Genomic DNA, 576,716 nt, shown 5'->3' on the forward strand with positions numbered 1-576,716 from the left:
TGAGATACAATTATATTGGAGCAGGGCTGATAGTGACTGATTTCTTTCTGTCTTCTTTCTCTGCAGGATTGCCTTCAGGGCACTTATCACTTGCTCTTGTAGGCTGTAACTTCATAAAAGGGGTGGCAGGATTTCCAACTACTTCACTGCAGTTGGAATGACTGACAACTTATTTCATTAATTGATCAATTGGTATGAAAAGTATGGGGCTGGAAATTAGTAATGTGTGTATCTGATTTTAAAAGATGTGTAACAATTTTGAAATCTGTTTATCTGTTAACATGCATATGAGTTTTAAAATCCATGGTTTGTTATACTTGCCAGGTGATATATGATTTGTAAATGCTTGAGTTTAGTTTGTTGGTGTTAAATGATCTGATTTTGGGATTAGATGAAAAGTGTCATGGTTTATGTGTTAAAGATGAGGAGTAAGAAGTATGTAAACATCAGAAAGGGTAATACCAATGTCAGTGACATAGAGATGAGGGAAGAAGTGCATGGCAATGTAAAAGGTAAAGGAGATGTCTTTTTATCGTCATCATGCTTATGTTGTATCACAAATCAGTGAGCTAGATACCAGATGCCTTAACAAGCCAATTAATTAGGAGTCGTTTATTGTGTGCAGGTTCAGAGCAGATTACCTCTGTCAAATTCTGAACAACCACAGGAAGGAGTATTTCCTTTTTATATCCTTCTAGTTCTTTGTGTACGTTATTTTTGTAGAAAGCTTGTGACCTTGAGTACATATCATATCTAGCAAACACCTGTCATATCTATACAGACACCTGTAACCTTGAGTATCATATCTATACAGGCAATTGGCATCAATATCAGCATATCAATCCCTTATGTTAGATGGCTAGCTTGCAAGGTCAGACTAAGTTTATCTTTTCTATTCAAGCAAAAAACAAAGTTATTTTACAGTCTAAAAATAACAGAAGGACTAGCAAAAATAGCAGAGAATTTCAAAACAGCAGAGAATTCTAAAATAGCAGTTTCAAAGAGCAGTTTTTCCAAAGGAGGAATTACTGTTATGCTTCACTTACTAGAAAAAAATATCAAACCTCTGAATTTACTGACATTTGTGTTTAGGAAAAGACTTAGTAAAAAAGAGAGAGGAGTGATTTAAAGAAAAATATTAGGAAAACTGCAGTGAGAGGTAATTAAAATGACAAGCCATGCTGAAATTGAAGATGAATGATCAGAGTCCCGTTTAGAGGTTCAGATTAACTCGAAATGCACATGCCCAACTGGAATATCTTGGCAAGTCCTATGGCTCATTAAGGTCAGCCTCTTTCTCTATGAAATAGTTATTGAATTTGACATCCTATCTAATAAAAGAGAAACATGGTAATTAGCGTACATCCGCTACCCTTCCCATTGGCTAATCAGCGAGATATGCAAATTAACTGCCAGCCAAGATGGCGGCCAGCAGCCAGGCAGCTTAAAGTGAACATGAAGCATGCTTGCTTCAGTGACGGAGGAAACCAACGTTCCCCGCCTGCCTTGCCGGCCTCTGAGTTTGCAGTTTGAAACATTGTTACAAATATAGAAGCTAAACAAAACCCCAGAAACCTGCTTTCAGCCAGCTGGGATCTCAGAGCTGGAGTTGAAACAGTGTTTCGATTATAGAACCCAAACTAACCAGATACCTGCTTTCAGCAGCAGAGGCCTCAGAGCTGGAGCCAGAGCTAAAGCTGGCCCAGAATAAAAAAAAAAAAAGGAGCAGTTGGGAGCTTCAGTCACCTGCCAGCCTGAAAACAGCCCTCAGCCCCTCACCCAGACTGGCCAGGCACCCCAGTGGGGACCCCCACCCTGAAGGGTGTGTGACCAGCTGCAAACAGCCATCATCCCCTCACCCAGGCTGGCCAGGCACCCCAGTAGGGACCCCCACCCTGATCCAGGACACCCTTCAGGGCAAACCAGCTGGCCCCCACCCATGCACCAGGCCTCTATCCTATATAGTAAAAGGGTAATATGCCTCCCAGCACCGGGATCAGTGAAGCCGTGAGGCCTCCTAGCACCGGGATCAGCGGAGCTGAGAGGCCTCCCGGCACTGGGATCAGTGTGACAGGGGGCAGCGCCCAAACCCCCTTGATCGCCCTGTGGCTCTGTGTGTGACAGGGGGCAGGGCCACAACCTCCTTATCTGCCCTGCTCTGTTCGTGACAGGGGAAGGCGCCCCAACCCCCTGATCAGCCCTGCTCTGTGCCTGATAGGAGGGAGCTCCCCAATCCCCTGATTGCCCTGCGGCTCTGTGTGTGACAGGGTGTGGCGCCCCAACCCCCTGATCAGCCCTGCTCTGTGTGTGACAGGGTGCGGTGCCCCAACCACCCCCCCCAGGGGCCCTGCTCTGTGTGTGACGGGGTAGAGCCATAACCTCCCCATCGGCCCTGCCCTGAGTGTGAGAGTGGCAGTGCCCCAACCCCCTGATCTGCCCTGCTCTGTGCTTGACAGGGGGCAGCGCCCCAACCCCGATTGGCCCTGCTCTGTGCGTGACAGGAGGTGGCGCCGCAACCTCCCCATCGACCCTGCCTTGAGTGTGACAGGGGGTGGTGCCCCAACCCCCCAATTGGCCCTACCCTGAGCATGACTGAGGGTGGCATTGCAACCTCCTGATCCACCCTGCTCTGTGCATGACAGGGGTCGGCACCCCAACTCCCCAATCAGCCCTGCTCTGAGCCCGACCAGGGGCTGCACCTAGGGATTGGGCCTGCCCTCTGCCACCTGGGAGCAGGCCTAAGCCAGCAGGTCGTTATCTCCCAAGGGGTCCCAAACTGCGAGAGGGCACAGGCCAGGCTGAGGGACCCCCTCCCCCCCGAGTGCACAAATTTTCGTGCACCAGGCCTCTAGTTGCCGGGAGCTGGTCCATCCTTGCTGTTTCAAGGGACCTGGCATATATAGCAACTGTTCTTAATATGTTTGCTCCCCTTAGCGCTGTGTGTTTTATCCAAGGTCACCTCTCCGAGAAAGGTTGTTTCCCCAGGTAGGGATTTTTCCCTGAAGTTAGGGAGGGAATAAAACCCCTCAACTAAGTGCCAGGTGGGTAATTAATCACTTTAACTACGAACAATCATGCTTAAGCTACATAATCTTTACTCCCTGGAATGGAGATAAGAAACGCCCTAACCTTTGTAATAGAGATTGACAGGATTAAAATGAACTGCTATAAATACAGATGTAACAAGACAGCAAGACACAGGGGTTGGAAGACAGGACCAAGAGAGACAGAGCCTAGGCACAGAACCTACACAGAACGTTCTCTAGGGACAGAAGAACTTCGCTGGCGAGAGCATGCAGGAGGATCCTGGACAGGGACTGGCCTCGGAGCCTGGAGGCGGAGCCTGGCGAGAGAGCATGGCAGGGGATCCTGGACTGAACCTGACTGCGGAGATTAGCAGGAGAGCCTGACTAGAACCTGGTGACTGGACCTGCCTGGAGAACCTGGACAGAACCTGGCTGGAGATCCTAAGCAGAACCTCTCTGGTGATCGAGACCAGAACTTGGCTGGAGATCCGGGCTAGAGATCCTGGGTAGGCTGCTGATCAACTGAACCCTGTCTCCGTGTCCTTCCTTCTTCGCCGACTCCGTCCACGCCTTTGGGGACCCCTGGACCCGCTGGGGTTGGACCCCGGCATCTAGTCTACACCAATAAAAGAGAAACATGCAAATTGGTGTTACTCCACTATGCCCACCAGCCAATCAGAGTGACTATGCAAATTAACCCAACAAAGATGGCGGTTAATTTGCATACACAGGCACGGAGCAAAGACTGAAGGATCCGGCCGGAGTGAAGGCTGAAGACTGAAGACTGGAGACTGAAGAGGCTTGGCTTCTCCACTACGGCTGAACCAAAGGCCTGGGTCCCAGGTACTGGAGGAAAACTGGTGCCGGCAGACAGGGGAAGAAAGGCCAAGTGCGCGAATCTTTGTGCAACAGGCTTCTAGTATTTCTTATAAACATTAAATAAGGCCACATTCAAACATGAAAGTGATTTGTAAACCATAAGAATCTGTAGAAATAAATTGCATTATTAAGTATGGTTCAAAAGGGAATGGTCATACTTTCATCTTTGATATGCTGTGGGCCCTTCAAATTTTACAACAGTGTAAATGTGAACAGAGGCTGGAGAATATAGGGCAGAACAGCAGTGGCTTTAAAGTTTTAAATTAATTCAATATTATATTCTGGCTCTGAATTATTTAACACCCTTTATTCTCAGCAATCTCACCTAAAAAAATGGGTATAATTTTAGCACCTATCTCAGAAGAATATTTCTCAGAATTAAGCAACACATATAAAACCTTTGACACATATATGCACTAACAATAAAAGCAATTATAGACATTATCATTATTAAACTAGTGGCCAGTGCACGAAATTCATGCACAGGTGGGGGGTGTCCCTCAGCCCGACCTGCACCCTCTCAAATATGGGACCCCTCGGGGGATGTCCAACTGCCAGTTTAGGGCCTAAACCGGCAGTCAGACATCTCTCTCACAATCCAGGACCACTGGCTTCTAACCGCTCACCTGCCTGCCTGCCTGATTGCCTCTAACCACTCTGCCTGCCAGCCTGCTCGCCCCCAACTGCCCTTGCCTCCTGGCCTGATCACCCCTAACCACCTCTGCCTTGGCTCCATCACCATGGCTTTGTCCGGAAGGTCTCCCAGTCTAATTAGCATATTACCCTTTTATTAGTGTGTGTGTGTGTGTGTGTGTGTGTGTGTGTGTGTGTGTGTGTGTGTATATATATCAGAGAGGAAGGGAGAGGGGAAGAGAGAAGCATCAGTGATAGAGAATCATAGATTGGCTGCCTCCTGCACGACCCCTACTGGGGATCGAGCCCACAACCCAGGCATGTGCCCTTGACCAGAATTGAACTCGGGACCCTGCAGTCTGCAGGCTGACGCTCAAACCAGCCAGGGCAACACCAGTCACTTTTAGAACATTGTATTGCCTTACTTGGGTGCATACATTGGAGTGGCGGGTTGCAGGGTCCTATGTGACTGATATTAATCATTTGAGGAGCGGCCGCACCATTTTATTCCTACAGCAGTGTGTGAGGGCTCAGATTTGTCCACATCCTCACCAACACTTGCTATCATGTAACTTTTGGTTCTAACCTCCAACGTGACCTCAGGGTCCCACTGAAGCATTGCTCTCTAGAGCAACAATCTATGCTTTTCAATTCAGTTTTAAAAGTGGAAGTTGTTTAAAATATCTGCACAAACATCCCTATTGGTAAGTTCTCGCTGCTCAGGATCTGCTGTGACACAGCTTGCAGGGGCTAAGTCTGCCCTAAGCCAGCCTCACCCCCCTGCTGCCTGGTCCTGTCTGGTACTGGGGAGGGCCCCGGGGGAGGGCGCTGGCAGCACCAGCCAACCCTATGCAGGTCTGGCCACAGGCTGCGTTGGGCTTTGGGGGTCGAGGGAGGAAGATTGAGGTTCAGGAGCAGCTTTGGGGCCGTGCCTGTCGCGGTGACTTTGCTGTTCCCCGAAGGCCGAGGTGAGCGGTGTGCAGGGGCCGCCTTCTCTGAATGAAGCCGTGGGAGCCAGGGAGCTCCTGGGTGCCCATCTGCAAGCTCCACTGCACCCACCGTCCTGGCTTCTACGCCGCCTCAGAAGGCAAAGGTCTGATCGGCAAAAATGAAAACTTTAAAGAGATGATGTGGGCTCCACCTCGGAGTGGCTCAGACATGGTTCACGGTCCCACATGGAACTGCAGACACCAGAGGGTGTGAGCAGCAGCCAGGCAGGCCAGGCATGGCCGTCTGGCAGGGCTCAAGTGCAAGGAGGAGCCGGAGCTTCGTTGGGAAAGAGAGACTACGGGGCTGAAGGTTCCCTCTTCAAACACTGATCTCTGGTCACAGACTGGCCCCCAACCCCCATCCACAGGGCCCTCCTCACGGAGTAAAGGGTGCCAGGAAAGGCCTCTTCCTGGCTGTCCCCATGGACCCGTTGGCTCTCCTGAGTCTGTGGGGGCAGATTGTGGGGTTCCCTGCTGGGCAGTGCAGCCACAGCTTCAGCCCTGAGGCCAGGCTCTGGGCTCAGAGCTGGGGTCCCTAGTGCCGCAGGCCCCTGATCTGCAGTTCTCTGATCCACAACCCCCCTGATCTGCAGCCCCCCTGATACATAGCCCCCCCCCGATCTGCAGCCCTCCCAATATGCAGCCCACCTGATCTGCAGGCCCCTGATTTGTAGCTCCCCCCCAAACTGCAGCCCCTCCATTCACAGCCCCCCTGATCCACAGTCCCCTGTGCAGTGACTCTGGGCTCGTTGTGAATGCATCATTATTCCAGGCCTGTGGGTGGGCTGGCCACTAGGGGGGGGGGGGGTGCTGGCGGCACTGGGAGCCTGCGGCTGCACAGGTCTCTGCTGTTCGGTCGTTGCATTATAGTGTCTGGGCTAATTTGCATATTTCTCTATTATATATATAGACTAGAGGCCTAGTGCACAAAGATTTTTGCACTTGGGGGGGTCCCTAAGCCTGGCCTGTGCCCTCTCGCAGTCTGGGACCCCTCAGGGGATGTCCACCTGCTGGCTTAGGCCCGTACCCCGGGGGGCCTACGCTGGCAGTCAGATATCCCTCTGGCAGCCCAGGAGCTCTCGGGGGATGTCCTTAGTGCTGCTGAGGAGGCGGGAGAGGCTCCCACCACCACCACTATGCTGGCAGGCATCAGCCTGGCTTGTGGCTGAGCAGAGCCTCCCCTGTGGGACCGCACTGACCACCATGGGGCAGCTCTTGCATTGAGCGTCTGCCTCCTGGTGGTCAGTGTGTGTCATAGTGACCAGTCATTCCCCGTAGTTCTGCTGTTAGGGTTAATTTGCATATTACCCTTTTATTATATAGGATAGGACAAACTGAATTAGAGTTCGTCACAAATTACCTCCCAAATTTCTAGTAATTCTGGCAGATTAAATGAAAAGTAGAAAATACAAGGAGAACTCTAGCACAAAGTAGTTGTAGAAATTCTCATAAAAATATCTTAAAACAAGTGAACATTCCTAACAAGAGTTCTTTTTGAAACTGACAGTAAAAAAAATGACCCCAGTACCAACCCTGGGAACATGAGTATAACATGTCACAGTCTTCTTTCTGTGACTCATTGTAGCAGGAGTCTGAGATCCAGACCTCAGTTAGAAATTGACTAAAGCCATGGTCGGCAAACTGTGGCTCGCGAGCCACATGCGGCTCTTTGGCCTCTTGAGTGTGGCTCTTCCTAAGCCTTAGGAGTACCCTAATTAAGTTAATAACAATGTACCTACCTATATAGTTTAAGTTTAAAAAATTTGGCTCTAAAAAGAAATTTCAATCGCTGTACTGTTGATATTTGGCTCTGTTGACTAATGAGTTTGCCGACCACTGGACTAAAGAATGTGAAGCCATGAGGTTGGTTGCCAAAGAGCTTTGAAAGAAAAGCTGGATACCAAAGGCCCACAAATATGTCATATTTCCAAAGCAAGCGTCCAAGTTGGGATATCACATGTAAATCTTTGACTTAAAACCATGTCAGCTCTGCAGAGCTAAAGAGCATGTTCTTATCACACATGTTCTAGAGTTACTTGTAACTCTGAGTCCCTGATTCTATAATTCTATCTTGGTACCCAACATCCTTATTACTAACTGTACTAGTAAATCACTTGGATGCCTAGCCCCTGGGTAGGAGACATTCCCAATGTTTGGACAAGTGAAGCATCCACAGCTCTGGGTTAAATGTTCAGTCTGTGGTTTCAGACCGCCTGGGTTTGAATCCACGTTGGCTCTCTACCTACAAGCTTCAGAGCCCTCGTGGAGTTCCCAGACGCATCACTCACTTACCTTTATGTGCCTCACCTGTAAATGGTTTTCAGGTGGTGCTGTAAAGATTCAATGAGTTGGCATTTGTAGAATGCTTATAATAGTATTGCCACAGAGTAAAACCTCAATAAATACTAGTATGAGCTGTTTTCATTGTAAGAAATCATTTCCCTAAGCCAGCAATTCTCAAAATGTGGCTGCATGGAAATCATCTGGAAGGCTTATTCATACATAGACCCCTAAACCCACCCCTGCAATTTCTGATTCAGTGGGTCTGCGACTGAGTCAGAGAATTGATATTTTTAACAAAGTTCAGGGTGATACTGATGTTGCTGGTCCCAGGACCACCCCTTGCAAACCACTGCCCTAAAACATTTGTTCCAAATTCTCATCAAAAGCTTAACTGCAGTACAACTAGAGGGAGTAAAAGGTCATTTTAATTACATTAATTAATTAATTAATGTAATTAAAATATGGGGAACCCTGTCTGCAATTGCACCAGGATTGAGTTGCTAGGGGCAATTCTGTAGGCTATCTTCCTGGACGGTGGGGGTGGAGATGAAGCCAGGAAATGCTACCCAAACAGAAACAGTAGCATTTATATCCAGTTCTCTGATAATCACTTTCAGAAGAGAGGTTTCTCCAAGTGGGCCAAACAGAAAAATATAAACTGCAGAAAGAACTTCAAGAAAGTTAGAAAGAACTTACAAACTCAACACCAAAAAAACCCCGAACAACCCAATTAGACATTTCTGCAAAGAGGACATAAAGATATCCAATAGACATGAAAAGATGCTCAACATCATTAATCAGAGAGATGCAAATTAAAACCACAATGAGATATCACTTCACATCTGCCAGAAGAGCCATCATCAATAGATCAGCAAACGACAAGTACTGGCGAGGATGTGGAGAAAAGAGTACCCTCATGCACTGTTGATGGGAATGCAGACTGGTACAGCCACTGTGGAAAACAGTATGGAGTTTCCTCAAAAAATTAAAAATTGAACTACCTTATCACCCAGCAACTCCACTTCTGGGAATATATTCCAAGGAATCCGAAACACTAATTTAAAAGAATATATGCATCCTTATGTTCATTGTAGCATTATTTACAATAGCCAAGACTTGGAAGCAGCCCAAATGTCCATCAGTAGATGAGTGGATAAAAAAGCTGTGGTACATTTACATCATGGAATACTAGCTTGGACGTCAAAAGGAAGGAACTCTCACCCTTTGCAACAGCATGGATGGACCTGGAGATTATTATGCTAAATGAAATAATCTAGTCAGAGAAAGACAAATACCATATAATTTAAATTACATGTGGAATCTAATGAACAAAATAAAATAACAGACAAAATAGAAATAAACTCATATATACAGAGTAGACTGACAGCTGTCAAAGGGGATGGGGTTAGGAGCTGGATGAAAAAGGTAAAGGGATTAAGCAAAAACAAAACAAAACTCATAGACACAGATAATATGATGATTACTGGAAAGAAAGGGGGTGGGGAGAAGTAGAAGAGGGTAAAGGGGGGATAAATGGTGATGGAAGGAGACTTGATCTGAGGTGTTGAACACATAATACAATCAATATGCAGATGATGTATTATAGAACTATACAGCCGAAACCTATATAATCTTATTAACCGATGTCACCCCAATAAGTTCAACTTTAAATAAAAAAGAACTTCGGGGAGCCACAGAACCAAGGACAGCTGGTGGTGATTAAAGCAAATCCAAAAGACCCCTCTGTCAACAGGTGGAGGAAAACAAGGTGGGTATGGCCGCGCCCCCACTGAGACGCCCTGCCACCGGCCGGGAAGCCTGAGAAATCCCGGGAATTGAACATGAGAGGGAGATGGACAGAGGCAAGCACGAACCGCGCTCTCAGAAATAGTCATGGCTTATTATTCATCCCTGTGCCAAGGAGCCCTGGCGGAGTCCCGACACACCAGTCAACGTCACCCCCCTCCAGCCCCGCCTCTTCCCTCGTTTGGGAAGTCCCTGCGACCCAGGCGGCTGAGCGGCAGACACTGCGGACAGTGCCCGCCCATGGGGTGCCCTGTGCAGAGGTGAGCGCTCAGCCACTCCTTTCCCGGGAAGGGGGACAGACAGGCTGCGAGGGTCTCCGCATGGGAACGTGTGGAGTCGTGCTGCCCCGCGGGGTGAGGAAGTGAGGGTCGGTGGGGATGGGAGGGAGCACTGAAGAGGGAGGAGGATTAAAGAAAAGTGGGCAAAGTCACTTTTTCAAATGACTGATGCCGGGCAAAAGGCACACTCTGAGCAGATTCATCAGTAGGTGGAGATCCTTATTGCTTCACAGATGACAGGTTTGTCCAAAAAAGATGAATTAAGGAGAAACTCCTGGGACCTGGGGGTAAAATGGAGCGATAGGATTAGTTACATTTAAGTGACAGCTGCAAGGAGAATTAAAGCACACTGCTGAGGGAGGAGCAAGGACATTTAAAAACCACTTCCCCTGCCTTTTGTTTCTGTGACAAGTTATCCCGAAGGAAGCCTGCAGTCTCTGAAGTGCGGGAGTGCCTGCAGGTCCCTCCAGAGCGTTGCTCCTGAGCTGCCAGCCAGAAAGTTGAAGCCACTCCTTCACTTGGGAGCAAACCTCCCTCAGGTTTGGACATAATTCTCCATTTCCCGGGAAGATTTTCTGTCAACGCCTGTGACAGGAGAGGATTCAGGACCAGAAAAGAAGAGCTCAGGTATTGTCCACTTCAGTTTCATTACCTACATCGTCAGGTTGAACTTTGTGGATCCACAACTCATGTTCTCTTAGAATTTTGATTCTCTTTGAAATAGCTCATATGTGGGCACACCCACGTCTGTGTTCTAGCTGAGCAAGAGAATTACCTGCCTCCTGCTGTTCCTTTCTGTGTTCATCTAAGGAAAAGAAGATGGAAATTTTGCCTCCTGTCAGACACAGTTGTTTATAAGTATTGTAACCAGATGGTCCCAGTGACAAAAGTGGTGGTGAGATTAGTCCTATATTAAATTTTAATTTGGGCTTCATTCTACTGATTCCATTATCTTTAAATCTATAGGAAGATAAAGTAATGTAACATCCATGTTGTTTCTAGCATAGTTTATGGCTAAAGGATAGTTGCTGATAGAATCCAAAAGAAATAATTCTATTCTAAGGAACTCTGAGATTTTAAATTGTGAAGGTCACATTTCTTTGAAAAGCATTATAAAGATTTTATTGCAACCCTGTATGTTTTGAATTTCAGGAGAAAATAAGGTTTGGATTCCTGGGCTGGCCCCACATGTGGGTTACAGATAACATTTTCCAACAAGCTGAGCATACTAATATTTCTTCCCTGGTCATGCTCCCCCACTCCCATGGCTCACATGAGGAGGAGACGGGAACAGGAAACAGCAGAGGGATGTTCTAAGCAGAGCAAAAGCAGACAGCATCATGCCTTTGGGGAGCAGGGTGGCCATGCAATGCCCGGGCCAGGCTCACACCTGCCCAGCCAGTCACTATTGCTTACGGTCATTATTTGACAATGTGCAACGTGCCTTTTTTGGCAAGGTTTAAGGACACATTAGAAATAGATTTATTTATTTACCATTCCAGTGGATTATTACATCTCATAAAAATGTTCTTGAGGGAGGTTTATAAAATGAAAACACAATACAAGATTGGGCAAAAGTAGGTTTACAGTTGTTCATATAGAAAATAATCCTATATAATAAAGATGTAATATACAAATTGACTGTCACACCCCTGAACAAGATGGTCACCCCCATGTGGGCACAAGGTGGCTGCCACAAGATGGCCACAGGGGAGGGGAGTTGGGGGGGGACCAGGCCTGCAGGGGAGGGCAGTTAGGGGTGACTGGGCCAGCAGGGAAGGGCAGTTGGGGGCAACCAGGCCGGCAGGGGATCAGTTAGGCATTGACCAGGCTGGCAGGGGAGTGGTTAGGGGTGATCAGGCTGGCAGGCAGGCGAGCAGTTGTGAGCCAGCAGTCCTGGATTGTGAGAGGGTGCAGGCTGGGCTGAGGGGCACCCTCCCTCCCCGCCCTCCCACCCTCCCCCACATGAATTTCATGCACTGGGCCTCTAGTACAATAATAAATGATAATGCAAGGGTAAACTCTGTGTTTCACATATGCACACTGTAAACCTACTTTTGCCCCAACCTGTATTATACATTTAGAGATAAAAAGGGTTACAAAATTTAGTTTGATACACATACATGGGAACATATACATGATATATATACAAGGTTGGAGGGTATCCAGCAAAATGTTAATGATTATATTTGGGTGGTGGGAATATAAGTAATTAAATTTTTTTTTTAATTCTTACCAGAGGATATTTTTCCATTGATTTTTTTAAAATATATTTTATTGATTTTTTTCAGAGAGGAAGGGAGAGAGATAGAGAGTTAGAAACATAGATGAGAGAGAAACATCCATCAGCTGCCTCCTGCACATCTCCTACTGGGGATGTGCCCACAACCCAGGTACATGCCCTTGACCGGAATCGAACCTGGGACCTTTCAGTCCGCAGGCCGACGCTCTATCCACCGAGCCAAACCGGTTTCGGCAATTTTTAGAGAGAGTGGAAGAGAGGAGGAGAGACACAGAGAGAGAAACATCAATGTGAGAGAGACACATTGATTGTTTATGTCCCACATGCACCCCAACTGGGGCCGAAGATGCAGCCTGCAACCAAGGTACCTGTCCTTGACCCGAATTGAACCCAAGACCCTTCACTCCTCTGGCCTATGTTCTATCTACTGAGCCAAACCAGGCAGGGCAAGAATTTTAATTTTTTTCTACTTCTTTACAGCTTCCAAATGTTCTATCATACACATGTATTAGTTTTATGACCAGATTTTAACCCCTAGAGTGCCAAAAGTGCTGGGAGCGCTATCAAAGCTTCGTCCAGTTCTAAGTCTACTTTTATTAGTGATGATGATATTGCTAAATATGTCAATGTAGTAAAGGTTTCCTTAAGTTTTTGAATATGTAACTTCATTTACTTGCGATTCATAATTTTTTTCCTAAACTGCTGTAAAATCAGCAAAAATGCCTTGGCAATTTTAGCATAGTTCCTAGGATATTGGTTGGCACTCAAAGGGTTAAAGTTAGTCCAAAAAGCTAATGTAGAAACAGGAAACTAAGCCTTATGTACTTCAGTTGTCACAATACTTTAGTATGGTATAAATTTTTGTCTTTTCAATGCATCCTTAAGTAATAGGGGTTGCTGCATTTTATGAACAAGTGAAAAGCTACGAAGGAATTTTCACAACAGTAAAATGCCACTTGATCACAAAGTTCCAAGGGAGGCCAGCACACACTGTGGCTTTGGACAGAGTGAGTTCCACCATAACAGTTATAAACAGAACTGGCCACTTAGGACCCTTCAGGAAGGCCTCTGAGGGTACCAGAGTCACTGTGTGTGGTTGTACTGGGCCCATAGTTACAACTTCGAGCTGTGATGTTTTTCAGAATGAAAGTAAAAGGCGGAGGAATCGCCTGCTTGCTGGTTTCCTTCTCCGTGATCTGCCTGGTGGCCACACCCGGGGGCAGCGCCTGTCCTCGCCGCTGTGCCTGCTACGTGCCCACAGAGGTGCATTGCACATTTCGGTACCTGACGGCCATCCCCGACAGCATCCCGCCCAATGTGGAACGTATCAATTTAGGGTGCGTGGGGGCCCTCGTCTCAAGAAGGGATTGTCTCCCGAACACTTAGGACTTTGGGAAATGAACCACAATTGTAATAATATTTCTCTTCTGAAATGAGTGCACGAGGATTCTAAGTTTGTTGGGCCAATAAGAAAATTTAACTCATAAACTTTTATTACAAGAAAGTTCTAGAACCTGAAGTGACTCTTGGTAGGTCTCCAGGCCTGTGGCTATAGAAAAGCTTCATTTTGGCTACGTTTGTACTGGAAAATAATATAGCTCTTGTTAAGAATTAGGGTTATGCCCTGACGAATCTCAGAGGGAGGTGGAGGTGGGTGGGGAGAGATTAACCAAAGAATTTATATGCATACATGCATGACCCATGGACACAGACAGTAGTGTGGTGAAGGCCTGGGGTGCAGTGGAGGGGTCAGTGGGGTAAAAAAAAAAAAAAAAAAAGGACACTGTAATACTTTCAACAGTAAAGATAAATTTTAAAAAAAGAACTAGGGTGATGATATATCAGTAAGAGATAACAAGATAGCTAGGAGTGTCCTTCTATATATAAAAGATATGTGTGAAACATAGGTTAGGTCCTTTTTGAAGGCCCTTGGGTTTTTTTCCATACAAGATGACTTATTTAAAATTGCTTTTTAAAATGCATACCTAATTAAATCTACCAAAAGGTGGCTATAATTTTAAAATTCATAAGCAACTATATGAACATATGTGTACTTGAACTTAATATAATTTATTTGACATTAGTGAGAACTTAATGTGTGCCAAACACAATGGATGGTACCAGGGATTCAATGAAGAAAATATATATTAATTCCTAAAAGCCATAGATTTTTTTTTTTGGGGGGGGTGTATTTTTAATAGTTTGCTGATTTTTAGAGAGAGAGAGAGAAACATTAATGTGAGAGCATAACATCCATTGGCTGCCTCCTGCATGCCTCTTACCAGGGATCAAGCCCACAACCTGGGCATGTGCCCTGACCAGGATTCAAATCAACAACCTTTTGGTTGGACCATGTTCAACTGAGCCCCACCAGCCAGGGCTAGAAACTACAATTAAAGGGAGAAGACAGATGTACATTTAGTACAACTTGATAAGAACCATAATACAGCAAACGAACTTAGGAACAATCACTGATAATAATAGCTACCATTAATTGTATGCTTTCTATACCCAGGCATTGAGCTAAGCACTCTTCATGTAGTCATTCATTTAATCTTTTTTTTTAAGTTTATAAAGTGCCATTCTTTTTTTAAAAAAATAGGTTTTTATTGATTTCAGAGAAGGAGAGGGAGAGAGAGATACATCAATGATGAGAAAATAATTAGTCAGCTACCTCTTACATGCCCCACACTGGAGATCGAGCCCATAACCCTATCATATGCCCTGACAGGGAATCGAAACTGACCTCCTAGTTCATAGGTCAATACTCAACCACTGAGCCACACCGGCTGGGCTCATTTAATCTTCCTAACCCCTTTGGAGTATTTGTAGTTTACAAATGAGCATACTGAGGCACAGAAAGGTTACTGATTTTATTCATGGACACTCCTAATACTACCAAGTGCCTGAGTACATAATCACAGCCAAACCATTTGGCTTCAGAGCCCAGGTTTCTTAGTCACTACTTTATCATGATGAATTCCACCTGGGAGAGTGAGGGGAACATGCGATAAAAGAATGGGCTGGGACTTAAAAATGTTCACAAAGGGGTGTGGGGACCAACCTGAAGGAACAGCATACCCCTAGAGGTTTGAAGTGAGAAGGAATGTGGCATGTTCCGGGAATATGAATCAGGTGATTGTAACAGACTGCAAGGGTTGGTGGGAGGTAGACCTTCTGTGGCATCTGATGTATTTCAATATTTCAAGCACTGGGTTATCTTCTTAGAGCACAGGTGCAACAAGAGAGGCATCGGTATGTGTGTGTGTGTGTGTGTGTGCGCGCGCGCGCGCGCGCGCGCGCGCGTGTATGCATATGTTGGCTCTTGCTTTGACATTTGAACTTGAGTTGACAAGCTTAGCTTATGCCTAGAATGCCATTTGTATTTCAGGTACAACAGCTTGGTCAAACTGACAGAAATAGATTTTTCCGGCCTGAATAAGCTGGAATTACTGATGCTGCACAGCAATGGCATTCACACAATCCCGGCTAAGACCTTCTCAGATTTGCAGGCCTTGCAGGTGAGACCTGGCGGGAAAGGGGAATGTTAAAGAGGTAAGATGTTCCTCCAAAAACTGCCTGTTCCTACAGCATCCAAAAAACCAACATTCTGTAAATTAGAAGTAGACATCATGAGAGAATGTCAAAGAACTGTTTTCTTTTTTAATGCAACAGTATGTGGAAATTAGAATAATACAGAAATTCTGATGCAAGTTTTCATACCGCAAGCTAGTAGAAAATATATTAATACCCAGTGATTACTAATTTTTTAAATATATATATATATATATATATATATATATATATATATATATATATATATATATATATTTCAGAGTGGAAGAAAGAGAGAGAGATAGAAACATCCATCATGAGAAAAAAATCATTGATTGGCTGCCTCCTGCATGCCCCACACTGAGGATCAAGCTCACAACCATGAATGTGCCCCTGACCAGGAATTTGACTGTGACCTCCTGCATCATAGGTCAACACTCAAACACTGAGCCATGCCAGCTGGGCACTAATCCTTTAAAATTTAATCCTAAAAGGCTACTTCTAGTCATGTTCATATTGGAACTGAATCAGATTCCAAAATATAATTACTATCTTAGAAGTTGGCTTTCTATACAGCAATATACTTTTTTAGTCTCACTTTATTTACTTATGCCCTACCTTGTTAAAAAAAAAAACTTTAAAAAGTTGTGGAGACTTCCAAGAATGTGTGTTAAGTATTGTAAAAATGATCACTCCAGTAGGTGAGGAAGTACAAGGTAAAACAAATCTGAGGACAAGATCAGAGGGAGCGCAGTGAAAGGCAGACCTATAGATTAACATGTCTACATTAAGTAGGACTTGAGCTTTCAAGAAGTTCACAATTCATGGCATCTATTAATTTTAATAAATGATAATAAAACTATTAGTACTGTTCAGAAGAAGCACAACCACATTTGACTTTAAATCTGTCTCCCAATGCTTCTGATAAAATACAGTGTAATAAAATAAGTTGTCAGTAACATCCTTATCTATCTACTAATATATATATGACTGGAATAATCAGAACGACTGGTCGCTATGACACACACTGACCGCCAGGGGGAAGACACTCAACACAGGAGCTGCCCCCTGGTGGTCAGTGCACTCCCACGGCCAACCTCCCCACAGCTGGCCAACCTCCTGTGGTCACTCTCCCAGGCCTGCAGGCCCTGTCACCTGATTGGGGCTGGTCCCTAAGCTGGGACGGGCAACAGGGAGTGGGTGGCAATGGTTGCGGCCCCTTTTCCGGGGGGGGCTGAGGGCTGGCCCCCTCCTCAGGGCTGTGGCCAACCTCCCGTGCCCCACCCCTCCCCCCGGCTGCCAGACCCTGATCAGCCTACTGCCTGTCTGTCGTTGTTGTGGTGGCACAACAGTGAGGGAAGGAGGGAGGGGAGGCGGGGAACAGCACAGTGGCAGGGCACTGATGATGGCAGCATCAGCTTCTGGCGCCTGTTTCTTCCACACCCGGCTCGGCGACCATCATCTCCTCTCCAGCCCGACCCTGATCAACCTGGCCCCAGTCGGCCCTGATCGCCAGCCAGGCCTAGGGACCTCACCGGTGCACAAATTTTGTGCACCAGGCCTCTAGTAAAAAATAAAATGCCATCTGCATAGAGCCTTTGACATTACACTAGAGCTAGGGAAAGCCTTAGAAGTCAATCCAGGTATGGGATTCTGTTGATTTGACTTACTCAGGCTTTATTTGGAATATATGTGTTCAGAGGACTAGATGGCATACATATTCTTTATTAATTTCTCCACACATATATATTTGCCACCAGCCCTTGAACAAAATATTGAGGACCATTGAGATTGAGCTTGTACTCCCAATTTAGTTTGTCTTTGCTTATCAGGGAACTTGGTATTCCAGAAAAGTACTCTCAACAAAAATGACAGATTGTGTCCAATCAGGAAAAATTATGAGAAACCATTGTTTTTACTAGCATTTCTTTGTCTTTTTTTTGTATAGAAAATATGCTTAATAATTGAAGAAGAAGTTAAAGAATATCCACACACAATTGACTTATTCAAAAACTATTTAATTCAAAATAAATTAAAATCAATTTACTCATAATAACCAAAAAAATATAATATTCCCCAAATGTTTATAAGCTGATAGATGGATAAACAAAATATGTTACATGTATATAATGAAATACTATTCAGCAATAAAAAGAAATGAGAGGCTGATGCATGGTAAACATGGATGGGTCTTAAAAATATCAGGCAAATTAAAAATAAAAGCTAGACACAGAAGACCACATGTTCTTGATCCCATTTATTTTATATTATTTTTTCTTTATTATTATTCTTTTTATTGTTGAAAGTATTACATGTGCCCCCTTTTTTTCTCCCATTCATCCCTTATAGCCTGTCCCCACCCCCTACACTAGGTCTTTACCCCCCTATTGTCTGTGTCCATGATTTATGTATATATACATACAAGTTCTTTGGTTGGTCTCTTTCTACCCACACACTCTCCATCACCTTCCCTCTGAGATTATACAGTCTGCTCCACTCATCTATGTCTCTAGGTCTATTTTGTTCACCAGTTTATTTTGTTCATTATATTCCACTTATGAGTGATACTTGTCTTTCTCTGACTGGCTTATTTCACTTAGCATGATACTCTCCAGGCCCTCCATGCTGTCTAAAAGGGTAAGAGATCCTTATTTTTTATTGCTGCACTAGAGGCCTTGTGCACGGAAATTCGTGCACTCAGGGGGGACCCTCAGCCCGGCCTGTGCCCTCTCGCAGTCTTGGAGCCCTCAGAGGATGTCCACCTGCCAGCCTAGGCCTGTTCCCTGAGGGATCAGGCCTAAGCTGGCAGTCAGACTTCCCTCTGGCAGCCCGAGAGCCATTGGTGGGGAGTGGGCCTAAGCCAGGGGTGGGCAAACTTTTTGGCTCGAGGGCCACAATGGGTTCTTAAACTGGACCGGAGGGCCAGAACAAAAGCATGGATGGAGTATTTGTGTGAACTAATATAAATTCAAAGTAAACATCATTACATAAAAGGGTACGGTCTTTTATTTCAATAGTTTTATTCATTTCAAATGGGCCGGATCCGGCCCGCGGGCTGTAGTTTGCCCACGGCTGGCCTAAGCTGTTAGTCGGACATCCTTAGTGCTGCCGCAGAGGCAGGAGAGGAAGTGCACTGACCACCAGGGGGCACCTCCTGCGTTGAGCATCTACCCCCTGGTGGTCAGTGCGCAGCATAGCGACCAGTCGTTCCCGGTCATTCTGCCATTAGGGTCCATTTGCATATTACCCTTTGATTACATAGGATAGTATTCCATGCTGCATAAAAGTGCCACAGCCTTTGTATCCACTCATCTACTGATGGGCATGTGGGCTATTTCCAGATCTTAGCTAATATAAATTGAACTGCTATGAACATAGGGGTATATACATTCTTTCTTAGGATATATTCCCAGAAGTGGGCTCACTAAGTCAAATGGCAGTTCCATATTTAATTTTTTGAGGAAACTCCATACTGTTTTCCATAATGGCTACACCAGTCTGCATTCTCACCAGCAGTGTACTAGAGTTCCCTTTTCTCCACAACCTCACCAGCACTTGTCATTTCTAATTTGTTGATGGTGGCCATTCTAACAAGTGTGAGGTGATACCTCGTCATTTTAACTTGCATCTCTCTGATGATCAGTGACTTTGAGCATTTTTCATATGTCTCTTGGCCATCTGTATGTCCACTTTGGAGAAGTATCTATTTAGATCTTTTGCCCCTTTTTTAATTGGATTGTTTGTCATCTTTTTGTTAAGTTGTATGAGTTCCTTATATATTTTGGATATTAACCCTGTATCAGATGTATCATTGCCAAATATGTTCTCCTATATAGTGGGCCCCCTTTTCATTTTGTTCATGTTTTCTTTTGCTGTACAGAAGCTTTTTATTTTGATGTAGTCCTATTTGTTTATTTTCTCCTTCATTTTCTTTGCACTAGGAGATGTATTGGTAAACATATTGCTACCAGAGATTTTGCTGCCTATGGTTTCTTCTAGGTTTTTTATGGGTTCACATCTTACATTTAAGTCTTTTATCCATTTTGAGTTTATTCTAGTGTATGGTGTAAGTTGGTGGTCTAGTTTCATTTTTTTTGCATGTATCTGTCCAATTTTCCCATACCATTTATTTAAGAGACAATCTTGATTCCATTCTATGTTCATGCCTCTTTTGTCAAATATTAATTGAGCATAATGGCTTAGGTAGATTTCTGGGGTCTCTGTTCTATTTCATTGGTCTATTTTGTTCTTGTGCCAGTACCAGGCTATTTTTATTACAATGGCTTTGTAGTACAATAGGGCCTTGACTTATGAGTGTCCCGACTAATGAGTTTTTTGAGATACGAGCCATCTCTCAGCCGATTTTTTGCTTTGAGTTGCGAGCTAAAATTCGGATTACGAGCCAGCTTCAGACACCCCACTGCTAGTTGGTGCAGTGAACGTCACAGTGAATGCCACAACATCAGCCCAGCATCACGTGTCTCACTCGTTCACTTTTTGATTTGACATACGAGTAATTTGAGTTACGAGCTCCATCACGGAATGAATTAAACTTGTAAGTCAAGGCCCCACTGTATAACTTAATATCTGGTATTATGATTCCTCCACATTGTTCTGTTTCTCAAGATTGCTTTGGCTATTGGGGTATATTTTGGTTCCATATATATTTTTGGAGTATTTGTCTGTGAAATATGCTGTTGGTATTTTAATAGGGGTTGCATTAAATCTGTAGATTGCTTTGGGTAGTTCAGACATAGTGATGAGGTTGATTCTACCAATCCATGAACACAGAATATTTTTCCACTTATTTATATCTTCCTCTAGCTCTCTATTCAATGTTTGTAGTTTTCCAAGTATAAGTCTTTTACCTCCTTGGTTAAGTTTATTCCTAGGTATGTTAATTTTTTTGTTGCTATGGTAAATGGGATTATTTGTTGGGTTTCTCTTTCTGAGAATTCATTATTGGTGTATAAAAATTCCATAGATTTCTCTGTGTTAATTTGTATCCTGCTACATTGCCAAACTCCTTTAGTAAATCTAATAGTGTTTTGGTGGAATCTTTAGGGCTTTCTATGTCATCTGCGAATAATGAGAGTTTTACTCCCTCCTTTCCAATTTGGATGCTTTTATGTTTTCTTCTTGTCTGATTGCTTTGGCTAGCACTTCCATTACTATTTGTATAATAAAAGCCTAAGCGACCGTTATGGCAGAACGACCAGAATTACTGGTCACTATGATGCGCACTGACCACCAGAGGGAAGACACTCAATGCAGGAGCTGCCTCCTGGTGGTCAGTGCGCTCCCACAGGGGGAGCATCGCTCAGCCAGAAGCTGGGCTCATGGCTGGCGAGCACAGCGGTGGTGGTGGAAGCCTCTCCCGCCTCTGCGGCAGCACTAAGGAGCAATGAGCCGAGTGATAAGGAGCAGTGAGCAGGCCAGCGATAAGGAATGAGGGATCCTGGACTGCGCGAGGGCACAGGCTGGACTGAGGGCTTCTCCCACCCTGACAGTGCACAAATTTCATGCACCAGGCCTCTAGTGTTGAATAAGAGTGGTGAAGGCAGACATCCCTGTCTTGTTCCTGTTCTTAGGAGAAATAGTTTTAGTTTTTGCCCATTGAATATAATGTTGCCTGTCATATATGGCATTTATTATGTTGAGTTATGAAACCTCTATTCATTCTTTGTTGAGAGTTTTTATCAAAAAATGGGATTGGATTTTGTTGGATGCTTTTTCTTGGCTTATTGATATGACCATGTAATTTTGTCTTTCAATTTGTTTATGTGATATATCATGTTTATTGATTTGTGAATATTGTACCAACCTTGCATCCCTGGAATAAATTCTACTTGATCATGGTTTATGATCTTTCTAATGTAATGCTGGATCTGATTTGCTAATATTTTGTTGAGGATTTTTGCACCTATGTTCATCAGGGATATTAGCTTGTAGTTCTCTTTCTTTGTAGTGTTTTTATATGGTTTTGGAATTAGGATAATGTTGGCCTCATAAAAAGAGATTGGAAATGTTCTTTCCTCTTGGATTTTTTAAAAATAATTTAACGAGCATAGGTGCTAGTTCTTCTTCGACTGTTTGGTAAAACTCCCCTGTGAGGCCATCTGAACCAGGGTTTTTGTTTGCTGGGAGCTTTTTTATTACTGCTTTAATTTCCTCAATTGTTAGTGGCCTATTTGTGTTTTCAGATTCTTCCTGATTCAGTTTTGGGAGATCCTATTTTTCTAGGAATTTTTCCATTTCATCCAGGTTGCCCAGCTTGTTGGCATATAGTTGTTCATAGTACTTTATTATAATCCTTTGTATTGTTGTGGTTCAGTTGTTACTTCACCACTTTTGTTTCTGATTTTAATTATTTGGGTCCTCTTTCTTTGTTTCTTGATGGATCTGGCTAAAGGTTCATCAGCCTTATTTATCTTTTCAAAGAACAAGCTCTTGGTTTCATTGATCTTTTGTATTGTGTGTTTGTTTTTTTATATCTCCAAGTCAGTTATTTCTGCCCTAATCTTTATTATTTCCTTCCTTCTACTTACTCTAGGTTTTTCTTGTTGTTCTCTTTCCAATTCTTTTGAAACCATTTATTTTAAATGTTGACACCAAGCAAATCCATAGAAACAAAGTAAATTAGTGGTTTACTATGGCAAGGAGGATGCACAAAAGAACTTCTAATGAGTATCAGTTTTTACTTTGGGCTGATGAAAATTTTCTAAAATTAGATGGTGGAGATGTTTCTACAACTCTGTGATTATACTAAAAGCCACTGAGTTGTTTAGAAAGGTGAATTTTATGGCATGTGAATCATGTATCAATAACACCTTTATAGGAAGAGATCTTTCAAAGAATATATATGCATATATGCTTAGTTCATGGACACAAAGGCCTGAGAGTAATGGGGACAGAATGGAGGGAGGCAAAAGTGGGTGAAGGGAGGGGAAATGGGGGACATCTGTAATAGAGTCAATAATAAAAAATAATAATACTAAAAATAAAAACCAATTAAAAAGAAAACCATTATAAATGTGAGAAATAAATTAATAAAATCAACATATTTATGAAAAATTCAGGTTTAAGAAATCTTAAATTTACATGAAATATCAAGCTACTTTTAAAAATCTTAGCATGGAAGTTTTCAATTATATGCAAAAGTAGCATAAGAAAATGAACCCCAGTGTAGCATCACCAAGTTTCAATAGTTATCATCATATCAGATGGTTTTCCCTGTACCTTCACTCACGTCTTTTCCATTTCATTGCATTGTTTGTACAAAATCCATGATATCACAAGGTTTCATCTGTAAATACTTCAATACATATCCCAAGCTTAAGGAATCTTTTAAAAATAACCACAATATTATTATTATATCTGTTTTATTATGTTTTTTATCTTTATTATTGATAATATTACAGATGTCCCTTTGTTTCTTGTGTTTTTTTCCCCCCATTGACCTTCTCCATTTCCCCTCTCTCAGGCCTTCACCACTCCATTGTCTGTGTCCATGGGCTAGACATATCCTATATAATAAAAGGGTAACATTCAAATAGACTGAATGGCAGAACAACCGAACAACCAATCAAAGTATAATATGCTAATGATATGCTAAGTCTGCTCAACAGCTCACTATGCTGCAGATGCTCTAACTGGTAGGTTAGCTTGCTGCTGGGTTCTGGCCAATGGGAACTGAGTAAGATGGGCCAGACACACCCTGGAGTCCTCCCAAGGTCCCTCCCCGGCCTGATCATGCACCGGTGGGGTCCCACAGCCTGGCCTGCACCCTCTCACAATCCAGGACTCCCCAGGGATGTTGGAGAGCCATTTTCAGCCCAATCCCGCAGGCCACTCCCCTTGGGAGGGCACCAGATGCAGGGCTCATGGCTGGCAAGCGCTGTTTGCTAGCGTGAGCCTCTCCCAATCAGGACTAATTGGGCATGAGCCCACAGCAGGCACAGTGGGGCCAGGATGAGCGGAAGTGGCAGGTAGGAGCTGTAGGCGGCATTGGACTGTGGGTTTCGGCCTGATCCCTGCAGGCCACCCAGAGGGACCCTACCCATGCACAAATTCATGCACCAGGCTTCTAGTATGCATATAAATTCCCTGGTCAATCACTCCCCACCCATTCCCCAACCCCTGCATTTTTTTTGAAATTCATGAGTCTTTTCCATGCTTCTATGTCTCTGGATCTATGTTGTTCATTGGTTTATTTTGTTCATTAGATTCCACATATGAGTGAGATCTTGTGATACTTGCCTTTCTCTGACTGGTTTATTTCAATTAGCATAATACACTCCAGGTCCATCCATACTGTTGCAAATGGTAAGAGTTCTTTCTTTTTTACAGCTGTGTAGTATTCCATTGTGTAAATGTACCACAGCTTTTTAATCCACTCATCTGCTGATGGGTACTTGGGCTGTTTCCAAATTGTAGTTATTATAAATTGTGCTGCTATGAACACTGAGGTGCATATATTCTTTCTAATTGGTGTTTCTGGTTTCTTAAAATTTTAATAACAATTGCTTAGTATAATAAATGTTTGTGTGTTCAATTTATCTGATGGTCTCATTTTTTAATTTGTAATTAATTTGCTTGAATTAAGACTCAAACAAGGTACACCCACTGCATTATATTAATCTCAGCATATGTTTTATTGATATGCTTTTCCCTTTGTGATCATTCCTTTGACAAAGTAAATGTTCTTTTTATTCTTAGGTCTTAAAAATGAGCTATAACAAAGTCCGAAAGCTTCAGAAGGATACTTTTTATGGCCTCAGGAGCTTAACACGTTTGCATATGGACCACAACAATATTGAGTTCATAAACCCAGAGGTTTTTTATGGACTCACCTTTCTCCGACTGGTGCACCTGGAAGGAAATAGGCTCACTAAGCTCCATCCAGACACATTTGTCTCTTTGCGCTACCTCCAGATATTTAAAACATCTTTTATTAAGTACCTATACTTGTCTGATAACTTTCTGAGCTCCCTCCCTCAAGACATGGCCTCCTATATGCCTGATCTGGAAAGCCTCTATCTTCATGGGAATCCCTGGACCTGTGACTGTCATTTAAAATGGTTGTCTGACTGGATACAGGAGAAGCCAGGTATCTATGCCATTTATGTCTTTGTCCTAATGCAATAGAAGTAACCTGGCTGGAGGTGCTTTACCAGTAAGTGAAGAGACCAAGGTAATTTAGATGTGAAAAAACAAAGCCTAAATAATAATTCAGTAATAACAAATTCTCTTAATTCTTTCATGAATTAATTGCTCATTGTTTCAAAGGTTGACGATCCAATCACTACCCCTGGCTTTTGGTAAATGGGGAAATAATAAATGTGTGTGTGTTATTCTTCCCTATACCATAGCCATGAAAACCCTTCCTCTTCTTATCGTCTTTCCAGTCATTCAGTCAATACATAATTCTTGGAACTCTATTTAAGGTTCCAACTCTATTTAAGGCAGGGGTCCTCAAACTTTTTAAACAGGGGGCCAATTCACTGTCCCTCAGACCGTTGGAGGGCCAGACTATAGTTTAAAAAAAAAAAACTATGAACAAATTCCTATGCACACTGCACATATCTTATTTTGAAGTAAAAAAACAAAACGGGAACAAATACAATATTTGTATTTGCATGTGGCCCGTGGGCCATAGTTTAAGGACCCCTGATTTAAGGTATTACTCTACTGTAGTAGGTGATGGAAATACCAAGGGCACTGTCTCTGCTCTAACCACACTTCTAGGGGGTTACAGAAAAGAAAACAATCAGGCTATGAAATGTCCTTTGATGGGGAAAGGATAATTTACCATGAAGAACGAAAGATCCATTCAGTCAGCAAGCAGTTATCATAAACTGGTGTGCCACCGAGAATATAGGGATCCAGAAATGAACAAGACAGATTAAGGTTCCTGCCTTCGTGGACCTTGCATTCTTAAGTCCATAAGGTAATGACTGAAAGGAACCCCTTGATTTCATCATCAAAGGGGGATGGTTGTTTACTTTGGAAAGAATGATGAGAGCTGGGTTGCCATGTGGGGAAGGTCAGGGGTGAGGGTGCAGTCTACTCTTTGGAGAGGTTTGGCTTGAAGGGAAGGAGGAAGGTGGCAGGCAGATGGAAACATGTAGTCAAACAGGAGAGGGACTTGAGCATGTCCAAGGTGAAAGGTGACAACATTGCAGAAGGAGCAGATCACGAGCTGAGCAAATGCCCTGAGAAGACAGGGGACAAGAGGTCCAACCATAGCTGAAGGTGTTTCCTTAGGAGGTAGGAGGAAAAAGGAGGACTAGGTAGACACAGAGGTAGGTGAGTTCCTAGGTCTGGTGGAGGAATCATATCTGATAGTTTTTCCTCCTTCATGAAGTGGTGGGAGGGGTGCCTGAGGGAGGTGGTAGGAAGGGGTCAAGGTTGAAAGCTTGAGAAAAGAGGAAAATGTTTAAAGTTACTGCTGTGAAATATATAAATACGTGGCACATACAAGTATATGTATACAGTCATATATGTATGTATGTAGTCAGTTAATATAAGTACTTAAAAGTTAATAAAAAATAATTAACTGAGCTTTGTGAGGTATATTAGGCCAATAAACACCCTCTTTTCTTTCCAGGGGTTTAGACTCTTCTAGGTGAATATGCTAAACATATAAAAAGATAATCAGGCTATGAATGTAAAACATCAAACAGTTATATTGAAGATTTTGTTCTATAGAAGCTCAAAATTAGTAAAAATTATTCTGCCCTGATTAAAAAGGAGAGAAATTGGGCCAGGGCATGAAAGATACATTGACAGGAAAAGAACAACTAAGAGAGGAAGAAGCAGGGAGGCAACGCGTTCAGTTTGTGCTGGCATTGTGCTAGTTGCTTTCTATTCAACGCTCACAATAATCCTCAATTTATCGATGAAGAAACTGAGGCATAGAAAAGTTAGGTATCTTTGGCTTGACATTTAGACCTTTATACCTCAATTTTCTCAGCTGCACTATAGGAATAATAATAATAACTGGAAAGAATAGTTAAAGTAGCACACAAACTGCTTAGCACAATGTATGATGTGAAATAAGCACGCAATAAGTGTGTTATCATTATTTTCTTTACCACCCAGGTCACACAGCTAAACTCAAAAAGCAGAAGCCTGAAGTTCAGATCTTTTTCTAAAATGTATTTGGGATGAAGACACTGCTTTATACATAAAGGCAGATAATAAGTTTCATGAGGAGGGCAATGAATGGCCCAGTTTTTCTGGCATAGGGTCAGTGTAGATGCAAGGTGTTTTGAAACCAATTGGGGGGAGTGCTGAATCCTAGGCTAAAATGTTTATACTTTAAAAAAAAAAAAAGGAAGATTTTACAGTGAAGGATTTTGAACAGTTTCCTACTGAAACTTATTTCAGGGATCAGCAATCTGAGTGTGAGCAGTAGACAGGGTGGACCAGAGTGGGCAGAAACAGGAACCCATCTAGGACATGCCGGGTGGTTCACATCTGGGGAGTGACGGGTCGCACTGTGAGTGACCACACCTGGGTATAGCTTCACAGACGTTTGAAAGGCAGTAGGAATTGAGTGGGGGCTTCTCAATACTTTTAGATACCATGGAGAGATAAAGGGAGATGAGGAATTAGAAAGAAAGACGGGATTTCATGTGGTTGTTGGCTGGGCTATAAGGGGAGGATGGTGAGCAAATAGAGAAAACTTATGTGAGAAATGCAGCAGTGAAAAGAGGAAAGAAAGATGACACCCACAGGGAGAGAGCTAAGTACCCAGGCAGAAAATGAGTCTGTGCTCAGGTCCTACAAGGTGTCAGACCTCCTTGCCATTTTGCTAATTACATGCTCTGGTAATAAAGTCAAGTAGTATATATTTTGTTAGCAGTTTACATTTCAGTGGTAGAATATACTACTGTAGAAATCAGTTATTCTGTGTACTAGAGTCCAGGAATTGGCCCACTACAGCCCACGTGCCAAATCCAGCCCTCAACAAACTTTTGTAAGAAGTTTTATTGGAACTCAGTGATGCCTCAGTCTTACATGTCATCTATGGCTGCTTTGGTGCCACAGTGGTATAGTTGAGTCGTTGAGTCAGAGAACTATGGTCCACAAAATCTAAAATCTTTACCATCTTGCCCTTACACAAGAAGTTTGCTGACCCTGGCCTAGAGAACAGCCTGAGCCTCTGTAGCCCTAGTGTGTAGCTGGGCACGCCAGGTCTTCCCAGGGTGCTCCTTGCCCAATTTCAGCCTCAGTTCCTTCCTTTCCAACTCTCAGCCACCCTCCCATCGCAGACACACCCAACCTGTTTTACCACCTCATACCTGCAGCTTTCCTGCCTGGAGCACTTTCCTTCCTTTTCTGCCTGATGGACTCCCAGCCAGCAAACTCTGCTCACCTCTCACCTTTTCTGGGAAGCCTGGCTATTCCTCCATACCTCGCATTCCTGTAGAATATTCATGTCACCACTTTGTCCACTTCTGTTCTTGAATGGACACATTTTATTATGTTTATTAGTACTAGATGTCTGTTGCCTTTTCTTAGTCTAATTTATCTATCCTGAGCCCCTAGAACAGCCGTGGGCAAACTACGCCCGCGGCCAGATCCTGCCCGTTTGAAATGAATAAAACTATTGAAAAAAAAAAAGACCGGACCCTTTTATGTAATGATGTTTACTTTGAATTTATATTAGTTCACACAAACACTCCATCCATGCTTTTGTTCTGGCCCTCCCAGTTTAAGAACCCACTGTGGCCCTCGAGTCAAAAAGTTTGCCCACCCCTGCCCTAGAATGTGCCGAGGACATAGTAGGTCCTCAATTTTTGCTAAACTAAGCTTTTATCAATTAAGAAGACATTTTGATGATGTTTACAAATGTCCACTACTCATCAATGATCTTAAGATGCCTCAAAACTCTTTGTGTGTGTATGTGTATATGTCTAGTATATATATTGTGTAAAGTAATAGTTAGATAAACCCATGAGGGCTAACGTCTTTCAGTCATGTCTAATTGATGATAGTCTTACAACCCTCGTGAATCAGTCACATCAACTTCTGCTTTGAAATGTTTTTCTTTTTTTTTTTAATATATTTTATTGATTTTTTAGAGAGAGGAAGGGAGAGGGATAGAGAGTTAGAAACATCGATGAGAGAGAAACATTGATCAGCTGCCTCTTGCACACCCCCTACTGGGGATGTGCCCGCAACCAAGGTACATGCCCTTGACCGGAATCGAACCTGGGACCTTTCAGTCTGCAGGCTGACGCTCTATCCACTGAGCCAAACCGGTTTCGGCTGAAATGTTTTTCATCTGTTCCGCGAGATTTGCCAGTTTCTCGTGCCTCCAGGTGCCTCCCTTGGTGTTCTTTTGCATGCATGTTGGTAGCCCAATGTACAGCATCAGCTATTCGTATTCTTCCATTTTTAGGTTCCAGACAGCTCCTGGGGTTGCTGTTCTATAAAATACAGACCTGTGGCCATTCCTCTGATAAAAATGTGTTTTAGAAATATTAAATTTGTGTCCTGCTGTTTGCTCTGCTTCCATACTTTTTTACATTCATAATGACTTCTTGTTTTAATGCCAAAACATAGTGTAACCTTAATAAAAACATTTTAGGTCGAAAATTTAATATATGTAGTCCCAATAGCACATGTGGCTCAATAAAAACACTGCAATAGAAATGACAGTACTTGTATGTGTGCAGGCACTGGTAGCTCTATCAGCACTGCCTGCTGTTCAGCTGCCACTGAAAAACACCTTCAGTCAAAAGACTTTATCTCAGTTTATTAAAAACATGGTCTTAGAATTAGGCCTGCCTCCCTGCCTTCCTAAAATCTTTACTGAGCATCAATTGGCCAGGCCTGGGACACATAGATGAACAAGCATGGAGCTCACAGTCTTGTGGGAAGGCACACAACTAGACAAGCTGTTGTAATAGCCGGTGAGGAGGGGTAGGATAAAAGAAGTGGGAAATACCAGAACATAAAGCAGGGAGCCCATCTGGAAGAAGTGTTGTTTGGCTGGGCCCTAAAGGATGTAAGTAGTTAGGGTTAGAGAGGGGTGTCAGATACCATGTGTATGGGAGGTGGAAGCAACATCACATGCCAGATCCTGATGGGACGTGGCAGAGATGGGGAATGGAAAGCATGTCTGTGTGATTGGAACCTAGAGTGATAGAGGGAATAATCAGATTTGCATCTGAGGCAAAATACCTGATGGCCAGGGCCTGCTAACTCTGGTCCAGGTGCTAGCAATAATAAGCAGAGCAAGATGTGCACCGAATTCTGTGACAGGTTTTAATTAAGCCAGAGTCTGCCATGTCCTCTGCTATTGCAGGGTCTGAGCCCCCCGTCACATACAACTGGTTGGTAAGTGGGGGAGTGAGAAGAGCCCCTCTTGCAGGCTCTAAGGTTTCCAGGCTTGCCAGCTACCTATTCTGCATAGGCTTAGGCTCTAAAACGTGCTGAAGAAAGCTGAGCAGCTAGATCTCTACGTGGCATTACTTGTCACACTAAAGTACATATTGAGTCCAAGGTCCAAGGGTCTTCTTAAGCCTTTGAGAGGACTTGTGCATAAGTGGAAGGTGATGGGACCCTGTCCAGCCACTCCAGTAAGTGAGATTTTCTAGAAGTCTAGTTATAAATGTTGTGTCTTGTGCATGAGATGGGAGCTACTGCACGGAACAGCATGGAAGTCCCCAGCCGCATATGTGTAAAGTAAAACTCTGTACTCTTACCAAGTATCAGTGACCAGGCATGTGATATGGGATACCTGAAAGAGGGGCTTCTATGATTTGTAAAGGCTTGGGCTGTTCCTAGCACTGTAAGACTTTCATGCTTTGGATTTCACCAAAATGTCAGATCTTTGAAGGACTGCCCCATTGCTTGAGTACAATATTCTCCCTCATTAGACCTGATCCTTCTCCAATAGACTCATGCTCATACTGTGTCTTCCTTCACTCTTCCACTCAGTCACACTTCATGCTCGACCAAATCCTTGCCTCCTACTGATTGGTTCTACCTGATTCATTATCTCCTGCATCATCTGTTTCTCTGCATTCTATTTTAATTTTTTTTTTTTTTTTAGAAAATTGTGAAAGGCAGGTCTTTTTATTTTTTAAAATATATTTTACTTATTTTTTACAAAGAGGAAGGGAGAGGGATAGAGAGTTAGAAACATGGATGAGAAAGAAACATTGATCAGCTGCCTCCTGCACACCTCCACTGGGGATGTGCCCGCAACCAAGGTACATGCCCTTGACTGGAATCGAACCTAGGACTTTTCAATCCATAGGCCGACGCTCTACCCACTGAGCCAAACCGGTTAGGGCAACATTCTTTTTTTTTAAATTATCTTTATTGTTGAAAGTATTACATATGTCCTCCCTCTCCTCCCCTGCCCCGACCTCCCTCTACCTCTTACCCCATCCACCAGGCCTTCACTGAATTATTGTCTGTGTCCATGGGTTATGCACATATGCATATAAGTTCTTTGGTTAACCTCTTCCTGCCTTCTCTCACCACCCTTCCCTCTGAGATTCAACAGTCTGTCCCATGTTTCTATGTCTCTGGATCTGTTTTGTTCATCAGTTTATTTTGGTCATTGGATTCCACATAAGAGTGAGATCATGTGATACTTGCCTTTCTCTGACTGGCTTATTTCACTTAACATAATGCTTTCCAGGTCCCTCCTTGCTGTCTCAAAGGGTAAGAGATCCTTCTTTTGTACAGCTGCATAGTATTCCCCTGTGTAAATGTATCATAGCTTTTTTGTCCACTCATATACTGATGGGCACTTGGGCTGTTTCCAGATCTTAGCTATTGTAAATAGCGCTGCTATGAACATAGGGGTAGCTAGACCAGGTCAAGATATCTTGTAATTCAATTATTGTTCTTTTGGATAATGGAAAGTAACTTGGGTTTTTAATGATATCCAAGGGCTTAAAATTTATCAAACACAGTATCTTTTAAAGGACAATAAAGGTTTATGACTCAAAACATTAAAATGAGCAAATAGAACTGAATTACTGTTAATAAAAAAAGTAACAAACATAAGCATGTCATTTAGTTTCCCCAGATAAGAAAGCTCTCTATTCAACTAATACTTATTGAGTAGCACATATGTCTCAGGCACTTTCTACAAGACAGACAAAATCTTTGTGCCTAAGATTATAATATTATGGCAGCATATATAGATAATATGTTTTTTTTAGAAATAAACCCAAGGACAAAAAAATTAGGAAACTTCCTATTAAACATTAAAATTTCCAAATTGTTGTTTTAAATTCTAGTAGAAGCTATTGCTTCAAAATGTTCAAATATTAATTCATAGAGACCACAACTAGCAATAATTCAATTGTCATTTTTCCTAGATACCATAAAATGCAAAAAAGACAGAAGTCTCTCCAGTTCTCAGCAATGTCCACTCTGCACGAACCCCAGGACCTCTAAAGGCAAGCTCTTAGCTACAGTCCCAGCTGCAGCTTTCCTGTGTGTCAAGCCAACCATTGATCCATCTCTGAAACTGAAGAGCTGGACTATTGTGGAAGACAGCAGTTCTGTGTCCATCTCTCCCCAAAAGTTCATGGCACCCTTCGGCTCCCTCATTTTGAATATGACAGACCAGTCTGGGAATGAAGCTAACATGGCCTGTAGTATCCAAAAGCCATCAAGGACATCATCTATTGCATTCACTGAAGACAATGACTACATCACGCTAAATACATCGTTTTCTACATTTCTGGTGTGTAACATAGACTATAGTCACATTCGGCCGGTGTGGCAAATTCTGGCTTTGTACAGTGACTCTCCTCTGATACTAGAAAGGAGCCACTTGGTCACTAAAACACCACAACTCTACTACCAATATAAACAGATGGCTCCTAAGCCTGAAGACATCTTTACCAACATAGAGGCTGGTCTCAGAGCAGATCCTCCTTGGTTAATGCAAGAACAAATTTCCTTGCAGCTAAACAGAACTGCCACCACACTCAATACATTGCAGATCCAGTTCTCCAGTGATGCTCAGGTCACTTTACCACGGTCAGAGATGGGGCCAGTAAGTCACAAATGGACCATGATTCTCAGGGATAGCAATACTAAGCTGGAACGCACTGTTGTGGCTGGCGGGACCATTGACTTAGACTGCCCAGGCCAAGGAGACCCCGCCCCACATTTGGAGTGGCTTCTGGCTGATGGGAGTAAAGTGAGAGCCCCATATGTTAGTGAGGATGGAAGAATCCTAATAGACAAAACTGGAAAACTGGAACTCCAGATGGCTGATAGTTTTGACACAGGCACTTACAACTGCATAAGCACCAATTACGCTGATGCGGATATTCTTACTTATAGGATTACTGTGGTAGAGCCCTACACAGAACCCTTTCATGAAAACGGAGCTCATCATACCGTTTTCATTGGTGAAACACTTGACCTTCCATGCCATTCCACTGGTGTCCCAGATGCCTCTATTAGCTGGGTTCTCCCAGGAAACACTGTGCTCTCTCAGTCCTCAAGAGAGAAACAAATTCTCAATGGCACACTACGAATATTACAGGTCACCCAAAAAGACCAGGGTCATTATCGTTGTGTTGCAGCCAACCCATCAGGGGTTGATTTTTTGATTAATCAAGTTTCAGTCAAAATAAAAGGGCCAAGCCCAGTGGAGAATAACATAGAAATGGATGGATCTGGATTTGATGAGCCTGATCCCACTGTGCACGTGAAGGACCCACCAGCTGCACAGCTCCTGACATCTGTTCCAATGGGAGGTGAGGCTGGAAAGCAAGTCTTGAGCTCAAGTACAAGTAAGAAGCACAATCGGGATTTAAGACCTCGGCAGCGTGGAGACTCAACAAACCGACGTTTCAGGGAGCAGAGGAGGCAGTTCCCACCCTCTGCTCAGAGAATTGACCCACGACACTGGGCAGAATTTCTGGAGAAAGCTAAAAAGAAGACAATGCCACAGAATCAAGAAAATTCCACAGCGAGGCCACCTTCACAGGTCACCCAACTCCTAAAAATTCCTGGTGAGGAAGGAGACTCTTCGGGCATGCTTCCTCCAGATGAGGAATTGATGGTCCTCACAACTAAAGTGTCCAGTGTTCTGGAAAGGACAGTGCCTGATGGTTCCAGAAAAATATCTGATAGCCCTGTGCCAACTGTAATTACTGGTACTGAAGTTTCCCCAGTTGTCAGTCCACAGTTGCCACCACCTGAAAAACAAATAGATTTTAAACTATCTACTACTGTTGAAGCTACAGCCATATCAAGGAACATAAACCCAACCACATCAAGCAAAATGCAAGACACAAACAACCAACATGTATCCGCTGTCTTTCCTCTACTACCTGAGACAACTCGATTTCAGGATGCTGATGACACGGGGAGAAGAGAGCATTTGCAAAGTGCACCCCCAATAACAGTGGGGACGAAGATCAAAGATGTCAATACCAAAATACTTAGTAATTCTAATAGCAAAACTAGTATAGTCTTAAGATCGGAAAATGCCACAAATGGTCACCAGCCATCTGTAACAGGAAGAAGTGAACCCAGAAGCAGGTACTTCAGTTCTCACGTGACTCAAAAGCTTAGCACCTCAAGGCTCCCTTCAAGCTCATACAGTGCTGCTCACTCTCAGATACAGACCCCTAGGAATAATGCAACTAATAATGCACTGTCCAGACGCTTTGGCAGACGGAGGAAAATCTGGGGAAGAGGGCGAATTATCCGTCCATACAGAACTCCAGTCCTCCCATGGCAGAGACGTGGCTTTGTGAGGCCACCATCCAGGGGGTCTTCTGAAGAAAGAACCACAGAGCTCGGCTCCGTGTGCCCGTCCTGTGCTCCCATAGAGAAGTTCACCATTCCCACCTCTGAGGGAGCAACCTTGTCTTCTCCAACTTCTTCTCCCGTCACCCTCCCCAAAGCTGACAGGGTCACAGCAGCAGAGCCTACAACCCTAGTCTACAACCTTAGCCCATCATTGCTACCTGATAGCAAAGCAAATGTAGTTACTGAGAAAACACCACCCACGGTAAAAGATTTCGGTGCTGAAAGTACCCAAGTGTTTCCACCTGGTGCAGTCATGACTCATGCCCCAACATCCGTAACTATGGAGAAAACTCATGGAACAAATGTTGGTTGCCCAAGTGTGTCTAACATCAGTGAAGCTAAACGAGATTCAATGATTACATCACCACTTCCAGGTCCTGCCACTGAACCATCTATGCCTATGACTAGAGCCCTGACAAGACTTTCAAGAAAGAAATTTCCCTGGCGTCAGATCTTTGTAAATAACCATATCCAAACAGGGAGCTTAAAGAGTCAGCATACATTTGGTTCACAAGAAAGCACAGCCACAGTGCTTTCTCAAGCATCTCCTGCTTTACCCACAGATAACATTTCCCCCTTTCACTTCACAGCACACTCAGCAAATGTGATGCAAATTCCATATGTAACACTGGCTACTGCTCTGCACAGTGCCACCCCCACACCCCATTCTAGAAGTCTTCCCGCAGTAGGAGAGCTGCCCTTCCCACCCGTTTCCCCAACACTTCGTAGTAGCTCAAGCAAGGAACCCCATACAAATTTCATATCAGTGCAAATAGCCTCGCTGACAAGTCCTCTTACTGCCCCTGCTTCTATCACTATTAATAAAACCCAAGTAACCAGACCCAGCACAGGAGAAGTACACAGCAAAAAGGAGCATCCAAGCAGGAAGGACCCAAGCAGCTCTGCCAGCCTGAGTTCTGGCTTCACTATACCCCCTGCTGTGACGCTCCCTGCTCCAACCACAGCAGAAACTGCAGCTGAGCCCAGTGTCTCTGCTTTCACTAGTCCCCGCCTAGAAAACACCAAGAGAATGGCAGGCACAATTGATCTTTATTCAAGAACACTTAATAGGACAGATGTAATTAAAGAACCATCCCAAGAGACTACTCAGACTTTGAAGAGCACAGCTGCTTCTGAAAGCACTTCGCCCAGCACACTGCACCAGAGGCCCACAGCCAGGGCCACACCCATTGGACACCCGGCTGTGCCACCGTTCCTAAGGAGCAGTGCCACCCCAATGCCAGTCTCCTCCTCCCCTCCCTCGAGTAACCCGAGCGCAGTTACCAACAATGTGGTAACTCCCCTTTTCTGGAGGAAGACAAATACAATGTTCCAGCGGCCTGAACCTTCAAGTCGCAACGCTAATCCACAGCAATTAGCAGCAGAGGTTACAACATCTCCCAAGGCTCATCCAAATGCCAAGTTCACATTTGGAACCACCTACTTTATCTACTCTAGTCTAGTACCTTTTACTCCTATGCCAGCACAAATAACATTTAAACCAAAGAATTCTAAATTGACTCCTTCTCTCAGGTCAGAAAACCACTTTTGGAATAAGTCCTACCTGGAAATTGCCCCAAAAGGCAAAATGCCAGAGGTGAGCATGTTGCCTACTCCAGGCTTGCCAGAGGACAACACTCATGCTCCAAACTGGGATATACAGAAGACTGTGAAGAGTGGCTCTGATAAGACACCGACTCAAAAAATAACAACTCCTGAAATTCTTCCCTTTGAGCCTTTGTCTAGGAATATATTCAAAAGGCCCAGAATAGTTGGAGGAAAGGCAGCGAGTTTTACTGTCCCGGCCGACTCAGATGCCTTTCTTCCTTGTGAGGCTGTGGGAAACCCGCTGCCTACCATCCACTGGACCAGAGTCTCATTAGGTATTTAAAAGTTTGTCTTTTTTAGTTAAGAAACAAGGGAAAGAGTGTGTAATGTTTCAGGGTTACACACCCAATGAATCAGTTTCAAGTTTCTCCAAAATACTGAAACTATTACTATCCTCATTTGACATTTACTGCATGGTTTTCTTGCTCATTCAAAGGTTTTAAAACATGTTAACTAGGAACATTTTTTGAAATGCTCTTAAATATGATTTGAAAAAGAGGTAATTGTCATTTTATTGAACCAGTGGGCTTTTAAATGAAAGCTATGGGGATAAAAAAAATTCTAGGAGTAATTTTAGCAATGTGAAGACTAGGTATCTTAATTTTACATATATTTGTTTTTAGTAGTCTAACAAAAAAGATAGCCTTCCTCTTGAGACTTCCACTTGAACAATTTGTTTTCTATCTAAGCTTTGATGACCCGTGGCTGTATATTTCTTTCTCTTTTCAGGGCTTGATTTGTCTACAAGGAAACAGAATAGCAGGTTCCAGGTGCTCCCCAATGGCACCCTGTCCATACAGAGGGTGGACACTCAGGACCGTGGACAGTACCTGTGCTCAGCATCCAATCCATTTGGCAAAGACCACCTTCAGGTCACCTTGTCTGTGGTTTCCTATCCCCCCAGGATCCTGGAGAGACATACCAAAGAGATCACAGTCCATTCTGGAAGCACTGCAGAACTGCAGTGCAGAGCTGAAGGTAGGCCAATGCCTAAGATTTCCTGGATTCTCCCAAACCAAACAGTAGTGTCAGAATCATCCAAAGGGAATTGGCAGGCCCTGGTGACATCTGACGGAACGTTGGTCATCCACAACCTCAGCATTTATGACCGGGGCTTTTACAAATGCATGGCCAGCAACTCTGCTGGCCAGGATTCACTGCTGGTTAAAATGCAAGTCATCACCGCCCCGCCTGTCATTCTAGAGCAAAGGAGGCAGGTCATTGCAGGGACGTGGGGTGCAAGTTTGAAACTGCCCTGTACTGCAAAAGGAACTCCTCAGCCCAGTGTTCACTGGGTTCTCTCTGATGGCACTGAAGTGAAACCACTACAGCTTATTGATTCCAACTTGTTCTTATTTTCCAATGGGACGCTGTATATAAGAAACGTAGCCTCTTCAGACGGGGGCACTTATGAATGCATTGCGACCAGCTCCACTGGCTCTGACAGAAGGGTGGTAATTCTCACAACGGAGGAGCCGGAGACCATGCCCAGGATAGAATCTACATCCCAGACATGGAATGAGGTGAATTTTGGGGACAAATTACTACTGAACTGCTCAGCCATCGGCAAACCCAAACCCAAAATACTCTGGAGGCTGCCATCCAAGGCTGTTGTGGACCAGTGGCACAGGTAAACCACACCTTTGTGTTGATATTACCATCTTTATCTACTTAGCTGTACAACTTCTGAAATGGAAAAGTGATACAGTGAGTTTTAGACAACAGTTTTATTGAGCTTAGACTCTACACATGAACGTAACTCTCTCTAAAGAGGCCTAATCCTTATAAAATAATATAAATTATATATAACCAACCTTTTATCTGCCTAACTCTGAAGGCCAACTTCTTATTGAGTTTATATAGTTAGAAACAATAAAAATCTCATTTATTTTCATGGTTATGACAATTTTAAAATGGTAACTGTGTAAATGTATGCATTTATAATCCCTTGATCAAAAAAGAGAATTCTTTCAATTCAATCAGTCAAGGTCCATTATTTCACACTTCAAATTCTCCTGTTAAATATTTTAAATTTCAGTATGATCTGTGCTAATTGCATCTGTCTTAAAATTGCAAAGCCCTTTCTGAGTCACAGCATGAAGACCTCCACAAAGTGGAATATGGTCAGGACGCCATAGCTCTGATGCCCTCAGTCTTTCTCTAACATTCTGTTACAGGCTTGTGGACTCTGATTTTCATCTGATTTTCTATAGAGTTTAAACCATCTTTGAAAAGTAATAATTACAAGCTTATGATCACTGATTTTTGTCATTTGCATGACTTTATGCAATGATTTTTATAATAGGACAAAAAAGATGGGAGTAAGTATATTTCATATATTTGCTTTTCATTAATAAAGAATACCATGCAGGACAAATTTAACATAATAGATATGAATTTATATTCCTGCTGACAAGTTGAATAGATTTTTCTAGTGGCACACTGTAAGTTGGTATTGAATGCTATTAATGAATTTAATTTGTAATCTTTAATTCAAAAGTAGATGTTAAGTTTCAATTTTTGCAAATAATAAGTCAAATGTTAATTAAAATTAATTTAAAATGAAAAATACTGCGCTATGAAATGTAAATTTCAGAAGTGACCTATTTGCTTACTATATGTGTAGCCATTTATGACATCAAATATTTCCAATGCTTTATCCGTCTTTGCGTCTAATGTAACAGCATGTTTCTTTCTTTTTTGCCTTCAAGTAATTATAAGCATTGCACTAATGTTGAATGCCAGTTCTTTTGTGAAATTAAAATATTTAAATACATTCCAAGGCACATGGAGATGTATCTTAAATTAGGTCACACATAATTCTGCTGCAGGCGATGAAGGAAATGCACTGAGAACTAAGTTCAGAGCAGTGGCTCTGGGACTTTGCTGCACATCAGAATCATTTGGAAACTAAGAATCTAAATGCCAAGGCCACATTCCACATCATATAAATCAGAAGCTCCATGGACCCAGGCTCAGCATTATTTCATACTACACACTAATTTTAATGTGCATCCAAGTTTGAGAATCAGTGCTTTTAGAAAGGATTAGGCAAGAATGATAGCAGGTGGAGTGTAGCATAGTGTACAAAACATGGCTTGAGAACCAGCCCTGGGACCAAAGTAAGTTATGAATTCTCTCTAAATATCAACTTTTAAGCTGAATAGTGGGGAACTTCTTAAAGATTTTAAAGTACTAGAAAAATGTAGAGTTCCTGGAAGGTTCCATTTCCTTTATGAAGTGTGCCCATTATGATGTCTACCTTGGTTTACATACCAGAAAAGTTTCTTCCACACTTGAAAAAAATTGCAAAAAAACATCGGCATGTTTTGTAATGTTCTACTATAATATTCTCCATACTTAAGATATGTTTGCTGGAAAATACAAAATGACTTCAGGCTGTTTAACTTGGTTAACAGTTATGCTATGTGAGATTGTCCATACTTTCCTCTTCAGTTTCACCTACCTGCTTAGCTCATGTTGCCAAAAAATTAGCAGAACCCCGCCCCCCCCCCCCCCCCCCAAGATTTCCTCTATGGGTGTTAATCACGTTTTCAGTTCCAACCCAATACCCACTGGTCTTTCTGAAAAACTAGATTTTGTTTTAACAGGAAAGATCTGCCATCTGGGGGTTCATAGTGGTAATGACAGGCAGTGTAGTTGCTTCCGAGAGAAAAAGGAAGCTCTACATACAGTCCAACCCAATGCAAGGACCTGTCGCTTTATGGCCGCCCACAAAGGGCGGACACTACAGCAAGCTTCTATGTCTTACACTGGCATTTTCTCTCTTTATAACAAAGGAGAACTTATCTAACCAAGTAACTCTAAATGTTTTATAACTAATCTCTCTCTAAAATGTATAACCTGACATCTTTTCTAACAAGAATGAAGGTTTTTTTACTGACATCTTACAGAATAATAATTTGATATGTAAAATGGTCAAAAAAGGATATGTCTGGGATTCCACTATTTGTAGCATTCTTCACACCGTTGTAATTTTTTAAAAATTCACCATGTAAAGGAGATTCATTTGAAGTCCATCTGATAAGTACTACTTTTTTGTACTAAATTGTACCTTTTCAGTTAGATAATTTTATCTTTTAGTAACTGGCTTAGAAGACAGTAAATAAGCTAGTCCTGATTTTAATTCTATTGCAACAATTTCAGAAAATGTCCATAAAGTTAAATGCCAATAAGACAACTCCTCTATTTCCTGTCTTTTCCTAATGGCCTCACACTCAAATCATTCTTCTCTCCTTAGAATGGGCAGTCGAATCCACGTCTACCCAAATGGGTCCCTGTTTATTGGATCAATAACAGAAAAAGATGGTGGTGACTACTTGTGTGTGGCAAGAAACAAAATAGGGGATGATCTGATACTGATGCATGTTAGCCTAAAGCTGAGACCTGCCAAAATTGATCACAAGCAACATTTTAAAATGCATGTGTTTCATGGGAAAGACTTCCAAATTGATTGCAAGGCTTCTGGCTCACCAGTGCCCCAGATATCTTGGAGTTTGCCCGATGGAACGGTGATAAATAATGCAATGCAAGCTGATGACAGCAGGTGGCGTACCAGGAGGTATACTCTTTTCGACAATGGAACCTTGTACTTCAACAGGGTTGGGGTAGCAGAGGAAGGGGATTATACTTGCTATGCCCAGAACCCTGTAGGGAAGGATGAGATGAAGGTCCACCTAACGGTCATAACTGCTGCCCCACGGATCAAGCAGGGTTTCAAGGCCAAACCCCGAGTCAGGGCTGGAGACACAGCCACCTTTGACTGTGAGGCTGTTGGGGAACCCAAACCAAAAGTATTTTGGCTGCTGCCTTCCAGTGATATGATTTTATTCTCAAAAAATAGGTACACATTTCATGCCAATGGGTCTTTGTCCATCAACAATGTCAAACTGCTCGATTCTGGAGAGTATGTGTGTGTGGCCCAGAATCCCAGTGGGGAAGACACCAAAATGTATAAGCTGGAAGTTGTCTCCAGGCCCCCGTTAATCAATGGTCTGTATACCAACAAAACTGTCATCAAAGCCACCGCCGTGAGGCATTCCAAAAAGCACTTGGATTGCAGAGCTGAAGGGACACCATCTCCCCAAGTTATGTGGATCATGCCAGACAACATTTTCCTCACCGCCCCATACCATGGAAGCAGAATCACGGTCCATAAAAATGGAACCTTGGAGATTAGGAATGTGAGGCATTCAGATTCAGCCGAGTTTACCTGCGTGGCTCAGAATGAAGGAGGAGAGAGTGTGCTGGTAGTACAGCTGGAAGTACTGGAAATGCTGAGAAGACCAACATTCAGAAATCCATCTAATGAAAAAATAGTTGCCCAGGTTGGGAAGCCCACAGCATTGAACTGCTCTGCTGATGGAAACCCACTACCTGAAATAATCTGGATTTTACCGAATGGCACACGGTTTTCCAGGGGACCACACAGCCCTCAGCACCTGACAGCAAGCAGCGGTTCTTTAGTGATTTATAAAACAACTCGGGATGACGCAGGGAAATACCGGTGTGGGGCAAGAAACAAAGTGGGCTATATTGAGAAATTGATTGTATTAGAAATTGGCCAGAAGCCAGTTATTCTTACCAATGCATTGGGAACAGTGTATGGCATCAGTGGGGACTCTCTCTCATTGCACTGTGTGTCAGATGGAAGCCCTAAGCCAGATATCAAGTGGACTGTACCAAGTGGTCATATAATAGACAGACCTCAAATTAGTGCAAAATACATATTGCATGAAAATGGCACTTTAGTCATCAAAGAAGCAACAGCTTATGACAGAGGAAACTATATCTGTAAGGCTCAAAACAGTGTAGGCCATGCACTGGTTACTGTTCCAGTATTGGTTGTAGCCTACCCTCCCCGAATTACAAATCGCCCACCCAGGAGCATCCTCACAAGGACAGGGGCAGCTGTTGAGCTTCACTGTGTGGCCCTGGGCGTCCCCAAGCCGGAAATCACATGGGAGATGCCTGACCACTCCCTGCTGTCAATGGCAAATAGAGGGAGGACACATGGGACTGAGCTTTTCCACCCACAAGGCACCCTAGTCATTCAGAACCCTCAGAGCTCAGACTCCGGGATATACAAGTGCACAGCAAAGAACGCACTTGGTAGTGATTCTGCAACAACTTATATGCAAGTGATCTGACATAAAATAACATTTCTTGAATAGTCAACATCTGGACAGTTTACTTTTTTGGAAGAAGTTTAATCAAAGGCAGCGATAGGCATGTAAATGAATTTAAATACATTTACAATATTAAATTTATCATGGACATGCAAAAAAAGACTTGTAAATATATGCATTATGAATTGATACTGATTTCTTTAATGGATCTCAAAACAAATTTTTAACTTAAGGCACTTTTATTTTGCCAACAAATAACAATGAACATTTAGAGAAAACTATCCACTATAAAACAACACATGGCTAATGTACCTGAATTCTTCATTAAATTGACTTTTTTTTTTAAAATTACCAGTTCCCTAGTGTCCACCATCTGTCAATGTTATGGGCATGGCACTGACAACAGACAATGGAACAGATTAAATTTTCAGTCTTGATGTAAATTTTCCATTCTGATGTATAATGTATAAATATTTTGTGGTTGGTTTATAAATATTTTACTAAAGCCTACAGAAAATAAGCACTTAACTGTTTTCATGATGATTTACTGTCTTGTGCACACTGAAGTTTTTCATAGATAGGGAATACAAGGATGTTTTAATGACTGAATTTAAAAAGAAATGCAGGCTAACTTTTCCAACATGTAAAAAGCAACTCAACACTTACAAATAAAAAACGTGAAAAGGGGGCTGATTACATCCTTGTCTAAATAAACCCACTAAAAATGTTTTAAAAATACAATGAAACTTCTTTATAGCTTCAAAATCCAGCTCAGGTACCCTGGTTTGGAGCTGTCACAAGAAAAAGTTCCTGAGAAGGAACCATTGCTTTATGAGCATTTAATTTCATTAGATGGGAATCCTTTATGTGACAGGTAAGTGTTTAGGAAAGCTCTAGATCTAATCATATAATGAAGTTTCACTGTACTTAAAATTTCTTCAACCGTACCCAAAATGTTGCCTTTTGTAACTTATTGAATTTATTTATATTACGTGCTTAATTCAACCGGAATTAATTTGGGGAACATTATGACTCATCTTTTCTAATTGTAGAGCTGGGATTTTCCAATGTAATTTCTCCAGCATCCATTTAAATATTCGCCTATTATTTAAGAAGAATTATAGGAGCCTTAATAAGATAAAAAGAAAATGCCATAGGTTTTGCTCAGATATTTCAGTACCCAAACCGAGAGCTATGTCAGCCCCCACCAATCATCTGAGATATATGGGGGAGCTCACTTCATTGTGTTTTCACCACACCCACTTTCAGCTGGCCCCACTGAGAGGTGACTGATTGCTGCTGCCTCTGAGGTTGGGATCCCATGGCTGAAATAAGTCAAAGGATATTCATTCTAACAGTGATCTTCTACTTCTGGGCCAAGTCACATAACAAATGCAGCTCTACTAGGAACAAGTCTACAGTGAAAACGTTATGTCTAAGGGCTTCTTATGTCCAACTCCATTCTATTTCAAGGTCTTATATTTAACAGGGTGGGGGTTCCCATTTATCCTAAGATAATTTCTTCTATTTCATGAAACAGATTACTAGCTTCTGTCAAAGGACAGGACTTTCCTTTGTGATCATTTAATGCAAATTAACGCATTTGCTAAAAAAAAAGAAACCTCTCAGGATAGAGGGTTAAGTGGGAGTTACTATGATGAGACTAGATTAAAATTTCCAGTTGCCATTTTTATTACGCATAGGGAGAAACCAGTTTTAGTTTTTTCCTCAACTTTCCATAGAATCTTGGAAGCCTTACCATGACTTAGCTTCCCCACCTAAAAAGGACACACAACAAAAATGTACACCCACAGTCTTCAAGTGCAAATGATTAATAAATTAATTTCACTAAGTTCTGCAAAATATAAAGTGCATACAAATGCTATGCAATTATAACACTCATTCTTGAGACAGTATTACTGCTGTTTGCAATACTGAGCTATAAAAATATATGGTTCCAACAGAAAACTGAGATTTTTTTAAATGCCAATAATTCTCAAAAGGAAAGAAAATGACAATCGGGGTGGAAAATGACTCTCTCCGGGCACAGCATTCATTGTTTGGCTGTCTAGCCAAGGCAGTCATTATACAGATATACTACTTGAAGAAAAATAGTATCATGGACTCTAAAGATGATTCTTGCGGGGGGAAAAACAGCTCGATATACAAAACCAGCTGAAAAGTAAAGATGCATCCTCTGAAAGCAGGTTGAATATGTTAATCTAGTGAAAAGAATGGTCCTTCATGTTTTGGCAAAGTCTTTTCCAGCCCAGAGTAAACATGAAATGAGCAGGCCGGAGTAAACTGGTTTCACAGTGTACAAAGCAGTTCACAGGGATGTTGCCACAGCAAAGTAAGCAGACATACATTTGAGGTCATTTGCATGAGTCAAACTTTGCAATGAGTAACTCACCTAGGAAGATATAAATTATTTATATAATGCTTTGCAAAGGAAGTGATCTACTAAAGTTGTACTAGTTACATTCAAAAGAAAGTAGTTCTACATGGTTTGTTCATTATAGACAAATCTATTCACAGTATGTGCAACTACATGACATGTGAAATCATATGGCAAAAGGAAATGAATTAACGCAGAACATGGGAAAATATCCCTCACATGTTTTTAAATGCCCTGCAATTTTCACATTCAAAATTTTATGCATCTAAATCTAAAAAAATATTATATGGAATACTCTTAAATTACACAAACTGATAATTTACTGGATTTTTTTACTCTAATAGGAGCAAATTACCACATACTTGAACAAAGTTAAAATAGTTACTATTTCTTTATAATAAATTTGATGTATAATTTACTTTACTTGTGCTTTTTGCACCAATTTATAAATACATTATATGCAACACACAACCGATTTGGACACCAACATTAACAATTAAATTCAAAATAGCAAATACTTACCATATAAAATAAACAGCAAATACATTTTTTATGAAAACCAGAGCTTTCTGGACTGGAGGCCAAATTCTCTGGAAACCATGTCAAGTTTGAGCACTGTGGAATCTCATGCCAGCTGCGAGATTCTTTTTCTCAAGTTGGCATAAGATTCAGGAGAACCAAAACTGGACACAGTCATTTTTGCCAAATCTGGCAATAAATGATTGGACAATTCCACCATGGTTTGTTGGGGCCTTTAGAATTTCCATGTTGAACCTTCACAGAGACTCTGGTCAACGACCTTGCTACTGAAAACAAATTTGAGTACAGCTACTTCCAGCAGGCTTCCACCTTCTTAGGGCATCACTCACAGAAGCCCTGGGTTAAGTTCTTGGTCTAAGAAGTTTAAGTACTAAGCAACAATCTGTTTCAGCACCTTTTGACCACAACAAAAGCAAAAAATAACCCTATATAAATAAGAACAAAGTTTATAAAGTGCTTATGAAGTTACAAATATTTCAAATTAGAGTGATGTGAATAAGTGTCCATTTCACCATCAAAGGTAAATGCAGAATTAATGGGTCACTTTTCTGTCAAGACCTGACATGACTTTCAAATCAGTAGTTTGGTCCGGCACAGTTTGAAAAGAAAAAAAAAACTTCATTAATGAATATATAAATATATTATATTTACCATAATTCATTCTTTCTATGAGATTCAAAAAAAGCACCAATATCAAAAAGTCTGCTACCAAACTCTCTCTGGAGTAGGCCCGCATGATCCACATTTTTAAACCTATTTTAAAGCTGAAAGCAACAAGACAAAACCACGCCTCCTCCTTTGCTTTTTGTTTAAACACCTTTGTACAAGTGTAGCATAAAACATAAAGAAACTTCAAAGAATTGAAATAACAAAGGGACATTTCTAAAGATGACTAATGCATTAAATTTGATTTCTGTTTTTCAGTGCAAACATAAAACTTCATGTCTTGTCCTCTTCCAGATTCAGAAGTGTGAAGGGTGTCCATAGGGAGTCACTCCTTGCTGTGGCTGGTTACCTAAGAAGAAAAAGAAATACAAATAAAATTGTAGATGCAAAATTATGCCACGGATAGATGCCACCCCTTTGTCACTTCTCAGTAACAGCCTGACTGACTGGCCAGGGGCCCCCCAGTGGCAGAGCGTAAACACTGCAGCTGAATTCATTTCTCAGGGAGCCCATTCATTTCTCACCTGAGTCCCACACCGGCCAGCACAAGGTTCTGCCAGCACAAGGCTCAGACGAGGGTAATTGGTCTCAATCTCTGAACTGAGAAACAACTCAATACTAACTTACAAAAGGACTCTAAGTATCACTAAACATTGAAAGTGCTCAAAATTTTTATAAAACCACACCAATTGTTCTGCTTTAACATGGATATTATGAGATGAGAAAAGTAGCTTGAAAAATAGTAGGTACAAAGACAGAAACAGGATGAGAATAGCCACTGCTCGCACAACTCTTGTGGGACTGTTCAATACAGAGGCCCATTCTCAAGGTGTGATAGAAAAGGAACCCTCTGGAGGGCGCAGTGGGCAGCTCAGCTTAGTTGTCGTTATTCAACCAAGGAGGCGGCAGAGTGTGCACCCGCCTTAGGAGAGACTTGGGAGCACTGTGGGCTCGGTTCCAGACCAAGCAATAAAGTGAGTCATAACCTTTTTCGGTGGAGGCTCTTGCCTTCAGTTTGTCAACCTGTGAAGCTCAGTAAAGCTCAGCGCAAGGAAACGGGGTAGGCCTGTGTGGTGATACAGCGGCTCCGGGAAGAGCCGTCGGAGCTCTGCCCCAGCTTGTCCCTTGCTGTCAGCTGAAGAACGTTGGGCAGACGAGTCATGACCTTATCCTTTAGCTGTTTTCTCGTCTATAACTGGAACAGTGACAATACCTAACCTCATGGGGTGGTTTAGGAATTAAGTGAATTGATACATGTGAAGTCACAGTGTGCCTGGGTCCAAGAAAGTGCTCCATAAAGGATGGCTGGTTGGCGGGCGAGGGCATAGATGGGATAAATGGTGATGGAAAAAATGATTTTTTTTTTAAAGCTGCATTTCATGAGCTCTGGGACATTGGAAACAAGAGGAGATGTGCTCCCTAAATAGGTACTACTATATGAAAATCACTGGTACATATTTCTAAACTTTGGAAAAAATCTAAAACACACACACATTGGTCTTGTCCTTAAAATTATGTTGTCTACTTAGCCATGTAAAAATATCACCACCAGAATTAACGGAGCAATGACATTTTAACCACATGTTTGTTGAGTAGACCACACCTATTAAGTAGCAACTGGAAAGAGGATTGATTTACAAAATTTAACTGAAATTAAATGAGGCTATAAGAGGAAAATATTTTTAAAAGGGAAAAAAGGTCTTGGTTATGTCCCGGGAAAGATACCAGGTACAGGAGGGGTATCTCCCCTGCAGGGAATCAGCAGCCAGGCCGAAAAGCCAGATGAAACCAAGCTGCCCGCCCTCAGTCGGGAACCGGCCCCTTCCTCGCAGCACCCTACCCGTCGCAGGGGCAGGGCTGCTCAGGACAGGCTGCTCAACTCTGCACCCAGAAGCACGTACCCTGGGACCAGGAGAACCTGCTCCTCTCCTCACTCCATGGATGAGAACCACATGATCCAGATAACGGCGGCAGAGCTGGCACCAGATTTAGGTCCCCTGGCTTCCAGGCCAATACTCTGCGCCAGAGGGCTGGCTCCCGTTGCTAACAAATTTCCTGTGCCTGCTGCCAACACAGGTTGATAGAGTCACAGAGCTCCCCGCTGGCATCCGTCCACACGAGGGAGCTGAATGGGTGAGTGGTATGTACTCTAGAGGCAGCACCATTAAAAACATCAGCCCACACAGCAGGCGGGACCACCAGGAAGAACTGCAGTGCCTCGCCGCCTGTGGTGGTACAGGTCTGATGTGTCTGAGGTGTTGTCAGGAAGGGTAGGACGGTGCAGTGGTGAAAACAGCCACTGCCCTGTGACCAGGATACAGGTCTAATGCTGGCTCCCCTCTGTCTATGACTTTGGGGAGGTCACCTAACCTCATCAGTACATGTGAGGACATCCACTGAGTTGCTCTCTAAACCTTCCAGCTTTATAAGAAGGGCACCTGCAGCTCCACAGGGGTCCCCAAAAGAAAAGAAATATTTCCAGGTTCAGCTGAAAGCAGCAGGAAAACCTCTTCACTGAACTAAAAAAACAACAACACACACACAAAAGATTGGGGTTTTTCTAGGAAAAGTAGCATTCAAACCAAAACAAATAAAAAAACCACCTTATCACCGTAGACCCGTGGTCAGCAAACTGAGGCTTGTGAGCCACATGCGGCTCTTTGGCCCCTTGAGTGTGGCTCTTCCTAAGCCTTAGGAGTATCCTAATTAAGTTAATAACAAGGTACCTACCTATATAGTTTAAGTTTGAAAAATTTGGCTCTCAAAAGAAATTTCAATTGTACTGCTGATATTTGGCTCTGTTGACTAATGAGTTTGCCGACCACTGCCGTAGACTAAACAAAGATGAAGTGGTATCCAGGAAGACAGTGCAGTTTTTGAGGAGCCAGCCCTTGTGTGTTTGTTTTCAGTTTCCCAGGAACCATCTGTCCTGGCAAGAGGGGTACTTACTGGAGAGCTGCTTCTGGAGCTGTCGCACCAGGGCAGCCGTCTGCTGCTGCTGCTGTGTCTGCTGCAAGCCTTGCCTGGGAAACTGCAATGTGACAGGAGAAAGAGGGCGTCAGCCCGGGTGCCCATCACAGACACAGAGACTGACTCCCAGGGTCAGATAGTCTTCAACTACTCCAGGACAAAGGTGCCAGGCCAGAGTGTGTTCCTTTATTTTCACCTACATCTTGGCCTCCATCTGGTGGCCATCTGAAGTGCCCAATCAACTTAAAAGTCCTCTCCATGTGGTTACTTGGCATTTATTTGAAGAGTCCTGATGAAGGAGCCCAGTGGCTCAAATGTCCTTCTTATCTCTCCCTTCATCAGCTGGCTTATTTTAGTGTCACCATATTAGAAAACATTTTCATTGGCAAAATGCAAGCTTTCGGCCGGGGGATCTGTTCAAGCACCATAGGCCCTGCCTGCCCTGCATGAACGGCAGGGATGTGCTGAGGCAGAGCAGGCCCTAGGTCCGGACTCTCACGACTGAGCCTCCTACTGGACGGAGGAGAAAGGTCCACTACTCTCACCGGTGGCTGGGCTGGGCTAGGGCACCAAGGACGCAAACTCTGAGGAGGTGCTCACGTCCAGGGTCGTGCAAGTGCAGGCACAGATGAGGGCCCATATGCCCTGGTTCTGTCCATTAAGTTGATACAAAAAATTGTGGTGGTTCTTCTAGGGAAAAAACACTGTCCGGTAGAAGTGAAATCACTTTAGACTAAAATCACTGGTAGTGCTGATTTACTTTTCCCTTAACCTTTAAATTCTAGACTGTTGAGTTTTTCTTCCTTTTCGTGCCTGCCTTCTCTCCCTCTCCCCCTTCCCTCCACCTGGCCTTTTACTACTGTGACAGAGGACATGTTCTACTGCAAGGCCATCTTGACATGTACACATCAGAATTGTGCAGGCGATTTCTCACTCAACCTCCACAGGCCACGCCCCACCCCATGGGGCCTGTCACCAGCCTCCTGGATGGAGTGTGGCCAGGCTGGCCCCTTGCCTCTTACGTCTAGATGGGGAGGCGCAGCCCCTGGAGACTGCAGGGCAGGAGCAGGTATAGTTGGAAGGGAGCAGAGTCCAATTTTGTTTTTGCCAATTTCCTTCAGGACAAGTCTCTGCTGGTGGAACACATCTCTCTCTGGGAAGGCCACAGCTCCTGCCAGCAGCCCTCTCCTTTTCTCTCCTTCTTGTGCTATGGCCACAGAGCCCGGGGGTGCACCTGCTCCTGGCCTGGGGCCCTTTGTCATGCCTGGTTTCCCTTAACCTACCCATACCTCTGTAAACAGTCTTTTTTAAAATCTCAATTACCCAATATGAGTGAAACATATATTTCCTCCTCAGAGCTTGCTGCTGTGGCTAAAAATAGCCCAGGATTATATTTAAGGTTGCCCAATTTAGCAAATGAAAATATGGAACACCCAGCTAAATGTCAATTTCAGATAAACAACACTTTTATTTTTTATTTTTTTTTAGTTCTAAGTATGTCCCAAGTACTGCATGGGGCACATATCACATTTAGTGTATGCCCCATACAATATTTGGAACATAATTCTAGAGTTATTCATTGTTTACCTAAAGCTGAAATTAATTTATCTGGCAACCCTAATTACAGAGCATCACTGGGTTGATTCTGTTAGAGCTGAATATTTCACACAACACCTGATCCACCTGTTTCTCTCACACTGGACTGTGAGTGATTTAAAGACTTGGGCTTGTCTGTTAATGTGTCCCTAGTATCCAGCAGTGCCAGGCACACCGTAGGTGCTCAGAAAAAATGGACAGAATGACTAACTGTGAAGTCCCTTCAATTTCCAAACCTGCCTCGTAACAAGAAAGGTGCACCTCCACCCATGTTACTATTTCCCCCAATACATGGAAGGAAAAGAGCAGCTTGCCACTTTCTCCCACTTCCCACTGCCCAAATCAAGAGGGGAAAAGAAAATAAAAATCCATCTTTCAGTGATGCAAAAACGTTCATAAAATAAGTTCTTTTCTATTCAGTGGTTTCTATGATTATTTGGAAATAGACCCTATTTCTTTAACAAAAGCTAATATGGTTCTATGTGTGAGGCAATGTTCTAGATAGCACCTGCATACATGAGCCCAGAGAGCCCAGCTAACCCTGAAAGGATAATACCACCCTCAGTCTCTCACACAAACCCTGGGCATGTGTGTTATGAAATTCAGTACACATATGATTTACTATGAAACATTCATAATACATAGACCAAGCAAGATCTAGGACAGTACTACATAATCAAACATTTTAAATCTCTGCAGCAACACACACAAACAGTCATATCAGATAAAACAAATAAAAAGAGCTTCACATCCGAGGTCAGCTTTTATTACCAAATTAATCAGGTCAGGCTTAGCTGTTCAATGAGTTATAAATAAAATTTCCATTCTCACAGGTGTCTGAATTTTGGGAATGAATATAAGAAATTGTGAAGCTTTTTTTTTTTACAGATGGAAGAAGTGGAGGCTTTGAGGGGTGAAGTCAGTCCATGATCCCTGTAAATTTTGGGGCTGGAATTCAGACTCGTCTTTCTGAGTCCAGAGCTCATGATCCTAACCACAATCTAGTGCTGTCCTTAATTGGAATATTAGCTTCCAAATATTAATTTATTTGAATATAATCACAGATTCTAAATGGTCGGCTGCAAAGATGTCTAATCTTATTAGCTGATTAAGGTACACAACACATAAATATCTGACATTTGTTCATTCAACAAACACTTAGCTGCCTTCTCTACGTTCATTTAAAGTCTGCTTCAAGTAGAGTATTTCTTAGAATGAAACACTGTAATGATCTCCTCAGATTTTTTATTTTGAGCCAAGGCAGTAACTAGGTCCCTGAGAAGCTAGTGTTTGTGCACAAGCACCCAGGAACACATGCAGGTGCATATGTATGTTGGAGAATGGTGGGTGGCCCACTGGGTCTAAGAGATAATACCCCTGGGGGGACCCCAAGACTCTGTTGGGATGTCTACAAGGTCAAAACCATTTTCATAATACTAAGAAATTATTTGCTTTTTCACTCCTTTTTTCATGAGTGTACTATGCAGTTTTCCAGAGAATAATGTGTAATACTGCAACAAAATGAATGCCTTTTTAACCCAGACATTGAAGCTTTCAAAACTGTAAAACAGTGTCATTCTCATTAATTTTTAGTTTGAAATATACACCCATTTTTCATTAAAAATGTTATTTCTTTTCATATGTAATTTTATTTTAGAATTATGAAATATTTTTAATATTTGTTTTAATTTCTAGTAAAGTAAATACTGATAGACACAAAAGCTTTTGCATGTGAAGGGCCACAGCTTTTGCTTGTGACGGGTTCAGAGGCCAAGAGCACTGAGAGCAGCAGGGGAAATCCACGGGATGATCTAGCATCTCCAGTACTCTCAGCTATAGTGCTTCACTACATTCCTCTCAAGGCCACCTGGCACTAAATGCAACTGGCTTTAACTTGTATCTGTACATGAGCATGCAAGAGATTGCATGTGCAATTTTCTTGGGAAAAGAAAGAGTGCCACCAACTCCCCACAGAAATCCCATTACTGAGCATTTCAAATCAAGTCACTGAATGTCTCTTGCAAAGGCTGAGCCCTGCACATGGCAGAGGAGCATAAAACCAACAGGGGAAGTTTAAGGAATCACCCTCTTGGACTCCTCCCCAGACTTCCTGAATTAGAATTTTGGGGACTGAAAATCTGTATTTTGTAAATGGTCCCTCCAGTGATCTGATGCTTGAGTTGGAACTTTAAACTGACCAAAATAGGTCAGAAAACAGGTCAACTGAGGTCCAACAATTGCCATCTGTGTATGTTTAATCTTCCTGCTGCAATGTAATGAACAAACAGGGAAAGGTCTCTCTGAACTCCATCCATGCAGGAGCTGATGATGGTTTCTCCCATCTGTCCCTTTGCAGATGTTAATCCTCCCAGAACATCTTCCTTTTTGATGTATATTCTGCCTGATCCCTAAATGTCTATTTTGACAACACACATTTATTCAAGATTATTAAATTTTTGCTCAACCATTACTAAAGGAAGTGCATCATTAACTAATAATTTCTATTTAATTGAATCTTTGTGGCAAAGCAACTTTCTTGGGGCTGCCCTGGCAGCAGAAGCAGACCCCGACTGGTCACCTAGTGGCAGGACTGCTGCGGTTAGCGACGCACCTGCCTCACAGCGGGTTTGTCACCTTGCCCTCCGAACTGTGTTCTTCTTTACTTATGGATACTCTGTGGAGTTTCTTCATTCATGGCTATGACACTCAACAAATCATCTGACAATGCTCATCCAGATCCAAGCACTTCTCTGGGTCCAGGGAGACAAACGTGGGTAAAGCACTGTTCCTGCCTCCTGGCCGCTGAGGTTCTTGCTCTAGCAACAACTGTGAGCACATTATTGGTAAGCAGAAGCACAAAGCACCAAGGCAACCTTTATTTCCAAACTGTTCTGCCACTTGACAGTCCACAGACAGTCTGCAGGTCCTCGGATGAATGGAGCGCAGCCCTTCACGGGCACCAGACCCCACAGAGACCCCAGCCCTGCACAGGCTCCTCCGCCCAGCCAGGCGCCTCTGCGGGCACCCCGGGCAGAAGCCAGCGGCCTGGAGTTTACAGTGTTTAGTACGCATTTATCTGCAAAATAACTAGCAACCTGCATGCAGTCATTTTTTAAATCTGCACACCATCAGTTCTTTAGTAAAAAGGAAATATATCAAATTTATCTGTCCTTTTAATAAAAATCTCTAGGATATCGTCCCCAACTTCTTTCTATAAATATTATACCTCCTTTTCCTTCATAATGAAAAGAAAAATCCAAATCAAGCAAAGAAAGGCAACATGGTTCACTAACTTTCTCTGGACCTGATATTCTTCATTTGAGAAGGAGAATAATATTATCTAAATTCTGAAAAATTTCTCAATTTCTCTAAATGGAACATATTTTTTTTTGAGGAAGACTATATGACAATTTCACACTTGATCTTTGACTAAAAGTTAATTCAATTGTTTAAGTAACTACTATGCATATCTTTAAAAGGCATAAATTCAGTATAATAAGATAACGACACAAGGATGAGTCAATTTAAAAAGCCACATTATTAAAGTTTTCTGTTAGCATATTTTCCAGGTCACACACCTAGGACACCTGCGTTTAAGATGAAAAGAAATGACACAGCAGGATGGGCTAAACATTATTTTCTTTAAAGCTGGAAGTAACTTTAAATCATGGCCTGTTAACATCTGATTAAAGTTAATTTAATCACAACAACTCATAAGCTTTAAAAGTATCAAGTTAAGAACTATAATTAGGCCCAAACTAGAGGCCACGTGTAATATTCCAGCAAAGGCACCCTGTCTCTTTCCTGATGCTCTTCTTCCACAGAAAAGTGATTATAGAAGAAATGACAGACAACATTGGATTCCCTAGATTTAATCTGTGAGCACCAGCTTTTCTTCCAGAAAAGCTTTTCACAGAAAGGCTTGATTTGCTGATGACACTTCTTGAAAAAGTGCCCATTCTGTTCTGTTGGTTTTGACTCCTAGGTGCACTTTTTTACAGCAGAGGTGGACCTGCCTGGATGGGTGCTGCTGCTACCATTCATTATCCTACCCGTTCCAGCTGCTCTTGGTCACCAGGAGAGCAGACCAACAAGGGGACAGTCAACAGCAGTGAACAATGGTGCCTTTCCATGCTCACTGCGCCCACTCTCCCCATCAGGCGTCCCAAACTTATATTCCTCTTCATCTGTTATGGATTGAATTGCTGCCTCCCCCAAAGACAGAGTAGTGTCCTAATGCTCAGTACCTCACAATGCAACCTTATTTGGAGAAAGGATCTTTACAGAGGTAATCAAGTTAAAATGAGGTCTTGAGGGTGAGATCGGATCCAATATGACTGGGGTCCTTATGAAAAAGAGAAATTCAAAACAAACACATTTATAGTGAACACCCCATGAGAAGATAAAGGCAGGGATTGGAGTACTGTTTCTACAAAACAAGGACTGTCCAGCATTGTCAGCAGATCACCAGGAGCGAGGGGAGAGGCACAGGACCGATTCTCTCTCACAGCCCTCAAAGGAGCCAACCCTGCCAACACCTTAATCTTGGACTTCTAGCCTCCAGAACCTGGAGAAAATGCATTTCTGGCTTAAGCCACCCCGTGTGTGGTACTTGGTTACAGCACCCTTAGCAAACTCATCCACTCTTTCAGCTCTTCTACTGCTCTCCACTGATATGCTGTTCTAAGAATCTGGTGGCAGAGGATGTACTGGGCTCTTCGTTACTGCGCTCCAGAACCTGTGGCACAGTGCTGGCTCCACTGTATGTACTGAATAAGCGTGTGTTGAATTAAATTGTGAATGTCACCAGGTAGTGGTGGGGCAAGTCGTGGGAATGGAGGTGGCTGTGTGTCCCCCACCACTTCTCGCCTGAGACGGCATGACTCAGAACCCCAAATGCACCAGAGCTGGCTTCTCTTTAAAGGCCTGCTTACTGCTCCGTTTCCAGCAAGGAAAGAAACAGAGAATGAAGAGCACTGACTGGCCAGGAATGAGAATCAGATATGCTGAGGATGTTCATAATAATAATAAACATATTTAGAAGGTATATAATAAATCTTAGTGGAACTAATAAGGTCTACAACTCAGGCATGTGCGCTGAACAGGAATTGAATCGTGACTTCCTGGTTCATAGGTTGATGCTCAACCATTGAGCTACACCGGCCAGGCTAAAAGTACTATTTTTGAAATTGGAAACAATCTAAATATTTGACTGTAGGTGGGGTGATTAAGCAAATACTAGCAGAGCAATATAAAAAAAAAAAAAGAACCTACTGTGGAGTTCACTATCCATTAAGATTGCTGTAATGGGATTCTGTGTTTCTCTGGAATTACTTTCCTATGAACACAATGAGGGGAAATCTTGTGCTGTGTTCTAATAACCCGGCTCAATCCCTGGGATAGAAACATTTTAAGCCAGTGAGTGAAATACTACCTAATACACTAAAAAACTTCAATACTGTCTTAGAAGTCAAAATTGCATAAGTTTAACATATATTCTTCACACAAAATACATTCATTAAGTATTTATGAAACTATTAGATGAGTAAGAATATTAAATTCCCTTATATTCAGTACTAGTAGCCCAGTGCACAAAAATTTGTGCACTCGGGGGTGAGGGTGAGGGGTGGGGCCAGACCCCTCAGTCCGACCTGCACCCTCTGTCATGTTCCTGGACCCCGGCCACTCCTGGCCTAGGCACAGGCCTACAGGCTTGAGGTGGCCTGGCTCCCGAGGCCCCATTTTATCAAGAGAACAAAGTTAGCATTAGTTACAGCCCTCACTGAACCCAGTACAGTGCATCTGTGCATACAACTGCCTCGTTCATGTGCCTCCTTCGCCCTACTGAAATACTAACATCTTGAGGACATAGCTCTGTCTTATCCTGCTTCACCTTCAGTGCCTGGCCTGGTGCCAGGGACCTGAGAGGGTTTGCTGAGCTAGTGAATGAGTGAATGAATGAGCGAGTGAATGAGTGAATGAATGAGCAAGTAAGTGAATGAGCAAGCAGCTACCAGTTGGGATAGTTTGCACTCCACTCTAGGCTGCCTGATGCAAACTCTGGGCAGTTCCTGCCCTGCTCCCAGCAGCCCCACTCCCCTCTCCCAGCTGCATAGTATGCGCAGGGCAAAGGCGGCCGGGGTGTGCGTGTTGGCAGATCGGTGCATTAGCACCTGCCAACCCGGGATCTGCACGGGAAGGCCGTTTGTGGGTGCAGCCGGTGTCTGATTGGTGCATTAGCACCTGCCAACCCGGGATCCCAGGGGAAGGCCGTTTGTGGGCTAAGCCGGTGGCTGATTGGTGCATTAGGACCTTCCAGCCACACATCCCTGCGAAAGGGCTGTTTGTGGGCGTCTCCGGTGGCGGATCGCTGTGGTCCCGTGGCCAGCCCTGGGTCGGGTCCCCTATGGGCTGCCTGCCACCCCAATTGCAGATAGCCGGCCCAGATGGTAGGGGGGCAGGTGGGATGGCGCTGTCCCGCCCTGCCTGTAGTATGCAAATTAGCCACCATCTTTGTTGGCGGTTAACCGCCATCTTGGCTGGCAGTTAATTTGCGTATCACCCTGATTAGCCAATGGGAAGTGTGTCGGAGGAACGGTTAATTACCATGTTTGTCTATTATTAGATAGGACTAGGGGCCCGGTGCACGAAATTCGTGCACTGGGTGTGTGTGTGTGTGGGGGGGGAGTGTCCCCCAGCCCAGCCTGCCCCCTCTCACATACTGGGAGCCCTCAGGCATTGACCCCCATCACCCTCCAATCGCAGGATCGGCCCCTTGCCCGGGCCTGATGCCTCTGGCCTAGGCGTCCGGCCCGGGCAGCGGGGACCCGCAGCTGCAGTGGCCCCGCGATCCTGGGCTTCGCTTTAGGCCCAGGCAAGGGACCCCTAGCTCCTGGGACTGCCAGCTTCGACCATGCCCAGCTCCCATCGCTGGCTCCACCCCTACTTCCTGCTATCACTGGCCAGGGCGGAAAAGGCACCTGATTCTCCAATCATGGCTGGGGGACAGGGCAAAGGCGGCCCCAGGGCCACCTTTGTCCTGCCCCCCAGCTCTTAGCTCCCCCCTGGGTTTCCGATCACTGTCAGTGGCAGGGGGCTTCTTCCTGCTTTCCCTTTCGCCTCCCTGCATTGTGCCTACATATGCAAATTAACCGCCATCTTGTTGGCAGTTAACTGCCAATCTTAGTTGGCAGTTAATTTGCATATAGCCCTGATTAGCCAATGAAAAGGGTAGCTCGTACGCCAATTACCATTTTTCTCTTTTATTAGTGTTGATGCTTTAATACTAGTGTAAAAGGGAGATCATCTCCTCTCATTCTCCATAAGCTCATCCTCTGCTTCAAATTATAATTAAGAAGTGTAAAGACAAATCTCCCACATCCCTATAGATTTAACTTTGTGATAGAATCAGATGTTTATTTTTTTACTCTATACAAAATAACTATCATATTTCAGGTACTTGATATTAATATTCATACATGTTTATTAATATTCATATGTAACATGATTCTCTAAGGATTTATACCCTTAATATCTTATATATTTCCCACATACTGTATTACATTATAAGCCAAGTAAACTAATAATCAGTGGATAAAAGGCTAGAGAAAAACTAATGAATATACTCTTAATGTTTGCTTAACTGTAGATGTCAACCCAATTAAAATTTTTTTATAAAATGACTATTTTATAAGGACATGTACCTATACATTAAAGCAAACATTTTTGAAAAGTAGAACTCTGAGGATGGCAGTTAAACATATGTGTGACTAAATAGACAAATTTTAAATACATAAAAGTACATAGATTAAATGTACTTGTATGTGTAAATTTTACTTGTGAGACATATATATGTGCTTATTTAATATGTAAGATAAATCAAGGTTAAAAAAAGTTAAAAATGTACAATATCATACCGTTATATACTTAAAGCAATAAAATCAGTCCTATATTTATTGTTTGTCTCTTGTTAAAGTAGGTATTATTTAACCATAGCCTATTAGCAATGGCTTGCCAAAAAAAGTTATAATTCTCAGATTAATGGGTTCCTTATAATTGTTAGTCAAGTGCTCATATATGAATTTGCATTAATCTCTGAAAAGGTATAATTCTATTATATTCATTTCCCCCTGTTCTTTACATAATCTGTGCTGCTAACATGAACATTACATGTTTTAAATTAGAAAGAAAAAAAAAAGGCTAAGGATTTGCCAGGTTAACATTAAATATTCCAAATTTGTCAACCTGACAAAATTTGTATTTCTTGGCTTTCTGTCAAAATACCACCAGAACCCTGGCAGGATAGCTCAGTTGGTTGGTGTGTCATCCTGATATGCCAAAGTTGCCAGTTCCATCCCCAGTCAGGGCACAGAGAAACATCAATGATGATAGAGAATTTTCCATTGGCTGCTTCCTGCACACCCCCTACTGGGGACCGGCCTGCAACCTGGGCATGTGCCCTTGCCTGGAATCAAACCAGGACCTTTCAGTCCATGGGCTGAAGCTCTATCCGCTGAGCCAAACCAGCCAAGGCAATAAATAAATTTTTTAAAAAAATACCACCAGATTTTTTTGTTGCATTCAAAAAGAAAAGATAAGGGCTACTTTAAGCTTTTCTACTGCCTCATATAGTAATACTAGTGGCCTGGTGCATGAATTCGTGCACATTGAAAGGAAATTAATTAGAAGAAATATTTTAATATTGCTATTTTTCCTTTCTTTATAATAGAAGTGTCAACCGAATTCATGATCAACAATGACAGATCGAAACATACACGTGCAATTGGTGCCAGCGAGAGCTTTATATGTATCACGCATGTGCTAGTGAACTTAGCCTTTTATATATATAGAATAAACTTGCTTAATTAAACCTGCTTTCTGAGGTAGCTAACATTTTTCCAGCCCAGTGAAGCACCCCAACTTCTCTTTCAGGTAATTGTTAGCAACACAGCAGTAAATATCAACATGAAACAGATTATTATTGTAGATCATGCAGGGAGATCAAAGGGTAAAATATTTAACTGCAGCAGTGTTTGACTATTTTCTGTGCAGTAAGAAAACCTAAAGTCATTTTCAAGGTCCACCATTTCTTACTTCTTTTCAGTTGGGTCAAGTTTCTAAACTTTCTAAATCTCCATTTGCCAGCTAATGAAAAGAAATAGGATTCCACAAAGTGTCCTATCTATATATTCCAGGACTTCTGTGAGGATCAAATGAGATGAGGCACGGGAAAACTCTTCACAGACATTTGGTTAAAGTGTGAAATGTTTGCACCTGGCTATAAAGCAAGTCATGTTCCTTGGCTGAAGAAACCGCAAGGAGGCTAGTCATTGCTAGGGAGAAGAGGGCGGACGTTGCTACATGACGTCATTACGTGGTGCCCACAGCCACCGTTTCCAGGCTGGGCTGGGCTGTGGGCTGCATTTTGCGCCATGGGGTCTCAGCAGCATTGGCTGAGATTTGGTGGGCTGTCGCTCCAGGGTGGTGGTGGGGCCTGTCTCCCACTTGGGGGAAGCCGAATGTTGCTTTGTTGGCACCAGGTCTGCGGTGCCATTTCTCTGTGCACAGCACGGCAGCTCCTGCTTTGAGCGTCTGCCCCCTGGTGGTCGGTGCACGTCATAGTGACCGGTCAGACGGTTGGACACTTAGCATATTAGCCTTTTATATATATACTTGAGGCCCGGTGCACAAAAATTTGTGCACTCAGGGGGAGGGGGGCCCCTCAGCCCGGCCTGTGCACTCTCGCAGTCTGGGACCCCTCGGGAGATAACGACCTGCTGGCTTAGGCCTGCTCCCGGGTGGCAGAGGGCAGGCCCAATCCCTAGGTGCAGCCCCTGGTCGGGCTCAGAGCAGGGCCGATTGGGGAGTTGGGGCGCCGCCCCCTGTCATAAACAGAGCAGGGCGATCGGGAGGTTGTGAACCACCCTCAGTCACGCTCAGGGTAGGGCCGATTGGGGGGTTGGGGCACCATCCCCTGTCACACTCAAGGCAGGGTCGATGGGGAGGTTGGGGTGCCACCCCCTGTCATGCACAGAGCAGGGCCAATCAGGGGGTTGGGGCGCTGCCCCCTGTCACTCACAGAGCAGGGCCCATCACGGGGGTTGGGGCTCTGTACCCTGTCACACACAGAGCAGGGCCAATCAGGGGGTTGGGGCGCAGCCCCCTGTCACGCACAGAGCAGGGCCCACCAGGGGGTTGGGGCACCGCACCCTGTCACACACAGAGCCGCAGGGTGATCAGGGGGTTTGGGCGCTGCCCCCTGTCACGCTCATCCCGGTGCCAGGAGGCCTCGCGGCTCCGCTGATCCCAGTGCTGGGAGGCATATTACCCTTTTACTATATAGGGTAGAGGCCTGGTGCATGGGTGGGTGCTGGCTGGTTTGCCCTGAAGGGTGTCCTGGATCAGGGTGGGGGTCCCCACTGGGGTGCCTGGCCAGTCTGGGTGAGGAGCTGAGGGCTGTTTTCAGGCTGGGGGTGACTGAAGCTCCCAACCGCTCCTTTTTTCTTTCTTTTTTCTTTTTTTTTTTTTTATTCTGGGCCAGCTTTAGCTTTGAGGCTTGGCTCCAGCTCTTAGGCCTCCGCTGCTGAAAGTAGGTGTCTGGCCTTTGCTTACAATGTTGCTATCCTGCTGGCTGAAGCCTGGCAGGTTTCTGGGGTTTTGTTTAGCTTCTATGTTTGTTACATAGTTGCTTGCAGCTCAGAGGCCTGCAGCGGCAGGCGGGGAACGTTGGAGTCCTCGGTCACTGAAGCAAGCAAGCTTCATGTTAGTTTCAAGCTGCCTGGCTGCCGGCCGCCATCTTGGCTGGAAGTTAATTTGCATATTGCCCTGATTAGCCAATGGGAAGGGTAGCGGTCGTACGCCAATTACCACGTTTCTCTTTTATTAGATAGGATAGATACCTAGGGAAGTTAATTTAATTGCCAAATTTAGTCTAATTGAAGCCATCTACAACTCCAGAATACTGGATCAAGTTGAAGAAATAATTTAAGGTATTTTTAGTAATTGCCCATTTTAAACTCAAGGAGTCAAATACTAGGCTTCTTATTTATTTATTTATTTATTTTGTTAATCCTCACCCAAGAATATTTTTCCATTGATTTATAGGAAGATTGGAAGAGAGAGGGAAAGACAGAGAGAAGCATTGATGTGAGAGAAACACATCGATTGGTTGCCTCCTACATGAGCCCTGGCCAGGGCCTGGGCCGGGTAGGAGCCTGCAACCATGGTATGGGCCCTTGACTGGTATTGAACCTGGGACCCTTTGGTCCTCAGGCCGATGCTCTCTCTGTTGAGCCAAACCGGCTAAGTCTAGGCTTCAAATGAGAAACATAGTTTAGGGATCAAGATAGATAAATTTCGAAGGGAAAGCTCTTCGTTAAAATAGAATATCATATGTTAATCACAGAAAAAATAATAGAATTAGCAAATCATCATTTTTTCTCTGCCCAAGTGAAAAAAAATTTAGGCAAGAATACTTTAATTTATGCTGACACTAGTATATAAAGTCTAATGAGTAAAAGAAAATTAGATTATATAAAATATCCCCATAAATTATTTTTTAATTTCAAAAGGAAAATAACTTTCTAATTAAGAAATCTATTAGATCACCTAAACAAAGAGATGAGAGTAATATCACCAATAATGTTTATCCTAATGTGATGTACTGAGAAAGACACAATATCTCCTCTGTGATATTCCTACCAAAAACGTATAATCTGAATCTAATCATGAAACATCAGACAAATCAAATCGAGTAACATTCTACAAAATCCTAGGAACCTCAAAAAGAAATTTCAATGTAATGCGTGAAGACCAAAATAAAACAAACAAAAACCCCTGCACATTTGCAAGATGAAAGGTGAGTAACAGAGTGATCCTAGACCAAGAAAAAAACCTGAAACAAGGACATAAATGGTATTATTGGTGCAACTGGCACAATTTGCAAAAGATGTATAGATTGTAGTCCATGAATGTTGTCAATTTCCTGGTTTTAGTTGTATCAAGTTTTTTTGTAGGAGAATATCCTTGTTGTTAAAACAACACACACAAGTATTTGGAGTAAAGGGGCATGAACCTCCAACTTACTGAAGTGTACAAATTAGGAAAAAAATGTGGGTGTGTGCTTAGAGAATAATAAAACAAATGTGGCAAGAGAACCAAGATGGTGGTGGCATAGGTAAACGCCAGTACTTGCTGCCTCCCACAACCACATCAAAATTACAACTAAAATACAAAACAACTATCACCCAGAACTGCGGAAAAGCTGGCTGAGTAGAAGTACTACAACTAGAGAGGTAAAGAAGAAAGCACATTGAGACTGGTAGGAGGTGCGGAGGCGCAGAACAGACTGGTCCAGCACCCGGGTGAGCCGCTTTTTTAATCAGGAGGGAGATCGCCTTTGTGGAGGCTGCCTGGAGGAGCGAGGGGTCCCAGCCCCACACCAGACCCCCAGCCCAGGGTCCCAGAGCTGGGGAAAGAAGTCCCTACTGGCAGTAAGAACTACGGGCTGTAAAAACCAGTGCGGATTGGGGCTGAGTGACACACAGGCTGCTGGAGACCTAGCTGTTCCTCTTAAAAGGCCTGCATCATGAACTGAATTTACAAGCTCCCACTTCCTCTGAGCTCCAGTGCCAGGCGAGGCTTCTGGGGGACCCAGACACATATGGGGAGAAACTGGACTGTCTGGCATCAGGGCAGGAACTCTGGGGTGGCTTTCTTTCAGACAGAAGTGCTCGCAGCAGTCATTGTTCCCATGCTGGGACCTCCTCTGTGCAGGACTGAATGGCAGCCATTTCTGTTTGCTCCACCCTGGTGATTCCCTGAGACCCCACCCCACCCAATTTACAACCCCACCCAAGCTTTTTTTTCCCTTTTGAGGTGGATGGACTTCTCTTCTACCACGAGCAGACCCACTATAGCCCTGGAAGCACTCCTCTGGTGGGCTGGCTACGCCCGTACATGGTGTCAGATATTCTTGGTGTGGCTGTGCCAGCTGGGGGCCCACTGACCACCAAGCCAGAGTATGCTGGGCACCAGCTCCAGCAGATTATTGAGCACAAGAGGACCCAGAAGGAGGGCATGAAAGAGAAACCCACACATAAGGCCTTTGACAATGGGCACTATGAGCTGGAGCATCTGTCCGCCCCTGAGCTGAAGAGCGATCCCCACAGCTTGGACCAACTTGGGAGTCGCATGGAAAACTAAAGAGAGCGGCCTCCTTTGGGTGTCACAGGAAGGTGCTTGGTTTCAGAACAAAGGTTGGGGAGGAGGACAGTGACGACAATAGGTGACTTCATTTTAGGGTGGACTTTCCAAAGCAACTCCAGCTGGAAACAGCTTAACTCCTGTAAAAAGTGTTTCCCAGATCCACAATGTAAATATATGTGATTCTTAAAAAAGAAAAAAAAAATGTGCTTTTGCACATGAATTGTCTGTCCTTTCTCAGGTGAAAACTCTGTCAAACAAGCTGCAACTGGGTCAGGGAGCTGCAAACCTATCAATAAAAGGCCCAGAAAAACCAGCACCAGCACCAGCCTGCCTTTCTTCACCGTTGGGCCTCATCTGGGCACTTCCAAACCCAATACAAAGAGGAAGTATCTGCCTATTCTTCCTGGTGGCCCAAGACAGTGGCTGACTTTGCACCTCCCTGGAGACTCAAGAGCCAGTGTACCAGTGGTCAGTGTGAGACCATACCAGATTACAGCTTTTCACATCCATAAGCGACACACTCAAGGGGCAGACTCAGTGAGCACCAAAGCCCCACTGAAGCAAGTCCTGCTCCATAAGGGTGTCTCCTGCACAGCAGCTTTCCCATTGTAGTCGCAGCTGGTCCCCACAGCCAATTGGCCTGGAGGTCAATTCCTCCCAGTGACACCAACAGCAATCAAGGCTCAACTACAACAAAACTGTGCATACAGCCCATAAAGGGGTGCACCAAGGTGTCCACCTCAGGTTATTGGGGAGGCTGAGCCACTGGGCCCTATAGGACACCTACCACACAAGGCCACTCTATCAACTCAAGGAGACTTAACAGCTACCCAATACATAGAAAACAAACACAGGGATGCAGCTAAAATGTGGAGACAAAGACATGTCACAAATGAAAGAAATGGAAGAAAGCAAACTACTGATATAGAATTCAAAACCACGGTTATAAGGTTACTTAGGAATCTTCTAGAAACCTCCGAGGAACTTAGTGAGACTTTCAAAAATCTTAGTGAGAATGCCAAAAAAAGGGGAAAAGGACCAGTCAGAAATTAAGCATACACTGACTGAAATAAAGAATAACATAAAGGGATTCAACAGTAGATTAGAGGATCTTGAGAATCAAATCAATGATTTGAAATATGAGGGAGCAGAAAACACCCAACCAGAAGAGCAAAAATAAAAAATAAAAAATATGAAGATAGTGTAAGGAGTCTCTGAGACAACTTTAAGCATACCAACATCCGAATTACAGGGATGCCAGAAGAAGAGGGAGAGCAAGATACTGAAAACCTATTTGAAGAAATAATGACAGAAAACCTCCTCTACCCAGTGAAATAAATAGACTTACAAGTCCAGGAAACACAGAGAACCCCAAACAAGAGGAATCCAAAGAGGACCACACCAAGACACATCATAATTAAAATGCAAAGGGAAAAATACAAAAAGAGAACCTTAAAAGCAGCAAGAGAAGGACAGTTAGTTACCTACAAGGGAGTGCCCATACAACTGTCAGCTGATTTCTCAACAGAAACTATGCAGGCCAGAAGGGAGAGGCAAGAAATATTCAAAGTGATGAATAGCAAGAACCTACAACCAAGAATACTCTTCCCAGCAAAGGTGTCATTTAGAATTGAAGGTCAGATAAAGAGCTTCACAGACAAGAAAAAGCTACAGGAGTTCACCACCACTAAACCAGTATTATATGAAATACTGAAGGGTATTCATTAAGAAGAGGAAGAAGAAGAAAAAGGTAAAGATAAAAAATATGAACAACAAATACACATCTAGCAACAAGTGAATCTAAAAATCAAGTGAATAAATAATCTGATGAACAGAATAAACTGATGAATATAATAGAATGAGGGGCATGGAAATGGAACAGACTGATGATTCTCAGAGGGAAGTGGGATGGGGGGTGCAAGAAGAGATTAGACAAAGATCTTATATGCATGTATGCATTACCTATGGACACAGACAATACAGTGGCGAGGGCCTGGGGTGGGGTGGGAACCCGGTGGAGGGGAGCTATGGGAGGAAAAAAGAGGGACATCTGTAATAATCTCAACAATAAAGATTAATTAAAAAAAACACAAATGTGGCAAAATGTTCATAATTAGTGAATCTGGGTGAATTGTTTATGGCAACACTTTGTATTATTCTTGCAACTCTTCTGTAAGTTTTAAATTATTTCAGCCCTCGCTGGTTTGGCTCAGTGGATAGAGTGTAGGCCTGTGGACTGAAAGATCCAGGGTTTGATTCTGGTCAAGGGCACATGCATGGGTTGCGGGCTTGATCCCCATTAAGGGGAGTGCAAGAGACAGCCAATCAATGATTCTCTCTCATCATTGATGTTTCTGACTCTCTCTTCCTCGCCCTTCCTCTCTGAAATCAATAAAAAAAAATCCTGTTTTGTTTTGTTTTTAAAGAAATTATTACAAAATGCAAAGTTATATCTTGTTCTTAGGAGAGACGTTAGAGTGAGCTAGCAGTATCCCATCCAAAGGATTCCCTTCCACATTTGTAAGGAACAGTCAGCCAATCCCTGCTAATACACCCATGAGGGTAAAGTAGAAGTCTGTGAATGTTTATATATTACTCTACTTGTAAAGCATTTTGAAGGTAGATTGCAGTAAATGTCAGAGACACATTAAAAAAAAGAATCAGAGCTAAAAATAAACTAGATTCATGATAAAGAATTTCCTTAAAAAATGGAGATCATAGTGGCTGTTCTTTTTTTCTTTACTAAAGTTTATTTAACAAAAGTACAATGTGAAAATGGACAGAGCTTGATTGGCATATTAGGCTTTTAATATATAAAATAGCTAAGATATGGAGACAGCCCAAGTGCCCAACAGTAGATGAGTAGATGAAAAACCCTGTGATACATTCACACCGTGGAATACTATGCAACTATAAAAAAGAAGGATCTCTTACCCTTTCAGACAGCATGGAGTGACCTGGAGAGTATTATGCTAAGTGAAATAAGCCAGACAGAGAAAGACAAGTATCACATGATATCACTTATATGTGGAATCTAATGAACAAAATAAACTGATGAACAAAATGGAACCAGAGACATTGAAGCATGCAACAGATGGACGTATTTCAGAGGAAAGTGGGGGAGGGAGGAGGCAACAGATTAACCAGATAACTTATATGAATACTAGAGGCCCAGTGCATGAGATTCATGCACTCGGTGGGTTCCTCAGCCCTACCTGTGCCCTCTCACAGTCCAGGAGCCCTCAGGGGATGTCTGTCTGATGGCTTAGGCCGGCTCCCTCCAGGGGACTCCCTAAGCCAGCAGTCAGACTCCTTAGTGCTGCCGCTGTGTTTGCCAGCTATAAGCCCAGCTCAGGGCTTCTGGCTGAGTGGCACTCCCCACTATGGGAGTGCACTGACCACCAGGGGACAGCTCCTGTGTTTAGTGTTTGCCTCCTGGTGGTAAGTGTGCGTCATAGCGACCGGTTGTTCTGCTGTTCAGTCTATTTGCATATTAGCCTTTTATTATATAGGACTAGAGGCCTGGTGCACAAAAATTTGTGCACTCGGGGGGAGGGGGGTCCCTCAGCCCGGCCTGTGCCCTCTAGCAGTCTGGGACCCCTCGGGAGATAATGACCTGCTGGCTTAGGCCTGCTCCCGGGTGGCAGAGGGCAGGCCCAATCCCTAGGTGCAGCCCCTGGTCGGGCTCAGAGCAGGGCCGATTGGGGGGTTGGGGCACCACCCCCTGTCACACTCAAGGCAGAGTCGATGGGGAGGTTGCAGCTCGAACCCCTGTCATGCACAGAGCAGGGCCAATCCGCAGGTTGGGGCGCTGCCCCCTGTCATACACAGAGCAGGGCCCATCAGGGGGGTTGGGGCTCCGTACCCTGTCACGCACAGAGCAGGGCCCATCTGGGGGTTGGGGAGCTCCCCCCTGTCACTCACAGAGTAGGTCCGATAGGGGAGTTGGGGCACCGTCCCCTGTCACACACAGAGCAGGGCGGATCAGTGGGTTGGGGCGCCACCCTCTATCACCCACAGAGCAGGGCCAATCAGGGGATTGGGGCGCTGCCACTGTTACACTCAGGGCAGGGCTAAAGGGGAGGTTATGGCTCTACCCTGTCACACACAGAGCAGGGCCTGTGGGGGGGCTGGGGGTGGGGGGTTGGGGCGCCACCCTCTATCACCCACAGAGCAGGGCCGATCAGGGGATTGGGGTGCCACCACTCTCACACTCAGGGCAGGGCCGATGGGGAGGTTATGGCTCTACCCCGTCACACACAGAGCAGGGCCCGGGGGGGTGGGCGCGTTGGGGTGCCGCACCCTGTCACACACAGAGCCACAGGGTGATCAGGGGGTTTGGGCGCTGCCCCCTGTCATGCTGATCCCGGTGCCGGGAGGCCTCTCGGCTCCGCTGATCCCGGTGCTGGGAGGCATATTACCCTTTTACTATATAGGATAGAGGCCTGGTGCACGGGTTGGGCTGGCTGGTTTGCCCTGAAGGGTGTCCTGGATCAGGGTGGGGGTCCCCACTGGGGTGCCTGGCCAGCCTGGGTGAGGGGATGATGGCTGTTTGCAGCTGGTCACACACCCTTCAGGGTGGGGGTCCCCACTGGGGTGCCTGGCCAGTCTGGGTGAGGGGCTGAGGGCTGTTTTCAGGCTAGGGGTGACTGAACTCCCAAACGCTCCTTTTTTGCTTTTTTTTTTTTTTTTTTTAATTCTGGGCCAGCTTTAGCTTGAGGCTTGGCTCCAGCTCTTAGGCCTCGCTGCTGAAAGTAGGTTTCTGGCCTTTGCTTACAATGTTGCGAATCTGCTGGCTGAAGTCCGGCAGTATTTGTTACAATGTTTGAGCCTGCAGTCGCAGGCGGGGAACATTGGTTTCCTCCGTCACTGAGGCAAGCAAGCCTCATGTTAGTTTGAAGCTGCCTGGCTGCCGGCCGCCATCTTGGCTGACAGTTAATTTGCATATCTCGCTGATTAGCCAATGAAAAGGGTAGTGGTCGTACGCCAATTACCATGTTTCTCTTTTATTAATGTAGATGTCTATAACCCATGGACAAAGACAATAGTGTGATGAAGGCCTGGGGTGTGGGGTAGGAACAGGATGGAGGGGTCAATGAGGGGAAAAAAGGGACATCTGTAATATTTTCAACAATAAAGATAATTTCTTTTTACATGGAGATCAAACTGAGCAAAGCAGGGGCTTGTCAAATTCCACAGAATGTCTTAGTCCAGCTGACCATGTTCCCTTAGCAGCCCTACTCGCGTATATCAGACCTGTCTCCACTAACTCTACTCTGATCCCTCCTAATGTACTCTAGTCCCGGCCATATTGTTCCTTCTTTACTACAAGTTACGAAATCATCCACATTCAAATTCTGTCTTGAAAAGAGACACCAGTTTCCCAAAGTGTAAAATGGGCAGCAGCCAGCTCCCTCTGTCTAGGTCAGTGATGGAGAACCTATGACGCGCGTGTCAGAGGTGACACGCGAACTCATTTTTTTGGTTGATTTTTCTTTGTTAAATGGCATTTAAATATATAAAATAAATATCAAAAATATAAATCTTTGTTTTACTATGGTTGCAAATATCAAAAAATTTCTATATGTGACATGGCACCAGAGTTAAGTTAGTGATTTTCAAAATGCTGACACGCCGAGCTCAAAAGGTTCGCCATCACTGGTTTAGGTAGTACTCACGCACACAGCTCACATTGCTGAATTACCTGCAGAGTAAGTATTTATTTTACAGGTATTTCCAATATGTAGCAAGTGCTGTGATGACCACTGATGGCAGTGAGAAAATGATCCTTTTTAGAATACATTTAGGTAAACAGAAAAAGAGGCAATTTAAAGAAAAAAGTTAAGTCAAAATAAAGCAGGGCTACAGCACTTGCAAAAGTAAAGGCTGCTGTAAGTTCTGAGGTTTGCAAATGTTCACTGATGCACGTAACATTTCAAAGTTCGGTTCCCAAAGCCAGAGAAGTAAACAATTATGAATTACTTGAAAATTCCTGCAGCAAATGCTAACTGCTGAAATCAGTATTTTTTTTTACATCAGTAAAGATAATATTTCAGAAAGCACTCTCATGCTTTTTTGAAATTATAGTAAAAATTCACAGGAAGATAATCTTCTGAACTATATATATAGTAAGTTATAAAAATATTTTTGTGTCTGAATATAAATATTTTAGTTCATAGAGATGTTTGGAAAAACTTGAAAAGGAAAAATAGTATGATCTACTAAACCCCAAATATTTATTTGTAGCTTTCTATGAAAACTAATACATCAACTACAACATCAATATCATTCCACTCTGATAAAGTTCTGGGGAAATTGCTAGAATATATTTAGGCTATTTTAATTGTTAACACTATTATGGGACATGAAAAATGCAAACAGACTTTAAGGAAAATGCCCCCATGTTTGATCTGGAAGCACCAGGCCTTACCAATGGCTGCTGGGGCTGCACGGCCTGCAGACTGAGGGGCTGGCTCTGGGGCTGCGAGGACGGCTGGGGCTGCGGGGGCTGCTGCATCTAGAAAGAAAAAGGGTTTTATACTAAACAGAGGGGTTAGTTTCCAGTCTTCTCTTCCCATATGCCTTTTATTTAATTATGTTGTTACAGCAAAATAACACACACCAGCCTCTTCCATAGCAGCCTTGCCAAACTGCTCATCTTTCAAAGGAAAGACCTAAATCTCCTCCTCCATGAAGCCCTCTTGGACCTCACCCTTCAGTAGTCACAGCGTTCTCTGTCTATCCTGTCCTGCATTGTCCCAGTACATGCTCTAAACTCACTGTCAACTCCTTTCATGTTGTCTGCCTTCCATATATCTTATCCTTCTTATACTGCCACGTTAGACACGGAGTGCCCGGAGTTATCTTTTCATTCCTGTGACGTCTAGATGAACTAGAAGATTCATTTGTGGTCTTTCTTTCTCTTTTTTTTTATTTTTAAGGAAGATGAAAATAAAGATAGATAAGGAGGAGGAAACAAAGGAGTTGTTCTTAAAGAACTCCAGAAGATTAGTTTGTTTGTTTTTAAAGTAATTGTAGATATGGGAAGCTCTGGCATAAATTACGAGAATAAAATCATAAATTGTGTCTGTGACAGTTGGCAGAAATACAGAACTCTTGGAAACACTTCCAAGTCACAGAGGAAACATAGAGAATGAGAGGAAAATCCTAGCAGATGGTCTGTCTCAAGGGCCTTCGGTTTCCTCCACCCAAACATTCATTTTGATGAGGACAGCGCCAGACTTCTTTTCATCCTTTGCATTTTCCAACTCGGTGTGTATACTATCCTCCAATTTATTTTTCTTCTTTAGGGCAATGCAATAAATAGCTACTGCCTGTTGGCATTTCTAAGTGACAATGCACATGGATGTGGAATCCAAGCAGAGATCTGGACGGGTTTCCCCAGTGTGAACAATGCTTACAATAGGGAAGCAGTTTTCCACCGACTCTGAACTCTGCCAAGAGAAATGAACCCAACTTCATCACCAGAAAAGAAATAACGGTCATCCTGATGTAAAAACAAATCACTTCTTTTTTTCTCTAGGGAATGTGTTGTTAAGGGAAAAAATTACCAGAGGGACATAGTATGCTAATTGGGGTAAAAAGGGAATATTAACTTTTCCAGATTTGCAGCCTTAAAAAACACCAATGTAAGACAGAAGGTAATAAGTAAAGAAATAAATGTAATAACTTTCCTCAGTGATTTGAAACTGTGAAATTTTGAAACAGAGGGAATAGAAGCACCAGTCCTTGGTTGAGACATCAAGTTCTGTTCCTGTCCCTCCTGCGGGCAGGTTTATTCCTCACTGACCGTACACCAGGGAATTAGAGTCCCGTGTTTTGGTGCTTTTCTTTTCTTTCTTAGTAAAACATACAATGATTGAGCATCTCAAGCTGGACTGCTGGTAAGATGAGAGGGCACTGTGCAGACTCACCAGGCAATCTCCAACCCAACAAGGACAGACTCACACATAAGGAAGACCAATGGAACAGGTGAACATAATGCCTATCTTTCATAAATGAGGAAGTTAGAAGCAAAAATGTGTCAAGGGGAGGAACCCTTTATCTAGGAGACCTAAAATTAATTTCAAATAATTAAAGGATAGCTCTCTGGATTCTAACAGTCAAGATGAAATATTTCTTTGAAATATTCTACTTATTTAATGCCAACTTCATAGTCCAATTAGACCAGAGGTACTATAGAAATTTTTTTGGATTACAGACCCCTCTAGAAATACGATAAAAGCTCTAGACAGCTTTTAAAAAAATACATATAAGGAATTTTGCATTCATTTTGCATGACCTCTAATTGAATGACTGAGTAAACTGAGGCTCACCCTACCAATATAAAGGCATCGGCTACCTTGATGCTTAGTGAAAGGGGAAGGATGCTCTGCAAAATGTACGCTCCTGCTGTGACCTGGCATATTCACATAGGAAGACTCTGGTCAAGTTGGAACTAAATTATACCACTTTAGTCCTGCTGTCAAATACACAGTGTTCCTTGGAACTTGGCAATTAAAGTCTGAAGTGCCTGTCATTCCTCGTACCTGCTAAGGACCCGCCGGGTGCTGAGCTCACCTCCCAGCCCCATACCTGGAGGAGCCTCTGCTGCTGTCGCACCTGCGGCTGTCTGGGCCGCACCGGGTCCTGAGGCAGCGGCACTGGCAGGCCTGGATGTGTGGGAGTCAGCACTGCCTCGACTCCTCCGCCCATCAGAGGGCTCTGCTGAAGGGACTGATGATTCAGTCTGGAAAGAACACACGGCTGGTTTCAGGCCCGAGCACACTGCCACATTTTAACGGGCAGCTAGCGAGCACAGCACACACTCACAGAGAAGCGGCTGTGCTCCATAATTACTTGTACAATTCAAATTCAGTAAAGGCCAGTGGTTAAGATAATCTGGATCCCCAGGGGTAGGGGTAGATGGGACCACTTGAAAAAGAACATTCATGATTAAAAATGGTTAATAGTTTTCAGTAACAAGTGACATTAACTGAGCATTTATTCTGGAGTAGGCACTGTGGTAAAAGTCTGAACAGTGTTATTTCATTGACTCTTCACAGCGGCCCTCTGAGGTCAGTAGTTTTGTTATCCCCCCTTTAAAAGTGAATAAACAGAGAGCTAGCGAAGTAACATACCAAAGTAATCCAGATGGAAAATGGCACAGGTGGGATTTAAACCCAGAACTTTGGGGCTTAAAGTTCAAATTTTTGGGCAATGTGCAATGATGCCACTTATTAAAATTGTTTTCCAATTTTTTTTTAATCTTCCCAAATGTGCTACCATCAACCTTGCCCACTTTCCAAATAGTGATTACTTAGGGTTAGCGTGCAACATTGATAATACATGAAGCTAGGTTACTATCTACCATCGCACAAAATTGTGCGTGAAACTTAATTCTTCTAGATTAATGCCATCCCTAGAACGTTGTATGATGACTGAAATATTCTATATCTGTGCTGGCCACCAAAACTAGCTACATAATTTTTGAGCCTTGGTGCAAAATAAATTGCAAGGTTTCCTGATAAAAAATTAGAATTTCAAGATGGTGACAGTAGATTATTGCATCAAATGTGGGTCCTCTAAACACAGTCACCGGTGTGACCGTACTGGTCACACATCTTCGATGCTGGCCCTGCTGGCTACATGTGGCTACTGACCACTTCAAGTGTGACTAGTGTAACTGAGGGACTAAGTTTTAAATTGAACTTTAATTTGTTTAAATTGAAATAGCCATATGTGGCTGCTGGCTACTCTAATGGACAATGAAGTTACATACTATATCTAAGGGATCTGATTAAGCAAGAACTGAGAAGAGGTCTTTCATGACCCTGCTTTGCCAACCATCCCTGACGTGGAAAAGGTAAAAATTAAAATCTAAGAAAAGTCTTGTAGGCATCAGGTACAATGAGTATTGTAATCATAGACTTTATGGCTCTGTTTAAGACATTCTAGTAAGGCATTGCTAACATTAATCAACATTTTTTTTTAACTTAGATATTTTTAGCCAAAAAGACCTTTATTAAAATAAGGGAAAAGAAAGAACACTAGAACTAATATAGTGGTATCATCTAAATATATTACACCCATCTAAATATAATGGTATATTCTAAATATAGTGGTTTCATCTAAATATATTACACCCATTCTATGGAAGATATGAATCAAAATATAGGAGCCTTTAATAAAATAAACAAGATGGGCCATTACTTATTTTGAATCTCTGGGTGCTCCTAAAAATAAGATGACATAATTTAAATTATATATAAATATGCAAGTTCACAAAAACAATATAAGTGCCATGCTCTAGAAGAAACCTAACAAAGAGCCGTGTCCACTACTGCAATCATTGTTTCTAGATATGTTACCTCTGGGAGCCAGTCAGAGGCTGCAGGTACTGCGAGGCCTGTTGCTGAATATAGCCACTGGGCGGCTGCTGCATCTGTCTGAGTCTTTCCATCAGCGTAGGGTTGGAATGCGCAACCGGGTAGGTTCTGGAGTTATAGCTGGGAGACAGGACCACACTGCCAGCCTGCTGCTGCGGGGTCTGCTGCAAAGGCATCTGTGTTCCATACATGGTATAGCCTTGGGGCATGGCCTGCAGGCAGGCACAAGGAACAAAGTCAGTGTTTTTATTTACCACCAGCTTTCCTATTGCTAAGCCATATAAGGGTAAACACAGGAGAAGCCCCCTGAAATTCACTATTCTCAAATATTTTTATGACTCAAAGTATGAAAGAGATGCCATGAAGGCAGAGAGGCTAATCAGAAAGCTACAGAATAAACTGGTTACATAATGATTTACCAGAAAATACGATTAAAAAAAAAAAAGGAATCCTCATGTGGTTAAGAGATTAGTTTTAAGATCAGTTGCTTGCTTATTCTGAAGGAGAAAGTGCATGTTTCCTTATAGACAAGCATCCATTTCTCTTATGCACAGATGACATCAGTGCTCAACAGACCCAAGCATCAATAATGCCACTTCTAAACTTACTCAGAAGAGCTGCCCCATGCTCATGTATATTAAAATAATGGTGTACACTTTCCTAATATGTGACTTCCCTAAATCTGATGAATGTGCCTGGAGTAACTAACCAGTTATAAAAAACAACAACATTAGTATCTTACCAGAGTAAGGATGTAATAGATGACTATTCACTACCCTCTAGTCCTGGTTGGACTGAAGCCCAGTTCTGCACTGTACCAGTCATCTGAATACTTCATTTTTGTATGCAATATTAGCATACACATGACTGTTTCTCTAAACTTGACATCTAATGTAAATGAAAAACCTGAGGTTCACTAGATCACTATACTTTATAGAATAGAATGCTGACTAGAGTAGAAGAGGACTGCTGTTCAAATCGTGAAAGCACCATATTTTAAGGTAGTGTAATGGCACTGGCTTGGAAGACAGAATACTGTGTAATGAACTTCCAGCAGGCAGCATGAATGGAACCAGCCTGTAGGGTTCCGGGCCTGCGAAGGCCAACCTCGCTCTCCTTTGAGCTGTGGCAAAGTATGAGCTGCTAGCCCCAACTAGCTGTCTTACCAACATCCCAGCTCCTGATTATGGGAGCGACAGGGTAAAAGTACATGGATGCAGAAAAACAAAATTAGAAAAACAGCTCCAGAATCACATTATATGAAGGCAAGCCTACCATTTGTTGAGCGGCTGCTGTGAACTGGGTGCGGCACGGCAGTTCCTCAGGCTGCCCTAAATACCCAGTGCGCCCTCTCTTTTACAGAGAAGGGAACCAGGACTGAGAGTAGCTTGCACATTGTTCCACAGCTAGCACGTTGCCAAGAATGTTGCCAAGGTCTGATGCTAAGGCCAATTCCCTTCTTATTGTACTCTTTGAAACTATCTTTTAATGTGACAAATTCAAGCATGAATGATATCATTTTGTATTATAACGTAAGTATTCTGGGACTGTTAAGCATTTAAATACCTACAAAAATCATTAATAGAGGTTTGGATTTATGTTTTCAATTAAAGAATTTCCTAAAATGTGTTCTTTAAATTAATTAATCCTGACACTTGTTCAATAATCACTGGTAATGCAGGAGTAACTAGACCCATAAAGCAGTTGACACCCTATTTACTCGGTTTCCCACTTCAAATAAAGAGATTAAAAATCCCCACTTTTTTGGTTAAAAACAAAAAATCCCCATAGCATCTATGAAGCCACTGTGGGTACCTGTGCTTGCTGCAGCCCTGGATACTGGGGGAGCTGAGGGGAGGGCCGTGCTTGTGCAGCAAAGAGAGCAGCCTGGTCCCCTGGCTGGCCCTGGAAAACAAAGCCAAGAAGAACTCTTGATCATAACAGCAAGGGCTTGATTTGAGCTCCTGCTTAACAACCCCAACAACCCATGACACCAAATGTCATTATGTGAAAACAGAACTTGCAGATTTCCAAACTGCAGAAAATCTGATTTCTCACCTCTTTCCTATGTGTGTAGAGATTGTTGAACTTACTATGTTTTCCAAAGGAGACTACATTTGCCCCCAAAAGTAGAGCACAGACGTAAATATGAGCCACCACAATCAATGGTCAGCTCATCTGAGAGGCTCACGGCAGTGCTCCTGTGTACCCAGGACACGGCCCTGCTGCAGTGAAAGTCAGGAAGCCCTAACTGTAAGATCAGAAACCCTGTGCCCATAACGAAAAGAGCACATGTGGTGAAAGCAAATGCCATATACAAATTTCATGACTTGTTGATAGCTTCTCTCCAGTGGCCTAAAATATGCCTATTTAGCCATGAGTTCCTCTGACTCCAATAATCAATTAAAATACAATCAATAAAAATGTATAAGTTAACAGCAAATACAATTCTAACCAATTACAATATAAAATAAAACCAATGGACATCTTTCAACAGTTCTCATTTAATACAATTTGACCTTAGGAAAATAAATATATTTAGAAAAGCAGTATTATTTTATGTTTGGCGTCAGATGCTAGCTACTTCATGGAAGCTGCTGTAATAACCACAGGAAGGGGTCTAACTTCCCAACATCCCTATGTCTTTTCAGGACTTACTAATGATAGAGAATGGGTTTATCCTAGGATATTTTACTAACTTTTATATAATAGATGTCTTCACTTTTTAAAAGTGCTAAGTAACAGTTATATAAAAGATTTTCATGTTCTTAGAAAGTAGTATAGATATTTCTAACAGGGAAAAAGGGATGAACACTTAGCTTGAGATTGATTAAACATCTATAATATGCCAGGGACAGGCGTCTTGCTCTTATTCTCACTTTCCGGCAGGGACTCTGCAGGGAGGGAGCCTCACCCCGTCTTCAGTGAGGAAAAGCTGCGGGCAAGGGGCTTACACTGCTCAGTGATTCACCCAACCAGACCTAGCCCAGCCATTGTCTGAGCTCAGGTGAGTCTGACTCCAAAGTTCAGGGCTCTTCCATTAGGATGAGATGCTTCTATATGTGATATTAAGGTTGAAAATATTTAAAACCTCATTTGGTGCTTATTATTAAGGGACATATAGCCTCTTAAGCTCACCCAAAAATAACCAAAAGGAGAATCTCTATTGAGACTTATTAAAAATATTGAAAGTAAATGGATATACCAGACAGTAAAGCTCTTTCTCTGACCCTGACATGAAATTACTTGGGGCCCTTAAGAGTTTCAGCCTCTTTCAGGTGACTACCCACCCATATGCGGACCAAACATGTGTTTCTGAGAGTCTCTTCTGTAATATCTGCATATAATCAACAAGAATCTCACTCTCTAAAAGAGGGTACCATAAAGATGCCCTCAGCCTTTAGCTGATTAATCTAAGTGTGATTATATCTCTAAATGCTTGTCCCAAGTCCCTCTATGAGAACCATGCATGGCAGTGTGGCCATGGGGAGCCCACAGCTATTGCCCCCAAGTATCCCAACGGCATTTGATTTTCCAAGCACTATGCCCATTAAATCAACCAGATCTTTAAATGCCACTCATCAAATCAGTGCTCCCTGACAGTGTCATGTGAGGTCCCTGAAACACATTGTTGTGCTTCTTTGTGGGGATATATCTACACTAATAAAAGAGAAAAATGGTAATTGGCGTACAGCGATACCCTTTTCATTGGCTAATCAGGGCTATATGCAAATTAACTGCCAACTAAGATTGGCAGTTAACTGCCAACTAAGATTGGCAGTTAACTGCCAACAAGATGGCGGTTAATTTGCATATGTAGGCACAATGCAGGGAGGCGAAAGGGAAAGCAGGAAGAAGCCCCCAGCCACTGACAGTGATTGGAAACCCAGGGGGGAGCTAAGAGCTGGGGGGCAGGGCAAAGGCGGCCCTGGGGCCGCCTTTGCCCTGCCCCCCAGCCATGATCGGAGAATCAGGTGCCTTTTCCACCCTGGCCAGTGATAGCAGGAAGTAGGGGTGGAGCCAGCGATGGGAGCTGGGCACGGTCGAAGCTGGCAGTCCCAGAAGCTAGAGGTCCCTTGCCTGGGCCTAAAGCGAAGCCCACGATCGCGGGGCCGCTGCAGCTGTGGGTCCCCGCTGCCCGGGCCGGACGCCTAGGCCAGAGGCGTTAGGCCTGGGCAGGGGTGGAGCCTGCAACCGCGGGGAGCTGGGGGTCCCCTGCCCAGGCCTGACACCTCTGCCGGAGGCCTCAGGCCTGGTCAAGGGGCCGATCCGGTGATTGGTGATCGGAGGGTGATGAGGGTCAACTCCTCTGGTCGAGGCATCAGGCCTGGGTGGGGGCCAGAGCCAGTGATCGGGGGGAGATGGGGGTCTCCTGTCTAAGCCTGACACCTCTGAGGGAGGCGTCAGGCCTGGGCAAGGGGCAGAACCAGCAATCGGAGGGGTCTGGGGGTCCCCTGCCCAGGCCTGATGCCTGGGCCAGAGGCATCAGGCCTGGGCAGGGGGCAGAACCAGTGATGGGGGGAAATGAGGGTCCCCTGCCCAGGCCTGACGCCTCTGGCCCAGGCGTCAGGCTGGGCAAGGGGCTGATCCTGCGATTGGAAGGTGATGGGGGTCAACACCTGAGGGCTCCCAGTATGTGAAAGGGGGCAGGCTGGGCTGAGGGACACTCCCCCCCCATACACCCAGTGCACGAATTTCGTGCACCGGGCCCCTAGTATATTTATATTTTAATATTTTTACAGAAATGAAGAAAAATGAATTACTTATTTGCGAGTTATAATCTGGAGATCCATGTGTAGTCTACAATACCCAGGCTGTGTTTGGTATGAAGGGAAGCAGACCTGTCTGTGACATCTGCACGCTGATTCCTACACCGGATCTAACTCTTTACTCTTTGCTTTCTGAAAAACTTACAGAACAACCAATGATTTCCATGTGAAGGAAACTAGATTACTGATAAGGTAAGTATCTGAATTACTGGCTACACTCTTACTGAAAAATGACAGTTGATATTGTGGAGATTAAAAATAAAAATAAGAAACTATTCTACATTAAAAATCACTAAATTAACATTTAAGGAAAAAGCACTAAAACTTCAAGCAAGGAGAAAAGGACCAAAAATTTCAAATCAATTTTTATATTCTAAAATTCATGCATTTTCAGTCAACCAATTTTGTTTAAAGGTCAGCTATTTATTAGTGAACATATTCTGTTCCCTCCCATCACCTACTTCAGCACAGTAGGAAATAATCCTGATATGCATATACTCCCCGAGGAAATCATAGACACTGGCTAGCATTCTCCAGGTGCTCTGCAAATAGCTTTATTATCCTGTTTTGCCCTGAATTATTTTGAAAAATACCCCATTCTCTTCCACCAAACTGAAATGGCCTCCAACCATTGTTTTTCCCCCCAGAATAATGCCAGGAATGCATCCTTTCAATTTATAGAAATATTTCAATTTGTTGGGGAAATACAGAATAAGACAAGTTCTTTAGTCACTTGGAAGATTTTACAAATGCTCACGGAGGATCATATTGTGAGAACAAGCAAGGCAACTACAGATTAAGATTTAGTACAAGGTTTTTAATGTTGGTGGGGATGGTTTATTGCATTTATTCAAGAAGGGACTAATCACTGAGGGCATGCCAGACACCAGGTACTAAGTGGGACCATGCCTGGCAAAATGGGACACATGGTCAACTTAGTTATACGTAATTCGTGTTTCATGCATCTGTTCTTTTCAGAAAACTTTCTAAGCTTTATTTTATTTTTACTTAAGCACAAGTTAGTTTACCAAGTGCTTTTCAACTGCCCCATATTTTTCAGTACCATCTTTTGTTTTGAAAACTCACTTTAAATTTACTCTTTAGCATCTATTATTCTAATCATTTCTTCCTTCTACCTGCATTAATATGTGGATTTCAATTTCCCTGTCTTGATTTATTCTGTTTAACTGAAGTGATCAGAGGCAACAATAACTTTGTATTTTTATGGGTACAATGGATAGTTCAGGAAGCTGTTTTTGATGAAATGTGTGTAGTCAGCCAGGTGCCATATGACTTTGAGCACATTACCGAAAGAGAAAGCATACACTTTTGTGCCCTGGCTCCAGCTCCCATCCTCAGGCACCTGGCTTCCTTGTGCTAAGAGAATAAGGCTCAGCTAACTGGGAAATTCTGAATATTACACCGACCCATCTCTACATTGCCACCTGAGGTAAATTCCTACACATATTCTCTCCAGTTTGCTTTCATATACTTTGCTTTGGGCTTGCCTCTATGTGAGAAATATAAAACCATTATATTTTTAAAATTTTCCATTTTCTAAAATCTTCAGGGAAAAAAAAAAGCAGTGCTGCCCAGCCGGCATGGCTCAGTGGTTAAACATCGACCCATGAACCAGGAGGTCATGGTTTGATTCCCAGTCAGAGCACATGCCGGGTTGGGGGCTCAATCCCCAGTGGGGGGTGTGCAGGAGGCAGCCAATAAATGATTCTCTCATCACTGATGTTTCTATCCCTTTTTCTCTCTCCCTTTCTCTCTGAAATCAATTCAAAAAATAAATAAATAAAAAGGCTGTACTGTTCAATATAGATTCATTTTTCTGACCATTATAAGAACAATTTTCTTTACTGCTTTATTTTTCATTAGACAAGTGTCTGAGATCAAAGAGATGTTGACTCAAAGGCCTTTTGTGTAATTTGAAGTCAATGCATCTAGTAAATTAAAATCGATGCTTATACATAATTTTCATCCTTTGGAGCCCTGTTCTCTTCATTAGCAATCGCTCCCTCAGTCAACTAAGCAAATGTGAAGCTCTGTTCTCAAAGGAGAACTGGTTATACAGCCCGCTAGCAGGCAGTCAGCATTATAAGCAGCAGCATTACCGGACCAGGAATGTCCTATCCACTCTACTCACTAGTTAATGTAATTTTTCCCCCAAAAATGTCTCAGGGTTGCAAGTAGGGAGTTGGACCTAAAATACCAGATTTTGTGACTTTGTTTTTAAAAATGCTGATTTAGGAATAATAATAAAAGGAATCTAATGAAAACCAGTGGTTAATGTTTTATGAGCCATCTACCAAAAAGGGTTTTGTTTGTGTTATTAGCTTGGCAGGTACTGAGTAACAGTGCTCAAGACTAAACCACATGGTGTGAACCAGAGGTTACGGATTTCCCACATACTGGTGTATTTTGCTTTCAGATAATAGAGAAAATTCTATAACTACAAGAGATCCTGTTGACAGTTATGCTTGATTCTCATATGAAGCTTTCACATCAAACATAAATTGGTTAAGAATCAATTAATAGTAAGATTAATTGCTAGAACAAAGGGATTCATTCTAAAATAAGGACATTCCATACAATAATAAAGTTTTACAATATATTCTATTACATGTCCATAAATAATGAATATAATGACTGGCAGAGTATATACATTCATTAAATTTCTAATACTGGAGAATATTTTAGGAAAATGAGAATAGTGAAAAGGAAAACAAAGATATATGTACATATTTCTATTAATTTGAATGAAAATAAAAATAATAAACCCTTTTGACTTTAAATACATGACAAAATATTTTGTCTAATTCTTTTTTTAAAATAAAATCAATGACTGATACAAATTGTTTTCTAACTGAATTACATTAGCATCTGAACAATAACTATAACCAACCTCCAAAAGTTTTAAATTTGATACATTTTTATTTCAAGTTTTGAAGTAAAACCTTCACTTGCTTTCTGTACAACAGTGTCAAAAAATTGATAGGAAAACTGATTTTCAGAAAAGTTTAAACTTTCCTTTTCAGAAATAACTTAAAGAAACTGCCTACATAACAAGTATTTAATAACAGGAATATTTTCAGAGTTTGACTGTGCAGTTAAGGATATTTTCACCAATGTATAGAAAATGTTACCCATTAAATTGGCAGTGAAACAAGTTGACTTACATTCACATCTGAGATGTGTGCTCTTTTTTATTCTAATGCTTCTTGGATTTATGTTGTAAGTTGGCTACCTGATACAGAAACCTATAAGTAATTTAATGCAAAACATGCATTCTTAGCTAGCCCAGGCAAAGCAGCAAAGGTGAAATCATATGACATGCATGCACAAGATCTATGCTTGAAAAGACATATCCTCCATACTGGAAAGGAAATAGAAATGATGTGCTCTGTTGAAAATTTTGGAATAGCCAGTGAGTGGGATGTGATGAGAAAGGTATGTTTCATAACCACAGTTTTCATTGTCTTGCACTGGCCTATGAGTTAGCATGCCATGCGCTCCTCTGCTACTGATGTCAGTTACCACAGAGAGTGCAGGAGCTCGAGAATAGACGTGTTCAAAATTGGAACTGAGATGCAGGTGCACAAGCTGGTCTATGCTCCCAAGCCAAGGCAAGAACATCCACTGTTCCTATACCATACACATATATGATGAAAACCATGAGGCAAGCAAAGGGGAAAACTTTCTGAAATAAATGCCATTAGATTGGACATGGTCAGCACATTCATGAGTTTGTGTTCCCGTCTCAAACATAAACCGAGGGAGTAACAGTGAAATGAAGACTACAGTTATTACCAGCTATAGAAGAACAACCCGCTTCTCATTTTGATGTTCACAGAGTAATGCTATAAACGTTTACTTAAAAAAAAGAAAGAAAGAAAAGAGATGACAGCAGGGGTGTTACCATTATGTTGTCAAAGTCTTCCAGAAGGGAGACAGCAGAGTTACAGAAGTCCTACAGAAAGGGGACAGCAAGAAAATGGCAGACAATACAGATAAGATTTTTCAGCCTGATGATGTGGGTAGCCAAAATACACATGAAACAGTTCATTTTAAAACAATGTTTCAGGGAGTCAAGATTTAAAAACCCAGGGCCTACAGAGGTTTTATTAACTTATATGGCAAACGATACCACCATAGTCTGGACATTGAAACGAATACGGTAATTTTATATAATGGAATAGCACAAACTGGAGGTTACATGGCGACGTAAAGAGGTCAAGGAGAGAGCGCACACAGACACTGCCTGTAGCGAAGGGATGTTGGGTCCCCAGCGAATAACAGGGAACCAGCATTCTTCCTGGCCTAGAGCCAGTGGGACAGCTCAGGACATCTGGATCACATTGAATGGACAAGACATTAAGTGAACAAGTCAGCAGTTCATATATTATTGGACAATGTAATTAGATAGCTCTGACCTCAGTAAATAAAAATGAAAACAGAGCATTGGGTTCACCATGCACTCAATCAATCAAATAAGACAACAAATATTTTTAGTCCCACCAAAATTTACACACTAACAGGGAATCTGATTTAGAAAAAGAGAACTAAGTGCTTGGGGGAAATTCCTATTTCTCAGGTAAATAATTCCCCGGTTTAATCGTTTTTTAATAAACAGACTAGAGGCCCGGTGAATGAAATTCATGCACTGGGGGGGGGGGGGGGGGAGCGGGGGCTCAGCCAGGCCTGTGCCCTCTTGCAGTCTGGGAGCCCTTGGGGGACGTCTTATTGCCACAGAGGCGGAAGAGGTTCCTGCCACCACAGCTGTGCTCACCAGCCATGAGCTGGGCTTCTGACTGAGCAGCGCTCCCCCCGAGGGAGCGCATTGACCACCAGGGAGCAGCTCCTGCATTGAGCATCTGCCCCCTGGTGGTCAGTGCACATCATAGTGACCAGTTGTTCTGCTGTTCGATTGATTTGCATATTAGCCTTTTATTATATAGGATTCTAAGTGATACTAAAAATTTTCTGCTCACAGAATTTTAGAGATACAAATGAGACAAAGTATTCTCAACACTAATAGAAAAAAATATTTTACTATACTAAGGACTAGAAATAACAGGAGGAATTTTCCAAGCAAATAATATTTATGCTCACCATTTTAGGCATAGGCACATACTAGTAATTCATTGCACCTGGACATATGTCTTTAAAATCAACAACCACCTTTGTATTAGTGACCCATTCTCTCACCCTCCATCCCAATCTGCTCCCCTCTCTTATAAAAACCAAGCTGTACACATGATCTTTTAGATCATTCTAGTTGCCTAATCATAATTTCAGCAAATAAAATGAGCACCTTCCTTATTCAAATAAATAGAGAAATGACAGAGAATAAGCAATAAGCAAAGCACCCACTTCCCTGGACATGGTTTCCATCCAAGGAAAAAAAATAAAAGGCTTTAGGACACATTTACTAGTTCAGTGGTGTCTGTCCCCTTATGTTCATTCCTTGTCACAGAGATATTTATAAATTACACTCTCTGAGTAAAGATAATTGTCAAAGACTCCAGATCGGTTTCAATAAAACTATTTTGCCTACCTTTATCGAATAAAAATAAAATTATTTTGAAATATGCTCAAATTAGACAATTAGGAAAATTATAGAAGGGAAAACTTGACTAGCTAGTGAAGTTATAAAAAATGCCTAAACTCAGAGGTTATTAGAAAATGCAAATTAGAATGTCATAATACAATACCATTTCACCTGCTCTGAATGAGAACATTAAGGAGGACAGTATCAAGGGTTGGTGAGCACGTGGAGAAAGGCAACACTCATAACTGACAGAAATCAATATTACTTGGGAAACTGAATCAGCATTTCCACTTCAAGTACATACCCTGAAACTCTCCAAACACAGAGAAGAAATATACAAAAATGTTCACTGTAGCACTATTAACAGTTAGAAATAATTGGCAAAACATAAACAACTCCAACAGGAGAATGGATAAATGTAAGAATTCAGAATGGAATAGCATCCAATCAGAACAAATAAATGAATAAAACTACATGTAACAAAGTTAATGTAATTTAAAATTAGTCAAAATACAAAAGTTGTGAAATAATACACATATAAGATAATTATACAGTTTCAAGTATGAAAATAATACTATATAATGTTTATGTCAATGAATATAAAAATATGTACTAAAAGCATAAGAACATTCATAAGAAAGAGAAGCACCAAATTCATAATTACCTCTTTACAGGTAAGAACGGAAATGAGAGAAGATAAGGAGCCTTGTCCATATCTGTAATGATTCATTTTTTTAAATCATCTAGAGCAAATATGGCAGAACGTTTTAAATAAAACTAGGTGGTAAGTACACCAAAGTTTCCTATATTATTTTCTATTCTTATCTGCATGTTTGAAATATACCTCTAGAGAGCGAAGAGAAGGGAAAGAGCAACGGAAGGAAACAGATGTTCCCAGGTGATACCATATCTGTAGGGTAGGAAATCAATTACCTGACAAAAATCTTGGTTAATCATCTTAAAAGGGCTTCATCAACCTCAGAGGCATGTTTTTAGGAAGTTACAGCTTCACTTTTACCAAGGAGCTAACAAGTCTGGGAGGCTTTGACTCAGCCATTGTCATTTCATTAAGCTACCCAATGCCTTTATTTGGATGCCCAACAATGGCGCCTGCTCGACGGGCGATAATTAGGGTTCTAATAAACAACAACTAGCCATAACGGACACATCATTTCTGTCCACTATGAGAAATCTCCCGCTTCAATGTCACAAAAATCCTTCTGACTTATTATGTACTAGAGGCCCAATGCACAAAATTCGTGCAAGAGTAGGCCTTCCTTCCCCCAGCTGCCGGCACTGATTTCCCTCTGGCACGCAGGACCTGGACTTCCCTCCGGCTGCCGGCAGGCACCCAGGACCTGGGATTCCCTCGCAGCCCCGGCTTTGTCTGGAAGGTCGTCCGGAAGAATGTCCAGTCTAATTAGCATATTATGCTTTTATTATTATAGACTAGAGGCCCGATGCATGAAATTTGTGCAAGAGTAGGCCTTCTCTCTCCTGGCTTCCAGCCCAGCTTCCTTCTGGCACTTGGGACTAAGGCTTCCCTCGCAGCCCCAGCTTCATCTGGAAGGTCATCTGGAAGGACGTTTGGTCTAATTAGCATATTATGCTTTTATTATTATAGACTAGAGGCCCGGTGCACAAATCTGTGCACCAGTAGGGTCCCTCAGCCTGGCCTGCGGGATCGGACTAAAACCAGCTCTCTGACACCCCCTGAGGGGTCCCGGATTGGGAGAGGGTGCAGGCCAGGCTGAGGGACCCCACCAGTGCACAATCAGGGCCAGGGAGGGTTGCAGGAGGTTGGCCAGCCAGGGAGGGACTGCAGGAGGGCTCCAGGGCATGTCAGGCCTATCTCACTCAGTCCTGATTGGCCGTACCCTCAGCAGCAAGCTAACTTACCGGTCGGAGCATATGCCCCCTAGTGATCAGTGCACAGCAAAGTGACTGGTCAACCAGTTGACTGACTGCCCCCTGGTGGTCAGTGCACGTCATAGCGAGCGTTTGAGTGGCCTTAGCTTATCATTAGCATATTACGCTTTGATTGAACGGCCGACCGAACCAGACACCTAGCATAGGCTTTTATTATATAGGACAGTCTGCAAACCAATTACTTCCTTCCAAATTTGTCTCCATCAATTTAAGCTAAATACATATATCTTTGGCTGTCTTTCTTTGGAATCTTAAACTGTCTGACATTGATTATTATTCATAAAATGCTTTTATGCATTTAAAGGGATAAATCAAGATAAAGTGATACCATAAACCAAAGCATAAAATTAAGTCCTTTTCCTACGTGAAAATGCCCATTCACAGAAGTCTGACATGATGGGGTGGAGAAGGAAGTTCCTGTATGAGGAGAAAAATACTGGATATAAAAAGGTGACTGGAAGATAATTTAAGCAGCATTTTGCATTGTTATAACCAATATTCTGTATTTTGTGATAGTTCTCTTAGGCTATGTAGAATATAAAACATGTGGTATTTTTAATACTGGAATTGTAATCAGCCCCACTAAAGTTTGTATCACAGAATTTTAGATTGTTATAACATAAACATTCTGGTCTTAGAAACCAAAAAGCCTACTGGGAAAACGAATCAACATTCCTTTTTATTGTTCTCTTACTGGTGACCACTGAGCACCAATCTCATGAGGGGTAATTAATGTAATTATATAAGTAAAGCCTTTAATGTGCTTTGATTCTCTTTTAATCCTTAATATATTTAAGAAAGTAAAAATCATTTTTATAGAATAGGAATTTTCTGTGAATAGTAATAAAACAGTGATAGTAACTATGGCAGTTAACATTTTTGAGCACTTACTATGAGCCAGCCATTATTTTAAGGGATGTTCAATATATTAAATAATTAATTTCACAAGTACCCTATAAAGTAAATATGTGTTAACTCCACTGTATAGGTGAGGTTCAGTGAAGGTGACAATCACTTCACTGAGCCCCATTTTAATAAGGGACAGATAAGGAATGAAGAGTAATCAAGTCAAGACTGTAATTAAGAAGAATGAATACAAGTTTTCTTCCCAAAATGTCTTTATGCATGTTGATATGACTAAAGCTATATGAAAATACACTTGATTCTATAACAATCATTATGTCAAATAAATTGATTAAAATACCCAACAACATCCATGCTATTTGCACCTATTTTCTAGACACTCTCCAAATGTCTCAATACATTCCTGAAGAAATACAGGATGGTCTCTAACAGGAAATTCCACGACCAGCTGGAGCTGCTATTCGTTGTCTGCAGCAGAATTCATTACTTTACGATGGTGCTCTGAACATCATTGTGCACCATGTCTAGACTAGATAATTCCTACATACATCAACTTCGCTCCACAGATGGGAGGAGGCTAAGGGGAATCCGCAAGTTCTGAGACACATCCAGAAACCAGGAATTTGTGTCTTCCCTGCCCCATCTAGGTTTTTAAAACAATCATAGCAGGTCACTGCTGGGAGCAGTTTCGGGGAGCAATGAGATGAGTTTGTAGATAATAATCCGACTGCTAAGGAGTAAGGCTACCAGGAAACTTTCCAGTGGTTCTCAACCTTCTGGCCCTTTACATACAGTTCCTCATGTTGTGGCCCAACCATAAAATTATTTTCGTTGCTACTTCATAACCGTAATTTTGCTACTGCTATGAATCATAATGTAAATATCTGATATGCAGGATGGTCTTAGGCAACCCCTGTGAAAGGGTCATTTGACCCCCAAAGGGTTCGCAACCCACAGGTTGAGAACCGCTGCTTTAGGCTTTGGAAAACAGCTGCTCAAAAACATGAATTTGCTCAATAAACATTTCATAGATTTCTACCCTGTGCTCAGGGTGATACAAAATATTTTAAAACCCAGTACCTGATCTTTTTTTTCCCCAAATATATTTTATTGATTTTTTACAGAGAGGAAGGGAGAAGGATAGAGAGTTAGAAACATCAATGAGAGAGAAACATCGATCAGCTGCCTCCTGCACACGCCCTACTGGGGATGTGCCCGCAACCAAGGTACATGCCCTTGACCGGAATCGAACCTGGAACCCTTCAGTCCATAGGCCGGTGCTCTATGCACTGAGCCAAACCAGTTAGGGCCCCAGTACCTGATCTTATAAGAAGAGGGTGGGGACCAAGGAAGTCACAGACAACTGGCCTAGAGAACAGTCATATCCAAGGCTTGGAGACACTAGTCAATCTTTAAAAGCATCTGCTGCCCGGCCAGATGGCTCAGCTGATGTTGTCCCATGCACCAAAAAAACTGCAGGTTCAATCCCTGGTCAGGATGTGTGCAAGAGGCAACCCATCGACCTAACCGGTTTGGCTCAGTGGATAGAGCGTCAGCCTGTGGACTCAAGGGTCCCAGGTTCGATTCCGGTCAAGGGCATGTACCTTGGTTGCGGGCACATCCCCAGTAGGGGGTGTGCAGGAGGCAGCTGATCGATGTTTCTCTCTCATCAATGTTTCTAACTCTCTATCGCTCTCCTTCCTCTCTGTAAAAAATCAATAAAATATATTTTTTTAAAAAGAGGCAACCCATCAATGTTTCTCTCTCACATCCATGTTTCTCACTCTCTCTCCCCCTTCCCCTTCCTCTCTCTCTAAGATCAATAAATAGATCCTTGGGTGACACTAAAAACAAACAAACAAAAAAACCCATCTTTTATAATTATAACATCAGTCTTAAAAGTTGAGATAAATGGAAATTATCCAACACATTTGCTACATTTAAGAAAATGGATTTCTGTAATTAGAAAACTGCTAGGTTAATAACAAAAATTATATTAATTTTAATTTCCCTGTAAGCCTCAAACTAAAAGAAAAACACACCATATAGCCGTGGGCAAACTACGGCCTGCGGGCCAGATCGGGCCCGTTTTAAATGAATAAAACTAAAAAAAAAAAAAAGACCGTACCCTTTTATGTAATGATGTTTACTTTGAATTTATATTAGTTCACACAAACACTCCATCCATGCTTTTGTTCCGGCCCTCCGGTCCAGTTTAAGAACCCATTGTGGCCCTCGAGTCAAAAAGTTTGCCCACCCCTGAGCTAGAGAGTCACATTATGAGAAGGCATGTAACCTGAGAAAATGTTCCTGCCAAAATTAGTTTCAATATTTCTCTATCATTTCCTCTCATGAAGAACAGAGGCCACTATTTATTAGAAAAATAAATATATCCAAAAAGATTTCTGGATTCTAATTGCATCCAGAATCATATAATAAACAATTTATCAATATCCAATATATTCCATATAATTCTGATTTTATTCTAGATTTTTAAGGATTATTTTTCTGCCACAATAACCACATGACCTATTAGGAGAGACCCTGGCAGGTGCAGGCACTTTGGCAGATGCTACAGACACATCTCATTTACTCCACGAAAGACCACTATGTCTGATGACTGTACCATGTGTGCAATTCTCTTCCTTATAAGAATGCTGTTTTGCTCAGTTATCCGGCACTTTAAGAATGGGGATTGAGAAAAAAAGTGTATATGTTTCCGAAAGCCCTTCACAGACTCTAAAGCAAGTTTCAACTGTTAAAAAAGAATACAGGGGAGGAGGGAAGGGAGTATTATACAATCAGTATTATGAGGTTGAGCTTTTACTACTTGAAGAAGGGATTTCTGATTTCTCAAAAGAAAAGAAAGAAGAGAAAAGAAAAAGAAAAATCCAACAGTGTGACATAGTTGGTACAATAAAATAAGTTAGAAAAAAATGAACTCTCAGTTAATTCCTATTAGTACAAGCAGTGTAACTTTAGGTAGTGTGATGGAATTGAGTCAGGTAGTTTTAGTGGTTAGAGGAAAGTGTGGGAGTAATGAGGTCCTCTGGGTACATGCTGGGTCTTAAGCCTGCCTTCTCCAAAAATGCAAGGATATCTTTCATTACACTCACACTATTATTTTATTCTTTTAAATTCCTTTTAAAAAATTACTTTAGGAGAAATTGCTTGCCATGGCTTACATGAGGAAAGGTATGTTTACCTAGAAATTGCCCAGTGAGCTTTATTACTTTCGCAATACTAGGAACCACTTAGATAAATTCAAAACTGAATTTAGCAGTAATCATTTGAAAGTGTGTTATTAATAAAGCAAATTATAACTTGTGATAAAAAGGTAGACATGAAAAACTAAATAAACTTATTGGAAGGCAAATTTTACTTAGGCTTACATTACTTTAAAAGGGAGCTAAATTCATCTTAGTGGGCTGGTTACTCACAGTAAAATTTTAATTTATCTTGGCAAGAAATGAAACAATCATCTCCAACAAAGCTAATATACCACTGAGATTTTTAATGGTTCCAAACATGTTGCTTATTTAAGCAAAATCAAAGCTTTTTAATATTTTAATCAAATCTTCAAAATATCTGTGTATGAAGCAGCTTAAGCCCATCTTGCCTGACACCCAGGGAATTTAAATCACTAGAGGTCGGGCACAGACAAGCCTGTAGTGACTGTTGTTTGCATTCTCACGCAGTTCAACTAGTTTCCTCTTTCCTGTCTTTATAATACAGGTAAGAAAAGAAAGCTTTTTTAAGAATGCATAACCCTCCCAACCCCAATACCCCATGCAGAAGTGGGTGGAATGCAGTATGGAGATATGTGTAGAAAGTTATGAAAATACAAAAATATTTTTTAAAACATTAGAATTTCTTGCTTTGAAAGTTTTGTGATTTTTCTTAGAGCAGGATACATCTGGCGATTGGCTACGTCCTTTGAGGATCACAACAATGCCCAACTCATAGGACTGCCGTGAGATCTAAGATAACTAATACATTTATAAGTGCTTGGAAGTGTATTGCCAGATAATAAGTGCTCCATCAGCGTTAGCTGCTTCTAACTAGTATTATTACTATCATCACCATCATCAAAATAGTACAATTTCAAGAAAAACTGAACACAAAAAGTATATAGAAAAAGAAGTCACAATTTCCCTTCCCTCTTTTTATATATTTGTATTGATTCGTGGTTTTATGAGTCTATACTAAATTCTGTGTTACTTCTGCATTCTAATAATCATGGTCATCTAAAAAGTTAAAGATAATGGGTTATAGGGCAAAAAAATAGAAATAATATAAATCAAGAATTACTTTAAAGATAAGCATATACTGACAGTTATTTGCAATGCATTCTTTCCCTTCATACTCCTCATTAAGTATGCAATAAAAACAGAATCTGGCCCGGCCGGTGTGGCTCAGTGGTTGAATGTCAACCTATGAACCAGAAGGTCATGGTTCGATTTCCGGTCAGGGCACATGCCTGGGTTTTGGGCTCCATCCCCAGTAGGGGGCTCCAGGAGGCAGCCAATCAACAATTCTCACTCCTTATTGATGTTTCTATCTCTCTCTCTCCTTTCCTCTCTGAAATCAATAAAAATATATATTTTTAAAAAACACAGGATTTGCTCAGGGCATTGTAGGAGAAAACCTAAGAAACATAGGCTTCAGACACTCAACCTCCAAGTAGTAAATGAAATAATAATACATGAAAGTAGAGCTAAATACCTGAAAGTACAGAATGTGGTGATAATTAAATACTGAATGAGAGCTCAGAGAAGGTCACTTCCAGGATGACAGTCCTGCTGCATCTAAGGGACTAGAAAGCCATCAGTTCTTCTTTGTGTTTTAAGGCATCCTTTAAGTCCGGGGGTGGAGAACCTTTTTTTTGCCAAGGGCCATTTGGATATTTATGACATCACTCGGGGGCCATACAAGAGTATCAACTTAAAAATTAGCCTGTTATATTTGGGCATTTAATGAACTCCTCCCTAAGGCCTTTGTAGGGCCAGACCAAAGGATTTTGCTGGCCTCATACAGCCCATAGGCCGGACATTCTGCACCCCTGCTTTAAATGAACCTAAGACATTTCAAGTTCTTATCTGATCAAAGAGAACAGTATTTCTAAGCCTGTGTAAGGAAGAGATACCTGCATTCACCAAGCGCACAGGGTGTGCACGCAGGAAGCACATGTCACACAGGCCTTGCTCACCCTATTGAGAGAAAACCACGAGGCGCAGAGGATCTCTGCTGGCCTGGACACACCTGCTGGCACGGCCGGGCCTGGGCCTGCCGGAGGAGCCGCTGCTGCTGCTGCAGGAGCTTCATCTGGACCAGCTGCTGCTGCTGCTGCGACGTGATGGCGTGCAACGAGGGCGGCTGCATGAGGGCGCCCGAGCGCCGCTGCAGCATGTTCGACAGGGCTTGCTTGGTGTTGGTAGGGACAAAGGAGCCTGTGGGGTCCAGTCTAGAGCCACCTACAAAGCAACCAGAGGAAGGACTTTCTATACATTGATGCAGCAATTCCTACTGATTTGATTAAAATGTAGAAACCTCACCTTCTGAGCTCACTTTATGAAGCAAAATGGAACAGAAGGCGCCATCCCACTCTACACAAGAACTGCAGAATTTTCACAGGATAGGGAGGGTGGTGCAGGAGCAATTATAACATTTGAATGGCCTCACGAAGGTCCACCTGAACTGCTAAAGTGACATGCCTGAAACAGTGGTCGGCGCACTTTGGGAATCACATGGGTTTTAAATTATGGAAGGCTCCCAGGAACATATTTCTTGCATAAAATGTATTACATTTGCCAAGTGTCCTAAGCCAGGCCTAGAAACCCTTTTGTAATTTAGACAATTGGAAGCTCGTAGTACTTAAGGGAAATGCCTATCTTATAGTAGAGATGCTTAAAAATACTTAAAAAACTGGAAATGCTTGGAAACTTCAAATACTTGATTCTAAAGATAAAACACATCTTTTTGAAGGCTAGAAATAAAATAAACAGGAAATATTGATTATAGTGATGCTGAAGAAACCAAAGAAAATCCTTAACATTTTGCATATGTAATTTGCCAAATGTCTTTAAGAGTTCAAGGGGGAAAAAAATTCAACATTTGTTGACTTCAAAGTAGGTGCTAACCCTTCATTTGCCACAGTCTACATACATTCTTTAATGTACATGAATAAGAAAATGTCTATATAAAGACCTCACAAAGAGCAAGTAATATGATAGAGGCAAAAATTTGAAAGCTGTTCTCTCGAAAATTCCACACTCTTTTATACACTCAGTATCACAATCAGAGATATGATTTAATAAGTAATTCAGCAGCATTTGAAGATCATTTGGGGGAAAAATGGATAGTTGATTTGAGTAACATATGGCAAGGTAACTTTGTGAAGCAAGAATGCGAACTAATATATAAAATGTAGTTGACTCATTTTATGGATAAGGGACATACTTTTTAAAGATTAGACTATGAAGCCTTGTTACTTTCCTCCCCTTCTCCTATTGCATATTATTCTAAATTTGATGTTTATTATTCATACACATTTCCTTATAAATTTACCATACTGGCGTGTATACAGGGGAAAAAGAGAGATTGGTAGAGGTGTATGTGTGTGGGTGGACACTGTTTTGCGTTTTAACTATACAGTATATAAATGGAAACATGTTGTACACACTCTTCCTCAATTTCATAGGATTCACATTTTTATGAAATTCTATTATTTCACAGATATAAAACGCTCATAAGTAGTTGTTTACTTCACATATTTTTCTTACATGTCATTATATCATCATACCTAAGACTTACCTAATACCCAAATTCCCCAACTTACAAATACCTTCTATAACACTCTAGGGTGAAAGGGTGTTTGGCTTTACAGTATACTGAGCCTTCTATTCATACAGTCCTTGTGCTGGACTCTATTGTTGACAAAGTTGAAAATGCTACAAAGTTCACAAGGACCTTGGAATTAAAGAGAAAATCAGAGGAGATGGCAATTGTGTATTATTTTCCACATTTACCATGAAGTCTAGCTTGTTCTTTGTAGTCTGCATTTACTCACTCAACAACCTCCTTTGAGAGCCTGCTTACATGCTGCTGTAAGTTCTGGGGACACTATAGTAAACATAACTGAAAAACCCCTGCCCTCACAGAGCTGACGTTTCGGGGCAGGCAGGTAGGTGTCATGTAGCACTTAAGCAAGTGCTGTTGCCATGGAGAAACAGAAAGAAGAGGAGGGGGACAGAGTGTAGGGTGGTCAGTGCAAGCTCACTGAGAAAGTGGGGTCTGACCAAACCCAAAGGAGGCATTGAGCCATGCAGATGTCTGAGGGAGAGCATTCCCAGCACGGGGCCCAGCAGGTGCAACAGCCCTGCTGTGAGAATGTATTCAGATCATTTATTTAACATGTCTGCTGTGTCAGGTTACCTTCTGAGTGCTACCTTTTAAACATTTACTTTCAATCACCCATCCTATGAAGGTATATATCAGCATATCCATTTTACAAATGATCAAGCTGTAAAATGATGAGGAACAAAGTAATTAGGACTTGGCCAAGATTATACAGCAGAAAGTGACAGAGCGAGACTGTAACTTAGAACTGTAACACCCAGAACAGCTCTCTATGCCACTAATTTATGGGACAAACTGGATTCTCCACTGCTCTAAGCCAAGAATCAGATATCTTCTTTTTCCCTAAACCTCAAAAATGTTATACTCAACTTACAATTAAAAAATTCACTATCCTGCGGAGCACAATAAGTAAAATATGATATATTAGAAAGACACAGCCTAACAAAATGCAGACTGAGATCTCAGAAATAATCTATTTTGCTGAAATAGGCAAACTTTCCTTTAGAAAGAAAATTAAATCCTTTCCTAATTAAGAAATTTTGTATTTGGAAAATCTTCACTCCATATATAAAATCTACCTGAGGCTTGAATCAGAGCAATACCCAAATCAGCAACATCCACTCTGGATATGGCAGTTTTCCTTGTTGATCGTATCTAAATCTACTTGCTGAACCAGGTTTCTGAAATCCATGGTATACACAATTTAAAGTTCAAAACATAAGAAAATAATAAAAGACACTGTGCAATACTGTCTAGTCTTTTTAAATGCTGGTAACTATATCTGATAAAAATGTACATAAATTTCACAATATAAAACTTTGATCAACTTTATATCTTACTAGAGGCCCAATGCACAAAATTCGTGCCAGAGTAGACCTTCCTTCCCCCAGCTGCCGGCACCAGCTTCCCTCTGGCACCGGGACCTGGGCTTCATCCAGAAGGTCACCCGGAAGGACATCCGGTCTAATTAGCATAGTATGCTTTTATTATCATAGATGGCTTAAGATTTTCATCAGTGGCTAATTTCCTCCCAGCACTGGATGAAAACTCCAAAATCAGCCCAGAAATTCATAACTGAAACCTTATTTTAGAAGAAGTAACACATTGAATGGAGAGAATTCTATAAATGTCAGCTGAGCACTCAGCTCTTGAAACTTCCAAGTTTTAAGGAGGTTTCAGGTTAAAAGCAAGGAAAACCCCAAGTGAGAACTCCAAGCCACTTGTCATCTCAAGAATCCGACTCTGCTCTCTTCACGTACCTGGAGTAAGAGATGGGCTCTGCAGGAAAAAGCCAGGCTGCTGGGGCTGCCCCATGAGGTTGTAGCCCCACAAGGTAGACTGTGGATGCATCATCTGGGAGGAGATGGGTGAGTAATTAGGAGGCACTCGGTATATGCTGCTCTGTGGATACTCCTTCAACATAAAGTTAAAACAAAAAGTTACTTAACTCCACACACCACATAGGAAATGAATGCAAATTCTTCCTATCACATTATTTGAGATAACTTCTCTCCCAATAGATAAGGCTATTTTATAAAGGGAGAGATGGAAGGCAGAAGTCTCAATATAATTCTCTGCAAAACACTCATTTAGTGAATACTTTTTGTTAATTTAAAAAGAACCTGGCTACAGTGAAGGGAGATGGAAAAAAAATACCTTTTCTAAACTTCATTTTAAGACACTAAAAACACATTTAAAATATTGATATTGACCACCAACCACAGCTGAAAGGGCGTCTTTGTAATTGCAAAGTCTCCCAAAGGCCTTGCTGATGCCTGGGGTGAAGATCAGATTCCTGCCACAGCCCACAATACTTCAGAGCCAGGCCCGGCTCGGACAGGATCTTATTCCCAGTTTTCAGGCCAGTATTCTGCAAGAGCAGACTCCACCACCATCCTGCAAACACAACCACTTCCACTCCCACCTCCCACCCCCACCCCCAATCTCCCAACAGGGCTTCCTCTTCCTCACAGCAGCCAAAAGGGTCACAGGTCTAGGCTAGCTCTAAAGGACAAAGGGAAAATAAAATTTCAGAAAAGTACAGCCTGCACTTCATCCCATCGGGAAGAGGCAGCCTCAGGAGTAGTGTGGGAGGCAAAGAAATGACCAAGACTCACTTGGGGAATGAGATAAGTTTTAGGTCTTTTGCAGCTAAAAAGAACAGAAATCCATCCCCGTGGCTGGACAGGCTGGGAAACCCAGATTTCAGGGGATGGCAGTCTGGACCTTATTAAGTACCCCTTTCAAGACAAAGGAATACGGCAGGAAGACTGTATGAAAGATGACACTGACACTCAAGTGACATCCAAAAGTGATAGTGATCATTTCTAGAATAATAATCACCAAACTATCCAATTGACAAAGACATGTTTTGGCTTTGACAAAGGTAAACAATAACATCAAATAATCATGGTGTCTAAACACTACATTGTGAATATTTTTTCCACTGCACAGTAAGAACACCTTTGAATTTCATAGGAAAATAATCTCAAATTGTTTCTCAAGTATTTTTCAGTTAAATGGAAAGATATTTTATATATTAATTCTGTAAGTTCTATAAAATTATTTTAAATTACCATCTCACAGATTTCTGTTGTTTTTAAGAAAATGTTGCTACAGATAGGGAAGTCTAGTAGGCAAACAAGAAGTGAAACTACATCATGTTTATGTTATCTTTTATAAAGTCTGGAAATATGATAGAGAAGTAGAATACACAGATGAGGAAGGTGAAGTGGTGAATATGAAATCTCACGAACATCCTAATCAATATATTAGATGGAGATTTATCTAGGGAAGACCAAATAGAGTGTTTTTATTTTATTTTAATATACTATAGCTATCAATTGCTGAAATTACAATAACTATGTTAAACACAGCTTATAAGAAAAATACGTGAGAGGATGAGATTTTATAGGTCTGAAAAATTCAAGTTTCAAATCTGAGAAATCATGAGGCACTGAAATATTAAATACTAGAGGCCCGGTGCACGAAATTCATGCACAGGTAGGGTCCCTAGACCTGGCTGGCAATCAGGGCCGATCTGGGCCTTCCGGCTGCCAGCCGGGGCCTTCCTTCATTCCACGTCGCTCCCTAGTGGTCAACACATGTCATAGCGAGCGGTCGAACTCCCAGTAGGTTGAACTCCCGAGGGGACAATTTGCATATTAGTGTTTTATTATATAGGATGATTCGCAATGGAAGCTTAAAATTAAACAGTTATAAAAAGTAGAGGAAGAAAAATCAAAAGCTATGATCCTAATTCTATTCATTATGACAGTGCCTCGTTAGGATAATTCTTACCAAAAAAAAGGTTTTTACTGCTTTTAGCAGTGCTTCTAGGGATATAAGTTGGACACTAAATCTACTGGATGCTCTTGCATTGAAGTTCCCTCTACTTCCTGCACTTACATCAACTCTTGAGCTTGATTTTGTCTTGCGCTTCCTTCCCTTTGTTTTCTTCTCTTCATCAGTTGTGGTTTTTCCCTGATCTGACAGCTCAGCTGATTTCCTCTCTGGTTCCTGAGAAATGGGAGACGTGGGCTCTTCCTCTTCCTCCTCGGGAGGCAGGGGCAGCGGCTCGAGGTAGTAACTTCGGGGCTTGGGCATAGGATGTGTGTGGTACAAAAGGAGGTGGTGCTGCTCCTCATACTTGATCACCTTCCGGTCTATTCGGACTGTCCCAAACCAGGCCCAGGACAGAGGAGCTGGGTTCTTCTGACCCTCAAACAAATCCCAGGGGGACACCTTCTGCTTCGTAGAGACCTGGAGACCCTGTGGCAAAATAACACTCTATGACCACACCCTCAGACCTTTTTCTGATTAGGGTCAGGCTTGCTTAGGACATGGATTCAGAGAACATTTTGGCGGGTGTGGGCCTTCACAAGAACTTAGCATAGAGCAGACAGGCTAACTAATCAGTCCAGGGTCACACAGATCACTGGTGGGGCTGGCTAGAATCCACAGTTCTATGGTTCTCTCTACCACTGAGCTCCATAGATACAGTTTATTGTACAATGGCATTTTTTTCATGTAGTTTTCTTTTGTTAGCAAAACAATAATTTCTAAGAAATGCTATAAAGTTGATCTTACTATACTAAATTATAATCAGTTATAAATCTTTGGAATCCATTTATTGTTTTTAGGATAAGAAACATTCAACCTCTAATTGGGCTCAAATGAACTTTAATCCAACATGAGTGGACTTGATTCAATATGGGCACCTTTCATGTACTTAATAAGCCATAGTTAAGTCATTTTATTACAGAATTAACTTGACCAACATGTAGAAAGAAATAAACTCCTTCAATTCAAGCTTATCTCTACGGAGTTCAGAGGAGAAAATGTTATTTTGTTTCTGAAAATAAGAAGTTTATTTTTAACATTAATTGGTAATGTCCCTTGGTACTTTCCCTGGCATAGCAATTTGAAAATACTTTTCTTCAGTATGAACCCCAGAATAATTACTCGGGCATTCCATAACTACGCCCTCTTACCTACACACTCTTCCATGAGCAGCTTTATCCAGAACCAAAGCTCAGTATCATCTGCATACTGACTGCTTCTTAATATGTCTTGAGATTAGACTTCTCTCCTGGGTGCCAAGACCACATCTCCAAATGGCTTATACATGTCTCACCACTAGAGAGCCCACCAGCACTACAAACTCAACTTGTCCATGATTCTAGCTCTTTCTCTCCACAATGCACCAATGCGGTAAGCACCTAAAGCACTCCGAGTTACTGCTGCATTGCAGTTCAATGAGCCACCTTTTTTGTGTCTTTGCATAAATTCTTCCCTTTTGCCTGTACTACATTTTCCCCTACCTCCCAGCTAACTCTTAATCCTTCAAAATGATTCATGTCGATTTTCCTGGGGATGCTGCTCCAACTATTTACTTGCCATCTGAGTGTGATGGCTCCTTCTCAGGGTCCCTAACACTGTGCAGCATGACACACAAACCTCACCATACTCTGTCTATCTACTACTACGAGGGTAGGCACTCTGTCTTCCATCTCTGTGATTTTGGAAATCTGTGGTTGTTCACGTTCACTGAAAGAATCATGGACCACTCTTCTTGTATTATAAGAAAACCCTGCTTAATATCTTATATAAAATCAAGTGTTCATTAAATATTGTTTAATTGATATGAAAATAAAGTACCATCACTTTAAACATTTTTACTCAAAATACTTTTACTACATAAAGACTTTTAGCAACAAAAAATCTTATCTAAACGTATTGTTTCCAATTCTGAAGTAAAATTACAGCTGATCTTTTGTTTGTTTTTTACACTAAGCTTTTTAGTTTTCTATTGTTGAATTTAAGAAATTCACTTAAATTCAAGTACAATTTTAAGTAAAGATCTTGAAAGATTTAACTTTTATTATAATGCCAATACCATTAAATGATAAAAATATGCATTTAAAAAACAGGAAACTGTAAAATTAAAATGCTTTATATGCTTTACAGGAAGACAAAAAGTTGTATTTTGTTTTTGTAAGATTAACACAGTTATATACACGAGAAACAAACACTTTACTCTTGCCTGTTTTTTATCTATAGAGTCGAACCCAGCAATTTTGTTTCCCTTTGTGTCGATCAAGGAACCCATAGGCTCACAAGTGATGACATCACATGTCTGCTTTGGCAAAGGCAGCAGCTGTTGAACTTTATCAATACTTTCTGACCGCTTGTCTCCTAGCTCTTTCTAAAAAAAAAAAAAAAATGAGAGAGAGAAAAAGAGAAGTGGAACAGAAATTACAATGAAGGCAAAAGGAAGTTCCCTTATGAAACATTTCCATTATATAGCTGAAATGTTCTTTTACTTGAAACATGGCCTACGCTGCAACTCTCAATTAGAGTGGTGAGTATGTTTCATTTCTTCATTTTAGGTAGAAAATAGAACACATAAAAAGGCACGCTTGTTACACAACAAACTTCACAATGCTGAAATGACAAAATCTAGGACAGCAACTGTAACGAGAAGGCAGGAGCTACAGCACGGAACACATTCTTGAATGCAGGGCCACAGCGCAAGGTAACCATTGGTTATTTTACTGTAAGGTCATCAGATATATTGTTTTTTTTCTCTTATGCTGTTTACTTATAGTTTATTTCAGAACTGTGTTAGTGGTTAGTAAAATGAATTGGATTTAGATATATCAGTACAAGTGATTATTTTCAACTGCATGTTCCAGTCCAAGCACAAATGTATCTTAAATCTGATGCTGGTACTCTGATTAGATATTTGGTAATGCATTTCTAAAGTTCCTTAAAAAATTAAACATGTCTTATGAATATAAATTTTTTTAAAAGACAAACCTTCAAACTATATGCTTACTATTTTGGGGTTCTAGTGAGCTAAGGTAAAGCAAATAGCAAAATAATCACATTAAATTAATTTGAGTGCAACAAATAACATTTAATTTAATGAGGAGTAAAATTAGATAAAATGTACTAAATAACAAACCCACAAGCCATTTGAGTTCATAATAAGCAGGTCACAAACTTGCCTTCAGTTTCTTTACTAAATTCATGTATGCACGTCTGTTCTCTTCAGATCCCCCTGGCAATGCGTTGGACAGGTCAGAGGCTAATGTTCCATTGATTAAAACACCCAGCATGTCAAGAACTGTTGTGAATAATTCACTAAGAGGGGACAGAAAAGAATTATTTTCACCTCAGAGCAAAACCAAGATAATCTTAACTGAGAGTTTTTATTTAAGGCATAGAACGTACCTAAGAAAATAAGATGCGACAGAAATTAACATCAGTATATCAAAGCCTCTGCCATGTACACGCGCAGCAAAGTAAAGGTGAAATGATAAGTACATACTTGTTAGTGTGCATGTCAACAGTTCCAGAAGTAATGATCTGAAGGAGGAGGAGGGCCCAGTCTGTGGTCCATTGGGTGCTCCTCTGCACTGTGTCAAACATTCCTCCCACCTAGTACATAAAAAAATACATTAAAAAATCTGCATTGTGTTAAAGAGAAAAATGTATTTTATTTAGCCAAATTTTGATTAATTAAAGAAAATCCTCAAAAAAAAAAAAAAAAGAAAAGAGAGAGAGAAGAGAAGAGAAGAGAAGAGAAGAGAAGAGAAGAGAAGAGAAGAGAAGAGAAGAGCACCTGAGTGTGGGCACATGATCAATAGGAATTACAGCTGACCCTTGACAGCTGATCCTTGAAAATGCAGAGGCTTAGGGACAATGACCTTCCTCTTAGTAGAAAATCTACATATAACGATTCCTACTACTATAAGTCAGTATAATTAGCTTTCTTTTATTCCTGAACATTCAGGATACCCTCTTTTATGGTGTGATTTTAGTAGAATTAAATCTAAATAGGTCAAAACCACATAATCCAATTATCTACACCTTTGTTCTGTCAATTACTATTGAATCTATGCCTGTTGTCATAATAGCACTCAGAATTATCCAGTAACACAGAAGTAATGATGAGCAGGAGGCATGACCCCCAGGTCTACTCTTTCACGTGTGGGAATTCTGTTGAAATCAATAATCAGTGAATATCCCCAGAGTACCCTTCAGCTGGCTTGTCCAGTGGGAAAGAAAAATTCAAAGGAATTTTCAATGTGTGAAAATTTTAAATTTCTGAAAACCAAAACCTTCCATGTAGAATTTGTTTTTATGATCAATTTGATAATTTTGACTTAAATGTCATTTTAATATGGTTTTTAAATAAGCATAGTCAAAACTAACTTCCATCTCAGAATACTGGTCCTCTAAGTCCTCCTCTGAGCTCACACCCAAAAGGAGAGATTCCCTGGGGCGGGGCTGCAGAAGGCAAACCGGAGCCTAAAATACCTACCTACCTACCTACCTACCTACTGTCCGGAAGTTAGGCCAGACAGGAAGAACAGCAGCCAGGAAAACAGGAAGGTTAGAGGGACAGGGAAGTAGCCACAGAGAGCAATCAGCAGAGCGCCTCACCTTGCAATGAAGACTTGTGACGACAGTGGAAGTGGGAGGCTATGTAAGATAAATTTAACGCAGGCAAAAGACTGGAAATGTCTTACCAAATTCAGGCGGAGCTGCAATGCTTCGTGCATCATCTGCCGCGCTTTTATGTCATGTTGGTATCGCTCTTCTCTCCAATTACTTAAGATCTAAACCAGACAATACATTAAAAAAAAATCCAGAACTGGTTTCCCCTGTTAAAATTTAATTTTTCTTATTTTAAGTTAAATTGAGCTTTTACTGATGGTCAAAAATAAGTTCTTGGTTTAACAAGTTAAATAAAACTTTCCTCCCCTTCCACTAAGCAGACAGAAATCTGGCTATTTCTTTGTCATTACCTTTCCAGATGGGAGAAGAAAAATCTTTTCTAATTACTTATCCAGTAGTCTTAGGAAACGTTTTTAGAGGACCATCAAGTTAAACATTAACAAAAATAAAGATCAGTTTTTAAATACAGTTGACCCTGAACATCATGGGTTTGAACTGTGCAGGTCCACTTACACATGGGTTTTTCAGTAAATATACAGGCAGCCCCTCTATAAATATGGGTTTCACATCTGAGAAACAGTATTTTTTTATCTGAGGTTGGAAATTTGCAGATTGTTCTTCACCATAAGTGACTGGAGCATTCTCAGGTTTTGGTTTCTGAATACCAGGAGGATGACTGGAGTTTTGGGAAAGCAAAAGTTATATAAATTTTCTTATTGTCTTGGGGTCGGTGCCCTTAAACCCCATGCAACTCAAGGGTCAACTATACATCATTACATCATTTCATTTGTCTTATAAAGATAAGTATTAGGCAGATAAAATTACATTTTATATTAGCTCTGGGTTATATTTCTAGGGACATGCTGTGAACCCTAGCAAATGTACTAGTATTATTTTAGTGTCCTTTTGAAGTGGAATCTTGTCTTCCTTGATAAAGATAATACGTACTATTTTGAAAAAATGTGGCAATTTGGATATTAGTCAACCACTTATAAAATGAGTGCTTCTTCCGTGATTCAGACTAATGCTGGGAAAGGAAAGGTGTTCTTAGGAAGGGCAAACTGCAAGTGGGCAACACCCCAGGATCAGATGGCAGGAGCAAAAACAAATGCATACCGCCTCCCCCCCCCCCCAAAAAAAATCTCATACTGCCATGCTCTGAAATATGTGTTAACTAATGAGAACCATCTTAAAATAGTTGAAATGAGTCACATGCAGAAGTAAGCCCAGCAGATGACCTGTAAGTATCCTGCAGGGTAAGAGGAGAACACTTCCCACAGCTCATCAAAAGAAATGTACTTCTTCCAGGCGAGATAGGGGTGCAAGGCAGGTAACAAAGCACACAAGCTGCCATGGAGCTTACATTCAAGGGGCAGGATCTTACCTAATAATAGACAAACATGTAAATTGACCGTCCCTCCGCTACACGTACCAGCCAATCAGGAGAGTATGGAAATCAACCCAACAAAGATGGTGGTTAATTTGCATACATAGGTGCAAAGCAGCGAAGCGAAGATGGAAGGCTCCGGGTCAGAGCGAAGGCCTGGGTCCCGAGTCCCGGAGGAAAACTGGTGCCGGCAGCCAGGGGAAGGGAAGGCCTATTGCACGAATCTCTTCGTGCAACGGGCCTCTAGTGAATAATAAAAAACCAGGTGCAACAAGTGGTATGGACTTGGGCCAGGGGATAGAGAATGACTGTCATTCTATTTTTAGAAAGTGATCAGGGAGGGCCTCCTGAAGGAGGTGACCTGTGAGCAGAGACCTGATGAAGTGAGGGAGACAACCATGTGCACATCTGAGAGGAAAGCCTTCCAGGTGAAGGGAAGAAAAGATGCAAAGGTGCTGCAATGACAATTTGTTCAAGGACCAGCAATGTGGCCACTGTGAAAAGAATGGAGTGAGCAAGGCCATGGCTGGTAGGAAAAAAGGTAGAATGAGAGCCAGTGCCAAATCACTAAGGCCTTATAAGCCCAGGCTTTGAATCTTTATTCTAAGTGTAGCAAGAATGATTGTAGCATTTTGGGCACCAAAGAAATGTGATTCACATTTAAAAAGGATTATTCTGGTGACTGCGTAGAGGATAGATTTCTCATATCCAAAAGGTAGAAGACAATGGGAGAACCAAGTAAGTGTCCTTGTTCATGTTCATCTAGTACCATTCAAGGAAAAGACATGATGTCATAGAACCACAGCACCACAGGAGGGCTCCATTAGGCTCTGCAGCAGGATAAAACATCCCACATGACCCACCCAACCACACTGCTCAATTCCACAATCTCCAGTTTCTAATGTGGTCACTAGTTTCCTTGTGGTACAGACAATGCAAGTGCCAGGGGAACTGTAGTTGCTGGAAAGACAAAGTCCATATTGGTCCATATCAATGAACCAAAATGACTTCTGATTTATAAATGAGTATCTTGTGTACTTGACTGGTATCATCCTGGCTCTGGCAGTAAAATGAAATTGAGTTTCTACACCTACAGGGCTCAAGATGAGACCCTGCCTGATAGGTGGAAGACCCCTTAGGTCTCAGATCTCTATTTCTGTCTTCCTGCCATGCCAACTGCAACAGGGACTTGCCCAGGACCCCTCCCCCAAGGCAGGATCAAGAGAGAACAGACATGTCCAAGTTATGTGTAATATGCAAATGTTACTTTTATACTCTGTGGACATTAATATAAAATTGTTAATCTTGTGGTGACTAGAATGTCAGGTAGGAGAATAGAGCATGAATTATGCCAACCTGTATCTAATCAAATACGCTGTGTCCTTATTGGTTTAATCTCAGCATTTGAAAGGAAAACAAATTAATGCCATTAGAAAAACGCTTGCCTGGCTTCATACTCTACTCTACTTTACCTGATTAACTTGATTCTGGAGAGACATGAGGAGGCCTTCTCGTTGTTCATCTTGTCCCTTAAGGCAGGTAAGGACCAGTGAGAGGAATGGTTGTTGGCTCAAAAGAGACATACTACAAAGCAAATCATAACAGCAGATCTAGTTAGAAAGAATGGATTACTTTCTTGCAACACTGACTTCTTGCCCTCGGGTTTTGGCTCACTATTTTACTAATAGTTAGTAAAAAATGGAGAGTTAAGTCATATCTCTACTGATTATATTAAAAGCCACAGGAATGCTTCTAAATAACTTAATATTGAAGGCATTCCCCAAACTAGCATAAATTCATACTGCAACTGAGTGTGTAAGGGCAGAGAAGGAAGAAGAGAATTTGTATTTCACATCAGTAAGTTGCATTTTATAATACACATCAGAAGGAATATCACCTTATACAACAGAATAAAATTTAAAATGTAAACTTCCTCTCAGACAAAACTCTTATTTTAGGGTCCAGCCCTATCTGATTGCTGTGCTTATTTTATTTTTCGGCACATTTCTTGAGAACAAACAGTGGGGTATTTACTGGTAGAGCTAAAATCAGAACCTGGTTCAAGGACCCAGTATAACACAGTAAATATCTTGCCAAATACCAGAGTGCTTGCTCGTGACCTGAGGAGCACAGCCCCTCCACCCTCTCAATGTAGTCTTCCAAGGGGTTTTAAGACATTTGGGCCCAACCAGTGTGGCTCAACGGTAGAGCCTCAACCTATGAACCAGGAGGTCACAGTTCGATTCCCAGTCAGGGCACATGCCTGGGTTGTGGGCTCAATCCCCAGTGCGGGGCATGCAGGAGGCAGCCAATCGACGATTCTCTCATCATTGATGTTTCTATCTCTCTCTCCCTCTCCCTTCCTCTCTGAAAGTAATAAAAATATTTTTTTTAAAAAAAGACATTTGGTAAAAATTCTATTAAGATTTATTCAATTATTAGAGAACAACTAACTAGTCATACTGATAAACTAATTGCTACACTGGAAAGAAAAATTTCTTCAAATGAGATTGAGGCCAAAATATTTCAATCTGCTTCATTTTACATAAGCAGACTGAGAGAGATTGACTTGGGAAGGGCCATTTTGAAACTTTGTAAGAGCCTCTAGACCTCTCTGTGGTAGGTGGGGTGAAGTACATACAATCACCCATTAGCTAACAAACTTTGAGAACTAAGTTGAGTCATCTGGTTGGTTAATTAATGCTAGCAAACATAACAAAACAATCAGATAACAAATAAAATATGAGCAAAGTTAGGTCTCTACCAAATGTTCTTCAGTTAAGAATGCAGGATCAGAAACCAGACCACCTGGTGTAAACCCAGCTTCCTAACTGCTTAGCTGTGTTCTCAAAAAACTTACTTAACCTTTCAGTGCATCAGTTTTTCATCTGTAAAAAGTGTATAGAGCTAAGATCAGCACCTGCTTCATGATTGCTGTGAGATTTTAAAAGTTTGAGTATATATGAAATAAATTTTATATAGGGGGTTGGCATTTGTAAGAGCTCAATAAATGACCGCTACCAATAGAGGAAAATAATATTTCAAATTTTTTTTATTTCCCCCATCAGCATTTATCCCCCCTGTATCCTCTTTCACTTCCACCCCCCACTCCCACTCCCCAATCGAACAGAAGAAATTATCATTATTTCCCCCTTATCCTTTGGTGCTAAATTCACCATGTTTTCACGTTTGAGAGTGGTTTTAGACTTCTTCAGTAACACAGTCAGTTTTCAAATAGAATTATTTGAAATCTTTTCAGGGCATAAAATAAATTAACATTAAACTTCATGGTTTGTAGGTTTTAATATCTAATCTAGAACAAGAACCTTAAATGCTAAAAATATTAGTAACTATTTCAGGGCCCAACAAGACAGAACTAGAAATATTTCTATGTATTTTAAACACAAAGACCTAAGTAATAAAATAAAAAGAAAGAAAAGTGATTAAAAGGAGAAAACAGGGACCAGGTGGCAATCCAGGTCTGATTCAGGATGCAGTGGGGCTAAGAAGTCAGGATTTTCATAGCAGCAAGGATCGGGGTGCATAGGCGGAACTGAGAACGTGTAAACAGTATAACCTGGAACTTCTTAGGAACAGCGCCTCACCTAACAAAACATTTTCAATTTCATTTAATAACAAAATTTCAGTGGACTTGGAGGGCAGAGAACATGTATGTTTGCAGAATGCTACTTTTCTTTCTTTCAAATCAGACATAGAGACACAACTTGCAGGCATACCTTTTCTGTTTTTGTCTGTCTCTTTCCTTTTTTGAAGAAGAACCCAAGTGCTGTCCCTTCTCCAGCTCCTCCCCGGCAGCTTTCAGTACTCTTCCTTGCACAGAGGTTGGCAGCCTGGCAATGAGCGGGGCCACCAGCCACACACCCCTGCGTTCAGAGGAGCTAAAATCAGAAACAGGCGTTATGCCCAACGAGGCACCTTTTTCTCACAGTTATAACAGAAATTCCCATGTAAAAATTTTATATACAAGATACACTGATTATTCAGAAATTTCCCTTTCATTTCTATGCTATCGCACAGTAAATATCTTGCCAAATACCAGATATTTGCACACTTTTCCACTCATGCTTATAGAGGGCAATAAAAGACACGGTTCTGGGAGTATAACTAAAAGTTTATTTAAAAATCTACAAACATACTTTTCTATTATTGTGACTCTCTGATTAGTAACAGTCCTTTTGTCCAACACTTTTTTGTCCTGGTTAAGATATGAAATGTTCTGGTTCCATTTAAGCACACTGATAGCCTGTTTTTAAAGTTTTAGAATTCACTAGTTATACTTTACACCAAAATGATGAAATACAGCCTTTCATGATTATCATTTATGCAAAAATGCTCATTTTTAAAGAAGGCAGAAAAAGTGTTTCCTATGTAACAAATACCATGGAACAGTGAACACTAAAGAAATTAATGCACCCTGAATGTCACCTGTGGTTCCTAGGAGTCTGGGCCTGATTAACCTAGTATTTAGAATACTAAGATATCATGCAGCCTGTAGCATTGCCCTTTAACTTATTTAAATAATGATAACTGCCACAAGTTATTACTTTCTTCATATTCCTGCAGCTTTATGAAAAAATATTTGATTATGCAAATAAAACAGTTACATGTGAAAAATTAACAAGAGACTACTAGTAATAAAACCACAGAAAAAACACCTTAGAAATGTCTTTATTCCATTCTGCCTTGTGCTTCCTGCATCGGAGCTTCCCATCCCGTTGGGGTTGAAGAGCCCCGTACCGGAATTGGAAGAGTTGATGCTCATGTCAGCAGACTGCTGGAACACCTCTATGGTCGCCTTAGCAATATTGTCCAGTAAGTTGTTCATTTCAGCCACCGAACCAGAGCCCTAGTGCCAGACACAAGAAAACTAGCACACATACATTTTACTTAAACCTCAAATGTCAACATGCTTTGCTTTTCATACAATTTTATACACATGCATGCTCTTCAGATATACTCACTGGGTCCTTCAAGCACTGCTTAATCATTAACTGAAGTTCTAGCCAGGACTGCCTCAGTGTCCACTGCTCAAGGTTCTGGGGGAAATGGAAATAACTAAGACATTAAGGACATTGCGTGTGTCTTAAAACACAGGAATTACTGGCAGTTTCCCTATTTCAAGAAAGAGTGGAATAGTCACACGCAAGAAAGGAATCTACAGGCATCACTGCTTTTCAAAAGTTCATGTTAAATGCCCAGCCAGTGTGGTTCAGTGGTTGAGCATTGACCTATGAACTAGGAGGTCACAGTTCGATTCCCAGTCAGGGCACATGTCCGGGTCTTGGGCTGGATGCCCAGTAGAGGGCATGCAGGAGGCAGCCGATCAATAATTCTCTCTCATCATTGATATTTCCCTCTCTCTCTCTCTCTCTCTCTCTCTCTCCTCTTCCTTCCTCTCTGAAATCAATACAAATAAAAAATAAAAAAGTTTGTGTTAAGTACTTCACTTTTTCTTTTTAAATACTTTTATTGATTTTTAACGAAAGAGGAAGGACAAGAGAAAAACAACTATGTGAGAGCAGAACATCAATCTGCTGCCTCATGTACACTCTTTCCCTCTCCACCGGGCATCAAGCTGCAACCTGGGCATGTGCCCTGACTGGGAGTCGAACTTTCAGTGCACAGACGATGCTCAACCAACTGAACCACACAGGGCAGGGCAAGCACTTCACTTTTAGGAAAGACCTACATTAGCCAGTTTTCGCGAACAGAATGAAATCGGAGAGTGCGAAAACAGTGCTGTGCTTGCTGTGCAGTAAGCTGTGATGGAGGCAGTGGCCACCCAGCAGCGAGGGTAGCCCAGGCACCAAACCCCTTCCCTGGGAACCACACACAGCCTCTCAGCATCCAGCCACCATGGTTTTTAAACCATGCCTGTGAGCATCTGGCTTTATCTCGGCTTATTTTGCACATTTGTTAGCAAGATGTGTCTAAAGGCATAAGAAAAGCCTAAGAGAGCCTGTGGGAATACTACAGTCAGTTTTGTTATAATTACAAAGAATGTGTCAAATCACAGAAACATAATCTTTAAATTACTGACACTCACCTGAAGAATGCGCTTAATGTGCTGTCTTTGCAGGTTGTCCCCCTCAGTACATTCTTTAATGCCATGAGGATAACAGATGAGCTGCAGTAGTTTCTGTGCTTGCATATTTGAAAGCACAGGGTCCAATATTAGTTCTTTGTCTGTGCACAATCTTTCAGGTTCTTTTAAGCAATGTTCTCCTACCCATTCCTAAAAATCATACAGCAGTTAGATTGGTAGGCATGGGCTTTCTACATGCCTATGTAATATGTACTAAGTTCATGGCACATAATGGAATATAAAGCAGACAGAAATCTTTCAATTAACAAAATATTACATACACAAAATGGTGGCAGAAGTTTTAAAAACAAACTTTTCTAGTATTTTAAATTCTTAAAATACAAAGTGAAACCTTGGATAAAGAAAACTTTAAAAAATTAGATGTGCAAAAAAAAAAGGAAAGAAAAGAAAGTTAAGGAAAATATTGGTGTGTTTCAATTGGAAAATGGGTTCTTGTTCTTGCAACTGTTTTATAATCAATTTTTTTAGCTTGCCATATGTAAGGGCAATGAGTCTATTTATAAGATGTCATTTTTATGAAATGCATTATGCTATGTTCTACTGAATAGAACACAGTATAACATTCAGAAAACTGTCTTCCTGTTTGATATTACAATGTTTGTATTATAAATAAATGTTTGTGCACATCTACTCTCTGTACAATTGATTTCTCAGGATAATTTCATAAAGTGCAATTGCTGGGTTAAGAAGTATAGCAAAAATTTAAGGCTATTGATGCATATGGCTAATTAACCTGTAGAGAGCTTCTACTAACTTAAACTTTTATCACACTTTCTTCATCAGTTTTTCAAAGGAAACTCTTATTTTAAACTAGAGCCCCGGTGCATGAAACTTGTGCAAGGGGGGAGCGGGGGGTGGGGTGGGGGGGGGAAGGGTGTGTGTCCCTCAGCCCAGCCTGCACCCTCTTCAATCTGGGACCCCTCTCACAATTGAGGACTGCTGGCTCCCAACCGCTCACCTGCCTGCCTGCCTGATTGCCCCTAACCACTCCCCTGCCAGCCTGGTTGCCCCTAACTGTCCTCCCCTGCTGGCCTGATCAGCCACAACTGCCCTCCCCTGCCGGCCTGATCACCCACAACTGCCCTCCCCTGCTGGCCATCTTGTGTCCACATGGGGGCGGCCATCTTGTGTTGGAATGATGGTCAATTTGCATATTACTTTTATTAGATTGGATTAGGTAAGATTTTGTCAACTGTTCCTGAGCCCCATTTGAGCCCAGATCTGTTTCTTAACCACTACACCTGTGACTAAACACTGATTATCCATTAAAATCACCTGAGGACCTTGTTAACAAAGTGTGGGCCCTACATCAAATCAATTAAGTCAATCTTAGGTTGTGGACCAGATAGCAGTCATTTTCTTAAGGCATCAAAAACAATTTTAACTCCTTAGGTACAAATTACTCTGTCAACTCAATGCAAAAAATTGGCCAAGAGACAGCTGGTATCTCAAAAAACTTGTTAGTCAGGACACTCGTAAGTCAAGGCCCCACTGTAATTCCAATTGCCCTCACAGTATGGAACCAGTGCACAACCCAACAATTTCTTAATCCTATATAATAAAAGGCTAATATGCAAATTGTCCTCTTGACCAGGAGTTCAACCTGGAATTCAACCATGGCCCCTCCCCCAGGCTGGCCCTGCCCCCGATTGCCCCCACCACCCCAATTGGGGGTGGGGCCAGCTGGCCAAACTCTCGCATCCCCTCCTTAAAGCCAGCCCCACCCAATTGGCCCGGGCAGGCTGGCCAGACCCCACTGGTGCACGAATTCATGCACCAGGCCTCTAGTACCTATATAAATGTTTAGCTAACTTTTACCATGGTTATAATATGCCTTATAAAAACATGACCCTGTCAACATTTGGAATGTAAAAAAGAGTATATATGGTATGCCTTGATTCTTTTACTAAGAAAGGAGAAAATTTTTTTAAATATATGAAAAGTTAAAGCAGAAGATAATGAAACTGGCCACTTAGGGCAGGGTGAGACAAAGGGTAGCAGGGATTAGGGAGAGAGGACATACCTCTGAGTATACCTCTTTCATAGTTGGCCTGTGGGAGCATGCTATTCTAACGACAGAGCTGGGCGAGGGGGTGTGGGGGTGGACCTACACTGAATGTAAAAAACAAATAAAAACCAGTTCTATTTCAAGCAAGAAATATATCCACAGTGAGGGAGAAAGTTCAAATGATTTCTTAACATAATATGGTAAACTCTTAGGGAAGAACTATAAACAAATCTTCAAATCCTTTTAGTAAGCTTGTTTTTCCTAGTAGTATGGGTGTAGCAATTCTGAAACTATTACAGGTATATTACAGAATAAAGCAAATGAGTAAAGGGTTAATATTATTGGGAGTGGGGTCCATAGTGTGAAGAAGGCAATATTAATGTGGAATGGGGAAAACAAAGGACTTCGTGGGGTTGGATTGGAAGTAAAGATATCAGTATGAACTCGTGATTTACACACACATTTATGTATATAGATATGTTTTTTCCTTAGCTCTGTCTGCTGAAAAGGCCTAAACAATGAGCACACACAGTGCCTTGATCTTGGTTTCTATATACCATCTTGTGCTAAACCGAATCAAGGTTCTTGAGAGGAATGAGTAATTCTAGATCTGGGGCAGGGAAAGTACAAAAGGAGCCAGAAAGTTAAAAAAATAAATAAAAAATAAAGATAAAGACATATCAAAATAACATGAGATCCAGCATGAAAAGAGTCCCACTAGAAAAATCTGGGCAATTTGAACATGAACATAACCAAGGCAGTAAATCATAATCCATATGGAAAATTAGTAAATATAAGTTAAGGGTGGGCTTTTCCTTAAGGAAGAGTGCAAACTGATAACTGGAGAGGAGAGGAGTTTGGAGGAAAATCACCATCTTGCACCCATCAAGGTAAAGACTGGTTCGGACAAGAATCAAAATGGATGCAACATGGGAGGTGAGAGAATTTGATGAGAATATTTGCATTGTCTTAAAGTGTCTCTCCAAAGACTTCTTATTAATTGCAAGGAAAAAAAATAATTATCCAGTAGAGAAATTTTGAAATCATACAATGGAGACATCTTTTATTTTTAATTTTTTTTTTATTGCTTAAAGTATTACAGAGGGTATTACATATGTGTCTATTTTTTTGTTGTTGTTGTTTTTTCCCCTGCCCTTGACTATCCCCTGGCCTCCCCCAAACCCCAGCATCCCATGATCATTGGTTATGCATATATGCATGCATACAAGTCCTTCGGTTGATCTCTTATACCCTTCCCTCCTGCCCCCCAACTTTCCCCGGTCTTCCTGCTGCATTTTGACAATCTGTTCGAGGCAGCGCTGCCTCTGTATCTATTACTGTTCAAAAGTTTATAATGGTCTCTATTATCCATGAATGAGTGAGATCATGTGGTATTTTTCATTCATTGACTGGCTTATTTCACTTAGCATAATGCTCTCCAGTTCCATCCATGCCGTTGCAAATGGTAGGAGTTCCTTATTTTTTACAGCAGCATAGTATTCCATCATGTAGATGTACCACAGTTTTCTAATCCATTCATCTACTGATGGGCACTTAGGCTGTTTCCAGATCTTAGCTATGGTGAATTGTGCTGCTATGAACATAGGGGTGCATATATCCTTTCTGATTGGTGTTTCTGGTTTCCTGGGATATATTCCTAGAAGTGGGATCACAGGGTCAAATGGGAGTTCCATTTTTAGTTTTTTGAGGAAACTCCATACTGTCTTCCATAGTGGCTGCACCAGTCTGCATTCCCACCAGCAGTGCACAAGTGTTCCTTTTTCTCCACATCCTCTCCAGCACTTGTCTTTTGTTGATTTGTTGATGATAGCCAGTCTGACAGGCGTGAGATGGTACCTCATTGTTGTTTTGATTTGCATCTCTCCGATGATTAGTGACTTTGAGCATGTTTTCATATGTCTCTTGGCTTTCTGAATGTCCTCCTTTGAAAGGTGTCTATTTAGGTCCTTTGCCCATTTTTTGATTGGATTGTTTATCTTCCTTTTGTTAAGTTGTATGAGTTCCCTATAAATTTTGGAGATTAGGCCCTTATCAGATATGACATTGGCAAATATGTTTTCCCACACAGCGGGTTTTCTTGTTGTTTTGTTGATGGTTTCTTTTGCTGTGCAGAAGCTTTTTATTTTGAAGTAGTCCCATTTGTTCATTTTCTCTTTAGTTTCAAGTGCCCTAGGAGCTGTATCAGTGAAGAAATTGCTTTGGCATATGTCTGAGATTTTGTTGCCTTTGGATTCTTCTAGAATTTTTATGGTTTCCTGTCGTACATTTAAGTCCTTTATCCATTTTGAGTTTATTTTTGTGTATGGTGTAAGTTGGTGGTCTAGTTTCATTTTCTTGCATGTATCTATCCAATTTTCCCAACACCATTTATTGAAGAGACTATCCTGGCTCCATTGTATGTTCTTGCCTCCTTTGTCAAATATTAATTGAGCATATTGGTTCGGGCCGATTTCTGGGCTCTCTATTCTATTCCATTGATCTATATGTCTGTTCTTGTGCCAGTACCAGGCAGTTTTGAGAACAGTGGCTTTGTAATACAGCTTGATATCTGGTATTGAGATCCCACCTACTTTGTTCTTTCTCAGGATTGCTGCAGCTATTCGGGGTCTTTTTTTATTCCAGATGAATTTTTGGAGAGTTCGTTCTAGATCTGTGAAGTATGCTGTTGGTATTTTAATGGGAAGTAAGTTGAATTTATAGATTGCTTTGGGTAGTATGGACATTTTAATGATGTTGATCCTACCAATCCATGAACACAGTATGTTCTTCCATCTGTTTATGTCTTCCTCTAGCTCTTTTTTCAATGTCCTGTAGTTTTCTGAGTAGAGGTCTTTTACCTCTTTAGTTAAGTTTATTCCTAGGTAGCTTAATTTTTTTGGTGCGATGGTAAATGGGATTGTTTTTGTAATCTCTCTTTCTGAAAGTTCACTATTGGTGTATAGAAATGCCTCAGATTTCTTGGGGTTAATTTTGTATCCTGCTACATTGCCAAATTCATGTATTAAGTCTAGTAGCTTTTTGATGGAGTCTCTAGGGTTTTGTATGTATAATATCATGTCTGCAAATAAGGACAGTTTTACTTCCTCTTTTTCAATTTGGATGCCTTTTATTTCTTCTTCTTGGCTAATTGCAATGGCTAATACTTCCAGTACTATGTTGAACAGGAGTGGTGAGAGCGGGCATCCCGGTCTTGTTCCTGTTCTTAGGGGAAATGGTGTTAGTTTTTGTCCATTGAGTATGATGTTGGCTGTGGGCCTGTCATATATGGCTTTTATTATGTTGAGGTATGATCCTTCTACTCCTGCCTTACTGAGAGTTTTTATCAAAAATGGGTGTTGGATTTTGTCAAATGCTTGTTCTGCATCAATTGATAATACCATGTGGTTTTTTTCTTTCAATTTGTTTATGTGATGTATCACGTTTATTGATTTGCAGATATTGTACCATCCTTGCATCCCTGGGATGAATCCTACTTGGTCATGGTGTATGATCTTTCTGATGTACTGCTGGATCCAATTTGCTAAGATTTTGTTGAGGATTTTGGCATCTATGTTCATGAGGGATATTGGCCTGTAATTCTCTTTCATTGTGTTGTCTTTACCGGGTTTTGGTATTAGGGTGATGCTGGCTTCATAGAATGAACTTGGAAGTGATCCTTCCTCCTGAATTTTTTGTAGTAGTCTGAGGAGGATAGGTTTTAGTTCTTCCTTGAATGTTTGGTAAAATTCCCCTGTGAATCCGTCTGGTCTTGGGCTTTTGTTTGCTGGAAGCTTTTTGATGGCTGCTTCAATTTCTTCCATAGTTATTGGCCTATTGAGATTTTTAGAATCTTCCTGATTGAGTTTTGGAATGTTGTATTTTTCTAGGAATTTGTCCATTTCTTCCAGGTTGTCTAGTTTGTTGGAATAGAGCTGCCCATAGTATTTTTTAACAATCATTTGTATTTCTGTGGGGTCTGTTGTTATTTTGCCCCTATCGTTTCTGATTTTGTTTATTTGGGTCCTCTCTCTTTGCTTCTTGGTGAGCATGGCTAGAGGTTTGTCAATCTTGTTTATCCTTTCGAAAAACCAGCTCTTGGTTTCATTGATTTTCTGTATTATATTTTTGGTCTCTATGTCATTTATTTCTGCTCTAATTTTTATTATCTCCTTCCTTCTGCTCACTCTGGGGTTTTTTTGTTGCTCTCTTTCTAATTCTTTGGGTTGTAGAGTTAGGTGATTTACTACCATTTTTTCTTGTTTTTTGAGATAGGCCTGTAGAGCTATGAACTTCCCTCTCAAGACTGCTTTCATTGCATCCCATAGGTTTTGGATTGTTGTGTTTTCATTGTCATTAGTTTCCAGGATGTTTTTAATTTCTTCTTTGATCTCATTGGTAACCCAATCAATATTTAATAACATGCTTTTCAGCTTCCAAGTGTTTGAGTATTTTGGGTTGTTTTTATTGTAGTTTATTTCTAATATTATGCCATCGTGGTCTGCGAAGACGCTTTTTATGATTTCAATCTTTGAATTTGGGGATACTTTGCTTGTGGCCCAATATGTGGTCTATTTTTGAATCTGTCCTATGAGCACTTGAGTAGAATGTATAGTCCGTGGCTGTGGGGTGAAGTGTTCTGAATATGTCAATTAAGTCCATCTGATCTAGTGTGTCATTTAGGATTGCTGTTTCTTTGCTATTGTTTGTCTAGAGGATTTATCCAGTGCTGTCAGTGGTCTATTAAAGTCCCCTACTATGATTGTATTGTTGTCGATCTCTCCTTTGATATCTTCCAGGCTTTTTTTTTTTTTATGTATTTGGGTGCTCCTGCATTGGGTGCATATATGTTTACCAGGGTTATATCTTCTTGTTGTATTGATCCCTTTAGTATTATGAAGTGGCCTTCCGTATCTCTTGTTATGGCCTTCACTTTGAGGTCTATTTTGTCCGATATAAGTATTGCTACCCCAACTTTCTTTTCCTTTCCATTTGCCTGAAAGATATTTTTCCATCCCTTGACTTTCAGTCTGTGTGAGTCCATTCTAATGAGGTGGGTCTCTTGTAGACAGCAAATGTATGGGTCATGATTTTTTATCCATTCAGCCACTCGATGTCTTTTGGTTGGAGCATTTAGCCCGTTTACATTTAAAGTTATCATTGAAAGGTACTTGTTTGTAGCCATTTCTTTTTTTGTGTGGCTGTTTTCTTTCTGAGCTTTTTATTTCTTCTTTTTACACCAGTCCCTTTAGCATTTCTTGCATTGCTGGCTTGGTGGTGATAAACTCCCTTAGCCTTTTTTTGTCTGTGAAGCTTCTTATTTCCCCTTCAATTTTGAATGATAGCCTTGCTGGATAGCGTATTCTTGGATTCAGTCCTTTGCTTTGCATCACTTTGTAAATTTCCGTCCATTCTTTTCTGGCCTGATGTGTTTCTGTTGAGAAATCATTTGATAATCTAATGGGAGATCCCTTGTATGTAACTTTCCGTTTCTCTCTCGCAGCCTTTAAGATTCTCTCTTTGTCCTGAACATTTGCCATGGTAATATGTTGTGTCTTGGTGTGGGTCTTTTCGGGTTCACCTTGTTTGGGACTCTCTGTGCTTGTGTGACATTTTTCTTCCCCATCTCAGGGAAGTTTTCTGATATTATTTCTTTGAATAGGTTTTCTAATCCTTGTTCCTCTTTCTGTTGTTCTGGCACCCCTATTATTCGTATGTTGTTTCTTTTCATGTTGTCCCATAGCTCCCTTAGGCTCTCCTCATGTCTTTTAATTTTTTTCTACAATTGCAGTTCAATTTGGGTGTGTTTTGCTTCCCTGTCTTCTAATTCACTAATTCGGTCTTCCGCTTCTCCTAGTCTACTGTTGATACTTTCAATGGTGGTGTTTTTTTTTTAATTAAATCTTTATTGTTCAGATTATTACATTTGTTCCTCTTTTCCCCCCCCCATAACTCCCCACCTCCCAGTTCCCGCCCCACCCTCCACCCTCACTCCCCACCCACTGTCCTCATCCATAGGTGCACGATTTTTGTCCAGTCTCTTCCCACATCTCCCACACCCCTTCCCCCCCACCCCCAAGAATAGTCAGTCCATTCCCTTCCTATGTCCCTGATTCTATTATGATCACCAGATTATTTATTCACTTGATTCTTAGATTCACTTGTTGATAGATGCATGTTTGTTGTTCATAATTTGTATCTTTACCTTTTTCTTCTTCTTCCTCTTTTTAAAGGATACCTTTCAGCATTTCATACAATACTGGTTTGGTGGTGATGAACTCCTTTAGCTTTTCCTTATCTGTGAAGCTCTTTATTTGACCTTCAGTTCTGAATGATAGCTTTGCTGGATAAAGTAATCTTGGTTGTAGGTTCTTGGTATTCATCACTTTGAATATTTCTTGCCATTCCCTTCTGGCCTGCAAAGTTTCTGTTGAGAAATCAGCTGATAGTTGTATGGGTATTCCCTTGTAGGTTACTGAGTTTCTTTCTCTTGCTGCGTTTAAGATTCTCTCTTTGTCTTTTGCTCTTGGCATTTTAATGATGATGTGTCTTGGTGTGGTCCTCTTTGGATTCCTTTTGTTTGGGGTTCTCTGCGCTTCCTGGACCTGTAAATCTATTTCTTTCACCAGGTGGGGGAAGTTTTCTGTCATTATTTCTTCAAATAGGTTTTCAATATCTTGCTCTCTCTCATCTTCTGGCACCCCTATAATTCTGATGTTGGTGCGCTTGAAGCTGTCCCAGAGGCTCCTTACACTATCTTCGTATTTTCGGATTCTTTTTTCATTTTGCTTTTCTGGTTGGGTGTTTTTTGCTTCTTTGCATTTCAAATCTTTGCCTTGATTCTTGCGCTCCTCTGGTCTGCTATTGGGAGTCTGTATAGTATTCGTTATTTCAGTCCGTGTATGCTTAATTTCTAGTTGGTTCTTTATCATAACATCGAGGGTCTCATTAGATTTCTTGAGAATCTCACTACATTTATCGGCGGCTTCTAGGCAGTTCTTAAGAGACCTTAAAAGTGTGGTTCTGAACTCAATATCCTCCATTGACAGTTTTGTCCTGTTTCTTTGTCTCCGTATTTTTTATGCTTTCTTGGTGCACCCCCTAGTGGTCTTTGTGCGCAGTCTTGTTGTAGTTAAGCCTTGATTGTTGTCGGCAATACCGGGGGTGATTTGACCTCCAGGCTAACTGGCTATGAGAGTCCGCTGTGTCTGCAGTGGGAGAGCTTCCGTGCTGAATCTCTAGGGCGGTGCTAATCTAGCATTTGCCTGAGGCTATCCGGCAAATGGCTCTGCGCAGGGCTTGGGCGGGGCGGGTCCCCTGGGATCTACAGGTTGCGCTGGAGAGAGCAGTTATGGCTGCTCTCAGTTCCATCCCTAGGGGCTCTGCCTCACAGAGTCCCAGCAACCGCTGCAAACCTCGGAGAGAAAGCTGCCTTCGAGTTCCGACTGAAGCCAGACAGTCCCGCTTCTCCCGTTTGAGTCTGGGTCCCTAGAGACTCGCCCGGATCTGGAGCTCAGAGTCTGAAACTCCTTCCCGATTGAAAACAACAACTGCGCCCTCCGCCTCCAGCCCGCTCCGCGTGCACTCCACACCTTAGTATTTCACTTCAGCACTGCGCCTCTTCTGAGTCTGGGTATGATATTCTCTTTCCTCCTAGTTGTAGAATTTCCACTCAGCCAGCCTTCCTGTGGTTCTGGATGATGTCCATTCCATCTTTTAGTTGTTTTTTGAAGTGGTTGTTCGAGGCAGCAATCTCCGGCGTTAACCTATGCCGCCATCTTGGTTTCTCCCCGTGAATCTCAATGGTGTTTTTTATTGCAGCTATATCGCTCTTCATTTCTTCTTGGGTCTTACTTAAGTTGTTGATTTTTTCATTTGTTTCTTCTTGCTTCTTGCATAAGTTGTCAATTTTTTCCTCCATCCGGTGTATGCACTCTAGGACCCTTATTCTGAATTCTTTTTCGGTCATGTTGCATGCCTCTGTATCACTTAGCTGCTTTTTTGGCAAGTTCTCCTTTTCTTTCCTTTGGGGATTTCTTTGTCTACCCATGTTTGATCTCACTGACATATATAGATATTGAGTCGTTCAGTGGCTGTTCCCTAGGTGGCAGTGGCTACTCAGGCTGTGGTTGCTCCTTGGGCGGTTGTGGTAGCAGCTGCTCCTCTGTTGGTAGCAGGTCCTCTGATGGGTGCTGTTCACAGCTGTTGTGGCTCTTCTGGCTGGTGGAGGGAGGCTTCACACATAGCAGCTGTTCCTCAGACAGAGCGTGTGGTGATCAGGAGGCCGCTGTTGCTTGGATATGCTTTCTGTGGGGAGAAGCAGGGCTCCTCCGAGTTCAACGGCGCTGGTTGAGAGCCGTTGTTGCTGGGTTAGTAGCTGGTCTCTGGATGCAGGTGACAGCCATTCAAGATGGCACAGTCTCCCCAATGGAGACATCTTGATAAGGTTAACATCACCAATGAGGTGCCAGTGGATATCATGGGCCTTCCGTGTGAGTACCTGAGAAGAACCCAGCATTACTGCTGCAGTGTCTAGCTAGGAATGGATAATCTGAAGCTAATCTACAGGAAACTCCACACAAATCCAACATAGTTGGAACAACTGACAAAATTTGAATGAGGTCTATAGGTGAGAAAAATTTACCTTACTAATGCTAAATTTCCTGAGTTTTTTTAACTGTATTTTGTTCATGTTAACAAACACTAAAGTATTCAAAAGGAAAAAAGAATAATGTATGCCAATTACTCCAAAATGGCTCAGAAAAAGTTGTTTTTAAGTATATGCATCCATACTGACACATACAAATAGAATTATAAAGCAATGTGGCAAAATTTAAAAAGTTAGTGAATTTGTATAAAGAATATACTAGAGTTCTTTATTATTAATGCAACTTTTCAGCAAATTTGAAATTATGTCAAAACAAAGCAGGATAAAAAGGACCATCTATGTACACGTTTTGTACAATAGTGAGATTCTTTCCAAAATAACAGTTACATATTCAAAGTTAAAGGCCAATTAAATCTGAAGATACCTGTTGACAAATAGTTCTCAGTACATATCTAGCATATTCTTTTAAGTTGGCGGTTTCTATGGAAATGCTTCTCCCGCATGATTTTGCAGTTTGTGAGGCAGTCCAGATATCATCAGCATTCCCATCACGTCGCAAACCCCTCATGGTGAAGTCATCATTCTTTAGAGAGCTGACACTGTTATTGCCAATTTTGGCATCTCCTAAATAACAGAATCACAAACCCAAAATCACACACATTCAAAATATTGCCAATTATTTGAGAAGTAAATGAAACAAGCTTTCAGGAATTTAAAGTATGTGAATGGTATCATTGCATAGCTGTGCAGCAATGAAGAGAAGGGATCAAGAGAATAAATGCAAGAACCCAGGGAAGTTTCATCAGATATGGAAAAAAAGTAAGTTCAAGACTCAATCCTTACTTTGTTTATAGAATTATGTATGCTTTCACAGGCCATTTTGAATCACACTTAATAATCAGAGAACACTGATTTCACCAATATCTCAAGCATCAATGTATTCAAATTCATTTGACTTATAGACAGGGAAAAGAAGGGTTACTCACCCTGCTAGATGTCCCTTTTCCATTTCTTCTCTTACAATGACTTATTTTCTATCCATAGGTCAAGAGAAAAGTTTTGCCTTAGCCCACCTTACTATCAACTTCTTGAGAAGAGAGATTTATTTCCCTGGGAATGGAAAAGGGCAATGCATACTAAGGAAGCCCTGGAAAATGGGGCATTCACTGAATAACCTGTGTCTTTCGTTTTCCTTTCTGTAAACACCAGCTTACAAAGAAAACTTCTTTCTCACCAATCTCTAATATATTCAACTAAAATGAAGCTAAGGAAAGTGTTTTTCTTATTTAAAAAAAGTTCTGGGGGAAACACTGAGCAGAACGATTGAATATCTATCAGTGGTCGGCAAACTGCGGCTCGCGAGCCACACGCGGCTCTTTGGCCCCTTGAGTGTGGCTCTTCCACAAAATACCAAGTGCGGGTGCGCACGTACAGTGCGATTGAAACTTTGTGGCCCATGCGCAGAAGTCGGTATTTTGTGGAAGAGCCACACTCTAGGGGCCAAAGAGCCACATGTGGCTCGCGAGCCACAGTTTGCTGACCACTGATCTAGACATAAGAAATCTTCTCTGTCTGCGAAAGACAAAGAACTGTCATATTTTGAAGGTGAAAAAATAAAATAATTTGGTAATAAACCTTGCCAAAGGACAACAGAGCCTCCAAACTTTTGCCTGTTTACCCACAGGATCATAAACCTTCAGAGAAAAAAATTCCTGGAACCAACAAATGAGTTTACAGGAGGCCCTCAGAGCAAAACCACACCCAGGTTAGTGCAAAAAAGTCTTTTAAAGCCTACAAGTCAACTAGGAAAAAGTTTTGACTCTGATGAAAAAATATGAAAAATCAGAATTGCTTATTGAATATTTACTTATAAAATCATTAAAAGGAAGGGAGGAATAAAAATACATTTCAACTCAGCAATATCTTCATTTTTATTATCAGACATTTCTCATTAAAATATATGGGCAAATATTACCAATTTCACTTTACCCATAGGAATTTATTTAATTCAACAGAGTTCTTTAGGAGTTGCGAGAAAGACCAGATTCTGTATGTATCAAAAATTAGCATGCTTTTTAGTGATATAAACAACTATTTTTACACCTTAAGTTAAACTGCTATAGACATTAGAAACCAATTTCTATATAACAGTTCTATTTCCCTAACTCAACATTAGTCCTGATGGACAGGACTTGAGAGAACATTGGTTAGAACATGTGAGATAGGTAAGTTAAAATTTCTGTAAAAACAAAGAAACAAACATATCTGCTAGTCCCAGACTAGGAGATCCTCAAATCAGTATAGATGTTAGGATGACCTGGAGGTTGTACCAGAACCTTCTACAATCATATAGACAATAGAACATTAGAACAGTGTTCAGTAACAGCCAGGCCCCAGGCTCTGCTGGCATTCAACTGGCCTAATCCTGACTTGGGAAGCAATGCTTAGAAAGCTGTAGATTCCTCCAAGAACTGAAGCCAATGAAAAAGCTCAAGGAGCCCAGCTGGGGTGGATCAGTGGTTGAGCGTCGACCTATGAACCACGAGATCGCAGTTTGATTCCCGGTCAGGGCACATGCCTGGATTTTGAGCTTGAACCACAATAGGGGGAGGGCAGGAGGCAGCCAATTGGTGATTCTCTCTCATCATTGCTGTTTCTATCTTTCTCTCCCTCTCCCTTCCTCTCTCTGAAATCAATAAAAACATATCTTTAAAAATAAAATAAATTAAAATAAAAAGGTCAAGGAGAGGCAGTCAAAGAAAAGTGAATTGATGATTATACATGGATAGTAAACTATGGTTATTTGGATATTTAAAAAGGTTGGCCAATTTTACTTGGGATCAAACTAGTCCTTCAAACCAAAGGGACAATATCTAAATTGCACTCATCTTGGTTTCTGCCATTAAAATGTCTATCACTTAATGCAGTCACACTTCCAAAATTAGTTTATGGGAAATCTTCTAGTTTCTCTGGTGAACATTAGCTACCACAGTAAAAAGGTGAATCCCTAAATTCATGGTTATGTTTATGTTTGTTATCATAAACAAAATACAGTTAACAATGGTCTCTACCTTTACTATTAAACGGAACTAACCAGCCATCTTTCCTTTCAAATGTACAGAAATTTTATTATTGAGATGATCACTTAATGTTGGCTGTATACACAAGCTCCTGATCTCAGAGGAAGGCTGTAGCCCTCCATGTGACTTTACCTTTTTCTTTTTACTTCAAAATTCCTGAGTGTAATAGGAGCATCATGTATGTGTGTGTATACATATATACACATGTATGTATATGTGTATATGTATGTTTTATGTGTATGCTTATTTTTAGATGCACATTTAAAAATTTGCATGTATGTATATATGCATGTATGTATGTATGTGTATATGTAGGTATTTTTAGATGCACTTTTTAAAAAACATATATTTCTTTATTGATTTCAGAGAAGGAGAAGGAAAGAGAGATAGAAACATCAATGATGAGACAGAATCATTGATCGGCTGCCACCTGCACGCCCCCTACTGGGGACCAAGCCCACAACCCAGGCATGTACCCTTGGCCGGAATCAAACCTGGGACCTTTCAGTCCATAGGCTGATGCTCTCTATCTACTGAGCCAAACCAACTAGGGCTAGATGCACTTTTAATAATCTGTTTTATGAAAGCCCTGTTTTCCATCCTTGTCATCACCAAATAACACTTTCCAAGATGAAGTATAAAGGGATAGGCTTTATCCTCAAACATGCTCTTTAAGACTCATTAAAGACCATTCTCATCCGTGCAGTAACTTCTGTTCTAATGAAAGGGGGCTCCTTCAGAGCATAACAGATAACATTTGTTTAGTGAAGGCCAAAAGAGGGCACCCAAAGTTGGAATGTGATAGTGTGATTCAAGTCTTCCCAATCATTCTCCTAATTTACAGAATAAAAATGTCTTAAAGCATTGCACTACAAATGAACAGAAAAGGCAGTGCTACTACTCCAGGAGGATGTATATACCAATAAAAATATAAAGACATCTTGGTCATTATAAATTATATAAAATTATGCTATGTAATACTGATTTATCAGTAATATCAATCTCAATGCAATTATCACCTGATTGATGAAAAAACTATGGTACAGGGTTATAAACTTGTCCAGGGTCACAGTGGAAGCAGAAACACTATGATTGAAACCCAGGTTTTCTGGTGATTTACTCCTAGAATATAACATGGGATTTAAACCTTTGACTAGGTCATCAAGTTTTCTATGTCCATCACAAAGTGTGACTTATGCCAACAAATGAAGGCAACACAAGCTAGGAGGTCTGAGGATCTGTATTACATCAGAATGAGACAGCATGCAGTAAAAACCCCACCAAAAAAATATATTTAAATTCCACCAGTGTTGTAGGTAAGGGACAGACTTCTGGAGTACAACTGAACTTGGACTTGGGGAAAGCCAACAACAACAGCAACAACAACAACAAAATATTTCTATTAATATTAAATTGAATTAAACTTCTGGTGATTAACCAAGCTTAGTGCCAAGATAGTCTTACCAAGCATCATAATTGCTTTTAAAACAGCAAACACTGCTCCCACTTCGATGCTGTTGTGAGCAGCAGCTAAAAGGTGTCTATCACAAGATGATCTTATTCCAGGGTAAGTTTTGCCTACGAGAACAAAGAACAAGCCTTTCATCGTCTCATCACCATTATTAACCGTGTTTTGTAACCATTTACAGTCGTAGGGCTTTTCATTGTTAGACTGTGGGTGCTTAATTGCCATTAGCTAGCTTTAATTGATGCTTCATGAATTCACTAAGAAACATTGCCAGCACCCTGTACTTAACCATTTCTTTTTTTACTATTAAAATAATAATAATGTCTTTGCTCCTTAGAGATATGTGTCAAAAACATTAGGATTTTCATCCATTTATGCTGATGGTCTCTCTCTCTCTCTACACATACACACACACACACACACACACACACACACACACACACACACACACCCTAACATGGAAATTATCTTTATGAACAGATTTCACCAGCATCCCTAGATGTTTTCCCTTTAGTAAAAACATAAATGAATCACTGCCCTAAGCTGCTATGCTGTGGTTCACAACTAACATGCATAGTATGTTAGAGGATCACGCTGCCCACCAGCATGGCTGGCCTAAGAGCAAAAGTATTTTTATTGTTTATTAACTCTGGATTTGAGTTTCTCAACACATCCTGATATTACATAAATGAAAGGTGTTGACAGCCCTCTCAGTGGCATCATTGCACCCCTTCATCACCCTCAAGCAGGCCCCCCAAAGTCAGGAAGGAAATTACAGAATGAACAGCCTACTTGGTCATTTGAGAACCTGGAGCTGCAAATGAAAACATAATCAGAGGTTTGGGGCTATCAGCTCACCGGCTGCTTGAGGTAATAAGCAGGCTTGGGGGGCTCGGAAGAGATGGAGCAGGAGGCGGCAGGTCATCCTGGCCCCGGGCTCGGCATCCGCGTCTCCACAAGCTGGGGAAGAAGGATTTCCAAAGCAAGTTTCCTCACATGTTCAAGAACATGTCTCCAGGCTTGCTATTTAGCTAAACTTTCTGGAATAATGTGAAAACATGCTACTTATGGTAAAAAGTAAGACACCAGCTACACTTTCCTGAGAAACTTGAAAGTACGTGCTTCCTCAAAACTAGGTACCAACATCCAGGGAGTCACAGTGCTCTGGGTAGAACAAGATATACAATTCTACCATCTTTACCTGTAGGCCACACCACGGCCCAACGCATGTGCCCCTGAATACTACCCTCACTGGGTTTCACTAGTTAGACACCATCCCACCAAGACCAGCATCACATGCCCACGGCTGTCCCGGATGCCACCTCACCTGCCGCGAGGAGAGAGGGCAGTGCCACGTGCTGCACGACGTCCTCCAAGGAGAAACACTGTCGTGCTATCAGAATAGCAATGAAAGTAGCTAGTGAATCATGGAATGAAAGGTCACTCACCTTCAAGAAAAACATTGACACGTTTTAATACCTAACACCCTTTCAGTAACAGCTAAGATTAATATATAAAAGAATGTAGGCAACACCAATGAGGTTTCAGATCCCCAAATGAGTGAATGAAACTTAGCATGAGTATTCTCTAGGCCTATTTCTACTTTATAAGACAACAAATGAGGTTTACCCACATCCCAGTGCTGTAAGAAGACACTGGGCTTCATCTTGACTACAAATAATTGGAGGGGAAAAACACAACAATAAGAAAAAAAAATCAAGAAATCCCTAAAAGATGTAGCAAAAATACAACTTTTCTGCAAAATTCAGTAGGATCTGTCATTTTAGGGTAGCCATTAATAAGCAAAGAAAAACCTGGAGGTTGCCCTAGTTAAAACACAAGCCTCAGTAATGGTTTGGGGTTCTATTCAGAGATAACAAAGTAATGAGTCTTTAATATAAGTAAATTAGTTTTAAAAATAACTCTGAAAATTTACAATTGACTCCTAAATTTTCAAAGGAGAGGAAAGAGGAAGAAAAGTTATTTCATTCATAATATAACCTCTACCTTTACAGATTTCACAAGACTTTGGCAGAAAATAATAATAACAATTTAAAAAGCTGTAATAGCAACCTTAGTAGTAAGTTGTAGTATATGCCAGGGAGTGTGGGTAGCAATCTATAAAAAGTCACCTCATTTAACTGCACAACACCATGAGGTTCATACTACTGTTAATTCCAATTTTATAGATGAGTGAACTAACCAGAGGTAAAGTATAACAAAAACAACTAAGAGGTTAAGGAACAATGTTAAAGATAAAAATATGTGTCTTTCCTGTCTAGAAAAGCAGGCCACAGGTAGGAGTTTGGCATGCCTAAAATCTTAGCGAGACACAGAATGGAGTAGGACTGTCCAACCCAGACTTGAGATATCAGAACTAGGAAGTTCAACTTCAACTGGGAGGTATTTTTTAAAATGTGTATAAAATTGTTCTATATGTATGATATATTAACATACAAAAGATCACACCAAGAAGTGATAGGCAAAAATAGATAAAGAATCAAGATGGATTTTTAAGAAATTCACATATCATGCATATAATATTCTAGGAAATCTGTGATATAAATGGGTATATTTTCATCACTTCCAGACACAATCACTAAGAAAGACTGGATGCCCCAATGAATCAGAGCCTGGACATTCTCATGCAACACAGCACCAACCACACTCTGGTATACTGCTTAAAGTGAGAAAAGGAAAAAAATTTTACATTTCAGTTAAGGGTTGAGTCAATTAAAAAATATTGCTCACTAACTAAATATTTAATTGCAGTTGAGTTTTTAAGTGAAAAAGAAAACTTACATCTACTGTGCAAAGTACATCATTGAACCCCCACACGTGATTGGAAGAACAGCAGAGAGCCTTCAGAACTCCCAGCCACTCTGAACTAAGAACAGTGCAGCATGCTGTCAGCTCGGAGGAGAAATTGGCTATGTCATTAATCCTAGAAAGAAGAAAAAGAACAGACACAGTATAAAGTAACAAAAAAGAAATACTGCATGTGACATACTTAAGAACACATATTTCACTACCATAAACAAGTCATGCATTTCTTATAGTCAAGGATATAATAAATACCCACTTGACAAATAACCTAGTAGAACCTGGAGAAGATAAAAGTGAATGGCTTGAAATGTTTTCTGTTTCTAATGCTGGTAAACAACGAACAATACCCATTATAGATGTCAATTACTCTGTGAAAAAACTTAACCTATACAATGACCTTTTAAGAACATAATTTTTTTTTTTTTTTAGAAACTATGTAATTTAGGTAGCCTAAGTACAGTATTTAAAAAATATAGACAATTTTTATTTGTATTTTTCTTGTATATGTTTTTGTCTCTTGGGTTAAGGAAATCATAGTACAGAGCAGATAAAATAATATACAAAAAAAAAAGAAAAAAAGAAAACAACATTCAACTGTCAGCCTAGGCAATTACTAAGGAAGTTAATTTCAAAGTAGCACCAAAGCAACAACTGTGGTTAGTCACAAAATTCAGGGCAACTCAGCTCACCTTCCAGCGTCCTGATGGCCCATACATACATTCATGAGTGTATTGCAGACGAAGCTGTAGCGATTGGCCGCATTGTCACTGAGGATCTTGCCTAGCATAGAGTAGTTGATGCTACAAGCTGAAGGATTCTCAATAAAATCCATCATGAAGTCCGGATCCCATCGCAAGTTAGAATTAGCAGGTATCACATTATTATATATGGTCTGCTTAACTTTTGAACAGGCACTACTGAGGTTACAAGAAGAAGAGTTAAGGAAAAATAAAACTAGAATAACTAGAAAGTTAGTTAATTTAAGGACAGATTAAATGGTAGCAACTGTAATGTATTCTTATAAAAGAGTCACATTGAGTTCTTGATTCCAATTTCTTAATAATCAGCACTGAACACAGTGCCCGGAATGTATTCGTTGGTCAATAAATAGTTGCTGAATGGGTTGTGAAGAACAAAACAAGAATAAGAACTTGGTTACTAATCTTAATTATTTTCTAATTTTTTCCTACATTTTATATGTTTCAAAAATAAAAGAATTTACTAAGGCTTTCAAGAACTATCTCTAAACAGTAGTTGCAAAGTGTTATTACTTAAGAATAAAAATAGGTTAGACTAAACATCAGGAATAATTCACAGGGCTTAACATCATTAATAAACATCAGGCTTAGTAGTAATTACATATCCTGCAAAACTATTCCTCTAGGTACAGGGTATCCAGCAGAGGTCAAGTGGTCAGGGCTGTGAAAGAGAGGCTCATTCCCTGCCCTCCAGGAGCTTGCATTCCAGTTGGGGGAAACGGATGATACACAAATTAAATAAGAGTGAATAAACTATTATTCCTAAAAGTTTATCATGTTCTGTCTTGTAGCAGGATTAAGAGATTTATAAGAGGCTGGCTTATCATGAAAACCAAGTATGTTTCAGTGAGTTATATCTGAATATGACATAGAATGTTAGAAGTACAAAGGGAATTAGAAAGTATCTGTTCCAATCTGGCTCTGCAGATGGAGCTGAGGGACAATCTGGTTTCAAAGCTCAGATCCCATGTATACTCAGCTATTCCTTCCTATTGCTGTGGACATGAGTTCATAAGCAGCATCCACCTCTATTCAAGAGCTCTCTTATGCAGCAGAGAATCTTTTTCTTTTAGATTAACTTTTTGGCAGCAAATTTACTTGTGATGAAGGCAACATGTGGCTTTTTACCCCTAGTGTTATACACCTACATAAATAGTACCCAGAAATGATTGCTTTAACAATGAAAAGGCTTATAAATAACACTCTTTACCCTAAACTGTTGCCACTGCCAACTGCTTTAAGAAACAGAGATTGTTCAATTTGTGGTTTACCAAAACCTCCTCCTTCAGAATCACCTCTGTAGGTTTACTGAATCTGTATGTTTAAAATGCTGTTCCAGGTAAATCCAAGTGCCAAAAGTGCTTGGGAAGCACTGGTCCATTAGAGAGGACTAAACCTACCCACTATATGGCAGTAATTGTAATCTACACTATCTTTCTTTCCAGGTAACTTATGTAAAAACTCCTCAGTGGTCACTGAAGGATGCACATTTACCATCTAGATTTATGACCTGCTCAAAATGATGGATGCTATATAGTCTTCAGGGCTTTTAAAATCTCCAGTTTATGACTTAACAACTCTTGCCAACTTTCTACTTAACTTTTCTTTCATTCTCACTTAGCAATAGTACCTAATTCGTTTCATTCTCCCACTAAAGATGAAACAAAATCAAACTTTGCTCGTTGCTGATTCCCTTCCTACCACCACATCCTTGGTTTCCTCCACCTCCCAATTCACTGAGTGTTGGAGGAAACAGTCTTCTGCAAGTAGTGAAGCATCATCTATTTTATTCAGCCTTCCACTTAATTCTAACATGCTATTCATTTCTGCCTTTAGAAACAAAAGAATTCTGCCGACCTCCAGCCAGGAATGCTCACTTTTTCTGAACTCTATGGCTCATGGGAAAGTCTCCTCGCCCTTCATTTCGAGGCTTCCTATTTCATTTATTAGACTCTTTCCAGGTGAGCGTCTATGTTTTATTAAAAAGTCAGCTGCTACCTCGGTCACTCTCAGATTCTTACCACTCTCTGTGCAGGCATATATGGGTTTAAGGAAATAACCTAGGTATTTCCCTTCTGAAATTGCCTGTATCAAAAAACCCGATAGACTCCGATAGAGTGATGAAAGCAACACACACCTGGAGGCCAAAATTACTTATGTTCAAGTCTAAGTTTCATCATTTATTAATAAGGATGAGGAACAATCATTTGGTGATAGGAAACATCATTTCTACTTCCTGGGGTTGTTGAGTGGAGTAAGGATCTTGATGGAAATAGCCCAGTGCCGTGCTTGGCACAAGCAGCAGCTCAATCAGTGGTAGGTGTGAATATGTCCCCCACATATTCCTCTTCCACAACTTTATAGATGGTGCTTCAGATCAAATTATTAAAACTGGTTTAATAGTATATTAACAGAAATCTCTCTGCATATCTAGCTTTTGTTGGGCCATATTTCTTAATCCCAAACTGCAAATAATGTCTGACTTCCAGGTTTCCTGGGACAGCTGTTTCTCTGCCACTTCTTAATCAAGGGAACCTCAGCCAGTGTCACAGCTGTGGGGCACCCCTGTGCTGATCCCGAGCAGCCCTCAGTGCAAGCTGGTCTCCTGATCTCCACGCACCCAGGTTACAAGACTGGAATGAACTCATTTACACTGCCCGGCAGGAGCGTTAGGGCTCCTGGAGCTTTCTTGGAAGTTCACTATTAAGAACAGGGCTGTTGCCTAAAGTGAATCACGTATGAGAAAGCTCTCTAAAAACTGTCAACTGAAAGCTCTGTGTGAAAAAGCAGCAGGATACAGGTTATTACTGCTCTTACATAATTTCTGTGAAAAGATGTTTCATAAGATTCACTCAAACAGCATCCCTGTAAGGGATTATTTTGAAACCTAACCATTCATGGAGACATACTTTCACATTTTTCCCTATTGATACCATGAAAAGTTTCATGATATTTTGTATATATCTTTTATTTAACAGACATTTTTTTAGTGCTTCCTATGTGCCAGACACTCTTCCAGGTACTGGGGCATAGCAGCGAATAAAACAGAAAGTTTTTACTGTTGGTAAGCTTACATTCTAGGAAGGAGAGAGAGATGATAAATAAATATGCGATGTGCCAGTGTTAGTGCTAAGGTCAAAGAATGACATTGTAGGCAGAGGGGTATGCTATTTAAAATGCAGTGGTTGGGCCCACCTTGGTTTGGCTCAGTGGATAGAACATTGGCCTGCGGACTGAAGGGTCCCAGGTTCGATTCCAGTCAAGGGCACATGCCCGGATTGCAGGCTTGATCCCCAGTTGGGGGCGTGCAGGAGGCAGCCAATCAATGATTCTCTCTCATCATTGATATTTCTCTCTCCCTCTCCCTTCCTCTCTGAAATCAATAAAAATATATTTTAAAACAAACAAACAAACAAACAAATAAATAAACGGGGTGGTTGGGAGGAAAGCCGTGAATGAATTGTGGACCTGAGCATGCAAGTAGCTAGGGAAAACACAAGAGAGGTAATAGCAAGTGCAAATGCCCTACAATGGTTGCTCAGAGTGTCTGAAGACCAGGAAGGAGGTGCACATAGTTAGAATGGAACAAGGGGGAAAAGCCTGAAGAGGAAATCAGATACAGTAGGTCCTAAAGGCTAGGTAATGACTTCAGAGGTTTTTATTCTGAATAGATGAGAAGCCATTGGGAAACTTTATTGTTCTTGTTTTAAAAGGATGATTTTAGTAGATGTGTTGATAATATGCTCAAGAGAGTCAAGGAGGCAAGCGGGGATACCAGTGAGAAGAGCTACACAAAGGTCTAACCAGGAGATGACCATGGTGGTCGTGACAGAGCAATGAAGAGTATCAGATTCTCGGTACTGTACCTGGAAGGTCGAGCTAGCTCATAGGATTTACAAACAAATGGGTGTAAAATATGGAGCAGAGAAAACCGTAACTGATCGTGCTTTCCTTACCTCCTTCTAGATTCTAAATTTATTTTGCCAGTTATGACTGTCTCCTATAATTAATAATCTGAGTTTCCTCAAAATAACATTAAGTAAGTATGTATTTTCCAACATCTGTGTACCTGTGGTGGCAGCAAGTGCTAAGATGCAGAGAATGAAAGGGAGTCAGGGATGCTGTTTCGAACAGGATGATAACGGAAGCAGAGAAACAAAGTGAGAAAGTGAGTGCACACAAAAGTGGGAAACAATGTTCCCAGTGAGGTAACAGCAAGTGCAAAATATAAAATATTGTATCACAAGTTTATCTCAAAATCGCAATCAGAGTTAAACACACATTTGTAATAAGGTTATAGATACAATGAAAGGTAACTCAATATGAATTCTGGCAGATATAATTATGACTAACTTTCACTATTAAAAAGGATGACAGTATTGGTCTAGTCACTAATAAACAGAGATATAACCCTACCCCTATTCTTTTGATTTTCTTCTACCCACCTGAAGAGGTCTCCAAATTTACTTCTGAGGTGGCTACATGACACGTAGAGATCATAGAGGTAGGCTAAGATGCATCTCTCAGGAGAAGAGCACTCTGAGGGATTCACAACATGCTTTACCACACTACACAGCCTGAGGAGACAGCATGCGAGGAGTGAGATATACATGTTGCTAATACATAAGCTACTGTTTAAATCTTTTAGAGAATATGTCCATTTACTACTTGTATAAAAAAGTATTAGATTGTTGACACTAATCATTATAACAGTAGTAAATAATTAAGAAAAATATCAGTTTATTATAATATTAAAATACTAGATTTTTTTTTAGAAAACTTCAAAAATGGCATTACAACAAGAAAAATAGAAATTCCTCCATACAGAAAGTATATATGAATGAATCCATCAATTAAGTTGCTGTGACTAGAACATAAAGAAATGTTAAAGTAGAGAATCTCTCCTCAGCAAAAAGATTCACTAATTCAGTGAATTTTCAAAGATCCCCAAATCTACTTCATTGTTAGGGAACAATTCTTAATCAGTAAATCTTGGAAATCCATTTTTAAACGTTGAGCTGGTGCTCACATGAACCTGGTGAATTCACAGTTAGAGGTCACATTTCCCTTGTTTCTCCAAACTAGAAACAAATTTACATTAGTTTATCTCATATAAGAACCAAATCCCCTTCCCCTTAGAAACATTCCCTGAAGTCTTTCAGTTCAAAGTACCATTGCTGCTGCAATCTGTGCCATTTCCCCAAATTCTAACTGTGGCCTCTTTCACCCCAGTTCATACAACACAAAAGGTTATACAACACAGAGATAAAAAAGTGGTCCAGCCCCCTCTTTGTGAATCTGATGCCACCACCACCTTGTATTCTGTTAAAGGGTTCAGCCTATGATAGTGTGATGGTTCAGATTATTAAAGCTCAAATGGGCTTTAGAAATGAACTGACTCATCTTCCTCATTTTACAAAGAGGGCTCTAAGGCTCAGAAAAGTAAAGTCACCTGCACATAGGCTAAGAGCGAGTTCACAGCAGATCCAAGAGAGCTTAGGTCTCCATATTCCCAAGCCACAGTTCACTCCATTATTTAGGGAACAGGGTGAAGCCAGAGGGAGCCTAGGATACTTAGGCCAAGAAGGAATCACAAATACCAGATGTGGAACTCAGGAAAGTACAAGAGGAAATGGCAATATAGCATTCCAAACAATATGAAATGGCATCAGCAAACGGGGCCAGTGGGCAGCAGATAGAAGCTGTCAATTATAGCAAAAGAGTCACATAATTATGAAAAACAGATTCAATCAACAGTTAACTATATAAACAAAAAATTCCAAATATAACCTAAAAAGCAAAGAATTATTTTGTAAATAAACATTTATTGGGAGTATAACAGTCAATGTTTGTAATCAATGTTTTCCTCATTTTTTTTTCACTTGCCATTGGAAAGAAAAACATTTTACACTGAAATCCAGTATATCCATTCATATAAGTACAGAAAAACAAAATAACAATTTTGGGTAAAATACCCTTACTATGTACGATAAAGTAAAAATATAATAAAGTTAATATTAAATATGATTTTATGAACATTTTATAAAATAAATTTAAAATGTCAAAATAAATACTGAAATGAATTTCAAAATAAACAAAAATAAAAAATATGCTTGTCAAAAATCTATTATATTCATTTAATGACCAACTAAAGGGTTTCATGCAGTTTAACAAGCATGGTGTAGATTAGACAGCATGAGTGAGCTCCTAGTTAGAAAGACTTTCAGCAGCCTGGGAGATTTAGTGCTGTGATGCTGGGTATATCCCCTTGCCAACCACTTCCTTTAACAAGCCTGAGTTTCAGTCTCTTCACTTGTAAAGTGGTATTAATTATTCAACTTCACAGGGTAGTTGAGGGCCATATTAAACAGTCCTATATTTCCTGAATTCTAACATGTTAATTTTTTCACATGTGAAACTATCTTGGATATTTCAGATTTCACTTAATAATCTTCATGCATAATTAATGTGATAGCACTTCCTTTTCCCTGAGAGAGCTGCTGTTAAATGGATGTTACTCTTGAATAGAGTATAAATTGATTACATGTATTAGATCAGAAAAAATGAGTACTATAGAACCAAAGACCTCCATGTTTCTTTTGAACCCAGGAGGAAAATGGAAGAAAAAGAAAAACAGGTTGTCTTTTTTTATATAAAAGCCTGGGAAAGGAGTGAGTCTTCGGTGGACAAAAAGGAGCACAGTATAGGGTTTTTTGAGAGCTAATTATTCTACCCATGTCCCTGTAACCTCAGTCTCTAATGGGGATGGTATTAGGTAATTATTAACCCACTAGTAGTAGTAGAGAAAACCTCATACTACAATTCACACAAACCAAAAAAGACTAAGAATCAAGAAAGTCACTGTTTCGATTATCTTATCAAAAGATAGGTTTAGTTTATTTAAAACAATGAACTTAAAGAAGCAAATCTCTAAAATGACAATGCATGCAAAGCTTATTCAGTGTTGGATTCTCCAAATATAAACTGAAATTACATGAACAAAAAAGTTGTCACATGTGTGCCATTCATAATTACCCATGATACTGGTAGGGCAGATGACAGAGTGCTATAAATGACAGGCTTGTATTCGTAGAAACCAGGGGGAGGGAAGTAAGGCAGGATGGTAAAGAGAAAGGAAAAGAGAAAGGGAGAAAGGAATCACACATTTAAAAAAAAAGAAAATACTTTTTCATTCTTATAACTCTTCTTTGGTACATGTTTTCTTACAAACGTATTCTTTAACTATGTTATACCTCTTTATTGAAATAAATATCAATATTATTTTTCTCTACTATACTATACTATCCTATATAATAAAAGGCTGATATGCAAATCGACTGAACAGCAAATGACTGGTCGCTATGACACACACTGACCACCAGGGGGCAAGACACTCAATGCAGGAGTTGCCCCCTGGTGGTCAGTGTGCTCTCCTTGTGGGAGTGCACCAGAAGCCGGTCTGATAGCTGGCTAGCACAATGGCAGCGGCGGGAGCCTCTCTCGCCTCCACTGCAGCACTAAGGATGTCTGACTGACGGCTTAGTCCTGCTCTCCATGGGAAGCAGGCCTAAGTTGTCAGTCGGACATCCTCTGAGGGCTTCTGGACTGCGAAAGGGCACAGGCGGGGCTGAGGAATCCCACCCTCGCCACCCCCCCCCATGTACGACATCCCCCCAGTGTACAAATGTTGTGCACCAGGCCTCTAGTAATATTATAATACTACTAGAGGCCTGGTGCACAAAAATTTGTGTACTCAATGGGGGTGGGGGGGCGGTCCCTCAGCCCAGCCTGTGCCCTGTCACAGTCTGGGACTCCTCAGGGGATGACCACCTGCTGGCTTAGGCCTGCTCCCCGGGGGATTGGGCCTAAGATGGCAGTCAGACATCCCTCTGGCAGTGCAGGAGCCCTCGGGGGATGGCCATTTGCAAGGGGGGAGCAGGCCTAACCTGCAGTTAGACATCCTTAGCATTGCTGAGGAGGCGGGAGAGGCTCCCACCACCACCGCTGTACTGGCAGCCATCAGCCTGGCTTGTGGCTGCAGAGCTCCCCTGTGGGAGAGCACTGACCACCAAGGGGAAGCTCCTGCATTGAGCGTTTCCCCCATGGTGGTCAGTGTGGGTCATAGTGACCAGTCATTCCCAGTTGTTCTGCTGTTAGGGTCAGTTTGCATATTACCCTTTTATTATATAGGATAGAGGCCTGGTGCATGAGTGGGGGCAGGCTGGTTTGCCCTGAAGGGTGTCCCAGATCAGGGTGGGGGTCCCCACTGGGGTGCCTGGCCAGCCTGGGTGAGGGGCTGATAGCTGTTTGCAGGCTGGTCACACCCCCTTCAGGGTGGGGGTCTCCACTGGGGTGCCTGGCCAGCCTGGGTGAGGGGCTGATGGCTGTTTGCAGGCTGGCCACACCCCTTTTAGGGTGGGGGGGTTCCCACTGGGTTGCCTGCCAGTCTGGGTGAGGGGCTGAGGGCCGTTTCAGGCTGGCCAAGCTTCCCGGCGATGGAAGCTCCCAGCCTCTTCTTTTTTTCTTTTTTTTTTATTCTGGGATTTATTTACCTTCTATAATTGAAACTTTGAAACCTTGAGTGGAGCTCAGAGCCGGCCAGGGAGGGTGGGAAGCTTGGCTTCCTCCATCACCAGGGGCAACCCAAGCCTCCTGCTCACTCCAGCTTTGTGGCCACGGCCAGCTGAAAGCAGGTATCTGGGGTTAATTTATGTTCTATAATTGAAACTTTGTTGCCTTGAGTGGAGCTCAGAGCCAGCTTCAGCAGGCAGGAAGCTTGGCTTCATCCACCACTGGAGCAAGCAAGCCTCCTACTCGCTCCAGCTCCGTGGCTGCCGGCCACCATCTTGGTTGGGTTAATTTGCATATAGTTGCTCTGATTGGCTGGTGGGTGTGGCTTAAGGTGTAGCAAAGGTACGGTCAATTTGCATGTTTGTCTTTCATTAGATTAGATAATATTATAATACTATAATATTTCATGACAATTATACATTATATGATGTGAAACAGTAATGATACTTAATATACCAACCCTTCAAACACCTGGGCTGTTTGCTCAGGGTTCAGGATCAGACAGCTGTGGTAGCGCCTGAGAATAGCCACGATGCAGACACAGAGGCCCGTGGTGTAGCTGCCTGCGAGGCTGGAGGATTTCAGGAGCAGTTCGGCTTCCACAACACTCAGTTCATTTAGTAACTACAATGAGAGAAAAGATCAGATGAAAACGTAGCTGCCAAAGCACATAGGTAAGCATTTATATTTAAAAACCATGCATGTATTGAGTCATTCTAGTAATACTTTTATCTCGCCCCTTATCCTGCCCCAGGGCCATATACATATACATAACCTGTCTCAGAAAAACACACCCAGTGAATTAGAATGATTTTCATTTTTTATCCTTTACCAAATTATGGAGTTTTTCTTTTATGTAGACACCAAGGTACCTGCAGTTAGAAAGTATCCAATACTAAAGTAGTTACCAACACTTTATGGCAGCCCAAAGCTAAAACTCTAGACTGAATAATTTCAGAGAACATTCCACCTCTCACTTTTTTCTCCTTTCCCCCTTCTTTTTAATAAAACAAACGAGGTTATTAAGAGAATAAGCAATAGAAACCAACTTTCATTTCTATTTACTAACAACATAAGATAAGAATATACTCAAATATATATATACTATAGCAGGGCAAATCAAATTATAAGGTTCTATTGTTTTGCTCTTAACTTAAAATATACTCTATTATAAACAGCAAATAACCTTTTATCTTTCTCAAAGCAAAGTAATAAAAAGACAAAAAAATACCCTCAAAACATTCCCATTTTGTAATGACTATTACTAGTATATATTTTAGCACAGTATTATAATTATTTAACTGAAAACTACGAACAAAGCTGCAATTAAAAAGCTATTTGAATACTGCTGATTCGGAATGTCTCAATTATTAAAAAATGCACTGGGTGGCTCATTTTTAATTGGACAATGCCTGGTACATTTCCTTTCCTAAAATGAGAGAAGCAAGGTCTCTTTGACACCTGTATTGAGAAGTCAATTAGTCCATTGATGTTCAGTGCTGGCTCCATGAGGTCGAAGATGAGCTGAATGTGGTGAGCTAAAGGGAGGTGATAGGAAGTCCCGGACGCAAAGCTTGTGATCTGCTCCAGCACATTGTTAGAGATCTGTGCAAAAAAAGGTGAAAATAATGATAAGGCCAATATCCAAATAATTTTTATTTATTAAGATTCTACTTAGAAGACAGTTAAAACCTATTTCTACAGAAACCCAAACCATGTACAAATTGACTTCCTTACTGCAACTATAACTGAAGAAATAAGCCAAGTCATCATAAGATCTAGACCCTAATTAATTTCCAGATAATATCTATTTGAGTATCAATGGATTTATAAAATAAAACAGAGTTGGTTTCTTCTCAACTGTACTTTATTTATCATGAACAGATTTCTCCCTTATTAATAGCAATGTAGGACCATAGTGTAAAAACATGAGCATTACATTAGATATATTTTACATAATGTTGATTATTACCATAAGGTAAAATATTTTCAAAATAAAAATTAATTCTTCTGAGGAAGACAACCTGACCCTTAAAACTGAGCTACTCAATAGTTTGAGATGCTTCCAAATATGTTTTAAAAGCATATTTATAAAACCAACTAAGGCCAGAAACATATACTACATAGGAGACTTTTAAGAAAATATGAATATCCCAAATGTATAATAAACAGCTTTAAATGGCTACCTGAGATGTTACTTGATGCTGATCAAAATATGAAAGGAGCTGAAGTTTTGTGAACACAGTCTCCAGCGTTGGAAATGCTTCCTGCCTGTTCTTCCTGGCTCTTGGTCCTTCATCTCCAACTAATAAACATATAATAACACATTATTTTTCATTCAACAGAAACTCTTGGGTTTTCAATGATACTGTTTTTATTGAAATATAACATACAGACAAAAAAAGTGCACAAACTCTATGAATCTCTACAAATTAAATACACTCGTAATGAAACTCAAGTCACAAAATCACATATCAGAACACTACACACTTGATGGGTTCCCCTCCAGCCACTTCCCTCTCTCCCCAGGACAAGATCCTAACTCCTAACAGCTTAGACTAATACTGCCAACCTCGGAACTTTATATAAATACAACCATACAATATATACATCTAATATCTGGCATCTTTCACTCAACATTGTGTTCTGAGATTAATCCATATTGTTATTGCAATATTAATTTGTCCTAAAATTAATACCTCCCACTTTGTACCATATTCCAGCGTTTGACTAACCACTATTTATTTATACTTTGCAGTGAGTTGTTTCTAGATTTTGGTTACTATGACCAGCACCTCCAGGGACATTTCTGACTGACTTTTGAAATAGAAGACCGTAAGGAAGTGGGGAATCACCCAGGCTCATTCTGATTTAAGAGGAAGCTTCACTGGCATCTTCTTAGGAGACTTACTGTGATATTTTCCCAAACAGCTTAATATGTAAAAAAGAAAATTTACACACATGATTCCTAACTATTTTAGGGTTAGAAAAAAATAAAATTCCTCCACATTAATGGGAAAATGCAACACTTATTTTAGCATAAAGAACTTTGAAAAAATTATAATAAAAATGTTTTAAAATATGCTATCCCAGAGGGACTCTTTATTCTTTCTTAAAAGTTTAAAGGATAACATCCAAAAATAATTAGATCCAGTTTTTAAATATTTTGTAATGTATGTGTATACAAAGGTAAATCTAAAAACAAAAAGAAAAGGTTGGATTATATGATGTCTAAGGTCATTTCCAACACAAGGATTCTAACTAGTCAAAGGCTACGGTGACAAGAGCACTATCACTCACATCTCTGCCCGGCCCTCTTCTACCTGTCCCCCCACTCCCCCCCGCAATCACCATACTGTTATGTTTAAGAGGGTTTTTGTGCTTTTTTTTTTTTTTTTTTTTTTTTTTGCCTAATCCCTCACATTTTATTTGGAAAAGTTTAATTCAGAGACAAAGATTACACACCTCTATTAAACTAACAACGACTGCACTAAACAGCATAAGATTTTGTTAATGACAAATGTAATGATGTTAAAAAATAACATTAGAAGACAGGATACTTCCCTTTCAACCATAAGCAATTACAATTTAAGCCCTCACCAAAGTCTTCCCTCTGCCCACCAAATAAAAACTCTGGCTTTTTTCTGTTCATTTCCTAAAACAAACAAACAAACAAGCCCTGAAACCAGAGTAAATCAGAATTAAAAAGTGACGAGCAACATAAGGTACAAGACTGTGCCACTTTTACCAATAACACCAAAGAACGAAAACTAGTAAGTTCATTAAACCTATTTAGTTTTCCATTTAGCTGATCACGTGTCCTGAGCGTGTTTAAAATATCCAAGTTTGGAATTTTTCATTAACTAACCCCACTGATCCAAGGCTGAAAGCGCACATCAACCGTGTTGGGTACAATGTGCTTTAAAATTGAAGTTAAGATAATTATTTAGTCCTTCCTGGGACCAAAGCAAAAACACAAACTAAAATAACACAGATGAGGAAGTAGACCCATCATGAGAACTCACAGATGCATCTCTTTTGTTTCTTTGTTTATGCTAATAAGCTATAGCTAACTTCTTAAAATCTCACATAAAAATATACAATTGGTTATTGGCAATTCATATTCATTTTTAAAAATATAAAAATATTAGTGGTGGTTTTCAATGGAATACTTTATTTTAAAAATATTCACATGAATAACATGAATAATTCATAGTAATAGATATTATTATTCCTTAGTTGCTTAATTTTGGTTGTCTTTTTTTCAAAATCTTTAAACCCTACAAGTTTTGGCCTTCTAGTTTGATAAACCTCATTAATATTTTCAAAAGATGCACCACTGAAACACAAAAATGACTGACTAGTCCAGCAGTTCTCAACGTGTTGGTCGCGACCCCTTTGGGGGTCGAACGACCCTTCTGCATATCAGATATTTACATTACGATTCATAACAGTAGCAAAATTAAAGTTATGAAGTAGAAATGAAAATAATTTTATGGTTGGGGGGGTCACAACATGAGGAGCTGTATTTAAAGGGCCAGAAGGTTGAGAACCACTGGACAAGTCATATAAATGTAAAATAGGTTTGACCACCTTCAACTGGAAATGTCGTAAAAGCTTTAGATTATAAATGCCCCTAGATAAAGCCTGGTTGATGTGATAACACTCCTAATGGAGTTCCTAAAAATCATATTTTTAGTGTAGCCAGAAATCAAATACATGCTTACACAAGCTCCCTTTTCCTGCCTTATCAATGCTCATCTTCGCTGGCAAAAGCTCGCAAATTTCCTTAATCTAAGAATAGTTAGCTAGCTTCTGGTGAGCACACTAGGTTTTAAGTAGTGACTTAAATGTGGACTATCAAAAGATAGATCTAATTAAACATTTCTGGGTGAGGAATTTTAAAATGAGGGAAAGACAAAAATCCACTTTGAAGATGCCTCTTCACAGTGGTGTTTCCATCACTGGTATCTCGAAAACCAGCATGAACAACAATTGTCTCTGTGAGTTCATAAGCAAGACTTGGCTATTTAAGAAACTGATACAAAGATAGCAGAGACTATAGTCTGGCATAAAAAACTACGAAGGAAGGAAGTAGACTCAACAGAAAAAGATACCACATTGCTTCCTTCCTCTTCCTACCCTCTCAGTTTTCCAAAAACCAAAAATTCCATAGGATCTGGAAAGACTCTAAAATTAATCTAAAATTTTTTAAAAAATGTATTACTGAACCTCTGAACTGAGATAGTGTCCACCCCATTCTCAAGTACACAAAGAGGCGTTTCAGTAGTCTCTGCTCCCTACTTAACAGGGCTTCTAAATCCAACCTTCTAAATGCAACCCATTTCCTCTTTCTCAAAAAAAGAGAAAAAAGCAAAGGGACAGATCAACAGTTTTTCTTAGCAATTATGTTCTTTGCAAGCTCAATAAGGACAAACCAACAACAACAGGGTTTCATTTCCCTTCCAGGACTCTTGGTTGTCCCCTGGCAATCTGGTGAAGTGCAAGGTCCTTAACCAGCAATAGAAGGAAGTTAGGGAACATGATGCAAATCACACGAAGGTCAATTTTCCATTGTGTGTGCTCTGAAGACTAGCCTGTGACTAATACAGTGGCAACATGACATTCAGAGTGAAAAGAGAGCCTTGTACCTTGTTTCTGCCTGTGCCCCTCTATTGATGGAGAGGAAAGAGAGCTATTTGCATTAGTTATATCTGCACTTTCCTGTAGGAAAGATCTAGCATGGAAAAGCTCTAGAAATTCATCTGCTTAAAGTCTAAAGGATCCCCTGTGGAGGGGTTCATAAAAGAGTATTTATTTTGTACTGAACATCAAAGTAGGGTTTCTAGAGGTGGCTTATACCAAGTGCAGGAAGTGTGCTGTTTGCATAGGGAAAATTGAAACCTCCCCCCTTGTATTATTTAAGTAGTAGAAAAAGAAATACCACTGGTGGTAGTGGAGTATATATTATATCATATTTTAAATCATATAACTGCCTAATAAAATAAACAAACCTTGAAAAGAGTAATTAGGGAAATGTAAAGTGGATAATTACAAAATTTCAATTATGCAATGTAGTGACATAATGCAAAGGCGTAGCTTCACTGTTAAAACTATGTAAAAGGCCAGGGGAAAGAGTATTCCAAGTAAAGAAGGCATTATATAGAGCAAAGGCCTAATTTTCTTTTTCACTTGAAAATATTTGGTGATATTGGTAGTCACCATTACATATTGCGATTATTCTTCTGAATAATGTAAGAAAAGATCAGCAACTACACTGTCATGACTTTCAGTTATCATGCAATATAAGTACCCAGAGCAAACTACAAGCTTGAGAAAGGCTGGTAAAGAATAGGGGAATCACTTCCAAAGTAAGGGGTTTCCAACTCATTCTTCAATACTTCATTTTTGACTATTGTAGAAAATTCGGGAAGTAAAAAAAAGTAGAAAATAAAAACTACCTACATCTACTCATAAAATGTGCTATTTTAATACACGGATTACTATAAATGGAACCAAGGCCTTAAAATTTCAATGTGCTTATTCATATTTCAATGTGACAGTCATTCAGAAGAGGAAACACTGGGGACACTGCCATCTACAAACTTGATAAAGACTGCGCTAAGGGGCAGGACATAAGCCAGCACAATGGGAGAAAGTGCATTCGGGCTCTTTACCCCCCATCTCTGTGGTGCTCTTCTTATTTAGGATTTTCAAAATATCTCTGGTAATCTTCTTCAGCTGATGCCTCGCTTCATCACGTGCTTTGCCCACACCATACAGAAGAACTGTGCGCTGGTTACACTCATGGCTTGAAGACTCATCCTGAAAAACAGAAAAGTGCACTGTGAAGCCCTTGTCTGCAGGCGCAGGGCTGCACTTCGGGTCCAGGAAGTGCACTAACCACAGCATCTCTATGCTGGCTGGCCGTGGTGGCACCCGCCCACCTTTCAGTTCACCTCAACCTCCACTGGCAACACCTGGTTTTTCCAGTTTGGAACTTGCTAAAGTTATTAAAAGTGTCAACTAACCTGAAGTCTTAATAGAAGCAGTTGATGTGGGCGACCCCTACAGAGTAAGTTTTGACCATTGAAAACTTTTCATTGTTTAAAATTTAGCCTGGTGTTAATTTCACATCATATTTACATATTATCTAGTTGTACTTTTTCCTTAAGGAAAACGTTATTTTTTAGTAAGTTTGGTTTTCTCTATACAGCATCATTAAATATTTTATATTTATAAAAAAATCTTCCTAGGACACAACTACTTTTATAAAAGTGTTTCATTTACTTCCAACACGACTGTGTAAGATGCATGTATATTTGTTTCCAATATAGCATGCAGGTTTCATTGGGAGGTAAATAGCTGCAAGTGCAAACATGTTCTGTCTGACACTAACTTCCCTTCTGGAGCGCCCCAGCCCTCCTTGCCCACAAACAGTGAATTCAAGAGCTGTTTCTCCCTCCTGGGGAGGGAGATCATTCAGTCACAGCAAACAACATGCACATACTGCTAACCACATTCCTCAGCCAAAGTCATACAGTTCGGGATGTGTTCTCTCTTACACCTGGTTTTGAACTTTTCTACTAAATTTCCCTCTCAGATCTTATACTCTTTCATCTTCTTGGGATAATCCCCAGCTCTATCCTTCAGTCCATCTTCTTTTCTTACCATTTCTACATGTTGCCCCTGACAGGTGCTTTCCCTTCCTAACAGCATCTAATCCTAAGGAGCTTGCCTGAGAAAAGAACACTGCCCAGGAAACACACACAATATTCTGGTCCTAACTAGCAGTGGCTGCAAAAATCCTGGAGACGTGGAGAAGTACAGCGTTTCATTTGCAGCACGCCACCTGGGCATGCTGCACAAAGCAGCATTTTGCTTCTACACTCTTGAAATAAGAGCCTGATCTCTCTCCTCCTGTCACTTTCCTCCCAGTCTTTGTCATTCTGTCTTTCTCGCTCACACACTTGAATTCAAGGCACCACTTCTCCCTGCACTAGTTCCTTTTTTTTTTATTACATTCTATGAGAAATCTACATTTGTACACCCTGACACTCCATCTTGCTACCCCACCCCCAAGCAATTATTGTTTCAGGTGTTCAAATTTGCCTCCTCACTAGTATAAAGGGGAGGGGAAGGCTAGGAGCAGGTCTCTTCTAGAAGCCACTGTTATTTAATACATCCTGAGTATCCAAATCTCCCCAAAATTTCCATAGACAGACCTAACCACAGGATGAAGTCAACAGAGGTAATGATTCCCACACCTGGCTGCACATCTGAATGACCTGAGCTGCTTGTTAATTTCCAACTTTTGTTGTGGTCACAGAGCACTGCTGATATATTTCTTGTTTGTCTGGTGCACATGTGAACCTTAAAAAGGGAACAGAGGGCACTGAGGAAACTGTTCAACACCCAGCAGCACAATCCTGTACCTGGGATTGTTTTCAGTGAAGGCACCTGTGGTCCAGTGGTTCTAATGTAAACTTCAATAGGAGGCATGATGGAAAGATGTTAGCAAAGATATTCACAACTATTTATACAGTGTCTCCCCACAGCAGGACGAGGCACTAGGAACCCTGAGAAAATGCAAGGATGCCAGTTCCTTGTCCTCAAGGATTGCAGGTCCAGTGTCATAAAGGCAGCATTTGCAGAGGGAGTAGGAGCCTCAGCGGGGCTGGTGTCCTGGGAAGGCCCTGCGCTCCTCACTAACACACAGGAGCCTGGGTGGGCATGAACAGTCATAGCCCAAGGTTGGGTCAGAGCTGTGAATGCACTTGGGTCCAGCTCCACGTCCAGAGAATGAGCCTTTCTGAGCCTCGGATTTTTCCTCTGAAAAACAAGGCAACGCCACCTGCCCTGTGAGAATAACTGAGTAGCACAGGAGACAGTGCCCACTGCCATTCATTCGTATTCCCTCACTTCCACTTCTCTCTCTCACACACACCCTACTCACACTGCCACGTTACTCAACATTTACCAGATACCGGCTGCATCCTTCCTTGGCTGTGGCCCTCCCACCACCTAAATACTCGCAGCAGCCTCAGCTTCACTGGTGGAAATGCTCTGGCCATGTACAGCCTCCGGCCCTCACTCCCTCACTGCACACTAGTGAGAGCCCTCACCAGAGGAGCTCAGGGAGGAGAGAGAACCTTTGGAGAACTTATCACAGTGTAATTCACTTATTTTTTATGTATTTGCTGGTGTCTGTCTTCCCTGCTACACGATCTATTTGGTGAGGGAGAACCCAGGTCTGTTGTGTTCACATTTATGTTATTTTTTTTTAATTATCACCCAAGGATATGTTTTTATTGATTTTTAGAGAGAGAGGATTCAGGGCAGAGAGAGAGAGAAACATCAATGTGAGAGAGAAACATTGATCAGTTGCCTCTGATATATGCGCCAACCAGGAATCAAACCCACAACCTAGGTATGTGCCCCAACCAGGGATGGAACCCACAACTTGGATATACCCCCGGACTGGAAATTGAACCCACAAATGGGACAGTGCTCCAACCAACCCAGCCACCAACCAGGGCCACATTTACATTCTTAATAGGCACTGATTAGCACTTAACATTCTTTGAATATACAATATAATGAATAAATAAGTGGATTAATAAAAAAACACATGACTAAAAGATAAAAACAAAAACTACTTTTGTAGGAAACTTAACCTGAAAAGTGCTGATAAAACTCAAAAGGAGAAATGAGAGGCAAAGAGAAAGAGCAAAAAAGTTTGTAGAGTGTAAACTAGATCTTAGTGGTGGGACTAAAAAATAAGAAGAAAAACCAAGAGGTATTTGATGGCAATTAGGAAAATATCGTGCATCTGAGTGAATGTTCATCTCACTGGGTTTCAAGATGGACTCACTAGACAAAGTATGTTGGAAGAAAGAAGAGTAGGTAACAATGGCAGGGAGCTCATAAATTCACCTTTAGGTGAGAAGAATTTAAAGGGTAGGTAGAAATCCTATATAATAAAAGCCTAATATGCAAATTGTCCCCTCAGGTGGGCAGTGAACCGGGAGTTCGACTGCTCGCTATGACGTATGCTGACCAGTGGGTGGGGGGGGTGGGGGTTAGCACGTAACAAGGCAGGAGTCAGCTGGGAGAGAACATGCTGCCCTCCTGGCTTCCCTGTGGCGCCGCTGGGTGGCCCAGAGACCCACGCTGTGCCCCGGCCCGTGGCGTCTGGTCGCACTCACCATATCTCCATGTGGGGACTTGGGCACTGTGACTCAGACAGAGGGGGATGCGTGGGGGGCCCAGGGGCCCAGATACTGCCCAGGGCCCAGAGGTCAGCTGGAACCTGACCTTCTATGCCAGATGCTCCCCCTTCGATCACTGGCCAGGCCTAGGGATCGCTGGCCAGGCCTAGGTGCATGAATTTTGTGCACCAGGCCTCTAGTTTTTATAAATATTTATTGGGTGGTTTGACATAGAGCAAATATGGAGGTGACAGTTTAGGGAGAAGAGCAATGTGTCACTGGAAGGGGTGTAAAAATCCCAAATTATTGGGTGGGGGGCAAAGAGTGTTGAGACAGTGAGGAGGCCAAATAAACCATCGAATGATGCACATGCACTCTCTATCCTATATAATAAAGAGGTAATATGCAAATTAACCCCCACGCCCTCACAAGATGGCTGCCTATGACCAGGCTGGCAGGGGGGATAGTGACAGACAACCAGACCAAACAAGCAGGCTGCATGGGGTGACCAGGCCGGCAGGGGGGTTAGTGAGGGATGACCAAATGACTGAACAGAAGGCTGCATGGGGCGACCAGGCTGTCAGGGGGGTTAGTGAGGGATGACCAAATGACTGAACAGAAGGCTGCATGGGGCAACCAGGCTGGCAGGGGGGCTAGTGAGGGACGACCAAATGACTGAACAAGCAGGCTGCATGGGGCGACCAGGCCGGCAGGGGGGTTAGTGAGGGATGACCAAATGACTGAACAGAAGGCTGCATGGGGCAACCAGGCTGGCAGGGGGGTTAAGTGAGGGATGACCAAACAACTGAACAAGCAGGCTGCGTGGGGCGACCAGGCTGACAGGAGGGCCGTGAGGGGCGACTAGGCCGGCAGGGGGGGCAGTTGGGGGTGACCAGGCCGGCGGGGGGGGGGGGGCAGTTAGGAGCGACCAGGCAGGCAGGCAGGTTAGTGGTTAGGAGGCAGCGGTCCAGGATTGTGAGAGGATGTCTGACTGCTGGTTTAAAGAAATGAACATGACTCAGAGCAGACTTCAATTTAATTCACTTAATCAGGCAGTTGGACATCCCTTGAGTGGTCCCAGACTGGAGAGAGCACAGGCTGGGCTGAGGGGACACCCCTCCCCTGGTGCACAAATATCATGCACCAGGCCTCTAGTAATCAATAAGAGCACCAGAGAAGTCAGGGTCACAGAGGTTAGTCATGGAGGGGACGTTTAACGCTGGGAGTCATCAATAGTATCAAATGCAGGAGAGAAGTCACAATGGATGTAGCTGACTTGTTTTTTTCAAAAACACATGTGTGAACCTCAAACGAGAAGTTTCTCTACAATGGGGGGTGGAGGGCAGAGAGCAGGACACAGGGAGCTGAAGTAAGAGTAGCTGGTGAAATAAGAGAAGGCAGAGGAAGTAACCCACATTTACTAGTGCTGGGCATGAAGAACAGCAGCTTGAGCGGAAAGGGAAGGTTGTGTTAAGATCATCAATGGCAACCTCTTGTTTCAAAGCTATGTTCCAAATAGAGTCTCCAGGAAGGAAATCCAGGTCGGAGGGCAGATAACTGATAGATAGAAAACAACAGTGTCTTAACTTGGAAAGAAAGTCAGGCACACCTTTACACTTCACCACTGAGTAAAAGGAAACTGATGAAAACATGGGGAATGTGGGTGAAAAGTGAGGAATGTGAGGAACTTCACATCGGTTCATTGGTCCTGATATACTCAGGGAGTTGGACTAGAAGCACAGTCATGAATTGAGAGTGAGGGATGGAATTTTTTTAAAAGCAAGAGCAACATGCACTTAGCTGGGAAAGAACCACCGGTCCCCTCTGAGTAGTATAAAACTGTATGTGCTTCTGATAGCTGATATTGTGAGGAAAATCATGCATGGTAGCTGTTACCAATCTTCAAAATGGAAAGGCAAAGACTACTAAAAGCAACTCTTTTTCAACAGCCTACAACAGCAATTTTCAACCAGTGTGCTGCAAGAATTTTTAAAACATACAATACCCGACTAGTCAGGGGCACGGACCTCTTTTCCCTTAGGTTGTCAAATGAAAAAAATGACAACAGCCAACACAATAGCCGTCCAGTGTGAATGAATCACAATGATACCTTTTATTCTTGTCAGATCAGCAAAAAGCACATTGTTTGGTGTCACAGAACTTTAGTAATTAGTTTATGTGTGCTGTAAGATGAAAACTACGGAATTGGTTTATGTCAATTTTCGGTACATGCAGAAAATGTACAAGTCTTCAAATACCAGCTTATGCTACATGAGAATTAAGGCACCCTAAGAAAATAGGCCAAATATTCCTAAGAGTACCAATAAGTTCTACTCTTTCATCTGGGAATCCAAACACCCTCAAGTTGCCTAGTTGTAAGTAAAATTAATGATTGGAGATCAGTACCGAAGAATTATTCTGCTATTTATTCCCTGAAGGACACATTTGTTCAGAGGAAAAAAAAAATCACTAGGAAATCCACAATGTCTAGCCACTGCCAGTGTGCGGACCATGGGTGGGACAGTTCATCTCCCCTGTGCACTGACTTTTGAAAATCTCCAGATCGATTACTCTCTTTCTCCAGATAAAAATCACCTAACTGATAGGGAACTAGGAGGATGCATTTCCAAAACCCGGGAGGCCTGAAGGAAGAACTGAAGTGAATTAAATTGAAGTCTGCTCTGAGTCATGTTCATTTCTTTAAAATATGTGATTAAAAATGTTGCCAAAACACGTGTGTGTTCACAGAGATATGATAATGGTGGCTAGACTATCAGAGCTATGTACTTTCCTTATTAATATTTTCTGATTATTTCTACAAATGACCCAATTAACTGTAGAATTTAAAAATTAATAAATTAATGCTCCTTAAAGGGAAATAGGAATCCCACTCTGAGTGTTTCCTTATCTTTTGAACACTAATTAAGATGGATAAAGTAGATGCACTTGTCTTGCTGATACGATATAATTAAGGATTTCAAACTTCCCAACACTCATTAATTTGTATGTTTAAATATTCAAATGCAAACCCAGTATACTTCATCTCCAAAAAGGAGTAAAAACCACTTTTTTAAAAATAATAAAGCTACATAAAATTTTTAGTTCCTTTATTAAAATAAGTTTATTTTATTATTTTTAATATATCTTTATTGTTGAAAGTATAACAGATGTTCCTCTTTTTCTATACAAATAAAAGGGTAATATGCTAATTAGACCAGGTCGACCGGCCGTCTTCCAGATGTCCAACTTCCTTCCAGACAAAGCCATGGTGACGGAGGTCGAGACAGAGGCAATTAGGGGTGATCAGGAAAGGAGGGGAGGGCAGTTGGGGGTGAGATCAGGTCGGCAGGGGAGGGCAGTTAGGGGTGATCAAGCAGGCAGAGGCAGTTAGGGATGATCAGGCTAGCAGGGCAGAGCAGTTAGGGGCGAGATCAGGCCAGCAGGGGAGGACAGTTAGGAGCGATCAGGCAGGCAGAGAGGTTAAGGGCGATCAGGCAGGCAGGCAGAGGGGTTAGGGGCAATCAGGCAGGCAGGCAGAGGTAGTTTGGGGTGATCAGGCAGGCAGGCAGGTGAGCGGTTAGGAGCCAGTGGCCCCAGATAGCGAGAGGGATGTCCACAGGGATCGGGCCTAAAAAGGCAGTCGGACATCCCCCAAGGGGCCCCCGATTGAAGAGGGTGCAGGCTGGGCTGAGGGATTCCCGCCGCCCTGCATGAATTCCGTGCACCAGGCCACTAGTATGCATATAAGTTTTTTGGCTGATCTCTTCATGGCCCCATCCCCTCCCTCTGAGAGGTTTTCAAGCATTATTTTTGTAGCTGAATTCTTCAATATGACATTGTTCTGTTTAGAATAAAATGACTTCATATAAATGCTACATCAATAATAAGCCTTGCGCTGGGGTGAAGAATAGCTGTGTACATGTGTAAGGAGGGAGGGTGTGTTAAGCAGGGGCAGGGAACAGCAAACCTGCGAGCTGTACAAGGCCCACAAAATCATTTGGTCTGGCCCTGGAAGGCATAAAGGGTGAGTTCATTAAATGTCTGACCAAATACAGCAGGCGAACTTTTAAGCTGACAATTTTGTATGGCCCTTGAATGATGTTTTAAATATACAAATGGCCCTTGGAAGAAAAAAAGGTTCCCCACCCTGGTAAAGTAACAAGAAATGAGCTGCTGCTTCTCATTAATAATTCCACCTGAATTAGAGTAAATTTTCCTTTAAATCATAAAAAATAGGAAACCCCTTTAATTTGATTTGTATAGGATATCTTTGTCCTACAATAGCTTATAGTCCGCAGTATGGCTGAAATGAGACTTTATCCAACAGAGTCAGTGCACTGTAGGAGCATAACTGATATTAAGGTGTTTAACTAGATATAGTAATTAGGCCTCCGCTTTCATGCAAAACATTTGAGACAGGGTGACAACTCGATCAGCAGAGTTAGCATTCGCTTTTACTAAAAACCCCAATGCCCAAGACTCCTTATTTTAGGAATTTGTCTTTTATCAAATGTCTATACTCTCACCAGAAAAGACAAACTAGATGACATAAGCAAGCAATTCCTTAAAATGCATGTGTTCAATCAAAACATTCACTAATATCAGAATGACCACACCTACAAACCGTGTTAGAACTAAAATAGCCAAAGAGAGCTAATCAAATGGTTTAATTACCTCTCCATCCTTCTGCCACAATCTGATTCCAAAGGGACCATAGTCCTCCACTTTAGGACAGGGGCCCCCTGGGTTCAGAGTAATCTCATTCAAGTAAATATTTTCAGATAAGCAGACAACCTTCAGCAGACTTGGCAAAATAAATAAACTGGTTAAATCACTTGCATGTAAAAATTCTGGGGTATAAGTTTATTCTAAGTCATCTCAATCGTTGAAAGTAACTAAATCAATCAAAGCTAGTCTGGTTCCCAAAGTAACATATATGATTACAAACTGCATGTGTTGTTGTTTATTAACGAGGTAATGCTCTACTACATCCATATGACAATATACTTTTGTAACATGAGACAATTCTTGCTTAAAGGATTTTAGTCATTTTCAGGGTCAAGTGATCTAAATGGGTAATTGGCAGTCATCCTCCAATGAGAAAATATTATCAGAGAAGGTACACAGACAGGTGTGGTTGTGAGTTAAAACCAGAGGAGAGATAAAGTTAATTTAGAATAAGAGCTGGAGATTTTCCTTTACCCTTCAATCTCCTACTCATAGTCCTCTAGGAATTCGGAAATGTAAATTCTCAATAAAATATATGATTTAAGAATCCTGAATTAGTGTTCCTGTAATGTAACATGTACATTATGTGTTATAATTTCCCCCCACAAATCTTGTTTCATCTCTAGACCTTAGAAACAATTCATAAACATCCTTTAGAGTTTACAATATGCTGTAAACGCAAGTATGACTCTTATTTTCCTGCAAGAAGTGCAGCCATTCCCTTCATGGTATTTACCTCTCGCTCCTCTACCTCAATGTCGAGGAGACAGCAAGAGGGGGAAGATTTAGCCGTAACTGCAAAATAGTTACAGATGGAGGCTCCGGGACCAGACAGCATGGTTGGCATCAGGCCTCTAATGAATCCACTGCTCTGCTGCCCAGCTTCCCTCATCCAGAAACAGAAATAATATGAAGGTGTACTTCAGAGAGTCATCAAGGTCATAAAATGAGTAAATTCATGACGATATAAGGAATCAAACACTGGCGATTATTATTCGGAAGTGTACATAACATAAAAGTTCTGTCAAAGTCTAATTTTGTGTCCCCAAATCAACAAGTAAGATTTGCTTATTGTAAGTCAAATTTTAAAATAAAAATAACCTGATTCCTACTTTTTTAAGAGTTTAATATCAAACTGAGACTTCTAGCTGACTAACAGATTAGGATCTATTAAGTACCTGAAATTTCCAAATAAGATGATTCAAATTCATAACTTGATTTCAGATTCTTAATGCCAATTTAAGTCAGTGGTCCTGATTTAAAACATCAGTGTGCATGAGTATCACACGGGAAGCTCATTAAATGCAGGTGAGGGGAGCACCCAGAGTTCCTGACTCACTGGGGCTCGGTTTGGTGCCAAGGAACCTGCATTTCTCATGACTTCCCAGGGGAAGCCTGCACTTTGAGAACCTTTGTTGAAGATTAACAAATACAGAGACAGACCCACACAAAACTCAGAAGAAAGAAATAACCAAAACATATGTTCATAGCAAAGGCATCTATCCAAATGGTCCTCTGGTAACAGAGGAGATTACAGTTAGAAATATTTGTGTGTGTTTGTGTGCATGCATGTCCACAGTAGTATTTATACCAAAGTAATAGCAATACAAGGATCTATGAATTTAATGATATATTCCCCAACACCAAAAACTTGGTTAACAGAGAAAAAAATTGTTTCTATGTAAATTCTGTTCAAGAAAATCATAAAAGACACTTTATATAATAAGCCTGGCAACTGGATACAACTGTTTTTCTTTCTAATGTAATTTTGGAACTTTATAATTTATAATGGGAGGAAACTGTTTCATCTACAAAAAGCTGATCAAACACAGATTTAAAATAATGACATTATTAACCAGGAAAAGAAAGGCAAAGAGCAAGAGATTTAACATCCCTAACAAGCACAGATTCTGAGTTAATGTAATTACTTTTACAGCATGATACATCATCCGACGTTGAGCACAGTATGTTTTCAGGTAAACAGCCATCTAAGAAAGCAAGCTTGCAACCTTCTCCAGGAAGCAGACTACAAAAGGCTTGGATTTATCCTCGCAGGGAAAAATACCCAAAAGAACTCATACAGCATGAACTCTATGGCGGGTCTCAGTAAAAAGCCACAAGATTTAAAATTGCCTTTTAAAAGATGACTTTTCACCCACCCTGCCCCACATTTCCCAAGGAAATAAAAGCAGAAGTCATAAAAGTGGACAAACGGAAACCCAGTGTCTGCATAGCTTTGAGTCCACAGCACTTGAAGGTAATGTCTGATTGTGGAGTCCTCTCTTCCGCTCATGCTCTATTTCTCTCTAGAAACCTCAAGACTTTACTGATGAGAACTCTGCAAATTCTCTACCATAAAGAGTTTTAACAACTAAGCTAAGAAATTAAAAAGGAAAATACCAGATGCCATCCTGCAGTTGAACTGACTACCACTTACTGGATACATTTAAATCCTCCAATCAACAGAGTAACCAGGTAACTTTATATCTAGAAGTATTTGACACTTTGTATTTACACTATGTATTTACACTTTGACATATGTGAACATTTTTTCACGTTTTCTCAAAATTGGAAACCTTTAGTAACCATATCAATGCAGGCACTTATTTGGGATAAAAATTAAAATATAATCCACAATAATGGTGTTAGAGATAACAATTTCATTTAAAAACTTATAGAGGACTGAAATAAAATACAAATGGTCTTACTAATTTTACATCAAGTGTGGAATTAGACTTAGATATAGAGAGAGCTGAAATTCTCCAGATCAAGAATATGTGTTAAATAAGTTGTAGTCTATGCAAAATGAGTAATCCCAAAGTAGAATTTCCAAAACTATCAAAGAATATACAACTCAAAGCAAATAGCGGTAGCAAGGAAGGTTAAAATCAGTGATCTTGTATCAATTACATATCGTTTTTGGTTTGTTTTAGGTTAAACAGGTGAGAGGTGAGGAGGTGTTGAAAACTGAAGCCATAATTGTGACAACATGAATGAATCTTGTTTTACTTTCAATAATTAAAGGATGTAAAAAATTAATTCCACTGACATTTGGGGTATTTAGTTCTACCTTTATTTGTCATATTTAAATATTTTATATGGAATTTTTTTTAAATTTAGGTATCTGTACTTTAACATTACCATATCTTATATTTAGGAATAATATTCTATAAACAATCAATTCCACTGTCTTTGATGAAATAAAAATGTTACAAATCTCACTTTAAATTTCAAAATTTAGATGTCAGATAACATATTCAAATGAAGTGTTAGTTTATTTACAGCTGCTTGTTGGGGTATAATAACCTATGGAACCAGACATGAGCATGGTTTTGCTTTGCTATAGTATCTACCATTATATTTGAAGCTAAAGAATGAGTCCTTATGGGCCTGACTTTTGAATAGATGCCAGCAACACAGAGGCAGAAATATCCTTCAATTATAAAGGAAACTTTTCTTTCTGACTCAGTGTCTTACTTATTTAATCCTAATAGGCAATTATCAGTTATTTCTTCTTAGAATGCTTTGATGGTACAACTAGAGTAAGTGCAGTCTAGGAATAAGGTTGGTGCAGAAAGGGTGACTGAATAGAAACAAAAGAACTTTTTAAAGGCATGGAAATGAAACCGGAGAACAAAGCAGAGCCCTAATATTGCTCTTCTAGACTTCATATATAAATATACAGATGTTTTTGCCTAAGATCAAAAATGTTTTCAGAGAGGCTAATATTCAACAAATAAAAAATACAAAGTATCCATACCTTCACATAATTCAGACCATTTTACTTTCCTAGAAGTAGAATATGATGAAATATCATGAGATTGTTTTCTTTGTTCTTACTACTTGCCACAAAAAAAATTAGAAACCTGTTTTTAAAGAAGGCTGTCCAGAATAGTTACACCCAGAGACAAAAGCAAAATCAGCTACTGGCACTGAAAATAACCACCTCCCCTCCCCTCCAGGTATCAAAGAGGGAACGCAGCCATGGACAACTTCACCTCTCCCCCGGGGAATGGCAGCCTGTGCACCAGGGACTACCACATCACCCAGGTCCTCTTCCCGCTCCTCTACACTGTCCTGTTTTTCACTGGACTCATCACAAATAGCCTGGCAATGAGGATTTTCTTTCAAATCCGCAGTAAATCCAACTTTATTATTTTTCTTAAGAACACAGTCATTTCCGATCTTCTCATGATTCTGACTTTTCCATTCAAAATCCTCAGTGATGCCAAACTGGGAACAGGACCACTGAGAGTGTTCGTGTGCCAAGTGACCTCTGTCATATTTTACTTCACAATGTATATCAGTATTTCATTCCTAGGGCTGATAACTATCGATCGCTACCAGAAGACCACCAGGCCATTTAAAACATCCAGCCCCAACAACCTCCTGGGGGCTAAGATTCTCTCTGTTGTCATCTGGGCATTCATGTTCTTACTCTCTTTGCCTAACATGATCCTAACCAACAGGAGGCCAAGAGACAAGAATGTGAAGAAATGCTCTTTCCTCAAATCAGAGTTTGGTTTGGTCTGGCATGAAATAGTCAATTATATCTGTCAAATCATTTTCTGGATTAATTTTTTAATTGTCATTGTATGTTATACACTCATTACAAAAGAACTATACAGGTCATATGTAAGAACAAGGGGTACTGGCAAAGTTCACAAGAAAAAGGTGAACATCAAAGTTTTCATTATCATTGCTGTATTTTTTATTTGTTTTGTTCCCTTCCATTTTGCCCGGATTCCTTACACCCTGAGCCAGACCCGGGATGTCTTTAACTGCTCTGCGGAGAATACTCTGTTCTATGTGAAGGAGAGCACGCTCTGGTTAACTTCCTTAAATGCATGCCTGGATCCATTCATCTACTTTTTTCTTTGCAAGTCCTTCAAAAATTCCTTGATGAGTATGCTGAAGTGCACCAATTCTGCAACATCTCCCCACGAAAACAGGGGGAAAGGTCAGGATGGTAGGGACCCAAGCGAAGAGACTCCAATATAAACACATTGAGGTAAGATTTCAATCTGTTAACCAGATTGAAATATTAGTGTTTGGAACTCCTAAAAGAAAACACTATGTAAAAATATTAATACTAAGAAGCAGCTGAGTAACAATGACGCTTGAAACAATAGAAGACTACAAAAGTAGTTTTCATTTACTTTTTCAGTATTAAAAGCTATTTTAAAATGTAGAAAACTAAATTAACATATAGCTGTGGAGCAAAACAAACTGTTATCCAATAACCATGTGACATGCAAAAACCATACAGAATTCAAGAATTGAAGAGTTTTGGCAAAATAGGTAACAATATAATGATACTTACTGTAATTCTATAAATACATTATTGATCACAATATTAGTAAACTTACTATATAATCAACTGGAGAATGATAAATCTGATAAAATCTTCTGACCAAAAATTATACTTATCTATAATAATAAAAATGTAACATGCTAATTAGACCAGGCAGCCAAACGACCTTCCGGACATTCTTCCGGATGACCTTCTGGACAAGCGGGGCTGCAAGGGCCGAGGCAAGCCACCGCGGCTGCAAGGGCCGATCCCCTTGCACAAATTTTGTGCATCATGCCTCTAGTTAGTTGTATATACAATTCTAGTCCCCAAACCAAATGCTGACCTATTGTGATAATCATTATGAAAATTTAAGTAAGTGGGGCACACAAAGAATAGTAACTACTAACTTACAATTATCAGCAAAGACCTAAGGGATTTATACTAATTGAAATGGTAATAGATTGGACTGAATTTTTTTTAATGTTCATTAAGACAGAAGATTAAAAACTACTTTTCCAATAAAAAGTGTAGAAATAGCAAATGAAGCCATTAAATAAAGAGGCTTTTTATAAGATATTCTAATACACACATACAAAAACAAACAAACATAATACTCCCTTAACACTAGAGAAATCAGTTTTACTAATGTTTTCACAACTTCAGTAAATGCAATAGCATCATTAACTTATCTTTATTAACTAGCTACTAGAGACTGCACACAAGTTAATAAACATTTCCCATAGTGAGAAAAACAAATGTAATTAAGCATTTGTACAGCATAACTATCAACAGGAAAGTGATTAAAATGGTTGGATTTATGCCCTTGCTGGTTTGGGTCAGTGGTTGGGGTGTCGGCCCTCAGACTGAAGAGTTCTGGGTTCAATATTTCTCTCTCTGCCTCTCCCCCTCCTTCCCACTCTGTCTAAAAATCAATGGAAAAAATATCCTCGGGTGAGGATTAACAACAACGACAAAATGTTTGGATTTACCTGTTTGTTATTTGTGTGTATAACAAAAAATTTACATTAAACTCTAAATCACACTTTGTTAGAAATTCTTTGTTCAAAGATATTAGATACCATGACTCACTTCCTATCTTCCCCCTACCTCAAATGTCAAACCCATTTAAGAAAGATCAGCTGCCAATACTTTTAAGACAGAACATTGAGAAAATCTTCTGAAGGTGACATCTCACATCAATTAGTTCATATGTAAATGAGAAACCAGGTCAGACTTCAAATGTAGACTGCTTTCACAGAAGCCATGTTCATTATTCTTAATATAAATAAAATATACAACACACTGGGAATTAAGACATCATTTATCTTAATTATATATAATCCTCAGAGGTGATTCTCAAGCAGAAGGCATAGATTCCAATATCTAAATATCATATGAGAAGAAATTAAAAGGCTGAATCCTATATAATAAAAGCCTAATATGCTAAGTATCTGGTCGTCTGGTTGTCTGTTCAACCAATCAAAGTGTAATATGCTATGAATGGATTTTACATTTCAAATGTTTGTGGGGATAAAAGTTAGAAGAAGAGTAAAAGCTCATGCTGCATTAAAGTTATATGAAATTCAAGTTTCAGTGTCCATAAGGTTTTATTAGAACACAGCCACACCCACTGGGGTTTTACCTGCCGTAACAACAGGGATAAGTAGTTGTGTTGGAGATTGCAAAGCCACAAAAGTATTTACTAGCTAGTTCTTTAAAAAACTGACAACCCCTGGACTAGAACTTTAAAAGCAGAAGAAAACCCCTACACGGGAAACAAAACAAAACAAAAACAACCCTGTCTTCAAGCACCAGGGTACTTCAGTGGCTTTGCACTGTAAACAACTGCAGTCCAGTCGCTGATCTAGGTGACCTGCTAGCTGGGAATGCCCAAAACGGGACTACAATGATGCCAGTGGGAACTAAGCATGTGGAAACACGCTTACAAGTCTCTAAGTAAAAAGAGACAGCCTGACTTTTTAAAAAATGGGGAAAGGGCTTGAAAAATCAATTTCCAGGAGAAATACAAATGGGCAGTATAATATAAATACATATATATCACTGATAATCAAATAAGTATACTAAAATGACATGGCTTTTTTGCACCATGAGTTTTAGAACTGATTTATAAGTTTTTAAGCAAGGTGTTGTAGAATCCCACTCAGTGAGACTACAAATCAGTACAATCTTTCTGGAAAGCTTTTGGAAAATACCATTCTACATATTGATGCACAGTGTTTGATCCAGCATTCCACTTTTAGGGAACTTCCTATAAATATGTTGCAACAAATGCACAAAAATATATGGACATGTATATGCTCTACAGTACTGTTTTTTAATATGAGAAAAAAAATGGGAAAATAAATGGCCAACAACTTAACTAAACTATGATAACTTTATATTGTATAACATTTTTTTAAAAATTAGGGAAGTCATCATGTACTGACATAAAATAAAACAAAGATACAATATATCATCAATAAATGTAAATATATATGTACATGTACATATTTCCTAACCATTGGTATAATATGTAAAAGGGATTAACTTGCAATTACTATTACATGCATGTCTATATTTGAACTCTTTAAACTTTATAATAAAACTAGGGGCCCGGTGCACGAAATTCGTGCACTGGGTGTGTGTGTGGGGGGGGGGGGGAGTGTCCCTCAGCCCAGCCTGCCCCCTCTCACATACTGGGAGCCCTCAGGCGTTGACCCCCATCACCCTCCAATCGCAGGATCGGCCCCTTGCCCAGGCCTGACGCCTCCGCCAGAGGTGTCAGGCTTGGACAGGGGACCCCCATCTCCCCCTGATCACTGGCTCTGGCCCCCGCCCAGGCCTGAGGCCTCTGGCCCAGGAATCATGCCTGGGCAGGGGACCCCCATCTCCCTCTGATCACTTGCTCAACCCCCCGCCCAAGCCTGACGCCTCTGACCCAGGCTTCAGGCCTGGGCAAGGGGACCATCATATCCCCCCAATCCCCGGCTCCACCCCCCACCCAGGCCTGATGCCTCAGCCAGAGGAGTTGACCCTCATCACCCTCCGATCACCAATCACCGGATCGGCCCCTTGACCAGGCCTGAGGCCTCTGGCAGAGGTGTCAGGCCTGGGCAGGGGACCCCCAGCTCCCCGTGGTTGCAGGCTCCGCCCCTGCCCAGGCCTAACACCTCTGGCCTAGGCGTCTGGCCTGGGCAGCGGGGACCCGCAGCTGCAGCGGCCCCGCGATCGTGGGCTCCGCTTTAGGCCCAGGCAAGGGACCCCTAGCTCCCGGGACTACCAGCTTCGACCGTGCCCAGGTCCCATCGCTGGCTCCACCCCTACTTCCTGCTATCACTGGCCAGGGCGGCAAAGGCGCCTGATTCTCCGATCATGGCTGGGGGGCAGGGCAAAGGCGGCCCCAGGGCCGCCTTTGCCCTGCCCCCCAGCTCTTAGCTCCCCCCTGGGTTTCCGATCACTGTTAGTGGCAGGGGGCTTCTTCCTGCTTTCCCTTTTGCCTCCCTGCATTGTGCCTACATATGCAAATTAACCGCCATCTTAGTTGGCAGTTAATTTGCATATAGCCCTGATTAGCCAATGAAAAGGGTATCGTCGTACACCAATTACCATTTTTCTCTTTTATTAGATAGGATTATGAAGCTGAATATTCATATAATTGTTTCAGATATTGTGAATCAATTGCCTGTTTCCAGTCATAGGTACAGACTTTCTAATGTTGAATTTAATAATAGACAAAGATTACTACATTTAACTTGAAATTACATAATTTATTTTAGCTTATTATTATCACTTTCGGTTAATTCAGTGTGGAATTTTTTAAACAATTTCATATAATCTGCGAAAGTACCATGGTATACCTTGATGGGAAGTAAAAGGTTCTTCTATGAGTACAGGAGTTCCCATTTTGACTTTCAATCCAAATAAAAGTAAATACTTCCTCATCTTTCACATATTATTTACATGGCACTGGTTACCATGTGAACAGGAACCTTTAAACTGTTAACTCTGATCCAAAGGAAAATCCCAAAGGAGACTACAAATGTAGTTATTCCCATTTTGCAGGCTTCTAATTTTTATTTTATCTTCTTTGATTCTCTTCTGATTATACTGCTTTGAACCAATTTATGTTTTCAACCTCACACCTTACTTTAAGAGAAGAAGTTTCACAAGTCCATTAACTTTATAGTTTACTGTTTCATCTCATTCATCATTCAGTTATGCCCACCTCAAAAACTCTAGAATTTGGTAAACAATTCCATGGTCACCTTATCTGTGGCTTCTAACAGCCAGGAGAGAGTAAGGCAGGCTCTGAGTGTGGGGCCTAGAGCTAGAGTCTGTGGGTTTGCAGTGGGCCTGACCTTGCATGACCTGAGGCGAAGTGCTTAACTTCTGCACTTCTGTTTTCTCATCTGTAAAATGGGACCGATCACTGCTGTAAGAATTGAATAAGATCATATTATCAACAGACCAGCACAGCCAGTGTGATTTTATTAGTTTTGACTATATTCCCTTTTGAGTCCGATAGGATCTTATTTTTTAAAATATATTTTTATTGATTTCAAAGCAGAAGGGAGAGGGAGAGAGATAGAAACATCAAAGATGAGAGAGAATCATTGATCGGCTGCCTCCTGCATGCCCTTACTAGGGAACAAGTCTGCAACCTGGGCATGTGCCCTGACTGAGCCACACCAGCTGGGTGGATTTTAAATGTTTAGTTTATTCCCACTTGACAGGCACCTAATTTCTGGAACCTTTACTTATATCTTACTAGAGGCCCGGTGCATGAAATACTTGCATGGGTAGGGTCCCTAGGCCTGGCCAGAGATCAGGGCTGATTGGGGTCTTCCTTCCCCTGGCTGCTGGCTGCCAGCCAGGGCCTTCCTTCATTCTGTGCCACCCACTGGTGGTCAAACACCCGGTTGGTAGAACTCCTGAGGGGACAATTTGCATATTAGCCTTTTATTATATAGGATTTGATTTTTTCCTCCCGTCTTTCATGAGCTATCCCACAGTTCTACATTATATTCCACTTTCCTTTTAATTTCATTTAACAGAAAACATGCCAATACCTACCATGTCACAGGATTCATTCTCCACAGTGGGTGAATTTTCACCCATTGTATCCCTTTAACAACACAAAAAAGCAGACACCATTACTTATTTTCATATAAAGAGGAGACAATGGTTTCATAGAGAGCATAAATAACTTGCCCAGGGTCATAAGAAAAGTACGAGTTAGAATAAGGAATTGAACCCAGGCTCTCTGGCTCCTGAGGCCGTGCTCATATCTGCTCTGCTGGACAGCCTCTCAGAGACAGTATCAAGGGCAAAATACCTCCCCCATGGGTCATGGCAACTCATGAGAACAAAGAAAGACGGCCAATGCACACTAAGCACATGGACGCATAGGAATGAGTGACCTATGGAATATTTACTATGATGAAAAATTTTGAAACCTACCAACCCATTTAAAAGAATACCCTTCCGTAACTTTAGAAATAGATACCACTTGAGTTCCCCTTTTGAAAGTTTCCCACACTCTGGGATTTTGAAACTTGACCAAAATGTGATTTCCAGTTTTCACATTATGAAATGAAATTTCCCTTGTTTAAACTGAAACTATTCCAAACCTTCAATGGATTTGCCTCTGTCAGGAAATGTACACTTAATTACGTAAGTCAAATCCCTCTACTTAAAAAATAAAACTAAAAAAGTTTTATTTGTTTTTACTCTCTAATAAAGCAAACAAAAAGATATGTTTAAATTATGTTCCATTGCATTAATGAAATACAGAATCTGTATTTCCAAGAATCAATTTGAATGAAACACATTTTTTTTTCCAAACTGTGTCACCATAGGTTAGTTCCAAGCAAAATTATTAGGCATCCCATTGCCTCATATTTTAAAATGTCTGGTCGGTTATAGAGTTTTATTCTCAGAATCCCAAGCCAAGTCATCGAAAAATTCTCAATCAACCAACCCGACAGTCTACTCCAGCTCTGTGGTTAAACTTGTAGCACAAAATATGAAGTGAAACTCACCATGGAGAACTCCACATTCCTTCATAAGATCTCTAAATTTCCTCTTTCCCTTTACCTATCTGGCAAGACAACATTTGTATTATAGATTTTTGTCTATACAAAAGCAGCAATTAGCCTGGCCATCATGGCTCAGTGGATAGAACCTGGGGACTGAAGGGTCCCGGGTTCGATTCCTGATCAGGGCACATGCCCCGGTTGTGGGCTCAATGCCCAGTGTGAGGTGTGCAGGAGGCAGCCAACCAATGATTCTCTCTCATCACTGATGTTTCTATCTCTCTCCCCTTCTCCTTTCCTCTCTGAAACAAATAAAAATATATTTTAAAAAAAACAGCAATTACTCTTTCAAACTTGAAGAGATCTTAAAGAAAAAAATTTGTAGACCTTGGCCCAAGATTGATTGATGGATAAAATTCCTGAAGTCTATAGCACTTCGCATATAACATGAAATACAGAGATTTCCAAAAATGGTTTTCTAATAAATGAGAACGTATGTCGCCATTTAAATCTATAATTCCCACACCAGAGCAGTGAGTGACTAAAATTTTTCAGCCAGCACTATTCGAGGCCCGCACTTGGTCCTCTCAGCAAGACCACAGGGTGTACACCATTACTAAACCCGTCCCACAGAGGACACTGCAGCACAGAGCCGTCCAATCAGCTGTCTGTGACCTGGTACACAGTAACTGGCGGGTGTGGGATTCTGACTCCAAAAACCTGGATCTATTAGCCCTTAGCAAATATGTCATTTTCTCTTTCAGAGATGGAAAGACAAAAAGACTAAGATAAATGTTTATAGAAACAAACAGGCCATCATACTGAACACAAATTTCTGGGGAAAACAGTCTAGAAGGATGCAGATAATGATTCTACCTGATTTTAGAGTCAACTATTACACTTTGATGTAATTTGGGGCTATTTTCGTTATTTTTCTGCCTCCCATTACTATATACAAGAGGGACTCAAAAATTTCATTAAACAAGTAGGTAAACAAGATTAAGCTGCAGGAAAGTTACACTATGCGAAAATATAAAGAAACTGCAACTAATTTATGCAAGTCATAGTAGATGAAGAGTACATAACTTTGAAATAAGAGATTTCTTATTAGAAAATCCTCCAAAGGTCTGAATGTGAAGAGATTCCAATGGATCACATTACACATGAAATGAGGAAGGAAAGCAGTTTTAAGAAAGCAGAAGGGCTTGCTTCACACGCTCTTCGTGGGCTGATCTGATGACTGCGCCAAGCAGGAGGCAGCCAGCAAGCCTCCTCGCAAACAAAGGTGAGTTTCAATTTTTATTATAAGTGTGCTTGCTTATAAATGGTAGACTATACTCAAGGCGGGAAATGCTTTAAGGTTAATATTCTACAAACTAGATTAGGAGCATAAACAATTATATAATGTACAGCAATCTGACATCAATTAGTACCTCTTAAATGGGGTTTTGTTTTACTGCCATAGTAAGAGTAGCATTTGTGAATCGGGTAGGACCTGTTATTTGGATTTCATAATGTTGAGAGTAATGGTAATGTTACAAGTACCAAAACCGTATTATGTACTTTAAAAATCCTAAACAAACTGTGCCTTCTCCACCGATCTACTGAATGTGATAATGTTAATACAGAAGGTATTAATATGCTACAAACCTAAAGTCTGTTTTTTCTAAAAGCAGCATTTTTAAATCATGAAAGGCTTTGTTTTACTGTGTGTCTGTGTGTTTATTTGTAACAGCTGACACTGGAAATCATGAACGCCACGGTGACGAAGGGCTTCAATGGGTCTGAGCAGTGCCCCAGGGACACGCGGACAGCACAGCTGGTGTTCCCAGCCATTTACACCATTGTTTTCCTCACCAGTATCTCGCTGAACACTCTGGCCCTGTGGGTGTTCATTCACATTCCCAGCTCCTCCACCTTCATCGTTTACCTCAAAAGTACTCTGGTGGCCGACTTGGTAATGACACTCATGCTTCCATTTAAAATCCTCTCCGACTCACACCTGGGACCCTGGCAACTCAGAGCCTTCGTGTGCCGCTTCTCCGCCGTCATCTTCTATGAGACCATGTACGTGGGCATCGTTCTGCTGGGCCTCATCGCCTTTGATAGATTCCTCAAGATCATCAGGCCTTTTGGAAAATTCTTTGTACAAAAACCCACTTTTGCAAAAACAGTCTCAACCTGTGTCTGGTTCCTTTTGTTCCTCATCTCTCTGCCAAACATGATCTTAAGCAACCAGAAGATGACACCGACAACTGTGAAAAAGTGTGCCTCCTTAAAGAGCCCTCTGGGGTTGAAGTGGCACCAAGCGGTGAATTACATATCCCAGTTCATTTTCTGGACGGTTTTTGCCTTAATGCTTCTGTTTTATGTGGTGATTGCAAAAAAAGTATATGATTCTTACAGAAAGTCGAAAAGTAAGGACAGCAAAAACAACAAGAAGCTGGAAGGTAAAGTGTTTGTTGTTGTGGCTGTCTTCTTTCTGTGTTTTGCTCCATTTCATTTTGCCAGAGTTCCATATACTCAGAGTCAAACCAACAGCAAGACTAACTGTAGATTGCAACATCAACTGTTTATCGCTAAAGAAACAACTCTCTTGTTGGCTGCAACAAACATCTGTATGGATCCCTTAATATATATTTTTTTATGTAAAAATTTCACAAGAAGGTTATTATGCATGAGAGGAAGAAAGACTACAGCATCAGCCCAAGACAATCATACCAGCCAGACAGACAATATAACCCTAAACTGATGACTTTATCATGGCCCACTTCTATTTACGGACTAGACTTCAAAAGACAATTTATTTGGAAATAACATTTAAGCAATAAAAAGGGATTAAAATAAGTGTTTTCTTACATTTTATTATCCTGATATACAAAAAGTATTATGTAAATTTAATTCCACATAGATGTATTCATAAGCAGAATGAAGTATCATTAAGAGAATGCAACAGAAAGCAAGTGGCCACTAGAGGTCATCTTTTCTAGAACATTCACTTACATTTTGGAATAGATTTATTGTGGATAAATGTGTATTCCAAAAAACCTCCCCTCCAAAACACCTTCTCACATTGTTTTACGCACATAATTCAAACAGCACTCCGACTTTGTATTCCAAAAATGTTGATACTTGCTGAATTTTTGGGAAAAAACAAAACCGCCTTGAAAGTCCTTCGGTGAAGCTGAAACTTAGGGGTTGAAAGGGATGCCACATATGAAGCATCTGGGGAGCTGTAGGTGGTCAAAGGCCTTTGAAAGTTCCTCACAGTTACAAAGAGCCTTTTCCATGTTATTCCAACTCAACATAGGAGGCACAGGCACCATAATTAAGCCACACGAAACACTGTGCTATAATACTTTGCTCACATGCCAAGAGCATACAATTCAAGGACAAAAATACTGTATTCTTCTTCTTTAGAATTTTCCTCTACCCAGCAAATCCTCTAATGGTGGTTGAATATGCCATGTACTTAGTTAGCAAAGCCTTCCTGGGCAACAACCTCTATCCTCCTGCCTCCCAATCTGGTTAAAATAATTGCTTCTCCAACTGTTTGGGTATGTTTTAGGGCCTTCATTGCATATGTCCCTTTACCAGTTCACTATACTCTTGACCGCATCCCCTAAAGATGGTTAGGATTCTCTAAGAAAAATGTGTTTTGAAGACAGAAAATGTCATTTTTTTATTGGTAAATCCCACAATACTTCCCACTGACCTTGGGTTACAAATGTTTTATGTAGAATATGTCAAAATATTATGCTATTCTTGGTACATACATAGATGAAACTGCTGGCCCACAACCAGTAACATCCATACTGGGATATTTTTCAAAGGATGGAGCCCTACTTGGACTTATTTACCTCCGCATGTTTTTCCTAAATACCTTTGTAGTTCAAAAAAAACTACAAAATGGGTATCTGGTATTGTAGATGCCAACTTAAAACTTTCAGAGAGAATGCACAAAGGAATGCTCACGCTCTGTAAATGTGCTCCAGCTCCAGCGTTATCATCGGAAGGTGAATTTCAGGCTCTTCCTATGCCCTCAAGGGCACGGAGGCCCTGGAACCTGCCCACCACTCTGGCCTCATCGCCTCACTGCTGTTCCATCCCTGGAACTTCATACTCTTCTATAAACCTGAACATGCCAGGCTTTTTTTGCCCCTGTGCCATTGCACATGTAAATTTACCTCTGACTCACCAAGAAAACTTTTTTTTCCCTTTATTTTTATTGTTGACATTATTACAGATGTCTAGCATATCACATATTTATGGAAGAAATATTCCCCCTTTCTGTGATCTAGCTGTGCACACTTTCATGGGGTTGGACCTGAGATATTGACTGGGATACTTACAGAGGAAGAGCTTCTTCCTGAATGGAATATTTATTTATTTATTTGTTTGGTTTATTATTATTATTATTATTATTATTTTTTAGTTTTATTGCTTAATTCTTATCCCTCCCTAAAATCCTGCATTGCCATCACCTAGTCCATGAAATATGATCTGGCCAACCTCCCACCACCATCTCAAACTCAATCCCTCCCTGTCTGTCATGCCTCAACTGCTGATCTCACACTGCATTGTGATGACTCCTCCTGTAGGCACCTACTGTTTAAGTAACGTACATGTACTTCTGAAGCAGAGATTGTGCCTCATTGTGCAATCAATAAAGATTTGATAATAAACCAAACTGGTTTTATTTTTACATACTAGAAAAGCAAAAGGAAAATCCATTTTCACTGATGTTTTCATTATCAAAAGATGATAAACATTTCTTGAAAGCTCTTTTCAGTTGAGTTCCTACAGCTTGGACACAGGGGGCGGGAAAGTGGGGATGTTCTTGGGTTCTCTACTGAGTGCTCATGAAAGAAGCAGGATTACTAAATAGCACATGCATAGCTTGGGGGATGATGTCTATCAACATATCAGTTTGAAACTATTGGTAAAATGCTCCAGTTATGTACTATTGGTTTCGGGTAAGTAACTGCAGTCTATTGCAATATCCCAAACTCTCCTTTTACAAAGCGCTCTTGAAGTCTGATTTTCATTCTCTCAAATAAAAGAATTAGATCATGGTAACTGTTGGTGATGTCACTAAATGCACAGTACTTTTACTGAATATGTTACATATTCATGAGCAGACTCTAATACAGTTTTATAAAAAACTGCATCTAGATAATGTACACAATTTTTACAAAGGTCTTTCAAGATAAAATTTCAATAGTAAATCTGTCCTCCATAAACACAAATATTTAATTTTATTGCAATAACATCATAATCAAAAGTGGAGTAAATGGTGTGTAGAATAATCTAACAAGAACTTAGAGAAAAGGCATAGTAAAGCCATCTTAAAATCATACAAAATGCAAAGCAACTATTTGAGAACAAATTCCCAAACTGGCATCAAAATACTAAGTTATGGAATACTTATAGAATGGGATACTATACCACAGCCATTAATGACACACAAAAGAGAATGTTGTTTATGTGTGTGTGTGTGTGTGGTTCTTTTTTTTTTTTTTTAAAGTAGCTTTGATATAGTGTGTGAGCTTAGAGCACAATTAAGGGCTTTTGTGAAAAGTGAAATATAACTGTTATTACTGGAAAAGGTCTTCTGACTATCCCTGGGGCAGGCAAAGGGTGAAAGGGTATTGCCTCATACTGAAGAATTCTTGAGAAACCAAGAAAATTTACTGTAAATGAGAGAGGAGAAGGCAGACAAGCAGTGAGAACTCCCAAACCACAGAAGTTAGATGGCCAGTGTAAAGTTATTAATTAGAATCTTAAAAGAATTATTCAACAATGGAATACTATGCTGTGGTAAAAAAGAAGGAGTTCTTACCATTTGCAACAGCATGGATGGAACAGGAGAGCATTACGCTAAGTAAAATATGCTAGTCAGAGAAAGATAAATATCATATGATCTTACTCATTTATGGAATATAATGAACAACATAATCTGATGAACAAAAACAGATCCAGAGACAGAGAAGCATTGATCAGACCGTCAAACATCAGAGGTAAGGTAGGGGAGGGTGAGGGTAAGGGGGAGAGATCAACCAAAGATCTTATATGCACGCACATAGGCCTAACCAATGGACACAGACAACAGGGGGGTGAGGGCATAAGTGGGGGGGGGGGGGGTTAATGTGGGGATAAGGACACATCCTATCTAATAAAAGAGAAACATGGCAATTAGCGTACAACCGCTACCCTTCCCATTGGCTAATCAGGGCGATATGCAAATTAACTGCGAGCCAAGATGGCAGCCGGCAGACAGGCAGCTTGAAACTAACATGAGGCTTGCTTGCTTCAGTGACAGAGGACTCCAACGTTCCCCGCCTGCTACTGCCGGCCTCTGAGCTGCAACTCTAAGCAACTATGTTACAAATATAGAAGCTAAACAAAACCCCAGAAACCTGCTTTAGTCGCCAGGCTTCAGCCAGCAGGATCACAACATTGTTTCAAATACAGAAGGTAAACAAAGGCCAGAAACCTGCTTTCAGCAGTGGAGGCCTAAGAGCTGGAGCCTCAGAGCTAAAGCTGGTGCAGAATAAAAAAAAAAAAGAAAAAAAGGAGCGGTTGGGAGCTTCAGTCACCCCCAGCCTGAAAACAGCCCTCAGCCCCTCACCCAGTGGGGGGCTGGCACCCCAGTGGGGACCCCCACCCTGAAGGGTGTGTGACCAGCTGCAAACAGCCATCATCCCCTCATCCAGGCTGGCCAGGCACCTCAGTGGGGACCCCCACCCTGATCCAGGACACCCTTCAGGGCAAACCAGCCGGCCCCCACCCCTGCACCAGGCCTCTATCCTATATAGCAGTGATTCCCAAAGTGGGCACTACCACCCCCTGGTGGGCACTGCAGCGATCCAGGGGGGCGGTGATGGCCACAGGTGCATTTGTTTTAACTTTTTTTGTATTACCTTTCTCTTCTGAGTTCAATAAATAGTTTCATAATTTCAAACTTCAATGTTTCTAATTTACACCTTTCTTTACTATATTTTACAAAAAAGGTAGAAACATTAATACATATATCTTTCTGTTTAATTGCTATTAAAATTTAAAAAAAATTAATTTCCAGGGGGCGCTGAGTAATATTTTTTCTGGAAAGGGGGCGGTAGGCCAAATAAGTTTGGGAACCACTGCTATATAGTAAAAGGGTAATATGCCTCCCAGCACCGGGATCAGCGGAGCCGCGAGGCATTCCGGCACTGGGATCAGTGTGACAGGGGGCAGCGCCCAAACCTCCTGATTGCCCTGTGGCTCTGTGTGTGACAGGGGGCGGGGCCACAACCTCCCTATCCGCCCTGCTCTGTTTGTGACAGGGGAAGGCACCCCAACCCCCTGATCAGCCCTGCTCTGTGTGTGACAGGGTGCGGTACCACAACCCCCCCCCCCCCCCCCGCCCCACGGGCTCTGCTCTGTGTGTGACGGGGTAGAGCCATAACCTCCCCATCGGCCCTGCCCTGAGTGTGACAGGGGGCGGTGCCCCAACTCCCCTATCGGCCCTGCTCTGTGCGTGACAGGGGGAGCTCCCCAACCCCCTGATTGGCCCTGCTCTGTGCGTGACAGGGGGTGGCGCCGCAACCTGCCCATCGACCCTGCCTTGAGTGTGACAGGGGGCAGTGCCCCAACCCCCCTATCAGCCCTACCCTGAGCGTGACTGAGGGTGGCATCGCAACCTCCCAATCCACCCTGCTCTGTGCATGACAGGGGCAGCACCCCAACTCCCCAATCAGCCCTGCTCTGAGCCCGACCAGGGGCTGCACCTAGGAATTGGGCCTGCCCTCTGCCAACCGGGAGCAGGCCTAAGCCAGCAGGTCGTTATCTCCCGAGGGGTCCCAGACTGCGAGAGGGCACAGGCCGGGCTGAGGGACCCCTCCCTTCCCCCCGAGTGCACAAATTTTTGTGCACCGGGCCTCTAGTATGTAATAACTTAATCAATAAAAAATTTTAAAAAAAGAATTATTCAATCTTTTCAAAACCATCACTTTATGTATTTCATATCCATTTAAAAGAAGCTCCTTCCATAATTTTCTTTCTCAAAATGCCTGGAGTTTACCTCCAGGTAAACTCATTCCTCCAGCAGGTTAAAAGGTCAAAGTTCACATAACTCTTAACAGAACAAGCCTCTAGAGCAGTGGTTCTCAACCTTGGCTGCACATTAGAATCACCTGGGAATCTTTTTAAAATCCTGACTTCTGGGCCTCATCCTCCGGAAATTCTGTTTCTTTGTTACTAATGTTGTGCTCCCCCCGCCCATAACAAAGAAACAGAGTTTCCGGAGGATGAGGCCCAGAAATCAGGATTTTAAAAAGATTCCCAGGTGATTCTAATGTGCAGCCAAGGTTGAGAACCTCTGCTCTAGAGGAAGAACCCACTCCCTACCGGTCTAATGCCTCAGGGAGCATAGCTAGGAGACAGCAGGGAGCATAGCTAAGGAAAGTGTGGAACTCACAAACCATTTAAAGTGCCCAGAAACAAAACCCACTATTTTAAAATTTACATGAAACCAAAAACAGACAATATGAATAGAGAACACTTGTGTTCAAACCAAAGTAGTCCTCAAACTTTACTTGGTACCAGAATCAGCTGAAGGGATTCTTAAAAACACTACTAGGCCCACCCCTGAGTTTCTGATTCAGTAGGTCAAGGGTGAGGGCTGAGCATGAGCTGCCAGGGGCACTGAAGCTATGGACTGGGACACTCATGAAGAAGCACTGAGATAAATGTTCCCTGAGGTTCATACTTCCGTCCAGACTGATTTACACACAGCCATCTTAAGAATGTCCAAGAGAGGCATCTGTCAACAGGAAACACAAAATTGTTATTAAGAGACTGGGGCAGATATAAGGTGGCCGGCCAGAGTAAGGACTAGGCTACCTTAAAAGTCCATACCCTACTGTGGGGGCATCTACTATCCAGTGCCAACTGCTGGCACAGAAGGGAACTGGAGTCCAGGGTGCCTAACTAGTAGCAATAACAGTAGTAAAACTAGCATCAGTGACAACAAAAGCTACACACATTACCTACTACTTACTGTGTACCAAGAGCTTTAACTATATTGTTCCATTTAATAATACCAGAAAGCCTATAAAGTGAAATTATTATCTCCATTTTAGAGATAAAGAAGTTGAGAAACAGAGGTTAAGCAATGTGCATGGGGTCACCCGGCATATAAGGAGCAGGGCTAGAGCTCTAATTCAGATTCTTGCCTCTAAGCTCATACTCTTAAACACTATATTTGTAATTTCAAATCTTCTAATGTTCTCAAGAGAATTCATAAATCCAGTCTCCTATATTTTCAAAATTTCCGTAGCCACCCCCATATTCTGTGACCCTACAAAAACAACGCAGTATTCTTGTGTGGGCCATAACTAGCCCTGGTGCCGCCAGCTAATTAGGCCTGACCTAGAAGCTACCAGAACCTCCCAGGACCTCACCAGGCAGCGTGGCTTGTTTACTGAACACTTGCTGTGGCTGACACCATGCTCTGCACTTGATAAAGATTACTACTTCGCTATCTTTCACTGCAACACTACAGGACAGATGTTACAGGACTCCTTGTTGAGGGAGAAAAGAAAAGAAGTCTGAGGACAAAGTAAAGGATACCTCGTCTACAGTGCCTGTGGCAACACCAGCAAAGCAGAGGCTCTGCTCTACCACCTGACAGTTAGGACAAGCTGCATGCCTCCAGGGTTGACATTGGGCCCCAGCAGTGAGAATGGTAAGGAGGTGGCGCCTGCAGAGGGAGGAAGAGGTCTCAACACAAATGAACTTCAGTAACCTCAGGGGTATGAATGGTTCGTGGACCCTATAAGTACTTTGGGCGGCCCTCCAGCACTAAGAGTTCTTGAAAGGAGTAAAGTCCCACATAGAGATTCATGGGTTCATCTGGTCATTCTTCTTCGTGCACTTCTCCGTGGAAGCCGCAGCTGGTCAGGCACACAGGCCACAGTGAATCGAATGTGGTAAGCTGTATGAAAGCCATAATTAACTCACCATAGGAGCTCAGAGGAAAGGGGACCTGATTGCAAATGAAGAAACTGAGGAAGGGCTCGCAGAAAATGGAAATGTGAGCTGAACCTTAAAGGAGAAAACCAAGCACCCAAAAGGGAGCACTGGGCAGAGAGCAGTATTGAGCAAGGCTCGGGCCGAGGAGGGCATTGTGCTGCTGCCAGATCATGAGGGGCTTTGGGGGTCTGAGGCTGCAGCATGGGAATTAGACGATGAGCCTGGGCAGAGTGCAGATCCTGCTGTGGCATTTCTCTAACCACTGAAGGTTTCTGAAGTGAAGCATTATGTCCTAGAAGAACATCAATTTGTCAGCAAATAGGATGATTCTGGGTTGAAGAACAGCCACTGAGGTCAGGAGATCAACTGAAAAAGTCTTGCCCCTATACAGGCAACAGCCCAGGGAAAATTGGACATGGGCCTCAGTGACATGTTCAGAAAGGTTTTGAGTCCAAGACCCCTAGAGAACAGGAGATTATGCGTTAACTGTGGTTAACATGTATTCTCCGTGGGTCCATAATCTCCATCTCAACCACCCCCAACTGAATGGTAATGCTCTGGAGATCACGAGCTTGGGTGATGCACTGGATCATGAAGACCAAGAAGCAGGGTCTGGGTATCCTGTATGTGAAACACAATGAGAGAGCGAGGTCAAGAGGACAAAAGCTGGACAGAGGGGTGCAAAATACAGATCCAGGGCTCTGAAGACACGGCTAGATTTGAGGCCAGGTGAAATTTTTCTAAGACCGGGAGAGAATAAGGAACGAGCTGAGTAATTCAGAGGCCATGTTACCCAAATCCCATGGACACAGGCAAGAGGATCTGGGGGAAGTGCCTGGGACTGGGATGGGGGTGGGATTGGTGGGTTAAAACAAGAAACAGAAGGTCCGGTGTACTGGAAGCCAAGGAGCAAGAGAGATTCAGGAGAAAGCTATAGTCTGCAGAACCACACACTGTGGGAAGGTCAAGAGTGTTGAATGTAGAACTCTGAGGTCAGTGGTAATTTTAAGGAGGAGGTGGGGTAGAGCCCCAGTTTGTAAAGGGAAATGAGGAGCTACACGCAACACTCAACTTGCCATAAAGGACAAGTCAGTTTCAAAGAGTTCCAAGGAAGAAAAACAACAGTTGTATTACTCTGACTTTCCCTAAGGGTGTCTAAGACCAGGAGAGCAGCTCTCCTGTGTTTCCCGTGCAGTGCAGTTACAATGTACCACGGGAATGAGCAAACGGAGCAGAGGTGCAAACCCAATGGTGGGAGTAGCCACGTGACCGAGAGAAACTAGCGTGGGTCAGCTGGGCACTGCATTCAGGTAGTGTGCCGACATTTCAGACTCCACATTACCTGGGTTTCTGAGTCCCAGCCTCCCATTCATTCCAGTATAAAGTATTTATAGAAAAAGTGGAGTGGGTGGGAGATGAGACACCAAGTGGTAGGGATGCAAGCTGAAAACACGGGGAGGAGTGACAAAAAAAGAAAGATAAAAGCAAGAATAGAGAAAGAAAATGGAATTCGAGACTTACAGTAAGTAGGTAAACTAGTGTTTTGAAAAAATTCCGTACCTCACTTAGCATGTGAATTTTTGTCACTGCTGCAATAAAACTCACGGTCACAAACGTGACACCCGGGGTTCAGAACTGGAATGCCTACCTTTATTTTTTCAATTCAGCATCAATATTAGATGGGTGTATATGATCTTAAGTAGCCATAGTCATCTTAAGAAATTACACCTCATGCATAGCTGAGTACTTTTTTAGTTTAAAATATTAGCCTTTTGCTTTAAAACTACATCACATTACTCTGTACTTTTACCCTTTTTATTCTATTTAGCTCTGAACTATAGAGAATGAAGCATTGACCTGAATGCAGTGCCCAGCTGAGACCACCTCCCTCCCCCCGACATATTTGGCCTCAGATTTTACACTTTCCCATATTTTCAGATAGTCTGAATAAGCCAGTCCTAGCTTCCTTCTTTTCAGCAGAGAAAGCTATAAAGAAAGAATAAAGAGTATTTCAAGCAATCATCGGATCACCATTAAAGGAAACCCAAGAGCTTACTAAGGGCTGCCAAAATATTATAGAATTACTTAACTTTGTAGTTGAGAAGTCTTTTCAATTTTTAATCATTCCAACTTTACATTCAGACAGGCACACCCATTCATTCACTTATTCACTCTCCCTCTCCCTTCTGACCAAATAAAAACACAAAACAAAAGCTACTATTCTAACTACCCTGTACATTTAAGTTTCACAATCTTATAAGGTAGCCATTCCCATGCTTATTTTTCAGAAGAAGAAACTGAGGCTCAGATATATTAATGACTTGCTCAAAGTAAAAAAAAAGCTGTTAAGCGGAGAGGTTGAAATCCACATTGGAGTCTATTAGACCCATTACTGGGCTCCTATCACTGCCTCTCACAAACAAGATTTCAAAAGTAAGGAGATGGATCAAGTAGCCAGTACTGGAGAGAATATGGATATGAGAACAGCAGCAGAAGCAGGTATATCTCCAAACTCAATCTCAACCCATCCTCCCCTTTAGTCAACCATTACACATGAAGTTCTCATACCAGAAAAATGTAAGTGCTTTATTTAAAGAAGACCTAATAGATACAAATCATTTCAAATGACAGATTAAACACAGTAATTTAGGCACAGGGACCTAAAGATATCAATCTCAGCTAGGGAACATGAAAGGGTTTGTAATAATTATACTCAGCACAAATTCTCAGCCACTGCATGTGAGCCACAATTAGAGTGACTTTCTTGAACAGAGTGATGAAATAATAAGACTGTTAATACAATATTTGTTGTATGTTCTGGCTACATGCAAAAGACAGGGTGTCCAAGACAGAGCATCATGAGCTATGTTACAATGAGACTCTGCTTGCCTTTGTTTTATAATAATGAATTAGTGTACTACAGAGGCTTTGGAGGCCCTTTCTTTATATGTGCTTTTTCCTTTAAGAAGAAATGAATGCATCTGAGAGTATTGTGACAGAGAAAAATGAGATTACGATACAAATGCTATGCCTACCAACACTGGAGGAGTGGACATTGAGCCCAGATCCACGTCAATGCAGAGAAGCCCAATAAAGAAGGGAGGAGAGAGGAAGAAGTCACATGCAACGGGAATGACTAGAACAATGGTCGCCAACCTTTCGGAACTCATGGACCACCAGTGGTCCGCGGTCCATAGGTTGGCGACCGCTGGACTAGAAGACTGAATAAGGAAAGCCTTGATAATATATCTGCTTATGTCTCCCAATAAATAGGGGCAAGTAGGAAAAGAGTTTATTCCAGGATTTAGAAAGACTTACCAATAATATTACTTAATTTTCATTTCTTGTAAGATTTCAGAAACACATTCTCTACTTGAGTATTTGTCTCTTTTTTTAATATATATGTTTTTATTGATTTCAGAGAGAGGAAGGGAGAGGAAGAGGGAGAGGGAGAGACAGAAACATCAATGAGAGAGAAACATCAACTGGCCACCTCCTGCACTGGGGATCAAACCCATAACCCGTACACATGCCCCAACTGGGAATTGAACTTGTGACCTCCTGGTTCATGGGTCAACATTCAAGCACCGAGCCACACAGGCAGCTGCTTCTGTCTCTTCAAGAATGCATTTTGAAAAATCAATAAGGTTTTGGAATCTCACTTAAAATCATTGTTTTACATAATCCTGAAACCAAAATAAAGTGAATGAGTCATTCAGTATACCTGCTTCCCCCGCAAATAGTGACTTTGGATATCCTGACTTTGTGATTAGTGATCCATGAACCAGGTCTATGTCCAAAACAAGATTGTAGATATTCCTATTGGACTTCAAAATTCTAAACCCAATGGTGACTTCAGGCTAATTGCCTCAGAAACATTTAAAAGAATCCCCTTACTACACATCCCATAGGATGGACCTAGTAGATACAGAGCGAAGCAATTTTCAAAAGCCAAGGAGATTAAAGAAAAACTTTGTTTTTTAATGCAGAGAGATTGTTCTGAAGAAGAAATAAGTCTAAAAAGACAGTAAAACCAAATGTAAAAGGTGACCAGTGATTGGATTCCATAACAACAAAATTATAAAGGGTATTCCTGGGAAATTGCAAATTTTTAATGTAGATGAAATATTTAAAAATATTATTATTTCAAAATTAACCTCTTGACTGATAATAGTATTGTGTTTAGGAAGACGAATGTCCTTGTTATTTGGAAATGCTGCTGAAGCAGTTAGGAGTGAGGCATTTATCACAATGACTGCAATTTCAAACAGGTCCACCCAAAATGTGTGTGTGTGTGTAGATATGTGAAAAACATTAACCATTTGTAACTCTAGATGAAATCTACATGAAATATTATTTCAACTTGTGTGAAGGTTTAACATCTTTAACAATAAATATCAGAAGAAAAAAATAAACTATATTAAAAAAATAAAACAGCCCAGCTGACATGGTTCAGTGGTGGAGCATCAACCTACTAACCAGGAGGTCATGGTTTGATTCCTGGTCAGGACACATGCCTGGGTTGCAGGCACAATTTTAAGTGTAGGGTGTGCGGGAGGCAGTCAATCAATGATTCTCTCTCATCATTGATGTTTCTATCTCTTTCTCCATCTCCCTTTAAAATATATTTAAAAAAATAAAATAAAACAAAAAAAGCACACATTTTTTTAAAGCATGATGGAGGTAGAGAAGTACAAACACAACCCACAATGTCACCCTTTATTCAAAATAAATGTAGGGCTTGTAATGGCTAAACAATGTCATTAAAAGAGCTTCCCTGCATTTAATAGGCTATTCTAAGAAAACAACAAGATAATTATTGTTATAAAGTCTCCTATGGCTCTTAGGAAATGTGAGACTTGCTATAAGAAAAATCAACAGAAAAAAATTCTGCAGGTTAACCTTTCAGTTATTTGAACAATAATAAAGTTATGGGCTGGTTTTTAGCTGCTCTTTTTATTAAAGTGTTACACTTTTTTTCATGACTAAACGTGTACTATACTTCCCTTTTTGAATGTTAAGTAAGACCAAGCTTTAGCAAGTCCCAACTTGAGACTGGCATAATATGCTTGAAGGCGAATGGGTACGCCTCATGTTAACTTTTTCATTACTAGATTTAATTTGCATCACTGAGCAAAGAAACTTTTAAATACGACAATCCCACTGTTATATTAAGGAAGGAAAAGCCTATTTCATCCCCAACCCCACCCTTAGGGAGAGAAAAAGAGGGCAACTTACTGCCCCTTCCTTCTTCCATGAGGAGATCTTTGTTTAAAAACAACAACAACAACACCAACACAGAGAAAGTCAAGTTGCTTCTTCAAAGGCCAGGTCCTTCTTCAAACTTAGAAAGGCCTATCATAATCTTCATGCACTGGCCTCCTTTCAGAGACTATTTTAAAGGCACTCAAAACCAGGAAATAGACTCCTAAATTATCAAAACATTTTCCCTTCAAATTCAAAATAGGAAAGTATATCAAAAACAATTTCAACAGCTTGATATACTCAGGAATTTTCTTTAACATAAAACATCAATATTTAGTTAGTTGACCCCAATTGGACAAGTCAACCGAAGTAATAAATGCATTAAAATTTAAGGTGGATAGCAGAGTGTCTTCATTTCTTTAGCAGAAGCTTGTGGAATATTTATCCAAATAAGCTCTTTAATGTGATTTTGTATACACCACTGAAAATCTGGGATGATAATCCTCAGAATTTGCAGAGAGGATCTTTGCTCAACATACTTTGAAAAAGGCTGTAAGGGATGTTCTCTCCTTCTGAACTGATGCTTTTTAAGACTTGGCCATTTGTTGTTCTGCCACTTAGGTTTCACATTAAGAGCAGTACATAATCCATGTATGGATCATAGTGACAAGTGGCAAAAAGTTCAACCCAAGAAGGACAAGTCTTTCAAACTAAAGTCTACAATGAACTGGCTTCAGATGGTAAAAGCAAAATCCATGGCACAAAGCAGAGTCAATGTTAAATAAGCTGGCTAATTTTTGTTCAGAGGCATTCCTTAGGGCTAGCTACTCATCCACACATAATAAACCCTCTCTAAAAAGAATGGAATGAAAAAACCATTAAAATTGAAGTTGTTTGTTTTTGTTTGATTAGGAAAAAGGAAGAGAAGTAACATAATATTGATATTCAACTATTGGTATTTAAATCAAACACATTTGTTTTTCTGTCAAACTTGGAAAGAAAACCAACTACACAATCCATTATTTCCTTAAGGCATAAACACTTCATAAACCTATTATTGATTTACTACCTTCAAGAAAGTTTCCATCTTTGATTATTATTTTCAATTATTGTCATCCATGATAGTAACAGGTTTTAATTCCATTTCATGAAATTATATTTTTATTTTTCACTTATTTGTTCAAATATTGCATTCAAGAAAGTCTTGGACTCCTTTGGAGACTTTTATCTGAAAGTTCTAAAATTAATTACATAAGAAAAAGGGATCTGATTATATAAATTCATTACTGTGCAAAGATTTTTGAAGATAACAAAACAAGCTCTCTAGTGTTTTAAGAATGAAATTCAAGTGCTTCTGGTGCTGTCAGCTGCCGCCATGTCCGCCTTGAGCCCTCACTCTTGCCTGCGTAACGGAGGCACAGTACTTTTATCAGGCCGACCCTGTGTGGATGAGACCAAGCTGCTCGGCAAGAACAGCAGCATCAGGCCTGGCTCCAGAGCATCGAAGACAAAGACAGCAATCTGGTACCTACTGTCAGGCCAGCCTCAGAGTACCATGATGCGGAGGAAGAGGAGAATGAAGACAGTGAAGAGGGCTTGGAGGATGATGAACAAGATGAAGAGGACATGCAGGACATGGACAAGATGAACTATAGTGAGTCGCCTGATGATGGAAAAGTCAATGAAGTGAACTCGGAAGGCAACGGACAGGATCAGGGCCAGTGAATGAGCTAGGCAGACAAGGCAGGGTGGCCTGAGGGAGATTCCAGGCTGACCCAAGTACCATGTAACCCCTGACAACCAGCTGGTCACCCCAGTGCCTGAAGCTTACCCTCAGGCACCTCCTCAGCAGCTGCCAGGACCTGGTTTATCAGTCTGCCCTTAAACACCCTGGGCCTAGCCCACCCCACCTTTCTAGCCAGTACCTCACCCCTTAGTTGCCAGGTATAGTCTCTTTCTAAATCTTTTTAATAAAAACAGTACTGATCCTCCCCAACCCGCCAAAGAATAAAATTCAAAAGTTTCAGAGAATTTTCCCCTTAAGTAACTTTATTTTTAAAAATTTAATATTTATATTTGTGTATTTGTAAAAAACAGCTCTGTAGAGCTCGTTAGATTCTTGCATAAGACTACACATTTCCAAAGTTATCAATTACTAATATATATACATTACAATTTTAGTCTTTAAGTAGTATGTAAAATCTTTAAAGGATTTGTCTTTTATAAAATATATTTTTATTCCTTTGGGCCAAAATTTAATTAGCAAGAAGGCTGTAAATGCATATTTTCTTACTAGCATTAGGAAACCCTCCCCCTTCAAAAAAAAAAAAAAAAAAAAAAGAAGGAAAGAAAGAAGAAGCAGAAGAATGAAACACTGGGTTGATTCGTAGGGCCCACACTTCATCCCCTCTTCCTTAAAGAGTCCTCTGGCATCCTAAGGCCCAGCCCTCCGTGTTTCCTTCAGGTGACTCACCGTCTGATTCCTGCTGGTTCAGGAACTGCTCTGCCCCAGTCTACAGATCTCACCTGCTCTTCGATGTGAGTCACTGACATTAGCAAGAGAGCAAGTTGCTCCAGTTGTTCCTGAACAGGAGACTCTGCAAGGTGCCCAGAGGACCATCTCAAGACGGGTTGGGAAGCACCTACCTTCTCTGGCAGGGGAGGAAAATGTTTATTTTCCATGCTTTCCCCAAAACCCCACATCCCTGCCAACCTTAGTTTTAAGGTGTATTCTTACTTAGAGTTGAGAAGCCTGTTTCAACTTAAAGACACCAGTATCAGGTGAATGGACAACCAACTACCGCAATGAAAGGTAAATAAAAACTTTTTTTCTAATTGTCTGAAAAGCTGTGGTTGATAGGACGCAGCACTGATTAAGACTGATTGCACCTCTGCTGAAATCTGAGGTCTGAAGAAAGGGGAGGAATTAGAACGCTAACTCAATGATATGTCTTTGAAGGCACCACTTTTTGACACAGGCGCCATGTGTCCTTCCCAGAGCTTCACTGTGTACGAGGCAGGCAGGCAGAAAATGTACAGTGTGTATGTGTGCATGTGCCTTCGAATGTAGAAATGATGTCCTGGAAATCATTTCTATTAGAGAATTTTTTTTTATCACAAATCGAAAGTGCCTTGTAATTGTTTACCAAGACCCAAAACTTAAATTTGTTTCATAATCTTTTACTCACATTTTATGTTTAGAAAAAAAGACCAGAAGGAAAACAGTAATTTTTCTATTCTGATTGCCTCATTTTGATAAAAGAATCTCAATCTTTTCATTGTACCACAATGAACAGGGCAATTTTCATTCTAAATCCTTAGGCAATCATGTTAAAACATGTCAGAAAAGGCACTGAGAAAACTGCCCAGCTACTGACAAACAGCTCAGCAACGGCCTGGTTCTGGTTTATGTTCAAATCATTAGGGAGTTTTCGCTTGATTAAGGAAAACAAGAATCAAGCATGGAGATCTGACCCCTTCTAAGTTATAAAGAGGACTTTAAAAGATAGGTGAGTCTATGGCAAAGTGACTTTTTGATGTATTAGGTTAAGATCTGTCTATTATAGAATTTTATATCATATTCTCAAGTTGGATCTACTTTCATTTGAGGTATGTTAACATTTTTAACAACTTTCTTTCTAATTAAAGATTCCAATTTACTAGAAAAATGAAGAGCAAAGTTTGTTTCTATATTATCATCTACATAGCAGGGCTCGGGGAAAGAGCCAGATACTGCTGATATTTTATTTCATTATCATTTCTACCAGTTTGAGGTTATCAGTCTTTCCTCCTTGAAGTTAGGGATCAAGTAGATGTGTCTCTTAGTACTGCAGCAAAATCCTATGGTAAACCTATTGCTTCCAACACCTACTTGAAAAGCAATCAGGTATGTGTGAGTTGGGATGAGGGGTTCCAGGGGCAGTTAGATTGCTGACATACTTAACAATGTAGCCTACAGGAAAAGCATAATTAGTCAGAATATGGAAACTATTTCATGAAGAGAAGAGGAGAAATGTTCCCAGCCACAGACAACATGCTGAGAGGGCTCCGTGCGTTGGGCTCTGGGTGGGAGAAGGAAGGCTAAATGAGAGTGGTGTGCTTTATTTAGGTTAGTGGTGTCTGTGCCCTTCAGTCTGCCTGCTTTTTTCTTCCTTTCTTGATATCTAATGATTTAACATAGTATAATATTTCATGCTATATTATGAGAAAATGCCACCAAAATTTAAGATAGGGGAGATAAGAATGGCCATTTGTTATTTAATGTATGCCTTCAAATTAAGAAAAACTAGGAAAACCATGATACTCCCTACACCCCCCCCCCAAAAAAAAAAGCATGCTCTGAAGGCAGGACAGAAGTGAGGTGAACTCAAGCTGAAATCACCCACAGTCCCCAGGACACACAACAGGCACAGGCATGGAGCAGTTTAGTTTGGGGGGAGAAAGCAAAATGACCAGGGTTTGTGTGCTGACTGTGCCAAAAGTGATCAGGGTGACTTGGGCAAGCCGCTTATTTCCGCAAGAACTCATTGCCTTCCCTCACAGTAATGTTTGTGTGTGTGTGTGTGTGTGGGGGGGGGGGGCCTAGATTCCATGGTCATTAGAGGCCCTCGGGGGTGTTATCAAGAACCCAAGGCTTGAACCAAACACAGGAATGCTTGGGGACACTGGCAAAGATGGTGAGAACTGGTCCTCCCATTTGTCACCAGCCAGCTGCATGATGCTGATCAAGTCTCAAACTCTTTAGGTTGCAGATTCTTCCATGGCAAGATGGAAAGCTTTCCATTAATACTAATGCAAGGGTCAATTGCAGTTCCTACAACTGTGAAGCAGAGGGGGGAGAGCAGAGGCAACCATGACCATGTGGTTAAAAGGAAGAGGATGAGTCACATGGAAGACATTAAGATGAACAAGAAACAAGACTCAACCCTGCTTCAGGACAGGGGTTAAAACCAGGCTCCTATCTGATCTGACAGTATTTCCAAACTTTCTACTCCTTATATGGCAAATATGGGCAGAAGAGAACATCTGCTCTCCATCTTCTACCTAATTAGCATATTTGATCTGTCACTGACACTTACTAACCGTACATAAAAAATGTACACTAAAATGCATTTGAAGAAGAGCAATGATTAAGTTTCACTTGGTGTAAGACAGCCATTAAGTTCTTCATACCAGCGAGTCCACAATTTCTCTTATAAGGCAATTTCTTTTTTAAAAAAATATATTTTTATTGATTTCAGAGAGGAAGGGAGGGGAGAGAGAGAAAGAGAGAGAAAAACATCAGTGATGAGAGATAATTATTGATCAGCTGCCTCCTGCACGCCACACACTGGGGATCCAGCCTGCAACCCGGGCATGTGCCCCGACCAGGAATCAAACTGCAATCTCCTGATTCATAGTTTAACACTCAACCACTGAGCTATGCCAGCTGGGCAAGGCAATTTCTAATACTAATTTCTGTGAATTACTTAAATGACTTTTTCTAACATATTAGAATGCATATGGCACAGACTGTCCTTCTAGCCTTAATACTAAAGCAACAACCACTAACACACATTTTATAGTTTTAATACATGTCCAAGTCTACTGAATATTTTAACACACACACACACACACTTATTTATTTATTTTAAAAGCCCTCACATAACTTTAGGGTTAACCCTATTTTACAGCTGAGCAAACTAAGGCTTAAGTGGTTCACGAGTACGAAGCAGAGCTCTGACCTTGAAGCATGTCTACCTGCATCACCCACGCTCTCAGTCACGACTTTTTAAAGCTCTGAGTAAACTCACTATGTGCTGGTAGTGACCTTTAGTGTGGGTAGGGTAACAGGTAAAATTAGAAAGATTTGTGATTTATTCACGGCACCACTTGGCTGCAGCAGACAAACGGTTGTCTCAAGTCATTACACTGCAGTCAAGTTGGAGCTACTTGACTTCCTCGTTTTCCCAAAGGAGACGGCAGGTAATAATCGGCATGTGAACACCACTTTTGCAGCAGCAGGAGAGAACAGCACTTAGGGAGCTGCATGCCAACCCAGCTCTTCCCCCTCACACACTGTGTGAACCTGGGCCAGCTCTAGCACTCGGGCAACAGGTAGCACATGTCTGCCGTTCATTTGAAAGGGGGTTACTAATTCTTACTACCATTCAGGTAGCAACTAGCTATTGACTTTTTACCACAATGAAAGATTTATAAAGACTGAGTGAGGTAATACTATGGTAATACTTCAGTGGATCCTCAAATAGATCCCATGATGAGTGTTTTAGAAAATAGGAAACTGAGGCATGGGTGGGTTAGGGAATCTGCCCAGATAACTCACAGATCTGTAATTTGAATCCAATGTCCTTTTAATAAATTAAATATAACTGAATAATTTAGAATAATCCCAAACAATACAATTAGCCAGCATTTGCTGAACCCTCACTCTTATTAATATTACTGTTGTTGTGCCTAACAAGATAGAAAATAGACATTTCAGCTGCCAGGGGAAGGTGTGCCTGTAGGCTTAGGTTGCAGATATCATTGGCTTTCGGCTGAGGACATGGAGTAGAGAGAAACCCTTTCCAAGTCCATGATTCTGGAGGGCACCCTTTGCTAAATATATCAAGATCCTGGTTGCTTCCGAAGAAGATGGCAGTATTAAAAGAAAGCAGCAGAAACAAAATAATACTAAGCTCTCTGCAGTATAAAGGAGTTTATAGAAAGAAAAATGGTAACAGGAGGCTACTTGGATGTTAGTACAACCCGAGCACTCACTCAGCTGTGTGACTCTCAGGCCACAAGTCAAGAGAAGAGATCCAAGAAAATGGTGCGGGCACAAGCTGTCTCTGGACTCAGGCACTGCAGGGCCTTCCACACTCCTTTAGGGGAGGAGCATCTACCTGTCCAAACGCGCTCCTCCTGTACCTGCCAGGCTCAAACAATACTGAAAACAAGTCCTCAGTGGGCGTCTGAAAGCAACTTAGGTAAACTGGCTAAAAGACTAATTGGAAAGCTGCAAAGTTAATTGTTTTCCTGGATGCATTTATAAAGAGGACAGTCCTTCAAGTCATGACTGGGTACACGGTACTCAGGGCTCACAGTAACATACGACCCTTAAAAACTCACAGGTAAATTGTTTTTCTTTTGGTTGTTTCAACCCAGTATATTAAACAATGAAAACTTTAAATAAGATAAAAATTTGTTTCAAAACTGTGAATGTAATACCCATATTATATGTAGCAAAATAAATAAATAAAAGAATAGTGGATGTCCTCAAAAAGTAAACTACTATATCAATGTATTAGCATATTATGATCACTGTTGAATAAATAAAACAGTAGTATATGTAAAACATCAATATTCCCTTTTCCTTTTACCCTAAAATATTCACTTTAATTTCATGTTGCAAACAACAACAAAATATATATACCATATATATGTATCTAAAATGAAAAAGTATCTATAGCCACCAGTACAATACCTCACCTATTATCTCTATTTTCATTCTAAGGCCTAGAAATAATGACTATAAGATATGCACCCAATATTTGTGAAGGCACATTGGGACTCAGCATGCACACTGCTGATAATCAGATTACAGTCTATATGAAACTGCAAGTCAGACAGACTCTAACCAGCTGGCCAACACACAAACCAGTTTGAGTGCTCAAAATTGATTTGCAAGTGATTTGCTCTAATGGCCTCCCTATTCCTTCTAGATCCTGGAAGACATTCTCAGCAACATAGTAATCTTGCAACCAGCGTGGCAAAGCGCACCATCTCTAACCTTAACTTTCTTCCCCATCCCAGACCCATGTTGCCTCCCTCACTTCTCCCATGAATTACTATCTAATTACAATCTTAGTTCACACCAGACAAGCACTCTCTCTAATATACTCACCTGACTATTTATTTAGACCAGTGGTTCTCAACCTTCTGGCCCTTTAAATACAGTTCCTCATGTTGTGACACAACCATAAAATTATTTTCGTTGCTACTTCATAACTGTAATGTTGCTACTGTTATGATTGTAATGTAAATATCTGATATGCAGGATGGTCTTAGGCGACCCCTGTGAAAGGGTCGTTCGACCGCCAAAGGGGTCGTGAACCACAGGTTGAGAACCGCTGATTTAGACCCTGCCTAGCGTGCCCCCTCGACCCCTGCAAAGTAAGGCAGTTTACAGAGATGCTTAACATGAAGTAAGTTGAAATTCATTTTAAATAAGAAAAAAATGAAGCCTGGGAAAATAATGGTGGGAAATTAAAAGCTATGTCAGAGGTGAATTCCACAAATGCCATAATTCCTATCTATTTGATGTAAACTAAATGCATCCGTTCCTATCAATTTATCTACCTTATGTAAACATTTCAAGAGGAAAACAAGCAGGCATAGGATTCAGTTTTTTTTATTAGTAGCATACCTAAAGGAACATCAGCTCCAATAGGCAGACTTCAAAGAACTTTCTCTCATGCGTTCTCACTCAGAAAACTGCAGTTGTACTGAATACCCAAAGAGTAGGCCCACTGAAAAGGACTGAATGCCTGTGGGCATCAACTTGACTCAATCCAAGCAAAGCCATTCATGGAGGCAGATGTGACAACATAAGGGGTCCACATATGTGGCATACCTAAAATATTTTCATCATACTGCTGTTTCTTCATAATTATTCTAAGAAAATCTCTCTGCCCCCCCTTCTCCCATTAGACCTGATTCTAATTATAAAAATTTCCCCAAGTGCTTGACATACTAGCTTGAACCATATGAAAATGCCATTTTGACCTGTAAAAACATTTCCACATATTTCAGCCTAACACATCAGCACCAGGAAGGAGTATTCATCCCAAATTAAATACAATGCCATTAAATTCTAAAATACTATAAATTATTTCAAAGCTTGTCTTACAAACATCAATTTCAGGGAGAAAGAAAAATACCAAGTTAAGGGAAGTGAATCAAAATGAGGGAGAGGTTTGGAGCAGGTGTCAGGTAACGAGGCTCTAGGTCACAAAAGGTACAGGCTGAAAACCCAAGGACAGACCTGGAGCAGCCCCGCAATGAAACTACACATAGAAAATTGTAACCCATAGATAATATTTATTTGCTCTGTCTAGTGTTTTCACAAAATTAAATCAGAATTTAAAATTCCTGCAATCCTATATAATAAAGAGTAATATGCAAATTGACCATCATGCCAACACACAAGATGGCCGCCCCCATGTGGTCAAAGATGGTCGCCACAAGATGGCTGGTAGGGGCCGGCAGTTGTAGGCAATCAGGCCAGCAGGGGAGGGACCAGGCCTACAGGGGAGGGCAGTTGGGGGCGCTCAAGCCTGCAGGGGAGGGCAGTTGGGGGCAACCAGGCCTGCAGGGGAGAGCAGTTAGGGGTGACCAGGCCAGCAGGGGAGAGCAGTTAGGGGTGACCAGGCCTGCAGGGGAGGGCAGTTGGGGGCAACCAGGCCTGCAGGGGAGGGCAGTTAGGGGTGACCAGGCTGGCAGGGGAGCAGTTAGGTGTTGATCAGGCTGGCAGGGGAGTGGTTAGGGGGTGATCAAGCCTGTAGGCAGAAGCAGGTAGGGGAAATCAGGCAGGCAGGCAGGCAGGCGAGCCGTTGCGAGCCAACAGTCCTGGATTGTGAGAGGAATGTCCAACTGCCTGTTTAGGCCTGATCGGGAAGTCAGACATCCCTCGAGGGGTCCCAGATTGGAGAGGGTGCAGGCTGGGCTGAGGAACACACACACACACACACACACACACACACACACACACACACACACACACACACACACCCTGTGCACAAATTTCATGCACCGGGCCTCTAGTTTTATGTAAAAATCCATTTCTCTTGTAAATCAGATGGTCTAGTGGCAATATATGCACACACCTGCATGGCAAAAACCTAGAGCCTGGGATGGGACAACACTCCCCATTCTTTGCAGCCCCCAGCTCTCCTGATGATTTCCCCGGACATTTAAGCTGTTACCTGTATTTTATCGGCATGCTGGTACTGTTGACTATTTCCTCTTAAACCTGGCTCACCTTCCTCACTGGTGTTGTGGAGCTATATTTGGATGTACAGCTCCCCGCTTTAGCCCTCTCACTTCACAGTGTGCTGTTCAGCAATATCAGAGAAGCAGTGTTTTCTCTTTGGCCATGTCTACACAAGATCGATGGACAATTCCTGTCCTCTTATCCTTCCAAGGTTGTACTGTCTCACTTCAGAAGGCTAAGAGGCTATTCAGGGGGAAAGAAACTGGTAGATGCTTACCAAGATGAGCCAGGTTTCATGAGAGCCTAAATTTAAGTCAAATGTTACCTAAGTTCCAATTGTGCCTGCAGATACTCTGCTGGACTCTGCAGGTAGAAGGATGCAGGGACTCTCAGGCAGTCCGGCAAACAAGGAAAATGTAATACAACAGCTGGAGGTATGGGCAACCAGGCAGTCCATGGGGGCTGAGGAGCACTGACATGGTCCATAGGGTAAACACGGGAAGCTTGGGAAAGAGGAGGAAGATAAGTTTGACTTGAAAGCTATGCGAGGAGTCTGCCTAGTAGGCTGGAGAGAAATGGGATTCCAGGACCAAAGGGCCCAGTGTGGGAGCTGGGAGCTGGGAGCTGGGAGCTGGAAAGTGGGCAGGCAGACTGCAGGTCAGGTCATGAGGGTACCTGTGGAGGGGCTTGCATTGTTTCATGTTCAAGACAGGTAGTCAGTGAGGGCTGCAACAGAGGACAGTGACTGAGGAATGTTACAGGCAGGAGAGAGACACATGAAGAATACTGTAAAAATACAAACACATTGGTTACTATATCTCCTCGTTGTACAAGTTACCATCTTTATACATCAACCCAGAATTATTGTTTCAAATATTCCCATTAGTTTGAGAAGCATTATTTTAAAAATAAGATGATTAATGCCAATGAAGTTGATAGTAGCAGTTACTCTAAGAAAATGTTACCATAAGTAAAAATGTGTGTATACACACACATATACGAAATGAACTGTAAGTGATGTCAGATATATGTATGGGGTGCAGTGTTTATTTCTTAGTTTTATGGAAAGAGAAAATGAGAAACTGAGGGTTTGATGTTGATAAAAACTGTGAAATATTCACACACAGTATTAAAGACCTCACTAGAGAATTTTTTAAAATGATCAATTAAGGTAAGAGAGGAAACTGAAGGAAGACCTGTCTCTTCAATACCAGTCTTATTTCATTAATTTAAATAGAATTACATTTTGGTTAAACTATGACTTGGAGCATTAGAGGAGCTAACCTGACACCAATTCTACTGGGAGAGGTGAATTCCACAAATGCACCAAACTACGCCCACCCGCAGCCCAGGCGGCCATCTGATAAGGACCTTATTTGAATGGTGATGGTAGCCAGCACTGTGAAGAATAACTACACTCCCAAGTATAATGCTTATTCCATGGGCTGGATCTTGCAAACCAAGAAACAGCATCTCTGTGAGCTTGTGAAAAGCATTCTTCCTTTCTGAAAAATGGTAATCAAGCAACTGAAAACATTACCTGGGGTCTTGAATTCTGAGAAATTTGCTTAAGATACCAGGAGTCACTTGAAATATATATTTGGTTTAGAACATTTTCATCTGAAGCCACTATTCTGGCTATTGGAACTATAGCCCTTAACTTCTCTGACTACTCTCCTCAGAATTTAGCTACGCATAAATTAGACTTTGCCTAAACAGAACATAAAAATATGCATTTCAACTTAGTAAACTTTAAAATTTGACTATGAGTAATAAAACATTTATTATTAAGCTGAGGATAAGAATATATGTCGTGAATTACACCTTTTATTATTGTAGCACTTACAATATAAAATTTACTTCATATATAGTATCTCACCAGATTGTCATAGCACCTTTGGGAGCTAGGCCATAATTTTCCTCATTTCATAGACAAGCAAGCTGGAGCTCCGAGAGGTAAAATGTTTTGCCCAGGGTCACAGACTCAAAGGCTGAGTCAAAAACCTATGCCTGCTGAACTAAGTAAGGTCTAGGTCAGCAGCCAGGCTACTCATCAAGCCACGCAACTCAGCAGAGAGGCAGCCTGCTCTGTGGCCATGACATGGGAGCTCATTTCCTGGCTTGGCCTCTCTCTGTCTGTGTGACATGGGGCACACTGTCGAGTCTCACAGGTCCCTCACCTGTACAAAGGGAATCACCAGGTTTGGGCTTAAAGTTACAAAGAAGCATTCCATACAACCTTGCCTTCAGGGAATTTACAACCCAGTTGATATCACCCCTGAATGTATATATAACAAGGAATCACAGATCCCCTGAAGAAAGAAAAGGTTAAATCTAAAGATGAACCAAAATATGCCTATTGCAGGCTACAGATATGAAGCATAACTGAAGAGAGAGCTTCAGGGTAGTACCTGAAAAACCGGAATGAAGGGCTGTGTGCTTTGCATTCCAACACCTTTGGAATACTCACTCCAAGTATGCATTAATGAGGTGCCTATGAATACAGTGACCTAATTCTACTACAAAAAGAAGTAAACTATACCCAGTAAGGTAACATTTCTTTTCTAAGGCCTTCAGCAGAGCTGTTTCTTAGTAGGACTGGAACACATTTTCTCTCTCTCTCTCTCTCTCTCTCTCTCTCTCTCTCTCTCTCTCTCTCTCTCTCTCTCTCTCTCTCTCTCCTATACATTGAGAAAGATTCTTAAGTAACAGGTGATTCCAAAATGCAAAAGAAGCTATACCTTTCACCAGAAACTTCATTAGACAGCTCTGTGTACATTACTACATCTTTACCCATGAAATGTAAGGACTACAGCAGTATGATCTTTCACTAACGGTATGATCTATCAGTTTAGTGTAGCTTCTCTATAAGAAAGTGACAACAACAAAACCTCTGATCTGAAACTCTTACATTTCGGACATGAGCTTCTAAAGAACAAATTAGAAAGTAAAGAACAAACAAGAGAGGTCATTAAATTACAAGGCTATCAAGGCTATCACCACCACCACCAGTCCAAAAACCATGACCCGCTGCATGGAGGGAACAAGCATTTCACTGGCATTTATCTCTGGATAATGGAGCTTTCAGACCTTGAAGGGCAATGAGATATTGTGAAGCCAGGGAGCATGAAGGCATTGCTATGGCCTGGCCAGCACACCTGTGGCTCTTCCTGCTGAGAAGGGAGCTTGCCCATGAGCACAGTGGCTCCCCAGCCATGCTGAGATGGGACCCAGGAAGCAGAGGAGCAAGGTTGTATGCCCAAGGTCACAGTTCAGTAGCCCTAGTCTTTGCATTGCCCTCCCAGGGGAACAGCAGAGCTTGGGGCAAAGGGCACCCTGGATTCAAGCCCCTCTTCCACACACTGACCAAATTTTCCTGGCTCAGTTCTCCCAACCTTAAGAGCAGTGAGCAATACAACCAGTAGGGTTTGCACTTAAAGGCCCCAGCAGTGGGCTGGCCATGGAAAAATAAAACTCTCAACTATGACAATTAATTACCAGGTATGACCTAAACAAGATCTCCTGCCACTATATGGGGGGCGAGGGGGAGAGTGGCGGTGCTAAGGGGTACCATAAAAATCATTTGTAAAGAGTGTTAAGTGATGGTCACTAAAGCAAGAAAAATCAGAAGTTGGTGAAGGGGGTAGAGGAAGAGGAAGAAAGATGTATCTATAACAAGGAGAACATCAGATGATCTGTATAGGTCAAATGTCATCACACAAGATTAAGTGATAAATGAAGCAAGGTTTGCAAAATTAAGAGGAGGTGGGCAGGCAGGTAATGCTGGGAGTGACAAGTCTCAGGACCTCATGGAGCGCGTCTGTGGGCTGGTGAGCGAGGACACGAGGCAGCTGGCACTGCTGTGCTGGGCATGCTCAGTGCCTGCACATCTCCTTTCTTAAGACAGGATTCAAATCTAAATTCTTATGTGAAATTTCCTTATGTTTCAACGTTGTTCTGCCCAAACAAAACTAGATATCCAGTTTAGAAGATCAGCAGTTCCTTTGCAAGCCTAACAGAAAAACAAATCCCACCTCTGCCCTATATTCCCCCCTCCTACTTCCTGGTGTCCAAGATTAACCCCCTGAATTGCTATTTTTACCCCAGGGCAGTACAAGAAAGAACTGCAGATTCAGCTTCAATCAGATCTGTTATGAACTGTGACTCTATCCATTACTCCCTATGTGATTCAGGGCAAGTTAATTAAAATGTGTGAACCTCAGATCTTTCTACCTGGGATTGGGGTCCTAGAACACCTAAGTCACAGAACTGCTCTAAGGATTACATGAGACCTCAAGTACCAAGTTCAAGGTCTAAGTTAAAGGGAACACAGAGAACACGTTAATCCTTTTCCACCATCCTCACTTATAGAATCACCTTACAACCAACAACATAGCAACACAGTTAATAAAATAGTCAAAGGATGATATCAATGAGTGACTGGGGAAAAACAAATACAAAACCAGCCAGAAGTTCTGTAAGCACGGATCCCATCTAACCTCAGGAATGACTGTGAGACCTGAGCCTACCGCAGACTTCACATTCTTGGGCGGTTTCATCAGCCCTCGGCTGGGGGAGCAGTGGGTGGCAGGACAGGCTTCCCACCCATGAATGAGGTCCTGGAACCAAGCCCATTGCTACCGCTGAAGCAATCCTCATTGCGACATCCTGCAGGTGCTGGGACATGCAGAGGCGCACAGCTGCTCGGCAGTAAACCGCACAGGGAGCCTGGAGCTTAGGTGCTGGTGGTAGAAAAAGGCAGCAGGCTGATGAGGCTCAGAGACAACTTGAAGGGCTGGCTGTTTGAGCAAAAAGGTCAGTCAAGTGGCTCCTCACAGGGCGGCTGAGGCCACAAACCACAGGACAGTCTCAGCATAAACAAGGTGACAAGGACTCGTTTCAGCCTGTGTCCAACCCATCAATCACCAAATAATATTCTATTGTGAACCTAGCATATGCAACAGGAACTTACTAGACTTAGCCCCTACCCTGGGGAAGTGTGCCAGTTGCTTTGTACATATTTTCATTTTAACCTTAAATCACCTCGTAATGGACATATTATCATATCATATATGATGAACTGGACGGTCAGAGAGCTGGGACTGGAGGCCCGTGCTCCACCTCACTGCTGCCAGGCTTGGCTAGGAATAAGGGAAGGATTTTTATTTAAAGTCAAGCTAGGAAAGCATCATTTTAAATGCAAGGCATTAAAACGAGAAGCTTATTAAAATCTTCCATAGGTCCTATATCTGTTTTTCCACCTCCCACCCTCTATCTTCCCTTCCTATCACAAGCACGTTTTGTAGAAATAACTGAAATCGCTCCCTTACCTCCTCGCCTCACAAGTATTACTCAACCCTCAGTCATCAGCCCTCTGCTTAGGCCCCACTTCCCTCCCCCGCCACCACCACACAACAGAACACATGCAGCCCTGGCAAAGATGACCAATGATCTCTTTGTTAATGAATCCCATCCTAAGGCACTTCACTTTCCTGTATTACCTCACTTCCCTGCAGCATAAAGCTGGTCACAACTTCTCATTTCTTAAATTCTCTTATAGAATCACATAACATCCTCCCAACTCTCTAACCACTGATGTCTATCACTGATCTTTTGTTGACCTTAAATTTACATCACCAGTCAGAAGCACTTCCCCAGGTTTCAGACCTGTATCTTCAATGACCTAGTAGACATCTCCACATGGATACTACATAGACGTTCTGAAATCAACAATCCCTTCATGTGCTCCTCCTCCTCTCCCTAGCATCAAGCACCTGGGAGGCCGCCAACACTCCTAGTCTCTTTTCACCAACATTAGTCAGCCACTAATTCCTCAATAGCTTCAAAGCTGTCACATCTCTCCATCACTCAATGCCATCAACATCTCACTAGCAGTTTACTGAATTTTAACTTTGGCCACACTTAGCATGTCCACATGTTCCTTCCCCATCATACCTTCAGAAAAACTGCCACAATCCAGGTATCACAGCTGCATGGGAACTCCATGATCCTTGCTTCCCCACATGAAGGTACACTGCTATATTTCCACAGCCCCCAAATCTCTCACTCTGTACTTAGTGATCTGTTTACTTCTGGATCATCAACTTCACTCTAACCTCCTTGAGGACAGAAACGAACCCTCATGGTCTTTATAATCCCAGAGCCTAGAAAGTGAGTGGACTCTCAGTAAATGACCTTATGGAAAAGGTCAGGTTACTGATGGTTGAAAGAGGAGCAGAGATTTCTAAGATAGGGAAAGAGGGGAAGAAAAGAGGTTATTCAAGAGCAAGATATGAAGAAAAGCAGGGTGGCTAAATACAGAGCATGTCCCCAAGAGGCAACAACAGTTTGCCCAATGTAGAGAGTTTAGGCAAAGATTAATGAATGCAAGACAAGCAAAAACTCACACTTATAAAGCACTTAATTTATAAATACTAGTATATATTCTAACTTAAGCTCATTGTAGTGCTATAGAATAGGTATTATTGTCTCCAAGTTTTAAAAGATCAATTATGGGCAAGCAGATTTCCCCAAAGTTTATTGCCAATTTTTAATAATCAGAACCCAGCATCTCTTGGCTTCGACACCCCATGATCTTCAACAATACAAAAATAACTCCATATATTTGATTAGTAATTAAAATTCAAAATTTCCCTCACACATAATAACTCATGGTTAGAGAGCAAAAGAAAGCAGTACTACATGGGTTATTTAGAAAGAAGAATCTAGCAACAAGAATCAGGAGAGATTTGCAAAGAATGAAGGAAGAAACAGAAAGACCAGAGGAGGATAGTACAGTGGCCAACACATGAGACTAGGAGGGTATCACTCTGGAAGATGGCTGTGGGAGTAGGAAGACGAGAACAGAGCAAAGGAGAAGTATTGTAACAGAAGAAATAGACTAGTTTAAGTGACTAACTAGATGAGGAGCAAGGAAGAGAAAACTGTCCAATAGAGTATAGTTTTTATATTCTTTCAACTAAGAGATGAAGTAAATATTCACAAACAAGGAGAAAAGGAAAAGTGGTTTCTATTGAAGAAAGGGAAAATGGTTAAAGTTTAGAGCTGCTGAATTTGAGGAACACAGACATATAGCAAATGCCAATGTACACAATGGACTAAAGTTTGGGGAAAGGAAGAGAGAGATATGGAACAGAGGTGCTGACTAAGCATCCACATAGACATGAACACTCTTGAAAAACAGAAATAATCTGGAGCTGTGGCCTAAATTTGGGGAACCATTTCATTGAAGGAAGTTAGTTAGTAAAGGGGACGGAGAAGGGAGAAGGAAATTCTCAGAACCCAGTAGGAGAATAAAACAGCTAACTTCTCAAATCTGGCTACCAAATTCAAGTCCAGAAAATCCAAATATCATGTCTGAACTGATTAAGTCTCAATTCTTCCACATAATTTCAACATGAATTAGAAAAATGGGAACATCCCCAAAAGTAAAAATCATTACCTATACCCAGGATCTCCATATTTTGGACCCATTTCTAAAAGAAAAAACTCATAAATTTGGGAGCTGTGGAAATACAGCACTGTACCCTGATGTGGGGAAGCAGGCATCATGGAGATCCTATGGCTGCTGTGATACCTGGATTGTGGCAAGTTTTCTGAAGGTCCAATGGAAAAGGAACATGTGGAAATGCTGAGTGTGGCCAAAGATAAGTTTCAGTAAACTGCTAGTAAGACAATGATGGCATTGAGTGACAGGGAAATGTGACAAACTCGAGTCTATAGATCACCACAGAGTACCCACTCCTACTCGAAGAGGTGGAACTTTTGCTAAGTAGTGTTGGCATTTCATTCCCTCTTCAACAGAGGACAGGGGTGTTCTTACAATATGCTTTCCCCTAGTCTTGAGACTCATCCATTACTGCAGTGAATTGCTAGCCTGTTTATATTCCTTTTCTTTTCTGTGCACTTTTTTTCTTTTTAACTTTATTGAATTACTAGAGGCCTGGTGCATGAAATATGTGCACATGGCAGGGATGGGGGAGTGGGGAGGAAGGGCATCCCTCAGGCTGGGCTGCCCCCTCTTGCAGTCCTGGAGCCCTTGGGGGATGTCTGACCTAAGCCGTCAGTCGGACATCCTTAGTGCTGCTGCAGAGGTGGGAGAGGCTCCTGCCACTTCCGCTGCGCTTGCCAGCTGTGAGCCCAGCTCAGGGCTTCTGGCTGAGCAGCGCTCCCCGCTGTGTGAGTGCACTGACCACCAGGGGGTAGCTCTTGCATTGAGCGTCTGCCCCCTGGTGGCAGTACACATCATAGCAACAGGCTGTCCATTTGTTCAGTGGGTCGATTTGCATATTAGCCTTATATTATGTAGGACTAGAGGCCCGGTGCACAGAAATTTGTGCACTCGGGGGGGGGGGGGGAGGGGTCCCTCAGCCCGGCCTGTGCCCTCTCACAGTCTGGGACCCCTCGGGAGATAACGACCTGCTGGCTTAGGTCTGCTCCCGGGTGGCAGAGGGCAGGCCCAATCCCTAGGTGCAGCCCCTGGTCGGGTTCAAAGCAGGGCCGATTGGGGAGTTGGGGAGCCGCCCCCTGTCATGCACAGAGCAGGGCGATCGGGAGGTTGTGATGCCACCCTCAGTCACACTCAGGGTAGGGCCGATTGGGGGGTTGGGGCACCGTCCCCTGTCACACTCAAGGCAGGGTCGATGGGCAGGTTGCGGCGCCACCCCCTGTCATGCACAGAGCAGGGCCAATCAGGGGGTTGGGGCGCTGCCCCCTGTCACTCACAGAGCAGGGCCCATCAGGGGGTTGGGGCTCTGTACCCTGTCATGCACAGAGCAGGGCCCATCAGGGGACTGGGGCGCTGCCCTCTATCACCCACGGAGCAGGGCCAATCAGGGGGTTTGGGCACCGCCACTCTCACACTCAGGGCAGGGCCGATGGGGAGGTTATGGCTCTACCCCGGCACACACAGAGCAGGGCCCGTGGAGGCGGGGGGGGGGGGGGGCGGGGTTGGGGCGCTGCACCCTGTCACACACAGAGCCGCAGGGCGATCAGGGGGTTGGGGAGCTCCCCACTATCAGGCACAGAGCAGGGCTGATCAGGGGGTTGGGGCGTCTTCCCCTGTCACGAACAGAGCAGGGTGGATAGGGAGGTTGTGGCCCCGCCCCCTGTCACACACAGAGCCGCAGGGTGATCAGGGGGTTTGGGCGCTGCCCCCTGTCACGCTGATCCCGGTGCTGGGAGGCACATTACCCTTTTACTATATAGGGTAGAGGCCTGGTACACGGGTGGGTGCCGGCTGGTTTGCCCTGAAGGGTGTCCTGGATCAGGGTGGGGGTCCCCACTGGGGTGCCTGGCCAGCCTGGGTGAGGGGATGATGGCTGTTTGCAGCTGGTCACACACCCTTCAGGGTGGGGGTCCCCACTGGGGTGCCTGGCCAGTCTGGGTTAGGGGCTGAGGGCTGTTTTCAGGCTGGGGGTGAGCTGCTGAAAGTAGGTTTCTGGCCTTTGCTTACAATGTTGCGATCATGCTGGCTGAAGCCCGGCGGACTAAAGTAGGTTTCTGGGGTTTTGTTTAGCGCCTATATTTGTTACATAGTTGCTTAGAGTTGCAGCTCAGAGGCCGGCAAGGCAGGCGGGGAACGTTGGAGTTCTCCGTCACTGAAGCAAGCAAGCCTCATGTTAGTTTCAAGCTGCCTGGCTGCCGGCTGCCATCTTGGCTGGCAGTTAATTTGCATATCTCGCTGATTAGCCAATGGGAAGGGTAGCGGTCGTACGCCAATTACCATGTTTCTCTTTTATTAGATAGGATAGTTTACATACCATAATATCCACCCATTTTAAGTATATGATTCAATGATTTCAGTAAATTTATAGAGTTGTGAAACCATCACCCCATAACTCAGTTTCTACCACCCAAGTAAGATCTTTCAAACCCTTACAGTAACCTCCACTACCATTTGCAGCTCCTACAAATGCCAACCTACTTTGTACCTCTATAAATTTGCTTTTTCTGGACTTTCTACTTAAATGTTATATAACCTTTTGAACTGGCTTCTTTCCCTTACAAAATTTTTTTGAGATTCATGCATATTATAGCTGGTGTTTCAGTCCTTTTTATTGCTGAGTAGTATCCTATTGTATGACTAGAATGCATTTTGTTTATCCATTCATCAATTGACATTTGAGTTAATTCCACTTCTGTTTATTACAAGTAATACTACTGTAAACATTTGTAAACGAGTCTTTTCATAGACATATATTTTCCTTTCTGTTGGGTAGGTACCTTTGGGTGAAATTGCTTGGTCATATGACAAGTTAAGGTTTAACTTTTTAAAAAATGCTTTTATTGATTTCAGAGAGAGGAAGGGAGAGAAAGATATAGAAACATAAATTACGAGAATCATTGATTGACTGCCTCCTGCATGTCCCCTACTGGGGATTAAGCCCATAACCCAGACATGTGCCCTGACCAGAAATCAAACCATGACCTCCTGGTTCATCCACTGAGCCACACCATCTGGGCAAGGTTTAACTTTTTAAGAAAATACCAAACTGTAGAGTGGCCATATCATTTTAAATTTCCACCAGCGATTTATGAGGTTCCTGTTTCTCCATATCCATGGCAAAACTTTTTATTATCTAATTTATAGCCATTTCCAGTAGGTGTTAAATAGTATCTCATTGTGGTTTTTATTTGAATTTCCCTAATGATTAATGATGTTGACCATCTTTTCATGTGTTTTTTGATGAAATGTCTATATAAATCTTAGACAATTTTAAAAATTGGGTTGTTTTCTTATTAGGATGTTGTGAAAGTTCTTTGTATGCATACTCTGAAGATCAGAAATGTGATATACAAATATTTTCTCCCTGTCTCTTTTCCATGTCCTCTGTACTGTTAACAGTCTTTTATCTCTCTTACTGCTGCTTGTGGCTCACCCACTTCCGGGCACCCTTCTCTTCTAGTGGGCACATGCCATACTGGAATCCTTGCTGTCAAGTATAAGTGAAGCCAAGAGGAGGAAAACCACATAACTCAGGAACAGAGAAACATAAAACTAAAGCTGTGTTTGTCAGTAAACACCTTGAATCTTTCCATGAGAAGCTGAACTCAAGAAAAAAATTTACTGAAATCCAAGGACCATGTCTGTAGCATACCACCCTGAATGCGCCCAATCTCATCTGAAACCCAAGGACTATGATGAAAAAGTTTAGAAAATTAATTGCCTCCATCCTCCCCTTCCTCCCACTAAGCTTTAATAAATAAAAAGAAAATAGGATTTCATCTCCTTTCCTTATTTAAAAAAAAAAAAAAAATAGTGGAACACTGGCACCTAAACCAGAGGGACTCTAAAAGCCCTAATCATTATCTATGTTCCATTAACCAAAAGATACCTTTTGAGTACCCGCTATGTACCACATATAATAGCCATTTAAGGTGAGGCACAGATAGGATATCTAAACTCTCAAAATAAATAATTTGGGGAGGTCACTGAAAACTTGGAAACAATTTTTTCCATTTACTACCAAATCCAAAGTCTAGCACCAAATTTCATGTGATTCTAGGAAACAAAAGAAGAGAAAGACAAAGTAACAGGGAAAAAATAAGTGCTTCTCCACTTGCTTCCAATTCTGAAATAAACTTTCGCCTCCAAAGTGCTCTTTCCCAGCTGACTCAGCAAACGTAACTACTCACACAAGCCACGTAAGATGAGCTTACATGGGTCCCTTTGCAGCTGTGTGGTATATGAGCAACCTCAGTGAGGGGCACATGGAAGTCTCATGTGGTTTTATTTCAGAGGAACAGTGTGACTTCCCCTAAAAGTAAACCCTTCCAAAAGCACATTTCCCTATAGGAGGACACTTCCAAAAACAGTTCCAGGACTTCTCTCTTTGATCAATATCTGAGGGAAGCCAGAAATCAGGGAATAAATAAGGCTGCTGCAGGAGAAGTGGGGTACTGTAATGTTTTACAGTATTCAACATCAGATCTTTGTAAAAATGTTGTGAGGAATCCAAGGCTTGGAAAAGTTAGGTATTCAGCCAAAATCACAGTCCAGTCATTCAAATGCTATTTGCCCAAATTCAAAGTTTGAGTTTGGATGAAATATAGTTCTCATGAAGAAATACAAGAATTTATAAGACAAACATTCGAATGATATTAAATTCTTGCCCTAGCCGGTTTGACTCGGACTGAAGGATCAGGGATTTGAATCTGGTTAAGGTCACATACCTCAGTTGCAGGCTCGATCCCTGGCCCTGGTCCAGGCCGTGGTAGGGGTACATGCAGGAGGCAACCAACTGATGTGTGTCTCTCATATCAATGTTTCTCTCTCTATGTCTCTCCCCATCCTTTCCACTCTCTCTAAAACTCAACAGAAAAATAACCTTGGGTGAGGATTAACAAATAAATAAATAAATTCTTAATGAGAATCTATGTTTGAGGAAAACACAGAAGCTCACATAAATTTGAATTCTGACAGGGATTTTCTAAAGCTTTGCAGATTCCAGAACGTCCGATTCCAGAAATGTTAGGTGACTTGATGGATGTCACACAGCTGGTTAAGGTAAAGCCAGGACTAGAACCCCAGAAATTACAACAACAGGATGCTGCATGCATTTGAGCTTATAGAACACTCCTGCATATATCAGTGTTAGATTTTTAAAGTATTTTTAAAAAATCTCGAATTGCTCAAAGTCCCATCATATATGCACTTAAATATATGTGTTCAGATCAGAGGGGGAGCATGAGGTGCAGGCAAGAAAGGGGAGACACTAATTAACATGTCCTGAGTGCACTCTTGGCCTGGGTTCTGAGTGTCTCACATAATCCTTACTGCAGTCCTACCATGTGATCACTAACAGTGCCATTTCAGACAGGAGACACGGAGGCAAAGAGATGATGAGGAACTTCCCATGGCACAGAGGCATTCAAATGGAGAGCATACACACAAATAAGTGGTCCATGCTTCATGGCGGGCTGAGAGAGGACACAAAAATAGATAACTCTTGTGTGCCAAAGTGTTCGTGTCCAAAGAGTATACATTTTCTGAATCACATATATATGATTTGAACTGTATAGATCAAAACATTGTGTATTTGAATTCCTTCCCGACTGTTTCATTTTCTTTTGCCAGAAATTAAACCAGGAATAACCGATGCAGAACCCTTGCCTCAACCATACCCCAGTATTTCCTGACACAGATTTTTGCTGACAGTCCATCCTAACTAAAGAATGGGGTTCAACCTGACATTTACAAAATTACCAGGTAAGCCATAGGGAAAACTGCGAAGTACTTGATCGATAACTGTTATTCATACTATGTGGCAATTTGGGGGTTTTATAGGCCACTGAACCAACTAACAGCATAAGCCAGCATTTAGCCTTGCCCTTCATCAAGTATAAAGCAGCACCCAGGCAGGATGGCATACTGAGGAACACGTAACTAGCTATCCCTTCACTTTAACCTGTGTTTCACCTAGAGACCACTGAAAAGGACAAGAAAGATTAAATTAATAACATCTGGGGAAGATTTTTATACCTTAACTAAAGTACATATTACTTTGCAGAGGTAATAAGTCTAAACCAAGGTTCACTGAGGTTACCCAGGAGGCCAAAGGCAACATCTACCATTGTACTGGGTAACTATTTAGAAAACGACCTTGCAAGGGCAGTTGTGCCTTGGTAGTAACACCCTATAATTTGCATGACTTTAGTATTTCATTCCCACCTGACAGGAGAGCAGCAGTGACATATTGCTGACGCTTTCACATTCTGTGCCAAGACTGACATGCCCCAATGAGCAATAATATAGCTTCAGCAAAAGAAAAGGACCACGATTCCTCACCACTCTTTCTATCATTCCTCAGGCGACTGCCACTACTAATGGGACAGACTGTAATGAGTGCCTGAGTTAGAGAGCGAACACCTAGGTACTAGATACTGTGCACAACGTATTTGCAGACTATTGAACTTTCAGATGGTCCAGCAAAATTAATCTCTATGCCATTTTACAGTCAGGAAGTGACTAAACCAGCATTGCCAAGTAGGACTTTCTTCAATGATGAAAATTCCCTTCACCTGCACCATCTGATATAGTCGCTGCATGCAGTTAATGCTCTATCTTGCAGCAAATCCTATGCCTTCCTCCAGCACACACAGATACACACAGACCCCCTTTCACACAAACAGAGGCAGCCACATTTCACACCCCAACACACATACCTCAATAACACTCACATACACTGGCACAAAAGCTAATTTACTATGGAACTCCAGTGCCTAAGTCATTGTTAATTTAATATAAAAGGAGATGGAGGAGGGGAGCAGGGGATAAAATAACAAAGAAATGTTTACCCTCAATTATCACTCTGCATCAAAGTCTACACTAAGTAATACAGAAAATGACATCCTAGTAAACAAGAAGCATGTGAGAAAATAGCCTTCACTGTAAAACTGGCTTCTAGTTCCTCTTAATTGAATCCTCAAGGTACCTGACATTAAAACTGTTCCCTTATCTGGCCGCATTCTTTATGGACAGTGAAGTAGGCGGGGTAATACTGGCTGGGTGAGACAGCCACTCCTTTCCACACCTTTGCTCCTGAGCAGGAGCAGTGCAGGGACATGCCTCTGAGCACACACACAAGCCTGGGAGCCTGGGGCCCCACACAGAAGGGAGAAATGGTGTAGGACAGGGAGCCTGGGGCGCCACACAGAAGGGAGAAATGATGGTGGTACAGCTGGGAGAAAAAAATCATGACTAATCAGATTTAGTTCTAAAACAAAATTGAGACAAAACTCTCTATTAAGTTTAAAGCTTTCGAAAGCAGCCCACACATGGCTTTTCTTGCTCCTTAGGAACCAGTTTTTTCTATTAGCATATCCTATATAATAAAAGAGAAACATGTAAATTGACCATCCCTCTGCTACACTCACCAGCCAAACAGGAGTATGCAAATTAACCCAACAAAGATGGTGGGTTAATTTGCATACACAGACACCAGGCGGAGAGCAGAGTGGGAGAGCCGCTGGAGAGTGTAGTGGCTTGGGGAACTTGGCTCCTCCAGCTGCCAGACAGAGAGCAGAGAGGGAGAGCTGGCAGCTTGGAGGACTTGGCAGAGTGGGAGGCCATGGGACGGAGACAGAGCAGGAAGGGAAAACCAAGAACGCGGGGAGCACCAGGAATTCTGAGAATAGTAGTTCTGGTGGCAGACGGATCTCATAGACCAGCGGTTCTCAACCTGTGGATCACGACCCCTTTGGGGGTCGAATGACCCTTTCACAGGGGTTGCCTAAGACCATCGGAAAACACATATATAATTACATATTGTTTTTGTGATTAATTACTATGCTTTAATTATGTTCAATTGTAACAATGAAAATATATCCTGCATATCAGATATTTACATTACGATTCATAACAGTAGCAAAATTACAGTTATGAAGTAACAATGAAAATAATTTTATTGTTGGGGGTTCTCAACCTTCCTAATGCCGCGACCCTTTAATACAGTTCCTCATGTTGTGGTGACCCCCAACCATAAAATTATCTTCATTGCTACTTCATAACTGTAATTTTGCTACTGTTATGAATCGTAATGTAAATATCTGATATGCAGGATGTATTTTCAGGGGTCACAACCCACAGGTTGAGAACCACTGCTAGAGCAAAGTGAGCCTGGAGCAAGTTACTGTTGTGGTGGGGGATGGAGGGAAAGCAAAGTTAAGAGACATAAGTAAAATCAGAGTGTCTAGGAAAAATTAAAGGGTTAAAGGGAAGTTATCCTAAAACTTCCAGGAAATCTCCACCAATGAAGAAAAAAAAAAAAGCCTCTATTATTCTGTGAGCAACAAACCAAACTGAGTTGGGGTCTCAGACAATTCACTCACATGATTGCAAAAACAGACAGAAACTCCCGGATTAGAGAGGGCTCCCCTGAGGGCTCCCAGATTGGAGAGGGTGGCAGGTCGGGCTGAGGGATCCCCACACCCCCCAGTGCATGAATGCCATAAACCGGGCCTCTAGTTATTTCATAAAAGGACCCGTAACAGACGTTAATAATTTAAGCTGCACTGTAAATGTGGAATTTGTGAATGAAATAATAACCAAGCCCAGCCCACCCGACAGACTGCAGAAGTCCTATACTCCAAAACACTGATCCCAGACACAAGCTGAGGAAGCAAATGCTGTGAGGGACACAGCCCACAAGCTGGACAGGAGGCTGCCTCAGAGCCACAAGGCAGTTCAGTACCACTGCACAGTCAGGCCATTCCTGCAGGACTTTGCATGTACAGGGTAGAGTACAGAGAAGGGTTGTTTCTACCATTCTGATTTTAGACTCTGTATTTAATAATCACCGTGATTGATTAGTAAATTATCACTTAATATGAGTGCTTGTGTATACAATCAAAACTTTGAAATGCTATGATGATAAACTGAATATGCACACAGTCAATGGCCAACCAGGGAGGCACGGGTCCTTCCGTTACACACTGGACATGTAGAGTGGACCCAATGCGCAAACACTGGGGGCTGAGCTGGGCCATGCCTAGTATGCTACAGTTAGTGTACCATCCGATTAGGATCTGCAATGGCTTTGAAAACCACTCATCAATAATTGTTTCAAGTATAGCTACCATTTCAGGAGATGATGTAGAGGCCCCTTTTCAGGCTGCACCCCTCAGCTGTACCACTTATCCCCTCTCCACTTTCCTAGGGATCTAGTTTGGGTTAGACAAAAGTGACAGCTAATAGTTTAATTGGGAAAATTAATTCAAGCAGGTATCTTAACTCAGGTGAAACTGCACCTCTTAAGGAGCTCCTAAGGTATCGACGCTGATGTGGATCTTGGGGTGCTTAAGCCGCCAAGACTGCACACATCATTATGTTAAACAGGTTTCAATGATCTGTTCAAGGCAATATCTGAAACTGGCAACTGGAACCCAGATGGCAGCTGAATCAGGCATTTGCACTCATAAAGCTTATAGGTACTGTCATCACAGGCTAGTCCAGGTATAAATTACGAGCCTGTGTAAAGATATTTAAGCCAGGAAAACCAGTTTTTACAAACACTTGTAGCAGGGAATAAAAGGGAACGAATTAGAAAGAGGGCAAGAATACTCACCAAGAGCCTACACTTAAATTTCAGGCAGCAATTTAAGAACCTGTTTTTGGATTATAATCATTAGACCTTCCCTGTTTTACTTCTTCAAAGAAGGGAACCAACAACAACATATATACTACAGTGCCTCTCATGTAGGGAAATGAGGGCCAAGTTCATGCAGTTACCTCTAGCACAAAACTACTCCAAAACACAACTGGTAAACATTATAAATTAGTGACAAGTAAAAATGCAGAAATGACTTTCCTTGTAACTTTACATCTAAAAAGTTCATTTTAAAATTGTGTTAGTTCAGGCCCTAGGCAGTTTGGCACCGTGGAGACAGCGTCAGCCCATGGGCTGAAGAGTCTCAGGTTTGATTGCAGTCAAGGGCTCATATCTCAGTTACAGGCTCGATCCCCGGTCTTGGTCATGATGGGGCGTGGGGGAGGCAACCAATTGCTGTCTCTCTCTCACATTGATGTTTCTCCCTCTTCCCCCCCCCCCCCCCCCGCTTCCACTCTCTCTAAAATTGAATGGAAAAAATATCCTCAGGTGAGGACTAACCAAAAAATAAAAATTAATAAAACAAAATTGTATTAGTTAAGGTTTTCATGCAGAGTAGGTGACACAGTGGAACCGAACGGCCAAGAGTCTTACTGGGAGAAATGCAGCAGGGACGGCAGGCTGTGTGCTCGCCTGCCCCAGGGAGCAGGGGCACTCAGATGGCAGTGCAGTGGGAGAAGGTTTTCACCAGACGGACGGAGTCCTCCAGCCACTCCCTGTCAGAAGCTCCTCCTGTCCCAGGAACGGGCTTGCCCTCATACCCTCGCTGTGCTCAGCAAGGGGTGGTGGCAGTCCATGGGAAGTGTGGCATCAGCAAGAACACGTGGTGGGGTCAGAGCGCTGAGCCAGAGCTGCTCATCAATTAAACGCTTTGTAGTAGGAGATCCCAGAGGCTCTTTTCGTTGCTGTCACATAAATCTAATGCTCATAAACCATGTCAGTGATTATGTGACAGATGGTATAGTATGGGTTTTTCACACATGAACTGAAAACTAAAAACCCACCAAAAGTAAAAGGTTTAAAGATTTCATCAAAGTGCAATAGGTAAAATCTTATAAATAAATATAGGTACCAGTCTATAACCATTTTTTAATTTTTCAATTATTGTTGGCATTCAATGTTATTTTAGTTTCAGGTGTACAGCATAGTGGTTAGACACTTATACAACTTATAAAGTGAACTCCCCCCCCAATAAGTCTAGTACTACAATATTATTGGCTATATTCTCTATGCTGTACTTTACATCTCTGTGACTAGTCTGTCACTACCAATTTGTACTTCTTCCTATTTTTTAAGAAAGTGCAAGGGAGGAAGGGAGAGATAGAAACATTGATATGAGACACACTGATTGGTTGCCTCCCACATGCACCTGGATAGGGGTCAGGGATCAAGCCTGCAAACCCAGGTACCTGCCCTTGATCTAGAATCTACCCCGAGATCCTCCCATGTACCGGCTGACACTCTAACCACTGAGCAATGCCAATAATCCCTTCACTTGCCCTCCCACCCGCCAACCTTCCTCCCATCTGGCAATCATCAGTTTGGCCTACACCTATTTTTAACAAGTTGTTCTCCTTGATATTAAACTAAAACATTAAAAACAATTGCTTCTATTCCTAAAAACAGTTCCTAAAGCTTAAGTACTATAAAAAAGTCATTAGCAAAAAAAATCAAAATGACCCACTAGCTTTACTTTTTCTCTTGACAATTAAACAACTCAAAACTGGCCCTGATCAGGTAGCTCAGGTGGTTGAAGCATCATCCTGATCCCCAGTCAGGACACATGCAGGAGGCACACAATGAATGCATGAATGGGTGCAGCAACAAAATCACTGTCTCTCTTTCTCTCTCCCTCTCCCCCGCCCATCTCTCTCCATCTAAAATTAGTAAATAAAAATTTTTATAAAGTCAAACTTATTTAAAAACCCACAAAACTTAAAAATGATAAAGAGGAAATGATAGTTCAGATCATGCCAAAGACCACATTAAAAGAAAAACCAAGTGCTAGCTATTTTATTTTCTTATTATATGAAATTTCAATTTTCTGCCCTCAGATTGTGTTGAATCTATTTGTAATGATACCAAACACTGATTTAAAATTCATGATAATTTTCATTAATATTATTTATTTTCATTTTCAAACAGCACAGAGAACCGGAAATATCACATTTTACTTAACGGGGCGGGGGGCAGATTGAGGGATGAGGCTAATAATTCTTTAGTCACTCAAAATAACAATTCACTAAACTGACACTTTACATCACTAAAGACATTTTCAACGTCTCCCCAAATGGCAGCGGTCTGCTGTGAGGGAGGCCAGGCAGCTATGAGCATGCTGTGCAGCACTACAGTGATATATCCGCTTCTCCCGCAGATACCGAGCTGCTCAGCCAAGGGAGCCACGTTCCAAGTAATGCCAGCGATGGCCTCGGAAGGAATACCACCCTTAACAACGAGTTCGACACCATCATCATGCCTGTGCTTTACCTCGTTGTATTCGTGGCAAGCCTCTTGCTGAATGGTCTAGCAGTGTGGATCTTCTTCCACATTAGGAATAAAACCAGCTTCATATTTTATCTCAAAAACATAGTAGTTGCTGACCTCATAATGACGCTGACATTTCCATTTCGAATAGTCCATGATATAGGATTGGGACCGTGGTACTTCAAGGCCATCCTCTGCAGATACACCTCAGTTTTGTATTATGCAAACATGTATACTTCCATCGTGTTTCTTGGGCTGATCAGCATTGATCGCTATCTGAAGGTGGTAAAGCCATTCGGGGACTCTCGCATGTACAGCATAACCTTTACGAAGGTTTTATCCATTTGTGTTTGGGTGATCATGGCTATTTTGGCCTTGCCAAACATCATCCTAACAGATGTTCAACCAACTAAAGAAAATATTCATGAATGCATGAAACTTAAGAGTCCCTTGGGAGTCCGATGGCATAATGTAGTCATTTACCTCAAAAGCTGCTTATTTGTGGCTGTGCTGGTGATCCTGATTGGGTGTTACATAGCCATATCCCGGTACATCCACAAGTCCAGCAGGCAGTTCGTCAGCCAGTCAAGCCGGAAGCGGAAACATAACCAAAGCATTAGGGTGGTGGTGGCTGTGTTTTTCACCTGTTTTCTACCATATCACTTGTGCAGAATTCCTTTTACTTTTAGTGACTTAGACAGACATTTAGATGAATATGCACACAAAATCCTGCATTACTGCAGAGAACTGACACTTTTCTTGTCTGCGTGCAATGTGTGCCTGGACCCAATAATTTACTTTTTCATGTGTAGGTCATTTTCAAGAAGGTTATTCAAGAAATCAAATATCAGAACCAGGAGCGAAAGCATCAGGTCACTGCAAAGTGTCAGAAGATCAGAAGTCCGCATATATTATGACTATACTGATGTGTAGGAGTTAAAGGCTAGGAAACCTCCCCTTGTATGTTGAAGTCGATATGTACAAATTGCAAATAAATGTTTCTTTTGATTAACCTTGCTTCAGACCATCAAAATATGGATAAACAGAAAACTAAAATGGTATGAAATCTCGGTATAATTTGAAACTACAAAAAACATTAAGGCAGACCAAAAGGTGAAGTAATCAAGAGGTAGTGCAAGGCTGAGAGGCAGGTTTCATGACAGAGCTGAAGGGGCAGAGGCACAGAGAGCTGCAGCAATGTGAGGGCACAGCGACATCTCCTGGGACACCCTGCTGCTCTGCAGTCAATGTGGGGCGAACAGAAAGTACTGAAGATAACTCCACCTAGCCCTGAAGTTTGATTCGGGAAAGAAAATGCTGTTTTCAATACAATTCATTTATATAACAGTAAATATTGATTCCTTTTCTGAATAAGTAGGACCTTTGGCCATCACCCTTTTGCTGTGTTTATCAGTGTCATATGCATGTTTTTAAAACTTGTATAGTGTGGGGGGTAGTTGGGAGGAGGTTTGATGACATTGTTTAAGTAATGTATTTGAAAGATTGAATTCAATTAACTGATTTTAAAATTAGGCTATTTTATAGAAAGAAAAGTGTGGCTGAATGTAAGGGTGAAACACTGAACTTTGTTATTATTACGTACCTATTCTGCATTTAAATACTTGTGCTGAGGGTAGAGAAGAGAATATGGAAGCTTGGCTGATAATTGAGTATATGTAGTTTATCAAAAGCCAATTTTTAGAAAACTATTAGTGAAATACTCTTCTTTTTAAGCTTTAATAATGATATCATTCATTTAAAAAGATAACCTTAGGTTGAAAAATAGAGTTCAATAAATCAAGCACAAAAAGTATAAACAACCCTCTAAATCTTACAATATTTTCCCCTTAAGAAAAATCCTTGAGCCTTCACTCCAAAGCCTCCAGCTGCTGAGTACTGCTCAAGTGCCTGATTTGTTGCTAAAGCTGAGGAGGAGCTGGGGAAGCATGAAGGGAGGAGGGGTAGTGACGGCACATTTGCTGACAAAAGAGGACATTATAGTGAACAGAGATAAAACACACACCCGTATATGAAAGAACAATACTTTATTTAAACTCTTTTAAACTATCTGCAAAATTATAAAAAAACAACAACTAAGGTGCGCAAAAGAGGGAACAAGAATAACTTGGCTGAACAATGACAACCCTCAGAAGGTACAAGAACAGAATTCGGGGACTGCTAATTGTCCAGAAGGTGAGTCAGGTTTGGCAAAGGGATTGGTAGTGAAGGAGTTAAAAGAATTATCTGAGAATCTCTATCCAAGTATCCATCTCTCCATCAAGATTCTAATCCCATGAATTCCAGGGGCACTTCAATATGCGAATATATTCACCTCAGTTGGTTATTTGAATAGTCACTTCCCTCCCCCAATTGTGTGCCACTAGCTAGGTTAAGACTGCCATGCTTTACACCAGCTAATGTGAAAAAAAGTTTGAAAGGCTAATTATTTTCTCCGCCTTCCCCATATTACCGAGGATGAATGGCAGGTAACGTATATAAAGTGAAGGGAGCAGTATTGAGGCTGGAAAAATACTCTCAGCATAACATCCTATCCCTCCATTCCCTGTTTCTTTCCACTACATCACAGGTCCCAGTCAAATACCTCAAAAATGATATTACCCTCTTCACTATGTGAGTATGTATGTGTGTATATATGACATATAAATGCATGATCACTTAGAACCCCATAATTAAGAATCTACCCTCTTTAATAGCATCAAATGGCTCCATTTAGCACTAGGGAATTTACCAAATACATCTCTACCCCAGACCTCAACTCTGAGGTCTTTAAAATATTTCAATTGTATTTTAATGATTCTATAATTGGAACACTGTATAGTGGGCACAGTTAATGTTATACTGATTTTATTCTCTGAAACCAGACGCCCGGTGCACGAAATTCTTCCCCAGGAAGTGGGGGGGGGGGGGGTGTCCCTCAGCCTGGACTGCGTCCTTTGGCAATCTGGGACCCTTCAGGGGATGTCAGGCCTTAATCAGTAGTCGGACATCCCTCTCACAATCCAGGACGCTGCATGCACCAGTGACCATACTTTTTTTCCATACAGGTGAAAGGTATCTTGCTGTTGTATGGGGAGCCACATTTTTTTGCCCTGATTATAAAAAGTAGTACATAACATCCTTCTGAGGCAGTAGTACCATTTTCCCCATCTTATGGGTGGAAAAACTGAAGCAGAGAGAAGTTAATTGGCTTTGTCACACAGTTATAAAGTGTCAGAATCTGCAAACCAGAGTTCAAGCATGTCATCGCTGCATCATCCTGTTTTTTCAGTGTTAGAGTAGCTTTGCCAGGTTTTAATTTTTAAATCTAAGAGTGCCGGGGTCCAACCCCAGCAGGTCCAGGGGTCCCCAAAGGCGTAGACGGAGTCGGCGAAGAAGGAAGGACACGGAGACAGTGTTCAGTTGATCAGCAGCCTAGCCAGGATCTACAGCCAGGATCTACAGCCAAGTTCTGGTCTGGATCTCCAGAGAGGTTCTGCTTCAGATCTCCAGCCAGGTTCAGTCACCAGGTTCTAGTCAGGTTCTCTTGCCATGTTCTATAGTCAGGTTCAGTCCAGGATCTATTGCCATGTTCTCTCCAGCGAAGTTCTTCTGTCTCCAGGCTCTGTGTAGGTTCTGTCTTCTGAATTCTGTCTGTTGCTGTCTTGTTGCATCTGTATTTATACCAGTTGATTCCAATCCTATCAATCTCTATTCCAAAGGTTAGGGCGTTTCTTATCTCCATTCCAGGGAGTAAAGATTATGTAGCTTAAGCATGATTGTTCGTAGTTAAAATGATTAATTACCCGCCTGGCACTTAGTTAAGAGGTTTTATTCCCTCCCTAACTTCAGGGGAAAATCCCTACCTGGGGATTCAACCTTTCTCGGAGAGGTGACCTTGGTTAAAACACAGTGCCAAGAAGGTGAGCAAACATATTAAGAACCGTATGCTATATATGCCAGGTCCCTTGAAACAGCAAGGATGGACCGGCTCCCGGCATAAGAGACTGTTCCCAATATATAAGGTAGGGTCCCTAGGCCTGGCTGGCGATCAGGCCCATCTGTGGGGCGACCAGCAGGCCCCACTGGCACCTGCCTTGGCTGGTGGCCTGGCGCCGCTCCGCCCCCCTCTGCCCCCCCATTGCTGCTGTGGCCAGCCCTGTCCTCCTCCCCCCATCACTGCCATCAGTCGCCTCCCTCTTCAGGGGGAGGGGGGGAAGGCAGACGCTCAATGCAGGAGCTGCCCCAGACCAGGGGCAGCTCCTGCATTGAGCGTCTGCCCCCTGGTGGTCAGTGTGCGTGATACCAACTGGTTGTTCCGCTGGTCCTTCTGCAGTTTGGTCGATTTGCATATTAAAGTTTTACTATATAGGATTACATTATTGTATTGATGGGACATCTTATAATACTATCTCCATTAAAAATAAATTGTGCTACAAAAACCATCAAATTCATACTGCTTATGTTTCACATCAAGGTCCATACTCTGATCACAAAAGTTATTTATCCTGGTCAACCAAAAATAAATTATTTACATGAGTAAAACATTATCAATAGAAATATTAAATATTTGCTATGTTAGAAGCTAGTACAAAATACACTAGTACTGAAAATTTTTAAATCAATTGCTAATTTGGAAATAACCCGAAATCTAACATTTCTTACATGGAGCTTTTGAATAATATTCAGTATTGCAGGATCCTCTCAGAAAGTAATAAATAACATAGTTGTTCTTCCTATATGCCCTTGAGAAACATATTCAGTCAACTTCAAAAAAGAAAATGTTTCTGTTCTTTCTAAAACTCACATTCAATGAAACTGATATGTAGAAAATATTTTGGTGTATGTCTTACTCTCTGTATTCATTATCCTATTCACACCATTCTATTCTCATTTCCAAACAGTACACCAATAGTTTTCCTCAACCACAGCTTTAAGGGAATGCTAACTAGGAAAATTCATAAACTTAGATTAAACAGCTAAAGCTAAATTGTGTGTGTGCAGGTGCAAACATGTGTGCACAAGAGTCTACAGCCTAAACATAAAGAAATTTTATGATAGCCATGGGGAAATGTGATATACCAGGAAAAAATAAAGAAATGTGATATGTTAGGGGGAAAAAAATTAAGAAAACAAAGACAAAATAAACTTTGGGGTCCCTTAAATTTTATAAATATTTTTCCCAGAATAAATACAAGAAGATAGTTAATAAATACTTATTAGGCATTTACCATGTAAAAAAAAATGCACTGTGCTCAACATGATACTTAAAATAATCTTTGATATCCCTAAGTGAATTCTAAAAGTAAATATTTCTTAAGGTCAAACATTTTCACATTTCAACGGAATGCAAGCATCTCATAGATGCAGACTTATTTAACACTGGAGGCCCGGTGAACAAAAATTTGTGCACTCGGGGGGGGGGGGGTATCCCTTAGCCCGGCCTGTGCCCTCTCACAGTCTGGGACCCCTTGGGGGATGTCCACCTGCTGGCCTAGGCCCACTCCCTGGGGGATCGGGCCTTAGCTGGCAGTCAGACATCCCTCTGGCAGCCCAGGAGCCCTTGGGGGATGTCCACTTGCCAGCGGGTGCCGGGAGCTGGTCCATCCTTGCTGTTTCAAGGGACCTGGCATATATGGCATACTGTTCTTAATATGTTTGCTCACCTTCTTGGCACTATGTGTTTTAACCAAGGTCACCTCTCTGAGAAAGGTTGTTTCCCCAGGTAGGGATTTTCCCCTGAAGTTAGGGAGGGAATAAAACCCCTTAACTAAGTGCCAGGCAGGTAGTTAATCACTTTAACTACAAACAATCATGCTTAAGCTACATAATCTTTACTCCCTGGAATGGAGATAAGTAACGCCCTAACCTTTGGAATAGAGATTGATAGGATTGGAATCAACTGGTATAAATACAGATGTAACAAGACAACAGGACACAGAACCTACACACAGAACCTAGACACAGAACCTAGACACAGAACCTACACAGAACCTAGACACAGAAGAACTTCGCTGGAGAGAACATGGCAAAAGATCCTGGACAGAAACTGGAGACAGAACCTAGAGACAGAACCTAGAGAGAGAACATGGCAAAAGATCCTGGACGAAACTGGCCACAGAACCTAGAGACAGAACCTAGCGAGAGAACCTGGCTGAAGAACCTAGAGACAGAACCTGGCTACAGAACCTGGATAGAACATGGCAAGAGAACCTGACTAGAACCTGGTGACTGAACCTGGCTGGAGAACCTGGACAGAATCTGGCTGGAGAACCTAGCGAGGGAACCTGGCTGGAGAACCTGGAGAACCTAGCAAGAGAACATGGACACAAAACCTGGCTGGAGATCCTAACCAGAACTTAGCTGGAGATCCTGAACAGAACTTGGCTGGAGATCCTGGCTAGACTGCTGATCAACTGAACGCTGTCTCTGTGTCATTCCTTCTTCGCCGAATCCGTCCACACCTTTGGGGACCCCTGGATCTGCTGGGGTTGGACCCCAGCAAGCGGGTACTAGGCCTAAGCTGCAGTCGGACATCCTTAGTGCTGCTGAGGAGGCGGGAGAGGCTCCCACCATTTCTGTGCTGGCAGCCGTCAGCCTGGCTTGTGGCTGAGCAGAGCTCCCCGCTGTGAGAGTGCACTGAACACCAGGGGGCAGCTCCTGCATTGAGTGTCTGCCCACTGGTGGTCAGTGTGTGTCATAGTGACCAGTCATTCCCAGTCGTTCTGCTGTTAGGGTCAATTTGCATATTACCCTTTTATTATATGCCTGGTGCATGGGTGGGGGCTGGCTGGTTTGCCCTGAAGGCTGTCCCAGATCAGGGTGCGGGTCCCTGCTGGATTGCCTGGCCAGCCTGGGTGAGGGGCTGAGGGCTGTTTTCAGGTTGGCCACACCCCCTTCAGGGAGGGGGGTCCTGCTGGGGTGCCTGGTCAGCCTGGGTGAGTGGCTGCTGGCTGTTTGCAGGCTGGGGGTCCCCACTGGGGTGCCTGGCCAGTCTGGGTGAGGGGCTGATGGCTGTTTACAGGCTGGCCACAGCCCCTTCAGGGGGGGTCCCCTGGGGTGCCTGGCCAGCCTGGGTGAGGGGCTGATGGCTGTTTGCAGGCTGGCCACAGCCCCCAGCCACCCAAGCTCCAAGTGGAGGCTGGCTGGAAGCAGGTATCTGGGATTTATTTATCTTCTGTAATTGAAACTTTGTTGCCTTTAGTGGAGGCCACAACCGGCCAGGGCAGGTGGAAAGCTTGGCTTCCGCCATCACCGGGGCAACCAAGCCTCCTGCTTGCATCAGCTCCGTGGCTGCTGGATGCCATCTTGGTTGGTTTATTTGCATATAGTCGCTCTGATTGGCTGATGGGTGTGGCTTGGGGGAGTAGTGAAGGTACGGTAAATTTGCATGTTTCTCTTTTATTAGATTAGATAACTCCCTAGTTCACTACCACCATCTAGTGGTAAAATTCATGAAAGAGCAGAACAAAAAGACTCCAAGCCCTTCCCCTTATCTTTCTTCAGCCATCTTTAGTGCTAATGTGTACACACACACACACACACACACGCAAACAGCCCTGGAGCTGCTTAGAAAAACATAAGATGCAAATGTTTGAAAAGAATAATTAAGACCTACAGAAAGTTATCTTACAAATATAAAGAAAAACACAACAAAAGCTAAAAAAGCTTCCATACACATGAATTTAATGGGAGAAAATGCTACAAATATTGACTGCTCTTTCCTAATTTATACACATGAAAATATAAATTAAATATAATTTATCTATGGATTGAAAAGTATACAAAACCATTTATTAGTGTTGAAGAGGAGGAAATAAGACTGTATTGAAAGTTTTATTTATCAAGCAACTCATGGGATTCAAATGCCAACTTTTGTTTTGGATATTTTTAAGGTGTATATAAACCACAATAATGAGGTAAGAAATCATTTAAATGATAAAAATTGTGTATTGTGGCTTTTAGACCACATATCCTTTTTTGTCATTTGGAAACCGCGGATATGGAAATTCCTTCATAGGCAAACACTCTTTAATAAAAGTAAAGTGGCCAATTCCTCTTCGAATAATGCCAGAGAATATCCACTGGTGGCAGTCTGGGCAGCCTCCACAGACTCAACTCTCAGAAATGAGCCACGTGTCTGATTAAATCAGCATAGCTTAGGAATAGGGTTTAGGTCACCAGATTTTTCAGAGCCTCCAAGTCTAAGTCTGGATTTAAATATTAGAAACAAAACTTCCCAGCTCTGACACATTCACATATACAAATACACAGACCAGCCCTAGCTGGTTTGGCTCAGTGGATAGAGCGTCAGCCAGTGGACTGAAGGGTCCCAGGTTTGGATCTGGTCAAGGGCACATGCCTTGGTTGCGGGCTCAATCCCCAGTAGGGGGGCATGCCGGAGGCAACCAATCAATGATTGTCTCTCATAATTGATGTTTCTATATCTTTCTCCCTCTCCCTTCCTCTCTGAAATCAATAAAAATATATTTTAAAAAACAAAACAAAACAAAACATGCAGACCAGCACAGAGAATGTACAACCAGGGCTGGCGGATTCAGTACAAGTGTAACTCAGCCCTTAACCTAGTAACTATTTTAAATAGTCTTAAAAATCACTTCCTGTGCTTAATATTATTACTACTAGCCTACACCAAATATCTTCAATAATATTGAAGCCATCTATCAATTACCAATTAATATCTATATTTATTTTTCAAAAAACCTGAGCTATATCATGTGTCTTCAAATTTTAGTTATTTTATGCAGCTAGAGAAATACCACACAATGAAAGAATAGATAAATGTATAAGGAGATGGATATCAGGAAGAACATTTATTTATTTTTTTAGAAGTGTTAAATACTCTTTATTTGATATTATACAGAAACCACACTAAAATGACTTTTTTTCAGTAAAAGGCAACAGTTTAGATACAGGGAATTTTATTAAATTGGCATAGTTGGGACCAAAGAGATAAAATGGTCACTGCCAGCTTATCTGCAGCCCTTCCTTTTAACAGGCTAATGAACACAACTTGAAACACAAGCTAGTCTTGCAGGTCTAAAAGACAGTGAAGGGGTTTCCTCAGAATTTAAACATATTAACACAACCAGTCATATAAATCTACATGTAAGCCAATCTCCTACAGGTTTTGAGATGGCCCTCGCCACCTCTGTGAAAAGTTGAACATTAGGAATCAAGTCCCACCATATTGTTAGAAGGGAGGACAGTGACAGCGCTTGCTGAACCAAAATTATCATCAAAGCTCAGAAAGCTAACCCTGTTCATTTAACCACAAGCCAATCTTATTTAAATCAGGACTGCCCGAAAGAAATGCTTCTATTAGCCATTCATGATCTGAATTCTGGTGTATGAGATTGATTTAAATATGATACACATAAAAAAAGTCATGAGACATTTGTAATAAATAAGGTAGTGGCCAACTATTACTCATTAGTAGCTTTTTTGAAATAAGCTATCAAGTCTGCCCTTTCTGCACTCTTCTTAATGCCAGCGAAGATCATTTTTGTTCCAGGGATGTACTTCTTGGGATTCTCCAAATACTCCATCAGTGTAGCCTCACCCCAGGTGATACCTTTGTTCTTGTTGGCATCCATGTAAGAAAATCCAGGGGCCTGACCTGTCTCACTCAGAGAGACCATGGATATTTGGCCCCGTCTTGTGCTTGTCTCCCTTTTCCACAGTATGGCACTGGACACACTTCTGAACAAAAATCTTCTTGCCCTTCTCAACATCACCCATTTTTAAATCGCTCATTAGTAGAGCACGATACGGAGATCCCCACTCGCAAGCCCAACGTCCCGCTCTCTCAGGCAGAACATTTATGTACTATTTAAGCTTGGAGTCATCTGGGTCAGTGCTTCACAACACCATCAAGCCCAAAGCATCTTTTCTGAGCTGCATCAACATACTTTTAGTATGCTGATATAAAGCCACAGATAAAATCTACCTACACATACAGGCACAAGCGTGCACATACACACGCACTCAGACCTCAGCTTGCACAGTAGTATGTACCATAAAAATAACTGCAAAGCAGAAACTGTGCAAAGCAATCTTAATAATCAATTGTTCCATAACTTTAAAATTTTTGTCAAAATGTTAAAAATTTTCTTACTGCTGGTTATAAATGAAAAATAGCAAATTTATAGCATTGGAAACATTGAGAAGTGTTTTAATCCTTTGTAAAAAAGAAAACTTAAGAGCAGTGTGAACAGTGCTTGTCTTGCTGGTATTTAACTCTGGATTCAGAGTGGGCATCTTTTCCTTTGTCTTGTAGAACTGTCGCACTCCTCTCTAACTCTGAAACAGCTTCCAACATTTTATCCTTTATCTCAGAAAATTCCTTTAATATGAAGTTCTTGCCAGCATCACTTTCTCTACACTCCCGGTGAGCTATTTCTTCTATAGATCTCTTTACCAGTGGTTTGAATTCTAGTTCCGGGGTTACCACTTTTCAGAAAGACAGGCGTGCAGGGACCAATCACCAACCAGCAGTGAAGGAAGTGACGTGACTGGTCACTGACTATGAGGCACATGTGTCATTTACACGGTGAACTATGAACTAGAGAGCTAGCAGTGAAGTTTGTACTTGATGGAATTAATCAGATAATGCACTGTGGTAATTGACATCTGAGCCATGTTGCTGGGAGACTGGTATTATTTAACCAAATCATGGTAACTTAAATACATATATATCTGAACTATAAAATCAAGGCCTGCCTGCCTAGATATATATGCATCTGAGTATAAAGATAATCATAACATAAGAAGAAATAGAAAGGGAGAAATGGATAATAAAGTAATATGTAATTTGATATCAGATCCATAAGAAAATAGTACTTGCTGATTAACGGCACTCAGATGCTTACATTCTATTATTTAATTATGTGAATGCCACTTATGTCATTACCATTGGCAATATGGCTCTCAAAAAATGAGAAACAGTTCTTGAGAAACATTGGTCAATGTATATTTGACCAGGCAAAAAAATATATTTTGCACAGAAAAATAGAATTAAATGATGGGCTTAGATATTTATAATCAGGTTTTTCACCCATGGGAACATTTAATGGGCTACTTCTCTGAGAAGCACAGGACAAGTCTTCCCTGTGCAAGACTGCCTCAGACTTTCCCAAACATCTGGCATCCACCATATAGTGGGAGGAAACAATACTCCAGGTATGACAACTGCCTCTGGGGTTAGCACACTGAGAACTCGGATGCTGGTTCCTGAGCCATCCGTAGACAGAGAAAAGGACACACCCAAGGTTTCAAGCACTACAGAAACCCAAGCCTCTACATACAATAAGCCCTAAATAAATTTGCAGAGGGATACAATATTAATAAAAAATTAATAAATAAAGCAAAAAATTTTATTCCCACATCTCCATAATCACAAAAGATTATTAAAAGAGTAAGTGATTTCTATAAAGGCTATATCCAAGCTTTATTAGATACCTGCTTTGAAGTTTAATATGTTCTTTGCAAATGCCATTTGAAAGACTGCCATACGTGCCCCACACATACCCCTAAAATTATGAGGTAAAAACAGGCAAGGCAATAATGATGATCAAATCTTATGTAGTGCCTACCAGTCACTATCCTAAACATTTTAGCCCCCACAACAATCCTACGAAGTAGGTATCCTATTATTATTCCCATTTTACAGATGAGAAATCTGAAGAACACTAGCCAAGGAAGTGAAGTGATGGTGGCAGGTTAGGAAGCCCAGGGGTCCATGCTGTTGTTCCTGAATTGCATCACTCTCTTCCCCGCCCTATCCAAGGAGGCTCCTTACCCTGGAACTTAGTTAACAGCATCACCACCACCCAGGCACCTGAACTGAAAACCCAAGTCATTCTATGCACTCTCTTTTCCTCAACCGCATTAACCAAACCCTGTCAATTTACCCTCAGAAATGGCGGACAAGCCAGGCCTCTGCCCTGCCTGGCCCTGCATCAGGCTGAGCTCAGATCCAGGGCTGGGCTGTGAGGTCTCATGGATGTGCAAGGATTTGAGAGTAGGGCAGAACGGACCCCCTCTTGGTGTGTGCCAGGCTGAGAGAAGAAAATACACCAACTGCCATGATTTCAAACTGACAAAACTACTGCCTGAGGCCTTGACTTTTCTGCTCTTTCCCAGGCCCTCGCACACTCTTTTCTAGTACACTGAACACGGACTGGTTGTTCTCTAATGTTTACTGGCACTCCCCACGCACCAAACACCGTGATCAGCACCCGACCTGGATCCGGACAAACCCCTGGGGAAACACCAGCCTCACGACAGAGGTGAAGAGTCCACATCCCTTTCCCAAGGCCACGCAGTTCAGAAAGACTGTTGCTGGGATCTGGACTCGGGCCATGTGGCTCCAGAGTTCAGATTTTTTTTCTTTCTAGTCTTGATTTTATTATTTCCATCTTTTAAATCTGTACTGTTGAAAGTATTATATATGTCTCCCTTTAAGCCCATTGACCCCTTTTAGCCTGCCCCTGCCCCACCAGAGCTCAGATTTTAACCACAGCTACATATTGAAAGGCAATGCATCCCTGAAGGTATCACTGATACTACCAAAAGACTTGCTAATTATTTATGTTACCAAATGCTATTAACACAAATAAGCCACAACAATACTACAGCTAAGGCTGGGCTTGAGGTAGAGAAGTCCTTAACCCAGTGGTTCTCAACCTTGGCTGCACATTAGAATCACCTGGGAATCTTTTTAAAACCCTGGTTTCTGGGCCTCATCCTCCGGAAATTCTGTTTCTTTGTTATGGGGTGGGGCTACAACATTAGTAACAAAGAAACAGAATTTCCGGAGGATGAGGCCCAGAAATCAGGATTTTAAAAAGATTCCCAGATGATTCTAATGTGCAGCCAAGGTTGAGAACCAATGCCTTAACCAAAGGCTCAATAACTTCTTCATAAACATGGAAGATAATACAGTTAGGAGGACATTAAGTTAGGCCAATCAATCAAGCATATTTCATCGTTTCATTCCATAATTCATGATCAAAACCTGGATACATGTGAGAGAGAAAGTGCCCCTAAGCTGGCTCCACCAGTAAACTGGGACAGTGTGGGCAAACCAGGACGTAGGACCCCATGCTCCAGCACACAGTGAAAGCTCCTGTCTACATTCGGATTTAACAGGCAGCTTAAGACAAGAAGAAAGAACTCCAGGAATTGAGCCATTTCACCAGTGAGAAGCCTCACTGGGAAGATTCTGCCATCCAGCTTCCTGACACAACTGTGCGCCCTGGATGCTGGATCAGCAGCTATTCAACTCACATCTCTAATGGATGCTTCCTAGGGCATGTAGGTTAGTGCTTGTTGCTAACAGTTTTGTTTAATGCCACAACCCACCCAAATTGGATATTTTTGTCTGCTTTTGCTTCCTGGAGTAAGACTTAATCTAAATTCTAATTTAAAGTCTTTCTTTCCTCCAAAACAAAACCATCATGATTCATTCTTAACATTATTAACTACTAAGTACCAAATTTCTGATTGGTATGATTTCAGATTTTACAGATGGTGGCTGTATTCACCCTTCCAAGGCACAGGACTCCATGGAGACAACTAAACAAACAGGCTGGTGGGGAGGCAGAGCCACATGGGGTACTGGTGTGGGCCGCCTACCACGGGGGGTTAGTTAAATGTCACCTCTAGGAAGTCAGAGATGCTCCTGAAAAGCTGATGAAGCCCCACCCTATGTGAGAATATGAGTTCCAACTTAGCCTTCCTGTCATGATTAAGTCACACGTAACCACATGGCCTCATTCAGCACAGCTGTTCCCCGAATGGCCCCTTCAAGGACTAAAAACAGGAACGGGCCTTGTTGGTCCTTTGTTCTGATTATGCCAATTGGTCATCTTAAAACAACATAAAAATAACCCTGAACTCATGTTATTAACAAAAGATACATGAACAGCCACTATTCTAGACCCCAGGTATAAAAATTATGACTTAAAAATTAACCATAAAAAAATACACAAGTTCTCTACAGTATTAATTGCTTAAAATCACAAAGAACTTATTAGGCTGCCAGGAAAATTCAGTTGCCAAGCATAATCAGACAACCCTCACATATTCCGGAAGTACACCCAAGTGTGCTTAGCTAATATCAGTTCGCTGGACAAAGACTGATTCTACATACTTTCAGGTGTGGCTTGCTCTTCGGGTTTTAAAAAAAAGAACAACTGCATGAGGTCACCCCAGCACTTCCTCTGACTCTCTGTGAAGCTCCCTGAAGTCTCTACTCCATAAAACCGTCCTCCCACAGAGCCCTTCAGCATGAACAAGCAGCATCTGTTTAGCAGAACAACTCTGAGAAAGTTTATCTAATGAGAATGAAGTAACTCTCTACAGTTTTAAGTCTCATTCCAACTCAAGTTTCAGTGATTTCTCAAGGCTCATTTTTCTAACTTGTTCTAAAGATTTACTAAAAAGCTGGGCAGTTAAAGCACTAAATAAGAAAACTGTCTTATAAAGCAGTGTGTTGTCCTCTAAGTTACCTGTCCTAAATTGTATCATTATGCAAGTCAGGGGTTCAGAAACGTATAAAAGGAGCTCAGAAGAGGGCAGATACCATCAATTAGACAATTTAGTGCTCCTGGGATAGCACTACTATATTTAAAAATGTTCAGTCCTTATTCTCAGAGTAATTCCATCATTTCACATATCTGTAACTACAGGAGCACACAGTTGGGGGATACTATCTGCCTCTCCCATATACTGGTAACATACTCACTAAACAAACATTTCTGAGTGCCTGCTGCGGTAGTGGGCACTGGGAACACCTCAGTAAGCCATCAAGCACAGCCACTGCCCATTCTAGATGGGCACAATGTAAACACAGTCCATGTGGGAAGAATACGAATACCACCCAAGGAATCAGGGACACTTCCATAGAAGCGACTGTTGGATGAAGCGAGTCTTGAGAATAGATAGAAGCAGAATGAAGATAACGAGAAATGATGTATTTCACCTTTCCTGCTTCCTCAGCATCTTTCCAAAAATCCACACAGAGAAGAGGAAGTACGTGCACTGAAGTTTTTTGAAGTTTCTGCGTTTATAACAAAGTTCTCAGTTTCGAATCTTTGCCAATAACATCAACTGAAATTCATTCCTTTTGATTCTTAAGGTTAAACCAAATTTTATAGTAGCAACACAGAAATCTGCTTGGACACTTCAACTAATTGGGTTAGGTATTCAACACATGACTCAACGTTAGTGCCTATGCCAAAGTGAGGTTCTGTGAGCTGTGTACAAAATACTGAAATACTGCGCAGATCAATTCATTTTATAAACTGTTACTCTGTCAATCCACCAGAAGGTGGAGCTAATGCACCAGACACTTGTATCCCCATTCTAATTCTCAGGGAAAGACAAGGCCACATTGCCTATGAATTCCTGTGCCTGTCACTCATCTCAAGAACTCAAAAAGCAAACAAAAAGGCATCTTTTTTCAACATAGTGACTAATTATGTCTTAATGACATAATTCCTGCCACCACCTCCACTACCAAATCAGTCCACAAAGGCACATCTGCATTCCATGTGTTCCTGCCAGAATACACCTTATAAAGCACACTTGCAATTATTTTACTACAAGCTAAAACCACACACTGAATTAGGAGCTCTCCCTCGTGGTACCTGGGATCTCCACATTCAACCGACCACCTATCTCTGCTGACTTTCCTCCCATCATGCCTTTGTTCACCCCATTCTTTTATTCCCAGATTGACTTTCAACCCATTCTAGAAATAAAAGAGCCACACAGTGAGAACCACTTCGGATACCAGCACTTTCACAGATCCTGTTAGAGGGCAACTGGCCAACTCACTTCCTTTAAGTATCTCGGTACTTTCCTAAAATGTTTATATTGGGCCTCATATTAAAATCCTCTGTGTTTTTTTTTATTCCAATATGTTTCCCAATGTCCAGTGGTCCTGCCTGCAGCTATGCGCGCGCGCGCGCGCACACACACACACACACACACACACACACACACACACATATAACTTGCCGGCAAAACCTTTTTTAAACGTTCTTTTTTTTCATGGCATGACTCAGTAAATAGATCCTAGGGTTAAAATAAACTCTTTGAAATACAATATACAGATGATGTATTATAAAATTGTATACCTGAAACCTATATAATTGTCACCCCAATAAATTCAATAAGAAAAAGAAAATGTTCAAACCTATCAAAATGCCCATCCATAGGGGCTGATTAAATAACCACAAAGTCATGAAAAACTAACTAACAAGGTACAGGACTAACATGGATAAGTCTGAGACAGCACGTGGGGGCAAAGCAAAGTGCGCTTGTGTGTCTTACTGTCCAATAAAACAAAGGAGGAATCTGTAACAAGGCAATGACAATACGGTTGGTTTGGTACTGACTTAAAAATGATTGGGGGTAAGGAACAAAACGAACCATTCACAGAACACCAGTAAGGAAAAGAGCCGCTATAAGGGCAGCTGATGACAGGCTGGACGGAAACAGATTGGAAACAACAGCAGACATATTTGGGGATTACGTGTGCTAAACTCACTCTATTTGTAGTCCAAATACACAAGGGATGTTTATATATAACCAGCTTTATTCCTGACAAGGAGGCGTCTGGCCTGCAAGCAGTTCTGGAGAAAGGAAATGCGTGTCTGTGAGCACGTGTGGTGGGCTGGGTGGCAGTCACATCAGGGGTAGTAGACAGTTTTCAGGAAGATGAATCGTGTTGCCACCGTGCTTTAGTCCAAGGGTTCCACAAAACAATACAGGATGCAGTTGAGGAAGCATAGAACTACTTAGCATAAATCAAAACATCACAGAAAAAAAGAAAACACTGATTATTTCAGCTCTTTCCTTTTTGTTACTTTAGAATTACTGTCATTACTTTATTATTTATTGTTCAATAAAGCTGAGTTGTGTTGTTAAAGGAAGCATCTAATTTTAAAAATACATGAATATACCAATAAACAGTGTAAAATATTTTTACAAACATTAATAAGATACTTATTTCCAATTCAAATAGAGAGAAAATGTGTACAAGCTAATTTCGTATTTTAGCATATCCACAAAATGCCCAGCATAAACCCTGAGGAAGTATGAAAGGGTGGCAGGCAGATTTTAAATCCCGCACTGAAATATGTGAGTCACTCACAAATAAGTCTACCCATGTCCCACAGAGTGGGATAGCAGGGACCAGTTCTCAAAATCCAGGTGACTGAGTGAGGTACATAAAAAAAGGAAGATTCCGCCCCTGAGACTTTTCTGCTAAGAGGGATTAACAGCAGACATTGTGAAAACCGATTTATATCATTCACTGGCATCAAGTGGGGACAAAAACCATAAAAGAAGATAGTCAGAAATGTAAATCTAAATGCCTCAGAGGAAATCAGGCATCATTGTTTTTGTTGCATATTCTTCCTTTGATATTCTTCCTTCCTCCTCGGGTCTCATCTAATCTGTAGCTGCTCTAGCCTTACTCTCTCTAGGTCTCTCTATGAACCTCTGTTCTCATTCGTACTACCCTGCTAATACTCTAATCATCAAAGTTTCTGTCTTACAGCACAGGGTCCATGGCTATCTGAAGCTATGGCAGTAGCAGTGAGCTGAATAAAACAAGTTGGGTAGTAGGGCATTTATGTAGAAGATAAAAGTTCCTCCACATGTTTGTTATAAGATCAAAGGTTCCAAAACAGGAAGGCAGGGTGTTCACACCTGGCCACATTTCTGAATTATCTAGACACTTTTGAAAACATAGATTCCTGAGCCAAAAACACAAGGACTGGTTCAGTTCATTTGAAGTAGAGTGTTTGTGCATTTTTAAAGGTTCCCAGGTGATGCTGATGGCCAGTCAGGCACATAAACAATGACCTAAAAGAGTCAGAGAACTGCTCCAGAGTCCTCAGGGGAGCACAAGGCAAGGGGACCATCCAGAGACCCCGGGGCAAGATGCAGGGCTCGGTCAGGTTTTGTTTTGGCCTACAAACCTTTGGGAGTTCATGAATTTGAAAATTCTCTGATTTAGAGACCAACATGCAAAATCAAAGCACTGCCCCAGGAACTGTTCAGCCAAGGTCTGAATCCCAGCTCCAGGGGCTGGGGGGCCTAACCTCACATCTCTGCACCTCAGTTTCCTCAACTAGTAATAAAAATGTGGGGGAGGAGATAGTAGTGAAACCAACCCAGCTCATGCAGTTGTTGTGCCAACTTGATGAGTTAAAGCATATAAAGTATTTACAACGGCCAAACCCATGCAGCATGCAGGTTCTGATTACACTCGGATGTGGATAGGCCACAGAGGAGGGAACACTGGATGCTGAGAAGCTCTCGCTGAGTGGCAGCCGATCCCCGAGTGGGCCATGTGCTCTCTATTTCTCCACAATTCCTCATCCCCTGAAGGCCTTCCCCAGGGCCGACTTCACCTGTCTGGACCGCCTGCCATCAGGTGACCACCTATTTAGGACTATCCTTTTGGCCGGGATTTTGCAACTCCTATTTCAGTGATGGCGAACCTATGACACGCGTCTCAGAGGTGACACGTAAACTCATTTTTTTGGTTAATTTTTCTTTGTTAAATGGCATTTAAATATATAAAATACATATCAAAAATATAAATCTTTGTTTTACTGTGGTTGCAAATATAAAAAAATTTCTATATGTGACATGGCACCAGAGTTAAGTTAGGGTTTTTCAAAATGCTGACACGCCGAGCTCAAAAGGTTCACCATCACTGTCCTACTCCTAAGTGGAAAACAACAGCTCCGGTGAAGAAATGGTAACTCCCTCCTCATACTCAGTAGCAGGCAGGGAGTGCCCCATGGAGAAGGCAAGAAGCCCCAGCGAGCGTGGGGATGACTACTGGGTGTTTCTGAGACCATCAGAATAAATAGCGTCTCCTACTATAAATCACGAAGCCTTGAGAGCTGCAACTGGCACTGCCAAATCCTCCATTTAATCAGCAATGTTTACATCTGAAGGACTCTGCAGTGTGTCCTGGCAATAATCAGGCCCTGATGCTTGTTCTTCCATCTGTCTGTCTACCTGACAGATCTCACTGCAGCTGAAACCAGCAAGCCTCAGAATGCACACTAGTGTTCCCAACCCCTTTAGTCAAAGCAGCAGTGTGGACCATATGGGCCCTCCAGCAAAGCCAAGTGGGGAACCTCCCTAAATCAGCTATGGGTCCCTCAGGGCCTCTGCTGAGTCTGTTCAATGGATCGACAGTGACTATTAGGTTTGTATGTGAAACATAACATAAGAAAATGCACTTCCTAAGGGAAGAGACTGGGTTGGATTTAGTCGCACCTACACCTCCAGGGTCTGGAACACCGCCTACCACAGAAGGTACACACAAGGATCTAGAACACCAGCAGCAATCTCATAAGCAGAGAATAAATACTACTGATTATTATAACTGTAATTGTGTATATTATGTTTTTAAATTGAATGGGAACTATACAAGTTCACTATTAGCCCAGAATTTGGTAAAGGAACAATCTGAGGGAACACACCTGAAGTACAGGAACTTCATGAAGAGCTTCTCAGAGCAGTTTGCTTTCTTTCTTATCTGGTTCTTATCTGGCTCTGAGTCACACACACTGATTTGGCCTTTTAAGCCAAAATTCAATTATTCCATGGAAAAGACAGGGCACGCTCTGCAGGGCGTCACAGTTCTATCACAGGACTTGAAAGGAACTAATAATGTGAAGGTGTCCTGCTTCTCACTTCAAAACAATAACATCAGCAGCACAAATTTAGCAAAATTAACACATGATGAGTCTATCTGAAGTCCTACTCATGATCTTTTTGTCAGAAATGCTCAAATTAATGTGGAAGAAAAACAACAGCAGCACCTTTTATCTAACAGATGTGGTCACTGGTGTCAAAATGTTTCTTTACCCAAACACTAATTTCACATTTCCAGGTAACCCCGAAAACCACCCATTTGTGGACATGCTAGGTTGTATGACTGTTGATGGTTTCCTCTAGGAGGGTGTTTCTGAGAGAACCACACCTCACCTCCCTCAGTTCTTACTATTAGTGCTCCATCTCCTACTGCATGAATTTGGCAATGCAAAGTTTAAAAAGAAAACATATTTAAATGGTTGCCTGGTAGTTTATTTGCCAGATGATTCGAAGAGGTGAAAAAAGTAGTAGAAAATGTCAGGAAGGAATTGGATCACTGAGGGAAGAAACTAGCACAGAGGCTGCCTGACACCACAGGGACCCTAACATCTCTTTCCTTTTTGTTTCCATGTCCAGCCGAGAGTAAGCTATAATTGGCCAAGTCAGCGGTGACACTCAACCTATTATCTCGTGGTTTCTGACAAGTTCCTGGTTTTCATCTGCTCTTGAAGACAAACAAGAACTCTGTGTGTAACAGCCTTAATTGGGAGCCCACAGTGAGACCTTCTGAAATGAGAGCTGTCCACTTGCAGAGGAAGCTCTAGAGGCAGGTAAGGAAACAGCGTCTCTATGGAGAACCTGAGTGTGTGCATGGGCAAGAGTAACTCCATGGAAACCTGAGTGTGTGTGCATGGGAAACAGCTCTTCCGGAGAGACCCTGAGTGTGTGTGCATGTTGCATGAGGACGGAATAGGAGATGTCAGAATTGGGCAGCAACAATGCCAAGTAACACTGGACTGTCCCCATTTTCTCGCTTTTTGTTTGAGAACTGTAATGGGTGTTTATTGTAATACATTTGCTCATGTTGATTCTGGGATCCAAATCGGAAATTTTATCAGGGATGATTATTATTTCCGGAACAATATATCTGTGATGAGGAGATAGCAAAGAACATGCTTAAGGTATTCACCCAGTACAAACATTTCAAATACTTGTAAGTGCATGTCAAAATTGCCTCTAAAAGTGATAGTTAATTATTACAATAATATTCATGAATCCATATTTGTCTGCAATTGCAAGTGTGCAAAGATACACAGTTAGTAGCTATTTCTACATATACTTATACAGGTAAAATGCTTTTTATCTTTGTTGTTATTGGGATAAATTAACCCTTTAATTATCTAATAAGATATTTATTTTCCTTTTAAAGGAATGATAAGCTACAAAAACATCTATCCTATGCATAGCAAACATTTGAGTTCATGTTACTTATTGTGGTCTATGACTAGTCAACTCCATTATTTAAAATACTTTAAACATTATAAATTTAAATTGTACACAGGGGAAATGGGACATACCCACACTGTCAGCATATTCAACCAATCTCATGCAATCCATTTAGTCCAGAAATATATTTTTTAAAAATATATTTTTATTGATTTCAGAGAGGAAGGGAGAGGGAGAGAGAGAGATGGAAACATCAATGATGAGAGAGAATTATTGATCAGCTGCTGCTTGCACGCCCCCTACTGGGCTTCGAGCCAGCAACCTGGGTCAAACATTGGCATGTGCTGGGCAGAGCTGCTATGTCTCCTGAAATTGGTAGAGCAGCCACATGTACAAGGTGTCTTGTAGGGCCCAGAGGCTCAGCCTCCCCAGTCACCTGAGCTGGGCATTCTAGGTGCACCCCTATGTGGGCTGTGTGCATAGTCTTAATGCAGTTGAGCCATGAGTGCTGTCGGTGTCACTGGAAGGAATTGACGTCCAGGCCATTTGGCTGTGAGGATGAGGTACAACTACAGTGGAAGAGCTGCTTTGCAGAAGATATCATTATGAAGCAGGACTTGCTTAAGTGGGACTTTGGAGGTCACTGACTCTACCCATTACGTATGTCACTTGTGGATGTGTAGAGTTGTAACCTGGTATGGTTTGAAGATGTCCACCAGGAAAGAACATTTAGAAGAAAAAACAAAAATTTTCCCCAGGAGATAAAAAGTCAACCACTGCCTGGGACCACCCGACAGGAGCTACTGAATAATCTCCAGATGACCGCTACTTGTATTTGGCTTGGAAGTGCCCAGGTGAGGCCAAGCTGTGAAGCAAGGAAGGCTAGTTAGTGCCAGGTCTTGGGCTTCTTATTCATAGGTATGGGGCACACTGACACCAGCTGCTGCTTATTTTAGAGATTTTAGCAAAGTCTGAAGCCTGAGCCATGACAGGCCATTCATATGGAAAAGCTACTGCAAAGAGCTTGGGTGTGGATTCAAGTTGGAAGGGGCAGGGTTCCAGGGAATCACCAGGACAGAGCGAACACTGAGAGTCAGGCTGATGAAAACTCAGATATGGCTGCTAGCTCTATGACAGAGGAGGTCCCAACTCAGGAACAATGAGCCCTGCAAGCACCCCCATCTGGGAGAAAGCCAACCTCAAGTTCCTGCCCCAATGCCAGATAATCCAGTTCCTACACATATACCCCTGGAACCCCCAAAGCTGTTGCTCAGCTCTGGTGCTCAGAGGGAGCAAGTTCATGTAAGTTCTTTAAGAGGAATTGCCTGGGTCTCCAGCAGCCTCTGTGTCTCTCAGCCACAATCCCCCTGGTTTTTACAGCTCAAAGGAGGATTCTACAACCAAGATATCCCTCCCGATTAAAAAAACGTCATACGTGGGTGTCGAACCAGCCCATCCTATGACTCCGCCACTCCCTACCAGTCACAATGTACTTTCTTTACTTCTGTAGTGGTAGGGCTTCCATTTAGCCAGATTTCAGGTGGTTCTGAGTGACAGTTGTTCTGCATTTTAGTTGTAATTTTGATGTAGTTGTGGGAGGCAGCGAGTACCAGTGTTTACCTATGCCACCATCTTGGTTCTACCCCATTATGATTTTCTTAATAAAATTTCCTCTACTTCAGCTTACTTTGTTTCAAGAATACTGTATATATTCCATACAAAATATGCATTACTTGACCGTTAATATTAATGGCAATGCTTCTAGTAAACAGTAGACATATAATAGTTAAATTTTGGGGGGTTCAAAAGATATACCTGGATTTTCAACTACACAGGATTTGGTGCCCCTAATCCCTGTGTTGCTCAAGGGTCAACTGTATATACATCAGTGTGGTCACTTGGAAGAAGAATCTGATTTTCAATGTTCCAGGATCACATGCTTATTTTATCATGTCATTGGACTATAGGAATGGTTCACACAGGCAGACTTGAAAAGTGCCAACTTCTCTTCTATTGTGGCAGAGAGATACCTGACTGGAAAGCAGGACTCACCTATTGCTTAGAGCAGGGGTGCGGAATCTCTGCTATGAGGTTTTTCTGTCTAGGGCAGCGGTTCTCAACCTGTATGTTGCGACCCCTTTGGGGGTCAAATGACCGTTTCACAAGGGTCACCTAAGACCATCAGAAAACACATATATAATTACATATTGTTTTTGTGATTAATCACTATGTTCAATTTGTAACAATGAAATTGGGGGTCACCACAACATGAGGAACTGTATTAAAGCGTTGCGGCATTAGGAAGGTTGAGAACCACTGGTCTAGGGCCATTTAAATATTTATGACATAATTCATGGGCCTGACACAATTATCAACTTAAAAATTAGCCTGCTCTCCCATACTGCTGACAGTATTGGAATAAATGCTCATATATGATTACAAAAAAAATGGCCTGCTATAATTGGTCAAACATTTAATTAACTCACCCCTAATGTCTTGGCAGGGCCAGACCAAATGATTTTGCAGGTCTTATAAGGCCTGTGGGCCAGACATTCTCCACCATCACCACAACCACCACTGGCTTAGAGGATCTTCCAGTGAGTCCAGCCCTGAAGTAAAAGGTTGGTAGGTGAGCTCACAAGGGGCTTTATCTAAGGAACATTTCCATCCAACTACAGAGGATGAATGAAATATCATTCTTATTCTAGAGGTATTTCAGCAAATGCTGATTGCTCACCACATGGAGGCCATGATTCTAGATGCTAGGGATACTCTGTGTGCCACAGCACCTAGATTTCATGAAGATTTCATTCTAATACACAAAGACAGAGCTTTACACCTCACTCTTTCTTCTCTAGGAAATGACACTTATAACATAATCTCTGGGCATATTGTAACTTAACAAGTGACATTTCTATTTTCTTTATAGAAATTTAAAAAGGATCCTACTCTCATCAGAAGTCAACCACTATTTACTGATTTGACACAAATTCTTGACCAAACCCTGAGAACTCCGCATGTACTGACAAAAATGGAATATATAAAACAATATTAGAATCAGTTGAGTGTCTTTGGGGTTAGCTGTAGTGTTTAATACTCTCTCTTTCCTGTCCCCTGAAAATTCCTGTCTGCTTCAGCACAAGGATCTCACTGCCTCTTTCCCTATTATAAATATCTCTGCAAGAACCACCTTTATAGAAGTGAAAAAAGGAAGAGAAAGGCTATGGTATGAGATGCAAATAAAACCCAGGACTCCGGTTAAGTATCCCTGCTATCACTAAGTCTATGAAGAGTTTGAATACTGAAGCAGTCAGTCCTCATCACCAGTGCCACCTAGGAAAGTCATTTTTCAGCTCCCTGTCCCACAAAACACAGACTGTACAAATTATTTTCAGAAAAGAATAAGTATCTCCTTAAAATAATTTACTTTAACTTGAAGTTTTTAACTTAATATATAATGTAAACTTTTTGTCTAATCATTGGGTATTATACCAAGACTTTCTGAGTGTTGGTCTGCTGATTAGTTATGTACTAATTTTCCTTCATAAACCATAAATTTAGCATATTGCAAGCCATGTCCAGTTTGTTAGTCTAGTCAAAGTGGTATGAGAAATTGTAAATACTTGAGAGGCCACATGAGTAAAAATAACGCAGACCTAGTCCTAGACTATTAAACCCTCAAAAGAACCAACTGTGTCCCAGCCTAGTAAGGAAATGGCACAGTGAAGTTTCTCCACAAATGTTTTATGGGCGAATAGCAAAACAAAGGATCTTAACACACTAAATATGTCATGGAAAGAGCAACCTGCCTCACTATTTTTTATCTAAATCCACTCCTATCCCACCTAACAAAAGGTTTAGGCCATGATATCACTAAGACTAACAATCAAACCTTACTAGTAATGTACAGGGCCAAGTAATATAGCATCGTAACAAAGAACAAAGGGCATGAATTCTTTTTAAAAAAATATTTGTTGTTGAAAGTATTACATATGTTCCCTTACTTCCCCCACTAACCCCATCACTTCCCACCCACCAATCCTTCCTAGCCTTCCCTCTGAGACTCCCCATTCTGTTCTATGCTTCTATGTCTCGGATCTATTTTGTTCATAGGTTTATTTTGATCATTACATTCCACATATGAGTGAGATTATGTGATACCTGTCTTTCTCTGACTGGCTTATTTCACTTAGTAGCATCACACACTCTCCAGGTCCGTCCATGCTGACTCATAGAGTAAGAGATCATTTTTATTTACTGCAGCACTCATCTACTGATGGGTACTTAGCCATTGTAAATTGTGCTGCTATGAACATAAGGGTGCATACATTCTTTCTGATTGGTGTTTTAGGTTTCTTAGGATATATTCCAGAAGTGGAATCACTGGATCAAATGGCATTTCCAAATTTAATTTTCTGAGGAAATTCCATACTGTTTTCAATAATGGCTACACCAGTCTGCATTCCCACCAGTAGTGTAGTAGGGTTCCCTTTTATCCACACCCTCACCAGCACTTGTCACTTGTTGATTTGTTGATGGGAGCTAGTCTGGCAGGTGTGAGGTGATACCACATTGCTGTTTTAATTTACATCTCTCTGATGATCAGTGGATTTTTTTATATTTCTCTTGGCCATCTGTATATCCCCTTGGAGAAGTGTCCATTTAGACTTTTGTCCATTTTTTAATTGGATTGTTTGTCTTTTGTTAAGTTGTATGAGTTCCCTATATATTTTGGATATTAACCCTTTATCAGATGCATCATTGCCAAGTATATCCTCCCATACAGTGGGTTTCCTTTTCATTTTGTTGATGGTTTCTTAGGCTGTGCAGAAGCTTTTATTTCCATGTAGTCACATGTGCTTATTTTCCCCTTAGTTTCCTTTGCCCTAGGACAGTGGTGGGCAAACTGCGGCTCGCGAGCCACATGTGGCTCTTTGGCCCCTTGAGTGTGGCTCTTCCAAAAAATACCGACTTCTGCGCATGGGCCATGAAGTTTCAATCGCCCTGTACATGCGCACCCCACATGGTATTTTGTGGAAGAGCCACACTTAAGGGGCCAAAGAGCCGCATGTGGCTAGCGAGCCACAATTTGCCAACCACTGCCCTGGGAGCTGTATTGGTAAACATATTGCTAGGAGAGATGTCAGATATGTTGCTGCCTATGGTTTCTTATAGGATTTTTATGGTTTCCCAACTTACATTTAAGTCTTTTATCCATTTTGAGTTTATTCTTGTATATGGTGAAAATTAGTGGTCTAGTTTTATCTTTTGGCATGTATCTATCATATTTTCCCAACACCATTTATTGAAGAGACTGCCTTTATTCCATTGTATGTTCTTGCCTCCTTTGTCAAATATTGAGCATAATCGCTTGGGTTAATTTCTGAGATCTCTGTTCAGTTCCATTGATCTAAGTGCCTGTTCTTGTGCCAGTACCAGGCTGTTTTGATTACGGTGGCTTTGTAGTATAACTATATATGTTATTGTGATCCCTCCAACTGTATATTCTTCTTTCTCAAGATTGCTAAGGCTATTTGGGATCTTTTTTGGTTCCATAGAAATTTTTAGTGTGTTTATTCTAGAAATGTGAAATATGCTGTTGGTATTTTAATGGGAAGTGCATTGAATCTGTAGATTGCTTTGGAAAGTGTGGACATTTTAATGATGTTAATTCTAGCAATCCATGAACATGGTATATTCTTACACTTGTTTACATATTCTCTTTTTTCAACATCCTGTAGTTTTCCAAGTACAAGTCTTTTACCTCTTTGGTTAAGATTATTCCTAACTATCTTAAATTTTTTTTTGTTACAATGGTAAATGGGATTGTTTATTTAGTTTCTCTTTCTGAGAATTTATTATTGGTGTGTAAAAAAGCCATCAATTTTTGGGTGTTGATTTTGTATTCTGCTACATTGCCAAATTCAGTAATTAAATCTAGTAGTTTTTTGGTGGAGTTTTTAGGGTTTTCTATGTACAATATCATGTCACCTGTGAATAATGAGAGTTTTACTTCCTCCTTTCTACTTTGGATGCCTTTTGATCATTCTATTTGTCTGATTGCTGTGGGTAGGACATCCAGTATTATGTTAAATATGAATGGTGAGAGCTTACACCTCTGACTTCTTCCTGTTCTTAGGGGATATGGTTTTAGTATTTGCCCATTGAGTATGATATTCACTGTAGGTTTGTCATACAGTAGGTCCTCAGGTTACTTCAGGAATCTGTTCCTACGGTGCAACGTAACACGATTTTTGCCGTAAGTCGGAAACCACCTACGTCACTCACAAGGAGCATACACAGCAGTAATGAAATGAAACAGAAAGAAAAAAAAATTAAAAGAAAACAATTCCTGACCTTCATTGTGGTAAATAAATAATAAAAAATATAAAGCACATATGTACATACGTCGAAATGACAGAGCTTTTTTTTTTTATAAATACAGTAAATGGGAGATGGCAACATAACCATGAAATGACATATGTGGAGTCCGACGTAACCCGAGGACAGCCTGTACATGGCCTTTATCATGCTGAAATATGCCCCCTCTATTCCCACTTTGCTGTGAGTTTTTATCAAAAATGGGTGTTGGATTTTGTCGACTGCTTTTTCTGCATCGATTGATATGATCATGTGATTTTTGTCTTTCAAGTTGTTTTTGTGATGTATCACATTTATTGATTTGTAAATATTGTACCAGTCTTGCATCCCTGGAATAAATACCACTTGGTCATGGTATGTGATTTTTTTAATATATTGCTGGATCCCATTTGCTAATAATTTGTTTAGGATATCATCATCTATGTCCATCAGGGTTATTGGCCTGCAATTCTCTTTCTTTGCAGTGCCTTTATCTAGTTTTGGAATATGGATAATGCTGGCCTCATAAAAAGAGCTTGGAATGTTCTTTCCTCTTTAATTTTTTTGAACAGCTTGAGGAATATAGGTATTAGTTCTTCCTTGAATGGTTGGTAAAACTCCCTTGTGAAGCCATCCAGACTCCAGCTTTTGTTTGCTGGGATCTTTTTTGATTACTGCTTCTATTTCATCAGTTTTTATTGGCCTATTCCCCTTTTTCTGATTCTTTCTGATTGAGTTTTGGGAGATCGTATTTTCCTAGGAATTTGTCCATTTCATCCAAATTGTTCAGCTTGTTGGCATATAGTTGTTCAAAGTATTTTTTTTAATTCTTTGTATTTCCATAATGTCAGTGGTTACTTTTCCACCTTCATTTCTGATTTTATTTCATTGGGTCCTCTCTGTTTCCTGATGACTATAGCTAATGGTTCATCAATCTTGTTTATCCTTTCAAAGAACCAGCTTATGATGTCATTGATTTTTTTGTATTGTATTTTTAGTCTCTATGTGATTTATTTCTGCTCTAACCTTTATTATTTCCTTCCTTCTATTTACTCTGGGATTTTCTTTCTGTTCTCTTTCTAGTTCTTCAAGTGGTAGGGTTAAATAGTTTATGATTAAATTTTGAAGTAGGCCTTTAGTGCTATGAGCTTCCCTCTAAGGACTGCATTTCCTGTGTCCCATAGGGTTTGGATTGTTGTGTTTTCATTGTCATTTTGGGTTGTTGTGTATTCATCTTCATTTGTTTCCAGAAAATTTTTTATTTCTTTCTTGATCTCATTGGTAACCCATTCATGATTTAATAACATGCTATTAATCCTCCATATGTTTGAACGTTTTGCGGTGTTTTTACTGTAGTTAAAATTCCACTGTGATCTGAGAAGATGCTTGATATGATTTGAATCTTCTTGAACTTGTAGAGACTTGTCTTGTGTCCTAACATGTGATCTATCATTGTGAATGACCCAATGCAAGTGAAAAGAATGTATATTCTGTAGTTCTGGGGTGAAATGTTCTATAAATGTCGATTAAATCCATCTGATCCAGTGTGTCCTTTACAGTCACTTTTTCCCTGTTAAGTTTTTGTCTGGAAGATCTATCCAGTGAAGTCAGCAGGATGTTAAAATCCCCTATTATGACTGTACTAAAGGCCCGGTGCACAAAAATGTGTGCACTCGGGGGTGGGGAGGGGGTCCCTCAGCCCGACCTGTGCCCCCTTGCAGTCTGGGACCCCTCGGGGGATGACCACCTGCTGACTTAGGCCTGCTCCCCGGGGGATTGGGCCTAAGCTGGCAATCAGACATTCCTCTGGCAGCCCAGCAGCCCTCGGGGGATGTCCACTTGCCAGCAGGGAGCAGACCTAAGCTGCAGTCGGACATCCTTAGCGCTGCTGAGGAGGCAGGAGAGGCTCCCACCACCACTGCTGTACTGGCAGCCATCAGCCTGGCTTGTGGTTGAACAGAGCTCCCCGCTGTGAGAGTGCCCTGACCACCAGAGGGCAGCTCCTGCATTGAGCGTCTGCCCCCGGTGGTCAGTGTGTGTCATAGTGAGCAGTCATTCCCAGTCCTTCTGCTGTTAGGGTCAGTTTGCATATTACCCGTTTACTATATAGGATAGAGACCTGGTGCATGGGTGGGGGCCGGCTGGTTTGCCCTGAAGGGTGTCCCAGATCAGGGTGGGGGTCCTAATGGGGTGCCTGGCCAACCTGGGTGAGGGGCTGATGGGTGTTTGCAGCTGGTCACACCCCCTTCAGGGTGGGGGTCCCCACTGGGGTTCCTGGCCAGCCTAGATGAGGGGCTGATGGCTGTTTTCAGGCTGGCCACACCCCCTTTAGGGTGGAGGTCCCCACTGGGGTGCCTGGCCAATCTGGGTGAGGGACTGAGGGCCATTTTCAGGCTGGCCAGCAACTGAAGCTCCCAGCCTCTCCTATTTTTTTTTTTTTTAAATTCTGGGATTTATTTACCTTCTATAATTGAAACTTTGTTCCTGTCACTGGAGCTGAGAGACAGGCTCGTGTTCGTTCCAGCTCTGAGGCCATGGCCTGCTGAAAGCAGGTATCTGGGGTTTGTTTAGCTTGTATGATTGAAACTTTGTTGCCGTCACTGGAGCTAAGAGCCGGGTTCCTGCTTGCTCCAACTCTGTAGCCATGGCCTGCTGAAAGCAGGTATTTGGGGTTTAGCTTCTATAATTGAAACTTTGCTGCTTTCGGAGCTCAGAGCCAGGCCGCAGCAGGCGGGGAACCTTGGCTTCCTCCATGACTGGAGCAAGCAAGCCTCCTGCTCACTTCAACTGCGTGGCTGCCGGCCGCCATCTTGGCTGGGTTTATTTGCATATCTCACTGATTAGCCAATGGAAGGCGTAGTGAAGGTACAGTCAATTACCATGTTTGTCTATTATTATATAGGATTGTTGTCAATCACTCCTTTAAAGTCCTCTAGAAGTTTTATATATTGAGGTGCTCCTAAATTGAGTGCATATATGTTTACCAGGATTATGTCCTCTTGTTGGATCGATTGCTTTAGTATTATGTCATGATCATTGTTGTCTCTGATAATGGCGTTCATTTTGAAGTCTGTTTTGTCAGATATGAGTATTGCTATCCCTACTTTTTTTCTTTTCCATGTGCATGGAAATTTTTTTGCCATCCCTTCACTGTCATCCTGTGTGAGTCTTTTGTTCTGAGGTGGGTCTCTTGTAGACAGCATATAGTTGGGTCATGTTTTTGTATCTATTCAGCTACCCTGTGTCTTTTGATTGGAACTTTTAATCCATTTACATTTAAGGTTATTATTGATAGGCTAGAGGCCTAGTGCACGAAACCATACACTTGGGGGCAGGGAGGGGGAGGTCCCTCAGCCCAGATTGCAAGAGGGCACAGGCCAGGCCAAGGGACCCCACTGGTGCACAACTGTGGCTAGAGAGGGACGCAGGAGGTTGGCCAGCCAGGGAGGGACTGCGGGAGGGATCCAGGGCGTGTCCAGCCCGTCTTGCTCATTTCCGATCAGCCGGACTCTAGCAGCAAGCTAACCTACCAGTGGGAGCGTCTGACCTACCAGTCATAGCAACTGGTCGACTAGTCGACTGTTGGCCCCCTGGTGGTCATAGCGAGTGGTTGAGCAGACTTAGCATATCAGTAGCATATTGCGCTTTGATTGGTTGAACAGACGATGGAACAACCAGACACTTAGCTTTTAGGCTTTTATTATATAGGATACTAATTTGTTGTCATTTTAATTCTATATTCCTAGGTTTCTCTCTCTATTTCTTCTTCTCATTGTAGCAGTTCCTTCAGCATTTCTTGCAATGCTGGCTTGGTAGTGATAAACTTCTTTAGGTATTTTTTGCCTGGGAAGCTCATAAAGAGCTTTATTTCACACTGTATTTTGAATGATAGGCTTGTTGGATATAGTAATCTTGGTTTTAGATTCTTGCTTTCTATTACCTTGAGTACTTCATGCCATTTCCATCGGGTCTATACAGTTTCTGATGAGAAATCAGCTGACAGCCTTATGGGAGCTCTTTTGTAGGTAACAAATTGCTTGTCTCCTGCTGCCTTTAAGATTCTCTCTTTGTCTTTAATTTTTGGCATTTTAAATACTATGTGTCTTGGCATGGGCATGTTTGGGTTCTTTGTTGGAACTTTCTGTGCCTTCTGACTTGTGTGACTTTTTCCTTCACCAGGGTAGGGAAGTATTCTGCTATTCTTCAAACACATTCTCTATCCCTTCCTCCCTTTCTTCTACTTCTGGCACACCTATTATGCAAATATTGTTATGTTGCATGTTGTCCCACAGCTCCCTGAAGCTGTCCTCCTGTTTTATAATTATTTTTTCTTTTTGGTTCTCTGATTTTTTTCTATCCCATCTTCTAATTCACTGATCCAATCCTCAGCTTCCCCTAATCTGCTGTGTATTCCTTCCAATGTGTTCTTTATTAGTCCCATTCATTCTTTATTTCCAACTGTTCTTTTTCAGGGTTACTATATCTTGTCTCATGCTGTTGAGCATATTTACCATCATTATTATGAACTCTATATCTGATAAATTTCTTATCTCCATTTAATTTATCTCTTCTGGAGAATTTTCTTGTTCTTTCCTTTAGGAGTTGTTTCATTATCTCCTCATTTTGACTGCCTGTTTGGGTTTGTGAATATTCATTAGGTAGATCTGTTACACCTCCCAGTCTCTAGTTCAGGACAGTGTCAAACACTGTTTCTGACTAATTAGATCAGGCAAAGACTCAAAGCCTCCAGACACCTGCCTCTGCCTGCAGTCTGATTGGATTCAATCTTGAGTAGCCCTCAGGCAATCGTCCTCAGGTGTGGCAAGAGGTTTCCAACAGGGTGGGGCAAGTGTTTCTGCCTGTAAGCTAATTGTTATTCTCAGCCTCTTAAAGGACCTCAGCAACTCTCCACCATGTGGTAAGAGCTTTTCCAAAGGCTGGGTCAACCCTCTTCCCCCAAGGTGAAAACTGCTTGGAGTGCAAAGGTCTGCCTGAGAAAGATGACTTCTGCAACATGAGAGAATAACTCAGCACAGGAAACCAGGTTGTCTGACTTCAAGAGCTTTAACCCCAGAGCCCCCAACCATGCATTCTGCTCACATAGCTCCAGTTTACTCTGATCCACTCCCACCCCTCTCTGCCAAACTCAAGTTGATTGGCTGCACTCAAAAATTTGTGCATTGGCCCTTTAAGAGGGCGCCTGTATTTCCAACTATCTCTCTGGTACAGACAGCAACCCTGTTGCTTGTCACAGCCTGATCTTATGTGGGCACCTTTCTCAGTTCTAGTACTCCCTGGTGGGGGATTAGGGGTGAGGAGTGGGGACCCAGCTTGGTGATTAAACCTCAGAATTCTCAGTGGCAGCTCCTCACAGCTGAGATAGCTCTCCAGGATTTCATCTGCTGTCTGTGGGAGCCAGGCCTATACTTTCATGCCTCTGCCCTTCCTATCAGTTTCTATATGGTCCCTACTTTACATCCTTGTTTATCTGGGTTCTCTCCAGCTAGTCTTCAGTTAATTGTGCATTTTTTTTTTCTATTTTTAGTTGTAACTCCAGTTTGGTCCTAGGATCATGTCCGTATAGCATCCACTGTTACTCTGTTGCCATTTTTAACCTCCAGGGCATCCATTTTTGAATCAGACTATGTGGTTTCAAATCTTGACTCCATACCACTCACTGTGTGATGACCTTAATAAGTTGATTAATGACTCTGTGGCTCATCTCCCTCATGGAAATTACTTAACATGGAAATTAAATGATTTAATATGCATGTGGTATAAGAGTACAATCAATGTTTACCAATGTCCTCATCATCATCCTCTCATGTCTCAGTAACAGAGTACAGTGTTTTGTTGACTGTAAGAATAGCAAAACCCAAAAAGATATATTCAAATTCCAGCTTGTTCCTTAGCATCTGCCTGCTCAGCTGTAAAATCAGAATAAAAATATCTACCTAAGTAGAACTAATGTAATAGTTATCATAGTATATGCACACAGCTCACAGCATAGACTTAACGTAGCAAATCCATATTCAACCAGATGGCCTCTCCTGCACGTCTCACTATCCACACTCCACCCAAAGGGTATCAACCAGCATTTGATTGTGGACTCAGCTTTTAGTTGGGGCAATGAAGGTGAAGCTACCTCTCCACCAGGAAACACTTTCTGGGAAGATATACACTTCACAGATAGGATATAATCTGAGAGAAATAAATGCTACACTATGGAGTTAAAATTAGAGCTTAGGAAAAAGAAGGAATTCTGCCAGAGCCTCTAGTAGACAGAAAAAAGAAATAGAGTTAGGCCAGTGGTTCTCAACCTTCCTAATGCCGTGACCCTTTAATACATGTTGTGGTGACCCCCAATTTCATTGTTACAAATTGAACAAAGTTAAAGCATAGTGATTAATCACAAAAACAATATGTAATTATATATGTGTTTTCCGATCGTCTTAGGTGACCCCAAAGGAGTCGCGACCCACAGGTTGAGAACCGCTGAGTTAGGCAGAGTCTAGAAAGAAGAAAATGATACAGTAACAGAGGGATGGGAAGTGATATACTGAATAGGAAACAACTTCAACTAACATATTTCGTGCCCCAAAGCATGTTTTCTCTTATTATTTTCCTAACCCCTTGAACTTAACTCTATTGGAAATATTTTCCCTCCAATACCCAATCTCTGGGAACGTTTATTAATTTCATATTCAAAACACAACACAAAACATCTTTTGTCCAGGGACTCTTTCCTGTTTGACCTCCCTTTTTCATGCAGTACATACTCCCTGGCATCTTTCCAACATCCTATACCATTTACATGCAGTTTACAATCTGCTTCATGTCTGCTCAACATTCTTATTGCTCCAAGGCAAGTTTTACACTTTTGATGTTTCCCCCACTTAGGTTGGGGTATAAACCACATACATCAAAAGGTAAATAGTTTTTAAATGTAAATTCAATTAGTTTTGACAACAATTATTTGCCATTCTACCTCATAATATCCTTTGGGTGGAGTATGGATAGTCAGACGTGCAGGAGAGGCCATCTGTCTGAATATGGATTTGCTACGTTAAGTCTATGCTGTCAGCGGTGTGCAGATACTGTGATATTAGTAATATGTAGTACCATGTAGTACCAATTAATGTAGTATTTTCATCACAAAAGTACCCTTGTGTTGCAGGTGTCCACATTCTGGACTGTCATAAGAGCTTAGTTTAACCTATAGAACTGCATTTAGATAGAATCACACAGTATGTACCCCTTGTGTGTCTGACTTCTTTTACTCAACATAATGTTTTGAGATTTATCGATATTGTTGACACATATCATTCCTCTTGATCATGGTGGTATTCTATAAGTATACCACAATTAAGTATACACCATTTGTTTACTCCTTTTAATCTGTTGATAAACATTTGGGTCTATTATGAATAACTTGTCTATGAGCATTCCAGTAAAAGTCTTTTTGTGGATATATGCTTTCATTTTCCCCAAGTGACACCTAGGATCTAAAGTACTAGCTCATAAGGTCGCAAGCAATGTGTTTAACCTTATTAAGAAGCTACCAAACCATTTTCCAAAGTAGATTTATTACTTTACAATCCAATAAAAAATGTATGAAAGTATTAATTGTTCTATTTTCTTGTCAACCATTAGCATTGTCAGTTTTGGGGGTATTTTTTTGTTTTATTTGCCATTCTAGTGGGTGTGATTTTAATCTTGTCATTTTAATCTGCATTTCCCTGTTAACTAATGATGCTGAGCACCTTTTCATGCATTACTTGGTTAAGTATCTTCTTTTGTAAATTGTTTGTTCACGGTTTTTGTCCATTTATTAAAATTGAGTAACATCCTGTTTAACAAACCTAACAGGAATGAAGTCATGAATATGACCCAATGGAGCAATCCAAAAGTATCCATTTACAACAGATACTATGGAACCCAAAAGTATCCATCTAGAGCAAATGCTATGGCCCTGCCTTATGACAAGCTTCCGGCTAGGGCAGGGATAATCCAAAGGTTTTATTTTTGTACAAAGAGCAGATTCACCCAGCACACAAAATGGAACATAGTTTGCTCACAATCATTTTTTCTTGTTTGAATATACATTAGAACAACCACTATGTCATTAGTGTAAACTGAATTTTCCTTAATGAATTTTAGGTTTCATAAAAAGTCAGTGATTTATAGCAGCTCTATTGAAAACCAACTTTAAAATAAGTAATATGTATTGCAAATATTACTCTCAGGGGATATATTTTCTGTATCTTAAAACATTTGCATTATTTCACAGGCTTTACATAACTTTAAAAATGTTGATTACTATTTGTTCTGGAAAACATATCAACTCAAAACATAAAGAGAATTATTCCTGCTACTTAGATAAAGACTATTATCTAGTGTACCTTAAAATAGAGCATTTCAAGCTATTACTTTGAGATTTTACTACGAAAATACAAGATTCAGAAGAGTAAAAATACTCTTTTCTATTTTATTGGGATTTGGAGAAATTAATAGGTTAACTAGGGACCCAGAGAATTTTGTAAGTACTTAGCAATGCGATTGATAAAACCATCTACATTCTAAGAAATGAAGACACTTATCTGAAGAGCTACAGGACAGCTGCTTCCTGACAGCACTGAGCCAAACACACCCATGGTGTAGCAGGTTCATTCCTCATTATTCGGCCCTAGTGATTAAGTTTCAACACAACCGAGGAATTGCCATAGGAAAACTATTTACATCTGAACAAGAACTTAGGCATTCATTTGTAGTTTGCACATCCTCTATATTTAATGATTACCCAGGTTCACAAGATAACATGTCTTGGAAATAATGAACAATAGCTGCTTAACATTTAAGGTAAAATATAAAAGAAGTACCACATAAGCCCGGTATTATTTCTTTTTAAAGAGAAAAGAAGGTTTTGTGTCTAGCTGCTTGAATTTGATTAGGTTATGCATTTAATTCATTTTCTCATGAAGTATTTCAAGTATCCCCATTTCCTTAATAGCATGCCGTTATTATTATGCCTTCCTAAATGTGTAGTCCTTCCACAGTCAAAAAATAAATAAATAAAAGAGGCAAAACCTCCAAATAAGGAATATTAACTTAAGTGCTATTAGCATAAGGTGTTTACTCAAAAGTAAACTTTTCTTTAAAAGAAAGTAAGAAATGCTAACATGTAAGAAATGCACTCTAGAATGAGCTACCCAGACAATAATTTATTTATATAAGTTCTCATATACTTCACAGTATTGGTATAATTCACCAATATTAGCTGAGAAATATAAATCCTAACTTTCCCTAAAATCCACTTCAAATCATATTGAAAGTGCCATAGAGATAAGATTGATTTCAAGTAAGGAGTGATTTTATAAAGTTACAGACTTCTATGACATAGGGGGTAGGGGATGGGGGGCATGAGCACACCACTTCCGCCTGGGAGAAGGTAGCTTTTCCTTCACATAATGTCTGCAGCATTTTTTTATCCTGACTCTTGACTTTCTCCTTACTTACCAGGCAGCCAATTGCCTCATGCTTTATTTTATCCTGTGCCAAACCACTAAGTCTCAAAGCTTTTCTCCTATGGCTGGAATTCCTTTCCATGATTTTGTTCATGTCACTTACTCATTCACTCCTTCATTTACTTAAAATCTTCTAAGGGCCAGAATACAAAAGAATGTTTCAGGAAAATAGCATGAAGCATCCTTCCCCTGCCCATGACCTATAGTTAAGACTACTGTGGAAGTAAAAAAGGGGATTATGCTATCCTCCTATCTAATAAAAGAGAAAAATGGTAATTGGCGTACGATGATACCCTTTTCATTGGCTAATCAGGGCTATATGCAAATTAACTGCCAACTATGATTGGCAGTTAACTGCCAACAAGATGCCGGTTAATTTGCATATGTAGGCACAATGCAGGGAGGCGAAAGGGAAAGCAGGAAGAAGCCCCCTGCCACTGACAGTGATCAGAAACCCAGGGGGGAGCTAAGAGCTGGGGGGCAGGGCAAAGGCGGCCCTGGGGCCGCCTTTGCCCTGCCCCCCAGCCATGATCAGAGAATCAGGCGCCTTTGCCGCCCTGGCCAGTGATAGCAGGAAGTAGGGGTGGAGCCAGCGATGGGAGCTGGGCACGGTCGAAGCTGGCAGTCCCAGGAGCTAGGGGTCCCTTGCCTGGGCCTAAAGCGGAGCCCACGATCACGGGGCCGCTGCAGCTGTGGGTCCCCGCTGCCCGGGCCGGACGCCTAGGCCAGAGGTGTTAGGCCTGGTCAAGGGGCCGATCCGGTGATTGGTTATCGGAGGGTGATGAGGGTCAACTCCTCTGGCCGAGGCATCAGGCCTGGGTGGGGGGCGGAGCCGGGGATTGGGGGGATATGATGGTCCCCTTGCCCAGGCCTGAAGCCTGGGTCAGAGGCGTCAGGCTTGGGCGGGGGGTGGAGCAAGCGATCAGAGGGAGATGGGGGTCCCCTGCCCAGGCATGATTCCTGGGCCAGAGGCCTCAGGCCTGGGCGGGGGCCAGAGCCAGTGATCAGGGGGAGATGGGGGTCCCCTGTCCAAGCCTGACACCACTGGCGGAGGCGTCAGGCCTGGGCAAGGGGCCGTTCAGGCAATCGGAGGGTGATGGGGGTCTACGCCTCTGGCCGAGGCATCAGGCCTGGGCAAGGGGCCGATCCTGCGATTGTACGGTGATGGGGGTCAACGCCTGAGGGCTCCCAGTATGTGAGAGGGGGCAGGCTGGGCTGAGGGACACTCCCCTCCCCACACACACCCAGTGCACGAATTTCGTGCACCGGGCCCCTAGTCTATAATAATAAAAGCATAATATGCTAATTAGACTGGACAGCTGAACGACCTTCTGGATGAAGCCGGGGCTGCAAGGGCCGAGTCCCTTGCATGAATTTTGTGCATCAGGCCTCTAGTTAATATAGTAAGTGCTTTTGTGCAAACATAATTTTAATAATGTCTTCAGTCTAGATAACTTGTGTTTAATGTTAAGTTCATTCAATCAGCAACAAACTGCTTTCCACTGAGTAGTACTGTGAATATGGGCCTAAAATTTTCCTATGTTTGGGATTTCCAGATGCATTCCATGATAAGGTTCAAATATTTCACAAATTTGTTTACATTTTGACTTGGATAAGTTCATGTTCTCATTTTAATAGAGGATTTTGAATGCCTTGGAAACACAGTATCAAAGGAAACCTAATTGCAGTAAGTCCTCACTTAACATCTCCAATACCTTCTGCAACTTTAAGTGAAAGAAAAATTTGATATGTTGGAGGAACAGCAGCAAGAGGCCAACACAGCTGCATCAGAAAGGGCGAGGCAGAGAATACAGGGGGTGCAGTCAGAAAACTGGGCAAGAACTGGCCGGTCACAGAAGGCCATGCAGGCCAGGACCCAAACCCAGATTTGATTCTCTTTCACTCCGCGGCCCCTGGGTATGTTTGAATAAAGGCACAATTTGTGTTCTTGGAGGCCCCTCTTGCAAGTGGCTGGAGAAATGACTATGGGGGTTGGGGGGAAAGAGCTATGGAGGCTGGAGGACCAGATAGGAGACTCCTGCTTCCCAACAGTGATTATAACTGAGATTAAGTTTTTAAATACACAAATAAAACTGCAACTGAGAAGGAACAGTTTCAGAGGGAAAGTCAGTCCATCAAACATAAATGAAAAAACTCTCCATAATGGGTTATGTGCACTTTATATAATTATAAGTCAACTAATGAGTTTAGGGTTATTAGTTAATAAACCTAAAACAGCCACAAGGAGTTTTCAATAAGAGCTCTCCAGCACCTTCCTCTTTCTTATCTGACAAAAAACGCCCCTACTGCCCTCATGAAAGAGTTCAGTGCTTTAGTTTATAGGACAACATAGCCAACGATTATTTAATTTTATGCTAACTGAGCACAAACTCTTCCTGGTACCCCACTCAACAAGTTGAAAAATAATGAAACAGTTACAGCAGTGGTATAGAAGACCAACCTCAAAACACAACCTTCATAGTACTGAGGGGTGCCTGGCAGGTGTGGCTCAGTTAGTTGAGCATCATCCGGTGCACCAGGAGGTCATGGGTTCGATTCCAGGTCAGGACACATGATCGGGTTGCTAGCTCGAACCCCAGCAGGGGGTGTGCAGGAGGTGGCTGATAGATGATGTTTCTCTCTCGTCATTGATGTTTCTATCTCTCTCCCCCTCTCCTTTCCTCTCTCTCTAAAATCAATAAAAATATGTACATTTTTAATTGCTTTGTTTAAAAAAAAAGTTTTGAGGGGAACATAGAAGGATATTTATAATGATGAGGAAATTATGAAATAATCCAAATATCCATTAACAGGGAAATGGTTACATTATGATTCTTTCCCTCAATGGGATGGCGTACAACTATTCATTTTGTTGTTATTGTTAATCCTCACCCTAGGATATTTTTTCCATTGATTTTAGAGAGAAGAGAAGGAAAAGAGGGAGGATGGGAGGGAGGAAGAGAGAGAGAGGGAGAGAGGGAAACATAGATGTGAGAGAGGCACATTGATTTTTTTTTTAATTTTATTGTTTAAAGTATTACAAATAGTAGTACATATGTCTCATTTTTTCCCCATTGACCTTCCCCTGGGCTCCCCTACCCCATGGCACATGCCCTCACCCCCCTGCCCAGTGTCTTGTGTCCATTGGTTATGCTTATATGCATGCATACAAGTCCTTCGGCTGACCTCTTACCTCCCACCCTCCAACCCTCCCTGGCCTTCCTGCTGTAATTTGACAGTTTGTTCGACACTTCTCTGTCTCTTTATTTTTGTTCATCAGGTTATAATGTTCTTTATTATCCATAAATGAATGAGATCATGTGGAATTTTTCTTTCAATGACTGGCTTATTTCACTTAGCATAATGCTCTCTAGTTCCATCCATGCTGTTGCAAATGGTAAGAATTCCTTCTTTTTTTTACAGCAGCATAGTATTCCATTGTGTAGATGTACCACAGTTTTCGAATCCACTCATCTGAGGCACATTGACTGGTTGCCTCCCGCACGTACCCCAATCAGGGCCAGGGATTGGACCTGCAACACAGGTATGTGCTCTTGACCAGGAATCGAACCCATGACCCTTCGGTGTGAAGGCTGACACTCCAATCACTGAGCCACACTGGCCAGGGTGGCGTGCAACTATTCTAAAGGCAGAGATAGAGCTTTAGCACCTGACATGGCAAAGTCACCTAGACATATGGGGTTGCAAGCAGTGGTAAGAGAGCTTGACCTCTGCCTATCCGTATCTGCCTATATGTACCTGCCTTTCCAGGATTGAATATTTACTAACATTATTGAGGGCTTCCTACACTTAGGCAATCACTGGTGCTTTGTACAGTGGGGCCTTCACTTACGAGTGTCCCGACTAACGAGTTTTTACTAACGAGTTTTTTGAGATACCAGCTGTCCCTCCTCCGATTTTTTGCATTGAGTTGACAGAGTAATTTGAGTTAACAAGCTCCTTAAGGAGCTCCTTAATGAGCTCGGTCTCAGAACTAATTAAACTCGTAAGTCAAGCCCCCACTGTATTATCTCAATAAATTTTTACAACAACCCTATGGGATACACAGATATTCCCAATTAACAGATGAATTAAGTATTTTAGACAGACTCAAATAGCTGATAAGAGGGGGAAGCAGGGTTTGAATCCAGGAATTCTAACCCAGTAACTCATATTCTTAACCTCTATATTACTCATCCCTTAAAGATGAGTCCTTACTCACTAAGTTTATTAAATCAATTTGCCTTGGATTCTTCCTTTCAAATAACATTAAAGAAAAAATTTCCACTTAGTGTACTGGGAAATAATTTTAAGGAAAATCAAATTAATGAGGAAATATGCAAAGCTCATGACATTTTGGGAAGTTATGACCCAAATGGGCATTAAACTCAAGATTAAAATACAAGGCAACTTTGCAAAAAAATATTATTCCAAGGTTCAATGAAAGAAAACAATGCTGTCAGTCCTCATGATGGTAGCAAATCGTGAAGGCCACGTTTGTGAGCTTCCTCGGCTGCAGCTGTTTGTGAACGTTCAGCAGAAAATGTAATGTTATCCGGTTTAATTAAACAGATGTCATCGTTTTAAGGCAAACTAGGAAGCTCCCAATCAGCAGGTATTCTTTCAGCAGTTCCACATGTTGATGACAAAGGAATGGGAGATATTTTAAGATGAGGTTAATGATAAGTCAAGCCACTAACAGGTCCTGGGACATCCTAAAAGCTTAGGAACTGTGCACACTGCTGTCTTGTTGATCCATCTCTACACCCACGTGAGTCGTGCAGAAATGCCCTACTCCTTATCCCTCATCCAACACGTTCACGCATGTCTCCTCTCCTCTTCCTCCTCCACCATCACCACCACCACCACCACCACCAGTACCTCACAGCAGTGCTGTCTTCTCAGCCTAGGGGACCAGCAAGGGTACTAGTTGAAGGCATCTCCCTGCCTCAACTCAAATCCTTTCCAATTGTGTGACCTTGGGCAAGATGCTTAACCACTCTGCCTCAATGATCTCATTTAATTGGTCTATATTAACAGTACCCACCTTATACACTAGCACCAGGTTTTAATGTGTTAATATAAATAAGGAATTTAGAACAGTATCTGGTATGTTATAAAAACTCAATAAATGTTAGGCATTAATGTAGTGCATAACTAGGAGGCATAAACTCCCCTCTAATGGTTAAATCATTAGGTGAGTCTTCTTTTACCTCTATTTTACCACTTACAACAAAATAACTTACTATAACAACGCTAAGTTTTACAATGACCTTCATTTTCTTCTTGTCACTTTCCTATGTTTTCTACTTATCCCATGCATTCCTTAGTAATTTTTTTTAAATTATGTTGTTTAATGTAAAACAATCCTCACTGAATTCCTTTCCCATCCTCCTGGCTGGGTCAGAGACCACCCAAAGCTCCACCATGTCAACACTGTGGCTGAGCGAGCAGGTGTTAGGACCGCCCACACACACCATGCTGACATTCATACAGGGCCCAGGATTAGTATCTGCAGAGATGTCAGGGCGCAAGCTCTCCACAAAAATTCCATAGGCCTAGGCTACACTTGCTACTAAAAATGAATAATTGAAATTCAAAATAATCACTGGTATGTGACTTAGAACTTAATAATTCTAATAGGATATATTCTGAAAGTTAAAATGTGTCATTTATATCAGAGTACTTACTCGGGGGTTCCCAAACCCCAGCTCTTGTATGAAATGATTATACATTTTTCTAGCTTTCTGGCTTTCACCAAATTCGGAAAGATCTTTACAGCTTAAAGCCACTGCAAGTGTTAGTTTAATACTGATTCTCAAATTTTAACATGCTTGTTAACATGTACCCCGGGGTCCATCCTCAGACTTTCTTTCCTTTTTGGGGGGTGGGGGGTGGGGGGGGATGGGTTGTCTAGGGCAATCCCTGAGAATTTGCATTTCTAGCAAGTTGTCAGCTGATACTGCAAGTCAGGGTCCAGGAACCAAATTTTGAGAACCACTAACAAAAATTTATAGGGCATTTTGCCATGCAACCAACCGCCCTAATAGAAGTGACATAAGAAAACGAATGGCAATTTCTCTATTACGTACCTGTGAATTACCACTTAGTGCCTGCCAATACACCTCCACCATCACTACTACCTGTATCATTTTCTGGTCTCCCCAACATTTATATATGCAACACACCTCCCTAATCTCTCTCATATACAGGCATTTTCAAATGAGGGTGAGGAAGAGTATAATGTAGTTTTGAAAATCCCACCTGTTGTTTGAGAATTAATTGCATAAACAAAACAAGCCTCTGAAGATGCTCTCATCAAAAGAATCAAAACCAGTCCTGGCCAGTGTGGCTCGGTTGGTTGGGTGTCATCCCATGCACCGAGAGGTCGCTAGTTCGATTCCCAATCAGGGCACATGCCCGGGTTTGGGGCTCCATCTCCAGTAGAGGGCGTGCAGGAGGCAGCCAATCAATGTTTCTCACTCCCTCTCTCTAAAATAAATAAATTAACACTTTTTTTAAAAAATAAAAGAATCGAAGCCAATGTCATTAAGTCACTAAACACATAGGGGCCACCAGACAATGCTTGACCTGCACCACACAGAAGGAAATGGGCCAGACACAACCTCACCCCAAACTCAGTCTGGGGAGATGGAAAGCGAGAGGCCAGCATAATGGATGTGATGCCCTTAGGATAAAGATAAACGCTGAGTTTTTTGTAGCTGTCTTAGCACAACTATAGCAGGAATGGTATTCTTAACAGTGGGACGTGATTACAGTCTTTTACACAAATAAGCAGTTTATTACTTTTTTAAAACTAGGTCCTAATGCTTCCACACCCAGGAAAGTGTTCATGGAGGAACAACACTCATCAACACGGAGTTGTACTTAAGTAAACTGTCATTAAAAACCAGCTTTACAGAGGTGTTAGCAGAGCTAGGTTAAGAAGGAAATAAGAGGTGAATATAAATTCATTGTATGTTCTCTTAATATCGACTCTTACACAAGCAGTTTTAAACTAGATGGACCTTTCACCATTTCCAAACACCATGTCCATTAATTTGAATGGGCCTCATTCTTTTTACAACTGGAGCACTCATGCTCTGCTACCCCCAGCACAGCGATCTCCCAGCCACACCCATTAATACAGTGAGGACCCAGCAGTGAGCTGAATGCTGTTCTGGACCAAGAAATTAAGAATGCCCAAGCTCCCCCTTAAAGTGGTTAAAGATCTGGAATATTTATCACATAACAAAAAAAAGGGATTTGGGTCTAAATAATTTATAATTAACATGTAAGGATTACAAAAGGGGGAGAACAGAATGAATTAACACAGTCAGGGACATCATAAAAGAACGAAGTTAGAACAGAAAATAACAAAGCAGGGGGGAAAAAAAGCATTGGGGCTAAACTGTAAGTCAGAATGTTTGGTTGGGAAAGCAATGAGCTCTTTTAAGTGGTGATAGAATCTTCCTAAAGACTAGAACTGAGTATTTACATATGTTAGATGCTCAATAAATAGTAGACAGCATGTCCTAGCTGGTTTGGCTCAGTGGATAGAGTGTGGGCCTGGGGACTGAAGGGTCCTGGGTTTGATTCCAGTCAAGGGCACATGCCTGGGTTGTGGGATCGATTCCCAGCAGGACGCAGCCAATCAATGATTCTTTCTCATCATTGATGTCTCTCTCTCTCTCTCCCTCTCCCTTCCTCTCTGAAATCAATAAAAATATATTTTTAAAAAATAGTAGACAGCAATCCTACATCAGAGCAGCATTCACTACCAAGAGAGACAGGTACAGCCTGTTTGTCTGGGGCTCATTTTAAGGTTTAGGTAAGTCCTGGGCCTTCAAAAGACTTTGCATATTCTAAGTTCCTATTCTAACTATTCGAAGTACTGGTCTTAGAGTGACCTATATCCCACGATAGATCCAGTTCACTCGGCAGTCCTAGTGTAATTATAGTGAATGTTCCTTTCATGCTCAGAAATTTAAATAATAAATTGTAAGTTCGCCCTAGCCATGTGTTTTGCCTAAGTCTTTGGTAAAGGAAGCCCCTTCAAAAGTATTTCCTGGGGCAATGAACTTCAGATCAGAAAGCTCCTCCTCAAATCTAAAGGCGAGAAGAAAATGTACCACAGTTCAAAAGGAGCGGCTCCTTCGGAAGGAAAGCCAGAGTAACGGCACTGCAGAGCCTGTGCTCACCAGAGCAGCGGTCACCGTGCCAGGGCACATGAATTAATCAAACTCAAATCAAAGGAGCTAAACAAGTAAACACCACAGGTGAGCTTTTTGTTCCACATCATTCCATTCCCAAACATTACTGAGTGGTTTAGGGGTAAGAAAATCTATTGGATTTATTACTGATAATAAATGTACAGCATTATATATTTAATATACACATAAATACATATATCAATAAAAGAAATAAATATCTTCATCAAAACACTTAACTCTTTTCACTAAAATGCACATGTGCACACACCAAATACCTTTAAAACAGGAAAGCACTGTCACTCAAAGAAGAGCCAACCATTCCAGTGGCTACATTAACTGAGCTCCATGTGCACCTATGCAGGCTGGATAACTGGACTGATCCGATGGCTCTCTCTATTCTAGGCCCACCCCAGAAATGCCTGAAGTGCATAACTGGTATTCCAACTAAGTCACAAGAGGGGAACACATCAAGTCCAGCAACGAATATAAAGACACCAGAAAGTCTAGTTTTCATGGAGATTGTCTCATTCTTAACTCTAGCCTATAAAGACAGCTGACCCAGAAAGTGTCTCACCTTGTCCCAGGAGGGGGATGAGTGCTTGGAGTAAAGAGGGAAATGCCTACTTCTTGTCCAGGCATGACACACAGGCCTGCTGGCCCACACCAACAGACCACGAAGGGTCCAGGAAGTTCTGAGCAGAAAGGAAGCCCAGGTGTGAATTAAATGGTGTGTCCTTATATTGTAATTTCCTAAGGGAAAGGGACCATATCCAATTAGCAAGATTCTCCTTATAACCTAGTTCTCCATCAACTTCTAAATGTCAATTCATTTGGGTTGTTTTCTGGCTGTTCCAGATAGACTTTTATTTTTTCATTAAAACATAGCTAATATACAATATTATATTAGTTTCGGGTACACAACACAGTTATTCAACATTTATATACCTAACAAAGTGATCACCATGGTAAGTCTAGTAACCATCTGACACCATACAAGGTTATTAGGATACTGACTGTATTATCTATGCTGTACAGTGCATCCCCATGACTTACTGATTTACGACTGGAAATTTGTATCTATTATTCCCCTTCAGCTTTTTCCCTCTTTCCCCTACCCCTGTTTCCTCTGAAACCACCAATTTGTTCTCTATGTCTATGAGTCTGTTTGTCTTATTTTGTTTGTTCATTTGTTTTTTGTTTTTTTGTTTTTGATTCACATATAAATAAGATCATATGATGTTTGTCCTTCTCTGTCTGACTTATTTCATTTGGCACAATACTCTTTAGGTCCATCCATGTTATCAAAATGGCAAGATTTCATTCTTTCCTATTGCTGATTAATATCTATAGTAATAAAAGCATAATATGCTAATTAGACCAGACATCCTTCCGAATGTCCTTCCTTCTGGACAAAGCTACAGCGGGCGGGGGCCACAGCAGAGGCATCAGAGGCTCCTGGCTGCTGCAGAGGTGGGAGGGCGGGGGCCGGGGCCAAGGCCCTTGCACAAATTTCATGCATCGGGCCTCTAGTGTGTGTGTATGTGTGTGTGTGTGTGTGTGTGTGTGTGTATCTCATCACATCTTTGTCCATTTATCAATGGATACTTAGATTGCTTGTGCTGGGAAAAATGGGCAGCTACATGCAAAAAACAATGAAACTTAACCACTTTCTATACCATATACAAAAATTAATTCAATACGGATTAAGACTGAAATATAAGACCAGAAACCACAAAACTCCTAAAAGAAAACACAGGCAGTAAACTCTTTAACAGTGGTCTTAGCAGTATTTCTTGTCTTCCCAGGCAAAGGCAACATCAGCAAAAATAAACAAATGTAATTCCTTTGGTTTTGAATTACTAAAATATCTATGAAGCCCACAGCTGCAACTGTAGTAGAGGCATATTCTGCACAGGTCTTCTAGATCAACACCATTTTTAAACTCTTCCTGAGCCACAAGTAATCACATATCTTGGAAGCAACAAGGTAGGGGCCGAGCCAGGCTTGCTGCTCTCTGCATTTCCATCTGCATTTAGAGGTACACTTTTACTTAGTTTAGCCATTAGGGTTTTTTTTTTTTTTTTAAATATTTCAATAGAATAAAATGGGTTCCACTGCTCTGCCACTCAAAACAAAACTAAAAAATATACACATATTCAGTCTTAGAACATATGCTTGAACCCACCTGTACAAACACTTTAGAGAGATACAAGAACTGCCCAAAAAAGCCTGAAAATTTTAAGGAGGAATGGATCTTAGGTCATTTTTAATCCAATTCTTTTAAATCCAATTCTCTCTTTAAAATTGAGGAATTAACTGACCCATTGAACATTTAAATAAAAAGCATATTAGTACAATACCATCTCCTTCCTCACTCTTTACCCAAAGTCCTGCAAACCTTACTAGTGACATCAAGTGTTCAGATCCTATTTGCAAAACCTCTAAATGATATGCAGCTATAGGACACAGCTACAGGACACAGCTGGATGCTCCCGGAATTAAAGGCCAAAATCTTTTCTAAGATATGCCTAGTAAGGGGCAGGGTGGGAGCAGAATACAATTCCATTATCGAAAGCAGTTACTAACATTTATATGGTTTGTGCCACACACTGTGTGCATTCCATATGTACTGCTTCACCTAACTCACACAGCCTTGTCCGGGAGGCACCACGTCAGCACGAGCACACAGGTGACGAAGGCAAAGCTCGGAGAAAAGTACACATACTGATGCCAAAGTTCCTTGTCCTGGCCCTGCAGTAGGCAGACAGGGCCCTGCCCTAAAGGACTCTAAAAGGGCCCACACACATCAGTTTTTGATGCCAGATCTAAAACAAATAAAGACAGAAATTTAAAAAATCCCTGCTTCCTCAGGATGCGCACAGCTCTGGGCATTCAGCAGCCACTGTAAGTAAAAGCAGCTTGACCGTGAGCATTCTCATTCACGTGCTACAAGGGCACCTTAAGAATTTAACAAAGGGCCACTCCCAGACTGCACTTCTTTAGTCAGTCTTTCTTCCTCCTTCAAGGCAACAAGAAATTTTCTTTACTTTCTTTACATATATGCAGCATCCATACTGCTATGTACTAAAATGTGTATGTCACAACAAGTCCACAAGCAAATTAAAGAAAGTGGTGAGGGTCTGGAGCAGTTGATTACGCCTCTGAGCGGGTGACCGTATAGCACCCAGGTCTGATCCATCACAGGGTGGCCTTATCTGTGCCTCTGAATGAAAATGAACCCCAAAAGAGGGCCTGTAAATGCCTCAGAGCACAAGGATCCATGGATCGAAATGGTATGACTACTGGATCTGTTCCTTCACCAAATTTTATTTTATAGAATGTAAATAGAGCTTGAGGCCAAAAAATGAGCTTGAGGCCAAAACAAATTGATTACGTTGTTTATATACAAAATGCCTAAAGTTACAGAGGAAAGATGGGAAAGGAATTGGCAATATTAATTACCATTCAAATTCTGTAGTATGGAGAAAATGTTTGAAATTTAAAAATTTGTGTGAATCTCATCTACACCAAATGGTCCAATGACACTTGCTAGACAGAAGATAGTCTAAACAGAGGCCAGAGGAAAATTATGATAAAATATAAATCGATATTGTGAAGGTCAATTTCAAAATCCTATTTTCTCCAACCAATTATAATCTTTTGGAGATAAGAAACCCCCTGCAATGCAAGCTTTTTTTTTTTCCTTTGGTCTATCATCAAAAAAATAATACTTATGACAGGCAACATTGATTCTCCTATGTGCCAGGAACTCACAAAAATATTTAAGTGGATACTATCATTATTTTTGTATAGATCATCCCAAGGAAGAGAATGCTAAGGCACAGAGAAGTTCAGTAACAGGCCCAAGGGCACAGAGCCAGTGAGTTAGCCAACATTATAAGTACTTATAAGGCAACATTATAAGAAGCAATCTACTTCAGAGACATTATTTTCAACCAATCAGACAAACTGTCTCTCACACCCCCCAAGACCACAAGGTCAACAAATGTTTCAACTACCGAAAAGGCAAGATCCTATAAATATTTAGACTAACAACAACATGCCAATTGGCATTCAGTAAAAAGAGGATTAAATTGAAGTTGCAGAATAAGCACTACAGAGAAAGACTGGACAAAAAGCTGCCTCCCAGGCCAGGCCACTGAAAAGCCATTCCAAATGGTTCTGAGAAAACTTGGATCAAAAATATCTGCAATCTCTCATAATCATTTCCCATTTAAAACTGCACCATTCCTGAAATTTCAGAAGCAGCTGGGTCATGTGCTGCTTTTTTTGCTGGGTTTTTTTGAAGCTAAGTGCCTCCAGTGGAGAGTGGTAAGCATCCCACCTCTGGGCAAGCAGCACATATTCGTATGTAAAGTTGGTAAGTGATATGAGGTTGCCAAATGGTAAGAGAACCTTTAGCAAATTCAACCATTAATTTTTTCCTATGTCCCATTAAAAATAACAAAAACACACACAAAATCCTCTGCCATTTTCCACAATAAAACCGAATGGATTAATACCCAGTCAGCTGAACTATCAAAATATTTACAAAATGCTCTGTTCATAGGAACTTCTGTTCTCCTCACCTAAGGAAAAATAAACGCTTCCTGCTTTTACTATTATTTACTATCTCCTGGGCCTTAAAATAAGAGATCGTCCAGACCTTGCTAAACAGTGCCATCAGCACAATATGCTTTAGTCTTCCCTGGAGGGTGGCAGTCAGATGTGACTTCTGGCAGCGAAGAGGTATTTTAGGACCATACATTTTGTCTACAACAGGAAAAATAGCAGGACCCTAGAAACTTCTCAAATCGACAAGAGAGAGAAAGAGGAGCATGCACATTCACACTCCCTGTGGGAATGAGTGGAACCAGGGACCACGGAATGGAAGGGGAAGCCCAGCTTCCTCACCAGGGAGTCAGGAAGCTGGGCCAAAGAGCAGACCACTGATGTGTGACCATCTCAAAAGGTCTGAATTCAGCACGCTACTGCATCTGCTTATTTTCTCCTGGTATTACGTTTATAACTTGGAAACACTACCCCTAGGGTTATGTATGGCTCTCATCTGAGAGCTTTCCTATAACCATCGTTACTGGGCCAAAGACTTCCTCAAATTAGAAATTTTTCATAGAAATCAACATTTACTAAAGCTGCAAAGCACAGCATTCTGTATCTACTATATATTCAATAATTGTTCCATCTCAAGAAAAATTTAAAGCAACAATTAGTCTGTGGTTATATTAACAAGAGCCCCTACCACTGACTTGACCACCTACTTTGGCTGAGCACTGCAGGAAGAAAACACATTTCTTCATTTAGACTTTCCAACAACTTTGATGAGGAGGTGACAGCAGACCCCTTTACAGATGGGAAGCGGAGATTTACAGAGATTACATAACTTGCCCAAGGTCCCCAGGCTAAGAGGCAGAACTCACTTTTGTTCCCAAATGTAACTCTAAGCACATTATGCAGGGTTAACTGCAAAAAAAAAATCACAGATTAACCCACCCCTGATTCTGTCTCCATGCTGGAGTGGACACGTTTGCAGTAATTTTTTCTTTCATTTTGTCCTGGATGACTCTCTAGCCAAAGATGGCGAAAGGATTCCTCTCAGCAGCAGGCTCTGGTAGACTGCCTGAGGCCCCTAGGAAGAGACTGACAATGTGTGTAAGAGGCTCATGGCAACACAGATGCTCAGCTGTGCTGGGAGGGGGGAGGGGTTAATACTTATGCCCCTCTGCTGAGCAATATTCAATGGCCATAGACTCTCTCTCTACTGGATGCTCATTACCTAGACATTCTCCACTTTTGATAGATGACAAAAGTTTGGGTAGCTATAAGTCACACTCTCACACATGAAGGTTACCAATTAGTATGAACCCCCAAAATAGTATTTTTACAAATGAGAGTCACTGTCTTCTTCCTGCATCCCCTCCCCCTCAGTTATTTGGCAGTTAGTTCTCTCACATTACTTATTCTCACGTGAAATTGGTCTCCCAACAGTCTCATCAACTCCACAAGCCCATCCCCAGTCTGCCTACTTATGACTCAGAAGCTTTTATCTTCTAAGTGATCATCTATATTTTTAAAAAGATAAAATCAGGGGCCTTGCTTATCAAGTATAATATAATATATGGCTTCTGGGAAAACTACAAGAGCGCAGCATGCACAGGCTCAGAATTGATTTAGGCTTCAGGTAGCATGTAAGTTTTAACAGGAAGACAAGAATAAAGACACAGTTTTGGAAGCGGAGGTGTGACTTTTCCAAGGCAGCACCAACTGCAACCTGCCAAAAGCAAAATACCTAAAACTGAGAACCAAAAGGGCCCTCCACCAAAACATAACAGAGAATTATTAATCAGAAGAATGTGTCAATACACATTTCCTCTGCCTTTGAGGTATAATACTAAAAAGTATCTATCCAACCAAAGTTTTATATAAACACATACCTGGACTTCATATATTTCTCTAAACACAGCTGTTGACAAAAGTGCTTTTAAACTTACTCATACACATGCAGCTAAGAACTGAACTAAATGAAGTTTGGCTCAAATTATAACTCTAAAGTGATAATAAGAACTAATATTTATACAGCATGTTTACATATCTTAACTGACTGGAAATGGGAAATGTGCAGCCTGGACAAAAGAAGGCAGTCTCTCCAGGTCACGGGAGGAGGCTGGGGATTGCCATTCCTTTCAATACAAGTGATAAGCCTCAGCCATAAATAACATTTACACAGCTCCAATTATATGAACAAGGGATACTGACTTATCCAAAAATTGTAGTCTTAACTATCCAGGTGAAAAGAAGTGTGGAGGGTAAGGGAGCTAAATCTTCATCTTCCACACAAATAAGTCAACAGATACTTCTGCAAGCCAAGAACTGTCAGTTATGTAGCAATATCAGGGTTGATACCCAAAATAAGAATTACAAAGTGAAAAGGTGGCCACTGGGGCACAGGGACTATTACTAAATTTCATTACAAGTTTTATACATTGTTTGAGTTCCTTTTTTTTTTTTTTAAATATATTTTATTGAGTTTTCACAGAGAGGAAAGGAGAGAGATAGAGAGCCAGAAACATCGATGAGAGAGAAACATCGATCAGCTGCCTCCTGCACACTCCCCACTGGGGATGTGCCCGCAACCAAGGCACATGCCCTTGACCGGAATCGAACCCGGGACCCTTCAGTCCGCAGGCCGACGCTCCATCCACTGAGCCAAACCGGTTTCGGCTGTTTGAGTTCTTAAAGTACATCAATGCATGACTTGATGAAAAACGTTAAATTAGTTTTATTTGAATTACTAACACAAAGAAATAAAAATTAAAAACTTGTCTAAATGTCTTGGGCTAGGAATAGAAGACAAAAGAAAAAAACAGTGGAGGTCCTCTTTCCTTAAACAAAATTACCTCCTGGGTGGGATGCCTATGGATTGCTAAGCAAAGGGGTGATGTGCCAACCCCAGGAACAGCCGGGCAACATGGGGGACAGAGGCTGCAGAAAAACCACATGCCTTCCCATCCAACACCCCAAGTGACTACACGGATAACAGAATTGGGGAACATCACCAAAAGACCTGCCATCCCTCCCCCCCCCCCCCACACACACACACACAAACCAGGATATTTAGTCATTACCATCTATGATACTGAGGCCTAATCAGAATTCAAATCAAGCACTGTAGGAATTTAGAGGGGGCATTACAGTCTACTCATGCTTAGAGGGAAGGTAAGGAAAAGCACCATAAACAATGGGGTCCTGGGTGGGCTCTAAGAATACACATGAGGTAGAGATGGAGGAGAAACAGCCTGATAAAGGCCAGAAGTGAGAGTATAGATGGTGAGTCCGGAAATGGAACGTGGTTTAAGCCACATCAAATGGCACACCTTGTGCTGCTGTGGCTCCACCTGAGCTTGGAGACTATCAGCAGGGCTGGGAGTCAGTTTAGAGGTTTCTGGCACAATGCAAAACTAGACAATATCAACTTCAACACAGTAAAAAAAGCTGTGCCTCTAAAATTATTTCATTTATAGAAGTACATCTTTGATGTTTAAACTGATTATCTTGCTTTGGACAGACTCCTAAATCCCAGACACTGATACTTACCTCATTATTCAGGGCTCCTCTCATATCCTCAGGTTTCCACACATCCTTAGGTTTGTGCCAGTGGATTCTGTCAATATTTTTCTTTATTATCCCCCAGAGTGTTGAATGCCTAAGACTTAGAGATTGTGTTTCAGGTACCCCCTCCCCACCGCTCTCCAGTCAGCCTACAAAATGGAATGCCACTATAAACGTACAAGTTCCATTAATTTTTTTTCTTTTGACATTCTTGTATAATACTTTCGACTTTCAACACTGTCTTCATTATTTAATGTGATGAAATTGAATCAAGCTTGATCTGCCCATAACAAAGAACAGATCTTTAAAATTTTTTAATTTATTTATTGATTTTACAGAGAGAAAGGAAGAAGGGGGAGGGAAGGAAGGAGAGAGAGAGAACCATCAATTTGTTGTTCCAGTTTTTTATGTACTCATTGGTTGATTCTTATATGAGCCTTGACCAGGGGTCAAACCCACAACCTTGGCATATTGGGACAATGCTCTAACCAATTGAGCCACCTGGCCAGAGCCCCCAGGTATTGATTTTGATTAAAATACACACATATGACTCAAGTTTTTTGTTTTGTTTTTGTATCTGAGCTAGTTGTAGCAGTTACTGTATTACAAATAAACAAACCTATCCCTGCATAGAAAACTGAATATTTATAAAAGACAGTTTGTTTTTATGTCACGGATCCCAAGCCTTCCAAAATAAAAGTGAACGTATTAACTTTTACTTTGGCTTTATCAACGTTTAGAAGTCTCATTTATGAAAGAAACCAAGTGCTATAAGTAAAACCTGGAAGAGAAAATTAAGAAATCAACACATCTTTACTTTTGTATTATTTTTTTCTTTTTTATTATTTTAATTCCATGAGTAAAAGAGGTAGGTACTGCAGATTAAAAGTGAGACGATAATGCTGTGCTTCAACAGCTCCCCGTCCCACTGGGAGAAATGAGGACAGACCATTCGCAAAGAGGGCACACCCCTCAGGAGCACCGCGGGCCCCCACAGCACCTTGCTCACAGAAGTGACTAATATTACTTGGTTAACTAGTGAAGAGATGCATAAAATCTGTCATTTCAAATGTATTTTTGCTTAGGCTGAAGCCAAACATTTAATTTTTAAGATGACTCCATGTAAACAGAAAGCAGATGTAAATAGAGCAGATGTATGTGAAGAGAATAAAAAGTGAGGCTGACATTCTAGAAACAAAGCTCAAATTCAGGATGAACCAGGTGGAAGGAGAGAATTTTTCCAGACAGTGAGTTCAGGCAGAGGAAAAGCATGAGCCCACGCAAGGAGGCAAGACCATGGATAACTGCAGGAAGTCCCAAAAGGTCAGTGCTGCTGTTGGGTCAAGCTCAAGGTCAGTCAGGGCAGAGATGAGAGTGTCAGTCACGCACACCAGGTCTGCCAGGTCTAACAGCATGAACTTACCTTGTAGGGGAGAAGGACCCACCAAAAGGACATGGCCATGCTTGTCTTTTAGAAGTATCCCTCCCATGGGTGACTGGGGGCAGATACTGTGGGTGGGGAATAGACTGGAGGCAGGGGATATAAGCAGAAAAATGACCTTAGGTTTGGAGAAAATCATACACAAGAAATATTTAGGTGTTAAAAAAAATCATCAGGCCGAAACCGGTTTGGCTCAGTGGATAGAGCGTCGGCCTGCGGACTGAAGGGTCCCAGGTTCGATTCCGGTCAGGGGCATGTGCCTGGGTTGCGGGCACATCCCCAGTGGGAGATGTGCAGGAGGCGGCTGATCGATGTTTCTCTCTCATTGATGTTTCTAACTATCTCTCTCTCTCTCCCTTCCTCTCTGTAAAAAATCAATAAAATATATTTTTAAAAAAATCATCAGGTTTTGGTGAGTGTCTGCATAGGAGTGATGAGACAGTGAAGGAGAATTTAGTGGCTTTGAGCTTGGGTGACAAGTAGACTACAGTACCAAACAAGAGGAACTCACGGTCAAGGGGAAGTTTTGAGGGGTTTTCTTTTGTTTGATAATGATAATAAGCATGATTGACAATGAACATGCTACCCCAATGCAAAGGGAAAGAAACTGACAAAACAAGTGAAGGTAATGATATAGGTCCAAAGTTGGATGACTTCTAAGTAAACAGAACACAGGAAAGCCGGGCCCGTCCCCCTGAGAGACAAACTATGATTGCATCAATCCAGAGTGCCACATAAGAATACAGAGTCCTGGCAACAATCCGTTAAATAAAAAATAATCCAGAAACTGGGGTCAAACGGGGTGCTCTCTCCCCTTCCCTTCCACTCTCTCTAAAAATCAATGGGAAAACTTAAGGGAGGTGGGAGTAACCTGAAGACAGATGAAGAGACCTAACAGCACCAATTCAATGGGTATGTCAGAATCAGAGCCAGACTAGACCAGGCACTAAGTAAACAGCCTGAGGTCCTTACGATCTTTCTTCTGATTTGGTTGTTACCTTGGCCTTGGTTGATCAAGACACTCAGGTGGCCCTGGCCAGTTCGGCTCAGTGGATGGAGTGTCAGCCGTCAGACTGAAGGGTCCTGGGTTCAATTCTCATCAAGCACAATGTACCTTGGTTGCAGGCTTGATCCCCAGCCCTGGTCGGGAAGCATACAGGAAGCAACCAATCAATGTGTCTCTCTCACATCAATGTTTCTCTCTCTGTGTCTCTCTCCTCCCTTCCACGCTCTCTAAAAATCAATGGAAAAATATCCTCGGGTGAGGATTAACAACAAAAAAAATGCTCAGGTAAACACGTACTTGCACAGCCTCCCCACTTCTTTCCCTGATACTGAAATGGGAAATGCTCTGGTCTGTTTTACTCTCAAATATTTTTCGGGTTTCCAACAAATTTTAAGGAGTTAGTTGAAGCCATGTGAATTACAACTTGAAAAAACTTCCCAATAAATATAGAAGCTATTCTTACAACAGCTTCACAGGAAGAGGTCAGAGCTAGGCATGGGAAAGACGGAGCCTCATCAGGCTGCAGTTCTCACTTGGGGGTCGCCCTCTACTCTCCCCCTGCACCCAGTTTAATCCCAGTTATTGCTGGCTCAGACCTCGATAATTTGTAATTTGTAACCCTAAGCACAAATCAGATCCAACTTATACAAGCACATCGTACATCTGGGCTCCAAAAAGGACTGGACATCTGTAGTACTTGACATTCAAACCATTGGCAGGAAGTCAGCATTTCATAGAGCACTTTAAAAGTTTTGGTTTGAGAGCTAATGCAGCATTTCCACTGGTCAACACGAGCAGCCCAGGCAGAAAGCAAAGTATATTTCCCTCAACATCAGATGTCACAGTCGCTGACCCAATCTTGTCTACAGAGACCCTAAGGGACTTGAAAAATTGGTAAGTAAGGAAAGTCCAACCATTGTTGAGTATATTTAAAGACCATTGTGATTTCAATGTAAAATGGCTTTTTGTGCTTTTAATATCCCCCAAATTTCTTAATGGATGGGATGACAAGTGACAGATTTACCATTGAGATTAGACTTTTCAAAGACTAACTTAACTTTCCCTGTAAATGTTCTTTTTAATTTCAAGAAGCAGGCTTTTCTTCAATGGGCTCATGCATTAGGCTGTAGAAATTCCTACTTTAAAAAAATTGTAAACTCATTGCTTGTAAAATATAAGACAATGCTGTGTGTATGGGGATAGTGAGTTAAAACCAGTTTGGGATGTGATAAAGAGCACCAATACAGCTGGGGCATGACGTAACCCTCAGGGCTAAGGGAGTCCAATGAAAAACTAAAATGCTCAGGGGAAAAAAAGAAAACCAGAATGTTTGGTTTAAGATCACAAAAGGCCACAATCTCACTAAAAACTGAAACCAAAGGTGAAATGCTTCACGCAAGGAAGCATTTAAAGTCTTCTCTGAACCACTAAACGCCTGGGCCACGGCTGTGGATCTAATGGTGAGTCACTGCTTTTCAAGGGAAAGAAACAGGAATTAAATATGCCTCATAGTTGCTGTTTTAGCTCCTGTTACTGTCTTAGGTTTTGATTTCCACGTTCTTGATTCTTAACTTCTGATTTCTTCCTCTGCGATTTCACAAACATTTAAAAATCAAGCATGGATAGCTTTTTAGCTTTAATTTGTGGATGGCAAGGACAAAGAACATAATTTGTGGAACTTGTTCTATGTTCATTTTTCTAGAAACTGAATAGTAAATTCCATAGAATCTAGGCTAATAGCTTATTTAAAAACTTAATTTGTGATTAGAATCCACTCCAGTTTATTTTCCAGACAAAATAATTTTTAAAGAACCTCATTTTCCAGAGAAATTATAAGAACACTGCCAGTGAAGCAAGACTTCCAGAGGATAATTAACCAACTGCAAGCACCTCACTCTCTGCCGTGAAAATTATTTTTAAAACCATTCAATTTAGTATTTTTTAAAAGCTCTGGCTTTTTAACAAATGACTTTAAGTGGAGAAACTGCAACCTCCTAAGTCGCCTAACTCGTTTTACACCTACAATTGTTCTTGCCAGCATTCCCCACTTAAAGAAAGCATTCACAGGAGAAAATCTCTCTCTACACAGACACACAGACATTCAAATACAGACACAGATCTCCCACTTACTGTAATTAAAATGAATTGACTAGCATTTTCAACTTGTATCTCCGCATCAGTACCACCAATTCTAGGGAAAGACTCATTATCACGTTCTTCAACACATTTCACTGGTTGCGAGAGATTACCATATGTCATCAAGACATTCTGAGAAAAACTCCAGAGTAAAGTTTTTTTTGGAAAATATAACAAAGACCTAGGCATACTTTCCCCAATATACCCTTTGGTACAATTATATAGATTTTTTTTTTAACCACTGATATATAATTTTACTTATAACTATTAAATGTATTAGCATTAACCCTATAAAACTGCCATTTTTCCCGATAAAAAAGTCAATTTGTCAGCAATTTCATGTGACTCAACACAATAATAAAGAATCAGCCTCAAAAGGCAATCCCAGAAGTCAGAACACCGATAATGATGATTTACATAATTTTACATGATCGTGAGATGTGGACTTCTAATTGTCCCCATAGGCATAGTCCCCTGCTTTTAAAGGCTTTGCACAAATACTAATATCAAAATTGGGGGTTTCCAGTGCCAAATTACATTGGGAAAGACCTTCTATTACTGGCTTTACTTTACAGATTAAGAAATGAGGGTCCAGAGAGGTTTAGTGACTTGAACAAGACAACACAGCTAATAAGGACAAGGATGGTATTTGGGGAAAAGTCATCTGGCTTCAAGTCTAATGTCCTTTCACTGAACCCATGTTTCCTCTGACCTAAGGAGATGAATATGCCCAATAAAAACTGTGATTTATACATAAACAGAAGTTAGAGATGCAAGAGTACCCAAGCCTGGTCTGTCCCTTAGCTAGCTGTTTTCACAACAATGGCAATAATCACACTGTATAAGAGACTCAATGTTATTGGGACTCAGACTTTTAGAGGCAATCTCGTGGAAAAAGCAGGCACTTTACAGATAAACAGCTGAACTGTGACACTGAGCTACTTTTTTGTTATTGTTTTTTAGCTCTTTTGCCTGTTTGATCTTCTCCTGTCCCATCCTATCTAATAATCCTATCTGATAACAGACAAACATGGCAATTGACCGTACCTTCGCTACGCCTCCCATTGGCTAATCAGCGAGATATGTAAATTAACCTCCAAAGAAGATGGTGGTTAATTTGCATACGTAGGTGCAGAGCGGCGGAGCAAAGACTGAAGGCGGCTCCGGCCAGAGCAGCGAAGACTGAAGGCGGCTCTGGCCAGAGCGAAAGCCTGGGTCATGGGTGCCGGAGGAAAACCAGTGCCGGCAGCCAGGGGAAGGGAAGGCCTATTGCACGAATCTTTTCGTGCAACAGGCCTCTAGTTATCTATAAAACATCATGATAAAGCTATCACATGCAAAGAGCTACAAAGATACCAACTGAGTCATGCTAGTACCAAGAACATCTCAGCTATTTAATTAAAAATGGAATTCCTTCCCCCATTCTTGCTAAGAACTTATTCGTTAGAAGTAGTACTAGCAATGGTAAAATTCCACAAAAAAATGTTTGAGTTAGAATCTGGCACTCGTGGAGCCAAAAAAGAAATCACAAAATAAGGGGAAATGAATACTTCTCCTAATTTACCCTGCTGTCACTCCAACAGGAACTGGGCATCATGAGCACATAAGTGGTGCTCATGAAACATGAGAGCCTATTAACATAAGTGGCCAACACTGGAAACTGGCAGGCCAGTCCTTCATGGAGAGACAGTGGGCCTGGCTGTGAGGGGGCTGCAGACCTGAGTCCGGCTCATGAGCCCCATACATGGTGGTTTCCTGCAGAAAAAGGTCCAGAAAGACACTCAGGTGATTTGCTTCATTCACATGTTTGGTGAATAGATGGAAAACCAGACAACCTTAAAAAAAAACAAAAAACAAAAAAACCTCAACAAAAATGTAAATGAAAGGTATCTGAGTTGGAAGTTTCAAATTAAAAAAAAAAAAAATGTAATTCTTCTTCACAAAAGTCTTGAGTCCCATTTTGTTATATACAGAAAAATAAGCAAATTAACCCCCAAAAAAATCTTATAGGAAAATAAAGTAAAATATATTTTCACCAGGAATTCTCAAACTTTTGGTCTCAAGATCCCTTTTCTACTACTGAGGAGCCCAAAGATCTTTTGTTGTGTAAGTTATACCAGCAATACTTATTATATTAGAAATTACAATTGAAAAACTTATAAATATGTATTTTGAATTCACTTAAATGATAGCATCGAATTTTAACACAAATAGCACATTTTTATGAAAAATCACCATATTTCAAAAAAAGGTTTTAGTTGAAAAAGTGGTTTTATTCTATACTTTGCATATCTCTTTAACATCTGACCTTAGAATCTCATATCTACTTCTACATTCAACATTAAAGTATAGGTTTAGAGTATAATGAAAAAAATCAAATCTCACATCCTATCTAATAATAGACAAACATAGTAATTGACCGTACCTTCGTTATGCCTCCCATTGGCTAATCAGCATGATATGCAAATTAACCAACAAAGATGGCAGCTAATTTGCATACTGCAGGTAGGGCAGGTCAGCGCCATCCCGCCTGCCCTGCCGCCATCTGGGCCTGCTATCTGCAACCCAGGGTGGCAGGCGTCCCGTGTGCGACCCGACCTTGGGTGGCCAGGTGGTGCAGCAGTGATCCACTGGCCCGCCCGGGCATCCCGTGTGCAACCCAACCCGGGGCGGTCGGGCGGGGCAGCATGGCTCCTCTGTCACCCCAGCTTCCTCATCACAGCTCCCTTGGGGGCCTAAGCCTTTAGTTGGACATCCTCCGACGGCTCCCTGGCTGCCAGAAGGATGTCTGACTGCAAGCTTAGGCCTGACCCCCCGGGGAGTGGGCCTAAGTCAACAGGTGGACATCCCCCAAGGGGTCCTGGACTGCAAATGGGCGCAGGCCGGGCTGAGGGCGCCCCCCCAACCATGTGCACAAATTTTTGTGCACCAGTCCTCTAGTAGATACATAATAGGAAAAGGAAGCAGTGTTTTATTTAACAGGCTTTTGGATTTTCTTCTTTGGTACCACACCAAAACTCAACATTGGCAGTTTTTTAAAGATTGGATCCCATGTGGAATCTAAACCCATATCAATGAATGTTTGTATTACATTAAAAACCCTTAGTCTAACTTTGTCTTTGAATGACTCTTTCACCCATGCTAGATTTTATAACATCATATAATCAGTCATTGGTCACTTAGAGGTGTGCATTCATGCAGAATTTTTCATTATATAGTATCAAAAATTGCATTAATGTTGGCACTGATCTCAATCTAAGTGTTAATAAGTACTGCTAATTGTTTTCCTTGATGTGAAGGCTAAGTTTATTCATTCTTGAGAAGATATCTAACAAATAGGCAAGTCTGAATTACTATTGTTTGCATGTTATTCTTTTAAGTAAAAACGGTGCTCCAAAAAAAAGGCATCTAATTCAGCTAAACACTCACTTGATGCTGTACCTCTAGTCAACCATCATATGTGGCAGAAGCGCTCATGAACAATTCCTATTTTGTCACAAAAATTTATTTACGTATTTACTTATTTACATTTTCTTTTTTATTGAATTTATTGGGGTGACATTGGTTAGTAAAATTATACAGGTTTCAGGTGTACATGTTTAAAAATATTTAAAAGACACATATCTAAGGGGTAAGATTGAATCAAATTAACAACATATATTACATCATTAAGGACATTCTAAAGTGAACCTACCTTTTGTTTGTTTGTTTACTAAGACTGTGTGACAAGATGTGCAATGACTAAGGGACAGTGGAGACATGGCCTAGACCAGCCGTGGGCAACCTACGGCCCGCGGGCCGGATCCGGCCCGTTTGAAATGAATAAAACTAAAAAAAAAAAAAAAAAGACCGTACCCTTTTATGTAATGATGTTTACTTTGAATTTATATTAGTTCACACAAACACTCCATCCATGCTTTTGTTCCGGCCCTCCGGTCCAGTTTAAGAACCCATTGTGGCCCTCGAGTAAAAAAGTTTGCCCACCCCTGGCCTAGACCATGGCTTCTTGTAGCATTAGTACAAATGTCAGCAAAGTGAGTAAAATAGGCAAATAATAAGTCTGTACTCTTTAGGTAATTGAAGACCTTGAGAGGGGGTCAAGAACCCCCATGGTTCCACAGATGGTATTGTGAGAGACATAATTTTAAACTTTGAGACAGAAAATTTTTCTTTTGATACAAAAAGCAGTAATTTGAAAAAATAGTAATTTGACTAAATTAAAATTAGTAACTCTTGTTTATCAAAATACACCTTTAAAAATGAAGATAGCCCTGGCTGGTGTTTCTCAGTGGTTACTGTGTTGGCCCACGCACCAGAGAGTCACAGGTTAAGGGCATGTACCTGAGTTGCAGGTTCTATCCCCAGCCCATTGGGGTGTGTGCGGAAGGCAACGAATCCATGTGTCTTTCTCACATGCGGGAGGCAACCAGGACTGGTCCTGGTCGGAGGCAGCAGTGAGCACAGCAATGCAGTGCCCGAGCCAGGGGACAGGAGTGCTGGTTACTCTCAAACATTACAGACAGATATTGCATCTAAAGCAATAATGAAATGGCATCTAACAGCTCCCTTGGGAGAGCTATTACAGTGTACCTGACTGACATATTGAAATCCTTTGGAAAAGCGAAACACAGCTGACTCTGGAACAACGTGGGCATTAGGGGTGCCAATCCCCATGCAGCTGACAACCTGTAAATGACTCATGGCTCCCCAGTAGCTATAGCTGGTCCTTTACATCTGCAGTTCAGATCAAAAACAGTGTTTCAATCAATCCGTGGCTGGAAAACCATGTTGTGAATGTGAACATACTGTTGTACACGGTGGCTGATTGAATCCATGCATGTGAAACTATGGATACGAAGGGTCGACTGTATTTATTGAAAAGAATCTGCAAGTGACCATGTCAAACGGAATGATCTAGAAAAGACATGTACATTCAACCCAACCTGTGGGCTCAGGATTCATAAAGAGCACAGCTCCTTCATTTCGCATGCAATCTGAGCACCACCTTTAGGCTGCACAGAAACACATCTTTTGAATTTAAGTCCTACTCATTTTGAAATGAATACACTTGCTTTGTTGTCACATGCTGTGTCTAACAAAATAAAAATTCACTTAAGGAACTGCCCAATTTATAAGTCATTATCACAATATATTATTGAAATCAAAGGTTACTGAATCCTCCAACAGGTAGAAAGTACAAAGTAATTTAGGTTTAAAGTGTGTTGGCATCACTTCTCTGCTGTATTCCCACTCCCACCTCAAGTCCTAGATATTTATATTATTTTCCTTTGGCTACATAAGCCTGAATCTAGAACAAACATACAGGTGGTTGATATTTAGCTAAGTAGTTAAAGCTGTTGGTTTCTCAGAAATGAAAATCTTCCCCACCCCCACAGCAAAGGGACATGCACTAATGCTTGAAGCCCCAAAATCTGGAGAGCTGAGTACTGAGTGCTTAATTGGGAAATGCAAACACCATCCCAGTGAGGCAAAAAGAGGTCATTTCCTTGCCTGGCCCCAGGGAATAGAACCATGTATTCCAAAACAGTGCTGAGAAAGAATAGCCTGGAAAAAGTCAGCAATCCAAGGGTTCAGTCTAATTCCAGACAAAGGAATCAGTTCCCAAAGCTCTGAAGTTGGAATTTTCCTAGATCTACACATCTACACCCCTCTCACAAAAATCACAGGCTTGTATAGAATTGATGAATATGAGCATAAAGTCCTCTGGACTTCACACGTACTCCCCACAGCTGAGAGGACCCAGAACAGAGGGACCATAAGAAGCACAGCCCCTTCACCTCCCCGATGCAAGCACTGCTGGGTCAGACACCCCAAGGAGGTCTAAGGGCGGGAAAAGGCTCGGGCCTCTGCAGCCCTGAATCACAGTGCAGAAGAACATCAGCTTCAAATCAGCGTGGACAACTAGGGGACTGTGTGGAGCCTGGCCCTGGGGAAGTCTGGCAGACTGAGTCCCAGAAACATCTGATCATTCTGCTGCCATCTGAGACACTCACTGAACCCCCAGTGTTCCTCTGAGAATACACTGCCAGTCACCAGGGATGTGATTCTTACAGGAACAGAGCCCTGTGACGTAGCAAGCACTACCCCCTCATTTTAGAGATGTAAAACTGAAGCACAGACACAGTTAGTAACCATCCTGGTATCACAGGTAGTAAGAAACTGAGCCACTGTCTAACCAAGGTTCCTGCATGCAACATTATCGTGCACTATCTGCCCCCAACAAAGCAGTCAAGAAAGCTTACTTCACATTGCAAAGCCAAAGCATATGAATTACTCACTGTTGATGAGTTATTCAATATCCAGTTAAGTTTTAGCAGCAACGAAAGAGCTGACTAAATTCTCTTCCTATATCAAAATGATATCAAACCCACCTACTATTAAGGGGCTATTCCAGTAGATCTCAACTTGGGAGCATTTCAAACTGCCTGGAGAGTTCTTTGATCTAAAAGAACTCTCTGCCACCTAATGGACAGAGCCAGGGATGCAGCTAAGCAATGCACAGGACAGTTTGACCACAAAGAACTGGAACAAAAAATGTTAACAGTGACAAGGTTGTGAAACCCTGGGCTATACCAAAAATCACAGACAAAAAATCCCCACAAAACAATCCTGACACTCCAGATGGTTTGGAGGCTAGTGATGGGGAGCCATTTTCATGGCCCTAAAAGTTTGATGCCTGCGCCACACCTTGCCCTCTTCAGCAGCTCCCATGATGCATCTGTCCAACCACAAGAAATGAAGACAGATCCAAGTTCTTAAATGTGCTGGTCTTATGCCTTGCTACAAGTTCTGCTAAAAGTGTTTTAGGGGAAGTGGTTGGAATTAAAAGTTAAGACTCAGTTTGGGCTTTATCAGCTTTTAGCCATTAACCATTACTCTGCCCATTATCACACGTAATCAAAAGTTGGCTCTGTTTGCAGCAACAACTCAGGGTTTTGATCTTTGTGAGTTTTAGAGTCTGAATAGGAGGCCCAGGAAGGACCTGACAGTCAAAACAGAGTCAAGCTTATGCCTTGATAAAGAGGAAGCTCCTAGGTGCTGCAATTCAGCTTGACAGACACATGGGGATATTTCTAATGTAAGAACTAGCAGTTTCTCAAAGTATGTGACAATATCATTCATCCAATTATGAGTTAAATTCAAGCATTTTGTCAATGACCTAGCCAGGGGTGGGCAAACTTTTTGACTCAGGGCCACAATGGGTTCTTAAACTGGACCGGAGGGCCGGAACAAAAGCATGGATGGAGTGTTTGTGTGAACTAATATAAATTCAAAGTAAACATCATTACATAAAAGGGTATGGTCTTTTTTTTTTTTAGTTTTATTCATTTCAAACGGGCCGGATCCGGCCCGCGGGCCGTAGTTTGCCCACGGCTGTTGACCTTCCTGAGAGGTCCCTTGGCCAATGGATTTCCACAGTGCCTGGCAAACATGTTCTGATAAGCAAATGAACAGAAGGTCTTGGCAAAGGAAGAAAATTGGGAATATGCCAGTGGTTCTCAACCTGTGGGTCGCGACCCCTTTGGGGGTCGAACGACCCTTTCACAGGGGTTGCCTAAGACCATCGGAAAACACATATATAATTACATATTGTTTTTGTGATTAATCACTATGCTTTAATTATGTTCAATTTGTGACAATGAAACCGGGGGTCACCACAACATGAGGAACTGTATTAAAGGGTCGCGGCATTAGGAAGGTTGAGAACCACTGGAATATGCGAGGCCAAAGGTTACAATGCATCTTAAGAACACAAGACTTCAACAAGGAGAAATCCATACCATCAAGTGCTACAGAGAGGTTAGGAAAAGTAAGTGGGGAAAGAAGGATAAATTATAAGTGACGTCCCTGGCAGCCTATGGAAGCTGTGAGTGTCAAACATTCAATGTTCAGGGCAATGAAGGAAGATAAGAGGGTTATTCTTTCAGGTGAAGGAGAGAGTGAGCTTCCCCAGCTGAGCTAGAGGGAGCACAGACCAAAAGCCACGAGGAGAGCAGAAGGAGCCAGCCACTGTGAGAATTTAATAAGGAGCAAGTAGAAACAACTTTATGAGAAGCAAGAGGGATGGTCAGTTACAGAGAAAAATATAGTGATTTCCATGAAATAAACTGGCATACTTGTAATGACTTCCTCTTAACAGAGGTCTTCGGCCTAGAAGCAAAGAACATTATTTACCAACCCACAGGGACATTGGGGAAAGAGGCAGGACCAAAAGTCAAGACACAAGAAATTCTAAAATATCCAACTGACCTTGGAATAAGAAAGGCCAGGAGCCCCCTAACCGGTTTGACTCAGGGGATAGTTCATCGGCCTGCAGACTAAAGGGTCCTGGATTCGATTCCGGTCAAGGTCATGTACCTTGGTTGCGGGCACATCCCCAGTAGGGAGTGTGCAGGAGGCAGCTGATCAATGTTTCTCTCTCATTGATGTTTCCAACTCTTTATCCCTCTCCCTTCCTTTCTGTAAAAATTCAATAAAATGTATCTTTTTTTAAAAATAGAAAGGCCAGGAGCATGATGACATACTTAGAATTAAGACAATTGAATAGTATAAGAGATTTTTAAAGATAAAATATAAAATATTTATCACATGATCTCACTCATATGTGGGATATAATGATCAACATAATTTGATGAACAAGAATAGATCCAGAGACAAATGGGGGGGACGGGGGGACGGGCGGGAAGGAGTTAGAGAGCAACCAAAGGACTTGTGTGCATGCATTTTAGCATATCCAATGGACACAGACACTGGGGCGGTGGGGGCTTGCCCGGGATGGGAATGGCTGGGGGCGGGGGTCAGCTGGGGAAAAAGGAGACATACGTAAAACTTTAGACAATAAAATATATATATATCTATATCTCTCTCTATATATATATCTATATATATATCATATTTAATATCAAGTTATTACTAAATATATCAAGACTGACAATGCAGTCCTTACAGAAATCCCTCCATTCAACCCATTCTAACTGCTCTGGAAACCATCACATACTGGCATCAAAAAGGAAAATAAAGAGTAGAATCAGGATAAGGGAAATAAAACCAGCAGTGATAAGAAAATGGCTTTAGTCCATTTAGCAATGTACACAATGATTACACACACCTATGCTATTTTCTAGTGTTAAAAGAGTCATTGGGAGACAAATATGAAAAGATCTGGGGCATCGGTTAAAGCTTTTGATGCTTGGACTTGGAATGGCAAGAGGTAGGAGAAGACACCAGACTGTCATTTCCTAAGAACTGAACAAAGGACAGGAAGAAGGAAGCTCATCAGAAGCGGGTGCTGAGAAAAGGGTGACTTGAAAGCAATTCATTCTCCATATACATTTCTTTCTAATTATGAAATACTTCAAATATAAAAAATGAAAGTGCAAAAACTAATGTTTGCAAAACCAATGTACCCAATCACTCAGTGTTAACTGGTAGTAATATTTAACAATAATGGTTTCCAAATTTACGGGATGAAATACCAGAAATATAGCAAAAGCCCAACCACCCTACACCAGCCTTCTCCTCCTTCCTCCCCAGGACTAAGCGCTGCCATGAAGCTAGAACACCTCATCCTGACCAGATCATGCTCAGCACCACTGTGGACCACATGTAATGTTGCTCCACAAGGAACTTCATCCCCTTTTTTTTCCCCCTAAAGAGAACTTTGTGACATTTTAGGAATATTACAGAAAATATAAGATTTCTTTATCACTTATTCTCAAGTAGATTTCTATAAAATACATAATTACATTTCCAGGAAACCATGAGAGTGAGTTATTGATGACGAAATCTGAATGAATAGACTAAGGAGAATCCTAGAATTCAGGGCTACCTATAATGTAACTGATTCCTATCTGGAGTCCTAACTACAGTAAAGAAAAACAAGGTTTTTTTTACCCTCCTCACCAAATATTTATTAAATGTCCCCTGTGTACAGGATCTGGAAAAAAAACAAAACATGCTACTGAAAATGTGGTCATTGGGCCAACATCACACCAACTACAGACCTATGGGATCTGAGTGTTCATTTCCGCGAGATCCCCAAGTAACATGTGTGCACAGTAGTTTGAGAAGAGCTGTTTAAGAAGGTGACAACCTCAACCAAACTCATCCTTTCCTTGCCAGACAACATGCTTTCAGGTGTTATCTCTGCTCACATCCCTCTCATCAGACCGGCAGTCATCAACCAGGGGCAGCGTGGTCCCCTCAGGATACTTGGCAACATTTGGAGACATCTTATTACAACTTCTATCTAGGACAAGCATGTCAAACTCGCAGCCAGCAGGCCACATGCCTTTTGTTTAAATGAGGCATGCAGTCCGCTGGCCGTGAGTTTGACATGCTTGATCTAAAAATACTTTATGTCCAACACTCTCAAGAGTTTGTAAGTTTTCCACAGGAGTTCACACCAAATCAATAATCACTAATATTGACAGCCAAGACCACCAGTATAGAAAAACAACAGCTGAACCGGTTTGGCTCAGTGGATAGAGCATCGGTCTGCGGACTCAGGGGTCCCAGGTTCGATTCCGGTCAAGGGCATGTACCTTAGTTGCAGGCACATCCCCAGTGGGGGGTGTGCATAGGCAGTTGATCGATCCCTCTCATCGATGTTTCTAACACTCTGTCCCTCTCCCTTCTTCTCTGTGAAAAATCAATAATATATATCTACACAAATAAAAGAGAAAAATGGTAATTGGCGTACGACGCTACCCTTTTCATTGGCTAATCAGGGCTATATGCAAATTAACTGCCAACTAAGATTGGCAGTTAACTGCCAACAAGATGGCGGCTAATTTGCATATGTAGGCACAATGCAGGGAGGCGAAAGGGAAAGCAGGAAAAAGCCCCCTGCCACTGACAGTGATCGGAAACCCAGGGGGGAGCTAAGAGCTGGGGGGCAGGGCCGCCTTTGCCCTGCCCCCCAGCCATGATGGAGAATCAGGCACCTTTGCCACCCTGGCCAGTGATAGCAGGAAGTAGGGGTGGAGCCAGCGATGGGAGCTGGGCACGGTCAAAAGCTGGCAGTCCCGGGAGCTAGGGGACCCTTGCCTGGGCCTAAAGCGAAGCCCACGATCGCGGGGCCGCTGCCGCTGCAGGTCCCCACTGCCCGGGCTGGACACCTAGGCCAGAGGCGTTAGGCCTGGGCAGGGGAGGAGCCTGCAACCGCGGGGAGCTGGGGGTCCCCTGCCCAGGCCTGACACCTCTGCCGGAGGCCTCAGGCCTGGTCAAGGGGCCAATCCGGTGATTGGTGATCGGAGGGTGATGAGGGTCAACTCCTCTGGCCAAGGCATCAGGCCTGGGTGGGGGGCGGAGCCGGGGATTGGGGGGATATGATGGTCCCCTTGCCCAGGCCTGAAGCCTGGGTCAGAGGCGTCAGGCTTGGGCGGGGGTGGAGCAAGCGATCAGAGGGAGATGGGGGTCCCCTGCCCAGGCATGATTCCTGGGCCAGAGGCCTCAGGCCTGGGCGGGGGTCAGAGCCAGTGATCGGGGGGAGATGGGGGTCCCCTGTCCAAGTCTGACACCTCTGGCGGAGGCGTCAGGCCTGGGCAAGGGGCCGATCAGGCGATCGGAGAATGATGGGGGTCTACGCCTCTGGCCGAGGCATCAGGCCTGGGCAAGGGGCAGACCCAGCAATCCGAGGGGTATGGGAGTCCCCTGCCCAGGCCTGATGCCTGGGCCAGAGGCATCAGGCCTGGGCTGGGGGAAGAACCAGTGATGGGGGGAAATGAGGCTCCCCTGCCCAGGCCTGATGCCTCTGTCAGAGGCGTCAGGCCTGGGCAAGGGGCCGATCCTGCAATTGGAGGGTGATGGGGGTCAACGCCTGAGGGCTCCCAGTATGTGAGAGGGAGCAGGCTGGGCTGAGGGACACCCCCCCCCCCCCCACACACACACACACACACACACACACAGTGCACGAATTTCGTGCACCGGGCTCCTAGTATATATATAACAAAAGAAAAACAAGTGAACATGTTGAATATTGCACAATTTTACAAGATGAATTTTTAAAGTATTTACACTGCTACCATACATACTTCTCCAATAAAAACACTCTGGTGTTCATTTAACTTAATTAATTCATTTTTCTCCTACAACATAGGATCATCTGTAAAGAAATACTTTGGCCACTTCAAGATGACAAGCATTCACTAAAAATTACTTCATTGAAAAGAAACTTCATACAAAAAATTTTTAAAGGTAACTGAAAAAACCCTCTAGTATTATCACAAGGTTTAATAATTTCATCAAAATGTCATGAAGGAATAATTTCCCTTCTTCAGAGAAAGTAAAATTAAGGCACACGATCAGAATGGTGGGAGATGGCCCAGATAGAAGAGAAAAATGGGTCACTGTAATTACTCAGAAGATGAGTAATGACCTCAGCATGTGTGGTTTTTAAAAATATATTTTTATTGACATCAGAAAGGAAGGTAGCGGGAGAGAGAGATCGAAACATCAATGATGAGAGAAAATCATTGATTGGCTGCCTCCTAAACACCCCATACTGGGTATCAAGACACAACTGGGCATGTGCCCTCACCCGGGAATCGAACCGTGACCTCCTGGTTCAAAGGCCAACGTTCAACCACTGAGTCACGCCGGCCTGGCTGAGCATGTTTTTATTCAGATGAATGTATTTCTGGGGTGAGCAATGCTTTGCAAGGCCCTGTGTCAACTAAATTCTTCTCATCAGAGAGAGCCCTACAGTTATATACAATACCCTTCCACTTGAAAACACTTAGATATTCTAGCTGTGCAAAGAAGTTGAGAGAAAGCAATTCATAGGCCGCTATTACAGAGCTGTCTTTGGGCTTGTAAATTCCATTCCACCACATTCTTTAATTATGTCACCTAACACCCAGAGTAATGGTCCATGGAGACGAAAACATTTGGTGCCATTTTACTCCTCTCCCTTGCCTGCATTTGAGGAACAAGGAAGAGTTCCACCTACGAGAAATTGAAGACTTATACAGTTGTGTCTTTTAAAAGTTCTGCCACATACAGAGATCTTTAGTGAGCAGTGTTTGCATTCCTGAAGGCTCAAGGTTAATGTAACGACCACTTTCATTACAGAAATTCAGTTATCATCTCAGAATTAACTGCCTTGGGGGCAGGGCTGGCTATGGCTCCACAAACTGACTGCCCACTTTTTCAGTTGATCATCACCCAGAGGTCCTTTTCCTATTTTTCCCCTTCCCTTTGCCTATCTTTATCTTTAATGGGCTGGAGCAAGGAGCTTAGAAACAGTAAATCAAATGGGAGCATGGGGCAGGCGAGGAAGGGTTATTGGGCCACCCCAAGACATTCTTTGTTTTCTTTCTGGTTCATTTGGTTCTTATTTATCTTTTATGTGCTGTATAAAATCAGCATGTCTTCATTTCCGAAATGACTTAGTTTCAGTAGGTCCCTTTATTTGGGCATTAAATCATCTCTATACTAAAGATAAGGAGAGGAGCCTGGGCAAATGTTTCAAGGTCAAAGTGATACATGTCTCATATGCTTGTCCTGTTTTTCATTCAACGCATAACCCTGCCTTTTTGTCTCAATATATAAAATTGGCCTCACTTGCTGTCGATGCCTATGATAGCTCCTTTTTCACACATCTCTCAATCTATCACCATACCAAAAGGCTGCCATGCTCCGAGACTCCAAGATCAAGCGCAGTAAAATATGTACCTACAGGACACAATACCCTACCATCAACACTACTGCTAAAGGAAACACTACCTAAGAGCTGGAAAAGTACTACCAAAATTGTCTTGGATTTACCTTGAGCTTTTTACTCATGCAGAGTGTCCCTTATGTTCGCCTCTGCTGGATTCAAGCAGACAGCACGGCAGGCAACAGGGATGACCCATACCTTCCCCCAGCATTTCTCAAACCTTAACATCTTAAAAGGGAAACTGTTGCAATTGCTTAAAAACAGGCCAAAACCACAAATTATTTGAGGGAAAACACCAATCCCAGCACACCTTGAGTATCCACTGCAGAGGTAGGCCTGCTCTGGTTCTGGGCTAGTCAGCGCTTCTGCCAACCCCAGAGTAGAAGCAGGGCTGGCAGTGGTGTGAGCACCAGGGCACATGCTCAGGTCCTCCTCACTCTGAGGAACCTGGAAATAGCCCACGGTGTTAGGCTACAGACAGACATGTTGCAGATCAAAAATGTATGTCCCAAGACTGAGAAAATGTCTTTACACAGTTTCTATAAGAAAAGGAACTGTGGCTCTCAGTAGATCACAACTGGGAAATTCGTCACTGTCTATATGTTATGGCTTTTATAATCTATAATAATAAAAGGGTAATATGCTAATTAGACCGGACGTCATTCCAGATGTCCTTCCAGACGAAGCTAGCAGCCAGAGGGAAGCCAGCCCGGGTCCCAGTTGCCGGGTGCTTGCGGGCAGCCAGAGGGAAGCAAGCCCGGGTCCCGGGTGGCAGAGGGAAGCCGGTGCCAGCAGCCGGGGGAAGGAAGGCCTACTCTTGCACGAATTTCGTGCATCGGGCCTCTAGTCTATAATAATAAAAGGGTAATATGCTAACTAGACCAGATGTTATTCCCGAGTAATCCGGGCCCAGAGTGAACCCCGGGTCCAGGGTGCCTGCCGTCAGCTAGAGGGAAGTAGCCCGGGTCTTGGGTGCAGCCGGAGGGAAGCAGCCCAGGACTGTCTGCCGAAGAAGGTGCCAAACTGGCCCCCACCCAGCTCTGGGTAACTAAAGACTGTTGGGAGACAGTGCATCTTTGCTTCCCACAATTGCTCCCCACCTCTAGCGAGTTAGAGATTCCTGTGGGTACCCCAGCCTTCTACAAGATGACCACAGGGGCACAGATGACTTGAGCCAGATGTGCAACTTCCCCTGGACAAAAGCCATGCCCCATGGGTTTCTTTGGGAGAGGGTTACTGAGAGGCCCAGAGTGCTGGGAGGTAAGCCTTGGATTGCCCTGTACTCCACCCAATCCCTAAGGAAGGAGGGCTTGAGCTGGTGAGATGACAGAATGAAACCTGCCTAGGGAGGGCAGAGACACAATAAAATACTTCGGACTGTCCCTTCTGGCCAGGAAAACCGAGGCCAGGGCAGCAAGAGACCCGGTCAGTCCCCCTCTACCCCCGGCAGCCGGAGGGAAGCCAGGTCCCGGGTGCCGAAGGGAAGCTGGTGCCGGCAGCCAGGGGAAGGAAGGCCTATTCTTGTATGAATTTTCATGCATTGGGCCTCTAGTGTTTCTATAAGAAGTAAAATTTGGCTATCAAAGATTTCTGAAAATTCTTCACTATTTCATTAGATTATTGCATTTTATATAGTTAATATTTCCTCTGCTTCAAAATGCATTAACATGTATTTTATTTTACTTAATATTTTAAACTCTAGCACACTGGCTGAGGAGGGGCTGTATCCCCAGAACTGGAACCCCTGGGAGCAGACAGCATACCCCTGTGAGACTGGCTCTTAGACTAAGCTGCATCTGACCACCAGGGAACAAGAAAAATTAATTACTAGACACAGAATCTCTCACAGTGGATGTTAAAAATAGAAAATGTGGGCCCTTTGCTTTTCATCTAAAACATGAAAAAAGCCACAGAAGACCTGCAACTGCAAAGTAGCAAATGAGGGTAAACGAGCATGATCAGACCAGGTATGCAGGGGACAGGACAAGATTTGCTTCGAAAGGCAGGCCAGCGACTGGCAGTCAAGTGGCTTCGGTTGTGCCATGTGGCATGAAGAGTGTGCAGAGGCAGGATCTGTGTCGAAGCAGCACACAGTTTGCATTGTGATTTTTTATTTGGGATGTGACTGGATTTCACATCCCACAGTTCCACTTTCTCACACTGCCTTTATTTTACTGATTTCACTCCCTGTGTGAAAAGCAGTGCTTTAACCAGAAATACAAAGACAAACAAGTTACATCCTTGACCTCAAGGAACCCACAGTCCTTCACAATCCTTCCCTGACCTCTGACTAGGTACACATTTCTTGAGAGGAGGGCTTCATGTCTTATATTCCCATATTACATATTCATTTATTTCACAAATACTTTAACTACCTAACATTCTAAATATAATGGTAGGAATACAATGGTAAAACATGACATGGTCTCTCCCCTGTAAAGGAGCCTACACAAAGAGGAGAAACAAAAAACAAAGGCCGAGAGCTGTGCTGTGACAGGAGAGAGGCACAGAACTCTGAGTACACAGGTGGAGCCCCACACCCAGGCACCCTCCAAGGCTTGGGTGGAAGAGACTCCTGACAAAACGGATACTCAAGCTGAGGCCTCAAGGATGAAGGAGAGTTACCCACCAAGAAAGTTCCAAAGGAGTTTCCACACAAATGAAACTTTGTGCAAAGGTCCAAAATGAGAGAATTCGTGGAGCCTAGAGGAGTGGGAGGGTCCCAGAAAGCTGGAATTCACTGGAGGAGGAGGGAGCGGCCATCAGACCAAATGGGGAGCTCAGCATTAAAGAGCCAGAATTTCTTCCTGAGGGCAAGATGTTGTTTTACATATGAGATGGGCAGTAAATATTTTCTTTGATGCATCAAATAGTCTTTCAAAGCAGTTCTACTCTTCTCTGTGCCCTGAATCAGTATGGCTGACATCAGCAAAAACACGTAGGAGCCCCTAACACAGAAGGTTCTGGGTAACACCTACAACAGTGGTGTCCAATAAAAGTACGATGCAAGCCACATATGTAATTTTAACTTTTCTAGTAGCCATATTCTTAAAAAGTAAAATTAAGATTACTGATACATTTTAACAAATATTTCTAAAATATGATTTCAAATGTGGTCAATATTAAAAATATTAAGACATTTTACTTTCTTTTTTTGTACAAAGTCTGTAAAACTCGGTATGCACTCTGTACTTGCTGCACATCTCCATCTGGAGCGGCCACAGGTCCAGGGCTCTGCATGTGGCCGTGACTCCGTACTGAACAGGACAGACTGAAAATGCGCTGTGGAAGCATTTCTTAGGAGGTCTACGGTACTTGTTGTGGTGGTGGTGGTATTCCAAATCACTTTTTCAATGGGGAAAAAAAAACACAGAGAAAAGCTCACTTTTGAAAGGTATCCAGAGCCCCATATCAGTAACACCGGCTACAGTGGGTGTGTATGCTTCCCAGACACTGTGCTGTGCCCACAATATGTGCAGGGCAGGCTTTCTAAAGAGTAAGGTCTGTATCAACAGCTCTTAAACCTAGTATATTAACAAAGCTCTGAATTAAATGAAAAGAAACAGATTAGTTCTCTGCTTTCCATTTTATTACCTTTTGAGACTATGTTTAAATGAGTATGTCCTAGAATTTTGGAGTTTTATAGGGAACCACTGTCATTTAAGGAAATGCTTAGAGTTCTCAGGCTGTCCTACTTTGCCAATTTTTCTTTCCTGTCACCTGACTACTCTGTATTTGCCTTAAAAAAAAAAAAAAAAAAAAAAAAAAAAAGAGCAGGGAGGTAGAAGGGGAGGGTGTCTAATATATAAAAGAACTTCATTTCAAGAATGTGGCGGGTCTGATTATATTCACTGCCTTTTTTTAAAAATATATTTTACTGAGTTTTTACAGAGAGGAGGGGAGAGGGATAGAGAGTTAGAAACATCGATCAGCCGCCTCTTGCACACTCCCCACTGGGGATGTGCCCGCAACCAAGGTACATGCCCTTGACCGGAATCAAACCTGGGACCCTTCACTCCGCAGGCCAATGCCCTATCCACTGAGCCAAACCAGTCAGGGCTATATTCCCTGTCTTTTGCTTTATTATCTGGCAATTAACTTGGAAAGCCCTAAGTGCCCTGAGTGAATATTTCACTTCATTTTCCAGGCCGCTCCTTCAGAAGTTACAAAATGTTGAATTCCACCACCTCTCAGCCTCCTGCGGAGTCCTGCTCACAAAACCCCGTCATAACACAGCAAATCATTCCTGTGCTTTACCTGCTGGTCTTCATCGCGGGTGTGCTGCTCAACGGCGTGTCGGCGTGGGTCTTCTGCTACGTGCCCAGCTCCAAGAGCTTCATCGTCTATCTCAAGAACATTGTGGCTGCTGACTTCCTGATGAGCCTGACCTTCCCCTTCAAGATCCTCAGCGACTCGGGCCTGGGCCCCTGGCAGCTGGGCGTGTTTGTATGCCGGGTGTCGGCCGTGCTCTTCTATGTCAACATGTACGTCGGCATCATGTTCTTTGGGCTTATCAGCTTCGACAGATATTACAAAATCGTGAAGCCTCTCCTGACTTCTTTCATCCAGTCAGTGACTTACAGCAAACTCCTGGCAGTGACGGTGTGGCTGCTGATGCTCCTGCTCGCTATCCCCAACATTATCCTGACCAACCAGAGTGCTAAGGACAGCACACATGTGAAATGCATGGAGCTTAAAAACCAACTGGGACTCAAGTGGCACAGGGCATCAAACTACATCTTCGTGGGCATCTTCTGGATTGTGTTCCTTCTGCTAATCATTTTCTACACTGCCATCACGAGGAAAATCTTCAAGTCCCACATGAAGTCCCGAAAGAATTCCATTTCCGTCAAGAGGAAATCCAGCCGCAATATATTCAGCATCATGCTGGTATTTTTTGTCTGCTTTGTACCTTACCACATTGCCAGAATCTCCTACACACAGAGCCAAACAGGAGCCCCTTTCAGCTGCCAGTCCAAGGAAATCTTGTACTATGTGAAAGAATTCACTCTGATACTGTCAGCAGCAAATGTGTGCTTAGACCCCATTATTTATTTCTTTCTATGCCAGCCATTTAGAGAAATCTTGTGTAAGAAATTGCACATCCCACTAAAAGCTCAGCATGACCCAGAAACTTCCAAAACCAGGAGGGGAAATATGATGCACGAAAGCACAGATACGCTGTGATTTCCCACCTTTCAAATGAGGTCCCTGTGTGCGTGTTGTAGCTTTCATTTACACAATGAGAGGAGTAAATGGGGGAAGGCCGTGATAGTAAGCATCGTCACTGAGCATTACTCTCCAATTAGTATAATAATTAAAATGTAAGTTTCCATGCTTTTGTGTAACATCAAAGAAAAAGTAATACATACATATTTCAATCATACCAAAATAGAAGGTTTAAATTAAACACTCATCTGGTCAGTTAATATAGAATTTTAAGCAGCAATAAGAAAATAGACAGCAATCAAGACAATTCTCAGGGGTGTCTTTCCTCTCTAAATGCAATAATTAAGTTAGTAAGTTATGGGCAGTTTTTTCAACAGGATCATCAAGACCAACTTAAAGGCAGGCAACAGCTAAAGGCCTGTTGTAGTGAGGGAGTCAAGCTGTCTGATTTGAAGGAGAAAAAGGAGACACCCACTGATCTATCTCATGGCATTTTAAAGGAAAGTAGATATAAATTATGTACTTTGCAATAAAAAATGTAATTTTTTCTGATAGTATTTTGAGGATGATATAAATACATTTTTAATAACGTCCTCTGCAGAGATTGGTTAAGCCACTTCATGAGCCTGGTGTTCCAGTGTTAGAGTATTTTTAAAAGTGGGCTCAAGCCCGGGCTGGTTTGGCTCAATGGATAGAGTGTTGGCTTGTGGACTGAAGGGTCCCGGGTTTGATTCTGGTCAAAGGCACATGCCCAGTTTACAGGCTCAATCCCCAGTAGGGGCTGTGCAGGAGGCAGCCGGTCAATGATTCTTTCTCATCATTGATGTCTGTCTCTCTGTCTTTCTCTCTCTCTCTCTCTCTCTCTCTCTCTCTCTCTCTCTCTCTCTCTACCTCTCTGAAACCAATATATACATATATATAAAATATATTAAAAAAAAAAAAGTGGGCTGGACCAAGGGAAGCTAGATATGGGCACGTGTTGCGACGACTTCTCCTGTTCATGGCAGGGACAAAAACAGGATGCCTGGGAGAAAGACACTCTCTCTCTCTCTCTCTCAGGCTGGCCACATACATTCTTCCCTGGGGAGGGGGAAACAACTTTCTTAGAAAGCAACTGGACTATAAAAAAAAATTATCTAAAATGTATAATAATGAGTGACAAGTTATTCATAAAATGAAAACTTACACATCACATTTTATGAAAATAATGAATTAAAATGGGCTATGGTTGCTGGCTTATGACTTATGAAAACAATCTTTCTTTGCTATTAACCAGCTGGAAGACATTCAGCCCATCTTTCCAATGTTCTTTTCAAACATTTTTATAAGTCATGTTTATATATATACTAGGGGCCCGGTGCACGAAATTCGTGCACTGGGTGTGTGTGCGGGGGGAGTGTCCCTCAGCCCAGCCTGCCCCCTCTCACATACTGGGAGCCCTCAGGCATTGACCTCCATCACCCTCCAATCGCAGGATCGGCCCCTTGCCCAGGCCTGATGCCTCTGACAGAGGCGTAGACCCCCATCACCCTCCAATCGCCTGATCGGCCCCTTGCCGAGGCCTGATGCCTCCACCAGAGGTGTCAGGCTTGGACGGGGGCCCCCATCTCCCCCCGATGACTGGCTCTGGCCCCCGCCCAGGCCTGAGGCCTCTGGCCCAGGAATCATGCCTGGGCCGGGGACCCCCATCTCCCTCTGATCGCTTGCTCCACCCCCCGCCCAAGCCTGACGCCTCTGGCCCAGGCTTCAGGCCTGGGCAAGGGGACCATCATATCCCCCCAATCCCCAGCTCCGCCCCCCACCCAGGCCTGATGCCTCTGGCCCAGGCATCAGGCCTGGGCAGGGGACCCCCAGCCCCCCGCCCAGGCCTGATGCCTCGGCCAGAGGAGTTGACCCTCATCACCCTCCGATCACCAATCACCGGATCGGCCCCTTGACCAGGCCTGAGGCCTCCGGCAGAGGTGTCAGGCCTGGGCAGGGGACCCCCAGCTCCCCGCGGTTGCAGGCTCCGCCCCTGCCCAGGCCTAACGCCTCTGGCTGAGGCGTCCGGCCCGGGCAGTGGGGACCCGCAGCTGCAGCGGCCCCGCGATCGTGGGCTCCGCTTTAGGCCCAGGCAAGGGACCCCTAGCTCCCGGGACTGCCAGCTTCGACCGTGCCCAGCTCCCATCGCTGGCTCCACCCCTACTTCCTGCTATCACTGGCCAGGGTGGCAAAGGCGCCTGATTCTCCAATCATGGCTGGGGGGCAGGGCAAAGGCGGCCCCAGGGCCGCCTTTGCCCTGCCCCCCAGCTCTTAGCTCCCCCCGGGTTTCCGATCACTGTCAGTGGCAGGGGGCTTTTTCCTGCTTTCCCTTTCGCCTCCCTGCATTGTGCCTACATATGCAAATTAACCGCCATCTTGTTGACAGTTAACTGCCAATCTTAGTTGGCAGTTAATTTGCATATAGCCCTGATTAACCAATGAAAAGGGTAGCGTCGTACGCCAATTACCATTTTTCTCTTTTATTAGTATATATATATATATATATATATATATATATATATATATATATATATTTCTTTACTGTATATGTATTAATAAAGAAACTATTTTTAATAGTCTCATTTTTTAAAAAATAATCAAGATATGAAAAGAATATTACCAGATTTCCTCATAGTCAAGACATGGGGTGGTTTGTTTAAGGCACTCAATTATGCATGTTAATAAGGACACTCAAATTGTACTTGCTTTTCATTTTTCAAATAAGTACTGCATATGCTCCATCAGATTTTAGGCAAAACTCAGAAAGCACACCTTAAATTGAAGAAGAGATGGGAAGGTTTTTATACTCTGTGCCCACTTTTTATCCTTGTAAAAGCTCCCTGCTCCCAACTCTGGGTCAAAAAACACAATCGCCAACCTACTATAAGCATGCTAGCTAAAACTAAGCTTGTTCTCCTTGTTTGGCTAAATATATTTGCAAAAGAAATTGAGTTTATTCTTCATCCTTTCCATGGACCAGGACAAATTACTAAATGCCGGTGTTTTAAATGCCCCTATTGGGCATGGGCAAAATGAAAGTAACAAAAAGAAGGTGGGTAGCACATGGAGAATGCCTTTGTATCGCCATGCCAAAACAGATCAGCAATGTAAAAGGCAAGATTTCTCAAATCAACATGCAATGCAGATAAGGATTCTGTGAAGCAAAAGGCAGGGGGACAGTTACTACATCTTAGAACTTTCAGGTCAGGGCTACAACAAAAGGAAGCTGTAGAGCACTGGCAACAACAGTTAACTCTGACTTCGAGGAGGTCACCAGCACCAGTGCAGGCAGGTGACAGGGAATACACACTCCAGGCCCTTCTGTAGAGAAAGCTATAGTGCAGGTCTTCAAGTGTCAGGCTGTCTGTGCGGTGTTTACACCCAGGTGCTGTGGTGGAAAGGAAGGCAATATAAGTTTGGTTGTAAGAAAATGGAAAATAGAGAATGTTAAAGATGACGGTGATCCTGGCCGGTGTGGTTCAGTGGTCGAGTGTCAACCCATGTACGGAGAGGTTGTCAGTCCAATTCCTGGTCACATGCCTAGCTTGTGGACTCGATCCCCAGTGGGTGGTGTGCAGGAGGCAACCAATTTCTGTTTCTCTCTCATTGATGTTTCTATCTCTCTTTCCCTTTCCTTTCCACTCTCTCTAAAAGAAAAATCAATAAAATCATAATTAAGAAAGAGAAAAAAATATGATAGTGAGCTGAGAGCTTGAGCCTCACCAAGAGGCCAACAGGCACTTAGCTTCAGTCAATTCGGTCCCCATGTGTTTTCAAGCCACACAATTTTGAATTCCAGGGCAGCAGTGAAAAGAAAACATATGTGTGGATAGAATGATATACCAACAGCTGCTCTGCAACATCTTACATGCAGAAATCTAATAGAAAGGGACTCAAAAGTGGCTCTTGACTGAAATGAAAATGCCCCTTCATAGGAATCCTCATGTTTTCTTGAACTAATCTGAGGCTCTATGTTGATGCGTAATTGATTCAACAACCTATACAAAAATACTCTAAGTGTTTTTATAAAAGAAACATTTGACACAAGAATCAAGAAACAAAGAAATCACAGTCATATAAAAAGGTTACACATGAAACCCACCCACTGGGAGGCCCTCACCTTGCAATTGTCTTTTACAAAATGTCATCATCAGCAATGCCCACTTGTTGGTTATCTCCTCAGCTTCCACACTCTCTTTTCTCAGCAGTCAAAGCAAACTTTTTTCCTTTGGGAAATTCACCTTTCCCTGTTCTCAGCCATATACAGTCCTGGAGCCCATCCTGTCCCTGACCTCAGGGTGAGGCCATAACTGATAACCAGCATGTCCAACTCCACTGGCCACAAGCTGAGAGGGAACAGGACCCAATGTGAGCAAGTCCTAAATTCCTGAGAAATTCTCCAGAGGGCTTGCTGTCAACATGCAAAGTCCCGAGTGCTTCTTCCATCGGCCACCACAAAAGCAAAGCGCACAGCTTTCTCTGAGTTGAAACTGACCCCGCACAAGGTGGACAGAGAAGTGTTACCTACCCAGCCCTGGTTCAGTGACAAAGGCCCTTCATCAGCCTCAACTAAGGCCGCTCCTACAACTGTGGACACTCAGCTAATGGATCTCTTCAATAGCATAAGCGCTATTTTCATTGTATTTCTTTGTCACGTACAAATGAGAAAGTCCTGATATATTTGGATTAGCTTAAAAAGTAGTCCAGGAACTCTAGAAAACACCTTACACCAGCTGTGCTACCATCTGATGTAGTCTGTCCTTAACCGCCCTACATCCTCTAACTGGCACTGGAGAAAGAAGGAAAGTCAGTATCTTTATTCATACAGACCATATCTGTAACACCAGGAGACTGCATCCTGACAATTACACACAAACAGGTCATCCCCTCCACAACGACCAGGGCTGTGCTCTGAGAAGCAGCATGTGAGGTGTGTGCTCGCGTGGGGGGACCGGCGGCACCCAGTGCTCTTCAAAGGAAAACCACCATTTCCTCTCGGTCACCTATTGTCTGCAAGTAGCCAATGGCACGCAGACTTCCGTTTCATGACAAGAAATCCCCACCAGAAAACACTTCAACAAAATGTAGTTTTCCTTTCTCACAAGCCACTCTGAAAAATGCTTCAATCATTACATAGCACTGTTTGTACAAAATGATTAAATACTGTATTACTTTATCAGTAGTAAATATATTTTTTAAACCTTATTGATAAACTAGCTACAGAAAAGAAACAAATTATTCCATGAAATAAGGTTTCCAGGTTGATAAGGAATAGAAGTGGTTCCATTCCCGTCTCCCCACCTCCAGAAGCTGAGGGAAAAGCAGGAGGCAGAGTTATAAAATGAGGCCCGTCTCAACCACAACAACAGATATAAAAACTACTTTCACCAGTCAAGTTTATGAGGCTACTTGTTACCTTTTGAAGGCCCTCACTGTATAATTCTGACTCTGCTCATGGTCAAAGTTAAGATCTCCCAACCCACCTCACCCCACTTCCAAAACATTACCTCTATTCAGTGCTCTGGGGACCAACAATGCAGGACTCTGGGTCGGGGTCATCCTGCTGTTCCACCCCCAGGGAATCAGCACATCCGGGGGAGCCCAGAGCTACACTATTTTCCTCTCCCTCCCAAATCACAGTCACTGGTGAACTGCTAAGCCCTCAAAGTGCATAGAAGTCCCACGGGCTTATTCCCTATCATTTCATCCCTGGACATAAAAGACACCAAAAGATGGCTTTTATTATCTCCATATAAAATGTCATATTACTTAAAACAATTTCTTGATAATCCTTTTTCTACAGTAAGTTGTAACTTGCAGATTTTTCAAGTTATTAATTATTCATGTTCCACGTTGAGTCCTTAGCTTTCTGAGAGAATACCAGCTCTCTGACATCTCACTGAAATGAGGAGTTAATCTTCATTTTGTTTCTAAAGTAAAAGCCAATTTCAGCCTGGTATCATTTTTTAAGTACATTATATTATTAATAAATGATAATTTTATTAATATTATTTGATATTATTAAAGCATTTAGCAGAATAAAAAGGTAATTTTTATAGGAAATGCAGTGTTTCCATTAATGTTGTTCAAAATGAGAGCTTATGAAGTGTTTACAAGTTTACATTCAGGTGTCTGGGTGGTGACAGACAAAGCACTGAGGAATATTTAAAATCTAACTGAGAAGAATAAAGAGCAATCTGCGCTACATAAAAGAATAAGATGGCACTAAAAACACAGGAAGTCAACACACCCAATTCTCTCTTCCTCACACTTCCCTCCCCAGCATTGAACCCTGGTCGCTCCCCTCCCACTGCCATACATTTCCGATCCTCAAAGCCTCTCAGCTAACGTGACTTTAGTCCTCCTCTAACTGGCATCTTGCCTTCCACTTTCTCCCCTGACCCCACATACTCTAACACTGCAACTTTACCTACTGCTGCACTGCCACACAACTTTCCTGAGCTCTCCCCTGCTTATTCAAGCATCCAAGGCTGACCAGGCGATCCAAGATTTTGTCTCATCTCTGTCCTCACACAGATCCTGCTCAGATACTCCAAGTGCCCAGAATGCCTGCGAATTCCCAAACACACTTCGCACTCCCCAGTCATGCCCGTCATGCCCCAAGCATGCCACCATCCTCCCACTTCTCAGAAGCATCCCTTCATCCTACCTGGGCATCTCCTGGATTCACAGGTTCTAACAGCCAGTCGTAATTTTGGGTCACTGCAGGTCCTGCATATTCTTGTCACTCTTCTACGTTGTAACCTTCTAAAAGTCACAAAAATATTCCCTAGCAAGGGTGCTAAGGAGGAAGCCTGCAAATCAGTAAATATTTGTTGCTGGATTTTTTTTTTACTTCATCAAAAAACAAAGATTCACATGAAAAGAAAGGGAGAATTCCTCTAAAGAACCTCCTCCTGGAAAGTAACAACAGAGTTTGTAAAATGGAGAGTTATGAGCTTTGAAAATGTGTTACTCATACTTCATTAAAAGGGGAGCATAATGACACAAGTGGAAAAGAAAAAAATGAACTCAGTGACTAAAGAAAACAAGATAAACTTTACAAGTTCTCTTTTAAGTATTTCCTTCCAATTAATTATTTTATAACCCTGGGTCAAAGAGCAGTCGCACCTCACAGCAGAAAGGCCATATGGACTGTGTGTTGACCTTAAAATAGCATTGTACTGTCAATAAAAAGGCAGAAGAGCAAAAGGAGGGGCAAGGAGAACAACAGGGAATATGCTCAGCCACTCATAACCAACTTCACAGTCCAAGAATGTGCAGAACACCTTTGCCTTCAAAACATTTCCAAATTTTTGCTCCATTTCATTAAAAAGGTAACAAACGAAGGCAGAGCTTAAATCATGCAGACAAAGCAACATCTTGGAAGGGCTACACTTTAAAACCACTCTGTCCATTATGTCCATCACTCACAAATTTGAAGATACTAGGGTTGGGAAAAAGACTTTGGAGTGATCCAGGTGGGAAAGTGAATTATGTGCTTTTAAAAAACTTTCAAAGTACAAACCAAAAGCACAGTGGCTCCAAGGAGAAGGCTGATCGGAGCCACACAAGCTGCTAGAGAGATGTTTTGCTCACCAGCATTCATTAACCAAGGATCCTAAAAAGTTTCAGGATGCAAGTTACTGTTGAGTTGAGAGCATCCTGACTTGCAAATTCCATGAGAAGAGTGGCAACAGTGGAATACTGTTCCACTGCCCGATGGCATGCAAATTCAAATCGTGGTAAACACTAAATGGGGGACTGCTGGCCTGCTTTAGAACCACTGTTTCTGCCCAACACTTCCATTTAAGAAGCATAAGTGCATGCTGGGACACTGGAGTCTAACTGTGCAGCTGTTAGAGAAGAATCTCCTACGTGTCATGGATTCTTTAAAGAAGTTCCCAGGACTGTGTCTGGCTATGGCAGTGGCCACATACCCCAACACTCAGTTTCCCTCCTCATTAGTTCCAAAGGCCTCCCATGCTATATTTAAAAGGCAAATTTTAATGATGTTAAAAGGCCCTTCATCAGCCTCAACTAAGGCCGCTCCTACAACTGTGGACACTCAGCTAATTTCTACTGAAATATGAAATGTTGTTTGGTATTTGTGTCCAATAAAATCAAAAGCATGATGCATGTGGATGGGGGGATAGATTCCTAGGGCAATTTAGCTTCCTTTTTTTAAAATATATTTTTATTGAGTTCAGAGAGGAAGAGAAAGGGGGAGAGAGACAGAACATCAATGATGAGAGAGAATCATTGATCGGCTGCCTCCTGCACACCGCCTACTGTGGATCGAGCCCACAACCCAGGCATGTGCCCTTGACTGAAATCGAACCTGGGAACCTTCAGTCAGCAGGCTGACACTCTATTCACTGAGCCAAACTGGATAGAGCATCCATTTTTATTTTAAACATACAAAATATCCATTAAAGTAACTAATGCATCATTTCCAATAAAAAGTATTACCATGACCAACGTAAGGGAAAAATAACTTCCCCTCACTCCTTCCCACTTGGGTTTCTGAGGTACTGGGTTAGTGGTGATGTGTCATTTCCTAGAACACTAACAAGAGACGACCTGAACAACATTTGTCCTAATGAAACAGAAAAAGGCGACTTATGAAAATTCAAAGGGAACTCATGTTAAAACAAAAAGAGGGACAAAGCCCCCCAAAGCATATTTCCACTGTGAACAAACTTCCACAAAACATAAGGTGCCTCAAGCTCATTCTCAAAAGAAAGAACCTGGTTCAGTTTCACTATTAAAAGTGTGGTTTCCCACTATTACAAAAAGGAAACAGAACTCTGAGATCTGGGGTACTTCAGCTCTTGAACGTTTGGCAATCCAGACATAAAAGCCTTAGTGGGTTTTTAAGGACAGTCGAATGTACTTCTTAATTCCGTCTATACCCCAAAGTGAACATGGAAGTAAACATACACTAGTAAATACACCAACCTAAAAAACAACAACAAACAACTTTACCAAAATCTGTTTATTTCCATTTTCCTTCACACCATGCTAAAATCATTCACCACTCAGCTGGCAGCCAACTCCATCTCGCCAAATTCTCTCCATCTCAGCCTCTACATCACCCACTGAATGTCAACCCTGACCATACTGCTCCCTTACCTGACCATCTGCAGGCAAGTCTTTTCTGAAGTGTTTTAGTGAGTCCTGTTCCACACAGATCTTAAAAGACGGATCATTTCCTAGCACTATCATAATGAAAGTTAACAATGGTTCTGAACCAAAATCAAATACAAAGTCGGAGAGAGTTTGGGATTTTCCTCTAATATTTAAGTGAATATACGTAAAAAAAGAATCTCTTCTTTTGCAAAATAAAAACAATAATTACATGGATTTGGAGGACACCAGAATATTTTAAACAAATGGCCACCATCATCATAAGCATCCTCACATTGCTTTCTTCAAAAGGTCCCTTTGATTCTTCTAAATTCATTACCTCAGCTTGGCAAGTCCCATTTAGTCTTTTGAGAAATTTTTCTTTTTTAAAGTTAATACCAAAAGGGACTGAATTTTAAACTCTGGAGAGGTTCCTTTGAAATTTTTTCTATTTATTTGGGAACTGACTAAGAATTATTAGGAGAAAAAGAGATAAAACCAAAGCATCTGCCAAACCAATGAAGCAACATAAGAAAGCAGACCATGATTGACCAGGCAATGGCTCAACTACAAATCGACTTTGTACCAGCAGACTTAGAACTTCCTAAAATGTTCTTGAAGTGTACACTCTATATTCTGTTTTGTAAAAGCTACCCTCATGCAAGAAACATAACCTAACAGAGCCAATAGATGACAGGGATAAGAGAGTGACTTTTTGTTAGGTCCCTCACCATGCTGGGCTCCATTCAGACACTCACTAAATATTTGCTCACCCACAGGCAGAATGAACAATGACCCAAACATTTAAAATGCATAGTCGCATACAATCTAATAATTACAAATTAATTGTCTCAATTCATTAAGCTGTTTGGGCCACATTGACAAATACTCATTATATGTCTACTCTAGTAACTTATGAAAACAGAACCAACATATTGAATGAAAAAAGTACAAACCATGAACCAGTATGTATAATATAATAACATTTTTAAGTGGGTGTGTATACATACAGAAAATTTTTAAAATGTATATGCTAAAAATGTTAACAGGGGTTATCTCTGTATATAGTGACTTACCTCTTCTACTTCCAGATTTTTCTACAAGGAACAAAAAAGAATGAAGAAAAATAAAACATAGAATAGTTTACCAGACAATGTCAAATCACATCTTTTTTGTTTGTTTATTAAAAGATGTCTCTAGCAGGATCCATACTGCAACAATTATTTTAAAATTATAACTTTGAAAGGCTGATGGGTATCAATATGTAGAACTAAAGAAATTTGCTTGAACACCTAGTATCTGTAACTCATAACCCCTTTCAAGGCATAAAAATTAATGTTCTTTAAAATCATTATGATGAAAAACACAGCTTTGGTGTTTAAAAAAACAATTAGGCACTCCAATGGACAAATAAAAATCCTTCCACTAAAATTAGAATAGACAACTCTGAATTGCTTAAGAGAGCATACACAAAACTGAAAAGAACCTCCTTAGTAGACCTTCATACAGTTAAACTATTTGCAAACCACAGTTTCATCTACGTCAATATGCAACATTTAAAACCACACAAAAGGAAAGGAAATTTTTAGTACAACCAGCAGCCCCGCAATAGAGCTGTTACTGCTACAGCCAGACGAACAGCACATGCTTCTCTGAGGACTTGGAGAGTGGCCACTGAGGCTCCGGGAATATATCCCCAGGTATGTCTTTTTAAATACTTCATACACTTTACTGTCTTTCCTTGGAAGGAAAAGCTATGATTTTCGGTGTTTAAACCATGTAAATGGAAATGTCAACATGTAGCAAGGTTGCTGGGTAAGAAAGCACCAGTTATTAATCTCTAAGTAGATCCTCACTGTGAACTACACTATAATGTTCTCCTATCTGAAGACCCCATCTATTCTCAGAAAGACAGCTTAATCCATACAGGGCTGAATACTTACAGGTGAGCATTGCTATTAAGTAACTCAATTTTACAACTGGATGAATAAAGGCCATGTTGGTCCTCACAACAGGGCACAATGGTTCTTAAAATGACTTCCTACTACACAGATTATAATAAGTAATTTCAAGAAAATTCCATTGTGACTTCCATAAAAAAACCTAATGTGTTTATTTTCTAAGCAATGGGCTTTCAATCCAAACAAAGAAGACACTTGAAATATTTTCCATTTTGCTGGAGTACCTCTGGATACTACAAATTTCCACAGGCTAATAAGTGGCTGACAAAATATTGATCAAGCATTTAGTTTTCAAATTCATTATTGATAACACAGGTGTTATTATAGTATAATTTAACCCCTAACTGACATAACCAAAACTTTAAAAGAAGAGATTTGGTTTCTGTTGCAACCTAGACAGGTTGATGAAAGCCACTGCGAAGCACTACGTGATTCGCAAGCATTATTGAATACATAAACACACTGTGATTATTTTTAAATAAATTACTTATGGGTGGTATATATGGTCAGTGACAGTTATAGAGAAAATTAATTGATCCAAACAATCCTTCTCTAATCCGTGTTTACTATACATTCTTCTATAAAATAGGGCTTTATTGTATAATGGTATGAGCAACGAGGGAACTTTTAAAAAACACATTATGCTCAGTCAGTATGACTCAGTTGGTTGAGCACTGTCCCATGCACCAGGAGGTCGCTGGTTCGATTCCTGGTCAGAGCGCATGCCCAGGTTTCGGGTTCAATCCCCAGTGGGTGGCATGCAGGAGACAGCCGAAAGATGTTTCTCTCTCATCAACATTTCTCTCTCTCTCTTTCTCCCTTCTCTCAGAAATCAATAAAAACAAACTTAAAAAAATAATAAAATAAAAAAGCACATTAGTATGTTACTATTATGTAATATTTGAAATACAAGCGCATAAGCCAAAATCCTAGTTCCTTATAAAGGAACAATGAACAAAGATGGGAGACAGGGGCCAATCTGCACCATTAGCTTCTGACAAGGGAAGAAAAGTGCTCAGGAAGTCACAGCACACATAATGGTTACCATGGAAAACCAGTCCTAAGGAAGTCAGTGAAGCCTGGATTAGACTTTAGATGTGAAGAGCTTCCTCCAGGCATTTAGGATAGGCAGGACTCCAGTTTAGGGAGGATAAAGGCAGAACGTCCAGAAAGCAATCAAGGTCAGAGCCTAGCCTTCTCTGTGAAGCCTTGAGCAGCCCAAGTTTCCTCAAATGATCTGAGGATTGGACTAAATGCTATCAATAAAGGTTCACTCCATCCTTAAAGTCCTTTGAGCCCACAATTTAATCACAACCAAAAATAAAAAGGCAGAAGAAACAGTTCACAGAACAGAGGAGATCCCACCGATCTAAAGTAGCGAGGAGGGATAAAGACAGTAGGGAGGTATGGAGAGACTAGGTCAAGGGAACTTAAAAAGTAAAGGTTAGGTTTCAAGGATAGAACCTTTCATCCCCTAGAACATTTCCCATCTCAAACAACTTGCTTCGCAACCTGACAACCCTTTCATGCTGATACTGGTATGATCAGTCACGCATCTCTCAGGTGACAAAGGAGAGAATGTGTGAATATGAGTCAGTTTACCTCAGGATATTGTGCTGTGAATATTTTCATGCTTTTTTGCTTTTAATTGTTAAATTTTCATTTTTTACTGTACATTTCCTTTCCTTTTTGTTAAATTTTCATTTACATTTCATGTCCTTTTTGTTTTTAAGTGTTTATTTACACATTAAACAGTACAGTAGACATGTACTGTATGCAAGAAAAGTTAAACCAGAAAATAATTTGGGGGTCTGGAACGAATTAACTCAATTTACTAATGGGGAAAAATGATTTGGTTTTCAAACAGCCTTCTGGAACAAATTAAGTTCGAGAAAAGAGGTTCCACTGTATATCCGATCTAATAAAAGAGAAACATGGTAATTAGCCATAAGTCCGCTACCCTTCCCATTGGCTAATCAGGGAAATATGCAAATTAACTGCCAGCCAAGATGGCGGCTGGCAGCCAGGCAGCTTGAAGCTAACATGAGGCTTGCTTGCTTCAGTGACGGAGGACTCCAACATTCCCCGCCTGCCTTGCCGGCCTCTGAGCTTGCAGTTTGAAACATTGTTACAAATATAGAAGCTAAACAAAACCCCAGAAACCTGCTTTCAGCCAGCTGGGATCTCAGAGCTGGAGTTGATACAGTGTTTCGATTATAGAACCCAAACAAACCAGATACCTGCTTTCAGCAGCCTCAGAGCTAAAGCTGGCCCAGAATAAAAAAGAAAAAAGAAAAAAAGGAGCAGTTGGGAGCTTCAGTCACCCGCCAGCCTGAAAACAGCCCTCAGCCCCTCACCCAGACTGGCCAGGCACCCCAGTGGGGACCCCCACCCTGAAGGGTGTGTGACCAGCTTCAAACAGCCATCATCCCCTCATCCAGGCTGGCCAGGCACCCCAGTGGGGACCCCCACCCTGTTCCAGGACACCCTTCAGGGCAAACCAGCCAGCCCCCACCCATGTACCAGGCCTCTATCCTATATACTAAAAGGGTAATATGCCTCCCAGCACCAGGATCAGCGGAGTCGAGAGGCCTCCTGGCACCGGAATCAGCGTGACAGGGGGCAGTGCCCAAACCCCCTGATCGCCCTGCGGCTCTGTGTGTGACAGGGGATGGGGCCATACCTCCCCATCAGCCCTACCCTGAGTGTGACAGGGTGCAGTGCCCCAACCCCCTGATCCGCCCTGCTGTGTGTGTGACAGGGGGCGGTGCCCCACTCCCCTATCAGTCCTACTCTGTTAGTGACAGGGGGGAGCTCCTCAACTCCCTGATCGGCCCTGCTCTGTGCGTGACAGGGGGGAGCTCCCCAACCCCCTGATGGGCCCTGCTCTGTGCGTGACAGGGTATGGAGCCCCAACCCCCCTGATGGGCCCTGCTCTGTGAGTGACAGGGGGCAGCGCCCCAACCCCCTGATTGGCCATGCTCTGTGCATGACAGGGGGTGGCGCCGCAACCTCCCCACCGGCCCTGCCTTGAGTGTGACAGGGGGCGGTGCCCCAACGTCCCCAATCGGCCCTACCCTGAGTGTGACTGAGGGTGGCATCACAACCTCCTGATCCGCCCTGCTCTGTGAATGATAGGGGGCGGCGCCCCAACTCCCCAATCAGCCCTGCTCTGAGCCCAACCAGGGGCTGCACCTAGGGATTGGGCCTGCCCTCTGCCACCCGGGAACAGGCCTAAGCCAGCAGGTCGTTATCTCCCGAGGGGTCCCAGACTGCGAGAGGGCACAGGCCAGGCTGAGGGACCCCCTCTCCCCCCGAGTGCACAAATTTTTGTGCACCGGGCCTCTAGTATATTATAAAATGAAACATCAAAATACATGAAGCCTAAACTTCTTTTATTAGTATTTAGAAAAAAATTAAGAATGAAAATTGCTTAGAATATAGTTGCTGCCCTTAGTAAAGGTTGGCAATAATAATAATAATAATAATAACAACAACAATTACCATCACCATCATCATTGTTAATACTATTATTGTTGGGACAGTCTTTTGGAGTAGTTTCTGAGATCAGATGGCCTGATTTGGAATCCTGGCTCTATATCCAACCATATAATCTGGCGTTACTTAACCTATTGTGCCTCAGTTTTCTCATCTGGAAAACAGGAATAATAATACATGGTAGTAATGATGGAAGGTTAATAGGTTCACGTAAAGTCCTTAGCATAGTGCCAGACCCAAAGTCAGTACTTAATTGTTTCCATTGAGTTTATGACCATTTGTGGACTCTAAAATCCTCTCAGGTCGGAAAGTGGGAAGGACATGTACCCTTTCCATGACATGAATTTGGAAAGATTTATGTATCGCTGCCTTATCAATCCATTTGCATACTGTTTTATCCCAAGATGCGCACAATGGATCATTAAATAATTAAGGAGAATTAAGATTCAGAAAGGCTTCAGCAGTTTTGGTTATTTTTTTTTTTTAAGGGAAGTTTGAGTGAATGGGCTTACCTGGCCTTCTTAATCAGCCACTATACTAGTTACTACATTTAAAAAGTTATCTATCCATTTAAACACAAAAATACTCTTCTTGTTAAAACAAAAGAAAGGTACTTAATATGCATGAGGAGGGAGCATCTCAAGAAGCAGCCCCAGAAGGAAGTGCCCGTGACCTTGGGGTATCAGGGGCACTGGACCAGGGCAAAGGCAGTGAGTGAAGTCCAATTGGTTTAATGTGTGCTTCTAACACCCAATGTTCCAGACTTGGAGAAACATGGTATTGTGTAAATCACAGTGGTTCTAAGGGCATGTCTTCTACTTCTAGCTTGACTGCCTCAAAACCCACAGTGAAAGAGAAAGAAAACACTCTGAAGTGTTAACGTTAGACGTTTTGATACTAATATAACTGAGCTTTTCTTCGAGAGTTTTGTTACCAATGTCATGTATCCTTGTTCTAGAAGCCTTTAAAATACATTCTTGAAATTTCTCAAAAATACTAAGAACACAGAAACATCTATACAAGCACTGGTCCAGTAGAAATATAATGCAAACCACAGAGGCACTTTAAAATTATCTAGTAGCTGCATTTAAAAGAAACAGGATAAACTAATCTTAATATTATATTTAACCTAATACATCAAAAATATTTTGACATGTGCTCAGTATGAAAATATTAATGAGATATTTTACTAATTGTTGTATTATTTGCATAAATGAATACAATTTTACTACTTGTACTATTTTAAAAAATATGTTGTACTAAATCTTTAAAACCCAGTGTGTATTCTCATTGTGTGTATTCTGCATTTACAACACATGTCAATCTGGACTGGCCACATTTCAAATGCTCAGTAGTCACACGTGGTGACAGCCTACCATCACAGTGGACACCACAGGTCTATACCATGAAACTGGAGCCAGAAAAAGGGAGGTAATAAGCATCAACTCTGGACCAGACTCTAATCCTTCAACTCTTTCTGCTAAAAAGAAAAATAAAATAAAATTTTGATTGTGAAAATGTTCTAGTAGGTTAGACAGTAAAGGGCCTACTTTTGAAATACCTACTTTTAAATTTTAGTACAACTTTGCTACTCTTACCACCCCCTCAGTCTAGGTTCCTCCAGCACGAGCAGTTCTATCAACCTATAAGCAAAGAAAGCCAGACAGCCTCATTCAGCTCTTCCGGCTCAGCCACAACCAAACCATTTTACCCTCGTTTCAACTCTAGTTCTCAGAATTTCAGTTTACTTATCTCCTCTGCAAACTAACTTCCAAGCCAACTGGTAACAAGAGCTATCAGAAGGCAAAAGTATAATGTCAAAAATATGCCTTTTAGAAGCTAACCTAATGGGATTTCCCAAAAACACAAAATTAGACCATGGAAAACCCAGGCTTCCTCACAAGCTAAGATGTTCCCACCAGTCCACATGCTTTAGAAGAGTTCATCAGAAAAATTCTAAGAACCAGAAAGATTGGGACGGAGGTATTGTTAGTTCAAGTTATTTTAAAAGAAATAATTTCTAATTTTAATTACTAACCTCTCTTCCCTTTTCTTTTAACAAATTTTTAAAATTTTGTTTTTTAGAAGAGTCATCCTTACTTTCGCACAAGATGACAAACAGTTCTACCTTCTGTCCAGTTTACAGAGATCTGGAGCCATTCACATATTTCTTTTACTTAGTTTTTCTTATTGGAATTATTGGAAGTTGTTTTGCAGCATGGGCTTTCATGCAGAAAAACACAAATCACAGGTGTGTAAGCATATACTTAATTAATTTGCTTACAGCCGATTTCCTGCTCACTCTGGCATTACCAGTGAAAATTGCTGTTGACTTGGGTGTGGCACCCTGGAAGCTGAGGATATTCCACTGCCAAGTAACAGCCTGCCTCATCTACATTAATATGTACTTATCGATTATCTTCTTAGCATTTGTCAGCATTGACCGCTGTCTTCAATTGACACACAGCTGCAAGATTTATCGAATACAAGAACCTGGATTTGGCAAAATGATTTCGGCTGTTGTGTGGGGAATGGTCCTTCTGATAATGGTGCCAAACATGGTGATTCCCATCAAAGACATCAAGGAAAAGCCAAACGTAGGATGCATGGAATTCAAAAAGGAGTTTGGAAGAAATTGGCATTTGCTGACAAACTTCATATGTATAGCTATATTTTTAAATTTCTCAGCCATCATTTTGATATCAAACTGCCTAGTAATTCGACAACTCTACAGAAACAAAGATAATGAAAATTATTCAAATGTGAAAAGAGCTCTCATCAACATACTTTTAGTGACTACAGCCTACATTATATGCTTTGTTCCTTATCACATTGTCAGAATCCCATACACGCTCAGCCAGACCGAGGTCATATCTGACTGTCCAACCAGGATTTCCCTCTTCAAAGCCAAAGAGGCCACGCTGCTCCTGGCAGTGTCAAACTTGTGCTTTGACCCTCTCCTGTACTATCAGCTCTCAAAGGCATTCCGCTTGAAGGTCACTGCAACTTTTGCTTCAGGTAAGGAGAGCAGGGCTCAGAAAGAAAAATCAAGTTGTGAAAATGATGCATAAACCATGGGATTGTGCTATAACTTTATGCTGCAACTTCTTCCCTTACTGGACAATAAGTGCAAAACAACTGGAAAAAGAGGAGAAAAAGAGAGCCTCAGAATGTAAAAGTACTGACAGTTAGCAAATGTGGCATGGTTTACTGTGAAACCGTTTTTAAATGCAAACCAAGCAGTACTTCCTGGTTGTTAAGGCAAATATTTGTACAAAAAAACTAAAAATTCTTGTTAAACCAATGTAAAACCCTGCAATATCCTTGAAATCCAAATGACTTCTATGGCGGACACAGAGGTGTTCGTGAGGTGTTCACTGAAATACCTGGAACTGACTTCTTGAGAAAAATATGCAAAATAAAGGTGGCCCTTAAACAGAGGTTTGAACTGCATGGGTCCGCTTACATGCAATTTTTTTTCAATAAATACATATGGTACTGTAAATGCATATTCTCTTCCTTATGATTTTTTTCAATAACATTTTATTTGTTCAAGCTAACTTTATTATAAGAATACAATACATAATGCATATAATGTAAAAAAATATGTGTCGACCAACTGTTTATGAAATCAGTAAGGCTTCCAGTCAACAGTGCACTATTGGCAGATAAGTTTGGGGGGGAAATCACAAGTTACATGTAGATTTTTTACTGTGAAGGGGTTAGCGCCATTGACCTCTTCATATAAACTCTACGTAAGTTGCCATAAAGCCCTTCAGCAACACAATTTAAAGCCTTTAAGATCACTTAAAAAAAAAAAAAGCCAGCTTATTTTTACATGAAACCTGATTTGTTTTTAATCCACCTTTCAGCTCACTACTCCAATAACTTCCTGCTGTTAGTATGACAAATTCAGTGATTTCTTATTTTTATTTTATAGTAATATGAAATAGACCCTATAACATTTTCAAGGGGAATTGTTAAATTATACTAACTGCCAAACTACTGTTTTGGAACTAGAAACTCACATTGAAGTTATGGAAAAAGAGCATCAGTCAAATGGTCTTAAAATAGATATGCCCACTCCACACAACAAGGCCTGGTTAGGAAAGCAGTGGTGCCAGGCTGGCTGCTGCCACCCAGATCCTGAAGGTGAGTGACCCCATCTGAGGCCAGCACACTGGAGTGCGGGTGACTGCTGCTCTAAGGGCCACACCCTTCGATCTCTCTACTACCAGTAATGCAGAAACGATTCAATAGATGATGAAATAAGACACTTATTTAAAGAAAAGAAGATTAGAAAGTTTAGACAAGTATACATGAAGTTCTGTGGGGGGTTTTCATCTCGATAGTAAAAGCTCATATGAAAACAATTGGTAATCCATGAACATTAGCTGCCATGATTAAGAAACTATGTTCCTGGAAAGTAACAAAACAAGTTTGATTCCATACCCTTTTTAGATCTGCATTAAGAATTATTTTCTAAAGCCCGACCCAAGACAACTCCTGTCTACAATTTCACAAATATATTCTTTGAGTTTGAAGAGAATGATAAATAAGAAAATACACACACAAAAGTGCCTATTGCACGCATAACATGGTAAGTTCTGAACAAATGCTAGCTGGCAAGTGTTAATGACAGGAGCCTCCATCAGCATCACATGTCTGACCCCGACAGGCTGGTAGGATGCCTATCCTAGAACCTGTGCTTGTTGGTATTCTAAGAACATGTTTTTACTGATGGGCAGATCAAGACATTATTCCTATAGGAAAATACATGAAACTAGTCTATTTTTCAAAACTCTTTGGTCAAGTCTGCTTTAGTCCTCTCTCCTTGGCCTTCAGTCACTAGGGCCACATCTTAGAGAGAGAGGTAAAAGAATCTTTGTTTTAAATCATATTCTTATAGTCTCCTCACTTGCTTGATAAATCAGCCTAATTTTCCTTTTTAGTAAAGAGAACCAGACTCTACAACATGTTATATTAATATATACTTTTATTTCCCTTTATTGATGCCTTCTAATTATACTCACAGTATAAAGGGGTTTAGGGCAACTGGTGATGGAAGGCTATGAAATATACCCTGCCACATCCATTTATTAGTTCTTTTTATGATTGCAATACAATTGAATTATATCATAATTCACCATGAGAATTAGCCATTAGAAGTAATTCATGTTCTTTCCTCAGGGAAGTTAGTGGACAGTGTTTAGAATACTAAACGCCAGGGATGATGGCGTTGCTAAGGATGTGAACAAAAGAATGAAGAAGTGTATGGGGAGCGCCCTGCTCTGACACCAGGCACCTGGAGGGGAGCCCTGCGAAGCTCTGCTCACCCAGCTTCAACCATTCTCAACACTGCCATATTTGCTTCATTTCCCCCTCTCCATTTTCTTCTTTTTCTAAAATAAACCTTTTATTTTGAAGTAATATAAAATTTATAAGAAAGGTACAAATATGGGAGAGTGCCCACATACCTTTCATCCCATTTTGCCCTAATGTTAATGCCTTACACACCCACAACACATTTGTTAATTTGGGATATTAACACCCTCACGTTACTGTTAACTACACTCCACTTCAATTACCCGGCCCCCTGACTCTTTTTTAAAACAAATCCCAGATATCATGATAGTTCATCCAGGGATTCTTCAGGATACAGCTCTAAATATCAGGCTACTCTTTCTGCTGCCTGAATAAACTGTAAGATTATTCCATTATATTAAAAATGACACAGGTAACAGCTGATAAGTGTTGAGACAGCCCTACCCAGTTTGGCTCAGTGGATAGAGCGTCGGCCCGCGGAGTGAAGGGTCCCAGTTTTGATTCCAGTCAAGGGCACATACCCCGGTTGCAGGCTCCCGGCCCTGGTTGGGGGCATGTGGGAGACAACGAACTGATATGTCTCTCTCACATCGATGTTTCTCTCTGTCTCTCCTTCTCCCTTCCACTCTCTCTAAAAATCAATGGTAAAAATATCCTCGAGTGAAGATTAAAAAAAATAATGTTGATACAGTCAGCCAGTGATGAACATGAAAAAATTATGGCAACTTTTGACATAACCCTGGACATAGAAAAGTTCACACCAAAAAAAAGCGTTCTTAATTTAATAAAGTGGGAAAAAATACATGGGTGTAGTGATTTTGAAAGTCATTTCAGAGGAAGTTCCAAAATAACCAATCAATCAATCAATCAATAAACAAATGTAATAAAATATTTAGTTTGCAGATCAAAACTCCTCAAAGATATCCAGGAAATAACATAATGCATACCTAAAATTATATTTTTGCTAAAATAATAATAGTGTTCAATGAGATTTACTCATTAAAATTATACTTAAAATCCCAGGAAAAAATGATAGTGAACCTAAGAATAAAAACATTTACAGATCTTGGCCCAATCTTCACTACTAGTAACAAAAACTAAACTTGTTTCCCTTTAAAATAGAGCACTTCACTCTTTATAATTCACACACTAAATTTCCTGGCAAGTATTTCCCATGTGCTCTCCAGTTCTTAAATTCAACAGGTCAAAATCCAAATCCAGCTCACATACAGCCGCTCCCATGAAGCCCTACCCAATTTCTCAATCAGATGCTCTCTCTCCCTTCCAACATTTACTCTTGGAGAGTGGAAGAAACCCAAAAATGTCAAATGGTTCACCTTCCAGTGGGCACTTGGGTTTTTACTCATTGTACTTTTTAATGCTTGTCATTTTATAGACATTCGTCTCCTCCTATCTTACTCATCTTTCCTGTGTCCATAAATTGTTATTCATCTGCATAATACCAAAAGTAACTACCACAATACAGTGCACATAAATGCTACTCAATAAATGAGTTTCAAATTGAAGTAGGAAAACAAATTTAGCCATTATTTGCAGTGACTCAAATGCTCAATAAAAGGACATTAATATAGTAAATTCTGTTAAATCTAGTCAGCTAGTAGTACCACACCACACATGGGCACTCATCAGTACATAAACCATATGGTCAGAGTTATAACAAAAGAAGCAATGAATACAAACACTCACCTGCTATCACATGTATTGTTCAGGCAAGTAGTTGAATAGTCTATGGCTAATCATCCTCTAATGAAATAATCAGGTTGTCAACTGACTGACGCGCTGACTTACCAGAGGTATGGGAAAATGTGTTGCATACTGGAGGTGTCGCAGGAGGTCATAATTAGATGGAAAAATCAACTCTCTTGATTTTTCTCTCTTCAGCAGCTTCTCACCATTAACTGACATTCTTCTGCCCAAGGAAGGGTTGATGATCTCACAGGACTCTCCAGGCATAGGAGAAAAAATCTAAGTCGTGTAAAGCAAATGGTGGAGGTTATAAATGAAAGAGAGTGAAGCCAACACCAGAACTGCATACAGAGCTTCCAACACACAAAACACTCAAAAAATATCCTTTCCTTATTTAACCACTGAGCAAAATATATACAGAAATTTTGCTTATTTCCATAAACTTCATATTCAGATCACTAGGAAGCTGTTGCCATCATCCCCATTTTGAAGATGAGACCATGACAACCACACACATGAGAAATGGGCCCAGCTGTATTTCCTGGAGGGCCGGAGACAGACCAGACTACAGGTCAGTGTTTTCCTCTTAGGGCTACATTCCCTACAAAAACACATGCACTGAAATAGTTAACAAGCTAATGAATAACATAAAGGTTTTATTCTTTTCCCCAAACAATATTTTTTATAAAGAGGGACTCAAGATTCATGGAGAAGAGCACATAATTATACTTAGATAAAGTAAAAGAATGTATAGCAAGTCCAGAGCCAGGAAAGCTACTATTTAGAAGCTAAACACATATGCGGCAAATCAACATGCACTGTCCTGATGAAACTACTACACTCCTTTTTCCTGAGAGATGCCGATCTCAAAAGGAACAAAAGGTCTAGGAGGGCAGGAGTGTTAAATTTCCCAAGGAGGCAGTACAGATGAAACTGAGGATGAAGCGACAGGAAACAACTACAGAGCTGATGGACTGTGCCCTGGGGAGGAATGTGCTGGGGTCACATTTACATCGCAAGTACACAGGTCATTCCAGTGCCTGAGCAAGAAACAGAGGGCAGAGCCCAGCTGGGGTTGGGGTCGGGGAGGAATTCATAGTCAATAATAATTCAATGGTTAACCTACTGGGAATTGCGAACACAAGTCAGTTTTAAAGTCACTTGTCTACTTCATCAAAAAGATCAATAGTTCCTGAGCCAATACCCATATGTGCCATAACAGTCTGTCCCTGATGATGGTCAGAGAAAGGAAGTCACACGGTAGATGGTGTAGCTCATTAAGAAACTGGTGCTAAAGCAGGACAGTAACATTTTTAACCACCCTCTTATTTCCTCTTAGTGTCTTTTCCAAAAATAAAGAAGGTTTAAGGTATGCATAGCTTTGGAAAGTCACACTCTTTGTCCTCATGATGAGAAAGATTCAACTTCCATGATTTTTTTAAGGGAAGAGCACAGGAACGTCCTGATAAAAACAAACTGACCATAATCTCCTTCCCTGGGCTATTCCCAGTCACGTGCTCACCAACTTTTCTTAGTAAGGAAAATCTAAGCTTTAAGATATCTTGATATTGAAGAACAAAAAAGAAAAATCAGAAACATAGAAAAAGCCTAAACAGGTAAAGTAGCTTTAATTTTTCACCCTATATAACTTATACTGTGGACAAATTTAGAAACAAACGTATTTACTAAAGATTTTTTTAAATTCCTATACCATTTAGTCACCAAATCTTAAGAGTATAAACTATGAATCAATGTGTATAATTCTAATGTCAGTTTTTTAAATTACAAGTATAGGTGCTGGCTTAAAAAAATATAATATTATATACTTAAACTCTCATACAACCAACATGAGATTTTATTGTTAAGGAATTATCATAATCTCTCACCATTTTCTACTATTTCCCATCACCAACTTCATGTTTTTTTGCCTTGAAAATTTCAATAAGTATCTGGAACAATGTCCAAAATATCAGAAATTGGCAGAAAATTATAAATTCATACTCACTGCATAAAACAATTTGTTGAAAAGAACAACTTAACTTTAAAACATTTGAGAAATAAATATTAAATTTTTTATTCATTGAATGAAGACATGATGTGTTAAGACTAACACAGAATTTCCCACTATGTATAAAAGACTGGTACAATTAATGAACAAAATACATCAGGGAAGATGCTCCTTAGAATGAACACTAAACCAGGACTTTAGGGTCAAAACAAGTCCATTTTTGAGACAAATATTAAAGGAAACTGGGATTAGAAATACATAAAGCTGGAAGCACATATTTCTAATCCAAAGAAAGATATTATGGCCTGTCAAATCTTTTCATTAATAGTTTTAGAGTATCCAAAAGAAAACTCTGGAAGATGTAAATTATAGTCTGTTTTTTTGTGAGCGGAAGTAGAGATACATGAGCTTTGAAACAAGAGAATACAATTAAAAAGTGATCACCAGCCCTGACTGGTCTGGCTCAGTGGATAGAGCGTCGGTCTGCGGGCTGAAGGGTCCCAGGTTCAATTCCGGTCAAGGGCATGTACCTTGGTTGCGGGCACATTCCCAGTGGGAGGTGTGCAGGAGGCAGCTGATCGATGTTTCTCTCTCATCGATGTTTCTAACTCTCTATCCTTCTCCCTTCCTCTCTGTGAAAAATCAAAAAAATATATTAAAAAAAAAAAGTGATCACCCTTCCATCGTACATCCTTCGGAGCGGGTTGGGGAAATGAGGGGAGCAGGCACACCCCCCCAGGGCCATACCTCCATCTTCATGTCATGGTCCTTGGGGTAGTGCTCATCTGCATTTTCTCCCAAAGGCGACCGTGGCCGAGTGGAGGAGGTGATGGACAGGTCTCCCCGGGAGATGAGGGTGCACATGTAAGCGTCGTGAGAGAAGACATCGTGCCGGATGAACTCGCAGAAGAGCAGCACCAGGTTCACAAACTCCGCCTTCTCACATTCACTGTTGGGATCCGCTATAGAAACAATTCCATCAAAAATTCGGTTTCCACTGATCTTGTTAAAAGGTAAATAAATTTTATAAAAATATTGCTAAGGCTTAACAATATTAGCACCACTTTTCACAATTTTTTTTTACAAAATCAACGATTATTGCCAAATTTCCTATGAGGCACTACTGTTTTGTATAGAAATGGCTCACAGGTTTTTACTGTCCCACTGCAATTAAAAATACTATCCAGTATGCTAAGTACAACTTCAAGTTTAAAGATAGTGGGCCCAGGCAAATGAATAGTCTTTTAAATAATAATATAAACACACAGAATTTCAAGTTCAAAACAAAACAAAACAAAACAAAAACACAGGCCAAGATTGCTGTCCTCTGGTTTTATCACTAAAACTGCTTGTGGCTGCTTTCAGAGTTTGAGTGTGTCTGTGTATTTGTGGGGCACATTATACATTTTTCCCAAGGAGATTTCACAACAGAACCACAATTCAAATGGTAATTAAAATTTAAAAAATGAGCGGGATCCACTGAAAAGAAAAAGGGAAAATGAAATTCAAAGAGCATAGACAGAAGCTCTTCTGTCTTTTTAAATTCATAACCAGTCTATTTAATTTACATTATGACTTTTAATATTGTAACTGCACTCTAAAACTTTGTATCTGTACCTTTGAGAGGTTAAAAATGTTAAGACTAACCCTGCAAAGCTCAGCCCCAGTCCCAGCACACTTGCAAACACGGAGACGAACAGACCATCCAGGGAACATTAAACCTGACACCTAAACGTCTGTTCTCGTCCACCACCACATTCAATACAGCAGCCTCTGCACGGAAACACAAGCAGCTTCTCTGACAGAAAATGGAATCCAGAACAAGCAGGGCAGAGAAGAATGTATTTCCCAGAAAGAGAACAGGAGCGGGTCAGACAAGGAAGCCCAGGGCAAACGTGTGTCTTCCCCAGACACAAGAGACGTTAGAGCTGCTAATTTCCGCTACTGGCAATATACTTTCTATTCGGTATATCTCCTGTCTTCTCATTTCCCTGCTTCACCTGCATGTTTCATTTCTCTCCCCACATTCCATCAGCTTGACTCCAGCTCTTTCTCTACGTTAGAGCTGCTAATTTCCGCTACTGGCAATATACTTTCTATTCGGTATATCTCCTGTCTTCTCATTTCCCTGCTTCACCTCCATGTTTCATTTCTCTCCCCACATTCCATCAGCTTGACTCCAGCTCTTTCTCTTCCTCTGAACTCGACCAGCCACAAAATAACTAAATACCCCCAGGCATCACTCAACTCAAAAGGAGGCCCTTCTCAGAGGAATTGGAAGCAGGGCTATTTCTAGATGCTTTACCTTTTTCTCCTTCACAAACATCTTCCTTCCCCTCCCTCCACTCTTTTTCTCCCTTTTCTATCACTTTTCACTCTTTGCCATTTTTCTGTTGTTCTATCACTATCTATCCTAAGACCCTCCCTGCTGTACTCTGACACATAAAAGCCTCAGAATAAGATCAAGCCCATTTAGCTCACACAAAGATTTTTTAAAGTGGCACCCACAGTATGAACCTACTGGGTGGTTTATTCCCCCAAACTCTCAACTTGCCATCAACTACAGAATAAAAGAAAAAAAATATAAGATGACATGAACATCCAAGAGAGAGTTAGCGAGCAGCCAACCATCTTTACAAATAATTTCCTTGTATCTAGGACCTTATAAAGTACTGTTATTTGATTCCCACCCTCTACCCACCTTTTAAGATGCAAAGTTAGAAAATAAAAAATTTAGAAAATGTTTGAAAAGAGAAATTTCCAAATCACAATATACAGTGAAACATCTTAGCTCCTCTATTTTGATAAGAAAGATCTATAAAGGGAAAATTACAAAGGAAGGAGGCACTTTTTTTTAAAACTCTACAAAATTTTAAACCTTTGAAGTTCACCTAATTTTAAAATTGCACAAAAATATCCATTGAAAACATGCCACAAAATTTTGTTCAGTAAAATATACATTATATTCAATGCCAAGAACTTTTGATAAGATGCAAATAAAAATTTAAAGAAAGAAGAAACAGCTTTAAAAGAAGGGAGTGGAGGCCATTCCCTTATTTAAGATCTAAAAGCAAAGAGCTTTACTTACACAATGAGGGGGCCTGTGTATCTAAAAACCTTAGCAGAACATTCTGGAAAACAGGCAAACTAGATCCAGCAAGAGACGCAGAAGAAATGGACTCCTTCTCATCTAAGACCTCTGACTCCCCACATCTCTAAAGATTAAAAGTAAACAAGCACAATAAGTTATAAAGGACAAGTATGGTCACAGTGGGTCATGAATAGGTTAGTTTCTCATTAACATTTAAGTTCTCAGATAAAATATAAATTAATTGAGATTTCTCTATATATTTGTAGGCCATGCATAGTGGGTAAATATAATTTTACAAGTTCAGGAAGCTAATCCAGAACTATTGAAATTATTTCAAACCATACCCCTGAAAAACATTATTCATCTGAATTATAAACTCTACACAGTACTGTATGAGCATCCATTAAATACACAACATAGTACAGAATACACTACTCAGTATTCCTGTACCAACTGCTAAAAATAATTTGAGGTCATCATTTTTAAATAGCTCATGCTTAACTGTATTCCCCCTAAGAAATGTTTGGCAATGTATTATTGAGTTCCAGTCTTTTGTGTTTGTTTTGGTCAGGTGGGGGTATTTACAAGTGTGTTTGGAGAAGTGTGGTGTGGAATAAGAAAGCTAACATAATTCCCCCAGTAAGGTTCTTTCACTTATTCATCACATTTTACCAATGAGATCTCGCAGAACCTCTGGGACTCTCCACAGTTCATGAAACACATCAAGAGAAGCTGTTCAACGTGTGAACTCCTAAGATAGAACTTACTGCCCTGGCTGGTGTGGCTCAGGTGGGTGTCATCCCAAGCACTGAGAGATTGCCGGTTCGATTCCTGGTCAGGGCACATGTCCGGGGTTTCGGGCTCAATCCCGATAGGGGACATGCAGGAGGCAGCCAATCAATGTTACCCTCTCACATTGATGTTTCTCTCTTTCTCTTCCTCTCCCTCTCCCATCTTTTCTTTCTAAAAATCAATAAACTATTCTTTAAATGAATTATTAATTTTTAAAAAAAGATAAAACTTACTAGAAAACCAGAAAAGAAACAGTTTAGAAGTAATCAGATCCGCGTTTTTTATTCTCTTCAATATCCCTTTGATCCTTATTCTTCAATATTAAGTTATTAATCATTATATTAACATATTTCTCCAAGCCATCCTTTCTTTACAAAGGTCAAATTTTGATGTTTATTAGAAATCAATTATCTTAAACATCTCTGAAAGAATACAGTTACACCTATTAAAATTACAAAGCAATCTGTGTGTGAACCTCTTCTGAAAGTGATTGTGTGTGTGCGTGTGTGTGTGTGTGTGTGTGTTCATTCTGGGACACACTGCGTGGAGGGAGGGAATGACAAAAACAATCCAGAAGCAACAATGAAATCTGAGAAATTCAACTTTAGTTACTAAACTTTAATCATTTCAATTCACTGTAGAATAGTCTATTCATAAATGTATAGAAAAAAAGCAATGAAACACTTTTCCTAATTTGCACATTGCAAAATGGGCTTGTGTCTTACACCTTAACATCAATATCTTCAAGCCCCAATTTCAACAACATGATTTTTTGTATCTGGTGAACAGTGCCTTCTCAAAAGAGATATCAATGAAAACATTCTTCCTATTTTGTTTTTTAATAGCTTCATAGGAAGTAGGTATATTATCAGTAACAGAGAGCCAGCTAAATGCTCATCCATTCATGCAATATTTATTGAGCATCTACTATGCACTGAGCACTATTCTGGGTACTCGGGTTCCTATTGTTGAGCTTACATCCCAGAGGCAGGCAGGCGTGAAACAATAAGCCACTGAGGAAAGTAAAACAGAGTGATGTGAGAAGAGTGACTGAGGAGGTGACACATGTTGAGCTGGGAATGCAACAAAGACAGTGACACTTTCTGAAATAGGAATGGCAGAAAGAAACTGGCCATGTGAAAATTGGGGAGCAGGGTGTGCCACCAGAAGAAACAGCAGGGGCAAACACCCAAAGATAAAAGGGAGTTTGGAGTGATGGAGGGACAGAAAGTCCAAGGCGTCTGCAATCATGTGTGTCCCAGAGGAAAAAGGTAGGAGATGGCGGGGGGAGAGGCAGGTAGGGCAGCCCTCACGGCTCTGTGGGCCATGTAAGGACCCATCATGGAGTTTTAGTAAGGGGACAGTGTGATCTGTTCCCACTTTGAAAAGATGGGTCTAGCTATGAAGAAACAAGGTAGGAGGCCCAACAGGTGTCGAGGTGAGAGAGGAAGTGGCCTGGTCAAATCACACCTTCTCCAGAGCTGACCCTGCAGAATTTCACAGGCACAAAAAGAGGCTCGCTTAAAAATGTTCCCTTCAACAAAAGCTCATGTTTATGAAGCTAGCTCTGTTTTCCCATAATAATCTGCTGAGGCCATAATTGCCTTCTCTGAGGCCAGAACAAAATCTCAAACAATAATACAAACTGCTACCTATAAATTCATAGGCGAAGAACTTCTGGTTCCACTAAAATATTATGTGGCTTTAAAATCCATAATATAAAAATATATACACAAACATATATAATAATACAAGATACACACACACACACACACACACACACACACACACTTGTGTGTATGTATCTTAACTTCGCAAAGGAAGAATTCTTTGTTCTTAGATATTAAAGTTTTGTTTTAAAAGATAATTGTTCAACAAACGACAAGTGCTGGCGAGGATGCAGAGAAAAAGGAACCCTCGTGCACTGGTGGTGGGAATGCAGACTGGTGCAGCCACTGCAGAGAACAGTATGGAGCTTCCTCAAAAAACTAAAAATGGAACTCCCATTTGACCCATTTGACATAGCCCCCTCCATAGTCCCACTTCTAGGACTATATCCCAAGAAACTAGAAACATCACTCAGAAAGGATATATGCACCCTATATTCATAGCAGCACAATTTACCATAGCTAAGATTTGGAAACAGGCTAAGTGCCCATCAGCAGATGAGTGGATTAAAAAACAGTGGTACATTTACACAATGGAATACTATGCTGCGGTAAAAAAGAAGGAATTCTTACCATTTGCAACAGCATGGATGGAACTGGAGAGCATTATGCTAAGCAAAATAAACCAGTCAGAGAAAGATAATGTCACATGATCTCACTCATTTGTTGTATCTAATGAACAACATAAACTGATGAACAAAAACAGATCCACAGACAGAGAAGCATCGATCAGACTGTCAAACCTCAGAGGGAAGGTAGGGGTAAGGGGGAGAGATCAACCAAAGGACTTGTATGCATGCATATAAGCCTAACCAATGGACACAGACACGAGGGCGGTGAGGGCACGAGTGGGGGGTTGGGGGGAGAGAAAATGGGGGATATGGACACATATGTAATACCTTAATCAATAGAGAAAAAATAAAAATAAAAGATAATTGTAAGTTAGTCCAGTATATGAACTATTGGCTTCGTTAACTTAGAGAGATCCTGCCATGAATTTGTACATTCTCCCTTTTTCCTTTAAAAGAAAAAATATAGTATAATGAGGATAAGAAAAAGAGTCCTTCCCAAAACATAATGTTTAAATGATGGCATTCAACAAGCAGACAGGAACACCCACCTCAGCCTCGATTTCCGCTTGCCTCTTCTCCAAGAGTTTCGCCACTGCCATCGCCCTGTGCTTGCCGGACCGTTTACAGCTCACAGCCCATTCACACAATAATGTCACCACAGCTTCATCATTGGGGGCAACCTAATGACCAAGAGAAATGAGTACCAGTCAGAAACAAATGCGCATTCACCCAATGAGAGTAGGGAAAAAGCAAGCAATGCAATATCTAAAGTTTGAATGCTTTTTTGTTATATTTTATTACAGTCATTTTAGAAAGTGTTCCCAAATCTTTCGTAATTAAAATATAAAGAGAAAACTTTAGTCATAAGGAAGGGCAGCATTTACTGAGAACAGGTGAATCTGTGACAACTGCAAGAGAATGAGAATTCTATATGCCTTCACTTGCACAGGATCATAGCCTAGCCCCCTCCATAGGCCTTCACTTACACGGGATCATAACCTAGCCCCCTCCATAGGCCTTCACTTACACACGTGTCATAGGTTCGCCATCACTGGGCTAGGTTATGGGATCATAACCTAGCCCAGTGATGGCGAACCTATGACACGTGTGTCAGAGGTGACACGCGAACTCATTTTTTTGGTTGATTTTTCTTTGTTAAATGGCATTTAAATATATAAAATAAATATCAAAAATATAAATCTTTGTTTTACTATAGTTGCAAATATAAAAAAATTTCTACATGTGACACGGCACCAGAGTTAAGGTTTTTCAAAATGCTGACACGCCGAGCTCAAAAGGTTCGCCATCACTGATCTAGCCCCATGAATCCTTCAGAATTCAATTCCAAAAGCAGATGGAAGGGAAACAGACCACCGAATATCAAGCACAGCTGTTACAAAGCCCAAGCACTTCACTCCACTGTTGTCTCCTCGGGCCATCACTCACAGTGTCCCTCAATAATTCACTCAAGCCAGGTTATCAAATCGCCCAGTCCAACGAGGAATTGTAAGAAACAACGTGTGTGAGGGTACCGGGTGAGGAGGAGCTGCTAATCAAAGACCCACTGCACTAGAAACAATAAACGTGAAAAATGTCAGTCAAAAACATACAACACAAAAATAAGTAATAATACAACTATAAACTGTGTTTTGAGTGCTCAAAACTGTAAACCCACTTTTGCCAACTCTTGTAAATGTATGTGTGTGTACACACACACACACACACACACACACACACAAACACAGTAAGCACATTTCAGGCTTGTGCACTCTGAGAAAACATCCAAGAATCTCAGGATAAGAATATGAAGCAATAGATATAAAAATCAGTTTATCCCAAGATTTTTACTCATCCTGCCCTAAATTTCATTAAAAACACCTTGACTCAAAACACACAAAAAAGCAAATATTTCAAAAGGAGCTTTGGTTTGAAACAAGAGAAAAATGCAATTAAAATATACAAAGACCAAACGTAGCATTTAAAAAGAAAGCAAACTGGGAGGAATTCCCACCTGGTTTCAATGTAATCCAGAGAAAAGTAAAAACATACAAGTCAGTTCAGTGAGGCACCACATGCTGACATTGAGAATACTGAAGAGAACAAAAGAAGTTGCCCTAAAAGCACTGCCACCAGTTTTAATAAATGAATCAAATAAGTAATGTGCATCATACGCACATTTACACAATTTTTTACTTTCGCCTGCATCGTAAAAATTAGATGAAAATATGCTACAAGAGAATAAGCGGCTGACTTATCCAATTTAAGTTAATAGGCTCTACTTGACTTAGAGATGTATTAAAAAAAAACATAAAGGAAAAGAATTATCTTTAACATATCCAGATATGACCACATTTTTGGAGTGATGTGCTAGAAAACAAGTCTTAGGAACGAGTCGATTTGCTTCAAAGCACTTAGGAAGTACCCATGAGAAGGTACGTCCTGGGAAACAAAAGTTTAAAAGATGTGGTGCCTGTTCCCAAAAAGTTCATGTTGTAGCAGGAAAAGCAGAAAAGACAACTAATCATAAAGCAAAATGAGATGCTGACAGGGTGAAAGAGGAAGTGATTAAGTTTCATAGTCTGCACCTGCCGTAGTTCATAGACGATGAGCATCCGCCTGTCCCAACTTACAGAACGCTTAACTTGAAGGCAGGCCAGCAGTCTACCTGCAGCAGCAGCTGTAGTCTCAATTTGTGGTTACTAAGAATTCAGTCAATTAAGAAAATCAAAGGAAAATGCTGCTGAAAGACTGAGGTTTCAAAATTTTATCACAGAAACTTTCCTGTCTTCCTATCAATTGTTCCCATAACAAGTTACACATTTTAAAATCTATTTTCAACCAAAAAGTATTTTCCCATGGTATGCAGATTCCAACAGTGTAAAATCCACAGCCTGCCAACTGATGCCACTCTTTCCTTGGGACACTGGAGTTGGGAGGACACAGGAATAGGCAGGTTATGTGCCGACTAAAAGAAACAGAAGATATTACAACAGAGGTTTTACAACAACTTACACTAACTTCTCAGAAGATCATACTGGAATACCAGGTCATATTATACCAACTTGAAAGCACACAATATGAGTCCTCTAATAATAAAAGGCTAATATGCAAATAGACTGAACGGTGGAACAACCGAATAACCAGTTCCTATGACGTGCGCTGACCACCAGGGGGCGTATGCGGAACATAGCAGGCATCAGCGGCTGCAGGATGGTGGACCAGGTGAGAGAGCTTCTGGTGGTTACTGAAAATTCTTTGCTCCCTCACACCACGGTCCTGCCCAGCGCTTGCACCTGTTGCTGGTGCCAGCCCCACTCACATCCGCTGCTGGCGCCAGAACCACCACTCGCACCCACTGCTGGCGCCGGGCGCCAGTCCCAATCGCTTGGTGCCATCAGCGGGTGCAAGCAGCGGCTGCTGGGCCCAATCGCCCCTCAGGGCTTCTCCACCTCCCCCTGATCCTGAGGAGAGATCAGTGCCAGCAGCCGCCTCTCACACCCACTGCCGGCAATGGCCCCGCTCGCACCCACAGCCAGCACCAGAGCCACCGCTGGCACCTGCTGCTGGTGCCTGGCGCTGGTCCAATTGCTTGGTACCATCAGCAGGTGCAAGCAGCGGCTGCAGACCCTGATCGCCCCTGAGGGCTTCTCCACCTCTCCCTGCTCCTGAGGGGCAATCAGAGCAGCAGCAGCAGCCACTCGCACCCGCTAACGGTGCCGGCCCTGCTTGTACCCGCTGCCGGTGCCGGCCCTAATTGCTCTATGCCTTCAGTGGGTGCGAGTGGGGCCAGCACCATAAGCACATGGGAGCAGCGGCAGCAAGAGTGAAACTGCCAGCAGATAGGAGACCAAGGACCACAGCGGGAGGGGCCAGGCAGGGCGCTGAGGATAGGCTGAGACCCACCCCTGTGCCTACCACAGCCTCGCAACCCACAGTTCCTTTCAAGGTGCACAAATTCATGCATTGGGCCCCTAGTAATTACATAGTTATGAACTTGGGTAATAAGGCATTACATTAGTTCTTTATAATTTAAAGGTGTTATAAAATAAAGTTTTATAATTTTAGCATTACTTTTCAAGATAATATTTTTTTTAGATGTTTTTTTTTTATTTTTTTATTTTTTTTATTGCTTAAAGTATTACAAAGGGTATTACATATGTGTCCATTTTATCCCCCCCGCCCTAGACAGTCCCCTAGCCTCCCCTATTCCCCAGTGTCTTATGTCCATTGGTTATGCTTATATGCATGCATACAAGTCCTTTAGTTGATCTCTTACCCCCCTACCTCCTGCCCCCCAACCCTCCCCGGCCTTCCCACTGCAGTTTGACAATCTGTTTGAGGCAGCTCTGCCTCTGTATCAAGATAATATTTCATTCAAACCTTTTGCCCCCTATTTACTATAAAGTTTCGGTCTACATTTTAAATGTATTAACTACCACACGAAAAAATGAATAATTTATGTAAGACCCAAGAAGAAATGAAGAGCATATAGCTGCAATAAAAACACCATTGAAAGTATCAAGAGTAGACTAGGAGAAGCGGAGGACCGAATTAGTGAATTAGAAGACAAGGAAGCAAAACACACCCAAACTGTACTTCAATTGGAGAAAAAAATTAAAGGACAGGAGGAGAGTCTAGGGAGCTTTGGGACAACATGAAACAAAACAACATACGAATAACAGGGGTGCCAGAACAACAGAAAGAGGAACAAGGATTAGAAAATCTATTTGAAGAAATAATATCAGAAAACTTCCCTCAGGTGGGGAAGAAAAAAGTCACACAAGCCCAGAGAGTCCCAAACAAGGTGAACCCAAAAAGACCCACACCAAGACACATCATAATTACCATGGCAAATGTTCAGGACAAAGAGAGAATCTTACAGGCTTCAAGAGAGAAAGGGAAAGTTACATACAAGGGATCTCCCATTAGATTATCAAATGACTTCTCAACAGCAACACATCAGGCCAGAAAAGAATGGACAGAAATTTACAAAGTGATGCAAAGCAAAGGACTGAATCCAAGAATACGCTATCCAGCAAGGCTATCATTCAGAATTGAAGGGGAAGCAAGAAGCTTCACAGACAAAAAAAGGCTAAGGGAGTTTATCACCACCAAGCCAGCAATGCAAGAAATGCTAAAGGGACTGGTGTAAAAAGAAGAAATAAAAAGCTCAGAAAGAAAACAGCCACACACAAAAAGAAATGGCTATAAATGTATTAACTACTAATCATCAAAAAATAAGGAGAATATTTTGCTTATTTGACTCTCAACACCAGTTCCAGGGTACACTCCATCAGATATGTTCAATGTGCATACAGACACCCATGGCTCATGTGCCCCACATACCAATGCCTTGTACCTTCTCCACCGCTCTGTACCAATCAACGGCTAGAAAATTATTAGAGGGTAGCTTCCCTTTGTCTGCCAGATGCTGTCTTACAAGTTAATTCAAGTAACTGTCTGTTGGGAAGTACTCACTCCTTCATCCTGCCGACTATGCCAACTGCTGTGTCCGAGTCCCTCGGGCAGGGACTGGACCTTCATGGGCATTGGGTATGAGATGAAGAAGTTATGAGCCGCCACAGGTGTATAAGAGAGGCTTTATTGCAGACTATGTAGCCATTGCTAACAAGGAGCCATTAGACAAAACAATTCTTCAAAGTAGCCTTACAAGGCAGCAGCTAACAAAGCTGTCACATAAAGCAGTCCAGCAAACATAGGAACTACTGCTCACACAGTAGCCCTTACTACTACAGTAGCAAACACATACAGAGCAGCCGCCCCTATATAAAAGCAGCCTAGCCTCGGATGGTCAGTAACACATCTTTACACTAACTTAAACAAAGGAGGCTTCTTTCCAAATAGTGACACCAATATTTGGGTTACAGAAAGGCATGCCTGCGCCGTCAGTGGGTAAGTAAGATTGCTGTGTCCTTGCTTTTGCACCTGCATACAGCAAATTAGCCTTGAACACTCTGATTAGGATTCCCACACTCAGACTGGCTTTGAACAGCCGGCGCACTCCGGACAGGGCCCCTACACTGTCAATAGGACATCATGATTTCAAATATGTAAGTTGAAATTCATTTTCTTCCTAACAACAAATTTCTAAAAATATTAAGCTCCTTTTCTTTACACCAATAATTGTTTAAGTGAAATTTAATAAATACTTTTAACACATAATAAGTTCAAAGCAAAAATCTGAGGTAAGTTAGTAGTTCAGGATATGAACTAAACATGAAGGTCCCTGCCTTCAACAAGATGGAGATTTAGTGGGACAGATATACATGTATATACATAATTTAGATGCATAAGGAAGAACACATCATTTATCTCAGAAAGACAGCAATATTCACCAGGAGCAGAGAGACGACTGAAGAGAATTCTTAGATGTTTCTTTTAGAAGGTAGCTTTTGAGAAATATCTTAAAAGTATTAGATTTCAAAATAGAGATGAACAACAGCAAACAAAGTGTGTGGCAGGCAGAACAATGGCCCTCATCCCCAAAGATGTCCACATCCTAATCCCAGGGCCTATGAATGTTACTGTAAATGGAAAAAGGGACTTTCGGACTGTGATTAAGGATCTTGAGAAGAAGGGATTATCATGCATTATTTGGGTGGCCCCAAAGTAATCTCCGGAGTGCTTATAAAGGAATGGGGGGGGGGGGAGTGAGAGAAAGAGCTATGACAAAAGCAGGAGTGAGACCAAGGGAGGAGTTTGAAGATGCTCTGCCGCTGGCTTTGACAAGGGAGTAAGGGAGCATAAGCTAGGGAGTGAGGTGGCCTCTAGGAGCTAGAAAATGCGAGGAAACGGTTGTCCCAGAGCCCCTGGAAGGAAAGCAGCCCAGTGAGATGATACCCTCCAGAACTATGGGAGAACAAGCCTGTGTTGTTTCAAGCCGCTAAATTTCAGATAACTTGTTACAGTAACAATAGGAAATTAATTCTAAGTAGTTTTAAGCAAACATAAACAGTGAAAACATGGCTGTGGTTCAAGCAATTACAGGATCTGAGGACTGCTGGTTAAATGGCAAATGTAGAAAGGCAACAGTACAAAATTTAAAATCTGGAAAATAGTTTATGAAAACACACTACAAAGAGTACCATGAAATTGGTAGAGTCTCACTCATGCATTTACTTACTAATTCATTAAATAAATATGTATTGAGCACCTACTATGACGAGGCCCTTTTCTAGGCACTAGATATAGATATATTCTCATGTATCATTTTGTAGGAATAAAAAGTGGTACTTCCCTTTCGGATGTAATTTCTGTTACATAACAATAGTCTTAAAAGTTTATATTATTTGCTCCAATAATTCAACCTCTAAAAATATAGCCCAAAGAAGTTACCTTAAGTAAAAAGACATGAGTGCCCCAGGCCTCAGTGAAGCCTGATAAAGACTCCTTCTGATGTTTGTAAGAAGCACATAATGGATCACAACAATTTAAAGTAGACCGATCTTACAGGAAAAAAAAGGCCCATGGTCAGCTCAGGGGAGAAAGAATGTATCTTCAGCAATGGAAGCATGAGAAATTTTGTGGGATCATTTGTTTTTATTTCTATTTTCTGCATGAAAATGGTGACTTTTCATTATCTAATTAAAGATACATAAATAAGACAGGTAGATGGGAGAGGCTTGCAGTTAAACACAGAAAAGGGAGGTTAAAGGTGCAGGATCAGCATTAAATCTCAGGTCCTCTCCAAGAAGGGGAGTCCTCAGCCCTGAGACAAGGCCTGTTTTATCTGCTCACCATCCTTTCCTTCTCCTAGGAGCTGCACCCCTCCTTCTGGGGGTACTGCTCCTCCTCCCACCCTCAGGTGGCTCAAGGAGGGGTTACCAGTTGTATGTAGTATCCCATCCTCTCAGCTTTACTGTTACATTCTGGATCCGGGGTTTTGACAGGCAGTGAAGACTTTAGGAGATTCTCAGAACACCGGGGAAAAAATCACTCTGTGCCAGGTACTCATGCGGCTCACGGCTCTGTGCTCAACCTCGTGAAATATTTTAGGTGTTGAGCCCTGACCAATGAGCCCTGACCAATGAAATCGTTTATATTCTGGCAAACATCTATTCTGTCTAATTGACTTTTTGGAATATTTATTGCTTATTTTAATGTCTCAGCACCAATAACTGACCAAAGCAGACCCAACAAAAATTAAAAATGGAAAGTGCTTGGACTTAAATGTAAATCTATGCATTCACTTCTAATAAAATAACATAGTATGGACTAAATCACTTTCAAAGTCACTAAGAAAGGTATCTTAGCAAATTTGAAGATGGCAGTAATAGAGGTAATATTTATTTTAAGTGCTTACTCAATTTACAGAGATTGCAATAAGTGTGTTCCAGGAATTATTTATTTTAATCTTCACTCTCTATGAGCTAATTATTAGTGTCCCATTTTACAGATTAAGAAAGCAAGACATGACATAAAGATATTCAATAATTTGTCCAACTAATCAATCATCTAATTAATGGATCTCTTGCCACAACCTAACTCTTGGGAAATGAACTAGGTAAGCAGAGCAACACTGTTTGTCAAAAGAATCTGGGAAGGTAATTTTGACCCTTACTGCCCCCCCCCGACTCCGCCCACTCCCCCCAGGGTACACAACAGACTTGTGTGAGGCCCATGCTGCTCTGGGCTTTTCTGCCTTCCACCTTGCAGCTTACAGCCTCAGAGTATTCTGTTTCCTTGTTCTGTAATATTTACTTCCATGTAATTAACATGCATCTTTCAAAACATAGCTCATGACTGACTATAAGATCTCCAGCTACTGGCCTCAAATGTCCTTTAGGAAGAGGAGACACACTTCTGAGAACTACTGAAGAAAGAACTTGCAACTGAACACTACAAAAGAGCAATAAATATTCAGGGGCTTTATAACAGTAAAACATTGCCGAACAACCCACAGCAGGCACTCTAGCTTGTAACTGCACACAGGCAAATAGGGCATACAGAACAAGAAAGAGAGGGCGAGACAGACACACAGAGAGAAACTGAGTCAAGGCACAGAGTTAAGGTCAGAGAAAAAGCATCCAACAAGGCGGTCAAGAAGCCGAGTTCTGGCCCAGCATAAATTAAAAACATGTAATCATGGCAATAACATTAACAGCTATAAATTTCCAACAAGTAGTAGCAGTAGGAAGAATCTAAAACATTTATTGAGCAGGTACTGGGTGTTTTACTTACATCACCTCTAATCTCAACAACAAACTTTGAAGTAGGTGTTGCTATTCCCATTTTAAAGATAGAAAAATGGAGGTTCAGAGGTTAAAATGGCCAAGGGCATGGAGATCAAAAGTGGAAAAGCTAGAAGACCTAGTTACAAAGTCCATACTCTCTGCTGCTCCCATCGTGGGTGAAGCAAGGTCACTGGAAATACAAGAAGCACCATGGTGACATGGAAGTCTCCCAGGTGGGCCACACAGACCCCACTCCAACCAGTCACTGCCACCAGGGTTCCAGCCCTGACTCCTACCTCTCAAGAGACCAGCCACATTTCCAATCAAATTGACATTACAGAAATGAAGCCACATGAGTAAGTTACCAAAGACTTCATTCCGCCTCTAACACATGTTAGACTAGAGATACTCATATAAGGCAGGATGTGCCTTCTTCGTGGTTATAGTTTCAGCATCTATCACAGTGCCTGGCACATGTTAGGTTCAATAGATATTTTTTAATCAAAAAATATAAAAGCAATGTACTGTAATACATGTAACTGAAGGAAAACACGAGGATGATTGGGGTGGGTTGGAGGTGGGGGGGTCTAATATCTTGTCCCTGTTCCCCCAACACACAGATGAACTTACTTAATATGGAAAAATATCTAATGTAATCCAATAGCTGATTAAGTGTAAAACACTAGAAGCATTTCCATTCCTAATTTTAAAAATATATTTTTATTTATTTCTGAAAGAGGAAGGGATAGGGAGAGATAGAAACATCAATGATGAGAGAGAAACATTGTTTGGATGCCTCTTGTGCGCCACCCACTTGGGATCGAGCCCACAGCCTGGGTATGTGACCTGACCAGGAATCGAGCTGGTGACCTCTTGGTTTGTGAGTCAATGCTCAACCACTGTGCCACACTGGCCTGGCTCCATTCCTAATTTAATGAATCAAGGATGGTGGCCCCAATACTATTAGTTAGCATCATTCTAAAGATTTAGTCAACAAGAAGAAAAGGAATAAATACTTGAAAGGATAAGTCAACATTACTACCAGCAACTGGATAACTTTATTAGAATAAAAGAATTGAGCACCATAGACAGAACAAAATAAACAGGCAAGATGTGATGGACAATATTACGCAGAAAAAAATCCTGTTAGAGTCTAAAGTGCTCATATCAATATACATAAATGCCTAGGAAAATATCCAAAGTATACGGGCCAAAATGAACCACTGTTACTGCTCACAAAAATAATGAGTATTTGTTCCACGGTGTTTCCTGCTCTAATGCTTTCATGCTATCATGACTGTGGAGCAAAGTTAGGCCTCTGGGTTGAAAATGTTAAATATCTCAAAGCTGCTGGGTCACAGACCTGAATCAAACCCAAGCTACCTGAGCAGGGCTCTGGCAGCCCCATTCTTGGTAGGAGAGAAGGACAGAGTTCCAGGTCGTAGGCTGAAAGGGACTTTTTTTGTTTGTTTGTTTGTTTGTTTGTTTGTTTGTTTGTTTTGTTAATCCTCACCTGAAGATATCTTTCCCATTGATTTCTAGAGAGAGTGGAAGGAAAACTGAGGGAAGGAGGGAGGGAAAAAGGAAGGAAGGAAGGGAGGGAAGGAGGGAGGGAGAGAGAAACATCAATGTGAAAGAGACACATCAATTGGATGACCCCTGTATGAGCCCCAACTGGGGCCAGGGATTGAACCTGCAACCCACGTACATGTCCTTGACTGGGAATTGATCCCATGACCCTTTGGTCCATGGGTCGACACTCTAAACCACTGAGCAAAACTGGCCAGGGCTGAAAGGGACTTCTTGATATACAGAATGTAGACATATACTATGTGTATAACAATCACAAGCAGAAATAACTTCTATAATGGGAACAAGAGGGGATGAATGAACACAAAATTGAAAAATCATTAAGGTCCCTTAAGTAACAGCATTGTTCATCTGGCCTCATGATCTTGGGACATACCATAATGGTAAATACTGAAATTATTCATTCTGTTGCAAATAATCATCATGGGGGTGCTACATCTATAGTAAATATATTGCAAATGTGGAGAAAGCCTTATCATAAGGGAGATTTGTCACATTTTTCGTTCCTGGGGGAAGGTGACACAAACCTGATAAATTAAGTATAATTCAACTCTTACTCAATAACCTAATGGTGTCTATACACTAACCACAGGTCTTGTATTATTTAAAAAACAAAGGCAATTACATATGAGGCAAACTTCCTTTAGAAATTGGAGATACTTGGTGAAACTGTTTACTATTTTAAAATATGGAATTTAAATATACTACCTACATTATAAAACAATGCCATAAAAGGGAACAGGAAAGACCAATGACTCATTGCTTAAGCCACAGCAAACTTGACTGAGATCAGATACTGAATAAAGCTCTTTAATCTAAAACTAAAAGGACATGTTTATAAATATAATTAATCACTCCTAGTCAACATTAAACAAAATGGTCACATCAGGATAAGAACATTATTCATATAACAGCACCAATAAATAATATGGAATAGTTATACGTAGAGTAGTGATATTAGGAAGTCACATGGCTTGCAGCCTGAAGTACATGATGGAGACCTGGGTGAATTTCAAGAGCTGCACAAGTTAAAATTGGTCTGAGCTGCTAATAGAACATAAGCCTGTTGGATATGGTCACAAACAGTTTTCTAGCAGAATCATCTTATAAAGTAATTAGCCTAAGATTGTTAACCATAAGCTCATAAGATTTATAATTTAAATATAAACGGAACTCATTATTAAAAAATCTTTATATATATATATATATATATATATATATATACATATACACACACACACACACACACACACACACACACACACACAAATGTTTTCTGTCATATATCCCTTCCAAAAAGATACTTGGAATGGCTGATTTCTGATGAGGAAAAGGGCATGTTCTCCTAGTCTCACATCCTCAGAATCAATGTTGATAGCCTTTAGGTCTTGAAACAAAACATACATCATGGAAGCAAAAAATACTTCCTTTTTATTCCAAAGCAGCAGTTAAAAATAGTACAGTTCTGAGTTCTGAGAAGAAGAGAGGTAGGTAAGAAAACAAAAGTAAAGACCTTCCTCTAAGCATTTATATCAACTAATTGTCATTAATTTGCAATGTGCCAAAAAATAAATGTGCTATCCCTCCATTAAATCAACATTTAAATAATACATATGAAGAAAATTGTTTTGAGAAATATATAACTGCATGATAACCAAAGTCATACACGAGATAAATTATAATCACAAAGTAATCTCTGGAAGTCATTGAAAAGGGCTAATTCTGAAAATAATTAAACATTAGACTTAAATCCCAAAAGTCATCACTGTATGGTTTAATAAACTATGCTGCTTGCTTTTTATAAATAATAAAGAAAACATACAGATGAGAACAAGGGGACTATCAATTTCTAAACGATGGTGCTAGGCTGCCCAGCCCAAAACATAACACTCAGCATTTACTGTTTATCATAAGCTGCCAGATGATGTGGATTTTATTAGGAAGGCCTCTGGACAAAGAGAATGATGCTGAGGGAGGAAATAACTGGTCCGAGGCTGCCCACCTACCTGGCGACACAGCCAGGCTTCTAATCTAGGTCTAAGGTGGCCTTGTCTGTGTTCTACTACAAAGGCCAGACTACTCAACTTGAGGATTTAGACTGTCTTCTAAAGTATTATTTACTATGTTAAAAATCTCAAACAAACTTTTAAAAATCAGTTACAGATTATGCATGAAGGGAAAAAAAGTGCCAATATTAACATGTGGGAACTGTTTAGGGCTATTATTAAAGTTTTTCCCTCCTTTTTCTAAATTTACATCTGATACTTGTTTGCTCAGCTTTAGACAATTAAAATAAAATGATTTTTTAGAGAGGTTCAAAGAATAGAATGTACTATTTCAGAGTGCCACTCTGCAACCATTATTATCCCAATTCCTGTTCTCCCACCAATGGGTTTCCGCCTAAGCCCTATAAATATCGACGTGTTTTATCCGCCCTTTTACAAATGAAGAAACTGACACTCATCGTGAGTAGGTGAACTGTCCCTAATGCCCCCAAAGGAACACACTAACCTGCTGATTTTACAGCTGAGCGCTCCCCTCTCAGCCACATTCCCCCATCCACCTGCCACTCTCCTACACATCTGAACAGGAACCACTGGCAACTTGATACCAAGCCAAAACTAATACAGGGGTCTCCCTTCCAGTTCATTATCCCAGCAGCATTTTTAGCAACCCTAAAACCAAATTTCCTAAGTACCTCCTCAGGACTTGAGGGCCCCAGGCATGGTGCTAGCGGCTGGTGAAATGCTGGTGAGCAGAAGGAACAGACCCTGGCCTAGGAACTACAGGCTCGCAGGAAGACACACAGGACAAGCCCGGCCATCATAGATGCGAGGCTTCAGGTGGTGCATCAGCCACACTGCAGAGACCTGGCCCGACCGGGGCCTGAACCACAGGGAGTCAGGCACGTGCTCTGGACCTCAGCACACTACTCAGATCATCAGCATAAGCGCCTCTCAGCTGTTCAGAGAATGCTTTGTGAATACTCCAAGCACCAAACCACACAAACAGCAAATGCACAGGTTTCCAGAGTCTGGGCGTGCTGGGGTTGTGGACCCGCAGGGAAAGGGGAAATGCAAGCTGCTGCTGTCTGAGCAGCTCTGCCCAGAGCAGCTGGTCCAGCCTTCCAGCAGGAAGAGAAAGCCTGCTTCCCAGGCACCAGAGAGAGAAGTGAGAAAGAGGTAGCTTCTTAGCCCCTCACACCCACAAAAACAAGGAGAGAAGCCAAGAGGGAAGAAGTGGTGCATGGCTCTGGAGGGATGAGGGGACACCCCTCATCCTACTGCTCAGGTGAGTTCACAAGTGATGGGCTCCGTCAGCATCAGGAAGCGGAGGTCCTCACCCCCACACAGTAACTCCCTCACAGGGATGCCGGCTTCTCTGTCTCTACCACCAAGAGTAGGAATGGTTCTAAAACACTAAGTAGGCAAATGAGTAAAAGTTGTATGAAACACGTACCAGGAGTTGGAAAGTGACAGGCATCCAAGCAAACACGACCAGCAGACCTGCGGACTGCCTGGAGAGTGCTGTAAGACTTAGAAAGGTTACATACACATCTTGATATCCCAGTTCTCTTGAAATGATGATGATCAGCAACAGTGGGTCCGCCACCCCAAGTAGAATCTGAGAGGCCACCCCTTTCCTAAAAGGCATGCCCATTTCCCAGTCACCTCAGCCCACCCTGTGCACAGTAGCCCACCACCAGTGCACTGCACCTGTCTGGCCCCTGTGTGGCCCAACCCTGCCCTAGGAATTGCCATTTTCACACCTTACTCTCCACTGAACGGAAAATCAAGTGGAACAGATCTAAAAAAACTAACACTGAGGGTGTTTTGAGATTTGCACTTTCATGCTCTTACACTAGTACCCAAACCCTGATACAGAAGCAGTAGCTGAGGATTGGGGAGAGAGTGGAGAAGGAAGGAGGGTAAAGGAACAATGCATTTTATGTGAGTTGAGTGAAAGCATATTATAGGCCTGGCACACCCCAAGCACAGGCCTGGCACAATGTCAGCTGCTACTCCCTGTGACCACACTCCAACCACAGGGCAGGGCCAAGGCCTCGAATCCCATCTCGTACATAACTGTTTTCAATGGGCTTTCACCAAACTCCAAGACATTACACAACAAACCTGGCCCTCTGCCCCTCATCACATCTGGACAGCTGTTCTCCCCATCCCACACAAGAATAGAGAGAATAGCATTTCCCCTTAGCAGTTTCAGAGAAAAGGGAATCGAGGAGAATGGAGCTCAAGTTTCCCAAACAGATGTGAGGAGACTATGCAGTTCATGACCTTACACATGACTTCAGCAAAAGCAAACCTCAGACTCACTGCAACTGCAGAGGCTGCCGCATATCCTATTATCTATCACGTTGTCTAAGCCTTAACAAATTATAAAATCAAAAAGGGGAAGTTCGTTTTGAAGAAGTGAGATGTGTTTCTGAATACCAACTATACCACTTTATACAACTCCTCCTTATCAGAGAATTGTAACTTCCAACATAACATTATATTGGTTCTTCTAATATAATCCTAATAATGATTATTACTAATAATAACAATTTAAAACACATTTACATAGTGCTTAATAATTCTGAAAGTACTCTGTCTCCTTAGAGACAAGTGGGCCAAGTGCTCTATGCTGATTAACAAGTAAGAGCACTAAGGCGCGGAGCCCACCAGTAACTTGTTCGAGGTCACAGAGCTGAGCAGTCAATACAGCTGCATGGTTCATACATGGATTCCAGAAACATATAATGTGACTCAGAAGTCAAGAAAACAGCAAACCCTGTGGTGAGTAAACAGAGATGCAACATTGCCATTCACATACATACTAGTACACATACATATGTTCACACACACACGCACACGCACACAAGTAGATGCCAAAGTCATATTGTAAAAAAATAATTTCATGTTAAGTGTTTCAGAAGGCTCCATCCAGTTATTCTTTCTGACCAATTATTAAGAAAAGATGACCAGTTTGACTTACAGGTTAAAATGTAGTTTTTTGTCTTATTCATTAAACAGCATAGTAATCACAAAGCAACCACTCACTCAGATCAGATCTTTCTGGTGTTGAGTCAACATGCAATATAATTACTCCTAAATGGGCAACACTAACGTTCCTTCCAATGAAGTGTGTTTGTGACTAGAGTATCCAGGACTCTCTGCCCTGAGCACACATCGCCCTCTAGTGGGACGCACTTCTCAAATTCTGGGCGAAGTCCCTCACTTGAGAATGCTTACAGCAGAGATCGCCAAACATTTCTTACATACCTTTCCAGCTCAGTATTTTTTTAGCGAACACTCTCACTCAACACATATTTATTGGTTTCTATACTAATATCAGCATAACAATTATGTTTATTATAAAACCTAGACAAAACAGAACTGGTTGTTTTAAAATGTAATCTAAATAGAAATTCTAATCACTTTCTCTTGCACCCAATGGCCCACCTCAGGCACCCACATTGGAGATAACTGTGCTTGAGAGAGAATCTGATAATATAATTTTATTCAAAAACATTCAGACACTCATGATTTTTCTCTTTAAGAGTCCTGTAACTTAAGTCTGTGCATGAATGAGGCATAGGAATTCTGAAGTTGGTCATTTCATGAACTAAAAAGATACGTCGTAGTCAGGCTAACCATAAAACTAAAGCGGTTTGGGTGGACTAGGTAAAACTCACTTGGGAACAATATAGTCTTTACTCAACATTTAGCGCAAGCAGGTTAGCAATCCAAAAGCACACCTTGAATCTCAGGTAGCCCTACTTTCCTTCCAGATAGCTCACGTCTACATATTACAAATCTTAGCACTCTTGAAGCCTTTTATCTAAGAAAGTCTTTATTCCAAAAAAAAAAAAAGATTTCAAGGTGTCCACCCCAGAAGAACCCAGTATCACTCTGTCCTATGTCAGTGAGCAGAGAACTATGTAGACTTTTATCATCAGTATGCTCTCCAGAAGGACTGAAGCATTTCCACTTAGGCTCAAGTTAGAAATTATACTGGGTCTGTGTGCCTCACTCACAGCATCTGGATACCCTAGTTGGCATGAACCTTATCTTCGAGAAGCAGAGTGATGACCCACATATATTCCAAAACAGAAGTAATATGGAAAAGATTCACATCAAGTTCATGTGGAGGTAGAACAGTGAAAGATTTGTGGTGGTTCTTTTTGTTTTCTCTTCTTTCCATATATGAAATTCCCAAAGACTACTATGAAAACCAAAGGTATTTATAATCAGTTAACTAAGGTATTCATTGAAGGTAGGTACCATGTCTTAAAACTTACCTCTGCATTCCTGGTACCTAGCACGACTTGGACATACCACAGGCACTTACCATTGTAAAAAGAACACAAGCTTTTTATTTCTCCACAAAATAAGAAGGGGAAAAAAAAAACACCTGAAAATCTGATGTTCATAGATAAGTTCAGTAATGAAACAATCTATTACTAGGAAGCATATGATAACAACTGTCTGTGTGATGGTTAATTTTATGTGTCAGCTTGGCTAGGCTATCTATGTCTTGGAGTCAAACTCCAATTTAGATGAAGACTTTTTTAAAAATATGAATAACGTTTAAATCCATAGACTTAGTAAAGCAGATTATCTTCTATAACATGGGTGGGCCTTATTCAATCAGTTAAAGGCCTTAAGAGAAAATACAGGACCCCAAGGAAGAAAGAATTCTGCCTCCAGGCTGCCTTCAGATTCAAGCTGCAACATCAGCATTTCCCTGAATCCCCAACCTGCTGGCCTGCCCTGCACATTTCAGATTTGCCAGCCCCCATAATCATGTGAGCCAATTCCTTAAAATACAGCCATACACCACTTAACAACTAGGGTACATTCTGAGAAATGCATCAATAGGCAATTTTGTCGTACGAACATCAGAGTGCACTACACAAACCTAGATGGTTTAACTTACTACACACCTAGGCTATGAGCCTGTACAGTATATGTTACCATACAAAACAACATGAGATTAAGTTGAGCACATGAGAAAATGATGTAATCAAACATGGTAAACACGAGGTGTATGAGGCTGGCTGCTGCTGGCTTAATACAGCATACTGTTTTATACCAAACTTTTGTAAACACGAGGTGTATGAGGCTGGCTGCTGCTGGCTTAATACAGCATACTGTTTTATACCAAACTTTTTTTTTAGAAGTAGAAAGAGTACACTCTAAAATGTCAATTAAAAGTACAGAAAATACACAAACCAGTAACACAGTCATTTTATTATCATTATCAAGTATTATATTCTATACTTTTGTGCGATACTTTTATATGACAGGTAGCACAGTAGGTCTGTTTATGCCAGCATCACCACAAACACATGAGCAACATCCTGTACTACAACATTATGATGGCGACAGCATCAGTAGGCAATAAGAATTTTTCAGCTCCATTATAATCTTATGGGACCATTGTCATATATGCAATCTGTCATTGACTGAAATATCATTATGTGGCAAATGACTGTAAATATTCTCTCTCTTAATATATATATATGTGTGTGTATATATACATACATATATATATATATATATATATATATATATATATATATATATATATATACACACACACACACACATATATATTTATATTTACATTTTCCCCTATTGGTTCTGTTTTTCTGGAGAATGCTGTATAATATACTGTCTACAGATTTTTCAAAGACCATAACCACAGGTATGAATTCGCTGCTTTCTGATATGCTAAATCTATTACTTCCACTGCATTAAAGCCAAACCACTGCATAAAATCCAATCACTAGATGAAGGATATTCTTCTAAAATGATAATGATGAGAAATGACAATAAAAGGATGAAGAAAAAGCTTTCCAACCGATATACCTAGTAGACCAGCCCAATGGACATTTTTATAATGGTGGAAATTTTTAGTCATACAATAGAATGATTTCAGGGTGAAGACCTCTTCACAAGGTATTACACTTTATTGTGAAGGCTTTGGCAAAATTTGTAGAATGAAAAAGAAGAAAATATGCTAATAAAATGAGAAAAGAAGAAAAAAATAACTACCTCTTGGTTATCTTTATTTTGGTGCGCCCAGAAAATCTTATGATAAAGCGTCTCCAATGAATTGCTAGAATCAGTTCGGTCAAAACAGTGTCGATCCAACACTTCCAATGTGTGCAAAACCCGGCTAATGGTGACCCCTAGAAATGGAAAGTAAGCAAGCAGTTAAAGAGGCTAAATGAGGCCAAATAGCACAGTACAAAACTCATTGTTATGGGTGCTAAAGAGATTTTAAAAAATCATTCCCAGGATAGAAGAGTTGCCAACAAAACCAAACCTGGCAAGCTAGACAGCCAGGGTCTGAAGGGCATAAACTAAAGAACTTCCTCATGCCCTGACTGGTTTGGCTCAGTGGATAGAGCGTCGGCCTGCGGACTGGAGGGTGCCAGGTTCGATTCCGGTCAAGGGGATGTATCTTGGTTGCGGGCACATCCTCAGTAGGGCGTGTGAGGAGGCAGCTGATTGATGTTTCTCTCTCATCAATGTTTCTCTATCCCCCTCCCCTCCTCTCTGTAAAAAATCAAAAATCTATAAAATATATTTTAAAAAAAGAAGAACTTCTTCAGAATTCACTAGGTGGCTCCATCAGAGAGCAGAGAGCATCCTTATCTAATATGTGGACAGGTTGATGAGAATCAGAAGCACGGCAGATGAAATCCCATGTTCAAAGGCACTCCTCCGTTGTGTTCGGTACCTGCTGTTGACTCTTGGCACTTGTCAAAAGACCACCGAACTTCCACTGCACGGCCTCTCTGTTTTATCTGCTGTTCTACCTCATAAATCCTTGCCCGAACCTGAAAAAATAAGCACTTCCAATTAACTTGTGCTTGGAGAGCCACAGTGGTTGTTTAAATCATGTCATGATTTTCCACGTGAGCAGAGAATCCTATGGTGAACTATATACAGTATTCACTGCATTGTAGGAAGTTCAGCCTGTTTCCCCAAGAGTGCATTTTAAAATTTACAAGTGGTGATTCTATGCCACTTTGGACATCACATAGAAAGTGAAAGTTCTAAATACCATCTATAAGCCATTCTTGTACATATGAAAGCAACCAGTCATGCTTATTAACTTAATAAGACTGCTCTGAAAAAACAGAGACATTTTTTTAAATATTAGTCACCATTCTTTGGTTCAAGTTTCTTAAGTCTTTGAATCAAATAACCCAGCACTAATAAAAACATAATAATTACTAAATATCACAGACCACTACTTTGAGAGTTGTGGAACACCACTATAATTATCGTCTGGGTGGCAGAACTCTCTGCAAGAACTGCCTGGCAAAGGGTAAGAAGAAAGGGAACAACATGCTTCCCCCCAAGGCCACCCAGAGAGAGGGGCAGAGCTGGGAATGCCACCCAAGCATGTGAGATGTTAAAACCCACCTGGCCCTCTATGCCCTGACGACTCTCAAGAATGAGAACCCCCATCAAAGTACTGCAACAGAAAGTCTACCTGCTGATTGAAGGCCGTGTTCCCGCCCGGCATGGGGAGGCTGGAGGGTGCCACCTGCAGCAGATCCAGGGGTGAGCCTGGGTTCACGCTCTTACTGTCGTTTGTGGAATAATTCCACACTAAGGCACTTGGGCAACAGAGAGTGACAGTCTGGAGAGAAAACGGGAAAATCCAGATAAAGAGAAAGAAAAGGTATAACAACAGCTTCACAGTAAAATGACACCTTATCATGACTATTACAGTTTCTTACCAGTAAGATTAAAATATCTTATCCCATTCTCATCTTTTCAAGTGATAAGACAAAACTAAGACAAAATTACCCCTTTGAAAGGGAGGAAGTATAGTATTACGAAATTACCTAGTACAGAAAACTTAGTACAGGAAACCTAGGAAACATAAAAATAATCATCATGGTTGGCAAATTTTTTCTATAAAAAGCCAGATAGTAAATGTTTTGAGCTTTTTGGAACATCTATAGTTTCTCTCTCATATTCTTCTTTTTTTGTTTTAATAACGCATTGGAAACATGAAACGATTATAGCTCACAGGCTGCACCTGGCCCTCAGTTGTAGCTCGTCCACCCTGGCTGAGCCCCTTACAGACTGTCTTACTCAACCAGCTTGCCCGAAGTACTTTCTATGACCACCTTACTTCTACGTCACAGCAACCCCATTCCCCAACTGTGTGAAAGAGGAACGTGAGACAGAGATTAGTAACAGCCCCAAACTGAGTCCAGCACACGTGCCTGGCACTGCTATGTTGATCCTGCTGCCTCTAAAATGCAAAGTAAATAGTACAGCTCACATTTAATTGAACACGTACTTTGTGCTGAACACTACCCTGGAAGCTTTCTGTCCTCATAACCTTAACCCCATCTGGTAATAAGTAAAGCATTAAACAGTCCATCAATCTTCAGAGGGAAGGCAGGGGAAGGTGGAGGTAGGGGGTAAGGGATCAACCAAAGGACTTGTATGCATGCATATAAGCATAACCAATGGACACAGACACTAGGGGGGTGAGGGCATGTGCTGAGGAGGTGGGGGTGGCCAATGGGGGAAAAAGGAGACATATGTAGTACTATAGGTAATACTTTAAACAATAAAGATTTTTTTTAAAAAAAAAAAAAAAAGAAGAAGAAGAAGAAGAAGAAGAACTGTCATCATCCCCCATTCACACTTGGGAAACAGAGCCTCAAGGTGCAAGTTACCAACTGGCAGAGCAGAGCCCAAGTCAGGTCTGTCTGAATGATTTTATTTATTTTTTTTTAAATATATTTTATTGATTTTTTACAGAGAGAAAGGGACTGGGATAGAGAGTTAAAAAAATCGATGAGGGAGAAACATCGACCAGCTGCCTCTTGCACACTCCCCACTGGGGATGTGCCCGCAACCGAGGCACATGCCCTTGACCGGAATCGAACCTCGGACCCTTGAGTCCGCAGGCCGACGCTCTATCCACTGAGCCAAACCAGTTAGGGCTGTCTGAATGATTTTAAAGTATATTTCTTGCCCTAACCGGTTTGGCTCAGTGGATAGAGCATCAGCCTGTGGATGCCAGGGTCCCAGGTTCAATTCCAGTCAAGGGCATGTACCTTGGTTGTGGGCACATACCCAGTAAGGAGTGTGCAGGAGGCAGCTGATCGATGTTTCTCTCTCATCGATGTTTCTAACTATCTACCTCTCTCCCTTCCTCTCTGTAAAAAAAACAATAAAATATATATTTAAAAAACTAAAAAATAAAGTATATGTCTTAACCATTCTGCTATCATGCCACTCAACAGCAAACAAAAAGAGCTGAGAGAATGAATACAACATTTCCTTTTTCTAAAAAGTGAATAGAAAAATAAAAGTACTACCTTTGGAGGTATGGAGACATGTCTGTGAAAATCAGATGGCAAACAGGAGGACCGTAAAGTCTCTGAACCCTCCAGTGCACGTCTCCCCTGGCATCTATCCCTCCCCACTTCATCTTGTCTGTGACACCATGGGGCTCTCACCCCCTGTCCATGGCAGAGCCTTTCCCTTGCATTCTTATTCCAAAGCATCCCATATCCAAGACAATGATCTATCAAATACTATTCCCAGACTCACCTCTACTAGTCTACCCTTAGCTTAGAAATACGCCCGTCAAAAATAATTTTTTAAAAAAAATCTCATTCACACAGCTGCAATTTCTATCTCTTGCCTTCATAGACACAGTTCTCAGACTAAGAGGAGCATTATTTCACCTCATTCTGCATCACCTGTCAACCTGCCTTAACCTGGCTTCTCACCCAAAATCTGACTGATCATCAAAGACACCACCATATTGTCGAAGACAAGTTCAGCCACCTTCTTACCAGACCTCCCCAATCCACTGGGCACTGCCACTACCACTACTAACTCCATTTCGAAACTTTCTGCAGTACCTAGAGAAGACATTTAACGTGATTGTCAAGAATGTGGACTCTAGATCCAGAATTTTGGTCTGAATTCCAGCTTTGCTGCAGACCTCAGGTGTGACCTATACTACCTTTTCATCATTAGTGTTACAAAAATAACAGAGGTTACTATCAGATAGGGTGGTTCTGAGAACTAGATGGCTTAATATATGATACAACTTAGAACAGTGCCTAGAACATAGAACATGCTCAGTATTCTTCTTCTCCTCATCTTTGTTTCTACAATAAATTCTCTCTCACTCTCTCTCCAGTTTGACCCAACTTTCTGGGTCATCTCTGTGAAATCCTCTCTGCCATCTCTTAACCACTCATGCCCCTTGGTCCACCTGGCCTCTCCCACCACTAATTCTTTAGGTAACCTCGCCCCTCCCAGCCAAAGGCCTTGAATGATTCAAATCCACATGAATGATTCAAATCCACATGTGGCCGGTCATCTTGGCTCAGGAGACAGAATCGGACAGGTAACAACCTCTTGAAAATACCCACTTGGAGATCCTAAGGGATAAATCAGTCCAAAATTGAACTTACCTAGACTCTTCCAAACTTACTTCTTTACCTTGTCTCTCTCTCCCCCTACTTCCTCACTCCCATAAGTTGTCCCTCTACTGTTGCTAAAACAATCTAACTAACCACACACTGTCACTTCCATGCACAAAATCCTCCAGCTATACCCAATCATAAGGTGCACAAGGATCTTCTATGTGCTGATCCCCAACAGATTTTATACTCCATGTTCCATTAATACCAACCTGCACACAAGAGGGCCAGCCAACCCTCTGAGCCTCTGCCCCTCTTGTGAGCTCTGCCAGGAACACTCTACCACCTTTTTTAACTCGTATTGTAAGCGCCAGTCAGGACTATGTCCTCAGGAAGCTCCCCTGAATTCTAGGTGGGATCAGAAATGATCCTTCTCAACTCCCTTAACTCACTGTGCATCCCTCTCTCAGCCCTTGTCGGAGTCTCAGAAACTGCCTGTCAGCCTGTCTTCCTGACAAGGCAGCAAACTCTACCAGAGCAGAGACTGTGTCTCCAAGGCCAGGCCTGTCCCAAAACCCCTTAGCCAACAGCTGGACACATTAAGAGCCCAAGAAGTGTGACCTGAACACTAAGCTGGGAGCTCCTCTAGTGCGGGGCTGTACCTCATTCCTAACAGCATCAGCTCAGGGGCCAGCATGCTGGGGATGGTCCACAGGGCATCAGCAGCGATGCTCAATGGAGCAAAGCAGGATGGATTGATTGGATTTAAAGGAAGAGAGAAAAGGCAACCACTCAGGATGTGAACTGAGGAAGCTAAAGAAGCTGCATGAAGAAGCTGGTCCTCCAGGGAAGTGATACAGCTGGCTTGTTCCACGGATTCCCTAAAGGGGTTTACTCACTGACTACTGAATGGCCCTCATGAAGAACAAGCACAATAACTGACTGCTAAACTAAAGCAACTGATCTTCTTTTGACGTGATTTAACATAGGGAAATAAAAACATGAAATTTCAATCTATAAATTATGCGGTTGAGGAAGAAACTAGAGCTGAGATGTGAAAGCTGTTGCAATTCCCACCACAATTATCTCCTACACTGAAATCTAACATAAGTAACAAGGTCAAAGGACTTACCTGCAACATACAACTAAGTCCATAAATGAGGGGACCGTGCTGTGCACAGGACAGAAAGTCTGAGAAGGCCAGCTGCACGGGGCTCACGCCGGGGCCGGGGGGGCCGGGGCTGGGGGCCCCAATGCTCGCATTGTTTGGTCCTATCATCATGTGGGGCGAGTGGGCAGTGAGGAGGCCACTGCTATCGCTCAGCAGCAAGGCAAGACGCCGGGCACAAAAGTAGGCAAGACGACGAGACAGGTAGGCCGACTGAACAAATTCATCTGAATACTGAGGAGCACAAGAACACCAGACTCAGTCATGTCGGTGAAATAACTATCGTAATACAGAATTCTTTTTATTTAAAAAGACAAACTTCAAAGGTACCATATAGACCAGTGCTGTCCAACAGAAACATAACACAAGCCATATATGTAATTTTAAATTTTCTAATAGCCATTGGAAAAACAAAGGTAAACTTAAAAGAATAATATATTTTATTTGTCCTCATATAGGCAAATGGTATCATTTCAACATGTAATCAAACCAAGATGTATTGAGACATTATATATACCCTTTTCTGCATTAAGTCTGAAATCTGATGTGTATTTTGTACCGAGAACACATATCAATTTGTACTTGTCACAGTTCCAACAGTTAACTGCCACATCTGGCTGGCGGCTCCTCTACTAGGCAGCACAGGCCCAGGCACCCCAGAGAGGACACACAGGACCAGCATGGGGCAGCCTTGGAAAGGGTACACTGGGGCCGGAAATGGGTGACTTTTCATTAGAATCTCTTTTGTATTGTTTGAATACTCAAGTACATGCATTACCTTTCCAAGGAAATTTTAATTTTTTAAATAAATGTCACCCAGATAACCTAAATTTCAACAAATTTTAGACCAATCATTAAAATAGGAAGTTCCCACAGTGGCTCAAAACATGTCAAATGAATACAGAAGATCCTCTGGGTCCTTAAAAAGAGATGACTTGTTTTGTTTTCACAGACATCTGTGTGAACAAGGGGACAGTATTTAAAGAGCTGTTTGCTTAGCTCAGTGATGGTAGAAATCAGTGTAGTGAGAATACTTAAAAAGGGCATGTGGCTAAAACTATGAAACGGCCATTACAAATGACTGCCAGAACTGAAGCCTCGTATCACTTCATGTGTTGTAGCATCAAGATATTTATTTTTTTCCTTCCATTTCAAAGGGCAATTTTTTCCTCTTCCACCTCTACTTACCTAAGCATTCTTATCAGATCATTTCCTGCCCATGAAATCAACTGGTTATATATACTATACCTGAAGCATTAATGGTAACAGGAGTTTAAGAAGATCATCATCCATTGGTCTGATCTTTTCTAAAACATCCAAGATCCATGTCAAATATTCATGTTTTTCCAGCATTCCTTCCTTAAATGAACAAAGAAAAATTACACTAGTAATGTTAAAGTAAAACTAACTAAAATGCAAAAAGCACTGCTATTCTTATGCTTAAGCATAATTTTACTATTGTTTTTGTTGTAGTAAAACTCATTGATCATAGTCCCAATTTCAAACAAAAAGAACTAATATTACTTTGTATGGTTGCTTTGGGGGTTTGTTGTTGTTGTTGTTTGTGGTTTTTGGTAATCTGCTTAATTTTAAATTTAAAAAAAAAAAATTGATTCCTACAAGAAAGAAAACTGAAAAGACTCCCAAGGCATGTATCAAGCACCTGGCTAGATTTTGAGGTGTATGAACTCATCTTCACAGGAGGAAACCTGGCCAATGGCGATAATCATAAAGAAGCCCCCATCATACCATTATCTTGATGCAAAGTTGACAATCCCACCAGATCTAATGCCCCCTTAATAGTCTCCTCTATCCCAAAATGAAATTCAGATACTTTAAGCTACCTGTAAAATATATCTTAAAAAAGATAATGGCATAACTATATTATAAAGAAATAAAAGGAATTTATAATAAAATACTGCAATGTATAAGTACTCCAACATAACTACAGTAAGAAACAGTAACACAACTACAAATTTCCAAAATGCCCCACAGGGGTGGTATAGACCTTCAATGTAAGCATTCTACTGCCTTCACATATACATACATATAAATACACACATTATTTTATGATAGTCCCTGCACATGCATAGTAGATATCACATTATAGTTCTGTATCATGATGCACATCATGAAAGAAACTTTAAGATAGAAACAAAAATGCCGAAACCGGTTTGGCTCGGTGGATAGAGCGTCGGCCTGCGGACTGAAGGGTCCCAGGTTCGATTCCGGTCAAGGGCATGTACCTGGGTTGCGGGCGCATCCCCGGTGGGGGGTGTGCAGGAGGCAGCTGATCGATGTTTCTCTCTCATCGATGTTTCTGACTCTCTATCTCTCTCCCTTCCTCTCTGTAAAAAATCAATAAAATATATTTAAAAAAAAAAAAAAAAGGTAGAAACAAAAAGCTGCTTCCTAAGAAAGACACATACTTTAATGGTCCTTCTGGTAACAACCTTCCTAGTAGTTAATATGAACTCCAAATTTGTTCTTAGCACCTCTTACAGATCTATGTATTACCAGTGGTCCATGGCCATGGCTACCAACAAACTGTGTGAAAAAAATGTACTGGTAAGTACAGTATTTATAGGATTACAATAACACCACTGACATGATATCAAGATATTTACTTGTCGCTAATTTCTAACTTTAAATATTGAAAGTCAGAAAGTGTTAAAGTGTTTTCTGTTAACAGAAAAACTTCAATTTAAAACTTTAAAACCAGAAAAGTGAATTTTCACTCCATAAAGAAATAAATAAAATGGAATTTTGCATTAAGGTATAAGAAATGATGAATTTAAGATTTTAAAAAATTTTAAATAAATATAATTGTCAATGATTACATAATAGTGCCTCCTCAATGTGCTTTTGTCTATGTACCCATGCCTTTATTTCTGCATGTGTATATACTAGGATCAGTTTCACATTTCAGAATGTGACAAATTAAAAATATCATGAACTTTCAAATTGTAGCATGCCGGGGTCCAACCCCAGCGGGTCCAGGGGTCCCCAAAGGCGTGGACGGAGTCGGCGAAGAAGGAATGACACGGAGACAGCGTTCAGTTGATCAGCAGCCTAGCCAGGATCTCCAGCCAAGTTCTGGTCTCGATCTCCAGAGAGGTTCTGCTTAGGATCTCCAGCCAGGTTCTGTGTCCATGTTGTCCTGCTAGGTTCTCCAGCCAGGCTCCGTCTAGGCTCTGTCTGAGATCTCCAGCCAGGTTCGGTCACCAGGTTCTAGTCAGGCTCTCCTGCCAACCTCTGCAGTCAGGTTCAGTCCAGGATCCCTTGCCATGTTCTCTCCAGCGAAGCTCCTCCATCTCCTGGTTCCCTGTAGGTTCTGTCTTCTGAATTCTGTCTCATGAGTTCTGTGTTCTAAGTTCTGTCTCCTGAGTTCTCTCTTCTGAATTCTGTGTTCTAAGTTCTGTGTCTGAAGTTCTGTCTTCTGAATTCTGTCTGCTTAGAATCTCCAGCCAGGTTCTGTACAGGTTCTCCAGCCAGGTTCAGTCACCAGGTTCTAGTCAGGTTCTCTTGCCAATTTCTGTAGTCAGGTTCAGTCCAGGATCTTTTGCCATGCTCTCTCCAGCGAAGTTCTTCTGTCTCTAGAGAATGTTCTGTGTAGGTTCTGTCTTCTTAATTCTGTGTTCTGAGTTCTGTCTGTTTTTGTCTTGTTGCATCTGTATTTATACCAGTTGATTCTAATCCTGTCAATTTCTATTACAAAGGTTAGGGCGTTTCTTATCTCCATTCCAGGGAGTAAAGATTATGTAGCTTAAGCATGATTGTTTGTAGTTAAATTGATTAACTACCCGCCTGGCACTTAGTTAAGGAGTTTCATCCCCTCCCTAACTTCAGGGGAAAATCCCTACCTGGGGATTCAACCTTTCTAGGAGAGGTGACCTTGGTTAAAACACAGCGCCAAGAAGGTGAGCAAACATATTAAGAACCATATGCCATATATGCCAGGTCCCTTGAAACAGCAAGGATGGATACAAGAGAGCATTTGAGGTTTTTCTTTTTAATGCCTGCTTTTAAAAAATAAAAAAGGGGGAATTTGCCGGGAGCCGGTCCATCCTTGCTGTTTCAAGGGACCTGGCATATATGGCATACTGTTCTTTATATGTTTGCTCACCTCTTGGCGCTGTGTTTTAACCAAGGTCACCTCTCCGAGAAAGGTTGAATCCCCAGGTAGGGATTTTCCCCTGAAGTTAGGGAGGGAATAAAACCCCTCAACTAAGTGCCAGGCGGGTAATTAATCCCTTTAACTATGAACAATCATGCTTAAACTACATAATCTTTTCTCCCTGGAATGGAGATAAGAAACGCCCTAACCTTTGTAATAGAGATTGATAGGATTGAATCAACTGGTATAAATACAGTTGTAACAAGACAGAAACACACAGAACTCAGAATCTAGAGACAGAAGACAGAACTTAGAACACAGAACTCATGAGACAGAATTTAGAAGAGAGCCAAGAAGACAGAACCTACAGACAGAAGAACTTCACTGGAGAGAACATGGCAAAGGATCCTGGACTGAACCTGACTGCGGAGATTGGCAGGAGAGCCGGACTAGAACCTGGTGACCGAACCTGGCTAGAGATCTCAGACAGAACCTCGCTGGAGATCTGAAGCAGAACCTCTCTGGAGATCGAGACCAGAACTTGGCTGGAGATCCTGGCTAGGCTGCTGATCAACTGAATGTCCGTGTCATTCCTTCTTCGCCGACTCCGTCCACACCTTTGGGGACCCCTGGACCAGCTGGGGTCGGACCCCAGCAGTAGCATTAATGTTACAATTAGATTCCAATCAGTTTACAACCCTAGGGGAAGGGGGGCTGTTGAAGAGGTAGAGGGATTGAGAAAAAAAAAAAGTGAGAGAAAAACCCATGAATCTGGACAACAGTGTAGTGACTGTGGGGGTTGAGGGGGATGGGTGGAGGTGGAAGAGGGCATAGAGGGAATAAATGGTGATGGAAAAAATTAAATTTAAAAAATAGTAAAATAATAATTTTTTAAAAAGACACACTGATTCCAATGTTCCTAATACATAAAGATAACCTCCCAAAGACAATAAGCTTATTGAGAGACATGTTTTAAAAGATGCTGATTAAATCCTCAGCTCAATAAAAGTAATTGAGCACGCACTGAAGTAATCCTGTAATAAGTGGAGCTAGGATTTGTAAAGAGTTATTTTTATTGACTGCAACCATGCCATTTCTCAAGAGGACCACGCTTTTTCCTACTTTGTGCTCTTAGGGAAAAAATCACTTGCAAGTTGGAAATTATAATTAAAGTTCTAAAAAGAAAATTTAGAAGCCACACATCCTTTCTAATCCCCTTTCTCTTTGGTCAAGAGAGCAGGTAGTGAAAGTCTATGCCAGCGATACAATTTCAGCTAAATATGCACACTTCCTCCTCCTTGCCAGGAGTAAAAACTGAGGCACAGACGCCCTCTTCTGGTCCATGTGATTTACATCAACTTGTCTGGATGCCACAGTGCCCTTATAGGCCCCATCAATTGCATTTTGAACTGCAGCTGAGCCCAATTAAGGTGACCTATCTCTGAAATAATGAAACTCTAAAGATCTACTAGGAGACATCAGCACAAAGATTTTTTTTGAATGAACACATCGAATTTTTGCAAAAGAAAAGGTTTAAAAGGATCATACTTAATAGCACAATTACATAGTAACAGCACTAGCAGAGCTGACATCATTAAAGCTGGAGGTCAACATGTACAAGAAGCAGCTGTCATCTCAGGGCCAAGGTGCAACCTTTACTCCAATTCAACGTGAGAAATGTCAGATGGCTTTCTCTGAATGTACTGTTCATAGAAAGATTCAACTTAACCCCCAGAAAACTAAACGATAAGGAACTTGCTCTCTTTTTAAAAGAATGCTGCGCAGCCTTGAGTGCCCTGGCAAATTACCTGGAACATGTGGAATGCCAGCTTTGCGTTGTACTCCCACTGCTTCAGGGCTTGCTCCACATCCGGGGGCACAGGGACAGGGCCATCACCCATGCTGGAAGCCATGTGGTAGAAGTCGGAAATCTTGGCCAGCTGCTCTCGAAGATACCTGGTAGATATTTGTGTCCACTCTGCATTTTAAGAAATGGTATAAGAAATGACTTTTTCACCCCTTTCTGATCATCTTAAGGATGTACTTATAAAACAAACATCTATGACATAAAAGTGGCTTTTGCACGTCCAAGCGCTTCAGGAAGGCATGCCCACCACAAAGCCTGTAAATAATGCCCATTTGTGCCATGGCACCCTCCACAGCAGCAGGGATCCAGTCAGCTCTCTCCTGTGCCTCTGTGACCCCTTATCCAGGAGAAGATATCTGCACTCAAATTAGATGCATCAGGGGCTCTTCCATGTTAAACAACAGTTAGCACAACAAAAAACATGAAGGGCACAAGCAGGAAACAGAACTTCAGAGGCAAGCCCTTTGAGAAATTTCAAGTCTCCACCAAAAGAATTCAAAATCCCCAAGTGTATGTTTTTCAGGGTCCAAGTCAAGTGTCAAACATGCCTAGTTAAGATCTACTCTGTTTTTGTCAATCTGTGAGAGGCAGCATTCCAAGGGGCACTGCCCTGGACTGCCAGGGACACAAGAGCAGCGGCCTCTCAGACAACCCTGTGGACCTGCAATGACTGCACTCTCCTCAGAATGCAATCAGCAAGAGTGGTGAGCAACAAAGGTAGGAAACCGCAAAGGAAATAGAAAACATAGCGTAAAAAAATCACTGAAATTATTCAAAAATGTCTGCCACGGGGGCACAAATTAAATCAGTGTGTTGCCTCTGGCAATCACAGGGGATGAGATGCCAACCTGAGCCCATTCTGTGTGTAAAAATGTAATGATTGCATGCTCACAGTCAAATTTCCCCAAGGATTAGCCAAGTAGCATCTCAGAAGAAACCATCCTACTGAAACATTTTCACTCAACGCTGTTTTCCCATTACTTTTTCAATAGGTTCTCCTACCTTCTTTTAAAGGAAGCTATTTTGACAAGAGTAGATACTAAACATCTTGTTAGTCATTGAGAGTTTTGTTTTTCCTTTTTGAATACTATTAAACTTACTTAATAGTACCCAGAGATAACTACTATTAAGTTGTGGTCTAAACCACTTATTCTAATTGTGTCTAATTTAAAATTGAAATTCAAATGCAGGTGCTAAACTCCAATAATAAGCCAACACAAAAGGATTAAGAGATACTAGGTCAACACTTGCCACTGATAACAGATACTATCATTAAAATGAATCCACTGGAGCCCTAGCTGGTTTGGCTCAGTAGATAGAGCATCAGCCTGTGGACTGAAGGGTCCCAGGTTCAGTTCTGATCGAGGGCACATGCCCGGGTTGCAGGCTTGATCCCCAGTGGGGGCATGCAGGAGGAAGCCAATCAATGATTCTCTCTCATCATTGATATTTCTATCTCTCTCTCCCCTCTCCCTTCCTCTCTGAAATCAATAATAATAATATTAATATATATATATATTTTAAAATGAATCCACTGAAATTAAAAACAAAGACTGAATTACCAATGCTATCATCTTCTGGTGCCCCTGATATGGATTAACAGTCTCATGCCACTCATTTGTTCAACAAGTAAAATGCCAACCATCCAATGGATGGGTGGAGCTTAGCTACAATAAACAAAAACAAAAATTACTAGGACCAAAATCCCAGTTTTTGTGTGCCACACCTTACTATTAGCTCATTCTCAGTATCTACTCTTCTCAATATCCCCACAGAATATTTTAGCCTCAAGAGCTAAAAATAACACACACATTCATTCACACCCCAACTTTAAAAAGTGGGGTTTTTTTTCAAATAGAAGAAATACATGGTCACTACAGAAAATGTATAAAAACAAAAAGGATCTGTAATCCCACTGAAACCAAAATGTGGGGTCTGAGTTTGTTGTCTCACGAAATCGAAGAATGATGTAGCAGACAAAAATGAGTAATGGAACCAAAGTTTATTGAGAGCACCCAAGATAAGTAAAGTCTATTAATCCATGTGCAGAGTCCCACATGGCCATAAGCAGCGTGGGCTTAGGGATGTGCTCCCCTGCCACAGGAACTCAGGAACCCATTGTGTGCCAGAGAGAGGTGAGAGGACAAGAGGAAGCACGATTTTTAATCTAGGGCAGTGATGGCGAACCTTTTGAGCTCGGCGTGTCAGCATTTTGAAAAACCCTAACTTAACTCTGGTGCCATGTCACATATAGAAATTTTTTGATATTTGCAACCATAGTAAAACAAAGATTTATATTTTTGATATTTATTTTATATATTTAAATGCCATTTAACAAAGAAATCAACCAAAAAAATGAGTTCGCGTGTCACCTGACACGCGTGTCATAGGTTCGCCATCACTGATCTAGGGGGTGGGTACAGCCTTGCTAGTTCTTGATTGGTCTTTTCAAATAATCCTGCCTTAGTAACATCCTTGGGATTGGTTTGTATGCCTCACAGCCTTGTGATTAGTTATTTGCAAGCTACCTGTCTTAGCCATGATCATATATTTTAAACCTCGCTTTTCTCATGTGTGCCTTTCTTTACCTGCCCAATTGGGTTGCTTAGTAACTCTGCCTAGTTGGGTATCCCATTTCTACTTCCTCTCCCCCCCCCCCCATGGTCCCTGTCCCTCTCTATGTAGCTTCCCTCTATCTCCTCACCATCACGCATAATCATTAAATATTCTAACATGCAACCTTCGGTCTTTAAGTGTGCTTGAACATTTATATAAACACATGTGTGGCTAATAAAGGCTTGCTGAATATACCGCTCCACAATCTCCTCCTATTGGGATTCACGTGGACTTTAAATGCAGCCCTCTCAATAGTGCGCTTTAATTGTAACTGTAGTCCACTAACAGTAAGTGATCGTGGCAAGCAGACAGATTCAGGGGTCTGGACATAAGATAGTCTAGAGTGGACTGGTATAAAATATTGGAGTGCCCACAAAATTTTCATTAGAAATTGAAAACAGAAAACAGCAGCCTTGAGTGGAAAACCACCACAAGAGGGCTTCGACCCAATGCCAGTGCCTTCAGCCCCACTGCCAGATTCTGACTGGGCCCAGTTCCAGGTAGTAAAAGAAAATAGGAATGGATAAAGATCACAGGGAAGATGGGGGCAGGGTGGGATTCGAAGGTAAAAAGCTACAGAACGTGACCAAAAGGGCTACTCTGAAAATGGAGCAGTCCTACATTCTAGCCAACTTGGGGTGTGTGGCCACACTTGTAGCTCCTGGAGGTGCAGTAGAACCTAAGGTCCATGAGCCAGATTCTTAGAAAGTTTATGAGCATGAGCGTTACTGAGAGGGCTCAGGACTAAATACAGTGCCCAGTCCTTTCGACAGTGCTCTCCCTAGCATCCAAGAATCCTACAGCCACTGCACCTCTCTGTCCATGCCTAACCCCCAAGCACAGGGCTTCTAGAGGCCACACAGTTCACTACCACCTTACAGACCCAGGCACTGCAGGCATCCCCAGGGTCACACAGCTGGCCCAGGACACAAACAGGCGTGAGATGCCCACTCTGGTACATGAAATCACATAAAACGATAAACACATATGGAGAGAACAGAGGTGTGGCAGGGCGGCACGCAGTGCAGCACGGCTCCTGGTGAAGTTGTCCAGCAGCACAGCAACAGAGCCCACAGGCAGCCGTAGGGGCAGAGTGATCTTGGGAACAGAGGGCCCTGAGTCCCAATCCCAGCTCTGCCATTCAGCCATGCGACCTGGAGCAGCAGGTTTAACCTCTGCTGAGTCTCACCTTCTTCATCCTACAACAGGATCAATAATATATGTACATCAGAGTGACTATAAGGGTGAGTTACTCAGCCCCATGCACAGGATGCAGAAAATGATCAATAATTGGTAGCTTTGATCATCACCATCAGGATGAAAACTTTTTAGGAAAAAAAAAAAAAACTAACGGCCAAGCGGTCACTATCAGGACACACATGCTGCCAATGTCAGTCCCTGACTCAGCCTTATAGAGCTACCAATGCCTAACACCTGCTCCACAGGCAGACTTACAGAATCAACGTCAGCTCCCTGGTTCCAAACCCTTCGCTGATCAGCAACCCATCATGAATGAAGGCTAAACTCCTTAGCTAGGAATTGGAATCACTTCAAACACTACCCACAACCTAGCATTTCGTACTCCACCAGCCCAAACTACTCTGACTCTCATGCCTCTGATTCAATCTCTACCAACAATCCTTCTCTACTTACCTGTGTTCATGCATGAGAATTTTCCTGGGCCCAATTCAAATGTCACATCTAACACATAACCTTCTCTAGTCTCTGGACACCACCCTACCACCTAGCGGGGGTCTCCCTCTCTTCTCTAACCGATATCTTAGAATCCCCTCCATCTCTCTCTTTCATCCCCATAAAACTCTGCCATACATAGGCAACCATCAAGTATTGACTTGAATCAATGCACCCCAAGGTTCTCTCAAAATGACTACTAAATCAAGTTCCTTCCCAATCATTCTGACTCTCAAATCTTCATACAAACATCTTTGCTTTCTAGTTTAAATTCATCACTACATACCTTGAAGGTTTCACACACCACTATAGGGAAAATGCCAAATTCCCTCTCTGATGCACTGTGTTTATTATAACCAACTTAACTAGAAGCACCTGCTAACCAATGTGCTCCAAAGGCCCATGCAAATATGAAACTTTCAATTATATTTTAATAAACTTCCAATAAATGTATGTATTTGTGAAGGTTCATTTTCCTGGCTGGATTCTTTCCTGTTTCCAAAGCCAGTGGGAACCCACTATGTGAAATAAATACAATGCTGATGATTTTTTTAAAACGCCCACCAAGTCTAGAGACTAATGCACACATCTATCTGTAAGGTGACCCAGTGCTATGTCAAGGACACAGGAGAAGCCTATACCCAACAGCCACCAGGGAAAATTCTTCCTGAGACTGTACCATTATAACAAAAGGTTCTTGCTTCTCCACAGGGAGGACAGCCTGCTTCTCGAAACTGCAGGATGTACAGGGTTTAACCAGCCTGATTTTGGTGCAGACTGAATGGAGGAAAAAACCTTCAGTAGGTATAACATGCCCCACACTCTATTTCTAAAAACTCAGTAATAATAACTGAATGATTTTCTACCATTTTTCTCATGCCTTTTGTTGTTAAAATGCTTTCTTTATCAAAGGATATCATCAACAAAGGGGAAAGGCAACCCACTAATTGAAAGAAAATACTTGCAAATCATACATCTAATAAGGGACTCAGATCTATAATATATAATGAACTATTGCAACTCAATAATAAAAAGACAACCCATTTTTAAATGGGCAAAGAATTTTAATAGACATTTCTCCAAAGAATATACATGGTTGGCCAATAAGCAAATACAAAGATGTTCAACATCAGCCACCAGGGACAGGAAAGTCAAAGCCACACTGCCCAGCTGGTTGAGTATCGACCTATGAACCAGGAGGTCATGGTTTGGTTCCTGGTCAGGGCACATGCCCAGGTTGCGGGCTCAACCCTCAGTGTGGGACATGCAGGAGGCAGCCGATCAATGATTCTCTCTCATCATAGATGTTTCTATCTCTTTCTCCCTCCCCTTCCTCTGAAATGAATAAAAAATATATATTAGGGAGAAACCAAGATGGTGGCATAGGTAAACACCAGAGTTTGCTGCCTCGAATAACCACTTCAAAAATACAACTAAAAGATGGAACGGACATCATCCAGAACCACAGGAAGGCTGGCTGAGTGGAAATTCTACAACTAGAAGGAAAGAGAAAAGCACACTGAGACTCAGAGGAGGCGCAGTGAGGAAGTAAAATACTAAGTGCGAAGGTGCATGCGGAGCGGGCTGGCGGCTGAGGGCGCGGTTGTCGTTTTCAATCAGGAGGGAGTCTCAGGCTCTGAGCTACAGTTCCAGGCGAGTCTCTAGGGACCCAGACTCATACGGGATAAGCGGGACTGTCTGGCATCAGTCGGAACTCGAGGGCAGCTTTCTCTCCGAGGGGCTTGCAGCGATTACCGGGACATTGAGAAGCAGAGTCTCTGAGGGCAGGACTGAGAGCAGCCATAACTGCTAGCCCCCCGCTCTGTTGATCGGGGGGGGGGGGGGCCCACCCCGCCCAAGCCCTGCAGGGAGGCTTTTGCTGGATAGCCTCAGGCAAAGGCTAGATTAGCACCTCCCTAGAGATCCAGGAGCCAGGAGCCACCCAGAGGTCAGAGTGGGACCATCCAATTTGTAGCTCCGTGGAACCATAAAGGACACACTCAGGGGGCAGACTCAGTGAGCACCAAAGCCCCACTGAAGCAAGCCTTGCCCCAGAGGGGTGTCTCCAGCACAGAAGTTCTCCCCCTGTAGACATAGCTGATTCTCACAGCCAATTGGCCTGGAGGTCAATTCCTCCCAGTGATACCTACAACAATCAAGGCTTAACTATAACAAGACTGTGCACAAAGCCCACAAAGGGGTGCACCAAGAGTGTCCACCTCAGGTAATTGGGGACGCTCAACCACTGGGCCCTAGAGGACACTTAGCACAGATAACCACTTTATCAACACAGGGAAGCATAAAACATTCGGAGACAAAGAAAAAGGACACAAATGACAGAAATGGAGGAAAGAAAACTACTGGATATAGAGTTCAAAACCACACTTTTAAGGTTTTTCAAGAATTTTCTAGAAACTGCCAATAAACTTAATGAGATCCACAAGAAATCTAATGAGACCCTCGAGGTTGTGATAAAGGACCAACTAGAAATTAAGCAGGCACTGACTAAAATAAAGAATATTATACAGACTCCCAACAGCAGACTAGAGGATTGCAAGAGTCAAGTCAAAGACTTGAAATACGAAGAAGCAAAAAACACCCAACCTGAAAAGCAAAATGAAAAAAGAATCCAAAAATGCAAAGATAGTGTAAGGAGCCTCTGGGACAGCTTCAAGCATACCAACATCCGAATTATAGGGGTGCCAGAAGAAGAGAGAGAGCAAGATACTGAAAACCTATTTGAAGAAATAATGACAGAAAACTTCCCCTACCTGGTGAAAGAAATAGACTTACAAGTCCAGGAAGCGCAGAGAACCCCAAACAAAAGGAATCCAAAGAGGACCACACCAAGACACATCATCATTAAAATGCCAAGGGCAAAAGACAAAGAGAGACTCTTAAAAGCAGCAAGAGAAAGAAACCCAGTTACCTACAAGAGAGTACCCATACGACTGTCAGCTGATTTCTCAATAGAAACTATGCAGGCCAGAAAGGAGTGGCAAGAAATATTCAAAGTGATGAATGCCAAGAACCTACAACCAAGATTACTTTATCCAGCAAAGCTATCATTCAGAATTGAAGGTCAGATAAAGAGCTTCACAGATAAGGAAAAGCTGAAGGAGTTCATCACCACCAAACCAGTATTGTATGAAATGCTGAAAGGAATCCTTTAAGAAGAGGAAGAAGAAGAAAAAGGTAAAGATACAAATTATGAACAACAAATACACATCTATCAACAAGTGAATCTGAAAATCAAGTAAATAATCTGATGAACAGAATGAACTGGTGATTATAATAGAATCAGGGGCATAGATAGGGAGTGGACTGGCTATTATTGGGGGGGGGAAGGGGTGAGGGGGATGCGGGAAGAGACTGGACAAAAATCGTGCACCTATGGATGAGGACAGTGGGTGGGGAGTGAGGGAGGAGGGTGGGGTGGGAACTGGGTGGAGGGGAGTTATGGGGGGGAAAAAGAGGAACAAATGTAATAATCTGAACAATAAAGATTTAATTAATAAAAAAATAAAATAAAATATATATATATATATATATTAAAAAAACAACAACACTGAGATACTACTAGGACAGTTAGAACAAAAAGACAGGTGATAAGCTTAGGTGAGAATGTGTACAAATTAGAATTTCTTGTGCATTGCTAGGAGAAATGTAATAAAATATGTACCCACTGTGGAAAAGTTTGGCAATTCCTCAAAAGGTTAAACAGAGTTACCACATAACCCAAAAATTTCACAACTATTTATATGCCCAGGAGAAATCAAAACACATGTTCACACAAGAATTCCTAAACAAGTATTTATAGCAGCATAATTCATAATAGCCAAAAAATAAAAGCACCTAAATGCCCATCAACTGATGAATGGATAGATAAAATGTTACATGCATACAATGGAATACATTCAGTCATGAGAAGGAGTGGACAATTGATGCACACTGCTACCTGGATGAACCTTGAAAACATTATGCTGACTGAAAGAAGCCAGTTTCAAAAGACCAAATACGATATGACTCCATTTATATGAAAAGTCCCAAACAAGCAAAGCTATAAGGCTATTTAGATTGCCTAGAGCTGACGGCAACTGAAGGGAAACAGAGAATGACTGCTAATGGCTACAATATTTCTTCTAAGTGTGATAAAAATGTCCTAAAACATGGTGATGGCTTCACAACTCTATGGACACACTAAAACCACTAAGTTGCACATTTTAAATGAAGTATACAGCAGGTGAATTATATCTTAGTGAAGCTGTCTTATCAATTTTAAAAATGTTTTCTTAAAATAATTTACTACTAATAAGAAATCATTGCATTTCTGAAGCAAAAGATTCATAGTAATCAACACTAATAAAAGAGAAAAATGGTAATTGGTGTACGAGCTACCCTTTTCATTGGCTAATCAGGGCTATATGCAAATTAACTGCCAACAAGATGGCAGTTAATTTGCATATGTAGGCACAATGCAGGGAGGCCAAAGGGAAAGCAGGAAGAAGCCCCCTGCCACTGACAGTGATCGGAAACCCAGGGTGGAGCTAAGAGCTGGGGGGCAGGGCAAAGGCGGCCCTGGGGCCGCCTTTGCCCTGCCCCCCAGCCATGATCGGAGAATCAGGTGCCTTTTCCGCCCAGGCCAGTGATAGCAGGAAGTAGGGGTGGAGCCAGCGATGGGAGCTGGGCACGGTTGAAGCTGGCAGTCCCGGGAGCTAGGGGTCCCTTGCCTGGGCCTAAAGCGAAGCCCACGATCGCGGGGCCGCTGCAGCTGTGGGTCCCCGCTGCCTGGGCCGGACGCCTCAGCCAGAGGCCTCAGGCCTGGGCAAGGGGCTGATCCTGCGATTGGAGGGTGATGGGGGTCAACACCTGAGGGCTCCCAGTATGTGAGAGGGGGCAGGCTGGGCTGAGGGACACTCCCCCCCCCCCCCCACACACACACACACGCACAACCAGTGCACGAATTTCGTGCACCGGGCCCCTAGTCCACTATAAAATGATATGACTTTGGGGAGGGTGGGCAGGGAGGCGGGGGAGGGGTAGAAATAAGAGTGGCTAGGCATTAAGGGTTAAAGCTGGGTGAGGAGTAAAAGGACTTTATTACAATCTTGGACATGTCTCTGTGCTTTGTGTTACTTCCATAAGAAAAGGCTTCTAAAAGTTAATTGGTTGTACCCTATCAGATTCACAGGAAACCTGAAATCCCCTATTCACCACTGTTCGCTTGGGAACCCAGACCGGCTGCCGACTGAATGGTCAGTAAAGTCAGGCCTCCTCAGGGAAGGGCTGGGGGCTGCTGGCACTCGGTGGCAATGCTATTGTGTGATAAATTGTTGAAATATTTCTTATGCTTAAAGTAAGTTTCTCTAACATAGAATTACCTGGAGAACAATGGTGTTTACTGGCAAATACTGAGTATCAGTTTTTGTGTGGTTGAGAACTATGTTATTTTGAATTGGCCATTTCTCTGTGGTTTTATTTACTGAACAATGACGCTAGTTATTGTTACTTGGAGATCAGTGACAACTCAAGATAACATAACCATGGGTATTTGGCAGCAAGCATTAAATGCCTATAGGCCACAAGCTCTCCTGGGATATGGGGCTACAAAGGTGAGAAGAAAGCAGTCCCTACCCGAGGCAATTCATCCCTGAGATGGGGAGACACATAGGGCACAGATGTTGACAGCAATGTAGTAAGTGCTTTGACTTGTCATGGGACACAGGAAAGGATGCAGGGGGCCATTTAAGCCAAGTCTTGAGGGGTGGTACCAAGGAGTTGCACAGACAGGAACAGCAGTGTGCAGCATTCCAGGCAGGGAGGCAGAGGGAGAGGGAGGCTAGGATGGTGGCCCAAGATCCTCAGAAGCTAGTGCACAAAATGGTCACCAGAGGGCACTCCAATACAGAGACTTCCACCCAGTAAATCCAGGGGAGACTAAAAACCCGCATTTATAAGCAGCAGCCCAATGACTGACCCAGGCAGTGACAAGCTATGAGTTCAGTCTTTTATCACAAATGATTAAAAACCACTGAATGATTTTAGGCAAAGGAATCAGGTATACAAATTACGACTCTAAGGAAGTCTTAAAAGGAGGCTGCCAAGTGCAGTGGGGAGGTGACTGAGGAGGGAATAAAAGAGAAGCAGGTAGAACAGCACCAACCTGATATTGGAGAGAAGGGAAGACAGAGGGCTAGGGTGGCTTTTGGAGCTCTCAGTGCCATCAACTGTGATGTGGAATAGACAGCAAGTGGGGCAGGAGGATGAAGGAACTGAGTTTACATTATTTTCATTAACTTTTTGTTTTAAATAAGCTTTTTATCTTGACATAATTACAGGTTCACATGTAATTGTAAGAAATAATGGAGAGAGATCCCACATGCCTTTTAGCTATTCTTCCCAAAGGTTAACATCTTGTAAAACAACAGTACAATATCACAAGCAGGAGAGACACTGATACAACCCACCAAGCTTATTCAGGCTTTCTAGTTTTGACTTCCGTTTTGAACATCTGAACTTGAGGTGTATGGGGCGCAGCTACAGTATTTTGGACAGGTTAAAGCCTTGGACTAATGAGTGGGCACAGTCCTCTCGTTGCCACGTGCAAGTCCCAGCTGGAGGGCAGAGCCTTCCCAGCACAATTAGCCAACAGCTATAGCTGCAAGCTTGAACCTGTGGTCCGAACACGTGGCCCCATGTGCCTGTGTGATAGAGTTCAGGTGCATGTAGCTGAGTAGGGTTGAAACCAATGAGAATGCTGTAAACATCTTGATCATGTCCCTACTTTGCCTCGTGGCATCTGCTATAAAATAAAGACACGGCTTGTGGGCGCGGTCGCTGTCTCTCTCCATCAGAGAGGGCAGCGTCCCACCGAGACCCAGCTTTCACTCTCGTCTGTCTTTTCTTAATCCTTTCATCACCCCCACTTGGGATCACCCTTGGCTGTGCTGGCGAGGCACAGAGGTGTCACAGATATTCATCAGAAAACGTGTCCAGGGGCAAATGGATCCACAGCTCTAACACTCATAAGAAGGCCAGGGTGAAGGCACAGATGTGGGGGCTGTTTTCTGATTGTGACGACATATCCCACAGACAGTCCAGGAGCAGGTATGTCTATTCTGCAGAGTAAGAATGTGGGTTGTGTGCTCTTAGGGCACCCAGTGCTCTTCCAGCCCTCGGTGTCAGTTACCGACCTGGTGGTGGTGAGGAGCACAGCTTCTGGGGGCAGGCAGCCTGACTCCTGTCCCGCTCCATCACTTCAGCTTTGGGGTCATGGGCAACTCATTCTGCCTCTGTCTATAAAACAGGGCTGGTATGTGTACTTAGTCTACAGGGTTATTTTGAGAATTATGTGATATATAACATGTTAGAACTGCAATGCATACCCAGGAGAAAGCAAACTTATGTGATTTATAGGGCCAGGCAGACAGAGGTCCACCAGTAGGAAGGAGGTGCAAGTGGAATCTCACTGGCTAAGCCAAGGAAGACAGGTAAGAACTGCCGGTAAGCATGTCTAGGTGGGAGTGAGCAGGTGGCTAAGTGAGACTCCCAACAGTGTCTTTCTAAAGTTCAAGGGAAGGTGAGAGGCAAGGAGGGCAGCCTGAAGAGAGAGGTGAAGAGCTGACACAGGACACTCTGCCTAAGGAGTGAATAATATAGTTGAGGGGGGAGTGACAAAAATACCTCCAAAAAGATACGGGCCACTATTATGCAATATATATATATATATATATATTAATAAAAGCCAAGCAACCAGAACAATGGAACAACTAGAATGGCCGGAACAATCGGTCGCTATGACATACAAGCACTGTGGCAGCCAACTGGCACCCCCAACCGCCCACAGGCCCACTCCCCAGCCAGCCCCCTCCAACCAATCAGGGGCAGGGCTGGCCAGCCAACCTCATGCGGCCCGTCCTTTCCTCCCCAACATCCGGGCCCCAATCGCTCCCACCACCCTGATCAGGGGCAGGGCCGGCCCTTCAACCTCCCACATCCCCTCCCCCTAGCCACCCCTGCCTCCGATCGCCCCCATCAGGGGTGGGGCCAGCAGCCAACCTCCAGGGTCCCCTACCCCTGTCAGCCCAGCCCAATCAGCCCCCATGCACGAATTCGTGCACCGGGTCTCTAGGATATAGATATCTGCACAGTTGTGTGACTGATAGTTCATGCTTGAGGATTTCTTTTTTTTTTTTTTAATATATTTTATTGGTATTTTTACAGAGAGGAAGGGAGAGGGATAGAGAGTTAGAAACATCAATGAGAGAGAAACATCGATCAGCTGCCTCCTGCACACCCCCCCACTGAGGATGTGCCTGCAGCTAAGGTACATACCCTTGACCAGACTCGAACCTGGGACCCTTCAGTCCGCAGGCTGACGCTCTATCCACTGAGCCAAACCAGTCAGGGCATGCTTGAGGATTTCAAAGTAAAAAGAGACAAGTGGCCAAATGAGGAAATGAGTGGCAAGAGCCCAGGCAGAGAATGGAGAGGTGCTGACAGGGAGGACTGGGAGGAGACTTGTGTCCCAGCAGCAAGGAAACTCCTGTCTGCACGCTGTGCTTGCAAGTGCCGTGGCATCTGACACCTCAGGAGAACAGCATTTGACTCTGTTCTTAGTTCTCCGTCCTGCTGTCAGATCTCCAATTCCTGTTTCCATTTTACTGCAGACAATGCTCAACCATTGCATTTAGGGATTTTTCTAGTTGTCCTTTTTCCCTATCTACCCCATACATGCATCTGAAGCAAGGCTCTTGGAAGCCACAGGATCCAATTTTAGCCCCTAGAACAAGAATTCCTTATTCAACATGTCAATCATACAACCAGCTTCTTGGCACAAGGATAGCTTCCAGGTTTCTTCCCAACAGGTGGCTCATACTAAACCTCAGCCAACAGGGGCGTGACATAGCTGTTTGCAATTAATGCCTTACTATCAAGTGGGAAGTTTCTCAAATCTTCTCGGCTTCTATAGAAACCTGAGTGAGCCCTGGCCATGGTGAGATGTTCCTAGCAAGAATAACAGGAACATTATTTTCACAAATATTAAACTAGTACATTTAATTAACCCCTTGGGACAGTTCCCCCAGCCTTCCACATGAGACCAAGCCATGGATTATATTGCCCCAGGAGAGGAAAGCTAGAGCAAGACAACAAAATTGTCTTTGGTAAGAGGCAGACTTGATGAGACAATAGCTTGGCTTTCCTGGGTGGCAAACACACCTCTGTGCCCTCCTAAACCCTCGGCATAAAGGCTGGGCGTGGGGTGGAGAAATGGAGCAGCTCTGAGGAAAGACTGGCTGCCCACCCCACTGAAGGCATCCAACCTACCTGAATGATTACATCGGATATTTCATTACCTCAGTCCTCTTCTAGCTCTTGCTACAGAGGATGTGGTGGAAAGCCTCAGTCATTTGTGAAGCAAAAATAAGTTACATTTTATTTGCATTGGAATTTCATTCCATAATCGATGTGGTCTGAGTAGTTTCTACGCTAAAGCAGACTGTTTACTGCTTACATCCTAAATGCAGGTGCTGGGAAGTCCATACTTTGGAACAAGAAGGGAAGTCTTTCACCAGGACAAAGTCCAAGTGCTACCACAGACATTACATTGCCAGACAACCACGCACAGTAACTCTAGTCCGAAAAGCTCCAACACACACCAACGCTTCCACACTGCGTAGCCCCATGGCCCCTCCCTGGGAAACCACCGAGTTTTCCTCTTCTGGGAACCAAAAAGTGAGGCATGATATATCCATTTAATTGAATCTATTCACATTAGCTGTGCTACTCTCACAAAGCAATCCCAACTGATCATGCACTGACCCTTAACCGATGCATTTTCTATTCTACCAATACAAGCTGAGTGTTTGTTCCCTGACTCAAAATACCAGGAAGCCAAAATGGGCTTTTAGAGCCGCTTTGGTCCAGGGACTTCATTTGGAAGATTATACACAATTTGTCAGAAAATTATCTGAAACTGAAAGGATGTCTTTTTTTAATTAAAAAACAACAACAACAACTTTCTATTCATTATGGAATTAACACTCCAGTGCAAATAGCAAAAAGATACAACTTTCGTAAGTCATGAAAAGTTAGTAGCCTACAACGCTTTAAAAGAACAAGGCTACTACATACACCAATTCTCTCAAACATAAAAGCAAACTAAGATACACACAAAACAACTCAGGAGATATACAGAAGCCGGTAACAACTGCTTCCGAAATGTGTGGTAAGGGGTGGAGGGTGCTGGAGGAGCGGTAAGGAGCTAGCTCAGTCTGAACATCTGAATGTTTGGTGTTTTCTACCACAGAGATGTGTTACCTATTTAAAAATGCAGTCACACAAGATGCTGTCTCTTTAAAAATTTCTCATGTGTAGGCGGTAAGCCAGGGGTGGGGAACCTTTTTTTTCTGCCAAGGGCCATTCGGATATTTATAACATCATTTGAGGGCCATACAAAGCTATCAACTTAAAAATTAGCCTGCTGTATTTGGTCAATTAACTCACCCCTAATGCCTTGGCAGAACCAGACCAAATGATCTTGTGGGCCTTACACAGCCTAGACCAGATGTTCCCCACCCCTGCTAAACAACAGACCTGCAAGATGGGCTACAAATTAAAACTCACTGAGCACCAAGCTTTTGAAGCACCTTTCATACCTCGCCCAACAACACTACCCTTCCCAAACCCTCAGTCACCCTGCTTTCATTTGAGCAGGCTGGAAATTCTATAAAGCAAACAGGACCCAGAAACAAGTTGAGGACAGAATTCCCAGTCTTCCTACTTTCTGGGGATTTCCTTTCCCCCTCACCCCCCACCGTCCCCCTTTTGTAAACTGAAGATAATCAGTTGCCTCAGAGGGATTTCAGGAGCACTGTTCCAAATGGCAAAGTAGGTATTTTTGTAGCATAATATATTTCCAGTGTAGACATGCATGCATGTACTAACAGCCATGAAGAGTAAAAATTCAATATTGACAATTAAATTTGGATTCTGATTACCATTATATCATAGAAGACAATTAATCCAAGCATGAGTTACCATTAAAACTGAGGAGAAAATGTTGAGTGGCAACAGGTTCTTAACAGAAAATGTCAGATTACATAATTCACCCAAATCAACAAGATGAGAAGAAATGATAATAGTATAGACAGTGCACATAACAGAACTATAAACCTAACTCATTTGCTCGCAGCCTGCAAGGGAAGAAGATAATTAACTAATTTAAGATCAAGAAATACTTTTTAAGATGCAAAAAGAAAACAAAAATATGTTCCAAATTTTTACTTTAAGGCTACATTTCTACAAGACCCAGTTCATATTTTTCTCCTTCAGAAACATTCCCTAACTTTTCCAGCCTCTCCATCAGTTCCCCACTATTCAGTGGGTATAGTTTTCAGTTTTGCAAGATGAAAAAATTCTAGATCTACTGCACAACAATGTGCACAGTGCAGGTCACACCACTGTCCTGGACACTTAAACGGTTAGGATGACAAGCTTCATTTTTTAGCACAATTTTTTAGTCTCTGTAAATAAGGAAGTTTCACATATTCAATTAACTGAGCAACTAGACACATAAAAAAATATGTCTCCCAATTTTTACAAAGAATACTTACTTCATTTTTGTTAAGGTCCTAAGAAGCAAGTACTCGGTTTAGTGAAAAGTAAACACTAGTAATATTATCCAACAACAACTAAAATTGTAATGCATTCCCTGAACTTCCTTCAAATCTTTTTCATAACACACATTTTTATAGCAAGGTATCTTCCAGAAAAGGCAGCAACAAAATAATACTAACTGGGGGCAGAGACTAGGTTTTAGTTAACTTTTTTATATCAAAGTTAGACTTGCAATCTTGGAGTCCGCAGTTCTACATGCCTTGTGAAAACAGCTGCCCACCGGCATAAAGCCCTCATTTCCCACTCTCCAAACACGATTCTCCTTAACTCTCCTCTCCATGTCTTTTGTTTACCTCTTCATCTCTAAATACCATGCTTACAGGCCTACTTCTTGGTTCGAAGCATTATCTACTGGCTTCCTGTATGGAAGGTGATGGAATACTCAGCTCCTTTCACCTCCCACCAAGCCATTACTTACATATTCCTGTCTTCCTGTCCTGTCTTCCCAACAAAAGACTGTAGCAGATTTTAATTCTGAAGTGAGTATCTATACTGATAAAAGGGTAATATGCTAATTAGACTGGGAGACCTTCCGGACGTTCGTTCTTCTGGACAAAGCCATGGTGGCGGGGCCGAGGTAGAAGCGGTTTGAGGCCAAGAGGGGAGGGCAGTTGTGGGAGATCAGGTTGGTGAGGGTCGGGGCCATTGCGGGTAAGCAGACCAGCAAGGGGCCAGTTGGGGGCAAGCAGGCCATCAGTGGGGGTAAGTTGGAGGTGAGCGGGACAGTGGGGGGGCAGTTTGGAGTGAGCAGGCCAGCGGGGGGAGGAGGGGCGGTAGTTGGGGGTGATCAGGCTGGCGGGGGGGTGGCATTTGGGGGCAAGCAGGCCGGCAGCAGGGGGGCAGTTAGGGATGAGCAGGCCGGCAGGCAGAGTGGTTAGGGGCAATCAGGCAGGCAGGTGAGTGGTTAGGAGCCAGCAGTCCCGGATTGCTAGAGGGATGTCTGACTGCTGGTTTAGGCCCGATCCCTGTAAACCAGCAGTAGGACATCCTTTGAGGGGTCCCAGATTGGAGAGGGTGCAGGCTGGGCTGAGGAACACCCCCTCCCCCGTGCACAAATTTTGTGCACCAGGCCACTAGTATGTTTATAAGAATCATTTAATTGTTCCTGTAACAGAAATGAGATAAACATAAAATTGAAGAAATTAATAAAAGTAGGAATATAAACTCCCATATGCATGCACACACATGCAGTCCTGTGTGTGTCCACCATCCATGGATAGGGCCTGGATGCCACGGCATCCTAACTGCTGTGATATCTTCGGCATTCGGATCTTGCTTTCTAAACACTAGGAAGAAGCAGGGTTTCTTAAAGAAATGGTTGATGGAGGATATGAGGCAGAAAAAGTACAAGGTGAGCCTGGGGCATCTTTCTATGCCAATATATAGCATTTCTCATGAAATACCAGTTTCAGGCATGGTTCAACGGATGCTCAAACTTTTAAGTGAAGGACTGCGGAGGAGCAGGATGGAGGCAGCGGCAACACTTTTACCTTGTATTGGAGAATGGTTTATACAGAGAGCCAAGCTATCTCATCAATGAAAATCTACTCTTCATGCTCAAGTAAAGATGAACTTAGATCACACTTATGCAAGCATTCTGTCTAATCTCCAGGGTTATTTTCAAAGCAAGCAAGGCAGATCTCTCTTTCATGACAAATGAGATATAAGGGCACTGAAAATGTAGAGGTTTGGAACTAGAAGCTGGTGTCCGGAATCAGAAAAGTTAGTGTGCAATGTCTGCAAGGACTCAAACTGAAAGTAAGCTGGTGGGCTCAGATAAGAAACCAGACTGTCAATTATGTGTTTAGCGGGGTGTATTTTTCTAGTCCAAATAGCTCAGTGAACATGTCGCAAATTAATTACCCAATGTGCAAGAAAAGTAGCTTTTCTTCTTTGCATGGGCGGGGCAGGAGGGGAATAAGGACAATGGTTCCAAGAGTACAGTCAACCAAGAAAAGTCTGTCATCCTCCTCCAACCCCAGCCCAACAAAACTTCAGGGGCAGTTTAACCATGAAGCATTTTAAGATTCTTCTAATCTATCTCTTCCCCCAAAAGAGACCTCATGCCCATGATACCTCTTTCAGTTTTCCCCATATTAAACAACCAGAAACCCCTAGCTGCTCATCTTGCAAACAATTCCATCTTTCTCTTTGGTTTCTATAGCCCCTGGAGTGTGCTATGCTCTGCCTGCTCCCATGGCACCCATGAGAACAAGAGTTCTGGCCCTCCAATGCCACCGAAAGCCCTCCGACCCTGCATCCTGTTCCCCATTTGCACCTTTCTCCCATGCAAAGTCTCCTGTTTTCAGGGGCCCAGACCCATAACATGCACCCAGCAACCAGGTCACAGCAGGGAGGAAAGAGCAAACACCCTCTAGTGAGCCTACCTCCAACTGTGCCAACAAAGACCTCACTTTGGAGGCTCGAGTCTCATACACAAAATGGAATAATGAAACCTACACTGCAAGATTCCTATACTGATTACAGATAATGTCTACAAAGTCCCCAGCACGATGCACATAATACTTATGAATGCTGGCTAGTAATGACAGTACTCCCAATGGCAGCTCTACATACTCTTACTAGTCCACACTTATTGGCCATTTACAGTGTGCCAGGCACAATTCTAAACACTTTAGTATTGACTCATTTCATCCTTAAAAGGTGCTACCAATCATCCATTTTATAGACAAGAAACTGAAGGAGTATTATAACAACTGTAATAAGAGGCCCTTCAACATTCCACAGCATCCAGCCGACAGAACTGGCATATCCACTCTAGCAAACAGCCTTTCACCAGCGCCCACTAGTAACCAATGCCTAAGCCAAAAATTATAAAATCCAGGCAGTTCCACTCCTAGTCAAACTATCTGATGACCCTATTTCTCTTCTGCCAGAAATGCTTTTCCTAATACAGCACCCCCTCCTCTGCCTCCTGGGATATACCTCCTTTCAAACTACTCAAATGTCACTGCCTCTGTGGATCGCCCTGGACTTCCCTCCACATTTCATTCATTTCACTATTAGCCGTAGGGCATACGTCCAAGCAATCCAAATACTAGAGAAGGAAGGAAGACTAACAACTACATTCTCCCTCTGTCCCCGGACCAGCAGAGCGGAACGGGCTTAGAGCCTAGGTGGATTCGTGCAGGGAGGGGAGGGTTCCAGGCAGCATCCACACCTCAGCATCCTCCTCTCTGAAGTAGGATAAAGCATCTCTCTCTTTCTCAGAGAACCTGAATGATAAACCAGGAAATGAGCAGAATATACACAGAACCCAGCAGATGTGACTAACGGAACGGGAAATGTGGTGTTACAGCACACCACAGTAATCCTGGGAGAGCTGGTGAGGGGCAACTATTCCCACACTGGATGACAGGAAAGCAGCCCTGGGGTCCAACAGCAAGGGGATGAAGGGTCCCAAGGCTAAAACACTCCCTCAAGTAACTGAGACCATTACCACAGTGCTATCAGAGCTGACTCAACCTGGGGCTGAAGGGGGCAACCTGCTGACCTCATTAGAGAATCCTATGCCCCTCCAGAAATGCTACAGAGACAGCAAGTGTAAATACCAGAGTTATTAGTTGTCTCGGCCACAATAAGAACCTCAAGGGGAAAGTCCTACAAATAAATGTACAGAGCTCCTTGTTATTTACTATAAAGACATATGTCCTGATCTGTTCATACTTTATGTAAATCTGTGTAAGTTTTGCTTTTTTATTTTTAACTATTAGCTAGACCATTTTAAGTGCTTTTCTCTAGTGAGCTCAAAACATTTAAGACAGCTAAGCATCGTTGTTCAATTAAAAACTAAACATCATTCAACTCTAAAAAATATCTGAAACTAACTATGTATTAGGCCTGGTGTGCTTTCCTAAGTCTGCAGCACTCACCTATGTGACAGCATTTTCTAAACATCATGTCTACCCATTACCTCTTCTGTATTTTATTTTTTAGGACTCATAAGGACAAAATATTCCAACCTCTTCCTCCAAGCTTCCCTAATTCATCTCTATTTTAGAATTGCTGCCCTGAAGTTAGAATATATCCAAGTCAAATATTCCTTTACCCTCCTTGAATTTACATATAAAACCTCACCAGTAAGCCCAGCCCCCTCTCTCTCACTTTTGGGTCCACACTACCAGGTGTGTCTGTGCTGGCTGAGAGCTCCCAGGGCAGCACCCATTTAATCTACATTTTTGGTCTGTAACTCTCAGAATGGTAGTGAAGATTTCTGTGTGGCTATGTTTAAAGAATTTACACACCAGGGCCTGCCCCTTTGTTTCTGTGAGTCCACCTAACTTCAGGGAAACTCTCTTTAATAAAATCAAGCAGCAGTGCCATTTCATAGCACTGTTCTAACTCGGAACGTGGGAACTGAAAATAAAACATATGTTTCTATTACAAAGCAATGAAGGCCATGTCTATTAAAAAAACTTTACAAAGAACAACCATCAAGACAAAGCAGTCATAAAACCAACCCCAGAAAAGGGTGACACCTGATAGTGAATCTCACCCCAAATGTGCTGAATGATTCTTTTCTCTATCAAAGCGAGAACACAGAACCTATTACTGCAAGTTAAACTTCTGAAATGTGTGCAACTTAATCCAGCTCAACACATATATATTTGTGTACTTGCTGGCTGTATGGCCTGCATGGACTGTGAAATCTGCTACTTTATGGCTCTGCCTCCACAGCCAAATGCTTTCACATGTACTGTATAATCTGCTTCACGAAGCTAAGGAAGGTGCTGAAGACAAAGCAGAAAGTAAGAGGTTACCAGGTGTAGCAGGCTGACATCAAACCAATATGAGATGTTTGAAACATGCTCTTTTCATATAGTATAGATAGTATGTTACATTTGCACTTTAAAAACTCATGTCAGAATAGAGATAAATTGGACATTTACAGAATTAAATTACTTATTAATTACAAAGCATAAAACAGTAACTTTGCTTCGGACAAATCCGGTAGGCACCACTTTACCCAAATGATCAAAGTATCCCAACAGTATGGAGACAATGCGATATGATGAACTGCAACAACACTGCTTCCTGGCATCCACCAAAAGTGATCGCCTGATCTAATCTCAAGGAGCTGGACAAGTGAAAATCCAGGTACAGTCTACAAAATAACTGGCCTGTCCTCCCCAAAAACCTCAAGGTCAAGAAAAAGAAAGGTGGAAGAACTGCTCCAGATTTTAAAAGGCATGACAATTAAAGGGAAGACAGATTGTGGGTCAAGGTTGAGAGGACTGCCTAGCCGATTTGGCTTAGTGGATAGAGCATCGGCCTGCAGACCGAAGGGTTTCGGGTTAGATTCCGGTGAAGGGCACTTCCTTGGTTGCAGGCTCCTCCCCAGCCCGAGCCCTGGTCAGGGCGTGTACAGGAGGCAACCAATAGATGTGTTTCTCTCACATCGATGTTTCTCTCTGTCTTTCTCTCTTCCACTCTCTCTAAAATCAATGGAAAAATATCCTCGGGTGAGGATTAAAAAAAATAATTTAAAAAAAAAAAAGAATGGTAAATGTAATGAATATAACAAAAATTCCATGATGCTCTTAACAAGAAATTAGAACCAGGCTTCCCTCCTCTTATTTGGTAGAGGAAATCATATGGTTTTGGTGTTACACTCTTATCTGAAACTAGAGGCCTGGTGCACAAATTCATGCACGGCTGGGGTCACTCAGCCTGGCCAGCAGCCTGGGGGAGGGACCAAGGGAGGTTGGCTATGGGAGCGCACTGACCACCAAGGGGCAGCTCCTGCATTGAGCGTCTTCCCCATGGTGGTCAGTGCGTGTCATAGCAACTGGTCAACTGGTCGTTCGGTTGCTTAGGCTTTCATATAGAGAGAGATTCCTAAAAACCCCAACTACATGTTCTTCACAAATGATGAGGATCTATCAAACTTTCATTTGTTCTAAACTTGTTTTATGTTTCATTTGGCAGAATCATTTCTGCATGATCATCTTTTTTTGTCTTTCTGTGACAGTTAAAATCAGATTACATTAAGCATTAAGGAAAACACTGGCAGGAACAAGTTACAAAAAAATATGAAGAGAATCTAAGGGATAGAGGAGTAGGCTCTCCATTATAGCTGGTGATGCTGGAAGTTTCCAGGATTATGAATTGGGGCAAATGGAAAAATAAAGATATACACAGACACATAAATACTTCAGACTAAGTATTCATTTACTATCTTAAAAATTACTGAGCACCTTCTGCATGCCAGACACCATCCTAGGAGATCCAATACTCAACCAATCTGACATTTCTCATAGAGAACCATCATAGCTGCGGATTAGTGACCCTAAATTAATTTAAAATATAACATGAGGTGGTATGAACAGCTATGACAAAAAGAAACCAAGACAATGAAGTGACAGGAGATAGTGAGGTCTGAGAAGGCTTCTCTACGGAAGTGCCATGTGAGCTGACAGCAGTGGGGGAGCAGGCAGGTGGACACCTTGGAGGTGGGAGGGAGAGAGGTACCCACGGGTCACGGCCTGAGGTGAAAGTCACGTGTGGACCGCTGGTGTTGGCTGACATAGACATCTAAGTGCGAGAAGGACCCATGAGAGGATTCCAAGAATGGAATCATTTATGTCTTAGCTACAAAGCAAAAAGCTGTCATTAGAGAAGAACAAACACAAGACCGGCTGGAAGCCCCGCAATGGCACAGGCACAGGGGCGAGGGGCTGGGGCCAGAGCAGTAGCCGCAGGGGCCGAGGACAACATTGTCAGATTCCGATTCTATTTTGAAAGAAAAGCTGACAGGATTGCTGAGGGACTGAATGCAGTGGTTTGAATGATAAAAGCCCAGCATGACAATATGGCTCTTACCTTCATCCACCCAGGGACACATGTACATTGGCTGAGGAGGAAAAGCCTGAGGAAGGAGCAAGAGTGCTGATGGCGAGAAGTCAAGAGTTGGATTTGATACACATTAGGTTTAAGATGTCTGTTAGTCATCAAAGCAGAGGTGAGCAGGGAGTCACCAGATGTGCAGGCTCTGGGGAGAAGCATTAATAAGTGCAATAGATATGGAGATGCAGATATATAAAGAAGAACTGCCTACGTGTTTGTGTGATGTGTGTGTACATACACACAATGAATGAAGGAAAATTCAAGAAGGAAAACTCAGAGAAGGGAGAGAGAAACTTGAACACTGTATCTACATCAACACCATTTGAAAATACCATTATGAGAATGTATTAGAGGCCTGGTGCACGAAATTCATGTATGGGGGGGGGGGGGTGTCCCTCAGCCCAGCCTGCACCCTCTCGCAGTCCAGGACCCCCTCAGGGATGTCCACCTGTGAGTCAGCAATAGGACATCCCTCTCACAGTCTGGGACCCCTTGCTCCTTACAGCCCACCTGCACGCTTCTCCTTACCGCTTGGCTCACTGCTCCTTAGCGCTGCCGCGGAGCCAGCCATGAGCCCAGCTTCTGGCTGAGCAGCGCTTCCCCTGTGGGAGCACACTGACCACCAGGGAACAGCTCCTGAGTTGAGCATCTGCCCCCTGGTGGTCAGTGCACATCATAGCGACTGGCCGTTCCACCATAACAGTCACTGAGGCTTTTATTATATAGATTACTTTAGTATAAAAAGGCAGCATTTCTTTTATTTCCCTCAATAAAATAATAAGCTAATGAAAAATATTCAAGTCAGAAGTGCAGAAGTAATATAAGGTTGAGACAGCACTCAAAGACAAGCACATTAATTGTGGGTAATTTCCTCCCAGCTCTTTTCCCCTGGACACACACACACGCAGTGATGTTTTAAGTGCAGTTTAGTTTTGCTTATTTGTTTTAACACACAAGATACACTGAACTCAAAAGGACAACCATAAATGCATTTTTTGTTTGTTTTGGATGTATGTTTTTATGCTTTTACAACCACTTCACAGCCCACCTGCCTGGCATCTGAGGACGTGTGCTTTCTGCCCCTGTCCCTCAGAGCTTCACAGCTGGGTCTCCTTTACACAATCATAAACAACATGTTTTAATTTCATAAAGAATTATTTGAATACTTAATTTTGAAATGGACATCATGATGTACAATTCCCTGTGCACATTTCTAGTGCAGTATCAAGCCTGTTAGAAAGCTCGCTTCAGCATCACCTCAAGGAGTCACTGTCTAGTCACCGAAGAGTGAAGACTCTCACTAGAAATGCCCTACCTTCAGTTCATTCAGTAAACACCTGTCTTGAGCCAGTATGTGTGCTGTGTGCGTGCGTGGGAGGTGGGGGAGAGGGGAGAGGGTGACAGGCACAAAACTTTTAAAAAAAATTTCAGACAGTGAAGCGTGCTATGGATAAAGTAAGAACACTTGAGACTGTAACTGGGAGGAAGGGGAGAGAGAGGAAATGCTATTTAGCCAGGTGTCCAGAGAAATCCTGCTGAGGAAATGACATTTGAGCCAAAGCCTCAGTGAAGAGCAGGAGGGATGCAAATACCCTAAAGAGCAACCCAAGTACCAAGAGGAGAAAATGCAGAAGCCCTGAGAAAGGATGGAGCATGGCAGGAGTGACGACAGAGGGACAGCAGTCTGACCGGGACATCTTGGGAAGGGAGGTTAAATCATAAATGGCCTCGATGCCATGGCAACAAATATGGCGTTCATCCTAAATACAGTAAGACATTGCTCAGTGCTCACCTTGCAGCACTATGTACAGAGAGCGCAAGCAGCAACTGCGTGTAGAATCAGTAACGAAACATGCAGCATATCATACTCCCTCACTCACCCAAATTGGGATCAGGAGCCTGGCGTTTCTTAATTTTAGCTTCAGAAATAGTAGAATAATAGGCACAAGTCATCTTGATAAGCCACATTGCTCGAACCATTGGCACTGAATATTTAGCTAAATATGCAAAAACATCTTCTTTTTTACTAAGGATGGGAACCTGAAAAGAAATAACATATTTATAATAATCAATCACATATTATGTTCACCATTAGCAAAAGAAAGAGACTATAAGTTCCTTCTGGTTATAAGAAAGTATATCCTCCTTTAAAAAGTATATCCTTAATGGATTTTAAGCAAATTTTCACTAAGGAAATATAATCAAAACTATGTTTAGCACATTGGCAACACAATTTTATCAGCTGTGTTTTCTTCCTTATAAAAACAAATTACCTGCAAATTGTCAGATGCTGAAAGCTACTCATCGTGTCAACAAAATAGAAAAATATAATAATTTCATGACAGTCCTCTGAGTTTATCCCAAAATTGAAACAGACAGGTCAAGTGAGAAACTGTCCCCACTCTACATTTCTTTCAAGAACACTTTTTTGTATAAAGTTTTTCGACTGTACCATTTCATAAGAATTAACAATTTCCACAAAGCTTTTAAAAGTGCCTTTAGCCCAACATTTAAAATAGAGGCTAAAATGATGGAACAGTGAATTTGCCTAATAAACACTGAGCTAGAAATAGGTGGGTAATTAATTCGCTGATGGAAAGCAGGCACTTGGGGCAGTTAACTATTTCCTTAAGACCACAAAGGTACTATTTAGCAAATTAGTATCCCCATGTACCGCCACATGATTTGAAGGAGTTAATCCACTCTCAGAATTCCTCATAAATACCCTAGGACAGCCTCGCTTATCTATATACATTTCTGAAACTAGAGTACGAGTGGACAAAGGTTTACCGACTGTGACACAGCAGGACCAAAGCAGTGACAGGGAGAGGCAGGCAGCTCCCCCACCCCCCTTCCCACAGGAGGGACGAGGGCCTCTCTGTTCCATTTGTGGCACCAGCCTGTTTGGCTAAACCCATCCCTGCCAGGCTCTTCATTTATGAATGCGATAATACCAACAAGGTCCATCTCACTGAGTGGTTGGAAAGGTAAAGCAAACGAATTACATGTATCAAAATTAGAACAAGTTTTGTTTTTGTTGCCAATTCCAAAGATTTCTCCATGCCAGCCAAATTGTTTTCAAGCCATGAACGTGACCTCTCCTAAGAGGATCCTAAATACCACACCATGGACATTGAGCCTCAGTCTCTCTGCCCCACACTCTTGTTTGATTTTGTGCTAAAAATCAAGGCTTCAAAACAGCTAACCGGTTCATATAGCACAGCATTTTTCTCTTAGTTAGCCAAATCCTCGTTTAGTCAGTGGATTTTTATATCATATATATGTTATAAATTTAACTATCCATATATTTGATACGAAGTGTGATCCCAGAAATGAAAGATAAGTATTTTTTATAAAACAAAGCAATGTCATCTGACTTCACTTGAAATCACCTGGGTCTTACCAAAGACCATCAAGCTGCTCCAACACTGAAGGAAAGCTGACTGCACTGAGAAGCAGTGTGTCCACATACTGTCTCTTATGGGCCCTTTAACAGACTTGTGGTCATGTGCAGTTCCTGCCTTGGGTGCTGACTTGAGAACATACTCCCACGAGGCAACTACACGTCCAAAGCTGACTGAAAGGGAGCTGAAGATTACAGGCCACAGCTGTAAGTCCTCCTTTCTGCAGACCACAGCAATATATTTTAACAAAATAATGTCTGGAGCCCTGGCCAGGATGCTCAATGATACAGCACTGGCCTGCACACCTGAGGGTCTCGGGTTCAATTCCCGGTCAAGAGCATGTATCTTGGTTGCAGGTGTGTTCTCTGGCCTGAGTCAGGACATGTATGGAAGCAGCCAATCGAAGAGACACATCAATGTTTCTCTCTCTCTCTTTCTTTCCCCCTCCCTGCCTTCCACTCTCTCTAAAAATCAATGGAAAAAATAATTTCAGGTGAACATTAATTTAAAAAAAAATCTCTTGAAAATGTAACTTACAAAGCACATCTTTCAGGGGGCATAAGGCTCGGGTTTATTATCATTTATTCAGTTCAAGATCTGAGTGGCTGCTTCTCACTCAGAACACAGTTTGGGGGTCTGGCTGCCTCTTAATCAAACATACCAAAGATTATAATACCATGACCTAAAAAAATAGGCAAATGCAAAAAGTAAAGTTAGCATCTCCAAAGAAATGATCGCATCTTTTATAGATGCCTAAAGTATTTCTTTTGAATAGAAATTGACAGGAGGAAACAAAAAGTTTTTGAACAAGTGAAATGTTTAGATGAAATAGCAAACAAAACAGAGCCACAGGTCTTAGGATAACAGCAGAAGGCAAACCTCTAGTTTCACTCATTGCTCCTATGGCAGAGCCCTAAGAAATGGTTGACTCAAATCAAGGGCTTTAGGATATAGAAGAATATACGTGAAGAAAGTTAATTAAGGAAAAGACACACATTGATGGATTTGTCAATTTACAGCTCGGGCGAACTCAGGAAGGAAAATATATTTACCCAAGTGAACTTCCTTACAGTGATGGATTCTATTTTGAACAAAGAAACCGTCTGACTTAACTTGTAGCTGAACCTAGGCAATCCCCTGCAGCTGCTTGGTGTCTGAATCAAGCCAGACATGCATGTAAGTACCAAAAGTAAACTAAGACACCTAGCATGTGATGGTTTTCCATCCTGGCATCACCCTTCCCCTTGGATAAATGCTACCATCAGCATCAGCGGCTCACTAAACAGTGGTATAGGCCAGAGGAAACCCATAGACCGCAGACACCTGAAGTGAATACCTGATCAGAAATAGTGAACTGTGCAAGAGCCAGAAGGGTATCCCTAGGGGCCAAAAGTCTCCTTCTCCAAATCCAGCCTTGAGCCTGTCTGAGTTAAAAGGCCCTTCGCAGGCCATTGTTTCCCTCTCCATGGCTACATACTTGGGAGCTGTAGAGCTTTATAGTAACAGAACCCAGGCCCAGAAACCTGATCCATCCCATATAAAACTATTTTGAACTCTCTATCAGAGCTGGAAGATGATTCATGATCTTAGCACGAAAATGAAGGTCTTCTGCATTAAGCCATCTCACAGATAAATACCAGAAATTAAAGAAGTATTTAAACTTTCTAATATAAAGAAAATGTGGAGAATGCATTCTTTCACCCAACTCAGAAAGAGATTTTACTGTCCCAAGAAGATTATATGCTGGAGAGGGGAGGGGGACAAACTTTTGAAAAATCCAAGAAATGAATACTTCAAAATACCTTCAATGGTTTTGTAATGAAAACATCTTTGCCCTAGCCAGTTTGGTTCAATGGAGAGAGTGTCAGCCCGCAGACTGAAGGGTCCTGGGCTTGATTCCAATCAAGAGCACATGCTGGATGCAGCCTGATCCCCAGTTCTGGTTGGAGCACATGAGGGGGGCAACCAATCAATGTGTCTCTCTCACATCCATGTTTCCCTCTGTCTCTCCCCCTCCTTTCCACTCTCTCTAAAAATCAATGGAAAAATATCCTCAGGTAAGGATTAACAACAACAACAACAAAAAAGAAGAAGAAGAAAAAGAAAATATTTTTTAATTAAATCTTTATTGTTCAGATTATTACAGTTGTTCCTCTTTTTTCCCCCATAGCTCCCCTCCACCTGGTTCCCACCCCACCCTTTGCCCTTACCACCTCCCCGCACTGTCTTCATCCATAGGTGTACGATTTTTGTCCAGTCTCTTTCCACAACCCCCACAACCCTTTCCCCCCCCAAGAATAGTCAGTCCACTCCCTTTCTATGCCCCTGATTCTATTATATTCACCAGTTTATTCTGTTCATCAGATTATTTATTCACTTGATTTTTAGATTCACTTGTTGATAGATGTGTATTTGTTGTTCATAATTTGTATCTTTACCTTTTTCTTCTTCTTCCTCTTCTTAAAGGATACCTTTCAGCATTTCATATAATACTGGTTTGGTGGCAATGAACTCCTTTAGCTTTTCCTTATCTGTGAAGCTCTTTATCTGAACTTCAATTCTGAATGATAGCTTTGCTGGGTAAAGTAATCTTGGCTGTAGGTTCTTGGGATTCATCACTTTGAATATTTCTTGCCACTCCCTTCTGGCCTGTAAAGTTTCTGTTGAGAAATCAGCTGACAGCTGTATAGGTACTCCCTCGTAGGTAACTGACTGTTTTCCTCTTGCTGCTTTTAAGATTCTCTCTTTGTCTTTTGCTCTTGGCATTTTAATTATGATGTGTCTTGGTGTGGTCCTCTTTGGATTCCTTTTGTTTGGGGTTCTCTGTGCTTCCTGGATGTGTAAGTCTAGTTCTTTCACCAGGTAAGGGAAGTTTTCTGTCATTATTTCTTCAAATAGGTTTTTTTTGTTTGTTTGTTTAAATCACTTTATTCATTTTTCCATCAATTAATTAGAGAATAATTTTATGACTTAAATAAAATAAACCTCTTTGATTTTACATATTAAAAACTAGGTTGGAAACAGAACTGTTTTTTTTTGTTTTGTTTTTGTTGTGTTTTTTTTTTATTTATTGCTTAAAGTATTACAAAGGGTATTACATATGTGTCCATTTTTCCCCCCGCCCTAGACAGTCCCCTAGCCTCCCCTATCCCCCAGTGAAATAGGTTTTTAATATCTTGCTCTCTTTCTTCTTCTGGCACCCCTATAATTCAGATGTTGGTACGCTTGAAGTTGTCCCAGAGGCTCCTTACACTATCTTCATATTTTTGGATTCTTTTCTCTTTTTGCTTTTCAGGTTGGGTGTTTTTTGCTTCTTCGTATTTCAAATCGTTGACTTGATTCTTGCGATCCTCTAGTCTGCTGTTGGAACTCTGTATAATATTCTTTATTTCAGTCAGTGTATGCTTAATTTCTAGTTGGTCCTTTTTCATAACCTCAAGGGTCTCACTAGATTTCTTGAGAGTCTCACTAAATTTATTGGCTGTTTCTAGAAAATTCTTGAAAATCCTTATAAGTGTGGTTTTGAATTCTATATCCAGTAGTTTTCTTTCCTCCATTTCTGTCATTTGTGTCCTGTTTCTTTGTCTCCACATTTTTTATGCTTCCCTGTGTTGATAAAGTGGCTTTCTGTGTTAGGTGTCGTATAGGGCCCAGTGGCTCAGCTGCCGCAATTACCTGAGGTGGACACTCTTGGTGCACCCCTTTGTGGGCTTTGTGCACAGTCTTGTTATAGTTAAGCCTTGATTGTTGTAGGTATCACTGGGAGGAATTGACCTCCAGGCCAATTGGCTGTGAGAATCAGCTGTGTCTACAGTGGGAGAACTTCTGTCCTGGAGACAGCCTTCTGGGGCAAGACTTGCTTCAGTGGGGCTTTGGTGCTCACTGAGTCTGCCCCCTGAGTGTGTCCCTTACGGATCTGAGGAGTTATAATCTGGATGGTCCCACTCTGACCACTGGGTACACTGGCTCTTGGATCTCTAAGGAGGTGCTAATTTAGCTTCTGGCTGAGGCTACCCAGCAGGAGCTATGGAGAGATACGCAGATTCCTCTTCTTTGTTTGGGGTTTGGAGGTGTCCAGATGAGGCCCAGCTGTGATGCAATGCAAGCTGCTGTGGGGCCTTGGGCCTTCTTTTGGAAGTTCTGGGTCTCTCTGACCTAGCTGCAGTTTGTTAGGTAATTTTCATATTGCAAAAGGCCAGGCCTTTCATATGCAAAAGCCTCTGTGCACAGCTTGAGTGGGGCGGGGTCTCAGGGGATCAACAGGGCGGAGCAAATAGCTATGGCTGATCCTTAGCCCTACCCTAAGAGGCCCGGAGTCTCAGTGTCCCGGTAATCACTGTAAGCACCTCTGAGAGAAAGCCACCTTCGAGTTCCGACCGATGCCAGATAGTCCAGTTTCTCCCCATATGAGTCTGGGTCCCCCAGAGACTTGCCTGGAACTGCAGTTCAAAGCAGTTGGGAGCTTGAGACTCCCTCCGGATTGAAAAAGACAACCGTGTCCTCAGTTGCCAGCCCTTTCCATGTGCGCCTCCTTCTGCACTTTACTTCCGCACCTCCTCTGAGTCTCAGAGTGCTCTTCTCTTTCCTTCTAGTTGTAGAATTTCCACTCAGCCAGCCTTCCTGTGGTTCTGGATGATGTCCGTTTTGTCTTTTAGTTGTATTTTTGAAATGGTTGTGCGAGGCAGCAATTTCCGGTGTTTACCTATACCGCCATCTTGGTTTCCTGTCAAGAAAGTATTTTTAACCTTGCAAAAAATTAATGCTAGGACTTACTTGAGGAACACCTGACTTGGCCAGAGGCAGCTCCTAATAAAGAGAGAAGAACAATGGCTACTACACTGCACCCTAATCCATCTCCCATCTAAAAGATGAGACCACTGCACCCCTAAAGCAAGGGCCTCAAATCCTCACCAGTACTTCCTTCCAGGATACATCCACAAAATGTATTCCGAAAGGTTTTAAAAAGGAAAACCTAGAAAGAAAGATGTCAGTCTGGTCATGTAGGAGTTGGAGATACTATCTGACATGGAGGGTATGGACTATTGTTAGAAAGCCAATGACTATCGACTATGGAAGGATGTCCTTTGACTTGTCTGGCCTCCAGATACCTTGCATAGGCCACAGTGGGCCCAAGTGGTACATGTGTTATAGAATAGTAAGAAGCTAGGAAAATTCCAGGACAAGCAAAATAGGAAAACTGAGACAGAGAGTTAAACAGTAGTTTGTGGCCACCTAATTAAATCCTATCTTCCCTAAACCAAGGACACTTAAGAGTAAATGGTTTGCACTTCTCCTCCCCAACCAGAGAGTAAGTAGCTTAAATCACCCCACTCTGGGAGACAAATAACAGAAATCCAACTAGTGCAGTTTGCCAGCCATACCCAAGGACAGAGAGAATATATCTCATTTTGTACATCAGCATAAGGCTGATGAATAGTCTATTGATCCCCTTAAATGCCCAGCCTTAAAAACCCCTAAAAATGAAGGTCCCAGTGCCCTCTCTCTCCAGGGAGCATGCCGGTGCCATTCCCTTCCCCCTCTCCACTTCCCCTCCCTGGCCCCTCCTACTTCCCACTATGTATCCCCTAACCTCTAAGGCAACGGTCTGTCGGTCGGTCGGTGGGTCGCCAATCAGTGGTCTGTGGACCACTGGTGGTCCATGAGGTTTGAAAGGTTGACGACCACTGCTCCAAGGGACCCCATGAGACTTGCAACCATGGGAGCAATGGGCAATGGCAGCTAGTCCTGGGTTAACCCCTTGAACCTATCTCCAAGGGCCCCCTTTCTCTGACTTCCCAGTGATCTAAGTCAGCCCAGCCTAGGCTCTCCTGTTCCTTCTTCTAAGCCCTCCCTTGTTTCACTGTCCTAAGTGTGTTTTTGCTGCTGTCAATGAATTCTTGCTTGCTTTTCTACACTTTGTGTCTTGATTGAAATTTTTCTTTCAAGAAGACAAGAACCGAGGTCTCTCCCCCGGTGCCCTCCACACACACACCCCCCCACACACACACATAGCACATGATCACCACTGGAAAAGAAACGCCACATGATTCAGGCTGTGTTGAGACAGGCACTACCTGAGTAGCAAGAGGTGGTTATGCTGACTGTTGTGCTTTTCAAGGATTTAGTTGCCTTTAACCACTGAAATCCATGGAAGGCAACACAAAGCTATGACTCTCAGGCAAAATAAAGGCAATGGGAGCTGTGGGTACTCTTTTCAAAGAGCTGCTTTAAGAACGAACAAAGGAGCTCTCCTCTGAGGTCTGCACCAAGCCATACAAAGAAATCTTACCATCAGGAGCGAAGATGGGCACCCTTAAAACTAAAGGGTTTCAGGGGAGATGAGAAGACCTGTCAGATTCTTTGAAAGGTGTGCAAGAAGCTAGAGATCAAGACGATCAGGGAGGTTTCTAGCTCTCATCTAAATTTCAAAAGACAGTTTATATTGTTAAGATTGTTAATCTATGTATTATTTCCCACTTGAGGAAAATGACCAAAGGCAAGATTTTAAAAGGACTCTCCCTCTCACCCCACTCCTACTCCAAAAAGCCAGGAGCTATAAGCAAACATGCCCATTTTGCTCTAAAACTTTTTCAAAGACATTTTTCAAGCACACACAGAATCACTATCACTATCTTTATCCCACTGGTTAGAAAGGAGACTTAGCTTAAATCTTTTGGATGGTTACCTTCCAAGGCAAGGAAGTAACATTAAACAAGTATCCATAATAATAAAAGCGTAATATGCTCATTAGACTACATGTCCTTCCCGACGTCCTTCCATCCTTCCAGACGAAGCTGGGGCTGTGAGGGAAGCCCAGGTCCCAGGTGTCTGCCGGCAGCTGGAGGGAAGCCTGGGTCCCGGGTACCAGAGGGAAGCCGGTGCTGGCAGCCGGGGGAAGGAAGGCCTACTCTTGCATGAATTTCATGCATTGGGCCTCTAGTTTCTACATAACACACTTCCAACATCCCGGGCTAAGAAAACTGAAAATGTAATAGAAATAACGTCTTATGTCCTGTTTTTTATTTAAGAGCCGTTTCTACCTAAAGTCCACATGAACTGTGTGGATGTTTAGGTCTATGGATGTCCTAAGCACCACATCCCATCAAAATAAGGAGGAAACAGCATGTATAGCACACACCTGGTGCAGTATACCTGCACTGAAACTTTGAGTTGGGGAGAAAACTGGGGAAAAGAAATATGGTCAAACCTCATGTGAGTCTCCCATCTAGAATAATTCGGTTCTCAACCAAGTTGTTCACAGAAAAAATGTCTAGGTTGTGAAACTAAACTTAGGTTTTTGACCTGATAACCCTTGCTTCCTGATACCTCAACATGACAAAGGAGAGAATGCTGTGTTTGCTAGTGAAATCAATCATTAACACAATTTTAAAACATAAAGAGGCCATCAAGGATGCTAATGTTGCTAAAGGTATGAAAGAAACAATGATCACAGGCAACTGAAGAGGCAGAAAACCTGTTGTTGATTTGGATAAAGACAAAGCAGTTTAGCCAGTTCGGAGGCAGTGATATATGAACAAGCAAAGATGCTGCATTAGACATGCATTGTTTATAAGAAAGGGTAAAACGGGGAATTATTTGGGGGTTTGGAATGGATTGATTCCATTTACATTATTTCTAATGGGGAAAAAATTATTCCATTTTCAAACAAATTACTTCTGAAATAGCCTTCTGGAACAAATTAAAACCGAGAACCGAGATTCCACTGTATATACTTGAACATTATGTCAAACATCTTCATTTCTATAGGATCATAATTAAAATAATGTAAGAAAAACTTATACCTTTTTTGCCAAAATAGCAAGTGGCTTATTTCCTGCTAATTCAGAGAACCAACTATGAATTGCACTCTGCGATCGAGGGGTAACCAGCCAATAATTATCTTTAGCATTAACTTGTGGTTTCTTCTTTCCGGTGTCCTGGAAAGTGTTCAGCTTTAGTTTCTCAGCTAATATGCTGCTAAAATAAGCTCCAATCTGAGGAAACAAGAGAAAAAATTTTAAAATAATTATGTTAGTAATGTATATTACTATTGTATCTTTATCTTCAAACAGCCCATCAGACAATGAAGTGGCAATTTAAGTCCTTGAAGTCAAGAGTTGTGATTTCCTTGACTAACATAATGCAAAAACTGCCACAGCACCTTTGTTCTTATGAACAAGTAGTTCAAGAAAAAGAAAAGACCTTTGAAATCCTGTTAAGATTAAATGAATTGCATCCTGAATGTCAAGGGAATGGGTTCTGCTTTAATCTTCGGCTGTACTTTCCTTTTTCATACTGCACACCCATTGAAGAGAGTATTTTTCCTGAGAGGTGTTGCACAGAAAGCCTACTAATCAATCACAGCGTAATTATTCTTTTTCTTGTTTCATCTTAATAGCACGTATTTTTGGAAAGCAAACTCTGTATTTACACTCAGTGCTTTTTTAAAAAAGAATCTAGAGAAATTGAACTTATTTAAATGGAAAATTATAAGAGTCAATTAAATTAACTATTCAACATTTTAGATTGGGCTGCCAATTTCATGAGCACAAGTGTTTCAAGAGAAAGCTACTGTCACCTGATTTGAAAGGAGTAAAGCAGCAAAGGAAGCTCCTGTGATTACTGCAGCATTTTCATATCAACCAAATTAAAAGAGGACAAAGGAAGGAGAAAGACAACAAGGAAAGAGATAAAATAGTATCTAAAAATTCAACAAATCGCCCTAGCCAGTTTTGCTCAATGGATAGAGCATCGGCCTGCGGACTGAAAGGTCCCAGGTTCAATTCCGGTCAAGGGCACATGCCTGGGTTGTGGGCTTGATTCCCAGTAGGGGGCTTTCAGGAGGCAGCCAATCAATGATTCTCTCTCATCATTGATGTTTCTATCTCTCTCTCCCTCACCCTTCCTCTCTGAAATCAATAAAAAAAAATTATTTAAATAAATAAATAAAAATTCAACAAATCCACAAAATCCTGTTGGAATTTCAAAGAATCCTATTAAAGTATCACATTTCATTCCCTGAGAATTCTTTAAATAACATGATGCAAGTTTATTAGTAACTAGAGGACTGGTGCACAGATTCGTTCACCGGTGGGGTCCCTCAGCATGGCCTGCAGGGATCGGGCCAAAACCAGCAGTCCAACACCGTCTGCTGCTCCTGCCTGCTGTTTCTGCTCACCCAGCCCCTCTGTGCCTGCCGTAGGCTTGCACCCAATCAGTCCCGATCGGGAGAGGCTTGTGCTGCCACAGTGGCGCCCTGCATCTGGCATCCATCAGTCAGCTGAGTGGCGCTCCTGCTGTAGGAGCTTACTGACCACCAGGGGGCAGCTCCTGCATTGAGCCCCCTGGTGGCCAGTGCATGTCCTATAACCAGTTGACCAGTTATTTGGTCACTTGGGCTTTTCTATATATAGATAGTTGCTAATAAATACACCCAATAGGGTTAGCAGATAGTGGCAACCATGATTAAAATTAAAACACCTACTCTTGTGAAGCAAAATGAGAATCATTATCTTAGTTAATGCTCATAAGCCAAACAATTAGTCTATAGGTTGAAACAGGTGTAAGCAATTAGCCAAATTTATCTACCAGGGTGAAGAGCTGGTACTGCATTTTTTTATGTGAATTGTAAATCTTTGATCCTTGTGATTAATGTACAATAAAAGGAAGTCTGGTTTTGGTTTGGTGATGTAAAATGGTAATAAAAATTAGAGTAATTAGGAAAAAGAAGTCTAAGTTTTACTTTTTTAAAAAAATCAACCCCACAGTGTTTTTTTAAGCAAATATTTGCATAATGCCCAAACAGAAAATTAAACAAATGCAAAAACTTAGCAAAAACCAGTTGTCTGAAAACAAGCAACTAATAATGACAAATTGTTTAATTTTTTAAATGTGGTTTTATTGATTTTAGAGAGACGGGGATGTGGGCGGGTGGGGGGGGGGGGAGCATCCATATGAGAGAGAAACATTGATCGGCTGCCCCCTGCAGGCACCCTGAGTGAGGATCGAGTCCACAACCTGGGCATGTGCTGTGACCAGGAATCGAACCTGCAACTTCTCAGTGCATAGGATAATACTCAACCAACTGAGCCACAATGGCCAGGGCCACAAATTGTTTAATTTAAAGATTTTCAATGTTTGGTCTTTGGACCATGGGCACAAAACACCTACTTATGTCGACTGTTTTACATTTAAAAGGTTTCTTATTTGCAATTATGTATGAGTGTTTTAATCATCATAAACCAAGGCATAAATTATGTTTTAAAAAACTAGTCTGAGAAACCTGCTTTACAATTTTACTTTCTTCTATGTACTTGATAGCAATGGGACATGGTGACTGTATGTATGTTATACTCCCTAACATACCTGGTGAACAACCACATACTGTAAACAAAGTCAAACTTTCCAAAAAAGCAAGGTAGAATAAAAGGCACATTGGGACTTACAAAAAAAAAAAAAATCAAAACATGATCACACATTTTATTTTATTGTAACAGCAATATATTCACATTATTCCCAAATCAAGAAATATAAAGAGCCTTATTCCCAAGTCCCAATGCCTACCATCAAGTAACCAACTCTGATTAGTTTCCTATGTGTTTCCAGTGTTTCTTCATGTGAATACACACATGCTTATAGGCACACCTCCTTCTGTATAATTAGTAAATGCCTGAGAGCCTTCCATCTCTGTATATGGAAAGCTTCCTCATTCATGTTTACAGACATTAAGAATGTACTGTGTGGATGTACCACATTCATTTAATCAAGCACCTGTTAATTAATGGACATTTGGAGTGTTTGTTCCAAACTTTTGCTGTTACAAATCACTTTCCCTATTTATTACTTCATACATGTACAACTATAGCTTTCAGATAGATTTCCAGAATCCAGATTTTATGATTCTTTAATTTTAATCAGTATTGCTAAATTGACCTCCATAAGATTTATAACAATTTGTACTCTCTCAAACAAGGTATGAGATAAGGTTTAATTTAAAATTTGTTTCCATCCATCCAAAGATATTTTGTAAATAATTTATTCAATAAGAAAATGGAGACAGTTTAGAGGCTACACACTAGAATTCACACATTTCATGAGATAAATTCCCCTCAGAAGATTTGATTTCTTGAATAAATTTCACAGCAAGTATGACAGTGGCAGAAGTTGTGATGGGTGATATTTTTATTTACTGTTATTTAAATTGGCATAAAACCTGATAAAACAGAACTATTTGGAAGTTCAAATAAAGAGACACAAATCATTCATATTCTCTGTTATGAAGTCAATTGTGTATTCCCAAAATTCAGTTGTTGAAGCCTAACAGTCTTTGGAGACAGGTCCTTAGAAGAGGTAAGGTTAAATGAGGTCATAAGGGTGGCACCCTAGTCCTATAAGACTAGTGTCACTATAAGAAGGGGAAGAAGCACCAGAGATGCATGCACACAGTGATAGAACTAGGTGAAGACACAGCAAGAGGGCAGCATGTGCACACCAAGGGAGAGAAGCCTCGGGAGAAATTACACCTGCTGACACCTTGATCTTGGACTTCCAGCCTCCGGAACTGTGAGAAAACAAATGATCTCAGAAAATCAAATTTCTCTAGTTTAAGCCACCCAGTCTGTGGTATTTCATTATTGCAGCTCCAGAAGACTAATGTACCCTCTGGGGAAGCAATATTCTTCTAGAAATTTATACTAAAGAACAAAAGCTACATGTTCAACTGTGACTACAACCTGTATTAATAACCATAAGAAACTGGCAACAGCCTAGCACCTTCGGTCCATTATAGCACATAAATGATGAAATGTTATCTATCCATTAATTATTATTAATACGAATATTTCAGCCTCAAGGAAAAGTACATACAAAAATGTTTCATTTTTTAACAGTATATGTTATGGAAGATGAAATAGTTTTAGAGATGGATAGTGCTGATAGTTGCACAACATGGTGAATGTACTTAAATGCCAAAGAACTATACATTTTAAAATGTTGAAATAGTAAGTTTTATGTCATGTATATTTTACTACAATAAAAAAAAGTAGAACATAAATTACAACATATAGTATTGTGGTTGCAGTGTTAAAAGTTGTCAAGATTGGAAAAAGACAAAACTAAAAGCATTTTTAGTCAATAGGATCATCTGTGGAAAATGCTTCTGTTTTCTTTCACATCATTTAAATAATATTTCAGTTGATAGCAAATTATCATTACATGTGTTTGTCATATAGGCACATAAAAACAGATCCTTTAATAATGGATATGTCTGAGAAAGAGGGAAAAAGCATAGAAATTTGTATACATGTTTGATTTCTTTTTGTTAGTATGTAAAATGCCTTCAATTTAATAAAAATATTTTAATATTTGAAAAATAGAAGTAACTCAAAAATTTCTTAAACATCAGCCCAGCTGATGTGGCTCAGTGAGCATCAACCTATGAACCAGGAGGTCGCGGTTCGATTCCTGGTTAGGGCACATGCCCAGGTTGCGAGTTCAATCCCCAATGTGGGGGGTGCAGGAGGCAGCCAATCAAGGATTCTCTCTCATCATTGATGTTTCTATCTCTCCCTTCCTCTCTGAAATCAATAAAAATATATTTTAGCTGAAGCCGGTTTGGCTCAGTGGATAGAGTGTAGGCCTGTGGACTAGGGGGTCCCGGGTTCGGTTCCGGTCGGGGGCGTGTGCCTTGGTTGCAGGCATATCCCCAGTGGGGGATGTGTAGGAGGCAGCTGATCGATGTTTCTCTCTCATCAATGTTTCTGACTCTCTGTCTCTCTCCCTTCCTCGTCAATAAAATATATTTAAATATCTATATTTTTTTTAAATTAAAATAATTATATCTTTATATCTAATTATTACATAACCACACAGAAAAAAGCACACATTTAATTCAAGAAAATTTTAACACAACATTCTGATTGTATATTTTTATTTTTCAGATATTTATTATTTCTTCCAATTTGTTGTTTATCAGGAGTGACTGAAATAAAAAATATAATTGATTCCCATCATCATCATGGAAATGGATTTAAGAGAAAACTGTTCAGATCAATATTATTGCTTCCCACTTGGAATCAGTAAATAGTTGCCACTGAGAGTGCACAGACTGCCAAGAATGCTCAAGATCTATTTATATAAAACCCTGGGTGTAACGGCGTCACATCCGAGGCTCCACCAACGGGAAGGAAGTGAGTCCTGCAGGGGTCATCTTGGCAATGGCTGGGCCCTCCCAGAGCTGCTTCCCAGGAGGCCTGAGGGAAGAACCCACCCTCGGAGCGCCATGAGCGCGCCCAGCAGCAGTCAGTCCTGGGTTGCTGAGGCGAAGGCCACTGCGTGGTGGAACTCTGGGTCTGGCCCAACAGGGAGTGTGGCCGGTCTTCAAACCAGACCCTGACAGGAGGGAGGAGCGAGCCCCATTCCTCACGGAATCAACAGGTAGTCAGCCAGCTTGCTGTCAGGGGCCTGCCAGCTAGGAATCCTATTCACCTGCCTATCTGTATAAAGTTTTAATACATTATATTAGAGGTCGTGGTGGTACTGTTTTACCCACAGCATCTAGGAATTGCTGCAAATTTACTTCTTGGTGGAATAACCTTTCATTCCCAATATAAATTACCAATTCCATTAAAGGAAACTTCAATTTCTAGACTCGATATAAACAGTGAAGTTGCTAAAACTATTAAAAAGGCCCAACTTCTCATTATTGATGAATGCACCATGGCATCCAGTCATGCTATAAATGCCATAGACAGATTATTAAGAGAAATTATGAATCTGAATGTTGTATTTGGTGGAAAGTTCTCCATCTTGGGATTTTCAACAACATCTCAGTATTGCGCCGCATGCTATGCGATCGGCCATAGTACAAACAAGTTTATAGTACTGTAATGTTTGGGGATGTTTCAGAAAGTTGTCTCTTACAACAAATATGAGATCAGAGGATTCTGCTTATAGTGAATGGTTAGTAAAACTTGGAGATGGCAAACTTGATAGCAGTTTTCATTTAGGAATGGATATTCTTGAACTCCCCTATGAAATGATTTGTAATGGATCTATTATTGAAGCTGCCTTTGGAAATAGTATATCTATAGATAATATTAAAAATATATCTAGTCCTAACTGATTTGGCTCAGTGGACAGAGCGTCGGCCTGCGGTCTGAAAGATCCCAGGTTCGATTCCGGCCAAGGGCATGTACCTTGATTGCGAGCACATCCCCAGTAGGAGGTGTGCAGGAGGCAGCTGATCAATGTTCCTCTCTCATCGATGTTTCTAACTCTCTATCCCTCTCCCTTCCTCTCTGTGAAAAATCAAATATTTATATATATATATATATATATATATATATATATATATATATATATATATGCAATTCTTCATCCAAAAAATGGGCACATTAAAAAATTAAATGAAGAAATTTCAGATATACTCGATGGAGATTTTCACACATATTTGAGTGATGATTCCATTGATTCAACAGATGATGCTGAAAAGGAAAATTTTGCCATCGAATTTCTTAATAGTATTACTTCTTTGGGAATGCTATGTCATAAATTAAAATTGAAAGTGGGTGCAATCATCATGCTATTGAAAAATCTTAATAGTAAATGGGGTCTTTGTAATGGTACCGATTTATTATCAAAAGATTGTGACCTAACATTATCGAAGCTGAAGTATTAACAGGATCTGCAGAGGGAGAGGTTGTTCTGATTCCAGGAATGATTTGTCCCCATCTGACACTGGGCTCCCATTTAAATTGATTTGACGACAGTTTCCCGTGATGCCAGCATTTGTGATGACTATTAATAAATCACAAGGACAAACTCTAGACAGAGTAGGAATATTCCTACCTGAACCCGTTCTCACACGTGGTCAGTTATATGTTGCTTTCTCTTGAGTTCAAAGAGCATGTGACGTTAAAGTTAAAGTTCTAAATACTTCATCACAAGGGAAATTAGTCAAGCACTCCGAAAGTGTTTCCACTCTTAATATGGTGTACAAGGAGATATTAGAATAAGTTTAATCACTTTATCAGTTGTTGTTTGCATCACTGTTGTCTTTATATCATGTTTTTGTTGTTTTATATCATTTTTTTTGTTTTCAAATCATGTTTTTGTTGTTTTTATATCATGCCTCTGTTGTTATATCCTTTTGTTACTGTTTATTTATTAATAAATTTATATTATTTTTCATATACATTTTACTAATTTCCTTTCATCACTCACACTTCTATTATAGAGAAAGGGCAAATAGCAATATTAAAATATTTCCTCTAATTAATTCCCTTTTAATGTGCAAATTTCGTGCACCAGGCCACTAGTATGCTACATAATACAGCAGGCCTGCTCACGGGGGTGGGGGACTAGGAAATAATGTATAGGAACTTCTTGATTTCATCGTACAAGACAAGTACAAAAGCACCACCCATGCCTCTGAGAATACTAGATGATGCATCCTTGTAAAAGCTTTGCCTCCTTAGCCAGGAGCAATCTTCCTCCAGCAGCCCAGCACTCTGTGAACATGACATCAGTTCCTCCCTGCTGACTGCATCATCAGGCTGCAAGGAACCTTGTGAAACAGAGATGAAGTCACCCCTGCCATCGCCAGGGCAGGACTGTGCAGTGACCAGCTGAGGAAGACGTGGGCATTCTGGAGATCTGGAGCATTCCCTTTGCAGTGCCACAGGTGCCGAAGCAGGCAGCTCGGTGGGTGACAGTACCCTACAGTCACCCTGAAGCTCTGTACAACCCTTCATCTCACTGGATTTGGAGATCTGAACCAGGCAGTCACCAGAGACTCTGACTTCCCTCTCACTCCAGCTTTGCCCACAACAGCTGCTAGACCACTACAGGCAAAATCAAGGTACACAAAACACAAAGGGGGGAGGGGGGAGCCCAGTGGCACCACCTGATGCCGATTCCCTGCAAGTAGCTCCAGAATTGGGTTCTCGTGTCCACAGCCCCCAGGACAATGTGCTTGTATTTATCTTCGGAGACAAAGTTGAGAGCCCGAGTGGGAAAGGATCTGTTACCAGCCAGAAGGACAGGGCTCCCTGCTCCTTGGGGATGGGACCCAGGTAGCCTACAATGCCCTGGCATTTGCTTATCTGCCGGGACTTGCTGACAGGGTGCAACTGCAGCCACAGCTCCACCCGCTCCATGGGGGATACCACCGGCTGGGAGATGGCCACAGCTGCTCCACCCGACAGGAAGTCCTTAAGAACACAGCGGCATCTATGATACTGAAAGGAGAGAAGCGGGAGACTGCAGGACTGGGCTTGTAACCAGCTGGGACTCCAGTTGGCTATATACTCTTAATGAAAGTTAGTGTAAGAAGAGAGGTATTGTAGAAAAATTAAAATGTTTACATAATAATTTTGTTATTGGAGACTTCAGTATAGTTTATTCTGAAACTTTTTATGTGTATTGCAAGATAGAGTAAATGAATAAATATATTGATATCTATTGCTAAGATGGAGGATTCTCACTTTGGGGGAAAGGAGATACACAGATGAAACAGGAAAAAGAAAAAAACCCTGTGGTATTGAGTTAGAACTGATGGAAGGGAGCGGAGGAGGAAGGGAAGGAGTAAGGAGTTTGGGGAAGGAGGAGGCAGGAAGGAAGAAGGGGGAGAAAGGAGGGAAGGAGGGAGGGAGGGAGGGAGGGAGGGAGGGAGTGAAAAGAGGGGAAAAAAGAAATTGAACCGTGTTTCCCATCTCTGTCCACTTAAAGGGCCTAGAAGTCATGATACTCCAGTAGCAAGACCATGCCAAGCATTCAGATATGAGCTGGGGCAGGGAAAGGACATGAACCTAGAATATGGTACTGTGTCAAACTGAGGAAGTGCTCAAAAGAAAGGACCTGAGAGGCAGGTTAAAGGCACCCCACTGTCCAAATGTAAGACAATTTAGCATCAAAAAGAAAAATGAAAATAATACATCAGATTTAAAGAGAATCCAGGGGTTAAAAGTGATACTAATAAATGTGGTGTCCTTTACAAATGAATGCCAAGTAATAAATGTATGAGGAATAATAACTAGAAAACCAGCCGTAACCGGTTTGGCTCAGTGGATAGAGCGTCGGCCTGCGGACTGAAGGGTCCCAGGTTCGATTCCGGTCAAGGGCATGTACCTTGGTTGCGGGCACATCTCCAGTAGGAAGTGTGCAGGAGGCAACTGGTCGATGATTCTCTCTCATCGATGTTTCTAACTCTCTATCTCTCTCCCTTCCTCTCTGTAAAAAATCAATAAAATATTAAAAAAAAAAAAAAAAAAAAAAAAAGAAAACCAGCATTTTGCATCCACGAGCAAAAAAATCACTGAGCAAAAATCATCAATTGATCTAAAATCATAAGATGAAATTCTATTGGGGAAAAGGATAGTCATATGGTCTCAAAATATCAATGTATAGTGTCTACTATGGGAAAAAGATAACTACTGTTACAATGTACAGCAAGCATGTCAAACTCATGGCCCACAGTCTGCATGCAGCCCATAATGAATATTTTTGCAGCCCAGCCAATATGAAGGTATGTAAGAAATGTTTTAATAAAAATTTTGTAACTTAATTTACAATATCCTGTTATACATAATTATTAATAACAAACTACAACGTTCGCTAATGACTGATTATTATAATCGTGGTGCATTCATTTCCTTTACGCACCTTATGTGCCTTATGCGCAGGCGCTCCATTTCTCTCCACTAATACTAGCAGCGAATATTTTTAGCAGCCGATTGCCACATCATTAGTCTTGTACTGATTTGTTTGGTGTGCACAATAGGAAATATTTCACTTTTGGAGAACAAGAAAAATAGGTTTATCTGCATTACACTTATTAATTTGTGCAGTTATTCAGTGTCTGGTAAGTTAATGTTCAAGAAAAAATATTAATTTTTCTTAAAATGTTCTATCGTTTTATGTTAAGGATTACTCATTTATTTCAGCCCTTTGTATTCAGCATGTCTCTATCAAAATAAGCCTATGTTTCTATGAAAATTGAAGCTTTTGTTTTCTTGCCATCCACATAAACTTAAACGTTGTTTATTTGCCCCGTGATAGCCTTTGAGTTTGACATCTTGATGTACAGAGATGCAGACTCCACCCTAAGTGATCAAACAGTGTAACCCAGCGGTTCTCAACCTGTGGGTCGCGACCCCTTTGGCAGTCAAACGACCCTTTCACAGGGGTCGCCTAAGACCATCCTGCATATCAGATATTTACATTACAATTCATAACAGTAGCAACATTACAGTTATGAAGTAGCAACGAAAATAATTTTATGGTTGGGTCACAACATGAGGAACTGTATTTAAAGGGCCAGAAGGTTGAGAACCACTGGTGTAACCGATAACAGAGCAAACTGGTATTGCTTGCTCCTGATGTGATACAACTTGGTCTTCCTGCCCAAAGTATTCAACCTGAATCCCGTCATGAGAAAACAACAAGGAAAATCTAGAATAAGTCCTAAAATACAAGAAAAATAACTAGACTCTTCTAAGACGGCATTCCTGAAAGCCCCTCAAAAATACAACAGGACAAGGAAAGCTGGAGAGCAGAGCTGAAGATTAGAAGAGACTAAGGCAGTGTTCTCAACCTTCTGGTCCTTTAAATACATTTCCTCATGTTGTGGCCCAACCATAAAATTATTTTCGTTGCTACTTCATAACTGTAATGTTGCTACTGTTATGAATTGTAATGTAAATATCTGATATGCAGGATGGTCTTAGGTGACCCCTGTGAAAGGGTCGTTCGACCGCCAAAGGGGTCGCGACCCACAGGTTGAGAACCGCTGGACTAAGGGGACAGGACGGCCTGACTGGATCCTAGGACAGGACAGCTTACAGGATATTTGGAGGAATTTGAATATGGATTGTGGTTTAAACAACAGTACTTTATCAACATTAACTACCCAGGGAATCACATACACATACTTCCAGAAGTTCGGGGACACAGATAATTAGCATACCTTTGATGGATTAATTACAATATTTCTGGCTGAACCATGTTCGTCTCCTGTAAAGGCCGGCTGATTGCTGAAGCCTTGCTTTACATTCACAGCAGTGAGTTCATCCTGGTCAAGAAAAGGTATTGATTAATGAGAAGGATGTAAGAGCTCCAACTTAACCCCTCCTACTACAGCCTAGAGACTAACTTTGCTGTACTCTGAAGAGAACTGTTGAAAGCACACCAAAAGACGCAAAAATTAAAGTTTAAAAACCAATATATAAATGTATAGAAAGAGATCAAGTGAACGTGGCAAAATGTTGACAATTATAGACTCTAGCTGTATGGTACATGGGTGTTCCTTATACTATCCTTTTAACTTTTCTGTAAGTTTGAATATTTTTAACCAATTAGGTTGGGAGAAGGTAATGAGCAAAAATTCCCCCCACACAAACACATAAATCATAGGATTTTCAAACGAGAATTGTTTCTAGAGAACATAATTTGAGTCTTCCTTCCTTGACAGCCCCTAGGCACACCCCTATTTTATATTCAAGAACACTGACTCACTCAACTAACCCAAAACCCCACAGCAATCTAAAGACAGAAATGAAAGGTTCTTAGGCACAGCTCTGTGATAACCACACAACACAATGACCTACAACTAAAGGAATGTTTGGAACTTGCAAAGTTCTCTCATACATCTTGGCTCACTTGATCTTACCAATTCTGTGGCAGACAGCAGGTGTGGGTCTTCATGCCTGTTTACAGGTGAGAAGAGTGAGGTTCACTAAGCTAGTGCCAACACTGGAATACTGCCTTTCAATCCTAGACTAGGAAGATAACTTTCCCTGACACCATGCCACGAAGTATAAATGCCACATAAAAATGTGGTCTAAAAATACAGAGCTACCACTTGTACTCTCCTTAAAAAGATCTCTTCCTGGTAGACACAGGAACTTTTCTTCCCAAGGTCACACACATTAAAACTAGCCCAGGCTGCAAAAACGAAAACCTTGCCCCTGCCACATCACTGCGTTATAGAGTTCCTAAAACACACATTGAAAGTATCAAAGGGAAAGGTTTGAGTAAATGAAGCTACTTTCTGCTCCCCTCACTCCAAGCCAAGAAATGGTCTTAGTAACCAAAAGGGTAATGCTGTCCACAGCACAAGAATGAGAATATATACTTATTCCTCATAAGTAATTGCTGCAAGTGTAAAATGAAAAAAAAAAAAATCAGCTGACCAAAATCACCACTGTGGTTAGGCAGGAAGCTTCAGAACAAAATAGTTCATAACTATTCATAGCATGTGAACTGAGATGAAAACTGAAGTGTCCCGGAGACCTGCCATGCCACGCTACCTAACTGTGTGTACTCTACCTAATACTTCAGTGAGCCACTGCTCTGGTGAGTTTTCAAAAGAGCCTGCTACAGGAAATGCAGCTCTGTGACAACCAAGTATCCTCCAAGCACATGAGGTGACTGGAGTAACAATCTGCACAGAAAATGACTGCACACACACCAGAAGACACCTCAAACTGACTATACATTTTCAAGTCAATTATTTGAAAATCTAGGGTCAAACTACATGACGATTTCAGTAGTCTCAGAGTCTAAGAATGAAGGGGCACAAATGAGATCATGAGAGAAAAGGGATGGGAAAATTGAATCTTATCTTTCTTTTACCATCACATTATTACAAGAAACTTTAATTGAGTGACAGCATATGTTTTTAATAAAAATATGTCTGGCTTAATCAAGAGGAGATGTGTGAGGCAGGCTTAAGGACCAGATAGTTTCATTTAGTGCTGCTTAACTTTCTATTCTAAACTAGCACCAGCTCAGTTAGCTGCCTGTTGTACGTGACTGCTAACCACTGGCCTGGAGAGACATGCCTTGTATGCATGCACACACAAAGCCTCAGAAGGAAAAACATGGAACCATGATTAGATATCTCTCAACCATATCAGATTTTCCTCAAACAAGGATTCACACAGGTGCTACTGGAAGCCTTAAATCCTGAGAACTTTTTAATCTGGTATTCTAAATTGCACCAAAATGCATCCAGAATCTGCCCACTAGTCACTACCACCTCAGGCCAAGACCACCACCAGAATCTCAGGCTTAGACATTACAGTAGCTCCTAACCTTGGATCTATCTGGTCTCCCCGCTGCTTCCACCCTTGCCCCCAGCAGACCATTTTCAACACAGCAGCCACATGGTTCTTAAAACATGAGAGCATGTCACTCCTGCTCAAAATCTGCCTTAACTCCCCAACTCAGAGTATAAGCAAAGGTTCTATGATGGCCTACAAGCCCCTATGTGATCTGGTCCCTATTACCTTTCTGAGCTCATTCCTACACACTTCCCCTTTGCTCACTCTACTCCAGTCATGCGGTTCTCATTGCAGTTCCTTCCTCCAAAATGCCAGGGGAATGGGCAATTGGCACTGTCTGTTCCTGTGACTGGACTGCTCTTTCTCATGGGATCCACATGGGCAACTCCATCACCACCTTAAGTCTTTGCTCAAATTTCACATTCTCAGTGAGAAATTCTGATGACCCTATTTAAAACTAGAACTGCTCACCCTACTCCCTTCATACAAACACCCCTAATCTTCCAATAATCCATAGCACTCATCACCTAAAGCACCATGTAACTGACTTACAACAAGTATTGTCTGTTTTCCCTACCAGAAGGTAAGCCCCATGGGGCCAAGAATCTTTATTTTATTCACAGATTCATGCCAAGCACATAAAGCTGTGTCTGGCACACAGCACACAGGCTTTCAACGATCGTTGAAAGAATAAATAAGTGAACGATAAATCTGTTTGAATACTTAACATAATAAGTATATTCTGAATCACTACTCCATCCATGACTTTGGGGTCTGTAATTGTCCAATCAATTTAACAAGGAGGTCATTAGAGTGAGGTGGCTCTAATGTCCTGGCACCTACATAAGAAAACCAAACTAAGCCTCTAAATGCCTCAATGTTACAAAAGCAGAACCTAAGGATGGGCCAGCACAAACAGCCAGCTAACTACAGACAATCAATCATTTTTTTACTTTGCTCCTACCTTTTCTTTATAAAGGTTTTTTCTCAGCTCCAGACAATGGAGCACTTCTAACCACTTCTGGTTTGGTGCTGCCTGATTTAAATTGAGTTTTGCTCAAAGAAACTCCTGAAGTTGTAATATGCCTCAGTTTAACTTTCAACTGTTCTGATGTCAGACATGGAACCCTAAGGAGACCTTCAACAGTCCCCAAGAACAAGAAGCAGCCAGGTAAGTTTGCCCACTGAGCCCGCCTTGCTCAGTGCTTTCTCCCTGCATCTGGAGTGTGCAGGTATCTGTGATCCAAAACTTTTGCATTTAAAAGAGCTCTCCAAATTTATCTAAGCATTTCTTTCATCAGACTGGGTCTGAGGCCAGCCAATTTAACAGAAACTGGACTGGATCCAACTTAGAACCCAGATTGGTTCTGAGGTCTTGCTGGGTCCAACTTAAGATGGACTGGGTCCAGGGTAAGGCCTCAAGTATCAAGAATGACAAAAAGAGAAAAATTTATCTCTGGCTCCACATAATCTGGAACTCCTCCATCTGGGATGCCAGCAACTACATGTATAAAAACTGGTCCCAGACACTGTATTTTCTGAATCAGTGGGTTAACCTTACCAAAGATAATCTGGAATTATCTTGGCCAAGTAGGGAACTTTTAACCTAGACAGGCTTATCCATTCACAAGATGCTCTAGGAAAAAAGGGTCAAATTTCCCCACAAAAAAAAAAAAAAAAAACAGGATGCATTTTTATTGGTATGCAGCAGCTTATAAGAAACTAAATGAATCAAAAATGCCCTGGATTCCAAAATAGCAGCAGAGTAAGTGAAAACTACACTGACACTCTCCCAAGACCAAACTGGAAATGTAACTAAAATACAGAAATACCACCCTGAAATGTCAGCTGAAGACTAGCTGGAGAGAACCCTGATAACCAACGACAGAAAGTGAGACCACATAGCCTCTAGTAGGAAGTGCAAAGGTGCAAAAAAGCTGGCCAGGCTCCCATAGATAGGAGCTGAAGTTCTGAAGGGATATCTCAGCTATTCACCTGCAGGGGATTCCCACTGAGAATTCTGGGGTCTAAACCTCAAGCTGAGTTCCCAGCTCAGAGCACCAGAACTGAGAAAGGTGCCCACATAGCATCTAGCTATGAAAAGCAGAAGGGTTGCTATCTGCCAGGGAAGGACGGCTGGAAATGCAGGCACCCTTTTAAGGGCCAACACAAAAAATTCTCTGCGCAACTACTCACCTTGGACTCTGGCAGAAGGAGGGCAGAGTGCACTGGAGCTGTGTGAGCACAAGCCAGGATTGGAGGTTCTGGGGTTGGAGCCTGGAAGGCAGCCACGCCCCAGTTTCTGGTGCTATGCCATTCCCTCACATTGTGCAGGAAATCTTTCTCCCATGAACCTTTGCTATGCAAGGGGTTTATGCCCGAGGGGAAGTCAGCTGACCCACCCTATTCGAAGACCTCTTGGTTCATAGCCTGAGCCTAATCAAGACTGAATCTCCAGGCAGAGCAGGACCTCTGGAAGCTTTGAGTCTTTGCCTTATCTAATCCAGGGCCAGGGGCTAAGAAAAGCAGACCTTGGTGCACATCTTGGTCCTTTCCAAAGGCAAAAGAACCAGTAGAGGGAGGTACAAGCTATGGATTGCTGATAGCTCCGAAAAGGGTATTCAAGGCCAGTCACAAACAGGGTCTGACATTGTCCTGCACTAGAGATTGGGAAGAGTAGCAGATCCATGTAATACACAGACACAACCCCAAAAAGGAAGCCAAAATAGGGAGACAAAAAAAAAAAAAAGTCCCAAATGAAAACAAGACAATTCTCCAGGAGAAGACCTAATGAAATGGAGATAAGTAATTAATCAGATATAGCATTCAGAATAATGATGGCAAAGATGCTCAAGAACGTAAGATATTATAACTATGAAGAATGCCATAGCACCAATAAAGAACACAGTGGAAAGAATACACAGCAGATTAGGGGAAGCTGAGTACCAGATTAGTGAATTAGAAGATAGGGCAGAAAAAAATAACTCAATCATGACCAGCCAGTGTGGCTCAGTGGTTGAGCCTCAACCTATGAACCAGGTGGTCATGGTTAGATTCCTGATGAGGGCACATACCTGACTTGTGGGTTCGATCCACAGTGTGGGGCACACAGGAGGCAGCCTACCAATGATTCTCTCTCATTATTGATGTTTCTATCTCTTTCTCCCTCTTCCTTCCTTTCTGAAATAAATGAAATTTTATGTTTAAAAATCACTCAATGAAAGAAAAAAAATTAAAAAACAGGAAGACAACTAAAGGGACTTGTGGGACAAAGTGAAATATAACAATATTCATATACTAAGAGTACTAAAAAAGGAAGTGAGCAAGGGATAGAGAACATGTTTGAATAATAGCAGAAAACCTCCATAACCTGGTGAAAAAAAGTCACACAAGTTCAGGAGGCACAGAGAGTCCCAAACAAAAAAACCCCAAACAGGCCCAAGCCCAGACACATCATAATTAAAATGCCAAAAATTAAAGACAATGAGAGAATCTTAAAGGCAGCAATACAAAAGCAACTTGTTACTACAAAGGAGCTCCCATAGGCTGTTAGCTGATTTCTCAGCAGAAACTCTACAGGCCAGAAGGGAATGGCATGAAGTACTCAAGGTAATGAAAAGCAAGGATCTGAAACCAAGGTTACTATATAACAAAGGCTATCATTCAAAATAGGTGGCAAAATAAAGAGCTTTCGCAGATGAAAAGAAAAGAAAAAAAGAAAAAAAAGCCAATGAATTTTATCCCCACCAAACCAAATGCTGAAGGAAATGCTGTAATGAGAAGAAATAGAGAGAGAGAGAGAGAACCTGGGAGAAACAAAGATGGCGGCATAGGTAAACACAGGAAATTGCTGCCTCTCACAGCCACTTCAAAAATACAACTAAAAGACAAAACGGAAATCATCCAGAACCACAGGAAGGCTGGCTGAGTGGAAATTCTACAACTAGAAGGAAAGGGAAAAGCACACTGAGACTCAGAGGAGGTGCGGAAGTAAAGTGCAGAGATATGGATGCACACGTGGAAAGGGCTGGCAACTGAGAACATGGTTGTCTTATTCAATCAGGAGGGAGTCTCAAGCACCCAACTACTCTGAACTCCAGTACTGGGCGAGTCTCTGGGGACCCAGACTCATATGGGAAGTGACTGGACTATCTGGCATCAGTCGAACTCGAGGGCTGCTTTCTCTCAGAGGTGCTTACAGTGATTACCGGGACACTGAGACCCAGGGGACTCGTAGGGTAGGACTGAGGATCAGCCATAGCTGTTTGCTCCGCCCTATTGAATCGCTGAGGCCCCGCCCCACCCAAGCTGTGCACAGAGGCTTTTGCATATGAAAGGCCTGGCCTTTTGCAATCTGAAAATTACCTAACAAACTGCAGCTGGGTCAGAGAGACCCAGAACTTCCAAAAGAAGGCCCAAGGCCCCACAGCAGCTTGCATTGCTTCACAGCTGGGCCTCATCTGGGCACCTCCAAACTCCAAAGAAGAGGAATCTGCGTATCTCTCCATAGCTCCTGCTGGGTAGCCTCAGCCAGAAGCTAAATTAGCACCTCCTTAGAGATCCAAGAGCCAGTGTACCCAGTGGTCAGAGTGGGACCATCCAGATTACAACTCCTCAGATCCGTAAGGGACACACTCAGGGGGCAGACTCAGTGAGCACCAAAGCCCCACTGAAGCAAGTCTTGCCCCAGAAGGCTGTCTCCAGGACAGAAGTTCTCGCACTGTAGACACAGCTGATTCTCACAGCCAATTGGCCTGGAGGTCAATTCCTCCCATTGATACCTACAACAATCAAGACTTAACTACAACAAGACTGTGCACAAAGACCACAAGGGGGTGCACCAAGTGTCCTCCTCAGGTAATTGCGGAGGCTGAGCCATTGGGCCCTATAGGATACGTAGCACAGAAAACCACTCTATCAACACAGGGAAGCATAAAAAATGTGGAGACAAAGAAACAGGACACAAATGACAGAAATGGAGGAAAGCAAACTACTGGATATAGAGTTCAAAACCACACTTATAAGGTTTTTCAAGAAACCACCGATAAATTTAGTGAGACCCTCGAGAATATGAAAAAGGACCAACAAGAAATTAAGCATACACGGACGGAAATAAAGAATATTATATAGAGTTCCAACAGCAGACTAGAGGATCGCAAGAATCAAGTCAAAGATTTGAAATATGAAGAAGCAAAAAACACCCAACCAGAAAAGCAAAAAGAAAAAAGAATCCAAAAATATGAAGATAGTGTAAGGAGCGTCTGGGACAATTTCAAGTGTACCAACATCTGAATTATGGAGGTGCCAGAAGAAGAGAGAGAGCAAGATATTGAAAACCTATTTGAAGAAATATTGACAGAAAACTTCCCCTACCTGGTGAAAGAAAGAGACTTACAAGTCCAGGAAGCGCAGAGAACCCCAAACAAAAGGAATCCAAAGAGGACCACACCAAGACACATCATCATTAAAATGCCAAGGGCAAAAGACAAAGAGAGAATCTTAAAAGCAGCAAGAGAAAGAAACTCAGTTACCTACAAGGGAGTACCCATACGACTGTCAGCTGATTTCTCAACAGAAACTTTGCAGGCCAGAAGGGAGTGGCAAGAAATATTCAAAGTGATGAATCCCAAGAACATACAGCCAAGATTACTTTACCCAGCAAAGCTATCATCCAGAATTGAAGGTCAGATAAAGAGCTTCACAGATAAGGAAAAGCTAAAGGAGTTCATCACCACCAAACCAGTATTATATGATATGCTGAAGGGTATTCTTTAAATAGAGGAAGAAGAAGAAAAAGGTAAAGATAAAAATTATGAACAACAAAGTCACAACAAATACATATCTATCAACAAGTGAACCTAAAAATCAAATGAATAAAAAATCTGATGAACAGAATAAACTGGTGAATAGAATAGAATCAGGGGCATAGAAAGGGAGTGGACCAACAATTCTAGGGGGAAGGGAGTGTGGGGGTATGGGAAGAGACTGGACAAAAATTGTACACCTATGGATGAGGACAGTGGGGGAGGTAAGGGCAGGGGGTGGGGTGGAAACTGAGTAGAGGGGAGCTATGGGGGGGAAAAGAAGAACAACTGTAATAATCTGAACAATAAGGATTTATTTTTTTTTAAAAGGCTGTGGTGCTTTTACACTATGGAATATTATGTCATAGTAAAAAAGAAGGATCTCTTACCCTTTGAGGCAGCATGAAAGGAACTGGTGAGTAACATGCTAAGCGAAATAAGCCAGTCAGAGAAAGACAAGTATCAATGATCTCACTCATCTGTGGAATCTAATGAACAAAATAAAGTGATAAAGAAAATAAGATACAGAAACATGGAAGCATGGAACAGACTGTGGAATCTCAGAGGGAAGGGATGAAGGGGGAGGTGTAGGGAGGCTGGGAAGATATTAATCAAAGAACTTGTATGCATATATGCATAAACCATGGTCACAGACAATAGGGTGGTGAAGGTCTAGGGTTGGAGGGGGAGGGCAGGGGTGGGCTAGAAGTAGTCAATGGGGGGAAGTGGGGACACAGGAAATACTTTCAATAGTAAAGATTTTTTTTTTTTAAATGCCTCTTTAAAAAAGTCTTTACAAAAGGCAAATAAAAGCTTAAACAAGTTGATGGTGGATCTAAAAAGAAGTGTACACTAACTAAACTGGACGCTGGCTACTCCAACTGTCTTGCCTTTACCCTCCTTTCTGAAAATATTCTGACCCTACTAATACCTTCACTCAACTGTCTTTTCACTCTGAAGAATAGCTAGAGGTTTAAAAAATGCCTTTTAAAGGAAGGCCCTCTGCAGAGCATAGAATACCAGATCTAACCATGTTTTCTACATGGCCAAAGGCTGAACCTAGGGCAGTGATGGCGAACCTATGACATGAGTGTCAGAGGTGACACGCGAACTCATTTTGGGTGACACGCATCGAGAGACAAAAAATTGCATAATTCAAGTATTTGTCTCTCGCAACGGGCAGAGTTGGGCATCACTCGAGTACTCACCTTACTCATGATCAATAATGCAATTCTAAAACAGGATGTAAACATGTACATCGGTGTTGCGTAGCAAAGATACACAGTGAAAACATCCAAGATACATTGTTCCAATATTGACATTAATATAAAAAGGTTAAGAATTCTTACCTCATAATAGACAAACATGCAAATTGACTGTACTTTTGCTACGCCTTAAGCCATGCCCACCAGCCAATCAAATCGACTATATGCAAATTAACCCAACCAAGATGGGGGCCGGCAGCCAAGGAGCTGGAGCGAGCAGGAGGCCTGCCTGCTCCAGTGATGGAGGAAGCCAGCCTGCCGCAGCCTGCTCTGAGCTACACTCAAAGCAACAAAGTTTCAATTATAGAAGGTAAATAAACCCCAGATACCTGCTTTCAGCAGGCCGTGGCCACAGAGCTGGAGTGAGCAGGAGGCTTGCTTGCCCCTGCGATGGAAGAAGCCAAGCCTCCCAGCGGATGCTGCCTCCTCTCAAGGCAACAAAGTTTCAATTATAGAAGGTAAATAAACCCCAGATACCTGCTTCCAGTCGCCATGGCCACAGAGCTGGAGGGAATAAAAAAAAACTGGAAAGGCTGGGAGCTTCAGTCGCCAGGGGGCTTGGTCAGTCTGAAAACAGACATCAGCCCCTCAGCCAGGCTAGCCCAGCACCCCAGTGGGGACCCCCACCCTGAAGGGGGTTTGGGCAGCCTGAAAACGGCCATCAGCCCCTCACCCAGGCTGGCCAGGCACCCAGCAGTACCCCCACCCTCATCCGGGACACCCTTCAGGGCAAACCAGTAGGCCCCCACCCGTGCACCAGGCCTCTATTCTATATAGTAAAAGGGTAATATGCAAATTGACCTTAACAGCAGAACGACTGGGAATGACTGGTCACTATGACACACACTGACCACCAGGGGGCAGACGCTCAATGCAGGAGATGCCCCCTGGTGGTCAGTGCACTCACTCCCACAGGGGGAGCTCTGCTCAGCCACAAGCCAGGCTGATGGCTGCCAGTACAGCGGTGGTGGTGGGAGCCTCTCCCGCCTCCTCAGCAGTGCTAAGGATGTCCAACTGCAGCTTAGGCCTGCTCCCCGCTGGCAAGTGGACATCCCCCGAGGGCTGCCGGGCTGCCAGAGGGATGTCTGACTGCCAGCTTGGGCCCAATCCCCTAGGGAGCGGGCCTAAGCCAGCAGGTGGACATCCCCCGAGGGGTCCCAGACTGCAAGAGGGCATAGGCCGGGCTGAGGGGCCCCCCCAAGTGCATAAATTTTTGTGCACCAGGCCTCTATTAGCACTATAAAGAGATTAATCTTTACTCATGACATTTTATTTGTACTTGAGTAACAAAATGCCCAATTCTGGAAACGGCCTTGTTATTGCCTCGGGTAAGCTTCCCGTGCGTTCAGGTGCATTCGGCAAACAGATGCACTTGATCGCCATGTTCGTTAGGAGACAGGAGTGGGTGGGTTTGAAGAAAAAGATATACAGTGCAACAGTGCTCGACGAGACATTCTGCATGTCGAATAATTGATTACAGCAACATATATTTGTTGGTTATACATATCTTTGAATTGTTTTGCACCAGGAGTCAGTGCAACAACACTGCAAAAAGTTAATAGGTAAAAAACCTATCAACTTTTTATAAAAAACGCTGTGATTTATATTTATTTATTTTTGCAGCGTTGTGGTGGAGAATCAAAAAAATAAAAAAGCAAGACTGAATGATAAAGGAAGTGAAAGTAGCAGTAACCAACCCTTTCAAGACATATGGACCGAGATGTATGGGATTGTCGACAGAAACAACAGATCATTGTGCATACTGTGTAATGAAATGGTAGTAAGCACAACGTGTTATGTAAAGAGACATTTTCAGACTAATCATTGTCAGCTCTTGAAAAAAGTATCGATGAAAGGAATACATTTCTAGGCAGCTACACGTCTATAAAAGTCAATCAAATTCCATCATTAAATTTGTAAGATGCTCTACAAATTTAACATCAGCAAGTTACTGTATTGCTCACTCCATAGCTCAGCATGGAAAAGCCCTCAGTGATGGAGAATTTATTAAGGAAACATTTCTAAGATGTGCACCAGCTCTATTTCACAATATGAAAATTAAAGATGATATTATTAAAAGAATTTCTTAGCTACCACTCAGTAGAAATACTATCAAAGGCAGAATAATAGATCTTAACAAAAACGTACAACATCAATTAAAAAAGGACTTAAATAGTTGTAAATATTTTTCTATTTCTCTTGATGAACTACTGATGTCACATCAAATGCTCGGCCATTATTGCTAGATATTCTGATGGTCTCCCAATGAGAGAAGAGTTGATAAAGTCAGAATCAGTGCCAATAAGTACATCAGGAAACAAAATATGTTAAGGTTGTTATAAAAACATTCAGTGACCTAAACATTGATATCTCTAAAATTGTGTCAGTCACGACAGATGGGGCACCAAATATGGTGGGAAAAATGTGGGATTCCTGAAATTACTTATGGAAGCTTTTAGACATCCACTTGTACCTTTTCATTGCATTAACCATCAGGAGGTGTTGTGTGCCAAATCAGGATTCTCAGAATTGAATGATTTAATGTCAGTTGTAACAAAAATTGTGAATTTTATAGCTTCTCGACCCCTTCACAAGCGAGAATTTTCTGCACTTTTACAGGAAGTTGATTCAACCTACCGTGGACTACTGATGTTCAATAATGTGAGATGGCTGAGTCGAGGTAAAGTACTTGAGCGATTTGTGGAGTGCTTTGAAGAAATTACGGTATTTATTGAGAATAAGGAACTGGCAAACTTTCCTCAGATCAATGATCATAAGTGGGTCAGCAATTTGATGTTTTTTACAGATCTCTTCATATGAATGAACTGAACCAAAAATTACAAGGTTTTGGCAAAAGTATTGACGTTATGTTTGGATACAGCAAATCTTTTGAAAGTAAACTTAAAATTTGCAAGCGAGATATTGAAACTAAAACTTGTAAGTATTTTCCTCGGATAAAAAAGTATTTCGAGAAGGCCACTGCAACGAGTGTAATGGAGTCCATACTTATGTACCAGAATATAGTAACTCGTTATTTGAATAGTTCAGCGAAAGATTCGACCAATTTAGAAGCCTAGAACAGACCATTAAAATAATTAAGTATCTGGATGTAGTTGTTTACAGTACTTTGGAATTAAAGGATTTCCAATGGATGCAAATTGACAATTTAGAGATGCAACTTGCAGATTTTCAAGGTAGCATTTGGACTCATGTGTTTGTCGAATTAAGGTCAAAACTTGAAAATCTGGAACAAAATTGTTTGAATAATGAAGCAGAGTGCAACTACGAACAAGAAATTTTGAGTGCTTGGAACAGAGTACCTGACACTTTTAGCGACATAAAAAATCTAGTGATGGCTTTGCTAACAATTTTTTCATCAACATATTTTTGTGAGACTTTGTTCTCAGCATTAAATAATATTAAAATGAACAAAAGAAACTGGCTAACAGATGAAGTTAGTGGCACTTGCTTGGCCTTGAAGTGCACCAAGTATGAACCTGCAATCGAAGAATTAGCAGACAAACTTCAGCACCAAAAAAGGCACTAATTTCTAGTTTTTGTACCATTTGATTATCATTGTTTTTATTATTATATTTTCCTAAATGTACATTGTTTTTCTGTTTTTGTTCATTTTTTTAAAAATATATTTTATTGATTTCTTACAGAGAGGAAGGGAGAGGAATAGAGAGTGAGAAACATCAATGAGAGAGAAACATCGATCAGCTGCCTCCTGCATACTCCCTTCTGGGTATGTGCCCACAACCAAGGCCCGTGCCCACAACCAAGGCCCATGCCCCTGACCGGAACCAAACCTGGGACCCCTGAGCAGGCCGACGCTCCATCCATTGAGCCAAACTGGTTAGGGCTGTTTTTGTTCATTTTACACATATTTTTTAGTTGATTTTTCTTTGTTAAATGGCATTTAAATATATAAAATAAATATCAAAAATATAAATCTTTTTTTTTACTATGGTTGCAAATATATATAAAAAAAATTATGAATATTTCTATATGTGACACAGCACCAGAGTTAAGTTAGGGTTTTTCAAAATTTTGACACGCCAAGCACAAAAGGTTCGCCATCACTGACCTAGGGCCATCAAAGATTTTCCAAATTCTAAAGAGAATCCTCAAAAGTGTTATGAGAAATTTAGAATTTTAATTGGAATTTACCCAGGACTCCTGGAACTTTACCAATTTATTCATAGGACACTAGGGCCTGGCAATGCCTAAAAATGGATGGCTGAAGCCCCATGGGAGGATCCCAAGAGTGATATTAAAGACCCACATACTCCCTGCTCTACCAAGGATGGCCCAAAACACTCCAGGCAATTAGCCCAGGACCTACAGGAAAGTACTGATAAACTATTTCCTCAAAAGACTGACTGGTCCATTTCAATCTTGTAAACAAACAAACAAACAAAAAAAGGAAACCAAGATTGGCAACCATTTTTGTGAAACATTCTGGGCCTTTTTTCTTTTTAATATGTTTTTATTGATTTCAGAGAGGAAGGAAGAGGGAGAGAGAGAAATATCAATGATGAGAGAGAGAATCATTGACTGGCTGCTTCCTGCATGCCCCACATTGGGGATCTAGCCCGAAACTCGAGCATGTGCCCTGACTGAGAATCGAACCGTGACCTCCTGATTTACAGGTCAATGTTCAACCACACCGGCCAGACTGGGCTTTGTATTAAACCAGCACAGAAAACACCCTGACTTCTTTATTCATTACTGGGCTCCAGCCCATTCTGGGAGGTCGTCCCTCTTGTTGAATTAACAGCTCTAGCTGAGCATTCTGAAAATACCCTTGGAACAAGATGGAATTTTAAAAGCCTGCAAACTTATGACCCTGCTTCAAGGGCCAGGAGGGCCTCCACATATGCATTTCATGCCAGAACCTAGAAGTCCTCCCCTCAGGAATACTGTGCCCAAAATGTCTGTCTTTATTGTAAACAACAGGGCACTGGAAAATAGAGTGCCCCCTACTGAACCCATCGCTTCATAGACCTCCATCTATTACTGTTTTTCCATAGGGGAGAAAGTCTTTTAAATTGTGATCACCAAAATTAACAATAAGCATTGATGGGGCTCCGAGGTATCCTCCAGTAATCTGCCCTCACAATACCTTTCAAGCCCTATCGTAAGCTCTGTATGCATGCCTGATGATGGACAAGATCACCGTAAATGTAGACTTGGTGTCATGGTTACTGACCCCTCACACTGACCTACAGGACACACTATTAGAAAATCCAGACTTGATAGTATCAAGCAGGATATGCTCTTAACAACTCAATATGAATGACTGGAAAGGGGAACCCTTCACCAATTTAAGTCTGCTTGACCAGCAGGCTTGTTGGCTATCCAAAGGAAAATCAGTAAAGATTTATATCGATAGCAATATCTCTTTGGGTGGCTCATGGCTTTGGTATATTGTAGAAATCGGTTTTGACTCGGGTTCTTCAAGTAAATGAGCTTCTCTCTGCCATTCTACTGCCCAACTGAATTGCAATTATTAAAACTGAAGTTTATCCTACCTGGTTTGGCTCAGTGGATAGAGCGTCGGCTCACTCACTGAAGGGTCTCAGGTTCAATTCTGGTCAAGGGCACATACCTCGGTTACAGGCTAGATCCCCCGCCCTGGTTTGTGTCTCTCTCACATCATTGTTTCTCTCTGTTTCTCATCCTCCCTACTACTCTCAATAGAAAAATATCCTTGGGTGAGGATTAACAAAAACAAAAAACAAACAAAAAAAACTGAAGCTCACACAAGAAAAACAAAACCTGAGGATTAGGGAAATGCTATGCAACCTGAACAAACTCCATAATAACTGATTCTAACCAAATTATTTCTGATAATTTATATAAAAAGCTAAATCAGGCACCAGAGCTGGAGGAACAATGTTGGGACTAATAAGGATCCCAAATTTTAATACAGAGGTGGAGCATGCACAGGTTTATAGTTGTATGCGAAACACAATTTATTGTTGTATTATTTATTAACTGGAGGCCCGGTGCATGAAATTCATGCACAGCGGGGAATGGGGGGAGGGTCCCCTCAGCCCAGCCTGCAATCTCTTTAATCCGGGACCCCTCAGGGGATGTCCAACTGCCAGTTTAGGCCCAATCCCGGGGACTGCCCCCCCTCCACTGGCCTGGTCACCCCCAACTGCCCCCCCTGCCAGCCTGGTCACCCCCAATTGCCCCCCTGCCAGCCTGGTCGCCCCCAACTGTCCTCACTGCCAGCCTGGTCACCCCACGGAGCCTGCTGTTAAGTCGTTTGGTCATCCCTCACTAACCCCCCTGCCGGTCTGGTTGCCCCATGCAGCCTGTTCAGTTGTTTGGTCGTCCCTCACTAACCTCCTGCCAGTCTTGTTGCCCCACACAGCCTACTGTTCGGTAGTTACTGTTACTGTGATGGCGTCCCAGACAATTTGCATATTCCTCTATTATCAGTATAGATTATTGTAATACTTTCCATACAAACAACTGTAAACCTACTTTTGCCCATCCTGTACTAAACATGATTCAGACAGTTCTTCTTGAGTCCCTAAAAATGCCGTTATTAAAAGCTTTACATTCTGCAACTCATCCTGGCACAGATAAAATGATCCAAATTACAAAAGAGTATTGGTGGAGGAACTGCTCCAAGGTCACAAAATTGGTTTACAACAAATGTCTGATCTGCAAACCCATAGCCCTGCAAATATCATCAAGGTATTAGGTGGAGCACTCCCACCATCTGAACACTTATAAGCTGGTTTCATCCTACTGCTTCCTACAAGGGTTATCAATGTTCTTGTCATTGTTTGTATGTTCTCAGGATGGACTGAAGCCTTCCCATGCAGAAAGGCTGACAGCACAAATGTGGCTAAGAAACTTTTAGAAAATATATTTCCATATTGGGGTATCCCCAGAAAATCTCTAGTGATAGGGAAATGCATTTCTAGACAAATAATTAAATAAGGTGCTGCTGATACAATGATATTACCATCGACCCTCCTATCTTCAGTCATCTGGAAAAGTTGAATGGACAAATGGTAACAAAACCAAAGCTAGTTAAATTAACTGAATAACTGCCCTGGCCAAAAGTTCTACCACTGGTTTTGATGACAATTAAATCAATGCCTATGGGAAAGTATAAATTAATACCTTATAAAATAGTAACGGGAAGACCTACACCTTTAATGATACCACCACATATTTTTCCTACACTCATAAATTCTGACTCAATATTGTGAAGCTTAATTAATGAATGCACTATGTCAAAGTTTATTTCCACCAGGTAAAGGAAGCTTTCCAGGACCTTTCCTCCTACAGATAGTTGAACCTTCCACAACTTAGAACCTGGAGAGTGGGTCTTCTGAAAATGACACCTAAGAAAGATTGTCCTTGAACCTGGTTGGGAGAGACCATACCAGGTCCTCCTCACTACCCAGGCAGCAGCCAAACTTCAGAGACTTGAACCCTGGGTCCACCTCTCCCAACTGACTCTACAGACTCTTAAAAATACATAGCCAGAGACCTCAAGTTCAAATTGGCCAGAGAGAGATGCATCCCCAGGGGCAGACATTTCGAGGTGAACAGCTCTCTCAAGATCAAGACTTGCATCTCCAATATGAAACCTTAATCCCTTTTGCCTATTTGCTATCTGCTTTTTCTTTCTATCAGTGCATGGGAAGACAACACTTTTATCAGGATTTCACAAACAACAGCTCCTGCAGGAAATTTCATTGCTGGATTTGTCGTGCCAAACCATAATCAGTGCATGAAGGGAGAGACCCCTTAGTTTATCCTACAAGGAATTTCACTGGGCTCTCAAATGCCACTGTATGCCTAAATTGTTCTGCAGGTCCCTTTTGTAAAGTTAAAACACTAAATTCACATACCCCCTTTCCTTTCCTCAATTTAACCCACCCATGGGGTGGGAAAATGAGATCCACTGAATACATATAAAGGACACAGGCAGTATAAATCATATAATTTGTAGACTTGCTGTAAGGCCCATATATTTAGGTGGTCCTCCAATATGTGATGATACCATATTTGAGTCTTGGTTGAATGATGCTCACACCCCAAATTTCCCCAAAACTATATGATGTATTTTTATTGATATGCTTATACTTACCAGGGAGCCCTACCCAATTTACACCTCCTGGCTAGTCCTTTTTTTAAAATATGTTTTTACTAATTTGAGAGAGGAAGAGAGAGGAAGAGAGGAGAATCATATATTGGTTGCCTCCCGCATGCACCCTGACAGGGGATGGAGCCCACAACCCGGGCAGTGGCCTGACCTAACCAGGAATTGAACCAGCGACCTTTTAGTGCACCAAATGATGCTTAACTGAGTCACACTAGCCAGACTAGCTACTCCTTTTTATGTGGTGGTTTGATACCCGTCCCTATACTTGGGTAACTCACTTTCTTGACAGCTGGTGGATCAAAGGACAATGTGCTTTCACTGTATTTAATGTCCCACTGTCCCTTCATAATACCTCAGAAACTCACCTTTGGTCTATTCCCTTGTATTTATACTATCGACCAAAAAGAAGTTTACCAGCAGATATTAACCCCTCCAGATGGTGGTCATTTGGACAGTCCCTTCTTCCTTGGCTTGGAGTTAGTACAAACATGATTAGAAACTTATCCTTAACTCTGGCAACCACTGCTGAGTCCACTCCTAAGGCCATGGCAGCACAACAAAGTCCCTAGGCTCTCTTTCTAAGTTGATTTTAGATAATAGAATTGCTTTGTTTTACTTGTTGGCTGAACAAGGAGGAGTCTGTGCCATAGCAAATACCTCCTGTTGTATCTGAATCAACACCTCTGGTATTATAGACATGCAAAAAATTAATTAACTAGTTAATTAAAATAAAAATTAATAGATAAGCTATGTGGCTAAACAGGTTGATAACTCATAAAGTACTTTTGTGGCTTATTTGACATCAACTGGTTTGGTTCAATGGGGACCCTAGGTAAGAAGCACACTTCAGTCTTTTGGTACAATCCTCCTAAAAGTCATTATAACCTCCCTGGAGCGCTGTGTTCTCGCAGATTTAAATGCATGTTTGCAGCCACCAGCAACACATCAGATAGTCCCATCACACTTAGAGAAAGAGAAACAAGATGAAAAATAGGATCAACAGCAAAAGCAATTCTTCCATGAACCTGACATCATAACCTGTGAGTTTCACAATGAGAAAAGAGCAATTTAACTCTGAGGGTGACATTAATACCAAATCTTTGGTTAATCTTTCATGTATGAGAGGTCCACCAAAAGGAAAACTGTTAAATTAATAAAGGCTCTGTCTGGTGTCTTGGTTGGTTAAAACATCGTCCTGATATGCCAAGGTTGCCAGTTCAATCCCCAGTCAGGCATGTGGAAGAATCAACCAATGAATGCATCAATGAGTTAAACCACAAATTGATGTCTGTCTCCCCCACCCTTCCTCTCTCTAAAATCAATTTTAAATTGTTTTTAATCAATTAAACAAGGAGGCCATTCAACTGAGGTGGCTCTAATGGGACAAAAGCCAAACCTACCAATCACAAATAGCCAGCTAGGGCTTAAGCTACAACCAATCATTTCCTTACTTTGGTTCCACCATTTCTTTTTTTTTTTTTTAATATATTTTTCATTAAGATATTACATATGTGTCCTTATCCTCACATTACCCCCGACCCCTCCCCCCCCCCGCTCATGCCCTCACCCCCCCGTTGTCCGTGTCCATTGGTTAGGCCTATATGCTTGCATATAAGTCCTTTGGTTGATCTTTCCCCCTTACCTCCACCCTCCCCTACCTTCCCTCCAAGGCCCAACAGTCCAATCAGTGCCTCTCTGTCTCTGGATCAGTCCTTGTTCATCAGTTTATGTTGTTCATTATATTCCACAAATGAGTGAGATCATGAGGTATTTATCCTTCTCTGACTGGCTTATTTCACTTAGCATAATGCTCTCCAGTTCCATCCATGCTGTGGCAAATGGTAAGAGTTCCTTTTTCTTATTCCTCTTCTTAAAGAATACCTTTCAGCATTTCATATAATGCTGGTTTGGTGGTGATGAACTCCTTTAGCTTTTTCTTATCCGTGAAGCTCTTTATCTGACCTTCAATTCTGAATGATAGCTTTGCTGGGTAAAGTAATCTTGGTTGTAGGTTCTTGCTATTCATCACGTTGAATATTTCTTGCCACTCTCTTCTGGCCTGCATGGTTTCTGTTGATAAATCAGCTGACAGTCGTATGGGTACTCCCTTGTAGGTAACTGACTTTCTTTCTCTTGCTGCTTTTAAGATTCTCTCTTTGTCTTTTGCTCTTGGCATTTTAATGATGATGTGTCTTGGTGTGGTCCTCTTTGGATTCCTTTTGTTTGGGGTTCTCTGTGCTTCCTGGGCTTGTAAGTCTCTTTCTTTCACCAGGTGGGGTAAGTTTTCTGTCATTATTTCTTCAAATAGGTTTTCAATATCTTGCTCTCTCTCTTCTTCTGGCACCCCTATAATTCGGATGTTAGTACACTTGAAGTTGTCCCAGAGGCTCCTTACACTATCATCATATTTTTGGATTCCTTTTAATTTTTGCTTCTTCGGTTGGGTATTTTTTGTTTCATCGTATTTCAAATCTTTGACTTGATTCTTGGGATCCTCTTGTCTGCTGTTGGATCTCTGTATATTATTCTTTATTTCAGTCAGTGTATGCTTAATTTCTAATTGATCTTTTTTCATATCCTCCAGGGTCTCACTAAATTTATCGGCGGTTTCCATAAAATTCTTGAAAAACCTTATTAACGTGACCTTGAACTCTATATCCAGTCGTTTGCTTTCCTCCATTTCTGTCATTTGTGACCTGTTTCTTTGTCTCCGCATTTTTTGTGCTTCCCTGTGTTGGTAGAGTGGTTTTGTGTGCTAGGTGTCCTATAGGGCCCAGTGGCTCAGCCTCCCCAATTACCTGAGGTGGACACTCTTGGTGCACCCCTTTGTGGGCTTTGTGCACAGTCTTGTTGTAGTTATGCCTTGATTGTTGTAGGTATCACTGGGAGGATTTGACCTCCAGGCCAATTGGCTGTGAGAATCAGCTGTGTCTGCAGTGGGAGAACTTCTGTGCTGAAGACACCCTTCTGGGGCAAGACTGGCTTCAGTGGGGCTTTGGTGCTCACTGAGTCTGCACCCTGAGTGTGTCCCTTATGGATCTGAGGAGTTGAAATCTGGATGGTCCCACTCTGACCACTGGGTACACTGGCTCTTGGATCTCTAAGGAGGTGCTAATTTAGCTTCTGCCTGAGGCTACCCAGCAGGAGCTATGAAAAGATCTGCAGATTCCCCTTCCTTTTTTGGAGTTTGGAGGTGCCCAGATGAGGCCCAGCTGTGAAGCAATGCAAGCTGCTGTGGGGCCTTGGGCCTTCTCTTGGAAGTTCTGGGTCTGTCTGGCCCAGCTGTAATTTGTGAGGTAATTTTCAGGTTGCAAAGGGCCAGGGCATTCATATGCAAATGCCTCTGCCGCAGCCTGGGTGGGGCGGGGTCTCAAGGAATCAACAGGGTGGAGCAAGCAGCTATGGCAGATCCTCAGCCCTGCCCTAAGGGGCCACGCGTCTCAGTGTCCTGGTAATTTAATTGCTGCAAGCACCTCTGAGGGAAAGCCGCCCTCGAGTTCTGAGTTCTGCCCGCTGCCAGACAGTCCAGTTTCTCCCCGTATGAGTCCTGGGTCCCCAGAGACTTCCCGGAACTGGAGTTCAGAGCAGTCGGGAGCTTGTGACTCCGTCCTGATTCAAAAAGACAGCCGCGTCCTCAGGTACCAGCCCCTTTCCACGTGCGCTAGAGCCTCCGTACCTTTGCACTTTACTTCCGCAGCTCCTGACTCTCAGTGTGCTTTTCTCCTTCCTTCTAGTTGTAGAATTTCCACTCAGCCAGCCTTCCTGTAGTTCTGGATGATGTCCGTTTTGTCTTTTTGTTGTATATTTGAAGTTGTTGTAGGAGGCAGCAATTTCGGTGTTTACCTATGCCGCCATCTTGGTTTCTCCTCCACCATTTCTCTATAAAAAATTTTCCCCAGCTCCAGACAATGGGGCACTTTTAACCACTTCTAATTTTTTGCTGCCCAATTTGATTTTTGCTCAAATAAATTCCTAAAATTATAGTATGCTTCAGTTTATTGTTTCACAAGTCTCTTCAAAGATTTTTCTAAATAAGAGTATAACCACCAAAATTCTTACAATCCTCCTTACAGAGATTTAAACTTGTTCCATTACAACTACTCAATGATTCTTAGAATAAACAGAACCACCAGCTGCTACTTTGCCTATCTGCAAAGGTGAAACAACTAAAACCTAAAAAACCTGGGGCACACCCAATTATTAATCAGGGTCTCATTTCCAGAACTGTGCTTTGGGCACTAGATCAGCAGTACCAAACCTTTTCCAGTAAAAGGACCCCTTGTTAAAGGTTTTAAAATTTCCCACTATATGACATGGGGAGTAAAAGAAAATATTTTTAATACTTGGGAGGGGTGAACAACAATGAATTCAGAGAGTTTAAAATGTATTTCTTTTTAATTTTTTAAAATATATTTTTATTGATTTCAGAGAGGAAGGGAGAGGGATAGAAAGATAGAAACATCAATGATGAGAGAGAATCATTGACTGGCTGCCTCCTGCATGCCCCCTACTGGGGATCAAGCCCACAACCCAGGCATGTGCCCTTGGTCAGAACCGAACCTGGGACCCTTCAGTCCACAGGCCAACGCTCTATCCACTGAGCCAAACCAGCTAAGGTTTAAATGTATTTCTTTATCATTAACAGCATCAAGGGAACATTGTATAACATGTGCAAGACCTGATATTTACTTCACCATGAGCCAATGCCAGCTGACAGTGTATCACAGTCCATGCCCGGTGGCCCAGAGCAGCCGTGCACCAGACCAGGCAGCACATGGATTTCAACAGGTCAAAAACATCATTGGTATTTTCCAATGTTATCACCGATAAGGGTTTAATCTCCAACATTTACAGGGAACTCATACAACTTAATAAAAGGAAGATAAACAATCCAATAAAAAAATGGGCAAAGGACCTAAATAGATACTTTTTGAAAGAGGACTTAAGGAAGGCCAAGAGACATATGAAAACATGCTCAAAGTCACTTATCATCCGAGAGATGCAAACCAAAACGACAATGAGGTACCATCTAACACCTGTCAGAATGGCTATAATTAACAAATCAACAAAGAACAAGTGCTGGAGAGGATGTGGAGAAAAAGAACCCTCATGCACTGCTGGTGGGAATGCAGACTGGTGCAGCCACTGTTGAGAACAGTATGGAGCTTCCTCAAAAAACTAAAAATGGAACTCCCATTTGACTCAGTGATCCCACTTCTAGGAATATATCCCAAGAAACCAGAAACACCAATCAGAAAGGATATACGCATCCCTATTTTCATAGCAGCACAATTTACCATAGCTAAGATTTGGAAACAGTCTAAGTGCCCATCAGCAGACAAGTGGATTAAAAAACTTTGGTACATCTGCACAATGGAATATTATGCCACTATAAAAAAGTAGGAATTCTTACCATTTGCAACAGCATGGATGAAACTGGACAGCATTATGCTAAGTGTAACAAGCCAGTCAGAGAAAGATAAATATCACATGATCTCTCTCATTTGTGGAATATAATGAACAACATAAACTGATGAACAAAAACAGATCCAGAGACAGAGAAGCATTGATCAGACCATCAAACCTCAGAGGGAAGGTAGGGGAGGGTGGGGGTAAGAGGGAGAGATCAACCAAAGGACCTGCATGCATGCATATAAGCATAACCAATGGACACAGATACCAGGGGGGTGAGGGCATGAGTTGGGGGGTTGAGGGGACAATGGGGTGATAAGGACATGTATGTAATATATTAATGAATAAACAAAAAAGAAAAAAGTAATAAATAAATAAAACAAAAATAATCATTGGTCCTAAAATCATTGGACCCAACATGGAGAAAAGCAGACTCTCACACCTCTTGCCATTTGTTTTAACTAAAATAACAAGCCTTAGAGCAATGTTAGAGAGACAGGAAACCAGAGACAAACAGAAATAAAAGCCTTGAAACTGGCCCATGTCCATATGCAAGGCCAGTGTTCACTGTGCGTTTTCATATTTAATACTGGTACAGTAATCAGGCTTTGATACTTTGGGTGAACTCCAAATGCATCCATAAATCTCATGCATTTATCTTAAACTTCAGAGAATGATCTTACTTTTTGGATCACTTTCAAAGCAATCTTTTAATTTCAATAAAAGGTTCCTTGAGGAAAGTGAAAACATTTTGATGCTAATTTGGAAATTGGTTAAGATCTTTCTCACTCAAAGCCCTCTCTCCATCGGACTCAGACCCTGGATCAGTTAAACATGATTTTCAATGACCTCTAAAAAGCAGATAAGAAATGCACACAAACACAGACACAGGTGGTCACACACACACCCATTTAACCTCCTCCAGACGTCTCACCTGACTCACAGAGCATGCACAGGTACAACTCACTTTCTTCAGTCACCTACTCACACTACAAACAAACTGAGTAACTGAACTAAACAAATGTCCACAGAGATGGCAATGACAGAAGTAGAAAAATATCCCTCTCTGGCAGGCTGTGAGAGCTAGGTCCTCCCCAAAACAAATGAAATGTTAAAGAAGCTCTACAACTATTGTTCCTAGCCTTGGACACCTTTCCCTGAAAAGAACAGTTTCTCAGATCCCTGGGGAAGTCTGCAGATCCCAACCTGAGAAACGAGACTATGATAATCCTCCTTACGGATGTATTTAATGATCTTCAGGAAGCACAGTTAGCAGATACAAATGACCCAGAACAGTGGTCGCCAACCTTTCAGACCATATGGACCACCAGTGGTCCGCGGAACACCGGTTGGCAACCGCTGCTCCAAAGGTTTCCTTAAACCAGCGGTCGCCAACCTTTCAGACCTCATGGACCACCAGTGGTCCAAGGAACACAGATTGGCGACCGCTGACCTAGAAGATAAGGGAATAATCCTTCTCTCTTCACACCATACCATTAACCAATTCTATCCATACTTCTCTCACAACATCTCACATTTACTCCTTCCTTTAAAATATGACAGCCACCTCCCTCGTCTATGGCCACTGTCACAGTAGGCCCTGACTACGGCTCCTCACACACTGCTCTTCCCCTGTCCAGACTTTCACCTGAATGCACCCTACCAGGTGCCCCCAAATTAATCTTCCTGAAACATGTTTTCTTTCCTACACTCACCTTTTCAAAACCTCAGAGGGCTTTCCACTATTTTTTTTCACAAGGGACTAAAGAATAAAAGCATCTAGCCCAGCCCTGGGCAAACTATGGCCCAAGGTCCATTTGAAATGAATAAAACTAAAAAAGACCGTACCCTTTTATGTAATGATGTTTACTTTGAATTTATATTAGTTCACACAAACACTCCATCCATGCTTTTGTTCCGGCCCTCCGGTCCAGTTTAAGAACCCATTGTGGCCCTCAAGTCAAAAAGTTTGCCCACCCCTGATTCTAGCCTAACAGTCTACATATACACGGTCAATAACACCTATGGGCCCTCTCTCCACTGGACTCAGACCCTGGATCAAAACACAATTACCTAGGACAGGCATTCAATGCCCGAACAGCTAAGCTTCACTTCCCAGTCTCGCTTCCTCTAAGTGGCAAAATCACAGGGTCTGTCTGAGTGTGAATGCAGGGCCCTTACCTGTGACTGGAAACAGGGTAACTGACCTCTCTGCACCTCAGATGCTTCATTTGAATGAGACAAGAATAATTCACAGGGCTGAGATTATATAAGAGAAAATGTACAAAGAGTTTAGCACAGTGTCTAGCCCATAAAGTACTCTATTAATGGTGGCTATTGTTATAAAAACTTAGAGGTACTTTTTATTTTTATATTTTAACTCTCATTTAATCTACTTGACTATAATATTCCTTCCCACACACACTGTCTTTTCAACCTCTCAGCCTTACATAATGCCATTCCCATCCTCTGGAGTACATTATCATGAAAACTTCCTTAAACCACACATCAGGGCTCCCCTGCATCTATTTCTTTATCATTAACACATCGAGGGGATTTAACAGCATTGAGGGAACATTCATTCAATCAATGAATAACTAAGGATACAGCACTGTGCTAAGTACTGGGGCTCCCACAGCCAGCAAGCTGCAAGTGTGATAAATGCCCCAAAGAAAAGCGCCACCTGTTCAGAGTGTACATAACAGGGACTTCACTGGTCTAAGAAGTCAAACAAGAATTCCCTGAAGAAGCCACCTTTGAGCTGAGCGGTGAGTCAGAAGTAGAGCTAACTAAGAGGATGAACCTTACAATGAGCAGGCTGACATCTTACATAAAGTGATACAATATGAACTCTTAAGAATGAAAAATTAGGATGAAACTAGACCACCAACTTACACCATACACGAAAATAAACTCAAAATGGATAAAGGACTTAAATGTACGACGGGAAACCATAAAAATTCTAGAAGAATCCAAAGGCAGCAAAATCTCAGACATATGCCGAAGCAATTTCTTCACTGATACAGCTCCTAGGGCACTTGAAACTAAAGAGAAAATGAACAAATGGGACTACATCAAAATTAAAAGCTTCTGCACAGCAAAAGAAACCATCAACAAAACAACGAGAAAACCCACTGTGTGGGAAAACATATTTGCCAATGTCATATCTGATAAGGGCCTAATCTCCAAAATTTATAGGGAACTCATACAACTTAACAAAAGGAAGATAAACAATCCAATCAAAAAATGGGCAAAGGACCTAAATAGACACCTTTCAAAAGAGGACATTCAGAAAGCCAAGAGACATATGAAAACATGCTCAAAGTCACTAATCATCTGAGAGATGCAAATCAAAACAGCAATGAGGTACCATCTCACACCTGTCAGACTGGCTATCATCAACAAATCAACAAAGGACAAGTGCTGGAGAGGATGTGGAGAAAAAGGAACACTTGTGCACTGCTGGTGGGAATGCAGACTGGTGCAGCCACTATGGAAGACAGTATGGAGTTTCCTTAAAAAACTGAAAATGGAACTCCCATTTGACCCTGTGATCCCACTTCTAGGAATATATCCCAAGAAACCGGAAACACCAATCAGAAAGGATATATGCACCCCTATGTTCATAGCAGCACAATTCACCATAGCTAAGATCTGGAAACAGCCTAAGTGCCCATCAGTAGATGAATGGATTAGAAAACTGTGGTACATCTACACGATGGAATACTATGCTGCTGTAAAAAGGAAGGAACTCTTACCATTTGCAACTTCATGGATGGAACTGGAGAGCATTATGCTAAGTGAAATAAGCCAGTCAATGAAGGAAAAATACCACATGATCTCACTCATTCATGGATAATAGAGACCATTATAAACTTTTGAACAATAATAGATACAGAGGCAGAGCTGCCTCAAACAGATTGTCAAACTGCAGCAGGAAGGCCGGGGCGGGTTGGGGGGGCAGGAGGTAGGGGGGTAAGAGATCAACCAAAGGACTTGTATGCATGCATATAAGCATAACCAATGGACATAAGACACTGGAGGATAGGGGAGGCTAGGGGACTGTCTAGGGCGGGGGGATAAAATGGACACATATGTAATACTTTAAGCAATAAAAAAAAAAAAGAAGAAGAATGAAAAATTAGGGATATATATTGTAACTCCTAGAGCTATCACAAATAAATAAATAACCCTATGTAAAGAGGCATAACTAAAATATCAAGCATTAATTAAAATTATTTTTTAAAATAACTATAGTAAAATGAAAAATCAAATAGTAAAATCATATACCTAAATCCAACCATATCAATAATTACATTAAAGGCTAATTAAATGTTAATGGACTAAGATTCCAATTAAAAGACAGGGATTGTCAGAATGGATAAAAACACAAAACCCAACTATGTAGGGTGGCTTCAGGGCTGTCTTTAGGGGTCAGCAACAAGATAGAAGACAGCAAGACCAAAATCAAGACCTGTCAGCCTGCTCCTTTCTTTTTTTTTTAAATATATATTTTTGATATCAGAGGAAGGAAGAGGGAAAGAAATAGAAACATTAATGCGAGAGAAACACTGATTTGGCTGTCTCCTGCACGCCCCCTACTGGGGACAGAGCCCACAACCCAGCATGTGCCTTTGACCGGAATCGAACCCAGGATCCTTCAGTCCACTGAGCCAAACCGGCTAGGGCTAGCCTGCTCCTTTCGACAGCTACTTCCCCAACCAGAACGAGACCAGGAACTGATGGCAGAACTATCTGGACTTCCACTGCTGTGAGAAGGCAATGACTGCTAAAGGTGGCTGGGGCCCTTATCAGAGAAGAGACCACAGGGAGGACAGAGGAAGAGGCTGGAGTTATGCAGCCACAGCCATATATGCCTGGGCTGCAGACGCTGGAGGGGCAAGGAAGGATCCTCCCCTGGAGCCTCCTAGGTGGGGCCCCATCTTGTGGACTTCTCGCCTTCAGAACGGCGAGAGAATGTATTTCCACAACTGTTATCATCCAGTTTGTGGTATTTGGTGATGGCAGCCCTGGGAAAGTAAAACATACTTGTAGGGGATGTGGGAAGCGAAGCTCTGCACTACCCCTCAGGGCAAGACCACCCTTCAAAATCGGGATCCGGGCCATGTGGCAGCAGCAGGACCAGCTGCAGAGCACCACGGCTGGGATGAGCGGCATCAGGGCTCTGTATAAGCAGACACCAGTCCCCTGCAACAGAGCCATGGGGAGTCATTTCTGCTTGCAACTCTTCAAAGTCAGGTGTCACTTAATAGTGGTTTGAGAAGTTTAATAAAAAGAGAGGCCCTCCTGAAGAGGGCCCAGGGAATGGGCCAGACCAGGGGTGGGCAAACTTTTTGACTCGAGGGCCACAATGGGTTCTGAAACTGGACCGGAGGGCCGGAACAAAAGCACGGATGGAGTGTTTGTGTGAACTAATATAAATTCAAAGTAAACATCCTATCTAATAAAAGAGAAAAATGGTAATTGGCATACGATGATACCCTTTTCATTGGCTAATCAGGGCTATATGCAAATTAACTGCCAACTAAGATTGGCAGTTAACTACCAACAAGATGGCGGTTAATTTGCATATGTAGGCACAATGCAGGGAGGCGAAAGGGAAAGCAGGAAGAAGCCCCCTGCCACTGACAGTGATTGGAAACCCAGGGGGGAGCTAAGAGCTGGGGGCCAGGGCAAAGGCAGCCCTGCCCTCCAGCCATGATCGGAGAATCAGGTGCCTTTGCCGTCCTGGCCAGTGATAGCAGGAAGTAGGGGTGGAGCCAGCGATGGGAGCTGGGCACAGTTGGTGGAAGCTGGCAGTCCCGGGAGCTAGGGTTCCCTTGCCTGGGCCTAAAGCAGAGCCCACGATCACGGGGCCGCTGCAGCTGTGGGTCCCCGCTGCCTGGGCTGGACGCCTAGGCCAGAGGTGTTAGGCCTGGGCAGGGGTGGAGCCTGCAACCACGGGGAGCTGGGGGTCCCCCGCCCAGGCCTGACACCTCTGCTAGAGGCCTCAGGCCTGGTCAAGGGGCTGATCCGGTGATTGGTGATCAGAGGGTGATGAGGGTCAACTCCTCTGGCCGAGGCATCAGGCCTGGGTGGGGGGCGGAGCCGGGGATTGGGGGGATTTGATGGTCCCCTTGCCCAGGCCTGAAGCCTGGGTCAGAGGCATCAGGCTTGGGCGGGGGATGGAGCAAGCGATCAGAGGGAGATGGGGGTCCCCTGCCCAGGCATGATTCCTGGGCCAGAGGCCTCAGGCCTGGGCAGGGGCCAGAGCCAGTGATCAGGGGGAGATGGGGGTCCCCTGTCCAAGTCTGACACCTCTGGCGGAGGCGTCAGGCCTGGGCAAGGGGCCGATCAGGCGATCGGAGGGTGATGGGGGTCTACGCCTCTGGCCGAGGCATCAGGCCTGGTCTGGGGGCAGAACCAGTGATGGGGGGAAATGAGGATCCCCTGCCCAGGCCTGACGCCTCTGTCCTCTAGAGGCGTCAGGCCTGGGCAAGGGGCCGATCCTGCGATTGGAGGGTGATGGGGGTCAACGCCTGAGGGCTCCCAGTATGTGAGAGGGGGCAGGCTGGGCTGAGGGACACTCCCCCCCCACACACACACACACACACCCAGTGCACGAATTTCGTGCACCGAGCCCCTAGTCATTACATAAAAGGGTAGGTCTTTTTTTTTTTTTTTTTTTTTTTTTAGTTTTATTCATTTCATCCGGCCCGCGGGCCATAGTTTGCCCATGGCTGGGCCAGACTGACTTAAAGGAGACAGAGCTCCCCTAAATGGCAACCCATAATACTATGTCTCTAAACACCAGGGCCACATTTGCATCAAAGCCGTATCTGAAACTCAGTTCTATATATCCACCCTCATCTGTATTGCTATTAATAGTTAACCCCACCCAAATCACACCTACAGGCCATCAATCACTAATGGTGGGGACTTAGGGAAACCAAAAGGATATGAACTCAACACAAAACAACATGTCCGGTCTTCACATCTGTACTGAGAAGCAGGCAAAAACGGAAGAAAGGAAAACCATGGTGATGATAATTCCACACCCTGGCCTTGAAGCAGCATTCACGCCATCCTCATATGAGCCAAGTGGCCGTGGCAGGATAAGTCCCCATTCTACAGGGAGAGAAACTAAGGCTGGGAGGTTGGCAGAAGTGAAATGGCTAAGGGACCATGGAAGAATCGGGCCCCCAGTATGTCCATGTACTCCCCAGGACAGCGAGACCTTTGTGGATTAGCATGGCCCCAACAAACCTACATTGGAATCAGGCTGCCTTCTTTTCTGTGAAATGGAGATACCTCCACCTTCACATGCCCATTGTAAAGAGTAAGTGAAAACCACATGGGAGGCACACACCTAGTACTTCAAAAATGGGGTCCTCATCACGTAATTGAGATCTTTTGTATGGCCAGCACATACGGGCCTCCCAAGCACATGACCGGTTACTCAGTAACTTGCCAATGAATTGGATGAAACGTCCACCAAGGATGACATGCTGACAATGCACAGCTCTCTGACGGCCAGTTCCCCAAGATAGCCCGCCCGACCCATAAGTGGCCTAGTGACGCAGCCAGTCCCTCCTTCCCATTTTAAAGTGGGAGAGATTTGGCTTCAAATTACATCTAAATACACTTAGCATTTATTACACTCTTCTCTAAATTGTTGTATCCCATTAATTTATATTCAGATCGCATCCAAGCACATGCCACCCTCGCTACCAAACACCTGGATATGGCTCGCAGGAAAACTGCATGATCATAATGCAGGAAAGAGGACTTGTGCCCACAAGTTTAACCCGCCCAGAATTTCATTTAAGACAGCCTCAAAAGGTAGTGTTCTCCCCGGAACCCCCAACTGCTCAGGTAAATCACAGTCCTATAAAATTCTTACACTGCAATCCTATCAAATGTAAACTCTGCCTGTAAATCCTATTTCTCACTTAGTACTGGATCTCCTGCCCACTATGATGGGTGACGTGAGGGCAGAGAAACACACAAGCAAGGCTTCTGTCCTCGGAAGTTAACTGTCCAGGGAGCCTGGTCCCTTCTGCTTATCCTCTGACCCCCTTGCCTAATTCCCTCCCTGACCACGCCAGGCACACGCCTGCAGGAAGGCATGTGCGATTTCCACCAAATGAACTGCACATTCATAAAAAAGGAAAATTTGTTGGTGATACAAATAAATGGATGCAGGAAAAATCAGGTAAAAATGCAGAACACTCTTCTTCCTGCTTGGGAGAGAACAGAAATTGGGAATGTCTCTTTTTGATGCGGGTGGCGATTTTGTTTTAGGTCAATTGCTCGAAAACAGAGAGGCTAAACCTTCAATTTCGAGCCAAGAAAACAAATGTCCTGAGTCCACCTCCAAAAATGTAATCTAAACATTAACCTCTGTGACCACCCCTCAGCCTTCACCCTCTTTATTTTCAGGAGGTTGATCTCCCCACCTCTTCCACAGCGCTTAGCCAGCCTTCCAAGCAATTCTGTCGATTAACCGTCACCAAAGCAGCCCACGGCAGGTGGGCACAAGGTACTGAGGACATGGACAGGTGGCATAAACCAAAGGCAAACAGGCCCCTTCAGTCATAAGCTCTTCAGTAAACAAGTTCATGCCAGAAGTCACAGGGTGAATGAGATGGGAGTCCAAACATTCCTTCCAATTCAGCAATCCAGTATTTCTAGGTACCTGGTCAGATCACTAAAGACAGGGCACAAAAAGGTGGGACTCAGGTCCTCAGGCAACAGCACTTTCATCCTGAACAGTGTCAAAGAAGCCCAAGTATTGTGCACACTCCTCTCTTCCTTTCCTTTGACCAATTTTGTCACCAGCTGCCCATTCTTCTCCAGTCCTATTTAAAGTCCTTTTTACTTCATGCTTTGGTTACCACAGCCGCCTCCCTCACAGCCTCCTGGATTCCACTCTCCCCCTACTGGATTTATTAGACATGAGCTAGTGAGATAAATCTGACAGCAGGCCCTCGTGAACTTATCCTCACCCCAACCTGCTTGATCTGCGGAGACACCGCCCCTCTCACTCTGTGCCTCCCTCATCCTACCTCCCAGCTTTGTCGTAAGAAAGGGGGCAGCATGTCCCCTCTTACTCAGATCCTGTCCTTCATACCCTCCATCGTCCCGTGAAACCTTCACGTGTTCCAACCCTCTCCTTTCTGAACTCACAGCACTTTTAGCCTCACTATATAGAGAGCACAATGGCTGCAGCAGGGGCTCAGCAGCCCGACTCCATCAGTATGCAGCTAAATGACCTTGGCAAGCTCAAGTACCTCAAGTACCCCTCTCCATACCTCAATTTCCACATTTGTAAAAAGGTGATAAGTGTACCCACCTCAAGGGTATTTATGAGTCTAGCATAAAACCAAACACAGAAAACATTCAAATGACCAACACAATCAACATCAGATAACAAAATGAAAAGTGGCACTTTACACACCATGTTGAATGGATATATTATTCCTCAAGTTTAAAATAAATAAAAGCAATACATTGGTCATTTTCGAACAGTTTTATGTGCACGAGATGTTAATTTCTAGAGCAGTGTTACTCAGAGTGTGATCTGAAACCCGTGCAGGTCCCACAAGAAACCTGCAGAAGTTTGAAAATGCCACTGCATTCCATCAGCATATCATTTTTTCTAGTAATTCGTCTTCATCATATATTTATACCAGTGCAACAGGTTGAAAATTAATTTTAAAAAGAAAAACCGGTTCTTCACTACTGATATTTTGAGAAGCTCTGTGCCAGAGGCGACAGACGGCAGGCTTCTATCTTTTCTACACCCCACATCGGCTAGTGGGAGGCATATATACATCAAGTACTAATAAAACCATAACTTCAAAAACATTTCAATTATTTAATGATGACTTAAAAGTAGGTCTCATGTGAGAATAATGTACTAGTAAACAGTGTCTCCAATTCATAATTTTCTTTCCAGAAGGAGCTGACATTTAATCTCAAACTGACCAGAGTAAAAACATCTCTGACCGGAAAATATTTTCCATGCGGCCTACTAAGACAGCACGGTGTGTAGTTTTAAAAAACCAAAACAAAACCCAAAAAAACGGAGAAAGAAAAATTATTTAGCTCAGTCTTGTGCACAGTTTTGATGGAACTTCATATTTTTACATAAACCAGAATCTTAGCAAAAAATTCCAACAACACTTCAGACAAAACACATTTTTTTTGTTTTTCACTGTGGCCAATGCTATATACGGTCCTAATCTCAACAACTTCATTAGATTAATCCATGAATGGAATGACTGGGAAAGAAAAGCAGCAAATTCCACCAAATTTTAATTGACAAGACGGCATGTGCACAGCTGAGTGGAGGCACACTGGATGTGGCTTGAAGGCTCAGTTTATTTTTGCTGGGGAAAATCTCTGCACATTCAAACTGGCTGGAAATTCCTGTAGAAAATTCAAGGGAAACAGGGAGCCCCATCCCAGTCCTGTCTCCCCTCTTCCTTGGAGGCAGCGATCTGGAACGCAGTATACATAAGCCATCACTCCCGTGGGTCTTGACCCTCTGACCCCAGGACTAAGCTGATACCCCTTTTCTCTCCAGCAGGTTTTATCCCTTCCTCTCCCTCAACCATTCCCAAAATCTGTGAACACAGTCAAGTTTATAGATTCAATATACTCTTGCTTTATTGAACTTTTAGCAATTCCTCCGAAAATGGGGTCCTATTTCCCATCTCTGTGTCCTTGCCACCTGGAAAACACCCACAGTTCTGGAGATTTTCCTGACCCCTCCAGAGTACTGGCTGCTCCCTCATTTGTTCCCGCCACCCGATGAACCTTTTATTGAGCTGACTACCTGCAGACAGGACTGCCAGCCCTCCACCCAAAGTTCCTCAATGGTGGGAACCACATTTTAATACCTTCTGGCACCCCCATGCCCTGTACTACTGTGGGAAACAGTTTATTGTCTTCACTATCTGATAAGTATAGACAGAGAACCCCCTGAAGGCTGGGTGCCTTTGAAGCCCTAGCAAAGGTCGGAGCTAGGCGCCACCTCTGTTTGTCCAGACAGTGGTAGCTGAAACTACTCCCCCATTTATTATTATGTAAATCCTTGCTGATGGGCTAGTCTGCCTGTTACTGGGGGTCGCCTGCCTAAGGGCTATGCTATGGGTGCATCCCAGATCAATAAAAGCTTGGTGAGGCCTGAGGACGGGAGGAAGTCCTTCCCCTTGAGTTGGACTTGCCCGCCTGGTCCCCCAATATTTCCAAATTATCTCGTCTTTTCATATTCATTTGTGTGCAGCTCTGCTTCCAGTTCCTGAACCCTGACCCACGCGGGACGTGGGAAGGAAACACTCAACATACTACGTCTTGACTTACCAGGTTTCTAATAACCACCAAATTCTATCAACAAATATTTAACTCCTACCACCTACCTCTCCTTGCCTCTGGTTACCAGTGGGAGACAAAAGGGACATGGTCCCCAATTGATGGAACTTAACAATGGCTGGGGAACAGAGCAGACAATAAACAAATCAAATACAAACTGTGTTGCATGCTGAAGAGCAAACCATCACTTTGCAGTGATAAAGAGAGTAATAAAGAGAGTAAGGCGAGCAGCCTGCAGGAGCCACAGGTGCAAAGGTCATGACGAGGAGAGGCTGCTAACCTAAGAGGAGGCAAATGTAGCTAGAGTCACCCCACTAGCTCTCCCTTCAGGCCGCCCATCACCCCATACTTACCTCCCTCCAACTGCTCTCCTCAGAGGTCCTGCTGACAGGATGCAGGAAGTCCAGTTCTAGAAGACTGCATCCTCAGAGTCAGCCTGCTCCTCCATCTATTTGCACACTCTCGACAGGTGTGGACAAAAAGGGGCCACATGCTAACCTGACTAGCTCAGGAAAGGCCTTGCAAACTCAGAGACCTAAAGTAACTACAAAGGATGGTCTGAAATTAAAACTTTTTTTTTATTATTGATTTCACAGAGAAGGAGGGGGAGGGGGAGAGGATGGGGGAGAGGGAGAGGGAGAGAAAGAGAAAGAGAAAGAGAGACATCAATGATGAGAGAGAATCATTGATCAGCTGCCTTCTGCACACTCCCCAATGGGGATCAAGCCTGCAACCCAGGCATGTGCCTTGACAGGGAATCGAACCATGACCTCCTGGTTCGTAGATTGATGTTCAACCATTGAGCCGTGCTGGTCGGGCTGAAATTAAAACTTTGTAATTAAAAAGCATCTATGGTGGGTAGTCATGTCCTAGGCAGGTATCTTCCCTGACAAAGATCAACTTTGATCTTAACTGAGCCTATCATCTTTTTACATCTATAATAACATACCTTTGGAATGTCAGGGTAACTTGTAACTTCCCTTTTCCCAGACCCCTCAGGGCACAACCAATGTGTTAGGGCGCCACAAATTCCCTCACTGTTATTGTTATCATTATAATTATTGACTATTAACTATCCTATGCCCACCTATGTAAAAGAAGTTTGTGTCTATCATTTTACTTTTTATCCAGTCTCAGAGGTTTCCTGCTTTACTTCCTCCCACCTCCCTAATCTATCACCAATGGTTTCATGTAACCCACTTACGACTCCTCCTTTGATGGTACTTCATAAAAATAGGTGAAAAACAGTCTCCAGATCATTGTCTCAATATGGTGAGATTCTGCTTCCCAACAGTTGTCAACAGTTTGGCTCAAATAAACTCACAAAAATTCTTTACAGCTTTGAATATTTCTCATGTTAACAAATTCATTCTCTCCTCCCACTCCCCAACCCTTGGAAAAAAGTAAAAAACATTATTTTGTTCCCAATAGTGTGTTTTGGGACCACCATCAATCTACCTACCAACTGTGTAAGCCAGTCCAAGACCTTTGAGGTTCCCAAGAACTTTCCAGCTATATATCTGTGTGAAGCCAGGTTTTCTTCATATTCTTCAGCCAAAACAACATATTGTAACAGACTGAATGTAGAACTCAATGTGAGAATCCAGACATTAAAGAGATTTGCAAAAATGTAAACCAATTTTCACTGTTGTGTTTGGGAAAATGGCTACTGTTCATAAGAAATATTTTCAAAATGAAAGTTTATTAATTTTAAATGAACTATATATATTTCTAAGATTTCTCAGTTTTCATTTCTAATACAGTAAATATGGAGATATAACCTACATAAACAAAAGCTCTATGGAGTCCTCAAAATTTTTTTTACTATTTTAAAGAGGTCCTAAGATCAAAAAGTTTTTAGCCTAAGCTAAAAATGTTGGTATATTCTTATACCCATCACTCTCTTTTCCATACTGTGTCTATCCTACCATCCAAATAACCTCTTAAAGCCTTTCTTCATTTCTTCCCAACCCCAATAGGCCAATAAACAAACCCCAAATGATGTCCACATCAAATCCTGGAATCTGTGAATGGTACCTTATTTGGAAAAGGGGTTTTTGCAGATCTCTATCATCTTAGATCACCCAGGTGGGCCCTACATCCAATAACAAGTATCCTTATAAAACACTCAGAGAAGAACAGACACACAGAGAAGGCAGCCATGTGAAGACGGAGGCAGGAAATACATTGGGGTGGGCACAGAGAAGCCAAGGAACACTTAGATCCATCAGAGGGAAGGGAGAATTCTCCCCCTAGAACAGTGGTCGGCAAACCGCGGCTCGAGAGCCACATGCGGCTCTTTGGCCCCTTGAGTGTGGCTCTTCCACAAAATACCACCTGCGGGCGCGCACGTACCATGCGATTGAAACTTCGTGGCCCATGCACAGAAGTCAGTTTTCGGCCTGGGCGAAACAAGTATACAAGACGAGAGTGGATGGGAGAGGTGGAAGGGGTCGACCTCAGCGAACGTGCCTCAATCAGATTGAGGACATTTTTAGCAAAGGCCAGCTTAGGAGTACCCTAATTAAGTTAATAACAATGTACCTACCTATATAGATTAAGTTGCAAAAATTTGGCTCTCAAAAGAAATTTCAATCGTTGTACTGTTGATATTTGGCTCTGTTGACTAATGAGTTTGCTGACCACTGCCCTAGAGCGTCCACGGGGAGTGCGATGCTAGACCAGTGATGGCCAACCTTTTGAGCTTGGCGTGTCAGCATTTTGAAAAACCCTATCTTAACTCTGGTGCTGTGTCACATATAGAAATTTTTTGATATTTGCAACCATAGTAAAACAAAGACTTACATTTTTGATATTTATTTTATATATTTAAATACCATTTAACAAAGAAAAATCAACCAAAAAAATAAGTTCGCATATCACCTCTGACACGTGTGTCATAGGTTCGCCATCACTGCGCTAGGCCCTACTGACACTTTCTTTGGACTTCTATTTTCCAGACTATGAAAGAATAAATTTCCATCATTTTAAGCCTCCCAGTTTGTGGTAACTTGTTATGGCAGCCACAAGAAACTAATATACCAACCACCAGGACTGGAATGTCAGTGACCACCTAGCTACTCAGTCTTTGCCTTAATGTGAGTGACCCTCAGAGCCACTGTCCCCTCAAACTGTGACCCTTAGTCATCTAAAATAGAATTTCCTTACCACCCTTGAATGGCACCTCATTGACTGGACCGTAACATCTAAACGTCTCAACACAGCATACAAAACCCCCATAACTTAATCACACCTTTCTTTCCTGTTCCAACCCAGCACCCCCACACCTGTACACCCACCATGCCTCAGGCCCACAGCTCAGAGCAAACCCCATGTTCCTTCAGGCCTCTGACCCTTGGCCCATGTTGGTCTAACGCTCTTCCTAGAATTAATTTCCTCCCACATTCTCATCCCCATCCACTCCTACACATCCTCCAAGTTCCAGACTCAAAAATCTAGGTCCTGTCAAAAAATGGGCTGCTCCTTCTTGTTGCCACAGCACTTTGAAGAATATCTGAAATATGCTATTGCTCACTCACGAGGCTCTAGCTCCCTCTACACCAGACTCTCTCAAACTTGGAACTACTGACATTTGAGGCCAGATAATCCCTTATTGAGGGAGGCTGTCCAGAACATTGGAGAATGTTAACAACATCCCTGGCTTCTACCAACTACATGCCAGTAACAGCATGTGTGCGCACATGCAAACATGGACACACAAGCACACACACGGTTCTAATGTTAGTGGGGGAGAGGGAGGTGCACCTCCCCCCGATGAAAACCATTGCTCTATACTGAAGTCTTTGGGGACCTAGGACCATACCCAATGCTCTTAGCATTCCTTTATTCTTACATCCATTTATACAAGAAATTCTGAGTCCCAGGTATGGGTCAGGCACTGTGCTCGAAGTTAGGCATACGGCAGGAAGTAAAAATCTTGGGCCCTGTGATCCTGAAGCCACAGCTGGCTAAGGGCCTGCAAGGTATTCAATAATATTGGGTGAATGACTGAATTTGTTTGGCAGGCATATACATACTAATGTTTCCCTCAAAGCATGGAAAATAAAACCCAAAGGCTAAATTTTTTCTCCACTTCTCAGGGCCATAGCATTGCAGAGTAAGGGGGAGACATTTCTATAGACTGCCATATAAGTGTTGCTCTCTGGAAGTGGGCAATTGGTACAGCTTGTGTGTTTGTATCTCCAAGAAAGCTACCCATAAGGAGAACCAAGATGGCGGCATAGGTTAATGCCAGAGTTTGCTGCCTTGAACAACCACTTCAAAAGTGAAACTAAAAGACAGAACGGACATCACCCAGAACCACAGAAACGCTGGCTGAGTGGAAGTCCTACAACTAGGAGGAAAGAGAAACGCATACGGACACTCAGAGGAGGCGCAGTGCTGAAGTCAAATTCTGAGGTGCGGAGTGCGAGAAGCGGGCTGGCGGCGGAGGGCGCGGTTGGCGTTTTCAATCGGGAGGGAGTCGCAGACTCTGAGCTCCAAATACGGTTGAGTCTTTAGGGACCCAGACTCAAACGGGAGAAGCGCGACTGTCTGGCTTCGGTCAGAGCGAGTGCAGCTTTCTCTCCGAGGTTTGCAGCGGTTGCTGGGACTCAGAGAGGCAGAGCCCCTGGGGACAGGACTGAGAGCCGCCATAACTGCTCTCTCCGGCCCACCCTGTTGATCCTGTGCGACCCACCCTGCCCAAGCCCAGCACAGAGGCATTTGCTGGATAGCCTCAGGCAAAGGCGAGATTAGCACCGCCCTAGAGGACAGAAGTTCTCTCACTGCTGACACAGCTGATTCTCATAGCCACTTGGCCTGGAGGTCAAATCCCCCCTGGTATTAGCTACAACAATCAAGGCTTAACTACAAGACTGCACACAAAGACCACTAGGGGGTGCACCAAGAAAGCATAACAAAATGCGGAGACAAAGAAACAGGACAAAATTGTCAATGCAAGATATAGAGTTCAGAACCACACTTTTAAGGTCTCTCAAGAACTGTCTAGAAGCCACCGATAAACTTAATGAGATCTACAAGAAAACTAATGAGACCCTCGATGTTATGATGGGGAACCAACTAGAAATTAAGCATACATGGACTGAAATAACGAATATTATACAGACTCCCGACAGCAGACCAGAGGAGCGCAAGAATCAAGTCAATGATTTGAAATGCGAGGAAGCAAAAAACACCCAACCGGAGGGGCGGAATGAAAAAAGAATCCAAAAATGCGAGGATAGTGTAAGGAGCCTCTGGGACAACTTCAAGCGTACCAACATCAGAATTATAGGGGTGCCAGAAGATGAGAGAGAGCAAGATATTGAAAACCTATTTGAAGAAATAATGACAGAAAACTTCCCCCACCTGGTGAAAGAAATGGACTTACAGGTCCAAGAAGCATGGAGAACCTCAAACAAAAGGAATCCAAAGAGGACCACACCAAGACACATCATAATTAAAATGCCAAGAGCAAAAGACAAAGAGAGAATCTTAAAAGCAGCAAGAGAAAGAAACTCAGTTACCTACAAGGGAATACCCATACGACTGTCAGCTGATTTCTCAACAGAAACTTTGCAGGCCAGAAGGGAGTGGCAAGAAATATTCAAAGTGATGAATACCAAGAACCTACAACCAAGATTACTTTATCCAGCAAAGCTATCATTAAGAACTGAAGGTCAGATAAAGAGCTTCACAGATAAGGAAAAGCTAAAGGAGTTCATCACCACCAAACCAGGATTATATGAAATGCTGAAAGGTATCCTTTAAGAAGAGGAAGAAGAAGAAAAAGGTAAAGATACAAATTATGAACAACAAATATGCATCTATCAACAAGTAAATCTAAGAATCAAGTGAATAAATAATCTGATGAACAGAATGAACTGGTGATTATAATAGAATCAGGGACACAGAAAGGGAATGGACTGACTATTCTTGGGGGGGAAAGGGGTGTGGGAGATGCGGGAAGAGACTGGACAAAAATCGTGCACCTATGGATGAGGACAGTGGGTGGGGAGTGAGGGCGGAGGGTGGGGCGGGAACTGGAGGAGGGGAGTTATGGGGGGGAAAAAGAGGAACAAATGTAATAATCTGAACAATAAAGATTTAATTAAAAAAAAAAAAGAAAGCTACCCATAAATAAAGGAGTGTCTCAATCAATAAGAAGAAAACTCTATAGGAACGTTCCCCTACACATGCACTGCCCACAAACGCCAACGCCAGGCTATCTATGCCAAAGGCCACAGAAGGACTGCGAGCCTTCCACCAAAACCACAAGGAGTGGAGTGCCTGAGCTTCCGGAGCATTCTTCCCTCTGCCTAAGAAACACCATCCAAGATTCAGACAAGCTCAGAGAAGACCAAGTGGTGAGCCGAGCAGTCCCCAGCTCACAGAGCTCTGCATGCCCTAAAATCAGAACAATTCTCATTGCCGGGGCAACGTGAGGGTGCTCACCAGCAGCGAGGCTGTTTACAGAGGAAGGCCAAGTAAAGTTGCAAGAACAAATCAGGACACACAAGTGTGTGGCCCAGATCTGCCTTAACAAGTCACGTTAACCTCTCTGGGACTCAATTTCCTTTTGTATTGAATGACAAAATTAGACTGCCTCTAAATTGCATTCTAGCTCTAAATATACCTGGTCTCCCCCCTCTCAAAATATAGACCCACAGAATCTCCCTCTCCAAACAAAACTGAACAGAGCTCTTCCTCCCTTCCTAATAAAACTCTTTTTGCCAAAAGTGGAAATAAATAAAGGAGCCACTTCAACTTCACCTCCGCATCTGAGAAGCACTGGGCAGGGTTCAGAGTGCTGCCACGCAGGCACTGTGTCTGCTGTGCACTCAGGAAGCCAGAGAGCAGGAGAATTCTGGAAAATGTGTATTCTCTGAAAAGGGGGCTCATGTTGTGATGATTTGAGTGTGCCAAAATTTAAATGGGAAGTACCATGACAACATTAGAATGCTTTCAGCTACAAGAAATTGACAACTGGTCCAACAATAGCTACACCACCTGGACATCTACCATTTTACTTAACAAGAAGTTCAGGGAGAGGTGGTCCCAAGGTAAATTCAGTAGCTTTAATAATTTCATAAAGCCACTCAATTGCCTCCTCTTGTACTGACTTTTCATCCACAGCCTTGTTGCCTCATGGTACAGAGAGACTCCTTGGCTCCAACTACCACATCCTCTTACTACTTTTCCAAAGACTGGAAATTAAGGAGCTATCAGGAATAAAGGGTACTCTTCCCCTGTGCCTGTATTTTTTTCTGTAAAGAAAAAATTCTTCTACACAAATCCAGTAGTAAATTGCCATTAAATGTCTCTAACCAGAATTAAGTCATCTGCTCGCTCCAAAATTCAAGAAAGGCTAGGAAAGTGAGATCTGGCTTTTCTTAAAAAACTTTTTTATAGGAAGTGGATAAGGGAAACCTGGGATAAGAATGATGGTGAAGCACCAGCCAAGTTTCTGCAACATAAAAGTAGACCCAGTGGTGTGCTGGCAAATGCTTCAAAACCATTTTTTTTTTTTTTTTTGGAAGGGGGTGAGGGTGAAGAGGGGGAAAAAGCAAAACAAAAAAACAAAACAAAACTCTAATTTGTAGCATTTGCCAATATCCTTGGTGTGAATATTCCCATTGTGCTAGATTTCAAACTACCAACCTAGTATTAACCAGCTCACAAAATTCCTGAAATTTTTATGCTCAGCAGGTACAAGCACACCACTGAATGTATACCTTGCACTTGGTAATAATTTAAGTTTACAATGCTCCTTCATATTTAAAACACTCTAGATGATTCGGTGGTATTCTCCCAGCTCATAGGTGAGGGAAAAGACACAGCACCCCAAATCACACTGCACATGTGGCAGAGCTGAAGTGCTCACATGAGAGCCCCCACCCCAACCCTACCACAGTTTGCAGCATCCGGTGTATAAGTGTCTGTATCTATATCCTATAATATCCCTCGGCCTAACTATCAGCTGAAGGGCTCTAGTTTGGTTAAGAAACAATAACAAAGACCAATTCCTGTAAACTCAGTCAAAGTTACCTAATAATTATTCTATAAGGTATATTCTTCTATGACAGTAGCAGTACATGGTTATTGTTACAGCTTAGAATACAAATTAGTACAAAAAAAGAAAAATCACCCTTAATCTCATCCTCAAGAGATAACAACTGTTTGAATGTGGGTGATAATCTTTTCAGAATATTAGACACACAGGGTGGGACAAAAGTAGGTTTACAGCTTTGAGTACGTGAAACACAGAGTTTATTCTTGAACTATCATTTACTAATTATTTTATTATTTTCCATGCAAACAACTGTAAACATACTTTTGCCCCACCCTGTATATTTTTTAAGAAGTCATGCTATTTTGCAATATAAAGACATTTTTCTTTATTATGTAAATTTCCCAAAACATAGAGACATAGGTTGAAGGTTGGTATAATGAGCTCTGCTGTGGCCATCACCCAGCTTCAGAAATTATCTACAGACATTTAAAAGTCAATGTTTCCACTTCCCTTCTCAGAGAGGAACGTGTAGGAGGCAGGCCTCTCCCTCTGGCTTTCCCCTCAGACTTCAGGCTGAGTCAGCCAGCTCCTTGCAGTGCTGCTGGGAGAACACTACTGAAGAGAACTCTTCATCATGCCACTCTTCTCATGGGTCCTTCCAACTTCTCCAATTCCTGTCTCGCCTGTCAAGAAGCCTCAGAAGTAGGGTTCAGAGCTCATTTTAAATACATCACAATTCTTGGAATTTCCAACTTCTACTAGCTCCATTCTTCCATGTCTGCTTTGCCCTCATGTCTAGGTGCACGCACCCCATGGGAGGCCCTGCTAACTGGTTTAACTAAAATCCTAGGACTGTGTTCATCCTCATCTTGCCCTACTTAGTACCCAGCCAACCCAGCAACTTTCAGACCTCACTTCCTGGCACTATATCTCCACAGGCACCAGCCCAAGTGAAATATCGAAAGACTGAAGGATAGCGGCTGCACCCCAAATTAACAGCTTTGCATGAGTCCCCAAAGTGCCCAGTTGAGACCCACACCCAGAGTCAAAAATCTCTGCAGCCCAGACAAGTTCAAAGAATAGCCTCATGGGACAAAACAAGAACTGCTCCCCAGGGCCCCAGTTTAGCCAAGTGCCTGCAGGAGGGAGCTGTGGATATTTAAAGACTGAGGAATAGAATACTACTCTGCTATAAACCATGCACAGCTGACAGAAAACAAGACTATGCTGGGAACCACGATTAGAACAGAACTTCCAGGGGAAAGTAGCTAAACTCATTTGCACTATTTTGTACCAAAAGGTACTAACACTTGGAACAGTGTCTTTGCCTAAAGATTCTAACACATCAAAGAGTGGGGAGCAGGTCAGAATAAGGGAGAGTGGTCTACAAGTTCTCTACAGATAAGACATAAACTAAAACAATGATAGTCAAACTTACACAATTAAAACGCACAGCTACAGTAATAAGAATACTTTCTACCAGGAGAGGTTTTCTCACACAAATGTAATGCTAATTTAGCACCATGTTCCTGAATTTCTCTGAAAAGCACCATTATACTAATTTACAAATGAGAAGTTATGCACCTTGCCCAAGACCACACAACTGCAAAGAGGCTGAACCAGAATTCATGTCCAGGTCTGTACAAATGGGAAGTCCACACTTCCTCCATTAATCAGCATTTCCCACAAGGCAGGACACACAAAGGTGGCCTTTTTTGTTGTTATTCTTAATCCTCACCAGCAGATATTTTTTCCATTGATTTTTAGGGGGGGTGGGGGGGAAGAAGAGAAATGAGGAGGGAGAGGGAGAAAAAGAGAGAAATATCATGTGAGAAACACATCCATTGGCTGCCACCTGAACATGCCCCAACCTGGGGTGGGGATTGAACCCAGGCACATGCCCTAGATCAGGAATCGAACCAGCGACCCTTTGGTGCACACGCTGTGGTGCTCTAACCACTGAATGCACTGGTCAGGGCAAACTTTTAAGTTCTAATATTATCGTCTTGTTTAAATCCTTACAGTCATGTGTGCATATGTAATATTAAGTAAATAAAAAATTTAAATTATAGACATGAAATAAATTTTACATTTTAGGTGTATACATGAAACACAAAAAGTTTCTTAAAAGATAATTTAAAGGAAACATTAGGATAAAAGAACAGGCGATACAGAGATAGGGTATAAATTCTGAGACAATACATAAATCACTGAAGCTTGTAGAAAACACTGCTCACCAGACCACCACACCACCACCCAAGAACAGCCAAGCACCTATTTGTTCCATACTGTACTCAAATTTGACTATAGTCACACATAACTCTAACTCTGCTCCAGGGAGATAAAATGTGGCTGCTTTGAGGGGAAGGGCACAACATCAGTACAACAATTTAGCACAAATCATCCTTAACACAGTATTGGTTGACATAAATACTGGTTTGGTGATCCAACTCCTCTGCTTATCTACCACACACCTTGATTAAGTCCAGTCCCCTTTTCTGGGCTTCAGTTTCACTTTGTCAAAAGAAAGTTACCACAAAAGTAGACTGTAAGGTCACTTCCAGTTTTAGAATTCCATAAACTGTTGCAAGATCCTAAAATCCCAAATTATTTTTTCCAGAATCATAGAGGCCCCAATCCTAAATGAGTGTCGATCTGAGAAATAAATGGTCAGTCTATGTTTCCAGAGAGCAAAGTATTAACAGCACAATATATGATAAAGTCCTGTGGAGTACAACACACTCTCTAATGAATGGCATCCCAGGCCACCATACCTCAACTGGGAATGCTATCAATTATGCTGCCCTCTAGAAAGATGTAGCAAGACATGAATTACAGGATGACAAAGATCAGTCAATCAATGTACCTGTCCCAAACAAAACTCTAAAAATTTCCTGCCACTGCCCTTAGCCAGTTTGGCTCAGTGGATAGAGCGTTAGCCCAAGCACTTAAGGGTCTTGGGTTCGATTCCTAGTCAAGGGCCACGTTCAGGGCACTTGCAGAAGGCAATCAATAGATGTGTCTCTCTCACATTGATGTTTCTCTCTGTTTCTCCCCCTCCCTTCCACTCTCTCTGAAAATCAGAGGAATAATACCTGCGATGAGGATTAACAACAAAAAATTTCCTGCCGCTAATTTTTAAATTATTAATTTTCATTACATTTGGTCCTTCATGTGTTGTTTCCAGTCATAAACAATCAAGTTTATTCTGAGTCAAGGAGAATAAATGGGAAAGAAATCTTTAAAAATCTCAAACTTATATTAAGCCTCATCTGAAAACTACCTGTAAAACTTTTCCAGTTCAATTTGAATTACTCCACAGATGCTCAAACATATTTAGTGTGCTAAACTTCTAAAAGTTGTCACTCCTTATTTTTCAGAAACATTATTAACAGTTGGACCAGAACATTTTTTCTCTATTATTGAAATAGATACATTTATCAAAAGGGAAGTCTTAAGGGAACCCTCCTTGCCTTCTTTACAGAGCCCTTTCTGTGATGTCAGTGGGCCTGTAAGCTTTTAAAATAAGGTCTTTAGATTCCAGAAAGAAGTTCTGAAATGCGCTCACTTCTTGTTTAGCTGAAGAAAATAGAGGATGGGTGGGCTGCAACTGACAAACTCAAAAAGCACAGCTGGGTAGCAGGTAATCTTAAAAAAAAAAGCAAATCCCTGAGCAAATTGTGTAGCCAATGTTGATCATTATAACTGGAGAGTTGTTACATAATTACTTGTTAACTACTGACAGACAATACATGGCTACCAAAAGCCACGGTTACTCTAGCCATTGAAGACAGTGTAACCAGTGCACCAGTCAAGGTTTCTCCAATTAATTTCGGGACCTATTCCCTTCCAAGGTAACCCAACTGCTTTTACATATACAAAACAGACTCCAGCAATTAAGCCAATAGCCTCTGCGGACGAAATCAGTGTTTCCGGTAATATTGATCTTTAAAGGGGAGACGAGATATAGAAAGAAGTAGGTTCAAAGAACTAAATACTTACCACCTCGATAAAAAAGACTTCATTCTAAACTGGAAATTTTGAACAGAAAAGCCCCCCTACACACACACACACACACACACACACACACACACACACACACAGGCATTCGCCTGGTTCCTGCTCAGCTGGCGCAAAACACAAGACCTGTATCGGATGCACCCCATTCCAACATTTTCCAAAAAGTTTACGAAGATATACCGAAGCGGCGGGAAGAAAAATTAAGCATGCAGAAGCGGGGGAGAGCGAACTGGAGGATTATGGCAAAGAAGAACCGGATGAAGCGCCCAGCAATGCCATGCAAGGCCCGCTAACCGAGTAGTGACCCTGCACTGCACCGGAGGAGCAAGCGCCCCTGTGGAGCGCGGGAACTGACAGCCTTTCGGTTTATGCTGCCCGGGCGAGGGGGGCGGGGGGGGGGGGCAGTCCCCAGCCCAGCCCCCGCCGCCAGTCCCCTCCGCGACCCTTCCGCTGCAGCGCTGCCGTTGCCCGCTGGGCCAACTTGGCCCCGGGTCAGCGCTGCGGACCGCGGCCCCGGTTGCCCGGGAGGCCGCCGGCGCCCTTACCTCCTTCTGCTTGGGGTCCTGCGGGTAGACGTCCGGCGGCCCGAGCCGGGGGCGTTTCAGCGGTCTCTGCTCATAGCTGAGAAGCCCGAAGGCGGCCATGATCTCTCATGTTAACCGGCAAAATGAATGAGAGTTGGAGCTGGAGCTGGAGCTGGAGCAGCCGCCTCTGAGCACCAGGGAGCAGCACTTTGCAGACAGACTCCCTCTCTCCCCCTTCTCACTCGCTTGCTCGCTCGCTGTGGCGCTGCAGGAAGAAATAAAGCAGGTTGGATGCTGCCTCTGCCAGGCACGCAGACACGCACTGATGGGGGCAGCCTTCGGCCGGCACCCGGCTGCGCTGGAGCCCCAGGACGCACCGCTTTTGTGCCGGCGAAGGGGCTGCCTCCAGACTCCTCCCTACACACCGGGTCCCCAGGGGGAGGAGAAGCTGATGGGAACCTGCGACTTTTTCCCCCAAAGGACCCAAACCCACCCCAGTCGGACGCAGGGCAGGGCGTGGGGGAGGGGCCGCGGGAGGGAAAAAAAACTTTTCTCGGCGCCCGGGCGGGTGGCCAAGTGTTTGCCCCAGGCAAGGGTGGCCCTCCGGCCCGGGGCGGAGGTAGCGGAGCGGCCCGCCCCCGCCCCTCTTCCTCGGCGGGGATCCTTTGCGGCCGCCACGCGCCCCGCAGACCTCGCCACCTGGGCGCGGAGCCGGCCGGGGCTGAGAGAGAGATAGGCCTGGAGGGGATGGGGAGGCAGGGATGCGGCCGGCGAGGAGGCGGCGGATGCCTCCCGGACGCCCGCTGGGCTCCGGTGGCGCACCGGCGGCTCCGGGCAGGCGCCGAGCCGCGCAGCAGGCGGTCGCGGCGGCTGGGGGGGCGGGGGGGGGCCGTGCTCACCGTGGCGCGGGGCCGACTTAACCCTTTGCTGCCCCTCCAGGCGCTGGGGAAGGGGGTGAGGAGGGTTGGTTGAGCCGACGGGGGCAGCCATCCCGCGGGCGTCTCCGGCCCCTCCAGGCCGGCGCCCTCCTCCCCGCCGCCGCTCCTCCTCCCACCCACCCCAACAGTTTACCTGTTGGTCCCCCGCTAATGGGCAGGGGCCGGCGGCGGCACTCCGGCGGCCGCAGCCTCCATGATTCGGGTTGGGATGGGGGGTAGGGTTAGATTTTATTTGTAAGATATCAGTATCGTCGGGCCACCTCCGGGGACGCCGCGAAGTTTGCGGCTGTCTGGGGGCGGCAGGCACGCCGCTCGCCGCCGCCGCCGTCCTCGCCCCCGGCCCGGGAGCGCGAGCTTCCGAGTTGGCGGACGGCGGCGCGCCGGCTGCACTGAGCATGCCCAGCTCGGCGGCCGGACCGCGGAGGCGGCGGCTGCGAGCGCCCGGGTCCACCGCTCCGGGTTTTCGCAGCCGCAGAGCGCGCAGCCCGCGGCTCCCGGCGCCGGGACCGGCCCCGGGTGAGAGCGGACGAAGGAAGGGGCGCTCCGGGACCCCGCTCCGGGCCGCGGGCAGCGCCGTCCGCCGCGACCTCTCCTGAGGTCGCTGTCCCCGTGGCCTGGGCTGAAAATCTCACCTGCGCGCGGCGTGCGGAAGGCGGGAGGTGATACTCCAGGGGAGACCTTAGTCCTCCAACCCACCCGCTCTCCCCGCTCGTTGCGGGGCGTGGGCACCGAGATGCCGGGCCACCTACCCGGAGACTGCGAGGCCCGAGCTGCGGCGGCGGGCCCGGCCCTGCCCGAGGGATCCCGCTGCAAGCTGTGCCCGCACTTGGCTAAGAATGATGGCTGCCACTTATGGAGCCTTCACTTGGTGCCAGGACCTTTGACAGTAAAGGTCTCTGACCCTTAAAGAAACCTTACCAGGTTTTACTGTGCCCTTTTTATAGGGAGAGAAACTGAGTCAGCTCAGGGAGGCCCAGGGACTTGCTCAGAGCCATGTAGCCTGATCCGAAGTTTCTGACCCATTCTCCTGGGCTTGCATTGGAAGTACAGGGTCCTGAACTGCCCGTGACTGATTGTGTCACGTTCCCACACCGTAAGGAATTTCTCGGCCCCTGGTTCTAACCTCTGTAAGATGGCGGGCAGAATGTGATCCAAAGACTTTGTACAACGCCTGGCACATAGTAGGTGCTCAGGAGATGTTGGCCAAATCTGAGTATCTACTTATGACTGTAAGCAAAGGGAAAGGAAGAAAAGAGTAGATAAGGCAGTGCAGTAGAAGCAAGTTTCTCACTCCTGACCTTGGCCTAATAGCACCAAGGCAGCCTGAGGCCAAGTCACTCCTGTAATTGTTTGGCTTCTTATTTTTTATTTTTGTCCACCTTCTGCACCCACCCCACCCCAATGACTTATCTTCCACTGATGCCCTGGTGTAACTTCCAAGCTGAACTTGCCCTGTGACATAGGCATCTATCAACTCCTCTTCCTTGCTTGAAAAAAACAAGTTATCTAACTTTATTGTGGAGTATGACTCCCTCCACGTTCTGTGTGGAGTAGGGTTCGGTATCTGAAAGAGGAGCCGCACAACAAATGAGAGAAAAAGACACGAGATAATTTTGCAATATTGGGGGACCAGGCGGGCAAGTCCCGAAGGACTTCCACTGATGCTCAGGCCGCTCCAACCTTTTATTTGGTCTAGGGTAGCCCTAGGGTAAGGAGGTTTGTTTGGGGTAGCCCTAGGGTAAGGAGGTTTGTTTGGGGTAGCCCTAGGGTAAGGAGGTTTGTTTGGGGTAGCCCTAGGGTAAGGAGGTTTGTCTGGGGTAGCCCTAGGGTAAGGAGGTTTGTTTGGGGTAGCCCTAGGGTAAGGAGGTTTGTTTGGGGTAGCCCTAGGGTAAGGAGGTTTCAATGACACACAGATTAGGTCATAACATCACCCTTAGGCAATTTACATGATTAAAGGTAGGGAGGTTGCTTCAGCTGTCATTATCTAGATTAACTGGGTAGTACCTAGATTAACTGGGTGGTACACAGCCCTGACCTTTGCTAGGGCTTTCAAATGTTACTAGCTTTTGGGGGTCTCTGTCTATACTCAGCTAGTGAAGACAGTAAATGGTTTCCGGCACTTTATTAGGAAAATTATCAAACATACTATAAAAGCAGAAGAAATGCTGTAATGAACTTCCAAGTACTCATCTTCCAGCTGTGACAGTTATCAGAATTTTGCCATTCTTGTTTTATCTTCCTCACCCCCAGTATATAGACATACACTGGAGAGAACATTTATTGTTCAACCTAGGCACAGCCCAGAATGTGGCACATAGTGGACACTCAGAAAAAAACGTTCATTTGCTGGTGTGGATGGAAGATAAGTGGGTGGGTGGGTGGATAGGTGTGCGGAAGGATAGATCACTAGTGGTACTTTGGGGATGCCTTGTGCTGATACCCTAGTCCAGTGGTTCTCAACCTTCCTAATGCCGCGACCTTTTAATACAGTTCCTCATGTTGTGGTGACCCCCAACCATAAAATTATTTTCGTTGCTACTTCATAACTAATTTTGCTACTGTTATGAATCGTAATGTAAATATCTGATATGCAGGATGTATTTTCATTGTTACAAATTGAACATAAAGCATAGTGATTAATCACAAAAACAATATGTAATATATGTGTTTTAGGTGACCCCTGTGAAAGGGTCATTCCACCCCCAAAGGGGTCGCGACCCACAGGTTGAGAACCGCTGCCCTAGTCTGATGGGAGATGTAACCTAAATTCACCCCCTGTATACCTAGGCAACAACCTCTACCTAGCCTCCACAAAGGAGAAACTGTTGAATCACTCAAAATCTTTGCTAACCGTAAAGATTTTATTTTAAAATCAAAATGTGTTAATAATGTGTCTCTAGGGTTTGAGGTGGGAGGGAAAAGGATAGCTCTCCCCCTGTTGGTCTCCCTTCATAGCTTTCTTAACTCTTTCCCTTGTTTTGAGACAGCCTGGCATGGGTTCATTAAGAGAGAGCTTTAATACATTCAAATATCATTTAATTCCTCAAAAATCATTCTTTTACTACATGGACTACCCATGGGCATTTTGCTCCCTCACCCTGGCATTTGTGCTCTCCCCAATCCACACCCATTTACCAATCCAACAATTTCTCCTTAATCCCTGGCCTCAGTTAGCTCTCACTACTATTCACAAATAAGGAATTCCCAGGCCTTCATTTTTTGATAGCTACCTGGGGACAGTCCCTGGAGTCTGGATTATATGAAGCTCACCCCAAACTCTTTAAAAAATATGTTTTTATTGATTTGAAAGAGAGGAAGGGAGGGAGAAGAGAAAAAGAGGAAGGGAGTGGGGGAAAGAAACATCAGTATAAGAGAGAAACATTAATCAGCTGCCTCCTGCACACTCCCTACTAGGAATAGAGCCTGAAACCCAGCATGTGCCCTGACAGGCAATCCAACCAGCGACCTTTTAGTGCATGGGATGATACTCAACCAACTGAGCCACACCTGCCAGGGTCCAACCCAAACTCAAAGTACATAATGATTCTTCATTTCTTTCAGTCCCCTTAGCACAGTGGTTCTCAACCTTCCTAATGCCGCGACCCTTTAATACAGTTTCTCATGTTGTGGTGACCCCCAACCATAAAATTATTTTCGTTGCTACTTCATAACTAATTTTGCTACTGTTATGAATTGTAATGTAAATATCTGATATGCAGGATGTATTTTCATTGTTACAAATTGAACATAATTAAAGCATAGTGATTAATCACAAAAACAATATGTAATTATATATGTGTTTTCCAGTGTGGTCTTAGGTGACCCCTGTGAAAGGGGCGTTTGACCCCAAAGGGGTCGTGACCCACAGGTTGAGAACCACTGCCTTAAGCATGTATTTTTCACTAGCTCTTCTTTTAACACCTCATTATTTATTGGCATGCATTTAGCTATGCCACAAAAAACAGTCTTGTTTCCCCATCCCTGCCTTACTCTCTTGCTCTCCTTCCATTCTTGAATTCATCTTTAAGCTGACTTAAGCCAGTTGACATAGTGGGCTTAACATGGAAGCCACTGTGTTCTATGGTCTGCTTCAATTTCCATCACGGTGCTGGTTAACACAATGGATAACCACAAATTCTGGAAAAATGTGAGTCTCATTTGCTACTGTCCCTGTAATGGGCATCTTATCTTTACCAGGCTAATGACAGCCCCCCTCCCTGAGCCTAGGAACAGTTTGCGTGGAACAGGATTACTCAGAGAAAATCATAGGCTTCCCTAGACCTCAGCCTAGAAAGAAGGTGCGTTCAGACACCTGAGGAAGTTTAGTATAGTTGGTGAGAGAAAGGGGTTGAAATATGGCTGGGAAAGGAGGAATTATAAACCATTTTAAACATATGGGACTTTATCCTCCAACGATGACGCTAACTGTCTAGAGTTGCTTCTGTGCATTGACAAGTATTTAAAAGCTGACCCTTTTTCTTGGTCATCTCCAAGGGCTTCTCAAAGACCACTTAGTAACTAACCTCCCTGGCTGATTATGCTCCTTCTGCAAGCCCTGGTCTTCAGAATTCTACAAGGAGTTTCCTCATAGTTGAGACCTCTCCTTTTTTTAAATCCCCACCCAACGATATTTTCCCCATAGATTTTTAGAGAGAATGGAAGGGAGAGGGAGAGACAGAGAGAAACACCGATGTGAGAGACACATCAATTGGTTGCCTCCCCCCACCAGGAATGGGAGCCTACAACTGAGGTACGTGCTCTCGGCCAGAATTGAACCAGGAACCCCTTAGTCCCCAGGCCAACACTCTATCCACTGAGCCAAACCGGCTAGGGTGAGACCCCTTTTCTTTGGCAGTCCCTTTAAGATGGCCCATGACTGGCTTTCTCTTTCTATGTTTGGTCTGCAGAAAACACAGATGTCCTTTGTCTGCACATACTCTAGTGCAGGCATTTTCTCACAGAATGGATGCATCCTGCATGCCACACTTCTTCACCTTCAACGTTCTCTAGTCCAAGCCAGTAGACAAATGTCAAGTGCCCAGGCTAATTGTCTTTTCAAAACTCTTTTCACAAGACTTGAGGTGAGGACTACAATTTCTTTAGCAAAAGGCAAAGACACAATTGTATTTGCAGAGCAGATTTCAAAAAATGAGAGTAGAGAATGGCTAGGAACAGAGGCAGGGTATTCCCCATCAGAAGAGGAAGAATGATCCTGTTAACTGTATTTTGCAGATTAGCAGGTGAAGTTCTAGAGGTAAAGTAACTGGTACAAGCCAGGATCAAACTGAGATTCCTCTGACTGTCCAATTTAGACTCATTATTGTCGGTGTGCTACAGGTATAAACAATAATTTACATAACATGTAAAAGTGAGCCTCAGTAGACAGGTCTGGTATAAGAGAAGCAAAACTCCCAACAGCTCACTCTGGAATAGAACATGCTTCCACTCAGGTGGGAAGACACAATTCTCAGTGCAGGGTCTGTAGGTAAAGTTGCTGTGTCTCCCCCTGGGATTGATGCTTGTCCCGGGATATATAGTACTGTGTTTTTGTTTTGTTTTTTTAACTAAATCTTTATTGTTCAGATTATTACAGTTGTTCCTCTTTTATCCCCCATAACTCCCCTCCACCCAGTTCCCACCCCACCCTCTGCCCTTACCCGCCCCCCCCCACTGTCCTCATCCATAGGTGTACGATTTTTGTCCAGTCTCTTCCCGCACCCCCCACAACCCTTTCCCCCCACCCCGAGAATAGTCAGTCCACTCCCTTTCTATGCCCCTGATTCTATTATATTCACCAGTTTATTCTGTTCATCAGATTATTTATTCACTTGATTTTTTAGATTCACTTGTTGATAGATGTGTATTTGTTGTTCATAATTTGTATGCTTACCTTTTTCTTCTTCTTCCTCTTCTTAAAGGATACCTTTCAGCATTTCATAATACTGGTTTGGTGGTGATGAACTCTTTTAGCTTTTTCTTATCTGTGAAGCTCTTTATCTGACCTTCAATTCTGAATGATAGCTTTGCTGGGTAAAGTAATCTTGGTTGTAGGTTCTTGCTATTCATCACTTTGAATATTTCTTGCCACTCCCTTCCGGCCTGCATAGTTTCTATTGAGAAATCAGCTGACAGTCGTATGGGTACTCCCTTGTAGGTAACTGACTTTCTTTCTCTTGCTGCTTTTAAGATTCTCTCTTTGTCTTTTGCTCTTGGCATTTTAATTATGATGTGTCTTGGTGTGGTCCTCTTTGGATTCCTTTTGTTTGGGGTTCTCTGCGCTTCCTGAATTTGTAAGTCTATTTCTTTCACCAGGTGGGGGAAGTTTTCTGTCATTATTTCTTCAAATAGGTTTTCAATATCTTGCTCTCTCTCTTCTTCTGGCACCCCTATAATTCGGATGTTGGTACACTTGAAGTTGTCCCAGAGGCTCCTTACACTATCTTCATATTTTTGGATTCTTTTTGCTTTTTGCTTTTCCCGTTGAGTGTTTTTTGCTTCTTCGTATTTCAAATCTTTGACTTGATTCTTGTGCTCCTCTGGTCTGCTGTTGGAATTCTGTATAATATTCTTTATTTCAGCCAGTGTATGCTTAATTTCTAGTTGGTCCTTTTTCATAACCTCAAGGGTCTCACTAGATTTATTGAGGGTCTTACTAAATTTATCGGCAGTTTCTAGAAAATTCTTGAAAAACCTTAAAAGTGTGGTTTTGAACTCTATATCAGTAGTTTTCTTTCCTCCATTTCTGTCATTTGTGACCTGTTTCTTTGCCTCTGCATTTTGGCTGCTTCCCTGTGTTGATAGAGTGGCTTTCTGTGCTAGGTGTCCTATAGGTCCCAGTGGGTCAGCCTCCCCAATTACATGAGGTGGACACTCTTGGTGCACCCCTTTGTGGGCTTTGTGCACAGTCTTGTTGTAGTTATGCCTTGATTGTTGTCGGTTTCACTGGGAGGATTTGACCTCCAGGCCAGTTGGCTGTGAGAATCAGCTGTGTCTGCAGTGGGAGAACTTCTGTGCTGGAGACACCTTTCTGGGGCAAGACTTGCTTCAGTGGGGCTTTGGTGCTCACTGAGTCTGCCCCCTGAGTGTGTCCCTTATGGATCTGAAGAGTTATAATCTGGATGGTCCCACTCTGACCACTGGGTACACTGGCTCTTGGATTTCTAAGGAGGTGCTAATTTAGCCTCTGCCTGAGGCTACCCAGCAGGAGCCCAGCTGTGAAGCAATGCAAGCTGCTGTGGGGCCTTGGGCCTTCTTTTGGATGTTCTGGGTTTCTCTGATCCAGCTGCAGTTTGTCAGGTAATTTTCAGATTGCAAAGGGCCAGGCCTTTCATATGTAAAAGCCTCTGGGCACAGCTTGGGTGGGGTGGGGTCTCAGGGGATCAACAGGGCGGAGCAAACAGCTATAGCTGCTCCTCAGTCCTGCCCTAAGAGGCCCTGCTTCTCAGTGTCCCGGTAATTGCTGCAAGCACCTCTGAGAGAAAGGTGCCCTCAAGTTCTGACCGATGCCAGTTTCTCCTCGTTTGAGTCTGAGTCCCCAGAGACTCACCCAGAACTGGAGTTCAGAGCAGTCGGGAGCTTGAGACTCCCTCCCGATTGAAAAAGACAACTGTGTCCTCAGCTGCCAGCCCTTTCCACGTGCGCCTCAGTACCTCTGCACTTTACTTCCACACCCGACCTCCTCTGAGTCTCAGTGTGCTTTTATCTTTCCTTCTAGTTGTAGAATTTCCACTCAGTCAGCCTTCCTGTGGTTCTGGATGATGTCCATTTTGTCTTTTAGTTGTATTTTTGAAGTGGTTGTGCAAGTAAGCAATTTCCGGTGTTTACCTATGCTGCCATCTTGGTTTCTCTATAGTACTGTGTTTTGTTAAAAGGTTGTCTACAGGAAGTCTTGCTTACTTTCAGTTTTTCTTATATCCCCATTACACTTACATGTATTTATCTTGTGTCTACTTGTGAATCAAAAAAGAAAATCCCTCCCTTTCTTTTAGCCTTTAAACAAAAGGAAAAATAAGAATGAGTTGAGAAGGTGGGTTAGGATAGAAAAAAAAGAAATGGAGGCCCTGGCCAGTTTGTCTCAGTGGATAGAGTGTCGGCCTGCGGACTGAAGGGTCCCGGGTTCGATTCCAGTCAAGGGCATGTACCTTGGTTGCAGGCACATCCCCAGTTGGGGAGTGTGCAGGAGGCAGCTGATCAATGTTTCTAACTCTCTATCCCTCTCCCTGCCTCTCTGTAAAAAATCAATAAAATATATTTTTTAAAAAGTGAAGGATTAATTTTGGGCATTCCAACCAACTGCAGTTTTTAATATAATCTTTAGGTGACTTATAGAACAGTAAAGAATACATACATTAAGACTCCCTAGAGCAGCACTGACAATAGAATTATATTGCTACCCAAATATGTACTTTTACATTTTCTAGTCACCACATTAAAAATATAAAAAATAGGTGAAACTAATTTTAATAATACATTTGTTTAACCTAACCTAGCCAAAATATTGTCATTTAAACATGTGATCAACTTTACAATATATTATTTTACTTTTTTTTTTATACTAAGTCTTAGAAATTTAGGGTGAATTTTACACTTAATAGCACATCTCATTTCAGACCAGCACATTTTACATGTTTAAAAGTCACATGTGGCTAGTGGCTACCATATTGGACAGCCCATCTCTAAAGGGATGTTTGTTTTAGTCCTAGTGAACCTGTAATATATGTGGTCTTAGTGAGATCACTGAGGAAGCAGGTGAGTTTCCAAATTAAAACAACTAAAAGTAATGAGGCTTGGCAGGTGGCTCAGTTAGAGCGTTGTCCCATACTCCAAAAGGTTGGGGTTTGATTCCCAGTCAGAGCACATACCGAGGTTGCAGGTTTGATCCTGAGTGGGGTGCGTGAGGCGGCAACTGATCTGGTCAATGTTTCTCTCTCACATCGATGTTTCTCTCTTCCTCTCCCTTCCTCCCTTTCTAAAAATCAATAAAAACATGTATTTTTTAAAAGTAATGATCTTCCATACAGCGGGTTCCCTTTTCATTTTGTACATGGTTTCCTTTGCTGTGCAGAAGTTTTTAAGTTTGATGTAGTCCCATTTATCTTCTTCTTTGTTTCCCTTGTCCAAGGAGGGATATCAGCAAAAATATTGCTACCAGAGATGTTTGATATTGTGCTGCCTATATTTTCTCCTAGATTTTTAATGGTTTCATGACTTACATTTAAGTCTTTTGTCCATTTTGAGTTTATTCTTGTGTATGGTGTAAGTTGGTGGTCTAGTTTCACTTTTTTGCATGTACCTGTTCAATTTTCCCAACACCATTTATTGAAGAAACTGTCTTTACTCCATTGTATGCTCTTGCCTCCTTTATCAAATATTAATTGACCATAGAGGCATAGGTTGATTCCTGGGTTCTGTATTCTTTTCCATTGATCTATATGCCAGTTCTTATGCCAGAACCAGGTTGTTCTGATTACAATAGCTTTGTACTATAGTTTGATACCCAGCACCATGATCCCTCCAACTCTTTTCCTCTTTCCCAAGATTACTAAGGCTATTTGGTTGTTGTTGTTTTTTTAAGTCCATATAAAGTTTTGGAATATTTTTTTCTAGATCTGTAAAATATGTCATTTGTATTTTAATAGGGATTGGATTGAATCTATAGATTGTTTTGGCACCAATGATACATCTGATAAAGAGTTAATTTCCAAAATAATAAGAACTTATACAACTAAATACCAGGAAGTCAAACAATCCATTTAAAAAATGGCCAAGGGACCTGAACAGACATTTCTCCAAACAGGACATGCAGATGGCCAGTAGACATATGAAAAAAGCTCAACATCACTAATCACCAAAGAGATGAAATTAAAACCACAATGAGGTATCACTTCACACCTGCCAGAATGGCCATCATCAATAAATGAGCAAATGACAAGTGCTGACCAGGATGTGGAGAAAAAGAAATCCTAGTCCACTGTTGGTAGGAATGCAGATTGGTGCAGCTACTGTGAAAAACAGTATGGAGTATCCTCAAAAAATTAAAAATGGAACTGCCTTTTAACCCAGCAATCTCACTTCTGGGAATATATCCTAGTAAATCTGAAACACCAATCAGAAAGAATATATGCACCCCTATGTACATAGCAGAGTTATTTACAATAGCTAAGATATGGAAACAGCCCACATGCCCATCAGTGGGTGAGTGGATAAAAAAGCTGTGGTACATTTACATCATGGAGTACTACACAGTTATAAAAAGGGAGGAATTCTTAACTTTTGTGACAGCATGGATGGACCTAGAAATTATTATGTTAAGTGAAATAAGCCAGTCAGAGAAAGGCAAATAGCATATGACCTCACTTATATGTGGAATATAATGAGCAATATAAACTGAGGAACAAAATAGAACCAGTCATGGATGCATGGAATAGATTGACAAATTTCAGAGGGGAGGAGGGAGGGCAGGCAGACAGGATAAAGAAGGTGAAAAGAATAGTCAATGAACGTATATGTATACCCCATGGACACAGACAACAATGTGGTTACGGCCAGAAGGAGGGTGGGATCTGGGTGGAGGGGGTAATGTAGGTGGGGAAATGGTGGACAGCAAAAGAAAAAGATTTAAAAAGTAATGAAAGAGTGATAAAGAAGTTCAAAAAGAAAAGTAAAGATGACTGGGAAGACAGTGGACACCCAACAAACAATTAATTCCGAGGTAGATGAAAGTGCCAAGGAGTTAAGAACATGGAAAGAGAAGTCTGGGGATTAAAAAATCTTAGGGTGTGATAAGAGAATCTTGAATTACCAAGCTGAACCAATGACAAGGCTGAAGATTTAACCTCATTCACTAGCAGAATGGTGCCTGCCACATTTACAAAAAGAAGGCCTACTTGCTGGTCACAGATTTAGCTTTTCAGCACCAGAATCTTATTTCGTTAGCTTACTCAGCGCTGTTCAAAGCTCTACAAGGCAGACACAGTAGAAAACCAGAATGCTAATTTGTTGATACACAGGAATAGCCTATTCTAGGGATTGAAATCAGTACATCCCCTATTCAGATTAGCCCCTTGCTAATTTTAAAACTTGTTGCAAAGTCAAATTAGTAAGCGAAAGTTTTTTTGGCGAGCATAAAATTAAAGCAAAGGGAATTGGATCATCTCCAAGGATTGTGTACTCAGACTGCCCCGCAGTAGAAGCCACCTCCCAGGTGACAGGAATAGGACAGATGCCACACCTCTGCTCATTGGTCCCTTTGGTGGATACACAGACTGGTCGTTACTGTCCAAAGTCTTTGTTAGTTACTTCATACCAGAGGTTCCAGGTGGCCCACAAATGTAGGTCCACATTTTCAGTGACACCCACCCCTTGAGTATGGCCAGCTCCCCTCAGAGGCTGGTTTTCCTGGCCGGCTCCAACAACTCATGGGAGTGAGAACCCTATCTATGGAGACCTCTGCTAACAATGGCCTCAGATATTGGGGTGGGGGCTGAAGGGAATTGATTAATTTGTTTTCAGTTACATAATTAGTAGGTTTTATATTTATTAATTATAAAATAGTTCAGTTCTCAGAGTATTGTTTCTTTTCACACAGACAGGAAAGCATGAAAAATAAATTGGATGGCAGAAATTGGATATTATAGAAAACTTCTTGATAGATTGAAATGATAAACTAAGTGTAACAGTATCAACTTTTACTGGTATATAAGGATGTATTTCCCTTGTCTACAGGACATATAAAAGACAGGTTGGTATCTACTGTTTGCTAAATCTAAAGTTGAAATTATAAGAATTAAAAATAAATGCTGCCAACTCTGGTCTCAGTAGCATTTCAGGAATAGCAGGGCACAAATCAATTACATGAGTCCGTTTATATTAGCATTTTTATTAGTATTGTTAAACCATTGCCCAACATTCTTATCACAGGAATTTTCCAAAGCTGTTAACAAAAAGTAAAGTTTACCAATTTGACTTCATCTCTCCATTTATTTTGCTCACCCTCTGGCAGAGATGCTGTCAATCAGGCAAAATAGTCAGCAAGAGGATGGAAGAAAAGAGAATCAGAATTTCTGCTAAGTCTTTGAACATGAAAACCAGCCTTTGACTAATCAGAATTGATGACAAATGATCTGATAAAGGCCATGGCTCAGGCCTCTCCTTCTGCCTCCCCCACTGTCATCAAACTTAATCCTCAGCTCTTCTCTGCTCTGCTCTCAGCCCTGCCCAGCCAGTCTCTACTCCCACCTCTCACTCCAGTCCACGTTGCTCACAGACTCTCCAGCCTCCATTTACTGCTGCTCAAAGGGGATTCCTCTGTCTCCTCAAACTCATGTCTTCCTTAAACTTAAGACTTGTCACTGCACCCCCCGCTGGCCCCGTTTCCTGTAAGCAGGACAGGACCAGGTGGCTGGGAGTCCAGGGATTAGGAGAGAAGGGAGAACACCTCTTGGCTACATTTGTGATATGTGGGGCTGCAAAGTGAATATAAAAATATGTCTCAGAGAGTGTTGCAAATCAGATGGAGCACGGTGTCAAATCAGCAAGGGAGGCTGGAGGAGATGGGTGCTGTCAATCCAGGTGAACAGGAAGAAATTACGGTAAATGTGGGACACGAGGAAATCTGGGTACTCTTAGTACATAGACAGACCAGTGCAAATAGAGGGCAGACATCTCCCCACTTTCCAATGTAGAATCATTTTAGATCTTTGTCCACACTTAAGGCCTATTGGATCTTTCTGGCCCAAATCTCTCAGATTCATCCAGTCCTCAATAATCTCTCAGCGACAGCTTTAGTCCAAGCCTGCAACTTCTCTTGCTTTGGATTATCTTTGTACCCCAATTTGTCCCTGCCCCAGTTACTTGTCTTTTTGAAATCTAATGCACAAGGTAATCAGATAAGTTTTTCAAAAAATCTTATTTCTTGCTGAAAACTCTTTGCTAAATCCCTGCTACTTTAAAAAATTTTTTAAATTTATTTTTAGAGAGAGAGAGGAAGGGAGAGGGAGAGAGAAACCTCCATGTGATTGACGAGCATTGATTGGCTGCCTCCTGCATGCCTCCTACCAGGGATTGAGCCCACAACCTGGGCATGTGCCCTGACCAGGAATTGAACCAGCAACCTTTCACTGCATGGGATGATGCCCAACCAATTGGGCCACACTGGCCAGGGATATTGCTGCTACTTTAAATATAAAGTTTAAACTCCTCAATCTGAAAATGAAGGTCTTCTCATAATGTGCTGAAGGGATGAGGCTGATGTGGGCTCAGTGTGGGGAGTTAATTAAGCCACCATCCAGGAATGCTTTCACCTCCTCTTCTTTAAAGTACCTTCCTGAGTGTTTGGAGCACTGTGGGGGCATACACTACATTTGGCACTACTTAAACCATTCTGACCAAATCCACTGCCCCCCCCCCCCAACTTCCTCTTGTACTTAAATAGGATTGTAGGTGCCTCAGAGGCCGAGCCTTGGCCAGTTGTTGCTTACTCTGGTGTAAAACAATAGGTGGAGAGGGGCAGGAGTAAGAAGCATTCCCATATGTGTACCACAGTGAGACCATCATAGTCCTGGAAGAGCCTTCATTTCCCATTTTTACAAGGATCTGAGGACAGGGTTGATGGACAAAGCCAGTATGCTCCATCACCAGCAGACTGTGGCATTTACAGGCAAAGAAGGAAATAGTCATATGTGCCACAGTGCTCTTTCCTAATGATGAAAAGAAGGGAATGGATGATCCCTTCCACAAACCATGCCTAGCCAGGTCCAGTGAGCAAGAACGTATGGCCTGATAGCCTGTGATTCTTTGACTTTTATTGGATACAGAGGTCAGTTAAGTAGGCTTGCTGCTGAGATCAGTAGTCTGGGGCAGTTCATCCCTTAAATCTGAAGTGAGACCTTCCTGGATCTGGATCTGGAGTCCAGCTCAGTCCAGGATTCTGAGCAAGCAGGTGAAATCTAATCACATGCTGGCCCAGTGATTCTCACCAGGCCAAGCAAGTAGACCTGCATCTATTTGGGGAGAGTTGTGGTCATAAAATTCAATTTGCTAAATACATGTTTATTGAACATCTACTATGTACCAGGTACTTTGAATGCTGGGGTTACAACAGTGCTATGACTCTCAGTTGATGACACTTACAGAACATGAAAGACACAATCATACAAACTAGTATAAAATTGCAACTGTGACAAGAGCTTCAAGAAGAAAGGCATGAGACTCTGAGGTTCTAGAAAGGGGATTTCTCATGAAAGCAATGTTTGAGCTGAGATCTAAAAAATAAATAAAATTTAAGTAGGCAAAAAGGAAGGAAGAAGGTTCTAAGCAGGAACAGTGTATACAAAGACCCTGTGGCTAGTAGGACTGAAAGAAAGCCAGCATACCTGGAGAGAAGAGTGAAATGAGCCAGGTGTGAGGTAAGGCTGGGAGGTAGAAAGGGACCAGACTATGTAGAACAGTATAGGTTATTGAGTTTTGTCTTTATCCAATAGGAAATAGGAAACAATGTAATGGTTTAAAGAGAAGAGTGTTGCAATCAGATTTTTTTTTATTCTTTTTTTGTTGTTGCAATCAGATTTATATGGTACAGATCACGTTGTCTGCAGCATGGAGGGAAGTGGTCAGGCCAGAGGAGGGAGGACCAGATAGTAGGTAATTGCAAGCCCAAGCAGGAAATGATGCTTGCTTCTATTAGACTGATGTTAGTAGTGGTGGTGGAGATAAATGAGCAGCATTGAGTCATATTTGATAAATAAATTGACAGAATTCAGTTTTGATCAGATATGGGGGGAGGGGTAGATTGACGAGTTAGTCCAGAATGACTCCTAGGTTTCTGGGTTGCAGAACAGAAACTATGGCAGTGTCAGCCACTAAGAAAGAGCAATTGGGGGAGCCATGTTTCTGGGGTGGGGGCCAGTAGGGTGGGTAGAGCAAGAGTTTAATTTTGGACACAATGATGAATGTGAGGTCATGGGTAGTAGTCACCCTCTAAAATGACTCCCAAGGGTTCCTGACTCTTGGTACTCACATCCTTATATAATCCCTTCCCTTTGTGTGACTTTGTGAGTGTTTTGCTACTAATGAATAAAATAAAGCAAAAGTAATGGGATGTTGTTGGGGAGCACAAGAGATTTGGTTGGAAAGTGGTAAGGAGGACATTCTGATAAAAGGGAAGTGTGTGGAAGGCCGCCTGCCCTGTTTATTGGAATTCCGACTTAGGGGAGACTTAGGGGAGTGTGGAAGGTGGCGCCCCTAATTATTCCTTGACCTTTCCAAACAAGTGCAGACCCCTGAGTGTTTACTGGAATCCTTATACTTAATCCCTGGATGCCATTGTCTAGAGGACAATGTAAACATGTGTCCTCCCAAGATTACTCACCCTACTGATTTTATCTAAAGATAAAAATTCCAATATAGGCCTAACGAGGCAGGCAATAGAGGCTGCTCTGGCTACTTAAGCCTGGGGTGGCCCTAGCTGGTTTGGCTCAGTGGATAGAGTGTTGACTGGAGGGTCCCGGGTTCGATTCCAGTCAAGGGCACATGCTCGGGTTGTGGGCTCCATCCCCAGTGGGAGGTGTGCAGGAGGCAGCCAATCAATGATTTTCTCTTATCATTGATGTTTTTATATCTCCCTCTCCCTTCCTCTCTGAAATCAATAAAAATATATATTTAAAAATAATAATAATCCTACCTAATAAAAGAGAAACATGGTAATTAGTGTACGACCGCTACCCTTACCATTGGCTAATCAGGGTGATATGCAAATTAACTGCCAGCCAAGATGGCGGCCGGCAGCCAAGCTTCCCCGCCTGCCTTGCCAGCCTCTCTGCTGCACTCTAAGCAACGTTGTAACAAATATAGAAGCTAAACAAAACCCGGGGCTTCAGCCAGCAGGACCGCAACATTGTTTCAAATACAGAAGGTAAACAAAGGCCAGAAACCTGCTTTCAGCAGCGGAGGTCTCATAGCTGGAGCTGAGCCTCAGAGCTAAAGCTGGCCCAGAATAAAAAAAAAAAAAAGGAAAAAAGGACAGGTTGGGAGCTTCAGTCACCTGCCAGCCTGAAAACGGCCCTCAGCCCCTCACCCAGGCTGGCCAGGCACCCCAGTGGGGACCCCCACCCTGAAGGGTGTGTGACCAGATGCAAAGAGCCATCATCCCCTCACCCAGGCTGGCCAGGCACCCAAGCGGGACCCCCACCCTGATCCAGGACACCCTTCAGGGCAAACCAGCCAGCCCCCACCCATGCACCAGGCTTCTATCCTATATAGTAAAAGGGTAATATGCCTCCCAGCACTGGGATCAGTGTGACAGGGGGTAGCGACCCAACCCCCTGATCGGCCCTGCTCTGTGGGTGATAGAGGGTGGCGCCCCAACCCCCTGATCTGCCCTGCTCTGTGTGTGACAGGGGGCGGTGCCCCACCTCCCCTATCGGCCCTACTCTGTGAGTGACAGGGGGGAGCTCCTCAACCCCCTGATGGGCCCTGCTCTGTGCATGACAGGGGGGAGCTCCCCAACCCCCTGATCGACCCTGCTCTGTGCGTAACAGGGTACGGAGCCCCAACCTCCCTGATGGGCCCTACTCTGTGCGTGACAGGGGGTGGCGCTGCAACCTCCCCATCGACCCTGCCTTGAGTGTGACAGGGGCGGTGCCCCAACCCCCCAATCGGCCCTACCCTGAGCGTGACTGAGGGTGGCATCGCAACCTCCCAATCTGCCCTGCTCTGTGCATGACGGGGTGGCACCCCAACTCCCCAATCGGCCCTGCTCTGAGCCCGACCAGGGACTGCACCTAGGGATTGGGCCTGCCCTCTACCACCTGGGAGCAGGCCTAAGCCAGCAGGTCGTTATCTCCCGAGGGGTCCCAGACTGCGAGAGGGCACAGGCCGGGCTGAGGGACCCCCTCTCCCCACCCCGAGTGCACGTGCACTGGGCCTCTAGTAAGTTAATAAGGAAAGAAAGAAAGGAAGGAAGAAAGAAAGAGTACAGGAATTATTTAAAAAAAAAAAAAAAACCGGGGTCCCTTAGCCCTCTCTTGCACAGTCAAACTGTGTCTGAGTAATCTGTTCATCCGTCGTTCAGGGGCTGCTGGTGAGCCCCAGCAAGGTGGTGTCCCAGGTGAGGAGGACCAAGGAACGCAACAAAATGCTGCAGAACCCTCAAAAAGGAAAAGGAAGGAAACAAAAGTAACTGCGCAGTAAGTCATTGGAGCCGGCTTGGGGTTTCCAAGTTCAAGGGAATTGTTTTTCAGCTAAGGTTTTACAGTAGGACAGCAACTGTCCACCAAGTAACATCTCTCTGTTACTTAAAAAGTTATTATACGCAAATGGTGCTATCATTTATAGTCCTTGGTTCCCTGATGATGGAACATCAGATGTTGATCTCTGGGAACAAGTGGGCAGGATTTAAAGAGAAATCAGGCTTGGGGAAAACGAGTGCCTTTGTCATCTTTAACTATGTGGGCTCTTGTTCAACCTGCACTATGTCCGCTTCATATCGAGGCTCAAAAGCCTACAGAACGCGGAGGATTTACCACCGCCCCCTCCTCCTGAAGTAGAGCCTGTAAAGCCTGTAATACCTAAAGCCCTGATCCTCCGCCTCTAGTGTGGGATGGCTCATCAACTAGAGAAAATGGGGCTAACAGTCTGTTTACAAAAGGACTCCTTAATGCTTTGTCTGAAAATTACCATATGATGCCTTGGAACTGGCAGATTTTGGCTGAAACCACTCTGGACTCGGGTCAATATTTGCTATGGAGAGCAGAATATGATGAGATCTGTGAACAACAGGCTGCTTTTGGGTGTTCCCTGGCGACCCCACCTGGGAGCCCTCTGGGCCTCATCTGGCTGTAAGCCACAGCCAATGTAAAACACCTGCAAGATCCATGAAAAGAACTGATTTATTAAGTCTTGTCTGTATGTTATGCACACCTGTAAATATCGTATATGAGTGTCTGTTGATTTGTCTTTGTTGTTTGGTTTAGTTTGTTTCTGTCTGTAATGTATGTTATGTAAGATTTCATGTTGTTAGTCTGCTCAGAAAGAAAAAATATGGAAAATAATCATTTAAACCCCCCAAGTCTTTTTCCTAGGATGATTAGACCTGTAGAAGTTCCCTCCAGCAGGCTGCAGAACTAGCAGTGTGGGGGCCACTCCTATTTTTGTAAAAAAAAAAAAAAAAAAAAAAAAAAAAAGAAAGGTATATGATAAAGCTTTTTCAGTGGTAATTATATATGCCTAAACATAGTTTTCCAAAGTGTTTCGTAACTTAAAACTTTGGAATTTGCTGGATTAAATAGTAAAAATTATTAAATATCTAGGTATTTTGAAATAACAGGATACTGAAATATTAATTAATCTGAGTTTGCCTCATATAAAAAACTAGAGGATGGATTTGAATCTGTTAATGAATGTCTTGTATTTTACTTGGAATATCTCTTAAAATGTGAATGTATTGCTAATCTGAGGAGTGTTAATTACTTATATGCCACCTAAAAATTAAGGTTTCTAAGGAAGGGTTAAGAATTCTAACTAATTAGAAAGAAATTATGGTTTTGATGTCATGGAAAGCATGAAGCATAGAGATGCATTTTGAAGGAAAAAGAATGTGGATTCTAGAGCTGGTTATTTCTGAAAGTTGTAAGGTTTCTGAAGAAATATTTGTGAAAGTTGTGGAATTTTGTGAACAGAAATGTTGAAAGGAAATGGTATAAATGACACAGGCCAGTAAGCCAGGACAAGTAGAAAAGGGAAACTGAGATGGTTAATTTGGAGCCATCTAGTAAATCCTATCTTCCCTAAACCAAGGACACTTAAGAGTAAATGATTTGCATTTTGCCCCCCTAACTATAAGGTCTAAACCAGTGGTTCTCAACCTGTGGGTCGCGACCCCTTTGGCGGTCGAACGACCCTTTCACAGGGGTTGCCTAAGACCATCCTGCATATCAGATATTTACATTACGATTCATAACAGTAGCAACGTTACAGTTATGAAGTAGCAACGAAAATAATTTTATGGTTGGGTCACAACATGAGGAACTGTATTTAAAGGGCCAGAAGGTTGAGAACCACTGGTCTAAACATATGGTAAATAGCTTATATCATGTACTCAGGGAGACTGATAGCAAAAATCCAATTAGTGTCATTTGCTGACCACACCCAAGCAGAGAATAAACCTTATTTAGGTTAGTCCTTTCCTAATTCTATAAACTATTAAAATGGTTATATTTCAGGAGAAACTAAGATGGCGGCATAGATAAACACTGGGAAATTGCTGCTTCCCACAACAATTGATAAATGCATCAGAAACACAAGCTGGACTCATCCAGAACTACAGGAGAGCTGGCTGAGTGTAAATTCTACAACTAGAAGGAAAGAAAAGCACACTGAGAGCCAGAGGAGCTGCGGAGGTGGAGTGCAGAGGTACGGGGGCTCGCGCACGCGGAAAGGGTCTGGCACCTGAGGATGCGGCTGTCTTTTTGAATCCGGAGGGAGACACAAGCTCCCGACGGCTCTGAAATCCAGCTCCGGGAAGTCTCTGGGGACCCAGGACTCATACGGGGAGAAACTGGTCTCTCTGGCAGCGGGCGAGCTTGAGGGCAGCTTTCCCTCAGAGGTGCTTGCAGCCATTGCCGGGACACTGGGACTCTCGACTCCTTAGGGCGGGGCTGAGGCTCCGCCAAAGCTGCTTCCTCCGCCCTTTGATTCCTTGAGACCCCGCCCCGCCCAGGCTGCAGCAGAGGCTTTTGCATATGAATGCCCTGGCCATTTGCAACCTGTAATTACCTAACTGAAGCCTGGCCAGATAGACCCAGAGCTTCCAAGAGAAGGCCCAAGGTCCCACAGCAGCTTGCATTGCTACACAGCTGAGCATCATCAGGGCACTTCCAAACTCCAAAAACAGGAAGGGGAATCTGCAGTTCTCTTCGTAGTTCCTGCTGTGTAACCTCAGGCAGAGGCTAAATTAGCACATCCTTAGATCCAAGAGCCACTGTACCCAGTGGTCAGAGGGGGACCATCCAGATCACAACTCCTCAGATCCATAAGGGACACACTCAGGGTGCAGTCTCAGTGAACACCAAAGCCCCACTGAAGCAAGTCTTGCCCCAGAAGGGTGTCTCCAGCACAGAAGTTCTCCCACTGCAGACACAGCTGATTCTCACTGCCAATTGGCCTGGAGGTCAATTCCTCCCAGTGATCCTACAACAACCAAGGCATAGCTACAACAAGACTGTGCACAAAGCCCATAAGGGGGTGCACCAAGAGTGTCCACCTCAGGTAACTGGGGAGGCTGAGCCACTGGGCCCTACAGGACATCTAGCACACAAAGCCACTCTATCAACACAGGGAAGCAGCCAAAATGCGGAGACAAAGAAACAGGTCACAAATGGCAGAAACGGAGGAAAGCAAATGACTGGATATAGAGTTCAAGGCCACGTTTATAAGGTTTTTCAAGAATTTTATGGAAACCGCCGATAAATTTAATGAGTCCCTCAATAAGTATAGTGAGACCATGGAGGACATGAAAAAGGACCAACTAGAAATTAAGCATACACTGACTGAAATAAAGAATAATTTACAGAGATCCAACAGCAGACAAGAGGATCCCAAGAATCAAGTCAAAGATTTAAAATACAAAGAAACAAAAAATACCCAACTGAAAAAGAAAAAAGAAAAGAGATTCCAAAAATATGAAGATAGTGTAAGGAGCCTCTGGGACAACTTCAAGCGTACCAACATCAGAATTATAGGGGTACCAGAAGGAGAGAGAGGGCAAGATATTGAAAACCTATTTGAAGAAATAATGACAGAAAACTTCCCCCACCTGGTGAAAGAAATAGACTTACAAGTCCAGGAAGCGCAGAGAACCCCAAACAAAAGGAATCCAAAGAGGACCACACCAAGACACATCATAATTAAAATGCCAAGAGCAAAAGACAAAGAGAGAATCTTAAAAGCAGCAAGAGAAAGACAGTCAGTTACCTACAAGGGAGTACCCATACGACTGTCAGCTGATTTCTCAACAGAAACCATGCAGGCCAGAAGAGAGTGGCAAGAAATATTCAAAGTGATGAATAGCAAGAACCTGCAACCAAGATTACTTTATCCAGCAAAGCTATCATTCAGAATAGAAGGTCAGATAAAGAGCTTCACGGATAAGAAAAAGCTAAAGGAGTTCATCACCACCAAACCAGCATTATATGAAATGCTGAAAGGTATTCTTTAAGAAGAGGAAGAAGAAAAAGGAACTCTTACCATTTGCCACAGCATGGATGGAACTGGAGAGCGGATAAATACCACATGATCTCACTCATTTGTGGAATATAATGAACAACATAAACTGATGAACAAGGGCTGATCCAGAGATGGAGAGGCATTGATTGGACTGTCGGGCTTTGGAGGGAGGGTAGGGGAGGGTGGGGGGAAGGGGGAAGGATCAACCAAAGGACTTACATGCAGGCATATAGGCCTAACCAATGGACACGGACTTCGGGGGGGGGGGGGGTGAGGGCATGAGCGGGGGGGGGGGGTAGAGGGTAACCTGGGGACAAGGACACATATGTAATATCTTAATCAATAAAAATATATTTTAAAAAAATGGTTATATTTCATATTAATCAGGTATTTTTTACAAAAAAGCCATCTTTTAATGGTGGGAACTGAAGTTTTCTAGCCTATGTTTGTATCTATCTTTTGGCAAAATAAATTTGACAATCCTTCCAGGGTTTAAATTTTAAGAAACTTTTTCTTCACCTAGAATTGGCTTTAGATCATTCCAATAGACTCTGAAATGCCTCAAGTATTTGTTTTCTCTCTCATGAAGGAAAATTTTCTGCTTAAGGTACATAGGAAGCTCTGTCAAATAATAACTATATTATGCATTCATTTATGGCTCTAATTGTTATTCTGGAATACTGTGTTTTGCAGAAAGGACAAGATTCCATGTCATTTGCAAGTATTGCTGATTCTTAAACATTTTGTTTTTCAGATATAAGGAAGCATTTTTAACACAAATTTAGTGAATTATATATTTCTCTCCCTACCTGTCTCTCCAGAATTTGGCAATTCTTAGTAAGTGGCAATACATTTCTTTGCATTTATTCAATAAGACCTGTTTCCAATTGTAGCTACCCTTAATTTTTAAAATCGGAATGATCATTTGTAATCCTCAGTAACCCCATCTCAGAAACCACAAGTCTTGTGCAAGATGTGGACACTAATAACTGGATGGGACCCAATGAATTAACTTGGGGGGAGGGATATGCCTATGCTTCTACCCCCACTAGGGCCGCTGTAGATTCCATCTTGTCAGATTGAACCCTATCATGGCATGGTACAGGACCAATCCTCTTCCAGAAATGAAGAACTTGGGCCTGGGGACTCAGCAGCACCTAATGTTGTGCCTTCCCCAGACCCAGACGGCCCCCGGAATAACCTGGGGAATGATGGAGAAGCTGACAGCAGAGGCTGAGCAATTATTGGAGCGTACTCACACTCTACGCATTCCAGATAACTAACCATTGCTCTTTTTGTTTTTCTTATAGTCTGTAAAATCAGAACTCCAGCAGTAAATGTGCTTTGTGGACCCAGACATTCCAAAGCAGAAAGTTCACCACCTCCCTCTGTCTTCTACTTTCAGCAAAATGAAAAATGGGGAGATGTTGGAGAGCACAAGAGACTTGGTTGAAAGTTGTAAGGACTTTCTGATAAAAGGGAAGTGCGTGGAAGGCTGCCTGACCTGTTTATTGGAATTCCGACTTAGGGGAGTGTTGAAGGCAGCGCCCCCAATTATTCCTTGACCTTTCCAAACAGGTCTGTGCATGTGTAGATCCCTGGGTTTTTACTGGAATCCTTATGCTTAATCCTGAATGCCCTTGCCTAGAGGACAATGTAAACCTTCCAAGATTACTCACCCTACTGATTGTATCTAAAAATAAAAATTCTAATAAAGGCCTAACAAGTCAGGCAATAGAGGCTGCTCTGGCCACTAGAGCAAGGGGCCCCTTAGCCCTCTCTTGCACAGTCAAACTATCTGAGTAATCTGTTCATCCGTCTTTCAGGGGCTGCTTGTCAGCCCTGGCAGGGTGTTACTTCTCAGATTAGGTTACACATAAAATTTGACTTCCATCTTCCTCTCCCCGACCCCCGAGCCCTCTGAATCCTCCCTCACTCTGGAGAAGCAAGCCTTCCTGCTACAAGTGGCCTTGTTCAGAGGCCCTGTGGTTAGACACTGATATCTCTGAGCAACAGCCTGTGCAGACCTGAAGCCCAACAACAGCCACCTGAGTGGGTTTTGAAGTGGGTTCATCCCTACTGGAGTCCTGAGATGACCCAGCCATGGCCAACACCGTGTTTGCAGCCTCCTAAGAGACTCCTGGCCAGAGGATCTTGCTATGCCACACCTGGACTCTTGACCTACAGAAACTGTGAGGTAATAAATGTTTGTGGTTTTAAGTGCTGAGTTTTGCTTTGTTACACAGCAATAGATAATACATTGGACTTTTATAAAGTCAAGTATCTTATAGAAGAACATATGTTAAGTTGAAAGAAAATTAGATGTTATAGGTCTAGAGCTCAGAGAAGTCTAGACTAAAGGTACAGACTTGACATTCATGGGCACTTAGAAAGAACGTAGTAAAGAAGGAAAGATTATTGAACAAGTCTTGAGGATCTCCATAATTTACTGGCCAAGTAGAGATGAATGAGTTTGCAAAGGAGATATAAAAGGAACAGCTGGAGAGGTAGAAAGAAAGCCAGGAGAAAAAAGTAGGGAATGGTCACATAGGAGAAATACTGGAATACTGGTGTCAGTATGAGAGTAATCCACAATTCCAGCAAAAGCTGATGGTAAGACGGAAAGGCAGAATGGTGTGGATTGAGGTTGGGATATACAGAAATCAAGACAGAAAATATAGACAGCGCTCTCTGGAGTTTGACCTGTGTAGGTGGGAAGAGAGATTAGGTAATAACTTTAAGTTGATTATTATTGTTATTTTTTTTTTTAATGAGAGAAGTGTGAAATGTATAAATACAACTGGAAAGGCTCAGGTGAGAAAAAGATTGAATATACAACTAGGAAAACAGAAATGGTAAACAAGTGTGAGGTTCCTGGAAGGCAGAAGGAGATTCTAAGTAAATGGGAGGTGGGGCAGCTCTGTTACTAGAAATGGAGGGAAGGACCCACAGAACAGGTGCAGAAATACTCAGAGGGTGAACAGTGTTCCTATGTGAGAGCTGCTTTTTTTTTCTCTAACAATCTAAGAAGCGACCTTAGAGGCTGTGGAAAGGAGAAAGATTTCCACAGACACTGTGGAAAATAGGAAAATGAGAAACAGAACTGCAGTGCTTTGTATAATGTGAGGACCTGTTTGAATTTAATGGCCTTATACTTATACAGGAATTAGTCTGCCTCATTAGGTAATGATCAGGTGCTTGGATGTAGGCACAGTGAAATAGGTAGTTGGGTTCATCCAAGTAAAGAGCTTAGACAAATGGAGGCAACAGAGGGACAAGAGAGTCTCAGAGAATAAAGATGGGAGTAGAGAAATGTAGGGCCAGAAGAGAGTATAGAAATACTGCTCATGAAATCCATGCTGAATAGAAAGGGAAAGGTTGATAGATAAGGACATAGCAGAGGACAGGCAGGGACAATGATCCTTCCCCTGTTAGAAGGGGAGGTCACAGGCAAGCAGAGGAGTGCTTCAATTAGTAACTCAGGAGGAGTACCATTATAGGTAGTGACAATATCCAGGGAATGTAAATGGAAGTGAATGGCTGAAATGGAGAGAAAAATCTCTGAACATGAAAAAAAGGTGAGCACACAGTGGCCATGATGTTGGACAGGCAACCTGCCTGGAGTCATCCAGATTGATCAAAGCTTGGGTATAGTGGGCAAGCAACTGGCTTGCCCTATGGAGCAGTGAGCTTTTTGCCATTGTCAATGTACACAATGAAAGAGATGACTCCCCGGTAGATGACAGCAGCAACAGGGGATAGAGCAGAATATCTAAATGGCCTGAGTGCAAAGAAGTAGGATCTTAAGATCAACCAAAGTACGTGTATGCATGCATATAAGCCTAACCAATGGACACAGACACCAGGGGGGTGAGGGCATGAGGGGGGGGTAGGAGGGCAATGGGGGGATAAGGATACATATGTAATACCTTAATCAATAAGGAAAAAAAAGAAGTAGGATCTTAGACAAAACAGTGGAAATATAATGTGGGGGAGTAGGGAGACACCGTGGCAGACAGTGTTGTTCTCTGCCTGATATTTTTACTCTTTTCTTTTTTAAAAAAATATATATTATTGATTTTTCACAGAGAGTAAGGGAGAGGGATAGAGAGTTAGAAACATCGATGAGAGAGAAATATCGATCAGCTGCCTCTTGCACACCTCCCACTGGGGATGTGCCCACAACCAAGGTACATGCCCTTAACTGGAATCGAACCTGGGACTCTTCAGTCCACAGACCGACGCTCTATCCACTGAGCAAAACCGGTTAGGGCTATTCTTTTCTTTCTTACTAAAAAAATTCTGATTTTTTTCTAGTCTGCAATATGCAAGCTAAGTATACTTACCTTCTGAGATCTCCCTTTATTAGGGAGTGGCCATGTGGCATACATCTAGCCAATGAAACATCAGCTTAATTTACCAGGGAATTTGAGAATGTTTTTGCTTTTCTGATGCACTCATTACCCTTTCTTGCCTGGAATCCATATATGATGGCTGGGCTGCAATGGCCATATTGTGACCTAGAGGTTATAAACATGAGGAAAAGGCAAAGATAATCACAGAGATGTGAGTCTTCATTTTGACTGGCCACCAAACCAGTTCCAGCAGCCATCTATACCCAGATTTCTGATTATATGAAATGAATACTACTTATTTTCTATTACTTATAATTAATTGTATCCCCCATAGAAATATCACCTCACCTTGTTGTTCTGAAATACAAGGGATATGAGAAAGTAGTTACCACATGAGAGAGTTGCAGTAGTTATGGCAAAAGGATTCCAGGGCCAGAGTGGAAATGAATATGGAGGAGAGGAGGGTGGAAGGCTGAGGCAGAAGGATGCAAAGAGCTTCATGAGAATAACTGTGGAAGGGGATCAAATGACAGAATGGGCATGAAGGTAGAGGTTACACTTTGGATGTTGGCCAACACAAACAGCACTGGGAGACATGATGGATTTGATCTCCAAGTCTCTGAGGACAGAAACCTATGTTACCTTCCCAGAGGGATTACCAGGTTGCATGAGTGGGGCCATCATCTTTCCACATCCTCAGTTAGGCAAGAAAAGAGAAATGTCATCCTTTTGGCTTCTCTGGAGAATCAAGATGCAGGTTTAAAGCTACATAATGAAACCTGACAATGTCTTTGGATTCCCTTCTTATCTCTCCATGGGCAGGATTAGAAGCTGGGGAGGGGTAGGACCTGTGGGCCATAGGGCATGCCAAGGCAGAGTCAGGGAGGCGGCGTTTGCCTTCTCCTCTGATAATTGGCCCACAAGGTTTGCTATCTCCCTCAGGAGGCTGGTTTTCCCCTCCCAGAGCCCTCACAGTCCCAAAGAAGAGTGACAGCATGTGGCTGATAGACCATGTTGCCATATCAACAGGCTTGCCCCTGAAGCCATGGGTTCATGACAAAATAATCAGGCCTCTCTTAAAGGTTGCTGATGGGGGTTTGAGTAGGATGCAAACCAGATGAGTGGACATGAAGGCCTGGAGCCAAGAATATTCAGGGTAAGAATTTTATCCCAAATGATCAAAAGCCTAAAGAATCTGAGAATAAGTACCAGCTAAGTCCAACAAGGAGCCAGAAGTTAAGAACAGAAGAGGAAGAATTCAGTCATCTAGTCTAAGGGATTCCTGTGCTAGATTTGGAGGAAGGTGGAGGGGATGAGTAAGGGAAGAAGCTAAAGGGTTGAGTGTCTGTGATTCCTTTCATTGGCTGGTAGCTACATGGTACAGTGGCTGAGCTACGTTAATATTCAGGGACTCTGGGAGGACACTGGCTACCCCCGCCCTCTTCAGCCATGCATAGCTTGCCTTTTAGCCTCTCTGCAGACTACATACCCATTTTTGCTCTGAGTTAATAAAAATCAATTCAGATGGTGTTAGGACTAAGCCGTCTTCACCTTCTGCCTCCATCCTTTACCTGGACGGAGTTCTCAGCCTCTCTCTATGGGCCCATAAAACTGCAGATACCACCCAAGGTATGTGGCCAGACTCTACTACCCAACTGGTTGGTAGTTTGTGCTGTACTTTTCTGCTAGGACTAGAGTTACAGCTCTCTGGGCTGAGACCTAGTGGTATATAAGCTCCATAAGGGAAGGGTCTTTGGGAGTTTATCATGTATTCGTAACATGTAGCACAGAGTCTGTCTCATAGTGGGATCTTAATAAGTATGAATGAATGGGCCACTGACAACCTTCCCAGCCCCCGCCCACACTTCAGGTTGCTGCACTCCTCTGTAGACATCTGCCATCGACATGGTCCTCCTTCTTCCAGGATGGACCCTATTAGAACCAAGAGCTTCCACCACTTGTCATTGACACCACTGCTTACCAGAGATTCCTGGTATTATTCACCCAAGTGGACCTTCAGACACCAGTGCCTGCCTGGACTAGGACAAGATTTCCAATGTCCCTTTAGCCACTGCAGTGGTAACTTCTTTATCTCCACCTTGGTGACAGCAGCATTAGCACCCTGGCTCCTTCTCAGTCTCAGCCTACTTTCCCCCTTCCCCATCAAATGAAGACCTGTCATCCTTCATGGCCAAGGACTGTGGAGTTGATGAAAGCTGTGGCAATGTGGCAGATGGCCTTGCAGATCTCCCAGCTTCAATAGCCTAGTAGTAAAATTAGGATCATAACAATGTTATTTTACTCTAATTCACAATAGAAGAAATGCGAAGTATCTCATCTTATACACTAAAATTGTATTATACATAATAAAATAGCATATGTGTATGTTTTTACTGTCTTGTAGTGCTTACCACTTTTCACAGTTAGTTATGGATATGTTTCTGTTTTGCCAGTCTCTCCCTTTGGAATGTAAGTTCCATTAAGTCAGGGACTTTCTCCATTTTTTTTTTTTTTTTGCTACCTAAATAGTGGGTGTCCAGTAACTATTGCATAGATGAGTAAATTGCCTATCCTCAGAGTGGCCCCCTGTGCACCTAGAAGCCCAGTTTTCTTGCTACTTGTGGAAGGCCCACTCTTCCCTGGCACCGTCTCTCCATGGGCGTGTGCATAACCATCGCCTCTGACATCTTCCACCACTGCCAAGGCACTGCTGCTTCCTTTATTATCAAAATACCCAGTGCCATTTCCCACCCATATCTGCCCAAACCACACTGTACCAAAGCGGTCAGCTGGGCCCAAGCCTGAACCGCCATTGACCCTGATAACCCGGCAGTGCAGAATTTCAGGGCCGGGTCCCCACTGAAGAGGAGGCCAATCTTTACCCACATCCCAGAACAAGGCTGCCTTGAGCTTCCAGATAATTTTTGTGAAAATAACTCATTTTGATCTTGACAGTCAGCCCCCTGGCCGAGGGATCCAGCATAACCCCTTCTCAGTGACAGGCGTGTGCATTGTCTTTCTTCCATCAGACTTGGATCCACTGAGGTCCCTTAATTTCTCCTTATCATCCCTGGGAGGGTCTGCACCATCTGTCCCCAGAATGTCCTGCTGTGCCTGACTCCTCCTCTGGGCACAGTTAGAGCATCTGGAGTGACCTCATAAAGGAGTTTGTCTTTTGTTCTGGGGGTTTAATGCAAAAATGGAGGCTCTGGAACAGGAAGTTATCCAAGGGAAGCAATGCTTCAGGGACAGACATTTTGGTCAATGTAATTCATTCCCCAAACATACGTATGGAACAGGATTCCACATCCCTCCCACGTCTCTGTGGGAGTCAATGGTTCTCTCTGAATATTTCTGGATATCTTTCATCTCATGACACTTTGTGTTGGGTGTTGTCATATGACCAGTTGTGGCCAATGAATTGTGGTGAGAATAACAAGTTCCACTTAAATTTGATTACAGATGTGAGACACTTCAGGGCTCTCTTTCCTTCTTTTATGATGAGTGAACCACACAGCAAGGGGACACAGTGCTGGTGGGGGTGGGGTGGGATCACACCGGGACCATCACCTTAACCATCACTACTCCCAGCAGCCCTGCCGTGGTGGCCACTCCATCCGCTGGACCTGTAATGCCCAGAGGAAATAAAGCCCTTACCACTGTCCCATGAATGACGAGGACAGTGGATAAGGTAGAAATCTAGCTTTAGTCCACTGAGGTTAGGGTTGTTGTCACAGTTCAAGCCAGCCTATCCTGACCAATGTGTCCTTCCTCCTTTCTTCTCTGTTTTTCTTAACAAGTAATTGATAACTTCCAGGGACCCTGAAACCTTCCTTGCCAAGCCTAAGGCTCCTCCAGCTGCCTCCCCATCCTCCCACAGTTTCTCTGACTCCTGAGTCAGGGGGTTGTTAGCTTTGGGGCAGACACCAACTTTTCTTGCAGGACCCTAGTATCAAAGTGGGAGGTTTGGAGGCCTTGGAAAATGACCTGGGTGCCAGCTTGTCCCCGCTTCTCTCCCCAAGGACAGGACAGCCACCAGACGCAGAGTCACAGGCTCCCACAGGCGGTCACCGGCTCCCACTCCCATGTCAGGTCAAATTCCCTCAGTAAATCACTTACAAGCTAGCACTCTTTATGCTTCCAATTCTCTGATGAACCCTAACTGGTGAACACAGATACCAGCAAAAGACTGGTTAATTCTCCCCTCCCATTTCTATTGTTTGCCCAACTTCCTCAGAATAATGGCACGGGGGTGGGAATGATTAGTAAGCAGGCCAGGTACTCCTGGGTCCTCATCCAAATTTACTGAGATACCCTTACACAAGAATAAAAAAGAATTATGAAAGTTCTTAAAGTGGGTGAAATGTGTTATGTTAAGTCAGCACCCACAGGATATACAAGGTCCAAATCATGGTGTTAACACTTAACAAAACAAGGACAGTAAGGAGCATAGAAGCCAATCAGAGAGACAAGAAATTGATCTGCTCTGAACATGTGATTCACCCTTCATTTATTAAATACTTAATATGTTAGGAAGTCTGCTATTAAATGAGGCGACAAAATTAGCATCAGTGACCAGTTTGACCAGTAAAATCCTCTCCAATAGCTTCCATGTCCCTTGAAATGTTCCCACATTGTGTGTGTGTGTGTGTGTGTGTGTGTGTGTATCTTGTTAATCCTCACCCAAGGATGTTTTTCCATTGATTTTTATTTTTTATTTATTTATTTTTTTACAGTGCAAAGTTGACTTAACACTTTAAGTAAAGTTTATTGAGTTAATTTTAGCGAACGTTGTGGAGTGAAAGAAGATGTAGTGTAGAAGATTGAGAAAGGTATGTTGAGATGGTTTGGACCAGGGTTGGGCAAACTTTTTGACTCGAGGGCCACAATGGGTTCTTAAACTGGACCAGAGGGCCGGAACAAAAGCATGGATGGAGTGTTTGTGTGAACTAATATAAATTCAAAGTAAACATCATTACATAAAAGGGTACGGTCTTTTTTTTTTTTTTTTCGTTTTATTCATTTCAAACGGGCTGGATCTGGCCCGCGGGCCGTAGTTTGCCTACGGCTGCCTTGCCTACGGCTGCTTTGGACATATAGAGAGGATGAACGAAAGGCAAGACGAGTGTGGATGGGAGAGTTGGAAGGGGTCAACCTCAGCGAACGTACCTTAATCAGATTGAGGACGTTTTTAGCAAAGGCCAGCTCATGAGTACCCTAATTAAGTTAATAACAATGTACCTACCTATATAGTTTAAGTTTAAAAAATTTGGCTCTCAAAAGAAATTTCAATCATTGTACTGTTGATATTTGGCTCTGTTGACTAATGAGTTTGCTGACCACTGGCCTAGGCCCTCCTGTTGCTTCTTCTATGCTAATCCCTTCCTTATTTCACTTCCCTGAGTGTGCTTTTGCTGGGGCCGATAAATTCTTGCTTGCTATGCTGCACTTTGTCTCTTGACTGAAATCTTTCCTTCAAAGAAGACAAGAACTGAGGTCTCGTCATGGTTTCGCTGGTAACATCTCGATCTCCATTTTCTGATGTTAAATAGAATCCATTAGACTAATGCTGGGGTCCAGCCCCAGTGGGTCCAGGGGTTCCCAAAGGCGTAGATGGAGTCGGCGAAGAAGGAATGACACGGAGACAGCGTTCAGTTGATCAGCAGCCTAGCCAGGATCTCCAGCCAAGTTCTGGTCTCGATCTCCAGAGAGGTTCTGCTGTTTATTGTCTTGTTACATCCGTATTTATCCCAGTTGATTTTAATCCTGTCAATTTCTTTTTTTTTTTCCCTACTTTCTTTTTTTTTTTTTTTATTGCTTAAAGTATTACAAAGGGTATTACATATGTATCCATTTTATCCCCCCGCCCTAGACAGTCCCCTAGCCTCCCCTATCCCCCAGTGTCTTATGTCCATTGGTTATGCTTATATGCATGCATACAAGTCCTTTAGTTGATCTCTTACCCCCCTACCTCCTGCCCCCCAACCCTCCCCGGCCTTCCCGCTGCAGTTTGACAATCTGTTTGAGGCAGCTCTGCCTCTGTATCTATTATTGTTCAAAAGTTTATAATGGTCTCTATTGTCCATGAATGAGTGAGATCATGTGGTATTTTTCCTTTATTGACTGGCTTATTTCACTTAGCATAATGCTCTCCAGTTCCATCCATGCCGTTGCAAATGGTAAGAGTTCCTTCTTTTTTACAGCAGCATAGTATTCCATCGTGTAGATGTACCACAGTTTTCTAATCCACTCATCTACTGATGGGCACTTAGGCTGTTTCCAGATCTTAGCTATGGTGAATTGTGCTGCTATGAACATAGGGGTGCATATATCCTTTCTGATTGGTGTTTCTGGTTTCTTGGGATATATTCCTAGAAGTGGGATCACAGGGTCAAATGGGAGTTCCATTTTCAGTTTTTTAAGGAAACTCCATACTGTCTTCCATAGTGGCTGCACCAGTCTGCATTCCCACCAGCAGTGCACAAGTGTTCCTTTTTCTCCACATCCTCTCCAGCACTTGTCCTTTGTTGATTTGTTGATGATAGCCAGTCTGACAGGTGTGAGATGGTACCTCATTGCTGTTTTGATTTGCATCTCTCGGATGATTAGTGACTTTGAGCATGTTTTCATATGTCTCTTGGCTTTCTGGATGTCTCCATTGATTTTTAGAAAGAGTGGAAGGGAGGGGAGATTCCAGGGCCAGGGATTGAGCCTGCAACTGAGGTACGTGCCCTTGACTGGAATTGAACTCAGGACCCTTCATTCCGCAGGCCTATTCACTGACCCAAGCCAGCTAGGGTTGTTCCTATAATGTTTTGAGCTTGTCCTTATTTTCTAGCACAATAAGATGATCCAGGCTCACCTTGTATCTTATTGTTTCAGCCCAGAATCAGCCAGGTTTTCAAGAATCCCTGGCTTCTTTTAGCATAGTGACATTTAAAAATCAAGATTTGGCCACTGGGTTGCTTATTGCTGTCGGGGTTTTATTTCTTCTGACTTTCTGTCTGTCTATCTACCTTTATATCTGTCTATCTAGATTACTCTCACTCCAGTGCAACAAATACCTCGGCACTCATTTTAGCCTCCTCGCCTTTCAATTTGTATCTATCTTCTCCTACAATGAGAAGCCTGGCTCCTAACACCTCAATGTATATACCTGTTTGCTTAATTTTACAATCCACCAAAATAGTTTCAAAATTACTATAATTATGGCCTCCAAAAGAACCTGTTAAGCAGATTTTAATATTTCTGTTTTGCAATTTTTTTTTCAACTGAGAGTATTTAGATAAAGTATTGGTCCAAATATTACTTTTATTATTTATTTTCTTTTTCTTTCATGTGGTCATGCTATTAATTTAAAATATGGTTCCTTGGTTTCTGTTTGCATTCAATTTTCTTTTTTCTTATCCTTGTTGATTTATTTCATTTTTGAATGTGTAAAACATTAACAAAGTTTTAAAGTCAAAACTATATGCAGAGAAGTGTTGATTCCTCCTTTATTCATTTTATTTCCAACCCATCATCGCTAGGCAACCAATATTATTAATTTGTTTTCTCCTTCCTATGTTTTTGTGTGTTTTTTAAGAAATGAGAAACTTTCTTACTCACATGACATATACATATACTCTTTTTTTAAAAACTTGACTTGTAGAGAGAGAGAGAGATGCAAAAGTAAAACATTGATCAGCTGCCTCCTGCACCCTCCACAGGGATCAACCCCTGACTGGGAATCGAATCAGCAACCCTTCAGTACACAGAATGACGCCCAAGTGAGCCACACCAGCCAGGGCTTTATACTGGTATATGCTTTTGTGCTTTTTTTCACCCAATAATCGTATTCTGAAAGTCACCCCAAATAGTTCACGGAGATCTCTGTTTTGATAGCTGCAAAGCCCTTACCTAAATAAATGGGCATGGTTGTGTGCCAATAAAATCCTATTTACAAGAGTTGGTGAGTTGGATTTAGCCAGCAGGCCATGGTTTCTCAACCACTGCTCTAAAGAATGTCCTGTGGCTGAAGGAGAGAACCCAAGATAGGACAAAATTGGAAGGGAGGAATCCTTCCAGTAAAGTTAAACCTATTTGGAGAAGGCATGGTTGCAGCCACCTAGATGGCGGAGAGTTTGCTGGCTTTCCTAGGCCAAAGTTTTCCACAGTTGCCAGGCAAGCAGGAAACAACCCTCTGACACATAGGCACAGAATTGGTCAGGGCCCCCCCTGGAACACTTGGTATCCCCACCAGGAGGTCCACAGCAAGCTGGTCATGAGGCTTGGGCGGGGGCTGGAACTCCCTAAGGGACCAGGCACTCCGAAACCACTTGGTTTCATCATCACCTTCACTTCCACCCTCATTATCCCCATTGCATACCATAATGGACGCTGTGGCAAGGAGCAAGAGCAAACCCCAGCACCTCAGAACCACAATAGCCCCCATCCTTCTGCAATGTTCCTCCTGCGCCCTCTACTGACAAAGCTAAACATTGTGCTGTCTGTTATGGAGAAATGCTTTGAGTCCTGTCTGTTATCACAGAGCAGGTATTAGAGTAAAACTGAAGTTGAGAGGCTCCTACAGTAAACTCTTAAAAACTGGATTTATGAGTCAAAGGGTAAATAAATAATTTGCTAGTTTATGAATAATGTATTCCCATAGGGGTTTATCATTCTGCATTTCCACCAACAATATATGAGAGTACCATCACTGTACCACCTCATCAATAAAGTGTTGCCATACTTTTTGTTTTTTCAATCTATATTAATAAAGAGCTACTATGCTAATGGTCGATACGCCCTAACGGTAACGACCAGGTCATTAGCATATTAGTCGGGGCGCTGCTCTGGAGATGGGCGGAAGTGGGGAGGCGCCCAGAGGAGGCGGGACTGTCCTTCGCCACCCACCGCTGGCGCTCTGAGTGCCCCGGACCACCTGCCAGGGGACGGAGCACAGCGCAGGCTTCCGCTCTCCTCCGGGGGCGCCATGACCGGGCGGAGCTGCCATGTTGCTCGGGAGATGGGGTGGAAGCGGGAGGCGCCCAGAGAAGGCGGGTCCAGCCCGAGGCCTCTGGAGGGACTGAGGGTGGGGCCTGAAGCGGCCAGAGAAGGCCAGAGGGCTTGGGGGTTGGGCCAGGCCCTCTGCTCTGCGTGGACGTTCGGTGTCAAGGCAGGGCAGCAGGTGGGTGGGCGCGCCCCGCGATTCCCAATCGGGAGCTGGGCACTTAGTATAATTATAAAATCTTATCTCATTGTTGTTTTAAATTACATTTCTTTACTATTAGGAAATCTGAGTGTCTTTTCATAGGCTAAGAGTTATTTTTATCTTTTTGGTTGTTGTAAATTGTCCATTTTTCCATAGGACAACAAAACAAGCTCTTAAACAGCTTAGAGCAGGAAAAAGATCAGCTACAACTGAACTTACTCGTGAAGAAACAGTTTTGTAAAGTTTTTTGTTGTTGTTTTCCCTCAAATTACAGACCAAGTTTAAACAAATTCAGTTTATCTCAATGTTCACTAAGTTCTCTGTGTGGGTCTGGGCACCAGAGGTAGAGTAAGACATGGTCCTTGCTCTTAAGGATCTTACATCTTGATGGAAAAATAGATGTATGAAATTGGGAGACAGTAGAACATAGCAATTAAAATATGGGTTAGGTTCAAATTCTGATATTGAATTACAATAATTAGCTGTGTAATATTTGGTGGGTCACTTCTATCTTTATGCCTCAATTTCTTAAGATGTAAATAATAATATGCATCTCATAGAGTTATTATAATAACTAAATGAGTTATTATATGAAAACAGTACACTTCCTGGTACATAATACACACATACTAACTATTAGTAATAATAAATGAAAACGATTATACTAGTAGTGACAAAAGTGATAGAGGAATTTACATTGCAATGATAACTTATAAAAGCTCATTAAATTATAGTTGAATTTTAAAGTGTATGATGAACTGGATCTAAGATGGTAGTGGATTAGGTGGAAGTTACACTCACTTCCTCCCAGGACCAAACTGGAATTACAACTGAAATATAGAACAACCAACCAGAATAATCAATCAAAGATTAGCTGAACAGAAGTCTTATAGCTAAGGATTTACAGAAGAAGCCACATTGAGACTGGTAGGAAGGGCAGAGATGCCAATGGGCTGGCCCTGCTCCCACAGGTGGCAGCTGAGATCACAGAGGGATATCTCAGCAACCAAGGCTCCCTCTGAGAAGCAAAGGGTCTCAAACCCCATATTAGTCCCCCCAAACCAGAGCACCAGAGTCAGGAAAAGGTGCCCACATAACATGTGGCTGTGAAAAATCATCAGGGATTCTGCCCAACGGGGAGAGATGAAAGTCTGCTAGAGACACATGCACCCTCTTAAAAGTCCAATGCACAAAATCTCGTTTGCAGCCACTCACCATGGGCTCCAGCAGCGGAACAGAGAAGGCTCAAGTTGCGGAGGAGCAAATGGGGTTTGTGGCTCCCAGGAAAGAGCTGAAGGCACACCACCAGGGTCCCTGTGCTCAGTCCCTCTGTTATGCCGCAGAGGCCATCTTTCTGGATGGAACACCTTCCTTATTGCATCAGCCTGGAGGAATGCAATAACTCCACCCTTCAGACTTCTTGTTGCCCCACCCTGGGAAGTTCACAACCCGTGATAAAGTCAGCTGCCTGGGGCCCAGAGTGTAGAGTTCTGGGCAGGCTCAAGGGCTGAGTTTTGTGGCTCTGTAGTAGGGTCCATTACTCCCACCTTCCTGTGAGCCTAACCAGCATCTCTCTCTCTCGGGAGATCCACTAACCCCAACATCTGGATTCCTGGCGGCCCCACCCTGCCAAACTGGGGCTTTCCAGAAGGTCTGAGCAGAATACAGGACAGACTGAGTTGTGTGGCTCTAGGCCATTTTTACCTCACAAGCCTTACCAGTGTAGAGCCCTCCCTTCACACAGCCAAATCCTGTTCTGTTTGGATCTGATAAACTTGGTTGACCTCACACTGACAATTATCTGAGACTCCACCCCATCACAAAGTCCTGTGGGCACCTCATGGATGGCAGCTAGACCTGATATATCTTGGGACTTTTGCTGAAAGCCCTCAGACCCAGTACTAGCACCAAGTTTGAACCTGTACCAGTCTGGTGAATACCACTTGCCCCTATCTGGTGATGCACTAAGAACCTACCTCATACAAATCAAGTACCACCAGAGGCTCTGTCAGTGACTGAACCTAACAGGCAGCTGGCAGGCAGATCTCAGGTTTCCTTGGGCCTTTGGCTGACCTGACTCCAGGTTGGGTGCTGGTGGACAGCTTGGTACTCTCCACAAACACACAAGCCCAGCAGAGGCAACCACAAACTATGTATCACTTTGTAGCTCCTAACAGGTTGCCCAGGGCTAGTCACGGACAGCATCTGACATTGACCTGCAGCAGAGACCCCAGAACAACACACCCAGTGGCTGAGCTTTAAACAGAGCAGGATCTAATTAACTTCACCAGGGATATCTCGGCAGGCTCCAGACCCTGCTAAGGTGAATTGGGCTTTGTGTGGTCAGCACCTGCACAGAAGCTCATACACTGAGGTTGGGGTTGAATCTTACAGTCAGACAGCCTGAAGGTCAACCTCATGCATGAATAGGCCAATAGCAATCAAGACATAATTACGAGGAGAACCAAGATGGCGGCAATATAGGCAGACGTGTCCCAGGTCGTGTCCCGGAGCAAATGGAAGCTGAAGCTAGTAACACTCACACCGAATTGGCGAAATTGCTCAGCTGGTGAGAGGGTTTGCAGCCGGGAAGAGCAGAACTCCCCTGGAAAGGTAAAAAAAAAACCCAGGGATTTGGGCAGGAAAGTTTGCCTGACCTCTGAGCCCAGAGAGTCAGAGGGAGACCGCGTGGCAGACAGCCGCGTCCCTTGGGACAGGCACAGCCCCTGACGGGGGAAAGAAGAACCGCGGGATTCCTGGCGCCGCCAGGGAAATTGAGAGCTGGGTTCTGTGATCACGGAGGACTGAGCCTAAAGGGGGCAGCCTGAAGAGCTGACCTGACCATGCAGTCCCGGTAAGAGAAGAAGCTTACAGAAACCAAGCCTTCCCCGTTTCCGCGGCCGGCATTTGTTTGTTTGTTTACACTGAATCCTGTTCATGGGACATTTCGGATACAGACACTCACCTGTGCTGAAGAGAGGGAGAGTGTGCTGAGGAGTGGAATCTGGGGAGAGACTGGGGAAAGAGGGGGAGCCGGGAGAGGTGGTAGTGAATTGAGTGCTGAGACACCCCTGAGGCCAGGACTGGGGCAGCCACCCGCTCCTGAGAGTAAGTCTCCTCCCCCCAGCCCCCAGGCAAGGAGCACAGCCACACCCAGATTCCACCCTGAACGAGATCAAGGATTAAGATAACGTGATCAGTCCCTGGGAGTTAACAGGGTCTGGCCTATAGGGGGATTTTCAATCCCAGCAACAACATAGCGCCGGTAACTAACTATTACGCAGTCAGCTCTGGGCAGTGAACTTCCACTGGACAGAGAGGCCCTATAGCCTCAGAGGCCAACCCCAGAACACTGCCACCCAGAGGCTGACCCACAAACTGACTCTTTGCTAGACACAAAATAAGGCAGTCTGGGAAATAAATGCGGCATGCTTTAAAATAAGGACTGTGGTTTACAACACAGAGGAACAGTATATCGCAGGGAATCTCAACACTCTCCTGAATACCTGGAAGGTCTAAGGCGAGCCACACTGAAGAATAGAAGAAACGAAGGACATTCACTACTGCAATTTTTTTTTTCTTTTTTCACTTTTTAACTAAGAAACCAATTTTTTTTTTATTTTTTTTTCTGTTCTTTTTTTTTTCTTCTTCTTCTTTTTCCATCACCTGATTTTACCCTTTTAATTACTACCTTCTTATTTTTAACCAGTATTATTACTGCTACCATTTTACCATTTTTTAAAGTGCCATTTTATTTTTTCTTTATTTTATTTTGGGATTAGTGTTCACCATTCTATTTTCATCGTTATATTATTGGTTGTTTCTAGTTTGCATTCATATCCAGGGAGCTGTTGCTGGAATTTGTTGGGATTAATGGCTGTTCTATAGGAGTATTCTCCTCATATAAAAAGTCTCTTCCCCTCTTCCACTTCATTCTCTCTTTTCACTCTTTTTTTTTTCTTTTCTTTTCTCGCTTTTATTTTCCCCCTTCCTTTTTCCCAATTTCATTTTTGCACTCCCTTTTTTTGGTCCCTACTTTTCTTTTCCTTTCTCTCTTTTATCTTTTTCTCTTCCTTCTTCCTTATCCCCTAATTCTCTTAATTCAGGTGGTCACCTTTACTTGGGGTTATTAATATCGTAAATATATTTGTGTATAGTGCCTGGTACGTGGTGCCTTGTTGTGTTGTATTTTGTGCCTTTAAATCAACGCAGCAGATCCAAGCAACAGCAACCTCCTGAGCACCACATCCTCTGCTGAGGAACAGCAGCTGTACGTGAAACCTCGCCCCACCAGCCAGAAGAGCCACCACAGCTGTGAACAGCACCCACCAGAGGAGCTGCTGACAACTAAAGAGCAGCTGCTACCGCAACCGCCCAAAGAGCAACCACAGACCAAGGAGTCACTGCCACCAAGGGAGCAACCACTGAACAACTCAACGTCTAGATATGTCATTGAGATCAAACATGGGTAGACAAAGAAACCCCCAAAGGAAAGAGAAGGAGGACTCTCCAGAAAAGCAGCTAAGTAATACAGAGGCATGCAACATGACAGATAAAGAATTCAGAATAAGGATCCTAGAGTGCATAAACCGGATGGAGGAAAAAATCGACAACCTCTTCAAGAAGCAAGAAGAAACAGATGAAAAAATCGATAACATATGGAAGAAGCTAGAAGAAACAGATGAAAAAATCGATAACATATGGAAGAAGCTAGAAGAAACAGATGAAAAAATCAACAACCTAAGTAAGACCCAAGAGGAAATGAAGAGTGATATAGCTGCAATGAAAAACTCCATTGAAAGTATCAACAGTAGACTAGGAGAAGCGGAGGACCGAATAAGTGAATTAGAAGACAAGGAAGCAAAACACACCCAAAATGTACTGCAATTGGAGAAAAAAATTAAAAGACAGGAGGAGAGCCTAAGGGAGCTTTGGGACAACATGAAACGAAACAACATACGAATAATAGGAGTACCAGAACAACAGAAGGATGAACAAGGATTAGAAAACCTACTCGAAGAAATAATATCAGAAAACTTTCCTGAGGTGGGGAAGAAAAAAGTCACACAAGCCCAGAGAGTCCCAAACAAGGTGAACCCGAAAAGACCCACACCAAGACACATCATAATCACCATGGCAAATGTTCAGGACAAAGAGAGAATCTTACAGGCTGCAAGAGAGAGACGGAAAGTTACATACAAGGGATCTCCCATTAGATTGTCAAATGACTTCTCAACAGAAACACATCAGGCAAGAAAAGAATGGACTGAAATTTACAAAGTGATGCAAAGCAAAGGACTGAATCCAAGAATACTCTATCCAGCAAGGCTATCATTCAAACTTGAAGGGGAAATAAGAAGCTTCACAGACAAAAAAAGGCTAAGGGAGTTTGTCACCACCAAGCCAGCATTGCAAGGAATGCTAAAGGGACTGATATAAAAATAAGAAATAAAAAGCTCAGAAAGAAAACAGCCACACAAAAAAAGAAATGGCTACAAACAAGTACCTTTCAATAATAACTTTAAACGTAAACGGACTAAATGCTCCAACCAAAAGACATCGAGTGGCTGAATGGATAAAAAAACATGACCCATACATCTGCTGTCTACAAGAAACCCACCTCATTAGAAGGGACTCACACAGACTGAAAGTGAAAGGATGGAAAAATATCTTTCAGGCAAATGGAAAGGAAAAGAAAGCTGGGGTAGCAATACTTATATCGGACAAAATAGACCTCAAAGTGAAGGCCTTAACAAGAGATAAGGAAGGCCACTTCATAATACTAAAGGGATCAATACAACAAGAAGATATAACCCTGGTAAACATATATGCACCCAATGTAGGAGCACCCAAATTCATAAAAAAACTCCTGGAAAATATCAAAGGAGAGATCGACAACAATACAATCATAGTAGGGGACTTTAATACACCATTGACAGCACTGGATAAGTCCTATAGACAAACAACCAGCAAAGATATAGCAATCCTAAATGATTCACTAGATAGGATGGACTTAATAGACATCTTCAGAACACTTCACCCCAAAGCCAGAGAATATACGTTCTTCTCAGGTGCTCATGGGACATATTCAAAAATAGACCACATACTGGGTCACAAGCAAAGTATCCCCAAATTCAAGAAGATTGAAATCATAAAAAGCGTCTTCGCAGACCACGATGGCATAATATTAGAAATAAACTACAATAAAAACAACCCAAAATACTCAAACACCTGGAAGCTGAATAGCATGCTATTAAATATTGATTGGGTTACCAATGAGATCAAAGAAGAAATTAAAAACATCCTGGAAACTAATGACAATGAAAACACAACAATCCAAAACCTATGGGACACATTGAAAGCAGTCCTGAGAGGGAAGTTTATAGCTCTACAGGCCTATCTCAAAAAACAAGAAAAAATGGTAGTAAATCATCTAACTCTACAACTCAAAGAATTAGAAAGAGAGCAACAAGAAAACCCCAGAGTGAGCAGAAGGAAGGAGATAATAAAGATTAGAGCAGAAATAAATGACATAGAGACCAAAAAAACAATACAGAAAATCAATGAAACCAAGAGCTGGTTCTTTGAAAGGATAAACAAGATTGATAAACCTCTAGCCAGACTCACCAAGAAGCAGAGAGAGAGGACCCAAATAAATAAAATCAGAAACGATAGAGGCGAAATAACAACAGACCCCACAGAAATACAAATGATTGTTAAAAAATACTATGGACAGCTTTACTCCAACAAACTAGACAACCTGGAGGAAATGGACAAATTCCTAGAAAAATACAACATTCCAAAACTCAATCAGGAAGAATCTAAAAATCTCAACAGGCCAATAACTATGGAAGAAATTGAAGCAGTCATCAAAAAGCTTCCATCAAACAAAAGCCCAGGACCAGATGGCTTCACAGGGGAGTTTTACCAAACATTCAAGGAAGAACTAAAACCTATCCTCCTCAGACTACTACAAAAAATTCAAGAGGAAGGAACACTTCCAAGCTCATTCTATGAAGCCAGCATCACCCTAATACCAAAACCAGGTAAAGACAACACAATGAAAGAGAATTACAGGCCAATATCCCTCATGAACATAGATGCCAAAATCCTCCACAAAATCTTAGCAAATCGGATCCAGCAGTACATCAGAAAGATCATACACCATGACCAAGTAGGATTTATCCCAGGGATGCAAGGATGGTACAATATCCGCAAATCAATAAACGTGATACATCACATAAACAAATTGAAAGAAAAAAACCACATGGTCATATCAATTGATGCAGAAAAAGCATTTGACAAAATTCAACACCCATTTTTGATAAAAACTCTCAGCAAGGTGGGAGTAGAAGGATCATACCTCAACATAATAAAAGCCATATATGACAGGCCCACAGCCAACATCATACTCAATGGACAAAAACTAACACCATTTCCCCTAAGAACAGGAACAAGACAGGGATGCCCCCTCTCACCACTCCTGTTCAACATAGTACTGGAAGTGTTAGCCATTGCAATTCGGCAAGAAGAAGAAATAAAAGGCATCCAAATTGGAAAAGAGGAAGTAAAACTGTCCTTATTTGCAGACGACATGATATTATACATACAAAACCCTAGAGATTCCATCAAAAAGCTACTAGACTTAATACATGAATTTGGCAATGTAGCAGGATACAAAATTAACCCCAAGAAATCTGAGGCATTTCTATACACCAATAGTGAACTTTCAGAAAGAGAGATTATAAAAACAATCCCGTTTACCATTGCACCAAAAAAATTAAGCTACCTAGGAATAAACTTAACTAAAGAGGTAAAAGACCTCTACTCAGAAAACTACAGGACGTTGAAAAAAGACATAGAGGAAGACATAAACAGATGGAAGAACATACCGTGTTCATGGATTGGTAGAATCAACATCATTAAAATGTCCATACTACCCAAAGCAATCTATAAATTCAACGCACTTCCCATTAAAATACCAACAGCATACTTCAGAGATCTAGAACGAACTTTCCAAAAATTCATCTGGAATAAAAGAAGACCCCGAATAGCTGCAGCAATCCTGAAAAAGAACAAAGTAGGTGGGATCTCAATACCAGATATCAAGTTGTATTACAAAGCCACTGTTCTCAAAACTGCCTGGTACTGGCACAAGAATAGGCATATAGATCAATGGAATAGAATAGAGAGCCCAGAAATCGGCCCGAACCAATATGCTCAATTAATATTTGACAAAGGAGGCAAGAACATACAATGGAGCCAAGATAGTCTCTTCAATAAATGGTGTTGGGAAAATTGGACAGATATATGCAAGAAAATGAAACTAGACCACCAACTTACACCATACACAAAAATAAACTCAAAATGGATAAAGGACTTAAATGTACGACAGGATACCATAAAAATTCTAGAAGAATCCAAAGGCAAGAAAATTTCAGACATATGCCGAAGCAATTTCTTCACTGATACAGCTCCTAGGGCACTTGAAACTAAAGAAAAAATGAACAAATGGGACTACATCAAAATAAAAAGCTTCTGCACAGCAAAAGAAACCATCAACAAAACAACGAGAAAACCCACTGTGTGGGAAAACATATTTGCCAATGACATATCTGATAAGGGCCTAATCTCCAAAATTTATAGGGAACTCATACAACTTAACAAAAGGAAGATAAACAATCCAATCAAAAAATGGGCAAAGGACCTAAATAGACACCTTTCAAAAGAGGACATTCAGAAAACCAAGAGACATATGAAAACATGCTCAAAGTCACTAATCATCCGAGAGATGCAAATCAAAACAGCAATGAGGTACCATCTCACACCTGTCAGACTGGCTATCATCAACAAATCAACAAAGGACAAGTGCTGGAGAGGTTGTGGAGAAAAAGGAACACTTGTGCACTGCTGGTGGGAATGCAGACTGGTGCAGCCACTATGGAAGACAGTATGGAGTTTCCTTAAAAAACTGAAAATGGAACTCCCATTTGACCCTGTGATCCCACTTCTAGGAATATATCCCAAGAAACCAGAAACACCAATCAGAAAGGATATATGCACTCCTATGTTCATAGCAGCACAATTCACCATAGCTAAGATCTGGAAACAGCCTAAGTGCCCATCAGTAGATGAATGGATTAGAAAACTGTGGTACATCTACACGATGGAATACTATGCTGCTGTAAAAAGGAAGGAACTCTTACCATTTGCAACGTCATGGATGGAACTGGAGAGCATTATGCTAAGTGAAATAAGCCAGTCAATAAAGGAAAAATACCACATGATCTCACTCATTCATGGACAATAGAGACCATTATAAACTTTTGAACAATAATAGATACAGAGGCAGAGCTGCCTCAAACAGATTGTCAAACTGCAGTGGGAAGGCCGGGGAGGGTTGGGGGGCAGGAGGTAGTGGGGTAAGAGATCAACTAAAGGACTTGTATGCATGCATATAAGCATAACCAATGGACATAAGACACTGGGTGATAGGGGAGGCTAGGGGACTGTCTAGGGCGGGGGGATAAAATGGATACATATGTAATACCCTTTGTAATACTTTAAGCAATAATAAAAAAAAAAAGACATAATTACAAGCCCGTCTCGAGAGGCTCACTGGTTCAGCCTTGACCTATGAACCAGGAGGTCACAGTTTGATTCCTGGTCAGGGCACATACCCGGGTTTCAGGCTTGATCCCCAGTAGAGGGTGTGCAGGAGGCAGCTGATCAGTGATTCTTTCTCATCATAGATGTTTCTATCTCTTGCTTCCTTTCTCTCCCTCTCTCTGAAATCAATAAAAAACATATTTTAAAAAAAGACACAATGTCAAGAGGAGGGCTCATATAATTCACACAAGGGACATTCCTGGAGCACCCAGCTCAGATGATCAAGGAGAATGTGCCACTGGGTCCCAAAGGACACCTTTTACATAAAGCCACCTTACCCGGACAGGGAGACATAGCACACCTACCTAATACTTAGAAACAAACACAAAGAGGCAGCCAAAGTGAGGATACAAAGAAATATGCTCCAAATGAAAGAACAGGAGAAATCTCCAGAAAAAGGAGCTAAATGAATTGGAGGCAGGTGATTTACTAGATATAGAGTTAAAAGAAATAGTATTAAGGATGCCCAATAAAATGTGAGAGAACTCACAACAAAGAGATAGCAAGCATAAAAAAGAACATAAAAACCATATACCTGTCAGAAATGAAGAATACAGGTGTGGAGAAACCAAGATGGCAGCATAGGTTAACGCCAGAGATTGCTGCCTCAAAGAACCACTTCAAAAAACAACTAAACGACGGAATGGACATCATCCAGAACCACAGGAAGGCTGGCTGAGTGGAAATTCTACAACTAGGAGGAAAGAGAATATCATACCCAGACTCAGAGGAGGCGCAGTGCTGAAGTGAAATACTCAGGTGCGGAGTGCGCGTGGAGCAGGCTGGCGGCGGAGGGCGCGGTTGTTGTTTTCAATCGGGAGGGAGTTTCAGACTCTGAGCTCCAGATCTGGGCGAGGCTCTAGGGACCCAGACTCAAACGGGAGAAGCGGGACTGTCTGGCTTCGGTCGGAACTCGAAGGCAGCTTTCTCTCCGATGTTTGCAGCAGTTGCTGGGACTCTGTGAGGCAGAGCCCCTAGGGACGGAACTGAGAGCAGCCATAACTGCTCGCTCCGCCCGCCCTGTAGATCCCCAGGGACCCGCCCCGCCCAAGCCCTGTGCAGAGCCATTTTTGCCAGATAGCCTCAGGCAAATGCTAGATTAGCACCACCCTAGAGATCCAGCACAGAAGCTCTCCCACTGCAGACACAGCAGACTCTCATAGCCAGTTAGCCTGGAGGTCAAATCACCCCCGGTATTGCCCACAACAATCAAGGCTTAACTACAACAAGACTGCGCACAAAGATGACTAGGGAGTGCACCAAGAAAGCATAAAAAATGCAGAGACAAAGAAACAGGACAAAACTGTCAATGGAGGATATTGAGTTCAGAACCACACTTTTAAGGTCTCTTAAGAACTGTCTAGAAGCCGCTGATAAATGTAGTGAGATCCTCAAGAAATCTAATGAGACCCTTGATGTTATGATAAAGAACCAACTAGAAATTAAGCATACACGGACTGAAATAAAGAATACTATACAGACTCCCAACAGCAGACCAGAGGAGCGCAAGAATCAAGTCAAAGATCTGAAATGCGAAGAAGCAAAAAACACCCAACCAGAAAAGCAAAATGAAAAAAGAATCCAAAAATGCGAGGATAGTGTAAGGAGCCTCTGGCACAGCTTCAAGCGTACCAACATCATAATTATAGGGGTGCCAGAAGATGAGAGAGAGCAAGATATTGAAAACCTATTTGAAGAAATAATGACAGAAAACTTCCCCCACCTGGTGAAAGAAATAGACTTATAAATCCAGGAAGCGCAGAGAACCCCCAAACAAAAGGAATCCAAAGAGGACCACACCAAGACACATCATCATTAAAATGCCAAGAGCAAAAGACAAAGAGAGAATCTTAAAAGCAGCAAGAGAAAAACAGTCAGTTACCTACAAGGGAATACCCATATGACTGTCAGCTGATTTCTCAACAGAAACTTTGCAGGCCAGAATGGAATGGCAAGAAATATTCAAAGTGATGAATACCAAGAACCTACAACCAAGATTACTTTATCCAGCAAAGCTATCATTCAGAACTGAAGGTCAGATAAAGAGCTTCACAGATAAGGAAAAGCTAAAGGAGTTCATCACCACCAAACCAGTATTATATGAAATGCTGAAAGGTATGCTTTAAGAAGAGGAAGAAGAAGAAAAAGGTATAGATACAAATTATGAACAACAAACATACATAAATCAACAAGTGAATCTAAAAATCAAGTGAATAAATAATCTGGTGATCATAATAGAATCAGGGACATAGAAAGGGAATGGACTGACTATTCTTGGGGGGGAAAGGGGTGTGGGAGATGCGGGAAGAGACTGGACAAAAATCGTGCACCTATGGATGAAGACAGTGGGTGGGGAGTGAGGGTGGAGTGTGGGGCGGGAACTGGGAGGAGGGGAGTTATGGGGGGAAAAAAGAGGAACAAATGTAATAATCTGAACAATAAAGATTAAAAAAAAAAAGAAATGAAGAATACAATATGTGACAAACCCACAGCTAACATGATGCTCAATGGGGAAAAACTAAAGGCATTTCCCTTAAGAATAGGAATTAGCCCTGGCTGTTGTGCTTAGTGGTTAGAGCACCTGCCCACGAACTGAAGGGTTGTAGGTTCGATATCCGAGCAAGGACGTGTACCTGGGTTGCAGGTTTGATCCCCATCCCCTGTCAGGCCACGTGTGGGATAAGTCTCTTTCACATTGATGTTTCTTTCTCTCTCTTCCCCTCTCTCCCTCTATTCTACTCTCTCTAAAAATCAATGGAAAAAATATCCTTGGGTGAGGATTAACAAAACAAAATATTGGTATAAGACAGGAATTTCACACTCATTCAACGTAGTCCTAGCCACAGCAATCAGGCAAAAAGAAGAAATAAAAGGCATCCAAATTGGAAAGGAACAAGTAAAACTGTCATTGTTTGCAGACGACATGACACTGTATATAAAGAACCCTAAAGATGCCACCAAAAAACTATTAGAACTGATAAATGAATTCAGTCAAGTAGCAGGATACAAAATAACTATCCAGAAATCAGTTGCATTTTAACCAATAGTGAACTATCAGAAAGGGAAACTAAGAACACAATCCCATTTGCAATTGAATACAAAAAGTAAAATGACTAGGAATAAGTTTAACCAAGAATGTAAAAGACCTGTACTCAGAAAATTATAAGACCCTGAAGAAAGAAAATGAAGAAGATACAAATAGAATCATATACTGTGTTCATGGATAGGAAGAATTAACATCATTAAAATGTCCATATTACCTAAAGCAATCTATAGATTCAATGCAATTTCTAGCTAGATACCAATGGCATATTTCACAGAACTAGAACAAATATTTCAAATATACATATGGAACCACAAAAGACCCTGAATAGCCACAACAATCTTGAGAAAGAACAAAGTTGGAGAGATCATGCTACCAGATATCAAACTATACTACAAGGCCATAGTAATCAGAACAGCATGGTACTGGCATAAAAACAGACATGTAAATCAATGGAACAGAAAAGAGAGCCCAAAAATAAACCCACACCTTAATGGTTAATTAATATTTGATAAAGGAGGCAAGAAAATATAATGGGGTAAAGATAGTCTATTCAACAAATGGTGTTAGGTATATAGGACAGATTTGTGCAAAAACAAACAAACAATAACAAAAAAACTAGACCACCTTCTTACACCATACACAAGAATAAACTAAAAATGGATTAAAGGTTTAAATGTAAGACTCGAAACCATAAAAATCCTAAAAGAAAACAGAGGCAGTAAAATCTTGGACATTTCTCTTAGCAATACATTTTCTGGTAAATTTCTTCAGGCAAGGTAAACAGAAGAAAAAATAAACAAATGGGACTACATCAAAGTAAAATATTTTTGCAAAGCAAAGAAAACCTTCAACAAAATGAAAAGACAACTCACTGAATGGGGGAACATAGTCTTCAAAGGTACATTTAATAAGAATTAACATCCAAAATTTATAAAAAACTCAACCCTAAGAAAATAAACAATCAAATTAAAAAATGGACTAGGGTCCTAGCTGGTTTGGCTCAGTGGATAGAGTGTTGGCCTGCAGACTGGAGGGTCCTGGGTTCAATTCCAGTCAAGGGCACATGCTTGGGTTGCGGGCTCAATCCCCAGTAGGGGGCATGCAGGAGGCAGCTGATCAATGATTCTCTCTCATTATTGATGTTTCTATCTCTATCTCCCTCTCCCTTCCTCTCTGAAATCAAATACACACACACACACACACACACACACACACTAGGGACCTGAATAGAAACTTTTCTAAAGAGGACATATAGATGGCCAATAGACATATGAAAAAATACTTAATGTCACTAATCATCAGAGAAATGCAAATTAAAACCACAATGAGATATCACTTCACACCTGTCAGAATGGCTATCTATTATAATAAAAGTGTAATATGCTACTTAGACCGGACATCCTTCTGGAAGACCTTCCAGATGAAGCCAGGGCTGCGAGGGAAGCCCGGGTCTCAGGTGTCAGAGGGAAGCTAGTGCTGGCAGCTGGGGGAACTAAGGCCTACTCTTGCACAAATTTCATGCATCGGGCCTCTAGTCATCAATAAATCAACAAACAAGTGTTGGCCAGGATGTGAAGAAAAGGGAACCTTGTGCACTGTTGGTGGGAATGCAGATTGGTGCAGTCACTGTGGAAAACAGTATGGAGGTTCCTCAAAAAATTAAAAATATAACTGCCTTATGATTCAGTGATGTCACTTCTGGGTATATATCCAAAAAACCTCAAAACACTAATTCAAAAGAATATATGCACCCTTATGTTCTTTGCAGCATTATTTACAATAGCCATGCTATGGAAGCAACCCAAGTAACCTTCAATAGCTGAGTGGCCAAAAAAAAAAAAAAATAGATACATATATGCAATGGAACTATTACTTGGCTATAAAAAGAATGAAATCTTATCATTTGCAGCAGCATGGATGGAGAGGGCATTATGGTAAGTGAAATAAGTCAGATAGAGAAGTACAAACACCATATGGTTTCACTTACATGTGGAATCTAAAGAACAATATATATGAGCAAACAAAACATAAAAAGACTCATAGATACAGAGAACAGATTGATGTTTGCCAGAGGGGAGGGGGGTTGGGGTCTGGGTGAAAAAGGTGAAGGGATTGAGAAGTACAAATTGGTAGTTACAAAATAGTCATGAGGATGTAAAGTGCAGCGGAGGAAATACAGTCAATAATGTAATGTTGTATGGGGCCAGTTTGGTACTGGAAATATCAGCGAGGAACACTTGGTAAAATAAATGATAGTTGAACCACTATGCTGTATACCAGAAACTAATAAAAAATGCTATTGAATGTATAATTAAAAAAATTTAAAATTAATTTGAAAAAATCTTATCTGAAGAAATAAAAATAAAAGTATATTATGGCCAAATCATTAAAAATATTTAAACTATAAGCAGTACATTTGGTTTAATAAAAATCCATTAAAAGTTTTATATAATTTTCTTAATATTGATGAAATAAACTAAAGGCTTAAGTAAATAGGAAAATCACAAATAGAAAGAACAAATCTCCGAATCTGAATTTTTAAAAATGTATCTCTTTTTTTAAAAATATGTCTTTATTGATTTTTATTTTTTTTTTAGAGAGAGAGGAAGGCAGAGCGATAGAGAAACATCAATGAGAGAGGAACATCATTGATCGGCTGCCTCCTACACATCCCCCATTAGGGATCGAGCCCACAACCCAAGCATGTGCCCTCACCAGGAATCGAACCAGTGACCTCTTGGGTCCTGGGTTGACGTTTGACTGCCGAGCCACACTGGCCAGTATGAATTTTTAATTATATAAATAAATTATTAGCATAAAATGTAAGACTGTAGCATTCATATATTATTATGTTCCATTGTTGGTTTTAAAGACTTAATTTAAGTAAAAAGTTTGAGTTCAATTGATTGATATATTTACTAATTGTCTTTTAGTCTCTGTTCATTACCTAATTTGTACTGTGAAATAAAAGTTGAATTCAAAGCTCATGTCTAATTTAAATATAAAAATTAAATGCTCAATTCAGTATGATACAACAAACTCATTTCAACTAGTTCAAAAAAGTTAGCAGAAATGTTCCAGGAACTATGATCTGGAATGCCCCAAACATGCAGCTATGCACACAGTTACCTGATCACAAATGTCCCAGCTATGTCTTGCAGGAAATTCATAAAATATAAAAAAGCAAGAAGAAGAAATTCAAATATAATCCTACCACTTAGACATAAATTTGGTTTGTACCATATAAAAAATTCAACAAATATTTATTGGCCTCCTACAATGGGGACAGGTCTGGCTTGAAGCACTGGGACTGGACTGCTTGTGCCTCAGGGAGGTGGAATTAGTCTCCTCCCTCCTGAGCGACTGATGGCCCCTGCTCCCTGGGTGTGAGATATGGGCAATAAAATCTGCCCTCGAGTGTTGAGCTGTGTTACACATGAAATAGGTACATGTGTGACATTCCATGGACCTAGGTGACCATACACAGCACTATTTAAAACACAGACTAAATTCTAAGAACACAGTGCAAATGTAACTTTTCCAATGGCTTTCATCTTTGTTGAGCAAGACAAGCTAAAGACCATGGAAATTTTGACAGCATTTAAAGCCCTGCCTTGCCTTAAAGAAACCTGGGAGTACAAACCAAACTCTCAAAAAATGAACAACTGGGTGATTATTCTTATTTAAAAAGTGATCTTCTTTACTAAAGCATTTGCTGCAATCACTTTTTAATTTTACTACATTAATTGAATGTGAGCTACTCTGAGGGTTTTTTTTTTAATGTAGTTCCACAGTGCCTTAAACATTTCAATATAATTTACCATAAATTTATTTGAAGTATAAATTTTGAGAACATATTATCTGTATACACCAGTAAGTATTTCAAATTTTGGCTCTCACTTGTATCTGTGGAGGAATCTAGCTCAATGACATAGCTATGCTGTTTCTGCTAACATTAGTTCCACTAGAATGCAAGTCAATAGATGGGGCTTCAAAACTTTGCTAAAATTGCATTGGTTTGCAGAATAGCAATAGTTGTATTAAGATTTATATCTTTCATAATAGCTTCTAATATTAAACTTTAAAGATCCTAAATTAATTGAGGTTTCTTGATGATTCTCAGATGGGTCGTTTCCTTGTCATCCTTTCTCCTGTGGCCCCATGTCATTATTGGCATCAAAACTACTTCAGGAACTTCTTAAAAAATGAAAATATAAGAACTTACCAGTCTAAAATGTGTCACTTTGCAGGCTCATTCCACAAGGACATTTTCTTCTGGTATATATTTAATTAATTAAAGACATACTGCTCAGCATTTGCCACTTTGACATATTCTATTTAAGGATTGATTACATTTTCTAACATTTGTGAAAAATATTAATATTCAAGAAAGAATCACAAGGGACCATCTGGAGTTGGATAGGAAGCACGTATTCAATGAATGATTCTCAGAATAACTGCCCAGTGGTTTTATATGCTGCTGCAGAAAGTAGAACCTTTCTGGAAAGCAATTTTGCATTCCATGATTTAATTTATTAATTCCATCTGGAAATTTATCATAAGAAACAATTAAGAGATGCTTGTGTATGGATGCTTACTATGGCAATTGGCATAATGGTGAAAATTAGGAAAAAAGTAAATACTACTCCATAGGAGATTGGTTAAATAAAATATTACATCCATACTTATAAGGCTGGGGCAGATTGCTGGCTGCGCAATATCCATTCTCCTCTTATTTGTCATTAACAAGATCCTATATTATTGTGGCCAGCAATGTGCTTAGCTAAAAAAAAAAAACTGTATTTCACAGCCTTCCTTGAAGATTAGGGTGGCCAATAAGATATAAGTAGAAGTTTATGGGTGGGACTTGCAGCTGCCTAGATTGCTGCCTGGCCCCAACTGTCTTGATAACTGGCATGGTGGCTTGAGTTCCAACAGCCGTTTGGAGACAATGAGAGAAAAGCCAGGAGAATCATAGCGACTGCAATTCTGATATCCTGGAACCACTGTAACAAAGCCATCAACTGCCACCTTCCAGATGTCTCATTACATAAGAAAAAATAAACCGTTATGTTTATATTAGTCAAACTCTGTTCATAGGAGCCAAACACGATTCCTAATGGACACGCATAAAACATTGTGCAACCATTTACCATTATCTTTTGGGGAAATGGAATGTAATATTAGATGAGAAAGCCAGATTATAAAACTCTATATGTGGTATGTTCTATTTTGTTCTTAAATTATACATGTACATTATACAAGAATGAAAAAGACTAAAATATATTAAAATGTTAGTAGTGGCTGTCTCAAGGTTGTGGGTTATTTATTACTATGACAATTTACACTTTTCTATACTTGCTAAATTTTCAACACTGAGATTTTTTAAAATGTTTTTGAATTTCCCTATGCACACACATGACTGGTGAGAGTACAAATTGGTTAAATCTACACTTTTTGGAAAGCAACAGGTGGATATGGATCAAAAGCTTTTACAGCGTCCATACTCTTTAACTCTCTATTTCCACTGTGACCTATCTCTCTTGGTAAAATGATATAAAACTCAGGTAAAGAATTATGTACAATGACTAGAGGCCCGGTGCACAAATTCATGCACAGGTGGAGTCCCTTGGCCTGGTGGGCAATCAGGGCCAATCCAGACTGGCCGGCTGGGGGGAGGGACCACTGGAGTTTGGCCGGTGGCGGGGGGGGGGGGGGGGGGGAGGGGCTGCGGGGGTTGGCTGTTGGAGCACACTGACCACCAGGGGGCAGCTCCTGCGTTGAGCATCTGTCCCCTGGTGGTCAGTGTGCATCATAGCTACAGGCCAGTCGTCTGGTTGTCTGGTTGTCTGATCATAATGGTCACCTTAGGCTTTTATATATATAGATGTTTGCTACAATATTATTTTTGATACTGAGAAAATGAAAACACTATCCAATTTTTGGAAATTTTATAAATAAATAAATTAGGCTATACCCATCCTATATTATGAATATTTAGGAAGTGTGATTAAAGTAAGAGAAAGAATATTCTGGAACTCGTTTTAGAGCTTTTTCTTTTCCCCCTCAATCCCCTCCTCCCCACCCATTGAAGCAATGATGGGCATCAATGGAATGGGGAGTTACCTTTTGATCTAGAAGGCATTTCTAACTACAACTAAAATTCGATTTTTATCTGAGTCTACAGCAGAAAAATAGCTGTGTTCAGAAAGGCAGAAGATTTTTCTAAACTATATTTATGTGTTGAGAGCCAAGCCTGGAAAAGCAAGTTCTTCAGGTTATGCCTGTCTGAATGGCAGCAAGACCCTGAGATTGGCTGCCTAGGGGAAGGCACTATGTATTGGACAGAGATGCCTATGTTTACTCCTTCCTGCTTAGAGGAAGCAGCAGCTGCTTTTTGTACTCTGCCCATATGCTCTTGGCTCACTGGTATTTCAGTGGAGGCTGTGTGGAGGCTTCTATGCATGATGACAGCCCCATGCAAATACCCACTTTTCACCTCTCCATTTTTTCTGCAGCCAGGTGGGGAAGTGAATTAGACACACTCAACTAAGGAGAAGTCTGTGGATAAATGTCCCAGACTTCCATCCTTTGGAGAAACCATTCTGAGGGAATTCTACCCAGATCCCCAGAGGCTCCCAGTAGGACTGAGCCCCAGTCACCCACAGCAGCAACTGGCTCAATAACACCTCATTTTAGCTTTTCCTTCTCATTTCTGTCCTCTGTTTCTTTATATCACTTCCCAAATAAATAACCTGTATCTTTGGCTCTACTTCTAGGGCAAACCAACCAAGACAGATGGAGTGTGGGAGGAAAAAAGAGAAAGAGAGGGGCCAAGTGTCATTTACCCAACTTTAGGAACCCAAGAACATTGAGTAGTAACCCATTTTCCCCTAGTATATTTGACAAACATTTTTGAAAAAACAACAACACATTAAATAGAACACAAATATATCAGAGTGCATAGCATGTAGTAGATAGAGAGCGTAGCATAGTGATCTAAGGCCAAGCCCTATGCTAAGCTCTCTATCTACTAGGCCTGCATTTTATTATTTTTTCAAAAATATATTTTTATTGATTTCAGAGAGGAAGGGGAGATGGAGAGAGGGATAGAAACATCAATGATGAGAGAGAATTATTGATGGGCTACCTCCTGCACACCCCCTACTGGGGAATGAGCCCACAACTCAGGCATGTGCCCTTGACTGGAATTGAACCCGGGACCTTTCAGTCTGTAGGCCGGCACTCTATCCACTGGGCTAAACCAGCTAGAACTGCATTTTAGTCTTGCTATAGGCAATGAAACAAATACTGTCATCCTTATATGACAGAGGAGGAAATGCTTAGTATTAATAATATCCAGTTGTCATTGAGCAATAACTATGTAACAAAATAATGCTGAAAGCTTTACATATATAATCTCATTTAATTTTCACAACAACCCTATAAAGGAAGCACATCTGTTTTCTCATTTTACAGATGAAAAAAGTGAGGCTTTAGAGAGGCTACTTGTGAGAAAAGAATGAACACAGCAGATGTAGTTGCTAACTCCTTGCTGTCTCCAAGGGAACCATGATTGACCTTTGGCCACCCCAGGGAATGTGCCCCTTGGAGAGTTTTTTGTGTTAGTAATTAATGATTTTGTTATATACACCTGGAGCAATGGGCCATGTCCTGCTGGCTTGTCAGGTTCCTTTGCACTCACATTAAGACTGCTGATGTGCACTTGGTTTTAGTGTTGGGTCCAGAGTTTTGATTGTCATGGCAGATTTTGAAGCAGAATGTGCCTATGCTACTAGCCCCCACAAAAAGGCCTTGATCCTTAGGAATCAAAGAGTCTTCCCTGGGCAGAGACATTCCATACATCCCCCAGTGCTTCTCTGAGAAAAAGGACATCCTGTGTGGCCTCAGATGAGGAAGAACTCCGGAAGCTTATGCCTGAACTCTGGACTTGGAAGATGCACATCTTTTGTTCGGATGCTTTTGTTCTGTATCCTTTGCTACTAAAAACTCTACTGCAAATTGCTATTGTATCTTGTAAGTTTTCACTGAGTAAAACACTGACCAAGACCCTGCAACTAGAAGGTTATAGAAACAGAATTTTAGCCCAGGCAGCCTCACTCTTAGACTTAATCTCCTAACCATCACGTTCCATCACTATATAGTTAGCATATGGTAAGTACTGCACTCAAAACTGGTGCCATTATTATTATAATTACTGCACTTCTTTTGTTTCCTAATCTTTTTTGAGGAACACACATTATTTGATAATCAAAGGGAGAAAAATCTTGGAAATGTCCATTGTTAAGTGAGAGGAAGAAGAGTCAGAAGGGAAATTGACTACAAGGAACTTAAGGTGGTACAATATAACAAAGTGAAGGAGCAGTAAAGTTAAGTGTAAGGTAGTTTTACAAGAGAAAATCTTATCAATCTTGGAGCAGGCAAAGATTTATTAGATAGCATACACAAAATACAAATTATAAAAGGTAAATCTGGCCTCATCAACATTAAAAACTTTGCTGTCTTAAGACATTAAGTAATTGTAAAGGCAACTCACACATTGGACAAAAATGTTTATAATATTAATATCTGATAGAGTCATGAAATCAAGTATACATAAAGAATTACCACAAAATAATAAAAAGAAAATATTAAATGTGGATAAAATATTCGAATAAATACGTCACAAAAGAACATGTAGGGATCCCAAATAGCGGCAGACTAGGTGGATGTTACACTCACTTCCTCCCAGGACCAAAATGAAATTACAACTGAAATATAGAGGAATCAACCCAAATAACCAACTGAAGACCAGCTGATCAGGAGTCTTATAACCAAGGATTTACAGAAGTCTCATCGAGACTGGCAGGAAGGGAAGAGATGCCAAAATGTCTGGCCCTGCTCTCACAGGGCCTCCTGTGACTGAGATTCCAGAGCAATAACACAGCTGCAAAGTTTCCTCTGTGAAGCATGAGGTCTCAACCCCAAACCGGGCGTTCCAGCCATGGCACCAGAGCCAGGAAGCGGCACCCATATACTATCTGACTGTGAAAATCAGCGGGGAGTCTGTCCTCCAGGAGAGAAAAGAGTCTGCTAGAGACACAGATGCAATCTTAAAGGACCAATGCACAAAATCTTGGAACCACTCACCCTGGGCTCCAGCTGAGAAAAGAGCAGGGTGGACTAGATTAGCAGGAGAGGCTGAGGTTTGTGGCTCTGCAATGAAAGCTGAAGAAATAACAACTAAGACTCCTTTGCTAAGTCACTCTTTCACACCACAGATGACATTTTTCTTGGGTGGGGCATGCTCCTCCTTATGGCATCAGCTTGGGGGAATGCAATAGTCACACCCTCTGGGCTCCCTGTTGACGTCACCTGATGGATTCCTCCTGGTTCCGCCCTGCCATGGTCTGAACAGAATCTGGGACAGACTGAGCTGTGTAGTTCCAGAGAGGGGGCCACTCTGCTCTCCTTCCCCCAAGCCCTCAAGGGAGATCCACTAGCCCCATCCTACTGAGACCTGGCTACTGGCAGAATCTGGGACTAACCGAGTTGTGTGGCTCTAGGACTGGGGCCATTTTTCCTTTGAATGCTCAACCAGTGCAGAGCCCTCCCTTCACACAGCCAAATCTTAGACTGTTTGTGCCTGGTAAACTCTGCTGGCCTCGCCCTGATAATGCCTTGAAACCCCGCTCCCACCATCAAGTTGTGCAAGCACCTAGTGAGGGGCAGCTAGATTTGGTACACCCTGAAACTGATACTGAGTGGCCTCAAACCCAGCACTGTCACCAAGTTTGAACCTGTATCAGTCTGGTGACCACTACTCGCATCTACCTGGACTCATTGAGAACCTATCGTATGCAACTTGAATACCTCCAGAGGCTCTCAGTGACTGACTTTAACAGGCAGTTGTCAGGCAGAGGTAGACAGATGCAGATTTCAAAGTGCCTTAGGTCTTTTGTTGACCTGCCCGGATCCCAGTGCTGGTAAAAGTCAACCTTGGTGTGCAGCTTGGGCCTTCCTGTACACACCCAGGTCCAGCAAAAGCAGCCACAAACTGTACCAATTTGTAGCTTCAAACAGGTGCCCATGGCCCGACACAGGCAGCAGCTGATATTGACCTGAATCAGAGTCCCTCCCAAGAGGCCCCAGGACCAACATACCCAGTGGCCAGGTTTAAACATTAGATCAGGATCCAATTTGCTTCATAAGGGGCATATCCAAAAGGAGATCTCAGCAGGTACAAGACACTCCTGAGGCAAATTCCATTTGTGTCCAGCACCTGCACTGCAGTTCATACACAGTGGTTGGGGGGTCAATATTCACAGTCAGCTACCCTGAGGGTTGACCCCAGGTACGATGGACCAAAAGCAATCAAGGCTCAATTACCAAAGGAGGGCTCACATTATCCACACAAGGAACATTCCTAGAGCACCCGGCTGAGGTGATCAAGGAGAGTGCACAACAAGGACACACAGGACACTTACTACGTAAGGCCAGCATACCAACACTGTGAGACATAGTAGATCTACCTAACAGATAGAAACAAACATGAAGAGGCAGCCAAATTAAGGAGATAAAGAAACATGCCCCAAAAGAAAGAATAGGAGAAATCTCCAGAAAAAGAGCTAAATGAAATAAAGGCAAACAATTTACCACATATAGAATTCAAGAAAAAAAATGGTTATAAGGATGCTCAAGGAAGTTAGTGAGAACTTCAACAGCATGAAGAAGAACATAGGAAATATAAAAAAGAACCAGTCAGAAATGAAGAATACAATATCTGAAATGAAGAGTATACTAGAAGGAATAAACAGCAGAGTAGATAAATCAGAACACTGAACCAGGAATTTGAAAAACAAGGTAGCAGAAAATATCCAAACAGAGCAGAAAAAAAAAAACCACTTTAAAAAAATGAGGATATGGAAAACTACAGGACATTAAAAAGGAGATAGAGGAAGACATAAACAAATGGAAGAACATACCATGTTTATGGATTGGTAGAATCAACATCATTAAAATGTTCATACTACCCAAAGCAATTTATAGATTCAATGCACTCCCCATTAAAATACAAACGGCATATTTCACAGACCTAGAACAAACTCTCCAAAAATTCATCTGGAATAAAAAAAGACCTTGAATACCACAGCGATCCTGAGAAAGAATAACAAAGTTGGAGGGATCACAATACCAGATATCAAGCTAAATTACAAAACCACTGTTCTCAAAACTGCCTGGTACTGGCACAAGAACAGACATATAGACCAATGGAACAGAATAGAGAACCCAGAAATAGACACAAGCCATTATGCTCAATTAATATTTGACAATGGAGTCAAGACAGTCTCTTCAACAAAGTGCTGGGAAATTTGGTCAGATACATACAAAAAAATGAAACTAGATCACCAACTTTACACCATACACAAAAACAAACTCAAAATGGTTAAAGGACTTAAATGTAAGATGGAAAACCATAAAAATCTTAGAAGACTCCATAGGCAGCAAACTATCAGACATATGTTGTAGCAAGTTCTTTATTGGTACAGCTTCTAGACTCTAGAAATGGAAATTAAGGGGAAAATAAACAAATAGGACTACATCAAAATAAAAAGCTTCTGCACAGCAAAAGTAACCATCAACAAAACAACAAGAAAGCCCACCACATGGGAGAACATATTTGCCAATGCTATTTCAGATAAGGGTTTAATCTCCAAAATTTACAGAGAACTCATACAACTTAACAAAAGAAAGATAAACGATTCAATCAAAAAATGGCAAAGGACCTAAATAGACACTTTTTGAAAGAGGACATACAGACCGAGAGACATATGAAAACATGCTCAAAGTCACTAATCATCCGAGAGATGCAAACCAAAACAACAATGAGGTACCATCTCATACCTGTCATATGACTATCATCAACAAATCAACAAACAAGTGCTGGAGAGGATGCGGAGAAAAAGGAACCCTTGTGCACTGCTGGTGGGAATGCAGACTGGTGCAGCCACTGTGGAAAACAGTATGGCATTTCCTCAAAAAACTAAAAATGGAACTCCCATTTGACCCAGTAATCTCAGTTCTAGGATTATATCCCAAGAAACCAGAAACCCCAATCAGAAAGGATATATGCACCCCTATGTTCATAGCAGCACAATTTATTATAGCTAAGATTTGGAAACAACCTAAGTGCTCATCAGCAGCTGAGTGGATTAAAAAACTGTGGTACATCTATACCAGTGGTTGGCAAACTCATTAGTCAACAGAGCCAAATATCAACAGTACAATGATTGAAATTTCTTTTGAGAGCCAAATTTTTTAAACTTAAACTATATAGGTAGGTACATTGTTATTAACTTAATTAGGGTACTCCTAAGCTGGCCTTTGCTAAAGACGTCCTCCAGCTGATTGAGGTACGTTCGCTGAGGTCGACCCCTTCCAACTCTCCCATCCACTCTCGTCTTGTATACTTGTTCCGTCTATCTCCTTTCGTTCATCCTCTCTATATGTCCAAACCATCTCAACATACCTTTCTCAATCCTCGACACTACATCTTCTTTCACTCCACAATGTTCCCTAAAATTAACTTAATAAACTTTACTTAAAGTTTTAAGTCTTGTTTAAACTATAGGTACGTTGAATAAAACTTGGTATCATACTTAATAATGATATTATTTATTGATAAAATTAAATTCCTTACAATTTACCTTACAATATCCATAAAATTAAGTCATGACAATGACTAACAAACATTAATGTGAACAATGGCCTTGCATCTCCTTGGAAAGTTTGGGTAAGTCAGGTTTGTATGTTATTTTTAATTTTAGGCATGATTCCAGGTTCTCATCAATAAGACGATTTCTCAATTTACTCTTGATAAGGTTCATGCTTGAAAATGATTGTTCGCATAAATATGTAGACCTGAATAAGGAAAGAACAGCAAACGCTAGTTTTTCAGTTGATTATATGAGTCAGGAATACTATTCCAAGTGTTAAAAATCAACATATCTTCCTTCTCCAGGTCTTTCAAAGCAGACCACTTGTGCTGTGAACTAAGTTCACATTTGTTTTTCTCCAATATTTCTATATCAGCACAACGACGTTCAAATTTTGAGCTCCACAGTTCTTTGTTTTTTAAATCCAGCAAATGCATTTCAAAGTTGCCAATGTCAATATTAAAGGGAGAAAAATTTAATTCTGTTACAGTAGCATTGAGAGGTTTTTTTTAAACAAAGGCTAACGTCGCTTTGCTGTTTCTGAATTCCTGAAACCTGTTGAGAAAAGCTTCCCTCATATTTAAAAGTGTTGTTTTGAAATAGCAAATGTCAATATCAGAATTATTTTCTTGGCGATGTTTCAACAGGCTTGGAAAGTGAATCAAAGTTTCTCTTTCAAAATCTTGAGCAAAAAGAGATCATTTGTTTTCGAATGAAATAACTTCTAACATCCAAAAAAACTGTGTTTCCTTTCCCCTGTAGTTTATGATTAAGCTGATTTAGATGAGCCGTAATGTCTACCATGACATAAAATTTTTGGATCCACTGATCGTTCGTTAGTTCTGGATAGTGAACACCCTTCTCAAGGAGAAATGCTTTAATTTCTCTTAATAAGGAAGCAAAACGTTTCAAAACGTTTCCTCTTGATAACCAACATACCTTGTTATGCAGCAGAAGATCTGCGTACTCACTCTCCATTTCAACTAAAAATTCTTTAAATTGGCAATGATTAAGAGCTTTAGCTATAATGGAGTTGATAATCTTAATCACCAATTCCATAACTTTCCAAATTTCTTCTGGAAATGTCTGTGCACAAAGGGCTTCTTGATGAATGATGCAATGGTAAGTAAGTATCTCGTGATTAATTTTTTCTTTTAAAATAGCAACAAACCCGTTTCTTACACCGGTCATACTTTTCGACCCGTCTGTTGAAATTGAGACAGTTTTATCGAGTGGAATATGATGTTTTTCAATGCACTCAGTTACAGCATTTGCTACATCCTCTCCACGTGTTTGACCTTTGAGTGGCAATAATCCTAAAAGTTCTTCTTTAGGACCTGTAGATGAAATAAATCGTACAAAAAGTGAAACTTGTGCTCTATCATTTCTGTCACAAGACTCGTCAACTGCTATTGATAAAGCTGAAACCAATTTAAGATCTTCGACTTGCTGGTTGGTTATATTTGAAGACATTTTGACTGTTCTATCTTTCACTGTTTTAGCAGACAATGGTAATTCTACTTTTTTTTAGAATATCTGCTTTGTTCTTAAAATCCCGAAATAGCTCTTTAGATGCATTTATAAAACAACTTTTTATGTATTCTCCGTCTGTATATGGTTTTCCTCTCTTAGCAATTTCTTGACTATCCACAAAACTTGCAATATTAACATTGTTGGAAGATTGCATCCAGTAATTAAATACAGAATTTGATTTTTCTTGACTCTTCTGAAGTTCCTCAACTGCTTTCTTCCTTGCATCACCGACAGGATATTTAGTACTAAATGACACGTGTTTAGTTGTAAAGTGTCTCTCCAAATTTGATTTCTTGTTATGCGCCAACTTTTCCTGACAAATAAGACAGGTCGGAAGGCCATTTAAGTTTTGAATAAACGCGAAAGTCTCGGTCCATTCAACTTTAAATTCACGGTTTTCGTCTTCCGTTTTTCTTTGCTTCTTCTTTGTAGCCATGTCAAACAGGGCACCTAAAAAAATGTTTCATTTTATAATAGTAAAGCCACCAACACAAAATAATTACAATTCTTAAATTGATGACAAAAATACCTGTAGGATTTGCAGCTGGTTGGAAAAATACAGGTAACTTTATGCTTCGAGTAGGTACTTTTGTCACCCCCGTGCGATTCGCGGACACAACTAGCACTAACTACTGCACATGAGACTGCTGACTGACTGGCTCGTTCAACTCGTGCATGAATTGCGCGCGCCTCCCCCGAGCTGCGTATCCCACGGCCCTCCTGTGCCGCGTATCCCGCGGCCCTCCTGTGCCCCGTCTCCTGTTGCCTGACTGACCAACACCCCCCACTTCTTCTAACGCCACTTCTTCAAAATAGATTCACCCAGGCCGTAAACAGACTTCTGCGCATGGGCTACGAAGTTTCAATTGCCCTGTACGTGAGTGCCCACATGTGGTATTTTGTGGAAGAGACGCACTCAAGGGGCCAAAGAGCCGCATGTGGCTCACGAGCCGCAGTTTGCTGACCACTGATCTACACAATGGAATACTATGCTGCTATAAAAAAGAAGGAACTTTTACCATTTGCAACAGCATGGATGGAACTGGAGAGCATTATGCTAAGCGAAATAAGCCAGTCAGAGAAAGATATAAATATCACATGATCTCACTCATATGTGGGATATAATGATCAACATGAACTGATGAACAAAAATATATCCAGAGACAAGGGGTAGGGGGGAGGTTAGAGAGCAACCAAAGGACTTGTATGCATACATATTAGCAAAACCAATGGACACAGACACTGGGGTGGTGGAGGCTTGCCCTTGTGGGTGGGAGTCGTGGGGGGGGGGCGGGCGGGGGAGGTAATCAGGGAAAAAGGAGACATATGGAATACTTTAAACAATAAAAAAATAAGGATAGCTTAACAGACCTCTGAAGCATAAAAACTACCACATCATAGGGTTACTAGAAGGAGAAAGGGAAGAGCAAGGATTTGAGAACCTAGTTGAAGAAATAATGGCTGAAAATTTCCCTAACCTGGAAAGGAAAAAAGACACACAAGTCCAGGAAGCACAGAGTCCGAAACAAGATTAACCCAAAGAGGCCCACATCAAGACATATCATAATTAAAATGGCAAATGCTAAAGACAAAGAGAGAATCTTAAAAGCAGCAAAAGAAAAATAGTTGCCTAAAAGGGAGCTCCCATTAGAGTGTCATCTAATTACTCAACAGAAACATTTCAAGCCAGAAGGGATTGGCATGAAATATTTAAAGTAATGAAAGTCAGGGACCTACAATCAAGACTACTTTACTCAGCAAGGCTATCACTTAAAATTAAAGGAGAAATAAAGTGTATTTCAGATAAGACAAACTTAAAAGAGTTCATTACCACTTAACCAGTATTACAAGAAGTGTTAAGGATTTTCTTTTAAAAGAAGAAGAAAAAAAACCACACAGAGGAACATAGTGATAAAGAATAAAATGTCATCCTGGCAAGTGAGCATCGTCCTGAGCACCAAAGGGGGTGGGTTTGATTCCTGGCCAGGGCACATACCCAGGTTATGGATTCAATCCTGGTCAGGGTACATATGGAAGGCAATCGACCAATGTTTCTCTTATATCGATGTTTCTCTCACTCTCTCTTTGCCCATCTCTCTCGGGAATCAATGAAAAAACCATATTCTTGAGTGAGGATTTTAAAAAGGAGAAAAAGAATAAAGTGGCAATAAATACATAACTTTAATAATAACTTTAAATGTAAGTGGCTTAAATGCTCCAATCAAAAGAAAGGGTACTGAATGAATAAGAAAACAAGACTTATATAGATGCTGTCTAAAAGAGACCCATTTCAGAATGAAAGACATACACAGGCTAAAAGTAAAGGGATGATAAAATATATTTCTTGAAAATGGAAATTTTAAAACAGCTGGGGTAACAATACATATATCAGACAAAATAGACTTTAAAACAAAGGCTACAATAAAAGACAAAGAAGATCACTACACAATGATAATGGGATCAGTCAAATAAGAGGATATAACCCTTGTACTAGTAACATGTACGAATCCAGCATAGGAGCATCTAAACTACCAGGCAAATCTTGATGGACATAAAGGGAGAGATCAGTAGTAATCCTATCTAATAAAAGAGAAACATGGTAATTGGCATACGACTGTTACCCTTCCCATTGGCTAATCAGGGCGATATGCAAATTAACTGCCAGCCAAGATGGTGGCTGGCAGCCAGGCAGCTTGAAACTAACATGAGGCTTGCTTGCTTCAGTGACAGAGGAAACCAACGTTCCCCGCCTGCCTTGCCGGCCTCTGAGCCTGCAGTTTCAAACATTGTAACAAATATAGAAGCTAAAAAAAACCCCAGAAACCAGCTTTCAGCTGGCCGGGATCTCAGAGCTGGAGTTGATACAGAGTATCAATTATAGAACCTAAACAAACCAGATACCTGTTTTGAGCAGCTGAGGCCTCAGAGCTGGAGCCAAGCCTCAGAGCTAAAGCTGGCCCAGAATAAAAAAAGAAAAAAGAAAAAAAGGAGCAGTTGGGAGCTTCAGTCCCAGCCTGAAAATAGCCCTCAGCCTCTCACCCAGACTGGCCAGGCACCCCAGTGGGGACCCCCACCCAGAGGGTGTGTGACCAGCTGCAAACAGCCATCATCCAATAATCAGGGCCAAGCCTCAGAGCTAAAGCTGGCCCAGAATAAAAAAAAAAAAAAGAAAAAAAGGAGCAGTTGGGAGCTTCAGTCCCAGCCTGAAAACAGCCCTCAGCCCCTCACCCAGACTGGCCAGTCACCCCAGTGGGGACCCCCACCCTGAAGGGTGTGTGACCAGCTGCAAACAGCCATCATCCTCTCATCCAGGCTGGCCAGGCACCCCCACCCTGATCCAGGACACCCTTCAGGGCAAACCAGCCAGCCCCCACCCAAGCACCAGGCCTCTATTCTATATAGTAAAAGGGTAATATGCCTCCCAGCACTGGGATCAGTGGAGCTGAGAGGCCTCCCGGCACCGGGATCAGTGTGACAGGGGGCAGCGCCCAAACCCCCTGATCGCCCTGCGGCTCTGTGTATGACGGGGCGGGGCCACAACCTGCCTATCGGCCCTGCTCTGTTTGTGACAGGTGAAGGCGCCCCAACCCCCTGATCGGCCCTGCTCTGTGCCTGATAGGGGGGAGCTCCCCAACCCCCTGATCACCCTGCGGCTCTGTGTGTGACAGGGTGCGGCGCCCCAACCCCCCCACCCCACGGGCCCTGCTCTGTGTGTGACAGGGGGCGGTGCGCCAGCTCCCCTATCGGCCCTACTCTGTGAGTGACAGGAGGGAGCTTCTCAACCCCCTGATGGGCCCTGCTCTGTGCGTGACAGGGGGGAGCTCCCCAACCCCCTGATTGACCCTGCTCTGTGCGTGACGGGGTGGCACCACAACCTCCCCATCGACCCTGCATTGAGTGTGACAGGGAGCGGTGCCCCAACCCCCCAATCGGCCCTACCCTGAGCGTGACTGAGGGTGGCATCGCAACCTCCCAATCCGCCCTGCTCTGTGCATGACAGGGGGCGGCGCCCCAACTCCCCAATTGGCCCTGCTCTGAGCCCAACCAGGGGCTGCACCTAGGGATTGGGCCTGTCCTCTGCCACCCGGGAGCAGGCCTAAGCCAGCAGGTCGTTATCTCCCAAAGGGTCCCAGACTGCGAGAGGGCACAGGCCAGGCTGAGGGACCTCCCCCCCTCCCCCCGAGTGCACAAATTTTTGTGCACCGGGCCTCTAGTACTGTAATAATGGGATTTTAACACCCCATTGACATTAATGGATTGATCTTCCAGACATAAAAATCAGCAAGAAAACAGCAACCTTAAATGACAGACTTGATCAGATCGATTTAATTGATATCATCAGAGCATTTCACACCAAAGAGGCAGAGCATACATTTTTTTTTCAAGGTCACATGGAATATTTTTTAGAATAGATCATGTTAGGATACAAAACAAGCCACTGTAAATTTAAGAAGATTAAAATCATAGCAAGCACTTTCTCTCACCTTAATTGTTTGTGTTTTTTTAAATCTAGTCACATTTTATTTTATTTTATTTTAAATAATTCCTTATTGTTGAAAGTATTACATATGTCTCCTGACCTCCCCTCCCTTTGGCCCCCTCCAGTCCATCTCTGCACCCTGCCCCAGGCCCTCACTTGCCCTATTGATAGTGTCCATGGGCCATAATATATGCATACAAGGTCCTCACTTGATTACCTGTCACCCACCCACCCTTCCCCGCCTTCCTTCCAAGAATCTGCACTCTATTCCATGCTTTCATTGTCTCTGGATCCACTCGGTTCATTAGTTTATTTTTTTACTTAGATTCTGTATATGAGTGAGATCATGTTATACTTGTCTTTTTCTGACTGACTTATTTCACTTAGCATGATACACTCTAGGTCCCTCCATGCTGTCTCAAAGGGTAAGAGATCCTTCTTTTTTACTGCTGCATAGCATTCTATGGTATAAATGTACCACAGCTTTTTTATCCAAGCATCTACTGATGAGCACTTGGGCTGTTTCCAGATCTTAGTTATTGCAAATTATGCTGGTATGAATACAGAGGCGCATACCTTCTTTCTGATTGGTATTTTGGGTTTCTTAGAATACATTCCTAGAAGTGGGAACAATGGATCAAATGGTAGTTCTATATTTAATTTTTTGAGGAAACTCCGTACTGTTTTCCATAATGGCTGCACCAGTCTGCATTCCCACCAGCAGTGTAGTAGGGTTTCCCTTATCTCTACATCCTCACCAGCATTGTCATTTGTTGATGATAGCCATTCTGACAGGTGTGAGGTGATACCTCATTGTCGTTTAAATTTTCATCGATCTGATGATCAGTGACTTTGAGCATTTTTTTCATGTCTCTTGGCCATCTGTATGCCGCCTTTGGAGAAGTGTCTATATAGGTCCTTTGCCCATTTTTTAATTAGATTGTTTGTCTTTTTTTTGTTAAGTTGTATGAGTTCTTTATATATTTTGGATATTAACCCTTTATCAGATGTATCATTGCCAAATATGTTCTCCCATACAGTGGGCTCCTTTTTTGTTTAGTTGATGGTTTCTTTTGCTGTGCAGAAGCTTTTTACTTTGATGTGGTCCCATTTGTTTATTTTCTCCTTAGTTTTCTTTGCCCTAGCAGATGAATCCATAAACATACTGCTACAAGAGATGCCTGAGATTTTGCTGTCTGTGGTTTCTTCTAGGATTTTTATGGTTTCATGACTTACATTTAAACCTTTTATCCATTTTTGAGTTTATTCTTGTGTATGGTATAAGTTGGTGGCCTAATTTCATTTTTTTGCATGTATCTGTCTGAACTTAATTGTTTAAAAGTAGAAATCAATCACACACAAAAAAATTGAAAAACACACAAAGATGTGGAGGCTAAATAAAATGATATTAAACAATGAGTGGGTTCACAATGAGATCAAGGAACAAATCAAAAGTTATCTTGAAACAAATGAAGATGAGAACACAATAACCCAGAATTTATAGGATACAGCAAAAGCAGGCCTTAGAGGAAAATTGATAGCAACACAGACTTACCTCAAGAAACAAGAAAAATCTCAAAAACAATCTAACTATTCACTTAAAAATATCAGTAAAAGAACAAACAAAGCCTAAAGTGAGTAGAAGAAAGCAAATAAAGATCACAGCAGAAATAAACAAAATAGTGTCTAAAAAACAATTACAGAGATCAATGAAACCAAGAGTTGTTTCTTTGAAAAACTAAATAAGATTGAAAAACTTTTAACCAGACTCACTAAGAAAAAAAGAAAGAGGAACCAAATAAATAAAATCAGAAATGAAAGAGAAGAAGTAATAACTGACACCATAGAAATACAAAGGATTATAAGAAAATATTACAAACACCTCTATGCCTATAAATTGGATAATCTGGATGAGATGGGAAAATTTCTAGAAACATACCATCTTTCAAAACTGAATCAAGAAGAAACAGAAAATTTGAACAGACTGATTATAACTAATAAAATTAAAACACTAATAAAAAAATAAAAACTACCAACAAACAAAAGACCTGGACCAGATGGCTTCACAGGTGAATTTTACCAAACATTCAAAGAAAAACTAACATTTATTCTTCTCAAAAGATTTCAAAATAGTTAAGGGGAGGAAAGACTCTGAAATTCATAATTTCAAAACCAGATAGAAAGAAAATTATAGGCCAAAAACCATGAAAAACAGAGATACTAAAATTCTCAACAAAATATTAGCAAACTGGATCTCAGTTGGTTAGAGCATTGTCCCGATATGTTTAGGTTGTAGGTTTGATCCCTGGTCAGAGCACACACAAGAAGCAACCAATGAATGCAAAATAAGTGGAATAACAAATTGATCTCTCTCTCTCTCTCAAAATCAATTACAATTTTTAATTAAAAAATAAAAATAGCCCTAGCCAGTTTGGCTCGGTGGATAGAGCGTCGGCCTGTGGACTGAAGGGTCCTGGGTTCAATTCTGGTCAAGGGCATGTACCTTGGTTGTGGGCACATCCCCAGTAAGCAGTGTGCAGGAGGCAGCTGATCGATGTTTCTCTCTCACCGATGTTTCTAACTATCTCTCTCCCTTCCTCTCTATAAAAAATCAATAAAATATATTTTAAAAGTAAATAAATAAATAATAATAAAAAAATAAAAATAATTGAAAAGATCAGACACCACAATCAAGTGGGATTTATTTCGAAGATGCAAGCTTGGTACAATATTCATAAATCAATAAACATGATGCAGCACATAAACAAAGTGAAGGATAAAAATCACATACATCAATCGATGCAGAAAAAGCATTTGATAAAATCCATCTCCCATTTATGATAAAAACTCTCAGCAAAGTGGGAATAGAGGAAATTCACCTCAACATAATAAAGGCCATATGTGACAAACCCACATCCAACATCATACTCAATGGGAAAAAAGTAAAAGTGTTTCTCTTAAGATCAGAAACAAGACAGGGATGTCCACTTTCACTACCCTTATTCAACACAGTAATGGAAGACATAGCAATAGCAATCAGACAAGAGGAAGAAATAAAAGGCATCCAAATTGGAAAAGAACAACTAAAATGCAGTTGCAATTATTTGCAGACGATAGGCTATTGTATGTAGAAAACCCTAAAGAGTCCACCAAAAAACTACTAGAACTGATAAACGTATTCAGTAAAGTAGCAGGATACAAAATATATACCCAGAAATCAGTTGCAGTTTTATACAACAACAATAAACTATCAGAAAGGGAAACTAAGAAAAAAATCTTATATAGAATTGCATCAAAAATATAAATAAAATACCTAGGAATAAATTTAATCAAAGATGTAAAAGACCTGTACTCAGGAAATTATAAGACACTGAAGAAAGAAATTGAAGAAGATACAAATAAGTCAAAGCATATATCATGTTCATGCATAGAAAAAATCAGCATTACTAAAATGTCCATACTATGCAAAACAACCTATAGATTCAACACAATTCCTATTAAAATATCAATGGCATATCTCAACGAACTAGAACAAATATTCAAAAAATGTATATAGAATTACAAAAGATCTCATACAGCCATAGCAATAGTGAGAAAGAATGAAGTTGGAGGAATCACGCAACCTGATATCAAAGTATATTACAAGGCCATAGTAATCAAAACAGCATGGTACTAGAATAAAAACAGCCATATATAAATATCAATGTAACATAATAGAGAGCCAGAAATAAACCCACACCTATATGGTCAATTAATATTTGACAAATAAGGCAAGAATATACAATGTGCCATGACCGGTTTGGCTCAGTGGATAGAGTGTCGGCCTATGGACTGAAGGGTCCCGGGTTCGATTCTGGTCAAGGGCATGTACCTTGGTTGTGGGCACATCCCCAGTTAGGGGGTGTGCAGAAGGCAGCTGATCGATGTTTCTCTCTCATCGATGTTTCTAACTCTCTATCCCTCTCCCTTCCTCTCTGTAAAAAAATCAATAAAATGTATTTTTTTAAAAAAAGAACATACAATGGAGTAAAGATAGTCTGTTCAATAAATGGTGTTGGGTGAACTGGACAGATTTGTGCAAAAAATCAAAATGAAACTAGACCTCCTCACAACACCATACACAACAATAAACTCAAAATGGGTTAAAGACTTAAAATGTTAGCTTTGAAACCATAAAAATCCTAAAAGAAAGCATAGGCAGTAAAATCTTGGACATTTTTCTCAGTAATATTATTTTTTTAACATATCTTCTCTGGCACAACAAAAACAAAAAACAAATGAAAAATAAACAAGTGGGAGTACATCAAACTAAAAAATTTTGCACAGCAAAGGAAACCATCAACAAAATGAAAAGACAACCCACTAAGTGGGAGAACATATTCACCAAAGATACTTCTGATAAGGGGTTAATATCCAAAATTTATAAAGACCTTATATAACTTATCATCAAAGAAATAATCCAATTAAAATATGGGCAAAGGACCTGAGTAGACACTTCTCCAAAAAGGACATAGAGATGGCCAATAGACGTATGAAAAGATGCTCAATGTCACTGATCATCAGAGAAAAGAACATTAAAACCACAGGAGCTATTACCTCACATCTGTCAGAATGGCTTTCCTTAATAAATTAACAGACAGCAAGTGTTGGCAAGGATGTGGAGAAAAGGGAATCTTGTGCACTGTTGGTGGGAATGCAGATTGGTCGCAGGCACTGTGGAAAGCAGTATGGAGGTTCCTCAAAAAATTAAAAATTGATGGTACTGCATTGTCATTTTGATTTGCAGCTCTCGGATGATTAGTGACTTTGAGCATGTTTTCATATGTCTCTTGGCCTTCCTTATGTCCTCTTTTGAAAAGTATCTATTTAGGTCCGTTGCCCATTTTTTGATTGGGTTTTTTATCTTCCTTTTGTTAAGTTGTATGAGTTCCCAGTAAATGTTGGAGATTAAACCCTTATCGGTGATAACATTGGCAAATACCAGGTGTACCGGTTAATAATGTGGATTTTTTTCAATAGATGGAGTTACATATATGTTGATATACATGCGATTTGATATGTATGCTATTTTGTTGTATTGACAGCAAACTTCATATGTCAAATTTGCTGAAGGTGTTAACATCATAGATATTTTTATGCTTAAAAAATGTTGAATTTCGTGCCAAAAAAAGAGCATTTGTGGGAAGTTTTAATTCATTACTTTATTTTGAAGAAAAGTGCTGCTGAAGGTTATCGTATACTTCGGGAAGCTTATGGTGAACATGCTCTAGCTCATGATACTTGTGAACGCTGGTTTAAATACTTTAAAAAAGTGATGATTTCAATGTGAAGACAAAGAACGTCCAGGTCAACCAAAAAAGTTTGAAGACCAACAGTTACAACTATTATTGGATGAAGATGCATGTCAGACTCAAAATCAGCTTGCAGAAAGATTAAACATTGCTTAGCAAACAATTTCTGATCGTTCACAAGCAATGGGAAAGATTTTAAAGGAAGAAAAATGGGTGCCACATCAACTGAATGAAAGACAAATGGAAAACCGAAAAGTCATCAGTAAAATGTTGCTTCAACGGTATGATAGAAAGTCTTTTTTGCATCAAACTGTGACTGGCGATGACAAGTGGACTTATTTTGAGAATCCCAAATGCACAAAATCATGGGTTGACCCAGGTCAACCATGAACATCGACTGCAAGGCCAAATCGCTTCGGAAAGAAGATAATGCTCTGCGTTTGGTAGGATCAGGAATGTGTGGTGTATTATGAGCTTCTAAAACCAGGTGAAACCTTAATACTTATCACTACCGATAACAAATAGTCAATTTGAACCACGCTTTGATTGTAAAATGACCAGAACGGGGCAGAAGACATGGCAAAGTAGTTTTGCTTCATGATGACGCACCATCACACACTTCAAAACCAATTAAAGAAATGTTGAAAGATCTTGCCTGGGAATTATTAACTCACCCGCTGTATTCACCAGAACTTGCTCCTTCAGATTACCACTTGTTCTGATTGATGGCACATGCACTTTCTGAGCAGCACTTCAAAACATACAAAGAAGTGGAAAATTGGGTCTCTGAATGGTTTGCCTCAAAATAAGAAAAGTTCTATTGGGACAGTATCCACAAATGACCTGAAAGATGGGGAAAATGTGTAGCTAGCGGTGGACATTACTTGGAATAAAGCACTTCTGATATTTCTCTTGAAAATATCATGTTTTCTTTGATTACAAAATCTGCCATTATTAACCGGTACACCTGGTATATAAATTTTTAGAGATAAACAGGAAATTCTTCCATAAAACAAGAAGACTATTAAAAAGAATAATCAGAAAACAAGAACTGCTCTCAAATTAAAAATATATTAATAGAAATGAAAAAGTTAACATAAGACTTAAAAGATGAGGTCTAGGAAATATCTCAGAAAATGGCTAAATTGAGTGGGACAATAGAGAAGCAAGGATAAGAACATTAAAAAATGATTATAAAATATCTAAATAATAGGAGTTTCCAAAAGAGAGAAAAGACAAAAGGAAGGGGAAAGTGTTATCAAAAGAGTATAAGTTTTCTAGACTTAAGGACCAGAAAAGCCCACCCACATGCCCAGCACAATGAACGATAAAAAAACCTTCCTAATACACATTATTGTGAAATTTCAGAAACTCACAATAAAGAAAAGATGATGAAAAAGATAGCCCACTTACAAAGATCAGGAATCAGGGCATCGTTGGTCCTCTCAACAGCAAGAGTAGAAGCTCACAAAGAGTAGAGCAATGCCTTCAAAATCCTGAGGGGAAAAGAATTCCCAACCTATAATTCCGCACCCAAACTATGAGTCAAATATAAGGAGAGAATAAAGATATTTTTAGACTTATGGAGTCTCAAAGCAAAAATCTCTTGTTCACCCTTTTTCAGAGTGTTATTGGCATATATCTCCACCCCACTGCACCCACTCCCTCCCCTACTCCTCCACTATGCAATAAGAAAATAAATTAGGAAGGAGGATCCAGGAAACAGGAGGTGCAGCAGAGAAGCAAAGAAAATTTCTGAGAAGCTGGGCAACAGACCTAAAAAGTAATCAGTGCAACCAGGAGGATAATGAAGGGCTTCTGGAAAAATTTCTTCAATAAAAACAAAATCAAAGCAAAGCAAAATGGGGAGGAGAAATGATAAATTTTCTGAGAGATTTGACTATTTAGAAACAGTTACTAAAGTGCCTTTTATAAAATGATTACAGTGTGTAGGAAGACATCAACTATTAAAAAAAAATAACTCCAGCCCTAACCGGTTTGGCTCAGTGGATAGAGCGTTAGCCTGCAGACTGAAGGGTCCCAGGTTCGATTCCGGTCAAGGGCATGTACCTTGGTTGCAGGCACACCCCCAGTGGGTAGTGTGCAGGAGGCAGCTGATCGATGTTTCTCTCTCATCAATGTTTCTAACTGTCTATTCCTCTCCACTCCTCTCTGTAAAAAATCAATAAAATATATTAAAGAAAATAAAAAATAACTCCAGTAATTTAAAAATGAGATAATTGTAAATTTTCAGGGGGAAAGTAGTTAAAGAAAGTAAGTGCAATCTCAGTACAATCCTTGAGTCAAGAGCTAATGATACAAATAAAAACATGGCATTTAATTGAGCATGGAAGCTAAAAATTAAAATATAGAGACACAATTATATTACAGAGTGGAAGGCAGGTAAGAAAAGGTGGAAGTGAACATGTTAAAAACTGGGGGACCACAGACATGGTGATAGGGGTTAAAAGTAATTGCCTTCAGGGACCTGGATGTCTGAGAGGAAAGAGAGGCCTGAGGGGCTACAGGTTTATTACAAACTTTTAAGAACTAATTATCTTTTTATCTATTTGCATATAAACATTGATAAACTTAAAACTGATATTTTAGAAAGCACAAAATCCAGCCCACAGGATCTATTCTCTCCTTGACCTCCTAACTCCCTGGGATTTTCAGCTTCTGTCATAGAGAAGTGAACTAGCTGACCCTCCAGCTGAATGCCAAGCCCAGGTGAAAGACACAAAAGCCCAGCCGACCCAAAGAATTGTGAGATGTAACAGCCACTAGGTTTGGGATGCTGGAAGCAAATTCCAGCAGGTTATAATTGTGCAAGAAGTTCCTCAAAAGTTTGGGCTTCTATATTCAGCAGGGCTGAAAATCTGCGTATATTATTGCCTGCTGCCAGGCAGCTGAGGGCAGTTCCCCCAACCTGATAATCTTAGTTGTTTACCAAACTTTACCTTTGATATGTATATCTGCTTTGCTACAGGGCAGAATGTGGGAATAAAAAGCCACGGGTCCAGAGATTCAGAGAGCTTAGTCACTAGAATTAAGTTTCCGTCTGGCTCCCCCAAAAGCCTTCCAAATCATATTTCTTCTCTAGTCTCATTCATTTATGCATAGCCCCTTTTCCAGATTTCTTGAACCCCAGCAGATCCAGGAAAAGACCCCAGCATTGGGGGTGGTTTTTTACATAGCAATAGGTGAGTAATATGGCTGTAACTGAAGCCACATGTGCACACAACTGAGAAGCACTCTGCCTCCTGGTTATGTGCAAAGAAGCCAGACCAGACAGTTACTAGCCATTTTCCACCTTGAGGCCTTGGGTGAATTACTAACCTGTGCCTCATTTTCTCACCTGTGAAATGGGGATCATTATAATAATGAATTACCTCATAGGATTGTTGTGAGGATTAAATGAGTTGATACAGACAAAGCACCCAGAGTACTCTGAAGTCCATCAACACTCTTGGTGTTGGCTAATATTTCAACATTATTCTTTAAACAGCAGATAACAATCCTTAAACTCCAACTACTCCAGTTATAAATATAAATCTGGGTAGAAGTAAGTTCTAGAGGAAAAATCCCTAGAAATAAAATGAGAAAATACTTACTGGTTAGGTAGGCTTTTGTTTAACTTTTCATAGTGGAAAATTTTAAACATACAAAAGTGGAGAAAATCGTTGGATATATGCCTGTGTACTCAGCTTCAGCATTTACCAGTTCATGGTGAAACTTGTTTCACCTAAATTTCCCTCCTTGTCCCACACTAGATTATTCAAAGCAAATACCAGATATTATGTCTTTTCATCTTTAAACATTTTAGTGTGGGTGTCAAATAGCTGAGACTCTTTCTTGTGAACATAAGCAAATATCAGTGTCACTCCAAAAATTTAATAATCCTTTAATAGCATCAAATATTAAAGTCAGAGTCAAATTTCCCTTAATTTTTTCCTTATACTTTTTAAAAATCTGTCTCTAACCAAGATCTATTGCAATTCATTGATAGATATGCTTGAGGTATGGCTTACATAATAAAAGTAGAATAAATGCTTGATTCTTTCCTCTTATTTACCTCTTTTCAGCATGAAATTTGAAATCTCAGATCCTCAAAAGTTTAGCAATCTTTTCATCCTCTCAAGCCTTAAGTAAAATTAGAGGGTGGGTTAGGTAATATCTAAACTCCTTCCACCTCTATGACTCTGATATTTTATCTCCAAGACTCCTCAGAATTATGTAAGATCATGCAAGTTTTACACAGAGGTGGCCTTTTCTCGAACCACATCTTCCCCTGAGTGCTGTTTCTCCTCTTTTCTGCTCAGCCACTCCTATTCATCCTGAAAAGCCAGCTGGGATGTTAACCCATGCAACATACATTCATGAAACAAATGTCAATCAAGTGGGCATCTTGTTCCACCTCCTGCCTCTCTATTCACACCACTCACTGTTCTGTCCACTCTCCTTCTAGAGCACCTTGCACTCCCCTCTCTTGCATAGTAATTTGTATCTTAATTATTTGATCGCTCATGTGTTTTCTATGATCACATGTTGATTCCCTGGGTCAGTGAGATCACAAAAGAAATGTGGGTCTTATGGATGTGATCCAATACTGGCTTCATGTCTCAGAGATAATGAACTTACAGAACCAACAATTTTGGTGAACTCTCAAAGTCCTCTTGACCTTTTGTTATCACCATTCAACTTCCTATATAGGGAACTAAGTGTGCTCTGGTTCATTGCCTGTGGCTATGCATTCGGAGTAAATGATAGCCATATCTCCCAGCTGTTCTCATCTAAAAACAAGTGCATCATATCATGTGGCACATGTGGCACTTGGATATGACGCAACAGTTTGGGGGATTTAATCACAGTGAGACCAAGAGAAGTGGGATTACTTTGCCTTGTGTGCATGAGCGTGTGTGTGTGTGTGTGTGTGTGTGTGTGTGTGTGTGTGTACATGGGTGCACACACACTTCTGTCATTTGCTTTCAGCTCATTTTTATTTTTCAGAGCATGGGCTTCCAGTCAAATAATAAAAATAAAAATGAATTGATAGTTTATCTTGCACACACTTTGCACAGAGTTGTAGAGTGAGAACCACCAAGAGTGGGTTCCAGTGCTCTCCTAGCAGAATGAAGCTAGTCCTCTTGTGAAAAACAATGATAAGGACTCAAAATCACTTGGCCACAATGTGTGTGATGTTTTAAGCAGACTTGTGCTTCTATGCAAAAAAATGCAGTGAAAGATGGGCCCAGCATGCATTTAGAAGTGCTCCTTAAAATCTGGAAAAGTATCTTAGAAATTATTTTGACAACAGTTTGAAACAGTAACATTCCTGTGACCTAGAGAGAGTTAAATACTTTAGGGTGCTATAAATATTACAGGACCAAAATGCTCAGTAAAAAATATGGTTATTAACCACACAAAGAGGTCTTGGTTTAATGGTTTGGGTCGTTTCTTCATTCTTCATCTTTGCATGCACTCCCTAAGAATTCCAGCAAATGGATGGCAGAAAAATGACATCACCGTTGTTGTGAGGTTGATGTTTCCTACTGTCAGGAGCCATATAAACACTATGACTCAATGAGTATTTTTGCCCAGGATTCTTAAGTGTGTTCTGACCCTTTGGGGAATTATTGGCACTGCTAAAGAGTGCTCCCAGGACCAGTGGAAAGGAGGCAAAGACAGCAGCCACTGTAGCTTCATATCAGGACTCAGAGGCTGCTGAAGGGCTTCTCTGCTCCCTGGACCCTGCCCAGAGAAACAAAACAGAACAATACAACCACACCACGTGTACCTGACAAAACAACAAACAGGGCTTTAAAATTGCATTAGAGATTGCTTAAAATTTATGTAACACTTAGGGATAAATTCCATCTCTCTTCCAAAGGACATGTTAGCATAGGGCGGGGTATCTGATTGCTCCAGATCCCACCCACAGAGATTACTTTAGGCACAATGGACACCTTGCAAACACTATCTTGTTTCATTCTGTCACCAGCAGGCAGTATTGTTATCTCCATACAGAGGTGTTGAAACCTTTGGGGTTAGACTCACAGTGTCTAAGTTCTCAAGGGACTCACACCACACAACCAGACTGTCAATTTGTTAATTTGACTGAGGACTAACACTATCAGGAGCTGCGCTGGTCTCCCTCTAGCAGCAGATCCCCTGGGGAAAGTCAGCCCACTCTCATTCCCTTTCTTCCTCTCAACTTTCTGTTGGCACAGGCATAAGGGCATAAGTGTAATGGATACAGATATGTAAGGGACAGAAATAATCCCTACCTGCATGGAGCTTAGGGGCCCGAGTTATCTTTTCCAAATGCTCCTGAGGGTACGTATGCACGGGGACTGGTTAAAACACACATTTCCAGGCCTCGTCTCAAACTCAGTGGACTAGACTCTCCAGGCAAGAGATCCGAGAAGCTGTAAATTTGGCAAGACCCTAGGTGAATGTTATCGTGAGACTTTTATAAACTTTTCTGGTAGATTCTGCTTCTATAAGTTTTCAGTGGAGTCTAGACACTGACTGTGATCCTATGAGAAGAAGAAGTTAAGTGGGGATAGGCAATCATGTTCACTTTGTGACAGGGATCACTCGACCCACTTGGATGATGGATTAGTAAGGGAGAACATTAGAGCCCTAAGGATAGTAAGGAAGCAGCTGCACTACTCAGGACAGGATATACGGTGACTCAGTCTAGACTAGTGGCAGTGGGAGTTGAAATAGGTGAACAGACTCAAGAGGCATTGAAGAGAATCTATAGGACCTATGAATGGATTGATGTGGCAGTTGAAAGAGAAGAGCCAAAGTTGAGTCCTGAATTTCTAGGCTCAGGCTCCAGAGTAGTTGGAGGGGCCTTTTGCTGGGATAGAAACAGCAGCAGAAGAAAGGCTTTGGGGCATAGACAGGATAGATCATGAATTTAGCTTTAGAAAATTTAGATTAAAGTGCCATAGGTACATCTAAATGGGCACAGATGTTCAATATATATCCCCTTCTGAAGACTGAGTGTTTGATTCCCCAAATTCATATGTTGAAATCTAATCCCCAATGTGATGTTATTAAGAGCTGGGGCCTTTGGAGGTGATTAGGTCATGAGAGCAAAGCCCTCATGGATAGGATTAATGTATTTATAAAAGAGGCCCAAGAAAGCTCCCTCACCCCTTCTGCCCTGTGAGGTTACAGCAAGGAGATGGATGTCTATGAACCAGGAAAAGGTTCTCATCAGACACTCTGCTGAAGCTTTGACTTGGATTTCCAGCCTCCAGAACAGTGAGGAGTAAATGTTTATTGTCTATAAGCCAACCTTTCTGTGGCATTTTTGTTACAGTAGCCCAAATGGACTAAGACAATTCCCTAGACCAGGAGGAGACTTTAGGATGGATATTTCCACTTGGGAACCATCAGATAAAAAATCTTTGAATATATGACAGTGGATAAGATTGGCCAGGGAGTAGGTACATAGAGATATGAGGATGCCTAAGGCAAAAAGAACTCTGAGGAACATTTAAAGAAAGAGGATGCTAAATGGGGACACAAATGGAAAAGGGACAGACAGAGGGGTAGAAAGAAAACCAGAAGAGTAAGAAGTCAGGAAACCAGATGAATGCTGCTGAGGGGTCTAATAAGACAAGAATTGAAAGTGTCCAACTGGACTTAACAAGTAGGTCCTTGGTGATCTCCAAATGAGAACAAGTTTCTCTGATACAAAGAGGGCAGATACCAGTAGCAGAGGAGAAGAGGGAGCTCTTTCAGGAAGTTTATCTGTGATGAGAAGGAGACATAAGGAGTGGGATGGAAGGTGAGAATGAGGGTGGAAGAGTGTGTTCAATGCTGACAGGGAGATCACATAAAGAAGGCACATTTGTAGCTACAGAAGAAGGACCCTGCAGAATATAAGGTATCTGAAAGGCTGGAGGAATTGGCTTTAGATGCAGGTGGTGGTTAGAGGGAGGAAAGACGGGAGGAGAGAGCTGTGTGAGCGTGGTGGCACACTGCTGGGGTGGGGTTGGGCACAGCGTTAGAAGTTTGAAGAGAGCAGAGCCAGGGAGAGGTGACTAACCAATTGTAGCAAGACTCTGGTTGGCTGCCCATGACACAGTTGGCATGGTTGGGATTTTCTTTTTTTTCTTTTCTTTTTCTTTTTTAATTTTTTTATTGCTTAAAGTATTACAAAGAGTATTACATATGTCTCCTCCCCCCCCCCTTGACATTCCCCCGGCCTCCCCTACCCTCCAGTGTCTTATGTCCATTGGTTATGCTTATATGCATGCACACAAGTCCTTCGGTTGATCTCTTACCCCCCAACCCTCCCCAGCCTTCCCAATGTAGTTTGACAGTCTGTTCGAGGCTGCTCTGCCTTTGTATCTGTTTTTGTTCATCAGTTTATAATGGTCTTTATTATCCATAAATGAGTGAGATCATGTGGTATTTTTATTTCATTAACTGGCTTATTTCACTTAGCATAATGCTCTCCAGTTCCATCCATGCTATTGCAAATGGTAAGAGTTCCTTTTTTTTTTTTTTTACAGCAGCATAGTATTCCACTGTGTAGATGTACCACAGTTTTCTAATCCATTCATTTGCTGATGGGCACTTAGGCTGTTTCCAGATCTTAGCTATGGTGAATTGTGCTGCTATGAACATAGGGGTGCATATATCTTTTCTAATTGGTGTTTCTGGTTTCTTGGGATATATTCCTAGAAGTGGGATCACAGGGTCAAATGGGAGTTCCATTTTTAGTTTTTTTGAGGAAACTCCATACTGTCTTCCATAGTGGCTGCACCAGTCTGCATTCCCATCAGCAGTGCACAAGTGTTCCCTTTTCTCCGCATCCTCTCCAGCACTTGTCGTTTGTTGATTTGTTGATGATAGCCATTCTGACAGATGTGAGATGATACCTCATTGTTGTTTTGATTTGCATCTCTCGGATTATTAGTGACTTTGAGCATGTTTTCATATGTCTCTTGGCTTTCTGAATGTCTTCTTTTGAAAAGTGTCTATTTAGGTCCTTTGCCCATTTTTTGGTTGGATTGTTTATCTTCCTTTTGCTAAGTTGTATGAGTTCCCTATAAATGTTGGAGATTAAACCCTTATTGGTGATAACATTGGCAAATATGTTCTCCCATGTAGTAGGCTTTCTTGTTGTTTTGGGTTGGGATTTTCTTTAGCAGCACCAGCGCTCTGGGGACAAAGGCAGAAAAGGTGAATAACTGGATTCAAACAGGGTAGAGGATTTTCCAGATGCATTTAGGGGCCAAAAAATATAAAAGGAGTTGAAAATATTGGTCAGAGAATGGTTGAGATGAAAAGGGAAATTTATGATTTGTGACCCTGGGGGTATATAGCTAAAGTGAAGTCAAATAACCTTCTAATGGATATCAGTTAAGGCAATAGCCAGCTGCTGGGACAAATAAACTCCAAAATCTGAGTGGCTTAGCACAGCAGAAGTTTTTTCCCCCACTCACATAATGGGCTGATATGGGTGTTCCTCACTGGGTTGCTTTTCTCCAAGCAGTGACCCAAGAACCCACACTGCTTTCACTTGTGCCTCTGACATATTCTATAAGTTGGCCCCAAGGCCACCCTGAGATTCTCAACTCAGTTAGCAAAAGGTGGGGAAAGGTATTGGTATCATGTGTGAAAAGCTTTTAAGGCTCAAGCCAGAAAGTGGCATATATAATAGTCTCCCCTTACCTGAGGTTTTGCTTTCTATGGTTTTAATTGCCAGCAGTCAACCATGGTTGAAGAATACTACATGGAAAACTCCAGAAATAAACAATTCGTAAGTTTTGATTGTGCACCACTCTGAGTTGCATTATGAAATCTCACACCATCCCAGCTGGGAAGTGAATCATCCTTTGACCTACCTGTTAGTCACTTAGAAGCCATCTATGTTATCAGATTAGATATCAGAGAAAGAGAAATGATATTCACATAACTTTTGTCACAGTATCCTATATAATAAAAGGCTAATATGCAAATTGTCCCCTCAACTGGGAGTTCGACAGGGAGTTTGACCAGGGGGTGGGCAGGCCTGCCAACCGCCCATGCCCCCACCCTCCGGCAGGCCCTGCCCCGATTTGGCCCTCCCCCAATCGGGAGAGGGGCCAGCCAGCCAACTGCCCACAGCCGCTCCCCCTGACAGGCCCCTCCCCCAATCACCATCCCCCACCCCAATCAGGAACAGGGCTGTCCTACCAGCCACCCATGGCCCCTCCCCCCAGCCCACCCCACCTGATAGGCCCCAATTGGGGTGGGCCAGCTGGACCCCACCCGTGCACAAATTCATGCACCGGGCCTCTGGTATCATTATAATTGTTCTCTTTAATTATTAGTTATTGTTGTTAATCTCTTCCTGTCACTATTTTATAAATTAAACTTTATCATAGGTATGTATGTGTAGGGAAAAACACAGTATATATAGGATTCAGCACTAGCCATGGTTTAGAGTCTTTGATCACCCCATGGATAAGGGAGAACTACAGTATTGCTTGTGACCACATTGCTTTGGCTAGAACTCAGTCACATGACTCATGTGCCAAGGAGGCTGGGAAATGAGTGCCCAAAAAGAAGAGGGAGTAGGGTTGCTGATCAACCAGAAGACTTGGTGACAGAGCGCAGAGTGTTCCACAGTCATCCATTTGGATGTAAAGCGACTTAGGTTGAATAGAGGGTGAGGGGTAGAACTAAAGCCCTGTCTAGGTGAAAAACTCTTCAGTGAGAGGAATAATGATAAAGTGGCTGGTGAAAATGGTAAATTAGGGCCAGAGGGTGAACAGCAAAGAGTCTCAAAGGCATGGGTTGGGCCCATTTTCCCTGAGGGTGGAGAAGAATGGTTTGGAAGCCTGCAGCCTGGAGTGCAAGTAGCATCCTTTAGAATGAGCCTAGTCTCAAGGATAAGAAACAGAGTCTTTAGAGAAGCAGCTGAGGATATGTGGATTGTGCTAACCGTGGGACAGGATTGAAGAGGAATGCAGGAAGAAGTTTGATGAAAAAGTCCAGAGCAGAATGGACAGAAGAGAGACAACCAGAATAAATTACACCTGAGTGGTGAGCAGGGATTGTAGGGGTATGTGGAAAGAGGGATTTAGCTGCCCCAAAGATGCCTAAATAATTGATGCCTGCCATTCCCAGTGGTTACAAGCTGTGAAGCTTACTTTTCCCACAGAATTCAAATCTCTGGTAGATGAGAAGATGCTAGTTCTCTGGAAGGAGTCAGCGGAGATGTGGCTCTGATTGTACAGAAAGAGAAGAGAGGCTTGGTCAGGGCTCAGGACTGAGGCAATAAGAATGGGGCTGTTTGAGGGGGAGAGGAACATCTCTGGAATAGGAAAGTTCTCACACTCCACTCCGAAGACCTCAGGTGCATACCTGGCACAAAGCAGGGAGGTCAGTCAACTTGGATTTCAATATAGCATCTGATCCTTTGAGAGGAATATAAAAGCACCACGTAATTGCTCTGTCAATTGTTTCAGAAATGGGAGGGCTCTGAGAATACAATTCAAATATGGAAACTTCATGATCACATCTTGAAAGCATAACAGTAAGCATATCACACTGGCTTGCTATAATGTGTAATGAGGTATTTCAGTTTAAGAAAAAGCATCTTGTTGGTTTTGGAGCCAACAAAATCTAAGTTATAAAGACCATATGAACTGTGGTAGCAGTTTCTGTTCAAAGGCAGGTTTTTAAGTAATCAGAGTAGGAGGTCTTGTTGGGTAAGGCATGAATCTTTCCAAATGCTGTTATCTGGCACAGAAGGGTGCCAACTTTATTCTACTTTAACTTATTCTGTTACCCTAATATGAATGAAAGAATTACACTAACAGTTATGATTAGTGGAATACATTGAAATATCAACATACCAATGGAGTATTTCCTGTCCTATATTTACAGAAATATTTTCTGATCTACCTCCAGATAATTAGTAGAATGCATGTGAGGCAGAAATTGTAATACCGGGAAGGTAGAGGGAAGAGAGTTAGAGATGCAAGAAGACAAGAGAGATAATCATCCAAATTTGTATTTCACAATATGAATAATATCACCTCTTTTCCTTTTTTAACAATAGGAAGTACTATGCTATTCCAGTACCTTGAGATGAACAGCAAGTTAAGAGATACCAGTAACCCATGCTTCCTTTTTGGTAGTGCTAGTATCACTGAAAGAGTTTAATCTGAAAGCAGATTTTATTTGGCCTTTATATACACACCTCAAGAAGAGTGTAGATTTTAAATGTGACTTTGTCTTTCCATATTAAAGTAAAGAAAAAAAAGGAGCTGTGGCATGTCTCACTACTTCTGAACTACTCTATATAAATAACTCTCTGCACTTTATAGTGAAAGTGGCTTTGACCTTTAGGGAAAGACCTTTCTACAAGGCAGTCGATTTTTGCCCTTTCCTGGAGCATTTACTTAAGAAAGATTTTCCTGTGATTAAGCTTCCCTAGAAAAGACATTATTTCTAACAAACACCAGTTCCTTTATCAAAACTCTAAGGTCTAAAATCCTTGCTTAGAGTGCACTGTACTAGTCTCTAACAGTAGAGAGGCATCTTGACTTAAATGGATAATTTCAGATCAGGCTGCAGAAACACTGTATGGAGATATTATGCTCTAAAAATTGAGTTTTTCTCTATCACAAATTGTTTTGACAGTTTTACCATCCATGGCAGACCTCTTGATATTGCAAAAAGAAATTGAAAATAAAAACACTATGAACCCTTCTTCTTTCTACTCAACACTAGAAACATTTTGGGGAGTGCAATCTTAACAAAGCTTGAAGGAAAGGCATCAACAGAATATTTATTATTCTCTCTACTTCTTTTTCAAAGTATTGTAATTGAGGTAATTATAAGTCTTTGAAAGCAATACTTCTCTCCTGTATGCTATACCCACTACCAGAAGGTATTTATAGAAATAAAATAGTTCTCACATCCCCTCAATGAAGTTTCATAAAGCTGGTTCCAAATAAAAATGAATAAATAATGCTTATCTAGGCCTTGCAGAGAATGTTAAAAAGCAAAAAATTAATTAGTCCATCAGTTCTATTATGTGCTGACACTAACACCCTAACATTTGGGAGGTTGGCTTATTTTAAGAGAAAATGGGTTAGAAGATGCAGGGAAAAACAAAAGAAAAACCCATTAATAGATATTGATTTTGTTATAACATTTATTTGATAACTTTACAACTGTATTTTAACAGTGGTGAACTAGTTGAGTTAGTATGATTTGGTGAAAAATTATATATATGTAATATATATAATATACAGATGCATGTCAAGTTTATAATTTCTATTTCAGGGTCAGAGAAAAGATTTGAGATTTGAAAGTCAACTGCAATGAGGTTGACATACATTAGAAATCAGTTCTTGACCATGGCAATTTAAACTGCTTATTCATGATAGCCAAAGAGTAAATATGAATCCTGACCAAGTTATAAGAATCACCTTTTTTTCCTGAATTTCAAAGAAGTTTTCCCTATATCGAAGATATATATACAGCAAGTTATCAAATAATGTCATTTCATTTAATACTAGGGGCCTGGTGCACGAAATTCGTGCATTGGGGGGGTGGGGTGGTCCTTCAGCCCAGCCTGCCCTCTCTCACTTACTGGGAGCCCTCAGGGGATGTCCTACTGACGGTTTAGGTCCACTCCCTGCTCCCCTTGGGGAGCGGGCCTAAGCAGCAGTCTGGCCTCCCTTTGTAGGAGGTGACCTGGCTGATCAGGGGAAGGCACCAGCCCCATCACCCCGCTGCTGCAGCCACTGCCAGTTACCGCAGCACCAAGGTGTTTTCATCAACACGGACTCCAATCCCTTCACCATGAAAAAATGACAACTTTCTTTAGGCATTTTCAAGATGTGTCTTTCAAAGGATATGACATTTCTTTATTATTATTTTTTTTTATCCTCAGCTGAGGATATGTTTCCATTGATTTTTAGAGAATGTGGAAGAGAAAGGGAAAGACAGAGAGAAACATCAAAGTGAGAGGAACACTTTGATTGGTTGCCTCCTGCATGAGCCCTGATGTGGGCCCCGGCCAGGGAGGAGCCTGCAACCTAGGTACATGCCCTTGGTCAGAATTGAACCCGGAACCTGTGGTAGGCAGGCCGAGGCATTATCTACTGAGCCAAACCAGCTAGGGCAGGATATGACATTTCTTAGCCCCTCCAGCAGCAGACTTTCTTTTTTTTCTCCAGGAGTGAGGTGGAAAAACCCTACATCACCTTCTTGGATTCTTATTACCCAAGTTACTAAGAATATTACCACTGGCATACAGGGAGCTTAGCCAATGAGTGGTCAGAAACGGTATTTCCTCTGCAGTTCACACCCATCCCCAGCTTGGCCCCTGCCCAGGCCTAAGACCTCTGGCCGGGGCATTAGGCCTGGGCAGGGGACCCCCAGCACCGTGTGATCACTGGCTCTGCCCCTTCCCAGGCCTCAGGCCTCTGGCCAGGGCATTAGGCCTGGACAGGGGACCCCCAGCCCGCTCCGATCACAGGCTCTGCCCCTGCCCAGGCCAGAAGGGCATTAGGCCTGGGCAGGGGAACCCCAGTCTGCTCCGATCGCCTGCCCAGGCCTAAGACCTCTGGCCGGGGCCTTAGGCTTGGTCAGGGGACTTGCAGCCCCCTCCAATTGTAGGCTCCGCCCCTGGCCAGGGCATTAGGCCTGGACAGGGGACCCCCAGCCCGCTCTGATCGCTTACCCAGGGCTCAGGCCTCTGGCTGGGCATTAGGCCTGGGCAGGGGACCCCCAGCCCTGTGCGATCACCAGCTCTGCCCCTGTCCAGGCCTCAGGCTTCTGGCCGGGGCGATTGCCGGCTCTGCCTCCCGGGTGGCATCTGGCGCTGCCCGTCCCGCCTCCCCGGTCCCCAATCTGCAGCCTGGATCCCGCTGGTGGCATCTGGTGCTGCCAGCCCCACCTGCAATATGCAAATTTAATGGCCATCTTTGCTGGGTTAATTTGCATACTCTTTTGATTGGCTTGTGGGCATAGCAAAGGTACAGTCTATTAGCATCTTTATCTCTTATTAGTGTAGGAACTTAACTCTTGTTTATATCAATTAGCCTATGGTTAAGTGAGGACTTACTGTATTTGAAGTATTCAGGTTCTAATTGTAGTACTTTCTTTAAGTACCTGCATTAAGACATCACATTTAGATTACTCCTAAGATTTCTTTAAAATGTATACATATTAAAGGCCCAGAAAGCTTTCAATTTACATTTCTTCAATTCTTGAGTTTTGAGGCAGCAGTCTTAACTATGTTCATCTTTGTAAACCTGGTTCCATGCGTGATACACATAGTGGGCCTCCATAAATGTCTGTTGGATTAAAGAGTAAATGAATGACTGGTGGGGCTTTAGGGTGAGGGGAAATTCTATAATAAGTCACTTCCCTTCCCTTATGATTCAACCTGAAGCATTCTGCAGCGTCTTTAACAAAAATCGATTGATTTTTACATTCACATTCTGGAACAAATGCAGCCCTGGGCTCTTAAATTTCTTTCTTTTTAAAATTATTTTTATTTTTTTATTGTGATGAAAAACATATAACATACAATTTTCCATCTTTTTTCAATTATAGTTCACATTCAGTATTATTCTGTATTAGTTTGAGGTGTACTACATAGTGGTTAGACAATCATATACTTTACAGAGTAGTCCCCCTGATATTTCAAGTACCCCCCCCGACCCATACATAGCTATTGCAATATTATTATTATTTTAATTCTTTATTGATTAAAGTATTACATGTGTCTCCTTTTCCCCCCAATTGAACTCTCCCCGGCCACTCCTACCCCCCAGCACATGCCCTCATTCTAAATTTCTTTAACAGGAGGAATATTAGCATACATAACATCACATTATGGTTTGTTGAATGTGTTTATCTCTCTTAGAAGATTTTGAACTCTACTTTTATATTCCTGGTGTCTAGCATGGCAAGTGACACATGATAAATTTTCAATAAATATTCCACAAATGAATTTGAAGACTTCTGGAATTAGATCCTAGTCTCCTATGGCTTGACCTGGCCAAGTCACTGTACTGCTATGGGTCACAGTTTCCTCACTCATAAAACAGACGTTTATCTTTGATCTTTCTGTAACTCCTGTTAACAGACTAGAAAGAAATACTAAGCTGAAGAGTAGTGTCAAAGATTGGGTAATTTGTGAGAAATTTTCTCCCATGCAGAACTTCTTAAGAAGGAGAAGAAGGAAATACTAACTCTTATCATATGACTTAAATAATCAACTTTATAGCCATGTTGTAAGATAGAATGTTATTATTCCAACTTTATGGATAAGAAAAATTAGCTTCAGAGAGGTACATAATTTGCCCAAGATCCCACAGTTAGTCAATGATTGGGTCCATATTCAAATCCAGTTCTACTGATGACAAAATCCATTTATTTTTCAGTATGCACATGATTCCATCTAATTAAATTCTGAAAAGAAAAGAGAGCCAGTTTTCACTGAGGGTAAGATATATTGTTTTCATCCTGTACTACTTTTTTTACAATTTAAATAAAGGAAAAATATGAGAGATTCTTGCTGAGAATATATTTTCTAATTCTATTTCATCTGCTTGCTTTCCATGAAGGAAGTAGAAACTGAGGGCATATCAAAATAAAAGAAAGAAGCTGTGAGGCAAATCATAAGCAAGATCATTCTACAACTGGACAGCAGCATGAGAAGGACTGGTGGGAAATGGGAAAGTGACAGGACAGGCCTTGTGGAGTGGAATGAGAGCAAAGACTATTAGCTTGATAAAAGCAAAAGGAGCAGGTTATGGGGATTGACACAGGAAGTGACAAGTCTGTGGTGGTTTCACAGAAGTCCCATTAGGGTCTCTGCACCCTGTGCACCCCATCTAGACACTGTGGCAGACACTAGGATGCCATAGGCCACTGCAATAGAACTGATATTTTTTATCTAATATAGTTTTAAGGACTGTTTTTTAAGGTTTTTATTGCTTGCTTTTGTTTTCACAAGTTAACTTTAAACAAAACATTTTTATGTGTTTTAAAATGAAAAATTCTAGGGATCTCTATGTTAATAAAGTCAATCTTCCCCCATGCAATCACAGGAGCAGGATGGGATGTGTTTGTATCTGCTCTGTATAGGAAATCTGAAACAAATTGATTACATATTTGACAGGAAATATAAGTGGATTTCTGTAATGCCCAATTTTCTTCCTGATGCTTTAGGTCTTCTCAAAAGTTACACATTAATTCATTATATTCAGGTAACCTTATAAACTTATAAAATAAGAATTTCTGGAGATCTAAGATGGCCATGGAGTGAGTAGAAATTACACTCACTTCCTCCCAGGACCAAACAGGTATTACAACTAAAATATAGAACAATTAACTGGAAACACCAACAGAAGACTAGCTGAAGAGAAGTCTTATAACTGAGGGTTTACAGAAGAAACCATATCTAGACAGTAGGAAGGGTGGAAACACAAAAATGGCTGGCCCTGCTCCTAGGGGTGGCAGCTGAGATTCTGGAGGGGCATCTCAGCTGCTAAGGTTCCTTCTGAGAAGCAAGGGTTCTCACCCTAAGTTGGGCTTCCCAGCCCAGATTGCTAAAGCCAGGACGAGGCACCCACATAACATCTGGCTGTGAAAATCAGCAGGGATTTTGTCCACCAGGGAGAGACAGAAATCTGCTAGAGACACAGGCACCCACTTAAAGGGCCAATGCACAAATGATCACTTGAAGCTAATTCTCTGGGTTTGGTGAACAGGGTTTGTGGCTCTGGGGAGAGAGCTAAAAGTACAACTACCAGAATCCTTAGGCTAGGCCACTCTCTGGCACCACAGATGCCATCTTTCTTGGGTAGAGCACTCTCCTCTTTATGGCATCAGCCTGGGGAAATGCAATAGCCCCACCCTCTGGACTCCATGTCATCCCATCTTGTGGAGCTCATGCTCTGAGGAGGCATCACCTGCCTGGGCCAGACAGACTCAGGGGGTATCAGTGACTGAGTTGTGTGACTCTGGGGCAGAGGGCATCCCCTACCTTCCCATAAGCCCCATCCTCTAGGTTCCTGGTGGTCCCACCCTGCTGAGCTCAGGCTTCCAGGAGGTTCCAGCAGAATCTGAGACAGACTGAGTTATGTGGCCCTAGGATGGGGCCCTTTTTCCCCTCGCATGCCTGATCAGTGCAGAGGCCTCTCTACACATGGCCAAATCGTGGTTTGTTGGGGCCTGATAAACTCTGCTGTCCTTAACCTGATAACTGCCTGAGACCTGCTTAAGCTATCCTCATTGTTTAAAGTTCTTTTTTCTTTTTGCTGCTCTGATTGGTTGTTTATTGCCACCTTGTCTTCCAAATCATTGATTCAATCCTCTGCTTCATCTAACCTACTGCTTATTCTTTCCAGTGTATTCTGTTTTTTTTTACTTGATTTTTTTTTAAATCTTTATTGTTCAGATTATTACATTTGTTCCTCTTCCCCCCCCCCCCATAACTCCCCTCCTTCTTGTTCCCACTCCACCCTCCGCCCTCACTTGCCACCCACTGTCCTCATCCATAGGTGCACGATTTTTGTCCAGTCTCTTCCCGCATCTCCCACACCCCTTTCCCCCCCAAGAATAGTCAGTCCATTCCCTTTCTATGTCCCTGATTATATTATAATCAACAGTTCATTCTGCTCATCAGATTATTTATTCACTTGATTCTTAGATTTACTTGTTGATAGATGCATATTTGTTGTTCATAATTTGTATCTTTACCTTTTTCTTCTTCTTCCTCTTCTTAAAGAATACCTTTCAGTATTTCATATAATCCTGGTTTGGTGGTGATGAACTCCATTAGCTTTTCCTTATCTGTGAAGCTCTTTATCAAACCTTCAATTCTGAATGATAGCTTTGCTGGATAAAGTAATCTTGGTTTTAGGTTCTTGGCATTCATCACTTTGAATATTTCTTGCCCTCCCTTCTGGCCTGCAAAGTTTCTGTTGAGAAATCAGCTGACAGTCGTATGGGTATTCCCTTGTAGGTAACTGAGTTTCTTTCTCTTGCTGCTTTTAAGATTCTCTCTTTGTCTTTTGCTCTTGGCATTTTAATTATGATGTGTCTTGGTGTGGTCCTCTTTGGATTCCTTTTGTTTGGGGTTCTGTGAGCTTCCTGGACTTGTAAGTCTATTTCTTTCACCAGGTAGAGGAAGTTTTCTGTCATTATTTCTTCAAATAGGTTTTCAATATCTTGTTCTCTCTCATCTTCTGGCACCCCTATAATTCTGATGTTGGTACACTTGAAGCTGTCCCAGAGGCTCCTTACACTATCTTTGTATTTTCGGATTCTTTTTTCATTTTGCTTTTCTGGTTGGGTGTTTTTTGCTTCTTCGCATTTCAAATCTTTGCCTTGATTCTTGCGCTCCTCTGGTCTGCTGTTGGGAGTCTGTATAGTATTCTTTATTTCAGTCCGTGTATGCTTAATTTCTAGTTGGTTCTTTATCATAACATCGAGGGTCTCATTAGATTTCTTGAGAATCTCACTACATTTATCAGCGGCTTCTAGGCAGTTCTTGAGAGACCTTAAAAGTGTGGTTCTGAACTCTATATCTTGCATTGACAATTTTGTCCTGTTTCTTTGTCTCCGCATTTTTTATGCTTTCTTGGTGCACCCCCTAGTGGTCTTTGTGCGCAGTCTTGTTGTAGTTAAGCCTTGATTGTTGTAGTTAATACTGGGGGGATTTGACCTCCAGGCCAACTGGCTGTGAGAGTCAGCTGTGTCTGCAGTGGGAAAACTTCTGTCCTCTGAGGAGGTGCTAATCTAGCCTTTGCCTGAGGCTATCCGGCAAATGGCTCTGTGCAGGGCTTGGGCCGGGTGGGTCACACGGGATCAACAGGGCGGGTGGAGTGAGCAGTTATGGCTGCTCTCAGTCCCGTCCCCAGAGGCTCTGCCTCTCAGAGTCCCAGCAACCGCTGCAAACCTCGGAGAGAAAGCTTCCCTCGAGTTCCGACCGATGCCAGACAGTCCCGCTTCTCCTGTTTGAGTCTGGGTCCCTAGAGACTCACCCAGAACTGGAGCTCAGGGCCTGAACCTCCCTCCCGATTGAAAACGATAACTGCACCCTCAGCCACCAGCCCGCTCCGCGCGTACCTCCGCACCTTTGTATTTTCCGCACTGCGCCTCCTCTGAGTCTCGGTATGCTGTTCTCTTTTCTTCTAGTTGAAGAATTTCCCCTCAGCCAGCTTTCCTGTGGTTCTGGGTGATGTCCGTTCCATCTTTTAGTTGTATTTTTGAAGTGGTTGTGCAAGGCAGCATTCTCCGGTGTTTACCTATGCCGCCATCTTGGTGCTCTCCAGTGTATTCTTCATTTCAGATATTGTAGTCTTCATTTCTGACTGGTTCTTTTTACGGTTTCTGTGTCTTTTTTTATGCTTGCTAACTCTGTTGAAGTTCTCACTAAGTTCCTTGAGCATTCTTATACCCATTTTTTGAACTCTATATCTGGTAAATTGCTTGTCTTTACTTCACTTAGCTATTTTCTGGAGATTTCTCTTGTTCTTTCATGTTTCTTTGTCTCCCCATTTTGGATGCCTCTTTGTGTTTGTTTCTATCTATTAGGTAAATCTGCTATGTCTCCCAGTCTTTGTAGGGTAGCCTTATGTAGGTGTCTTGTAAGACCCAGTGGCACAGTCTCCTTGAACACTTGAGCTAGGTACTCCAGGTATGTCCCTTGTGTGGGTTATGTGAGCCCTCCTGTTGTAATTGAATCTTGATTTCTATTGGCCCCATCTATGAGAGGAGTCAGCCTTCAGGCTGGCTTATTGTGAGGATTGACCCAAACTACAGTGTATAAGCTGCAGTGCAGGAGCTGACCTTATTAAGCAAAATTTGCCTCAGCAGGTCTGGTGCCTTCCAAGATCTCTCTCTTGATATGCCACTTTTGAGGCTAATTGTATCCTAGTCTGATGCTATCTGAAGCTAGTCACTGGGGCCTCTTGGGAGGGACTCTTGAGCAGGTCAATGTCAAACGCTGTCTGTGAGTGGCCCTGAGCAATCTGTTTGAAGCTACAAAGCAATCCACTGTTTGTGACTGCCTCTTCTGGGCCTGGGTGTGCATGGGAAGGATGGAGGTGCACACTACAGGCTGGATTTTGCTAGCACTGAGTCTGGAAGCAGATCATGAAAAGAACCAAGGCATCCCAAGTCCTCATCCCTCAGCCTGCTTCCTGTTAAGCTCAGTTACTGAAAGAGCCTTTGGCGGTACTGGAGTTGCAGGAGTAAGTTTCTCAGTAAGTCACCAGGTAAGGGTGAGTGGTGTTTATCAGACTGATACATGTTCAAATTCAGTGCCAGTTCTGTCTGAGGGCACTTAGTATAATTCCAGGGTATATCAAGTCTAGTTGCCACCTGCCAGGTGCCCATAGACCTTTGAATTGGGACAGGATCTCAGGGATTCAGCAGGGTGAGGCCGGCAAAGTTTATCTGGCCCAGACAGGCGAAGATTTGGACATCTGAAGAGAGAGCTCTGCACTGGTCCAGTGTGCAAAGGAATTTTGGCCTCATCCTAGAGCCACACAACTCAGTCTGTCTAAGATAAGCTCAGCAGGGCAGCCACCAGGAGTTAGGGCCGGGGGAGAGTTGGGGAGGGGGTTGGATCTCATGCAAGGGGGAGGTGATGGTCAGGCTTTGAGGAAGATGTGAGGAGGGGCCCCTTTCCCATATCCACACACTCACTCTGTTCTGGATTCTACCTAGACCTTCCTAAAGAAGAACTATCAGGAGTTTGGAGGGTGGGGTCACTAGGATCTGGAATGTGGGACTAGCACATCTCAGGTTTATGAGAAAGTGAGTGAGGGGAATGGCTCCCATTCCACAGCCACACAACTCAGTCACTGATACCCCCCCCCCCCAAGTCTGCCTGAACTGTTGCTCTCTGGCCCAGACAGCTGACTTCTCAGCAGGATGTGAACCCACAGAGAAGGAAGACAGGGAGACCAGAGGGTGGGGCTATGGCATGGCCCCAGGCTGATACAGTAAGGAGGGGAGTGCTCCATCCAAGAAAGATGGCGCCTACGTCTGGGAGAGGGATTCAACACAAGAAACCTGGACACTGTACCTTCAGCTCTCGCCTGAGATCCACAAACCCCTGACGCTCCTCAGAGGACTATGGTCTGCTCTGCCCTCCCCCCTTTGAAGTCCAGGTTAAGTGGCTGTGAATGAGATTTTGTGAGTTGGCCCTTCAAGAGGGTGCCTGTGTCTCTAGTGACTTCTGTCTCTCCCTGGTGGACAGAATCCCTGATGATTCTCACAGCTAGATATTAGGTGGGCGCCTCTTCCTGGCCCTGGTGCTCTGGGCTGGGGAGCCTGGCTTGGGGTTAAGACCCCACACTTCTCAGGGGAAACCTTAGCAGCTAAGATATTCCTCCAGGATCTGAGCCACTGCTTGTGGGAGAGGTGTCAGTCCTTTTTGTGAAAGGAGACCTACCTTCTTGACAAGTCCTGATAAGCCAGACACTTTTCTTCACCCTAATTGACCTATTTGACTACATACAAGTGGCAAATTTGGAAAGATATTCATAAATATACATATAACTATGAGAGAGACTGTCTAGCTGTTCAGAAAACTGATTTCTTTTTCTCAAGGGACGCACTTTCCCTCCCTATTATATTTTTACAATTGAGGTAAAATAAACCACACTTATTTAAAATGTACAATGTAATGAGTCTTACCAAATGTATAAAGTCCATGAAACCATCACTACAATCAAGGTAAAAAACATGTTCATTATGCCCAAAGATTTTAGAAATTATAAAAATATGAAATAATAAATACAGTTATTCTTTGCTTTAGTAGTTCCACTCCTGGGAACCCAATCTGGGCAATAAAGGTGATACAAGGATATTTTTTGTAAGAGGATATTTACTACAAATTGTGTGTATGACAAAGACAGGAACAATGAAAACATAACTTGGAACAAAGGGAATAACTATCAGTAAAGGAATCATTAAATAAATGATAAAATATTCATTTCTTGCAAAGTTATGCTGCAAATTGGAAAAAATAAATTAGTGCTAAATCAAATAACATGAGGGATTTCCATGAGGTTTTGTTGAGTAAGAAAAGGAAAATGCAAAAAAGTGAAAATAGCATAAATGTATTTTCACTAAACAGTTATCAATATCTAGTATACGTTCATGTGCATGCAAATATGTGATCATGTGTATATGTGTGTGTAAAATGAACTGAGCATGGAAAACTATCTAAAGATAACACAAGAAATTAAAACATGGATTATATAGTACGGTGGGAAGAGAGGTAAGCAGTCTTAACCCCTAGAGTGCCGGGAAGCACGATCGCGCTCCTCCTGCAGTGTCACTATTAGATGCTAGTAGTTCACTCTTTATTGACAGATGGCACCTAAGGAAAATCAGCAAAAATGTCTTGGCAATTTTAGCATAGTTCCTAGGATATTGGTTGGCACTCAAAGGGTTAATCCCCCCCCCCACCCCCAATGCCCATGTTCTAGCCTTCAGACATGTGACTATTGCCATATATGGCAAAAAATACTTTGCAGGTATGATTAAATTAAGGATATCAAGGTGAAAAGATTATCCTGGATTTTCAGGTGGACCTGATGTCACCAGAGGGGTTCTTACTAGTATAAGAGGGAAGCAGGTGATCAAAGAGACAGAAGGGGAGAAGCTAATGTGATGATGGAAGCAGAAGTTGGAGTGATGCAGCCACAAACCAAGGCACGCCAGCAGCCACCCAAAGCTGGAAAAGGCAAGGAACAGATTCTCCTCTGAAGCCTCAAGAAGGACTTATCCCTGTCTACATCTTGATTTTAGCCCTGTAAGACTCATTTTGGACTTCTGGCCTCCATAACTACAAGAGAAAAATTTCTATTTTAAGCCACTATATCTGTTACCAATGATAGAAGAGTAATACAGGGGTGATGTTGGTAGAGGGTGTGTTAAGCAAAAATCTATGACTCCCTAATGGCCTTCACCCTTATAGAGTTCACTCTCCTGGAGTGTGGGTGAAACCTGTGAAGATTATGGGATATCACTCCTGTGAGTACATTATATGGCAAAGGTAAAGGCATTTTTGAAGATGTAATTAGGTTTGACTTTGAATTCATCAAAAAGGGGATTATCCTTGATGAATCTGACTTAATCACGTGAATTCTTAGAAGGCTTGGATCTTCCCTGAGAGCACAGAGTTGGAGCAACATAGACTCTGTCCTGCTGGCCTGTAGAAGCTGATAACCATGAGTTCTATAGCCCAGAGCATGGATTCTGCCGACAACCATATGAGACTGCAGCCCCCTAAGACACCTTGATTTCAGCCTGTGAGGCCCTGAGCAGAGGCTTCAGCTAAGATCCAGGCCCAGAATCCTGACCCATGGAAACTGGGAGATAATATAGGTGTTGTTTTAAGGCCCTGAGTTTGTTGTAATTTCTTACACAATAAAAAATTAATACAAAGGGTGAAAAGTGAGAAGAAAGGAAAGCCAAGGGGAAGAAAGAAATAGCTGCACTAAAAAAATAATGTTGATATATTTATAATCATGTAAAATGGTATATATATATGTGTGTGTGTGTGTGTGTGTGTGTGTGTGTGTGTGTGTGTGTGTGTGTATATATGAAGTAAAAATGAATATTTTAAAAGTGAAAAATAAACCTGACACATTTGGAATTTTTAAGGACAATTACAGACTGAATTTAGAATTTAGGGAGTTGTGTGTGAGAGAGAGAGAAGGGTGAAGGCATTTGTGCTGCTGTAAGGTGAGATCTGAAGAAGAAGAAAAAAAACAGATTTAGAAATGATTTCACTTCTTAAAAGATTTTAAGAAGTATAACTGGCCCTGACTCAATTGGTTAAGCACTGTCCCATGCACCAAAAGGTCACCAGTTCAATTCCCAGTCAGGTCGCATGCCCAGGTTGTGGGTTTGATTCCCAGTCAGGGTGCATACAGGGGGCAACCAATAAATATTTCTCTCTCACATCAATGTTTCTCTCTATCCCTTTCCCTTCCTCTCTCTCTAAAATAAATAAAAACGTATGTTTTTAAAAAAGAAATGTCGCTGTGTGTTGTAAGAGGAATTCCCTTGGTGCATATTTGGGGAGTTTCTGGTGTTATTTTCATTGTAGTCAATGATTTGGGGATGTCGAAATTTCTTTGGATATGATAGTACTAAGGCTGTCCAGAAAGTGGCTTCCATTGTGTAGATGTACCACAGTTTTCTTTCTTTCTTTTTTTTTATTGCTTAAAGTAATACAAAGGGTATTACATATGTGTCCATTTTTTCCCCCCGCCCTAGACAGTCCCCTAGCCTCCCCTATTCCCCAGTGTCTTATGTCCATTGGTTATGCTTATATGCATGCATACAAGTCCTTTAGTTGATCTCTTACCCCCCTACCTCCTGCCCCCGAACCCGCCCCGGCCTTCCTGCTGCAGTTTGACAATCTGTTTGAGGCAGCTCTGCCTCTGTATCTATTATTGTTCAAAAGTTTATAATGGTCTCTATTGTCCATGAATGAGTGAGATCATGTGGTATTTTTCCTTTATTGACTGGCTTATTTCACTTAGCATAATGCTCTCCAGTTCCATCCATGCCATTGCAAATGGTAAGAGTTCCTTCCTTTTTAGAGCAGCATAGTATTCCATCGTGTAGATGTACCACAGTTTTCTAATCCATTCATCTACTGATGGGCACTTAGGCTGTTTCCAGATCTTAGCTATGGTGAGTTGTGCTGCTATGAACATAGGGGTGCATATATCCTTTCTGATTGGTGTTTCTGGTTTCTTGGGATATATTCCTAGAAGTGGGATCACAGGGTCAAATGGGAGTTCCATTTTCAGTTTTTTAAGGAAACTCCATACTGTCTTCCATAGTGGCTGCACCAGTCTGCATTCCCACCAGCAGTGCACAAGTGTTCCTTTTTCTCCACATCCTCTCCAGCACTTGTCGTTTGTTGATTTGTTGATGATAGCCAGTCTGACAGGTGTGAGATGGTACCTCATTGTTGTTTTGATTTGCATCTCTCGGATGATTAGTGACTTTGAGCATGTTTTCATATGTCTCTTGGCTTTCTGAATGTCCTCTTTTGAAAGGTGTCTATTTAGGTCCTTTGCCCATTTTTTGATTGGATTGTTTATCTTCCTTTTGTTAAGTTGTATGAGTTCCCTATAAATTTTGGAGATTAAACCCTTATTGGTGATAACATTGGCAAATATGTTTTCCCACACAGTGGGTTTTCTCGTTGTTTTGTTGATGGTTTCTTTTGCTGTGCAGAATCTTTTAATTTTGATGTAGTCCCATTTGTTCATTTTTTCTTTAGTTTCAAGTGCCCTAGGAGCTGTATCAGTGAAGAAATTGCTTCGGCATATGTCTGAGATTTTGTTGCCTTTGGATTCTTCTAGAATTTTTATGGTTTCCTGTCGTACATTTAAGTCCTTTATCCATTTTGAGTTTATTTTTGTGTATGGTGTAAGTTGGTGGTCTAGTTTCATTTTCTTACATATATCTGTCCAATTTTCCCAACACCATTTATTGAAGAGACTATCTTGACTCCATTGTATGTTCTTGCCTCCTTTGTCAAATATTAATTGAGCATATTGGTTCAGGCCGATTTCTGGGCTCTCTATTCTATTCCATTGATCTATATGCCTATTCTTGTGCCAGTACCAGGCAGTTTTGAGAACAGTGGCTTTGTAATACAACTTGATATCTGGTATTGAGATCCCACCTACTTTGTTCTTTGTCAGGATTGCTGCAGCTATTCAGGGTCTTTTTTTATTCCAGATGAATTTTTGGAGAGTTCGTTCTAGATCTCTGAAGTATGCCATTGGTATTTTAATGGGAAGTGCGTTGAATTTATAGATTGCTTTGGGTAGTATGGACATTTTAATGATGTTGATTCTACCAATCCATGAACTCGGTATGTTCTTCCATCTGTTTATGTCTTCCTCTATGTCTTTTTTCAACGTCCTGTAGTTTTCTGAGTAGAGGCCTTTTACCTCTTTAGTTAAGTTTATTCCTAGGTAGCTTAATTTTTTTGGTGCGATGGTAAAGGGGATTGTTTTTATAATCTCTCTTTCTGAAAGTTCACTATTGGTGTATAGAAATGCCTCAGATTTCTTGGGGTTAATTTTGTATCCTGCTACATTGCCAAATTCATGTATTAAGTCTAGTAGCTTTTTGATGGAGTCTCTAGGGTTTTGTATGTATAATATCATGTCGTCTGCAAATAAGGACAGTTTTACTTCCTCTTTTCCAATTTGGATGCCTTTTATTTCTTCTTCTTGCTGAATTGCAATTGCTAACACTTCCAGTACTATGTTGAACAGGAGTGGTGAGAGGGGGCATCCCTGTCTTGTTCCTGTTCTTAGGGGAAATGGTGTTAGTTTTTGTCCATTGAGTATGATGTTGGCTGTGGATCTGTCATATATGGCTTTTATTATGTTGAGGTATGATCCTTCTACTCCTGCCTTACTGAGAGTTTTTATCAAAAATGGGTGTTGAATTTTGTCAAATGCTTTTTCTGCATCAATTGATATGACCATGTGGTTTTTTTCTTTCAACTTGTTTATGTGATGTATCACGTTTATTGATTTGCGGATATTGTACCATCCTTGCATCCCTGGGATAAATCCTACTTGGTCATGGTGTATGATCTTTCTGATGTACTGCTGGATCCGATTTGCTAAGATTTTGTTGAGGATTTTGGCATCTATGTTCATGAGGGATATTGGCCTGTAATTCTCTTTCATTGTGTTGTCTTTACCTGGTTTTGGTATTAGGGTGATGCTGGCTTCATAGAAAGAGCTTGGAAGTGTTCCTTCCTCTTGAATTTTTTGTAGTATTCTGAGGAGGATAGGTTTTAGTTCTTCCTTGAATGTTTGGTAAAACTCCCCTGTGAAGCCATCTGGTCCTGGGCTTTTGTTTGATGGAAGCTTTTTGATGACTGCTTCAATTTCTTCCATAGTTATTGGCCTGTTGAGATTTTTAGATTCTTCCTGATTGAGTTTTGGAATGTTGTATTTTTCTAGGAATTTGTCCATTTCCTCCATGTTGTCTAGTTTGTTGGAGTAGAGCTGTCCATAGTATTTTTTAACAATCATTTGTATTTCTGTGGGGTCTGTTGTTATTTCGCCTCTATCGTTTCTGATTTTGTTTATTTGGGTCCTCTCTCTTTGCTTCTTGGTGAGTCTGGCTACAGGTTTGTCAATCTTGTTTATCCTTTCAAAGAACCTGCTCTTGGTTTCATTGATTTTCTGTATTGGTTTTTGGTCTCTACGCCATTTATTTCTGCTCTAATCTTTATTATCTCCTTCCTTCTGCTCACTCTGGGGTTTTCTTGTTGCTCTCTTTCTAATTCTTTGAGTTGTAGAGTTAGATGATTTACTACCATTTTTTCTTGTTTTTTGAGATAGGCCTGTAGAGCTATAAACTTCCCTCTCAGGACTGCTTTCATTGTGTCCCATAGGTTTTGGATTGTTGTGTTTTCATTGTCATTAGTTTCCAGGATGTTTTTAATTTCTTCTTTGATCTCATTGGTAACCCAATCAATATTTAATAGCATGCTATTCAGCTTCCAGGTGTTTGAGTATTTTGGGTTGTTTTTATTGTAGTTTATTTCTAATATTATGCCATCATGGTCTGCGAAGACGCTTTTATGATTTCAATCTTCTTGAATTTGGGGATACTTTGCTTGTGGCCCAATATATGGTCTATTTTTGAATATGTGTTATGAGCACTTGAGTAGAATGTATATTCTGTGGCTTTGGGGTGAAGTGTTCTGAAGATGTCTATTAAGTCCATCCTATCTAGTGAGTCATTTAGGATTGCTGTTTCTTTGCTGATTGTTTGTCTATAGGACTTATCCAGTGCTGTCAGTGGTGTATTAAAGTCCCCTACTATGATTGTATTGTTGTCGATCTCTCCTTTGATATCTTCCAGGAGTTTTTTTATGAATTTGAGTGCTCCTGCATTGATTGCATATATGTTTACCAGGGTTATATCTTCTTGTTGTATTGATCCCTTTAGTGTTATGAAGTGGCCTTCCTTATCTCTTGTTATGGCCTTCACTTTGAGGTCTATTTCGTCCGATATAAGTATTGCTACCCCAGCTTTCTTTTCCTTTCCATTTGCCTGAAAGATATATTTCCATCCTTTCACTTTCAGTCTGTGTGAGTCCCTTCTAATGAGGTGGGTTTCTTGTAGACAGCAGATGTATGGGTCATGTTTTTTTATCCATTCAGCCACTCGATGTCTTTTGGTTGGAGCATTTAGTCCATTTATGTTTAAAGTTATTATTGAAAGGTATTTGTTTGTAGCCATTTTTTTGTGTGTGTGTGGCTGTTTTCTTTCTGAGCTTTTTATTTCTTATTTTTATACCAGTCCCTTTAGCATTCCTTGCATTGCTGGCTTGGTGGTGATAAACTCCCTTAGCCTTTTTTTGTCTGTGAAGCTTCTTATTTCCCCTTCAAGTTTGAATGATAGCTTTGCTGGATAGAGTATTCTTGGATTCAGTCCTTTGCTTTGCATCACTTTGTAAATTTCTGTCCATTCTTTTCTGGCCTGATGTGTTTCTGTTGAGAAATCATTTGACAATCTAATGGGAGATCCCTTGTATGTAACTTTCGGTCTCTCTCTTGCAGCCTGTAAGATTCTCTCTTTGTCCTGAACATTTGCCATGGTGATTATGATGTGTCTTGGTGTGGGTCTTTTCAGGTTCACCTTGTTTGGGACTCTCTGGGCTTGTGTGACTTTTTTCTTCCCCACCTCAGGGAAGTTTTCTGATATTATTTCTTCTAATAGGTTTTCTAGTCCTTGTTCATCTTTCTGTTGTTCTGGTACCCCTATTATTCATATGTTGTTTCGTTTCATGTTGTCCCAAAGCTCCCTTAGGCTCTCCTCCTGTCTTTTAATTTTTTTCTCCAATTGCAATACATTTTGGGTGTGTTTTGCTTCCTTGTCTTCTAATTCACTAATTCGGTCCTCCGCTTCTCCTAGTCTACTGTTGATATTTTCAATGGTGTTTTTCATTGCAGCTATATCACTCTTCATTTCTTCTTGGGTCTTACTTAAGTTGTTGATTTTTTCATCTGTTTCTTATAGCTTCTTCCATATGTTATTGATTTTTTCATCTGTTTCTTCTTGCTTCTTGCAGAGGTTGTCGATTTTTTCCTCCATCTGCTTTATGCACTCTAGACCCTTATTCTGAATTCTTTTTCTGTCATGTTGCATGCCTCTGTATTACTTAGCTGCTTTTCTGGAGAGTCCTCCTTCTCTTTCCTTTGGGGGTTTCTTTGTCTACCCATGTTTGATCTCACTGATGTATCTAGACGTTGAGTCGTTCAGTGGTTGCTCCCTTGGTGGCAGTGACTACTTGGTCTGTGGTTGCTCTTCGGGCGGTTGCGGTAGCAGCTGCTGTTCAGTTGGCAGCAGCTCCTCTGGTGGGTGCTGTTCACAGCTGTGGTGGCTCTTCTGGCTGGTGGGGCGAGGTTTCACGTACAGCTGCTGTTCCTCAGCAGAGGGTGTGGTTCTCAGGAGGTTGCTGTTGCTTGGATCTGCCAGACTCAGAGGAGGCGCAGTGCTGAAGTGAAATACTCAGGTGCGGAGTGCGCGCGGAGCGGGCTGGCGGCGGAGGGCGCGGTTGTTGTTTTCAATCGGGAGGGAGTTTCAGACTCTGAGCTCCAGATCCAGGCGAGTCTCTAGGGACCCAGACTCAAACGGGAGAAGCGGGACTGTCTGGCTTCGGTTGGAAATCGAAGGCAGCTTTCTCTCCAAGGTTTGCAGCAGTTGCTGGGACTCGGTGAGGCAGAGCCCCTAGGGATGGAACTCAATGTACCACAGTTTTCTAATCCACTCATCTGCTGATGGGCACTTAGGCTATTTCCAAATCTTAGCTATTGTAAATTGTGCTGCTATGAACATAGGGGTGCATATATTCTTTCTGATTGGTGTTTCTGGTTTCTTGGGATATATTCCTAGAAGTGGGATCACTGGGTCAAAATGAAGTTCCATTTTTAATATTTTTTGGAAACACCATACTGTTCTCCACAGTGGCTGCACCAGTCTGCATTCTCACCAGCAGTGCACGAGGGTTCCTTTTTCTCCACATCCTCTCCAGCATTTGTCATTTGTTAATTTGTTGATGATAACCATTCTGACAGGTGTGAGATGGTACCTCATTGTTGTTTTGATTTGCATCTCTCGGATGATTAGTGACTTTGAGCATGTTTCCATATGTCTCTTGGCCTTCTGTATGTTTATCAGAGTTATATCCTCTTATTGTATCAAACCATTTATTATTATGAAGTGGCCCTCCTTATCTGTTGTTATGGCCTTCACTTTGAAGTCTATTTTATAAGATATAAGTATTGCTACCCGAGCTTTTTTAAAAATTTCCATTTGCCTGAAAGATATTTTTCCTATCCCTTCACTTTCAGTCTGTGTGAATCCCTTGTTCTGAGGTGGGTCTCTTGTAGACAGCCTATATATGGGCCATGTTTTCTTATCCATTCATCCACTTGATGTCTTTTGATTGGAGCATTTAATCCATTTACGTTTAAGGTTATTATTGATAGGAACTTGTTTGTAGCCATTTTTTATTCTTTGTGCCTGTGTTCCTCCTTACTCTTTTATTTCTTTTCTTTTCTTTTCTTTCTTTCTTTCTTTCTTTCTTTCTTTCTTTCTTTCTTTCTTTCTTTCTTTCTTTCTTTCTTTCTTTCTTTCTTTCTTTCTTTCTTTCTTTCTTTTTTTTTTACAACAGTCCCTTTAACATTTTTTGCATTGCTGGCTTGGTAGTGATAAACTCCCTTAGTTTTTTTTGTTTGTTGTTTTTGTTTTTTTGTCTGTGGAGCTCCTGATTTTCCCTTCAATTTTGAAAGATAGCCTTGCTGGATAGAGTATTCTTGGATTCAGCTCTTTGCTTTGCATCACTTTGTATACTTCATTCCATTCTATTCTGGCCTGATGTGTTTCTGTTGAGAAATCATTTGATAGTCTAATGGGAGTTCCCTTGTAGGTAATTTTCTGTCTTTCTCTTGTAGCCCTTAAGATTCTTTCTTTGTCATTAACGTTTGATACTGTAATTATGACATGTCTTAGTGTGGGTCTTTTGGGGTTCATCTTGTTTTGGACTTTCTGTGCTTGTGTGACTTCTTTCTTCCCCAAATCAGGGAAGTTTTCTGTCATTATTTCTTCAGATGGGTTTTCTAATTCTTGTTCCTCTTCTTGTCATGCTGGCACCCCTATCTATAATAATAAAAGGGTAATATGCTAATTAAACCAGACATCCTTCTAGACACCCTTCCAGATGAAGCTGGGGCTGCGAGGGAAGCCAGGGTCCCAGGTGCCTGCGGGTGGCCGGAGGTAAGCCAGCCTGGGTCCTGGGTGCCTGCAGACAGCCAGAGGGAAGCCAGCCCAGGTCCCAGGTGCCTGTGGGAGGCTGGAGGGAAGCCAGACTGGATCCCGGATGCCTGCAGGCAGCCAGAGGGAGAGAAGCCTAGGTCCTGGGTGCCTGCCAGCAGCCGGAGGGAAGCAAGCCTGGGTCCCAGGTTCCAGAGGGAAGCTGGTGCCAGCAGCCGGGGGAAGGAAGGACTACTCTTGCACAAATTTCGTGGATTGGGCCTCTAGTTATATATGTTACTTCATTTCATGTTGTCCCAAAGCTACCTTAGGCTCTCCTCTTGCTTTCTATTTTTTTTTCTCCAGTTGCTGTTCAGATTGGGTGCGTTTCTCTGCCCTGTCTTCTAATTTGCTAATTCAGTCCTCTGCTTCTTCTAGTCTACTATGGAAACCTTCCATAGTGTTTTTTATTGTAGCTATATTACTTTTTATTTACACTTGATTCTTATGTAAGTGTTAGATTTTCTCATCCAGCCAGTTTAGGAACTGTATGACCCTTATTCTGGATTCTTTTTCTGACATATTGCATGCCTGTTTAATTTAGTTCCTTTTCTGACAACTCCTCCTTTTCTTTCCTTTGGGGGTTGTTTCTTTGTCTCTCCATTTTTTCTCTCATGGAAGGGTCCAGGCACTGAGACACACTAGAGCTGGGCTGATGCCTCAGGCTTGGCAGGTGGGGGGGTGCTGTCCCTGGCTTGCAGGTGGGATGTGTGTGGCCCAGGGCCCACACTGTGGTCTTGGCAGTCGGGGAGCACAGTCAGAGGCTTGCCTGCAGGACGTGCAGGGCCAGGGCAAATGCAGTGGGCTTGGCGGGTGGGGAGCGCAGTTCAGACTCACTGTTGGGGTGCGTGGTGCCTGGGACTGATGCTGTGGGCTGGCTGGAGGAGGGGGGAGCACTCCAGGACCCACAGGAGCCTGCCTCCAAGGAGGCTGGAGTCCCAGTGTCTGTGGATCTGCAGATGAGGTCGCAGGTCTTTGGCCGGTGTGGCTATAGTGTTTGGGGTGGTGTCTGAGGCCAGTCTTGGTGGTGGTGAGGTTGGGCTCATAGTCCAGAGCTGTGGTTAGAGTAATAAAATTGCAAAAACAAAGTCTGGCAAGGAATAAATAACCCATCAGATCTCTTGATGGTGACTCCCAATGGCCAAACCCAGCTGGAGGTCTCCAGAGAGCTGCCTCTGAGGATATAAAGTGTGTGTGTGTGTGTGTGTGTGTGTGTGTGTGTGTGTGTGTGTGTGTGAAGGTAAAAATTATTGTGGGGATATGCAGCCACTCATTGTATCTGGAAAGGCAAACCAAAGATATCTGACACCTGCTTTTAAGTCCCTTCCCTCCTTCCTTCCTTCCTTCCTTCCTCCTTTCCTTCCTTCCTTCTTCCTTCCTTCCTTTCCACCCCTTCCTTCACCTAAACTTTATTAACCTTTGTAACAAGCACTGTGCTAAATGCTTTCCCAAATTTTGATTAACTCTTAAAATTTCTCTCCAAGGCGGGGAATCTCACTTTTCCCTAAGCAAACGTCCTCAATTGTGTTGACCTTTCAGCAGTTTTCAATCTTTTTAATGGAAGAGGCTTTTTAAAAGTAAAACCTCACAGGAATCCTAACATATGAAACTAATAAAGCAGTATTTATTAGTAGACATTTTTAAATGCAAATTTACAACGTGTCATTATTAGGTTAAGTGAAGAGAAAAATAATGAGTTTTTTTTAAAATTAAATCTTTATTGTTCAGATTATTACATTTGTTCCTCTTTCCCCCCCCCCCATAACTCCCCTCCTCCCAGTTCCCGCCCCACCCTCCGCCCTCACTCCCCACCCACTGTCCTCATCCATAGGTGCACGATTTTTGTCCAGTCTCTTCCCGCATCTCCCACACCCCTTTCCCCCCCAAGAATAGTCAGTCCATTCCCTTTCTATGTCCCTGATTCTATTATAATCAACAGTTTATTCTGTTCATCAGATTATTTATTCACTTGATTCTTAGCTTCACTTGTTGATAGATGCATATTTGTTGTTCATAATTTGTATCTTTACCTTTTTCTTCCTCTTCCTCTTCTTAAAGGATACCTTTCAGCATTTCATATAATCCTGGTTTGGTGGTGATGAACTCCTTTAGCTTTTCCTTATCTGTGAAGCTCTTTATCTGACCTTCAATTCTGAATGATAGCTTTGCTGGATAAAGTAATCTTGGTTGTAGGTTCTTGGTATTCATCACTTTGAATATTTCTTTCCACTCCCTTCTGGCCTGCAAAGTTTCTGTTGAGAAATCAGCTGACAGTCGTATGGGTATTCCCTTGTAGGTAACTGAGTTTCTTTCTCTTGCTGTTTTTAAGATTCTCTCTTTATCTTTTGCTCTTGGCATTTTAATTATGATGTGTCTTGGTGTGGTCCTCTTTGGATTCCTTTTGTTTGGGGTTCTCCGCGCTTCTTTGACCTGTAAGTCCATTTCTTTCACCAGGTGGGGGAAGTTTTCTGTCATTATTTCTTCAAATAGGTTTTTAATATCTTGCTCTCTCTCATCTTCTGGCACCCTTATAATTCTGATGTTGGTACGCTTGAAGCTGTCCCAGAGGCTCCTTACACTATCCTCGCATTTTTGGATTCTTTTTTCATTTTGCTTTTCCGGTTGGATGTTTTTTGCTTCCTCGCATTTCAAATCATTGACTTGATTCTTGCGCTCTTTTGGTCTGCTGTCGGACGTCTGTATAATATTCGTTATTTCAGTCTGTGTGTGCTTAATTTCTAGTTGGTTCCCCAATATAAGATCGAGGGTCTTGTTAGTTTTCGTGTAGATCTCATTAAGTTTATCGGCAGCTTCTAAACAGTTCTTGAGAGACCTTAAAAGTGTGGTTCTGAACTCTATTTCTTCCATTGACAATTTTGTCCTGTTTCTTTGTCTCCGCATTTTGTTATGCTTCCTTGGTGCACCCCCTAGTGGTCTTTGTTCGCAGTCTTATAGATAAATCTTGATTGTTGTAGCTAATTCCAGGGAGGGTTTGACCTCCAGGCCAAGTGGCTATGAGAATCAGCTGTGTCAGCAGTGAGAGAACTTCTGTACTCTAGGGAGGTGCTAATCTAGCCTTTGCCTGAGGCTATCCGGCAAATGCCTCTGTGCAGGGCTTGGGCGGGGCAGGTCGAACAGGATCAACAGGGTGGGCTGGAGAGAGCAGTTATGGCGGCTCTCAGTCCTGTCCCCAGGGGCTCTGCCTCTCTGAGTCCCAGCACCCGCTGCAAAGCTCGGAGAGAAAGCTGCACTCGCTCTGACCGAAGCCAGACAGTCCCGCTTCTCCCGTTTGAGTCTGGGTCCCTAAAGACTCGCCTGTATCTGGAGCTCAGAGTCTGCGACTCCCTCCCGATTGAAAACAACAACCGCGCCCTCTGCCGCCAGCCCGCTCCGCGCGCACTCTGCACCTCAGAATTTGACTTCAGCACTGCGCCTCCTCTGAGTGTCCGTATGCCTTTCTCTTTCCTAGTTGTAGGACTTCCACTCAGCCAGCGTTCCTGTGGTTCTGGGTGATCAATGAGTTTTTTTTTATTAATACAGTTTGAAACCAGTTTCACTGGCCCACATTGGCATCAGCAACTACAAAATGGACAGAGTTTGACAACCATGGATACAAGTGACTGAGAAAACATGAAGCTTCAGTTTTTTCCAAACTATAACTTTAGGCAATGTCGTCTTTTTGTCATCAAAATCTGGCTGCTAGACCACATAAAATACTACTACTGACAGCTACACTTTTCTAGTCACCTGGTCAGGAAATTGTCCCTCTGAAAACTCATTCTTTATGCCTCAGTTATTGAACACTTTGAAACAGCTTAGCCTAAGAAATGAAGGCTCTTGTTAAAAACATAGAGATTTAGGAATCCAGAATGTGATTAGCAGCCATGTTGGCATTTGCCAAATGAGCAGTTAAAAAGGTCCAAATAAAAACATGTGCGGATTAGTAATCCCTGGGCTTACAAAAGTGTTAGATCCAATCCTAACAATCCCTGTGACAGACCAGAAAATTCCCGAACTATTGTAGTTGTAAAAAAAAGTTTTAGTCTAATCAAAATTTATTCATTGCCTCTGCTCATAAAAAAATATTTCCCATAAGATTATTTATATTTAAATTTCACAGACTGGAAATCTCCTAGGTGCTCTCATAAAATTACACTTTGACCCTGTTTGTTTTAAAAATTTTGTATGTCAAATTTAGCCATTCATTCATTTGTTCATTTAAAAAGTATTTGAGTGCAGGTTATGTACCAAAATCTGTTCTAAATTCTGATGGAAAGTCTCAGGAAGCTATTCCAGAAAGAACACTGGCTCTAAAGTTGGGTGGAACTGGTGTACAAGTTTGGAATGCATTTTGTTTGTAAAAGAATACCAAAATTACAGGGTGGGACAAGCGTAGGTTTATATTATTTGCATGGAAAATAATACAATAATCTATATATATATAAAACCCTAATATGCAAATAGATCGAACGGTGGAACAACCGGTCGCTATGATGTGTGCTGACCATCAGGTGGCACACGCGGAACATGGCAGGCATTGGCAGCAGGTGGCAGAGTGTGGAACATGGTGGGCGTCGGCCATGGCGGGATGGTGGAGCAGGTGAGCGGGGGCACCAGACCAAGGAGGGGTGCTGGTCGCTGTCATTGGGGCGAGCCTTTGGAGGTTACTGAAAATTCTTTGCTCCCACACACCATGGTCCCGCCCAGTGCTTGCACCTGCTGCTGGCGCCTGTCCCTGGCCCTAATCGCTTGGTGCCATCAGCAGGTGCGAGCAGTGGCTGCCAGCCCCAATCACCCCTCAGGGCTTCTCCACCTCCCCCTGCTCCTGAGGGGTGATCAGGACAGCAGACGCCACCCGCACCCGCTGCCAATGCCAGCCCTGCTCACATCCGCTGCTGGTGTCGGCCCCAATCGCTCTATACCAGTGGTTCTCAACCTTCCTAATGCCGTGACCCTTTAATACAGTTCGTCATGTTGTGGTGACCCCCAACCATAAAATTATTTTTGTTGCTACTTCATAACTGTAATTTTGCTACTGTTATGAATCGTAATGTAAATATCTGATATGCAGGATGTATTTTCATTGTTACAAATTGAACATAATTAAAGCGTAGTGATTAATCACAAAAACAATATGTAATTATATATGTGTTTTCCGATGGTCTTAGGTGACCCCTGTGAAAGGGTCGTTCGACCCCCAAAGGGGTCGTGACCCACAGGTTGAGAACCGCTGCTCTACACTGTTAGCGGGTGCGAGTAGGGCAGCGCGGTCAGAGTGTGGGAGCGGTGGTGGCGGGAGTGGGGCTGCCAGTAGAGAGGGGACCGGGGGCCACAGCGGGAGGGGCTGGACGGGGGCACAGAGGATGGGCCGAGACCCGACCCTGTGCCAATTCAGTTCCTTTCAAGGTTCATGGATTCATACACTGGGTCCTAGTTAATAAATAATAATACAAGAATAAACTGTGTTTTGCGTACTCACAACTGTTAACCTACTTTTGCCTTGCCCTGCATACTAACTCAAATTAGCCTTTTAATTTTTGTCAATTACCAGAAGTCTGGAGGGAAGCAGTTGCTGCCTGTGGTTCTGGGCCTGGACCATGAGGAGCCACATCTCTGCTGTGCTCCTGGCATTTCTTTCATACTCATCACTTAGTGGTGACAAGATGGCTCTGAGGGAAGGAGGAATGTGAGCAAATGGGTTGGTGGCGGTGATGTTGGATGATGGTTCTGATGAATGAAAAGTTCTGTTTGGTGCATATAGGGTCAGGGGACTTGGTGATGTGATGACACTCAGCACATGGGTCCTGTAGGCACCTTGGGGTACAGAACTGGATTTGAAGACAGAAGTCAGAGTTGAGGAGGATTGAAGGAGCAAGCAGACAGGAGTAATCTAAATGGAGAGCTTAGGGGAACAGTTTCTTCCTAGATCTGAGAGAAATACTCCCTCTGTAAACAGGGGATAGTCTGAAGGGCAGGTGACTGCAAATGGAACAGTTGATATATTATTAAAGTGGGAGGTGAGGTCTTCTAGGAGGGGGATTAGGGCTATGCTGAGTGTTTAGATGGAAACAACTAGTACAAAGACATATGAGGGCTGTAGAAAGCTGGCTCAGCTGGTCTGCAGATTCTCAAAGTTTTCACAGCAGCAGTTCAGGTCCTGGGAGTGAAAACAGGGCTAGAGGACATGGATGACACAGGGTTGGTGATGGCAATGAAACAAAGAAGTCAGGAGTGTCCATGATGACCAGGTAGAAGGAGCAGACTAGAATCCAGGCCAGGCAGGAGGACATTCAGGGAATCCACCCTCTATGATTAAGCCCCAGGGGCCAGGTTCCTTCTCTTCCTGGGTCCACTATCCCTTGGGGTTGTTCTCTCCCTTCAAGACCAACTGCAGGATTCCAGGGGATGATAAGTTTTCCTGAGAGAAAATAGACAGGACAATGGGAAGCACAACCAGAAAGAAGTTGCCCGGCTCCAGATTCTAGTAAAATTCTTGTGTAATAGAACTTTATCTCCAGATCTGGATTACTTCTGAGGAGTCAACTCCAAGTCCTACTGTACTGACATATTCTCTTTTATTTTTATACCTTGTCTTTTATTCTTGAATTTTTAAGAGTGGGGCAATCCAAACCCTCCTGTCTTACGGGAGGGTTTTAACTTAGAAGAACATGCTGATATCTCTGTTAAGAAGTCCCCTTCCACCTAGTTCCAAGAAGCAGAGGCACTGATGCAGAATAATCCAACCTCTAGTCACAGGATAGTCATTTACACTTCTGTGGCCTTCCGGAGTCACCCCTGGTTCCTAGGAAGTTCTTCAAACTCCTGCAGCCCACAGGAAGTGGGGGACCAGGAAACTGTGAACGACTGAAGAATGTATTGTGGATAGAGATCCAAGTCTAAGGAAAGTAGGAGGATGTGACTGGGGAACACCAAGAGTGCTGACTGTGAAGTCTTTCAAGTGGAAGGAGCAGTGCCATGAAGGTCTCTGAATTGCTGAAATCAAATGACAGCTCTTGTCTCTCTACATCTTCACTTGAGAAAAGAACTTTAAGTTTCTCCTTAGGAAAGAAAGATGGTTTCGCTAATCCTACAGAATTTTAGTACCGGAAAGTCATCTACTGGCATCCAGTCCAGGCAATTCTGAAACTGCCTGGGCAGCTGAATGCTTGGCTACTCCTCACACAGTCACAGGGATGGAGTTTATTACTCAGTGAAGCAGTTTATTTCTTTCTGGACAGACCTGATACTTAGACAACTGTCTCTGACATGGGATTGTCATTTGCTTCCATGTTGCTTTTATTTATTTGTCCCAGTTTTATTCTCTCATGCCTCATGAAGTAGATACTTTTCTTTCAAATGAGGGTCCTTCCAGTGTTTCAATACTCCTCTCATATTTCCACAAATACTTTATTTTTGGAGACCAAAAAGCCCCACTTCTCTAACATCCCCTTCAGGGACATGGTTTTGGACTCACCATGCTGGTCTTCATGGCTCAGGTGGTCATGCAAGCATGAGGCACCCAGACCTGGACACAGCATTTAGGATGTAGGGTGACCAGAATAGAAAATAGTAGAATGATTTCCTCCTCTAAACTGGACATCAGGATAAAACTACTACAGCCCAAGGCTGCATTCGTCTCTGCTGAGGCTATAACCCCATCTTCTGGGATTTCAGTGTACTACCACTTAGCTGTTTTCTTCTTGTGGTTTTACAACTATACATATACATAAAACTCCTCTGAAGTTTTGTGCAGAATCTCATACCTCTTTCTGACCCTTTATTCTTGCCAAGTGCCATGACTGGTGCTCCCATTTCCTCAACTGAGGTATTAGTTCAGCTTTGTATAGTTATATTTATTGAGTCATTGCCATGTGCCAATAATTGTATTAGATGCTAAGGTGGAAGCAGAGAACACAAATGAATCAGGGTATGATTTCTATCCCAGGGCAGCTTGCTGGCTGAAGAGAGAAAGCACCCACCTCTGCACACCATTACAATGTGATATAGGAAGAATTGTAACATATAAACACAGTGGTTATGGGTGCCCAGGTGAAGGCCTCTTGGCCCAAACTGGAAATTCAAGGAAGGGTTCCCAGAAAGAGATGCAATTTGAATGGAAGAATTAGAGGGCACTGGGAAGAATGTGGGAAGACAGGACAGAAAGAGCAGAGTCAAGGACACAGGAAGCCTGTTGGTGTATGAGGGGCTACAGGTAATTGGGCAGTATTAGAGCATCAAGTACTAGACAAGGGGGTAAGGTCACTGAACACCTCACTTTCCACCTTGGGCTTGACATGGTAGGCAATGGGGAGCCCTGACATGCTTCAAGGAGATGGGAAAGTAATCAGATCTGCCTTTATCACTCTGGCCCCAGTAGGAAGGATGGATTCTTCAGATGCCTAATCTGGAGGCAAACAAATGGATTGGAATCTAACATATTCAGTCAAGCAAGAGATGTTGAGGGTGTAAAAGGATGGGACAGATTACAACAATAACAAAAAATCCAGATTAATGCCCAGAAACTTGGAGTGAATGGCTAGAAGGATGGTGATATAGCTAGCTGAGAGGGTAGAGGAGATGTATGGGAAACCATGAGTTCAAGTTTGAACATGTAGAAATTGAATTGCTTATTAAACATGCAATTATAATGTTTAACAAATAATTGGATTAATGCATCTCAATGTCACAGGAGATTGGGAGATGGGGTCTTAGTTCCTCAGTGGGAGTTAAAATCATGAGAAGAGATGAGCTACTACAAGAAGAGTATGTAAAGAAACAGTAAAGGATCAGGATACAATTAAGAGGTACAGCAATATTTAAGGCAAATTTTACAAACAAGTTCAGCATGTTTGCTTTGATTGACATAGCCAAATGTGAAATCTCTAACAACATGTAAAAATCAGTATATTTCACCAGAAAATAAAAATTTCTAAATTCTCTTAAAATCAGGAGTTCTGGATCCACTGGGCTTGCACTTTTACATAGCAACATTCTGCCAAAACTAAGTATAAGCTTCCGCTTCTATTGTTTATTTTTAACTTATAATTTTTTTATTGTTGAAATTATTTCATATGTCCCCCATTTCCTCTCATTAATCCCCTCTAGACCATCCCCAGGAATTGCTGCAAATTTACTTCTTGGTGGAAGAACCTTTCATTCCCAATATAAATTACCCATTCCATTCAATGATACTTTAAGTTCTAGACTTGATATAAAGAATGAAGTTGCTAAAACCATTAAAAAAGGCCAAACTTCTCATTATTAATGAATGCACCATGCCATCCAGTCATGCTATAAATGCTATAGACAGATTACTAAGAGAAATTACGGATTTGAACGTTGCATTTGTTGGGAAAGTAGTCCTTCTCGGAGGGGATTTTCGACAATGTCTCAGTATTGTGCCGCATGCTATGTGATCAGCCATAGTACAGATGAGTTTAAAGTACTGTAATGTTTGGGGATGTTTCAGAAAGTTGTCTCTTACAACAAATATCAGATCAGAGAATTCTTCTTATAGTGAATGGTTAGTAAAACTTGGAGATGGCAAACTTGATAGCAGTTTTCATTTAGGAATGGATATTACTGTAATCCCTTGTGAAATGATTTGTAACAGATCCATTATTATTTTTAAAAAATATATTTTATTGATTTTTTTACAGAGAGGAAGGGAGAGGGAGAGGGATAGTGAGTTAGAAACATCAATGAGAGAGAAACATCAATTCAGCTGCCTCCTGCACGCCCCCCCACTAGGGATGTGCCCGCAACCCAGGTACATGCCCTTGACCGGAATCGAACCTGGGACCCTTGAGTCTGCAGGCCTACGCTCTATCCACTGAGCCAAACCAGCTAGGGCTAACAGATCTATTATTGAAGTTACCTTTGGAAATACTATATCTATATATAATATTAAAAATATATTTAAATATGCGATTCTTTGTCCAAAAAATGAGCACGTTCAAAAATAAAATGAAGAAATTTTGGATATACTCAATGGAGATTTTCACACATATTTGAGTGATGATTCCATTGATTCAAAAGATGATGCTGAAAAGGAAAATTTTCTCATCAAATTTCTTAATAGTAATACTCCTTCAGGAATGCCATGTCATAAATTAAAATTGAAAGTGGGTACAATCATCATGCTACTGAGAAATCTTAATAGTAAATGGAATCTTTGTAATGGTACCAGATTTATTATTAAAAGATTATGACCTAACATAATCAAAGCTGAAGTGTTAAGAGGATCTGCAGAAGGACAGGTTGTTCTGATTCCAAGAATTGATTTGTCCCCATCTGACACTGGCCTCCCATTTAAATTAATTCGAAGACAGTTTCCTGTGATGCCAGCATTTGCAATGACTATCAATAAATCCAAGGACAAACTCTAGACAGAGTAGGAATATTCCTACCTGAACCCATTTTTGGACATGGTCAGTTATATGTTGCTTTCTCTCAAGTTCGAAGAGCGTGTGACATTAAAGTTAAAGTCGTAAATACTTTATCACAAGGGAAATTAGTCAAGCACTCTGAAAGTGTTTGCACTCTTAATGTGGTATACAGGGAGATATTAGAATAAGTTTAATCAATTTATCAGTCATTGTTTTGTATCAATGTTGCTTTTATAACATGTTTTTGTTGTTTTATTATCACGTCTTTGTTGTTATATTATGTTGTTATTGTTTATTTATTAATAAATTTATATATTATTTTCATATACATTTTACTAATTTCCTTTCATCTCTCACACTTCTACTATAGAGAAAGGGCAAATAGCAATATTAAAATAGTTCTTCTAATTCCCTTTCAATGTGCACAATTTTGTGCACTGGGCCACTAGTCCTATATAATAAAAGGCTAATATGCAAATTGTTTCCTCAACCAGAGTTCGATGGGGAGTTCGACGTTCGAACAGGGGGCAGAGCTGGTCCGCCAACTGCCCGCAGCCCCTCACCTGGCTGGCCTCTCCCCCAATTGGCTCCCACCCTGATTGGAGGTGGGGCTGGCCCACCAATTGCCCACAGCCCCACCCCCTGCCATCTCTGCCCCCGATCAGCCCCCCCCCACTCCCATCAGGGGCCAGCCAGCCGGACCCCACCAGTGCACGAATCCATGCACCAGGCCTCTAGTTGGTGTATAACAATGCCATAGATTTCTGGGTGTTAATTTTGTATCCTGTTACATTGCCAAATTTTTATTAAATCTAGTGGCTTTTTATGGAGTCTTTAGTGTTTTCTTGTTTTTTTAATTAAATCTTTATTGTTCAGATTATTACATTTGTTCCTCTTTTTTTCCCCCATAACTCCCCTCCTCCCAGTTCCCGCCCCACCCTCTGCCCTCACTCCCCACCCACTGTCCTCTTCCATAGGTGCACGATTTTTGTCCAGTCTCTTTCTGCATCTCCCACACCCCTTTCCCCCCGCAAGAATAGTCAGTCCATTCCCTTTCTATGTCCCTGATTCTATTATGATCACCGGATTATTTATTCACTTGATTCTTAGATTCACTTGTTGATAGATGCATATTTGTTGTTCATAATTTGTATCTTTACCTTTTTCTTCCTCTTCCTCTTCTTAAAGGATACCTTTCAGCATTTCATATAATACTGGTTTGGTGGTGATGAACTCCTTTAGCTTTTCCTTATCTGTGAAGCTCTTTATCTGACCTTCAGTTCTGAATGATAGCTTTGCTGGATAAAGTAATCTTGGTTGTAGGTTCTTGGTATTCATCACTTTGAATATTTCTTGCCATTCCCTTCTGGCCTGCAAAGTTTCTGTTGAGAAATCAGCTGACAGTCGTATGGGTATTCCCTTGTAGGTAATTCGGTTTCTTTCTCTTGCTGCTTTTAAGATTCTTTCTTTGTCTTTTGCTCTTGGCATTTTAATTATGATGTGTCTTGGTGTGGTCCTCCTTGGATTCCTTTTGTTTGGGGTTCTGTGAGCTTCCTGGACCTGTAAGTCTATTTCTTTCACCAGGTGGGGGAAGTTTTCTGTCATTATTTCTTCAAATAGGTTTTTAATATCTTGGTCTCTCTCATCTTCTGGCACCCTTATAATTCTGATGTTGGTACGCTTGAAGCTTTCCCAGAGGCTCCTTACACTATCTTCGTATTTTCGGATTCTTTTTTCATTTTGCTTTTCTGGTTGGGTGTTTTTTGCTTCTTCGCGTTTTGAATCTTTGACTTGATTCTTGTGCTCCTCTGGTCTGCTGTTGGGTGTCTGTATAATATTCTTTATTTCAGTCAGTGTATGCTTAATTTCTAGTTGGTTCTTTATCATAACATCGAGGGTCTCATTAGATTTCTTGAGGATCTCACTACATTTACCGGCGGTCTCACCAGTCTTTTTGAGGGCCTTACTAAGTTTATCGGCAGCTTCTAGACAGTTCTTGAGAGACCTTAAAAGTGTGGTTTTGAGCTCTATATCTTCCATTTCTGACATTTGCATCCTGTTTCTTTGTCTCCGCATTTTTTTTTATCTTTTCTTGGTGCCTAGTGTTTTCTATGTACAATATCATGTCCTATGCGAATAATAACAGTTTTACATCTTTTCCAATTTGGATCCCTTTTATTTCTTCTTCTTGTCTGATTGCTATAGCTAGCACTTCCAATACTATGCTGAACAGGAGTGGTGAAAGTGGGCATCCCTGTCTTGTTCCTGTTCTTAAGGGTAATGGTTTTAGTTTTTGCCCATTGAGTATGCTGTTAGCTATTGGCTTAGGTTTGTCATATAAGGTTTTAGTTTTTGCCCATTGAGTATGCTGTTAGCTATTGGCTTAGGTTTGTCATGTTAACATATGATCTCCTTATTTCCACTTTGTTGAGGGTTTTTATCAATAAAGGGTGATTTTGTCAAATGCTTTTTCTGCATCAATTGATATGATAATGTGGTTTTTGTCTTTCAATTTGCTTATGTGATGTATCACATTTATTGATTTGTGGGAATTGTACCAACCTTGCATCCCTGAAATAAATCCTACTTGGTCATGGTGTATGATCTTTCTAATGTAATGCTGGATGCAATTCACTATTATTTTGTTGTGGATTTTAGCATCTATGTTCATTAGGATTATTGGCCTATAATTCTCTTTCTTTGTAGTTCTCTCTCTGGTTTTGGAATTAGGGTAATGCTGGCTTCATAGAGAGCTTGAAAGTATTCCTTCCTTTTCAATTTTTTGGAATAGTCTGAGGAGGATTGGTGTTAGTTCTTTTTTGAATGTTTGGCAAAACTCCCCTGTGAAGTCTTCCAGACCAGGGCTTTTGTTTACTGGAAGCTTTTGTCAGTCATTCCCAGGATAGTGTGATGGACTGGCCCCTCTTCCCATCCAGCCACTGAGGGCTCTTTGGGGCTATCTAGAACCTTTGTTTCCTTTGCATAGTTCTAAATGCAGGCAGAGTGTTGCAGGCTGTATTCCCTGCCTTGAGACCACTGGGAGGGGCTAGTTTTTGGGGGGAGAAATAGCCGCTTGGGTTTGGAGAGTTACAAAGAGTCCTGGCCATGTCTTGTAGCCCTGCCTCCCTTCCCAGCCTCTACTCAGAAATCCGTGCCTCTCCCTGCACCAGAGCCTTGGGTTAGTTTTTGCAACTGAAAAATCCTATATTCTGGGTTTAGCAAATAAAATCAAAGACAAAGCAAAAGCAAAACTACCACAAATCTTTGGGTTTCTCTCCCGTGGCACCGTGTCACTTGTACTGCTTTTCAGGCCATCTTTCAGGGCCCAGTCCTCTGAGGCTGTGATTCCAGGTGTAGATTTCCTGGCCACCAGCAGGCCTGTTTTTTTTCCTTTTCACAATTGGGTATTACACCTGTCACCAAGGCACACAGGTTTGGTGCAATGCAGCCTCCACCTCAACCTCTTGGCCCGGAGGCTAGGCGTCCCTCTCCAGCCTAGATCCTCACTCCTACCATTCTCCAGTCATCCTCTGCCCTTCCTTATTAAAAACTGTCTCTTCAGCTGTGTCTAATTTGTTAATTCTTGGTGGATATTCTATGATTTAGTTGCTTTTCCAGACTGGCCCCAAGAGGAGGTGCATGACACTTCTACCTATTTGGCCACCATTTTCTTTCCCCATTCATTGTTTAATAACATGTTACTTAGCCTCCATGTGTTTGAATGTTTTTGAGTGTTTTTACTATAGTTGATTTCTAATTTCATTCCATTGTGATCTGAGAAGGTGGTTGATATGATTTTAATCTTCTTGAATTTATAGAGCAGTGATGGCGAACCTATGACACGCGTGTCAGAGGTGACACGCGAACTCATTTTTTTGGTTGATTTTTCTTTGTTAAATGGCATTTAAATATATAAAATAAATGTCAAAAATATAAATCTTTGTTTTACTATGGTTGCAAATATCAAAAAATTTCTATATGTGACATGGCACCAGAGTTAAGTTAGGGTTTTTCAAAATGCTGACACGCCGAGCTCAAAAGGTTCGCCATCACTGGTATAGACTTATTTTGTGTCCTAACATATGGTCTATCTTTGTGAATGACCCATGTACACTTGAGACAAATGTACATTCTACAGCTTTGAGGTGAAATGTTCTATAAATGTCGATTAAATCCATCTGATCCAGTGTGTCCTTTAGAGTCGCTGTTTCCTTGTTAATTTTTTGTCTGGAAGATATATTCAGTGAAGTCAACAGGGTGTTAAAGTCCCCTACTGTGACTGTATTGTTGTCAACCTCTTCCTTAAAGTCATATAGAACTTTTTAAATATTTAAGTGTTCCTATGTTGATTGCATATATGTTTACCAGGGTTATATCCTCTTATTGGCTAGATCCTTTTAGTATTGTGTAGTGAACTTTATTGTCTCTTGTGATGGCCTTCATTTTTAAAGTTTATTTTGTCAGATACAGGTATTGATACCCCAGCTTTTTAAAAATTTTCTATTTGCATGGAAAATTGTTTTCCATCCTTTCACTCTCATCCAGTGTGAGTCTTTTGTTCTGAGGTGGGTCTCTTGTAGATAGTATATAATTGGGTCATGTTTTCATACCAATTCAGGTACCCTATGTCTTTTGATTGGGTCATTTAATCCATTTACATTTAAGGTTATTATTGATAGACTAGAGGCCCAGTGCATGAATTCATGCACCGGTGGTGTCCCTCGACCTGGCCTGTGCCCTCTCACAATCTGAGACCCCTCAGGGGATGTTGGAGAGCCAGTTTCAGCCTGACCCCTGCAGACCAGGCTGAGGGACCTCACCAGTGCACAAATCTGTGCACTGGGCTTCTAGTATGCATATAAGATCCTTGGTTAATCTCTTCCCACCCTCGCCCCTCTTCCCTTCCCTCTGAGATTCATCAGTCTGTTCCATGTTTCCATGCCTGTGGTTTTTGTTCCTGCATTGAGCATCTTCGCCCTAGTGGTCAGTGCTCATCATAGCTACCGTCCAGTCAGCCGGTAGGCCGGTCGCTTAAGTTTATATATATATATATAAATATGTATATATATATATATATATATATATACTTATTTATTGCCATTTTAATTTTGTTTACCTATGTTTTTCTCTACATATATTTTTTCCTCATTACAGCAGTCCCTATAGATTTCTTGTAGTGCTGGTTTGGTGGTGATCAACTCCTTTAGTCTTTTTTTGTGTGTGTGTGTGTCTGGAAAGCTCTTTATTTCATCATCTATTTTGAATGATAGCCTTGCTGGATATAGTAATACTGGTTTCAGAACCTTGCTTTTCATTACCTTGAGTTCTTCATGCCATTCCCTTCTGGCCTGTAGAGTTTCTGATGAGAAATCAGCTGACAGCCTTATGGGAGTTTTTTTTAGGTAACAAATTGCTTTTCTCTTGCTGCCTTTAAGGTTCTCTCTTTGTTTTTAATTTTTGGCATTTTAATTATGATGTTTCTGGGTGTGGGCCTGTTTGGGTTCTTCTTGCTTGGGACTCTCTGTGCCTCCTGAACTTGTGTGACTTTTTTCTTCACCATGTTATGGACATTTTCTGCCATTATTTCTTCAAATATTTTTTCTATTCCCTGCTCACTTTCTTCTCCTTCTGGCACACATATTATGTGAATATTGTTACATTTCATGCTGTCCCACAGCTTCCTTAAGCTGCGCTCCTGTATTTTTTTTTTCTTTTTGGTTCTCTGATTGCTTAGTTTTTTCTACCCTGTTTTCTAATTCACTGATGCAATCCTTGGCTTCCCCTAATCTGCTGTGTGTTCCTTCCACTGTTCTTCATAGTTACTATATCTTTTCTCAGAATGTTGAGCATTTTTACCATAATTATTCTGAACTCTTTCATTTAGCTCTTCTTCTGGAGAATTCTCTTGTTCTTTCATTTGGTGGGGTTTTTTTGTCTCCTTATTTTGGCTGCCTGTTTGTGATTATGTATTAGTCAAATCTTCTGTGCCTCCCAGTCTCCAGTGAAGAACAGTGTCAAACACTGTTTCTAACTAATTGAATCAGGCAAAGACTGAAACCTACAGAGACCCACCTTTGCCTGCAAATTGGATTCAGTCTTGAACAGCCTAAGGCAGCCATGGGCAAACTACGGCCCGCGGGCCGGATCCAGCCCATTTGAAATGAATAAAACTAAAAAAAAAGACCGTACCCTTTTATGTAATGATGTTTACTTTGAATTTATATTAGTTCACACAAACACTCCATCCATGCTTTTGTTCCTTCGGTCCAGTTTAAGAACCCATTGTGGTCCTCGAGTCAAAAAGTTTGCCCACCCCTGGCCTAAGGCAATCATCCACATGTGTGGCGAGTGGTTTTTAACAGGGAGAGGCAGTTGCTTTTGCCTGGAGGCTATTGCTATTCTCAGTCCCTTAATGGGCCTCAGAAAGCTCATAGGGTGGGGCTAGGGGTTTTCCAATAGGGTGGGGTAATTGTCTTCCCCCCCAGGCAAAAACTGCCAGGGTATCAAAAGCCTGCCTGAGGCAGGAGGGAGGGGGGTAAGAGATCAACCAAAGGACTTGTATGCATGCATATAAGCATAACCAATGGACATAAGACACTGGGGGATAGGGGAGGCTAGGGGACTGTCAAGGGTGGGGGGGGGGAAGGACACATATGTAATACCCTTTGTAATACTTTAAGCAATAAAAAAAAAATTAAAAAAAGTCTGCCTGAGAAAGATGTCCTCCACAATATGAGAGAATGGCTCAGCACAGGGAACCTGGGTATCTGCCCTCCAAGCTCTAACTCCAGAGCCCCCAATCATGGCTTCTGCTCACACAGCTCCAATCCATTCTGCCCTTCCTCTGCCAGAGGCCAAGGTGAGTGGCTGCACACAAAAATTTTATGTGATGGCCCTTTAAAAGGGTGCCTGCATTTCCAGCTGTCTCTTGCTGGCAGACAGCAAACCTCCTGCTTTTCACAACCAAATGTTATGTTGGCATCATTCTCAGTTCTGATGCTCTCTCATAGTGGGCTAATCTTGGGGTTTAGACCACAAAGTTCTCAGTGGCAACCCCCCACAGGTGAGAAATCTCTCTGGAACATCAGCTGCTGCCTGTGGGGGCCCAGCCAGCCCGTTCGTGCCTCGACACTTTCTACCAGTCTCTATGTGGTATCTACTTTCCATCCTTGGTTTCCAGGATTCTCTCCAACTAGTCTTCAGTTGCTTATTCAGGGTAGTTCTTCTGTATTTTAGTTGTAATTCCATTTTGGTTCTGGGAATGTGTCTGTGTAGCATTCACTTACTATATTGCTAGTTTTAATCTCTCACAGCTTCCCCTTTTAAATGGGATATATGTCCTCCAATTCTTTATAGCTTCTACTACTCACCACTTCCTAACACTAAAGTAATGTCAACTCCATTAATCATTACTATGGTGTTGCTATTTCACACACTTGCTTCATTTGTTTGTATTACTTGCCTGGCCCTGGTAGATACATGAGTGTTTAATTCCCAGCTTAAAAGGTAAATAAAGTAAGAGGATCCCATAGAAAGATCAAGAAGCACCGTGAGAGAAATGGAAAGAAAACAGAAGAGAAATGTCCTAGTTGCCAAAAAATTTCAGTAATGAGAAGTTCAACAGTGTTAAGTACTATAGAGAGGTATAATTAGATAAGGATTGGAAAGTGCTTATTGGGTTTATCAACATGAAGAACATTAGCGATCTTTGCCAGAATCATTTTCAACAAAGGGATGAATAATGGAAGTGAGATCTCAGGGGTGAGAGGAGTGAATGGAAGGTGAGCAAATGGAGTAGCAAGTTAATTTTTCTCTTTCCACATACTTGGCTGGAAAAAGCAGCTGAAATCTGAGGAGTATCTAGAAGCATGGGGAGGTAAAAATGGCCTTGTTCTTTACAAAAGGAAGTCTTGGAGCATAGTTATGGATTGTATGTAAAAAGCCAATAGAAAGGAGATAATTGGTGATGGATAAAAGAGATGATAATGCATAGAAGAAGGTGCCAGATATGGGAGGGAATGTGATCAAGAGTGTATGGAAAGGGCCTGGCTAAGGAACTCTTTATTCCCATGAATGGTAGAGAGGAGAAAATTATGGAAAAAAGGTAAGTTTGTAAATCAAATCCTTATGTCTTATCACTTTCCTTTTTTAAAAAATATGTTTTTATTGATTTTTAGAGGGAGAGGGATAGAAACATTGATGAAAGAGAAATATCATCTATCAGCTGCCTCCTATGGATAGAACCCCAAACCCTGGCATATGTCTTGACTGGGAATCAAACCAATGACTACAGTGGGGCCTTGACTTACGAGTTTAATTTGTTCTGTGACGGAGCTCGTAACTCAAATTACTCGTATGTCAAATCTTAAAGTGAATGAGTGAGACACGTGATGCTGGGCTGATGTTGTGGAGTTCACTGTGCCGTTCGCTGCGCCAACTAGCGGTGGGGTATCTGAAGCTGGCTCGCAACCTGAATTTTAGCTCACAACTCAAAGCAAAAAATCAGCCTAGAGACAGCTTGTATCTCGAAAAACTCGTTAGTCGGGACACTCATAAGTCAAGGCCCCACTGTACTTGGTTCCTGGGTTGCCATTCACTGAGCCACACTGGCCGGGCTCTAATCACTTTCATAATAGAGAGAGGGTCATCTGTTAAATGTGAGAACTGTGAATTTGGGTGAAAGTTTGTCAGAGTTCCTGGGTAGGAAGGAGAGCAGAGTCTCTTTGAGGACCACCACAAGGGTTGTTGAATGATCTCAAGGGCCCAGCTGAGGCTGGAGGTTGGGAATTCTCAGTGACACAAGTCTGCATGTTTGAGTGATTTTTTTTTCTAGCCTTTGGTATGCAGCGTATTTACTACAACACATGGAAATACTATCTTTAGAGGCGGCAAATACTGTGGCTAAAAATACAGACACAGTGAAAAAGTATCACTGTCATCTTCAAGGCATTTATGTTCTAGAGACCTTCAGGGAACTTTTAGTATCATCTTTAGACACCCAAGTTTTAGCATCAGGAGGAAGGTAATACTTAGTTCAAGAAGACTCTTACCATAGTTGGTTTTTCCAGTTTTCAGCTGACTAAAAGTGCTCGTTCTGGTCTGGTCAAGGAAGCACATAGCACAGGACAGAGGAAGAGTCCAGAGCCTAGCAAAGGGGAGGGCATGAATTGAGAAGATGCTATCAAGATAGAGCCAGAGAGAAGGAGGCAAGAATTAAGAGATAAAAGGAAGGGAATTAAGAAAAGAGAGAAAGAAGAGAGGAAGGGAGAAGTCTGAAAGTACTGAGACAGAAAGAGAAACATTAAAGGAAGAAAAGTGAGGAGCACAGCAAGGTGGAAAGGGTAATCCCAACTCTGCAGCTCAGAGGCTTGCCTTGGCACCAGACCCTCCACTGCATCTGCCCAGGGAGCTGGGCCTGGGACCCACCTGTAAATCTCTTTGTGTTAGTACCACAAACATGGGGCGTGGGACACACACATCCATTCCCACCCACATCCTCCATCCTACTGCTGAAATCCAGAGCTTTATGTTTAAAAGGTCTTTGTCAATTAAATGGACAGTGGTTTCCAAGAGAAACTAGAAGAATATAACTGCAGAAGCTCATGCTTTTTTTTTTTTTTATTGTTGAACCTCTATGTAAACATAATAGGGTACCACAAAGCCTCAGATCCAGGTCTATTTTGCTGACAGAACAAAACTTAAAACAAATTGAGAGGTTTAAAATGTCCTTCAACCATTGGCTGTTTATGTGATCATGGGTCCTCTGCTTAAGTTTTCTGAGCTCCTGTACATTTTAAAACTTTTAAAGATAAGATTTTATTCATCTCATCATTCTACTAAATGACCTTCTCTGAGTAGGAACATACAAAGATCTTGCAACAACCTTTTCTCAAGGAGCTTACTGACTCACAGAGGAAGAATACAGTGTGGCCACAATGTTTTAGGCTATACCAATGCCAGGGTGTCTCAGCTGAGGAGCTGTTAGCTTCCCCTAAATATCCTTTAGGAGTTACCCAAGTTTTTTTTTTTTGTTATTCTGTATTTGTTTTAAATAATAGCTTTTTTGAGATCCATCCCAGTTTTTCATGTGGCACTCTGAGCTATCCCACCAGCATCTTTCAATTGATTGCCTTCTTAATCATCATGTTTCTAGAAATTCTGGAGTTCCCAAGTGTGTCACAAGGCTACCCTCTCTTCTGGGGACTTAGCAAATAATCAAACTCATGGCCAGGATTCATTACCATGGAAGGATGCAAAGCAAATTCAGCAAAGGAAAAAGGCACATGGGTGATGTCTGGAGGAAGCCAGACACAGGCTTCTAAGAGTCCTCTCCCAACAGAGTCACTTAACTCTTCCCTAATGAACTGTGACATCATGTGTGAAAGCTTCTCTACCTGGGAAGCTCATTAGAGATTTGGTGCCCAGGGTTTTCACTGGGGGCTGGTCACATAGGCCCTCTCTGCCTAACACATAACAAAATTCCAGACTCCCAAAGGGAAAGCAGGTGTTCAGACATCTTGGGCACAGTGAGCCACTCTTATCACTTCCTTCTCTGTCAGTATAGAGAACTGTTTACCACTCAAGTTCCCAGACGCCAGCGAAGGGCTAGCCTTGCAAGCAGCCTTTCTAAACACAGCAGCCTCAAGCCTGTTATGTTAATTACTGTCTGCATACCAACATCATTTAAGATATTTATTAGTTATAATAAATTGACTTTGTAATACTGCCATGGAGCACTTAACACTAACATTATTATGTATTATAGATGTCTGCATATATTTAGTGACCTACTTGTTTATTTTTTGCCTCTCCTACTATAATGTAAGCTCCTGAGGGTAAGGACTTTGTCACATTCACTGCAGTATCTTCAGCACTTTGAACAGGGGCTCCCTCATCAGAGGCTCTCAATGAATACTGGCTGAAGGAAGGAAAGAGGTCAGCAGTGCGGCCTAGGACAGAGTCAGGTGTGAGCTTTCTTGGACATTCAAGAAATACATGGGTGGTCATGACTATCAGATGGGGCAGGAGCCTGAGGAGCACTTTTCAAAGGCAGTGTTGTCACAGAGACTCTAGGTTGGTCTAAGAGTCTAAGTCAGAGTCTCTGGAGCCCTCGTCGGCAGCTGTCTGAAGAAGAAAACATATGGTGCTATGTATCTGCTCGTTCCTTTCCTCTTCTCTTACTACAGATAAACATGGTGTTAGTGAGTTCTTACTGTGTTCCTCCCAACTCTCAGAAGCATTTCTAATGTCCAGATTAAGAATTTTCTAAGGGCAGAAGAAAATGATATTCCTTTTGAGAAACCCTAAAGGACTCATGGATGGGAGGGATCTTGGGACTGAGAATCAGTTTGCACTTAATCTCTTCTCCAGCTATTGCCCTGGCAGCTGAATGAGGTTGGGCTTTCCTCTTATGCAATATGATGGGACAATTCAGCTTGTGATGAGTGTAGCAACTTTCCCTAGACCTACATAGGAGAGAGCTAAGTGGTTACATAAACACATATGGAGACTTGGAGACTTCAAAAAGAGGCTAAACACTCTGAGGGACATGTGATGCCCGGGGAAAATTAGCTGGGTCAACAAGCAGACCTGTCCTCCAAGTTCCACAAGAGCCTTGCACAGTTTTATGGCTGCACTATGGGAGGAGGAAATTAGCTACACATTTTCCATGACTCACTCTGTGAAGAAGAAAATAAGCAGCACCTTTTATCTCAGCATACCAGAAGAAAGAAAAGGTAATATAGCCATCAATGACAGGGCAGGGTATTTGGGGTCAGAACAATGTATCAGTGTGGATCCAGCAGGAAACAGCCCATTCAAAAGGACTGACTGAAGGCTTTAATGAAGGGACTAGTTACAGAGGTGTGGACAGGTTAACGGAACTAACAAGGGATAGTGGGCACCCAGGGACTAACGACAGCAGGAGGCTCTACTTTAGGCCTAATGAGAACAAAGGGGAGAAGCGGTGCTGTTGGAACAGCAAGCTCTGTAGTCCTGGAAGAGGAGCCACCCACCAGGAGCTGGAGCTGCTTGCAGTCTGGGTCAGAACCATCAGCAAACTGTGGGGAGATAAGTATCTCACCCTCTTTCTCATCCCACTCACCAGTCTCCTGCTGGTACCTCCCATGGGCCAACGGCAACAGGAAACCAGGGCAGGGAAGTGTGTGTAAGACAGAACATAAAGGCCGGCTTCCTGGGCACAGAGCAAGCCAGAGCAGGGATGGGTGAGCTGGAGAGGGCATGCGGACAAAAGTCACCACATGCGGTACCCTCACTACCACTCAGCTGCAACAATGGCTGACACTAGATTCCTTTTGAAAAACAGCTATCTGTGCAGCTTGTAGAAACACTAAAGGATCTCAGGACTGAGAATCAGTTCACACTTAATGTCTTCTCTAGCTATTGCACTGGCAGCTGAATGGGGTCAGGTTTTCATCTCATGCAATATGATGGGACAATTCAGCTTTCGATGAGTGTAGCAAATTTCCTGAAAGCTGCATAGGAGAGAGCTAGACACAGTCCTAGGTCCTTTACATGAACAATCCCACTTCATACTTGTGAAGTGATTTACCACAAAACTAACCAAGTTGAAGCTTCAGAGCCATCTACTTGTATAACATCTTTCAAGGTGCTTAGAGGGACCCAAAAATGACCTCACACAGTCACATTTTTGGAAAAATGTTAAATGTAAGATATGTTTACTGTAACTAATTAAAATGCTGTATCTTTCCATTCAGGTTTCTCTACTGTCGTGTTTCCCTTTTGTCAGGTGCCATCCAGTATCTGTGGGAATTTTGGAGATCTGGCTAATGAGAAGTTGTGTTGGGATTATACTTAGTTTGGTTCCCCAGGATAGTTTTAGGTGTTTTACAACCATCAAGGAATGCTTCTCTGCCTACTATGCCGATTCATCGTGAAACAATGCTTCAGAGACCACGTCAGATGAAAGGGACCTATAGCACATCAGACTGGGTACATGGCTGTGGACAAGAAACAAGACCTGAAAAAACAGAGTCAGAAGCCAATCTCTGAAAAATTTTTCAAGTCACCAGATGTGTACAACTGTAAGAGGAGGATTGAATTCTCACTGATGCTTAGAGGAAACGGAAGTTCTCCCTTAGCAAGAATATCCTATCTAATAATAGACAAAGACTGAAATTGACTGTACCTTCACTACGCCTCCCATGGGCTAATCAGCGAGATATGCAAACTAATCACCAACAAAGATGGTGATTAATTTGCATACGTAGGCGCGAAGTGGCGGAGCGAAGACTGAAGGCAGCTCCGGCTGGAGCAGCGAGGCTATGAAGGTGGCTCCGGCCCGAGCGGCACTGGTTTTCCTCCAGCACCTGGGACCCAGGCCTATTGCATGAATCTTTTCGTGCAACAGGCCTCTAGTACTGTATAATTCAGAATATACAATTGTAACAGCATTATACTATGCCCTCCCCACTTTTTTTATGGGAGTTATGTGAAATAAAATAATAGAATTCCTATGAAAGTTGGGCATAACCTAATATCATCCCAGCTTATATGCAAGTTATTACAAAGTCTGTATCTTATTATGTATGTTGTAAGCTACACAAGTAAAACAAGAAAAATGTACATGTAAGTATATTCTAAAATAATGTAACAATAGACATGTACAGAGCATGTCTTATGTGTTTGGCACTGTGCTAAGCACTTTATAGATAATTTATTTAATCTTCACAACAACCTTTTGAGGTAGGTATTATTGTTATTCTCTTACTGGCTTTTATTTTTTAAAGTCTAAACCCATTTTTGAGACCAAAATTTGAGCTGAGAGATGAGCACTTTTCTGGGAAGCATGACTAAAAAAGGCCTTTTGTCAGGATAAAGCTCCAAGGACTGGAGCAGTCCTCAGTGGCTGGGTCCCAGGCAGCAGCCACGATGTGCTAAGGTCAGCGAGGCCAAAGCACGGTGTGGAAAGAGCTGCATGCAGACCTGAAGGAAGCACGTGGGCTGGGACAATGAGCCAACACTTCAGCAGAAATTAGGAGAACATCTAGCAGGGTAGAGGCCTTAGATTATGATTATGTTGATTTATACAAATTAAATAAATTTTTGGGCCTCTGAACTTGAGGACTAATACAGGGTTGGCAAAAGTAAATTTACACGTGTAAGTATGTGATACACAGAATTTATTCTTGTATTAATTAATGTTATTTTCCATATGAACAACTGTAAACCTACTTTTGCCCACCCTGTATTTATATCATCTTTCTAAGTTTATCTCTGTGAAAATAAAATCAAAGGAACTATACACCTTAGCTTCACTTCCTTTAAAATCTGGGTTAACTAACAAAAAGAACATTGGTTTTAGAGCCAAAATTAACTGGGTTCAAATTCCAGTTCTGCTATTTATTAGCTAAGTGACCTTGAAAATTTTATTAAAATATCCCCAAGCCTCAGTTTCTTCAACTGTAAAATGGGTGTCATTGAGGGAATTTCTTTAGGCAGTACATTTAAAACTCCTCAGTTGCTACTCTATAGTAGGCACTTAAATATTGGTTCAATTTTTAAATGAAAATCCAATCTAAACACATTTTCTGGTGAAAAGTGTTACAGAAGCACAAATTATAGAGTTCCAACATCATCTAGCTAACAGTAATGTTAAAGAATTTAGAACTCACCCCAACATCCATCGCCCCCCCCCACCCCCTCCCCCCCGCAAACCCCTGCTTTCTAAACCTGGAAACCAAGAAGGTAAGGGGTATCCAAATGCCACAGCCCTCTGAATATGAATTGACATGAAATCTGTCACAGTCTGTTTGCACAGGCCTACTTGGCTCTGAGGCAGGTAGATCCGCTTCAGTTAGAACCTAATCCTGCTCACCTCATACTCACAACTTTCTCCCTAAAACCAGCGAGAAAGAAAAACAATAGTCCATTTAAGTAAATGATACTAAAGCCTGATTTCAACCATCCATGTATTCAGAAGTAAGATTTCAAATACTGATTACTGTTCCCTGTATAAACACAGGTGGCAGGGGTACTACCTGCTCCCCACTATCTTCCTAATAAATGATGATATATTCCCCCTACCCCCTACTGGCAATTCTTATTTTATTTTAAGACAAATTAAATAAGTCTAGGTCTAGACAAAAAAATTATATTGCTTCCCCTTCCCCTTCTCTCAATTTTCTGGTTCTGGTTCTGGGATTTTCTCTCTGTCTTTCCCCCAATCATCCATCCAAAGTGATCACTTCCTCTTGCTGCCCACTGTGATTTCCCACTGGGCTATTAGTGTCTCTTTCCTCTCTGCCTTGTCTCTATGTTCTGCTAACTAACCCTAAAGAAAGGTGTGCCTCTGACTGGGTCCTCACCCTGAGCTACCCAGGCATCTCCTATTTTGCCTGCCTATATGTTACACAAAGGGTTGTGTAAGGAAACCTGAGTTTACTGGTTTGGTAGCCCACATAGAGTCTGCATCCCAGCCCAGCTCTGAATGAAACGCTCAATAAACTTCTGACTCCATACTGCTCTGTGTGAAACAGTAAGGGCCTGCCCCTTGCAGTAGCCCACTAAGGAGGAATAATGGGTAGACAGATTAGATTCAGGATTAGAGATTAAAGCAGTTACTTGTAAGTCTGACTGTACCATAAAATAATCCATGGATCTTGTAAATAATATTGAAGTCCTAGCCTCACTCCACCTGATGTAATTGATCTGATATGGGACGACAGATGGGTGTTTTTTTAAATTGTGGTAGAAAATACATAAAATTTCCATCATAACCATTTTTAAGTATACAAGTTCAGTAGTGTTGGGAAACAGATCTCCAGTGCCTTTTATCTTGCCAGTTTGAGCTGTATACTCTTAAACAACAAACACTGACTCCCCTCCTAAGCCCTGGTAACCACCATACCACTTTCCATCTCTATGAATATGACTACTTTAGATATTTCTTTGTCTTTTTGTGACTTGCCTATTTTACTCAGCATAAAGTCCTCTAGGTTCAGCCAAGTTTTAGCATTAGGCAATATTATTTTAAGGCTAAGTAATATTTCATTGTATGTACATATCATATTGTGTGTATCCATTCATCTTATGATGGACTTCTTGGCTATTGTGAATAATGCTGATATGAACATGGGTGTGCAAATATATCTTCAAACCCTGCTTCAGATTGTTTTGGATGATACCCAGAAGTGGGATTGCTGGACCATATGATAATTTAATTAAAATATTTTTATTGATTTCAAAGAAGGGAGAGGGAGAGAGAGATAGAAACATCAATGATGAAAGAGTATCATTGATTAGCTGCCTCCTGCATGCCCCATACTGGGTCTCAAGCCTGAAACCTGGGCTTGTGCCCTGATTGGAATGGCTCCGTTTTTAATATCTTAAGGAACCTTCATACTGTTTGTTCTCCATAGCAGCTGTACCATTTTACATTCTTATTGACAATGCCCAAGGGTTCTAAATTCTCCAAGAGAGCAAGCCAACATTTTCTATTTTCTGTTTTGTTTGTTTTATAATAACCATTCTAATGGGTGTGAGAAATGAAGGTGATACCTCATTGTGATTTTGATTTGAATTTCTCTTATGACTAGTGATAATGAGCACCTTTTTATGTGTCTGTTGGTCTTTTATATATCACTAGAGGCCCAGTGCACAAAAATTTGTGCACACGGGAGGAGGTGTCCCTCAGCCCGGCCTATGCCCTCTCACAGTCTGGGACCCCTCGGGGGATGTCCACCTGCTGGCTTAGGCCTGCTCCCTGGAGCATCAGGCCTAAGCTGGCAGTCAGACATCCCTCTGGTAGCCCGGGAGCCCTTGGGGGATGTCCACTTGACAGTGGGGAGCAGGCCTAAGCTGCAGTCGGACATCCTTAGTGCTGCTGAGGAGGCAGGAGAGGCTCCCACCACCACTGCTGTACTGGCAGCCGTCAGCCTGGCTTGTAGCTGAGCAGAGCTCCCCCTGTAGGAGCACAATGACCACCAGGGGGCATCTCCTGTATTGAGCATCTGCCCCCTGGTGGTCAGTGTGTGTCATAGTGACCAGTCATTCCCAGTTGTTCTGCTGTTAGGGTCAGTTTGCATATTACCCTTTTATTATATAGGATAGAGGTCTGGTGCATGGGTGGGGGCCAGCTGGTTTTCCCTAAAGGGTGTCAAAGATCAAGGTGGGGGTCCTGCTGGGGTGCCTGGCCAGCCTGGGTGAGGGGCTGAGGGCTGTTTGCAGGCTGGTCAAGCCCCACAGTGGGGACCCTCACCCCATGGGAGTGTGGTCAGTCTGGGTGAGGGGCTGAGGGCTGTTTTTAGGCTGGCCACGGCCCCTTCAGGGTGGCGGGCCCTACTGGGGTGCCTGGCCAGCCTGGGTGAGGGGCTGAGGGCCATTTTCAGGCTGGCCATGGCCGCAGGCTGGAAGCAGGTATCTGGAATTTATTTAACTTCTATAATTGAAACTTTGTAGCCTTGGTCCCAATCGAAGCCTGGGTTGCCCCTGGCAACCCATGTTCCCAGTCCCTCCTTGAGCGGAGGCCACGCCGGCTGGAAGCAGGTATCTGGGATTTATTTATCTTCTAAAATTAAAACTTTGTAGCCTTGAGTGAAGCTCAGGGCTGGCCAGGGCAGGTGGGAAGCTTGGCTTCCTCCATCGCCAGAGGCAACCTAAGCCTCCTGCTCTCTTCAGCTCTGTGGCTGCCGCCATGTTTGTGACGGACTGACAGAGTGAGGGTGTGATGGTAAATTTGCATATTACTCTTTTATTAGATAGGATCTTTGGAGAAATATCTATTCAAGTCCTTTGGCCATTTTTTAAAAAAATATATTTTATTGATTTTTTACAGAGAGGAAGGGAGAGGGATAGAGAGAAACATCAAAGAGAGAGAAACATTGATCAGCTGCCTCTTGCACACTCCCCACTGGGGATGTGCCCGCAACCAAGACACATGCCCCCGACCAGAATCGAACCTGGGACCCTTGAGTCTGCAGGCCGACGCTCTATCCACTGAGCCAAACCGGCCAGGGCATTTTTAAATTAGGTTATTTGATTTTTTGTTGTTGTTGAGTTGTAGGATTTCTTTGTATATTCTGGATATTGATCAGATATATGATTTGCAAATATTCTCTCCCAATCCATAGATTGCTTTGTTATTCTGATGATTGTGCCCTTTGACACACAAAGTTTTAAGTTTGAATTATTTCCATTTGTCTATTTTTGCTTTTGTTGTCTGTGCTTTTGATGTCACAACCAAGAAACCATTGCCAAATCCACTGCATTAAGGTTTTCCCCTGTTTTCTTTTTTATTTATTAATTTTTATTTTTTTATTTATTGTCTAAAGTTTTTCCCCAATTGACACACACCCCCCCCCCCCACCACCATTTCCACCCCGGGCAAGTACCCACTGCCCCAGTGTCTGTGTCCATTGGTTATGCTAATATGCATGCATACAAGTCCTTTGGTTGTTCTCTAATTCCCCCCTCCCCTACCATTTGTCTCTTGATCTATTCTTGTTCTTCAAATTATGTTGATCATTGTATCCCACATATGAGTAAGATCATGTGATATTTATCTTTCTCTGACTGGCTTATTTAGCTTAGCATAATGCTTTCCAGTTCCATCCATGCTGCTGCAAATGGTAAAAGTTCATCCTTTTTTATAGCGGTGTAGTATTCCATTGTGTAGATGTACCACAGTTTTTTAATCCACTCATCTGCTGATGGGCACTTAGGTTGTTTCCAAATCTTAGCTATCATAAATTGTGCTGCTATGAACATAGGGGTACATATATCCTTTCTGATTGGTGTTTCTGGTTTCTTGGGATATAGTCCTAAAAGTGGGATTACTGAATCAAATGGGAGTTCCATTTTTAACTTTTGAGGAAATTCCATACTGTTTTCCACAGTGGCTGTACCAGTCTGCATTTCCACCAGCAGTGCACAAAGGTTCCTTTCTCTCCACATCCTCTCTAGCACTTGTCATTTTGTTGATGATAGCCATTCTGACAGGTGTGAGATGGTATCTCATTGTTTTGATTTGCATCTCTCAGATAATTAGTGAAATTGAGCATGTTTTCATGTGTCTCTTGGCCTTCTGTATGCCCTCTTTCGAAATGTGTCTATTTAGGTCCTTTGCCCATTTTTTGATTGGATCATTTTTCTTCCTTTTGTTAAGTTGTATGAGTTCTCTGTAAATTTTGGAGATTAAACCCTTATCAGAGATAATATTGGCAAATATGTTCTCCCATGCGGTGGGCTTTCTTGTTGTTTTGTTGATGGTTTCTTTTGTTCTGTAGAAGCTTTTTATTTTGATGTAGTCCCATTTGTTTATTTTCTCCTTAGTCTACATTGCCCTAGGAGCTGTGTTAGTAAAGATATTGCTACAACATATGTCTGCTATTTTACTGCATATATAGTCTTGTAGGATTTTTATGGTTTCCCGTCTTACAATTAAGTCCTTTAACTATTTTGAGTTTGTTTTTGTGTATGGTGTAAGTTGGTGATCTAGTTTCATTTTTTTGCATGTATATGACCAAATTTCCCAGCACCATTTATTGAAGAGACTGTCTTGACTCCATTGTCAAATATTAATTGAGCATAATGGCTTGTGTCTATTTCTGGGTTCTCTGTTCTGTTCCATTGGTCTATATGTCTGTTCTTGTGCCAGTACCAGGCAGTTTTAAGAACTGTGGCTTGGTAATATAGCTTGATATCTGGTATTGTGATTCCTCCAACTTTGTTCTTCTTTGTCAGAATTTCTGTGGCTATTCGAGGTCTTTTTTTATTCTAGATGAATTTTTGGAGAGTTTGTGATCTTTGAAGTATGCCGTCGGTATTTTAATAGGATTGTATTAAATCTGTAGATTGCTTTGGGTAGTATGGAAATTTTAATGATGTTTATTCTACCAATCCATGAATACCCTCTATTCTTCCATTTGTTTATGTCTTCCTCTATCTCTTTTTTAATGTCCTGTAGTTTTCCAAGTACAGGTCTTTTACCTCCTTAGTTAAGTTTATTTCTAGGTATCTTAATTTTTTTTGGTGCAATGGTAAATGGGATTTTTTTTTTAGTTTCACTTTCTGTGAGTTCATTTTTGGTGTATAAAAAGGCTATAGATTTTTGGTTGTTAATTTTGTATCCTGCTACATTGCCAAATTCATTTATTAGGTCTAGTAGTTTTTTTTATGGAGTCTTTAGGGTTTTTTATATATAGTATCATGTAATCTGCGAATAGGTCAGTTTTACTTCTTCTTTTCCAATATAGATTCCCTTTATTTCTTCCTGTATGGGGGGCTGCTGGCAAGCACATCAGGTGTTTTTAAATATGTTGGCTGAACCCAGGGCACAGGCAGAGGCACACCCTGGAGGCGGTCCTAGCCAAGAGGCAAGGACACCACTCAGTCTGACCTTTCCTGCCAGGTACTAGGGGGTGGATCCCATTATGTTTCCAGGAACTCAAGGCCCAGCCATATGTGATGTAATTTCCTGTTACTTCAAGTATATATTAAACTTACTTTCGGTGTTGGGGGCTCTGTTCATCTATCAGGGGGCAGACGCCACACCCGGTCCCAGCTTCTTCTATTTTTGTGACTTGTCTCATTATTTCATTTTTCCTTAATCCTCTTCACATTCTACTCAAGATTCATGAACCACTGGATTCTCTCTTTCAGTGCTGGTCACGGGAAGAGAGAACGCACCCCCATATTCTTGTCTGATCACTGTGGCTAGCACTTCCAGTACTATATCAAACAGGAGTGGTAAAAGTGGGAATCCCTGTCATATTCCCATTCTCAGGGGAAATGAGCTTAGTTTTTGTCCATTGAGTATGATGTTGGCTGTGGGTTTGTCATATAAGGCTTTTTTTTAATGTTGAGGTATGACCCCTTTATTCCCACTTTGCTGAGGGTTTTTATCAAAAAAGGGTGTTGGATTTTGTCAAATGATTTTTCTGCATCAATTGATAGATTATGTGAATTTTGTCTCTCAATTTGTTTATGTGATGTATCACATTTATTGATTTGCAGATATCATATCATCCTTGCATCTCTGGAATAAATCTCACTTGGTCATGGTATATGATCTTTCTAATGTAATGCTGAATCAGATTTGCTAGAATTTTGTTGTTCATCTATGTTCATCAAGGATATTGGCCAGTAGTTCTCTTTTTTTGTGGTGTCTTTATCTGGTTTTGGAATTAGGGTAATGCTGGCTTCATAGAAGGAGCTTGGAAGTGTGCCTTACTCTTGAATTTTTTGGCATAGTCTGAGGAGGATAGGTTTTAGTTCTTCTTTGAATGTTTGGTAGAATTCCCCTGTAAAGCCATCCAGACCAGGGCTTTTGTTTGCTGGAAGATTTTTGATCGCTGCTTCAATTTCTTTGGTAGTTATCGGCCCACTCAGGTTGTTTTATTCTTCCTTATTGAGTTTTGGGAGCTTGTATTTTTCTAAGAATATGTCCATTTTGTCTAGGTTTTCCATTTTGTTGGAATAGAGTTGTTCATAGTACTTTTTCATAATCCTTTGTATTTCCGTGGGATTTGTTGTTACTTCACCTCTTTCATAACTGATTTTGTTTATTTGGGTCCTCTCTCTTTGCTTCTTGGTGACCCTGGCTAGAGGTTTATCAATCTCATTTATCCTTTCAAAAAACCACCTCTTGGTTTTGTTAATCTTTTTATTTATTTTTGTCTCTATGTCGTTTATTTCCACTCTGATCTTTATTATTTCCTTCTTTCTGCTTATGCTGGGCTTTTCTTGTTGCTCTCTTTCTAACTCTTTGAGTTGTAGGGTTAGGTAATTTATTACCATTTTTGTTGTTGTTTTTTTGTTTTTTGAGGTAGGACTGTAGAACTATGGATTTCCCTCTCAAGACTGCTTTCTCTGTGTCCCACAGATTTTGGATTGTTGGGTTTTCTTTGTCGTTTGTTGCCATGATGCTTTTTATTTCTTCTTTGATCTCTTTGGTTACCCAATCATTTTTTAATAGCATGCTATTTAGCCTTCAGGTGTTTGATTTTTTTTCATTGTTTTTATTGTAGTTGATTTCTAATTTTATGCCATTGTGATCTGAGAAGATGCTTGATATGATTTCTATCTTCTTGAATTTGAAGAGACTTTACCTGTGTCCCAACATGTGGTCTATCTTTGAAAATGACCCATGTGTGCTTGAGAAGAATGTATATTTTGTGGCTTTGGGGTGAAATGTTCTGAAGATGTCAATTAAGTCCATTTGATCTAGTGAGTCATTTAGGATTGATGTTTCTTTGCTGATTTTTTGTTTAGAGGATTTATCCAGTGGTGTTAGTGGGGTATTAAAGTTCCCTACTATGACTATATTGCTGTCAATCTCTCCCTTGATATCCTCCAGAAGTTTTTTTAATGTATTTGAGTGCTCCTATATTGGGTGAATATATGTTTACCAGAGTTATATCTTCTTGTTGAATTGCTCCCTTTAGTATTATGAAGTGACCTTTTTTATCTCTTGTTACGGCCTTCACTTTGAGGTCTATTTTGTCAGATATAAGTACTGATACTCTACTTTTTTTTCATTTCCATTCATCTGGAAAACCTTTTTCCAATCCTTTCCCATCAGTCTGTGTGAGTCCTTTGTTCTGAGGTGGGTCTCCTGTAGACAGCTGATATATGGGTCATGTTTTCTTATCCAGTCAGCTACCCTATGTCTTTCAATTGGGGCATTTAATCCATTTACATTTAAAGTTATTATTGATAGGCACTTGCTTATTGCCATTTTTATTCTTTATGCCTGTGTTCCTTCTTCCCTTCCTATTTCTTTTTTTCATAGCAGTCCCTTTAGCATTTCTTGCATTGCTGGTTTGGTGGTAATAAACTCCCTTAGTCCTTTTTTTATTTGTGAAGCTTCTGATTTCACCCTCAACTTTGATTGATAGCCTTGCTGGATACAGTATTCTTGGATTCAGACTCTTGCTTTTCATGACTTTGTATATTTCATTCCATTCGCTTCTGGCCTGATGTGTTTCTGTTGAGAAATCAGTTGATAGTCTGATGGGAGATCCCTTGTCTCTCTCTGGCAGCCTTTAAGATTCTTACTTTGTCATTGGTGTTTGCCACTTTAATTAGAATGTGTCTTGGTGTTGGTCTTTTTGGGTTCATCTATTTGGGACTCTGTGATCTTCTTGGACTTGTATGAGTCTTTTCTTCCCGATATCAGGGAAGTTTTCTGTCATTTCTTCAAATAGGTTTTCTATTCCTTGCTCAGTTTCCTCTCCATCTGGCACCCCTATTATGTGGATGTTGTTTTGTTTCATGTTGTACCAAAGTTCCCTTAGGCTCTCCTCCTGTTTTAAAGTTTGTTTGTATTTCCATTGCTGCTCTGCTTGGGTATTTTTTTCCAACCTTGTCTTCTAGCTCACTGATGCAGTCCTCCACTTCTTCTAGTCTACTGTTGATGCTTTCTATTGTGTTCTTTATTGCAGTGATACCATTTTTCTTTTTTTAAATATATATTTTATTGATTTTTTTACAGAGAGGAAAGGAGAGGGATAGAGAGTTAGAAACATCGATGAGGGAGAAACATCGATCAGCTGCCTCCTGCACACTTCCTACTGGGAATGTGTCTGCAACCAAGGTACATGACCTTGACTGGAATCGAACCTGGGACCTTTCAGTCCACAGGCCGATGCTCTATCCACTGAGACAAACAGGTTAGGGCCCATTTTTCATTTCTTCTTGGTTCTTCTTCATTTCCTCTTGGTTCCTACACATATTGTTAAATTTGTCTTCCAAACTTTTCAGCGTCCTTATGACCATTGTTCTGAATTCTTCTTTGATATATTGCTTGCCTCCATTTCGTTTACTTCTTTTCTGGTGATTCCTCCTTTTCTTTTGTGTGGTGGCTGTTTCTTTGTCTCCCCATGTTCACTCCTCTCAGGGTGTCTGGTTATGTAGCTCTGTCTCTCCTGTGTTGATTTAAAGGCAAAAAATACAACATGACCAGACACAATGCACAGGGCACCAAACACAAATGTATTCACGATACCAATAACCCCAAACAAAGTTGAGCACCAGAACAAAAAGAATTAGAGGAGAGAAAAGAGTGCAAAAATTATATTGAGAAAAGGAAAAAATATAAGAGAGAAAAGAAAGAGAAGGGAAAAATATATATGTATATGGGGAGAAACCTCCAGAAAACCAACAACTAATCCAAAAAATGAAAACAACAAACACCAGAGATGAATGCAAAGAACAAACAACTAATCCAAAAAATGCAAACAACAAACACCCAAAAAACAAACACCCAGCTGAATCTGAGGAGGCAGAGCTCTCTCTAGGTCAGTGGTTCTCAACCTTGGCTGCACATTAGAATCACCTGGGAATCTTTTTAAAATCCT

The 576,716-nt window shown here is 41.9% G+C and overlaps 7 protein-coding genes and 2 pseudogenes across 16 annotated transcripts; 7 read left to right on the forward strand and 2 right to left on the reverse strand.

Moving 5' to 3' along the window:
• Positions 1 to 9,783: 9,783 nt before the first annotated feature.
• Positions 9,784 to 42,499, forward strand: IGSF10 (immunoglobulin superfamily member 10). 3 transcript variants are annotated; one of them, XM_059688120.1, is made up of 9 exons: positions 9,784 to 9,876; positions 10,307 to 10,521; positions 12,381 to 12,500; positions 13,279 to 13,473; positions 15,528 to 15,657; positions 24,410 to 24,800; positions 32,047 to 36,390; positions 36,845 to 37,745; positions 40,377 to 42,499. In XM_059688120.1, the coding sequence occupies exons 3-9, from the start codon at positions 12,451 to 12,453 to the stop codon at positions 42,283 to 42,285; spliced, it is 7,920 nt and encodes a 2,639-aa protein (XP_059544103.1). In that variant the 5' UTR covers positions 9,784 to 9,876; positions 10,307 to 10,521; positions 12,381 to 12,450; the 3' UTR covers positions 42,286 to 42,499. The 3 variants fall into 3 exon arrangements, with proteins under 3 accessions (XP_059544103.1, XP_059544104.1, XP_059544102.1); XM_059688121.1 differs by lacking the exon at positions 9,784 to 9,876 and adding an exon at positions 13,022 to 13,143 and having other exon boundaries at positions 10,279 to 10,521; XM_059688119.1 differs by lacking the exon at positions 9,784 to 9,876 and having other exon boundaries at positions 10,279 to 10,521.
• A 1,439-nt stretch (positions 42,500 to 43,938) lies between these two features.
• MED12L (mediator complex subunit 12L) lies at positions 43,939 to 438,610 on the reverse strand. 2 transcript variants are annotated; one of them, XM_059688122.1, is made up of 44 exons: positions 438,228 to 438,608; positions 437,178 to 437,421; positions 390,498 to 390,602; positions 379,336 to 379,527; positions 370,010 to 370,169; positions 345,217 to 345,386; positions 340,540 to 340,650; positions 339,256 to 339,525; positions 335,207 to 335,356; positions 334,445 to 334,544; positions 333,754 to 333,890; positions 315,458 to 315,589; positions 311,876 to 312,002; positions 309,535 to 309,749; positions 306,882 to 307,058; positions 143,982 to 144,129; positions 139,491 to 139,609; positions 138,766 to 138,909; positions 137,765 to 137,928; positions 133,179 to 133,310; positions 128,665 to 128,892; positions 127,952 to 128,093; positions 126,477 to 126,597; positions 126,008 to 126,109; positions 125,146 to 125,259; positions 121,026 to 121,225; positions 109,929 to 110,117; positions 108,844 to 108,918; positions 108,538 to 108,728; positions 107,599 to 107,760; positions 105,334 to 105,445; positions 102,546 to 102,635; positions 101,342 to 101,451; positions 101,019 to 101,154; positions 100,052 to 100,213; positions 97,915 to 98,277; positions 95,766 to 95,919; positions 92,410 to 92,621; positions 75,844 to 75,933; positions 74,011 to 74,240; positions 72,221 to 72,389; positions 70,071 to 70,151; positions 48,818 to 48,899; positions 43,939 to 46,217 (listed from the first exon to the last, which is right to left on the reverse strand). In XM_059688122.1, exons 2-44 carry the CDS (start codon positions 437,274 to 437,276, stop codon positions 46,165 to 46,167), a joined length of 6,420 nt encoding a protein of 2,139 aa, XP_059544105.1. In that variant the 5' UTR covers positions 437,277 to 437,421; positions 438,228 to 438,608; the 3' UTR covers positions 43,939 to 46,164. The 2 variants fall into 2 exon arrangements, with proteins under 2 accessions (XP_059544105.1, XP_059544106.1); XM_059688123.1 differs by lacking the exon at positions 390,498 to 390,602 and having other exon boundaries at positions 438,228 to 438,610.
• On the forward strand, positions 100,363 to 158,581 carry P2RY12 (purinergic receptor P2Y12). 2 transcript variants are annotated; one of them, XM_059688131.1, is made up of 4 exons: positions 100,363 to 100,543; positions 144,046 to 144,379; positions 154,554 to 154,718; positions 156,206 to 158,581. In XM_059688131.1, the coding sequence occupies exon 4, from the start codon at positions 156,228 to 156,230 to the stop codon at positions 157,242 to 157,244; it is 1,017 nt and encodes a 338-aa protein (XP_059544114.1). In that variant the 5' UTR covers positions 100,363 to 100,543; positions 144,046 to 144,379; positions 154,554 to 154,718; positions 156,206 to 156,227; the 3' UTR covers positions 157,245 to 158,581. The 2 variants fall into 2 exon arrangements, with proteins under 2 accessions (XP_059544114.1, XP_059544115.1); XM_059688132.1 differs by lacking the exon at positions 144,046 to 144,379.
• Positions 164,565 to 167,708, forward strand: P2RY13 (purinergic receptor P2Y13). Of its 2 annotated transcripts, none has more exons than XM_059688134.1 (2): positions 164,565 to 164,859; positions 165,270 to 167,708. In XM_059688134.1, the coding sequence occupies exon 2, from the start codon at positions 165,325 to 165,327 to the stop codon at positions 166,324 to 166,326; it is 1,002 nt and encodes a 333-aa protein (XP_059544117.1). In that variant the 5' UTR covers positions 164,565 to 164,859; positions 165,270 to 165,324; the 3' UTR covers positions 166,327 to 167,708. The 2 variants fall into 2 exon arrangements, with proteins under 2 accessions (XP_059544117.1, XP_059544116.1); XM_059688133.1 differs by having other exon boundaries at positions 164,566 to 164,859; positions 165,310 to 167,708.
• LOC132231867 (anaphase-promoting complex subunit 15-like) lies at positions 180,169 to 180,518 on the forward strand (annotated as a pseudogene).
• On the forward strand, positions 181,467 to 286,478 carry P2RY14 (purinergic receptor P2Y14). Of its 5 annotated transcripts, none has more exons than XM_059688125.1 (5): positions 181,467 to 181,605; positions 228,669 to 228,862; positions 278,407 to 278,504; positions 281,672 to 281,936; positions 284,117 to 286,471. In XM_059688125.1, exons 4-5 carry the CDS (start codon positions 281,924 to 281,926, stop codon positions 285,154 to 285,156), a joined length of 1,053 nt encoding a protein of 350 aa, XP_059544108.1. In that variant the 5' UTR covers positions 181,467 to 181,605; positions 228,669 to 228,862; positions 278,407 to 278,504; positions 281,672 to 281,923; the 3' UTR covers positions 285,157 to 286,471. The 5 variants fall into 5 exon arrangements, with proteins under 5 accessions (XP_059544108.1, XP_059544110.1, XP_059544109.1 ...); XM_059688126.1 differs by lacking the exon at positions 181,467 to 181,605 and adding an exon at positions 201,864 to 201,997 and having other exon boundaries at positions 284,117 to 286,478; XM_059688127.1 differs by lacking the exon at positions 281,672 to 281,936 and having other exon boundaries at positions 284,117 to 286,470.
• GPR87 (G protein-coupled receptor 87) lies at positions 201,866 to 209,383 on the forward strand. Its single transcript, XM_059688124.1, has 2 exons — positions 201,866 to 201,997; positions 208,270 to 209,383. Exons 1-2 carry the CDS (start codon positions 201,964 to 201,966, stop codon positions 209,310 to 209,312), a joined length of 1,077 nt encoding a protein of 358 aa, XP_059544107.1. The 5' UTR covers positions 201,866 to 201,963; the 3' UTR covers positions 209,313 to 209,383.
• Positions 217,210 to 218,213, reverse strand: LOC132230529 (cytochrome c-like; annotated as a pseudogene).
• GPR171 (G protein-coupled receptor 171) lies at positions 295,393 to 303,249 on the forward strand. The gene is made up of 2 exons (XM_059688135.1): positions 295,393 to 295,988; positions 301,833 to 303,249. Exon 2 carries the CDS (start codon positions 301,859 to 301,861, stop codon positions 302,816 to 302,818), a length of 960 nt encoding a protein of 319 aa, XP_059544118.1. The 5' UTR covers positions 295,393 to 295,988; positions 301,833 to 301,858; the 3' UTR covers positions 302,819 to 303,249.
• Positions 438,611 to 576,716: the final 138,106 nt, after the last annotated feature.

The sequence above is a fragment of the Myotis daubentonii genome, chromosome 3 (genome assembly GCF_963259705.1).
Source record: "Myotis daubentonii chromosome 3, mMyoDau2.1, whole genome shotgun sequence".
Lineage (NCBI taxonomy): Eukaryota > Metazoa > Chordata > Mammalia > Chiroptera > Vespertilionidae > Myotis > Myotis daubentonii.

Excerpts from the sequence above, each read along its gene's own strand:
- IGSF10 (XM_059688120.1), top strand. The coding sequence starts at position 12,451 with ATGTCCCACATGCACCCCAACTGGGGCCGAAGATGCAGCCTGCAACCA. Across the intron at positions 12,501-13,278 it reads AGATGCAGCCTGCAACCAAG|AATGAAAGTAAAAGGCGGAG; the intron begins GTACCTGTCCTT and ends GATGTTTTTCAG. Across the intron at positions 15,658-24,409 it reads CAGATTTGCAGGCCTTGCAG|GTCTTAAAAATGAGCTATAA; the intron begins GTGAGACCTGGC and ends TTTTATTCTTAG.
- P2RY12 (XM_059688131.1), top strand. The coding sequence starts at position 156,228 with ATGGACAACTTCACCTCTCCCCCGGGGAATGGCAGCCTGTGCACCAGG.
- P2RY13 (XM_059688134.1), top strand. The coding sequence starts at position 165,325 with ATGAACGCCACGGTGACGAAGGGCTTCAATGGGTCTGAGCAGTGCCCC.
- GPR87 (XM_059688124.1), top strand. The coding sequence starts at position 201,964 with ATGGGGTTCAACCTGACATTTACAAAATTACCAG. Across the intron at positions 201,998-208,269 it reads GACATTTACAAAATTACCAG|ATACCGAGCTGCTCAGCCAA; the intron begins GTAAGCCATAGG and ends CTTCTCCCGCAG.
- GPR171 (XM_059688135.1), top strand. The coding sequence starts at position 301,859 with ATGACAAACAGTTCTACCTTCTGTCCAGTTTACAGAGATCTGGAGCCA.
- MED12L (XM_059688122.1), bottom strand. The coding sequence starts at position 437,276 with ATGGCCGCCTTCGGGCTTCTCAGCTATGAGCAGAGACCGCTGAAACGC. Across the intron at positions 125,260-126,007 it reads CTTATTACCTCAAGCAGCCG|GCAAAACTTACCCTGGAATA; the intron begins GTGAGCTGATAG and ends TTGTTCTCGTAG. Across the intron at positions 74,241-75,843 it reads CAGGGCTGCAGCAAGCACAG|GCCATGCCCCAAGGCTATAC; the intron begins GTACCCACAGTG and ends GCCTGCCTGCAG.